At 41.5% G+C, this 576,716-nt stretch overlaps 4 protein-coding genes and 2 long non-coding RNA genes across 9 annotated transcripts in view; 2 read left to right on the top strand and 4 right to left on the bottom strand.

The window, feature by feature from the left end:
- The window catches only part of SYN3 (synapsin III), a 235,377-nt gene extending 13,522 nt beyond the window's left edge, over positions 1-221,855 (bottom strand). Inside the window, exons 1-11 of one of the 4 annotated variants that reach the window (XM_083824341.1) lie at positions 192,060-192,206; positions 187,244-187,383; positions 163,881-164,383; positions 151,294-151,351; positions 138,530-138,621; positions 125,937-126,093; positions 118,789-118,878; positions 22,581-22,643; positions 12,912-13,054; positions 8,824-8,898; positions 5,260-5,362 (exon numbers count right to left, since the gene is read on the bottom strand). In XM_083824341.1, the coding sequence (XP_083680467.1) occupies positions 5,260-5,362; positions 8,824-8,898; positions 12,912-13,054; positions 22,581-22,643; positions 118,789-118,878; positions 125,937-126,093; positions 138,530-138,621; positions 151,294-151,351; positions 163,881-164,197 (1,098 nt within the window). In that variant the 5' untranslated portion in view covers positions 164,198-164,383; positions 187,244-187,383; positions 192,060-192,206. Of the gene's footprint in view, positions 1-5,259; positions 5,363-8,823; positions 8,899-12,911; positions 13,055-22,580; positions 22,644-118,788; positions 118,879-125,936; positions 126,094-138,529; positions 138,622-151,293; positions 151,352-163,880; positions 164,384-182,957; positions 183,536-187,243; positions 187,656-192,059; positions 192,207-221,541 lie in introns of those variants that run through there. The other 3 variants (XM_083824343.1, XM_083824342.1, XM_083824344.1) reach the window with 3 other exon arrangements.
- LOC310894390 lies at positions 71,929-78,959 on the bottom strand. Its single transcript, XR_014579876.1, has 2 exons — positions 78,841-78,959; positions 71,929-78,786 (listed from the first exon to the last, which is right to left on the bottom strand). It is a non-coding gene; the product is annotated as an uncharacterized lncRNA (long non-coding RNA).
- Positions 78,669-116,075, top strand: TIMP3 (TIMP metallopeptidase inhibitor 3). Its single transcript, XM_083824421.1, has 5 exons — positions 78,669-79,099; positions 103,378-103,460; positions 110,173-110,284; positions 110,658-110,779; positions 111,433-116,075. The coding sequence occupies exons 1-5, from the start codon at positions 78,976-78,978 to the stop codon at positions 111,628-111,630; spliced, it is 639 nt and encodes a 212-aa protein (XP_083680547.1). The 5' UTR covers positions 78,669-78,975; the 3' UTR covers positions 111,631-116,075.
- A 33,442-nt stretch (positions 221,856-255,297) lies between the features above and the next one.
- On the bottom strand, positions 255,298-543,532 carry LARGE1 (LARGE xylosyl- and glucuronyltransferase 1). The gene is made up of 16 exons (XM_083824334.1): positions 542,609-543,532; positions 541,004-541,080; positions 460,852-461,038; positions 405,405-405,706; positions 399,296-399,378; positions 388,040-388,163; positions 369,525-369,696; positions 326,425-326,529; positions 302,585-302,697; positions 301,248-301,373; positions 291,069-291,224; positions 278,306-278,469; positions 273,626-273,904; positions 267,128-267,274; positions 261,826-262,021; positions 255,298-257,330 (listed from the first exon to the last, which is right to left on the bottom strand). Exons 3-16 carry the CDS (start codon positions 460,955-460,957, stop codon positions 257,133-257,135), a joined length of 2,271 nt encoding a protein of 756 aa, XP_083680460.1. The 5' UTR covers positions 460,958-461,038; positions 541,004-541,080; positions 542,609-543,532; the 3' UTR covers positions 255,298-257,132.
- LOC310894379 (uncharacterized protein) lies at positions 542,610-548,901 on the top strand. Its single transcript, XM_083824403.1, has 2 exons — positions 542,610-543,694; positions 547,880-548,901. Exons 1-2 carry the CDS (start codon positions 542,825-542,827, stop codon positions 547,922-547,924), a joined length of 915 nt encoding a protein of 304 aa, XP_083680529.1. The 5' UTR covers positions 542,610-542,824; the 3' UTR covers positions 547,925-548,901.
- Positions 548,902-554,492: 5,591 nt separating this feature from the next.
- LOC310894395 lies at positions 554,493-561,754 on the bottom strand. Its single transcript, XR_014579878.1, has 2 exons — positions 556,734-561,754; positions 554,493-556,597 (listed from the first exon to the last, which is right to left on the bottom strand). It is a non-coding gene; the product is annotated as an uncharacterized lncRNA (long non-coding RNA).
- Positions 561,755-576,716: the final 14,962 nt, after the last annotated feature.

Raw genomic sequence — 576,716 nt, 5'->3', positions numbered from 1 at the left:
AACAGGGACTGGAGGAAAGCAGGAAACATTTGGGATTAATCAACACAGAGCACTGCACCCTGAGAGGGGAAATAAACACCACAGATGCATAATGAATAGGATGTCACCAAAACAACAGCACCCAATGCAGAAAAGTAAACTTATTCTCTGCTTGTCTTCCTGATATTACTGTAATATGACTGTTTTCCAACACGTACCACAACTGCTGGAGAAAGTTGGGAAGCAAGACTGTGGAGATGGGGGACAGAGAGCTGTCAAAGGGTCTTTGAGGTAAGAAATGTTCTGGCAACAACAATAATAAGGAAAGCATAGCAGATCCTCAGCTGCGTAGCAGCTCTAAACGTCTTTTTCAGCAGTTCATCATAAATCAAGTGCTTCACAAACAACAGAATCCCACAGGAAGAACTGTGCTGTGATGGAGTTAAGATTCAGCTGGAGTAAATATAATTGTACCAAAATAACAGGGTTGGAAGACTTTATTTTATTTTGCTTTGATTTTTAAACCAAACATTAAAAACCCTGGAAATGCAGAGTTAAAGATTGCATTGCTCAAGAAAGGCACTGACTCACGCTCAGATAACAAATTGGAAGTGCGCTCCGCCCTGGCAAGGCTGCGAGAGTCCACTATTTGAGTGAAATGGAAAGTTTCATGCATTTTGTTTAGAGGTAGAGGAAATCAGTGAGGTGAGTTCACCGAGTTTGTATTCTAGTCTGTTCTTGTAGAATAACTATTCGTTTGGGTTCATTTCTATAGGTGTCTCACACAAACACTGGAGAAGCCACCTAGAAGTTTTAACTGGGAATTCACGTGAAGAGTGAGTTGGCACCTACATCCATGGCTACTTGGCCTAGGGTGTGAATGAAGGAGGTTAGAAAAACAGATGGAAGTGCTCAGCTAAATGCACCAAGTGGCTTTTCATTCCTCTGTCCACTCTGTAAAAAAATTAGGAGATAGGGAAAGATGTTCTGCAGAGGTGTCAGCGATAAGCCAGGGTGGTGGGGAACGGCCAGTTCCCCTCCGCGTCTCATACACAGGGACTCCTGGGGGCCCTCTGGCAGCTTGTTTCACAGGTCGCCCTCCCTTAACCCCCCCCTTAAAAGCATTCCCACTTCATCTGGCAATTCCAGTTCGTGTGTGAGGTAAGAGGTCTTGGCTCCCTGCAATGCACCGTGCGAGGGACGTGTCCGGCCACTAGATGATGCCGTTACCCTGCTGACAGGCCCAGCCTCGCTCGGCGGCTCCGTGACCCTCCCTGGGATACAGCTCAGTTCAAAACACCCAAATCAGATTAAAAACCCTCGTTTCCCCACCTTAAGAACTGCTTTTCCCTATTTCTGTGGCAGCAGTAGCTGGAGCAGAAGGGGAAGGGGTTGCCCAGGGAGGCGGTGGAGTCACCGTCCCTGGGGGTGTTCAAGGAAAGGTTGGACGTGGTGCTTGGGGACACGGTTTAGTGGGTGACATTGGTGGTAGGGTGAGGGTTGGACCAGATGATCTTGGAGGTCTTTTCCAACCCTAATGATTCTGTGAAGATGATGCTGTTTAATAAAACAGAGGCACCAGGGGGAACGAACCCTGGAGCAGGTCTTGCCTGAGGCAGTGAAGACACACCAGGGATCAGTACTTCTGTGAAGGGCCTGGCAGGGGTGTGAGTTGTGGGAGACCACCAGTATGGGACTGAGCAACCACACGTGTAAGGGAAGGCCTTTGAAAATGGCGGTGATTTCACTGAGCAAAACGACACAGCTGGTTGCCACTGAAGTGGAAAGGAGCACGAGATGTCACCTTGCATGTCCTCTGGGAAAGGCGAATTGCTCTGCACCTGGGCAGCCACGAATGCTAGCGCTGGAAGGAATACAGGAATCACAGATAGATTGCACTCATCCCTTCCCGAGGAGATCACAGACCAGCCATGTGAGACAAGAGGACGTCGGCACATGTGGACCCGGCCTTTGTAGCAGCCCAAGGTCAGTAGCTGCTCCTGAGGCAGCTGCTGTCGCCTGATAAGGTGTATGGGGGGGAGCGGAAAGCAGCAGGGCAAAGAAGAGACTCTGGAAAACCCCCTGCGCCGATCTGACGCTGAGGCCTGAAGGCTGGGCTTGTTATTCCATGCTCTGGTGCGCAGGAGTGTTAGGTGATTTTTTAGGGAAGGAAGGAAGGACACAGATGATTAGACATATCCGAAGGACTGATAAGGCAGTGGTGAGGGGATGGGCAGGGCTCCTCGCGGGGCAGCAGGGAGTGTGTCTAGTAACACAGCTTGACTACATGGCAGGTAGGGCTTAGTTGATCCAGGAGGAAGAATAAATCAAAAGGATTATTTTACTTGCTCCCCACCTGCTCCATATTTATCAGTACAGAAGAGGTGTGGCAAAGGGCTACATTATGAAAAAAGGGCCAAGGGAGAGATTATTAAACCATACACACTGCTGAGCTCTTTTGAGAATCTGGCTGCTAACAGCAGTACCTAACTTGTGCTATTTTGAGGACCTGGCCTTCTGAATATTCATGCTGAATATTCTTTTAAAGTGGCAAAGTTCTTTAAAGCAGAGGAAAAAGAAGAACCAGCATTTGCCGTCAAATTCACAGCTGTTTTAATAGTACGAAATCAGTAGAATTTAGCTTTGAATACGAGCCATGAACATGGTGCGTAAGTGTGCTAGTGCTTTGAGGGGCAGAAAGGTAGTAGGTCCTGTTATCTGCTATGGGAAAAGAAAAGAAGGTGAAGTTCACATGGCAGCAAACACCATAAGTGAAAGATTATTCTTGTCCTGTGCTGATAACTCATCTTTTTAAATCTGATTTTGTTTGCAACAAACCACTGTGCTAAATTGGAGTTCATAGAACTGCCCATCACTACTTCTGCAATTCTCTCCTAGAGAACTGCTTTGCACTGTGAAAATTAATTACTGCCTGCAATTGCATTGTGCAGATTCCTTATTTGTTCAGTCCATTTAGGTGTGCTTTCTTGTAAAATGTCACAGCATACTGTTCCTTCTCACCAAGAAAAATACAACTGTCGCACAGTCAAAAACTTTTTTTCCTCCAGTATCAAAAGAAAAAAGCAAAGTAAAGGATCAGTTTCAGACCAAGAAAAGTACCCCAGGAAGTAGGCTGGAGACACTTAATTAATTGTCAACATCTCTCTCCGATCTGCATAAAGTAGAAAAGGTGCCTGTTTGGCTTTGTTTTGCTCTTTGTATTGCATTACTCTATTCCTTTCCTGTCAGTGTCCGTCAGCCTGGCATCTGAATGCCTGCTCGATGTTGGTACACCAGACCTACTCAATTAGGTTCTACGCTGGCATAATTCAGCATGACCCATCTGAGGCTGATGTGTTTCTTCTGATTTGTATCACATTAGATCCGTTGTTTTTTACCTTGGAGAGAGGGGGTTATTAGTGTGCATTTCCCTCTGCGTGCAGCCTGGTGAGGGCTGTTAGCGTATGGCCGTGCTTTTCATGCAGTCACTCAGACAGGGGCAGATGTGAAAAACCAGAGGTATATCCTGACAGAGGCATATAATCCTTAAGCAGAGAATTACCCATGTGTGCACGTACATAAGCTTATGTGCAAGAATAGATGCAGGGATATGAAAACCACATCTCACATCTGACCATGTATGGACACAGTCCAAACATCCTTACTCTAGCAAGACTGCTTTCTCGCTCTTCCTTTCTCAGCTACATGTGCACAGAGACATAAAAGCGCATAGCAGGGAGGCAGCCTGCTCTAGGGGATGCTCCTCTAGGTGCCGATGAATTGCGTACAGGAGCAGACCCATCAGCCATGGCCCCATCACTGCAGAAAAGACAGAGGCTTGCCAGTGTTTTGTTGCTGGCAACGTGCTTGGATTGCATGGCCTTTGACAGGTCACCGCTCCCCGGGGAGCAGATACATAATGCTGGAATGTGCAGTCACTGGAGGGCTCATGTGGTTCTCATCAGCATCCCAACCCTCAGCGGGTGGGACTTCACTCCCACACATAGCTTTCCAGTGTGTCAGCACCCCTGCATGAAGCCGTAGGCTGGCTCTGCTCGTCTTCCTCGGCTGGCCTGTGTTGGTGGAGTTTACAGCAGGTCAGATGCTGTGCCTCCTTGAATCACATAGTGACAGAGACACTTGCTTACTTGCCAGATTTTCTCTCCCCCAGAGTGTCTCTTAAGTTTCCCCTTTGATTTTCTGGCCAGCTTTTCCTTCTCTGCCCTGCTTGGGTGACCTGAGTGTGCTATCCACCACGTTCCTACTTTTTCCTCCTGGCCTGGTGAGGAACGTGCTGAACCTTAGCTCTCAGAGCCACAGGTTGTCTCATTAGTGGGGCTCTGAGCACAAAAGTCTGTAGCCCACACTGCCTGGAGTAGATCTGTACTGGTCTGTCCTGCTGGTCTATTTTAGTGAATGTTGTCCAGGCAAAAGATTTTAGCAAATTCACCTTTAAAAAAAAAATTAAAATTAAATTGTTCCTGCTGTTTATGGGCTTTCTTGCTTCACTCTTGCCATTTATTCTACTCTCTTAACTAAGGTGCGGCTAGGAGTTTTGTTACTGGGGTTCCCTTTAAAGTGATTGGAGAAAGACACGTTCATTTAGAAACTGAGACTTTCAGTGCACTGAATCACCTGCTGGACATGACTATTTTTTTGTCTGAATGGGTAATGGGGGGACATTAGTATGACTAATATGCTAACATCATGTGGCACCTGAATTCAGGTTGGGCTGAATCTGGGCTTGTTTGTTCATGATTCTGCCAATCTCTACTCGCAGCTATGAGAGGTGTGCTGCCTTTGCAGGTGCTCAGCCTAGGCAGAATGGTACTGGGGCACTGGTGCAATGAGACATGCCAAACTTTGGATGCTGCCAGCAACACTTGCAGGCTGCTATGTGCTCGCTAAGAAGGCAGAATCATATCTGTCCCATGCTGGTAAATTGCCACACGGTGGGGTCTCATCAGCTGGAAAGCTGGGGTGGCCAAGCAGTGTGTGGCTCTCCCATTTCTTTTCACAGTCCACACTGAGAAATGAGGGCACTATAACTCTGACGCCCTGCTGTATGTCTGTCAGTTTACCTGCGACTCTGAATAAGGCCCTTGCATATCAGTGGGCCACAGCTTGGAGGAAACAGACGGACATTCAGGAGCAGTGACTGCTGGAGCATGCACACAGGAGTAAGAGAGCACATTGGTGTATATGAACTTTGAGGGAATGTGTGTGCATGCAGACACACTTCCCGAAGGAGACTTGCCTTCAGGTTCCCCGTGCTCTCACCTCAATGATATAGTCTTTTCCATCTTTGCTGTGGACAGCTTTGACAGCACAAATATCGAGACCACCAAACATTTCCGCACACGCATCCGCCCAGAGTCTGTACCTGCAGAAACCAGAGGCATGGCCTAGGATTAAGTTTCTTGGGTATTACACCAACACAGTCACCCATCCTGCTGCTCAGAGGAGCACAAAGAGATTCTGAAGGCATACTTTGTATACTTCACATACTTTGCCCCTATCTCTTGCACAGGAGATGGACCAAAAAACACCCACAAAAAACACCAAAAGAGAGAATCTTGCCTGAAGTTTCTCTTTAGTGCAGATCGTTTCAATCCTGCCCTCAAAGCCACCTTAAAATGTTTCTTTCCCTCCTTGGTATTTACATCAGATCTCCAGTCGGTTGTCATTTAGCCAAGCTATAAATATTTAGCTCATTTAATCTCCCAGAAGAGTTGGCCCCTTAGCGTTTGTATTGGCTTTGCCTGAAAGCCCTCCATTATGCAGACAGCTTTTCTCCTGATAAGATGTCCAGGATATTGGGGCTGCAATAAGATGGGAAAGCGAGTGCAGAATTTAGCAGGGTGTAGCCACCCCCTCCCTGATCTGTGACCTAGCGGCTCCTGCTTTTTACAATTCACTCTTTCAGTGCCATCCTTTTACAGCCTCCTCCCTCTGATCCCTTGGATGTTGCTCCTAGCCAGGCGGTCCCATCACAGGGACCAGGCACCGCTGGTCAGCGGGAGAGATACAGGCTGCCACCCCTTTTTTCTGTCCCTGAACGGGACCATCAGCTGGTATGAGCAGGGGCCAGGTCTGACAGGTGCCCCCTTAGCTGTACTGGTGTCAGAGGAGGAGAGAGAATGACAAGGGGCCTGTTATGAGGGGGCCGCATCCCCCCGCCGTGGAAATGAGGAGGGAACGAGGCGGCCTGGTTTTATTTCCTGTGCAGCTGCTCTGCAGTCCCGACCATTTCAATAAGAATAATAATCTCAGAGCAGCAGATCTGTAAGCAGGACTGTGACAAGATGCGGGGAGGGAGGGAAGGCCACAGTCTTTTGAAAACGCTGACATTTTGCAGACCCTGCAGGGACTGGGAAAAGAGCTGTTCTGGCCAAAGAACAAGTTTACATCCTTGAAGCCAGCCAGAGTCCCCATAGCTTGACAATATAATGATCAACTTGTGTGAACACAATGTTTGCAGGAAAATGGCTCCTAATGAGGAGACCAAGCACGTTCACACCAGCCCTTGTGAGAAAGGAGGAGCCTGAGGAGGACTGACTAGCACAAGGAGGAGGAGAACTGCAGACCCTGTGAACCAGGCAGGAAGCCCTGCAAGCTGCCCTCACGCACTGCTGTGCTCCCACACCCAGCACCATCACAGATCTTCCTAAGGGACATCTCTAGGTATCTGGGTTTGACAGCCAGCCTTGGGGAATTGCTGCCCATGCCGGAGCCCCTGTTAGCTACCTGGCCCTAGGTGAGCACTGGGAGGCACCAGGGCTGCTCGGGTGGAATAGCAGTGCTATGGGTCAGAGGAGCATATTTATGCATGTGCATCAGGGATAGCATTTGCAGAGTTTTACTGTCATTTTGCGTAGTGTTATTTGGATGTCAGTCCTCTGGGCTACTGTTCAGTACAGTAGGTGCTACTACAAAACTACAATAGGCACTACTACAAAACTACAGTTTGCTTCTACTCAGCAAAACTCCTGCCTTGTTGCATGCACTGATGACTCACAGATTTCAACGGTTTTTGCTGCATTTGTGGCTAGATAGGGCTAGTACAGTGAATTGGGGAACGACCTCTATAGACTGAACCTTCAAAATTCAGCTTGGTAGGTTAGCAGGAGTCTGGGCTTTAATCCTGCAACACTGCAATTGGGGAATGTCTGCCCTTCTCTCTGGCTTCAGCTGTGTTGTAAAACAACCAGGATACGTAATAATGTCCAGTTCCCATAGTCATATTAGCGTCTTGCAGAGTCACCTACAGCATCAGATTAGGTGCTTGGCTTGGTTTCCCTGTCTCACGGAACAAAAGTTGCAGAAGGGACCTTATATGATCACCTGCACAACTCGTACCCAAAAGAGGAGGCATTTCTCTAACCTAGTCTGAAAGAGGACACAAATTCTCCTTCCCCTCCAGGCAATCCATTTCTGTTCTGTGTTATCCTTACTGTTAAGAAATATTTCCTATGCCCAAATGAACCTTTTCTACTATAGTTTAAACCGATTATTTCTTACAGCTTTGTACTAGCAATATAAAGTGTGGGTAATGCCCTATTAGCAGCCTTTCCGATATTCAAAGACTTTGTGCTCTAAATGTTTTCATCTTTGGGATGCAGTAGCGTTCAGCTTGTGGACAACTTCTTCCAGCTCTTTGAAAGCTAACAAAGGAAAGTGAACCTCTGCACTGTAGACATACATTCATTATGCAAGAGTGCACACCTCTACTGAAAAAAAATATCAGTGGTCTGCAACTGGAAAAGGTAAAAAACTTCATAAGCAATTGTTGCATATTTTTCTTATAGGCTCTCTTTTCTCCTCTGAGCCTTTGCTTTATTATCCTGTGACCTCTTTAACTCAATTGCTATATTTCTTCAAATGTGGTGCCCAAACCTGGACAGAGTCAGAATTAACCATGATACTAAGATCATTGGGAACTGGAGATATAGTCTGAAAAAAATCTTAGATTCACTAGAGTTGAGTACACATGTACTATTAATTCTGTAGAATTAATTTCGATTTTATATTTAGTCATAATTTTTAGCCATATATTTATTATATTTCTATTTTATATTTATATAATTAATTATATTTAATTTTATATTCATAGATTCTATAAATCTATGAATAATCTACTTAAAAAACAGGATGGAGAACAAGTGACTTGATAGCCTTTCTGTAGAAAAGGGGTTGGGTTATGCAGCAAAGCCTAAGTTACCATGAGTCAACAATATCACACAGTTGCAATATTAGCAAATATCACAGTGATTTGAATATATGGAAGCATCGTCTGCAAAGTTTAGTGTGAAAGATGCATGAGGCAGTTCCTTCTCCCCTGTTCAGCAGTGAGACCTTAGCTAAAACAGTGTCCGCTTTTGGAAGACTAGTGCTTTCAACACTTCAGCTGACAGATTTTTCTCTCTGTTGAGCAGCAGAAAAACACTTTTTCTGTGTGCGCCTCTCATTAGTAATGTACTTAGAATAACTTCTTGTTACTTCTTATTTTGCACTGTGACCTTTCTGATTTTATCCCTACATGTTTGTGCTTGTGTGCTTGACCTTAGTATGCTGGTCTTGTTTCCTGTGGCTAAATTCACTAAAGATCTAATGATTTAGCAATGTTGCTCCCTAGCTGTACTTCCAGTCTGTTCTCCAAAACAGGACAGTTTGCCTTTGTGCCCCTAGTATTTTTTTAAGGAAATATTTGGTCTTTTAAACTCCTTTATCCGGCCTCCCGGGAGACCTCACTTACCAGTTCTATCAATGAACTGAAGTCAAAAATACAGTTCCTCCCTTCTAACCCAAGAATAGCTAGTACTGTCTTGAAACCCTCTTCCTTACCTCTCTGTCATTGCAATCTGTTCCAGCATCGCAGAACCTGTGTTTGCCTTCCAGTTTCCAGAGATAGATGTCCTCCTAGGAAAACAAACCAAAAACATAACCGTGAACATGAAAATACATCCCTGCCCCATCCTCCCTCATACTGTAGTCCTCATTCTTGACTCAGTGCTTGTACAGGAGGGGATGAGGTGAGGTATTTCCTCATAGAAATCTTTCCAAATCCTGCCTCAACAACACTCCATACAGGATACGTTGTTCAAACTCATGAAAGGCTGAGTGAGGAGTTAGGCAGGGAAACCTCCAAGGAGTCTTGAGTACACATCAAGCTCTGTGAGTACTTTCTTTCTTTATATATCTGGCCTAGGAAAGCTGAAATGTCGGTAGAAGGTCTCCGGGATAATCACCCTTGTGTTCTGCCATCGTAGCATCCTCCGTCTGTGGCAGAGCAACGCTCTGTGCAAACATCTGACTAAGCAGTTCCACAAATGTCAGTTATAACACTCAGCTCTCCCTAACTTTGACTTCAGTTGTACAGGTATCTTAGGAAATATGCTTATATCCTCTTTCCCACTGAATTTTCATTGATCTTACTGTGGCTTACTATGTTTGAACTTGGAGAATTTACAATTGCAAAATGGTTGGAGTCTCATTAGCTGCAACTGATGATTAATTTCCCCCAAATGGTACTGTTGCTGGCAGATCTTGAGTTTCACCATCATCCATTAAGAGATAAAAATTTCCTTTCCTTGACCCTAGGCACAGGACAGACTTTGGACAGCTTGCTTTGACAACACTGTCCAGATAATCCTGGCACAGTGTACAGTCTAAGAAAAGTCGACAAGCTGACAGCATACATCCAGGGAGAATCTCTACGTTGAAAGATATTTAGGCAGAGATTTAGGAGGGGAGTATGATCAAGCATTTTCAACAGGAGGTTTTGGAACCCTCCCTACCACTTCCGTCACCTTTTCAGCATGATGTAGAAGTGATACTTTGAACTTGTAAGACTATGTGGAACAGTCATAATACTGATGTCCTGCTGGACTGTAAACCTGGATCATTACAGCTGATACACAGGGTTTCCTCTTATTCTGGTGAAGGATGGCCTGGTGTCCTTTTTCTGATTTCTCTTCTTAAGTGGTATGTATAGTTGCTGTGAAATTTAAATAGTCTTTGTAACCCATATTTAAAGGAGTGGGAGGAGGGCCAAAGGAGCCTAATTACTGTTTTGAGTAATTGTGTTTTCATACAGTTGACTCTTGCCTTTTGTTACCTTCACCCAACATCCACCTTCCTGCCCTACTTTCTAAGCAAAAGTATGGATCCCTCCTTGAGGTTTGGTTGTTGTGAGTCCTCGATACCCTGTAAGGACAGTGTTCAAATCTCTTTTTCTTTTGATATGTGATTCTTAGGATTACGTTTTCCAGTTCTATAATGGGAAGACTGATGCTTTATTATCATATAGATGCCATCATAGTGGCAGGTGGCACCTAGAGTCCCATTAGCACTGATGAGAACTCCTGGAATCTGATTAGTAACAAGATGATTGAACATCAGTGTTCAGAAAATGTACCTGGCATACCAAATGTAAGCAGTTGAGCCATCTGTGAGAAAACCAAACCACAGCTATACAGTTTTACAAGGAAATTCAAAGTCTTAACTGGAAATGAACCCTTTACCCTGACTTGAGAAGGGGGAGGGTGGGGGTGTATAATTTCTCCCACAATTTCTTCAGCCACATGAGTAGTATTCATGTTCTCTTCACCAGTATTACAACGTAGGTCCAACACATTTGGTGGAATTTTAGGCATGTGTCACATGCTACTTATCTGCTGTTTTGTAACTGGCCCAAGGCATGGGCTAAGTAGGTGTTTGTTAGTAGTGTAAATGTGGAGTCACTGCACTGAAGTCAATGGGAAACTGAACTCAAGCCTTGGGTCATGGGCTGGAAGGAAGTGCATTGAACATCTGGGGCATGAGTCACCCTGCAGTATCCTCCCTCAGGCAGATGCGTGCTAAGTAAACATATTCTGCAGAAATGTTGGTATACAGTCTGTTCTCAGAAGGAGGGTTTTTTTTTAAAGTCTATATGTGTGGGTGAAGGTATAGAAATCCTGGGTAGATTCCATGGCTGACAGATCAAAGCAATTCACTTAGTCTGACGCATGCTGTAATTGCTTTAAGGCTGAGATTTGCTAGCATGACTAATGAATTTGAGTCTTCTGTGTGAGACACCAGTGAGCGCCCTGATATTTCGGGTACTTTTACCTCTGCCCTCTGACATAATAGGAACTCATGAATATCATAGAAAGAACCTTCTATTCTGTCTGACACTGGTACGGAAGGAGCAGCCCACGATCAAACCGGCTACACCGATCCCCAGGCTCACTTCCATAAACGGTTCTCTCAATATAAGTAAATACTGGGTTAGCAAGTCACTTGGTGAATTTTGCTGTTTGCTTTCTTTGCTAATAAGCTTAATTTCTCATTAAGGTGTTTCCCGTTCATGGCTGTTTTTTGTGTGAAAACGTATTTCATTTAGCAAACAATTGTTTGCACAGCTATATTCCCAAATGGGATTAGCTCTTAGTGTGACTGCTTTCTTTTATCAATCATCTGGTATTATTTCTGATCCCTGTCTGGATGAGAGTGTGGTGAGTGCGAATAATAAACAGGGAGAGGATATGATCAGCCTAACTGGGCCTTTGTTTCACGTAGAGGCAGTGTGGGAGCGGGCTCTGGAGCCAAGGCTGGGTAGGTTGGCAGGAACAGGGAATTTTAATGGACATTTTAAACCTTCCTTCCTTTGGCCAGTTTGAGTTGTTGTTGACCCGATCAGGTTTAAAACAATTTTTCTCTCATTGGGTTCACATGAAGCAGCTGAGTGTTCCAGAAGTCCTTCCCATGAAGAATGCAGCTCAGTCATTATCTAGTTTACTTAAATACCTCTGTGTCAGGAATCCGGCCAGGCAACTAGAACCGAAAAATATGTGATCAGGTCCATTTGATTATCTTATGTAACTACGTTTGCGCCAGAGCTATATGGCCTGAGGGTTGGTAAACACGGATCCAAAACTCACGGTGTTGCAGGTCTTAGGTAACATATGAAATGTTATCTGGAGACCTGAAGAATGTACTGCCAGGGCTGTCTACTTGTCCAGAATTTTGTGGCTGGATAAGGAGTGGTATTCCTGGAGAAGCTGTGCTATTTGGCTTAGCTTTGTCTACTGGTTTGCAGTAAGAAGAAACAGGTGTTTTATTGAGCCATGTGGTTACATCTTTAATTGAGCTTGACAACTACTGAAGTTTGGCTGAGCATTTTTTATATTTTTAAACACACCAGTGCTGAGGGTTGCCCTTGTCCCACCTCTCTCACTACCTTGCAGAGCAGGGAGGAGCACGGGGCCACCTGCAGAAATACCTCTGCTTCACCTTCCCCTCCTATGTATGCTTCAGGGAGCAATCACGAAAAATGCCCCTGGAATCCCTGTGTGGTGGCCAAGCTGAGGCCATCTGTACGTGGTGCTGCATGCCCCTCATGCCCTCGTGTAAACACAGTGCCATGATCTCTGGCTGGGGAGAAGACAGGGTGTTGCTGTGGGTTGGACACTGTAGGGCTCCATTAGTTACAAGCATCTCTTCCAAACTTAGCTCCCTGAGGCTGTTGGGACACCCCTCTTTTTTATTGCCTCCCCTGGCTGGGAGGGTGGTGGGCTCAGTTCCCACAAGAGGGCACTGAGAGCTGGAGGATTTTGCTAAACTGCTGGGTAAGATGAGCCCTGTCACAAGGGGAGGTGGGGGTGGTAGGTGACGGCACAGCAGGGTTTTATAGTGGGAACTAACTGAAGCTCAGCAACAGGTAGAGGGAGATTTATCTTCCAAAACAACGAGCTGACAGTGAGTAATGAGGATGATCAGTGGAAGAGGGATCTGGGTTCAGAGGTGGGAGATGAACAGCAGGGCTATTTTTCAAGGGAATGGAGTCAGCCTCCTACTCTGCCCAGAGCAGACACTGAATGAATTGCGTCCACAGCAGTGTGTCCCCCCACCCCTGCCCCCGTCTCACCCTGGCATAGCCATGCACTCACATGTAAGCCTTGTAATTGTTGCCGATTTTCTGGATTCGGATGTCATACTTGGAGTCGATGAATGGCTCGGAGGTGGCGTAGGTTCTTGCCATGGCTACAATGCTCGCCATGTCCCGGAAGTCGTGCTGGTTCTCAACTTTGACCTTGATTGCCGAAAATCCAGCAAAAACATGACAAGTGCAAAAAGAACAGGAATACTTTGTGAGTGGAAGTCATTTCCGTGACTGTGTCACACAATGTCTGTTAAAAACACAGAGCTGAGAACAGAGCAGGGATTGCATGAGAGAGAAGTTCCCCGGATGAACCTAGCCCAGAGCAAATGAACCCCTTTCTCCTTCCTCATGTACAAGCCCTGGCAAACCTGGCACCAAGCAGGCAGCTAGAACTTTGACCAGATGGCTCTTGCTAACGCTCATTGCTTTTATGATGCTTCAGAAAAAATATTTCATCTCTTAAGGGGCATTACTTCATTCAAACATTGAAACTGCTATTTCCCATGTCGGGATGGATGAAAACAGAGCATTTTGGGTGGCCAGGAAATCAACAAGTGAGCTGGTTGCCTGCCACTTCTAGGCTTCCATTCCCTGGCATTTCACATTGCCCCCATCCAGATTGTCCTTGAGGAGAAGTGCAGGTCTCCTGGCTGAAAGCAAGCTCCGAAGGAAAAGGCTGTCTCTGGGGGAGCCCGTGATTCTTGGGGGATCTGTGTGAGCAGGATGCCATGGTGCGTGCATGGGACAGCTGGTTGGGCTTGAGTCATGCTTGGAGATGAGGGCGATAACCTACGAACCGGAGATTTTCTGAGAAGCTCGCTTTTCACAGATTTGGGTTCATTTATGAGAAATGCTTTGAACCTTATCCAAAAAAAGAAAAAAGAGAAAAAAAAAAAAAAAGGACCTAAACAGTAGAAGCTCTAATGATATGATTAAATCTCTATGAAAGCTAATTGATTTGGGAGGGAAACACCGAACAAGCTGGTAATGAGAACATGATGGACAACATCACCTCATCTGTACCATCAACCACAGCATGTAGTCTACTGGCAAAATCTGCTTGGTACATAAGGAAACCCTGATGTTCCTCAGAAAGGGAGGGACGCAGAAAGGGCGGGTTGATTGGCAGAAAAAAGACCAGCGCTCTGTGAAAAGGTTGAACAAGTGAGTGCCTTTCTTTACATATTACCTATTCTTTGTAGATTGGTAACATCTTGAGATCACGGTTGGGGATGGCAGCCCCGCTTTGCTAAGTGTCTGCTCGCCTGTAGCAGCCAGACGGGCTCTGCCCCAGAAGAGCTCTGTTCTGTCAGTGTGCGTGTGTTGAAGGAGGGAGATACCAGACTGCGTGGAGCCGGCTGAAGGAAATGCATGCAGTGGTATTTGGTGTTTCTCTGCGAAGAACAAACAAGTGGTTTTACATATCTGCCTGCAACCATGAGAGGGCAGGAGCCATCTTCACTAGAGAACAGAGGGCAGGTTTGTTGCGAACCTGTTTTACTGTTCAGATGGCTTTGTGTGAGCTTCAGCCACAGCAGAAGCCAAAGGCGCAGCCACATCCTGGTGCAGAGAAGCTCTTGAGAGCTGTACAGGTTGTGGGAAAGGTGAAAAATGCAGCTAGTTTGACCTGTAACCATTTCTAGATGCCTGAGTAAGAAGAAAAATGCCTGGTCTCTGCTTCTCCCCTTGCTGAATGCGGAATGCCCCTCATCCTCCTCCCTTTCGCTGTGGTGAGGGTTGGGCTCTTACTATTCAGGGCCATCAGAGAATAGGAGCAGAGGGGGACTCCAGGCATGTGTGTGGGTGGGGAAAAAAATAAAAAGAACTAACAAACCCAAAGAGGAAATGTAAAGGCAACCTTTGTACATCATGCAGGAGAGCAGCCTTGCTCCTAGCTGGGCCGTTGCCCCCTGTGTCTGATGGGGAGCACCCCGTGCTGGGGGAGCCCCAAAACTGGGCATGCCTCGCAAAATCCCGGGGGGAGCAGCACAGGCTGGGCAGGGGCCAGGTGTTTTTGCTGCAGAGATAAGAGCAGCACCGGGCTGGGTGACATCAAGCGGGAGCGTCCCACCCTGCGGAGATGATGGCAGGAGGGACTGCAGGGCATTACGACACACGCTCCCAGACCCCGCTAGCAATGGGGAAAGACAAAAGCCATTACGTAATGACCTACTTGGAACGAGGACCTCTGTGGGATCTGAAACAAAGCGCTGCTGCGCTTGTGCAACAGATGTCTCTGGGCCCTGGCCGAGGCATTTGCATTCCCAGCCTGAGAGCGTCGGTCTGGGGGCAGAGGAAGGGATGCCGCTTCCCCTCGCAGACCGGCGTTAGATCATACTGCTAGAAGGGGCTTGTGTGCTCTTCTCGTAAATAGGGTTTTTCCTCAAAGAAGTGGCGTGCTAGAGGAAGGAAGGGTGCATTCCTTCCTCCTCTCTCCCCACGGGGACATGAAACACATGTTCTCCCATGGGCTGGAGGATTTTTGGTTGGGTAAGTAGGGCGCAGAGTAAGAAATGAAGAACACAGCAGTTGACTCCCCTGGTGCTACACTGCTGCGCCATCCTCTGGAAACAGCTTTGCTGTCTTCCCCAGCCCTTGCCACAGCCCCTCCCGTGGACTTCTTAGAGAAAGCACCTCGCCAGGTCCCCTTCTGGGAGGCCAAGGCCCTATTTCCCACCAGGCATCAAAATAATCACCACACCAAAGCTGAAATTTGAGCTGCCTCTTGTTAATTGTGAGAGCCAGCCAAATTTGACAAAATAACAACTGTGTCCTGGGTTAATGCTGGCTTAGTCCAGGATACGGTTATTACTTCATAAACAGGAAGCACTCCAGTTACAGTCAAATTAGATTTATTTTCCTGTCTTATCTATCAAGTCCACCATTTTATTAGCTTTCTACTTTTACATTTTTTATAATTCATTTCCTCCTGCCTTGTAACCATTTTACACGTCAATAAAATCTCCATTCTCCTAACAGGAGAGAAAAAAAAGAGATAACCAAAGGCAGGGTGTATGTAGCGTGACACCAGAGGGCATTATTTAAGACAGGACTGTTAAAAATCATTATAGAGCAAACAGTTACCAGTTTACCTAATAAGGGATAAATCTGTCTTCTAAAACGGCAGGTTGGCCAAAAAAACATGGAAGTGAGAAAAGAAAGAAGTTGGAAAGGAATCAATAGGGAGCTATTTTCTCTCTCTCTCTCTCCTTTTTGCATCCTTCTTAGGATAAATGCAATATCCCATTAGCTGCATAGAGGAGTGCAAACAGCGAGGGCAAATAGAGCCCTTGCCCTGCCGGCCTGTTTGCTTAGCTGTGCTGGCTGTTTGAGCAGCAATAGGCTCATTCTGGGGCCATCAGCTGCTGTTTGCTGTAGAGTTTTAGTGACCTGTTGTGAAGAGCTTGGGCCAGCGTGTTGACAAATGCCTTTTCTGAGCAAGAAAGCTCCTCGGGAGAGTCCCTGCTTCCCTTCTGGCTCTCTTCTCTCACCCAGGTACCAGCGGTGCCCAGCACGCTCCCTGTGGCTGCAGCAGAGGGACCTGGATCCCTGGGGACATGCTCACACAGACGTGACCGACCCTTTGCCCAGTGGTGGCACCTCAGAAGCTGATACTGTGACCGTTCCCATCCTCAGCTTTTCCCGGAGGCATTGATCTTACTGCCCCTGAGCAGAACTGGGCAGAAACTTCTGCTTCCTCTGTCTCGTAGTCCCCAAATCCACTGCCTCATACACACACCACATCTTCCTGCACACCAGGATCCCAAGGCTGGGCCCTCCTTGCTCATCTCCAGCCTAAACAGTGCAGGTATTGCCTCGCTGTGCCCTTTTGCTTTCATTAGTTATGTGGCCACAAAAAAAAAAAAAAAAGTCAGCCAAAGTGGCATAATTACAGGAGTTTGCTAGGGCTGCCCTTGCCTTGCCTCTCTGAGTATCATCCAGAGTTAACTCGGCCTCACAGGTTAATCCCACACCACCTGGGAGATGGCTTGCAGAAGCAGTTTCTCTGCCCAAACTGGGTTTGGAGACAGGTTCAGCTGCAAAGTAAATGTCCAAGGCTGAGCCGGGGCTGGGCTTGGCTCTGTGGTGTTTAAGTGAGCCTTGGTAGGCTTGTGAAAATACACACTCTGAGTGCTTTCCTCCAGAGGAGCTGGCCTGTCCAAACAGAGCTTGGGATTTCTCATCCATCTCAAACTGCACTTAGCTTTTCTGAAGTGACTTTGCTCTTTTGGTACAGTGTGTCTTGAGGAACAGCTCTGCACAGAGGGCTTCCTCAGTCTCTCCTTCCCTCTACTCCAAGTTAAACTCTCCTCAGAAGATACCTGATCCAGTTGACACACACGTGGTTTAGGCCTAACTGAATGTGGCTAATCCTTTGACCCACCTCAAAATAATAAATATACAACAGAATCCACGCTTCCTGATTATTTTCAGTCTGAAGCTCTCCAAATGTTATGCTGCCTTTAATGCATTCAGCTTTATAATCCCTATTAACTTCCCAATGAACAGCTACTCTCAGCCACGGGTCTTGGCAGCTTTGGTCCCCAGTACCCTGGATCAGTCACCATTTCCTGTGTCCAGCAAAAGGTTCCAGGCTGCTGTGCAAGAAATGAGGATGCTCTTGCTATTTTCAAGACGGGTGGTACCTCCTCACACATGAGTCAGTGGGAATGCAGTGATTGAGCTGCTCTGTTCTGAAAGTTACATGTCAAGTCATTATTTGTCCTCTGTAAATAAAAATATTTGTTCCTTGACAAACCAAGGCAGCCCTTTCCCCTTCCTTTCCTCTTCAGTGCACCTGGGTTTTCAAAGCACTTACTTTTAGAACATTCTATTTCCAGTCCCTAGAGAGACAAGGTGACGAGCTGTCCTTCCTGATAAAAAGCTTGTGGTATTTTTACATTACATAGTGGCTCTGTTTAGTTTGTGCTATATTTATACCAGAAAAAAAAAAAAAAGTCTTTCCCATCCAGTAAAAGAGAAAATAACTCTGACCACATTATTATGAACAACAAGTTTTTCTTCTACAATGTAATAAATTCATCTGAGCCAGGATTTATACTGGGGAGGTGTTTTCATAATTATGGGGCAGGCATGGAGAGGAGGTGACTCTCAAACTGGCCTAATTAGAGAGGTCTAAAAATAAAGTAAGAGTAGCAAAAAACATATATCTATTTATTATATTTATATAAATATATATAAAGCCACATGAATAGAAACAGTTTTTCCTCTCTTTGCAGATCTGGCAGTTGTTTCTTTCTCATGATCTGATCAGGAAGAGGTGAAGAGACTCTTTGAGTGAATTTGCAGTGCTGGGCTCTGTTCCTAGGGCACTTAAGGGTCATGTTAGCACACAAATGTCAGATATTAACACACTAAGAGCTTTATTTCTTGCAATGGGCTCTGGCATTATGAGATCTGGAGTCAGGAAGAAGTGTTGTTATTCCTTTCTCACTGTAGTGCTCACTCTATTCAACAAAGACCCCCAACAACATCTGGGGTAAATAGGCTCAAACTGCACAATGCTTAAAAATGTCTTAACCTCTCATGAATTGCTGGGTGAACAACAGTTCAGTGCTTTGTGAGGAAGGACCTTTCCTCTCAGTGTCCATCTGTGATTTTCCTGGAAAAGAAAAAGGTCTTTCTCTGCTGACTCCGTTGTAAAGTATTGTCTAAGTAATATTTCTGATATTGCATCTGTATTGATAGGATATTGGACTAGCAGCACAGAGCACTTGTTATGGTCTTCCAGTGCCAATGAGCTATGGGGTGACTTCAAAATTTGGAAGGGGGTAATGATGGTCATAGGAGGGGCTGAGGGGCATACATCCTGATTTTAGATGAGTAGATTGTCTGGGGCCCCTTTGTCTCTCTTGGTGAAGGCTATTCCTGGTGTCTCTGTTCAAGTCAACACAGCGGCTGTTGTTTCTGGATTTCTCAACAGAAAGTTCAAAATATGCCTTTTATTGTGGTTTTATTCATCTCCAACCTGCACCTTACATCCATGCATCACATGGCAAGAGCTTTTCTATCACTGCTGGTACACTGCCACCCTTCTTGGTTCTGACCTTGACTGGTCCTCTTCCAAGCTAAAGACAATCAACAGAGCCTGTTTCTTACAAGTCCTAATGCAGTTATTTTTTATTTTAGGTTTGAGGGTTCTCTGTTCAACCCTTTCATTAAAAAACATGGTGAATGAATTTAGTGAAAATGTTGTGAAAACAAAGGATATGTGAAAATGATAGTCAGACTATTATAATTATGCTCTTTCTAGCCATTATTACAAAATAAGAAACACTCAGCACTTTTGAGAGTGCCAAGAGCCTTATGAACATGAATTAGCAGTAATCATTATAGCACTCTGTTCCGTAACACAGAGAAGATGAAGAACTGTGAAATGACACAAATCAGCCTGCAAGTCAATGGTGGAGCTTGCTGGGGAAGAGGCCTTTTCTTTGTCCAGAGTTTGTCTGGCTTCTGGCCACTACCTCAGTACAAATAAAGAATAACAGTGTCTGGACTTCCAGTCTTTGCTCATTCTTCTAAGTCTTGGTGCCTCCCATTACATGTGATTTTATTGTTAATAAAAAGAAAAATGTAAGTACTTCTTTGACAATTTCTCCTGGTAATGAGATTGTAATCTGAATCCTTTGAAGCACCCATTACAGGTACAGGTACACGGCTCTCTATCTTGGCATCGTTTGCTGCAGTAAGTACTATTTTTAATACTCACATGTGTACTTTGGCTAATAGGTTGGTTATTTTATCCTTTGTTTCTTCAATCACTGCTTCTATACAAAACATGACCTGATGTAGGTGCTCTATTACTGCTTACTTTTTTACACTCATCCAAACCGAAAGCAAACCTCTCTCTTTTCTTATTATGTGTATTTAGAACTAAAGACCTGCTATTTTCTTGTCATCTCTACTTCTGAAGACCAATGCAAAGAAATCCTTTAGCCCTCTGTAATCTCCTCATTGTCATTGATTATTGCTTTTATGTTGTAATGGTTAAAACCACCATAATGTCTCCTGGAAATGTTCCTCTTCTGATTTTCTTAAAAGAACATTTGATAATTGTCTTTTCTTTCTTTCTTTCTTTCTTTCTTTCTTTCTTTCTTTCTTTCTTTCTTTCTTTCTTTCTTTCTTTCTTTCTTTCTTTCTTTCTTTCTTTCTTTCTTTCTTCTCTTTCTTTCTTTCTTTCCTTCTTTCTCTCTCTCTCTCTCTCTTTCTCTCTTTCTCTCTTTCTCTCTTTCTCTCTTTCTCTCTTTCTCTCTTTCTCTCTTTCTCTCTTTCTTTCTTTCTCTCTCTCTCTCTTTCTCTCTTTCTCTCTTTCTCTTTCTCTTTCTCTTTCTTTCTCTTTCTTTCTCTCTCTCTTTCTCTCTTTCTCTCTTTCTCTCTTTCTCTTTCTCTCTCTTTCTTTCTCTTCCTTCCTTCCTTCCTTCCTTCCTTCCTTCCTTCCTTCCTTTTGATCCTTTTGATCCTTCCTTTTCTTTCCCTTTTTTTCCTTTCCTTTCCTTTTTTTTTTTTTTAATGTAAAGCTGTTGTTTTTCTAGAAACCCATAGTTCTGCTTATCTGTATTTCTCCTGTCATTTTCTGTGGTTTCTTTCCATCAGCTCCACCTGGTCTTGAACTCTATTGTCTTAAAAATAGAACAAATCCCTGTTACCTGCTTTTTATACCAATCAACTTATTCTTTCTTTTATTTTCACCTCCTCTCTTCTGTCTCTTTTTTCTCAATACAATGAAATGAAGTGGAACTTCAAGAAGACTAATTTAAAGAGTCTCAACTTTCCAGCAGGCTGATTGTGACTGGAGGAAGGCCCAAACCTAAATCGTAAGGTCAACAGCCCTTCCTTCCTGTACCTTCCCCATTTATTGAACAGGGAGGGCAGTGTCGAAACTCTGTACCCGAATCCACATCCAGACTTTCCTAGTAGTCCCTAATTTCATAATGGACTAAAGTAAACTTGGCCTCAGACCAGTTCTTTCTTCTAGGACCCTGGCTGTCAGCCTATCTGCATCTGGAATGACTTCCTACGTAACCCCCTTGTACCATTGCATACAATTGTGCACTGAGTCTGAATAGAAACCCTTTTTCCCCGTAACTTGTGACAGCAAAAATCAACATCATTAGAGAGTAAAATGGGAGAGAAAGTGAGAGGTGGAAAAAGATCTGCTGTCTTGTGCAGAAGACACCAGTTAAATACTCTGGGGACAGTTTTGTCTGGAAACACTGCTTAGGTTGGGGCACTTCCCTTTGATTCTTCCCTCATTTCTGTAGCCACCCAAGCATCTTTGTTGCACAAGAGAGACACATGAAGCCATCCCTACATTACAGATGAAATTGCAGAGCAGTCAGATACCCACTGGAGCCTCAGGGAACTTGAAACCCTTCATCAGGGAGAAGCTTCGTCCTCCTGGTTTGTCCTGTTTGGATTTTGCTAATGAAATCCTTCCTGGGGACATGTTCAGCAGCTCGCCCTGCAAGCAGCTCTAAGCTGTCTGCATGTAGTCTCATTCAATGACCCCCCTGTGTGTTTGGCATACGGAACACCAACATTTTAGCAAACTTTTCCTGCTTATTTAAATGCAGGTGCTTTAATTCTGTAAGCCACCTCCACCACTTGCCCAGGGATGTGAGCCCACTTCCTCTCTGGCAGCTACTATCTAGACAGGGGAGCATTGCAACCAAAGCAAGAATGATCATGAGAGCTTCTGTGTGCAATCCAGGAAGCCAGAAAGAATTTCTGTTTATGGAGCGCAAGCAAACAAGCTGTACCCAGCTTAGGTCTGGTGTACCTATGTATAATTTTCAGGCAAAGAGAGTGTGAGGCAGGCAGAAGTCCAGTCTGCTCTAGGGAAGTGCTGTGAGAGGGGTGTCAGTCACAGAGTTCAAATACCACCCATTTGGATTCAGAGACGATACACCAGAGTTCCCTAACTCTGAACAAACCACGTTTTAGACAGATAGAGGGTGTTTTTTAAAGATGCATGTGCAAGGAAAGGAGGCAAAAGCACAGCAGGGACATGGTGGCAAAGCCTCACTGAAAAGGGAGCCCAGACACCCCCAGAAGCAGGGGCCGGTAATTCACTGGGGGAATAAAGATCCCAGCGAGCCTGGGAAAAACAAACAGGTCCTTCTGGGGAGCGAACTGTTTTTCAGGATTCCTTGGCAGGCGACCAGCCACTCTGCTTTGTAAAGTCTTGTTCTTCCTAGCAAGGAGGAAAAAAAAATAACTAAAGGGCTCCCACTTTGTTGAATAAGGTCATCATAATGCGCTCAGAAGGACCAGCGCTGCCGTGCCTCATTGTGAAAGCTATGGGGTGTAGCTGTGCATTGCAGGTGCTTGAATAAACAACATCACCACTTTCGGGAGAGAAGAAAATGTATAAAAGACGAGCCTAATGACTTCAGCCCAGCCAGCTTTCCCCCCGCTCTTCACGACCCCCCTCCTGCAGCCCGGCAGCCTGCAAGCCGACATGGCTGCCCGGCTCCGCGTGCGTGGCGCAGCAGCAGGCCTCTTCTCCCCCAGCAACAGCCAGAGCCACCCAGATAGGCCGGGGGACGTCTAACCCCTTCACCGGCCAGCCACACACAGGGTACGATCGCAGGGATGCTGTGCCACGTAGGTATCTCTTTCCTGAAGTTTATGTATTTTTTCTTTTACTTACCTTCCCCATTCCAGCGTGAGCATGTCCCAGCTTGACCACTACAGGGAAATTCGGAGTTGTGACCTGAAAGACAGAAGAAGGAACTCCTCATTAGTATTAATTTCCAGCCATTGTACCTGAAATAGTTTCTATTCATTTAGTAGCTTTCATGCCCTGCTTGGATGCCAATGGGAAGATAAACAGGTCCAATAAAGACCGTCCAGGTGGCAGGACAATTAGCTAGTAGCTCTTCATTGGGACCCGTACGGTCGGAAATAGTGGCCAGGCAGAATTCCTCAGATCTGACCCACTTTTGCTGCCTAATAGCAGTAACTTCTAAACCTTCCTTTTTTTTCCCCACTGTGTACGTGTGGATGTGCATACCCTCATATGCACGTAAGAAAGCTGCACCTGCAAGCCTGAATACGTGAACGCATTCAGATGCTGAAAACATTTGAATTCTAAGAAAGACGAGGGTTGTGTCTTTTTCCACGTGAACTGCTTTGGCCTTTAGCATGAGTGTGAGCAGTCCCTTGGCAGCTCCCATTCCCCTCCCATCAGCAGTGGTGGGGGAAGGCAAGGGGGAACAGGGGCCAAGTCTGGGTACAACTCACAAAGTCCATCTATTCATAAAGCGTCCTTTCTCCTCTAATTTCAGCAGTGGGTGTAGAGAATAAAAGAGAACAAAGAAGGGTTGGGATCAGCAATAAAAATAGAAAAAATTATGTCATGTCTTCTCCCTTGGCTCATGTGATGTTTACATTGGGCAGGGTTCTGCCATCGGAGCCATGCAAGTACATCTCAGTGCACATGTCGGATTTTACGTGGAGAGCTGCTAGTATCCTCTCTCCCTTCTGCTCCTCAGTTTCATGCTCAAGCAAGGATTCACTTGTAGAGATCAGCTGAGAGCTGGGTTGCACAGGCTGCTAGGAAGTGCACATGGCAGGACAGCGACCAGGTCTATGCAGATATTCACACCATGCCTTCCCTATGTACTGTTTAGTCCATTTCTATGTCTCGGCTTGACATAACCATGAGCTTCATCATGTCCTGTGCTCCTGATCCTAGTGATCTCAATGCTATCCCTACAGTACATAACCCATTGTTTTTATTGCATATTTCATTTGCTTTGATGGGAAGTGTTTTATAAGACACTTTTGTCTTTACCTACATGCCTGAAGCACGGAGCTCTGCTCATTAAGCAGTTAACCTGGAAATCCAGCAATGGAAGGGACTTGAATTTTGACAGATAAATGGCTCTCCTATTTATTTAAGTTTGAGAATAGATAAACAAATTGTTCTTGTGCTAATTACCAATTGTGTGTATGGACAGGCAGGCGCTACGCCCTAAAGATAGAATGGTGCTGCCGTCTCCATCTGTAGCAGCCTGCTATAAATAACAAAATTAGTAATGAACACTGACGTTTTGCTATTCATCTGCTTATGTAAAGAAATGTCACAAGAGGGGGAAACAGTGAGTGTATCATGTACTCAAGCAACCTGTGTCACTTGTGGGGACTTTCTTCAGGCAGAAGGCTGAAGGACCCTCCACGGAAGGGCACCCTCAGCTGCAATATATCACAGCTCTGGAATGGGCAGTGACCAGCAGCCCTGTGCCAGAGGAAGAAGTGAGAGACCATGATAGGTGGCCTTCCTGGAGCCCCACAGTTAAGATAAGCGTATGTCCAGGCACATGAGTTTGTGCTCTATTTCCCCTTCAACTCTCTAATTCATTTTAAGAGTCTGAAACTTAGTTTGCTGCTGGCATAAGAGAATCAAATGGGGGGCTGCACCTGAGGCTTACTGAAGATAGGACTATGGATGGACTGTGCCAGGCCTTTAATGCTGGGAGATGAAAGGTAACCCAGCAGTCAGGGAGGGCACCCACCTGCTCAGGCTCAGGGAGACCTGGCTTGCTTCCCAGCTTTGTCATCCGTGCCCCATGCACATTGTTTGAGCCAAAGCGCTTGCAAGGCCTGGCCTCTGCTCCCTGTTTGTGAGCGCAGGCGGCAGCTGTTCCCACCGCACAGGAAAGGCAAGCCACAAGCTGCGAGCCCCTGGCAAGGGGGCAAAGAAGTGCACGGGATAGATAATGCGGTATCGCAGGCTCAGAGTGGCCAGAGGCAGGAAGCGGTGTCTTTGCTGTCCCGGTTGTGTACCCTACCTGCGGGTTTTGCTGAGGGAGCCTGGCTCGAGCACGGGGCCCGGGACTGGGAAGCATCTGTTTTCCTGTGTACATGCGAAGAAAGTTTGGGATCCAATAAACAACCCAAGTTTACTGCTAGCCTGGGAGAAACCACAGGCAATGGCAAAACTCTGCTCAAACCTCTCCCTTTCTCTTGGCTTCTTGGAAACATGAGCTCAGCTTTCTTCGTAAGGCTTTGCCTCATCCCAAGTGGTGACTGGCCGATGCCAGGGAAGGCTGGAGCCACAAGCTGCTTGGGCTGGCCGCGGTGCCAGGGGCTTGGGGTGAAACACGGAGCCAGGCTCCGAATGTGCAGCGGGCAGCCTCGCTGGGGAAGCTGCAGCCCTGGGGAAATGCTGGCACAGGGCTTGCCAGCAATATGTTTCTTCCACTGAAACCCCACACTGGAATAATTCCTATGTATATGAACCTGCCTTATGGAGGAAGCAAAGAGAGAGCAGCACATGCACCCGCTGCAATTTATAATGGGTGTGTCTAGTGATGATGGAGTGCCGTTAGTCTGTGTGGAAGTTAAGTGAGAACAAAAGCTCTCAATAATCCACAGGACTAAAGTGAACGGAGTCCACAACCACCCGATATAGGAGTTAGGATGCTTCTGCTGAAGTGGTGCAAGTGGGGTGGACTCCACCACACTCAGTGGAGACATTGTGAGCTCCTACCATAGACGGGTTGGGACCCCAGCCCCATTTCTGTTGCTGAAGAGTTGGTCAAGCCAGCATACTTGGCAAGCAGAAGAATGGACAGGGAAGCTGAACGGAGGGAGAATGTGTTACACATGTGAGTATGGGGCAATGTACACACAGACCCAGTGAGAAGTTCTGGGGGTGGCCGCAACTGCCACAAGAGCAGATCCCCAAGATGAGTATATACACATGCTTAGTCATAGATTTCCTGGGAAAGAAGATGCTTATGATGAAAGGATAACAGAGTTTAATAAGGAAAGCATGTTTTTACTAAAATCATGCAAAGACATGTCTGTGTCTCTCTGTGTGTTTGTTTATGTTTAGGAAAGGCTCTTTATTTTGGAGAAATGGGGAAAAACACTTTGATGCTTTTAAAGTGTGCATAAATTGTTGACAGGGCTCGTATAGATGATGTCTGCGGGTTTTGGGATGGGACTGCAGCACTGCAGCTAACCCAGTGATCAGACACGGAGTGCTGGTTCATATGCACAACTCAACCCTTTGAATTAAAATCCTATAAATTGATTCCCAGATGTTGTCACACAAAAGCCTTGAGATGGCAAGGTTTACAGATGTGTCTAGAACTCGGTGTATGGAATCAAGCAGGATTCTGAATCCTAAATTAGGGGACTGAGCAAAGCCACCTTTGGTAGGACTGAGGGGGGAGTCACGAAGTATTTCCCATTTAGGACATCGATGGCCCAAAGTATGTCATTGTAGTCCCTGATTTTACAGGCTTTGCTCCGTGTGTAGTGTCACTACAAAGATAACTCTGCAGTTAATCAGTATTTTGGCAATGGTGTGTGAAAGTGAGTGCCGGTATGCATACATTAGCCTCTATTTGAAAACACATGGCTGTAAACTATGACACTTTCTCCTTTACCCTCTGCCCCTCCTTTCCAACAAATATGACAGTTTTCAGTACTTCTTGTAAATATCTTCTGTATTTGTTGCTGGTGGAGCAGTAGAACAGAGTTGGATATAAATTGATCTCCAGGGAGATATCTCAGATGAAACATCTTATATCACAGAAGTACAATGTTTTCCTCTCTTTTGCTTCATGGAGCAAATCTGTTTGACTCAACAGATGCTGGTCTTAGGTCTATGATTTTATATACTGTCCTGCAGTCCATAAACAATGCTGAATGCCTCTCTCAGTTTCCTTCTGCCATGCTCAGTTCTGTGCATTAGTTCACATTATCCACCTCACACAATGCATTTCCAGTTTCCAGGGTTACTCTTTCTTCTGCAGAGCCTTTCCGATCAACACTAAAATAACCCTGGAGCAGTGACATCACAGTTGATATTAGGAGGGTTCTGGGGAGATGGGAAAAGGTGACATTAAAACTTCAGTCTCTTGGCACCAGTACTGTATTACCATAGCGTCCAGTGTTTCCAATCGGGCCTGAAGCCCCATTGCACAAGGTACTGTAAGACTTTTACTTCATCTTCCCTCCAGAAGTAATACTGTGATTTTTTTTTTCAAGCTTTTACGCTCTAAAGCTGACCTTTCTGTTTATTTAGCTGTCTTTACTTGTAGGATGACAAAATCTGTTCTGGGTGGGTACCTAATGGGTTATGGGAATGTTGTTCATGCCCTTGAGTGCTGAATGTTGAAAGTAATGTGTGTGGCACTTCCCTGGTGTCAATTAAGTCGGGGGAGCAGTGAATATATATGTTTTCCTGTAAAAGCAAGCAAGCTGATGCAAATGTAGAGGAAAGTAATGATGTCATGAAATGATGTCATTATGTTTATTGAACTATCTTACTGAAGGTCTAAGCTAAAGATCAGCACTGATTGCATGCTGGCCTTGCCAGTCGTGGCAAAATTCAGGGCTGTTTAGTAAAATATGGAAGAGAAGAAGTATTGTTTCCAGTTATTCACTTGCTCGCTCATGTAATCACCAACTCCATGCAGAATGGCTGGCTCAGTGGATTGATACTGTGGCCCCATGGAGGTTTGTGGTCACCGATGTATGACAGACAAGTTGTTCTTTGCTGTTTACCAGATCAGGAATAGTGTGAGAAAAAAACAAGCAGCTATAGGGGAACATGTCGGACAATAAGAGCTGCCAACATGAACATCTGTGCTCTATTAAAGGCACGTGATATGGATTCCCTCAAATCACACGTGTCTGTTCATCATTGTATTATAATTGCAGCACAATGGAGAAAAATTCATTAGCTGGGGGAAGAGGGCCTGTGCTTCCAAGCCAGCTGAAGTAAACCCTGAGGAGAAATAGGTATCCTCAAAGGTCTCTGGAGGAGATAGGAGTTATCATGAGAAAAGTGCTGAGATACTTGTGACAGGAGTTCAATAACAGCTGAATCAGGACAGCATCGTATAAGGCAGGACCTGGAGCAGTACAGTGGTTGGTAGACGGGGTGGCAGCTGGTGTACAATAGTGCACCTTCTAGAAAAGTAGAGACAATACCTCGTTTTAGGATGGGATAAGTTTTACAGAGCCTTACTGAGCTGGGGTGATGAAATCAGTGCTGTGGGGCAAGGTGGATGCCTTAGACAGCAGTAGTTTGGGTAGCCTGTAAGGGATGCTTGCAAAATCAAATGGGAATAAACTAACACACAAAACAAAGCACCGTGAGGCCAGAGGCCAGGATTTTAGCAAGCAAGTGCAAGTTTTTGGAGGTGGCACAGAGAATAGCCAAGAATGAGGCTGCTGATAACAAGGTTGTGAGGAGAAAAAACATTGACTAATTTGAAGGAGACCTCACTGCTACAGGCGTGGATGTCCGAGAGCAATGGGAGGGCCAGGAACGAGTGCAAAGCAAAGGGTTAGATTTAAGATGCTTTGAATGGATGGACTTCTGCTCATTTCATTTAGCACTGGAGCTGAGACCTCCAGCTTCAAATAGAAAGGACATACTGAGTAACTAGGTGGAGATGCAGCAATAGTCAATTTGTGCTACGAAGTGAAGTCAGCGGTGCCTTAGTGTGAGAAGGTCCTTCAGGGTGGTACAGATCTATTCTTTGGTCTTATCATTGCTTTTAGAAAGCACAAAATGCACGAAAATGAAAGGCCAACAGCAACACAACTTAGTGCCCACATCCTGGAGTAACCAAACCACAAACCAATGTTTCAGAGCTCGTAACACTTGCTGTGGTTAGAACAGGACACGGAAATGGGTGGAAAGGGTTAAGCACAAAGCAGAACTTTTTGTCATTTATTCCACCTCTAATGTTACTGCGACTTCTGTTTTACTTGAGACAGGATCCTTTTGGGCTCCCAGTGGTCTCCCTCAGCACTTGGAGGATAAGAGTGTGAGCATTTTATATTATTCTCATTCCCTTGGAGCTTCAAGTGTGAGAATTATATGAACAAGTCCAGACAAACAGATGCTCAGCAAAACAACAATATAGCTTATGTGTGTGTGTGCTTTTATGCACACACACATCTAGCAGCGCTGGTCAATAAATTCCCATTACCACCTCTCAAAATGCAAGCAAGTTTTTTAAAGGTCATTATGAGTACATGGAAATGTTTAATTCCTTAATGTGTGGGGTTAGCTTAGCCACTCTTTTTCACCATTTTCATTAAGGAAGCCATCCATATTCCTCACTTGTTAGTAGAGTGAATACATTCTGATGTTAAAAAATTTGTATAAATATTTTTTGCTGGATGCAGTGGGAAGAAAAGAGGAAAATCAAGAGGAAACTCAGGAGTTCTCTCTCTCCCCCCCCCCCCCCCCCCCGCCCTCCCCCCCCCCCCAACCTGAATTGGGTATTTTTGCCATGTTTTTCTCAAATTAGAAAATTCCATTCCCCATACCAACACACTGCAAGGGGTGGGATGGCGAGTGCCAGCTGTGGACAGGGTGGGGAACTCTCTAGGAATTTTCTTTTGGAAAAAAAAGAAAACATTTTTCAAAAACCTTTGGAAAACCTGTAGTGCCTCAGCTGTGGTAGAAGATACAGTAAGGAAACAGAGGGAAGAAAATGCTTTATGAAGTTATGCTGGGGTCTTCAAAGCCATCCCTCTTCCAAGAACCCCTAACGTTTAGAAGACACTGGCCAACAGAGCTCTTCCTTCGCTCAGAAGGCTGTCCCTTTTTTGGGGCAGACTGAATTCTCACTGATACCAAAATGAGCAGCTTAGGGTTTCCACGGTGAGAACAAAACTTCTCTGAAGTTTTGGTGGAAAAAAACCCTTCAGGAGCAGGCAGTGCAGGAATAACAAGGCCTCACTGAGGCTGATCATTCACCTGTTAGCGTGGGCCTCCGACCTCACCACGTGCTGAGTTGCAGATGCTTTCCTGGCTCCAAAGGGCAAAGCAAAAGCGGTTCCCAGCTCTTACACAAAGTCACGCCGCATGCCCTGACGGCGACGCTCAGGAGAATCACACCCCTCCGAGGGCTGGGCTGTGGTTTCACAACCTGCGGCTCCTCAGGGAGTGATGCAGCTACGGCAGCGTGCAGGGAGCAGCGGGCCCTGGGCTTGTTAGTGCGTTCGGCATGAAACACTCTGCCTGACACGGAAAAGGCTCTGATGTTTCACTGCAGGTCTCATGCCGCTGTAAACGTGCCAATGACCCTGAGCAGCCTTGGTTGACATTGCCGTGTCAGATGCGGGCAGGAAGAGCAATGAGCCATGGATGTTGCCTGGTAAATGGGACGGGATGCCATGGTCTGCTGGAACATTTCAAATGCCCTCTGGGCTCCTGAAAGCTGCTGGGCAATGGATCATTGCCTCCTTCCTCCTTGCCATTCTTCAGCACTCAGAGCTATAGAAATAGCAGCACAAGGGAATCAGGTGGTCACAGTCTGACTTTCTTTGAAAAATCCCTGCTTTACTTCTGTGATTTTTTAAAAGCCCAAGGGACCAGCACAGTTAGTGATCTTAATTACTAGCCCGCTCAAGTAACCTTGATAACTACATGCCCTCCAGAGCATGAGGGGCTTTGGATATAAAAAAGAAAGAGGAACATGGAATGTGTTCCTTGTGCAGCCGGTATCTCAGGGTACATCTGTACTAGTAAATTAATGCCATAGCAAGGACAATGGTGCTGAGTTGCCTATACTGATAAATCCCCTAACATTTCCCAAGCACAACATGAAAACCAGCATGAGTCTGCAGCCTTTTTCTACAGGATATTTTGGAGGCCAAGACAGTTTAATAGCGCGGCTGTGGCCAGACCACACCAGCATTGCCAGAGAATGGCCCTGGCACCGCGTGGTTTGCTACTGTAAATGCAACCTCGGTCTCACAGGGCTGAGCGGGAGAGCAGTTTTTAATCTCACATTATGCCCTATCTGTGTATGCTGCCACATTAGTGTTTTACTTCAGTTGAACAAAGAAAGGCCTATCACATGCGCAATAGATTAAAGCTGCTGTACGTCACACCATTCCCTTGTGATAATTTTCACTAACTGTTTCATACTGAATCCACGGTGGCCACGTTTTTCACCTGGAGCCACAAATATTTACACCACGTATCTTTAGTCCACTGACCTAGAGAATCAAGTATTACCTCACATGAGAAATGTTTATGCTATGGGCCCAGTTTGTCATATTCTACAACCAAATCCTATTTTAGGCATTTTGAGCCCTTAGGCTTGTGCAGGAATCCAAATCCTTCACCAATGTGGCTTGGCAGGGACACACATCCCCTACCTTTTGTGGTCTCTCCAGCTCTCTGTGCCATAAATGTGTGGAGTAAGGGCCTCCAAAGGCTCCAAAAGCATGGACCCACCTCCTCCATGGGCTGCACATGGAGCTGTAGAGGCTCTTCTGAGCCCTGAAGTAGTTGTGACAACTTTTGTAGGCACCTACAGTGGAGGAGGCTGAGTGTGAGCCTTGTTCTTTCTACGCTCTTGTTCTTGTGCTTCACAGTTTCAAGTTTATTTCTCCAGATAAAAATCTTGTATGTTTATCCAGACTAATTTTTGCCTTATGTCAGGGACACTGAGGACATGAAAGGCAACCATTGTATCCTGTGATTGAATTAGCTCTGTGTCTCTTGGGAGTTCTTAGGAACTTTCAAATTATAAGTTTTTGGTAGGAGCCAAAAACTGTAGGAAGGGCTCTATTTCACCATCTCTCCAAAAGTTGCCTGGGGAAAAAAATAAGGTTCCAAGCTGCAAATTTTCTGTTTTCAAAGCAGAAAGTTTCACATTTCAATGATTCTGTGAATGAGCACTAATTAACTTTTTTAATCCAACAGGGAAATGAAATGCTTCCAAACTGTAAAAGGGAAGTATTTTTGATATGTGTTTTATTTCTGCGTGTTTCATTCATGAGGCTTTTTGACTTTGGGATAGGGAAATAATCTGAAACCTCGAAACCTCTGGAGAGCTGAGAAAACCTACCCAGGCTTTAGGGCGTAACCCAAAATGGCCCCATATGGGTATTTGTCTCCCTCTTGTGGCTCATTCCACAAGATAAGACACGATCCTCCTCCAGCTGTTTCCTGAAGGCATTAAAGCTTTAAATGGAGTGGGAGAAAGGCATTCTGTGGCTGTCCTGTGCAATTAACATAAATGTAAACCTTGGCTGCAACCTCGATTCTAAGAGGAAACCTAGTTTGTCAATGTGAATCAAAAATGATTGAGGAGACGAGCAGGCTCCACACCCAGGACACAGGCAGAGTTATTTTCAGCTGGGACTGGCTTCTGTTGACATCTTTCCAAACTGTAGTGAGAAAGGGGCTCCTCAAGTGTCTGCATTCAGAGGAAACAGAAGAAACCACTGTGCGGATCAGCCTTTTTCATCTCGCAGCCACCACCTCGGTCAGCAGCATTTTTCCCCTGCTGTGCACACACATTGATGTATGGCAGGCTGCAGCAGCCAGGAATGGCAGGCGAGCAGCAGGAAGCAGAGAAATTCCATTCCCAGTAACACATAGACCCTCTTCTTTGGCTTGGGCAAGCCTGGAGAGCCAAAGGATGCTGTGGTCTCCGTAAGCCCACTCCTGTTTTGTCTGGAGAGAAAGTGCTCGCCCTTTACTGGAAAAAGAGGTGGAGACCTGAGCTGATTTCATCTGTGAGGCAATATCTCCACTTCTCTGGGATAAATGAGGCAAATGTGAGTGAGCTGGTCCACGCCCAGTGAAGGAAGGTGTTTGTTTCTTTCCCAGGCTGTCACGGGATACAGGTAGGAGTTCAGAATATGGGCAGAAGCCAGCATGGAGGTACACGGGCACATGCCTGAGAGAAGGGTGTTGGGACAGCCAGGGGAGCTCAGGCCTGGCACTCTGGCTGGAGACAGGGCACAGGAGAGGAAAGAGAAGCTGAGGCACCTCTTGCCCCACTGCTGTCACTGAACGCCCTGCCATTGCATCGCTGCTCCAGCCTGGAGCTCACTCATGAGCAAAATCCAAGACCAGTCCAGAAAGACGTGTACTTCTTTCCTTATTATGATTCTACCTCTTTTCTTCCCATCAGATCATGAAGTTATTTCCCCAAAGTGGCTGCTGAAGTCTTTCACAGTGGTTCTTGCTTTGTTTCTCACAGAGGTAGCGTGAGCACCTCAGAGGTGCAGCAACTGAACTCCGCTGAACTCTGCTGAAAAAACAGTTGCTATTGAAATGTATAGACAAAACTTCAGGGGAGTGGGAGCTGCTCTTAAACAAAAAAACAAAAAAAAAACAAAAAAAAAACCCAAAAAACAAAAAAGCCTTGGCACTCACCAAAAAACCAAAACAAAAACCAAAAAAAAAATTGCTCTCTTAAAGAAGCTAGATCGTACCTCAAACTCATTAAACTACTCAAAACCTGTAAAAGAAAACCCAGTCTCATGTGACAGAAGCCAACTGGGCTTTTCCCTTTTTCTTGATTTTTTTCTTAAACTCAGAAATGAGAAAGTTTTGCAGACACTTGTCCTGGTGGACTTCTCGGTTGATTGGTTTTCACCCAGCAGCTGTGGGTGGGTCACTGAGGAAACCGTTCAAAACTTCCTGTGCAGAGGTGGCTCCGCTCGAGAAGCAGGTGTCCGGGCTGTGTGTGCACACTTTTGGACTTCGGTAGCAAGACTCTGATACTGGACCTTGAGGACAGGGTACTATGTCATATGCATTTGGTAGACAGCCCTAATTAGCTAAATTAGTTTGTCTGCATCATAAATGTAAAGCAGCACACATTGGATTTGTCTCTAATTGTGGCATTGCTGTGGTGATGGGTTGCAGACTTTTTTTTAACTTTCTCATTAGTACTTAGCTTTAGGCATTTGTGAGAAACCACAGCCTCCAAAGGCTCCCACTCCTGTCCTCTTAATTTTGACTCACAAGGTTTTAATGGATGAACAAGAAAGCAAAGAAAGCCTTTGGTTCTCATACCATTCAGAAAACCTCCGGCTGGCACTGGCATTGTTTGGGAACCCTTGTGGGGATGAAAGCAAATTCTGTACAGATGTGGCCTCTTCTGAGCCTGCTCTTTGAGGCCTGTTGATTCTCAGAACAAAAAGCACGTGAGGAGGGTGACTGGCAGGGGATTTCCATGGAGGGCTCTAAGCGAAGTTATTTTAAACCGATTCTGCACCACATGGGGCTAGCGATAGTCCTCGGTGGGAGGGGTTCCCAAAAGCACGAATGCTGCTGTGACCCTTTGTATGCAGTGAATTTTTCAGTAACCTCAGTGGGACTGGAGCTGGCACGGCTGCTCCACACAGTGGGACACTGCATGGAGATCCTCTTGGCTGATGGGCTCATGAAGCACGTTGTGATGCAGGCTTGCTGGTTTGGAGGTCGGAAACGTACTCTTGGATGAACGTGGCAAAAAGGACACATGTAGATGGCTTATGTAGGGACAGCTTGGGCATTTCTGTTCCCAGACCTTTCCAGGGAGGGAGACAAGGGTTAGCATACATGGATCTGGCTGCTTGTGTATTTTTGCACCTTGGTCTCCACCCATGAGAAGTTAATGGGGTGAAGCCATATGGTTGGGTATCTCTGTGCCTGCTGTGAAGACACGCTCATGGAGCAGTTACAAAAAAATCCTGCCCTTTCTTCCTAAACCTTCATGGAGGGAGTTTATGAGGCATGATATGTGAACCCTGCCCCATGAAAGGATTAACCAGCTCTCAGCGACTGGGAGTGGTAAAGGGGGTCCCTCCTGAAACAAATCCCACTCTGTGTAAGACTGCTGATTAAAGTGAGTCTTTGGACGGTAAAACTGTAACCGGGGCAGGAAATTTGATTACATCCATCAATCCGGCCGTCTGACTTCATGGGGCTAACGTTATCCTGAGCTCATCACTATGGCAGCGTGGCATCTCACACGTAAAGACTGAAACCCGGGCCTCACTGAAGGCGATGGGAGTTAGCTCATTCATTTCAACAAGGCTACGGTTTCTTTTGCAATGTTTGGTAAAGATTGTTTATCTCAAATTCCTCTCCCACCCTGTGGTATTTTCTCTGTTTTATTACTCGGTTATGCAACTTTTAAGCAACCCTGCGAGGATGGCCTTTTGTGTCAAAAGTTGAGGCTGACTGAGAGTAGGAGGGCAGCTGGGAGGCTGTGGTCACCCAGCTCATCATGCAAAGTCTGGGGGGATGTGGGTCACAGCTGCCTTGCGGCATCCTTGAAGGGACAAGCAAGCTCCTCGGGGAACTTGGAGTAGTGTTGTGGGAGCCCAAAAAGAGAGGAAGGGACGGACCACATCTTCCCTCTCTTCTCGTACGCAGTCTCGGCCGTGCGCGCTAAGATCACCTCATAGAGGCGAGCAGCAGGGTTTATGTGTGCGTAGAGAAGGGCCTCGTGAGACCGAGCAGGTATCTCAGCCAGCTTTCATGCTGCAGCATGTTCTGTGATCAAAGAGCCGGCCTCGGTGCTCTGGGTAAAAGCATCTGAGGGACGTGGAGCCTGCTTCTTCCCCAGTTCTCAGGAACGTGCCCAGCTCCCCACATTCCCTGCTCTCCCAAGCACGTGCTGCTTCTTCACGTGGTGCCAGTTGTGCAGCCAGTGCACACAGGGGCTGTTTAGGAAAGGCCGTGACTGCTGCCTTTATGGTGGCACGGGCCGACCTGCCACCACAGGCCTAGTTTGCCCCAAAGTTTCCACGTTGCCAAGGGAACGGGAGGAGACACAAATCATTCCTATATGTGATTTCATTCTTTTATGCTATAAGCTAATTGCTTCCTTGTACCACAATATGTTCCAGCTGTTGGTCTTTATCTGTTTCTGGGTTTCTTCCGTCACTCTGGTGCATGGTAATTTTGAAATGGTTCCCACATTTCCTCTTTTACTTCAAAAGGAACAAGAAAACAAAAACACTCACAGGCAAAATCTGCTTGCTCCTCACTACATTTCCCCATGTGAGAGGCTCCCACATCAAATTCCCTAGAATATCACCTATCAAAAGGATTATTTTGCATTTGTTGATGCAGAGCAGAGCTTCTTCCCTGGTGACGCTATACATATAAAAGCCCAGAACAGGGACAACTTACACGCTGCAGCATGTGACAAACCCAACCTTAACCTTTAATGCAGTCTGCTTGTCCAGGCTTATGAAGACTGGTTTAGAAGTGAGGGAGAATGAGGAATTCAGTTGCCTCAGAACCACCAGGCTGTTTTGAGAGCTGGCTAGGAGGTATGTAGGACTAGATGGACAACTGGAGACCAGATTTCCAGAGCTGCAAATGATCCATGTGACGGATGGATAAAACAGGGCCTGCTTCTTCAACCACAGCCTCAAGACATCTCCCAATACCCAAGAGCAAGATTACAATTAATGTTCTTTCAAGATATAAAGTAATATGTCGGTTTTAATTATTTTCAACTGCAAATAGGGAAGAGAAGAGGTATGAGGAGTTGCCCAGAGAGGTGGGTGAACTTGGTAGTGTGATTCAAAGTTGACCTTTTCAAGAGCTGCATTAATCACTGGGTAAGCTAATGTCTGACTTGCAACTTCAACAGAAGACAGGCTGCTGAGTTTACAGAGTGAGGGAGATTTTTTCAGGGAATCGTGAGGAAGAAATGAAAAAGGAAATAGCTGTATGAGTTAGGCATGAATTGCAAGCAAGCTGACTAAATGGGGTGAAGCAGAGGCTATTTACTTTAATTCACTGTGAATGTTACATGAGGCAGATGCCCATGGATACCCCGATCCTTGGTTTCTACTGCTCCTGTTTCCTGACTGCTCTTCTTTGCTTACAGCTTATTGATGGGAACCAGCAACGTGAAGAATTAAATACCCAGGTGCAAACTGAACAAGCTTTGAACTTCAGTGACCTCTGTTTCAGGCTCATTAGTTTGATCTGTCGTGGGATTGCCAGCTGGTGGCCAGAATTTTTCTGCTAAGGGATAGCCCACAAACCAGAGGTCTATTGCATGATCATGTTGTTTGTGAATAGGATGAGTTGCATCATGAAGCTTACAATGCTGTTGGGCAAATATACCCAGCAATGAGCAGGGCAGATTTAAACTGCATGAAATGTTTATAATGAGAGGGTTTTATACTGACTCCACATGACACTAAAAGCCATCCTAGCAATTCCTCGCTGTGGACATGATCAGACGAGCAAGTGGGGTAACGGTTCTCCAGCACTTTGGGTCATACTTGGGGCATGGGCTGTACCACAAGCTTGGCTATGGGAAGTACATCATTTAGTGGAAGGCTTTGGAGTATGGGGACCCAAACTGGCATGTGTGTTAGCAGCAGTGCAAAGCTGGGACTCCCCCTCTTTGGTGACAGGACAGTCCAGGCCCGGCTGGCCAGGCAAAGGATTGGCACCCTGAGGACACTCACTGAACCTCATGTTAGGTCTGAGTTATGCTTGGAAAGTGGTACAACATATTAAAAGTGAAGGAAGGAGCTTTAGGCTGGTAGAAATGTGCCTACATTGGGACTTTGTGCAGGTGGAAAAATGGTAAGGGTCGCCTAGCCTTTATACTGCTGCAGGGCAGAGGAAGGCAGCAGTAAGGGGGGAAAACCCCACATACCTTGCCCTTTTGGAATGAGGGGCTTATACTGACTGTAAATGATACTGAAAAGCACTCTGGTTGCTGTCAGGTAGAAATAGCTAAACTAACAGCATAATTCCGTTGTGCATTAGCTTCTGCTCACCCTCCTTACTGCAAATACAGTTGGATATCCCAGATTTGGGGAAATAAGTGCTTAGATCTGGGGTTCAGTAGAGCTGATTGGTTTGAGAAAATGCTTCAGCTAAAGCCAGCACTGACTGAAAACAGCGCACTGCCTCCAGTAACTGCTAATCCAGTGATGCCCTCCTAAGGCCAAGGCCTTGAATGTACTGGCATTGTACAAAACCATAAGGCAAAATCCCAGCAAAACATGACTGGTGAATAAACAGAGAAGCAGATGTGTGAGGGTGTAGTGGGAAGATGGTCAGCACAAACAAGTATACGTTAAGTCCTGACAGAAAATCACCACAGCTGCTATGGAGTTACCAGGCTAATCGGGGTCAGATCCTGCCCGCCCAGTGGAGCCTATGCTGAGACTGATTTCTTGAGGCACAGAGAGGTGAAAAACCACCATGGTGAAGCAGGTCCTTCAGCCATTCACATGACAGCGAGTTTTCCCAGGCGTGCTGGCCAATTGTGCTCAAGCCAGAGTTTCTGTCTTACCTAACCCACAGGCCTGGACCTGATCTGTAGTAAAACTCCCTGGGAGATTGCACAAACTCCTTCGCTTAGATGAAGGGACGCAACGAGGGAACTAAGCTCTCCTTGAAGAGCAGTACTTGACTTCCAGAATAAATCCCCAGGGTTTAGAAACCTGAGCCTGGCTTATTTCCTCTGGTGAAAACTCAGTTTTGAGTGTGATCCAACAGAGCTCTGCCTGGCTGCCCTTCTGGGCGGAGTGGAAAGCATATTTATTTGCAAAAATCTGTACATTGGGGAGTGACTTGCAGAGTTGTTTTTTCTTGGAGAGAAGTTGGCTTATTATCAATATATGCAATTATAAACGAAACTCACAGGATACTATGCCAAGCACTGTGCAAAACAAACCCTGCTTTAAGCATTTGCAGTCAAAACAGACAAGATGAAGGTGAATTATTGTCTTCATTTTGGGAACGAAGAACTGAAACACTGGGAGATTAAGTAACTTGCCATGAATCAAGCAGGCAATCTGTGGCAGAGCCAAGAATAAAATCCAGATCCCACTGCAGCAACCTAACCAGGAACATCCTTCCCATTGAATAGTTTAATTAACATAAATTAAGCAGCAAGTTGACTCAACATGTTTTTAATTTTACATGTGTACTTCAGAGAACACGATAATTGCATTTTATAATCTAAAAATAAACAAACACATATGTCTGTCAGAAAAACAACAGGCATGGAGGAAAAATAGTTCAGTGCTTTATTATATTTGGTGTGAAGTCCTTTGTTAGGAGACTAAAATTGTGATGTGAAGTGAAGGAAGAAGGCAAAGAACTCTCTCCTTCTGTGCTAATTTATTGGAATCAAAAATAATCCTTCTTTTAGGTCTGTACTGTCTGAGTGCCAGGGCTCTGTGTAAACAGAAGAGCCAAATGACAGGTTCTTTAAGCACAAATCCTGCCAAATCTGCCACATCCTCAGTTAGCTCAGTGATGTTCAGCGGGTAAGAGGCAGAGCTGAGGATTTGCCACCACCTAATATGTGCATTTGGAAGGATCCAAAGACGGAAGGAGCCTGGAAAGCACCTGAGCCCTCCCATGCGCTGAAAGGGAAGATGAGAGCAGAAGAGATACAATAGCAAATCCCACTCAAGGGGAAGATGTCTTTTAAGCTCAGCAACAAATCTGTCTGCTCTTTGAAGCTGGCTATGCCAGGCTTCATTCCCAGACAGCAGGGTGAGCATTCCTCTCTAAAATTAAGCCCCTGGCAATTGCTCCCCCCAGGAATAGGCATGTACTGAGTGCAGGAAAGCTACACATGAGTGACAATAGGATTTAAAGAGCAAGAGAAAAGAGAGGAACCGATTTAGACCTCATGGGAACATTCATGGAGCCTTTTCTACATGCAAAACACTTGCATTGAATTAAGTCAAATCAATATAAGCCAGCTGGAAAATGATCAATGGGGATGGCATTCACAAGCAAACAGGAGATTATTTGGCAGGGGCTGCACACCAGCTGAGGGCCATGCAGCCCTCCCCTGGTCAGCCCAGATCCATAGAGAAGGTCGGAAGGAAACAGCCCTGGTGGTAACTGCCATCGCGTCGCAGGGTGCAAGCACAGCCACGTGTCTGCGTGCTGCACCCCTCCCAGCTCACGGTGCCACCTCTGCCCCTGACAACACCATGCTGAGCCTGGAGCAACTGCCCCTGCTGATGAGAGCACACCCGCTGGAGCTCGGAGCTGTGCGAGGAGGTTTGGGCATCTCCTGGTCAGCCGAGAGCATGTGCCGAACAACTGCAAGTCTGCCTGGTTCATGTCTTGTACATAGATCTGCATTTACTATCCTGGGGTATCTTCTGCAGCTCTTTTCCCACAGTGAAAGCAAAGCTGGAAAATTCGGCAGCTTTTGTCTACAGAGCTGAAAAACACTCTCCTCCTGTGACGTTTGTACCAACACTACATAAACTCAACTTTGATTTTCACTGGGGCAAACGTGTACACTTTTTTTTGTCTGTGAGGAATGTCAGGAAAATGTCAGTAATACTTGATGCACCCAGAGTTATGTCTAATATGGCACTTCGAGGCAGAAATTTGGCAAACTGGTGTCTGTTGGCTGCATTTTTTTCCGGAGGCTGCTCCTGAGACAAAGTTCCTGCTCTAATCTGCTTTTCTTTAAAGCTTGAAGACCTTATAATACAAAGGCTGGTGCTCCATGTCATCACTGTGACTGTGGCTATAGGCTTCGGTGGTAGTACCTTGTTTCGGTGAGCTGCTGCCAGTCAGGAGGGGAGCAGTATCTTTCAGAAAGGCCGTGCCCTGTACATGTCATGCCAGGATTGATCCCACTCCTGTGCTCGGGTTTATGTCAGTCACTGCTGAACAGTTGGGAATCAGAGGCTGAATGAAGCAGACCTCTGTCAGACTCCTTCAGTGAGATACTTCTCACCTAACATTAGACACTTCTGGCTCTTGCCTACATCTGTAGCAGCCAGTCTGGACGAAATTTACAATCAGTGGAAAGAAATTGGGGTTTTCAGAACCTGATTTGTCTGAAGTATTTTAGACAAATACCTCAGGCTGAGAACAGCTACTCCCCAGTAATGCTTGTGCCATTGATGACAAAGACAATGCTGATGAGCAGGTCAAATATACACACCTGCCTAATATGCGTTTACATGTTTGCATTTGGTTAGGTGAATCCTAGCCCTGGAATGTAATTGATTTTGAGCGACATCCTGGTGTCCAGAGGTTAAAAAAAAAGCAAAGAAAATCCTCTTCCTGGAAGACTGCAGTTACTGAAAGCCTCACCTTACTGGCAGTGACGATCTTTGGGAGTAAGCAAACTGGAGAAAATTTAACCATGCTTTGTTGTCTATCAGCAAATACTGTGAGCCAAGAAAAAGAAGGAGCCTGATTTGCTCTGAGGTGCTGGTGAGCGGTCTACAGTGCTTTTGCATGGGTTTGCGGGCACCTCGTCTGTCCTTCTGGCCTCCAGTCTAGTATGTGGCCCTCGGTGGTGGTGGGAAATGATGCTAAGTGACTCTTTTCAGCTGAATATTTCTACGACAGTCAGAGGTGGCTTTATTTTTGACAATAGCTGGTGCTGAAGTACTGGATGCTTCTGGTAGTTTTGAATTAGGCCTGACATCTGAGGCTCACCAGGACACTGTATCACAGGAATTAGAAGAATACTGGCTTCCACATAAAAATGAAACATGTGAACCATATGTCATTAAACAGTACAATAAGCAGGCAAAAATACAGCAGAGTTTGTGGTTGTCAGGGGGTTGAAGAGCCAATCTCCTTGATTATGAGGAGCCGAGTCTCTAGGAAGAGAGCAAACATGGCTGGAACCTGAGGCAAAGCTGTGAAAATCCACTGGAGCAGCCAGAGTTATTTCTTGGCAATGCAATTTGAATTTGCCAGCTAAAGGAAGTTACCTAATTCAGACTGAAACCTACAGAAGATGGACAGCGCTATCGTGCTCCAGAGGATGCACGCTGTTACCAGAAAAGAAACTGGAAGCAGAATGGTAAGCTGGGCACGGAGCTGCCGTCCTCATAATGCAGCACACTGATCTACAAAAACACAAGGACAATGGCTGGTATTTGGAAAAACCTTCAAGAACCACAGTAATTTCTATCACTTTCCAAGAGTTTCTCCAGCATGGACAGAGGACAATAGCACCGTGTCCTCAGATGACTCTTCCTCGGACCGGTGAGCAGTGCTGAGGAGGATTAAAGCACTATCATCTCAAAAGCAGATGAAATGTCTGTGCCTTGAATGTGGACGTTGGTGCAGCTGCTGTGTTGCCAGGAATAAGGATGTTAGCATGGAAAGCAAAACCACAGGCTATTGACCATAAATAGGTGAAGCTCAGGATTTACTGTGGCGAGCTAATTCCTATTAGAGTTGTGACTAAACTCATGGGCAATTAGCAAATTGGAAGAAGCACAATTTATAATCACACCAAGGGAAAAAAAAATCCCCGAATAAAAACATGCCACTCCCTTCATCTCATATTAAAGAGGTAAGTCACCAAGGAGGCAGAAGATCAAAACAATTGAAAAAAAGGTTGAGGATATCTTCCAAGGGAAAGGGAACCTGTCAAGGCTTGTCACATGCACTGAAAGCACAGGCCGGTCAAGTAAAAAATCCCATGGCATGGGAATATTGGTCAGCTGATGCAGTCTGGCATAATTTACTGTATGCTGGAGAAATGAGTATTTATTTCAGAGTTAGCCTTACTAGTCCTGAAGGTGGTCACATCCATTTTCTCTACATCTAGCCACCTGGCATAGCTACTGGCTAACAACGCCCTGCAGTTTTGTGGGTATGAGTTTAGGCAGTCTGTGGTGAAGCACGGTATGAGGCATTTTATTGCTAGTCCAAATCTGTGCTCAGTACAACAGGTTGGTAGAAAGCAATATCAAAATAAGAAACCACCCACTGGAAAAGAGTAAAGAGGTTAACTGTGACCTGCATTTAGCATTATTCAATTACAGGACTGTAGAGAAGATGAGTGGTTTGTCAGCTGCGAAGATTTCCTTCAGCAAAAATCTGGAGAAGTGAGAGTGCTTGCAGCGTTAGAAACTGATGACACCAAAGCCTGGCGCATCTACAAAGAAAGAGATGAGGTAAAATAAACCTTTAAGAACTAAGGTCTGAGGTCATGGAAGCATCCACTCTTACATGAAAAAAATAGTTCCAAGTAAGTAGTGAGATCTGAAATGGCAGCTTTGAATTCATGAAGATGTCATTACAAAGGGACGTTTGATCTCTAAACACAGAGGTGGATTGTCCAATTTGTTTTAGAAGGGACAGAGATGAAGAGCACAATGTCTGTTATTTTGTTATTTTGCTCAGGAAGGTCCCAAGCAGGAGATGATTGGAGCCGGCTGAGGCACCTGCACCCTAGGTATAGCACAACAAGAACCAAGTGACCTAGAGGTGCTCGTCAGTAACTGCTGGTGGTTTTGCACTGTTGGGGGTTTGGGGCAGGTCTGTGTAACTCTACAGGGTGCCCCAAGAACAGACTGAATGTTAGTTGTTATGCTGCATACGTGTATCTGGCTTTCTGTACTGTATTATTGCTGGTGAAGATGCCTATGGAGAACTGGATTTTTCAGAGGCTTTCTGAAAGCAAGTGGCAGCAGGGATTGCCATAAACAGAGGTTGACGTTAGGCATTAATGGATAATGGAAGATCAGACACCAGTGAAGTGAACCTCCTTCAGATACAATTGCTCTAAATGACTTCTGAACAGCAGGCACAGCTCATTCAGGAACACTGTTTACTATCATTTAGTGAGAAAGTACTGCATCAGCTGGCATTCAGGATAACTATCTCTTGAAGTCAAAATAATTTTGGAATTACTCAGAAACTGGTTGTGCTTTCATCACCATACTGATTTGCCAAAAGATCACATACCAGTCCAGTATAACTTGGGAAAAACAAACCAGAAAGTAGTTGAAATGTAAGGTTTCTGCAAGTCACAATAGCTTATCTTTTTATGAAAAATGTCATCAAGACAGCATTTTCTAGTGGAAATGTCAAATGAAAGCAGGAGCATTTTGAATAGCAGGAGAACATTTTATTTCCCTTACCTGCAGATTTTTTTTACAATGAAAATACCTTAAAATATTCTATCAACATTTCTTTTTACACAAAGCAATACTATTGGGACGTTCCAAATCACACAGGACATTGAATTTTGAAATGGTGTACCTGCTATCTCCTGCTAGGATTGAAGTCTCTTGCTTATCTAAACACTACCAATTCAACAGTGCAGAGTTACCTAAGAAAAGCACCTATGAATGTTCCAGGAATCTCAATGCATCTAGTTACAAGCACTAATAAATTTAATTAGGCTTTGGAGGTACTCACACATCTAACACCACTTTCTGTGGTATCAACCATAATATATTTGGGGCAGAGAGACAAAGCATTGCAATTGTACTGAAAACAGCTTAAACATCCTTTATTTTATCACAGAACACCTACTAATTTTCAAACCTTTCCCCCCTAAACCCTATAAATCTCAAAATACCAACACCAAAAAAAAAGAAAAAAAAAGAAAAAAAAAAGAAAAAAAAAGAAAAAAAGAAAAAAAAAGAAAAAAAGAAAAAAAAGAAAAAAAGAAAAAAAGAAAAAAAGAAAAAAAAGAAAAAAAAGAAAAAAAAGATCTTAAAATAAAACAGAAATTAAACAGAAATTAAATTTCCTTCTGGACTCCCTGTGGGGTTCTCCCATCCCATCAGCGGAATAGTGACATCAGTTCAAGGTGTCATTCCCTCTCTGAGTCATTCAGCTGCACAGAGAAGGAAGGGAAAGGGAAAGCATTCAGAATGGGTCTCCAGGGCTTTAGCCCACGGAATTTTTCCTCAGCCTACAATCTCTGGAAGAAGCGGAGGAACTCCTTGAGCAGGAAGGGACTCAGAAACATGCGATGGCCTGTTTGCGGTGACTCATATCACATCAATAGCAGAATTGTCCAGAGACCGATAGAATGTCAGGACTCTTTTTCTACCATTGTGCATCCACAAGTACCAAGAAACATGTGTTTCCTATCACTCAGTCCAGCTTTATGTCAGGCTAATACATGTCAGTCTGTCTAAATGTATGTTTTGAAAACAGAGCTGGGCTTGCATATATGTGGAGTATCTCATGTTCAGGCATACTATTATTATTACTATTATAGATCACAAGTGTTTCTGTTGGAGATTGCATGGAGGTAGTTACAATTTGTTTTTTGTTTTTAGCCAACTGCACTATATAAATATATACCTTGAATGGTACATATGTTTAACAACATCTTCTATGAACAGGTTTCACGCAGACGGACCATCAGGTCTCTGTGACCCATCGCATGGGTCTGTAACACTGCAGCATTGTCAAAGGAGTGGTGATATTCAGACTGCTTATAGTGTCTTATTATAAGGTGCTGTTTGACCTTCTGAAAAATTTGCCTTCTGGTGACCATTCAAGCTGGAATATTCCACCCTAAAGACGAAAGTAAGGAGAATTTCAGGCAAACCAGGAGGCTGCATACACTTACACATACACACATAGTCAAGCAAAGGAAGAGTTGTTGGTTTGCCCATAGTAAAGAATACCTGTGGCTGCTTCTTTGGGAAACTGGCAAGTCCAACTCTGAAAAAAAAGGCAATGAAGTGTAGCAGTCATTGGATTTCTTCATCCTTACGAAAATTTGGCCAAATTCGGTCAAGTTCCAAACTTCTGGAACTTGCAATTTGCACATGCTAAGTGCAGTCTTGCCAGAGATCTGCACTAAACCCATGAAGGCACCTGTCTGCACTGAGTGGGCTGCTGAAGTGCAGAAGCTCACCAAGATTCTTCCCCTCCATGTCAAGTCTCAGGTACCATAGGTACTGAACTGAAAAAAGGGAATCTGTGGGTGTGGAAACATGAACAAACAAATGTAGGGGAAATAAATTACCTTGTGTGAACTGATAGTCAGCAACTACGCCTGTATGTATATATACTTCAAGTACTTTCAAATACTTTCTGATTTCTTTTTCCAAGTTATACTGGACTGATACGTGACCTTTTGTCAAATCAGTATTATGATTATGTAGAGTAACTCTTACTTTATATAAATAGGGGGTGATTCAGGGCAATTTAACATTCAATAAAAGGCAGATAAACTACCTTACATTTACAGCATGCTAGGTCTTCATGCTGATAGATACCTGTTTATGGCCATGAAGAGCTGACGGGATGTGCTACTGTGTGGTGGCGTTTCTGCATGCCTGTCCTTTTCTCTTTGTGTTCCATACTGCCTGTGCTGGGTCAGCATCAGGGCTAAGGCACTGCGTGTGAAATCCATGGTCCAAATGCAGAAAAACCAAGAACCAGACCTGCTAAGGACTGGATTTGGACAGAGAGCAATGGAAAATTGGGTGATGACACTGGGATTGAAGACTGCTATGGGAGAGCAGAAATTAGATGTAGAGATCTGTGGGTGAGAATAAGGATGGGAGCCAAGAGCAGAATATATGGGGACCAGTGGGACAATACATCTATATCAGGGTACAAACAGAGAACTGGGACTAGCTGGAGAGAGAGACTGAAATAAAGGGTACACTGTGAATGAACCCATGGGGAGGGAGTCCAAGAGAGGAAATAAGCATGAAGGCAGACTACTGGCAGGGAGGGGAGGCAGCAAGGACAGCCAGTCAGGGATAAATGCACCAGCCAGGGCACTGGTGGCAAACATGGGGTCTGCATGGGCAAGATGTTTAGGAGAAGGAAGGAAAAACAGAAGGGTGGATCTTAAAGCCAGCTACCTGAGGAGAATGGGACTTGGCTAAGGAGCCAGGGTTGATACAGATGGCTGCAGGAAGATAAGGATGAACTGGAGGGAAGGAAAGCCTGTCTCCACTGTGACCTTTTCCCTTCAGAGGAAAGTTCTTTCCTCACAGAAAATATTTGTGAAGCTGTCTGTACGGCCACAGGTAACAAATGTAAACGTGTGCCTGCTCTTCATGCAGTGCAGGTCAAGGTGCCAGCCTTGGTGAGTCACACAAGTGCTAATGTATGGCTGCCAGAGGGAGTGTGTTAATTTTTTTTTTTTCAGTTTGCTTTGTGGTAAACCTAGGAATCGTCATGCTCATATATCATGTGAAAAGAACCTTATTAAGGTCAAAAAGTTAAGCACCCAAATGTTAGGAGATGCAACCTTCAGTTTCCTTCCTTGTACATAAGCATTATGAATCAGTCTTTAATTATATGACCATGGGTTATTTTTTCCACAGGTCTCCTTCAGAAGGGTCCATCAGGTGGACCTGCTCTGAGGCTAAATCCAGACTTAAGGAGGAGGTTGTTTGCAGGACCCCTGCTTCATTTCTTCCAAAAGTCAGAAAATGCATAAATTATGAGTCAGGGAGTAGCAGAAAAAGAAAGGGCACTTTGAGGATTAAGGCATTTGAAAGGCATCTTAGTGAATTGGATTCTGTCCCTAACTGTGCCTAAAAGTCCATACGAAATGCTGAGAAAATCACTTAAATCACACTTCTCTGTAGGAAGTAGGCTTTTGTCCCTCAAAAAAAAAAAAAAGTGCCTTTTTAGATTGAAACATTGGAAACTGATTTGCAATTTTTATATCTTGCTGCAATTAACCCCTGAAAATGACATCTTGGTCTTGTGTTTACATATAAAAAAAATAGAAATACTTAAAAATAGGAGATGGTGTGAAAAGAGCAATTGAAATTATTTAAGATCTGAAGAACATGTTTATCCAAAGAGGTGCTTACAAAACTTTTTGACAAGACACTTGAATACAGGTTTCATATACCTTCCTGCGGAGTAAATACCAGGTGTAAAAAGAATCTTTAATGCAGTGGAGAAAAGTAAAATAAGAATCTATGTCTGTGAGCTGAAGCTAGGCAGATTCAGACAAGAAATTTGGCATAAGCTTTAACAGTGAGAGTAATTAATCACCCCAGAAAAATCAACCCAAGCTAATCATCAGCTCTTTATCTCATGAGGTCTTTAAATTGAGACTAGCTGCTTTTTCCTGAACTACTTGCTTTATACTTTGGTTGATCCTGAATTATTGGACTAATTACGGGGTTAACTGAGTGAAATGTATATACAGGTCTGTAAAATCCAGGAAGTCAGACTGTGACCTAACAGCCCTTATCTTTACTAATCCAAGTGCCAGGCAGTCATGGTTGCAGCTGAAGTCAGTGGAAAACTTCTCTATGATTATATAAAATGTTAAATAGTGCTACACAGGCAGAAAAAATAGGGTCTAAGGTATCTCACTTAAAACATTCAAATATACTACATACTTTTGAACTTAATCTCTTACTTGTTCATTTTTTTGTCTAGAAAATGAGGCTGATAATCTCCCCTTATCTGGAAGAGATGTGAGTATGCACTGATTATTGTTTGTGAAATTTCTGTGATGAGAACCACTGAAATGCTCATGGGTAAAAGAATTCTCACTTCAGGGCAGCAGCTGAATAGCACGAGAATAGTGGACAAAAAATATGAGGAGATACCAGCTAATTCAGTAAGAATGGTATTAAATAAGGCAGAAATCTTGTGATAAAAAACAGCATGTGATCCAGCGATCAAGGACTGCCACATAGATACATAAGCATAAAGGAGGCAAATAAAGTTGTACAATCAGCCCCAATTTTGGCATTTCCAAAGCAATCTCGAGTTTTTAGCCCGACAATATCTCTCAGTTTATTAGCTGATGTGTCCTCCATTGGACACAGAAAAGAAAATGTAGCATAGCAAAATATATAACTGCAGCATGACATTAATTCACATGTATCTCCTTTGAACCTACGCTGAGGAGAAATCTGTCTAAATGACATAAAAACTAGCATCTTATTCTCAATCATTTGCAGGTCTAATGCTAGTCACAGGGAAAGACTGGAAAATGGTGAAGGAGAAAGCCAATGGGATTTCCATGTCTGGATTTAGAGAGGTAAAATTGTCCCAGTAGGGGTTAGGGAGGGAAGTAAGATTAGAGAAGTGGATTGTGTTGAAGGAGAGATGTCAGTTACCATGTGGGTAAGGAGTTAACACCTGGAAGACAGTATGTAAATACAAGATGATCCCAGACCAAATAGAGCTTCTCATTTTGTCAGGGCTCTGAGCCACTAATGGCACTAATGACCCTGATGATCCTCACCTAGAGCCCACACCCATGGGGCCCAGGAGCTCTATTTAAGCTCAGCCCTGGGCTTTGTCTCAGTACATGAGCTATTTTGGAGGAGTGGTGGTTTCCAGTATGGATATAGCCATGATCCTGCCTGGCTGTGGAACTGCTTGACCTGGACTTCAATCTATGGACTGCTCTCGGCTTATTTTTGTCCCTGTCTGGATCTGCCTAGTGATTGCTGGACCTGATCCTATCCCTGACCTACAGATTGACTTCCTGGTTTGACCGCAGGTTTTCCTCATCAAGACAATTCTGTCTTTTGATCTGAACTTTTGATTGGACCTGGGCACCATCTTAGAGTCTGTCCTGTTCACCTTTCTCTAGCCCTTTGAGACTGAGGCCTGGCTGGCAAGGCTTCCTCATGGCTCCTGGTTCACCGCCCTTTAAGGAGCAGCCCAGCTCTTGGTGCTCCCTGACAGACTTGTCCCGGAGTTTGGACGTCAGGTTCTCCAGAGGGAGAGGCTGCCTTGACACAAGCAGCTATAGAGCAGGAGAGGGAGAGCAGGAGACAAGCAACAAGAGCAGGAGACACAAGCAGCTATAGCAAGGGAGGGAGGGAGAACTCTCCAGCCAAGAATAACTGATTTATTTTTTTCAGCCAAAACAAAGGTTTGGTGACTGGTAACTCTGTGTGTATGTGTGACTCAGTGTGTGTACCCAGAACCACTCAGGGCATAAGATGACAGCTCGAGGAGCATGCCAGCAGCCTCTCAGTAATCTCTTTCCTGTTGCTTGCCAAGAGCTCTTGATGCTTCCCTAAACATGTGGTAAAAAAGAAGCCTCATGTATTTACATTCGAGGCGGGATGAGGGCCTACCACTGACCAGACTGCTGCGCTGTGTATTTCAGAGCCTGAGCCAAAACAATGCTGCTCTGACAGAGTCTAATTTCTGATGACTAATCGCTAGCTGGGCAAGGCTGTTCCCCGTCTTGGTCCTCTGCTGTATTTGTTTATCTTCTGATACTCTTCTGATATTTGAGGAATTGGACTTAAAATCAGTTGGGGAGCATAAATGGTCAGCCTAGGAATGAAAGGAGTAGGGTCTTACGTTCGATGCCAGCCTTGATAAGTGTTTTTCAAAAGCTGGTGCAAGCACAGAAGCTGCGAGTAAGCTTTGTGACAAGTGGTATATGTACTCTGCCAGTTTTCCAACAAATAACTGTCATGTAATGTAACTTATCTTTATTTGAGGTAGGTTTTCATTTGTGAGCTGAAGCTTAAAGGGTATAGCAAACCTGTCTCAGCATCTGCTGAGGAGAGGGGGCCTGACAGGGGTAGTGTCCCCTGCCACCACCAGGGAAGGGACTGAACAGGAGTAATTGGTCTTTAGTCTCGTCAGCTGATGTCTTAGGTTTTATCATGGGAGCACTTAAGATATTTTTTTAAGTCCTTATATAAAGAGGAGTGATACTATAGTTTTCAATTACAGGTGATAAGCCGGGCAAACCAGTACTACTTGAATGTACGAAAGAAGAGTGGAACACCCTCAACTTAGGCAATAGCTGTCACGAAAATCCAGTCTAGGAGGTGGATTGCAGTAGCTTTTTTTTTTTTATAAAAAAAAACACAAGTGTTTTCTGTGGACAGAATGGATTATATATGTGCCTCTAGGCTGTGTATGTTCTTGTTAAAGCATAGGTGTTACTGAAGAATAGAAGTGTCCATCAAAGTCAAGGCAGGTGGCCAGCTGCAGTAACCTGTAGGGATGGTTAATGACTAGGAGTGACTTCATTTCTGAATATAACTGTGACAAGGGGGAGATGAGTACTTTCAAGGAATATTTACCTTACTAATGGCTTACAGAGATTTCAGAGAAAAAGTCCTCATCCGCTCTTAAGATGCAGAAGAGCAGTCAACTGAGAAGCCCTTGCAGATTTTGGTAAAACTTGGAAAATTGCCAAGGCCGTGTTATTTCTAGATTTCTCCAGAGTTTGGAGTGTTCAGTCAAAGGCTCAGTGAGCCTTCCTCAACCTCTTGCAGTAAGTCTTGGGAAACTCACTGAGACTATCACCTCCCACCACTAATTTTGAAGAATTCCCTAAGGAATTATTCCTTTGTCCCTCAGGATTTGTGGGTTTTAACTACACAGAGCTACATGAAACGCAGACCCCTGAATTTGGTAGTAGTACTGCATTCAGAGTGAAATATAATGAACAGCCATAATTTGCTGGGCACAATGACCAGCATTATGACAAGTGCACACCACAGTATTGTTCTGGGTGTCGCAGGCAGAGCTAATGCATGTGCAGCTCTTTTCCATTCAGTCATTATTGTCTTCTGCAGAGGGCAAAGCTCCACTGGGTTCCTTGGTCCTGCTGTCCTTTTATACTGTTCAAGACCTTTCCAGCTCATTCTGTTTCCCAGAATAGAAACTGTCCCACTAACTCCAACCCACAGTTTAGCCCAGTTAAGAATGAAGGATGCCTAGCTTGCACAAAGATTATTTTCGATGTGGGAAAAAGCTGGTTCACCTGACTGGATTGCTGGACTTAGTGCACTTTGTCTTACTTTTCTTGGTTAGTGTGAAAACTTGTATACCTTTTATCATGGTTTTCACCATTATTGCATTTCTGATAGGAATTCAGAAGCCTCTATTGTCAGACTTCTTTTTCTGTCAGGGTTTTAGTACCCTCTTCCATACATATCCACATTCTCTCATAAATTCCAGGCATGTGCACGAGTCTGGCATTATTTATGAATTAAATCCCCTTTGTATATTAATGTGTTTTTCTGGACAGTTTTTAACATGTTTGTAAGGTTGTAGAACTCTGCAGGTAGATTATTTTTTTTAATTTTAATACTTTGGGATCCATGCACTTTCAGTCTTGGGTCCAAAGAGTCCAGTGAATAAAATGTCACCTGATTATACTTGATTTTATTTATTTCAATCTAGACCTACTTAGACAGTTCTTCTGAAATTAAGCAGCCAAGACAGAGATAATTATGTCCATGTTTGTTTTTGTCTCTTGATGTTTTAATCAATCTCTAAAAATTTCAGGCTAGAAAGCAACCTAATCAGTGCTAGGCTCAATTTTAAAACTATTTCTTGTTAAAAGTTGGAGGTATCAGCCCTGGGAGACATTACTGATAAGCATTTGAATGTTGCAATTTAGAAAGAAAAAAAAATTAACATGTCAAACATAAAATTCCTGTTCCACGTTTGGTGGTCTGAAAAAAAACAACTTTGTTGTTGTAAGGTGATATAAACACTGTGCCATCACTTAAATTGAGTTTATATGAAATGGGAGTAAAGATATCTGTGCTGGTACTGATTTCAGTGGTAACAGTAGCAGCAGGCAGTTAGCAGAATTCATTATGAACAATTACTTTTGAATGTAGTCTCCATTTGCTAACCATTCACTTGTCCAGGCTGGTTTCTTCAAATGTATGTTTGTTAGCTGGCTGAAGTGAATACATACAGCCTGGGGGCTATTTTAGAGCTATTTGCAGCTCACAGCACAATTCATTACATCATGTGTGTTATATTCTCTACTTTCCTGGATGTCAGAAACTACAGAAATATTTCAGAACTAAAGCAGATCAGACAGACAAAAAGTCAAAGAAAGTGAAAACTTTACAGGCAAGGAACTGAGGATGAGAGCTGAAGTGGCCTGCCAGTGCTTACAAAGGAAAATCTGTGCTAGGAATTGGACCCAGACATCCTGAGTGTCAGTCCAGCCTTAACCACAAGACTGTCCCTCTTCTGTTTCACAAATATTATTACAAATTAACTGGTGGTTCACTGAATCCTTGTGATTCATTAGTCATGAACAGTGGAGTAAAATCATCGCATTCTTTGTGAGGATGTAACACTTTGGGTTTGGGTTTTCCTTTGATACTGCTCGGCTCTCTTCAGCTAAGAGGTCATTGACTCAAATGTGGGCTGTGATCTGGCTGTTGCCAGAGTAGAGATAGTTGGCTGTCATTGTTCTGTGTATGTAGCTGGGATTCTCACAGGATAGTCTGTGATAAAGAAAATAGGCTGGTAAAAAGACAGCATAGCTTTAGCATTTTAGCTGTCAGAGTGAAGGAATGATTCTTCTGTTTCTGACACCTGAATAAGTGAACTTTGTTGCATGAGTATGGGACATAGGCATGGGTCTCTCAAGATGTTTTAGATGGCAAAATATTTGAAGCCAATTGGCCTTTTGCTTTGGGATCTTTGGGGCAGCAACTTTTCATTCTGTCTGGCTGGCTACCCCTGGAAATGTCTCTATAGATTGTCAGGACCAATAATAAAATGTAAAATGTGCCTCTGCTCATAAGGAATGTATCTGAGCTTGCCAACAAAACTTGGCTTGTTAAGTGTAAGCTGCTAAAATCCCTCCTTACTGCCTGATGAGGCTGTCTCTGACCAAGACCAGTTAGAGACATGCTGACTGTGTGGCTGATCCCAATATTACTTCTGATGAGGACATATTCTAACCCTAAGTTCTACCTAAGCATGATCAATGGCCAACCTATAGCCAGAAAAAAACGGTGGGGATCATGGTGGTGAGCATGACGAAACCCAACTATAACGCTGCTCACCATAGTGTAGAGAAAAAATGGCTGTCACGCATGCAGTGATGCAAGTCTGTCTTAGGACATGCCTCTACCTGGCCAGTGAATTTTGGTTAATATCCTTGTCAAAACTACTGACTGTAAAGAATCTGTAAAGAAACACAGAACAATAGAGGTCTTGGTTGAAGCAGCTGTATGTCATCTAGTCCAGCCACCTGCTCACCAAAGTACTATTGCCACAGGACCAGGTCAGCTCTAACTTTGAATACCTGTCTTGAATACCTCCAAAACTGAATATTCTGTGACCACTGCGTTTGAGTTGCACTACCCTCACAGGAAAACTTTTTATTAATGTCTAGTTTAATGTCCCAGGCTGCAATTTGCAGCCATTGTTTTGTGCTATATCATCTGATCATACTGAGGAGAATGTGGATCTGTTATGTTTGGATAATTACCCTTCAGGTAGTTGTAGGCTATTAGATGAGCCTTCCTTTCACCTGCTTACACAAGCCAAGATCCCTCAACATACCATTGCTGATGTGTTCCAGACCTCTGACCATTGTGGTAGACTTCAGCTGGACATTCTCCAAGTTTCACATCCCTCCACAATGGAGAGGCTTCAGGCTGGACAGTATGTCAAATGCATACTCAGCCAGTGCCAGACAACAGGGAAAATAACTTCCACAAAGCTGTCAGCCATGCTCCTTCTACTGTAGCACAGTACACAGTTGCCTTACAGTGACAATGCCCTGCCAGCTCATTCAGGCTGGTACCCACTGTAACCTCCTGATCCTTTGCAGGGCTGTTGGTCTGTTGGTTCCCAGCCTGTAGGGATGGAGGGAGTTATTCCACCTCAGGTGCACAGCTTTGTATTTCTCTCTACTGGACTTCATGAGGTTTTTGTTGGCCCTGTCCGTACGTGTATGAGGCCCCTCTCAGCTGAAGATTATGTTATGCATATATATTTATATATATACAGCTGTTGTAAAGTTTGCATCTTCCACAGACAGGCTGAGGGTGTGCATCCATGTTATACAGGTTGTTCATGATGATTGAACTGCAGGGACCACAGGACCAACCTCTGGAGTACATAACTTATTACTGGCTGTGAGCAAAGCCAAGTCTTTGATCATCGTTACCCTTTCAGTCTGGTGGTCCAGCTGATTTTCAGCCAACCTAGAAGTCCTTTGTTTCAGCCTTGGCAGTGAAGAGTCCAGAAGGTAATAGAGCTTTACCATTACTAGTCATTTCTAAAGCAGCACTGGAGGAATTTTCTGGAATCCATTAATATTGATTCATCGGAAAGACTGCTGTGTGGCAGTATGGGGATGATAAAGGAAAGACCATGTTCAAACTAGCACTAAGTATTCATGGAGGACAAAGCGGCTTTCTTGTACTGGAAGCTCCAAAGCTGTTGTTTTTTCCGTCCCATTCTGCTTTTGTGCCTAGAGACCCGATCAAATTGTAGCAGGAAAAGGTCACTTTCACCTTGTGTTGTCCAAACCTGTTGACTCAAAAGATCCTCTTCTAGGAGAAATATTTGGCATTCCTTCATAACATTTAATTACAACAGCCTTCTCCCTGCCACCCCAGATGGATTGGAACAGTTTCAAAAGGTGAACAAATTATATCAATCTGTCTTTAATTTTGTTTTGGCTGCAAATCCTTCATGGTGCGAAAAGAGGGGGCCAAACCAAAAATGTTCCCTGTTCAAATGTGCATGACTCTGGATTCAGAGATTTTATATCCACGCTCTATGCCTGTAGTCCATGTCTGTCAGCAGGAGATCAGAGACAAAAACCACCCCACACGTCCAGGTCAGAGCTCTTATGAAGGGGTCTTTTATTCATTCATCTCTTCCTTACCCCTCCTCTTTAGGGTCCAATTTCTTTTTGGTTCCTGTTAGCTTAAGGGGAATTACACATACATATGGTAAGGAGAGAATGGATCCCTTCTTCCTCTGTAGACAGTAAGGAAAACTAGAGGAAGCATCAATTTGTAATACAAGATGACCAAGGAAATCCTCAGCAATTATTACATCACAGTTGTGTAATTATGAGTGTACAGTTTCCCCTGTACACCTGAGAAACTGCAGAGTTGAGCTACATCCCATCCTTGTGCCATACAACAGAACGGTGCCCAAAGTTAAGTTTGAACGGAGAAGTTTCTCTGGTTGCGAAGCCAGCTGGGTGACCTACTTGTACTGTAACTGGATACTGAGCATCCTTGTTCAAGCATAAAATTGGGATTATTGCTGATGTGCTGCCTTACTAGCTATTTCTCTCTGTCATCAGTGATAGGATTTAATCTCAAGTAATCTGAGGTAGAAATGAAACATGATGCAAAGCAACCTGAAGGGCTTTTTGCTTCAGGCAGACTTATTTAATTTCCCCTGTACAGCATAGTTTACTGAATACTAGATCAGAAACCTACTGGTACAGCACCAGCTCTTTTCAGGGATGGAAGAGAAGCCTTGCTCACAACATGCCAGTGCTGTGGTGCGTTAATATTGAAGGTGTTGCTGATCATGGGAAAGCATTTTCAGGGCCAGGTGTAAGAGTTGAGAACTGTCTTTTATACACACAATGTATGTTTACTACCTTCTGTTAATTAACCCTGGACTATACTTTTATCAAAGAAAAAAAAAAAAAAAAGAAAGAAAAAGAAAATAAATGTGCTGCTCCAGTCCTAAATCCAGTCCTGCTTTACCTGTGGATTTCACTTTTAGCCTTCAGTGCTTGATTGCGCAGACCCCTGCAGAAGCACTTGGGCCGTGTTGCCCTGTTGGAGGCCATCTTGTGTGGCCTACGCAGGCCCTCACAAGAGATTAGTATGCAGCTCACAGCTCTCATGCCCACTAGTTTCTCTTGATGAAATACCAGAGTATTAACCCGCTGTGGTGCTTACATGCAGCAGCTCTCTGAAAGGATTATCCTGGGTCTGAATGACCTGGGCCCTTCCTTTTTTCTTCCATATCCCATTATTTGTCTTTATGACTTTCCTCCTCTGCACAGGCTGTTATCCCCGGGTGAGGTAGCAAGCGTTGCCACTGTCGGGCTCATGATATCTAAGGCTGGTTCCTCGGCCTCTATCTGCTTATCCAGCTGCATTGTGCTGGAAATATACTTCCATATACCCTCATAATGACTTCCTGTCAGGAAGGAAGCTGCCCTGCCCTTGCTGTCCTCCCCTTTTCACCAGGCCTCGCTTTTGTTCCTCTCTGACAGCCGATTCAAAGGCACGAAACAACCCCCCAGCAGAGAGGTGAAGGAGCTGGACCCCAGAGGCAGCTTGCCGTGCAGTCTGTAGCAGTCCAGGATCATCTCTTGGCCCCCCCATGAGCCCCTCCAAGGAGATGGGTATGAACATGGGTTTGCCACTGGGTTCCTACCACCCACCTCCTGTGTTTGGGACTTCCTCTGGCCTCAGGGATGCAGGGAGGGAAATTTCCCTTCAGCTCAATAAACTACTGCAATAAAGTGACTTCAAGTCCTGCATCTTTTGGTTACTTATTCTCTTGGCATTTTAGGGGGAGCCAAAGAATCTGTTTTCCATTTGCTGTACTTTTGCCGGAGACTGTAATTGCTCTTTGAACCTACAGGAGCAGGAAACCCATTAAAGGCCCAAGAGGACAGGGATTCAGTGCCAGCCAGCACATTCCTCAGCTCCTTTCATCCTGCAAGAGGAGAGTGCTTCTGGCTTCTCCAGAAGGGATATTACTACATTTTGTTCAAATTTAAGCCTGATTTCAAAAGTAATTCTACCACTCACCTTATAGTAATCATTACTCCTAATATTATCATTATTATCTTTATGGTTATTACTATCGCTAACACCAAAATATCTGTGGAGAAGAGGTTATTAGAGGAAACTTAAGTATCAAGCTTGTGTTTCGGTATCTTGCAGACTGTAAGAACAGATATGATAATGAGAAAATCCATGCTGTAAGTGGTGTGGAAAACTTGGTCAAGGCTTTTAAGGGAATGAGAATGCTGCTTATTGTGTAGGAAATAAGAGCTACCTGTTCCAGGTAGAAAAAGCATTAAAAATCTCCTGTGTGTGATGATTCCTTTTTGGTGATGTGGCTACCACCCAGTAGGAATTTGTCTGAGGAAAGGACCATTGGTTGTGCCTCCCAAAAATTGCAGTTTGTGCTCTACAAGAAGTGTCATGGCTCAGAACAGGTAGGATTGGTATGCTGCTGGATTAGCGTGGACATTCGTAATCTCTGCTAATGGCAGATAATCTTCCAGAATGTGGTTTGCTCTCACTTTGCCTCAATAATCCATGCCCCACCGTGACTTTCTGCTGTACGGGACCCTTAGTAGAGCTAGCTGGCCATGGCTGAGTCTGCCCCATGGAATCTGGAAATGAGGAAGCAGCACAGCACAAAGAAATGTGTAAACCAGAGAGGGAATTTGTAGACAATCAAACCAAAGGTAGACTGGGATAGTACTGGGAATAGAAAGAGATACTCTGATCTGAAAAACTGAGATCAAGGAGCTTAGATCTGATGCGGTGAAAGAAAGGAAGCCAGAAAAGACAATTTTAAGGATGACCCAGATGGAGTATGAGTCTATTATTTCAGTGTACTTCACAACAGCTAATCTTTCTGTGCCAGGTTTTTGGCCCCTCTAACAGTTGTCTCTGTGCTGCTCCGGTCATGCAAATCTGCACTAAAGGTGAAATAATGAGCTGGTGAAGCTCAGTGGTTGAGCTAGTGATGGTAATACTTGAAGAGGAACCTTCCTTATGTATTTCTGCTTACAAGAGAAAAGGAACTTGCTAGGCAGTGTTAGGGAGCAAAGCCCATCATGCACGCTTGTGCATGTCCAACAAAGTTACTGATTTCCCTGTTTGCAGTGGTCATAGGATAGGAAGGACACTGAGCTGAACTTCACTGTAACCATCTCATTCCCAATAGAAGAGACCACTTTGCATGGGGAAGATTTTTAGTGAGTAACCACCACACAGTTCAGTTCTGGAGTTAACAACAAGCTTCTGCGAGTGGGGAGCCTCTGCTGGTAATTGTTCCAAATTCTATCTCCAAATACTCTTGCATAAAGAGCAAGGAACAAACATTTTTTTCCACTCCTTGGCATTGCCCAGATAGCTATCTCCTCCCTTACTCATTCTTCTTATGCTCCAGCTTACTTTAAATGAGAACACGTATCACACACAAAAAGCCTGCATAAAAACTTTGTAATGGCTATGGACTCGAGTGCTCAAAAAGTTAGGAAATCCGGGATTAAAGTTACCCAGGCAACGTTTGTGCAGATGGGTTATGATGCAGCCTTCATTTCCAAGTGCACAGACTGTTTCGTCAGGGCGCTCCCTGGCTCCATGGGCAGGAGGCAACCGCTCTGAGGCTGTGAAAGCATCAGAACAGTTCTCTGCATTAGCCCCTGCCTTGTGCATTAAGGAAAGCAGGTAGCACAGAAGGGTTATTTTTAATATAAATCGTTTTCCCAACCCTGTTTGCAGAACAGCCCTGCAAACAGCGTGTGATGTGCTGCAGGGCAGGGGTGGGAAGGCGCAGGCTCTGGTGGCAGGGTGCAAGTCATTGGAGCGATGCTGCAGCTGGAGCCCCAAAAGGTTGAACCACAGCTGGCTTGCAAAGGGACCGAGAGCTCACAACTGCATCTGGGTTTTGTGCTTGGAATATAAAGTGCTGCAGCATGCTAGGAACTGTGAAAACCCAAGTCCTTGTTGTTCTGTATCAGGTACTCCAAATCTTTTGCCTCTACTGTTTTCAGTAGGCAGCCTGTTGTCTACAAGATACACAATATCCACGGCGGTGCTGTGAAAACAAATTTGCTGATGTTTCTGAAGCAGCTAGATATGGTATCTTGCTGAAAGCCTTGAACTCAAAGTGGGTTTTAGTAATTCTGCTCTCGGAGCATGGTTTAAATCCTGTGTATTAAAGATGATCTAGGTCTATCCGCTGAGCAGCAGGATAAAGCAAAGTATGAGATACTAATTTGCTAATTGAAGAAAGGAGGCAGGAATCCTGTAAGAGAAATGATCTACGTTGCAGGTCTCACAGAAGGGAAATTAAAACTTCAGTGGCAGCCTTTGTAAGGGCCCTTCCTGCAATTGTAGCAGTAGTTCAGCAGTTCTTGTGCTCACGCTATACGTTCACAGTCATCTTCTGTAGCCTACAAGTCCCTGCTGACCTGAAATTTTCTCTACAGATAACATTTTATTGTTTTAACTAATAGTCAGCCATAAACTCAATTAAACCAGAGCAAATCTTGTGTACAGATATCTTGTTTTGGAATAAGTTGTTTATTTGATTTGGCTGCCTTTAGTTTGTTTGTACAGGATTGAATTATGAAATATGAAAGTCTCAAACATCTCCCCTCAACTTTATATTCTACAGACCCTTCTGGATGAGCTTACTAGCACATCCCCGAGGAGACAGCAGGTACGTGTGGGAGCTGGAGTGTGTTTGAGATGGTGGCTAATGAGCCATCAGATTTTTTTCGGAAGCTAACTTCAGTAATGCTTCTGATGTAGCAGCCTTTTAGCACAGAAAATTTAAAAATATCTATTCTATTTTTATTGTAAGGTAAAAAGACTGTAATCAAAATGGTATTTTAAAACTTTTTAATTGTTTGGTTTTTTTTTTTTGCCTTCTCTTAGGTTTCTCCTCCATGTTTACATCTTGGAAGGAAAGGAGCCAGATTCTTTCACCCCCTGAAAGGTTTAACACAGGTTAAAGCAGCAGCTTAGGATTTTTCTTCAGTAATAACCAGCAAAAAAAGCTAAATCCTTTTGCAGAACAACAAATATAATCGGACAGGCAGCTTTGCACCAGCTTCCGCCAATCCACAGCCCACTGCAGAGGCACAGGCATCTACAGGGCCAAAGCCGGTCCCCAGGGAGGCTGGCAGTGCTCCAGCCCCAGCCTGCCCAGGAGATAAAGCTTCCAGCCTGTTGGGAACATGCAGCAAAGTGTGTGACTGTCCCATCGGTACTCAGCGTTGGGAAACTATTACAGGAATGCTTAGTTCAACAAGCCTCTACACACAAGCCTCTACACACAAGCCTCTGTTTTTTTCTCTTGAGATAAAATTTTGTGTTATGAATTCTCAGGGCTTCCCCTGTTTTGCTGGGCAAAGGAATCCTGGCTTAACCTTCCTTCAGCAAACGATGGAAGGCACCTGAAACAGAGGACACCTCCAAGCCTTGCCACCTGAGATACCTGCAACCACCTGGCAGTGCATCAGGGAAAAGCTTTATAAAGCAGGGACCAGTCACCCTGCTGCAGCTATCCGTGAAGAGAGCTGACAGCAGCTTACGCAGCCCCATCCGTGCTGACTTGGGGCTACCTGAGCAGGGTGCTACCGGCAGCGTAGCTGTGGCAGCTCCGAGCTCGGGCTGCAAAACCTGCCTGGTCCCTGGGGCAGCGTGCTGGCTAATAGCTTGCCCTGAACTCCGTGGCTACGGTTATCAGCACACGCATGAGATAGCTGAGAGCTAGTCAGAGCTTGCCTGCGTGACCCGCTGACTGGCCTCCGATTACAATGTCGCTATATGCTTAGCCCCTACGCCCCCTCCTGCGCTAGTTCTTTTGACAGACCACTAAATACACATAACACATTTTTGAAAGGAAGGAATAACCCCCCCCTTCTCCACTCAGAAGCTAAATGGAGAAAAGCTTTGTTCAAACACAAGTGCACGAAAGGCTTCAAAGTAATTTTCTTGAAAATGGCTGGGAATAATTTCTTTCTTTGCCTTAGAGCTTTTTCTTACTTTTTTTTTTTTTATGTAAATACTTACAACAATGTCTAATTGTCAGAAAAAATGTAAGCTATTTCTTAGTGGGATTCTAGTCTGCCCATTTCTACATTCCAAACTTTTGTCTTTAAAGCCAAGGTCTTGACTAAATTATATAGCTCGACATTTAGCTAGGTACTACCTCTCCAGAACTAGCCTGTTGGGACTGAGAAGCATTCTTGTTAAAAGCCTAAAATAAAATAATCTCTTCCAAATGACTTATTCTTGGCTCTCACAACTAATTGTGTATATATGCCCTAAGTTATATTAATGTGGAAGTAATAGATCACAGGGAGCTTGTAGTGTTGTACAAGTTACTCACACATTAAGCCTATAGCTATGACATAACTGCCCTTGTGCTGGGCTCCAGCGATGGCGTAGCCAAAAAAGAGTAACTGAGAACACACTGCATTGTTCCTCTCAGCTGCTGGGGCCATGTTGACTCTGTGAATCACGCTCAGCAGGCAGGGATGATACATCCTGTCATTAGTGTTACTAATGACCCGGTCTGCGGAGGGAATTTCGCCTGCCCTAAGAAAACAGAGAAGGGGCAGTAAAGCTTGGGAATGGGTCAGAAGCTCATTGGCATCTCTTAGCCTGAGTTCATTCACCTGCAGCACAGATACAACACTAGGATCTTAAATTGTTATAAACTGTATTGTCTTGAGGCTTATATAGGATATATAAGGATATTCTTTTGGTGAATTCTGATGAGATGCTGAGGCTGACTGCAAGACACAAAAAACTTGAATACCATTTTTCCTTTATCTCCTTTTTGACCTGCCAGAAAGGAGACCCGGAAGGGTTGAGTGCTAGAAAGGAAGGACTGCTCTGCTGGCCTCTGTTGGAGAGAAAAGGAGCTGAAAAAACCTAGAGGCAGGTCTAATACCCACAAATTTAATTTTTACCTGTTATCACACATGGGAGGATTTGTGTAAGATGCAAAAATAATGTTATCATAAAAATGAGGATAATATGAATTTTGGTGGTGGCCCCAAACTGTCAGCTGTTCTGAGCGTTTCTAGAGCAGGGGGAAGCAATGGTCTGCTGTAGTGGTGCTTCAGCAAGCAATGAGAGCGAGCTTTGCTAAGTACCTCTTAGGAAAGGGATCCTGGTGGATGCCTGTTATTTTATGTTCATTTGTTCTTTTTCTCCAAAACAGTGCTGTTCTGCTAAGCTATTTATTATTTGGAAGCAAGAAAGTAGAGCTCTGTGAATACTCAGTTTAATTTTCTCAGGTAGGGAGCAGGAACACAAAATTATGTCTATTGGTGACCTTTAGAAATTGAACTCTGCCTTTGCTGCTGCCAGTCAAGCTCTGGCTGAAAAGGTACACTTTTTGCTTCCTTCATTTTTTCTCTTTCCCCTGTCTTATACACTTGAAGCAGGAGTGAGGAAACCGGCTTATTGTTTTGTTTGAGTTCTTTGCAGACTTGGTGAATCTCTAGGGAAAGTCTGCATGAGGAACCGTTGGGAGCTTGGTACCACGAAACTGGGGCTTCGATTTATATTTACATGAAAAAGATAGATAAAGGGACTGAAGATCTGACAACCTAGCAATTTTTTACTGCTAAGCGGAGCCTGGGTTCTTGACTGCATCTCACCACGTGTGGGTTGCAGTATGTGAAGGGGCGTAGGAGCCAGATAGAAAATAACTCACATGAGTTCCAGCACAAGTCCAAGCACTGCAGCCTGGTCTTTGGTACAGGTCATATGTGCTCTGGTAAGACTGGGTAAATACCCAACATGTGAAGCACATCCCAGCACCGATGCACTGTACCTTGTCACCTGTGCTAGCTAGAGGAACGTTAGGTGGGCCCTGACAGTGCCATGTCTCTGGAGGACAGTGTCAAGTTGTTTTGAGTTACACCCGGGAAGACTGAGGAAAGAAGTGGCTGTGGTTATGTTCCCAATGTGAGCAGGGCCACAGGTACACTGTAATCATGCCACCAGCATTGCCCTGAGCCATCAGGAAGGCTTTTTACAGCCAGCCCATGGCCACCTGTGAAAAGGCGTCTGTTCTGATGGCCCCTCTCAAGACTGTGCTTTCAGAGCTGCATAAGCTGTCTAAAAATGTTTGTTACCTTTTCAGCCTTTGGAGTCTAAGACTGCTTTTAATTCTCGTCAAGGTGAGGACAGCCTGAAATGTGCTGTAACATCAGAGTGCTCTTAAGCCTGAGGGACTCCTTCAGCAGTAGTCAGGACCAGTGAAGCTCACCAGGTCCTGGCGGAGGAGGTGCAGCTACAGACCGGCCTGAGGCTGACGTACAGCCTGGCAGGACTCAAATGAAAAGACAGGATTACTTGGGGGGACAGATCCAGCCCCTCGCGATACCTGTCTGCTGGCACAGGGCTGAGAAGAGGCTGTTTCCAGCCCCAGAACAGGAGTCCCCTTGCAGCTAACTCTGTGTGAAGGACACCTTTATCTACTTTGCCATTGCCCCCCTTGGTATTTGCACCTGGACCCAGTGCCCTCTGCTCCCACAGATGCCGACTGCTGGAGGAGCTCAGTCCTGTCCACACAGAGCTCCCAGTCCGGGGCAGGAGGCCTCACTGGTCTCAAAACTGCCAGCACTGCCCCACTCACACAATAACCAGCATGATGGCAGCAGGGAAGGGACAAGATCGGTTTCAGAGCCTGGGCCAGCGACGTGACTCAGAGGGGGCCGCGGGGTGTTTGGAGCTGTGTCGGTGCCGTGCCCCAGCCAAGGCCGACCAGCTTCCAGGGCGAGCAGACGGCCATCCCTGCCCTGGTGCTGCCCTGCCCGGCCTCGCCCTGGCTGAGGGCTGGCCGCAGCGCTGCCTCCGGCCCACTCCTTCGCTCTCATCTTATTCACAGGGACTTGAATCTATTCCCATGCTATTCCATTCGCAGGGACTTGATCTATTGCCACACTCCTCTATTCCTGCTGGGAGAAAGTCTTAAGGCCCCTTTTGCCTCACTTTTCTTGCTGGATCTCCTTAAATGAGATTATTAAGGTGTCTAGCCTACTGCGGCTTCGACTTTCCGAGTTCCCCCTTCAGAATGGCGTGTCCTGCTTCTTTCCCACAGAGGGGAAGGCTCCATGTGCGAGATGCTGCAGAGAGCTCCTGCCTCCACCCAAAATCTTGTTTTTCAGAGTGATGCACGCCCTGGTCTGCTGTTACTTAATATAAAGTGAAGTCACTGCTTTCCTCCCCTTCAAGCTGCTCCACCCTCAATCAGGAGGTCTGCTTCTCCACCCTTTGGCAAAGCAGCTGTTTGGGGGTGGAGGTGAGTTTAGGGGTGGTGTTGACCACCCTCTCTCTTGGAGGGGAGAAAAAAGAAAGTCTGGTCGTGTCAAAGGGCTGCCCTGGCTCTGGGAACAGGCCCGACAGCCTTCCCCCCTTCATGCCTGTGTGTACTTTACGCGAGCACAATCATGCGATCATTCGCATGGGTCTGGTCTGGCACACGAGGAAGAGCATGAGTGCAGTGGCTGTTCTTTATCTGCCTTTTTTTCTTGCCCTGGAGGGAAGACTTCTCTGAAACACCCACCCTGCTACTTTGGCAGGTAGGAAGAGGAAAGAGAAGTTTGGGTGTTTAAGTGGTGTGATGTGGGGCTACGTGCTCTGCTCACGGTTTGCTCACAGTGGGAAGGAAGACAGCCTGTAGGAGCAGCCGCATCATTTTGCCTTCCCTCCATCAGCAGCGTGAGTGCAAGTAGCCCAGAAGCTGCCCAAACATTCGCCAGCATCTAATAGTCCCCTGGGGACCATCTGCCAAACGTGCCTGGAACACAATGCTTAGTAGCCACTCATCCTTCCCACCCTTGACATGCCCTTCCCTGAATGCTGGTGGCTATTTTGGCTGGCTGCTTGCTGGAGACTTTAATGCTTTGGAGACACCGCAGGCAGGGGAGGGGGGCCTGGTATGCGTTCTCCTTCCTTGGAGAGAAGAGTGTTGACAACTGGGGCCACAACATCACGGGGAAGGCTTTTGGGGAATGCCTTCACTCCAAGAGGTGGTAAGTCCCTGCAGAACCTCCCCGTTTAAAAGGGGAAGTCTGCGAGTGTTGGCAAAAGAAAGCGTATCGTGCAAGGAAGCACAAATATTGTGCAGGAAACCTGTCAAAGTAGGGGAGCCAAACTTTTCAGCTGGCTCACACAGAGGGTGACAAGTGGTGGGCACCACTCCCATACACAGACAGACAGATGGGGGGGACAGAGCACAAAAACAGGAGGTCTGGCAAGCAAGGCAGCAGCTGGTCCTGTGGTCAGGGTGGCTGGCTGGCCTGGCTTTGAAGGATTGTGCCTTCACCTGCCTTGGAGCAAACACGGTTTTCTTCCAGCTCTGCTGGCACTGAATGAGGAGCTCTCTGTGTATTTAGTTACCTTTCTGCCACCTCCTGCTTCAGCCGCTTCACACCAGTTCCTGGCTTCTGTTCCACTGCACTATGATAATTTATTCGCCAACCTCTGCTTTCTCCCCTTCTCACCATTCTGAAATAGAATGGCTGAAATAGAATAGAATAGCTGAAATAGAATGGCTGAAATAGAATAGAATGGCTGAAATAGAATGGCTGAATAGAATAGGCTGAAATAGCTGCTAGTTTTGCTGTGATAACTCAGCTGCTTTATGATTATTCACTCCAAAATAATTAACTCAAAAAGAAAGTGGTAAACAGAAGCTAGGAGTCCCACTAACTTTATTTGTTTATATGGAGGTAGGACCCCACTCAAATGCTAGCATCCCCTGTGTGCCAGGTGCTACACAAGAAAGAACAAAAGGTCTCTTTCCCAGAGGGAGACATATCTCAAAATCACATGAATGATTTTCATATTAGACGAGACAGACAGAGTGCACAGAAATAATGAGCTAATACTAGTTAATGCCAATGGTCTAGGACTTCAGCTCTGCCATTGTTACAGAGCTAGCATTCCTGGGTCAGAGAAACCATATTTTTGGGAAGGGTCAGTGGAAATGGTTTTGGGACTGTACCAAGGTCCTCCCATGATTCCAGTTTTCTTAGTCTTTAGCCTCAAAGGAATTTACAGCTGGCTCAAGCAGAGCTAGAAATCCCCACAGGAAGAATTTTGTTGATACTCAGACTTTGGAGGACAGTGAGCTTGTCTGTAAAGGGCAACACATATAGCTGGCCACATCCACGGCACCACACCCGTGGCTCCTCCAAAGTGGCTAGAGTTTCAAGGACTCACATGACTGGGTCCATCCGTCCAGGGATTATTAGGGAAACCTGTAGATTGTGCGTGGGAGGGAGGCTTCCCCTTCTTCATTCCTTTGGGTTGGACAGGATTTATCACTTTCTGAAAGTGAAACAAGCTGCCCACTTTGCTCTTAAAAATGGAGAGGATCTTCAGGCTTCTGCAGAGCTCCCAGGGAGTCTGTGGGAAGACAGAGCCAACCTGAGATGCCCCCCGTGCCCCTACAAGTGCTCTGCTCACTGCTGGGCTTCTCCGAGCAGCCTGGCTGTGCTACACCTCTGCTACCAGTGATGCTTGCTACGATTGCCAGTGGCTGGGTCTCTGTAGAGTGGAAAATAGCTCCTTGTGCAGCCCAACCACACCTGGGAAAAACCTGCGGGGCATGGAGAAGAGCCGTGGGCAGCTAGCTCACTACGTCTGGTTTTCATGCAGACAGACTGCTGCTTCCTGCCAGCCAGAGCAGAGCGCTGCAGGCAGTCTTGTCCAAGAAGTCCTAGTCAGCCTCTTGTTTCCGGTCCGATGCAAAACCAGGGCAACCTGCCCAATTAATAACAGAAATCTGCCCTCTGTCAGCTCAAGGGCTAGTGCTCTCCAGTCCTTGAGGGCAGTAATAACTACTTTCTGCTACTAGTCAGCTTCCCAGGACCAAGGTCTTTTAAGGATTCCTCACCTGACTCAAAGCCTTCTTAAAACTATCAGCTGAAAATAAGGGTCCTTGAGCTGATTCCTAGGCCCTGGACTTCATTTTCTGACACAGGCAGCTTCTCTTCCAGATCCCTTAGGGGTCCACAGGCCCTTTTACTGTCCCCAGTCCCACACATACATCACTCTGAGCAAATACCTTGGGCCTGCAGAGAATCCTCTACAGATTTGTATGGGTAGAGGAGGGGAGATCAGGGGAGTGAATCCACAGGAGATTTAGGGGAAGGAACAGACCCACCTGTTGCTTCAAGTTTATGGGTAAATTTGGTTGAGATGAGAGGAATCATCCCAAACCTTTCACCTTCTTTCTGTGTCCTGTGGTGCCTCTGGACATCAGATTCATCACAGACTGTAGGGCAGATTTTACGGATGGGAGAACACTGGCAGCACATCAGCACAGGAGCGCAAAGCAGGTAAGACTCAGACTTCTGTGAACATCACGCCTACGCTATGAATACCGCACACAGCAAGCTCATTCACTCCTGGCATCACAGCTTTATTGCTGCTGTGTTCGTTTTGAACCCTCTCTAATGTGTACTCTGTGCCCTTTGGCAGGGACTCGCTCTGCCTGTTGCTTATGAGTACAGTGCTTGGGACAATGTGGTTTTGGTTTTCCTACCGAAGAGCAGTGCCAGTAAGTAATGAAAGCACGTCTGTCATAGTCTGCATAGGAAAGGCAGTGTCCATGGGATGATAACATCTTCGGTGGTTGCCATAAAATTTTCAAGAATAAGTCATTCCTCTCATATGGTTCTTAAAAAAAAACACAGACTTGGTATGCTAAGAACTCGTAATATGAATATATCTCCCTTATTTGGAAAAAAACAAATCGTGCTTCCAGTTTCCTGATCCCACTTCATTTTTGATATTTGACCTGCAGATTAGAGGTTTTCACGTCATCTGTCAGCCCACAGAGAGTATCCCAAGGTTCAATGTGTGTGAGAGATAGGAAAGGGACACTAGGAACAGATCAGCCACAAACAGCTAAAATTAGCTGAGAACTGGAGTGCTGAGGTCTCTGAGGAACACCAGTGAAAGAAAGAAAACAGTTGTTTGCTACACTCCCACTTGCTCTGCGGCCTCTGAGGACTTCTGGCTCACATCGCTGCTATTTTAGAGGATTTCCCCCACCCCTTCCCCTCCACTCTCCGTTTTCCTCTTTTGTAACTCCAGTCCAGTGTGACATGGGATTCCTGCTCCAGCAGCAAGTTGCTGACTGCAAACAGGAAACGGGGCCTATTTGGAGCTCGGCCTCTCTGATAACACGGACATCACACCCACGTGCAGACAGGGATGCTTCTCACATATGGCAATGATCAGCAGCTCCCGCTTTTCTCTCCTTCCCTCTTCCCCAAAAGGGCTTACACAGCCCTAGAGGGGTCCCATCTCGAGCTCGAAGCAGTCTGTAGAAAGCACGGCTGCGTGAGGCCTCGGTTATCATAGAACATGATTTCTTGCACAATTCTTTGAGAGTCTCCGAGGCCAGTAAATTTGAGACTGTAAATCTCCACGTGACCAGCGCATATGGCCTTTGAATACGGTATGGAGTGAATTACAGAGAGAGAGCCTATCTTCTGCGGAATCTGATTAAAGGAGTCCTTTGAGAGTGATCCCTTCCACGCTGCCATAGGCATGGCTTTACAAGCTGCCCTCCCTCCTCCTTTTCACTAATGCCTGACGGAATATTTTATTTTTCGGCATTAGCTTCTCCCTCCTTCTCTGAAGACTTTTCTCCAAATATAACTGAATGGCTCTATCTGCCTTCAGACTATATTTTCAAAGAAAAAAAAAAGTTTAATCACATTGATACTAGTGGAAACACATTCGGGGAGTTGGAGGCATTGTCGAAGTTGAGGAGCTGGGTTCTGTCTCTGCAGGGAGGAGAAGGAAATGCTCTTGTGTTCACTGGGAATAAGATTTTGCTTCCTCCAGCCAACTCTCTGTGGTGCTATTTGCTTACAGCCATGCACAGCTAACGCTATACTACCCCCCTAGGCTAAGTCACTATTGACATTATATATGATGTTCATTGGTGAAGATTTATTCCGGATGGGGAAAGCAATTTCAAATGAAGTAAAAATTTCCCTTTCTAGCGTGCTCCCTCCTCCTCCGTGAGGCAGGTCTGTGCTCTTTGTGCTGATGCTGCTTTGGCAAAATAAATTCCTTGAAACAAAAGTGACTATGGATCCGCAGGAGGATTTTTTTTTTTTCCAGCAGTAGATCATTTCATTTGAACAGTGGGAGAGAGACTTGCACTGCCTTTGGAAGGTATACCTTCCACTGCTATGCAGTGAGATACAGGAGACCAGATTAGTGTCTTCTGTTATACCCATACTAAGGACTTATCTGCACTGAACAGGTCTCCATCCCTCCTTCCCCTTTACACTCTCTGAGATGGCAAAGTGAACTTGAACTGAGAGCAAAGGAAGCAAGATTTTGGTTAAAGTCTGCTTGGTTAAAATCTATAGAACATGAAAAGAGCTTAAATGAAAACACATAAAATGCTCGTCTACCTAATTTTCATACTGTGTGATGCTGAGAAAAGACTGATGGAGAACCAAATCTCTGTTGGTAGAAATTGTTGTTGCTCAGACTCTTTGTTAGTTGTTTTCTGTGGATTATCCCATGAGTAGATCCCTCTGTAGATCCCTTCTGTGCATTGCAGAACCTTTACACTAAGAGCACCTTCCTCCCAGTCCTCAGCTAGGTGTCTAGGGAGAGCTCTTCTTCCTCCCTGGCTGGTGTGGTGAGACCTTATTTTCTTCTTTCAGCTACTTTAAGCACTACTTAAAATCACTGCTGCGGATACTGGGAGATGGGAAGAATGTGGAGCAGTCCCTCAGCCACCAGTCTGCCACAGAAGAGACAGTCACTGGAGGGAAGAAGAGGAGGGGAGGAGAGGCCTGCTACCACCAAAGATGTTCAGAATCTCTCCGGCCTCTTAGCACTTCTGATGAACCACTGCACTGGAGCAGTCCAAACTCCCACAACAGGGCACTTGGTCTAACACAGCACCCCTGGCCAACTCCGAGCAAGATTTGGTGGCACTATTACTAAGAGCAGAGCTACAGAGAGGTATTCTCTTGCTCAGGGCTCATGTTCAAGCTGTGGTACCTTCATAGCTTTGTTCCTGGTACATAATTCGTACATACAGTGCGGATTCATATCTGTACATTCAACACCTTCCCGCTTCCTGCCAGCTCTGCATGGTTCTCATCGCTGCCTCTGATACGCGTTTGAAGTTCTTCTTTCTGGGCAGTCCCAGTGGGGTGCAGGCACATTCATCCATGCTGCATGCCTCCCCTTCAGAAGAACACTCACCCACACCCCGTGTGCTACCCGTTGCTCTTGCTACAAACTGAGTTAAAATCAGGAGTTGAACTATGCCAGTATAGGACAGTTGTTTTTTTTTTTTCCAGCTTCTGCTAGTAAAGTGTGAGATCATAGTCGTAGCCCCATGCTCCCTGGTAAAGGTTCTTTCATTCAGTGTGAAGGAAAAACAGGGGAAGTTTGCTCTGTTCCTTTTTCTTTGGCGTCACCTCCAGTTGCGCTGCATCTGGTTACAGATTAACTCTTCCTGCACGATACCATTACCGCTCGCAATGGAAGGGAAACCAGGGCACTTTGCTGAATGGACAGAGAAAGGCACAACTGAAGGGGTAGCTCAGGCCCTTCAGATTAAAGGAAAAGGGAAGAGGGACTGTAAATTTTCCCCTCTATCTTCAGTGGAGAAAGAATACTACTTTCACACATCTGTGCTAAATCAAACACTGATCTGCTCACTGCTGACGTTAATCCATGAGGTGTGGAACTCGCACTGCAGCCCTGAAAGGGTCCTTTGATGAATGCGTTCCTCGTCACTCAGGAAGAGCGAGACAATAAACAAATGACAGAACCCTCCTCGCTCCCGACTGCAGACCTACCATCTCCTCATCTTTTGTCTCCCACTGTAAGCCATGATTTATGGAGAAAAATTCCAGAAGGGTGAGGAAACAGAAGTGCAGCCTTTTGCTCCAGAGAAGATAGAGATCTGTCCTTGAGATCAGAAATCCTCCAGCTTCTAGCGCCTTGGGCCGTGAGCTTGTGTGGGAGGGCCCTGCTCTAACTGAGGCGGTCGCTTGCTGCTACAATACAGCAGTAATTCGGGAATACAGAAACAAAAGCATTGAAAAAGTGGATTTGGATTTTAAAAAACCCTGTGCTGAGGCAGCCATCTCTGTTGGGATCCCCACACAGGGGAACTGCTTCTCGCTTTTGACACCCGCATGGTGACATGCATGGCAGGAATCGCTGAGCTTGTTCCCTGCTGGGACGCTGCCCTCATCATTAGAGACCGTTCCTGCAACTAACACCTTTGTTTGCAGTTTCAGGTGTGAAGCTGGGAACAGCTGGACTGTGGGGATAAAGCGGCTTATTTTTGCAGGAAGTTTTTGCAGACTATGCAGGAGAGGCAAGAGACAGTAAACTTTTCCTGCTGCTGCACCTGTTCTGTGGGTGGAGAGAAGGCCCTTCCTTCAGACGTGACGGTGTCTCCAGGCTCGTCAGTGTAATAAAAAGAGGGATGCCAGCTCCCTTGTGCTTCTCTTTCTGCCTTTCATGAGTATGGTGGTTTCAGAGGATTCCAACATGCTCTAAAACCAGTGGCACATCCTGAGGACCGGCAGGCCTACTGGGCCTCAGAAGGCTGTTGAGAGGCAGAGAGGTGAGGAGAGAAGGATCTGTTTGCACAGCCTGCCCAAAAGGTCTTATGCTTCAGTCCAGTCACCTCCCATGCCAAGAGAGACTGGATTCAGCTCCCCTGTTCCTCCATGGCTGATCATCCTTGGAGAAGCCAGGCCAACCCGTGAGAGATGAGGGATGCAGTGGCTTCCCCCGTACCACTTCCCAGTCACCGTCAATGGCAAAAATGGAAAATAGGAAAATGAAATTCTGGACCGCGCCAGGAGGGCTGAAAAGCAACAAGGTACTCCTGTATCCCTGTTGTGGTTTAACCCGGCTGGCAGCTAAACACCACACAGCCGTTCGCTCACCCTCCCCCCTCCCTCTCTGGGATGGGGGGAGAGAAACGGGAAAGTGAAGCCTGTGAGTTGAGATAAAGACGGTTTATTAAGACAGGAAAATAATAATAACAATAATAATAATAATAGTGATAATGGTAATAGTATTAACAATAATAATGTGTAAGAAAACAAGTGATGCACAATGCAATTGCTCACCACCCGCTGACCGATGCCCAGCCTATTCCCGAGCAGCCGGCCCCCCCACCCCGGCCAGCCACCCCTATATATTGTTTAGCATGACGTCAGATGGTATGGAATACCCCTTTGGCCAGTTTGGGTCAGCTGTCCTGGGTCTGTCCCCTCCCAGCTCCTGCTGCACCCCCAGCCTGCTCGCTGGCAGGACAGAGCAAGAAGCCGAAAAGTCCTTGGCCTGGTGTAAACACTGCTCTGCAACAATTAAAACATCAGCATGTTATCAGCGCTCTTCTCATCCTAATCCAAAACATAGCACCCTACCAGCTACTATGAGCTACTTAACTCTGTCCTAACTGGAACCAGGACACCACTCAGAGCAAACCCCAGCACAGGGATGGGATCGTGAGCCGGGAGACTTGCCAGTCTGCCAGGCTGTCTGCCTGCTAAATATTAGGGATTTACTCCACAAATACGTCAAGCAACTGCAGTGGCCAGTACTTGGATGCAAACCCTCTCTTGTGGAAAGAAACATTTCCTGTACTGCAGCACATAGGAGGGGGCACTAAGAATAGCTGATAGTACAGTGAGGGATCGGGGTGTGGAAGGGCTGTCCCACCCTTGAAGATAGGCAGGACATTAAGGCTACAGTGAAAGAAAGCAGTGAGATCTCTGACATCCACACCAACCTCAGGCTCTCATTTCACCGACAGGAAGGCTTGCGCTATAGGTGTTTGTGCGGCTGTGCGGCTGTGCGGCGGCCAGATGTTACTGCTTTTCTGTGTCTGCCCCTTCTTCCTCAAACTCACCTCCCAGGCCTCCACAGAGATACTGTCTCGTTCAAGTTACGCTGATAGAAACGTCAAACCTTGATTACAGCCATGAATCTACAGCTCATGAACTCTGCTGGCCACAGTGCCACAGAGCTGCCTTAAAGCTCTCTTAAAAATGTGAGGCATTCCAGTCATTTTAATTACTGTGCATTGCATAAGCCAGAAAACAGTTCATACAAAGGAACAACAGAAAAGTGATTTTCAGTCACTTTGGCTCTCCTCTCTACTTAGTGCCAGCCTCCAAAGCTCTGGGAACACCAGCTCTTATTACCATTTGAAGCACTCCATCTATTTGCAATCTCTTTGTTCAGTCACTTAAAGCTATTGATGCAGTTTAGAAGGGTTTAAAAAGAAAAACAAAACTTCAATTTGGAAATGGTTACAGCAGCATGAAAGCAAAGCAAGAGAAGTGGAAAGAAAAAAAAAACTTATTATAAACAAAAACGAGAGAAAATTAATTGCTTGGAATGAGGCACAGGCAGGTAAAGCCAAGCAAATCACGTCCCGTCCCCTGACTCTGTCAGGCCATCTAATCAGAGCCTCCTTGCTTGAACCCTGCGTGGTACTGAGCCCTTTGGCCCTGCTCCAGAAATGCACTTAAGCTTATATTTAACTTTGCGCATGTAAATGGTCCTGTTGACTTCAGTGGAGCATCTTAAAGTTGAACATGTGCCTTAGTGTTTTGCTGGCTCGGGGCCAAAGTGTGGAGCCATGTGCAGGAAACATTTTCGGCTCGATAGGGCTGTTAAAAGATATTTCCTGGACGCCCTTCTGTGCAGCTGATGCCATATCGCAGCCTGACTGGAGGATCCCCACACTACCGAGAGGGTGATTTCATATTCTACAATCCTTTATAATGTAATACTTACTCATGGTGCCTCTGGGCTGCTCCCAGACTGGGTGATCTCCTGAGCACAATCTGTGAAGGATCTTTGAAGATTAAACTCGGTATAGAACTGTTAGAGCTGGGGAAGGTTAATGGTGTATCTCTGACTGAAAGCTTGGGAGTGGGATAAAGTGCTACCTGTGTCTGGCTTGCAGACAGGAAGGTGACATAATTCTTTGCAACCACAGAGAAAGAGATCAAATAAAACTTTTTCGTATGTATATATAGAATCAAAGATATTTCTGAAGAAAAAGTCTTCTTGTTTTAAGTAGCAGATGAAGTCCGTTGATACAATAGAGGAGTTAATAGAGGAGTTTTTTTCCCAACCTTTTTTACACACATAAATCCTAGCAAATATGAAAATTTTAAATAAAACAGCCTTCTCAAAGAAAAGTGTCAGAAAAAAAAAAAGACTTTCTGAGAAAGAAACAGATAATCAGGAAATAAGAGAACATTTTGTTAATGCAATACACAGCCGCTTCAGTAGAGTTGCCTGTGACATGGTGTGGGTGTGCTGTCAAAGAGGACATCAGGTGGCTCCGAAAAGCACCAGTCCCTTCCAGCCCGCTAGACAAAAGCAGAAAAACAATGACATCCCCTAGAGGGCGTGACGCTGAACTGATGGAAAAGATATGAGGATCGTCAACTTCAAGAAAAGTTTTTAGGATAAGACAAGACTTTGGAGTAACTTGGCAGCTGGACAATTTGAAATGCGGTGGCAGGGCTCCATGCTCATGAATCAAGTCAAGTTGCTGCGGAAAAGGTAAAATGGAAAAATGCCCATACTTCAGAAGCATTTAAAATTAATGTATTTGTTCATCGAGGTGGCAGGGCTGTTTGGACTATGGGCCGAAGCCTCCTGACTTCATTCATGCCTTGCTCAGTTTAAGCCAGCTGAGGTCTGTGATGAGCTGGGGTGTTTTCAGCCGCTACATGTGTCAGGGTTTTTTCCTTTGGAGATGGTAGTAGTGCGTGTGTGGGTCCTTCTTTTGTTCATTCGTTCGTTCGTTTGTTCTTTTTTTTTTTTTTTTGGCCAGCGGTTCCTGTAGTTTGATTAAGCCCTTCTGTACAAATTAGATTCAGATGCTCTTGTCAGTTCAGAAGCAGCTTTCTGCCAGTGTCTGGTATCCCTCACGTTTCATTGTGAAAGGTGATCAGAAGGGAAGAGAATATGCCTTTAGTTCATTTACAGCAGCACCTCATGCCACTTGAAGGACTCGGTCACTATATCTAGCTCTGGGATGGCCCTTTCCAGCCACAAATGGGACTTGTGGAAGGGAAACGGCATTGTTAGTTACGCTCCTGGTGTAAACTGCAGTATCTGTGGAAGCAGAAGGTAGCTCTCTGTCCTGAAACGTAACCGAGACACCCAACTTAACATCGCTCGTTTTGCGAAGACAGGGTTCTCTAGATACTGCAAGGAACCTCGCTTCATCCGGACGAAATGCGAACATCTCTTGCAGCGCAGTGCCCCCTAGCACTGCCTCTACACATTCGTGCAGGATCGAGGGAAGAAGGCCACTTTGCTCAGCCGACAACACCTGCAGGACATGGCTTTCCCTGGGAATTTTCACACCAACTATTGACCCAGCCCAGTCATGCTTAGCTTGTGGGATCCGACAGGATCACAGCGTGACGTGGTGTGGCTGCCCAGTAAAGCAGAGAGATCCTTAATTGTGTTCAACAGTGTGCTCTTGGGGGTGGACTGAAATAACGTAGATTTCTTTATTTGGTGACATAAATCAAATGTGAACTCTAATTTTCTCATATGAAGATCAAGGTCTTTATTTTCTCTTTTTTTCCTCTGCTACGTTTTTTATGGCCATATATGGCTCAAAATTTCATCTAGCCAAAGGAGCTGAATGCTAGTTTATTTTATTTTTTTTTTCCCTTTGCAGTTTCTCCCACGCAGAGGGCAGGGATTCAGATGGAGTTCTCCTTTCAGTTCCTTCATGACTTTCTATGTTGCTTTGACCCTATATCAATTTTTTAAAATATAAATAAACAATCAGAACTCCTTCCTGGCTCTTCCAGAGTGCATTTTACTGGCATGTCTCAAAGTGGAGAGGCTAATATTGAACATCTAATAGACATTGTCAGAGGATGATATATAATACCTCTACTTATAGATGATAAAATGAATGTGCAGGCAGGTAAAATGATTTAACCGGCGTCACAGCAGGCCACAGGCCAGACTGAGCTTTCCTGAGTACTATTTGTGATTTACAAAAACAGAGCAGTCTGGTTTCTGTGTATGAAATGTACCCTCTAAGCGGCAAATAAATGCTGTTATTATTGCATGGTATCCAGTGCTACTGAATTGTTATTATCGCACAGTATCCTGCATCCCAACTACTACAGAGAAGTTAATCTCTTTGAAATAGAATACCTAGGTGTCAAAAAAGCAGCCAAATCAGCCAAATCCTTACTGACTGAACACAGGTATTACTACTCCTGCTATGCAGGTACTGCTACCACAATGCTAATACACGCATTTCTAATTTTCTGGGTCACATCTCAAACTGTGGCAGACAAGACACGCAGCCAGCCTGCACATCATCCCTTCCAAACAGATGTGCCCTGCTGCTGGGTCAAACTGCGGCACTCCTTTTCAGCCTGGCAAGTAATTGCAGATTACTTCTCTGGGTTATATTTGAAAAGTGAACTAGTTCCTGCCGTCAGCACAAACTCGGTGTTACTTGTACAAGCTTGGTCAGTCTGGCTGTAAACAAGCTACATCCATGCCTGAAGGGCCCTGTGTAACTTCAGTAACTTCCAGCCCCCTTCCTCTTCCCTTCTCAGAAATGAAGGCAACTGAAGGGTTTGTTTTTCAGTCTCCTCTGAACGTGTCCTGCGTCTTGTATTATAGTCACTCTTGGCATTTACACAACACCCATCACCTTCAAAGCTTGGTACAAAGTATTCAGCTTGTTAGTCCTCAGAACACACAGGAAAGGTGTTATTATAGAAATGAAGAAACTTTCTCAGAGAAGCAACTTGGCCAGGCGCTGCTGGTGTTGTGATTATAATCTAATTGTGTGAGGGCCAAAGTCTCCCTTATTTACACAGTGTCAGGTTATGGAATAACTGAGCTTCTCTCAGATACTGATCTGAGATGTTGATAGATCAGGTGTATCATGATGTTGGTGATATCAAACCTTTTTAGAACAACAAAGAAAAAATGAAAGTACCGGACACACCTCATTTTTCTCCCGTGTTACTCCACTGAGGTCAGTGGGGTTGTTCCTTGTTTACACCCAGTAAAATGGAAATGACAGTCCAATCTGACAGATTCAGCTTCAGCTGCAGTACCTCCAGCTGACAGCCCAAATACCTAAGGAGTTTTTCGCAGGGGTGTTCTCGTACTGCGATTTGAAGCCAAATGATTCTGACAGTGACATACCTAAATCTAAAGCCTTGTTTAATGCCCTGCCTCATACGTACTTCTATGACCCATTATCACCTCCACACCATCTGATTTTTTTTTTCACTGCGTTCACTAACAGACATTCCTGTGAAGCTCCATCACCATTATCCCCATTACATGGATTGGGATTTGAAGCACAGCGAGACGAAGCTGTCACACAGGTTGGCTGTGTCACAGCGAGGAGAGGAACCTGCATTTTCCTCTGTTTGCTTTGCAACCTTGATCACTGCTAGCAACACCCATCTCGATGCTTTTGTATACCCATGCTCCAAATAAAAGCCTGTGTTTCCATAAGACTGGAGGTTTTAATTTTATAGGGATGGCGTGATTCAAGAAAAGGTGTAGTCAGGCTGTGCTTCACCCAGATGGAGAAGAATTGTAAATCTAAAGACTTAGCTGACTATTTAGAAATTTAGGACAGCTGGTCCCTGGCCTTTAATACCAGCATAATTTATAACTAGACATGCTTAAGTCTTGTAAACCCCATGGAAAGTACTCTGACATTATATATACTGGTTTGATACTGTGATTAATCGCCCCTCGGTCCCCTCTGCAGGATAATGAGGATGTCTGTATCCTGCAGCTGGCAATCTCCTTCGTCGCAGCCCCGGCTCTACTATAACATTTACATTTCTACAGCTGATAGAAATTTACTGTTCCAAAAGGGGATAAGGGAAAACAAAACAAACAGGACTTTTCTATAAATTCTGCTAAAGCTGCTCTGCTAAAACACACTTCGAGATTAAATGTTGGGAGTGCCCGGGCAGATGTGACCAGCGACTGAAAAGTCGCTGACTGAAAATCCTGAGGAGGGGAAGAGAAGGGGAATGGGTGGTGGCAGGGTGGCAGGAGAAGGAGCATTTGAGAGGGATGAAAATGCACAGGATGAAATCCTGGCTAAGGTCTCGTCCTTCTCCTCCATCGGCTGCGTGCTGAGAGGGGAAAAGCAGCAACGCGCAGTGCTCCCCTTGCGTTTTCTGGTTGCTCCATGAGAGCACTTTACAGCACTACTCCCTTTCACCTCCTCCAGCTTTAAAAAACACTTTACAGCCAGCCGAGACCGCCCGGAGGGGAACAGCCCGAGCTTGGAAAGCGAACCCCGGAGGGCTTCGGGGACGTTTCTGCCCGTCCTCCGGGCTGCCACCCTGAGGGGAGGCAGACCCCAGCGGGGCTCGGGGGGACCAAAGCCGGGCAGGGGGGACCAGAGCCGTGCGGACACTGAGGGGGTCTCTCAGTAAACCCGGGGAGGGGGCACGGCCAAGTTTCTGCGGGACGGGGACGGCTTGGCGGGCTTCCCCTCAGGGCGGCCGGCGGCGCAGGTAACCGCCCGCCCAAACGGCCGCACTATTCCCTATAAGGCGCTGAAGCGGCGGCCGCGGCCCCTCCCCGTCCCGCCGGCCGCTCCCGCCGATGAGGTAATGCGGGGCTCCCATTGGCCGGCGGCGGCGGCGGCGGCACTGCCCGCGGCCCGAGCGGGCGCGATCGGGGCTATAACTCGGCGCCGTGCCGCGCCGCGCCGCGCAGCGACGTCGTGCACCGTGCAGCAGCGGCAGCAGCAGCAGCGCGCACCGTGCGGCAGCGTGCACCAGTGTGCACCAGTGCATCGCCTTGCACCAGTGCATCGCCTTGCACCAGTGCATCGCCTTGCACCAGTGCATCGCCTTGCACCGCGCTCTCGGGCTTGCACCGTCCCGTCCAGCGAAGAGGGGCAGCGTTGTGCAAAGGGAGGCTCCTAGGAAAGGAGGCTCCTGCCCTCTCGCTCCGCACAAGCGAAGGGGTGAGCCCCGGGGGGCATCATGACGGCGTGGCTCGGCTTCCTCGCCCTGGCTCTCTGCAGCTGGAGCCTGCGGGACGCCGTGGTGGAGGCTTGCACTTGCGTCCCCATCCACCCGCAGGACGCTTTCTGCAACTCCGACATCGGTGAGTGCCGCCGACGGAGCCTCCTCGGTTTGTGGGGGGAGAGGCGAGACCCCGGGGCTCCGTCCCCGGCCCGAAACGGGGCGGTGGGCGGCGGGGGGAGGCGTTGGGGCGAGCCCTGGGGGCTGCATGCGAGAGGAATCGGTGGTGTCCCCAGGGCACCTGGCGAGCGGGGCGCATGGGCGAGGGTTTCTGGCACCTCCGCAGGTGGTTTGAGTGGTGTGAAGGGTGCCGGGGGGCTTCACAATACTGGTACCCACACCTGGCTGATGCCAGAGTCTGCAAAGAAACCCCCCCGGTAGGTGCTGTGGGAGTCTGACAGGACATCGGTTCTCACTGTGGCGGGGCACGCGTTACCACAAGCCTTGCCAGTGGCTTTAAAGTTGGCCAAACTTGCTGGCAAAATCATTCTGTCTCCTGCCTTTAACTCCTCTGTACCAACACCGTGGCTGTGCGCGGTTATCCGTGTCTGGTCTCTGTGGAGCGTCTGCTCCTGAGTGCCAGAAAAAGCCACTGCAGGTTCAGCTTCCCTGCCTGATGAGAGCCTGGAAAATATTTATAAAACAGTTTTAGACTGGGGAATCCTTCCAGGAAACTGCACTGTTCAAAGCTCTGCTTGTTACTGCCTCTTCTTTAGCCTGGATCAACAAGCGTGCCACCGACGTGCCGCAGCCAGGAGCTTGTCCTTGCTGTGAAAGTAAGGCTGGGAGACCATTTTTGCACAGCTAAAGCTGCACACACAGCGTGTGGCCTTCGTTTGCTGCGTTTTGGGAGCGGGTCTGCTTTCCTGCTCCGCTCAGGTCATGTTGGAGCAGATCGGGGCTGTTTTCAGTTCAGTTTTAAGAAAGCTGGTGTTAAATAAGTTGTTGTTGTGAACAGACCCTGATGCCAGTGAATTTCTGCCAGATGGGTAAATGGCTAGGAGCAGGGCAAACTGCGAAGTTTCACATGGCAGCGCTCCTAAACTTCAGGGCGTGAAGTTTTCCTGTTTATTGCTTGGGCTTCTGATGGAGTTCAAAGTCATGTCCGTCACCTTCCTGCTCTCTGCCCTGCAGTCTTCGTTGTATCTCGTGCCTTGGCTTTGCTCGGGGTTGTGGCAGCTCTCAGGCTGATGCCAGGGGGGGTCGTGATGCCTGCAGGCATCCTGGTAGTGCAGAGAAGCACGCGGGGAAAGAGCAGCTTGAGCTGGAAGATGACTTACGTGCACGTTTGGTTAAGACCTCAGTTCTCGGTGATAGGCTGAAGCAAAAGAAAATCCTTTGCTCGAACGTGCTAAATTTGCTAGAACTGTCTGGAAAATGTGATGCTCCTGCAGGCTGATTTTTAGCAAACGCTGTCACGTTTTTTTTTTGTTTTTTTTTTTTTTTTTTATGGCAAAAAACATGCTAAGGCTTTCTGGCTGTGGCGGAGTTCACCGTCTCCATGGGAACTGAGGGCAGGGTGCTGGTGTGGCCGTGGGACAGATGAAACTGCATGCCGCGTTATAAAACCCGTTGTGGGGAAGAAAGGGACTTGGCAGCGAGTTTTTACCGCTCTTGAAACTCCTGACAAAATACCAGCTCCGAGGGGAGGAGTCAGTGCAGTAAGGGCTGGAGCAGAAGAGCTTTTTAAAATAGCTCCTAAACAATACGAGAAATTAACTAGCTAGGTGGCAGCCTAGGAGAGGCTTTCCATCGTCCAGAAGCACTGAATGCTGAAGGAGAAGGATTTTAATATAGCACTAATGTAAACTCTCGCTGTTGGTCTTCCGTGCCTAGCCAGTGAAGTCCTACCCTTAAGTTTATTCCCTTCCCCTTTAATCTCACGTCACCACACATTTAATTTTTGATCATCCTCCAGCTCAGTTCTGATGCAGCCTCCCAGCTCAGCAGTCGTTAGAAGGTTTTAATCTTTGCAGAAACAGATGCTCGAATAAACCTATTGGAAAGTGCAAGTGATATGTATATCCTGTGGAAGTGAAGGTTGTGGTTTTCTAAAGCGAGCCTGGAGGACATACACCACAGTTTTATTTTCTTCCTTTAAAAAATCGAAAAGGAGAATCTCCTGCTAGACTGACTGGTCACAAGGGGTCTTTTCACTCAGCTTGAGTGTTCCGCATGATGAATTGAGCAAAAGTGAAGAGGTGTGTCTCCTCTGGCCCTTTGAGGTCAGTCAATAATAAAATTTGCTTTCTTAACTCTTGGCTTTCTTTCTTTAACTGGATCAATAAGTGCCAGAACAGGCAGTACAATAATTACACAAACAGCAACTGCTATGACATGCCATCTGAACTTTGCTTCCTCCCCTCCCACCCCCTGCCTACGACCCCTTCCAGATGTGAATATTTTTCTTTTGTTTGAATTAAGAGACCATTTGAAAGAACAGACACCAGGCATGCTTTGTTCCATTGTGACAAAGCTGTGACATTTCCAGCTGGACATAGCTGACATGAAAAGGGCTTGTTTGTCCCTTTTTTGCAGGAGCAGCAGGAACTTTTAAGCTTGGCTGCTGAGTGTTGCATTCACAGGTCTGGAAAAACACCTCCTGCCTGGATTTCCCCCCCACCTCTCCTTCAAAAAAAAGGAAAAGCAAAGTATGTGAAATCACTGGTTGGATTTTGACAAACCAATCTGCAAATGATAAAGAAAGTACTTTGTCCACTCCACACCTATCTCACTTTCATCTTGCGCATATACTTCAGAAAAGAGCCATGGCACCATGAGTTGTCTCTTACCTAAGTTCAAAGGAGCCCGAAGTAACATTCTTTCCTATAGGTTGGGTTGGGGGAAGAAACATCTATCTCAGCAAGGGTACCTGTGAGTTGCGCCCCTTTCCTTACTCGTGGTTAAGTTGGAGTTGGCAAGCTTTTGGGAGATGGAGGCAAGCTCTTAGAGTCCCTCGGTGTGAGGGGAGCCATCCATTCCTCCATCCTGCCATGCAATGAGCACTGAGTCCAAAACATCTGCAGTGGCTAGCCTCCTTTGAACTGGGAATGTGAGAGGAGAAGAGCACGAGCCAGCAGAAGAGGAAGATCAGAAGTTTGTTTAGCCCAAAGTCTAAGGTCCCAATTGAAAACCTGCCCTTTTTCTTTCATGGCTTTTTTTGACTTCATCATTCCACCTTTTCAATAGAAAACTAGAAGGGATATGGAGAACAATTTGATCAGATGTGAGATGTTAAAGATTCAGTTTTTCCCTCGATGCACATGTGTATGGACTCTGGTGAGGTCACATGTGCTGCCTTATCCGTTAAGGCAGACACGTAAGGTTTTGGATTTACCACTTAGAAGTTTAAATTAAAGGTTGAAAGAAAGCTACTTCAATTAATTTTAATACAAATCCTTCGAGCTGAGATGATAAATAAACAAATTTATGGATTACATGCCACAACAATGGTTGCAAAAGTGCTATATCAACTTAAAAATTGTACTTTTGTTGGGGAAATAATGGTGTGGTTTCATTTTTAGACTGGACTTCCCTTCAAGGCATTTTAGAAACATGAAATCTGAGAAGTCCCTCTGTAAAGATTTCTTTTTTTTTTTTAAAAAAAAAAAAGTAAATTCCATTTCAAATGGGAACAAGTTGAGGAGATTTGTTTAACTTTTATGAAATTCCCATGTCCATGGTGAGAAATGGTATTCCTTGTGCCTGGTCATGCCTTCTGACAGAAAGATCACCATTCTGAACTGAATTGTGCTATGAAGTAGAAATAGAAGTTGCTGTTTGTTGTTTTTATTGGTTATTTACAATTAAAGTAGAGCCAAATCCTGCTCTGCTTTCTCAGAGTAAAGAGATCACCTTATGGGATCTGGAGTTTGTCACTTCTCCAAATGTATTTATTGAAAAAAAATGTGGTGGAAATTACTGTTTGGAAGATGTAGTGCAGAATGTTATATAAGGCTCCTTTGGTGTCTTGTTACTATTGCATGTGCTTACTCCAGATTTCCTGCAGGAAGTAACTCCACCAAGACCTCTGAGCCAGCAGAGAGCCAGATGTTCTAACCTTGGGTCTTAGAGCTCCTTGCTTTATGAAGATACTTTTTTATTTTTATTTTCTCTGGTTTCGCACCTGTTCTGGAGAGCTCCCTACTTGGTAATGCTCCTCTAATGTTCCTGGGAAGAAGCAGGCTGGTGGGAAAGCAATTATGTACAGCTACACACCGTACTAGCATTTTTTAGCTTAGCAAAGGTTTTCACCTGGGATGGGGAAGGGTCTGCTTTGTTCATTTGGGACATACAGACTTGACTGCAGAAGAGGCACAAGGTAGCAAATTCATTCTTAGCTTCGTCTGTGGACTTCACATTTTCCAAGACCTCACCTTTCAGGGTCTCTGAGATATAAAAACCGAACTGGTATCTGATGAAATGGATCTTTGCACTCATGTGTAGTCCTGCTAACAGTCATGGTGGGACCAGGAATCTTTAGTAGAAGCACTCGGTGCGTAACCTTGGCCTTAACTGGATGTTAATGCTAAGATGAAAACATATTTGTTTCCTGTAGCAGTATTGTCTGAGGTTGTATTTCTTTTTCCTCACAGCTCCAGTACCATGTGGTGCTCTTATGTAGCCCAACCAAGCATGCATCGCTAAGAAAAGGAGCCCGTTTGGTCTGTGCAGGAGGTCTTCTCATTAAACGAAGCTCCCACTGTATGCACCGGATGGAAGTTCATAAGAGCTAGTAAACCTGAGAGGGCAGCTTGGTGCGAGTTAGCAGGCAGGGCCAGGCATGCTGTGCTTGTCAGCTCTGAGCCAAACCAAGCTGAGGGCCTCATTTCAGTCCTAGTAATGTCTGGGATGCATGTGCTCGAGTTTCATTTTAGTGATGAGGTTTTTGTTGTTGTTGTTCAAGATGAGGAGGCTTTTGCTTGGATGTGCTGCATATTACTCTAGACTTTCAGGGTATGGCTCTCCTCTTTCATGTACTTGAAAGTACTTCAAGTGTCTGCATACTTGAGTCCCAGAGGAGGGAGACATGCTGCTGGGGCTTTATCAAAACCCAGAAGTCTTCCTGTAAAGCAGTACCAGAAGGAGCATACTGAAGTTGTCTGTGTCCTGCCCACTGGTGACTGCTACCGGTGTTATTTCACCTTAGTGGGATAAGTGCTTCTTTAAATCCCACATTAAACTGGACTTGCTTTGGAGTATCTTGAGAAGAGAGTATTAACCAGTGTCCTGATTTGTGTGCTTATCTACTGGGAGAGTAAATAAACACAAGGCATATGGATTTCAAATTTCTGCTGTTTGAAAGTATTAGGCTGGTACTGGGTCTGAGGTAGAAGAGACCAAGGTGAGTTAAATAGTTTTACGCCCTCTTACACCAGATCTAAATCTGGCTCAATTATCAATATGCAAAGAGAACACTGGACCAACAACATAATTTAAGTAAAGCAGGTGTAGTGCCACTGGTCTCAGCAGCATTTCACTGGCTTTTATCAGAGTTGGATTTGAGTTGACAGTTTCAGGTTTCCAAGAGGAATGCTACAAACACCAAAGTGCTTGAAAATGTATTTAAAAAAAACAGTTAACCTTCTACTGTAATGTGAAGTAGTTCCCTTGAGTGACCAGAGTGAAGATTTAGTAGATTAGCTGACAATGTCTAATAACATAAAAATGCATGTTGTTTTACACAACCCTGATTATTCTATTTATTCAACATTTCTGCCAGCTAAAAAAGATTCTGTGAGTCTTTTGGAAACAAGATAGAAGTCTCTTGAGTTTCGTGCTGGTAAAACAAATGTTGACTATGAATAGTCCAAATTCCTGCTCGTGTTTATACAAGACCTTTCCAAAGGGCAATTTCAGCCCTTAGAAACAGAATACAGACAATAAAACAAGATAAATTGCAGAGAGATGCACAGGCAAAAACCATCATCAGACCTCATCAAATATCAGCAGCGGTTTGCCTGAGATGTAGAATGTCATTTTTTATTGGAGAAAGGAAGGAATTGATGTGGGATATCCTGGGGACTGAAATCCACTGGGAACCAGCAGAGAGCGGTTCTTGGGGAGGCTGTTTTCAGCTTGGGGGGAAGGTCTTGGTTGTGCTAGTGGAGAACCGGTGGTCTGTGTCAGTGGACTCAGGTCTGAAAAAGTCCAGCTTTGTTGCTGGCAGGGGAAGAGGGTGACAACAGCAATAGGCTCAGTCAGAAACCTGTAATGGGAAAGGTATTTAGGAGCTAAAGGAGCGGCAAAGACCCTTCAAAGAGTAGTCCTGGAGTATGAGGAGGGAGTGGTTACTGGAGAAGGGAGAGGTGCTGTATGAAAGCGGTGCTGGAGAGCTAGATACAGGCTGGTCAAGTGAAGAATCATCATTAGCTGGGACATACGATAGGCCATCCTACCTGAAACTGGGGCAAGCCCAAGGTGGATCTGTGCCATCCAGGGAAGCGAAATGGGTACTATGGCTTCACTGAAAAGATGGGTAGTACAACCCCCATAAAACAAGCCAGCGCTCTCCTGATTGTTCTCTAACAGCCTGTAGCATGTTTGTTTCTGACTGGTGATCAAGGCTTAGGCTTTTGAAAAGCCTCCATTTAGAGGAATGCAAAGTTCCTTCAAATAGCCCTTCAAAAAGTGCACATTGCAGGGCTGTGTGTGCAAGATGTAGGTTTGCTTTTTTTCACTTCCAGGGGAGTTATAAGGAAAATACAGTATAGCTTGAAAATGATGCAGATTCCACATCAGAAGAGGCAAATGAAATTAAGCCAAACATAACGTTGTCTAAAAGTACTTTTCATATACATGAAGTAGAAGCCTGACTCTGCAGACAGGAGATGCTGGGAGAGCACGCAAATGGCAGAGCTGTCATTGTGCAGCACCTACTGGTTATTGACAAAAATACACACTAATAAAAAATCCATCATTGTCCTTAGTTATGCAGCCACTTTAGTAACAGATGGGTATTGTAGCCCTGCTGTTTCTCAAGAACTTGGAACTGGTTTATATGGGAGGTAAAGAATGGTATATGAAAGGTTCCAAGGATGAAAAAAGACCCTGATAAATTTTTTCCCTTTTTAATTCCTTGACTTTGACATGTAAAGGACTGGGTTTCTCCTGGGCTGCATGATCACTGGTACTTCAGCAAAGTGGATATAAATTGCGCTGCATTTGCACAACACTTGCACAGATAGCAACAGCTGCACCAGGTGCAACAGTGTGAAGGTAACACATTATTATTTCTTGCTCCCTGGTGATTCATTTAAAAAAAAATAAAAATAATCCTACAACAGTGCATTGGAAACAGGAGTACTTCTATTCCACAGGGCCATGTTCAAACTGACCCAAGCTCCTGCTGGCCTGGGCTGAAAGACATGAATTTTAATTCCCTTGTGCTATATTGTAATTACAGCACTGGGACTTCAACATCTGTTTCCCTTTCTCAGCGTTTCCCTCCATATCGGGTGTTACTGCAGTGCAGCCCCCAGGGAGGCCTGCTGGCATTATGTTAGTCTCTTAATTTTCTATAGAAGAGCACTGGAGCATTTGCTCAAACAACAAGTTCAATCCCTCATGCTCAGTGAATACATGAACAAGCAAAAATCTTGCTCCTCTGGGGTTTAATCAGCCCTCTCAAATTTCTGGTGTCAGCTGTAAATAGGAAGCTCTTCCCCTAGCAAGCAGGTTTTTGGTCTCCAAACAGTTAAAATACTTGGAGGGGGGGAAAAAAGTGCTTACTTGTACCAAGACAGGAAAACCTCAGAATGGAAAACTTCCACTTGACTTTGAAAGACAGGAAATAGCTGGTGCTGGAGAGGCAACAGGTAGAGGAGGAGAGAGCCGGAGGATGTCTGTACAAGACCAGCTATTCCCCTGGTGCTTCTCCTTCAGCCCCGCGTCCTCTTGGGGAAGGTGTTCCAGGCTGGCCGCGCTCTTCCGAGCCCTTTATACGCTTTCCAAACACCCGCCCTGGTTTCCTACTTCCTGCCTCGTCTGACACCGCTATAAATATCCCGCCTGCCTTTCATCGGGCTGGAGGCACGCACACGCTGCAGATTAAAGGGGTTTGAGGTGGCAGCACGCAGCGGCATGTAGGCCGGCCCTTGTCGAGTGTGGGGCTGCTGGGTCCCCCGCTTTGAATTCCTGTTGGAAAACGGAGGGAGTCCTTCAGGCCTGGAACGGCCTCCCTGTTTGTCGTGCTCACCTCTGGACTGGGATGCAAAGCCCTGCTTCTAAGTGAACAGTTTCCTCCAGTAAATAATAAACTGCATATGGCACAGAGCTAAAAGCTGAGCAATTTCTGGTATTTGGGAGAAGGGAGGGTGGGGAAGAGAGGTTGGAGAAGGAACAGGAGATACTGTTTGAGGGACCACGCCACATGGAAAAGTACAGCAGTTGCAGGAACGTGTACCTAAAGTGCCCTGGTGAAGAGGATCAGTCCAACAGGAAATAAAACAATGAAGTATCCTCTGGGAAATTAAGTAGCCCTCATGTGCAAGTGCTTCAATAGTCAGAAAATACAGGTCCCTCACTTAGTGTCCTACAGGACAAAAATCCCAACCCCAGAGAAGTGTGGGAAGACAGGGGCTGCAGCTCATGTGCAGGTGACTCAGAGTAGCAAAGATTGTGCTGGGATTAGGGCAGGATGAGTTCGTAAGCCCTTTGTTTTACTTCTCTAAATTTGAAGAGCAGCCCCTGTCCCTTTTTTCTTATTTTTTTTCTCCAAGGGGTCAGGGGATTAAGGATTTAGTTGGTTATTTCCTCAGAGGATCAAGATAAAAAGGAGACTTCAATAAGTCTGTTTCCATCTTCTCTACAGACTATATTTGCAACAGAATTAAGCAGCTGTCCTGCTTTTCCCCCACTGTGTAACAGTACAGAGATAGTGGATTCCACAGAATCAGACAGAGTTCCTAGGTGGCACAAGACAGGAAGGTTTTAATGGAATATTACCCGTTCAAAGAGAAGTTTGGCTAGACCTGGTGGCAAACAGCCAGTGACCCTTACCTTTAGGTTTACCTAAAGGTTGCCTTTAGCGCCTTCACTTTTGAACAAGCATGCTGCAATAGCACCTGTGATCATGAGTCCTGTGCGCCATCCATCTAGTCTGGACTTCTGATGCTGATACCAATATCCCTCCCAGAAGCCTGACATGGGACAGTCTGACTTTCTCACAGTCCCTTCTGTGGCCGTCATCCTCGTTCCTTGTAGTTAGAGATTGATTCACACCCTGCAGTTTTAAGTTCCTTCCAAAACTCTTCAAAGGCATTTGGTAATTTAACTCTGGAGAAGCTATTTTGTTATCAGCATGAATGTCAAATCTACCTTCCATGTGAGTTTCCCAGCATATTCTGGTTTGGTGTTTTTCTTTTTGGCCTGCAGGATGGGAATCGTGTATTTATTCATATTTTGTTCTGAGATGTTTCCTGATGCTTACCAAATAATTACAGGGCTATAAGGCTAGAGCTATAGGTCTTTGTGTTTGCAGAGCCCTGTACCTCTCTGTTGTGCGACTTAGCAGGAGTCTGCAGGAGTGGCACTGGCAGCTAAAGCTGCATGATTCAGAGCCCTGAAGACATGGGGTTCTGTGCTCCGCGGGGCGCGGTTGCCTGTGCTCTGGCAGATGAATGGCTCATTGGATAATTATGTGGTCTCCGATGGGTTTTTTGTCATTCTCATCTGCTTTCCACATTTACTCCCTAGCTGTGAAATCATGAGGACTGCTCACAGTGTTATGGAGAAACTGCTGAGCCTTTCTTAGACAGGTCATGTGGTCATTTTATCATTTACACTATCTTATCTTGAGGTGTCCAGCAGCAGGGAAGGGCTTTATTTGAGCTTAGGCTGTGTTGGACCGAATTGCGTTTGATCCCAAGGACACTCATCCTCTCCAAAAGATTGACTCTTCCTTTAAAAAACAGCACAGCAAATTGGGAAGCAGGTTCTTACTGGCCTTTCTTCCCATGCTATGTTTAAATTGGTTGAAGAAACAGCATAGGTTGAAAAAAGCAGGCAGCACCTGTGTGTTTGGCTGGATGGGAAACAAAGCTTTCACTAGTACCGGAAAGTTTTCAAGCCAATAGGTTCCTTCCTGTCTGTGCTAGATCTCATGTTTGTTTCTGAATGCCCTCCTCTCGTAGCGATTTCCTCCAGAACTAATAGCTGTTGGAAGAGGTAGGATAAAGGAAAGCACTGGGTCTTTCTTTTCCTCCTGTCTCAGAAATTGTACAGAGACCTTTTCCTGTTTGTCTTTTATGCAGTATGGCAGCCTGGACCACTGACGTAAACTTTGTCCTTTGTGCTGTTCAAAGCTCCCCTCTTCTGAATTTGACAACATTGCCTGCACGCCTTCTGGCTGGGCTGCCTCCTTGATGGAAGGACAGGAGAATGGACAGAACTGCATCCTAGGGTGGTAGTTGTCTTGGCACACCTGATGGGGGTCACGTTTCTCTGCAGGCTCTGTATTTGCTCATCAAGCCATCGTAAAGTCCATACACGGCGGGGTTCCTTCCAGCATATATTCCCCAACATACATGTGGACCAACAAAGAAAGATTGACCACAGTGGTTATTGAAAGATGACTGCAATGGCGCGTTGAGGCAGCCCTACCAGGTTAACACCATAGTCAAATAGTGAAAAGTCAGCTTTTGTTCCAAAAAATACTTAGAGTCATGGATAGGAAGGGAAGAGCTCCAAGGAGTTTCCACAGGAGAGCTATGTAGCCCAGTTGGGTTTGCTTTATTGATGTAATCCATCAGAGCTTCCAACAGCCATCTTAATTTGGGAAATTAGAACTGAAATGCTGATGAATGTGGTTTCTCCTCTGAAGTGTGATTTTTGGACTATATCTTTTTATTTTGTATATGTATGTGTATATATATATATATATATATTTTCCCTCCTAAGAACATCTCTACCTGAGTTACTGCAATGGCTGTATGGTCCTGAACATACTGAAATTTGGGAACGTGAACAACCAGCATGTACTGGAATCAACAGACCTATCATGGTTAAAAAAAAATAAAAAATGAATCCAATCTGGTTTCTATATTCCCAGAGTAATTTCCCTTGGCAAAGAATAAGCACCGAATGGAGCTGTACACTCATGAGCTACATATATCAGACTTGACTGCCAATATAATAGCAAGAGCAAGCAGGATCTGTGTTCCTTTCACGCAGAAAAGGAAAACCACGTTTTTTTGTGAGGTTTCACTTTAGTGGTACTAGTCTCAGCCCCAGTTTGGTTTTAGAATGTATTGGCAGCAAAGTGACAGCCGACAGGATCAGGCAATGTCAGTCTGCTTTCTGTAGAAGCAGTAATGTTTTCACTACTCAAGGTCTGAGGTAGTACTTCCTAACCCCTTTTGGAAGGTGGGAGGGAAATCCTTTTATTTTTCTTCTTGCATTTTCACTAACATCCCTTACCAGAAAACATTCCTGTGAACTGCAGTGAGAAAGTAATCAGTGGCTGTTTCGCATAGTTAGATAATGTGTTGTTTTTGTTTTTAAGCAAAATTGTGAGTCTCCGAGGCCAGCACTGCTCCAAACCTTATTAATAGCAGTCCTTGTCATTTTGGAGGTTTTGTCTTTTCATTATTATTTGTACATGCTCATTTCTGGTTTTGCTAATATGCGCTTGCACTTCCTCTGTTTCCTTGCTTGAGGAAGGAAGCAGTGGAAGGAAATTGTGTGCATCGGTACCCTGGTTTTGTCTGCTTTTCCCGCAGAATATTGGAAGCAGAGTTGAAACTACACTTTGGTAAGCTAGACCTCTGATTTTTCTCAGGGGAAAAAAGCCATGTAAGTATTCTTAGCTGGTATATTAAGTGTGAAATTAAGCAGCTCCAAAGGGGATGAACAGCTACCATTCAGAGGGGGAGTGCCTTTGTGCTTCTGGCTTCTCCTCAGAGCCACAACAGTTCAGTGTTCTTAACTCAAAGAGTTTCCCTTGGAGTAGTGGAAAATCAGAGCCAAGCAAGGCTTCTAAAACTCCAGGCTTAGACGTGTGCCTCGTGTGCGTGTGTGTACATCTTGCGGTTCAGTGATGACCCTGATGACTTCTTGAACTTCTAATGACAATGCAGCTGTCTGTTCATGGTGCTAATTAACCCCAAAGCTGATTCCTCCCTCCCCCTCGTTACCCGCTCAGTGAATGAGATGTGAAAACAAGAAGACGACTTTTCCCGTGCCCTTAGGGCTGTCTGAGCCTGGCAGCAGTGACCCTGCTTGAGTCGAACTGAAAGAGCTGCTGCGCAATGGCCCGTACTTCTTTTTAATGGGTTATTAAAATTCCACCTTCTCCCCCTCCCTCCAGTCCTGTTACAGTTTGGAGTGAAGGCACTTAGGGGAAAACAGCTGCAGGAATAACTTTTCCTCTTTTCTTTCGGAAGGGCAGAGGCAGCTGTTCAGCTCCTAAGTCTGGGGATTCCGCCGCTACTTATGTAGGGCCTGATCCCACTCCGGCTGAAATTGGAGGCAGGATTCCCACTGGGTTCGGCAGGCAGTTGAAGGAAGCAGCTTCAGGAAGCAGCCTGCAATCAAACAATACTGCTTCAAAATGTTGGAAATGGCTAGAAAGCATAGAGAGAAGAGGAAGGCATTCGTTAGGGCTGACTTGCCTGCAGTCTCAAAGAACAAGCACTCAGCAGCCCAAAGCTTCACTTGAGGACCAGGTTAAATTACCCTGTTTGCGGTGTCCTCAGTCATTTTTTAAAGACAGCTCTAGTACGTCTGCATTCGTTTACAGTCCGCTGTGTTGACAGGCTTTTATTGTTGCACTGAATTAAAGGACTTTCATGTTGGGTGCTCATTTTGGTTTAGATCCCCTTTGAGATAAGGGAGAGCGGGTTTACTTTCTGAAACGATGCCAGTTCCTGGCACCTGCAGCTCCTATTCGCAGGAATTTGTTATTTGCTGCTTTTGAGAAACGAGGGTGGAAAATGGAAGTTACTCTTGCTTCTGTCGTTAGAGCTTCTTGTTGTCACCTCTGATTTACAGAGCGAAAGAGGAATCTGGACACGTGTTGGAGAGGGTTGGGATTTCTGTTCCGCAGAGAGTTGTTTTGAAATGGTGGAAATTCATTCAAAATGAAACGGGAGGGAAAACGAAAATATTAAAGTCTTCTGAACAGAATTTTCAGGAAAAAAGATTATTCTGATGCATCTGAAACTAATGTTTTGAAGGGTTAAGAGATGTCACATTAACATTTAGACTTCAAGAGAAATCAAAGAGAAATGCTGACTCAGGATGAAAATAGGTTTCATTTTTTTGAGGAGAAAAATAAATATTTTTGCTGAAGTTGATGCTTTCCTTAGAAATTTGTGACTTAAGTAAAACCACATTTCCTGACAGGAAAAAGCATTCCAGAAACATTCCTTCCAGTCCTATCCCTGATGATTTAACAGGAACAGCCACCCCTGCAGGAGATGGTGATTTTGATCAGGTTACATGCTACCCCTCAAGTCGGGAGGGATTCGGGGTCTTTAGTCCTCTGGGCTTCATCATTAACTTTTCTGGATGCTGAGGATTCTCTTCAGTACACATCTACCCACCCTTCACTTGTTTTAGCCTTCGGCAATGGGTAGTTCTCTGTGGCTTTGCTGCATTAATGAACAAACAAGCTTGTGGCTGTGCTGCTTGCTGTCAGAGGACTGAGATGAGGCATTTCCCCTTACATTTGTGTTAGTTCCCTCCCTGTCAAGATGTTTAAACTTGCTTACACCTGTGTTCTGGGTGTGAGCTTCACCCAAGCTCTGCAAAGCTGGCTCCTGGGAGGTTGGTTCATGTTCATTACTTTGTTGAAATATAATGACTAACCATCCATGTCTTGTATATAGCATTTTGCCTTTCTTAAAAAAAAAAAAAAGAAAAAAAAAGTGACAAGAACACCTAAGAACTGATACCAGAATGCAGGCTTAACTTGCCCAATTTGGAAATTAAATGGAAGATTTTGGTAAGAATACTTTATGAAGCTCTCAAACTCCAGTAGTACAGGTGAGCTAACTGACTGGTAGGTTAACTTCAATTAAACCACCATCAAGTTTGTATGGTCAGACTTGAACATTTCCACGTAAAAAGCACCAATCAACAATACTGACCAGGAACAGACCACTATGGGTCACTCTTGGATTTGTGCAAAAACAAACAAAAACCCCACAGTCAACAATTGCTGGTAGGACAGGCACTACTAACTATTCAGTGTGTTCTCTGCTTAAAGAAGTCTAGCCAAGAGCCGTATTGCATTATTTCACTGGGAACACCAGGATGTACGTAAGTGTGAGGGTAGTAAGGTAGCATGTAAGTTCTGGAAATCTATTCTGCATTGGGCCCTTTGGGCTGTCCATGAACGTGAACTTTTGAAGAAAAATCCTTTTGATGAAGAAAGTTTGGGTAATAAAAGAACTAAATTACTGTTTCTCTATGTCGCCGTTTCTAAGGAGCAACTTTAGCCAGTCTGTCAGTAGGACAGTCAGGGATTTTCTGAGGAAACTACTTGAAGAACAAAGGTTGCTGGCCAGTGACTGCCTATCCTTTCTGCTGCCAGGCTCTGTGTCTGTGCACAGGGAAAATCCTGCCCCTTCAAAGCCAGAGGACATACAGTGTGCAATAATTACTATTCGTGTTGCTGTAAGCTTGTTGCTTACAGATGTTCGTAGACTTTCAACTCTTCTCATTACGTCTTTTCACAAGCTTCTCGTATCAGTCTCCTATTTATTTATTTATTTTTAATTCTTATTCCCCAATCGAATCATCACTGGGTATCTCTGGCCCTCGATGTCCCTCTGATGGTTGAAACTGAAGGTTGATGTTTAGGCACACAGTTAGGTTGGGGTACTTGATGGGATGCTGGCCAGGCGGGTGAGCTGGCCAGTGTGAAGTTTGCCCGGCTGGCGTCCTGAGAGCTATGCCCTAGGTCTTTAAATGGTGCTGAGACTTCAGGGCAGAATTCTTCATGTAGCTCAACTCAGAAATTTAATCAATAGTATTAGTGACTGTGGTTAGATAATGGACTTTAATAAAATGGGTAATTAATACATTTCTTAAGTGTCATGATAAACCAGAATTGTCATGGACACATCCAGTGGACCGTCTACAGAGGCTGTCAGCTTCTGAACAATTTACAGCACAACGGTGGGCAAAGGTACTGGCTGCTGACAGGAGAAATTGCTTGAATGCAGGTTTAATTCCAGTGTCAGGCAGGCTTAATACTAGGTCCTGTAAGGTCTGGTGCAAATAGGAACAGCAGAGCAGCACATATAGGTCAGACCTGGTTAAATATGTATACCTCTTTGACATGGACAGCTGCTGACTCTATCAGTTCAATGCAAGTTTTCCAATGCAGGAAGGAATTGGCAGGTCCACCCAGTACCCTTGAAATCTATATGTGTTCCCAAACGGTTCTTCCTCCCTAGCTCCTACGTGCAAAATGGAGTGATCAGTGGCGTGCAGCATCCTCGCAGGGCCCTGGCACCCGTCCCGGCCAGGCGAGGTGCTGAAGGAAGGACTCCTCTGAAGTAAGTCGCTGAGGCTGGGAGTGTCCAGGCCTGTGGCTTTTGATACTCCCCGTTTTGAAATGTTTACGTACGCTGTCAGAGCCCCTCCATTTCTCATGCGCAGAAGAAAACTGCTTTCGGAAGGTCTTCTTTGCAGGACTCTTCTTCTTCCTCTTCTTCCTGTTGGCCCATTTGGATGAGAGCTCCCAGTGCATTCGTGGCTAACATGGTGTGTTAAGGAAGACTAATAAATAGGCAGATTTGACTCAAGAATTTTCTACTACCTCCTTGAAAAATACAGTGATTAAGCTTGTTAACTTCACATATCAAAGAAAGGAGACAACGCTAAAGAAACAAAGACATGCCAGTTCTACATATCCGGCTTTAGAGAGGTCTCACTGTTAAATGAAAAGCAAGGTAGCATCTACCAGGTGCAAGCCTTGGACATTCACTGTATATACAGTTGAGTGCTGGATGAGAGCATCATTTTCGCCCCTCTGTTGCCTTCTGATGTCTGTTGAGCAGCCTCTTGACTGCTTGGTGAAGATAGCAGTTTTGTTCTGAGAACCGGATATCAAACTGCAACATGACAGCTTGCAAAAGGAACGACCGTATCCCAGTAGAGCAACTTATCTACAGCGTTGCAGACTGAGGACTTTTCTTTCCTAGCAGAATTGAAACTTCTTCAAAAAAAATTGCAGTCAAAAAGAAAAAAAAATGGGAAAAAGCGGTGTATCTGCACTGTCTCTTCAGCTTCAAATCTCCTCACCGTCTACCTGTTTGAGGTACACATAAGAAAAACATCATTCACCTTCAGAAACAGGCATTGCATTTGAGGACTCTATGTTGCCCTTGCTTACGGTCAGCAGTACTTTATTCTTTAAGCGATGACCATGACCTTCAGGGAGCAAGAGTCTGCTCCATGTAACTCAGAACGGGTTTTCTGTGATCGTAGGTTCTTCAAAGTACCACACAGTCCATTTTAGTCACTGTAACACTTGCACTTGTAGTTTCTTCTCCTGATTGTGATCTGTGGAAATGCCTGATCAGCCTCACTTGCAACCATATCACTAAATCACAGCCAGAGGACACATTTTCTCCTTGCAAAGGCTGTTCCCCTAACGGTACTTCTTCAGGCAATTCATCTCTCCTCATGTGCTCCAATTTGCTTTCCATGTTACAGCTCACTTGATGGGTTGGGAAACGATCAATGCCAGATGCACATTCCTTTCAGGCAGTAAATGCTCCTGCAGCAGTAAGCCATGCACTCCAGCTCCTTGTTTCATTAAGATCGCATGTGGTTTCCATTTGCCCCTAATTGGTCTCACCTCAGCCCTGCCATATTCTCCGAGTGGAACACTAAGAGCTGTGGCTCCTTCGAACGCTTCCAAAGAGCTGTGAGAAACCAGAGCCTTACTTGTCTCAGCCTGGCTTCCCCTTGTCCTGTATGTACTTTGTCTCCAAGTACTTGATCCAGAAGTGAGGACTGAGTTAAATCTTGCTCTTGAAGTCTTATGTAGACCAAAAAGAAAAGGGAAAAGGTGCTTGAGTGAGTCATTACCTGATCAGCTTTGAGTCACATGCATATTATTTCTATCCATTGTTGTAAGCTGGCTCTGGAAGTGCTTTTGCATTGTTAGTTTCCTTTCAACACTGCCAACCTTGGCCAAAATCAGTTCTTTCTTTGCTAGTTGTCAGTGACACAAAATGAGGCAAAGTGCACTGTTGGGAGAACATCCCTTAGAGAGAAGTGAAGGTGATCTCTGCTGCACTCTGTTTGTCGGGCACTCCTGCTTCTTCCACTCCCATTGCTCTTTCTTTGTTCTGATACTCGACTACTGCCTTTTGCCTCTAGATTGAATTCATCTGTCAGTAACTAGTTAAATATTTAGGTGGGAAAAAAAGAAAAGCCTGCCAAAAAGGAGACAGAAACAGAAATGGCTAGTTTACAGGAGTGGCGTTGGTTCCTCTATATTTTGCCAGAAGATCCTGAAAGCTGTAGGCACGCTCATTCTGCAGCGTGCAGCAGCTCTGTTTGCTTACTTCTGTAGCAAACCTAGAATGTGTTGTTGACGCAAGCTGTGAGTTTAACTTAGCAATGCATGTAACTTTTATGACTCAACTAGCCATGCTCTGCCTGTTCTAGCTAATCTCTTGGTCCCGCCTGGCTTTCCTGAACTCAGTAGGTAGTAATAGCTAGTAACAACAGATTTTTTTATTTTTTTTTCTGCCTTTAGCTTCTCTGTGTTTTAGCAAGAGGTATTTCCTGAAGCTGGTTTTGCTTGGCATAAAACGTACCATCTACACGTAGATTTTAAGGATTGTTCTTGTAAATGGGTGGAAACACATTTTAGATCCCTCTTCTCTTCCCTCTTCCTGTCAGTCTTTTCTCTGTCCTCAGAACAGTCTACCTGTGTATGATGGGAAAGCAAGGGAGCTGACAGGAGGAGTTGGGTGCAGGGGCAGTGCTGGGCAGCTGAGGAGTCATCAACCAAATCACGTATAGGAACCAGAATTAAATATCTAGAAGATAATTTGCAGTTTCTTGTTTAAGACTCTCCTTTCTTTCTGTTCACGATATATTTCCAAGGCAGTACTGCTTGGGCTTCCATAGGGTGAGATGCACAGTACAGAGAGGGAGTGAAATGCTTGCTACCTCATAAAAGATGCCACCTCAGAATTTGTACCCAGTTAATAAGCTACAGGAAAAATGCCAAGCACAACCGAAATTCTGCTTGTTTCATGCAACCTTGCATCTTCAATCTGTGGTCTTGTTGGGAGGATTAGCCTTCTCCCACATAGGGAAAACCCTTCTAGAGCAGTTTATAACTTTTTTTTTGAAGTGATGGGAGGTCTGATGCAATGAATCTTGTGTGAAAGAGTGTATCATGCCTGTTTTGTGGTGTCGGAAGTAAGGCAATTCATTGTGTTGTGTGAACAGGCTCTCAGTGGCTAGTAAAGCTGCAGAATAGAAAGGAATACAAAACCTGCTTACTATTTAGCAACTGCAGTTATGATCAGTTAGTTCAGGTAGAACTTGGGCCTGGGTGAAGCCGTTCAATTGCCTTCTGCTTTTTGGGGTGGGCTTCAAATAGCCTTGCAGTGCCACAGTTAGGGAATGTTTTCTGATCTGTAGGACGAAGGCCAAAAGTGGTTTGAAGGCCAATAGTTCTGGTCAGAAATTGGAGGGAAAGATATCTGTGTATCTCCCCTTCCTGTTTTTATTTATGTCAGTCAGAATGTTCCAGCAAGGTTGGTAGTTACTGAAGGAAGTACAAGTTCTTTCCACTGTGGTATTTTTTGTTGTGACTGACTGGTAGAAGCAGTTGGTGTTAAGAGGGTGCTCTTTCTCGGTCGGCGTTCCTCAGAGTGCGATGAAAAGCCAAAAGGTCAAGATTTGGGCTGTCAGTTGAGTAAGCTAATTGGGAACTAGTCGGTGAGGGGTATGAAAGGAAGGCAGCCAGCAGCAAACTGCTTACTTCACTACCTCTTTTTTTGGTTTTGTGATGAGCTTCTCCAGTGATGCTTTCCAGCAGCACTGCTGCCCTTGGCGTGTTCCAAGACAAAGCGAAAGAGGCTTTCATTGCTCTTGTGGCTTTGGCTGGAGGTCATGGTGGAACAACGCAAGAGAAAGCTCCTCTGTTGTATCTTTTCATCATTCTTGGTCTTTGCAAGAAGCCTTCAAATTCAATACTCTGATTTGTAAAAGAATTCTCTTTTGGTTACACGGGAGGATGCGACTTTCAGTACAGACATATCAGACAGACTGGGGACTTGTATCTGTTTTTTTGCCCTTTCGTGACCCCCTGCTGGCATCAGCATTTCCCCCTCCGTTCTGCTTTGCCATAAAAGTGGAGGAGCGGGTGAGCGGGTGTTTTCCTGTCCCTCTTCCAGAGACAGCCCCACCCGCTGGCTTCTCATGCAAGCCTGCAACCACTAGGCAATTTAACAGGTCCCCAAGAGGCTGCATACAGCTGGGCCAGACTTCCAGTCCAAAGGACACAATCCACTTGTAGTTATGGGCCTCTGTTATTAGGGAGGCCAAGAGTGTTGGTAATGATTGCTAACAGATCAGCTGGGGTGTGGGAAAAGGAACAGAGCTTGTGTGAGAGAGGGAGAGCACGAGACAAACAGAGCAATTCTATCCTTTAAGCAGCACCAGCAGTATTTCCACAATGCTGGCAAATCTGTGTGTGACAGCACCCCGCCTTGGCCAGCTGACTGATACCTCAGTAGGGTGCTAGGTGTGCATGGAAGTCTTAAACACACCCCCAGCCCTAGCCCCGCGTGATGTAAGCCCTGCAGCTTGTACAGCGCCGTAAGGAGCTCTTGTGAGACGTGGCGAGTGGGAGAGCTGCTAGTAAGCTTGGGGAAAAGTTCTCAGGAACTTGCTCTTGGGAGTGGGCACAGGTCCTTGGATGGGTAAAATGGCAGCCTTCCTCCTTGGCATGTCCCACACTGAGTGTTGAGGTGGCGTTTCCAAGTACCCCATTCTGTTGGGGTTGGTTTTGCAGTCCAGCTCCTGCCGTAGCCAGTGGCCTCAGGCCGTAGCCAATGTTGAAGAACGGGCGGGGAGAATAACTTCTCCCCTATGTCTTCATTAGTAAACAGCAGGAATCCTCCAGATCCTTAATTTACTTAAGTGCAATGAACGTACATCTCAGCCAAACTTCTCACTTCAAAATACTCATATTGCACACCAGTAAAAGAAATCCATGAAACAATAACGAGATCGTAGCAGATGTTTCTCTCCTGAGCTTTTCATGATAATTGGTCACAAGGGAGATGGGTTTGGAGCAAATCCTGGTCTCTAAAGGCTGTATGCCTGCACTTAAAGCTGCTGTTCATGGATGACAACCAGCCAGCTTGAGAGAAAGCATCTGGTTCTCTTGGTGTGGTTGGGCGTACAACTGGGATTCGTGGTGTGAGCTTCCACACATACCACTGCCCTCTTGTTGATGGAAGGTGAGATTTGTGGTGGTGTCACCATCTAGTGGCTGACCCCGATAAAGGACACGGGCTTGGATGGAAAGAGAGTTGGTGCCTTTGCTTTTCACTTGGGGGAAAAAGAACTGCTAAGCTGCTGCTACTACATGTGGGGTAGCTGGTGGGTGCCTGGATGAAATGATTTTGTAAATACAAGTCTTTTCACCATACTGTTTCCTCAACCTGGCAAATGCTTGTCTTAATTTTGCACGGGTCCACTCCCCTCACATCAGTCATTGTCCAATTCTTCACAAAAAAACCCCACCCTCCGGTATCTCAGCTGTGAAGCTGGTGTCCTTACCTTTAGACCTATTCTTCCTATGAATCCTTGAGAAAATGGCCAAAGTAAGGCATAAAGTTAAGCAACCTTTGAGTGGATTTGGATGGGTGTGCATTTGGACAAGTAAAAGCGCACATAGGGCCTTTTTATCCTGTACCCATTCTCATTTGTTTGCCTTATCCAGTGTCATTTGGATAAGTATTTAGGTGATTTTTGTGTGTGTTTTGTGTATACATGCACACGTAGAGAGCTTCAACCATGATATAGATGCCAGTGGAATACAAACTATGAGCTGTTTGAACTACGCTAGTCCAGTGGCAAATCTGAGCCATCTCCGTTTTTCTGAAGCATTAAGTCAGCTCTCATTTAAAAGGAGGGAAAAAAAGATAAATACATTGGCTATTTGTGATACATTGTTAGATGTATTTCTTGAGTCCTCAACCAGAGCAGGTTGTAACTTTCAAGACAGTTTTTTAGAATATCTATTAAATATCTGGTTTTCTTTCTCTCTGTTCTTTCTCCCCCTCATTTTTTAAATTGTGTCAACTATGGGGAAGCAGCTTGTATGGTTTCTCCTCTTTGAATCACAGTATGGCTGCCACGCTTATCTTATCAAGATTTATATCCCCATCTAATTTAACTTTTCATAAATAATTACAAATCACTCGTGAGACCTTGCCAACTGCTCCAGTCCCACAAAGTGACCTGACCTGAAACCCCAAAGTACTGAGAAACATTCATCTCGGAGTATTTTTATAGGCAGTACATCAAAGGAATTGTGGTTTAAAAATATGCAGCTATTTTGGTGACCACTTGTGTGGGATAAAGTTTCCCATCAGTAACAGCGGGACTGTAATAGAGCTTCAGGGAGAAGGAAGGAGTTCAGGGGAGCAGTCACAGCACCTTGTGCCTTATTCTGTTGAAACAATGGGAGTCCCCAGAAGTAAAGAGTTGATTTCTTCAGTGTAGCAGGGACTAAACTTGCGGCAGAAATACTGTGAGTTTCCAATGCTTTGCAGAGAGTGAACAAGTCCTTTGGCAAGTATGCATGGCCCCTGCTGAGTTAGGAGCAATGTCCTTTGACCAGGTGCGAAGAGTGGCCCAGCAGTGTAACTGGTGAACAGCAGTCTGAACGCGCAAAGATGGGAACTGGGAGACACGTGGCTGCAGATCTGCAGCTGGGAGCTCTGGGCAGTCCTGTCTGGCCAGCATTTCTCTCCATTTACCCAGATGTGTCTGATCCGTAAGGGGCAGGAATTCAGCCTCACGAAATACAGCGAGTAAACTTAAGCTGGAGCATCCTTTGCTCCTTGGCTGACTTTTCCTTTAATAGGGGAAAAATGATGCAGGGTGGGTTCCTTGTTGCTTCCAGGCTTTTTGGTAGAGGAAGGAACTTACTTAGAAAGTTTATCATTTGCATGATAAAGGCAACAGCTCTGAGATATAGAGGGCTTGACCCATTTACTTAAAAGCTTGAAGCAATAGCCCACACTAAGGTTCTATTTACTAACCTTACTGGGGAGTAATCATCTGAAGAGACAGGGATTTCTTAGTCTAGTCACAGATCCTTCCACCTGTCTGCAAGGGTGGCATTAGCTGAAACTGGGATGCTGTTACGTGCAGGTGAAGATGCATATTTCGAATCTCTGGTCCTTTGGTGAAGCTGCTGATTAGTCTATAAATCAAAGCTGCCTTCATTCTGAAGTGGCTGCACTACTTTAACCAGGCAGTTAAAGGGCTGCCAAGCTAGCAGCTAAGTTCGTGAAGAAAATGGATTTTTAGGTGTTTTGTCAGTAACTGGGAACGTGATTGTCATCTTTGATGCTAATCATGTTCTGGTTTGAAAACCCTAGTGTTTTGCAAAATTGCTTTTTAGTATATTTGTTGTCATTGTCAATTAGTTAGAAGATTCCATTGCTGATTTCAGATGGGTCAGGCAAACACCAGTTTTTTCAATTTCAGTATGTCAGGTATGCCACAGATGAAGATAAGACCTTTGACACCCTTGCTATGGACTCCATTATTAGTGAAGTGCCCTGGAATTCACAAAGCTTTAAAGAAATTGTGTTCTTTTTCATTGACTCTTAAGCAGTCTGGTTTCTGTAGCTTTGCTAGCAGTGGTGGCTGCAGGAAACAAATAGAAGAATCTTTTTAAAACATATTTACTGTCCTGAAGGACATGCTTCAGTGCAGCTATGAAATTTTGAAGAAGGGAGTAAATTGAAGTCTGAGCAAGTTGTTAAATAGTGGAATCAATAAAATTGTACAAATCATATGCTTTACTGCCATTGGATAATAGAAGTTTGAAAAAATTTAAGAAAGAATTTTGGCACTCAATAAACAAAAGTTTTGTTGGACCTTTGAATCAAAGCCAGCAGGACTGTCTTACAAAGTTTAAAGTTTATTTGAGAAATCTGGCTGAGGCACAGAATACAAATTGTAGCAGAGTGAGTTTGTCTTCATTTTTCTTGATTAGTGGAATTTTGACTTCCTTTTTTTTGTTTGTTTAAGTGGCTTTTGGGGTACAGGGTTTTCTAATGGCGATCCTTATGCCTCTCAGGACTGGTCTTGTCAAATCTCACTTTCTTAAGCCCTTGTAAAAAGCCACTTCTGGTGCTTTTATAATGTGATATGATTGTTCTAGAGTAGTGGGCTTTAGCTGAATAATTCCTGCGCTGTTGCTAAGCTTTGCTTTCCTACTGAGATAAGCAGGTGATTATAGATTTTTTTTTTTTTTTTGGAAGAAGAAGAGGTTATATAAAACAGTAATTCTTGTAGAATACATGAAAAATACAAGAGCAGGAAAACTCTTCATGAAGCACTGGCTGTAAGCTACCTGCTAGATTCATTTGAGACACCTCAAGGTCCTTATCTGTGATGGCTGAGTCTCAATTGGTGTTGCTGTGGTGCATCTGTAGCACAGTGGAGATACTGGTGTCAGGTTGGATTCAAGATGTGGTCAGCTCTAGTTTGTCCTCCACGTGTCTTCTGACTGGCCTGCCTGCTTTTGCTGCGGACTTGCTGGTTGCTGAACAATCTGTTTTAACATGGTAGTCATTTGTTCAAGGGAGCTGTTTGTTGGGAGCTGTGGTATCTCAAAGCTGGCTGCTGTAGCGAAGCACCAGATATGGGACATTCCAGTGTGCTCTTGTGGTTATTGGGAAACAGAAGCTGCATGGGGCACTGATACTGCAGTTTAAAAGTAGTGCCTTGTGGAACATCGTTCTTTATGTTGAGACTTAAGGCTTTCAATACAAATTACATCCCACTGGCTCGGTGCAAAGATTTTGCCTTGCCTTGGTCCCAGCCATAGTCTGTTTGTCTGGTTTCAGTGGGGTTTCAACACAAATAATGCTTGTTCTTAGTATGCACAAATAACTAGATTTCCTATAAATAAATACTTTCTTTGGCATCACATTTTACATGCCTCTGTTGTGTGAGATTTTTAGAACAAATTGAGAGAAAGGTTGGCCTGGAGTTTTTATTTTCCAGAGTAAGTTACCTAAGTGGCTTTTTTGAAGTGGAGGGTCTAGCCTAAATCTTGTGAGGGTTTTTGTATCTCACTGTAAAGTTATTTATAATTTGTTGTATTTTACTCTCTCATGACAGTGATCCGAGCTAAAGTTGTGGGGAAGAAGCTCATGAAAGATGGACCATTCGGAACAATGCGATACACAGTCAAGCAGATGAAGGTATGTTTGCAGACTTTTCACGTAGATTTTCAGATACGATAATGATTCTAGTTAACATGTAATAACATACAAAGATTGCATATTTAAAATAAGAGCACCTCAACTTTTCTTTTGGTCAGTCAAAATGGAAGGTAACCAGCAATTGGTAGAAATTTGTCTGGAGAGTGGAAAGGAGCAGGAAGAGGTCATCCTGACATACAGTGCTGAATACCTGAATTCCTCCTTTATTTTTAACGTTTCTGGTAGTAGAGGATGACAAATGGGCCACTCTAGGTACTGGAGTCATGTTTGTGTTCAACATACACAGTGTTAGGCTATGGAAATCCAAGTTTTTCCATGCAGTGCTTTCATTAAGTTCAAGATGTGGTGCTGGGGTGTCTGCCAGCCTTGGGAAAGTGTTCTTTCATCTCTTCTTGCCTTGCACTCATTGTGACCACCAGTTAGCATGATAGCATTTTTTCCACATACAGAACAAAGGAAACTCATATAGTAAAGATTTTTATAAAAAGCTAAAGCAAACACTGTAGCTTTCAGAGATCATCAGGTTGGAAGAGCTATGAACTATTGACTCTTTGGGTGAAAAGAGGTAGGTCTCCTACCATAGTTCTTGGTTTCTCTGATGCTTCTCTTCAGAGCCCTGATTTCTTTGGTGTACAAACTGCATTCAACCTGCTGCTTTGGACGTTTTCTTGAACTGCCCCCTTGTTATGTAATGCTAAAAATCAGCCCTACGTTGTTTTTCTTGGCTATGCAATTCCAGTCATAAGACTGGTTTATGTCTTGGAAAAAAAAAAAAAGGAAAGGGAATGGAAAAGCTTGGCAGACACTGAAGAAATCTGAAACATATTAGACAAAGTAAAGGTTCAGAAAAAAACAGTTGCTTGCCTCATAACAGTAACTCTCTTTATAAGGCAGTTTATAGCTAAGCAACAAAGCTGGGAGGAGGAGAGGCAAAGCCTGTTTCATAAACTATCGCAAAACCGCACACGTGGCCAAATCTGGTCCTGGCATGGCTCTCCCACTAGAGTGGAATGCTTCCACTTTGCATAAGAGAGGTGATGGACTTACTAATGTCCTTTATCTTAAAAAAATCTTTTTAAGATTCAAAAGGAAATATAGATTTCATTAACTTGTATTTGTTTAAAAAAAGAAAACCAGTGGGTTTTGTCAGTAGCAGCACGACAATGCTACCACTCCATTTTTTTGACAGCTGTCCCTGGCTTCACCAGGCTTGGAGCACTCTGTGCTGCTCTTGTTCAGCTTTGTCACCGTCCAGCTCAGCTGGTGTACTTCACTTCACAATACTACTCAGCGTCAACAGGCTGCAATGGCTTCATCCATTATTCTTTTCTTGATTTCATCTCCATCTGCCCAGGACCCCTCCTTTCCCTCCTGCTCGGTTTGGTGCTTCGTTTCTAACATAGGGCTAATGGACAGGGTGCAGTGATGATCTAGAGTAACAGTAGCCCTCAAAGTGAACTACTATCCTGTGTTATGTTACTGCTCCTCTGTTTAAGCACAGAGATTTCAGATGTAAAGCACTTGCTGTGCAGGGGAGTGAACAAAATAGCTTTTCCTCCAGACCCCTCAAGGACCCCCAATTTTCCTTCCATTTTTGTCTAAGGAACAAGGTCAGCACAGCACTCTCCAGCTCTCTGAAGGTCAGATGACATTCATGATATCAGACAGCCAAGCATGCAAGTGAGAGAAGGGAAACAAATATGGCTCAGGAACTGAATGACTTCAAGTGCTTATTTCCCAGAAAAATGCATAATCTGTCATCAGATACTGGTCTAGCACTAGCAGAACTTACAGCTCCCTCAGAATTCAACCCAAATGGTTGATGTTCCACTGCCAGAACAAGAAAGGTGGTCCATCTTTGTGTAATGGAGTTGACCCTGGGAAGAGGCATGCTGACATTCCTGTGAACCTGATTAAAAGGTTGTCAGAGGATGAAACACTGTCGCTGTTACGAGTTGAGCTTAAAAAAAAAAAAAAAAAAAAGGCTTCTCTGTGTCTGTTGGCAAGGGGAAGAGCACAAGCCCAGGCAAGGTGACCATGTTGCATGGAGCAGCAACCACTCTCCTGTCACCAGACACCATAGTGTCAATCTTTAAAGAAGACATCGGAGCCTGTCCTGGCTGTTTTCCTTGAGTTAGTCTGCAGCACAGGCCCAGAGTGTTTACAGCAGAGACTGCAGTAATCCATAAATTCCTCACGCCAAGACCACAAGAGAACAATTGCCTTTTTTTCAGGAGATGTCCCACAGCATTTTGTTGGAAAGCTACATGTCCAGCAAAGGCAAGAGTGATTTTAAAGGGGAGATCGTATGTTGGTCAGACTGCCTCTGCTGGCATGTGGTGTCCTACCACGTAAACGGTGGGTTGGTGAGATGTTGCCTTGCACATTTAACCGTGACCTTTGGCAGTAAGGAACCTGAAGCGGTCAAAGTGCTCAGTGGAGCTGGAATGTCCCAGGGACATAGTTCCTGATAAACAAACAAACCAAGTGCCTTCTCTGAAACCCTGCTGCCTTTCTGCTGAGCTTAGGGGATTCAGCATAAAGAGAGATTTGGCTTCGTGCAGTGGGGGAGCTCAGAGTGACGCAGCACATCTTTCCCTTGCTCACCCCAGTGATAGCTGACTGTCCTCCTGCTGAAAAGAAAACTATGGCTCTGCACAGCTGCATGGGAACAGCTCTGAAGATAAAACTAACATGTCAGTGTTTTTTGGCCACCTATAAACCCGCCTGCACCTGCGGATGAAAAATAAACACGCCTTTTAGTCTAGCAGCATGCACTGAATTGACTTTGAAGAGCATTGAGAGCCTTAAAAGGCAACAAACTATCTCTGTATTTCTTCCGTGGGCTCCTTGAGCTTGCTGTGGCCGATTCTTGCTCCTGCTTACACCGCTGAACTTACTGCTGAATTTCGTAACTAAAATAGATTGGGGCCTAGGTAAGAGCATAAGGTCAGCCCATAGCTCTGAAAAGGCCCTGTGCTTTTTCAAGTACTCCCCTCGTTGCTTTCTCAAATAATTTAAGAATAATTTAAGAATATTTCAAATCTCAAATAATTTAAGAATATTTCAAGATCGTGTGTCAGAGGTCTGCACAGGACTGATCTAACCCATGCATGTTCTGCAGTGCACTCTGAGCATGGCCCAAAGCTATTTCAGGCAACTGCAAGAGAAACAAGGAGACAGGATGTTTCTGCTCCATGTGCACGCACAGCCCTGGTTGACCATGGCAACGCTCAGCACAGGCTGCCAAAAGCAAGGAGGCTTTCTTTGGTTTGTTGCTAGTCTGTAAAGGGAGTCTTTAGGGGTGAGCCTTAAAGGGGTGAAACCTGATAGGCACAAGAGGAAAGAAGTAGGGTGGGATTAAAGTTTAATTTTAGACAGACTAAAATGAGGTGTTGAGTCTTCCCTGCACTCTTGATTGTCAATGGAGAGGGATAGGACCCGCCAAAGTGTAATTCAGCCTAATAGTTGTAGAGTTGTGTTTTTTTTTTAGGGTGGGCTGAGTTGTTATGGAATTGCCTTTCCTTGGCATTTGACAAGAGAGGGATGTCTACTTCACATGAAACACCTAAATTTTAAGGAGCTGAAGTTAGGCAAGATGACTGGAAGCCATGGCATCTGGTGTGACCTTGCATGGGAGGGATGGAGGGAGGAACATCGTGTCACAGGGAGAAGTTACTCATGCAGCAGGAACCACTACAGTATTTGCACGTGCGTTTCTGAGGCAGCAGGGGGGCTGCGAAGGGGAATGCTGACACAGCTGGAAATAGAGCAGCACTAGCAGGCAACAGCACGTGACTCTTGCTAATACTTGGTTCCCTGTCATTATGTTTCCAAAAATACACATTTGTGGCCACAGGAGGACTCCGAGGGTAGCAGTTAGGAGAGAGGCTAGCTTTATGGTTGGGCTTCTTCTGACTGGTCCAATAGCCCTTACAGGATGTGTTGTGTGTCCCCCAAACATGCTTTATTTGTTTTGAAAGGAAGCATCTGTAGAAGATCGTCAAATTTCCATTTTCTTCCTGAGGACCAAGGTCGTAGTGAGTTTTCTTGAGTCATCAGAGGATGAGGGCCCCGTCTGGCCCCAACCCTGGGCCAATGAACACGGCAGCTGCTGGCACTGCTGAGGGTCACTGGGGTAGAGCTGAAGGGCTTTTTGAGGGGCTGAGCGTGCTTCCTTCAGCAACCATGCCAGTGCTGTCCCCATGGGAGTGTGAACAGGAAATTAAATGGAAAACAGATCCCAGTTCAGCATTACCTTAGAGGCAAGGAGTTACGTAGAAAGATGCAAGGGTCCTGTAGAAAGGACCTGAGCAGCTCCTCAGAGGAATGATTTACCTAGATTGTAGGCCCTTTCTGCAGGGGGGATCATGGGCTCAAAGCATGCTTGTGCATGTGTAAACCTCGTAGCACAGATGCTTATTTAGTCCTACACTACCTGGAGCTTAGCGCTCTGAATGACCGATCACTGGTGTTGCACGTGCACAGCATCCAGCTCTCTGTAGTGTAGATAATGCACTGGCTGGAGAGGCTGGGCAGCCCCAGCTGTTATCTTAGCTAGTCTTATCTGCTTAGATACTGCTATCATAGCTTCTTGCTGTAACACCCGCTAGAGTGGGGTCTAAACACATGGTCTTTAGTCAGTGTGTGTTTCCTCACAGTACCCTTGTGAGGCAAGGCAGAGCTGTTTTGCAGATGAGGAATGGAAGTGCACTGAAGGCTAAATAACTCATCCAAGGACACAGAGGATGCCTGTGCCAGAATCTAGATCTTCAACTGTTTTGAGGGTAACTGGAAAATCTGAGTAGGTCATCCCATACCAACAAAATTGCAGGAATAAAGTAGAGATGAGGCAAGGTTCAGTTCTTCCATATTCAGCGTAAGACTTTGCTCACTTAAGGACATGATGCTTTATTCCAAACATACTGTGTCAACAGAAGCTCACAGATCATGATTAATTTTAAAAAATGCTTTCCTTGCATATTTGCAGGGTGTAGAGGGAAGGCTGGAAAATACAAACCCTCTGGAATGTCTTTTACTGTACACAGCAGTGCTGTTACTGAACTGTGATAACTGCATAACATGCTGATTAGGGTAATGTCACTAAGGATGGAAAAAAAAACTTACAGGCACTCCCTGGATGCCCAGAAGGTGGTTGGACATCTGTGCATAGAAAAATTAGTAGTATTTTGTTTTTATATGCAGTATCTGGGTCTAGTATAAAATCCATTAAATCAACAGACATCTGTTCACTGAATTCATAGAGGTTTGAAGCAGGCTGCTAACACCAGAAAAAATAGCACTGATGAATTCTGTGGAAGAAAAAGGGTTGTTGTTTTCTAGGTGGGGGAGTGGGGGTGGATAGTGAAAGACGAGCAAGTGGGGATGCATACCTTGGGGTAATAGGGTAATAGGGGACTTCAAGGAACAGAATACATCATGGAGGAATATACTACCACTTAGGTGACACAGCAGCAGGAATCTATAGCTCTGGGACTTTCTAGGATTTTTTTTTTCCTTTCATGCCTCACCTTATTAATAGTTAAAATGAATATGAATGTGTTCTTTATCAGTAAAGCTGATAGAGAGAAGTATAGGCTGGGAAATGATATGAAACAGTGATTCTCTCAGCCTCCTATTGTTTTCTTAAAAGAATCCTTTTTTTTTCCACTTTTAGAAGTTGGCATTTCATAGAGTTGGTGGGGAAAAAGAGACCAAATAATTTAAAATGATAACCAAATTTGAAAGATGAGATTTGGAGTAAAATCATCCCCAGTGTTCCAAAATAGGATATGTTTTATTGGGTCCAATGTACACATGCAATGGCAGTTTCTTTGTTGTGCACAGACTTCAAAGCATGTATGAGTTTCCATAAATTGCAGCAGTAAAGTCAATTCAGATAGAGAGACATGCTAATTCTTGATTGATTCCAACTGCCAGTATATCTGTGAGTTCATATTTCAATTAAATTGAATTGTATCTTGGCTTCCACTTAAAGGTTATGAAAAAGGGGAAGAAGCATAGCGGAATTATGTATACATGATATTTTCTTTATGGCACCCATCAGTACCAGGCTAATTTTAGGAGGTGGGGTAGAATTCTGTTTCTGCTTTCATTTAGTTAGTGAAACATTAAATCCTTGCTGAGGTCAGCAGGAGTAGCACATGCTAGATGTTTGAGAAGGAGGCATCTGGGATGATGACTTAGATCACGCACCAAAAGCTTGAAATTCTTATAGCAACAACACTGGAAAATAGGGTCATTGTTTAAAAGAAAAATCCCTTAGTTCAGAATAAATAGTTTAAATCACATGAAGGAGAAAGAATCCAAACTTGAACTAATTTCTCCCTGATTATAAGCTATGTAAAGGAAAAAAATGTTCAGGATGTTGGCAGAGCTTGCAGTGTCAGTGCACTGCTCACTTCATGCCACTGGAACTAATGGGAGTGGGAAAAGTGGTTGCTGCGTGGAGTTGCAGTGCCTTGTTACAGGTGGGTATTCTGTCCTGGGAGCAGATCCAGTGGGGGACTTCCCTCAGAGTCCAGCTAGTTCTGTCAGTCCTTCATCCTAACCACTAAAAGTTCACTGCTTGAGTTCACTCCCATGACGGTCAAGGAATATAGATTGTAAAGAATTGAAATGAAAAGTTTTTATCTCAAGATGGCTTAAAGCTTTTTTATTCTTTCTCTAGATGTACAGGGGCTTCCAAATAATGCCTCATGTTCAGTATATCTACACAGAAGCATCTGAGAGTCTTTGTGGAGTGAAGCTGGAGGTCAACAAGTACCAGTATCTGATTACAGGTAAAAGACAATGCGCTTCATGATGAAAACATCGTCCATTCTATACATACAGCTGCTAAGGACATGGCGATTGCCAAGCCTTGCTTCTTGCGAAGGTGTCAATTCACTTAGTTTTGCACTGTTGTTGAGACAAGCTTGACAGTATTACTCACCTACATGTTGCTGCTGGTGCTTACAGCTGACACAACACTCCTAACGTGCAGAAGTTCTGTAATCTTGCTGGCCAGCGATTCCTGAGCCAGTTCATAAAAAAGAAAGCAGTTGTTGAACAGCGACTGAAGCCAAACATATTGAGAGCATTAGTGGTCTCAGGAAACGAGCAAAGCGCTTGAGCTGTGAAGTGCTAACTTGTGACCATGTCTCTGTTTTCAAGGCCGCGTGTACGAAGGGAAGGTTTACACTGGCCTGTGCAATTGGTATGAGAAGTGGGACCGGCTGACTCTGTCCCAGCGTAAAGGACTCAATCATCGTTACCACCTGGGCTGTGGATGCAAGGTACGTTGTGTTTCCTAGTTAGGTGGTACTAAGACATTAGAACCCTACAATTCTGTTCACCCTGGCTGCTGATACCAATGGTGTCAGTGAACAGCCAGGAAAGAAAATGGAGGACAACGGTTTTTGCAGGGAAAACAGAACAGCTTAGCTTTAGTTGATAGCAGAGAAGAGATAATCAAATAAAGATGCAGTGTCTGTATGCCTTTGTAATTCTGTGTTGGAGTTAATTGGGGTTGGAGAAGCCTTTTAGAATCCAGGCAAAATCATTTGCGGATGACTGAAATCAGGTACCAAAGTCTTGGCAAAATAGGGACATTTTTTTTTTTTTTTCCTCCCGTGCAAACAATTTGAATAGTTTAAAACTCACATCCTAGCAATGGCACAAAGATTTTGTTCATGAACAAAAAACCCAGACCTGCAAAAACATAAACATAAGCTCGACTTTCCTTCACCTGAGAAGCCCCTTTGACTCTGGAGTTACCTGCATGTGTGAAGTTAAGCACATGCTTATGTGCTTACTAAACTGAGGCTGAATTTTGAGTTAGTAAGGTTCTAGGGAGAGGAATTTTGAAATCCCTGTTTCTAGTAAAAAGTCTTTTTATATAATGTTGTTGTTCCATGTCGCCTTACCTGGTTGCTCTTTATAATTATAGATCAGGCCCTGCTACTATTTGCCCTGCTTTGCCACCTCCAAGAATGAGTGTATTTGGACAGACATGCTCTCCAACTTCGGCCACTCAGGATATCAAGCGAAGCACTATGCCTGCATCCAGAGGGTAGAAGGTTACTGCAGCTGGTATAGAGGATGGGCACCTCCAGATAAAACGATCATCAATGCCACAGATCCCTGAGTGCATTATCCCTTCCTTATCTCCCCTCTCCCTTACTTGTGGCTGATCTTCCTTTGGACACTAACTCTTACCAGATCATGATGATGACAATGAAATTAGTGCCTGTTTTCTTGCAAATTTTAGCACTTCGAACACTTATGGAAAAAAAAAAGAAAAAAAAAAGAAAAAAAAGGAAAAAAGGAAAAAAAAAAGTCTGTGCTACCTTACTGAATTTGTTGTAATCACCTTTTCCATTTTTGATACCACTCATTTTGATCAGATGACATTTGGGAGCTTACTTTTGCACACCAGAGGGAAAAATGGAAGAAAAAAAAAAAGATGGAGCTCTTGCTCTCTTACATGTATCATTAGCTGTAGCAATATAATCTCTATTTTTTTAGGAAAACAAAAATCTAAAAACTATGCCGATTAGGCACTGTATTCTTCTATGTGCTGGCTTCCCCTCACCCCCTTCTCATGCACTAAGTGCTGAAAATATGTAGACAAATCTATTTGAAGGAAAACAGGTTTAATTAATCACATTGGCAAATGAAACAAACCTAAAAGAAACCCAACCTCAACCTTGGAAAAAATAATGTCCAAAAGAAATCCTCCTCTGTGGGAGAGATTGGCAATGTGATTGACTCCCGCAATGGGAGAATTCACCTGGTGTGTCTGACCACATCATCTGGTAAAAGCATTGCTGACTGATTGTCCTAGCTAATTCAGTCACAGTGTGAATGTAACAGCACATTTAAAGTTCTGGCTTTCCACAGAACAAAGGAGAGAGTATTTCATCTTTTCATTGTTTAAAAAACAAAAGCCACATCCCCTGTGTTCAGGGAGGTAAATCCATCTGCAGGAGAGCAGATGAAGTGCTGTGCCATCCTGTTTTGAGCAGCATTGGTCCCTGAGATCTTTGCAGCTTTGCTTCAACGGGAAAAACAGCTTGTAAACACCTTAAACTAAACAGATACGAAAATACCAACTGTAAATCAATCACATGAGAGAGGGAAAGGGGAGACTTGCTAGAGCTCTTACTATAAAAAAAAATCTATTGCCAAAATAGTGTTTTGCTGAACTAAGATGTATATACACATAATGACATAAGCTATTTTTGACAGGACGTGGACTTTTTTGGTGTTGTAAACAAAAGAATGGTTTGATTGTGTTTTAAAGACAGAAATATTGACATTCCGAGTCAGTGAGTTGTTTTTAAGATATTGAAGCTCCAGCGTATCTGCAGTAGTGGCTACAGTCATTGTTTCCTCTGTACCCTAGCACCACGGTTCCTCCCCTGCAGCTATACTAGGCACATTTGTTTATATAGTGGAAGGAAGTGTGTGTGGGGGCTAGGCAAGGAAAAGTGGTCTTCTAATATGTGCTGGCTGGGATCATAAAATTTCAGCTGCCCAGAGGATTCCTTCTGTGTCAAGTGCTGTTTCCCCTCTAGGCACTGTTAAGCATAGCTCTGTGCATGTGCTCATTACTGTGTCCTGCAGTGATGTGGGAGGAGGAGCCTTACTGTCTTGTGCTTTGCTGTCGACTGGAGAAGTTTTTTTCGTTCTATTTTTTTTTTATTAAGAAAACTATAATATAATTTTTCTTATCAAATAAAAGTATTTTAAGTTTTAATGATGGTGAAGAAGGGGCGCTGGCAAAATGGGTGACTGAGTTTTGGACGGGGAGGGCTTGGGCAGGGAGATTACGCTTAACTTCATTTTTGTATTATTATGATTATTTATCTTAAGTCTCCATATATCTTCAACTCATTCCACTTAGAAAGCAGAGCTGCCACCAGCAGGAAAAACTGCTGCAGTGATTCCAGCCTGGGGCAAAACAGCATTTTGTAGTCAGTGACCTTCACAACTACTGGAGTTGTTTGGGGGCCTCTTTGCTAAATGGGAAGGAATGGGTGTCTGAGGTGGGTCCTGATGAATTTTTGTGGTCCTTCTGTGCTACCAGAGCTCTGGCAGATGTACATGCCTTGAAATGTCCCATTCCCTAGATGAATTGTTGCAGCAAAAAGTTTGTAGCTTCATTTTTAAGATGAGCTTCAAAGGGCATTTTCAAAGAGTTAATGTAGGAGGCGCCTAGGTTTGCTGTGTATTTTTTTTTCCAGCGGCTCTGAGTGCCAATACAGAACAAAACACACTGCGAGTCTGTTGGATTTTCCTGTGATTCAGGCTTGGAACACTTTCCAAAAATCCTCTTCCCTGTGACTACTCCTAAATGATAGGTTGGAGATGAGAGGGAGAGTAGGGCGCTTCACAGCACCCATCATAGGATCGCGTGGTGGGTCAAGGATGTTGCCCCTTTTGGCAGAACACGGGACTTGGCTTTGGACGCAGGGGGACAATCTCTGTTTGAGCTGTGCACTGCTGACAAAATCTCAGAGGGTCACCAAGGGCAGAGTGGAGCCAGCCTCACCAGTGGTGATGGTTCCACCCTCACTGTCTGCGTCGTGTGGAGTCGGCATCGCTGGAGATGGTCCTCCTCAAGCTCAAGGCGACTTTGCCAAGCGGACGTCTCTTTGAGCTGCAGCCACTTTTCATGGCTTCGGAGGCTAAGTGAGAGTGCCCCCCAATGCAGTGAAGTGTCGATTTGAATTTTCATTTAATTGCAGCTCTGCATATTTTACCTGTCACTGATTCATTTAGCTAGCTGAGACATCACAGTATTGCACTCAAATTATTGTGAAAATATTTGCATTCTAATGCTATGAGGACTTGTGTCCCAAAGTAGGATATAATGTAGCTATGTGCTTTGTAAACAGCAAAACAGCAACCACATTACCAGAAAGTGAAGTGAATACCCATTTTATATTGTAGACGGTAAAATATTTCTGAGATGCAGATAGCTAGACTGGCAAGGGTGGGGGTTTGGTACCAAATCTCTTCCCTTGCTGTGTAAAGAAACAGTTCTTAAGGCTTTTAAAAATGTGGAGCCAAAAGGAGGGGGAAGAATCCAGTAAAAATACATTTCTTTTGGGAAGCTTCTTAATTATGTTTCTGTGCATGCTATCAGGGACATGTATTTCTTGGGCTAAATTTTAGCTTGTTCTTGCATTAAGAACCTGACCGAAGGTTCCCTTGAAGCAGGAGGGAGCCATTAAATGGATTGAAAAGGCTCTAAATCAGACTCAAAGACTTCTTCCTTTTCTGTCTACTCTCTCCTTTCTCCTGTCCTGCTAAGTCACTTCTGCTTGCCAATGGACAAAACTCTCCCTCATCAGAACAGGCCATGCAGGATGTGGGCATGCCAGGGATGGGGATGTGAGGAGGCAGGTATGACATTCTCCCCAAAATATTAGGCTCTGGAACATACAATGGCTTGCAGCAGCACACATCACCTCTCCCATGCTTCTCACTTCACCCTGAAACCAAAGGTTAGAGGGAACTATCAATGGCACATCTCATGTGAACATGTCCTTTGGGCATGTACAAGAGGAGGCTTTATTCCTCCCCCCATACTTCACGTACATCAGCACTATTATAAGTAATTTTAAAAGGGCATAGGTCATTTCTGGCTGTTGCCTTTTGTTTTCTTATTTATAGACAATTTCCTTATTTGCTTGAGAGTGCTTTCCCCTTTAGAATCACTATATATATATATATATATATATATATATATATATATATGAAGGTTGGGAGTGATTGGATTCAATTTTCCTTTTCCAAAATGGTAGAGAGCAGGAGGAGATCTGTGCTTGGAGTACACTGAATAAAGTTCTCCTGGAATTGCTGAGACATAGTGCTCCCCCCTCTGTGGGAGGCTTCCCCCTCCCTTTCATGCAACAAAACCACAATTTTAGGCCTAAACTCCTGTTTTGAAAAGCTGCAAGATCCTTTAGATAGGACTGTTTGAAAACCTAAACGTATCACCAGATCCCATTCATACTGGCTGGAGCAAAGTGCTACCTCAGGGTGATTGATGGCAAACACACTGGTGTTTTTCACAGTAAGGACTCTTGAAGTAAAAGCCTCGATGGGAACAAGCCTCCATTCTTTCAGATGTCTTTGAAAAAAATATTTATAATGTCTTTTCTAGCTTAGAAGGAAGGGCAGGACAAAATTTTTGCAAAACCTTTTTTTTTTTTTTTTTGGAATAAGTATCTTTTGGAGCTACCAGTCTTCACAAAAAGCTTAACAACCCACTAAATGCTGCTGCTTTGCCTGTACTGGTTTCTCATTCTTTCTGACAGTCTTTCCTTCATAGAGCCACTCTGCTGTTCCTGATAGTCATGGAAATTTGGGGAAGGAACCAAACCTGCGTGAAAAATCTTGTCCAGAAGGAATGTATTTGTTGCTAAATTTTCTAGCACTGTTTACAGTTTTCCTCCATGTTATTTATAAATTTTATATTCAGTGAATGTATATTGTCTTTTAAGGTAATGTTGCATAATGTTCACTTTTTATAGTGTCCTTTTATTCTAAACAGTAAAGTGGTTTTATTTCTATCACAGACATTCTGTCTCTGCTTCACTTATGTTAGTTTCTGTCCACTTCAAATGTACACAAATGGATTTGCAAGTGGATTTATTCATTTCCTTCCCTTTCTTGATACCATTTATTGGGCCCAAAGCAGACATTCCACCTCTGGCAATTCTTGCTCTTTGGCAAAGACGACATCCAGTAGTCCCTCCCTCTTTCTAAGAGTCTGATCACTTGAAGGCTTGTTATTGGGGTCATAAGCCCCAAGGAGAGGTGAAAAATTCTTTTTGAAGTTAACGTATCCCACTTGTTAATTGGCCATAGGGGGTCACTACGGAGCAAGGCAGTCATTATGGTTAAGTCATGTAGCACCACCAGTAGGGCCTTAGACGAATAGTTGCCAGATTTGCTTTTATTTCTAGTAAACAGGGGGAACGGTCAAAAGGTACATGCCCATAACAAAGAAAATGGAGATTCATCATTCAGATCTTTTCTGCTCTGAAATGTCAGAGCCTTGCATCCTTTATGCTTAGGGCTGGGTAAAAATGCCCTGTTGAAATGAGAAGGAAGCTTCAGAGAGGGCATTTTCAACTAAATTAAAATGCTCACTAATATGGGCCTCCAAAACAGCTGTTAGAAATTTCCTTCATGTCACTTTTACTTTAGGAAAATCACCATTCTCCACAAGGAGGAAAGAATGAAACAGACATCTATATCTGTTCTGTGTTTCATCCAAAGGTTTAGAAAGTAAGCTTTGGAAAGTTTTAGACATAGAGGGATGAGGGTCTCTGATGTGAGAATTTCATTGCTTGAAGTATGTCACATTGCAAAGAAGTAACACCATAACTCTAGTTATTAACATTCCAGGGGGGTCAGCCACCAAAGTGCCAGTGCTAATTGGAATAGCTTGAAAAAAATCTCCAGGAAAGGAAAGAAAAGACTGGGGAGGGGATATCATTATGATTCCTGACACATTGAGAAGCTGATGCACAGTGGGCAAGTTTCACAAGCATTTGATGGAGTGATGGCTGCAAAACAGCTTGCCTGGCATAAGCACTTACACTCTCAGCCCCTTACACTCACTCATCCTATCAGCCCAGGATACTGTGAAGATGCATCTAGAAAGATCTTAGGAAGTTACACAGACTCATTTGCCCCAGGCAGAAGAGAAGGGCAGACCCCCCACCTGGGAAGGGCAGGTCTTAATTTGCCCAAGTGGATTGTTGCCTGTGTAAATGTTTGGAAAGTGACTGATTTAAATCAGATTACTTAAGCTTGCATGTCAACAATAGTGTGTGTTCAGATGAGATTATCTACAGTTTAAAAAGGTTCCTGTATTCTTTAGGAAGTAAGCAATAGCATCTGCAAGTAGGTGATAAGTTATAAAGATGACAAATACATGAAATTAAGATCAGTGCTTTGCTAAACCAAACTACTATACCAGTAATAAATGTGTTTACATGCGGAGGAGTCAGATTTCCAGAAATAAAAATAATGCTAAATTGCCAAGTAACATATTTGTAATGAAAAGCCTAATCAAATCTTCCAAAAATACCATTCCTGAAGTGATAGTCAGCCAAAGTCAAAACTGTCCTGAGGCATTACTCATATCACAAATCCCTCTTTATAAATCAGTGGTGATTAAATGCAACAGGATTTAAGAACTAATTTTTCTTAAAAAATCTATAACCAACTCTTGCTCAATGTATAAGGACCATGCATTTTTTTATTGGTCTTAAACACTAATACAGCTCTTACCACTGCATTACTTGAGTGTTTCACAGTATGACCGTACTTACCTTCACAATGTGCCTTTGAGGTATGGAAGTGCTGTTGTCCCCTCAGGACAGTTATAGGGAACAGAGAATTGGAACACAGAGCTAAAGCAAGGACATTTCAAGGCGTTCAGGTAGCTAGTGTGCACCAGTGTGATCTTTTGCAAGAATCTAAATGAGGTTTCTTTTAGCATTTTGAAGCTCCCGCTCGGCACCAATTTCTGCCATCAGGTGCCCACACCCTATTACACATTGTGGTTGGCCCACAGCATAGCAAGGAATCTGTGGGAATGGAGGGATTTGAATGTTTTCTAGCTCCAGTTTGATATTGCAACACCCTCAACCTGCAGGCTCTAAACCCCACTTGAGTTCTCAATCAAAGGGAAATAAACTCAGCCATCTGGTGCCTTGCACATGGGGTCATGGTTCACAAACAGAGGGTCTCAAGAAAACTCCAGCCAGGTAAAAAGAGCCACTAATTGACCAATGTAAGTTGGGAGGAAAAATTTGCCAATAATTAGTCATCCTTGTAACCCAAAGGAAATGAGACATCAACAGTTTTAAATAAAGCCACTCAACCACATTCTCCAGGACCAAAGCCAAATGCAGCGGGCACTTGTGCATACCTCTTTGGAAGGTGCCCTAAGATGTTGGGACAGTGTCCAGTAGCCATGCAGAACACAGGATATTTAGGTGTTGACAGGAAGACTAGAGTCCCAGAGCCACTGGTCAAAGGAAACATTACAAGCTGAAACAACTTCTTTTATGAGAAGTCCAGTTTTCGCAGAGTACCTAGTCAGGCCGATAAACATTTCATGGATGGCAGTGACATGACAGGCCAAGCAAACTGATGTTGTGAAACAAACATCTCTTTCTGCCCACATCCCAAATCTTCAACATATCATAAACAACTCACGTTCATTGCTTCTCCCCTGCCCATGCTAGAGTCAGAAGAAAGCACAGGTACTCACCATCTGCTTATGGCTTGGGAAGAACGTTTGCTCCACAAGGGGGAATTTCTCAGGACCCAGTGAGCTGAAGATTTTAATGAGCTGAGAAAACTTCGGGTGGATAGAAGGAGACAAAAAAAAACAAGACACAGTGGATGTCAGTGGCTTATTGTGTAACAGGTAAGTTCTTGCAAAACATTCAGATACTGGTGAAGGAGGTGAGAGAACTGAGAAGAGCAAATAGATAAAGTACTCGCTGTAATTACCCAGGGCCAAGCTGAACGGTATACACAAACCTTGGACTAAGAGGAGGGGTTCAAGAGCCAGAAGGGGATCAGTTTGGGTTTAGTTACAGATCTGCTATGAATAAGCTTTACTTTCCAAAGGTGGTTGGGGAAAGGGTGGGAGGCCCATCTTGGCAGAGGATAGGGCTCAGAGGAGTGACCAGGCAGGAAATCAGTGCCACCACTCCTGAGCAGAGACAAAAGAAACCCAAGCTCTCCCTTACATCTTTGTCCCATGGCCAAAGCAAAGCAAGGCACCTTTACCCATTGTGCTGAAGGGAGGGAGAATTGTTAAGGGAGAAGGGTGACTAGAGGAAAACCTGCTTTGATTGCTAGACCAAGGAAGCACAAGCTAATCATAAGCCAATCATAACTGCTATTTATTATGAGCTGAGGGTCTCCCAACATCCACCCAAGCAGGGCAGGAGAAAGGGGAGATCATCTACTCCTCACCGCCCACTGACATGTCTCATGTTGCCGTTGCCCCAGCCTGTCAGCATGAACATCATGGTTATCACCACTGTTACAAACTGTTTATCAGTCAGGCTTGTGCCCACACAGACCTAAAGCCCCCCGTGACAGGAGTAGGTTTTGATTTCTGGTTATGTTCCAAAACCCCAACAGAAGCGTAGCATAGTGAGATCCTGCTCCAGTTTGGCCATCTGTGAACTTTCAGACTATTCCATAGTTCCTGCAGCCTCCCTATATAACCTGTCCTTGATCAGATGGAAAAAAAAAAAAACACAAACAAAACAACCAAACCTCTGTCTAAGACAGAACCTTGATACCCTGAGATACCATGGTATAAAAAGTTACCAAAACAGGGTTAGTATATAAAAGAGAGTATGAGGTGGCGTATACGACAGAAACCTTCCGTTAGATTCTTCAGTCACACATCTAGCTATCCCCCTTCCCCTCTGAAGAGGCAGAGCCCTATTATCATGGTCAAGGCAGAACCAGCAGTGCTGCTGGTGAAGACCAGCAGCCTTGAAGAAGGGGAAACAGAGCTGCATACTGCAGCTCGATTATTTGCGTGACTGTTGAGAGAACAAAGTGGTTGGGATTGGTCCAAAGCAGTGAGAATCAAGGCTCCTGCTGAGCTGGGAGACATAGCTGAACTCACTCCCCATTGATGTCTTATTTGCAAAATGATTTAGAAACTGAATCAAGCTTCCAAGTCCTCTGAAATTTGGTAAGATTGAGTTAAATTAACAAAAGGCCTCCAGTCTGGGCCAAGTCTCACTGTAAGTCCTTACCACAAGTTCCTTCAAGTTCCCCAGTAAGGGTAGGAATGCAGTCATCTTGCAGGTGATCTTTGTATCACCTGAGGACATCTGGGGAAAGGAAAGAAAGCTTCCTTTTGTCCCAGTAATATGGGCTGCATAATCTTACATGCTCTGAGCACTTCTGAGGAATGGCTGAAGGCAGCAAATGTACCACACTGCAACCTCAAGGTTACGCTGCAGATAAAGTGAGAGCTACTGAGAAGGGATTTCATTGAGTATCCGTGTTAGGGCTCCTGTCCCATTTCCTGGGCTGGTCTAAGCAAAAGCATTTCTGTGCAAGAAATTGGAGCTTGACTCGGTGGGTAATAAGAAATACCCCTTTGGGAGGTTAAGAGGTGATATGTGTGTGAAAAAAAATAGCAGCCAGCAGGCAAAAAAAAAAAAAAATTGGCTGCAGGGTGCATGCCAGACCCAGGCTACATGTTGAAGGGGCAGCTGCCAGCACATTTGCAAACAAATGTGAAGAATCCTGTTGCTAATCTCGCAGGTCAAAATGTGGCATTTAAGAAAACCCAGGAATTATCAAGAGCTGGCATATCCCTTCACTAACACCACCACCCCCTCACTTGCATCAGTAGATAAGAGAAAAACTCCCTGTGTAGAATAATTATTGTTGGCAAGAAGGGTATTTATGTTGGGGAAGGAGGACAGCTTGCTTCTCTTAACTACTTGTGCTAGTCCTGCACATCCTAGAGAAGAAAAACAAAGCCCTGTTTTGACTAGCAAAGTGAGCAAACAGGACTTAAAATTTAAGCAGAATGAGACAGAGACAAGGAGAAGGAGAAAAACGCCCAGGCTGAGAGCAGCACATGCCCCTTGCTGTATGTGCACGCAGCCCTTGGCAAACCACGGACACTGTGACGTTGGGGTGACATCCATGTTACTGTAGGAAAACAGCTCGATCAAAGTAACTGGAACAATGGCACAGCATTCCAGCTTGTACCTTGGGCTTCCTATCGAAGCACACAGCTCTTTGTTGCTGAAATGGCAGGCATTTCAGATGGACAGGTGAGAGCTTCAGCCGCCTGGGAGCTTCCTCACTGGACCAATGTAAAAATGTTCTGATCATGGTATTGACCCTCATGGGTCAATTCTCTTCCTTCCTTCCTTCCTTCCTTCCTTCCTTCCTTCCTTCCTTCCTTCCTTCCTTCCTTCCTTCCTTCCTTCCTTCCTTCCTTCCTTCCTTCCTCTTTTTCTTTCTTTCTTTCTTTCTTTCTTTCTTTCTTTCTTTCTTTCTTTCTTTCTTTCTTTCTTTCTTTCTTTCTTTCCTTTCTTTCTTTCTTTCTCTTTCCTTCTTTCCTTCTTTCCTTCTTTCCTTCTTTCTTTTTTTTCTTTCTTTCTCTTTTCTTTCTTTCTTTTTCTTTCTTTCTTTCTTTTTCTTTCTCTTTCTTTCTTTCTTTCTTTCTTTCTTTCTTTCCTTCTTTCCTTCTTTCCTTCTGTCTTTGTCTTTCTGTCTTTCTTTCCTTCTGTCTTTCAAAATCTCTCTCTCTGTCTTTCTTTCTCTCTTTCTCTCTCTTTTCTTTTCTTTTCTTTTCTTTTCTTTTCTTTTCTTTTCTTTTCTTTTCTTTTCTTTTCTTTTCTTTTCTTTTCTTTTCTTTTCTTTTCTTTTCTTTTCTTTTCTTTTCTTTTCTTTTCTTTTCTTTTCTTTTCTTTTCTTTTCTTTTCTTTTCTTTTCTTTTCTTTTCTTTTCTTTTCTTTTCTTTTCTTTTCTTTTCTTTTCTCTCCTCTCCTCTCCTCTCCTCTCCTCTCCTCTCCTCTCCTCTCCTCTCCTCTCCTCTCCTCTCCTCTCCTCTCCTCTCCTCTCCTCTCCTCTCCTCTCCTCTCCTCTCCTCTCCTCTCCTCTCCTCTCCTCTCCTCTCCTCTCCTCTCCTCTCCTCTCCTCTCCTTTTTTCTCTCCTCTCCTTTTTTCTCTTCTTTTCTCTTCTTTTCTCTTCTTTTCTGTTATTAAGGACAGGATATTGGCAAAGAGACACCCATATTGAATGCTACGGAACCTCTCAGATACCTGATAGCAGAGCTCAAATCGCTACTCCCAGTGCATTTTAGATGGGTAGGACTGTTACAGTCAGCACCTCAGCTAGAGATAACTGCCCCTTCCACATTTTGGTGTCAATTCTTACTTTCTGTGGCTCCAGAGGTTTTACTGAGATTGCATCCAGACTGCAGAGCAAGACACAGGGCAAGGCAACGTGGCACAATCTGGGTTTGAGACACCTGGAACATATAAGCAAGTGAAATGCCTTGCCTGGCTGCTAGGATATCAGAATGACTTGCAGGGAATCTTTCCAGAGAAAAAAGATCCATTCAGAGCATCTCAAGTCCTTTTGTATTGTTTTAAAGTGTCTATCTAGGTCACCAGGGAGCCTCTATCTCTTGACAGTCCATAACAGTGTAGCTGGCAGTTTCCTTTGACTATATGGATGACTGTCTTTAAGACTTCTTATTACCTGCAGTCTCACAGATGCAAAAGTTGTCTTACAGTTATGGACATTTCTGCATGTAATATGAGTACTACTCTCAGCATTGTTCCCATTGTATTTTGTATTGTGGCTTTTACAACAAATTTTCTTTTTTTAAAAGATTGAAGCACTATGTTTAGCATGTTTGTAGCATTATTTCTCAATAATTCTGTGATCATCTTAAAACATGGATTGCGTAGATGTTTCTCAGTGTGCGAAATCCCCCTGAATATGTCTGGTTTTCTTTCAGAAATGTCTATTTTAAACTGTGCTTGTGTTTAATGCAAATTTTAACCGTTGGAGAAATTTGTAGTACTGGAAACCTGGCAAATGTCATTAAAAAGTGGAGCTGCATGTTTGAGTAAACTCAAGCCCAAATTCAGCTGATTGTAATTAGTTGCTGAGAAAACATCCTTGAAAATTGCCAAGGAAAAACAGTTTTCCTTCCATCCCCCTCCACAAAATCATAAACATTTCTATGAAATGGAACCATTTTTGGAAAAAAAAAAAAAGGGAGAGTGAAAAGCATATTTTCCCAGGGGATTTAATTTCATTTCTTCATGTATCTCAACCATTTTGTATGTCCAAAAAGTTTCCAATAATCTTTGTTAAGCAGATGCCTTATTTCAAGATGCCTGTTTTGCAATCAAAATGGAACATGCACTGAAATACTCTGTGCCTCTCTCTCACTTCCCAGCTATCACAAAATCTTCTGATTCTCCTGCCAGTGAGGCTTCTTGCCCTCAAATGCCCCAGTACAATCTCTACCAGAGCTAACTTTGACCTGATAAAATTTCAGCAGTGCCAAATGCCAGCTCAGATCCCATTTAGGTTTTAGATTACTTAGTGCATTACAATTATTTGTCTTTGGGGGTGATGTCTATTGGGGAGCAATAGGAAAAGGAGGCACTCTGTAAACCTGTTCTGTTTGCAAGTGGTTTCCTTGACTTCTCTGGGACAGTTGTGTGAGCTAGCTATATTTTCCATGAGAAAAGCATGGCACAACCAGACCCTGAATATCTAGAGCTGAGTTACTGGCAGAGCCAATTTATCCCACACTGCCTTGCCAGCCCTGCTTTATTTTTATTTTTATTTCTCTCTTTTTTCCTCAGTGTGCTGAATTTGTTTGTTTTCTTTTATTTTAGACTCCTAAAAATAGGCCTGTTACATCTTGAGGTCCCTGCACACCATCACAAGCATAATTACAAGGCATCAGTTGAAAAATGTCAGCTAAACCCTGACAGACTCAAACCCCAAATCGGATGGAATAGACCACATGACTGTCTTCCTCAGCAAAAGCCAGCATAAGTGCAGAGGCTTTTTGTCTGGTCACTGGGGTCAACATGCTTGTAGTGTGTCAGGCTAACTGTAGAAAACAATGCCAAAGGGTTGTACTGAACCTTCCACTGATCCCTCTCTTCCTCTCTTTTCCATTCCCAGCGACCCTCATCACTCAAATGACAACTGAGGGCAAATGTGCATCATGCACCTGTAGCGTGATGGAAAAATGATTTTTTTTTTTTTTTCCCCTGGAGGAGAGGATCTGGGTTACCTGGAGCATTGCTGCACTGCAATGTTTTTGGAAAAGACAGGACCCTATCTTTGGTCTCAATGAAAACCCCAAATGTCATAAAAGGGCTGAAAACTGAGAAGGCTATCTGTAACACTGGAACCTTTTTGGTAAAAGATGAGTTAATCCAACACTGCATAGTCATGGAAATAAATGTCTGAATCACTACAGACCTCAGCTGGATTTGAACTACAAATCAGCACACTGAAGGATATTTATTGCAAGGAAAAAAAAAGTTGGTTGTTGACTCCACCCAAACTATATTTGTGCAATGAGTAGGGGGAATCCCTAAAAAACGTATCTTAAATATTCCATGGGGGGATATATTGGAAAGTGCTTTATCCTTGGCACATCCATATACCTTGTAGTTCCCTGCTTTACACCTAGAACAATGCAGTGGAATATTTCCATTCTGGGAGTGTCAGTGATCAGTGAGGGTATTTTGCAATGAAACTGCTTGGAGACCCAGATGTAGACTCCAGAAAGGTATCAACATCTGACTCCTCCCTGCCAGCCTCATTCCTCAGGCTGTCCTGCTCCTTCAGATCCTGATGACTTAGAGTTGGTCATAACAGGTCTGGGGGGTTATTGTAAACTTTGATTCGGGGCTGAGAAAAGCCAATGCTATATTTTGTCATGTTTCCTGAGATTACAAGGTGAACTTGACAAAATTTAAAGAACAGATGAAGGAGGCTCCCAGTGTAAAATATCAAAACACCGTCTTGTGCTCCCCAGGAGCCCAAGGAGTTTCCCAGGTACAGTCTTTCAGGCTAAAAGAACCAACACCTTATGATAAATTTGCACTTCCTTTTGGAACTGCTGACAAACTCTATACATCTTCCTGTTTTCTTCTGCCTCTTTCCAATGTCTCTGCCATATTAAGTTCCTTTTTTTGTTTTGTTAGACCTAGTTGTTGAAGTGACCATCTCTTTCCCTTTCTTGCCTTTCTTTTCAGCTGATTTTCTTGCAACAAAGCACCACTCAGAAGAAGTAGGAAGAGAGCACAAGATACATTAGAATGATACACCCAAACTACTGCACTTCTGCAAGAAATAGATAATCATAGTCTTAGGATGGGGCAGCTGGCTACCACAAGCATCTATCTAATGAAAGATCCTAGCAGTGTAGTTCAGATACCCTCTAAAACAGTGAAGGTTAATATTTCATTTAAGGTAGTTTTTTCTTCCTGTGTTTTGGTCAGGACATAGACATGCTACTGATCTGTTATTATTAATCTCTTACTATTCATCTATTCCGCCTTATACTGTATTATTGTTTTTGACACAGCAGAGACTGGGAGAGGTGAAACACATCCTACTCATTGAGAGGAAATAACACCTTGATATTACAGAGGCTGATAAAGGAGCAGTGCTCATATATATTTTTTTCTTTCCTTTTTTTTTTTTTCCCAAGATTTCCCAGCTGAATTCCTAAGGTTTTTTAGACTGTGGTTTTAACCTAGAAAGGTGAATTCCTGTGAAAGAACTCTGGAGGCTGAGTTTGGTGCTCTATCAGTACCAGGTATCTGCTTTGCGGCTTTGGCATGCAGTGGAGCTGAGTCATCACTTACCACCCAGGGCTTGCTGCAGAAGTTGTAGATAGAGTAGAGGGAGTTGACGGTGTGGATGCCACCATACTGGAGGCCGATGATGAGGCTGCGGAAGTCCTCTCCTAGCGCCATGCTGTACGCATGCTGCCGGATCAGGACAAAATCAGGCTTGAAGGACCTGGAAGAGACATGGGGAGTGACATTTTACTTTCCACACTCAGCAGTACTTCCAGCCTCTCCCTGTTTCTTCTCCGCCTTTCTCCTTTTATTTTCATTAACACATGTTGCTCGTCTTTGGGCCTCTCCTCATGTGTTGCTTGCGTTAGAAGGTAAGAAAACAAACAAAAAACCATAGTCATTAAAAAAAAGAAGGAAAATTCCAACATAGTTGCAAGTATGAGAGTGTAGAAAGAGGCCAAACAGATTTTCTACAGTTTCCATGTCACTGAGGCATGCACAAGAACAAGACACACGTGGAAGCCAAGGGTCATAAATTCACTGGTGGGGGGATTCTCTTTTCTTTCAGAAAGCTTGGCTGTATTTGGCAAGCTCATTGCAATGTGCTACGCAGATGAGGGAGCAAATTTGTTTCCTGACGATTGAACTCGATATTGAAGCAATGCCCAGTGGGTGGGAAGATCATGAGGGATTTCAAAAAGCTATCGTACGCATCCATGCATTTACATACATTCCCCCTTTAATCAGTTTACTACATACGCAGCACATCCCAGGCTCTTATGGCTATGAGTCAACAAATAAAGGACAGGCATTGTAATGTAATTAATCAAATGAGCAGAGACCCTCATCCAGATCTGTGACTCATGGCATGGACTTCCAGAATATTATTTAGCAAGACTGGAGCCGGGACTCCTATGGTTCAACAGCAGCAGCTCTCAGCAAACTGACAGAAAAGTGAGGCCCTTTCTAGGTAAGCCAAGAGGCGATGGGTTAGCTTGCAAACAGCCAGATCTCATTCCTTGGTGATTCTGTGCCTTTGGAGCCCTTCAGAAATCTCTGGAAACAGCAGTTGGAAAGAAACTGTTTCCAAAATGGAGCTCAGCAGTTCATTCTTGAAGGCACAGAAGGGGCTTTTCCACTGAAATGGGGGATTATTTTATACTTTAACAAAGGTTGCATCAAGGACATTGGAAAAATTTCCATGCTGTATTAAAGTTTTTCAGAGAAATGAGCTCTGTAACCAGGTCCCATTACCTCACTACCCTCGAACATTTTCCTTGCTAAGAGACTATAATTTCAATCCTTTGGATATATGAGCTGGGTTTATAGCCCCTATTTATATTTCCATCATTCTGGCAAGGAAATCGGAGATGGTAAGTCTGGGCCAGATTGTGGCAACAAACACTGTATACAGAACCCAGAGCCGCTTTGTTGTTTTAGAGCTGTTCATTTTGTTTGTTGGCCTTGGGCTTTTGTCCTTGCTCTAGACATGGCGAGGCACATGCTCTGCTTTTGTGATGCAAGAGGCCAATGTTTGGAAATGTTGTGATTCCCTCCCATGGAGTGTTTTTAAACCCAGGCGTGTTCCCTAATGTACTTGGCACCAAAGGTGGTGCTTTCCTCCAGCAGCGAGATGCATAATGAGCATCGGGAGGGTTGCGCTATCACTGTGTGGCTGATTTATGGACCTCCCTGGTGTCAATGGGGGTGAAGCAAGCAGTGACCCCCTGCTGAGAAACAGCAAATGAATGCAAATCTTGGAAAGCTTTAACTCCTCCATTCTGCTGGACTTGCCATGTAGAAAGCAGCCCAGAGGCAGGCACAGGTCCTCAGGAAGGGTTCGTCAGCTTCCTATGACCAGGACTCCATGCCTCCACTGATTCACTAAACAGTTGTGGGGCCTGTGGGGGTCAGGAGCTTCAGGCACGTTCCTCCTTCATACTGCTTGCAGAGAACATGAAGAAGGAACCGATCTCTCTTATGGCTTGTCTTCCCTCAGATTGACTTAGGGAACAGCACTTACTGGGGCCTCACAGCTAATGGTTGAGACCAACGCTCTGGTATCCCCAGAGGAAGCTGCTGGTTTTGCCCTTGAGCATCTCCCTGACACTGCAGGGTGGGATCATGGTGCCACGGTGAGGAGGAAGCATGTGAGTAAGTGTAGCCAGCTGGGGGGAGGACAAGCAGTGGCTGGGAAGCTGCCTTCAGTGGCTTTAGCTCTGCTAGCCAAAAGTTTAAAAAAAAAAAAAAAAAAGCTCTTGTCTTTTCAGATCCTGGCAAAGGAAGAGTTTTTCAGCTTAGAAGATGGACACGAGAATACAGAATAAATGTAGAAAAGCCTATTCTCAAAGCCTGCATCATGTAGGAAGGCAGGGCACTCTCTCATGCAGGAGATGAAGAGTGAATCTCTACAGTGAAGGTGGTCACTGAATCTCTCTTTTGCACTGTGGGACAATAATGATGTTCCCATGGATACTGAGAACAAGGCAGAGGAGTGCAGGGTCTGGGACTAGCTGCGAATAAACATCAGCCAGAGAGCCCTGGGTTCTGTGAGACGTCTGTAAAGGAGAAGCTGAGACCAGTGGCAAAATGTGAGACGAGGGGCTAGGAAAGGTTGCAGACAGTAAAAGCAAAATGAATGATCGTGGTGGGAGTGGCAGTGTGAAAGCTGAGTAACGGGGGCTACAAGTGGACTGAAGAGAAAAGAACTTAATTGCTTCACACAAGAGGATTCATACTTTTTTTGGTGGAAGATTACTTTTGCAAGCTACCCCTTATTCTTGGAGTGTAAATCTTTAAATAGCGAGCCTTGGATTTGGAATAACCAGTAGTACGACTGCTTTCTTTTTCTATTTCAACCCAACACAATAGCATCTCACATGACAGAAAGTTCAAAACCTTGGCAGAGAGACAGGTTCGGCAGAAGTCCCGCAGTTGAAACACCACTGCCAAAGCCATTGGGTGAGCCAAACTCAGCAGCTCAGGTCCTAAGCACCCCAGTCTGGCAGGACTAAGAGTGTAATGGCAGGAGCACGAGCCCTTCAACTTCAATAGATCTGTCCAGCCAGCATTATGATGACCATAGATGGTCCTGAATAAAGCTGTATTTAGACTCCTGCTAAAGACAGTTCACAAGAAATGGATTTGGTCACAGGAGGAAAACAAGGGAGCCCAGTGGGCTTCAAACACGTAGCGCACAGGGAGATGGCATAGGTAAATGGAGCTGAAAGTAGAACACATTTAAAACATGCTGCTTATGAGCTGTGCTCTGCATGTAGGTGCAGTGCCTGGGCTGCATGGCAGACACTTAGCTGAAGCCAGGAGTCTTCCTTAGCATGACAGCTGGATGGATGAAGCTTTCAGGAGAAAACTGAAGCCTATATTTGGCCACCACCCTTTTACAGAAGCCCTTTCTTAGACCTTGAGGGCATTGTTTTCATCTGCAGTTTGGCTCCTAGCTCTTGCCAGCAAAATAAAGGCCACTAAAATGTCTGTTGCTCATTCCCAAAGTGGTGTAAAGGTACAAGAATCCTTTCTTAAAAATAATGATAATAAAAAAATAACAATCGGGAGACTGGAAAAGTTTAATTTTCAGATTGAAATAACTGGTGAGATCGTGTTTTCCTCTGGAACGGAAAAGAGCATTCCTTGCAGCTCACGTGGCCACAGGCTCTGGCAGATGGCACAGCCACAGCAGCATAAGCCCTTCAGTACTCCAAGTGATGCATGACAGGATCGGCCACCCCACTGTGAAGCAGACCCTACGGGTGCCCATGGCTTGCTCTTCCTTTGCAGTAGTTGCCGCCTTGTCCCAGAAGCTAGCCACAGCCCGTGGCAGCTGCTCAGCCTACGTCTCCTCTGGGCAATTGATATTGGCCATCAATTACCAGAGTCAACCACCCCTGGGTGATGACAACTGTCTGGCAGGGAAGATGCTGGTGCTCCCAGTCCAGAGCCTGGACTCTGATGCAGGACGCTTGTTTGCATTTAACAAACTCTTTTTCAACTTGTTCCAATGTACTTTGAGGTTTCTTTCTCTCTTTAGTGGTAAAACTAGATGTGAAACCAACCCAAGTATAAAGCCTGGATCCCAAATACCTAATATTTTAAAGGAGGGAAGAGATCTGACTGCAGAATATAAGTTCTTAGATTGGACCCATCTGCTTTTAAATCTGTGACAGCATTAGCAGTTTTGTAAACAGTACTGTCAGAGATGAGGGAATATAAAACAATTTAAGAGGTCGCTGATGTTAGCTATGGAAGTTAAACAACCCAGGAGCAGCAGTAGGTATCCTGGTGACCCCATATCTAACTTCTCTAACGATAAAAGGAGAAGCAGCTCAGAAAAGATCATCAGTAACATTTCTCTCTGGAAAACAGGTCCCCGGCCACTGTGAATGGATAGAGAAGAGATGATGACAGCAATTCCTGCTGGGAGGTTTCATGCCTTAAAGAGATCTGTTTCTTATTTCTGATTATAGACATGACTCTGGCTTGCTTCCTGGCCCTTCAGCTGTTCTCACTGAAGCACAAATGGCTTCATGGGCATGAAGAAAGAACACACAAGAATAGATTATGTTGTCAAAATATCCTTTAATAATCCCTTCCATCTCCCACTGTGAATAATCACCTGCAGCCGACTCAGATACCTTAGCACCATGATGAGCTCAGAGCACTTTTTGCCTGTGCTATGGGAGAAAGATGGGCTGTCCTGCTCTCTTTCTTAAAGAGTGCCCATCTTGAAAGGCACTTGGCCCTTCATGTCAACAGGAAAAGATCTTCGGACACTGAAGAAGGACATCTTCACCTCAGGGCCTGTCATTTCTCCATTATTCAAGGAGGCTTTCCTCAGTTTTCTGGCACTTCCAACTGAGCAACACATTTTTGACTAAGAAGTTCTCTTCCACAACCTCTCCTACCTGCTTGGCATGCCATGGAGGGAGAAAAGTGCATAATTACGCAATATGATACAACAAGCTGTGCATTACTGGGAGTTAATGGAGCCTTCAGGCAAGCATCTGAGGCACAAGTCCAAACCATAAGTGGTTGTGACTACCTGAGAAGTGCAATAATCCCTCCAACTATGCAGTGCCTCAGGTGTTTGAAGGCTAATCGAAAATGACATTTACAAATAGGAACAAGTTCTTTTTTAACTTTACCTGTACGTTAATGGTATTATTATTAAGTTACTGAAATGTAATAAGAAATATATGACATTTTCACAATGATTATGTTAGATTTCATGTTACGTTGGATGTCATACTAACACGGGTAATTTGCTAAGAAAAAAAATCTCTTTCAGTCAAAACCTCGTCATTTTCCACAGAAAGAAGTAAACCTTGCTGTGGTTATTCAAAGACAGGATGAATGTAAGCTTAGGCAGAGTTGGCTCTTGAGAAACAAGAAAGCAACATGGAATTGAGAAAGGCATGGCTTTACCACGCTGGAGGAGAGGAGTAGGGGGTCTTTTGGGACACTAATAGAGAAACATCTGAGGAAATACCACGGGGTGTGAGCGAGACTGGCGTAGCAAAAGCAGCAGGAAACAGGAATCATCGTTGCAGTAGGACCAGTACCTCTATATATAGATGAGGACACCTTGGTAGATGCTCTGATTTGCTTCTCAGCACTAGACCAATGGCCAATGAGCCATAAATCCTGTCATACACTCTCCAATCTGCACTGTGGCAGTCTCTGAAGTCTGTTATGTGTTTTCCTTGTAAACTGACTGACCTTGACAAGGAAAAGCATGTGGACCCTGATGATATCTCAAAGAAATAACAACCACACCTGCCAACAGCAGCTTGCCTTCAAAACACTTGTGCACCACAGATTTCACAGAAGGTGATCTGAATACCTTCCAAGAACATAAAATAAAGTCACAGTGTTATTTAGGTCAGAGAGGGCCTCTGAAGAGCATCTGATAAAACACCCTTCTCATTGCAGGGCAAATCATAAAATTATGTTATGTTGACTGGGGTCTTGTTCAGCCAGATTTCGAATATTCCCAAGGATGAAGATCCCTTAGCCTCCCTGGGCACTTGTTCCAGTATTTGACCAATCATCCTGGTGGCCTTTCACTCAACACATTCCAGTCTGTCAATGTCTTTTTTATACTGGGGGAGCTCAACAGTTGGGCACAGTACTCTACATGTGAATAGTGTCTCGTTAGCTACAGCCTTGCTAATGCTGCCCACTGAGCCAGTGCTTGGGCTTCCTCACCACGAGGGCACACAAGAAGGACCACCAGGTCCTTTTCTCAGAGCTGTTTTCTCTCCAGCTTCTCTCCAGCAGTGCTGGTCCATGGGGTTATTCTTTCCTCTGTGGAGGACTTTGTGATTGTCCTTATTGACCTTCATGAGGTTCGTGTTGGTGCATTTTCCCAGCTGTTGAGGTCCCTCCAAATGGCAGCTCTGCCCTTTGGCATATCTATCACTCCACACCCTCCAACTTGTTACTACCCATGCGTTTGCTGAGGCTGCACTCTGTCCCAGTAGCAGACCATTAATGAGGACCCACCTCGACCAGTAAAGTACAGGTGCAGCATGATTTGGCCCTTCACTTCTCCATTGTGTTGCCCTCTGGATGAAGATGAAGCCTTACTAAGAACCCGTGTGGAAAGGAGACAAATTAAGTCAGGAAAGAAAAAAAAAAAAAAAGCCGATCAAGACTGAAACAATCCAAAACAGTCTTTAATCATTCTTGCATTCAGTCCTGGATTAACTAATTAAAGAGTGCTTCAGGCCCTGGCAGCACATTTCTTATCGGAAAGAATTACTGCAGATGTAAAAGGGGCCAGGGAATGGTTTAGTCTCGGTGATGCTCCCCACCCTCGTCTGCTCAGAGTGACTTTTGCTTTCTGGCAGCTGCCTGCATGCCAAATGTTTTCCCAATAACTGTCAGCATCCTGCCTGCATGTCGGCTGGGCGCCAGCTGCTGGGGAGGTGAAGGGGGATATTATTCATCTGGGAGATCAGTAAGCCCCGATGAGAGAAGCAGGCCTCTAAGCAGCTGTTTAACAGCAGGAGCTGAGATGGAAGCAACTGAGAATAAATAAATAAATAAGCACGCCCCAACTTCTCTGCCTTTTTCAGCTCCAGCTCAGAAAAGTGGGACAGGAAGGTAAGGAAGAGGGAGAAATTAGTGGAAGATGAAGGTAAATCGTCACCCACATGGGAATCACTTGCTAGAGGTGTTGAATTGCTTCACTGTAACTGCCCTTGCCAGGGTCTACCCTGTCTGACACCTTGTCCCAGCCTAGTATTTCTGAAGGGTATTTAGGCAAGGGAAGAGGATGTTTGGCACTTTGGTGTTTTGTCTAAAGTGCACTTTAAAAGCTCACACGAGGTTACACGCCCTTCTCCATTGCATTACAGATTGCCATACGACCAATATAAAAATGTTGCCCAAATGTTGCTCAGTGTTAAATATATAGCACATATTGTCCTATACAGTGTGCCAAATCCTGTGAATCTTGGGAGAACTATAGACTCAATGTATTTTTCCATCTGGTTTCTAGGAATCTAAACTCTCCCAAACAATTTCTCCCATGTTTTTCTCCCACCTTTATTTTTGCAGAAATTTTCAGATTTTTGGTTTGAAAGAAACAAAACAACAACAAACAAACAAACAAACAAACAAAAAAGACGTTTTCTAAAAAGGATCCCCAATTAATTAAAGAGTTAAATTTAAGAAGACAGGGACTAGACAGAGCATAGGGTTCCTCTTTGACAAAAACTTGCTGGAAGGTGAGAAGTTGGATGGCAACCTACTGCCTGCTGATATGCCCTTCATCAGTGTCCAGCGCCGGTAGCTATTCCCATGACCTCCCTGAATATTCTCCCTGTAGAAGAACTGTAAGGAATCACCATCTCTTGGGAGTGAATACTCTTCAAGGGACAAGAAAATATCCACCTCCTAGCAATGCACAGCTACTGTATGGTGAGGAAGCATGGACTCTGTAGGCTAGAAAACCCACCTGCATCTTGCAGGGAGCTGCTTATCGAACCTATTGGGATAGGAGAAGGTGCAGTGGGAAGGGGACAGTATCCTTGGCAAGCTTTGAAGAGCCTCGCATTCTGGAATTTTCTTTAGTCAGAGTACATGTCTCCTGGGCTCTGCAAGCTCTGAATAGCAAGAAAATGCCTGCTGACAGGGTGGCCAGTTTCTTCCTTGCTTCCTCCGTGCAAAAGGATTCGCCTCCTCAGGCTATGATTGTACTGCAGTGCAAAAATACCCTTTGGGAAAATAGCATTTCCAGGTCCTGGTCTATGTGGGATGGTCATTCAACAGGCAGCTGTCCTGTTATCAGAGCACAGAGCTTAGTATGAGCACTGAATCAGCTGGAACCGGTGGGAAAGTCAGTGTTAATTAAAGGAGTGAATGGGCTTGTATGGAGGAAACAGAGTTCAAGACCACACCACAGCTGCAAGTGAAAAGGGCATAGCACCTGTGTTAAGCTGAGTGAGACACGCCTGTTCTTACACAGACCAGCCAAATTCTGGCAAGGCCTGGAGGACTAAATGCTGCAACCATGGCAGGGATCCTTCCCAGAGAAAGGGTTTGTCCCATGCGCTCAGCTCCTCTCTGCTTTGCTGTCAGTTTTGTCACTCCTCCCAACTTGCCAGGGCCGTTGTTCCACACAAGGTCCTCCTCTCTCAGCCCCTGGGCATCTCCTGGTCCATCAGCTGTTGCCTGTGCTGTGGCGGTACAGTGATATCTACACCAGGACGTTATGGTGGTAGGTCCCATGCAAACACACCAAAATGTGCTTTTTGCCCTAGGTGATCAGCCCCAATGGCAAAAAAGCCAGCTCAACGGGGAGACAGGAGATGAGAGCAGTCTGTTGCATGATTAATTTATATCCTCAAAAGTCTGAAATGCTCCCAGAAACATTAGTATTCCTTATGTAAGAAAGCTGTCCAGATTTTCAACATATCCCTGCCTTATTCCCACATCTACTGGAATTAATAGCTGAAGGCTTGTAAAGCCCAAAAGGCAAACAGAGGGCTGCATTTAATCTAATGCAGAGGCTGAGATCATAGTTTGGGAGTCTAAGCGTTGTCAGAAGCAGAGACAGCCCAAATTCTCATTTATACTGGGACACTTTTATAATATCCTGAAAACATAAATGCACCTCAGAATAGGTGCCATGCCAACACTGACAGCCTTTTTTCACTGTGGGAAATGTTAGTAAGACGGGCCCTTCAGAGAAATGAAGAACAAGTGGAAACAAAAATCCCATTCCTTACATCTAAACCCAGTAGAGGTGACACAGCCCAAGAGGTTCCTAAGGTAAATTAGACTCCAGACAGTTCAGTATGTGTGTGTGCATGTGTATAGGTCTGTAGACCTGTGAAAAAGGAAGTTACAGATGCTCTGGAAGAATGATGAAGAATTCACCCAAATGATTTAAAAGTAGGCATCAATCATGCTTGTTTTTTTTTTCACACTGCTTAATTGCTCCACAATGGTTCATTCATCGCACCCAGAAAAGACACCATCTCTCTGTTGAAGTGGTCACCCTGTCGAAGTCAGTGAGGGATTGATCCTCTGGGATGCATAAGTGCCATCTCCTGTTTCCCATATTTAACATTTCACTGAGGAAGCTCTGGTGCCAACAGTACCCAAGGACGTGCTGGGGTAACAAGGACCACTGCATAAGAGGTTTTGTTACTGCAAAATTATTGGGAGCCACACTTGTATTAAAAGCAGGCAAGAAAAGTAATGCCTGCCTTCAGTTATGTTGTTTGCTAACTTAGTCACAGCTGCTTGTTTAAAGATATACAGGCTAGAAGTCATGGGGCTCTGTATACTTCAAGTTCCTTGCTCTCTTTAATTAACAATAATTCTTCCAAAGTTCTTTTTTTTTTTTTTTCAAATTTGCCCGAGGCAAGTGGTAAATGGAGAGCTTCACGGGCTGTTATACGTTCTCATTCATGGCAGAATTTAATAGGCTAATAGTTAAATTAACATTATATAAGACTAGGGAGAATATCCTAGTGATTGCTTTATTACTATTATTACTGTTATTATTAATATTAATAACAACAGTGTTTATCATGTTATTGGTTTAAAATCCAGCGGCCTGTGGTGCATTCACTGCTTTTAGACCAACCCACCGCACTCCGTTGCCTTTGCTTTGAAGAGGAGTGTGAAGAAAGCAGGGTTCCTGCAGGGGGAGAATCCTAAATGTATCTGTTAGCAAGACACTGCCGTATTACCTTCCTGTAACTTGTAGGTGTGATTTCCATGGGCTCAGGCTGCTCAAAACCCACCAGCTAGGACCGTTCTGACTTGTGACTAAATATCTTAATAATTAGCAGAGGCCCAATAAGTGATGGAAAAAAAGATGAGTAAGCACTAAGAACAATTCCTTGGTGGCCTCAGTCAGTGTTCACCAAGGCTGAAGGACTGCATCCAAGCCAAAAGATCTGGTATCCTATAAATATTAGTCTCTCATTTCAATTTTTGTTCATTTTAATTTATTAAAGTTTACTGTTCTTACTATTTGTACTGCTATCATAATTGTCAGTATTGATAAATCTCTTTTCCAAAATTCTTTCATTACTTTTGTGGTTCTCAGGCCCTGGGACCTTTCTGTTCCTGAAGTACAAACAGCTCTTAACCGAGCAGCCTCTGAGTGCTTTGGGTAGCAGAAATTCCTTTCCTGTTTCTCTCAAGGCCTTCTTGGTTCCTTCAATAGTGTTCGCTGAGGACAATAGCTTAGAACCACTCATTTATGCCTATAATGTTACATCCTTGTGAGTCCTTTCCGTTTTCTCGCTCTCTCCTGACCAGAACCCCATTGTCATCAGAGGGGTTGGTGCACACGGGTGAGCTTCTGGCCAGGGAGAGCATTCTTGTGGGCATGATGGGGGGGCTTTGAGTGGAGTGGGAAGCAAGCTGCACCCAGGTGGTTGCACCCTGGTGTGTGCACCTCTCTGTGCTCCCAATGGGTTACAGTGTTGACAGTAACTTGGCATACTGACAACCAATATGCATCTCTACACAAGCAGAGGCAAATCCACCTCCTCCATAAGCATACATAGATGAAAACACAGAGAGCTGAACTACTGCCACTCATAAAAACATACGCATTTTCATATATAAATACATATTTCATATATAAATAGCCACACGAGGCTAGTTTTGGTGCATTTGTATATACCACGAGCAGAAACATGAATGCTATGCCACAGACACTCCTGTGAAATAAATTTTGTCTTCAGTTTCAGTTTAATAGCTGATGAGCTTTCTGCCAGACGTATGAATGGCTTTGAGAGGAAAGGCATGGGAAGGAAAATGAAGATGTGATCAACCTAGGAAATGGTTCTTGGGAAGCCTTCCAGCGTCGTGAGCAAGTGAACACAAGAGCAGATTAGTGCGGCGTGCTGTCTGATGGATGCTCCAGCGGTAGGTTCACAGGACGTATGCTGTCTTTCACTGAGAAACAGACATTCACGGGATGAGAGAAAGCAAATGGATATAACAGACTCAACCTTTAAAGTTTTTAGCAGAGACTCATGAAATTGTGCTAAAGAATGGAGACTTGCGGACATACTAAGAGATGTCAAGACCTGAAATGAATTGATGGACCACAGTCACAGCTAACTGACAGTGACAAGTGTTGTTTTGGACTGTTTGGGCTGGAAATGACGTCCTCAGAAATTAAACTGAGCCCAGCACTGTCAGAATCACAATTTTTCAGCTGCTGTAATAATCCCTTTCAAAAATCTCCCTGCATGGTATAACACATATCTGTATTTCTGTTTCTGAACAAGAAGCAAACAGACAAAAGAGTAATTAAATGTGTGAAAAATATTAAACTTCAAGATGTTGTATGCACTAAAAAGGATAAAGGAATCGGTAAAAAAGAAGTAGGAAGGCTAGGAAAATGGATTGGGAATAGCAATGAGATTTCTACATGAACAAGGAAAAGCTTTTGTATCAAAGATGAAATATAGAGTTGAAAATTGTAATGACAGAAACTAATAAAGATACAGCCTGGGGAATAGAAAGGTGGAAAGTAATTTCAGGGCTATGTAAACAGACACATTTTAACATCTTACACAGATACGACAACTTACACTGCTCTTTGTATAGCATTAAGTCCAAATTGTGGGCACTCTGGTGTCAGAAAGAAGGGAAACAATGCTTTTGGAAAGTGAATTGGATGTGTGATTGGGGAAGCATTGTGTGATTGGGGAGGATTATATTTATAGAGGGGCTTTGTGGCTATTGCAATGATAGTCTGCCAGAGTCAGAACCTAACACAGGTAGGCTAATGAATGCAAACCTCTGTTTACAGTGAAGGTTAGTTTGTTGACACAATAGGAGAGAAAAATCAAGGGAAAGGAAGATCCATTGTCTGTCCCTTTATTAGGAGGTCTATGGCTAAAAAGAATCTAAAAAGGAGGCACTTGTGGTTGCATGAAGGGTCTGGACTGGAAGCTATGACTGTATGGCATAATGTGCAATTGAGACCTGATACAAAACCGCCAGTCAGGTCAATCTTTCCACCCCTTTTGGGAAACTTTGAAATCATCAGGTCTGTGTTGCTCTACTTCAGATACTGCCCAGACCCTGAGGTCATCCTGCTTGCTCCCAGATCTCCCCAGAAAGCTGGATTATAAAGAAAAGCTGGCACTCCTCACCTTACCACCTTGGTGCCGTTCCTCATGACCTGCATGTCCACCATGCAGCCACCAGTGACATATGCAGCCAGATTCAGCTCGGAGAACTCAGCCTGGAGTGGAGCAAAAGGACAGAGCGTTACTCAAGGACAGCAGAGACATAAACACGTGAACACAGACACAGAATTGTCTTCAGATGGAATTTGCCTTTCCATTATTATTATTATTATTTTTTTCTGTGAGGCAATGGGAGATCCTGTTACAGCTGATTTGCCCCAGAGAGGCTGCAGAAGTATTTATGGCTCCCACACTTGGGTGTACAAACTTACAGGATTAGGCTTATTGCAGTAATAAGTACTGAAGGAATTAAGAACGAGCAAGATGAAAAACACATACAGGAAAGAATAATAATAAGAGGTAAGGTCATTTGAATTCAAATTCCAAGTTTCCACTTGGAAACATTCATTTAGAATTATGTCTGAGTTGGCTGTCATGCCACTGGCCAGCCATAAACCTAATACAAAAGGTTTAAACCTCCATAAATAGCTAAAAGGCCTCATTATGCTATAGGAAAGTGATAAGCAGCGGCACCCACCTAACTCGGTTTACTTGTTAAGATTTTAACTATTAAAGTGTTAGCAAAGCTGGGCAGACTATTAATGGTACTGCACAGTTATTAAAACACTTTATCTTCTAAAAGAGGTGCGACTTACGAGTCTGGAAAGGTTGGCAGGGAATGTTTAAGCTGTGGGGAGCAGAAGGCAAATGTGCACTGAGTGATTCTGGCTGCACAGAGTGTCAGTGAAGGTTAAGACACAAATCACAGCGATTAACGGGGCAAGAGGTGTGACAATCCTGTGGCATGGCAGCTGGCTGTGCTCCGGGCAGGCAGCAGTGCCAGCAGGACTTGGTGGGCCCAGGCCACTTGTAGCAGGAGGAGGATGTTGGGATTGGTTGATCTGCACTAAACTCGGGCTCCAAACCCTAAACCTGTCCTTTATGAGCCAGTGAGTAGACCTTAGGCTATCATAACTTATTCATTTATTGTGCTTTTTGCTGGACTGTGCAAAGACTTGCTTTCCAGCTAACCTTTATGGATTCAGAATCCTATTTTAAATTATTGGGTTTGCCTGCTCAAGCTGAGGTTTGCCTGTATATATAAATAACCAGGTTTCAGCTTTTCAGACAGAAAATTTTGCCTTCTCCCTTTCAACAGCTTTTTTCTCCTGCCTGTTAATGCATTTCTTTCAGAGGTAGAATGGTGGAGACTGGGCAGCAGTAAAATCATCTCCTTACCAGTGGCTACATAATATCAGAGCACTTAGATGGTGTTGCTTATTGTGATTCTATTGAGATCCTTGTAGTATTTAATGTTCTGATATTTCTACTAGATGGAACTGGAAGATAGTGCCAGGAACAACTTTTATATAGAAAAAAATACAAAAATAATAAAAAAAGAAAAAAACATGTTTTTTTTCCTCGTGGAAAAAACTTGCAGATGGAGACTTGATGCACCTGTAAAGGCTCAGAGGCCAGACGACAAATGAAAAAATCACTTCCAACTTTCTTTTTTTAAAATCCGTGTAATTTTAAAGCAATGACTGTGGACTGTTGACCTGATGATGTAATGGGATTTCATGTCTGCGGCCCTGTGTAAACTTTTCAAAGCAACACCCTTACATGATCTTACATCATTTTAACTCCCAATTATAATGGAAGGAAGGGGAAAATTCTTGTTGCCAAGAAGTAAATCCTACTTCAAACACACACACACACACACAGTCAATGGCAGTGATTCAGGTGACTTGCTGGCCTCTTCTTATGAGATTGCTTGGCTGCAGCCATGCTGCAGGTTAGCTGATATTCAGTGATCATATTGGATCTGAGAGAAGAAAATCCATACCTCTAAAAGCCACCTGCATTTAATATGTTTAAAAAGCTCAGTAGATATAGGTAGTGGCGAGTTCACCTCGAACAAATTCAGCAAGAAGAGATGCTTTGGGCACTAACAGTGATCTCTCCAGTGGCTCCAAGTGGGACACAGCACACCTGCTTGTTAGCTTACATGTGGTCATGAGAAGCTTTATGGAATGGGGAGATGAAAGGATGGGTTTTCCACCTCTGTGGCTGCAGAGAGATCCCATTCAGAGAACTACAGAGCTGGACCTTTGGCTTCTGCAGCTGAGGGAAGCATCATCAGATATGAAAGCCAGAGCTAGAGAAGGAAGCTTTAGGCCTGTATTTTCATGTTTTTTATGCTTTTCTTCCATAATCATTTCCATAGTGTTTTTTTGTACTACAGGACTTAACATTTGGCTTTGCTGGGGCTGAAAATGGGGAGTCCTCATCTGATGGCTGGCAAGTATAGCTGAATTAAGCCAGCCTGACAGGCATTGCCCAGAGGCGGTCGGACCAAACAAAGCTGTGTTCAGACACCTGACATCCAAACAGGCCTGGGAATCCCCCGAGCTGGTAAGTGCTTCATACCAAACTGCCAGGACCAATTTCAGGCCTGCTAATGTCGAGAGCCAGAAGAAAGGGAGAAATCTCTTGTGGCAACCGTTGTCTAGGGCACCCTGGCAAAGAGCGAGGAGAAACAGGGCCTGCGGGACTCTGCAAACCCACAGCACTACCCCAGCCCCAAAACGCCCAGATATATGACCACAGCTGAGGAAGAGTCCCTAATCTTTCACTGGCACTTAGGTTTAATGAGCTAAGTCAAGGACCATTGCTGCTCTCGTGTAGCTGCTTTGTCCGATCCGACAGGCCGCTGCGAGCTGGCGCTTGGAAGAAGGCTGAAAACTTCAGTCAGCAGAAATAGTTTCCTGTTGATTTTCCAGTGCTCCCTGTATTTTTGACTTTGTGGGTTTTGTAGCCTAATGATTTCCCTTGGCTGGGCTTTCAAGTCTGAGATCATCTCCAGCCTGCTCTTACCTTGCAGACAAAGAGGCCTTTGAAAGCAGCCCGAGCAGATAGAGTGACAGGTGACTGCACAAACCTGGAGAGCCCAGCTCTCCACTGCCCTGCACAGCCATTCGTGTTAGGACCCATCGAAAATTAGGCAGAAATACGTCAGATGGTGTTTTATACTTGCTTTGCAGATGGTGCCAGTGGCTGCAAAAACATCTAGGGCAAGAGTGAACCACATGTGACAAACATGACACAGTCCATCTTAAGAAAGAATAATTTAATACAGACTGTGGGACTTGTATTTTGAATCTTTGTGAGGCCCGGATTTGAGAGGGTGCCCACAAATATTTTGAGGATAGTTATGTTAAAAATTCCTACTATTTCAGGTATTTGTATTCACAAATCTCTCCAGATCATTTGGACAAAATCTTAAGCTACTCTCCGTTTCTCACATCAGTGTTCCCTAGGTACTGGAGATCTTTCTGTTGAACTATTTTAGGGTTTCTGTTTCTGTTTGCTGAGAATGAAACAAAGAGGATTTTGTCATTTTAAATTATGCTGTAGTGGAATGTCTGGCCTGACAGCCATATGTTAAAACGCTTCCTGGGAGGCATGTGTTCAGGCTGGATTTAAACCATAAACCATGTTTCACAGAATAACAGAAGACGGGGGTGGAAGGACTTAAGACATCAGACAGACCATCTCTCCTTCCTAAGGCAGGATCAGGTCTACCTCTGCCATTGTGTGTAGGTGCTATGTAACTTTTTTTGTATCTTCCATGATTTAGGAGCCTCTTCAGGCAATCTGTGCTTTAACAACCTTCGAAAGTTTTCCTGATGTCTCACCTAAGTTTCTCCTCTTGCTTTCTAAGCCCATTGCAGAACTTGAAGACTTACTGCTTGAAGACTTACCCTTCCTTCTTCCATTTATTTTTATTTTTATTTTTATTTTTATTTTTATTTTTATTTTTATTTTTATTTTTATTTTTATTTTTATTTTTATTTTTATTTTTATTTTTATTTTTATTTTTATTTTTATTTTTATTTTATTTTTAATTCTTCTTTTTTTTTTTTTCCCTAGACAAAACAACCCCATTCCTATAAGATTCTCTTATTCTCTTTTAGGCAATGTTCAGCAGTGTTGTTGTTGTCACTGGGCTTCACTCTGATGAGGCCGCAATATTCTTGGGTTGTGACAGCCCAGTCACCATGATCTTTTAGCTGAGACCTGACCATTGCTGAGCAAGATGGAAGGATGAAGCCACTTGCCTTACAAAGGAGACTCCTGCTCATATATTCCAGTCTGGCATCAAACTCCAGCCTTCTGCAAGTGAGCAGGGGTCTTCTGAGGGGGCCACTCTCCCCTCCTCCTAGGGGCACACTGGAGCTCCACAGTTCCTATCTCCTTTGTCTCTCCCCTACCCACCAGTTGTGATCTACCATCCCACAGGCCTGGGAGGGCTGGTTTCCTTGGTCTCGCCCCTGTGTCACTGAGACGATGCTCAGTATGCACACCCAAGCTGCTCCTCTTCTCCTTTCCCATCCCTGCTGTGTGCACACACGCTTGTGCACCCATGATCTAGGTCCTGACCTTACTGTATCCTTTCCAGTGTCCTTCCTTCCCCCCAGCCTGCTGTAACTGGAGGTCTGGAGCTCTGGGTATGAACTGATATGGGGAGACTGAGGTGAGATTTGGTAAATAGTAGGCAGGATCACAAGGGACAGAACCCGAGCAAACGGACTGCTATTGTTTTGCCTTTTTTTTTTTTTTTTTAAACTCCCTCTAGAGCCAGCTCTCCACCTGGAAAGCACCACCCATCTCCCCAGATATTCCCAACATGTCCCTGTGAGACTTTCTGTCTCATTTCCCAGTAAACTGTGCTGCACAACCAGCCTCTGACCAAAGCTCTCTGCTCATCTGATCTTGCTCTTGCAACTTCTCACCAATTATCACTGTGTGTCTATTTCGCTCCTCCTTTCCTGTGACACAAAATGCAGTCAGAATAACAGGCTGGTTCGTGTCATGGCTTGGGCACTTGAGATGAAGAATTACTAATGTCTAATCAAATTGCATACATTCCTTAGTGGATTTTATGCTTTAGTTTTTTGGTGGACCTTCCAGTATGTATAAGGAAAGAGAGACTTTGGCAGACACCAGACTACATTCCAGTAACAGCACATTTCACTACAACCATTACAAGCATTTCACGGGGGAGGTAAGCAGTCCCTAATCCCTGCACAGGCAGGAGAGTGAACAAATCATATGGATGTGAACAGGGGGAGGACTGGGGCAGTGTGTACTTGATGCATGAATTAATCACATACATGAGGAATTAGAGATTAAGCAACCCCTGATTCCCAAATCTCTCTGCTGAGACATTGTCCCTTGGGGACAATAGAGAGGGCCCAGCTGGGAGGGGAACACTGCTGTGCAGCTCCAAGTACAGCTTCCACAACTGCTCTTTACAAGACCTGAAGCTAAGACGTATGCTCTGCTCCTAGCCCACAGACAGTGCTGGTGCTGATGCCTTGACCTGGGAGAGTGCTGGTGGTGCATCAGCTCCAATGGCGTTTGGAGTTGTCTCTTAAATTTTCTTTTCAGAAACCGTGTGACTGCCTGACAATTGGAGTTCTAGTTAGCAAAACCACATTTCTAAACCTTTTGATCCCAGGAAATAGCTCAAATGCATGAACCCTGAAAGCCTCCAAAAAACAAATGGAAAATCAAATAACAAAAAAAGATTCTAGATATTTAAGAAATTCACAATTTTAAGTCATTCTTGTTATTCTTCCAATTTCCTTTATTCATGAATTCTTTTTCATGAATGCTTGTATTAGGAAAAGCTGTGAGACGTTTGTTGCTGTTCTTGAACTACTTTCTGGCTTTCAGCTGGAAAAAAAACCCACACCTTAAGCATGTAATGAATAAAAATTATACAGTTATTTGATGAGAGGCTAATTCACACAGTCACACACAGGCCTATCAGACTCTACCTTTTGAAAAGACCACCTTAGGCTGCACATGAAAATATTGCTTTAGAACAAGAAGCACAATGGAACTGGAAGACATGATTTGTATTACAATTATCTCCTGTGTGATCCAAGTACAACATTTTTCCTGACAATGCTGCCAATGGAGTCATAATCTATACCACAAGACTTTTCCAGAAGCATGTACATAGGAGTTCACTGAATAATCATTCCCTGAAAATAAACCAGGCAGCGGGAACAAGTGAATGAGCTGTGCAAGAAGAATGCATGTCAGACAGAGATGGACCCACCTTGTCAATGGCAGGAAATGGTGGGAAGAAGACGGCTGGACAAACAACAGGAATCAATATTTTGAGAAACTTTTTGGCCTCACCAAACCTCCTTCACACTTTTCCCCCTTCCACTATCAATTACCTAATGCCAGGAAAGACGTCTCTGAATATATTAAAATGCCTTCAGGAAATATCTAAAAGAAAAGTACCCTGAGGGTCAAGACTCTAAGAAGTGCTGCTTGCTCTTGCCTGCCAGGTCTGTGCTCTCTTCTTTCGCTCATGTGCTCTCTTCAGTCAATGAAAGACAGAGAATTGGAGAAGACCACCAGAGCCATAGCGTACGACCCATTGCTGCTGCAGCAACCATGTCATGAAACCCTTTCTTAAATTGGTGTACTTATTAAAAGCAGTAATGTCTCCTTCCGCCTCTGTTTAGGCAGCATAAACAAACTCAACTCTCTCAGTCCCCTTTCAGGTCCCCCCTCAGGTCTCCACAGTCATCCCAGTGACCCCATTCTGCACATCTTCTGCTCTGTGGGCATCTGTATCCTGGACAGGTGGTGAGTGTCCCACTCCCCTGGCCACTGCCCACAGTGCCACGAGCTGGCCGATGGGTCTGCAGCTGTCCACGTCTCAGCCCCAGCTCCCCTCCCCTCTTCTGCCGGTGGCACACAGCCACACAGCATCCTTGTGCACTGGAAAAGCCTAACGCACAAGGAGACCCCAACCCAGGACATTTTATGATCCATATTGGAAATCCCAGAGTCATGTGAAATCCTTAAAGCGTGCATAGTTTTGTTTTCTTTGGGACAAGGCAGAGAATGTGGTGAAGGAGGTGTTGAATTAATACCAGTTGCCTCCAGAGATGGAAAATGTTTCACAGAGCATAAGGCCTATGGTACAATTCCTTCTCCTCCTGAGTATGCTGTATTTCCTAATGTCTCCTGTCCTCTGGCTAGTGAAGGAGAAAGATGGTCAGAGAAGATAAAACTAAAATTAATATTTAATTTCAGAAGAGTGTCAGCTCCTGTAGCACTTAAAGGTTCTTTAAGCTTAGCTTAGCTTTAGGGCCAACTTACATTATCAAACTTATACTTTTCATTTCTAACAAACAAACAAACAAACAAAAACCACCTAGATTTTGTATTTCCAGAGGAAAAGAGCTGAAGTATACCCTGCAGTATACCCTACAGTTCTCAAAGACAGAAATCTTAAGGCAAGCAAAAGTAACAATGTGGTTCAAAACCTAAACCCCTTATTTTTAGCATAAGTTAGCAGGTGTATTTTTAGACTCGGCTGCTTCTTAAAGCTTAGGGTTTTACCCTCACTGAGTATGACTTAAACTATCAGGGTTTTAATGGGAATAGGTCAAACAGATTTTCACTTTTTGTTCAGTGATTCATTCAGTCTCTTGAATGACTACCATTGCTACAGAAGGACATATAGTGGAAAAAAAAAATCCAGATAACAGAAACGTAATCAAAACTGCCTCCAAAGGAAGTGAGACCCCAGTCCAGGAGAGTATTTACATTTAAGTTTTACTTTTTGCAAACCTATGTTACACTAAAATCAAACCACGCATTTATCTGCCTGACTAATTCTTGCAGGAATACTCCCCATTTACTGACGGGGTAAAGAGAAAAAGCTGCAGAGCTACACTGTGCCTCACTCTGGGGATTAGCATCAAAGACAGGACTCAGGGATGTCAGTCAGGTTTTTTTGATGCCAGCACTATATTTATGAAAAAATGCAGGTGGAAAGATTCATTGTCCCATTAGAGGAAAGACACACTGCATACCTGCATGCAGGGATAATCTCCTTCCCCCCAGTAGTTTTCTTGGCTTTGGCTGTATTTCCTCAGGGGGGTCTTCTGACATCCAGGCTAAGAGGGCAAGTAAGCTTTGGAAAAAGACATTATGCTGGATGAGCTGAAATCCATAAATGTGACTAATGTAACAATGGAGGCTATTAGGGAAGTACAACAGCTCATATGATGAGATACTGCTGGTATCAGTGATCTTCTCTGTGTGCACTATAACTGCGAATGCCTCCAGCCCCCATGGGACTGTTGAAAATAAAAGTCCTTCAATAACTCTGCTTCTCTGTGTCCCAGGAGTGGGGCCCTCGCTGCTACCAAAGGCGTTTGGTTCTGCCTCTTTCACTTTACAGCATGGCTTCCCATGTCTCCTTTTCTCCTGCCTCCTTCCAGGAGCACATTTGCTTCCCAGTTTCTCAGCCCTCAGCTGAACGCCTCTCCCTCTGCAGCCAGCAGGGAGGAGAAAATGGAATTGTGTCTGGGTTTCAGTTAAGGATGTGAGGTAACAAATGCTGCAACCTTTAAAGCAAATTAATAGATATGTTTGGGGCATTATGCTGAAGATTAGAAGAGAAGAAACAAAGGTGGAAACAAAGTCGCATTCATTTTAATGAATCACAGGAGAGAGCAGAGGCTGGACAGTATATATACCAGCAGCAGTGTCCCTGACAGTTCTTTCTGCTACTCATTGGCACCAGGTGGTGCCCACAGTGACTCTTGTCCCTTGTTAGTGGTAACAGACTTAGCTAAAGAACAAGGGACTGGGGTGGCACTGAGGTCGTTCAGTTCATTTCTGTGCTAAATAACCAGAAAACCTTTTTTGAGAGTCTCTAAAACCTATTTTTATGCAAGCTGAGACTTACAGACGTGGTTCCCTGAGCAGCTGGATGGCATTTAACAGTCCCTTCCCTGTGGGTTAGCCAGTGTCTAAGAACTGATTTCACCTCTGCTGAAGAAGCTTGTAGAAACTTAATATCTTGAAACTCCTGCCTGTTTCTCAAATTCAGCTGAAATCAGCCAATGTCTTCCACGATTTTGGGTGTGGGGGACAGAGAGAGCGAGACAGCATGATCACATACGTCTTGCATTCCTCGAATGACAGCCAAGGGGGAGAGGCAGCTCGGAGAGCGGGTAGGGGAGTACAACCAGATTAGATAACTGACTCCCCGCTGCTGAGAGTGAGAGAGGGGGAGAGAGAGAGAGACTGTGCTGCTTTCAGTGCTCCTACTCCACTATAAATAAGTGATGTCGTGACTTAAAAAAAAATCCCATTTTCCTTCTCTGCTTCCACCCAAAAACTGCCCAAATGGCTTGCTAAAAAGGAAGGAAGATGTAATAGGGATGGAGATGAAAGAGAAAAGCAGCATGGCAAATTCTTCCTTCAATTTAAACCAAGTATTGAGCATCCTGGAAGAATGGCAAAAAAATAGCACTGTCAGAAAAATTACAGCAGTTCTTTTTTTCCCAATGTGGTTTTTCAAGATTGTTAAACATTTGGATATTTCCTTTCACTGCTTTCTGCCATTCAAATTTTTTTGTTATTTAGCTTTTCAGATCAAAAGTGTTTTTTTTTTCCCTATAAGGTATTAAAAATTCTCCTAAGGCAAACTGTGTTTCTGGTTGAGGCAATGATATGTGGATATCTGAAGCAAGATCAAATGGAAAGCTGAAAAACTACATGAACTTACTGAGAAGACCAAGTAGCTCAAGAGATCCCTGAGAGTCAAACCCTGATGTGATGCAGAGCTCATCTGGAACTGTGCTAGCCACCACACAGTCTCTATGGTGTTCATGGTACCATTACAGTAGTGAAGACTGGTGAGCTGGGAACTCAAAAAGAAAGGTGTGCACCAGCTGGGTAAGCACAGTTATTTCCTGCCTTTTTTTTTTTTTTTTCCATAAGAAGATTGTGGAAGAAAGTTATTTTTTCAGGTCAAAAGGGTCTGTGTTCAGCCTCTGGTTTGCTGTTCCACAACACTTTAGACTCTTAAGAAAGAGCAAGAAGAATAGAGGAAGGCTGCAGATAATTGGGCAAGAAAGGATGGGGAAAAAGGAAAAAGAGAAGGAAGAGGAAGAGGAAAAAGGAAAAGGAAGAGGAAAAAGGAAAAGGAAGAGGAAAAGGAAAAGGAAAAGGAATAGGAAAAGGAAAAGGAAAAGGAAGAGGAAGAGGAAAAGGAAGAGGAAAGGAAAAGGAAAAGGGAAAGGGAAAGGGAAAGGGAAAGGGAAAGGGAAAGGGAAAGGGAAAGGGAAAGGGAAAGGGAAAGGGAAAGGGAAAGGGAAAAGGGAGTGGGAAAGGGAAAGGAAAAGGAAAAAGAAAAAAGAAAAAGAAAAAGAAAAAGAAAAAGAAAAAGAAAAAGAAAAAGAAAAAGAAAAAGAAAAAGAAAAAGAAAAAGAAAAAGAAAAAGAAAAAGAAAAAGAAAAAGAAAAAGAAAAAGAAAAAGAAAAAGAAAAAGAAAAAGAAAAAGAAAAAGAAAAAGAAAAAGAAAAAGAAAAAGAAAAAGAAAAGGAAAAGGAAAAGGAAAAGGAAAAGGAAAAGGAAAAGGAAAAGGAAAAGGAAAAGGAAAAGGAAAAGGAAAAGGAAAAGGAAAAGGAAAAGGAAAAGGAAAAGAAAAAGAAAAAGAAAAAGAAAAAGAAAAAGAAAAAGAAAAAGAAAAAGAAAAAGAAAAAGAAAAAGAAAAAGAAAAAGAAAAAGAAAAAGAAAAAGAAAAAGAAAAAAAAGAAAGGGGCAAAAAGCCAGAGTCTGAAGAAAGAAATGCCCCTCACTTGGCCTCAGCGATATGCAGAGAGGCCTGAGGTCAGACTTGAGGACTACCCACGACAATGCAGCTTCTGTGTTCCCTTGGTAGACAGTGATCTAAGTGGGGAAAGAGATCATCTCTGCTGTGTTTGAGGTCTGGTGGAGTCAAGAGCAGTTCCCTGCCAGCTACACCAAGGTTTGGTTGCCTGATCTGAGGAGTGGGGAGAGGCGAGGGGAAGCAGCTCGGTCCCTTGTTCATTGTTCCCCAGCTCTCTGCGGGGTTCATTCCCTCAGGCAGAGCTGCAGTCACTGAGAGACTCAACTCTGTTGAGTATTTAACAGGGCTGCAAGGGACTTGGCAATGGTCCTCACCAGCAGAGTCACGCTAGCCTAAAGGTCTTGGAGCAGTTTGGTGCCTCTTCTCAAACATGGTCATACAGCTCATGTGAAGGGTTTCAAGAGACAGGTTGGGAGAGTCTTCCTGAAGGAGTCCTAGAGGAAATGCTATATGCTCTTAGTGATGATGACAAGGGTCGTTACTGGGTCTAACCCCTCAGGGATCAAGAGTTCATTTCTGCCCTTATCCACTCAACAGCCATTGGAGACAGGCCTTTCATAAGCAGCTCAGGTGGAATACATTTGAGGGGAAGGACTATGAGGGCAAAGGCAGAGGCTGGAGGTTTAAGGAAGAATTAGTAAGTCATTTTGAAGAGAACCAGGTCTACCTTTGAAGCTGACCCTACTTTGAGTGGTATAGGAGGTTGGATCAGAGGTTTGAAGGGCAACTGCTATTTGATTCTATGCTTCAGTGGGAGAAGTATGATTTTTTTTTTTTTTTAAATTTTAAAATTTTCTCTTTCTCTTTTAGGACATCTACTGCCACGGCCAGCAAAATAAAGACTTAGATCAGAAAGTGTAAGTGATAATTGTTCTTGCTAACAAGAAGTAACAAGTTTGATACCAATAAAAAGAGAAACATGAAACATTTATTGATAACAGTTGCAAAAACAACCTTCTAACTTTTCTGTCCCACAAACAGCATTTGATCTGACTGTGTGTTCTCTTATACAGTCCTAGGCAACAGGACAACAGCCCTTTGAAAAGAGAAGGAACAACTTGTCATGGGCAGTGGCTCTTGAGAAAGTCTTCAAAACCATTGCATTAGTACTTTAATACGCACACATATATATAACACAGAATCACCATCTTCATAAAGACAGAAAATATCAGGTTATTCAAACAACATTCACCAGCTTTCTTTACCCATCCAAGCAGTTTTATGGCCCTAAAGGAGAAAAAGCAAGCACATGATTCCTTCATGATCACCAATTCATATCTACATCTCTCTCTCATTATGCTTACTTTCAAATTAGGTACCTGCAAATATTTATTAATAATCATTTCTGTTGTAACAATAACATTCAAAACCTCAGTCAATACGGGAACTTCATTTTGCCAGGCACCACACCAACACAGAGAGAAGGGAACAGTCCCCAGCATGAAGAGTTTTCAATTGAACTGAATGCCTTGTGCCAAGGCTACCAGAGAAACAGAGAATTTGTCCAGTGCCTTGCAGAGCACATCAGACAACAGGTCATGAGCCCTCTGTATTCCTATGGGATTTCAGTGGCTGAAAAGGTTTTGCTGTGTGCAGTTCTTTTCCATATGGAAATCAAAGATTTAAGGCTCAAATCAGGATGAGTCAGAAGACTTCTATAGCTCACATGTGGAACATAACATCACCGACATGCATTGTGGTGTACTGTCTTTTCACCTTTTTGGCACACATATGGATCTGTGAGATAATCTTCCAATGGAAGAAATGATTGTTCCATCATCAAAATGGAAAACTTAATTTTAAGGTGAAATAGTGACTGATTCTGCAAAGGCAGGGAGAGAGGAAATGATATTTTCACTTATGTCTTCCATAATGTTCTAAAATGGACAAATATTAAAACTCATCCCCAGTTGCTTTCTTCTGAAGAACATCTGCAGATTGTTGCTGAGACCTCAGCCCTGTCCACACACATTTCTTACAACCACATTCAGTTGTCACTGACCTGTTCCACGCGGATATCGAATTCTCCATTCACCTTCTTCCCTTGGAAATATTTGGCCCTGCAGAAGAAATGAGAGACATGGGCATGGTTAAAGGTTTGGGGCTCTTATTGCATGCTATTTTGCTTCTGCAGTTCCTTTTTCTGAAGAATTCCTATCCGGGTCACAGCATGTTTTCCTAATTCCTGTCTTCTTTCAGCTTTCTGTTCTCCGGGAGGAACCTGCCAAGCCAGATGAAAACCACACCGGAAAGTTCCTTCAAGGCTTGTGACTTTTACATTTCATTTTCAAGCTGAAAACCAAATGTTCTCCTAATCTTTTCCAGAGCAACAACTCTAATCAATGATTCCTTGCTAATCTCCTTTAATGCACAATCTTTATTCTGCAAAAGAGGGAGTGCCATGTATGGTATGCCATCAGAAACATTTTCTCCTGATATTGAGCAAGGATCTTTATCATCACAGCTGAAATACTTGTAAAGCTTTCTCTCATGCTCTCTCCCTAGAGAATTGTTTTTCCATTGTTTGCCTTTCTGCTATTAATTTAGAGAAATAGCATACGCATCTACAGTGTCATGAATGTAGGATCTCCTGAACCAAGAAACCGTGTTTGGTTTGGAACTGAGCAATGTCACAAGAAGGACCATTTCTTTGCACCTTCCAGCACCTCTGCTCCTAGCTGCCTAAGCTAGATAGACCACAGAGCACTTTCAGGGAGGGAAAAGCTGACAGTTGTGCTGGAGAAGACAGCATAGGAAAAGGGCAGGCAATTTTAGCCTTTTCATCCATATTTGCACATGAAGCTTGTTGTATTGATTAGTCAACAGGGAAATTGCCAATAGAATTTCCCCTGTGAATATTTCTCTCAATTTCTTCCCTTCATCAAACAGACTTCATAGGAGAAAACATGAACTTAAATTACTTTCTCAGACCCCCCTAAAATTTCAGGAAGATCATGTCGGTTCCAAAATGCTCTTCTATTTGGAAAGCGCTGAAAACACAGTTAAGCCCTTCAAGAGCTATTTCCAGAGACAAAGTAACTCTCTGAGTTCTGTTTCCAATTGGCAAAGACAGGATAGAATAAAGAAGTAAAGGAAAATGAGGGGAAGCCGCCTTTGCTTCCTATTTTATAGTATTAGCAAAAAAAGAAGCTGGCTCACATTTTTACTATGTGTCTATTTGTTCCAATAAAAAAGGAGAGACAGTAGGAAGGCAATTTTCCCCATGGCTGAAACACACCAGTTTTCAGCTGAATTCTCCCCTCCTCCGGCAATGTGAAATGTAAATAAAAAAGTTGCTTTGTTTTTTTTTTGATTCTGGCTCAAGCCAAGTCAAAACGTTTTACTTTATTAGGAAAGAATACAAAAAAAAAAAAAAGTCGTAAGTTTTCTGCTTGGCTGTAATGAGGGCATCTGCGGGCTGTATCGTGCTTCCCTTCCCAAACAGCCCATCCATCAGCGTGGTGCTAATAAGACCTCTGCGTGGATGTTGGTGAGGGATGCTGTAACAGCCAGGTGTGACCAAGACTAAATGGCTCAAACAACCCCTGTCCAGTATGACAAGCAGAGCTCCGGCCACCTTTTCCCCTCTTTTGACTTTACGTGTTGCATGAAAAAAGCAACTCAACAGACAGGCTGAGACATCACACCTCTAACGATAAACAGGAACGCTAAATGTGCTTAATAATTCCGTTGTGTTTCTAGAGGTATGGCTGAGTCTGGCAACATTCCTCGCTCCTAAGCATGGGGGATATTGCTGGAACCAGCAACTTCTCAAAAACTGGAATAAGCTTTAAGTGGGCCCACAGGAACTGGCCTGAAATTTGAGGCGTGCTACTCACTGGTACAAGCTTGTTTTTATTCCCAGCATACTCGTAATATATACTCCTTACCCACATTTATGAAACACACTTCCTCCCTCTATGGCCTCTCTGCTTTGCTGACCAGCTGGTTGCAGACTCCTTGGTGCTGCTTTGCTTCAGCTTGTAATGAAGTGTGATTAGCCATGGTCTTCAGCCCGGTACAGATGGAGCAAAGAGGCTTCCACTGCCTAGTCCAGGAAATTACCCTCAACACAGCTAAAAAATCCTCTCTCTCATCTCCACAACACTGGCTCTGCTCATGGGTAGGCACACAGAGGGCACATCCAGCACAAGGATTCGTTGGAGTGACATCCTCAGGTTAGATGCTGTGTGACCTCTCCTCATCCCTCCTTCCATGCAGGTTGTCCCATCCCGTGTCTCAGGTAACTTTCTTTTAACAGCACAATATGTCACTTTCTTTCAAAGACAGCCCCCAGGAGGGTTAACCTGCTCTGAGTGTCCCTGAAGACTACAGGTGCTAAGCAATTTGCAGCCAAATATTTTGGTCAGCCCATAGTTTTGACACAGCCCAGGGTAAGAATGAAACACTTCTTTCTGAAAACATCTCTGAAATGGATGGAGTGATGTTTTCAATTTGCACCTGGTGTTCCGGAGCCCCTGGCAGCGGAGGCTATCATGCTGAAATGAAAAATGGCTTTAGCCTCACCCTGGAGTCCTTGAAATTAAACTGGAATCATTGCTGATGCTGTGGAAACATCATGATGCCTCCATGGCAAGGGGGAACATCTTTTGGTCAGTACTGCACAGCACAAGAAAAGGCTTCTGATCCCTACCTGCAAGAGTACAGTGCACAATGGATGGAGGAAAGAAAAAATACACTGCTCTGATGGGGATGCAGGAGAAAGACAGGCACTTCTTGCAGGTGAGACATCCGAGAATGCTCTCTCCCCCAAATCAACGTGAGCTTCTAGGTGGTGGGCTCCTCCAGACCTATTCCCAGGAATGTGACTTGCTGTGGGGTTATCTAGGCAGCTTGTAATGCAGCCATGATCCTCTCCCACAAGACCAGCTCAAATCCTTTCTAAGAAGCCTCGAAGTGCCTCCCTTCACCTCAACCACAGCCAACCACCAGCAATAGGAGGAGCATCTCATCAGACAGGAAGGGGGCTGCCCCGCAGCACCCCCAGCTTGGGACACCAGCCATACAATCCCACCCCTCTCCTGGGCAGCCTGCAGTGCTCTTTGTTTTAAAGCACATCGGACGTTGAAGCTGGCACAGCACAGCGTTATAATTTGGCAATGGAGGGTGTAGATGGGGTGGTGCGGTCGCTGTGATCTCAGCAAATTAGCATGTAAACATGTTGTGATTGATGAAAACTGCAGGGCCACGCTCATGAATAGTTCTTGGGTGGGATTGGCAGTGCTAGGAATTGCGTTTAAATGTGGCCACACCAGCTGGGAGAGAGGAAGCACCATAATAAACAGCCAAAGGTCTGCCCTGGCCTCCAGGGGAAGACCTTTCCTTGAACCCCTCTCTCCTTGCAACGAGGAAGCTGCACACCCTGGAAAGGGATAGGTTTTGTGGGTGCAAGGGCACTAGGCAAGCATAACTTCTGCTTTCTGCCTCAGCTCTGACGTGGTTACAGGGCCACAGGAAAACTGATGCCTCTACTTTTGAAGTAATTTGGAAAGAATAAAAAGCTTGTTTTCCAGAGCTGCCATGAAACAGTCCCCAGTCTGCCTCAGCAACCATGGCTAGAGAAAGCATATAGGTGATTTTTCAGCCAGATACAGAGTGTGTCCTGAATAGCAGCAGGGAAAAAAGACACCTGATGGTTATCATCAGTTCACCTGGAATTACCTACATAAGAGAGAATTCATAGAAAATCCATGTATAACTTTATTGGCTTAGGTATCTGTGAAGCATCCTTCTGAGCAAGGGATGTGAGCACCGATGCAAAGCTGCAAACAGCTCTGTAAGGCACTTGAGTACCAGCAGTGAATTTTATCCCTCTGGTGCAACCCACCTGTGAGCAGGATAACTCACACTACAGCCATGAGAAGGCTGCAAAAATCTGTGTGCCCCCTGCCCCCATGCCCATAGTCTGCAGACACAGGGATTAGGTCCCTCAGATGGCACCATGTCCCCTTCAAAGCCTTGTGTGTCCCCAGATCCAGGGGAGGAAAAGTTGTGGGTACATGCGATGGGGTCAACCTGGAAACATGGCATGAGAGCAGCAACCCCTCTGCGAGGCACAGGGGCTTCCAGCTATTCCCACAGCTCCGTTAGCTGAGTGAAGCAGAGGCTATGACACATTACACAGATTTGAAGAGAGGCTGGTGTTTTGTATTAAATTCACGGGACTTCCTCAGGGTATCCTATAGAATGGCTTCTGCATTAACTAATTTTTCAGGATAGGAAGAGATCAAGAATCAAGAGATCAAGCTCAAAGCATCCTATAAGAGACTGCAACGGAGCTGATGTAACAAATGCCATTGCAATTGCTGGTAGCATGTCTTGGAGTAACTAGATGAGCAAATAAGCATTAAGCCAGAGCCCCAACCCCCTGTGATGTGAATCAGCCCAGGCACCTTCTGGGGCATCACTGTTTGACAGAAGCCTTGAGCTACAAACTCAGGAGTGGTTTTGTTCTTGCTCCCCACGCTCAGGGCCATGGTGAGCACACCAAGAGGGGCACTGAGATATTGTAATAGCAAATTCCTCTGAATCCTCTGAGTTTGTGCCTCTGGAACAAGACGCAAGCAGCAAAGAAAGGAAAGCTACTCTTTGGATGGAGACTGCTTCTCACCTGGAGCTCAAGGTAGTGGGTGGAAGAAAGAAGGAGAGAAGTGCTGAGGAAAAGACATCGGTAAATAAATCACAAAGGATCAGTGGATAAATTATGGGATTATCTGAATTATTTCCCTTGGAATTGCATCACAAATATTTATCTCGAGCCCCTTGGGAAAATAAGGCACGTCGTTTCTTTCTGGACCAGCCTAGGAAAGGCCAGGCCAAACCCCTTGGAACTGGGTGTGGGGGCACCTCACGGAGGGAGGGCGGGGGGTTGGCCACTGTACCAAATCCCCGTGTCAAAGGGCCTGGGGCCCAAGTGATGCACAAGGCACTCACTGTATGTCCGCATTGTCTCCTTCATAAAAGGGGCTGGGACTGGGAAAAAGGAGGCAGTTTCCAGGATACTGGCCAGCAGCCGCTGGAATGCCCCGAGCCCCCCCAGCCCCCAACAGGCTGTAAAGGCAGTGGGGAGGGGAGGAGGGAGACGAGATGCATTTGTGCCCTTTTTTCTTCAGGGGTAAAAACAAGGGAGGTTTTCCTTTTGAGGCCAGCCCTCAACCTCCTCACCACTTATCCCCAGTTTTGCAATTCCCAGCTGCAAACAGGAAGGACTTTTGAGATGGTCAAGTCCTGTCTGCCCAGGGCATAGGGAAGAGAAAAATCACTTCATGAGTGCTGGGGTCTGAAAGTTGCTCGAGCTCTTGTCCACATCTGCTACAGCCCAGAGACCTTTACACACCGATCAGGTGTGGGATGGACCGGTTGGTAGCTAATTTTTATTTTGTAGGAGCACCTAATAAACCCTAGGGGGGTTGTTCAGGATATTAAAAATGATGGATAAGCATGATGGATGCGTTTTGACATCTCAGACAGCAAGGTCTGAGATGGGTTAAATATCTAAGAGGCAAGGCCAAAGAGAATGAAAGGGGAACCCTACTTTACAGGTAGGAAGGGAAGGACCAAGAGGTACATCTAAATTTTGGGCTCCTAAATACAATAATACTTTTCCAGGAGCTTCACAGACATTTCAGCGCCAGCCCGGGATGCAGCACTGCTGTACCCCGGGGTGACATTAACTTGCTCTCCCTGCTGTCACCGCCGGGGCTGCTGGAGCCACCTAACCAAGAGCCAGCTCAGCAGGTACGTTCTTGGTGCCTGAGGTCAGATGGCGAGTCAGTGGGGACAGACGTCCTCTGTTACCTTCTCGGAACAACCACAAGCCCAGCCTGCTCTGGTTACTGTAAAACAACCCCCGAGGCATTCTTAGTTATGGGATCACACTAAGGGAAGAAACGCCTCCGTGCCTGCTCCTCAAGAGATTTTTATCGGGCTGTGATGATGGTATAGGGCTGACTCTTTTTTGGACTAAGGACGTCCTCACGGAGAGGTTCTTTACGAGGCCCCAGGTCCCACCCTACAGGGCTGGAAACGTTTTCTTGGCTTGAACACCCACAGAAAGGGAAGTTTGGGGGCAGGAAGGGAGAATGGCTTTTTAAGTTTTCTTTTGTGAGTCCTCCCTTTCTCTCAGGGCTAGAAGTTGACAAACGGAACCGAAAGCCTGTTTTCTGGGGAGACCTGGGCTGGCAAACCACCAGGACTTTTAACGACCGCAGACACCACCATTCAGGGCATTCTTCCTATTCAGGGAACCGCAGAGTCCCACATAATGCTGGCCCCCCAGCATCTTCCTGTGCCACCTACCTCCTGCTCATGAAACAGGGGTAATCAATGCAGCTACCCAAGAGAAGAAGCACGAGTGAGTGCAAGGCTTTTGGGCACGGCTTTTTGTATTTCTTCCAGCCGTCGGGATAGGAAGGACACTTCGCTGTAGGTCCGATTCACCCCCCAGGCTACCCTCTGAAGGGCCGGCATTGCGGTCACATTCCTCCTGGCCACAAAGAGCTGGGGAAGGGGGAGGCGTGCTTTAAGCACAACGCGAGGCAGCGAGTTTATTTTGCATATTATTCAAAATAGTACATTGCTGGCACACTTCCACACTGCTAAATCTAGAGGGTAGGGCCTGGAGCTGTTTGCGAGGGGTGTCATTTTGCTGAGGATTGTGCAATGCTTTGTCCCGGTTCCTCCTTGGAATGGAAGCCCACTTCTGACCTCTCTGAACTTCAGGAGTGGGGGAAGCAGGCTAACTCACACCAAAGCTGAGGCAGGGCTGCTGTCTTTCAAGCAGAAGAAATCTGGCTCGCAAGCCTTGAGAAACACATCTAAGCCTTTTTTTTTTTTTTTTTTTTTTTTTAATATGTACAGGACTAGGCAGGACATTCTGAGGTTAAATTCTATGCATTTATAGGAACTCTGGTAAAGCAATTAAGGTCCCAGATTTGACTTGCATTAGCATATTTATAACCTGGTGGGGAATGTTTTCCATATTCCTTGTGTCTATTTTTGTAATGATACTAATCCTTTACATTTCTGTATCACCTTTCACGCAGGAGGACTAGATCCCAAGTTGCTTTACATATGCAGGACAAAAATATAGGCAGACATGATGGTGATATACATAAAACAGATTGAAAAGCAATGTGATAAATGTGATTTACTGAATACCTCTGACAGGCTTACCTCCTTTTCACCCCTATGCCTGTATGCTAGGGAATATGTCTTATTTTGAAAATCTTCGTGCTGCTTCCAAGTACACATACATACTCATACAGACACACACATCACTGAACACAAGCATACCTCCATTTTCCCTAAAATGGAGCTCAGCCCTCAAGTCACACTTGGCATGGATTATAGGAACAGTAATATTGAGTTCTGGGTATCTATGGATAAATAATGAAAATGTAAGGCTTTTATCCAGATTTGTGAAAACATAAATTTCACTTGTAAGTTTTTTCAAATTATATCTGCATAGTTGCACGGAACTTATGAAGCTTTAGAATGTTATCCTTGTATAATAAAGGCAAATTCATAATTATAGTCGGTTACCACAATATTAGTTGACTGTGGGTTTCTTACCAAGAAATACAGACAAACCTTTGTAATTCAACCAGCAAATTCCTGAGGTCAAGCTTGAAGTATCAACTCTGAATAATAATAATAATGATAAATGGTAATGAAGTCCAAATTGAAAAGCTAGTCCATAACTTCCCATTATATTTCAGTGAGTTAAGTACAGAAATATTTCTCTGAATGTGAGTTTTCGTATATCATCTTCAGCCTACTGAAAGCATGAAATGACTCATGATGACATTCATGGAATACTTTTGAAAAGCTATTCCTTGCAAAAAAAATAATAATAAAATAAAAAAATAGGGCTTAGAATCCCAAATTACTAAAATTCTGTATTAGACTGTTATTATTTGACCAGCTATATTTTTGGACAAATGACATATTTAAGGCTCAATATTATCATATACTATCAGAAGTAAAAATAGCTTTATTTTAATGAAAAGGGCTGATAATCTCCTCCATCCAGTGAAAAACAGTAATCCTGTCAGGTCAGCCCATAATTAGGCTTGAACCATGACATTATTATTATACAAAGAGCCATTTCAGATGTATTAAGAGGATTTCATTCAGTGTTAATCATAGTTTTTCTCTTCCATAATTTTTAAATTTTTGGAGACAATATGTTCAGGCAGATCTGGCTGTAAAGTAAATGGGAAAAATACAATTTTGTGTCTCTTAAAATATTCTCAGTCTCTTTTTTTTGGTGACATACGGCACAATCCTACCCTATAGAGCTGCCTCACATAGGGCACATGCCTTTTGTGCAAGACAGCATAACCACTGTTAACAAGTGAAAGAGCCTGAAATTCGGACAACACATGCCAATGGCTTTGCAAATTGTCACGAGATATTTCACAAGTGCAACCAAGATATCTAACAAATGCAACAAGAACAACTTTGTTATGCTGTCTGGTCCAAAAAGCAACGTTTTTAGCGTATGTTGTTAATGGGAACTTTAGCTGTGCTTGATCACTTCCCAAATAAGCTGTTTAAATATGAAGCATTAGGCTCAGAAGCCGAGCACTTTCACAGAGGAGGTGCGTTAACAATTCACAGTTCTAAATCCTGCTTGATCTGCTGAGACATTCAGTCCAGTAAGAGCATGATTTTACTTAACAGAGCTTTGGGTGAAGAAGTTGCCAGAGGTGGGATGTTTTTCTCCTGGCTGAGGTCAGGCTGCCAGAGTTGGCCCTTCTGCTGTTACATGGAGTCCTGCCATCCCCTTTTCTCATGGTCTCACTCCCTTAAGCTGCGCGTTCGCATGCACGTGTGTGCACATGCGTGTATGTATTCATGTCTGAGCTCCCTTTTTTCTGGCAGCTGCTGTCAGTGGGTTGTGGATGCATTTTCAGAAGTCGCCGAAGGCACAGTTACTGCTCACCTGGCCCACAAGTAGCTCTCTCATTCTCTATGTGGAGGTACCCATCTGAGATGTGCACCATTAATCACTGAGGAGAAACAGAGCTTTTCCTTAGCATGTCGATGTGTGGATACTGTCGCTTCTGTGGTGCCTCTGAGAGCTCTCTGTCAAAGCCAAGAGCATGAGGGAGCCATACAGATAGTGCTTTCCTCTTGTGCACATCCTGCATGTGGTAGATTAACTGTGTGCTTCCTTGCAATGTGCTAGAGCAGGGCCTTAGAGTAAGACGGAAAATTTGTCAAAACATTGCCACTTTAGCAGAAAGCTGGGTGAGTTCCCTTGCTTTTAATATAATGTACTTTTACTGCTGCTAATGCAGAAAGCAGCTGATTGTATTCTGTGGAGTTCACATTATTTTTATAGTACTTTGTCTTTGGAATAAACCAGAGCATACTACATGTCAGGAGTGGCAAGGATTTTATGGAGAAAGACAGAGCATGGATTCCCATGGGTGTTTTTCACTTCCTCTACATCTCCAAGATAAGTAGAGTGCTATTCTGTGCCATCAGAGACAGAGTAGCTCCTTAAAAATAGATAGGATTGCCATTTGTCACTTTAAAGTGCCTTCAACATGCACATGCCTATTTTGGTTGTTAGATCATTTCGTCATGCACTTGTGCAACACCTCGTCCCAATCCATAATTGCAGCTCTTTGTCTCTGCTGTAATACAAACAGTGATGATAAATTAATGTCTGGCTTGGCAATAATGCTACAGTCTCCAATTATGAGAAAGTGTTTTCATTTAGAGAAGATAAATCAAACGGCAGATTCTATCGTCTCTCATTCTTCCTGTCTGTGAACAAGCTAGTCCTTGTTGTAAATCCTGTGTAACTTGCTATGGGGGAGGAAGCCCCCTCCCCTTAAAATAAGGGTAGCTCTTCAGTAGTTATTTCTTGGGGATCTTTTCTAGTTGAGTTTACTAGTTCAAAAAGAAAAGGAAACGACCCTTTCTTGAAAACCAAATTTGGTTTCAGAAGTAGCAAGAACCAGAGTGGGTGGAAGAGAAATGCATTGCAGACATGATGCTTCTTCCAAACCCCAAATCACCAGCACAGAAATAACAATAGGTTGTTGTTGTCCACATTTCAAATTCTGGGGTTGTTTCTGTACATGATGCAGACTGGACAGCCAGAATCTCCAGATTACCAGCTTCTTTAGATGTGCACAAGGCAAATGTTGCTGCCATTGACCTCAGACTGGTCAGCTTGAGCTCACCTAACACCCTGGCTGAGACCAAGAAGATAACTGGCATTGCCTGGAAGTACGTTACCAATAATAAACATCTGCAGAGGCACTGTTCTCCAGTGCTGCTGTCAAGGGCTCACTGAATTTCCTGGAGATGTGAGAATCAACTGCAAGTAGAACTCCTGGCCTACTGGAGTGGTTGCACTGGTACACTCTCACAGAAAATACCACGGTACATTAGGGCTGGGAGACTCTCTAGGCTAAGCATGCATTTCTGCCCATGCTACAAAGAGCCATGGTAGACAAAGCTTGGTAATATTATTTCCTCATTTTTCATGTTATATGTATGCCATGATCCTGTGATGAATGCATACCCTGATTTTGATCAGTGTCCTCACAACCTTAGACACAGAGTGAAAGCAGGGAGCCTTTGTCAGCAGCATTATTTGATATCTGTAGGCCTGAATAGAGGCAGATTGCTGGGAGGAGTGAAAAGGGTCCTCCATCATTTGTAGAAACTGTTGAGTTACAGACAACAGAGGTATAGCCAAGACAGGAGGATGCACAGAGTGCTTACACACAAGCAGAGGAGTGAAGACAGCACGGGTAGCCTTACCTCCTCTTTATAACTCCCAGCTGCTGCTCCTTGGGCTCTGCAGTTTGCAGAGCACAAAGTCTGCATGACAGACCAGCAGCTGGGAGATATAAAGTCAGGGATTTGAATGCAGTGTGTGTTTTAAACCATGAAAACATTGCAACAAAGTCCAACCCCTCCCCATTCTCTTCCCTGCCCGGACTACCTTCAGCACCATTAATCTCAAGGAAAAAAACTTATTGGCCTTTGAGCTAGGGCTTTTCTCTCTGATTACAGTGTTTGGACTAAGCAGCGCCGGCTAAGCTCCAGATGCTTGACTCGTGCATTAGAGGCACTCCCATCCCCAGCTGGAGGATGCTACATTAAGGGACTGCCACCTGGCAGCGCCTTCAAGGAACTGCAAAAAGCTAAGCAGAGACGGAGGTCAGTGAACCTGCTGGGAGACTTGCAGGTGCACCCAGGAAGGAGAGGTCAGGATTGAACCGGAGTGGTGTTGTCAGCTGAACAACCTTGCATTAACACGCTGCTACAGTGCTAAAAGATGCTAGGCTAGTGAAACTTTTGATACAAAGACCACCTTATCAGGGACTTTCCCACAGTTAAGAAGTTGTTTTTCCTTCCAGAAAACCCCCACCATTTCCCCTCTCCTACTTGAAGCTGGCTGAAGCAGCCTGACCTGGTTGTGCTCAGTCACTGCCCCTTTTAGAGAAGCGAAGGGAGCAAAACAGAGTGCAGGGCTCTTGCTTTGTGAAGATATCCCCAGGGAGGCAGGTCCCACCTTGTCCCCCTCTCCTGGGAAAGCAGAGAAGACCAAAGGCGCCCACTTTCCTGAAGAGTGGAGTGGGATGAAAAGAGCAATAAAATCATCTCCCTTGGCCAAGACCCGGTAACCCAACTTCTTTCACTTCCAAGCCTTCAGTACAGTCCCCTTGCGTGTGTTACCCTTTCCTTTTTTTCTGTGTTGAGACAAGCTGGCAGACAGAACAATGAACATCTCCTCAAAGCATGGTCTGGATTTTCCCCAAAATAGGTCTCTCTGCCAGCTTTCTAAACCAGCAGACTTTGAAAGGGAGCACACTACGAGCAGTAAGTCACTTCTGTAACATTTCAGAAGACTTCAGTTGTCCTACTCTTTGGAAAGGGTCCTCTGCTGCCAAATATCACAGAAAACAAACTTCCAAACTTCTGTTTGTAAACAAAGACCTGAATGAAAAAGGCAAACTTAGCCGAGCCTGAGAGCTTTTTGTCCATAACCACTATGACAAACAGGTGAAGAGCTTTTGACCAGCCAATGATCTCCAGTCATTACTGCTGGTAGTAGTAGCCTTGGGTTATTTTTTTGTTAATTTATGTATAGATTTACATCCAGAAAAAAGCCTGAGAAAGAGAGAGCTGGAGAGAAGCATCGCTTTTCGTTTCTAGGACTGGCACAGACAGTAGGCCTAACTCCCTGTCCGTGTCATTAAAACACCTTCAACTCCAACCTTTTAGGACCATTGCTTGATGTGCCAGTTCAGCTAAGCCAGCTGAGCCAACAGTACTCCATGTGTGCTTGTACACTGTGACTGTAAAGTCTTTTTTTTTTTTGGCCAATGAGTTCCAAATGAACACCTTTTCAGTCAAGATCTGCAGAAAGCCTACTCTGCCATGTATGCAGGTCATCAGGCCAATACCAAACTGGAGTGGGATCTGGTGACCTAGGTGTGAAAGTGCCTGAGATGCAGATGCCTTAAGCCTCCCAGATCCCTCTCATCCCCCAAACATGGTGGAGCTGAAGGCAGCAGTACTATGATGACTTACCACTCCGTGTGTGCATCATCAATCACCAGGAGGATCTTGGGTTTCGGAGCCACAGGTGGTGTGGGGCTTGTTGAGTGATCAATGAGTCCTGCAGCTGCTTGTGTGGTTTGCTTCATGGCACTGGAGATGGAGCTGAAGATGCTGGTGCCAGTAGAGGAAGACTGTGAGGGCTGCGGTGGCTGTGGGTGCTTTCTCTCCATGGCAGGAGAAACTGGGGAGCTTGTGGAGTTGTCGGGACGCTGTAAGTCCATCATGTAGCCATTGGGCAAATTCGCCACAAAACTACTGTCTGAGAGACGTCTCCGGAGGAAATTCATTGTTGAAAAGTTGTGTGGAAGCCCTCTTAGCAAGAGAAAGACTGAACAACAGTGTCACCAATCCCGGGTAAATGCTTCTCTATGTGTGTAGGGAACTTCCTCGTTGTCCAGGCCGGCAGGCTTTCTTCCTTAAAATCCTGCTGGAGGAATAAGACTTTGTTTTTCTGTTATGTTTTTGTTCTTCTCCTGTGGAAAAAGAATCAAAGACACATTTGTGAGATGCATACCATGAGTTTTACATAAGGAAGACTCTTCTGGCCATTTCAATGAGTACATTAATCAACAGCGAGAGGAAAAAGGACTACTGGTTTATACATGGTATGCTACACTGGTTCAGCCAGATAGATGCAATAAAGTAGGTTTCGTGGCCTCTCTTCCATCCCAAAACATTTTTCAGTCAAAGGAAGCCAACTTACACTAGCTTACGGGCTAACAGTTCAGAAGAAATGGAAAAAAAATAAAATAAGAAGAAAAAGAAATCCCAGCATGCTTACATCCATTTCCATGACTCTTTTCACCATGGGGAAAGAAAAACTATTCTGACCATAAATGTTAATTTTTAAAAGAGAGACAGCTTATTTCTGACATTGTGTGTGTTATTTCTAACACACATAATATGCTTATTACAGAATAACCAGAAAATGGTCCAACAGGATAGAAAGTTGTATCATCTTTGGCAGGCTTGTTAGCAAGGCTCCACATTTAAGAAACAAACATCCTAAATTGAAATAGCATGTAGAAAACAAGTAGTGGAAAAAATCCTCCTACACATCTTGGTCAAGTTCAGTGGAACCTTCAAACTATTCTCTTCTGTCCCATTTGCTCCCTATATTTAAAACTGGACTTTGAGCCAGGTGCACACTGGCAGCTGCTAGAAATAACAGGCTACTGGCTGTTTCAGACTCACTTGTAGGATTTTTGCAGGTACTCAAACCTGGAAGTTTGACCATCTAATTTTTCCTTTTATAAATTAAAAAAAAAAAAAAAAAAAAAAGAGGAAAGGTCTGTTACTCTGCTCATCTTTTCCAGTGAGAAAATGAACACTGTGGAATGTAACTATCTGGCTCTTTTCCCTTGACCATAGTATGACGACTTTGTTTTTACCCAGAACACTAAGTTCTTCAGCAGTTAAATAATCTCACAGAATTAGTACAGATACTTTTTTTTTTTTTTAATATATTTTAATTTTGCACCTGTAGGCATAGCCCAGAAATGAGATTTCCATAGTAATTCCCCAAGTCCTTTTCTCTGCTGACACAGCATTTAAGTCTTGTAGACCGGAGGCTGGTTTGTGAGATGCAGAAAAAAGAAAAGACAGAAGCATATTTCTGGTAAAACATGAATGTTTTTCAAGACAGACCTATCTGCAAAAACAAAAGTCAAAGCTACCCCACACATCAAGTGAGATGAATCAAGTGAATTCCTGGTATTGCCATTAAAACAAGTTTTTTGATTGAGCCCCTGCAAATGCTAGGGCTCCTTGCCTCGACCTGCCCAGAGTGGTGTCCCTCACTGCTCACCCTCTTGTCTCTGACTGCCTCTGCACAGTAGGAAATTGTCTTCTCCCAGGTGGTCCAAGAGAGTCTGGAGCTACTTAATTTTGGCTATAGAGATTTAGAAAGCTTTAGAGACAAGAGATTCAGATCTCTCTGCATCCAAAGATCTCTTAGCCCCCAAGAGCCTCAGTGAGGATCGGGTGAGCCTGGCTGGAGTAAAAGAGCTACAGAAATCCCCTTCACTCATGACCCCCGTATCTTGCTATCCATCACCTCCCTGCATCCATGGGCACAGGAGCCATCTGGAGCAGAGGGCTCTCTGCTGAAGCTGCTGACACATCAGCTTATTAGAGTGATTTTTCTCTTGATTTCTCAGCCCTGGCAGTATGAGTCCTCTGCATTTGCTGGAACCTGGAGGTAGCCTTTTCCCAGGGAACAGCAAAGGAAATCTTTAATGATTTCCTGCCACATTTACAGTCGATAATGTATCTCAAGGCATTGTGCTGACTTCCCGCCCGGTCCTGGCGCACCCAGTGACTGCACAAAATCAGCAGACGTACACCAGTAAGCACTTCAGTAACCCTGTCTGCTTATGCAGTAATTGTTCCAAAAACCAGGTAACATACAATATCCATGAATTATGAGCCAGCTACTTGCCTCATATATATTTCCACACACATTTGGCCCACTCACATCCTACTGCAGTTACTTAGCACCATCAGAGAGCCACATATTGTTACCTGTCCAGGATGGCCAGAGCCTGCAAAGACTTTGGGGAATTTATACACTACAGGCTGGATAAAAATGTGCTGTATTGTCCTCTGCTCAGGAACCTGTGCATTCTACCTTGTGTAAGGCACACAAGAAAAATCCCCTTGCTTTAATGGCTTAAGAGAAGGTCCAGTCCTGGTTAAGACGAGCACCCAAAAAATCTGCCTACCATTAGAAGGGCTCCAAATAACTGTCCGGTGACTGTGTACAGCAACTAGGTGTGCTCTATTGGATGACCTTTGCGTTAGCTGGGAAGATGAGATGCTTCAACACCAGCCTCAGGAGGAGCAGTTTGAGCACCAGACGCCTGCCCAAGAGCTGCTGGTTCCTGCTGTGGCAGCTCTCAGCCACGGGAGGGAATCTGGCCGCAGCTGCACAGGCCAGACAAGGCCGTTTTCACAAGCCAGTATCCTTGGGACAGGGTCCAGCAGGACTTCCATGCTCCTGGAAGTGTTTCTCCCCACTGCCAGGTGACCGCGTGGCTGTTGCGTCCTTCATGAGCTTTTCACTCTCCAAAAGGACACAGGCTGCTTGCAAAGCATCAGCAAGTGAAGTGAAGGGGAAATATCTCTGCTCTGCTGAAGAAGGGCATGGAGGCATCCAGTGCAGGGCGTCACGGTGCTGGGAAGGGCCTGAGTACCTCGTGATGTGCCTGGAAAACACGCAGGCTTCCTCTGCAGGAGGGCTTCCCAAATCGTGCCCTTCAAGGTACCATTTACAATAAACAATTTATAAGACTTGCAAGGCAATGAGCACTCGCCTCCTGCAGCCTTTCAAAGAGCAATATTTACAGTGCCCCAACATTTTTTCCACCAGGGGTGTGGCAGTGGTAGATATTGTCCAGGAGGTACCACGTGCTGGCAAAACTCTCTTGTCCAGAGAGTTTGGGATGCTGTGCTAGGCTGGCACTGCTTCCGCTCGCTGCAAAGACTGGGCTGCATGCCCTTGGCTCAGGAAGGAAGAAGAGGAAACTAAAGCAACTGATGTTATGGGGAAAACTCCTTCCAGCAAAGCACATGAAAGGTGAATTCCAGAGGATGCTGCTGCTGCAGCAGAGAGGCACCTGGCTCTGCTCTGGGACATGGGATAGCAAACCCACCAGGAACTTTGACTTTGGGTCTGCTAAAGAGATGGCACAGACTGTTTTCATCTCATTAAACAATTTTTGCTAAGGAGATGAGTAATGTAGTTAAAAAAAATAATTTTTTTTTTAATGAAGTTATTGCTGGCTTCATTGTATCAATTTAATGATTGCCACTAGCGAAGCCACTGAGATCTTTTCTGCAATCTGAGCTGTGCAAACTGCCAGCAGATTCTTTTGCTTACTGGAAAACCTCACGGTCTGCTTCTGCATCATGCACATTTGCTAGTTATTAACTTTCAGCAAGAGAGGTTTTCATACAGGCGCAGTTTGAGTAGGTTACAACCTCATTTTCCTGCTGCTTGAGACTCCTGTGGAAATCCTGAGGGCTCAGCACGTCATGCCAAATCTGGCTCTGTGCAGCTCTCACAGCATGCAGCTCGGCATCCACCCAGTGTACATACAGTTCCTACCCTAGCAGACAAGTAGGGCTGTAACTTCGACAAAGCCAGGAGCCAACACCTCTCTCAGAAGCAAGACAGATCTGCTAAGTGCTATTTTGTCACTCCAGAGCCACAGGCAGGAGAGCTGCTGGCTCTACACCATTAAGTTGTACCTTTCTGTGTACACCAGCGTCTTCCTGTGGCTTGCACAGAGACAAGTCACCAATTTACTCATGTGTCAGGCACAAACCTGCCCATAGAAAGGCCTAGAGCCTCCTGCACAGCTGAAATACAGACCACGAGCTGCTTCCAGTTGGGACCACAGCTCCTGCCAAGGTCTTTGAGCTGCCTTCCTCCATGCAGGAGTAACCTTCTGCTGTGTGAAACAGACGTTCCCAAAAGCTAGCTAGGAAAACAGTGGGCTTCTGGTCCGTGGAGCTGCAGGTCGGGGCTGCGGGCTATATTTCAGGATGGGGAAATAATAAATAAGGCATAGGAGAATTAGTGAGTTCTGCAGAAAGAGAGCAAGCAGGAGAGAGGGGGAGAAGAGGAGGAGGCACAAGCAGAAAGGGAGGAAGTAAACAGGAATCAGTTTAACCAAAGGACAACACGGGAACACATGGAAATCCCAACAATGAGGGCACAGTCAGGGAATCAAAAGGAAATGATGTGAGCAACCACATGAAGCAAGAGTGAGATCAATTAAAGCTGACCTTGAAAATAACGACAAAGAGGCTGGCACCATCAGCTCCTTACTAACACATAGTTAAACTTCCTGGCTGATATTTTTGGAAGGGCAAGGAAGGGAAAGCAATCTGTTCCCTAAGCATGTTAACAACACCCAGGCACCTAGCTGCTTTTTCTCAAGGATGTACTCCACAGAGATGCAAGTTATCTCAAGAAAACTGTTGACGTGTTCGAAAACAAGAACAAAATGTTCACTTAAACCTCTTGTTGTTCCCCTGGATTGCTTTCTAATGTTTGGTAGCATCCAGAGGGAACCAAGCTCAATTGGGTGATAACTGTTAAGTGTGCTTAGATTTCCCCAGAGCTCGTTATCTATGCCATCAGGTAATGAGCTAACAGGACCACATCTGCCTGCATTTGATTCCTGTTCCTGAAAGCCTCAATGGAGCACTGCTAGGGGCAGCAAAATGGAAAACCCAATGCTGGATGACAATGGTGCTGATCGTCCTCTGACCCTCACTTGTTCCCCGTGAGGGGTGGAAAGATGAGGGGATGCTCACTAAAGCTCCTCTCATTCGCTTTGTGGACAGCCTTTAGTGCACATGCACACCACAAGATATCCCGATGGGTCCTTTTCTGACTTCAGGTATATTGCACAAGGTGAGAGAGGACTTTTGTGGAGGTACAGCCACACCAAGGAGCTCTAAACACAGCTGCTTGGCTTTCTGCACATATTTTCAAAAAGAAGAAAGCAGGAGATAACTTATTATTGTTAAGTTTTCAGTGTTTCACCCTGAGTGGAATCAACATTACCGAGCTTTGCATAATGTACGAATTGAAAGCAGAATAACACAAGTAGTTCTGAAACTAATTAGAATTTTTGTTGGGTTTTTACTTCATTTCCCACAGTTTTGGGCTCAAGATGTTCACTTGTTCAAACATTTCTTGGGATTTTTCTCTAAAAGCCCCAATTCCATAAATCAGCAAATTAAAACAACAAGGGTTAGGAAACAACAACAACAAAGACAACCAGAAAAAGAACACTCCACCAAAAAGTATGAAGCATACACAAAAATGGAAGGGGCTGGGAAGGCAGTATGCTGTCCCTAGGAACACAGAAAAGCAAACTTTCCATGCCCGTGTTCAGTTTGCAGGGCAGCTTTCCCAAACATCAGCAATGTAATACAGCTCTAGCATAGACACTGGTGGAAATTTTCCAAAGCTTGCAAAACAACAGCGCAAGTTCCACCTAAAACCAGTGGGGTTTGTGCATCCTGGTGGCAGGGACACGTGTGGAAATTTGTTATGTGCTGTGACTGACACCAGCAGAGCAATGCTGCCTCTTTCGGGAGGCTGCAGGAAGCTGCAGCTGGGGAAAGTGGTAGGGCAGGGGAGTGGAGGTGGCATGCCACCAGGACAAGGATGCTCCCTGGGGTCTGAGATCCCTGTTGGGGTTAGGCAGTTGCTGACCAGAATGTCACTTGCTTCACAAACTCTTTATAATCTTTCAACAGCAGCAGCGATTTCCTTTAGAAATGGGTCCTTTAAGTTCTTTCACAGCAAGACAGTGTCTTGTCTGTCTTGTTTCTCTGTTTAGAGAGATCCTCACAGATGCCAGATTTCTTTTTTCAGAAATGGATCACTTTAAAATGTCCAACATGCTTCATTAAACCACTGATGCTTACAAATGTGCAAGAGCTCTGTTGTCTTATTGCTGCACTCCTGCAGACCTTAAAAAAACCTCTCTACTTTCTTGCGCAGCTATTGAACTAGAAAAGTCTAGGCTTTACAGATCTTATTTTTTTTTTCCTTTTTTCCTTTTCAGTTTGCAGCTATCAATGCTTTCTGTGTAGCAGCTTCACCACAGTATTTGCCTTGTCTGGTCCTGAAGATAATGCATATGCACGTACCAAAATGAGTGCAAATGAAACCACTTCCCAAGATCTGCACCCAGCACAGTAAATAAGTTAGTCTTTTTCCCCTTTTGCCTGTTATTTCATAATGGCAGACGAGAAGAGGAAGAAGGAAAAAAAAGAAGACTTTAAAATAACAAAATGTCATTGTAAGGTCATTGGACATTCAAGTAGATTGCAGAGGAAGATGACTAAAGCCATGAACAATAGTGAAAAAGTTTTCAGTGAAAAATAAACCTGAATATTAGGATAATACTCTATCTTTAATGCCCACAAGAACTAAAACGCTGATTTGCTACTTAGTGGAAACAATACATTACTTCCTCATTTTATTCTCAGTGTGGAAATCCGGTTGGCACCTAATGGCCTCGGTGTTGCTGCAGTGGAAATATCCCCTTCTCAATGCACTTAGGGAAGCCTTTTGTGGCCTGTCTCTATTCAATATCAAAAACTTACTTATCTGCAAAGCCAGACCAGCTCAACTGGAGCAGGCAGGATGGGGCAAGGTAATCCAGTGCTAATCCTTGAATGCTGCTGCACCTTCTCCATCTGGAAGACAGTTGAGCTGGCGCACTGTCTCCATTTCTTATTTTCCTGGAATGTCATGGTCATTCCCATCCCAAGTAACAGTGATAATAATGCCTCCATTAAGCCTCCATTATACACACGTCAAAGTGGCTTCTCATGATTATATTAAAGAAAAGCAGGAGACAGTCAGAACAGACTGGAGAATTTGTAGATATAAATGGTCTGCATATTAAGCGTATGAAACTGTGAGGAGGAAGCAAGCAGGGCTCTGTTGCCCCTGTCTTTTTCCTTCCCAGTCATGGATGTGACTGCAGTTCATGTGTGTTCACGATACGTGCTCCAGGTTTCCCGCAGTAACCATACAAGTCCTGATTTCGTGGTGATAAGAGCGAAAGAGGCACCAGACAAGCCCGTAATAGATCAGGGACTTCCTTCAGCTGAGAGATGTGCAGCTTTGAAGAGTGCTGATCTGAATAAAATCCAGAAACTGGATGTATTTAATATGTAGGGCCTGCCAATATGCATTAGAGCTTGTATAGATAGAAGGTGCCTAAGGGACTGATAGCTCAGAGGAAACTGCATCAGCTTTCCCAGCGCTAATGGGGCTCTGGTCTTGATTCTGATCACACACTATTCCTCACTCCTACATCATTTTCTTTCCAGTGCATTTCAGGGGATTTCAGCAGCACATTTCAGGGGATTACCAGTACATTAGGTATTCAAGATGCAAGTAAACAAAGCATTTTGTTGCTACAGAGCTAACTAGATGTCTTGGAAAAAAATAAGTATCCAGGTCGTGAAAGGGAAGAAACAGTTCACTGAAAGGTCATAATATTCACCAAAGAGATAATTATTAATTAATAGATGACAGTAAGAGTGATTTTATATCTAGAGCACAAATTCTATTACTTTTCGTAGGTTTATAGAACAGCAATGCGTCACATATTTCCAAGTAACTTATCTTCAAACAGAACCCTGCATCTCTTGTACCAATGGTTCTAACTCATTTTAAAATGCCGCAAAAATCTGTTACTTTTTATTCTATTCCAAAATAGCATTTTTCCCCAAATGTTTTATGCTTTGGGGTTAAACAGTCTTCCTTCCAACGTCTGAAGTCTTCTAAACCATCTGTACTGCCAGTATAGTCCTTGTAAGTTTTTCTGCCATTTGTATCCACCCTTTTTCTCCCCCCGACTCCATTCCAGACAAAACCATATTCCAATTTCCCAGATTTCTCCGACGTGGAGGGGAACCCTTTATAACACTTGAGATGCACCTGACCTGATGATGTGAGTAACAGATACCTGAAGAAATAAAGCCTGCAATTTTACTTCGTGTGGCAAGCTGTTCATTTGCTTTCTAAACATACTTGCCCATCTCACTTAGCAGCGCGCTTAATACGAGAAGAATAAGCTGGGAATTTGAGCACACTTACTGATTTATTTTGATGATGGAAGAGCAAGGCGATGTTTTACTGCCCTCTGGGGAAGATTTCTGGCACGACTCTAAGATAGCTTGATGCCAAATTCATCCATGAGATGTGGAAGTGGTAGGAAATTGGCTGGCTAGACTATTCCCCCCAAAGAGACAGAGAGAACAGGGATTGGTAGAGCTTCTCCTGGAGCACTGTGGGGGACCAGCTGGCTGTGTCTGACTCACCACTAATGACCAACCCAAACTGTGCTGAGCGCTTCCAGAAGATGTTTTTCTTCACTTTTTCATGTGATTGCTCCTGATCACATGGGGACGCATGAAAAGCTGTGTGGGTTTGTGTTAGTACATCCCTTTTACTCGCATCATGTACCCACACACTTCACACTCCAGTGAGGGTGGCAATCCCCTTACCCAGCTCTGAACTGATTACCTCACTCTTTGCACGCCAGCCAGTGCCTGCTTTCCAGCTGCAACCTCACAAACACCCATGAGACCCTGAACTATCACAGTGCAGGTTGAAGCTGCAAGCCAAATACGTTCATGGTGCCAGCAGGAGCTTGTTTGGGACAGTCAGGGACAGGTGCCACACTTCTTTAGGAGAGCATCTGGCCAGCTTTTGAACACCATTAAGAAGTTAGGTTGGCTCTGTGGGCATATTGCACTGACAAAGAGCTGTATCATCAGATGTGCACTACTATAATTAGAAAATATGTTTTAAAAAACTAATGATAAACGATTTCACTAACAGTCCTTTATCAACCTGTCTTCTCTCTCGGTTCCTGTCTGATTGCCTATCCAGTTTTTGCATTCATGCTGAACAGTGTAGGAGCCCTTCATAATTGTATCCAAATTTAAGAAACCATGTTTAGACAAAAAAACAGCAGAAAATATAACGCATTAGTGTGGGAACCGGAACAGATTCTGTACCCAGAAGAAGTCCTGAGAGAGTAAGCAAGTGGGCTGGGCACAAAAATGGAAATAAAGCACAACGTGATTTTAACAGCATCCTCTGCCATCAGCTGGAGGAAAGGTCACTGGACATCAGTGCCTTGATTTCCTCATTTAGGAATGTATAAAGTGCAGAGACATTGTAAGGCTCAGCTCACATCCCCGTGTGCTGCACCACTGAACCAAACGTTAGCAGCTTCCACCAGCCAAGAGCTCTGATTCCCCTGCCGATCAACAGCTGAATTACAAAGCTTTTGAGGTTACAAAACCGGCCGGCCTTATTGCCTTATTTAAGAATCCAACCACCAGGGCTTTCAAGGGCTGCTCAATCTGTAGCCACCGGGGATAGGAGGTAAAAAGAGAAGTCTTTTTCAGAGGAAAAACGTTGGCACTTAGAACCATTTTGTAACTGGAAACGCAAAGGATTGATCCAAACAACAAATTTGGCTTCTTCTCCCATAATCACAAATCTTCTTTCCCAAGCCTGGAGAGGAAAGAAAGAAGAAGAAAGAAGGGAAAGCTGTGCAGCTGGACAGCAGAGCAGGGTGCAGCCAGAGGAGCTCGAGTCCCATGCCCTTGTGTTACAGACAGCACGAGCATTGCAGCAGGGAGAACAGAGATGGACGCATTCTGCAAGTCTCACAAGTTATCGCTTTCTGCACTTTTCTGCCACTTATGTATGGTTATAGGATGATACTGCTAGCGATAGAAGCAGTACTGCAGTATTCCTATTGCCCTGTGGGACAGTCTGTTATGGATGAGAGCTAAGCAGTGCAGTCCCGTTTGACTGAAACTTACCGATGAAAGCTGCTTTTACGGTTGATATGTATTTGCAGAAAAAAGACATGTCCAAAAGTAGACTGTAAAATCAGCTGAAGAGTCCGAACCAAACACAAGGAAGCTCTGAGCAATAGAACCACAGAATCACAGAATTGTCTAGGTTGGAAGAGACCTCCAAGATCACCGAGTCCAACCTCTGACCTAACACTAACAAGTCCTTCACTAAACCATATCACTAAGCTCTACCTCTAAACGTCTTTTAAAGACATCCAGGGATGGTGACTCAACCACTTCCCTGGGCAGCCTATTCCAATGCCTAACAACCCTTTCGGTAAAGAATTTTTTCCTAATATCCAACCTAAACCTCCCCTGGAGCAACTTTAGCCCATTCCCCCTCGTCCTGTCACCAGGCACCTGGGAGAACAGACCAACCCCCACCTCGCTACAGCCTTCTTTAAGGTACCTATAGAGAGCGATGAGGTCGCCCCTGAGCCTCCTCTTCTCCAGGCTGAACAAGCCCAGCTCCCTCAGCCGCTCCTCGTAAGACTTGTTCTCCAGACCCCTCACCAGCTTCGTTGCCCTTCTCTGGACTCTCTCGAGCACCTCCATGTCCTTCTTGTAGTGAGGGGCCCAAAACTGAACACAGTACTCGAGGTGCGGCCTCACCAGAGCTGAGTACAGGGGCACAATCACTTCCCTAGACCTGCTGGCCACACTGCTTCTTATACAAGCCAGGATGCTGTTGGCCTTCTTGGCCACCTGGGCACACTGCTGGCTCATATTCAGCCGACTATCCACCAATACTCCCAGGTCCTTCTCTGCAAGGCAGCTTTCCAACCACTCATCTCCCAGCCTGTAGCGCTGCTTGGGGTTGTTGCGCCCCAGGTGCAGGACCCGGCACTTGGCCTTGTTGAACTTCATACAGTTGACCTCAGCCCATCGGTCCAGCCTATCCAGATCCTCCTGCAGAGCCTTCCTACCCTTGAGCAGATCGACACATGCACCTAACTTGGTGTCATCTGCAAACTTACTGAGGGTGCACTCAATCCCCTCATCCAGATCACTGATAAAGATATTAAAGAGGACTAGCCCCAGTACTGAGCCCTGGGGGACACCACTAGTGACCGGCCTCCAACTGGATTTGACTCCATTCACCACAACTCTTTGGTCCCAGCTATCCAGCCAGTTTTTAACCCAACGAAGCGTATGCCAGTCCAAGCCATGAGCAGCCAGTTTCTTGAGGAGAATGCTGTGGGGAACGGTGTCAAAAGCCTTACTGAAATCAAGGTAGACCACATCCACTGCCTTTCCCTCATCCACTAAGCGTGTCACTTTGTCATAGAAGGAGGTGAGGTTCGTCAAGCGGGACCTGCCTTTCATAAACCCATGCTGACTGTTGTCAAAAAGAAAAAAAAAAAAGCTCGCCTGATTACAACACAGTCTGATGTCCCATTTCCATCCTGACACCATCACAGTTGTGATCTTGTCTACTCAAATGGGATATTAGGTACTGAAGAATTCTTTCAAAGTTGCCTTATTAACTAATAAAAAGAAACCATTCAACTCTATGTCTAAAATGCCTCTACCGTTTCTGTAGCACAAGCTTCTCTCAGGACTAAAACAGCTGAATTTGAGGTTCAGCTCTACCAGCTGCATGTAACTGTAGCTGATGAGTTTCTAAGCCTATTCCTGTAGAGCTTGCTCATCACTAGGGTGAGCAAGATAAGAGGCCATTTAAGATAACTACTTGTTTTTAATGGTCTGTAGCATGGACAAAAGCCTGCCTTGTGAAATAATTGGTATGTAAGTTTTAAAGCTGGCTTTTGAAAGTGGAGTTGAGGATTTCACAGAATTTTAAGTAAAAAGATAAGTCTCTTTAATGCTTTTTGGTGTCAGCACTTCATCATACCCCAAAACTTTGAACACTGAAAACTTTCACAGGGAAAACAGTTATTCAACATCAAATTGATTCAAAAGAAAAGTATGGCCATTTTAATGGAATTTTTTAATGGAAATTAATTTTTTTTCAAGGCATCTGAATTTACCTGAATTTGGGATGTGCCTTCTGGGACTGCCAAGAAGTGTTCCATGACAAACATCTCTTCAATGGGCTGTGTGTCTTGGCCAAACTTATCCAGAGAGGCACACTGAGGAGGCCCTACCCTGAGGAAGTGTTGAAATTGTTCATCTTGAAAGGACATATACTAGGACTAGATCCTGAATCATTAATCTTAAATTTCTTTGGCCATCAAACCTTCATGGTTGGCCAGGACTCTTTGAAGAGGCTGAGCAAAATTCTTGAAAGTAACATCTGAGTTGATTCTGGTCAGAAAGAAGAAAGTACAAGATATGTCCTCTTACAGCTGACAATGCAAATTTTGTAGATTTGTCACTTCATCTGATCTCAGACTACAGAATTAGTCAGGTATGTATATATTTATAGTTTTTTTTTTAATGACATATTAGGGAACATTGCCAAACTGTACTTTTCCAGTTCCATGAATATCATGGATGGAGGGGGAGGGGACAATATCCTTCATTCTTCCAGACAAATAGTTTTGATTTTACAGTTGAGGCTGCATCTCATGTCTGAGCCCTCGGGGACGCCACTAGTGACTGGCCTCCAGCTGGATTTGACTCCATTCACCACAACTCTTTGGGCCTGGCTATCCAGCCAGTTTTTAACCCAACTAAGCGTATGCCAGTCCAAGCCATGAGCAGCCAGTTTCTTGAGGAGAATGCTGTGGGAGCTGCCGTGCTCCACTTAGTTTCTTTTCAGCTCTCCCCAGGAGGGATGTCTGAGTCCTAGGTTCATAAAGGTGAGCTGCTTTGGAAGCTTGCCTGTTGCAGCTGGCCACCCTGCAACAGCTGCATTGCTTTGTCATCCCTACACCACCACAGAACAGCCTGAAAAACAAACAGCCAAACAAACCCTGGGGCACAACTTCTTAGTTTCAAGCATTCAGAGGCTGGCACCACGGATGGCAGGGTGCTAACTGCAGGAGACTGGGGAATTGTGCTTATTCCCTGCAGCTTTGCACAGAGCTGGATGCTCCTGGAGCCTGGCCTCCCCCAGTTAAGACAACCAGCCAAAATCTGCCTGTGTTTACGCTTGCATATTCAGCATTTTCCACAGCCGTGAGCTATAAGAGCAGACCTGATCTTCCTGCCTGTTGTAGTATGGCAGTCAGCACATTAAAAAGTGTACAAAACATCCTTCTCTATTTCAAGACTGAACACAAAAGGAAAATCAATCTTATGGCTTTTGCAGAAAGAAACAGTGGCCCCTTTCTCTTTTTTTTTTTTTTTTTTTTGCTATGGACTTAGTTTTTGAGTTTCAGCAAGTCTCCTTAATACTCTGTGTCTTAGCATGCCTGATTATGTAATGACATTCCCTGTTAAAAATAATAAAGTATGGAAATACTGAATTGGTTCAGGTTTGAGAGAGACCGCGTTGCATGACGATATAAATACAGATTGCAGAGGTGTTCTATAATATACAAAGCAAGCACGGCAGCTGTTTTAAATTAAATCTACTCAAAAACTGGAAACAGTATTACTTTTTAATATGGAAGAATATACAGAGTTCTCAGCTCAGGTGAAAGCTTCTAAGGTCACCAGACCCTGGTTTGAGAGCTGATCATGATAAAAAACTGTTGTGTATACCCAGACAGAAGATGTTAATTGTGTAAGAAGGTAGCCTGGGTCACCTATGGGTGACCTTTTACAAATAAGCGAGGTTAGACGCAAGGATCTCTGTCCCCTTTCCTTTCTACTCCAGTGCAAACACAGTATCTAGACACGATGCAGTGAGTTCTGGGGTTATGTGTAAATCTGGCATCATCACCAAACTCCATAAAAGTGCAGGTCGCTTTCACAAGCTCATGATAGACCCTGCACATCCACAAGCATTTCCCTAAGAGCTGTGGGCTCGCATGGGAATCCACACGTAAAGTCAGAGCAAGAGAAGGTCATACCGCGAGCACTACTAATAACGTACATTGCCTGATACCAAATATGTAAAAGTACTTCACTATTATCAGCTTGATCACTTACTCTTTTTTTTTTTTTTTCACTTCAGCTCCCCGTCATTAGTATCTCATTGCTGAAAGAGGATAATTGCTCTGCATCTTTTCAATTACTATCAAAGCACTGCAGAGCACTTGTGAAAAATCAAATAGATTTCGAGACTAGGATCACTGAGCTTGGCCTCCCACCTAGTGCAGCCCGTATAGTTTCTCCCAGCAACCCCTGCCATGAGCTTATCTCTTCTGATTTAAAACCAGCTCCATCGTTAATTTGTAAGCAGTCACCAGTCTGGCTCAAACCAGCGCCATACCTAAGCCACCTCTACTGTGGCAAAAGCAAAGCAGCAGCTCCCTCAAAGCCCAAGTGAAGGAGCCAGCATTTTGTCTCACTGTGATGATCCCCCAAGTTCAGCAGGCACTGTGTTGGATAACCAAATGCAAAGACACTTGCCCGAGCACCCCAGAAGAGTTCAGATGTTCGTGCTGTAAAGCAGCAGCTGCTGCCACTGCATCATCTGCAAGGCTACTCGGTGCCTGGCAGCGATCCCTACCTGAGCCGATTTCTTGTCTTATGCTACCCTGAAGGTTGCACAAGCAACACTGCCAAGCACTGCAGGAGATGGCAGCTGGTTTGTCAGCCATGGCTCTCCCTTCCCTCTGCCTGTTGGTCACTGAGCCTCGTGGCACAGCCCTTTCCCTGGGGCTGCTGCCAGCCATGGCCTCTCAAGCTTGTGTTGGTAGCAGGAGGCAGTGGGTCTGTGGACTTCAACCAAACTGTCGGCCTTCGCTGGCATCTCCGTGCAATCACAGCACCTGCCCGATGTTCTCTGCCACTAATGAAGCAGCAGCAGAAACCTTCTGGCTAGAGAAAGTGTGATGGGAAACCTAGATAGTAACTCTGAATTCCCACCTAGTAAGTATAACAACTGCTCTGTGTTAGCAAAGAACAGGTGAGTGCTGCCAAGAGGAAGTGCAGAACTTGCTGTTAGCTAAAATGGGCATGTTGGCTGTATCTGGGGTTTCAGAGGCGCTCTTTAGAGACTCACAAAACTTCCTGACAACTCTTCCATCTTCCCCACAACTGTTGGCCCTGACCATACCATGAAATGGGCATGTGCTGTGCTCTTAAAAACAAAACAAAACAAAAGTTCACTAAGTACAAAAACATACACTTACAAGGTTAGACAACTAAAAAGAATTTCAAGAGTCCATTCACTTTTCACCATCCACTCTGCTCTGAGAGAATATACTGATCTTACAGCATTGTGCAGAGGTAACCAAGTATTATTTCTATTAGTCCAAGGTGTGGGCAAGAAGGCTGAAGTTGTAGATGACTTACTAAATTTTAAACCCTGTTTGTGTCCTCTCTGTTTTCAAGCCAGAGGACAGCTATCTTGGGATCCCAGCAGATCGCAATGATCAGATGGAGAGAAGGGAGGCTGGCAGGGGCAGAGCTGAAGGTGTCTGTTCTTCTGAACAGATGCACAAAGGACTTTTGGGTAAAATTACAGCACAGGGAGACATATGGAGCTGGGCTAAGAATGGTCCAGTTGAAAATTTCTATATTTGTAATAGTAGGTTGAAAACCAGACTGTATGTTTCAAGGAAATTTTGCCATTTAAAAGTATTTTCTGCTCCAAAACAGGGCAAGAAATATTCCAAAATTTCTTATAACATATAAATGAAGTATCAAATGTCCCATTCATTCCCAGGCTTTGTTTTCCAAACAAATTTTCAAAGATGGTATTTCCACAGCCTGTCTCACAGCTGATGAGCTGTGATCTTTCAATGGAGAGATGCTAAGCTGAAACATGGCTGGCTGAGTACTCCTTATGGTGGCATTGGGGGAGCACTCTGAGGTTTGGATATAACAAGTTACAGCATGTTACTGTTATTATTTATTCCATGCAGCCAACGCTGACCACAAAACTTCTCTGTCAGAAAGATGAAATGCCACAGCAATGCAGAAGCTCATGTCTTATATCTTCCTCTGATTACTGCTTTGCTTTTCCTGGAATATTTACCAAACTCCAACACTGTGTGCAAGTTAGCAGAACAGAGAGTACAAGGAAACTTGCAATGCTACTTACTTAACCAGAAAACATCTCAGCAAGCACACAATCAATTATTTCCCTTCCAGCTGAAGCAAAATTCCCATCAACTTCAACTGGATTCTCAATGAAATAAAAATCACTGAAAGTTTTAGGTTCAGATCTGACCCGTCTCTCTTACTGAACACAGTGGAGGACAGATGATATTGCATGGCTGGTGTGACTTTTTCTGGAGATGTCAGCTGGTGACATCAGAAGATCAGTGAATGCCCAGGGTAACTAAAAGCACCGTCCTGCTCTTTCTGCAGGTTGCTCCTAGGGAGGGGACAATAGTTATGCCATCTGACCATGGGGCTCAGCAAAAGGGGTGCCACTGTCTTTCAAGGCAGAGGCATGACATATAAAGTGAGAGGTCTGTGACCTGCGACCAAGAGTCAGAGATGTCAAAGAAACTTCCTGGGAAAATCTCCCTGCGCATTAATAGGGACTGTCAGCTCTTGACAGGCACCGTCCCCTCCTACGCCTTGTGTTTCTGTGCAGCCGGCGCATTGAATGCTCTCGAGTAAAGAAACTCTCATACATGAAACTGCCCCGTAGGGAGCAGCAGGGGAAGCCGTGGCTGAGAGGCTCTGTTGAATTATTAAGGCTGCCCAGAGTAAGCCAGGGTAACCTCCATGTTAATTCCTGACAGCCTCTTTCAGTTTTATTATAAAACAGCATCCCCCACCTCGCCTACTCCTCTCTCTGCTGTTAAAAGAAACTTCATGAGGCTGCTGAAGTAAGAAAGCCTACCCACAAGATTAACTAAATACACAACGGCCTATTTTAGACAGATGCATCAAGCTATATACAGCAGCCTTCAGCTGCTGGAGGGAGCGCAGCACTTCATCCAGCCCCTCTCACCAAAGTGCATTAAAGCTTTAGCAAGCAGAAGGGAAATAAAGACACAGTCTCATCTTTAAGCCGCAAAAACAAATATTTCAAGGCTCAAAAAGAACTTGGTGGCCTTTGGTTTTGTTATGCCCGCTTCAGAAAGCAGCTGGGTCCTGGGTGCGTTTCCCTGCCCACATGTGTCCACTCAGTCCCTGGCAGCTACTGGTGATGGGTACAGTGCATCAGAAGTGAGCTGGGGGCAGAAACACCCATTCTGTCATTTCTAAGACCATGTGATCACTCTTTTTCCCAGATTTCCATTTTTTCCCCACTGTTCTATAACTGTGCTGTGCTGCCAAATTGAATGAGAAAACTTCTGCTTCTTGACTTCCTTCTCCAAATAATCTATTTTTTAGCATCTTCCCCTGGTGTTTCCCAACTTGTTTTGCAAAGTCAAGCAGAAGTGTTTCTGAGCCAAGACAGTCTTTGACATTTTCCTACCTGTGCTACGTGGCTGCTCAGCCTTACTGCAAACCCAACAGGATACAGATTAGAGTGGGTGACGAAGATGGTGGTGCAACGGATGTGTTCATTATGTTGTACAAAAGAAGCCAACCACACAGGGAAAAGATATCCTATATTAAAAATAATGCATTCTGACTAAAAAAAGGACTGCTACTATATTTTAAACAGCAGATTTTTAAGGTCTGAATCATCTTGGAGCTGAATGCTCTGCTCCACTTGGTTTTGCTTTTCTAATAGTCCTATGTAAATACTCTTGTGTTTGCCTATGAAGTTAATTTAGTGCTGGTGAAAGTCTTCAGGTCCTTCCTGATTAAAAATACTTTGTGTTGGCTACAGAAGAAATATGGAGTAAGCAGCTCTGGCTGTTTTCTTGCACAAGGCTTGGACGTTCTGGGTCCCAATGAAGTGGGACTTTCTCCATTCACTTGGATGGAAATGATGCATCAGTGAAACCCCTGTTCTGCTCCAAATAACGTGGCTTTAGCTATCGCCTCTACCAAAAAGTGGTTTATTAGAATCTTTTCTTAAAAAGCCTAGTGGTTTTAAAGGCCTAGAATTAACAAGTTGAAATATATTTCCTTCCATGTTTGTGCCATTGCCAATTAAAGGTTAAAAAAAAAAGTAAATTAAAATGTAAGGCTTGAGTGATCATTCTTTTTATGTTTGAGGGAGTTGAAATATTTTGAGCCATGGAGACCTGGTGGAAGACCTTGGTTTCCATACTTTAAAAGGAGTTATTATGTGTGCTCATGCTCCTGTGTGTGAGATGAAATAAGGAAGCTGGTGCTTCTCCAAGCTTCCCAGTTCAAGTATACAGTGAAGAAGTGTTGGCTCTGGTTCTTGCTGAGAGCAGGAAATAAATCAGCCCCAAAACGCAAGGTCTGGCAAAAATGAAGTTTCCGTCTTAAAAAAAAAAGCACACCCCTTTTCCCCCACTTTATACAGCTCTTCCCCTCTCTCTCCAGTTCTTTCACCTTTCCTCATTTTTACATGAACTCTGACTCCTGCTTCTGGCCAATAGGAAGATAAAGCCACTGATGTTCTTCAGGCTGGAATATCAAACAGCACAGCAGCTGTCTGTCTTCTTTATATTCCAGTCTGACAGCTTATAGCAAATTTAATTTCCCTTTAAAAATGACTGCAGCTCTCACAGAAGTGATTTGAATGCAATACTCCCAGCCTGGAAAAGAGGTCTTTCTTACCCCATGCAACCTGCTTTGTTTCCTCCTGTGGTAGCCCACCACAAGTACACAAACCACCGTGGAAAGCAGGTGATCCTTTCTTCCTCTTGGGGTCACTCTGGGGGCAATGCAGAATTCAGTCCTTTACAACAGAGCCCTGTCACCAGGACAAAAGATCATTTCCACCCTGAAGGCCACATCGCAGACTCTTTCTACTGCTTGACCAAAGGCATCTCGTTACTTTCTTCCTTTTATGAGCAGGGTCTCAATTGCAAGAACATGCCTTTGGCCACCTGTCCTGTGGCCAGTGCACCCTGATAATGGCAACAAAGTCATACTGCACCCCTGCTCTAGTGTTTGACCCGTGTAGCCACATATGCCTTATTTCTCATTAAACAGACAATAGATGAGTGTCTGGAACCTGACAGCCATTAATACAGACATTGTTAAATCTGCATAATCACTTAATTTTCCTTGACAACCATATTATAAATATATATGAGTCTGCTGTGCCTAACTGGTAACGATTGCTAATCAGATTTCTGCTGTTTGTCAGCACTGATGAAAAATTCCTTGACATTTTCTAATCTCTTGGTGAGATAGAAAAGCACAACAAACCACGAAGGATGGGAAAAAGTGTAAAATTATCCAGAATGGAGAGATAGCACAGCTTCCCCACTGCTTCAACAGAAGGGAAACCATTTTATCCCACAGATAACAAGCATATCTAGAAATTGGAAGGTTTCCATTTGATCTTTCTAAGTCTGTTTGAAAACTTAGGATGCAGGGCTTTGTAAAACCTCTGGGGACCAAAGACAACCAAAAAGATGGAGGAAGGAGGGGAGAACAGAAAAAGTGGAGTGAATGAGGGGGGGATACAAGAGGCAAAGCACTGATGTTGTTTGAAACAAAACACTCTTACAACAGCTCTGAAAATGCCCTGGATGTTTTCTTTGACATGTGGAGTTAGCAATTTCACCTACCGATGGGTAATCAGATCGAGTTGCTGCACCTTTATCAGCTAATAATTGCATCTGGGTCAAGGCAGCAATCTGTGATTTCCACCTGGGAATTCTGTGCTTATTTGCTTAGCTGTCAGTGTGGCAGGAAAGAGATATCGACCTTAGAAAGTTCAGAAACAGTAAAACATCCTAGAATTTAACTGCAAAACCCAATATTCTGGAGAATTTCCAAGGTGATTAAAAAGCAATCCTCCACACCTATAGACAGAGCAGCATCCTCTGAGGGGAGAGCCACAATGCAGCACACTAGCCACTGTGCAATGAGAACCAAAGCTACTTTATTACTTTTAATGGTAATATATATATAATATATATATATAATATAATATATATATATATTTGCCAGATAGTGCAGTGTAAATGACACAAATACAAGGAATTCTTAGAAGGTGGAATGAGATCTGCAAGGTGAAAAAAGCCTTAATTAAAAGTTAAAATTAAAGCAACAAGCCTTCTTAAGCAAGAGCTGTGAAAGTTAAGAGCACAGTGTTTCAGTTAGAATTTGCAATACTGCATATCCCACAGGAGCAACTCGTTAATCACACGAAGAAAAAAATAATAAAAAAAGTCATGAACAGCAAGACGGGAGAGCAGAAGAAAAATGGTGCTGTTTCCAGGGGAAGAAGGATGATCTGGAGGATACCGTGGCTGGCTTCTTGTAATTAGTGTTAACCTCACTGCAGAGCACAAGTTTGACATCCCATCACACCCCTCATTACTCGAGTACGTAACCTCCTAACCTCCACCCAGGAAAATGATATCATCGCCTGAATTAATCATCTCGGGCAATTAATGGCAAAAGCAACCTCAGGTTTCCAGCACTGTCTCTGGCACTGGCAAGCTGGCAATGACATCAGCTTCCCCGAGAATATGCTGGCGTTTCGCCCATTTCCGAGCCTCGCTGTTGACTCCGAGGGCAGAGGCAGACAATGTAGTCACCCGACCGGCGCTAAATGCTGCAAGTGCACGCCGGGCTGCTGCTGCGGCAGTGTTGGAGGGATGCTCCTCCTGCCCAACTCCCTGTGTGCATCTCCCGAGGAAGATGATGGTATCCCAAAATAGGCAGGTGCAAACAGCTTCCTCTGAAGGGTGGAGAGATGGAGTCTCCAGCATGGCCCCCTTTTTGGTAGGAGAGCACTCTGCTCTGCACCTAGAGACTCCAGACCCTTTAGGAGCGTGTGAATGAGCAAGTTATTTAATTATTGCTCCTTTGCTGGGGCAGAGGTAAGGGAGAGAAGTCAAGTTTGCTGGGGAGTTTATTTTCAGATGGCCAGGCTTGTTTTGGTTCATTTCCCAGCTAACTCTTGTATGTGAAAGTTGGAGGCAAACTCAAATATGACCATGTTTCTGCTAACTTAAGGGAACTGAAGGATGGGAAAGAGGCAGGAGAAATCAGGGGACAAAAAAGCACACGAGGTTTCAGTATGTACCCTTGGGCCTGTTTTTCAGTTGGCGCCTGTAATTCAGGTGAGGCAGAGAGCATGGCTCCCTCCTACCAGAAGCTGCAGCACATTCCCTTTGGGATTTCTGTCAGCAAATACAAACATCCTCTGTAAGGTGGAGCCTTTTTGCACCTACGCTAAGGGGCAGGACACGTTTTCTCTCCCCTTCAGTCTCACTTGGGGCACACACACAAGCTGCAGGATGGTGGAGGTCAGGCCGGGCCCACCCCCCCCAACAGCACACCCCAGGGACTTCAGCCCACAACCTCTCGGGCAGGGGGCAAGGTGCATAGGGAGATGCTCCCTGGTGGGAACATCCACCGTGTTTGTATTTCCCCATCTTTGGGCCACATGGGAAAACCTGTGAAGAGAAAGAAGTTTTGGCAGGGGAAAGCTAACCCCCGCTGTAAGAGATCTGGTGTCAGGGCAGGAGGAGGACTTACTCGAGGTTAGATCTTCCTTGGAGTGAACAGGTTGGGTTAATACAAGATGAGCCATTATGTGTGCTGCTCCTGTGGGGCTCTCTGCCTTACTGCTCTTTTCAGAGGGAGCTTCTGGCTATCACCTTCTGAGCAAGCTGAAAAAGCAAACCTCCCTCAACACTCACCCTAGGAGCTTCCAACTGAGGTAAGACACCCACAGGTGAGTTACGTGGTTGAGTTCTCCTTGGCTTAACAACACCTCCATTTGGAACCTGGCTTTAAAAGAATGAGGTGATGAAGGCGTACTAAAAGCAGCTAAACCTGTGACTGCCTTACAGCAAGCTGCAGACCCTGCTCCAACTGGTGGCTGGGCTAAGGTTCGCCAGCTTGGGCCAGCCTGCTGCTAAAGATGTAAGCTGTGGGAGCGGGACTGTAACATCCTCGGTACAATGTTCCCTGTCTACATGGCTTAGTGGCACTTGTCACACATGTAATCCAGCTTTCCGTACCTGCCCTGCCTGTTTAGCAGTCACTTGTTATCAGAGCAAATTCAGTGAAACAGAACGAAGAGCAGAGGCTAATTTAGTTGCCGTGCTTCTGTTCTTCCAGATAATGTTAATTTGTGGTCTTTAACCTGACCCTCAGAGATGCTCAGGCTCTCTTTGTGCGGTTAAAAGGGAGGCAGAAAATCTGTGGAAACAACTCAATAGCTAATCACTCGAGCACGCAGCAAACAGGACAGCTTGATCATTGGTTCTTCCAGCCAGTCAGATTACCTGTCCTGATCCCTCCAACCTTGATTTCCAGGTGTAGGTGGCTCAGCAGCAGGTAGGATTAATCCACACCCCTACTCACATGCACTCTCTCTCCATGTTAGAGAATCTGATTACACAGATTGCCTGTCATTTATCTCCACCTGCCATGACTAATACTCCAGTCTGACCTCCTCTTTCCCATTTTCATATCTCACTGCAGATTCGGTACGTACACAGACAGATGCACATGCACTTGCTCTTTTTTGATTGCAAGCAGCTCACTAAGAGCTTCTGCATTTCCATTTTCAATCAAACCAGAGAGCGCTGCTGTTTTCTCCAGACTCCCCATGAGGTAATTTCTGTCTTTTCGCTGCTCTCACTGCGTTTTTTAATGCATGGGTTTCATAGGTTGCTGCTGCATCCATATAAAACACACGCATCTCCGTACAGACAAGCATAATGAACACGCGATATTATAAAGCCCTGCAGCACATATAAAGACAAAGGCACACACTTCATGCATTGAGCAAGTGCTACCACACACATTCCCTTTCCCTCCAAGCCCTGTGGGAAAACATTGCCTGCAGAGTGCTTTCCTCTAAACAAAAACACCTTTCTGGCACAGGGTCAGATTCTGGCAAGCCCCGTTCCCACTCACCCCCTTACCTTTCCTTGGGCTGCTAATCCGGGGGCCCTGGACCTGTTCGCTTTCCCTCCTGCACGCAAACTGCCAGTCCCTCCTGCTTCACATTCACAGCGCACTGGCAGGATTCACCGTCATCCCATTCTGCTGGATCCTTATCACCCTATTGGCCAAAGCCAGACAGTAAATTCAATTAGGCTCCTCCTTATAACTATATTATCACAGGAACAGGATGAATAATTTAGTGAAACAACAAGGATGTGCAGGCTCCGGTGTCACTGGCTTCATCCCCACTGGCAGGCTTTTCTCTTACCAAAGAGGGGCGGGTAAAGAAACCAGAATCTGTTGCTGCTGAAAAGGAGACCTCAGATTACCCACTTGTATTCCCCATTCTGTCTCTCTTGTCCTCCTCCCCCCAAAGCCACGGCATTCCCTTTTCATTGCTGTGTGACCGTCCTAGTATTTCCCTGGTGCATGGCCATTACCATCTCAGAGAATACAGCGATCTCTGTCCAGGCAGAGTGATATCACACGCAGCACACCAAACGCTTTGCATCTTTCCTTGAATGCAAGACATGTGAAAAGAATAAAACTGTTCTGCAGAAGGGAGTGACAAGACAGGCAGATCACAAGGAAATGGGAGAGTCTGCCTTGTACCACGATATTCTCTGTTCAGCAACTGCTCTGTCATCCCATCCGTTCAGACACCAAGGGATGCCAGTACGGGGTTCCTGAAAGGCTCGTATATGCATCACCCAGGGACTGTGATTTCACACACCAGCTGTGGGAGTCTGCATCCCCACACCAAAAAAAACAAACCACTCCACACTGAAGTGGTAGTTCTCCTCCAGACCAAATGACTAAGCTGTTCTGCCTTTTTTTTTTTTTTCAGACCAGAAATTTGTACATTTGTAATGAGAACTTACAACACATCTGTTTCCCAGAAAGTAGTTTTCCCCCAAATGAACATCGTCCTTCTTCCCCAGATGAAGCTTCATCTGAAGAGTTACAGAGCGCTGCAGCTACCCCTAATGGGGACACCACTATCCTTTTCAAACCTCAGAGCCCCTGGTGTACCTGAAGGGTTTCTCGTGGGTCCAACACCTGAAGAGGAGGACCTCAGAGGGACAACACTACTCACGTCCAGGTCAGCAAGCAAGGCTTTTTAATAACCACTCACAGCAATATTCAAACCTATTGCTAGTACATGTCCACATGCACTACACTTAGAAACAGTCATGTCATTCCACTGTGACTTAAAATAAACAGGCAGAATGGAGAAGACATTTTTCTTCCCATTACAGGAACCCACTTCCCTTGGAGTACAAGAGGACATGAGGTCGAATGTTCAGCCCCCGTGAAATCAAGCCCAAGTATCAGCACAGTTACAAAGGCAGGCCAAAAAGAGCCATAAAGGGCCAAAATTACCTTCCTGCTCCTGAAGATGCTTTACTTTCGAAGAATGGCAGCTGCTCTTTTCTCCCCCCTCTTTCCCTTGCAGCCTTCCAAACTTTTAAGAGCTTTTGTGCTAAATGAAATCTTGAATTATGCACTTGGTGCTAGCTTCAGAGCAATTAAATTAAGCCACGTGGCAAGCTGCCCAATGTCACTACCAAAACTCAGGGTGGTTCAGCATCATTTATTGAACAGTTTTTACATGATGCTTACTTAAATCACAAAAAGAGAACAAATTAGGCTGTTGCCAGGGCAACCAGAGAATCTGCTCAAAATTCAGGAGAAGCTCGGGAGGGGGAAAGCTCTTCAATGGAAAGCTCTGCATCACGAATATGGCCCTTGGTTATCAAATCCCTTTCAAGTTAATTCCCAGCATCAAAGCCTCCCTGACTAAAGGTTTAACAATCGGGAGCCAAGCTTTGGCTGAAGAGGGCACAAGCCAGCTCTGCCAGCACTACTGTGAACTTAGCTCTGGTGAGAGGTGCCCAGCTGAGAGCCCCACTGAACAGGCACCACAGCAGTAGTGCACAACCACGCAGGGTGGGAGATACGATGTGAGGCTTCTTTGTGGACAAGCACTGAAAACAAACAAACAAAAAAACAAACAAACAAAAAAAACAGACCACAACAGTCATGGAGAAACTGGGGAGAGAAGGAATCATGGTCCCAGCTGCAGCCTGTGGAAAACATCTGAAAGCTGGGGTAAGCTGAGTGAAGTCTTCCACCGATTCCACGAAGTGAGTTAGAGCAAACTTGAGGACAAAATGGCAAGACAAAAAGCAGGACGAACGGTGTCAGAAAAAGCTGACAGGCTCAGCAAATGGAAGACAGGATACTAAAGATTTTTGCAGGAATTAAATCCTTAGTATGGCTGTTGAATCAAACTGGTTCTCTGGGTAATTTCTTTTCAGCTGAATTTTTTTTTTTCTATTGCAAGCACTCTAAGAAAATCACTAGTTTAGGAGAAATTTTGAAGTGAAGTCTTTTGAGTCTCAATTGTAATAGCTGAAGTGTTTTTGGATGAAAACAGAAAACCTCTTATTTTTATGAAAACTTTCAGAAAGCTTTGGAGTTTACCTGGAAGATCTTTCCTTCCTTGTCATTATTTCTGATCAATTTCTTGCCATTGGAAGTTTTCATGTGTTCATTTGAAATGATGCTTCACTGGGCACAAGCCTCTTTTGCAGGACAGAGACAAAAAAGGGGGCATACTCAAAGTTAAAGAAAATGAAACACATGTAGATGGAGTCAGCTTTTGTGAAAAGCTTCTCCCTCCTGCCCGGATGAGAACCGTGTTCAGAGATGAAAAAAAGAAGCAACTTAGAAATTTAGGGAGATATATATGATTGTATTGTTGTGAATGTTGTACTACAAATGTGGGATACTTGCCAAGGCTAAAGCACACATACTGCAGGGATCCAAACATTCAAGAATTTACTAAAAAATCTCTAGTCGCAAGTATTAATTACCAAGATATAAGTCCTACCTTATCTGATGTCCTGTTTACCCTTTAAGTCCCAAGACTGACTAACAGTCTGCCTAATTCTGGGTGGCAATGTTTCAGCACCTTGTGTTGGAGAAGTTGATCTTTTGATGGAGTTGTCTTGCTAGTGTTTGGGTGCCACCTTTATAGATTGTTAATGTAACCTCTGATTGGTTTGACCTGAATATAAAACAGGAGCTGAATTGGCTCTCTACTTGCAAATGAGTCTGGATATTTTTTTTTTCTTTCTTTCTTTCCCCCCAGCTAATAGTCATTAGCTAATGACATTGTAGCAGCAGGACTGGATCAGACTGCACACAAGCCATGGAGGCTTGTTTTGATCCCACAACATGCGGCACAGATCAGAGGTTGGAGTGGGCATTTTTTCATGCTGAATATATTGTGACAGCCTCTTTAACAGCTGTCAGCTTGGCAAACATGCTCTTGGGATGGTGTAACAGCAGCAGAGGCATTCAAATGGCAGGTTCCACAGAAATAAATCTGAGAAGTAACAGGGCAGGAATGGGCTCCTTCTCAGTGTCTGGGATGCCATTTTCTGAAGTGAGATGTCTTTGGGACAAGCTGCATTTTACCTAGTCAGATTGAGGCGTTCTGCTGGGGATTCAGTGCTACTGCTTACATGTATGGTGGTCTCCATAAGAAGCATATTGCCATACCATTGGAAATATGTTTCCGTGTCCCACACATGCTCCTAACTAGAAGAATTTTTCATTCTTCAGCAATATTTACTTGTGATTACAGTAAACTTTTCGAGACTTTCCAACTATCACGTCTTAATCTAGAAAGAAAACAATAACTACTTTACTTACATTAGCAACATATTTCTATAACAAGTTTATTGGTTGCAATGACTTCTTGCCATCTTAAGCATCATAACAATATGGTGTCTTAGAAAGATGTAGTTTATCCAACTATGGTTTTTTTTCTGATGCAAGAAAACACAAATATATTTTTTTGAGTGAGAGTCTCTTTAGTACTAATCAACTTTGAAAATACAAGTATACTGCTGCTTCCCCAGATTACCTGCCATACTTTGCAAAACACTGTTCCTAGGTTGTGGAAGTCTCCAATGTGAGAAGGACATTCTTGTTTATTCCTGGGACAATTTTCCACCTCCCTAAGGTTAGAAGAGAGACATACCCTAATCCCCTGTTGACACGGGCAATATCCGAAATGTTATGACATTCATTTAGGACAAAGGAAACAGAGGGCCCAAATCTGAACAAGGCAAACCAGAGACTCATCTCTGCGTCCTTCCCAGGGCAGGAACTTACTACATCAAGAGCCTACCAGTTATTCAGATGGGAGACTACCATTGTACCTCCTGCACAAATGATTCCATTATGTAGAGGCTCCAGTAACATTGGGTCAAAGACCAACAGGACCAACAACCAAGACAACCATTAGAAAATGAAATTCATGTCAGTAGACTGCAACTCACAAAACACAGCTTTGACTTCTTTCTCTTACATCCCTGTTTCCTTTAAGATTTTCATCCAAACTACAAATCCTATACTGGACGTATGGAACTAGAACTGGCAATATGTGCCTTTGTTTCTTTGCTTTCTTGAATTGGAAAAAACTACTTCATCTTTCAGAGTTCATGGGGCTTTTGACAACCAGGGAGAACATCTGCTACAAAATCTGAGGCTGAACCTCACATTCAGAAGGGAGGGCTGACCTGAATTCTTCTGGAGCTTCTTTGAGCCAAGGGATACTGTTCATTTGCAAGGTGCAGCTAAGATATCACAGGTATGCACTGACCAAATCTTGTTTCTTACCTCACTTATTCCCGTTCAAGAAGAATAGTTTTTGCAATGCCAAAGGATTCGTATTAAGGCAAAACTCATGTAAACTTAAAGCAGGACCATCATCCTCACCTTTAGCAGACAATTATCTCAAAAGGACCATCACAGAGGACCAGGTTTATAGCAACGGAGTAGCTCAGGAGAACCAAGTGCTGATTTGGCCAACTGGTTTGCTACAGTGAGTGTTTCTTCAGGTGCCTCCATGCTCTCGCATCCTCCTCCTCCTCCCTTCCCTGGTTGCCAAGCAACCATGAAAAGGACCGGAGAGCATGCTGGAGGAAACCACCCCCGGGGCACTGTGTGGGATGTCTTTCCTGGAAAATCCTCAAGGACAAAGTGGCCTTGGCCTCAGAGACAATGTCTCACCATGAAATGATGCTTTGCATGAAGGCTGATCGTGGGGCAAGTGGATGTGTATCCATTTAATAAATAGAATAAATTCTTTTACCAACTCCAAGCTTGCTTCTGAGCTTCCTTGGGGCTCAGCTGTTGTCCATCAGTTCAGCAGATCACTAATTTAGGAGCTGAAGCATAGAAATCATGAGCCTGTAAAGCAGGAGATCTCACAATACCAGATACCCCAAATCGGTGTTGCGATGTCTCTGAGGATCACTGTTGTCGCTGGCCATGGCTGTATGTTTACAACACTGACTTAACAGTGTACCCCATTCAACGAATACAAAAAAGCATGTAAAAAATTTATCCAGAAATTTGTTGGATAATAAAAGCTTGGGCACCTGTGGATAAGTTGTAAGACCAGTACTAGAAAGTGAAATGGAAAGCCCTGGACTGCCTCCATCAAGTCCCTTTGCCAACTTGTGTGGGAGAGGCTGTCTCATTCTCCCAGGTCTACCCAGCTTCCCGTCCTCCTTGTTACCTCTGAACAAAAGAAATTGGGATCTGCTGTTTGGAGCTGCAGAGTACCAACGCACCAAAATAGCATCATTAGTATTCCAAAACTGAATTTAGCTTACAAAATGGTGGCATCGACTAAACATGGGTACAAAGTCAGGTTAAAAATGCCTGGAAAGTTAGACACTCCTCTGATTTCGCTTTCAAAACCACTTTGATATTCAAAATCTCACCATGTGCAGGACTGAACCTAACAAGAATGAGAAGAAAAGGAAGGGAGACAAACTTTCTATTTCAGAAACTTTAAAAACACATTTTTTGTTTCCTGTTATCACGCTGGATTCTTGATACTTTTCAGTATTTCAGGCATATTTTTGAGACCTATTGCTGCACTACAAAATCTAGTTTTTATCCCTACTTCCACACATCATGCCAGAAAAACAATTTTTTTTCTAAGCAATAGTTTCCATTTTTATTACCTACTGTTGTGTCTAAAATGATAACGGCTGTACCCCGAGGCCTTTCAACCCAATAGCATTCACTGCAGACTCTGAAGCTGCATAATTTTGGACCACATCTTCTTAACCGTTTATCACAAATATCTTGGGAATTAGGAAACAATTTTCACAGTTTTCCTAAATATTCTTCTTCCCTCCTTGTCACTCTGAGTAGCCACTTGCTATTTATGTATAGCGCACACCGAATGAATTATTACGGATCAAAATACCCAGTCAGAACTTGACCTGGATGTCACCCTTCACTGAAAGGAGAAATGCTTCTACTTTCCCCATACATCTGCCCAGCTAAGTCAACTTTTGTTTTGCTAGCAAGGAGATGTTTCATGACTACAAAGCTTCTACTCCAACTCTTGCTGTTTTTGTCTGAGTTTTGCTTAACTAACTGCCTCCAGCCTTTGAGTTTGCAGCTTACATGAGCCATAGGAAACTGAATTTTTCTTGGGTTCTCCAGCAGTGCAATACAGGTAGCTGATTTTTTTCTCTGATATTTTTTTTTCTGGCACATCCAAGGTTCTGCTGTCCCCTAAGGTAACAGTTTGGCTTGCTGCCTTTTCCATTGAGGTTTGAAGCACAAAGCAATGCTCCATTACAAAAATCTCAGTAGTACCTTTGCACTTATTTGAATAGAAAATTGAGGTTTGGAGTGATGAAACAAAGGAAATTAAGATGTAGGAATAATTTTTTTGCTGAGTTGTCTCCTTCCTCCTTTTAAACACCTCTTATATTTAGCACCTGAGGGTAGAAAACAAAACAAATGCTCTGATTAACTGCTCATTTCATTTTTATTTATTTTTTTAATATTAAGGTGCACCTGCTATTAAGGGTAGAATATTAGAATTGTGAATTCTGGCAACTAAACCTTACTATTTTTTCAAATGGTCTATCCCTCTACCAGCTATAGAATTTAGAATACGGAAACAACATGTGAAAGGCTTTCCTCGGAAGAATTAGATAGGTTGGATGGAGAGGCACATTTTTCTGCATAAATCAAAGATCTCAGCTAGGTACTCTTGTGCAGCAATTGCTGCTTGCAGCATCAGCTACAGCAGCTCTGCTGGGCTCTGGAGAGAGGCATGTTTGACATTACCATAAAATGCAGGACATAGCAAGGGACAGGGTGAGGTGGGAGGAACAAGGAAGGGGCAGAAAGGGGGAAAAGGACATGGAGAACCAGTAGGATTGAGGGCAATGTACAAGGACCCTGGTGTAGCCATGCAGGCTCCTTTAGGAGAGAAGAAAGGTGAGGGAATAAATTCTTTCAAGAGTACACACATCCTAGGGGAGCTTTTCAAACAGCACTCTGCAGTGGGCAAATAACCACTGTACTTCAGCACGACTCACTTCCCAGGGGCATAGGAATCTAATGAGAAACTACTTGCAAGGTTGTAAAACGAAACCACAGACAACATGAGCACAAAAGTCATGTTTTAATTTAGAACTACTCATTGACTGATAAGAGGGCCAAATACAAACATGTTCCCTAACGTTGTTGGCTAAATGCCTTTCTCAAAGCACGTTAAAGGGAAAGGAGAGAGCTGCAGCAGGCTGGAGTGAAATTGAGAGAAAACAGGGCATCTGCTCCAGCTCCAGACAGAACTCTAAGGACCAAATGGCACACTAGGACAGCATTGGTATTGACCACCTTTCCCACCAGTGGTACCTCCCATATTTCCTCTGGTGCATCATAAATAATATGACTTCAGGAAAACTTTGAATATAGCCTGTTCTTCTCTGTAGATAATGTTCTGGGATCAAATAAGTCAGTTATTCTAGAGCAGCAGCTCTGGCTTTAGCGGCTGTGGTACAGATTAAGGGTGTTTACAGCCTTAACGATAACAAATGCGATATTGTATGTCTATAAAGCATGTAAGTGATAGGCAATGACACCCCATCAGTTTTCGCTGTTTTTCTCTAGTACTGTCCTGCAAATGTGCTTAAACAAAAACACATGGTAATCGTGTCTCATGAACAGCCAGGAGAATGCTTTCATATCTATAGCTCAGACATTTCACTGATCTCTGCAACGGGGTCTTCTCTATTCCCTATTTTTTCTACTTCTGCTACCTAAATGACCATCTGCCTGAACAAAAAAAAAATAAATCTTTTAGCCAAGATGGATGTCTTTCCCATGTTCATGGGTTTAAAATTTATATATCTCTAGTATAGTTCTCTCTCTGGTTCCTAATGTTTTTGAAATGAGCATATCTGGATAGCTTCAGGTTTTCTAAGCCTTCCAAATTCAGTACATTTCACTAGTTATCTTAGTCAAATGTTCTGTTCCACTTAAGCTTCTTTTCCCTTCTCTGGTTCAGTAGGTACCCCTTTAGCTCAGCTCCTGAGCAGGCACTGAAAGGCCCCACAGAGAAGAATAGACAACAGAGCCTCAAATGCCATAGCGTCTGCCCTTTTCTTGTGAACACAGTCATGCAAACTCCACCTCTTCACAGCTGGACTTAGAGCAGAAGTTCAAAACTACCTTACAACATACCCCCAGTGCAACTACATGCTAAGCAATACACACTAAACACTCAGAAAGGTTTATATTTTCTGAAAAGAGCTGCAACAATTTACTTGTGCTGGGGCTTCTTCTCCATACATATTTATGGGGTCTGTTTACTCAAATAAAGCAAAGTGTGAAATTCAACAGACACAGAACCTCACAGAGAAGTCTTCTGTCTGCTTTAATTAAAGAGGGAAGAAAAACACCCAAAGAGTCTTTACCGCAGTGAAAGTTAAAAAAAATCAAGAGAAACCACTGTGGGCGGATGAAGCTTCTACATTTTAATGACTTCTGACACGTCTTAAAGTCCTCCAGGCTTTCAAACTATTACGATACAAGGAAGCTCACTGTGGTCACTAGATAGGCAGATACTGCCCAGAATGCAGATACTACCAGCTGTTGAAAAGGAAAAAACAAAACAAAGCAAAACACCTTCTGCTTCAGGGAAGGAGAGAAAAACAACACACTTTTTTGGAGTTTATAGAAGTGTACAATATCCAGGATCCTAAGCATGAGGGCAGAGCAGCCTTTACCCTCAATTAAAGCTTTTTCGCTTCAAGCAAGAAAAAGAAAAACACAGATATTGGGAACATCAGTTAGGAAACAAACAAACAAACAAAAATCTACCTGTGCAAAAGAGAGATGAATATGCAAGTAGAACCACCACACTTTCCCATGTCCCTATCTGTTTTGCTTGGGTTGAGGGTTGATTTGCTTACAGTATTGAAAGGTCCTTTTTAATGAGTTGTGTGAAACCTGGCAAACACATAGCCTCTTTGAACAACAAAGAGTTTCCTGCATTAATGAAGGAGGAAATAAACTCAAAAATTAATTTATTACAACACATTAATTACTACATGAAATAAAAGTTCAAATAATCAGCAGAAACCACAAGGGTGAGATAAAGGTGTGAGGAGATAAAATACATGCATTCAGCTTTGGTGATGTGCAAAAAAGGGTCTTGTTACTAACAAAGAACAATATCAAAAATGCATCTGGGGTTTGTTATTGTTGAATAATGGGGTTATATTGAGGGAACTTCTGGAAGTTTATCTACGTGATAAACTGCTCCAACCTTACTCAGAGAGAGCAAGATCAAAAACAGAGATCAACCATAGCTAACAAGGGTGAGTGGCTAGGTATACAGGATTGCACAACTTATTTTAAGACAGATACGTTACACACTGAAAAGGCAGCTACAGACCTGGAGGAGAGTTTTTTTTCACAAGAGGGGATAAACACACACACAAAGCTATGCAACATTTTTCCCCCTGAAATACGGCTTTAATTCTCTATGTTGTAAAAATGTGTGCCCATGAGATGGGGGTGGAAGGGCATTAAAACTTATAGAAATTACATGACTGAGGGAAGAAGTATGTTTATCTTTATTGATAGAATGGGAAAAAAGGTACTACAGGATGAAAAGTGAATACAGCCATTTGCATGCACGTGTATGCAAGAATAGAGTTCTTTTTCTTTTTTTTTTTTTCAGTGCATATAGGAACATCTCCCATAGGCAAAGCAGCTGGAAATGCCATCCTGCACACCAGTGTCCCAGTGCTCTTCCCTTTGATATGTCTAATCAAGTCACATCTCTACTCAAAGAAGGGATACTGACAATTTTATCTAGAGCCTAGCATTTTCAGGCTTGCATCTTCTGCCTGTTGCCACATCTGGGACTAGAACACAGTATTGCACAGTAGGTACTGTCCATATGATGTACTACGTACAAGGGCACTGACCAGACTTGCTAGCTGTGCTGATGCCCTGATCTTGCTGACGACCAGGAAGAAGAGACTCAGTGCTACCAGGTGTTGATTTAAAGCTTGACTGGAAAACAGCCACAATGCTGAATATGGAGAATAAAATGAAAGACCATAAACTTGCTGGATTATCTACCCTGAAGAATTTCAAGGAGACAAATGCTGGGACATTGACCGTCTTTTCTAGTTACCTATAAAAAGTTTTATAAATCTTTTCACAAGAAGTGCGAGATGAATATCTGTCTTACTTGTTGTTCTAAATTTCCTGTAAAGAAATAAGGCTTTACAATCAGTAAGAGATGTGGGTGATACAGATTCTTCCTTTATAGCTGTGAACCTACAGAAAATAAACTCGAGCTACAGGTGGAGGCTCAGGTTTCCTGCAGTGCTGCTAACACTTCCCTCATGTGCGAGCAGCCAACGTTAGAAACAGTCATTTCGTGATAAGTATTTGTTTCTGGATGTCCCACAAGGCCATATGGAGTGCAAATCAATTGCTCTAGGAAATAAAGTATGATATGATGCTCTTAAACTCCAAAAGGAAATGGATCAACTAAACACAAGACTGAGATACTCAGAGGATGGAAGCAAGGCTCTTTGAGAGCGAGTTTGTTCTGAGGGGGACCACATCTTTGGTCCTGCTGCTCAGCCAATGCAGAGCACCTCAAAGATCACACACAAGGCAAGAGCTGTGGCAATCACTTTAAAGGGATCCCAGAAGGGCTGGCTCGGGCACATTTGCAAGGATGGTGTTTGCTGGAATGTGAGTGCTGCTCCCCCCTCTCAGTGCCCACTACAAGCACCGCTGGCTGTTGTGAGCAGCATCATCTGCTGCATGCTGCACTTGCCTGAGGCTGGAAATCCATCTTCCCTCTTCTCCCTCCTCCCAGCCTGACACTTGTTTCTATGGGATATTTTCTCTCTGCAGTAGCCTGGCTCCCAGCTTCTCTCTTTTCCTAAACGGGGCCTGTTTCCTCCTCCTAACTATTCATGCAGGAGAGCAGATGGCAGGGGGAGTGGATTTCTCACTCACTGGGAGTGTGCTAGCTTATACAGACATTAGGCTTTGACACACAAAAGGGGAATAATGCCAACTGCAGAAGAAAGCAAGATATTCCAGAGCATGACTTATAGCTTCACCTGTTCTCTGTTTTTCCATTCAGGCACAACATATTTTGGGCAATATCGTTCACTTCTCAGTGTGTGTTTATGCCAGTTGCATCACATCATGTTCTTTCCTTCTCTCATTTTAAATTTTTAATTAGGCCACAAAAAAATTCACAGCATATTGTTTATCAAAATGAATGTAGTCTTTTCATTCTTTTCATCTCAAGAAACAGCTGCAGTACAGTACAGTCCCAAACATTTGGGAGCAACATTTTCGAGTCAGTAGTCCTCTTAAATCTTCCACATTCAGGCATTGTGATGAGAGAAGTGGGACATGAGCAGGATTTTTCTGACCAAGTTAAGGGCATTTGTACGTACAACTTTCACAGTGCACTGGGACACTCACCAACCATCCCTATGCCTGGTTCAGTGATGAGGGCACTTCTGGGACTATTCCCAATAGGCAGTATGTACAAGCCATGCTGTTCTGGAGTCCAAGAGTATTTACTATCACAGAAATAGGCCACTCCATGCCAGTTGGCCTCGGTGCCCAGGGACACTCCTGGGCATGTATAATTTATTGGACTGAATGTAACTGTGTTGCAAGTAACTCACACAGGCATTTCAGCTTTGCTGGCACAAGTGGCATTTTATTAGTGTGCTGAAATATTGGCACTCAAATGTGGCTGCAATAACTTATTGTTAAAGCTTCTGTTGCAGATATCAGCATCACCAAAAAAATAGCACTAAAATGCAAATGAGAATACATGTACACTTATTAGCCCTTTCAATCTGACCAGCTCCAGCTGATAGTCTGCTTCTATGGACTTTATCAGCAAAACCACTGTTGTAGCAACATTAACAAAGAACAGAAATGTTTTACATGAAGCCTTTCAATCAAAATTTTGCCTAGATGGTTCTCTAGCAATAACAAAGTGCAGTCACCTTTTGATTTATGATGACATTCAGTGGGTACCCCAAGAACAGCACAGAGAAAGAAGTCATTGGTAAAGGCCACTGGGGTCTGTCCTATTTTAATTGAAGCAACAATGCTGTCTTTGACTGCTACACAAGTACTGCCAGACTTTCAGATTTTTTTGCTGTTTTTCAGAAAGCCTGAACTGAAATGACCTTGCAGAAAACTATATTCAACTGAAAACAGCTATTCAGAATGAATGGACAAGTCAACCAAGTTCGGATTTTAATCTGTGGCTTCAAAAGCTTTTTTCTCAAGCTATAAATTAAGGTAACTGAGTCGTAAATCAGTGGAGTTGCAGTAGGGGAAAGCTGGTGAGAGCAGAGAAATCAGCCCTGTCTGATGTTTAGCAGACTAAAGCAAAGCTCTATTTCAATTTTATGTGAGGAGAATAGCATCAAAAGCCAATGGGCTTCTAAGCAGCAATCCACCAGTTTATCAAGAGTCTCACAGAGAAAAAGCCAGCGAAGAGAAATGAGAAAAAAAGAAAACGAAAACACAAAAAACACACATGACAGAGTAATTTAAGGTGCTGTCTTCAGGCGTCAGAACCCATATAATTAAATCTTCTACTAATGCAAATGCAACTTTGCTTCTATTTGTCATCAGTGATGCTAGAATATTAAGGTAACACAGACAAAGGAAACCTAAGAAATATGTTTTCATTACCTGTCTTACAGATAAAACTTAGAATAGTCTGAGAAGAAAAATGAAGAATTACAACATCCCCCAGTTCCATCATACTTAACATGCTGTACACATAGCTTCCTTCTGGAATGGCATCATCATCATCACAAAAATCAGGTTATGGTGGCCATCATGCACCTACTAATCCCTACCATGGGATTGGGTCCCCCCGATGCCTGAGAGGTGGCTTTTTGCCATTAAGCCAGTCAGCAACCCTCCTTTGCACACTGCAGTATAGGCTGTGCATTCAAAGAAAGAAGCTGTAAGAAAAGAAAACCAAGTAATCTTTCAAGATTCAACAGGGAAGCACGAACTCAGCTCAGTCAGGTTTTGGTCTCTAAGTCATACAATGATTAATCAATTTATCAGGGGTTCAATATCCTGAGGCCAAAGTTATGTGATGGATTTTTAACCACTTTGGACTTGTGCCCCTCTGGCCCAGTTGAGATTGAGACTTGGCCAAACACTTCTGAGTGCAACAGTGTTTTGCTGGGTTGCGAATTTAGCCAATCGATCATGAAAATAATTTTTATGTGTGTGTGCAGTGCTATTGTTTACATAAAACAAGGAAACACGTAAGGCTATTTACTGCAATAAAGACTTACTAGAATATCATCAGCCTTTGGAGTCAACAGGGTAGCTCCTCTGAGCAGTTTTAGTAGCGTTCACACAGCAGGGTCTTGGAAAACCATTCCGACTCCCTCGCCCCAGGATTATTCCAAGTATTCAATACCAGTCACATTAGTAACCAAAGCAATGCTCTCCGGTCCTATTAGTGTTTGTAATTTGTAATACTAGTATGATTTTCTTAGCTGTGCATGTCCTTAGTATGCAGCCCATAGCTGCGTTTTCTCTTACAGTGCTCTCCGGGACAGCACATTCAAGTCCAACCCATTGTGTTACACACATCTGGACATGAGATGAACTGCTGATGAATTTTTCTGACAGAAAACTTGTTGGCCTCTAGTTTTCCCTGTACGAAGATAACAGGTTCCTTCTCTTTGCATGAATGATGTTAAGTGAGTATGCAACATTTGAGTCTGATCTTTTTTTTCCATAGCAGGGAAAAAACTTTTCAGGAAGCCTGTTCTCAGGTTAGCTGCCAGCACTCCAAGTGGCATATTTCACTTGTTAGAGATTGGCTGTAAGAGAAACAATTTTCTGGGCAACTCCATCCCACCCTCTTGCTGTACTTTATAACTTGGTTCTCCTCCTTCCCCAGTACCAACTGTTGCTGACTCACTGGCATTTTTTTTTCCTTCTTCCAATTTGCTGTAATTGATTTGTGCTGAAGTTCTATCGATCTGTTGGGGATGTGTGCATGGGGGAATTTCTTGACAGGTCTGAGGCCGCAGGTCTATGCCTATTGCTGAGTGAGTGTGGGGAAGTCTGATAGGCAGAGGTGTTGGGCCAAATCTCAATTATTTTTTACTGAACACCATTTCTGCATTCATCCTCACCACCACTCTTTACATAGCCTAGTGCAAACTTTTCAATGGCCACCTGAAATCATGATAGTTCCTGTCTCTCCCAAGCCCTCAGACAGACAGTAAGGGAAAGAAGAAAAAAAAAAAAAAAAAAGAAGAATCAAGTAGAACAACAGTCAGACTAAGCCTGTTATCTGCAGTGGTACAGATGTTTAATCCAGTGAATTAATGAATCTAGTTCTTGCAGCCCAAGCTGCTACTTAATCTCCTTTACATATATATATATATATATATTTCAAGTACTGTAGTTCTTTTCCTTGGGCATTAAACTGCTGTTCCACCCACTGTTCACCCTGAACAGAGCATTTTCCTTTCCTTAGGCATTATGCACCCCCCTCTTAAGGCAGCAGAGCCTGCTGGAAGCTGCACAGCCCTGAGCACAGCCACATCATTTCTCAGCCACTGCTCCCTCAAATGTTAATCATTTAAAGGTTACCAAATGTTTATCCTGGGCCACGACAATGCTCAGTGATGCTTTATAAGGTCTCGTTACTGGTTAACAAAACAAATAGATTGTTTGTCCCGAACCAACTCTCATCATCCTTCTGCACATCCTTCTGCCTGATTTTAACCTCTCCAAGGTTTCCCTGGCCAAGCTTCCAGGCATTATTCATAAAGGTGCCAGCACTTCACTGTACTCCTCAGAAGTCTGGATTAGCTTTGTAGCATGGATGCAGCCAAGGCTGGGCTGAGCAGAATGCACAAAATGCCTGCTTCTCTTTGTATCACACAAGGCTCTCCCATTAACAGTTCCTGCAATGCAATGTCATTTTGACATTCAGCATGAGAATTGTTTGTGAAAACTGATTAGTCCTTGTATTTGGAGTGCTTCCAGCCAAAAAGAAAAGGGATTTGATAAAATTGGAGGTCTGCTGTGGTTCAGAAAGCAGCTCCAACATACACCTAAATGTCTGCAAGGTATTCCTTCTCTGGCTATACAAGCTACATTGCACAATGTTAGAAAAGGGAAAAAATGTGAGTGTAATAAGGCAGTTGTAAATGGGGTATTCAAATATAGCAGACACTTACATGTTTGTTTGTGAAATTTTTAGATGTAGAAACAATGAGGCCCAACAGAGTTAATATAAAAGAAACACACTAAGACTGTTTGACTAGTTTCTAGGGATGGTGCCATTATAGAGCAACATTGGTGCTGATAAGCATACATTGCACTGGATTATTCCCTTCCCCCACCTCTGAGATTTGTTGTGTCACCCAATAAATTTGACCTCCATTATTATGACTTAGATGCCAAAGGCTTTGTACTGATCTGGCAGCACAAGGTCTCAGGAATTGTCTGGACTTGTCTCAAGTGTGAGCTGATTTAGTTTGTTCTAGCAATATTTAAACTGTTGCTTAAAGTTCTTTTATTTTCACCTTAGTTTAGAGGGGTATCGAGTAGTTATTCAGAGTGGGCTGCAATGTCCCGTACAGAAGAACAGCATGTGGTGTGGAAGAACAGATAGAATGATGCCAGAGGCCCCAGACTGTGGACACAAGTTGCGATGATCAGCGAATTGCAGCTCTCGCTACGCAAGATTTTATTTTTCAGTTAAGAGCAGTTTTAGAGATAACAACAGAAAAACTGAGCAGCTGAGAACCAATAAAAGGAGAGCATGCAAGTAGGTGGATTAAGTGAAAAAAATAAACCCAAGGAGCCTAAGGCTAAGGAAGAAGTGGCTGTACGCTTACCAGCAAAAGAGGAGGAATACATTTCCACATGTTATCTCAAACAGCATAGCCCCCTTGAGAAAGGCCTCAGGACACTGGCAGATCATCAGACCCTTCCCCTCACACATGCATGATTTTTTTATAGAACAATTTTAGCTGTGTTAATGAGGCTTTTCTATATTAGCTTGGATTATGAGCGTATAGCATTGTAGCAAGGCTAACAGCTAGGACTGATTGACTGTTAAAACAATAAATCATCGCCATTCTTGCCTGCAGCTCATCATACACTTTTTCTAGCAGAAAGCAGCCAGAGACTGAAGATGGCTGTAAGGTTTCTTCCCATGATACTGGAGCTGCAGCACGCTGACCAGCTTGGACTCTCAAAGATACAAGGAACAGATGCCCAACTTGATCTTCTTTTTCTTTCCTAGGATCTTCCACAGCTGACTCAGACATACACCACAGGATCTGGAAGTTTTCTGCCTTATTCAGAGAAAGGAGCTTTGTTCTTATTTGTAAATAATTCAGACATTTTCATGAATGTCAGATAATCTTCAGTTAATTGATACTCTAGTTATGGGGCTCCTATGAACCTTTAAATCACAATGCAGACCAAATTGAAGGATGTTAACCCTTTCCCCTGGCATTATCTAACAACCTTTCCTGATCAGACATTGTTAGCTATACCAAGTAAGTGGTAATGGAGAAATAATGGTAGAAACAATATTGTTAAACACTTGACCTGGAACTTAAAAAGAACCACTACCAACAAAATCTTTCTACTTTTTCCTGGTAACAGTCCTAACTTTCAAATTGTTCCTGAATTTTCAAATGGTATATGACAAACTATTAGGAACCTGCAGTTTAATTTTGAATAACAGAAATTTAGGGGGACATCTGTATAGAAATAACAGTACTGCATTAATACTAAACCAAACTCTCAGAATATTCTGAATGTATAAAGTTTCAGTCCTGTGATTAGGAATATTTGAAATATCATCCCTTTCATTTTTCTTCATCAGAATGAAAGATGCCATTTCTGATCAAAGTAATTCAGCATCTCCGATTTGAAGACTTTCAGGAAGTGTTTTTCCTTCGTTATGTTTCTGTCTCTTTTGAACATAGGAGAAGCCAACTTTAAAACATTTAAGCTTTCCAGGGATGGAAGCTCTATTTCTGGACTAACTCTATTGAATGCACCACGTGTAACTCAGTCTTTGTGCCAGGAAAGAGCTTTGAAACCGCCTCTCAGACACACAGAATGACACGAGCCCAATTCTGCTCTTTGGTCATGGTGTTTAACACTACATGGGGCTGACACCAAACGGAGAGAATTTACATAAGAAATGACAGATGGCAAGATGGTTGCTATCACTATCAACTCCATCCTGCCACCAGCTTTCACGTCTGAACCTGCCTAACACCAGGACAGCTCCAGTTTATAGCTGTTAGAACTGAAAGGATGCATTTTTCATGTCAGTGGAGCAGAACAGTTGGTAATTTTTCCAGAGCAGAGATTACAGCCTGAAGCCTGCTGCCTTCAGTTCTGACATGCCGTTCAGAGAGTCTCTGTTGCTGGGTACCAAATGTCTGATCTATGACCCATGAAAGAACTGGAAAGAGGACTACCAGCTGATGTGCATGTAGTGTGTTGATATTTCTACAGCATGTTGATTTTTCTAACAATCCCTTAAAGACAATATAATATGCATAGTAGTTTGTTCACTAAAAATGCTGAAATTTAGCCAAGTATTTACATATGCACACTTACAGGAGGTAAGCTTTCATATACACAAATTGAACAACAAGTTCTACAGACAATTTGGTTAGTTTAAAATATTTTACACATTTATGTTTGGAGACAGAAATCGACACAAGCAATATTATAACAAAGGAGGACAGTCATCTGCCCTTTTTCCCCTTCACAGTTGTGGAAACCTTGTAGAAGGCTTCCCATTACAGGGCTGCTCTGGGCAGGGAGATTTACAGAAGTCTATAGGCTTGGCTGTGGACTACTGAATGCTAAGTCAAAGCCATGGCACTGTGTCTGAAGTGAACGCATATTTCAGATCTGTCAGTGAAATTCTCTGATACACTACCAACAGTGTCTCCTGGCTAGTTTAACTTAGCTGGAAGCAACACAGCCTGCCTAGAGAGCAACTGCTCCTTCCCTGACCATCCTCTTCTCTCTGGTGGAGGCAGCATCGTCCTTAATAGGTCACTGAATCCAGTCTCCCATGGAGAGAAAATATCCCTCAGGAAACAATGTATTGGCTGTTTGTTGTTCAGGCATGTGTACAGATAACTTAACTCTCCCAATCCTACCCTGAAAAAATCTCCATAAGGCTGACTCCTACTGTTCTGGACCATCTGGATACATTAATTCTTAAGTACTGTAATAGAGAAGCAGTCATTTGAGTCCATAATGTACTAAAAGACAATATGCAGTGTTAGCTGGGCACCAGATAAGGCGTAGATTAAATATGTTCACCAGTTGCCATGTGACATTTGTACTGTGCACATAGAATATGTAAGTATTTAACAAAAACCACTCTCACTTGAAGCAAGACCTCACTGACCAGATGGTCCCAATTCTTTTACAGTAAATTTAAAAGAAATCCATAAAAATCCTGGTTAACTAACCTATGGAGCTCACTACTGTGAGGAAATACTGGGTCAAATAGGTCACTCGATATACCCTAAAGGTGCCCTAGCAAAACAGCTAGGTTCTGCTGGGCTCCAGTGGCTGTAGTTCAAGCCTTAACACTGACAAGGCAGTCTAAGAACACTAGGAAGGAGAAAACTGCATCAGTTTTTATTTTTTCCTCATTCTTAAGAATATTATCCACACCTAGAAGTAGACTAAAACGTCTTCCCTTAAAGTACAGCACATGAAACACGCTCTGGCAATCACGTCTTTCTGAAGTATTCAGGTCTGGTAACCAAGGCCTGCAGTTACCACAGTAAGGTAGCTCTTACACTATTATGTGCCTGATGCAATTCACTGTCTCTCTTACAAAAGAAAGCAGTGCACATACCCCAGGCCAGTATCCTGTGGAATGTAATTCCAGCCAACAATGGAGAATTAAGAGATTACTCTGATGCAAATGCATCAGTAGGAAAAAGTGTCATTTGCTGCCTCTCCTACCGTTTCCTCACAGCATTTCTGTCACTCTGATTTGCTGCTCTTCTGCCCACGGAAGCAAAGGGTAATCCTGTTGTGAAACTACCTCCCATTCTGGTAATTAATTTGTTGCTTGAAGGAACACAACTAAATGACTCAATTTCATTTTGAAATAAACTCTGCTTTGCAACTCCTTTTGCAGAAACTAAAATGGAGCTGTCTTCTGGACTGTGCTGTTCTTTCATACCGTGGTGAGCTTGGTAAATTACATTAGCACAGCATGATGCTGGCAAAAGACATGAGATGCAGCCTCAACTGTAAAATCAAAACTATTTGTCTGGAAGAATGAAGGATATCGTCCCCTCCCCCTCTATCCATGATATTCATGGAACTGGAAAATTACAGTTTGGTTATGTTCCCTAATATATCATTAAAAAAAAACTATAGATATATACACACCTGACTAATTCTGTAGTCTGAGATCAGATGAAGTGACAAATCTACAAAATTTGCATTGTCAGCTGTAAGAGGACATATCTTGTACTTTCTCCTTTCTGACCAGAATCAACTCAGATGTTACTTTCAAGAATTTTGCTCAGCCTCTTCAAAGAGTCCTGGCCAACCACAAAGGTTTGATGGCCAAAGAAATTTAAGATTAATGATTCAGGATCTAGTCCTAGTATATTTCCTTTCAAGATGAGCAACTTCAACGCTTCCTCAGGGTAGGGCCTCCTCAGTGTGCCTCTCTGGATAAGTTTGGCCAAGACACACAGCCCATTGAAGAGATGTTTGTCATGGAACACTTCTTGACAGTCCCAGAAGGCACATCCCAAATTCAGGTAAATTCAGATGCCTTGAAAAAAAATTAATTTCCATTAAAAAATTCCATTAAAATGGCCATACTTTTCTTTTGAATCAATTTGATGTTGAATAACTGTTTTCCCTGTGAAAGTTTTCAGTGTTCAAAGTTTTGGGGTATGATGAAGTGCTGACACCAAAAAGCATTAAAGAGACTTATCTTTTTACTTAAAATTCTGTGAAATCCTCAACTCCACTTTCAAAAGCCAGCTTTAAAACTTACATACCAATTATTTCACAAGGCAGGCTTTTGTCCATGCTACAGACCATTAAAAACAAGTAGTTATCTTAAATGGCCTCTTATCTTGCTCACCCTAGTGATGAGCAAGCTCTACAGGAACAGGCTTAGAAACTCATCAGCTACAGTTACATGCAGCTGGTAGAGCTGAACCTCAAATTCAGCTGTTTTAGTCCTGAGAGAAGCTTGTGCTACAGAAATGGTAGAGGCATTTTAGAAATAGAGTTGAATGGTTTCTTTTTATTAGTTAATAAGGCAACTTTGAAAGAATTCTTCAGTACCTGATATCCCATTTGAGTAGACAAGATCACAACTGTGATGGTGTCAGGATGGAAATGGGACATCAGACTGTGTTGTAATCAGGCGAGCTTTTTTTTTTTTTCTTTTTGAGAACAGTCAGCATGGGTTTATGAAAGGCAGGTCCCGCTTGACGAACCTCACCTCCTTCTATGACAAAGTGACACGCTTAGTGGATGAGGGAAAGGCAGTGGATGTGGTCTACCTTGATTTCAGTAAGGCTTTTGACACCGTTTCCCACAGCATTCTCCTCAAGAAACTGGCTGCTCATGGCTTGGACTGGCATACGCTTCGTTGGGTTAAAAACTGGCTGGATAGCCAGGCCCAAACAGTTGTGGTGAATGGAGTCAAATCCAGTTGGAGGACGGTCACTAGTGGTGTCCCCCAGGGCTCAGTACTGGGGCTAGTCCTCTTTAATATCTTTATCAGTGATCTGAATGAGGGGATTGAGTGCACCCTCAGTAAGTTTGCAGATGACACCAAGTTAGGTGCATGTGTCGATCTGCTCGAGGGTAGGAAGGCTCTGCAGGAGGATCTGGATAGGCTGGACCGATGGGCTGAGGCCAACTGTATGAAGTTCAACAAGGCCAAGTGCTGGGTCCTGCACCTGGGGCACAACAACTCCAAGCAGCGCTACAGGCTGGGAGATGAGTGGTTGGAAAGCTGCCTGGCAGAGAAGGATCTGGGAGTATCGGTTGATAGTCGGCTGAATATGAGCCAGTAGTGTGCTCAGGTGGCCAAGAAGGCCAACAGCATCCTGGCTTGTATAAGAAGCAGTGTGGCCAGCAGGTCTAGGGAAGTGATTGAGTCACCATCCCTGGAGGTCTTTAAAAGATGTTTAGATGTTGAGCTTAGTGATATGGTTTAGTGAAGGACTTGTTAGTGTTAGATCAGAGGTTGGACTCGGTGATCTTGGAGGTCTCTTCCAACCTAGATGATTCTGTGATTCTGTGATTCTGTGAACTTGTAAGGCAGAGTACTCGTCTGTTACAAGCTTCCTCTATTGGCATTGGCCACTAAAAAAAAAGAACAAGAGAAGCAGTGCTTTGCCTTATGAACATTTAAGTAATGCATTAGTACCTAATGGTGTTAACTACAGCGCTGATTTTTTTGTTTTAAAAAACAACTGGACTAAGCATTAAATTAGCATTAACCTACCATACAACACACAGCCTTGTGCTGATGTGTTAGGCAATGCTTGCCATGACATTCACTGCATAGCTAACTGTGCATATCAGATGGACACTGCAGGTTTTCAAGGCCTTTGATATTCTCTCAATATGTTAAATTCATATTAAATATCCATGCATACTGTTACGATAGGGCAGAAGAATCCCCAAACTGAGATAAACAGAATTAGGACTTGTCTCCACCTCATTGTTGCTCATGATGCAGCTTCCACCCCAGCACCTTGGACAGGGGAACAAAGGTGAGCAGATTGGGCTTGCACCATCCTTGGAGAGTGGCCACCCTCCCATGTATGAGCGCACACATGAACCAAGCAGTGCTTCTTCCCAGGTGAGAGCAACCCATGATACTCTCTTGGTTATGAACACTCCAAGAAACCCTACAGTTCTGGCACTAGCAATGATGATATGAGGGATTAAAAACTGAAAGAAAAAAGGTGCATGGGATGAACACATGGCTCCAATTTACCTGTATTACTAATACGTTTAGTGCAATCCTGCAGTAGGTGCAATGTAGAGGCAATGAGATGAGGAATAGTTAACTACCACAGCCGTTTACTGTTCCAGCACTTCAAGTCAACGCAGTGACTGAAGAATGAAAATCCATGTATGTGCAGAATTACTACTACTGCAACTGGTGATAGCACTTCAGCCCAAAACATTTCTAAAATGTGTAGCTTTTCTGAAGAACTGCTTTCAGACTGCATAGCTTTTTAACCAACCTGCAAAGCAACATAATCAAATAATGTAATTAAGCAAATGGGATCAGGGATCTAAGAAATGCCTTCAGTCCCATAGCAATTCACTGTAACTTGCTTGGCAGAAAATACTGACAGCTTAGCTAATATCTGGAGTACAAGTTTGGGTTTCATCAGCACAACTTGTCTGGATATTCTCCAAAGGACTTCATGACACTTCAAGAAGAGCTATTTATCTACTGCAGGGACCACCATCAGTGAAGACATTTACATTGTTCAGGAAATCATGAATAACAACAGGTGATGTTGCAGATATACATGTCTTTATGAGGGCTTGGATAGTATTTATAAAAAAGTCTTAGGGCAGCACTTGCCAAACATATGATGGAACAGTCATGGGGAGTTTGAAGAAGGTTTCCATATATGTTGTTTGCAAGATGTTTACAGAAGGTTAGCAACAGTTGCACATAAACTTGAGGAATTTTGTGTCAGAAGACCTAATAAAATACATGCTGAATTTCACATTTAGGGAAGTATGCCTTTATCTTCCCTGCAAGGGGAAATAAAGCTGCTATCACAGTAGAATGTTAATGTTACATCTCAGAGCTATATGAAGAAAGACTAATATTATCTTTGCAGAAAGATAATAGTAAGCTGCCCAGAAGACAGTAAAATAGAGCTCATGTGGGGTGCACGTGTGAACACATCTGTATACATATAAAAGCAAAAAATCTAATTGTGAAGATGTTTCGTATTGTTATTGAGAAAGAAATAGAAGAAAATACTGCATTAATGTATTCTTAGGGACCCTAGGGACATGGGTAGGACACCAGTGTGGCTAAAAGACTGAATCCTGGCCTGATTTAATTAAGGAATTTTAATTTCTTACTGTTGCTGGAGTTGGGTGCATAAAATTGTCCAATAGAGGTACGTAAGGAACTATCACCCAAGGCACACTCTCTATGAAATGATAATACTAATTGAAACTTTAAAAAGCTAGAGCAAGGACTAAAATACTAAACCAAAGGGATTTCCAGTGAGTGACTGGAGATCTAGATCAGTCAGATCATCTAGATCAGCTTAGCTTGGTTTACATGTGTAAACTATATACAAATTATTTTAACATGAGTGCAAAACTTGCCATAATGAAACAAAGTGTAAAAAGCCTGAGTGCAGTAGAAGCTTAAGACCATGGTTAATTTTTTCCCTACTGTTATTTTTATAACTCAGAATAATAACATTCTATACCTCTTCCTGAAACTAAAGCTCTCCCAGAAGATGCTGTTCAGCTATCAGTGTGAAGTACCTCCTTTGCTTTGAGCTTTACATACTTATTATAAAGATGATGATCAAGTTTGAAAGAGAGAGATGAACAGAAGACCAAAAGACCAAGACAAAGAACGCATCTCACCCACACTTACAAAAATTGTCAGCGAACCTTGGTCACTCTTAATGTGCTAGGCATTAAGTTATATTTCCATGGATCTCAAATAAATTAGACAGAGAAGCTGAAGTTCCAAACTACTGTTTGAGTTGAGACTCTTTGTCTAAAGACTTCTTTTGCTCCTAGGTCACTATGGTCCTGTGCTCTGCAGATGAAGAGTCAGGTTCAGTAATGTCCCTTTTATTAGTTCCCACAGTGATTTCTTGGAGCAGAAATCAAACACCAGCCTACCGTCCTGAAGCATGTGCCTTCTTCAAGCAATAAGACCCCATCTCACAGCACAGTGAGAACGCATGCCTGAGGAATGACTGTTTACTATAGCACACCACAGAGCAACAAAATCTAGTATACAACTTCAGTTTGGGGAAGTTGGCTTCTGGAACGATCTGAGCCTTGGAGGCCAGAGGAACAGTAATTCCTCTCCTTGGCTTACACTGCTCTTCCACACTGACTTCATGTTTAAAGTTCTGAGTCATATTTTAGCACTACAGGAATGCAAAGTTTAACTGTCGATGACAGGAAGGAACACTGCATGACATTCAATACCACATTTAAAGATACTATTTGCAAGATTAATGTATTCTGCTTACTGCTGGTGGCACAGGTCAGCAAATACACCAGGACAGCAGAACAGACACAGAGCTGATGCCTGCTTCACATTTGTTAGAGCCAAGCTAGCCAGGGAGGAATAGGTTATGTGGAGTATCGGGTCTTGCTGGGAAGGAGAAAGAGCATGTCTACAGCCAGGGATGCTACAAGGCCTGAGGGATCAGAAGAGATTAGCGTTCTACAGAGGCACCCAAAGTTGCCATGAATTGACAACCTACATGCTTTGACCAAGGCATCTATTTAAATGTCTCCATCACAAGGGATTTTCATCTTTCCTACTTGACTACTCAGTAAAAGGACAAGAAAGAAATTGGTGGCTTCTCTTCTTCCCACCCTGGACAAGATATTTTGGCACCACTGAGTAGTATCAGACAGGAGGAGGGGTGGAAGAGATTTTAACTCCTCTCTCATCAGGATCACAATGGAAATCACCACTACTGATAAATACGTTGCCAAACTGACAACGTAACATTTGCTCTCATTGGTTCACTTGTCTCCATGGAACCGATCAGGGAAAATTAATCTCCTGGCTGGAAGCAAGCTTTTGTCTGAGCCAAAGTCTTCCAGCTTGCCTTCAAGGAATTCCTTGCCTTTCAGTATGATTGAAGGCCTGTACATCACTGCTGAGCATCACCTCATTAAATCACTACTGAGCAGACCTCAGAGATACTTCCTATCAACACCATGATAGAGCTTGGTGTTGCCATGAGGAAGGGGCTGCTGCAAGTCATGAAATCAGGTATTTGATGCAGCTAGAGGTAGCTCTCATTAGGAGCCACACAGTCATGCACATAATCATCTCAGTACTATGTTTCTCTACCTCCTCCCATTCCCCCCCCCGCTACATTTTGGTTTCAGCAGCCTGGTTGGTTTTGCAGTTTCTAGATGAGTTCTGTCAACTTCAGGAAAAGTTGGGCATATGGCAAACTGACTCAGGCTCCAGCCAGTGTGAAAGCCTTCATTAAAGACTGCCTTGCCAGACTGCTCTTGCACTTTGCATTGCATTTATGCAAGTATTTAAACACATCTTCAGACCTTGATCCACCAGTTTACAGATGAGGATGGGGAGTGCAGATGGCAGGGGAAGAATGGAGCATGACCATGAGAAAGATGTTCATCAGTCAGGTATCGCTGCTGAGCCCAGACAAGAGTACCCCATCAAAGACTTAGGGGCAGGAGGCCTTCTTATTTCCTTACTCTTCCTATTTCTTTCTAAAATACTAGTGGAACAGATAAGTCCAAGTTTTGTACAGGAAGTCCTAGAAGCGAGAGCTTAAGAGGTTCCCTTTTAAGGCTGAACCTCATCTCCAGTGTATTTACATCTCTAAACAGTGCAAATTACTAGACCTAAACAGCTTTTCTCTAGTTTATTAAAATGACAGCAAGAAATTTTGAGTAACATTTTTTTTTTTCATTTGGAAGATCAAAGTCCATCACTAAGAAAGATGCATTTTTTGTTCCCCTCCAACAGAGCAGAAAATTTAAGAGACACTGAAACAGGTCTCAGGATTTGGAGAAAACTTACAAACATGCCTCAAATCCAGAAGGAGATGAGTGAAGACTGAGGCAGCAAGATCACCTACACAGCCAACCAATTTCTCAGGCATACGTACACATCCTCTAGGTATCTGAAGCCCTGCCACACAGCACAGCAGAACACATAGCTGTCTTTTAGACAGATGTGCATTCCTTTCCTCAAAGTAGCTGATAAAAGCTGGTTTGAGTAGTTACCATGATCATTCAGTGGGTAGTCTGAGTTTAGAGTGGTGAAGCTGGATCCCTCTAAGGAGCAGGATTTCAGACTAAGTAATGCAAGGATTTTGTCTAGCCTTAGGGGTTTAAGAGGCTGAGCTCTTACCCAGTTCTTCCTAAACAAGCATTCACACTTCAGGTGGCAGTCCATGCAGCACCACGGTGGAGGAGCTGGACTTGCACCATTATTGACTCCTGAAACTAAGCCTGCCATGGGACAGAGGTGTTGGATTAGCAAATGAGAGCCCTGCAGCTCATACCAAGCCTTTCGTTGCAGCAGGTCTGGAGGCACTGCTTTCACTTAATGTCCTCTCTCAAGCACACTTCAGAGATCTTTAAAAGGCAGCTCTGGAGACAGAAATCTTATTCATGCAATATCCCATACTAATGCATAGCTTGCTTTTCACATTTCCCCTCAGACAACCCTGTGAATTTGAGACCTGTGAAGAAATACATTGTTTGTTATCACATCCTTAAGTCTTGATAGGACTTCCTTTTGCAGGAATAAACTCAGCTGTAAACAGATTGCTTTACTTGGCTAACAAGCATTACATTAACATATTTCACTGCACACCATTACTTCCCTACTAGAAGGCAGCTCAGGCTAGAAAGATGCAAAGAGAACAAAGCACAAAGACTTTCTCTAAGTAAAACTAAAATTTACTTGCTTGTAAACATTGTTTCCATCCAATCAGAGAGTTTAGGGAGGACTTGAACACCTTCAAAATATCACTGGAGATTTATTCTTTCAAGTTGTGACATCTCCTTCCAGCAATTCTAGTTACTACACATCACTTCTGATCACGTCTTCATATCTGCTGCATGGCCAAGAACAGGCATAAGCCACATTCATGCTGTGCAGAGCAAACATGCCATTTTATTACTGTTTTGTCTGAAAGATCATGTTCAAAGTACAATAATTTATCTTGCTGAAGGATGTGACAGGCCAACTGTTACCTTTGATCCTCTTATCAGATCAGACCTCTTGGGATTTTACCAGCTACTGAAGGAGAGCACTGAACTGTGAAGGGTACCCAATGTTAGACAACCTGCAGCAAGAGCAGCACCTTTCAGATGGCTCACCCCTAAGCTGAACTAGATTTAGTCTGTCAAGAAGAAATCAGAGCTGAGAAGCATATATAGGCATACATCAAAAAAACGTAACCTCAAATTAAAAGAAAACAAAGAAATAGCCATGAGAAGAACTTTCTTCCTACCCTGCCTCATGGCAATCACTGCATCTTGTGCTTTGGGAATTAATCTTTTTATATTTATTATGTGTAATTTCTTCTGCTGCTTTATTCACATTTCACCAAGTTGTTGACTAGAAAGCAGAAACTTGAGCACTTCTTGAAACACTTCTTGAGGTGCAAGAACATATTTCTGCATATTTCTACCTCGTTAAAGAAACACCAGAAAAGACAAGGGGCATTTCAGTAAGAGGTAAACAGACAGTTCAGCCTGTGTGCACTGCAAATCAGTTTGAACCCGCAACATGCTCAGATGAATCACATGTATGAATCACACAGGGGTGCTGGTCAACAGCAGGCTCAACATGGGCCAGCAGTGTGCCCTGGAATCCAAGAGGGCAAACTGCATTTTGGGGGTGCATGAAACACAGAATAGCCATCTGGTCAAAAGAGGTGATTTTCCCCACTGTATTTAGCATCAATGCAGCCTCAGCTTGAATGTTTTGTGCAGTTCTGGTCTCCACAACATTAAAAAGACATTAAGGTACTTGAAAGCATCTTCTTGAAAGGTACTTGAAAGGGGAGGGCAACAAGGCTGGTAAATGGGCTGAAAGATGTGTCCTGTGAGGGGGGGCTGAGGACACTTGGGTTGTCTGGTCTGGAGAAGAGAAGGCTGAGGTGACCTCATTGTTCCCTGAAGCTTGCTGAGGAGGGGAAGTGGAGAAGGATGTGCTGGTCTGTTCTTGCTGGAAACCAACAACAGAATATGCAGGAACAGTACAAAGCTGCACCAGCGGAGGTTCACACTGGAGATTAGGAAATGTTTATTTACCATAAGGGTGTTCAGACACTGGAACAGGCTTCCTAATAAGGTGGTTGATGCCCCATGTCTGTCAGTGTTCCAGATGCATTTGGATAATGTCCTCAATAATATGCTTTAACTTCTGGTTAGCCCTGAAGTTGTCAGGCAGTTGGACTGGATGGTCTTTGAAGGTCCCTTCCAACTGAATTATTCAGTTCTCTCTCTGCCTCACCAGTTCAGCTGAGGAAAGAGCAGATTGCCCTGGTCTCCTCAGATTTCTTTACTGCTCAGAGGTTAGGACTGAAGAGCTTATGTTAAGTTATTTCTCTCACTAACTTCCTACATACTTTTTGGTCAACTAGTTTCCTACTTTCAGAAAATGGGATGCTAGAAATAAGCTGAGGTTTTGAAATCCTCAATTTTGAAAAGATTTTAGGCAGCTGTGTTTTAAACCATTATGTTTAAGTAATGTTTCAATCACATTTCAAGTTTTGTGATACTTCCTTATTGGGGAAGGGGAGGGCAGGCTTTCTGTTGCAGGAGGGCTGGGAAAATGATATGTTTTCAGATTCCTCTCAAAGGAGGAGCCGTGATCTTTTAAAGCCTCCTAGAAAGCAGGCTGTGAGCTTGGCTCATCTCGCCTGAGCCTTGTTCAGCAGAACTGAACATAACAGGCATGGTCTCTACCATATGTTTACTCCCAGCCTCAGTAAAGACCTGGTAATTCAGCAGGACCCCCACTGACTATGGCCAGTCCACCAGCAAGACTGGTCAAATGCAAAAGGTTCAATACTTAGATATTTTACCGCAGCAATAGAGAGTGGATCTCAGATCATCCCAGGTCCCTAACTCCTGCCTCCTTGTTCTTATGCCGAAGCACATCTGTTCAGCAGTGTGGATTAATTTTTAAAGTAATCTCACGTTATAGCATTAATTTCACAGGGTCAAAGCCATGACACCACTAAAATGCTCCCAATCTTGAAGCTGGGAGATGAGAGTTAACTTTCCATTTGCAGGGAAAGGAAGCTTCAGCAAAAACCTGCAATTCTTAAGAGGACCATAAGACAAGGATTACACAGGTCAAGTCATTACAGCTTTCCATTAACAGCCACCATACAGCAAGTTGCACAGAAATCATTTTTTCTGCTTCCCGTAACACCACAGCACAGTCTACCCTGCCCTGACAAACACCAGCAGTTGCAGGGCTTCCATATAATTTCATCATGGCATCTAAATAAGAAACATTATATTTCTAGAATTATTGGAAGGATGAAGATCCCCATACCCAGCTTCCTGTGCTCCCTTCAAGAAAACGATACTCAGAGACAGCTTAAGTATCTGTAGTAGCTATTTGTTTATCCAGATCCATTGCTCTAAAAATGTGAAAAGATACTTTCTATATGTATATAATTCAGTTAGCACATACAATATGCTCCATCACTAGCACTAAGTACAACTTTCACCACTCAGATTTGTTTTATGAATTTACTTACCCGCTTCGTAATAACATATTAGCATTGTAATGCATTTCCTGCTGGACAAAGCCCCTATTCACAGATGGAAGGGAAAGTGTTGGAAGTACAATGCAATAGAGTTGGCTTGTAAAAAAAATAAAGGGGAAAGTTGTGTTCACATGATTTCAAAACAGCATATAAAGAGGGATTTATGAACACAGAAGGAATGAGATTTCTATCAAGAAAGCTAGGAAATATGAACATCTCATTATAAGATATGCTCATTATAATATGCAGTATGCTCCCAGGATCATGGAAATTGTAAAATATAACATTTGCAAGTATGCAGAAGTGACAACTATATCAAAAGGAATATAATTGTACAATTACAAGTGAAAACATTTTTAAGGAGTGACACAGTTATGATTTTATGATACTGTGCAAGAGCATTTACTCTAAATGTTTCTTTTAGAATAAATGTTTTACAAACTCTTGTCATGACTACAAAATATTCCCATACGAGGATTTAAAAAAAAAAAGCCCTCCTCTCCACAGGTTTCCCCATCACTGACCTCACATATAATTGTAATATCAACTACACATGCTCTTCTTGCATAAAATAAATAAATAATAATAATAAAAATATGCAAGAATAGGTAAATACCAAATTTCTCAGTCAACAGACAATTGCAGTTTTGCAGGCCAGCTCCCATGATTTCAAAATTGCATGTTCCATTTTAAAAGAGATATGTGGGAAATTGACAACACAGGTTTGCTTTCCCACCTAATGGGACTAAAAGTGACCAAGCTCCATGGGGAAGTCAGTTACAGCCTTGAAGGCTGAACTGACAGGCTATTAATTCCATAGTTTCCACACCAACTGCTTAAATATTTAATCTCTTGACACCTCTTAATGATATCCCTCCCTCCTGAAGGTCTAGTTTTGCAAAGGTATTTGCTGACTTCCCAGCACCCTGATATTGAAGTCTCGGTCTAGTCCAGTAGCGAGCCAGCAACCAACGAGTTAAGGCTGGAGATAAGTGGTATACACATAATAACTGTAACTAGCCCTCACTTAGTGTCACAAATAACATGCTATGCTCATTATCCAGGCCTATCTCTAGCAAGTGAAAAACCCCAAATGGATTTGATGCATTCCTATATGGCATGGCTAAGCGCAGGGGCTTTAGCAAGTTTAAGGAGAAATGCAAGAAGGCAAATGGGGTTAAACAGCTCAAATGGCAGCTGTTCTTGTCCCTAAAAAGAAAATGTGTTCAATTATTCATGTTCAGATTAAACTGACAATGAAGCCAGCTTCAACACAGCAATTCTTCTGCATTATTCATACCATGGAGCCAGCAGAGTCTCTGCAAAAGGATGTTTTTTGCAGATGGATGAAGCCTACAAATGGTTCATAAGATGAGCTCATTCATAAACTCAATGAAGAAAGTACGTATGTTGGGAGATATTTAAATATGAAAACCCAGTGAGTGTTCCTTAGAATGATTAGATAAGGCCTGCATCATCTAGAAGCTACTGGGGCTTAGAAACCTTATTGAGGTTTCTCTGCAGGGAAAGCAAAGATTGTCTTGGGTGTCTGGTCATTGTCTCTGTTCTACTTCAAGACATGGAAGTATCTAGAGAATCCATTTAACATAATGGCTACTGCATCACACCAGGCCTTTTGTATTTGCTTCTACTTAACCAGCAGGGCCATGACATCTCAGTTTCTCCCAAGACTCCAGAGTAGTCTTCAAAGCAACTTCAGCCAGCAATATCTCTATTAACAGCTGTGCTGCTATGGCCATCAGCAAATGGAGCTGCTCAGGTCTCTGAAAATCACACAGAGGGCAACCAAGGCAGTACACCTGCAAATGAAATCTCAGCAGAGGCCATTCTGTGAGTATGGCTTTTAGAGAACCCTGGGTGCACACTTCAGCATCGTGTCTCTTGCTTGTGACCACAGAGCAGAGCTCTTCTGCAAGGATTATAGGGCCCAGTTCAGTGGAAGCACCGCACAAGCTCAAGTTAACTGACAGTCAACTGCACACTTTAGTCACCCCTTCCATTCTTCTCTGAACCTGGTGTTCTTTAGAGTGAATATAAGTGAATATACTCATGGGTCCCTGAATTTTCCTGCAAAAGTTGTCTTTCAGGCACTGAGAGTGATAAAGAATGGGCTAGAGAGACACAGTACTTCCAATTGAGTAAGCCAGAGACCTGTTCTGCAGCCAGAATTGCCCTGCAGTGCTACCATTGCTACCATCACCTCTGAGAAGTCAGTTTTTCAGGAACACTCAGAGCCAAGAAGATGTACCTCAAAGTGTCATAGGCTGAGATGGTTCCCTTTTGGTCCACCTGATTATTCATTTATAAGTGCTTTATTTCAGAGACTGAAGTCCATCCACCACAGAAGACCTAAAATTTGTTGAAAATTCTGCAGTAATGCCCAGAACTCGTCTTTGAGACATAATACATTGTCAGAGTGAGTGCCAGGTTTTTAATCAAGATTTAAGTCACAGTGTCCCTATGTCCTCCCTGCAATTAGTCATCCCATTAAGCAATTATCCTCACTGTTGGGAGCTTGAACTCATTTTTTACTCAGACTTTACATCACTTCAGCTGCCAACCACTGTGTATCATACTTTTATGTTAGAGAGCCATCTAGCAGAAGACTCAGCACTCTGCAGACACCTACAGGATACTAGTCACAGTCAGCTTTCATATGAATAAATTACTTATTTTTTGCTACATATATTTTCCTGAGTTAACAACAGAACATTTTCTAAAGCAGCTGAAACCTCTCCCACCAATGTCCTTTTTGAAATGTAGGCTCAGACTGAAAGAGTGCATGGGGACTTAATGAGTGACAGCAATAGTACGTTACAAGTTATCACCTTGCTGACTTGTTAATTGCAAGGTTATCTTTTACTGCCAAGGGCATCACTTTCTTTTTGATCTCACATCACATTCCCAACATGCTACAGAGCATCTTGGTTTTTCATTGTGTTTTTACTGAAATCACAGAACTCTGGATAGGATTTCAAAGATCCATGTGCAGTTTATGGAAGATGTTCTATGGAAGTTTTTATCATCAAGTTTTTTATCACCAAGAGGAACCTAAACTAAACATAGGAAGTTCATGTCTTTGCACTTGTGCCACACATGCACCCCCTTTCCTGGGGGTCTTCTAGACCTGGCTTCTCCTCCCCACCAGCCTTGGCATAAACCACAGCACTGAATCACAGTGGCAGAGAAGCAATCTGGAAACTAAGTCTTTCATCTCCTAGGAGTAAGGACACTTATTTTAGCAGTATGATTACAATAGCAGAAGAGTACACAGTGGATTAGAAGGAAAAAAGGAATAAAAACAATAAGGCAAGATCAAGAACTGAGCTGAAGCCTGCTGCAGTGATAATGCAGTTGAGTATTTTCCGTTTTACAGGTGTACTTGTCATTCAGACAAGTAACAGACACCAGTCTGACTTCATTCACAGCCCCTGAATAAACTCAGGGATGTAGGTAGCTCCAGACTAGCCAGCAGGCGAGAATCTGGCCCTGAGCATTTCAGAAGAACCCTCTTTTACAGAAGGACTTCTGACAATACACCAGCCCTAAGGCAGATGCAGACCTGATGCAGAGACAACAAAAGCAGAGAGCATACAGCTCTTTGCCCCCTGTGCCCTCATCCTCTGCCTAGTTCCTCCACCACTGAAGATGATGTGAGCTGTCAGTGCTGTGATGGAGGACCAGGGGACTGGAGCAGTGGAAAAGTGAAATCATCATGGCCTTTCTGGTAAATCCGTGTGACAGTCGATCTCTTGGGTCCATATCATTTGATAATGTTTACCTACGGTAGTATCCACACTGTATGTCTGAATGCAGTCAAAAGGTCAGACTCATAACAAGCATCTAAGTCACAAATTTGGGCTATTCTCACCTCATTTTTGTTACTTATTTTAACAAAGAAACCTTAGATTTGTTAAAGAAAATTTTTAGACCTTACAGCTGCTAAGAAAAAACTGAAATTACAATGAGTGAAGCTTATGATTGCAGGAAATAAAAATATTGATTTAGAATTAAAAATATTTAATATTTTAAAAATAATGTGATATGCTTCAAACATATCTGAACCCCAGCCACTTCCTATATCTTCCATCCATACTTGGTTTATTAATAGTGATCTAAAGGGTTTATGCTATTCTAACAGACCTCAGGATTTAGGGATCATTTCTCCATTTTTTTCATCTAATTGAATGGATTTACTACAGGTATAAGCTACTGAATTTCTTGCTATGCTACATAAACCAGTTTATGCAGAGTCAAAAGTCATCCCTTACCTCTAAGCATCTTTTCTTACTGGGGGAGCTCACATAACAGTGGTTAATGCTTCCACAGCTCACCGTCTTAAAAAAAAAAAAAAAGAATCAAGCCAGCTTTCACTCGCAGACTTGGTCTTGGTGTAGCTGCAGAGGCTCTGTCAAGAATTTCGGGGGTGATAGCTCTGCCTGCCCTTGTGCACAGCTGTATTACCTGCCCACGTTTCCCCCAGTGGGGTGCTGAGTCTCTCCACTCCCATGATCATCTCCCCTTTGCCCTTCCAGCCGGTTGTTTTCCGGATGAGCAGTTATTTTCCTCATCAACGGTGATCAACAGACACCATCTAGTGGTGCCTGGAAAACCCGCTGTTTTCATTTAGCTCCTATTTCTGAGACTTCACGAAGCAGTTTGTGCTACATGTGCTAAGTGGGCGCAGCACTCCTAGCTGCTCTTACAGACAGGAAAGCAAACCTAACATAGAGATGGCATGGCAGCTCTGCAGAAACAGATGTGACAAACAATGGGTCACCAGAGCCTTGGATGGGCTCTGGTCTAAATTCAGCTGCACACGAAGACTGCACTGGGTGTTAGGGCACAATACCTGGTAGGGGGAAGCACGAAACTCAGGTGCTACCCTTGGAGCCTGCCCAGGACTTACAGGCTTCCAGAGCCACAGCTGCTGCTCCCAGAACTGAGGTCTCTGTCAAGGCAAAGGTTTCCAAAACAAGGGGTCCTTATACCAAAGTCTAACCCTGAAAAACAGCTTTGTCAAAAGGAGTAACTCCAGTTTGATGATGTGGCCATCAAACACAAAATTCAGTACAAAGTTAATGTTTTTTCTGTTGTTGTTGTGGTTGTTGTTTTTATACTCACCCTTCACCACGGTTTCTTCTTTGACAGCCATTTGCATTCCTCTTCCTATCCTTATTCAGAAAAGCCCAGAAAGCAGATGCTGATATGAATTAAGGAGCAGGCCTTGCCTAGGGCTTAACGTTTACAGTCTGTCTTTGGATACTTGCACTCAGACAAGTAATTAGGAAATAAGCATACTGTGAACTTAATGAACTGAAGTTATTCTGCAATCACACACAGAGATTCCTGTCCCATAGTTAATATAAGGTATTTTGATACTCAGAAACAAGCTACCTTCACCAGCTTTTGGTTAACAGTCCACGTAAAGTGTTTGTTATAGTTATATGGTACAGTATTTTCAACCATATATATTTTTTTTTACTTCTCAGAAGTATTTCCATCTGTTATGTTTTTTTCAGCTTTCCCATCTCCAAGAGGACTCCCAGCAACTGGGAGCAAACTTCCTTTAGATCAAAACCCCTCAATAGCAATATACGCATCTCTCCAGACAGCAAACCAGCCTTCCCCCAGAGCCTCATATCTTCATACTACACCAAGGGCTCCTTCAACACTTCTGCTAAACCAACACAACTTCCAACCAAGCAGGGTTAGTAGGCCCCTCATAGACTGTTAGAGACATTGAATCCACCCCACTCCACTAGTGTGAGTGAGCTGATTGATTGGGTGATGCAGCACAAGCAAGCCTGAGCCCAATGTCCATCACTAATGCCAGCAAATGGCAGCAAATGTTTTGGTGGAGGAAGATATAAACCTGTTCCCCTTGTGGGAACAGGTTTGAGGGCTGATTCTCTCGAGGATTATTTCAAAAGCAAAGAATCTGATACTCCAGAATTTGGACAGGTATGAGGATAATTTCTCAGTCATAGGCGTGTAATCACTCACCCTATGGCATTAAAATGACTGTAGGTACACATAGTTTTGCAACCTTCAAGCATTTTGTAGTCCAAACTACTTCTCACAGACTAAGCAAGATGGTTTATCAAGTGAGAACTTGGGACACAGGTGGTAGCACTTGCCCAAGGTATTTCAGGATGTATTACCAAATCCTAACTTGAAAAGAGGTCTCTTGCTAGGCTGCCACTGTCAGCATATCAGTCAAGGAGAGCATAAAGTTGTGGGTAGTTTCTGAAACTGGGGTGGCTCTTTTTACTTTCATTTATCATAGAATGGCTTGGATTGGAAGGGACCTTACAAACAATCTGATTCCAATCCCCCTGCTGTGAACAAGGACACCTCCCACCAGCCCAGGCTGCCCAAGGCCCCATCCAGCCTGGCCTTGAACACCTCCAGGGATGGGGCATCCACAGCTTCTCTGGGCAACCTGTGCCAGTGCCTCACCACCCTCTGAGTAAAAAATTTCCTCCTAACATCTAATCCAAATCTTCCCCCTTTTAGTTTAAAACCATTCCCCCATTGTCCTATCACTTCCTTTCTGAGTACGAAGTCGTTCTCTATCTTTCTTTATGAGCCCTCTTAAAGTACTGAAAAGAACATCTCTCATGTACTTGTACCTACGCTCTATCCAAGCATGATAGGAGCTATAAATGAAAAAGACTATGAAAGATCTATGATATTAGTACAAGTAGCATTATTAACTGATATTTTCTCTGTTTATGACATATATGGAGTATCTCTAAGAATTAATAAAAGACAAAAGCCACAAAGGACCCCACTGCAAGTGATGGTACAAGGTTTCAATGAATAAAGCTAGCAAGTTGTGCTGGACTATGCCTTGAAGTAAAATGTTTAGATGTACGTAGGTCTTTGCATTCCCAAACAATAACCTGTTCCTCGGATGAATAAACTACTTTGTTTTTTCCTGATACCCTTTTGTTTCACTTTCCATGTACCAAAGCTTATCATACAATGGCTGCTGGCAGAGCAACGAAGGAAATGGAACAAATGTACTTTTAGCACACCCTCACTTGTTTCAATAGAAGTTTGCCAGGACTGCATTTAGCCTAGTACCTATATACAGAAATTACAGTGAGCTTTTTGATGTAGTCATTATTAGATAACCAATGTTATTATCCCTAAGGGGCAGGGCAAACAGAGGAGAGAAACAAAGATGTTTTGGGACAATCTGCTTGGCTGTAATGAGGTAAGAGGAAGCTGGAAAACTAGCTTGTTAGCTAGAGAAAGATGGTGTGCCCTGGGAAAGGCTGGATCTTGGTAGTCAGCTTAGTAAGAAGCATTGATTAGAAAAAGCTGCAGAGAGGTTACTGGAGGGGCTTGCTCCTGCCTTCTGGGAGAGCAAAAGGAAGCCAGGAAACTCCCCTCATGTCACACCACTGTTCAGTGTGCTGGGGCTCTCAGAGCTGTGTGGGGCTCCCCCCTCACACAGGCAACCTGTAGAAAACTCATGTCGTCAGCAGAATCCCGCTGGTGTCAAACTAGAAAGGGAGGAGTATCAGTCCTGGAAATAGATGACTACAGCAGACCTAACTGGGGGCACTCCAGGACGAACCACTGCAGGTGAGAGTCTCTCTGTGCCCAGCACTGAGGGATCAGAAATGCCTCCAAGAATGGAGACATGTATGTCATGCCCACCTTTTTGACCTATCACCTATCATCTTGTACGTACACATAAAAGTCGTATAATCATGACTTTAATACAGGAGAAATTGAATCCATCCTGGACCACTTGGTATGTTGTGTTTGGCTATGCAGACTCCTCACCTGTGTGTCAGGTATCACCTAGAAACGCAGTAGCTGATTTCTGAAGCAATCTGGCTATTTAGGAGAGATGAAGTATATGACTTGTGTAGAGGGTGCTACTTGGCTCAGGTGAGCCTCTGCATTTGCAAGACTCTGAGTAGAGGAAAAAAGGCAGATTTAGAAACAGAGCTGGTTGGGCACTTGATTTATACTGTACTTTCTAGCACATCAATCTTTTTTACAGAATTCATAGCCCAAAATTGCTTTCAGTGTATACATTAAGATAAACCAGAACTGGACAGAAAAACTGGGCCTTCTGGGAACCAAAGGTAAAGATGGATTACTGATAAGTCCTCCTGGACTAGAAGTAAGCTCGGGAGAAATTTCATCCTGTCAAAAATCTGCATTTGCAGTGGCGCTGGGCAAAAATACCCACCCTGTTTTCTACATGTGCCAGACAGTGATAGCTGTGCTTTGAAACACCGCAATGCAGCTTTAAGCTCTATAGTCATACCCAGCCCCCACACCACCCCCCCAAAAAAAAGAAAAAAAAGGAGAAGAAGGAAGGCAAGAAGGAAGGAAAAACCTGAAACCTAAATATGACATCCTTAGAGACGAAAATGCAGTACACCCACAAATTTATCTTTCCAATTAGAAATTGCCTGTGCCTTGTTTCTCTGCAGACAAGCCAGGATGATGCCACCCCTTCCCCTCATGGGACATGGTAGGAATGAGGCAGTACTGTCTGAACTCTCAAGAGCTTTGGTCAGAAGATGCCCATTGTCATGCCACCACAAACAGTTTTGAAAATGCTTTACTTTGAAAAGTAAAAGACTGGCCATTGCTGCTCAGAAGTGATCTGTTTGTGCTTAGAAACAAAGATCGTGATCTCTTGGCATCTCCTCAGGTTGCTTCCAGTGGGTAAGTTTATCTAAACCCTGGGCAGTACCGAGAGGTGCCTGCTAATGTTTTTCTTTTTTCTTTATTTTCTTCCCCCACTGAGAGCCATGTAGAGAAGGAGGGACTGGGAATTGTCTGGAGACAATACGTGGCTTGGCAACATTTTGGAGGGCTCTGGTGATCTTAAGCAAAAAAAGTGCTCCATCATGCTGTTGCCCATCCACAACAAAGTGAACCTCATCCTACATTATATTGGGAAAAGAAGAGGAGGAGAAGGGAGGGGAGAGGAGGGGAGCTGAAGAGAAAATTGCAGTTATTTCCCTCTCTTTGTTCACTAACTTTTTTTTTTTTCCTGCAGTTCCAGAGCACTTAACACAACAGTCCCATTTGTTCCTTTGCATTTGTCTTTGCAGCTGCAGGTATTTTACATATAAGCTTTCTTAAGCAGAAGAAAACATGTTCCTCTGTAATGATGTAACCTTGCACAATACTGGATGACAGTAAAGGCTTGTTAACTTTTGTTGTTTTCATACCATCCAAGGACAATAATGGCCAGCTTTCAGTAATACTTAAGCCAGAAGAAGAGTCAAGTGTTTTCTTGTAATTGTTTGCCTCACAGCTCAGGGCCAAGCTGGTTTTGCTCATCTCTGAGTGTCCTTAGTCACTTTTCCCTTATCAGGGGGTTACTCTTTCATAGCACTTATATATTGTGTAGTTAGCCACCAGCACATATACTCTGACCCTTACTTTCTACATAAAGAAGAAAGCAGCTTCCTGAATGTTTATCCTGACTCTCCAAGGGATATTTTCATTCTGTAGAGGTGTTTGTTTAAGGAATATAAATATGGTTGGATTTCCCTCATCTCTAAATATTAATTAATTTATTTATTTTTTCCCAGCAACCTCTGCCAATACTGCACCAGAAGCACTCTCTCAGATTATTTGGATGCAAACAAACAAAAACAATGCAATACCAATAAATCTTCCACGATCAATGCACTGTCAGACTAAAGGGACTACACTTTGGCATGCTTTGGGTGAGACAGGCCCCGTACCAGCGCCAGTAAGGAGCACCACAGTGAGAGCCGTTTTGGTCAGCAGGTGCAGGATTGCAGTGGGGTCAGAGCAGGAGGCAAATGGAGGTCTTGGGTGGTGCCAGTGTAAGAGTTGAGCCCAGCGACTGGTCCAAGCTCAAGAGACAGGAGGAAGCCAGGCTATGGGGTGGGAACCCATGTGTGGCCTTGTCTTGCCAACAGGCGCTAGCTAGTATGGGCCTCACCTCAGCACTGGCAGGGATCACATCTGGACCATGGTGAGGGTGAGAGACCTTGTGCAGTATTGAGCTGTGGTCAAAAACAGGGATGGTTCAGTACGTCTGGGTGTCAGCAAGAATGTGAAGCTTTCCAGGGAGCTATTTTTAAATGAAGATAAAAAAAAGGCAAGAAAGAAAAAAAAAAAAGAAAGAAAAAAGGAAAAAAAAAAAAAAGCAAATATTCCTTTAGGATGGGTGAAGAAAAATTCCAGGCTTGCCTCCCCTGCTGTTTTTTTTTTTTTTTTTTTTTTCTTCCTGCAAAATGGTTTAAGTAGTTGGACTGCCTCTGTCTGGAACACGTTAAGCTGCCTCTGTCTGGAACACGTTCAGCCAGAGGCAGATACCCACCAAGGAAAACAGCAGCTTAAACAATTTGTTAGAGCTGAAAACAACAGACGACATTCAGATAAGAATGTCAAGAAACCTTAACTAGAGCTGCTACTTCCTGCACAGCCTATAATTAGATACCAGGGTAGTACCTTATACATACTTAAGATACAAGCCAGAACACTTTTTGCCAATTTTTCTGTCTCTGCATTCCCATCTGTGCTCTTTGTTGTTGTTGCTTGCCAGCTTTCTGAAAAAGCCATATATCTGTGGCTGATATTTGCTAGGAACCATTGTGACAAATATTCTCTACAAAACAAAATGCTATTAATTTTTTTCTCCACGTAAGTGCTGAGAACAGTAAGGTTTAATTTCCTGCCTCTCCACTCTCCTGACTTCTCTTGTTAACCTCAATTTATTTTTTCACCTCAGCCTATAAGAGCGCTTTACAAACCACGGTGTTATTTCAACACCTATTTTTTTCATTCTGAGGCCCAGCTTATGAAAACATCAAGTTAGATATTCTACATATTTTTTTTTTTAAAAAAGCAGAGATGCCCCAAAACACTGTGAGAAGCTCAATTTCAGGTAGACATTTGTGGATATGATGGCCTACCAAAGCATTCCTCAGATGCTTACATCTTAGTGACAATCATGGCTTTCTTAAGAAGTCAAGAAATACAGCCAGCACTTAGGGGCAGATTTTCAGACCCACTCTTTAAATACTCTAAAGAATAGGCCCAGAAATTCCATGTTGGCATAGGTGACTCCTGTGCACACCCTGTTTACAGTGTCCTTGGCACTGCATTCATGGTTAAGGGCAAAGGGAAACTGTAGCTAAAACATGCCTGTATCTATCCATCCTCAGATGGGATGCTGGCCTGAAAGCGTGTTGAATAGTTCATACAAGAAGCAATCTATTACCAGGTTAACAAGAATAAAACGTCATTGAGACTCACAGGCCATCTCTTGGGGAAGGCAGATGGAGAGCTGCGGTGGCTGGGCGGGCTTGGGCACATATCATTTCTTGTTCCATGTTCACGCCAGCTTTGCCACATCCACTCCTGAGGTCATTTAACTCAATCTGAGGCATAGGGTCATGGCTCCACTGCCAAATGAAATCATTTGCCTGGCTCCAGTGCTAAACTGGATTTTGTTACCATGACCAGACCACAAACTGCAGAGCAAGCATGTGCCTCCTGCTATGTCTGGTGACAGGGCATTGAACCACACTCCTTGACCTTGCCTCTGTGTGGCAAAACGCTGGGTCTACCCTATCAAACAAACCAGGAATGGATTTCATTTGTAATCTAAGACCTCAATAAAAGATAAGTTCATTAGCTCAAGATACACTTAGAGAAAGCAGACAAGAGGTGAAGCCTTGAACTATATTCCCATTTCATCGTTAGTCTCTGCAAAGTCTTAAGCTATCTTTTCACCTCATTGTTAGTCTCCTCAGCAAAAACTGGGTTGTTTCTTTAGGTGACTTAATTTTCTAGAGACATTAAATAAATCTTTCTGTTAACTACCAGAAGTTCCCTGCCAGCCACATACTCTAACAAATTACTGCATATGAACATATATGTAACCTTAGTTTCTCTAAAAATTGGACAAAGCCAAAATGAGTGTCGAATTGAAGGCAGGTGCTCATGAAGTATCATAGAAACAACAACAACAAAAAGTTTGGAGTGCACACTCATTTGAAAAAGAAAAAAGAATTTATTAACATCTACTACAAGCTTTAGTTGAAAGGGTAATGACAGAGTTAGAAAGGCCTGCAAAGTTGGCCTATTATTTTCTACTGTCTCAAATTAATGAATTCTTTACATACATTAATAAAAGTTTCTTACTTTTCCTGGCACAGTCCTTATTGTATTTGCAGTTCTGCTTTCTCTATCCATTTCTTTCTTGTATCAGTTTCTCTTTTCCAGGATTATGTTGGGTGAAGGACATGTTAATTATCACCTTTTAGTGCCACGACAGTAGCCAGCCCCTTCCTGGGAACATTTCCAACCTAGCACCAACATCCTGTGTGCCTTAATGCTGAGGAGAGATTATAGGCATGTACGTAGCTGCAGTGCTGTGCAGCTTCAGTTATTACTAAGGGCTGATCCTGTGCAAATGCTGAAGGCAGGGATCACCCTGGATCTCTGCCCCTGTGGTGCTCCCACAAGGGTGCTGTAGAGCTTGTCCTGTGTCTCAATGCTCTGTCCCATTCACAGCCCCAGTTGCTACCCTGATTTCTTGCACTAGGAGACCTAGCCACATTTTGCTATGGACACAACTTTTGCTGCTGTAGCATGATGCCCCAGGGAATATTCACCAGGGCAAAAGGCTCATACTCTTGGAGGGAGCCCATGATTAGCTATAACTGTTAGGAGTGTTAATTCATGGCACTCCCTGGTGATGTGCAGGACTTTTACCTCCTCAAGAACTGTACTGTAAAATCCACGCAGATCAAGAGAGTTGTGTTTTCTTGCCATATGACATTGGCATCAAAGGTGTCTACTCTCATTGCTGTGCTGCCTATCCTCCATTGTGAGTCACAAGATTTTCCCTCCTTCAGGCAATTTTCTCTTCTTTTCCCCACTTTCCCAATCTCTCTGCAGATAGAAAACACTTTTTTTTTTTTTTTTTTTTTTAATGAGCACTTCATCACCTTCTACAGCAGGAGAGAAGATCAGTGCTGGCAACATTCCTCCATCCCACCCCCATCACTCAGAAAACTCATTATCAAATACAGCTTCCAGGGACACATGCGTGCCCTTAGCTGTATGCTGACAGGAAGATTTCACCAAATGGGTCTGTGCCAGGAGAAACTGCATCCCCTGCAAGTTCGCACCACGGACTTGCATACGTACTGCCCAGACAACTCTGCCTAGGGCATCATGATGCAGACATCTTCTATGACCGCAAGGGGTAGGTTGGGAGGTAGTGGAGGAATTGCAGGTGTTTCCAGTGCCCAGCAAAGAGTAAAGCAGCAGATGGATAAGGAAACATCTCAAATACCAAGATTTGTCCAGAGAATGGCTCCCCAGATGACCCCTTCGTTCATGGCTATCCAGACCCAGGAAACAGGTCCCATCAACTTGCTTTCTGTACTGCCTGCATCCCTGCCCAGAATGTTACTGTGCCTTCTGAGACATCTGTAAAGCAATGCAGACAACACTCCTGACCTCATGGGAGTCTCCTTCTTGTGAGACCCCACCCAGAGTACTGTGTTCAGCTCTGTGGCCCCCAAAATAAGAAGGATGAGAACTGCAGTTCTCAGGATCCCTCTTCTTGCCCTTTTTGAAGATGAATGACATCTGCTTTCTTTCACTCCTCAGGAACCTTGCCCAGTTGCCATGACCTCTCAAAGACATCGAGAGTGACCTCAAAATGACATCAGCCAGCCTCCTCAGTGTTCATGTGTACATCCCATTGTGTCTGATGGGCTTGTGTGTGTTCAGTTTGTTTAAATGCTCTCTAACCTGATCTTCCTCCACCCATGGCAACTCTTCCTTGCTCTAGACTTTCTCATGAGTCTCAAGGGCCTGGAATTCCTAAAGGCAAATGTCAGAGTAAAGACTGAAGTGACCATTTGGTCAGGTGGATCCTTTCTCTTCCTAGTCATCCTTAATCCTCAGAAAGAATCTCCTGGGTAAGTGTAGTACCCTGGCAGTATGTCAGTTCTCCCACCACAAAATAGAGGCAGCAAAGCTTCTCACCTTCCCAGTGCAGCTAGAAGAGAAGGGGCATGGTGTGAAGCACCTGGACACAGGAGCAATGGCAGGGTTTAGGCCATGCATACAACACAATAGATGCTGACGTGTCTGCTGCGATGAAGCAGTCATGATGCTGCCCTGTAGAGCCACTGGGTACATCTGGAAAAAGTTCTGATGCCTCTTCCTGGCATGCTGTATCTGTGACATGGCTTTTGTTGGAGCACCATCGCCAGGCTCTGGGCATGATTATTTTGATGAAATACTTCCATATATCACCTTTCTGCTGGAGTTTAATTGACATAAGGGAATAGAACAGAACATGGAAGAAGTCTGTGCTGTAGTGAGTCAAAGATATATGAAGCCTACTTACAAGCTCAGGTGAAAAACGGGAGAATAATAGCACCTCTTTTGCAAGGTATTTGACTTATGGGCCTATAACTCTTAAGCTCTTGGCAAACATGCTCCAGCATGAGTTGGAAATATGAGAAATTTACTGCACACTAAGCATTCTCCCCGTGACGAAAGCAGGGGGGCTTCCCACTCTCTCTTTTTCCCCTTCCTGCCATTCATCACCAAGTGTAGAAAAGTCAGAAGCTCCAAAGCACACAGGTAGAAATATGATCCTGACACCAGATTTTACACCTTAATCTACCCCTTATTTCAGCAAAGGCTGCTTTACATTATCAGCCTATCCATCAGTCCAATTCACCTGATGGAGGAGACGAAGAGTGGGAAGAGACGGGATGTCAGGAAAGGTCTGTTGAGAACTGTCAGGGAGGAGATTTTCATGAGGCTGTTTGAAACAGCGGAGCAAGGTCACTGAGGCTGAGGTGACACACACTCCTGTTATTCATGGTAGGCCTAACCATAGGACATGCAGCCCAGTGGCTTTTGGTGCTGCTGAGGCTACCACTGGCCACTCAAAATGGCTTCAAGCAGAGTCCTGTGTCCCAGGGATGGTACCCAACCAAGTTGTCTGGGTCTACAGGGGAGAAGGATCATGGCAAGGCAAAAGGAAGAGTTTCTGTTCCTGGAGACAGCCAAGGAAGCTGATCTGAGAAAAACTCTGTGAAGGCATTTAGAGATGGAAACACTATAGATAGATGATATAGATATAAATATAGATGACATAGATACCTCTTAAAAAATGGAAAACAGTGAAATTAAGATGTGAGGCCACAGAGGCCTCACGGAGGAACAGAGGCAAGTGAGTGTAGTCAGGGTGAAGACTGTTCTGAATTCATCACGTATTTTGCCTGTGCGGAGCTGAAGGACTATACAGTTTCACTCTGACCTTTTTTTTTTTAATGCTTATTATTTCTTGCCTTGGAAGAAGAGGCCCTTATAGCTTGACAGAAGAAAAAGCAGTCTACTAGAAAACAAGTGAAGCATGAACTGTGATAAGAACAAGGGGAGATCTGTTTACCAGGCAGAATGAAAACATAAGTAATTAGCTTACCAACAAGCAGCGGCTGCTCTGTCAAAAGGAAACATGATGCACAGAAGACCTTTATTGATGGACACACAAGAAACTATTTCAAGGAGATGAAATTTAAACTCAGCTAACAAGAAATTAATGATGCTCTGTTATTAGTACTTCAAATAGCTCTTACAGAAGACCTCACCTGCATGATCCAAACTTTTCCGGTCCATTTTATTATTCATAAAGTATTCATGTGGCCCTTTGCAGTGAACCCCAGGCTGACTGAGGGCTGCTACTTGTTAATGAGCATCCTGTTCAGACTTACTGCAGATGAAATGTGGCCTTAGGCCTCCAAATGGCATGTACTGCTATTTCACGTAAATTCAATAGGAAAGTCACAAATGCAATTCTGTGATCTTAAAAAGGACTTTTTTATCTATAAAAGAAGTGCAGATGAAGGTCAAAACACAGGTCAGGGTGTAGAAGATAGGGCTGTCTCTTCTGATCTGCGGACATCCTGTGTGACTAAGCATGATCTCTGCATGTATTCATTTCAAAAGCTGAAATAATGGTAAAAGTTACTTACTTCAAAGAACTGCTGCTGTCATGCCTAATTTCAAAAAATGTTTATAGAACACTATCAAATTCTTGGGCAGAACACATCAGAGAAATGCAAAGTGTTGTTTATAATTGCAGAGAAGAAAAACCTAAGTTGAAACATCAAGGTTGCAAATTCAAGCATTTGAAAGCTGGGAAATGCCAAAATTAAGGTCAGCAGTGAAATCTTAGTTTGTGTTCTTTGTATGTATGCATTGCAAGGTACACTGAAATCATGACATGTTATTTCAGGAGAATACACAGCAGCTGCAGAGCAGATGTTCTCCCTCCATCAACATATACCTAGAAGGTTTATGGTGGAGACAGACTCCCCTGTGGGTTATGAGTGGAGTTGGCCCAAAGCCTACTTAGCCCTGTACCCAAAAGCTTCCTGTTGCCAAAAGATGAAGTATTTAAAGGTGTGCAATAAAAAAAAAAAAAGCTGGAAGTATGTATCCTGATGTATCTGTTACACCAATGGAAAGCAGCACGACATATGGTAGTGTTATTGATGGTGACTGGTAGTATATCGGTATTCTACTTTTTCTTAGAATTTAACTAAATCATTCTGGTGTTGCTTTTCCTTCTATTAATTCATTTTTTTTTCCACTCATGTCTCTGGTATCCCAGAATGATGCTTCTCAATTTCTACATCTCTTCTTTTGTTCCTCTCTCACTATTCCTTTTGATTGTCCGTCCTTTTCCTCTGCTTTTTCCTCACACGGACTTCTGGTTCTTCCTCAAAACCCACTGTTTCTCATCTCTTTTCCTCACTTGCCTATAATCTTACTGTGTCATCTTATGTCATCTCTTCTAGAGCCCCAGTCATGACTTTTCTCTTCCCCAGCCCTATGCCTTTAGATAAAAAACAATTTATCTTGCAAGAACTGTGGCAGCACATAAGCATCACTTTGACTATTAACTTGTTGGAATTTTCATTGGAATTGAGAAGAGATCCAAGGCGACAGAGAAAAAACAACAGATAACAGAGGGCAGTTTTGCAGCTTGTGCAAACTGAAAGGAGGCTGCCCCACAACTCTGCCTCTTCCTCCTCAGTGAGATTTCTGTGTGGAATCATCAAGGAGAGAGCTGGGTTCTTAGAGAAGAAATATAATTCAAAATTGAATGTGTAGTGAGTAAACTTAACAATAAATATCAAAGGGAAATGCAATTTCAAACTGAGAAAAGGGTTAATGATAAGTCCCTCACACCTGGGCAATATTTTATTTTTTTCATATCAGTTAAGCTTGGGATAGATCTATTAGGTTTCATTGGAGTTACAACACTGTAAGACACCAGAATCGTCCTACAGTATTCTAAATACTATTTCTCCCAACCCCCCCTACAGCATGAAAGTGTCTGTCTAAAGGACAGAAGTCACATTTGCACGACCCAAATAACAGAATTCAAAGAGTGCTAATGATCCAAGCTGTTGCATTTGGCATTTTAAAAGGGCAATGCTAGGATCTGAGATTACGGGCACAAAGACAGATTTAAGCAAATCAAATTCTCAGAAATATTCCCACATAGCCCACTAACTTGAATTACAGTGTTTTTAGAGGTGACATTTAGCTCACTACAGCATTTGGAGCAAAAGGACATGGATTCCTTAGACAACTTTTTCTTTGGCTTCCTGAAATGATGTGCATTCCCAGGACTGAGGGATAAAGCCCAGTATGATAACTGAAGTGGAAACCTCAGTTAAAAACATCAGGTTTCCACACACAGAATTGGACTTTCCTTTTTTTTTTGGCACATTGAAGAGTATTGATATTTCGCAGGCTGAGAAATTAGACTGGGTCAGAGATAAAACACTGGTTATATTGGCCCACCCACAGAATTATCCAAGAATAACAACTGCAGTTTAGATTCAAAACCTGTCTTACCTGAACTCACTCAAGGCATAAAAATCACTAGAGAGCGTTACAAAGCATATTTACTCTTCCAGACTTATATACCCTTCAGTTTTGCCCACTGCAAAGCTCTTCTCTCTTACACCAAGCATGAGTAAAAATTTTGACAATTGTACCAGATTACCTGGCTGTGCTATAATATAATTTTCTTTGTGCTACCTGTACAAAGATGAATTAGTTCATTTGCTCCTTCGGAATCTCAGCTGACTCAGATTCCCCTGGAGCATTACCACAATAACCTGTGTAAGACATGCTTCAAACTCTGCCCAAAGTACCTGCTGTTTTCTGGTGTCTATAGATAAGCCAATCACCCTAGATGCAAATGATACAAATAGCTTGGGACACCCTAATCTGAAGAGATGTGGTGTCCCTATGCCTCAATACGTGGAGAAGGGACTCTGGTAGGTAGAGAGACCTGAGCCTGATCCTTCTTTCTTTCTCAGAAGGAAAAAATTAAGACAAGGCCCAGAAAAGACTTCCCTGGACCTCACCACACCCACAACCAGTGACCTTGCTTCTTGACACGTGCCAGCCCATCTTGAACCATGTTCTTCCCCAGTGCTCCTGCCTCTCACAAAGAAGGCTTTGGGCTACTTTGGGCTACAAGAGTCATACTCAAAACTTGACAAAACTTGATCTTTCTTTGCCTTAAACATGCAAGAAGAAGCAGTGCAAACTCCACTGGGTTTCTTGTCCCAGAAATGCCTTCCTCCTCCCGGCACAGAACTCTCCTAGAGTGACCGGTACAGGACTGCCATCCAATAGAAAGAGGGACAGATTTTGGAAAGGGCTTAATGTCCTCTGAGTATCCTCCTATATCCTCTGAATATAAGGGAAGTGGATGAAATATTATGCCCCCGAATAATATTTCTGAAGTCTGAAGTTCATTTGGCCATCTTCATGTTCCTGACTGGTCTTCCCAAGTTACTGGTCACTTGAAAGAAAGCAGGCCCATATTCCTGTTCCACATATGTTCAGTCCTTGGGTACTTTGCTAGGAATGTCTCCTGATTAACCTTATCTCCAGCTACAGCGAGCCAGTGACATATTACTTAGCCTCCTTCAAGTGTTTCCAAGGCATCCCCAGAGATTTCTCTACCTGATACAGACTTTCACCTTGCGTAGGTTGTTAAACCTGTTGTAGCTACTGTGAGGGATTCAGGAAGGTGACTGATACTTCCCAGGAGTCTCTAGTGGCAGAACAGTGGCTGTAATTAATCATAATTTGTTTTTCCTCCTTCTCCCCCTCACTCAGCATGCAGGCAACAATGCAAATCATAGGTGGGTGGCCCTCTGTTCGAAGCAGTTGTCTTTGCTGAAGCCAAAAATGAAAACCAACCTCAAATGCAGAAGGAAACAGGCAGATAAAGTTTCAGGTTAAAAATAAAATCATAAAAAAAATAAATCATTATACTCATGATTTCTCCAACAGAATTACTTTTCTGCTCCCCAAGGAACAGATGTTTTCAGACTAGATTAGCATCACTTTACTGCTGACCCTTCAGAGTAAAGTTTCTGGGCAGCAGCTTTTCCAGTTCTACATGAGCTAACAACCTGTGTTTTTGTTGTTGTAGCTGAATGTTTTGAATACAAAATAACACAAAGCAAACCACCGATTCCTGTTTGATGTTAGTCATCAGGGATCTTCCATGTACCCATGTCACACAGGGAGCCATTGAAGAGAGGTGCTGGATTTGGGGAATTTGAGACTAAGGGTTCTTTGTTGCTGTTATGTCTCCAAGAACTAGCAGATTAGGTCCAGTGGAGGAGATTGTCCCAAATACTCAGAGAAAGAGATCAACTGATCCTATCTCTTCTTCATATTTTTGCTCAGCTGGCAGGAGCAGGATGCAAGCCACCAACCAGCAATATTATTACATTTAATCATGAATCATGGTAGGCTTTACTCTGTGACATCAGTTTTGGAGTTTGCTCCACCATTAGAGCACCAGAATCAATCGCCGCAAGAATATATTGTTGTAACAGACAATTTGACATCAGATTGTAGAGTGATTGCAAGTGTGTCTTGATTTTGCTTACAGCTAAGGGCAGACACTAGGATATGTAGAAGATTATTCAAGGCTACTGCTGTGCCAGGAATGTAGGACAGATGCCTTTGTGCCCACGTTAGGGCTTTCTGCCTCCTTTTGTAGGATTTTCCTTATGACTGACAGATGCCAGAAGCACCTTTTCCAGCTCATTAAGATCAGCCCTTATCCAGTAGTGCCTTCAGACCTTTTTCAGCTTCTCTTTAGCCCCTGCTCTTCTCCTGGGTTTTTGCGTCTTGTCCCAGTTTTGTAGGCTGCCAACCATCAAGGCGTATATTTTGCTGTGATTGCTATGCTTATTGCCACCAGCCCCACTGGGAGCTGAGCACTGTTAATTGTCAACCATGTCTGTTGTTTGCATTTGATAAGAAAGTAATGCATTTTCATGACTACTCCCATTCTTCCGATGTTTGGTTACTCCGACAGTCAGAGGTGTCCACAAAGTGTCATTGAGTAGATTTTGGAAGTCAAATCAAAGAAGGAAAACCATAACCAGCAGTGTTTAGCTCTGTGTGTGAGTTGCTGTTACAGCAGGAAATAACTTCCAACCAGACTTTCCTCTGTGCTTTTTTGTGACTTCATTGGCTCTAACAAAAATTCTCGTGCAACACATCAAGCAGCTGTATGGGCCCACTTCATGGAGAGACATGGTGCCAGGCAAGGGAAAAAGAAAAACTCAGTCCCTGGGGATAATTTGGCTGTTGTTGCCCTATAAGATGGGGGAAACTCTAAAAAAAAGCCTCCCCATTTTCACACTGCACCCCCTGAATCTTGGTGTGTACTTCCCTTTACGCCTCTCTTGTTTGAGAGATCCATATTCTCCTGTGAAGATACCAGTCCTCCAAGGGCAAGACTGACAAATACAAGGTGTGTAATGAAAATTGGGAGAGCAGTAAAGTCTCTTCTTTGGGCTTTTCTTTTTTTTTCTTTTTTCTTTTTTTTTCTTTTTTTTTTTTTTTAAATGCAATACCACTAAAAGCAATGGGTCTACGCCCAGCAGGGACTAGTGTACCAGAAACTGTAGACAACAACAGAAAGAAACTCGCTAATCACTAACCGGCATACTGAAAGACAGTAAAACAGAAAAAAAAAAAAAAAGAAAAAAAAGAAAAAAAAGCTGTTTCAGCTTCCTGACTCATTCCAAAAGGATCTTATACTATTAATTCAGTATTTTACACTGCAATAGTTAACATTTGCTAGCTAACTCATTAGAAGCACACTAGCTAGCATTCCCACACAGTTGATAGCACAGTGGGCAAGGATATCCCTAGCACAGAGGCAAAAAACATTTGTTCTGAGCTAGAGAATAGGAAGACAAGGCAAAAACTACATATACAGGAGGAAAAATCAGCGTTATGAACTGTAAAACACAGAATAGTGTGGTTGGACCCTGCCCAGTTGCCACCAGAGGACCAGGAAAGCAGGACCACCACTGGGCTCAGTGTCATACAGAAGGAAGGAAAGGTGCTAATAACCATGGGAAAAAAAACCTGCAAAGCCCTGAAATGCCCTGTACATCCAGTGGCACCCACCCAGAGTGCCAGCCAGCAGATGGCAATGCTAGCCCGTGTACACACTCCTTCACTTGCAAAGTGATCCATGTGGCCCCAGTTGCCAGCCTGCATCCTCACAGTGTCAGAAAATGGTGAATTAAACAGGACATTTCCTGTCTGCAGCCTTGTGATGCTTGTGATCCAATTGTACTCTTGTTTTCACTGATATAGCCCTGAACATCTCCCTGTGCCACGGTGTGGGGAAACTGGGACCTGTCAGGTACCTGCCTGATCTTATCAGTGTAGGCACTTAAAAAAAATATTTACTTGTCAGTCTTGCAGCCCATGCAACTGACTTTCCTGAATCAATTGCTATGCACAATACTCCGAGTTCTTATCCACTGGCTCTGAACTCTGAGGCAGGTAAACGTTAAGCAGATTTGTGCTGCATGATTTCTCTGTATTTTTAGAGCATGCTTGGTTGAGCCTTTGGCACTGTACAACTTGACATCATTAATGCCTTCAGAGATGCCAAGCAGAATTGCAGCCTACAGCAATAGAGCCCAAGGCACAGGTGGGTGCTAACTTACCCAGTCTAGCTGCGGTCCTGGGTCACCCTGTTGGGATGTTTCCTCTCCCTTCACTTGCTTCTGGAAGAAAAGCGGTCAAGTTTTGAACTGTTGCAAGAGATTTAATGCATTAAATGATACTAAAAAGCTGCCTGCCTATGGCAATAAACTTCAATTGATGGCAATACATGGGTTATGTAGTGACAGGAGCAGAGAACAGCTAGGAGAGATGAAGGCTGGTGTGCAGGAGAGCATGTGGAGGGCCAGGAGAGCACCTGGGCATGCTGGGCTTCTGGAAAGTGCTGGAATTGAGGTGCTGGCATGGAGCAATTTGGGCAATTCGGGCAGGTGGCTCAGGCAGAGCAGGCCTGTGCTGGGTGGGTGGTTGCAGAGAAGCCTCTGCCCAGTATTTGCAGCTGCTTCCAGTAGCTCAAAGCAGTGTCTCCTTCTAGCTTTCACTGTAACCTTTGCTCCCTCTGCCTTATTTTCGTTTCCCAGATACATAATTTCATGTTGGCCTTCCTCCTGTTAGCCCACTTTCTTCCCTTCCCCTTACACCAATCCCTTGTTCTCTCTCTACTCTAAGACTGTTTTCACACCAGCCTTGCCTTTCTGAGCAGCTTTCTCTCCTCTCACCTCTTCCCTCCTCTCTGCAGCTTTACTGTCTCTTCTCACTTCCTCGTTAGAGGCTTCAGGGTGCTGGACATGTGAAGGTCTCTGTGGCAGCAAAGCTGAGGTGCAGGAACCAAGGGAAGTTGTTTAGGGTATCTGTCCCGGCTATCCTCTGCAGCCACTGGCCAGATGGGGGGCTGCCTTATAGGCTCGGCTGAACTGGGAGGAACCTCAGGAGGTCTTTGATCCAATCCTCTGTCAAAGCAGGGTCACATCTCAGGTCAGACTGGGTTGTTCAGGGCTGACTGAACCCAGTCAAGTATTCAAAACATCCAAGGATGGAGGCTACATGGCCTCCCTGAGCCACCTGTGCCACAGCTTGACTGTACTCAGGTGGAAGAGCTGCTCCTTATATCCAATCTGAACATCTCTTGCTTTAATTTATGTTCATTACCTCTTGTCTTCCCACCACGCCCTGCTGTGAAGAGCCTTCCCTTCGCCACGCTGACCAAGCCCTGTTCCCACAGCTGCTCCAGACAGAGCAGAGGCTCCAGCCCCATGCAGCGTCAGGGCCCTCCTCAGAACTTGCCCCAGTTTATCGATGCCTTTCCTTCACTGAGGGCCCCAAACTGGATGCATTATTACAGACGTGTCTTCATGAGAACCAAGTAGGAAGGGGATAATCCCTTCCCTTGACCTTGTTGGCTCTGCTCCTGTTGACACAGCCCAGGAGGCCATTGGGCCATCCCTGCTGCCAGGCCCACTTCTGGCTTGTGCTCAGCTCACCGCTCACCAGGGCCCTCATGGCCTTTCCAGGCAGGCGGTCCCAGCCTGTGCTGTTGCAATGGGCTCTTCCTTCCCAGCTACAGCACTTCCTTCTGTTCTTGTTGAATTTCATAAGGTTTCTGCTAACCCATGCCCTCAGCCTCTCCCAGTCCTGCTGGACGGCTGTACTGCCCTGCAGTGTGCTGACCTGCCCAGTCGCCATCACCAGCTTGGTGTCACCTATAGACATGTTGACCTTGTCACCTCCCTCCAAGTCACTGATAAAGGTGTTAAACAGTGGGGTGTCAGGAACAATGCCTACAATATTCATTTGTTCCTGGCCTCCAGGGAAACACGACCCATTTACCATTTCATTGCACCAGCCTGTCAGTAGAGGCTGGTACAAAGGAACGGGGACTTTCTACCCCCAGGAGCATGGCAAGGGTGCGGGAGAAGTCTCCAGTCCATTTCCATCTTCCCTTTTCTCCCAGTCTCATCTGTACAATAAAGCAAAAGCAACCAGGCTGAAGGAATGTAATAATTCATTGGTAAAGCCTGTTTCTTCTTCTTCTTCTTCTCCTCCTTCTTCTCCTTCTCCTCCTTCTTTTTTTTTTTTTTTTAAATTTATTTTATTTATTTATTTTTATTAGGGTCCCTTCACCCATGTCAGATATGGATTTTAATATAACTGAGGCACTTCAGCTGATTTTTTAGGAGATACTGACACATTGACAAGCTGGTTAACTTCACCCTACTTCATATAACTGTTATAAAATGGTGCAAGTCCTCTTTCCTGCAACATGCAACTACAATACGTGGAGGCTGGACATTTGTGGGACAACAAGTATTACAGCCTTTAATGCAGGGCATAAAGCCACAACCTTCTCATCTTGATCCTGAACTCCACAGCTGGGATAGGAGCGAAGGAACCTACAAACGCCTCTCCTTCATCTGTGGAAACCAGCCACACAGTACTGCCATCCCTGCAGCCAGCAGGCTGGTGCTCCTTAACTTGCCCTCAAAGGGAACCAGAAAACTTTGCAGGGCAGCTATGCCCCAAAAGATGGGATCCACTCACACATTTTCTCACATGGTGTCACTACATGCGCACATATAGCCCTACACTTTGTCTTCTAGTCAAAATCGAGCAGAGATGTGACACAGACTGAAATATTTTCCTTTTCAATAACCAAATGTTCCAGTCCCCGTGCTTTTAGCTTTGCAACAGCTTGTAAAGCAAAGTGCATTCAGTGCTGGAATCAGCAGTAAAATCCCATCTGATCATTCCCCCTCCCCCCCCCCGGAACAGCTGGGTTAAAAATCTTTGACTAACAAGTTTTCACTGCCATACTAATCACTTTTCTTAATCAAATCAATGAACCATCCAATTTAAATCTGTTTCTCATGAAACAAACATTTCACAAAGATTCAGGTGCAGTAAATAACCACCAAACTTGAGACACGGAGCTTAAAGCAGCCCCTGGCTCACAGCTCCTGCCTCTCCTGACAGCCAGAGAGGTGACCGAGCCATCACCCAGCTTAGGGCTAGGGCCGCAACTTGCTGTGAGTGAGGGCAGACAATCTGCCTTGCTTCTACCATGTTTTGCTGTAGCTCTCAGGAGTACGTGTAGCAGTGCGGCAGAAGGACTTTTACAGGCTCCAGATGAAAATTAAACATCCTGTTGTTATTTTAAGGGGCATTTAAAGTTACGATCCTGTGCCTCACGCTTAACTGGAATGAGCAGAACTGGCAGATTGTTTCCATTGCTCGGAATAAATCTATCCTTTCTGCAGAGGGAACACAACAAAATTAAGCCTGACCATGCGTAGGCAGACAACCCCATAGCAAGGCAATTCCCTTTGGAGAGGAAAGTTCTCATCCAAGAATGGCTTTGACGTATAGTACCAAACACCCCCGCTATGTTAGAAAGCAAAAGCCTGATGACATTGTGTTAATGAATGCTGGCTAGTAAACCCTTGGTGTTTACTGGGTGGGCATATAGGTACAGACGTTTGTGCCTCTGCTCCTTAAGTAACCCCCAGGAAACCGATGAGCCTCACTGAAATAAACGGAGATTTTCCATAGTCTTTGCAGGCCTGCAGCACCCAAGAGCAACAGCGTGCAAAAATAATCTCTGTGAGGGCAGTAGCTCAGCCAGAACAAGGAGGAATTTGACACAGCAATTCTTCTCCCTGTGCTAGAAGTGTCCTGTGGTTTGCAGGCTTCCAACCTACCCATATGAAAGCACATGAAGAGCCACTGCATAAGGGAAAAATACAGAGAAGTGAAGAAAAAGTGAAGAAAAGCTGAAGACTCAAACCAGACTCTAACAAGAACTGAGCTCCAAGGGGGAATGTTACTTAAGGATTGAGAATGAGCAGGGTATATATATATATATATTTATATATTTAATATATAATTAAAGAAATGCTGTCAGTATGAAGTGGCATTTCTGATCCTTGAAAGCTATTTGACAGAGCAGTGCAGCAGCCTTCTGAGCTGAGATAGTTTTTCCCATGCTCAAGTCATTTTGGAAGCAAGCTGGGTGATAAATGTTAGTGGGGAATCTCAAGTTTGCTTTCCTTTAGCTGAACCTCTGTGGACTGAGCTTTCTTGTGGAAGCCTCTGAAGTCATCCATGTAGGACCAGCTGGGTGATGCCCACAGAAACAGAAGAACAAAACTTCTTGAGCTGCATAGGATTTCTCAGCAAGAAATTGCTGGCAAGACTGGAGCATATAGGACATCTCCAGCCTTGGGCTAAAGGCTAACAAGCCTTGTGATCCAGCTGACATACAACACGTTATGGCTGGAGTCTACAGGAGACGACCACACATCCCCATCCCTGCCCCAAGACACAGCTTCACTGAGCAACCAGCCAAGCGCTGTTAAAACACCTAACTTCACACAGACAACTCCTAAACGCCTTGCAGCTAATGCATGCCAGAAGGTAAGTGCCTAGTTTAGGGAAACAGGGCATAAATCGAAGAATTAGATACAGGATATTAAACTCACTGAGATGCAGTTACCAAGTGCACGAGGCAAACAACATTCTGGGTACTTGACAGATGTGTATGAGGAGAGGCTTACCTGTGAGTCCCCATACGTTGCTTTGTTCATTAAAGCTTCCTAATGGCTTGCCCAGGTAACCACAATGGACAAGCCTGGATTATCACAAATAGAATCATAGAATATCCTGCGTTGGATGGAAGGGACCCCCAAGGATCATGGAGTCCAATAACATACCAATAAGATATATAAGAGTAGTACAAGAGTCCTGAGTTCTTTACAACCAACCGAAGTAAAGGTTTCCCATTTACTGCAAATGTTACTCAAGCTGAGCAGATACCAAACAGGCACACGGGTGTGCACATGTGCTCCTCCAGCACTGCAAAAGGGTTTAATGAGCTGGGGAAGGAACGAGGACTTGTGCTTCTTTGGGAGCAGCAGTGAGACTAACAGGGAGGTAATGAGGGGGTTGCTCACAGAAAACAATAGGAAAGGGCTTTTTTCAGCAAGAAATACCCAGGTGTGCTCAAGTGAAAGAAGTATCCAAGGGCACGATAAAGGAAAGGTAACTGCATATGAACACCTCACACTTTTCTGTGCAGTTCAGGAAGGAGGAAAAATAGCTTCTAAAGAGTGTTGTTATGCCCTGAAGCAGAGGATGAATTGAACCCGTTATCCTTGTTCATCCTTTTCCCTGGTGGCCACTTCAAAATATTGGCTTTTGTTTAAAAAATGTGTACGGTACTTATAATTGCAAAATTAACCTTCAAAATCAAAACCCAGCATAAATGAAGAAGCTGTATCAGCAAAGAGCCTGGAACAGGAGCTCAGAGAGGTTGTTGCCATTCACCACCTGAAGTTGCTAGCTCTGGAGCCAAACTGGGGTTCATTATCAGCAAAAAAATGTTTCTCTTATGGTGTACAGAGGGTATTCAGTGACCAGCTGATGCTGTGGGTTTATCCAGTCAGTACTGGAGTTAGAATAACTGCCACCTCACCTTGGCTTTGCTCTGAAGAGATGTGTGTTGCCCTTTTGTTTATGTTCAAATAAAAAATTAACAAGACTAAAGGTTTCAGAATATTGCAGGACCTGGGCTATGGAATTAAAATTTTAGCATTGTAAATTCAGTTTTGATTTTTCTTCCCCCCACCCCAGACACTAGGGAGAGAGACAATCTTCCTCTATGCCATTTCCATGGCTAAATCTATGGCAGAACTTCTGCTGGCATCCCAGTAACATCTGTCTCTAGAGCTGGATAACATACCCCAAGGCAGCAAACACACCTACATCCCATGTCTGTCCATACCATCTGGTCGCTGTCTAACTCATTTAAAGCACCTCAAAGGTAAAGGTGGTTATAGGATGGTCACTGGGAATCACTCAAAGAGCCTGCAGGAATGATGGTGCAGAGCCTCATCAGTACTTCAGTCCTGGGAACTCAACTTGCCTCCTTTTGATGAAACCTAGCTTCTGACCCCAGGGTAAGCATATTGTAATTTGCACTACTGCATCTGTCCTGGAGCATTAATATTTGACATAAATCCTAAAGGAAGCTCTCTTCTTTATTACTGATTTGTCAGAGGTGGATGGGTAAGAAAGGTTGTGGATAATATGGAAATGGCATAGGCAGAGGATCCCTTCTGGGAGCCTGATTATTGAAAATCAGCTGCTATTTACACAGTTAATGCCATTCACTTCTTGCACCTGCTCAATCATTCATTTCCCAATGCAAGCCAGCTTTGCCCTGCTGCAAAGTCAGGGAATTTAAGGGAGTTACTCCTGCAGGTTTTCCTCTTTGTCTCTGATGACTGCAGAGTTCAGCTTATAAACCCCCCACTTGTATATTACCAGCCTTTCATCTTCCTTTCTTTGAATTCTTTTTCTACCTATTTATATGTATATATACTTCTTCCAGTATTAATGTTTCTGGTAATGAATCCGGGGCTCTCTAAGTCTTCCTGGTCTCCCAGTCTGTTCTTGTGCGACACAAAACTCATTTGAGTCTGTAATCATCTGAAGAAAGAGCAATTCAGCTAGCTTTTCAACTTACGCTAGTCTTTGCTCATATTCCATTGAATCATTCAGAGAAGCTCTGTGCGCTACGTCTAGGGACAGCGTATTCTTTATGATGTCCCTCCAAATGCAAATTCTGTGCTGACGTCCTTGACAAGCACACTCTTTAGAAGACAGTACTTTAAAAGCTCAGTTTTAAAACAACCAAACACACACAAAGGATTGTACAATTGACCTGTCTTCCCACTCTTGCCCCCACCTCCTTTCTTGATAATGAAATTCTTCCGCAGAGAAGCCTTAGGCCATTGAGTGGTGGGGAGGGAAGGAGGGAACTGTTTTCCTTTGGTTCCACTTAGTGCTAAAAAGATGTAGCACTGTAAGTGAAATTATGGGAAGAGCGATTGCAGCTCTGAGCACCTGAAAAACTTATTAGCTATCTATCAGCAAGGGTTAATTAACAGTAACGTGAAGGCTTTTTGGTTTTGCATATTTTTTGTTTCCTATTTTCAAGAGAAGGACCTGAATATAATGGAAAATCCACGCTTTCTCCTAGCAGATAAAGCATTTGCAATACTAACCTGTACTCCAGGTTTGCTTCCATGGTGTTGGTGAGGTGTCATTCATTGTAGGGTCTCCATCTGCTTGTTGTCACACTTGAATATAAACTGAACAAACTTCCCCCACATACCAAAGTCTTGTCTTTGATTACAGAAAGCCAACAGATGAAGAAGGTCAAGGTCAAGGAAAGCAGATAACTAACCACATGATCACCTCTACGCAGATAAGGACTCACCTGTCCTTAGGAGGAACAGCCTTGTACTAGTGTGTCTGACTGAACCAAAGTTGGAGGAATAAACCAGATTAAAGGCAGTGACAATGTTCATTAAAATATAGTAACAGGCTTAAAGATGAAAGCTAAACAATACACCCCCCCCCTTTTTTTTTTGGTTGTTTCCATCCAAAGAAACAACAGCTGGTATGCTCCTGAAACCAGCACATGTCAAGTCAGACACTGGAAATGAATTGAGAGGATTATTTCACAATTTTATTGCACAACTGAAAATTAACCTTTTTCTTTTTCTCTTTTTTTTTTTTTTTCAATATTTACAAGCCATTTATTTTGCACATGTAATCTAAACAGCATTTCCCCCGATAAAACTGTCACCTAGAAAACTTACACACAGACTGAAGCATACATGTAAACTAAGTGGTTTGTGGTAAACGCGAATTGCCTCAGTCTAACCCTGGAGGGGGAGAGGCGCTTGGGAGATGGGGCAGCAGAAGGAAAGAAGACACAGTTTTCTTTTTTCTTTCGTGAAATGTTACTTAAGGATCTTCCCCTGACTTGGGGAAAGAAACAAAAGGTTTCGGTATTCGTTCAAGAAGAATGCCAGCCAGTCAGGTAATGTACTGACAGGGTGGTGATGTGAAGATTCAAACCCTTCAGCGCTACAAGCCTCGCAAAGAAGTGACAAGCCTTGTTTCATGCATGGTTCACCTTAAAGGTCACAACAGCCCAGTTTTCCCCTGGAGAATGTAAAATCACCTTGGTCACGACAGACAAGGAGTGAGGTTTGAGTCTTGAGAAGAAACACACTTGGGAGGGTGGATTTTTTTTTTTTAATCTTCTTTCTCGTATATTCCCTACCTGTACCTTTGGAAAAGTGCTGGCTGACACACTGCAGAAGCTGCTGCTTCTTCCAGCACTTACACAGCAGTAATACAGTGCAACAAACATTGCACAACCAGCCCAGCAATGCTGTGGGTAATACTTTAACCATCGTTATGAAGCTCACAGCTTTGTGCTGAAAATGAGTGTTTTCTTGGCTGTCAGTGTGCGGTGCCTGTCACAACGCGTATCACAGCTCCTGGAGTCCGCGAATCGCTCCCCTCCCAAGGCTGATCCACCCACACATTTTCCATCACAGATTGTTGTTTTCAAGTTTGTCAGCTAATATTGAGTTTGCAGCCTTGTAGCACTTACTGCTCAGTTTCCAGGGGATTTTGACACCTGCAATCATAAAAGGAGGAGGTGGCAGCTCTAAAACTGATGCTTACTGGCCCAGATTTGTCCCATGTTACTTCAGGCAGGTGCACTCCAGAGGGACCTGCACAGGGAACCGTCAGCGCTGCAACCTTTTCTACTAGTCAGAGAACAGAGGGGTGATTTAGGGCTTAGGAGGTAACAAAAGCTGTCTGCAGATGTCCTGCTCACTCCATTGCCTACCAAAGGAAGCTAAGAGGACCAGCTCCAACACCCTGCGTCTCTGACAGCTGCCAAGTTGCATAGGATGAATCTGGGCTTGCATTCTTCAAGCTGGGCACCTAAAAACATAGGGTTTCTGGTATTACAAAGAACATTTGGTATTTAGATCACTTTAGTGCTACTGTTCTTCAGGTGTTGGGCCTTTTTCTGCTGTAGAGTGGAGAAGCAGAACAAATGATGCCAACAAGATCTGTAGTGGATTTGGTGTGAAAAGGAGTGCTTATGGACTTCTTCTGTGAGTTGGCACTTGTCTATTGCCAGGTATGCTACTGGGAGATGGCTTTGTGGAAGTCAATTCAACTGTATAGGAAAAGCAAAACCTATGACCTGAGACCAAATGACCTATGTCAACTCTTCTAAAGTCTTCACATCTTCCAGAGCCACCTTCACCATCCTACCCACAATGGAGAAATGCTTTTTTTCTATGTAATAGTCACAGACGGACTTCAACATCAAGGAAAGTGTCCATACCGTCTTTAAAATACCTGCCAACACCTGCCAAAGGCTGAGGTAAATGTGAATTTGGGGGTCCAGGATACTGAGAATGCAGGCAAAGAGTAGAAAACCCTGTAATGGCCTCATTGAAGAAGGCTCCTGAAATTGAGTTCTAAAGAAATTGTAGCAAATTTGTAAATTGTAGAAACTTGTGCAAATTTTTTGTACATGCTGCTGATTTCAACCCCACTGGATAACTCACAGTGACATTCTCAAAAAAAGCATTTTTTTTTTTTTTCTGGAAGATACACAGGTTTAGGGTACAGAAAAATTCAACAATAACAATATGCTAGAAATTAAACAAAACACAGTGATCTCATTCCTACAGCTTCAGATTGCTGAAGTTCCTCTTAGGCTGAGACTTGAAGATTAAAATTGGAAAAAAGTTATTAGAAGAATAAATTTGTGTGGAGGCCCAGGTGCCATGCCATGGTGTATTGATATTGCTTTAGTAATTAACTCACCCAGTGGGACAGCACAAGCCAGTGGTCTTTCATACTTAAAAGAACAGGCTCTGTTAAGATAGACTGATTCTCCTAGGCTACAGGAAAGGCCTAGTGATTAGTACATCCCAACAACTACTCTTCTTTGACCCAGAACAAACTGTTGCTAATCTGAGTGATGCAGAAGAAAGGTCTATCAACCCGAGAACATTAAAACCAACCAACCAAACAAAAACACCTTTTTCAAACTGTTTGTTTCACATATAGGAATGGAAATGAAACCAACAAAAATTATAATAAAATATTCAGGTCCTGGGCAGTCCTATTCGGGGATTTGTTTTTATCACATGCACTTGTTTTGCTCTAATAAGTGCAAACAGAAAGAAGACAGTGACTGTATTTTCTGCTTTGATTACAGAATACGGCAGCTTAACCTGTTGGATGTTTTTGCACTGAGTCTCCACAAATGTTAATCCTTTGGGTCTTACAGAAATCATTGCTTTTGCTGTACTTTGAATAAACCCTAACAGTGAAAAGTGAAAGATGTAAATTCTCCATGAGCCATGGATAATGTAATAATTATCCATGGCTGATTTGGTCATGTGAATAATTATGACGATACTCACTGGTGTTATGGACAGAAAGTATCATTTCATTCATCTATCTATTCTCTTATCAGCACAGCAGAAGCTTCCTGCCCAGCCTGAATGTTGTGTCTCAAGCCAGTTCGATTAACTGTCGCTAATATAATTGGTAAACACTGGGCAAGGTATTGAGGGAAAATGCACACATCTCTTGTTATCATTCTGGACTAGCAAACCAACGAGCCCCATCTCTACCTAAGTCCAAGGGGCTTCTGTCATTCCCTGTGAGCACATATCTAAAATCCAGAAAAGCTCTGCAAAGTCTATTGGAATAATAGATTTAATACTGAACTCACTACTGCCCTCTCAAAAAGCAGATCGAAGTGCTGTCCTCCCTGCTGCTGGTGGTTAGTTCCGACTGGATGAACAGTTCAGAGATCAGACAGCACTGGATCCTTTTTCCTTTCCTTATAGCATCGCTGGAGAGCTCTGCTGGAACAACAGATCCACAGGTGGATCAAAAGAAGAAATTCTACAAACCTTGCTAATGCCAGCTTTGCCCCAGCCATTGACCCTAGTGCTGACTTAAGGTGCAGACAATTTTACAAAGGGTGGATAATCAGACTCCTATTGTTACCAAGCTGCCATTATCCTTTAATTTTATTATGATTATTTTTTTTCACTAGGAGCAATGTGGGAATCCAAGGAATTCAATCAAATTAAAAGTCTTTGAGTTGAGAGTGGTTTAATTTAAGTGCAGATTTCCATGAATTTTACAATCCATATAATTTACTACATCTGGGCCACAGTGGACAGCATTTGGTAAGAAATGCCACAAATGACCTTAGTCCAAACCACGGATCCTACAAACAACCTTTCTTAGCGACCCCAGAATGCTTTTGCCTTCCTTATTCCTCTGGAAATTTGGCTACATAAAATTTAACACCTCCCTCTCAACCTTCCCGAATTATTTACTCCATCTCTTTCCTGCTTTCCTGACAAACTGTGCTTTCAGAGTGCTCCCAAAGTGGGGGCAGACATGCTGGGGGCTTGGGCAGAGCTGGGATTCATCACTCTAATATGTTCAGCAGTTAGCATTCATAGGCTTAGGGCTGAGTGCTGCACGGCCTTGGACTGTGTAATTTCCATCAGCTCCATAGGATCCCTCCACACTAGAAAAGCCCATAGAACAGAACTGCAGGCATTATGCTCAGAAAGCCTTAGGCCATGGGGGATAATTGATTTTCCTAAATCATAGTTTAAACCTATCATCTGGAAAAAAAAAGAAAAAAAAGAATAAAAAAAAGTCTGGCTTTGCTCAAAATCAAGGCAGCTATCATACTATGAGAAGCTCAATGAGAGCAAAAGTAAAAAGAAATATCACCCAGCTGTCTAATTCCCTGAGTGCCACCCACTCTGTGCATAGCATGAAAGAGAAGTCCTCTAAAACACCAGCAAATGATCCTGTAGGGACTATGTCCTAATCTGTATGTATCAGGGGAGAGAATGAAGTTGTATGAGCCAAGCACCAGTTCCACCAGCAACTTGAATTTTCAGATACAGTACCTTTCACTTGACTGATTTTGCAGCCTTAGCAGGAGTCTTGAGATATAATGGTTAATTTGGATAATGCATGCATCCACTGTTTGAGAATTATATTGCCATAATACTGAAGAACAGACTTTGCTTGGCTTGAATTACTTGGCCTTGTGTTTGGAGACCTCTTCTTGAATATATTCTGAGAGGATGGTGTCTACGTATCTGATCAGAGAATTAGCCCCAAGTCAGAACTATTTCTTTTGGATTGAAATCTTGTGTCTCATGGCAACGGAGCATGGAGCTCAAATGAAGCCTTTGTCACCTGCACAGTGACTTCCCATGAACAGATGTTGCAGAGGTTTCGGACATTTTAATGCTACTGAAACAGTAAGCAGCTGGGAGACAGGAGCAGTTCTCATCCACAGAGGGGAAACTGTAGCACAGAATGACAGAAAAGATACTAAGCTCTTAGCTTGGGTTTCAGACCTTTTGCATCCTGACACCATCAATGAGCTAACATTTCCATTACGGTAACTATTAACACATCTGGACAAATAAATCCATATGATCCATCACACGAACAAATATTTGGCTGTCTTTCTAATTCCCAGATTCTTTTTTCAACTGATCATTGCAGTGCAAGCAACCCCCAAATCCCTAGTACTCGTACGAGGAATACATTCCAGCCAACTGACATGTAGGCTAGCTTCTTTGGAAATTCTTGAGGACTTCGTGTCTTATTTTGGGAATGTCTAACTACTGATGAAAGCACATTCCTATAAAAGCAAGGTATTTCTCAATCCAGATTTGTATGTTTCCTGATCCCTAACTAGCTGTGCACAGCCAGCAGCTTTTCCAAACTTAAAATTTATATTATAAACAAAAATAACTGTCTTCAAACAATCCCCAATTCACCAAAGTGTTTGGATGTAAGCATACATTCTAAATATACCTTCCGAATTATTACTGTAAAGGTTACTTCATTTACCTATTGATGCTTCTGCATTTTCAACACTGAAGTGGAAATACTAGGTGATCGGCTGTCACTGTCGAAGAGTGACTTTGTTCCAGTCGTACTCACTGGAGTTGCAGAAACTTGGCTGCTTTCTTTTCCTAGAATTGAATTAGTTTTGGAGCTAACAAAGATGCATTCTTTTTTTTGCACTCCTACCATCTAATAGTTTAGACCTTGTTGAAGTTCATAAATAATGATGCTCACCCCGCTTGCTGAGCTTGCTGTGTTCTGTTGCTGCACTGAAACCTGAGGAACACCCATACAATGTCTGGCAGCGCAGCAAGGAATCTCTTGTGCAGTGCCTAAGAGTAATCTCTCTGCTGATTTGCCAGGGCTCCCTGTGCTGGTGGTCATTAATCTTTCTCAGCCAAAAATGGATGGGGCTATTAGGCAAGCTGGAGTAATGGGGGAAACTGGCAAGACACAGAAGAAAACGCATTATCTTCCGGATAGAATTGCATGTAAAAATAAGAACATTAAAAATGTATTTTTCATATTTAATTGGGCGATGTACGATTACACCTACCAGAAAATACTGTGCAATGTGTTTTGTGCAGGGCATTTATAAAACTGTTCAGCTGTGCTAGGGCCTTATTTTCCCCTGCGGACAGAAATAGTAACTAAAGTCCTGACAAAGTTTTTGTGCTATTTCTTCTAATGCAGGTCTTACTCTGCTGCAATAGCTACTGCAAATAACCCTTCAAAGTGCCTCCACTTGTCGCAGTATACAGAAAATGCAGTTTATGATCTGCATACAAACCACATGAAGCCTACCAGGTAAAAATTCAGCACTTTAGAAATAATGTGATCACATCTGATTTTCAGTCTAACAAAAGCGGTGGAACCACAGGCACATTGCTAATTCCTTTATGTCACTGAATCCAAGATGATGGTTACAAATAGAATAAAATTCACAAAAACAATATGGAACCAGATTGCTCACACAGGAAACTAGCAAGGCTGGAAGGAATTACTGAAAGTAGGACTTGGAAAAAAAAACTGATTGATACTAAGGACTATTCAGAATACACAAAGACATTTTAAGATGGTAGATGGCAAATGGCAGATGACCCTTAGCCAGAAAATGCTAGGATGGAAATTACAGCCAAACATTTGAAGATATGTGCTGTGACAACAGAGAGAAATCATGGAAACATATCAGGGAGTTATAATAAGGCATTGAAAAAGGTAAGAGTTATGGCCAAAACTTTAACTGCAGAGCCTGTTACATCAAAGGGAGAAGCATGAAAACAGAAATAGGAGGATTGGGTGCCAGCCAGGCAGCAGATTATTATTTGAAACAGTAATTATGTCTGAAACACAGCGGGATGTCAGAAGGTGCTGGGAAATACAGAGTTCAGGCTTCGGTGCTGGAAGGGGCTTACAGGGCTGAAAAGATTCTAGGGACTTGAGTTTTGGAGTGGAGGGGAAAAGGGAGACACAGGACAGAATGTGTCAAGATAAGATCCCTTGTTAGAAGAACACAAGTATTCTGTATGATGTTACAACTGACCCCTTGACTAGGAGAAAGCATTTAGGAAGAGGTAGGAGGGAACTTCTTCAAAACACTACCCCCTAAAACCTAGTAGGGTGATACTTGATATTAGATACAAAGACTAAGAACAAAACAAAACAAAAAAAAACCCACCATTTTTCTTTTAAATGATCATTGGTCCTAAATAAAATGAAAAAAAAAAAAGCCAAGCACTCTGAAGTCCTCAGACTGAAAGTGGAAAGGGCTTAAAAATAGCAATGGAATATGGCATTCCCTTAGATGAATGACAAATCCCTTAGAATGAAAGACAAGGAAATGCTGGTGTGACTGAACTGGAGATTTTTGAAGTTATTCAGACCAAATAGAGAACCTTCAGAGAATGGAAATCAAAACTTTATAAAGCTGAAAGGAAGGTATGTAATAGTTAAGATGGAGTTTGAGCAAGCAAAGAGGGAATTTAAAAAGCAAATAGTAGGAAGTTAAAACGGAAAATGCATGTTTGCTCAGTACACCAAAAGCAGAAAACTGGAGAGAACCAGTAGGCCACTCCAAACAATAAGTAGAGGGAGCAATTAAAGACAATAAGGACATTGACAAGAATCTAAATGATTTATTTGCATCAGTCTTCACCAGAGATGGTGTTTGAGTGGTATCTAAATGAGACACTCATGCTTTCCAAATAGCAAAGATAAGGAGAGGTCATAGACTGAAGACTCAAGAGAGAAGCTGGTGGAACAAATCAATAAATCAAAGGCGTTAAGTCACCAGATTTATCTGACATTTCTTGAAGACTTCAGGAGAAATCTGAGAATTAAGTAACAAAATTCCTAGCAAATACCTATTACAGCAGAGGACTAGCAGACAGTCTTGTAACTGTGTTGGGGATTTTTGTTGTTGTTGTTTTTTTCACGGTGTTGGAGGAGCCCTGGCAGTTAAAGACAGGTAAGTAAGCCTAATTTGCTACCATGTGAATTGCCTGAAATTTGTTAAAAAAAACCCAAGCTCCACATCTCTCAAATTAGGAAGCACACACAAACATGACATGACAGACACAAGTCAGCACCATGTCAATAAGGAAAAAAAATGGGCTCTTTGAACCTACTACCAATCTTTGAGCAGGTTACATCAGACCGCAAATCTAAGCCTATCCAGGAGCTCCCACAACTTGCTGCACAAAGAGGCAAGGTGCAAATGATTACCTCCTGGCTCCTCCAGCTGCATCCCAGGACCTCTGGTGAAAACGAGGAAATAATGTTGACGTTGATAATGGCACACCCAAACTACGTACAAGTCCACGCTACAGGTTATGCTGTTGCAGGCAACCTAGTCCATCCTTGGGCAACACTGTTAAGCCAAGAAGAAATGTACACCTGGAAATGAGTTTCCAATATATATGAAACATAATCGTGGCCACACTGAAACTCTGATGGGAGATTTTATGTAGGCACAACAAATGTTCAGCCCCTCCTACGATCAGCTTTTGATAACTTTTTGCACATTAGCTAATCATCATGGCTCTGTGCTGCAGGGTTCTCATTCTCAGTATGCATGGTGACCTGGGCCCTTAATGGTGAGTAATACAGGACTTGGTGAGTTAATTTTTTTTTTTTAAATATATCTTAGCCAAGACTGACTGAGTACTCATTTCACTTCTTCCCAGCTCTTCAAAGGTTTTTATGTAAATCTTTACATAAAGCCATTAAGAACGAAAGAAAAGCACTTTGGAAAATTATGCACTGATGTATTCTTACGCAGCCAACACTCCCAGGGGAAAAATCAGTAATTGCACATAGCCTCCCGCCCCTTTTTATTTCTTGTCAAAGATGTTGCCTTTTTTGGCTTTTCTTATATATACACAGCATGATGAACTGATATTTGTAGTTTAAATGTCTGGTTTAACGGTGTGGTTTCCACTGTAACAAAAAGCTCTCACGAAATGTCAGGTTAGAAATAAAACCAAGCTCTAGAGGGATGAGGTGGGGAAGAAAGTAGAAGGTCCAGTGGCTGAAAAACAAAATGGAACCAAGTGAGCAGAACACAATGTGGACCCATTTTCCAGTTCAGGCAGTGGTATTGGTACATGTGGTTGTACAGGGATCTGGGGAAAGGAGAGAGACACATTTCTCACTGAATCGTTTCTGCTTTCTCTATTAACATTGCAACAGAAATTACAAATAGCCCTGCAAGGGGTAGTGCATTAAACCTCAGCTCCTCATCCAATGTAAACACAACATTAATACTGAAAGATAAAGAAAACTGTAAAAAGTCCAGTGTCTTGTTTTCTGTGTTTTGCTTGTTGAGTTTCCTGTCCACCCTCCAGAATATTCCTGTGTGTATTGAAGTTGTGAACTTGACCAGCCCACATTCAGGCAAACAATCACACTCAGATTCCCAACATAAACTTTTCTCCCTCGAATGGGGAGTTTATTCCTAACAGTTCTGCTCCTTTTATTTATAAACTCCTTTAACGAAGTAGTTCTGAGACCTTGTAGCAGGCAGCAGGAGAGCACCCAGGCTACGAGTTGTCGCGCTTATATTCCCTGTTCAGCAAAGAAGTTCACTTAAAGCCCAAGGCCCAGTGCCTTCACGGATGGGCATGCACTGAAATGAGTCTATGAATCAATACCCCCCCGCACAACATGCCTTCTAGGCAAAATCCAATTCTTGCCTAAAAAAGATAAAGAGTTACAACCAGGCCCTTTATTTTATGAGACACATATGAACAAGTTGCTCTGGTGAAAACAGACCTTACACTGACAGGTTTTGTTCACTTTCGGGCAGAGCTACTGATCTTCTTTACTGGACCACCAGAACTGAAGATGGGAAAGAAACACAATGGAGACATTTCCTTGGCAAGGAAAGGAACAGCATTTAGGACTGGGGAAGAGGCAGGGCAGGGCATAAGGGATTTTCCTGATAAAACTTAACTAATTTGAGCATAAAAGACCAACTGATATCATGTACACGCCTAAACCTGTAACACACCTTCTCTGGAGTGCAGTATTGTACAAGTGTCCCCTTCATTTTCAAGGCTAATTCAGACCTTTGGCTCATCCTGCATTTACAAGGTCATCCATGTTAAGAGGGCCACTGTGAACGTTCACAGGTGAAAGTTCCCTTTCAGAGTAGTGCAGATTTGAAATTCACAGGACAGCGACCCGAAGATCTTCCTTTACAGATAAAAAGCATGTCAAATTATTAAATAGCAACATGAAATCCTATATTCTGAAGGTCTGTCTTTGCTCTGCAGTTAAGAGAACAGAGTGCATTCCCAGCCCATGCCCAGTCCCCACCTCTTGCAGTACAGCAGGCGCGTAGCCGGCCCCTCTTGTTGACACCTCACAAATGCTAAAGCTGAAAGGCCTGGGGTGGTTGGGGAAGGGGCTGATGAGCACAGTCTGAAGACATGTCACTTCAAATTTCTACTGTTAGAACTGCCAGGTATGATATAAAAACAGAAAGTATTTCTCAGTTCAAAGTTTGAAGACCGGGTCTCAAACGTTGAGTGGCTCCTCCCTTCAGTGTCTCTGTTTCCTCTAAATGGGCTCCTCTGTGCTAGCTGTTGTTCTCTGCCGTGAGATATTTGAGAGCTGCAAAGCCATAGTGACGTGACATGTCCTGCTGGAACTCCTCCTTCAGGGTCTTGAGACAGATGCGGTATTGCTTGTTGGAGCGAAACTTGGTGATGTCAAAGCTGGGGGCATGCGGCATGTGGATCATGTAGGCGTTGGGCAGCACCGTGAACTCGTACTCCTGGGGGAGAAAGACACCAGCTGTGAGGGGTGTTCCTGAGCCCTCTTGCAATGCACCTCTCTCATGCCTCCACAGTCAAACACATTCTGTCATGCAGCAGTTCACTGTAGGTCTCAAGAACAACTAACCCATACAACTATGCCAAATAAACCTTTTTTTCACGCTGCACTTTCTTGTGTTTATGAAGGACCTACCTTGTCTTTGAAAATGTTTTACTCGGTATAAACCAAATAACAGAGAAACGGTGCTAAAGACATTCCTGACATCATGTCTGCAGCACAGATGTTGTAGTAGTGTGCTTGCAACCAACTGTGAATGCACACAGCATGAGTTTCAATTGTGCTTGCAAAAGCATGCTTTTCCCCCTGTAATTTATCTTTCTTGGGATGCTGGAATAAGCAATATTTTAAAAGGGACACCTTGCACTACCTATGTTGCTTTGCCTGTGTATTAAGATACTTACAGCAACAAAACTGTCCCAGACTATTTATAAACTTGAAGTAGTGGGAGAATATGGTGCCTTTTATAGGCTGTGTGTGAAAATGGACCTGGTAATTTCATATGCTTTGAGAAGGTTTCTCTTCAGATTGTATAAATCTTAGGAAGGTTTTAAACAAATTAACTTCTTCACAAAGTATGAGATATCGTGCTAATTCCTCTGCTCCTCTGTAACTGCTTCACTAATTCTGAAGGTTTTTGACATTTTTTGTTGCTAAAAACTATGGTTCATCCATGTTTCAATTACTCTTATTAGATTTGTTCCATTTTTGTAACTAAATATATGATCGATCATTTGGGGCAAAGCTAGATAAAGAGTGCTTCTTAGAAAAGTTGGGAAGTCACTAGTGTAGGATGTGCAAGAACCAGGTATGTGGTCCCACAAAAATCTGGACAGGAAAGGGATGTGAACCTCAGTAGTCTGTAGCCAAGTGAAGTACCCTAACTGCTAGGGCTATGCTAGCTATTTTTTTCTTGCTAAATTTCAAAAAGTCTGAGTTTGTATGGGATGCAAATGATGAGCCACTTCAAAGCCTCCACAAGCACACTGGCTACTGTTCATACCCGGTTTCTGTTTACAACTGTTTTTGCACTGCCTTATTAACCATCTCTGGGCAAGACAGTGAACAGCCACAGAGCTTCTCCAGAGCATGCTGGCGTTAAAAGAAGTGGTGTTGAACTTCTTCTGGTTTGCAGACTCCAGTCATATGTACATTTAGGAGTCTGTGCTGGGACATGGATTACCTGCAGCTCAGAGGCAGAGTATTCCAAAATATTTTGTTAGGGAAAGAAATTTATGGGAGAGAACACACTTGAGCTAATAAACACTGGGGTTTTCACCTACAGATAGTCCTTCACCTAACAAACTACAATCAATGAGAAGAGACTGAAAACTGCTGGATTATGATGCTACCAGAAACCAAGTGTTTGAGCAACAGATCCCCAGATGAAGGTACAAAGCTGCAGTGCTGTCCCATAAACACTTAGGGAACAGTAGCATCTGTTGGACAGCTAGGTGCAGATGCAGCTGTGTGGCTGCTCCTTTCTCATTATGGGAGTGCCTGTTCCCTGCCAAACAGTGCTACAGAGGTAAATCTTTGTGCCAAATGACAATGCTGTCATACATGGGAATTGGCCCCTGTGAGCTTCTGTTTGGGATGACAAGTGTACAGGAAGAGCAAAATATTCTGATGCTCACAGGCAGAACTCATTTAGCTGGAAGAGACTTGGAACTAATGGGGAATCAAACACAAAAACAAAGGCTGCCATGATAGAATGAGGATAGCTGATGAACAACAAACTACGTAACTTCTCTGCAGGACCTTAACATTAAGGGCTGAATCCGCAGAGGAAGAAAGATCCCCCTCATACAATCTTTTCTCTTTTGCATTTCTTCCTCTGTTTGCATCTCAAGTCTGCCATCCTGCGGGTCAAAGACTTTCTATGCTCTGCAGTGTAAACGGTCCGCAGAGCAGTGCTCCCATCCCTGAAAGGCCTTCAGCCACATAGAAGTGCTCCAAAAACATAAGCCCCTTTGAAAGACGCTGGGCTGGGGTCCTGGAAAAAGAGATGCTCACTGTCTAGTTCCAAAATCACTGGAAGAGTGGGGAAAGGTTTCCTAATGGCCCATCTTTACTATAAGAAAACATCCATTGAGAAAGCAAAGCACTCGCAGGAACCTCTGTCCCTATCTCACAGGTTATAAATGCTTTAGACAGAGACTGTCATTATCCATATATTTGTACAGTATCCAGCTCAGTGGACATCTGCATGCCCCCAGAATAATAATGACGATTATCTCCACGCTGTGTGACGCTCTGAAGGATGGTAGTGGCGCCGGTCCTTGGTGAGGTGTCTCCCACAGTCCTTTTGACACACGCTGCAGTTGTGAGGAGCAGGGAAATAACTCAGCTGAGCGGCTGTTTTGTCTGCTGATAATGGAGCCAGCCAAACAGCTTGCAGCAACATGATCCATGAACGCCCTGAAGCCAAAGGAATGCCTTATGGGTGCTCTGTGCAGCGTTTCCTCCTTTTTATGGAGAGGATATTGCCCCATTCATCACAATTCCTTCCTTCTAACCTCAGGAGCAGCCAGGCAAAGGAGACAGAACTTGGGAGATGGATCAAAATTTGCAACAGAATGAGTGGTTGGGAGATCAAAGCTCCCTGAGGAAAAAGCCTAAATAAACTCCAACTAGGAGCACATCTGAATTTACTGTGAGGAAAACAGAACAAGGTAGTCCAGCGTATTTTGGTCTGGCACAGGGAATTTAATAATTTTAGCTGACATAGGGGAAAGTAGCATGTCCCCTCCAGCCTGATTTTGTGGGAAAACAGGCCAATACCCAAGTTGCTACAGATGAAAATGAAACTTCTTTTCAAAGTGAGAATGTTTTTAAGGCTGGAAGAGTGAGAAAAACAATTCCCCAACTGAGTTAGTTCCATCCCAACAGCCTTTTTAAATACCTGTTTTATGATCAACTTTGAAAAATGTTCCAATTTCCTATGTGTGAGTCTGTATGCTGAGCAAATGTCTCTGAACAGAAGAGTTAAATCATGAGTGCTAGATGAGAGTTGCCAGTGGGAATGTAAGCCCTGATACCCAGATTAACAAATAAATCATTGCATTGGCACTCTCCACAAATGATAGTTAATTGATTAGTGTTTGGATAGTGCACTGGAAAATTAAAGTGCTGTAGCAAAGTATTATTATTAATAATAACATAATGGACAATATTTTTTTTGGTCTGTAATCATTTTTTTTTCCTCAACATAAGTAGGCACAAATTAGTTTGCAATGCCCTTTTTCAAACAGAGGGCAAGTGGCAGGTAGACCAAGGTGGCCATGTGGTTTTGTAAGCAGTAGAAAATACCCCTCCCATATGCCTGCCTGCATCAAAAGCACTGTATCCTGCACCCCAAAGATACAGTCTCCCAGTAACTTGCTGTATGTCTTGTGCTGCTCTGCCTCCTGCAAGCTGGTAAGAGTTGGGCAGAGAGGCATCAACTGTATCCCAGATCCAAGTCCTCATAGCAGAAGCTTAGCATAGCGGGATACAGCTGGCAAAAAAGTAAGGTTTTTTTCAGCTAGCATGAAATGCCAATGGTTCAAAAACTGGAAATGAAATCAAACTGAAAAAAAAAACAAACCCAAACAGCAAAATAAAAAGAACTGCCATGACCCAGCCCCTGCTGATTAACGCACTGGTTAGCTTCACATCCAAGAACAGCGGGGACATGCAAACTCTGCCATTTCAGTGCACAGCAGCACCGGGCTCCCATGGAGCCATAACCAGTGCCAGTCTAAAGATCTAGGTCTGTGACAGGGATCTTGGCAGCTCTGAGAGCTCTGGTGCCAGTCTGGGACTCTCGAGGTCTCTCTGCATCCTTATTCTTAAACATTCTGTCTAGCAGTGCCATCCCAAGCCACAAATCCAAGAGGCAGACAGCCCAAGGATCAAATACCTGGATCCTCTGGAGTTTGCTGCTGCATAGCCAGAGACTTTGGAAATGTAAAGTCCTTGCCTTTGCAGAGATGTGCTGTAAATCCGGGCCAGAAATTGAAGATCCTTGACTTGGATTCAGTTTAAGATTGCTTTTTGGATTCTGAATTAACCGTTGGGACTCACCAACCTCTGTTTAACTGAAAAGCTTCCAGCCAGATCTATAGGTCTACAGATCCCACAGTAGGTGACAAGACTGGTAACAAGTGCTGCGGTACTTGGGCACACTGCTGGGTAGGAGGAATTGTGCCACTCTGAGACAACAGCTTTCTCAGCACTGACAGATGAACTAAGGAGACTCAGTACTCTTTTTAATGCTTGACAAGGGCTAAACTGAGTGTTCCCAGCTCAAAAAAGCACTCATTAAGGAGCTCAGTAAGGCCGGGTGAGCACTTTGGCAATGCAGAGCTTGAAGCCTTTCTACAGAAGGTGGATTTCTTTTAACAACCCTGCTGCCCGCCCCTGTGTGAGTTATGCAGGCATCATCTCCTCACCTGTGCATCCAGTTCCATGATGTGAGCCACTTTGTTCCAGCCAAATCCAACAAACCGCCTGTCATACTCCGGGCAGTCCTTCCTCACAACAACGTATGGCTCGAAGTCTGCTTCCCACTCAACGCGGTAGGGGGTGGTGGCTGTTCGCCACTTGGCAAAGTTCGTTGGCGCGTGCCCTTTTGTCCAGACGTGATACCTTCAACAGACATAAATGGCACGGACACGGGGAGGCAATTAAACAGGACACATCTTGGCGAGGCTACAAAATGTTACTTGTTAGATAAAACGCTCGAAAATAAGGACATTAGCTTACAGTTCACATCATCGTTTTCAGGACGCATCAGAGGCAATTTCTAGGACTGTTTCCAGCACGCTTCCCAGAGCCTCTGTGTGCTTGATGCTTAAACACATCTAGCTGGTGAAGGATGGTGTGAAAACACTACCTAACGCTAAAGTGAGGTACAATTACAAAACACACAGACAGTTCATCTGCGCTGCAAAGTGCTGTGTCTCATTCCTAGCAACCAAGTGGCTGCATCAGTGCTCTAAAATCGGCATGAAACCCTGTAGCTCACACAAGGCCCTGAAAATTAGCTATTTCTACACCACAGTGACATTCACGATCTGTTTTGTATGCAATTTTATACTTCGTATGAGAGACACCTGCAGCTCTGGAGAGATGTTCTGTTTTATTAATTACTGTTATTACTATGGCAGGAGCCAAAGTGCATAATTAAATTAATAAGTAAAATATCACATAAAGGCATTTCTGCTGCACTTTCTATATTGTGGGGGGTGCTTGTGTAATCCTGAGTAAGGTAATCAATTTGATTTACAGAAAAGGATCCTTTTATACTTCGTTAATCTTGTTTAGGTCACAGCAGGTCCCTTCCAAGCACAGCTTGAATCCACCCCATTAGTGCCAGGGTCAATGATTCTCTCGCCCACTTACTCTTCTTACACCTTTCCAAAAATCAATGAGACAGGCTCTTTCTGCAGACTCATAGATTAAATAATGAAACAAAGGCATAGCAGGCCATCTGTATTACAATGCTCTGAGATGTGTAACAGAAGGGGCAAAACAAACATCCTGCCAGTTTGTAATGTAAGGTACATTGAATTCACGGGGATGACTCATGTGCTCAAAGTGAAGAGATTTAAGCTTTAACTATTTGTAGAGCTGGGACCTGGATTCTCATACTGTCGCAAGCTATCGTTAAAAACAGAGACGTAAAATCACAGCCCAAGAGTTTCCACTTTGGCTGTATACTCATGTGACTTATTACTGGACAGTTTCACTGACTCTCCTTGGTCAGGGGCAGTGCAGGAGGACAGGATTATTATCCACAGCACTGGGGTCCCAAGTAACCTATGGTCTTTTGAAAGCTGCATTTCTAAGTTGTAAACAGGTTGCATTACTTTCAGATATCTGCCTTGGGAACCAGGAAAAACAAAGCCTGTCTGTACTAAAAAAAAAACTGACAGTGAATGAATTAACCAGAGTTTATTAGAAACCAGTGCTGGATTCAAAAAGATTACAATCCTTAAAAGCCTTTGGAACCATCTCCAAGAAGCCCATCCCTTTTCTGGAAGTGACTTGGTAACCTATGCAGTCACTAATGACCAGCTATCTGTGATGCAAAAAATATAATCACAATATAGAGCTTAAAATGATATGGGATTGTGGAGGATGCTCTATCTTCTAATGTCCTACCTCCGGCATTTTGAAATTAATTATGATAATAACAATAATGACTACTAAACACTCATGAAGTGATTTGTATCTTCAAAGCCGCATGTAAACTTTGGTTAATTGAGAGATTCCTGCAGAGAATCAGGCAAATGCTGCTGTTCCTCTAGTAACACTCTCCTACTGATTAAAGCAGCGGGGGTAACAGGACACTAGCCATAAAAACATCCCTTACGTTTGACCCTTTTCAGGGATAGCAATGTAAGCAGACACAACAGCTCAGGTATAACCTCTGTGAGTGGAGAGAGTGAACCAGCAGGAAAAATTAAATCGTGGGGAACAGACAATGAAGAGAGGACAGGGAAGTGGGAGTGGAAAGAGAAAAAACAGAAAGGAAGGAATAGACCTGACCAAACCAAACAAAAAAATACCAGAGATCTTTTACTTGCCTCTTCAGAGCAACTGATGTGAGTGGAGGGAAAGTGACAGACAAAAGGGCAGCTAAGGTCAGGACAAATAGGAATCTCAGTACAGGATGCTCAAATAAGGTGTGAACACACTAATTACTATGGAATAATCAGTCTGGAAGTTAGAACTGTGAGAGTTCAGGATTACATACATATATGTACATAAAATATGGGTCTAAATATATATACGTGTACATATAATCTGCTGGAGTTAGGTCTTGGCCAATGACTAATCGTCACATGAAATGAACTGCAAAATCAGAATATGCAGACACCATTACACGGATGTCCTTATAGGGGAAGCTGTCATAAAAGAGTGAGTCATTTCCAACAGACTTTACTCTCAGTGATGCTGTTGTGAGAACTGGTTCACTGTCTGTATTGGTCTTCCATCAGCAGGACAAATGGGTAAGTCTAGGACTCCCACTCAGAGCCTTTTCACCCAAGATTTAAACGCACCTTGAATTTTAAGGCCACACTCAATTTCGCAGATTTTTGGGAGAAGTCTCTCTTTGTGAAAATAGTGACCAAGATATTTTCAATAACACTGGAAATTTTGAAAAATCCAAACAAAATCAGTTGATCTCTGTACAGTGATTATGAGTTTCTTTCCCATGGTTCATTTAAAACATCTACCAAAAAACCCACCCATAACTGTTTTGGGTCAAATGTTTCATCTTACTATCTATATCCACTGCTTTTTTTTCCAAAATACAATTTCAAAACTACAGCAAACTTTGCTAAAGTTAGCAAAATTAAATTGTTATTCTTCTCAGAGTGTTCTACTTCACTCTTCTGCCCTGTCACTCAAAGCTTCATGTTTCAGTGAGAAAAATGTTTTGGTGAAAGAAAAACTTCCTCAGCTCTGTTCTCAGATGCTTAAACATTTTGCTGGATTGTGAATGCAATCAGTTAATTAGTTAATCAGTCGTTGCTGGTTATGTTTTCTCAATATGATGCATCTTCTACCAGCTGTGGTTTTCCTCGTGCCTGAAAGCTGTGTCGGCAGCACATTCGTGGTTCATCAGCTATTACCCAGCCACGAAGCAGGCACATCCTCAGGAGGCACAGTCACAGCCAGCACCTGCACACGAAGCCATCAAGCCGGGACAGAGCATCCCACTGCTGCAGAGAGTTTCCACGCAGCACACCCTGTCAGCCACAGATGCTCACACGTCTTCCTTTTCCTTTTGGTGGTGACTGGGGGATGTAATTGAGAGCCGTTTTGTACTCCTTAGCTGCCCAGAGGTAGAAAAGGTCACCATTTGGAAAAGAGGTGACAAAAGCAATTTCAGTGAGGGAAAGATTGTAATCTACCGTGTGGTGTGAGGGACTGGGATGCTGCAGGCACTCTCAGCAATCACTGTCACAGCAGTCCTCCCCAGCTCACTCCCACCCGCTCAGCCTTTGAATTGCAGCATTATTAAAGCACCTTGAAGGTGGAGGTGGAAATTCTCAGCCCGGATCACAGCTGCTTTGTGGCTGTTGATAGATTTGAACAATGAAACGAGCCAAAGCAAACTACGGAAGCATTTGTAAAACATGTCTTACATTAATATGTAAACCAGCTACAGTTCGCATGTCCTTCAGTTCTTTTTTAACCTTGCTCTGGCAAAACTCCCACTGATGTTAAAGAGATTTTTGCCTGAGTGAGACTTGAGAAAGGAGGTGCAAATCTGTCTGTGTGCGGAACATGCCAACATGCTGAATAGCTTGGAGATGAAATCTGTAGTGGAAGGCCACTGCTGTGCAGGCTGAAAATTTGACTGCTGGTGGAATGTAACAGCTGAAAATCCTGAGGGTGTTATTTTCCACTGCAAGGATTTTTTCTTTCAACTATGGGAGAAACAATTACTCTCTATCAACAAATATCTTGTTAATTTGTACTTTGTTGACTGCTAAGGAATGACAGGGGAAAGATGCTTGGTCTACCAGTAACCTTAAGTAATTTTCCGGAGAGAGGCATGCCTCCCTAATATCTCAGTCATCCCGAGCTTCTATTTCAAGGTAGTCATGGGTAGAGGTAGGGTCAGAATTGTGTTTTCCAGGCTCACACAGGCTGTCTGCTTATGACGTCTGCATAAAGTTGCATGAGAGAAGGGTGGCTGCTGCAACAAGAGTGGTGCATAATGCAGGGAATGGAAGTAGTGTGAGGAAAGCTCTAAAGTAAGAAAAGGATGGGAGATGTGATAAAGAGCTGCGCTGGCCATGGATAACACTTAGTGTTTTCATAGTTCTTATCTCTAGATCTCAAAATACTGTAAAAAGCAGAGGTGAACATTGTTACCTGCATTTCAGAGATGGAGAACAGAGATGTAAGAAAGAACTGATTCATGTATCACCTCCCAGCAGGACACTAGTGGAGATGGGACAAGAACACAGGTTTCCTAAGCCCCCTCCCTGTGCAATATCATAAGATCATATTGTACTCTTGCCATCACTACGATGCTTTACAAATGTCTGCTAATCAGACCTTACCACACACCCATGAGACAGTTAACCCTTGGTAGCTGCATTTTAAAACTGAAAAGTCTGACAGATAATAGAAGTGACTTGTTCACAGCAACAAAAGGAGTCTGTTTCAGAGAGGAGCTCTGAATTTAGGTGCTCTTCATTTCTCAGCTTCTACTCAGAGTATACTTTCACCTCTACATTGGGAAACTCTGGCTATTTAAGCAGCTGTTTCATACTTTTTAAGAGCACATGGCAAGCTTGTATTTGTTTTTCCAATCAGTCAGTATGAAACCAAACCAATGAGCAGAGAGAAATTATTTTTGGTCACATGAGGGACTCAGCTATCCAGATAGTATTTGGCAGCCAAAAAGGAAATTACACGCACATGAGTGTAATGGTCGCGCCTGATTTTGTAGAGCAATAAAGAATGACGAAAATAAAACAAATTCAATTTAACAACTGAAGTCCTTCAGTAGGGGAGCGTAATACTAGCTAAAACGCTGAGCTTACAGATGGAATATATCCACATATGATTCTGTTCACTGCCTGTCTATGAAAAGAGAAAAAAATCCAATACATTTCTTAATGGAGCTAGGTAGCTGACAGAAGAGAATAATAAAATATTCACAGAACATCAAGAAAACTCTTTAGAGATAATGACCACAGGTTCAACGAAAGTACTTTCCATTACCTGAATGTAAAGAGGGTTCCCATGTCCAACATAGATAGCAGCTCTGCTTTTGACTTGGGGAAGGAGAGGCGGTAGCGTAGGGTCTCAAAAGCAGGTACAATCAGAGCTTTCTTGGTGTTAGCCAGGTCTAGCTGGATGACGGACTTCCTGGAAAAGAGAAACAAATACGAGCAGAAAAATGTTAAACTGAGAAAATCACTTGGCATTTCAAAATAAAGAGCAGAGAATGGGCAGTTTGATACTGCAAATGTAACTATGGCTCATATTCTTTCCCATAGGTGCATTGTTTTTTCCTCTCTTTTTGAATCTGCTACTCTGTGAGCAGGGAGAACAGTACAGTTCAAAAAGAGCTTGTGTGTTTGGCAGATCAATGCTACCCTGCCCGTTCAGGGATGCCCTGAGCTGAATTAGGAGTCTGAGTAGGGCCAACTGACCAGCCCTGTAAGAGAAATGCAGTTAAATCTCTTTATGTTTCTACATACATGGCAAAGAGCTGCCCAGTCCGTGGCAGTTCTAAAGAACTGGGTTTTATTCAGGACTTTACAAGGTGAGGAGTCAGAAAGTTTAGTTGCATTTCAACCTAGCAGTTCTCTGGGTTATGCTGTGCCATCATATTTGCTTTTCACCTCCGCTTTAGAGCTCTGTGTGTCCTTTGAGGTAAGCATTACCTTAGCCCCCTTATGGACCAGGTATCTGCCCTCAAGAACGCTGGCTGCCATGAAGGTCAGTCTTTGTTCAAGACAAGGCACAGATCTATTGCAACGTGGTGCAAATAACCACAGCTGGAAATTAGCAGAAGTGTTTCTTCGTTATTGTTAATCATGTGTATGGTAGTGTCTGGAGCTCAGAGCTCATTTGTGCTTGGCACTGTACGTAAGGCAAAGAGGTTGTTTGCTACAGAGAAGAACTGTGCACTGGGTGCAAAGAGCTACCTCGCTTTTTGCCTTCTTTTGCTGCAAGTTGTTCAGTGTGGAGACTTTCAGTGTGTGTGTGTACATGCAAGGATACTGCATTTTGTGCAAAAAGGCCCTTCCAGACAGGGGCCTTAGGACAACAGCTTAGCAATCTTACAGACTGCCTGCCAGATGTGTTCTGTCTTTTCCTTCCTAGCAAACTAAAATTCAAAGAAAAGGAAAGAGAAGTTCATTTTCCATCCCCTGACTGAATCTTAGCATGCTTGTCATTAGAAATAACTCTGTCTTGATTTTCCTTTCATTATCTTTATATTTCGTAAGAGAAATATGCCTCTCTCTCCCTGTCAAAGTCAGTTCCCCTTAACAGGATTCACTGTCCTGGCTTTTATGTTACTGCAACAAGCAATCAAGGACAATGTTGACAAGCAAGAAACTCTACAGCCTTATAAGATGAAGGAATTGGGATCACTGTCATAATACTAGAAGGACCAAACAAACCACTCTTCTAAAGCATAGAATATCTAGAATGTATTTCTATTGCCATCAGAGAAAAAGAAAAAGAGCAGGTCTATTTAATAAAATCTGAATTTTAGAGAATTCATATCACCCTATGGGCCTGTTCTATAAAAGAAAATCTGTTCCCAAAGCCTTACTGCAAAGTTTGCATTGTTTAAAGAACCCCTGCCACATTCCACTGAATTTTTCACAACTGAAGGATTTTAACAGTGTCTTATTATACCTTTTTTGTACTTTCCTTATTTCTTCTCCCTCACCATCACTAATGGCCAAGATATCTGCATGTAAATAGATGAATCCTTTACAATCAGCCTCCACGACCTTCCAGAATCACTGAGCAGTGCCAGCACCCAGTCTTTATGATGCTTTTAATGTTTTTTCCTCTTCACACCTTCTCTGCAAGCAGGGTACGCTAATACAGTTACTCTGACAACATCTCAGGCTTTCTGCACTCTATGCAATCTGTCAGACTTGAGCAGTGCAGCTTTGAGGATTCAGTGCAAGGAAGAAACAGGTGATGTTTGCAGTGATGCTCATCCTCTGGGCTCTTTAAGGGAAGAGCAACTTCCATTTATGGCTGCTGCTGTCTCTTTCATGGAGAGCTCAAAAGCCTCATGCAAAACTCAAGGCCTCATCTGTGCTTGGCACTGTCCAAGGAGTAGGGGACAATCCTGTCCACCAAAGTTCACAGTCTGAAGTAGAACAAAGCTAAAGTAGGTATCGGTATTAAGTAAGGGTGTAAGGCAGAGTTGCATGTTACAACTAGTGTTGAGTGTGACTTATTTTCTAAAATATGGGAAACAAGTACAAAAATTATATGCGTATCAATAATCCTTTCACACACTCCCCAGTCTTGTCATCTGCAAATTTAATACAGGTGTCAGTGGCTGAACTGGGCCTTAGATCTCTTGTTGGAAAGAACAGATGACAATAGCTTTACAAAGAAAACCAACACAGAGTGAACAAACTGATACTTGAGGCTGAAATCACTGTAACAGTCCAAGGTTAGTATGAAAAAAAAAGCAGAATATGAAAACAAGATGCTTGTACTAGATGCAGTCAAACATAGAGAACCACCAGAGGTGCTTCGAGGGTAAAATAATGTAATGGGATAATCTTTGCAGAAATATTTTCAAGAGGTATGTGAGCATCTGAGGTGCATATTGTTAAGGCCAAAGGGTAGAGGTTCAGCAAAACTGATTTGGGAGCTGAGGGCAGCACTGATCTCTGAGTAGAACAGCCTGCTTCGAATGTGCACTAGATGACATAAAAGACTGACATAAGGTGAGGAAAGAATCAATGCTGCTGTCCAGGTGCTGAACCTCAGTGACAGAGGACAACAGAGGCCATGTTAATTGCAATAAAGACAAGCAGGTTTTGGTAGAGAAAAGAACTCATTCCATTTTCTTCTGATAAGAAGTTGGTGGTCTGCTCCTTGGACTCCCAGCTGAAAATCTAACCTCTTCCTACTGTGTGGTGCTGTTTTTTTTTGTTTGTTTGTTTGTTTTTCGTGTTTGAGTGGAGGTGCCATTTGCAGGTTGACTGGTTTTGTGATACTTGGAATGGAAAATTTCCACTGTTAAGTGTTGCAACATATGTGGAATATAACGTGAGGAATACATCAGGTTATTTTACAAACCAGCACTGGGGAAACTTTTTAATTCCTGCACTATCCTTGTGAGAGCTGTTTTTTGGATTCTGTAATATCAATCCTGTACCCATTTTCCTATATCTGTCCTTTTCCCCAAACCCCAAAATGAGGATATAAGATTTTATGAGGAGGTTTCTCTTTGCTAGTGTTGTCCAGGAAACCGTTTCCCAGGCACCTTTGTGTTCAGACCCGATGTATGTCATTCTGACACAGCGAGGGTTGGGTTAAATTTCTAATCTACTAATCAACTCTATTTTTGTAAAGCATGGATGAAATGAACCTTAAATCACAAGCGTCTCCTCAGAGGTTGAATGAACTCCAGCATGTTGAGATCAATATTTTCATCTCCACAGTCTTTTCCAAAAATTAACAAATCATTTTCATCCTCAAGTGGGCAGATAGTAGTATCATTCCCATTTCTGCTGGATAAAGAAGCTCAGACACAGAAATACTAACAACCTAATCCAAAAGCACTGAATTCAGAAAAAATAAAATAAAAAAGTGTCCATTAATTCCAATTATCTTCCACCATTAGGACCCTCAGTGATTAGCTCAAGATCAATGGACAAGGTAGTCATGGGGTTTGTTACAAGAACTGAAGAGTTGTCAGCCCAGTGTTAAATTCATCAGGACTTTCATCCTCTCTACAAAAGCAACCTTCAAAGGCACCCAACAAATAAAAATTAACAGGCACAACATGTAGTGTGACTCTTTCTGAGATGCTAAAGAGCAACCAGAAATATTTCACAATTCATGTTACAAGGAAGAGGTCTAAAACCTATGGATAGAGTTTGGATGCAAGCTCCCAGTTTATGCTAATGTGTCCCTGGAAGCAAAGGGCATATTTTACACAAATATGTCAAGAAAGAACTTTAGTGCTAGCTGTGACAACTGTAGATACCATAAAGAAGCAGCCTGTCTAGTTATTTTATGTTAGAAGAGCCTTTAGGTTGACCCACACACCTTACTTTTTGCAACCAGAAAGAGCCTTTAGCTCTGGGGCAATGACAAGATGACCTCAGTAACAAATGACTGAAGGTGACAAAAGACTTCTGCTCAGCGCAGACCATAAAAATGCCTGAGTTTTGTAACCAGGAAGCCTTTAAATGATACATTTCTTCCCCTCTGTACTTTACAGGAGAGTAAGGTAGAACAAAAAGGGGTTTTGATGGAGATTAAAAGCATTGAAAAGGCATTACTTAGCAGCTGTGAAAAAGCTCAATTAACATAAATCTAAGTGCTAGCAACAGATACCTAGAGGGACTGGTTACCGTCAACTTCTCCTTCAAAACTGGCTGCAATCCTTCACATACAACGCCTTCAAAACAGGTTGAAAATGTTTTTCAAAATTCCTTTCTCTGAGAATACATACTCTGTAGAGACACAATATACAATATATGCAACTTGCAAGCGAGATGGAGTTGTCTGGCTCGTTCTGTATACAGTAGCACCTGAAACACCACATTACATCTTTTTGCGTATGGTTTTTCTCTCTGAGGAAATGAGAATATGTATATTAACACTCTACCAAACAGTAGCTGCCATTCCAACAGACGGCGCTGATCAGCTACCTGAAGGGGCTGTGGGAACAGTCAATGTGGAAATTTACAACATATCTGTATTTAAAATAATCTCATTGCACCCACTGCTATTTTGCTCAGAAAAAATCATTACTGAAAAAGCAACAAAAGACTCTAGTCGTGTCCTCCCCTACCCTCCTTCCAATCCAGTCCCCCTTTAAAGAGCTGGAAGTAGAGGATTAGCAATTTCAATATTCCCAAGCAACAGAGATGCACAGAGTTAAGGTGGTGTGGGTCTCACAAAAGACTTGTAGAGCAATGCAAGGTCTCAGATGCAACAATGTTCAGTGTCAATCCTTTTTTTTTTTTGAACAACACCAATGTGTGGCATCACTGTGCATTTAGTCCTATGATACATTATCACCATATCAGAGTAATTTGTATGGCTGTAATGTCTCAAGCGCATTATGGCATGTCATTTTGTTTTCTTTCTTCTCTTCTTCGTTTCAATGCTGGCTGCCATCAATGCACTGCAAAGCAGCATGTAGGAACAAGCTGTATTTCTGGTTCTACATGTCAGTGTCAACAGCTGGTATCCTTCCCGTGTCCAGCATTGATCTGAAGAAATGTAACAGCATGCAGCACTTACGTCAAAGAACGGTATTGCTAATAACAGCAGTCCTTGTACGTATCTTGAGACGGTTAATGTGTGCAAGAGACAGAATTATTCTGGAATCCTCATAGCATAAGTAAAAAAGAAATATCCCTAAAATAAGTGGGAAACTGGCTGACACAGTGGGATAAAGCTTCAGTGATATTGTTGAAATCCAGCATCTTAAAAGCCATAGTGAATTTGGCCCAGTTCACGGATGTGGAAAGTGAAAAAGGCAGCTGTCCACATGAGGGAGAAGTGAGAAGATACTTATTGAGTTAGCCTGAAACAAAGGAATTGATTCATAAGTTTACAGTACAGGAAGGTATATTTCCCTTTACACTCCAGCACACCAGGCCTACATATCGAAAGGGCTCACCTACAGGCAGACCCTCACTGGAGCACTGTGATCAGGTTTTACCAAACTCAAAAAGAGATGAAAGACAAAACTGGTTAAAGACTAAGGAACTGAAATCCTTCTCTCTGGCCACAGGGTGTCCTCCTTGCTCTATGCTTTGGCCTCAGGTGACCAGCCTCTGTAGAGGAAAAAGGTCTTTATTAAAAATAGCTTTGTTAATAGATCAGAGATCTGTAGTTTGTTCAGCCCAACTTGCTCACATTCATTAAGATACAGTACACACTGAGGTTACTCTTCCCAGTTTCTTTACGCTAATTATTTTGCCTTGACAGGTGCAGGTCATAGTCATATTCTTAAGCTGGTTAGACTCTCATCCCCTTTTCAAGATATGGAGCTGGATAAAGAGTGTATCACAAGGACAAAAAATTCAGTATCATTCTGCATGTTTTTTCTGTCACTGACATTAAGAACCTGGGATGTTTAAGGAAATTGCTCAGTTCACATCTCTGCTAATACTGGACACTATTGTACATTTAATGACACTTAATCCAGTTCAATTTTCAAACTGTTTCTTCTGCTGCTTTAAGGAAATTGTGCTGATAGCTAACAGGTTTCACATTTAGAACCTTTTTTTTTTTTTTTCCTTTCATAACTATATTGTGTTACTTCTAGTTACAGCCTCTTCCTGTACCCTAAAAATTCTTGTGCCTTGCTGGGTGTTGTCACACTTCAAACAACTAAACTGCCTCTTTCAGAGCTGCTCAACTAAACTGCCTCTTTCAGATCTGCTCAAATTGCATTATTTTGGGAATGTGTGAGAAGGGAGGGGTGTGGAAGGGCTGAGAAAGCATGTGGCAACAGGGAACCCTCCATCACTGTCCATTTACCTGAGGTACTCGTAGAGTCCATACATGGGCAGGAAGTCAATGTCAGACAGAAACATGTACGGTGTGCTGATATGCTTCATGGCCACGTTCCTTAGCAGATTCACAGGATAGAACTGGCCTTCCTTGTACACGATATGGTAGCCGACGTTGTGGCGGCTCATTAGTACTTCTGAGCCCTGGGCGTAGCGCAGAAATTGCTGGGCTTCTGCATCAGAAAGATAGAGTGCCAGGCTGATTGGACCTTCCCAGTGTTTGCAGATCGCTTCAAGCATCTGGAGCCTGAAAGAGGAAGGGTGAGAATAATAAAAGGCTGTCTCCCCGTCTGGGACTATTTGCCTGGGTTCATCTCATCAAATACAGATACCTCTACCTAAGTGAGACAGATTGGCATCACTTTATATCCTGTGGAAAGCAATAAATATTTCTACAGCACAATTCATCTTATCTAAATCCACGTCTCTTTCTGGACAGGTGGACTGCACCCTAGATACGCCTACCTCTCTCCAGTGAATACGAGGGAGACAAAGATGGCACTAGCTCATATATAAACATCCACAACACAAATACCTAAAGCCAGGTGAAATCAATGACAATCCTTTCTGCTTAAAGCCTTGATGCTGCAGGAAAACCCACATGGATGATGGGGCTTCATCTGATGAGAGCTTTGAGTGGTTGTAGGGATCTGTCTATGTAGATCTACTTACAGAATAGGGGACTTGTAATCTAAAGCAATGGCTATTGCCCAATTCACATTTTAGGCCAAGTTTGTCTCTCTTCAAGAAGCCAGTGGAGAAGAAAGGTGTACAGACCCACAGATTACTTTACCTCCTGTTTAGGAAAACCTTTTCAAAATTTTTGCAAGGTGGTTAGTCAGATCTTAAAAAATGTTGAAAGTGATAGGTCAAGGGAATACTGACTTATATAAACATTTGTGTTGACTGGAAAAACTCACTGTCAGGGGAAGGAACAGGAAAGGACGAAACATCAATAGAAATGGGGCTTACCATGAGTAAGGAGAGAAGGAGGGAGAGATGGCACTGTCATGGAATACCAAAAGAACAGTCCAGACAAAACCATCATTTAAAATACTAATCTGTATATGTTTTAGCAGTACCTCCTCAAAGTCCATGAAATGATTTTTGAAACAGGTTGTATCAATGAATATTTTTAAAACTCTCAGCAATTACAATATTATTGATGAAAATGACAACAAAAGACCTCATATACAATGTAAATCAAACCCAGTCTGGTCAAAATAGATTAATCACTTTGGACAATTTATACGGAATTGCCTAGAGATTAAGATATGCCACCCAAAAATACAGCAAGAACTGATTACAAAGCCTCTTGAGTTAATATAAAGGGAAATGAACCTATGCAGCCTAGCCACATATTCTATTAAAAATTAGGAAGAGTAGATGATGCAACATGATTATCTTCTCTACCTTCCATATCCGCATTACTAGATTTTTCCTATTAATATTTATACAGAATACAAGAAAAGTTTTCTGCATCATTGTAATCAGAGAAAATAATTCCCCCCTCCTACTATCACACTATTGCAGCAGAAAGGAATGATATACCAGCAAACACAAATTCTGATTTAACATTAATAGCGTTTTCCAGTGTTTCTGAATGATCCTGATGACATTCAAGACGATATAATCATTTTGTCTTAGATATGAGATATTACCTTTACTAATCTATACCTGGTGCATTATTTTCTTTTCATCTATTATTGAAACAAAGGCTATTATCAGCCTGAAACATACAGCTGAATTAGAAACACAAATCGATAAAAAGGATCTAAAAGGTATGTGAAGGCTTTAGGCTTTTGATTGCACTAATAACAAATAGAGAAAAAAAATATATTTTTTGTCTTTCTTCAATATAGCGACAACCTGTTAATCAGTAGGATCCATTTCATCATCACTCAGGTTTAGGGCAGCCTTTTATAAATGAAATACTTGCCTAGAAAGAAATGTAGCAAAATGCTTTTCAAGGACTCTAAGCAGTGGACAAATGGCATACATAACTTATTTAAACGGCACACCTGATGATGCCTGCAAAGCTTTCTGCAACAGTTAAGTGGAAACTGGGTTTTGCTGGTATAAATTTCCAGCTGGACAGCTTAGTGCCCTTCAGAACACTCCATTTTGCTGTGCCTTTCTCATTGACAGGCTCCACTTCTATGAGTTGATACAGGGACTGCTGGATGATGCTCCCTGATCTGAACTCTATAGGTTGTTAGAATAGTCTTTTTTTGACCACAGAACTTAGAAATACAAGTTTCTAAACACACCAAGTTATTTCTTTGTTGTTAGTTGTCTTGAGGAATGTGTTCTCTAGAGAAAATAAACAAACTCTAATACTGCATAATAAATGAGGTCATCATTTAGCTGGTATTTTTTTAAAGGTCTGTTTCAGTCAAGAGAATTTTACTGGTGAGATTCTTTGTTTTCACTCTTCCTCTTAAGCACATTCAACCAATTTACGAGTCTTTCTCACCCTGACCTCAAGCAGTCTAATGCTAAATTTGTCTTTCCTCATCCACATCCTTAGCTTACATTTCTCCTATTTCTGATTCCTAGGTACATACCATGCCTTTAAAAAGGCTGCCTAGCCAAAGTACTTGCTTGAAAGCCACATACAAAGCCTGTGATGCAACCAAGCTATTATCAGACCAAATTTGTCACATCAGTACAAGAGGAGACCAATAACAACACTGAATGAAGTCGCTCTCAAAGCCTCTATCTAAAGACATTAATGTTACCTCCTAAACTGCATCGCTGTCTTCCATTCCCCAAGCCTATAGCACAAACAAATGTAAGCCTGTCACAAGTCATGTCAGTCTCAACTCCAGCAGGTCTAGAATTGGAGACAACCGGGAGTTGATTTTTTTTGCCTTTCCTTATGTCGGATGATCATTTGAAAGAACTAAGCAACATAGCATATAGCACACTGTTTACGTACATGCCATCTTACATCTGAGACACTAATATTAAATGTCTACAGCTATCTGGAGGAATTTAATAAAAGTGGTCTAAAGAAGGTACCAAAAAATAAAGCAGTAACCGAAAGAAAACAAAGCAGCTAAACAGCTCTTTGGTATGATATTATTTATTGATTTTAGCTGAAAGAGAGTATTTCCAACTCAAATCAATAATTTATAGCAGCACACCAAAGAAGTAGGGAAGATTTTTCCTGCACGGTATCAGGAGGGCTGTTCTTCCTGAATAAAAATGTGTGGTTCTGTCTATCAATAAAAACATGTGCCCCAGTGAGGATCCAGAAAGAGAAACAGATGCTCAGACTTTGCATCAGTGCCAGTGAATCAGTGCCGAGCCCCAGCTCATTCTTTTGAATTAAATTCTGGGGGGAAAATATACCATGTGCACAGACTAACTCTACTAATTTACTGTGGCACTCACTCAGGGTCTGGCTTAATTTATTTCTTTAGTTTTTTACTCAAAGGTTTGTGAACACTTAAGAAATGTTTCCTCAATTAAAAATCAATAGAACAGACACCGATGTGCATAGCAAATCATAATACGATGTGCAGGATGCAGTGCTGAGGCACTGCCGAAACAAAACAGCCCTCATCTGTTCACTTTTATTTTTAAAACAGGCTGCAAATGTTTTGTTAATCTGAATTCCTCTGACCCTCATGGAATATTGCTGACCTTCTACTGGTGTAGCAGTGGTGGTATTCACAGGTCATGTAGCATTCTGCATGTGCTCCGCCAAATACAGTATGAGTTGCTTGCTTATACACAAGGAGTTCTGTCCCATTTTATCACCCACTCTGATAGTAGCAGCTACAAAGTTTGGAACAGATTTGAACTGAGAAGCCTGAGGAAAAAGGAAACTGACAATTCAAAGTGTCACAGAGCTGGCTGATATGGACTGCACTGACAGAGCTTCTGAAACGTGACAATGGCGGGAATCGGAAAGGCACAGGTGGAGCTTATCATGAAATGGACTTTTTTCCCAAATGAAATACCAGTTAAATTCCACTTTACATTGGAACTGAAAGTTGGAAAGAGTTAAACCACAGATATTATCCCGAAAATCAACATTTGTATAAAAATGAAGGGACTCCTATCAAAAGGAGATATTTTGTTTCCCACTAGCACACTATAACTAAAAATATTTTATTTTAAACTGCCAAATTTGAAATTAAAATGTTTAGTTTTGATTCTCATTATAAGAAAATCAAGCCACTAACTGAAATTTTCTGCAAGGGAAATACCAATGAAAGCAAAACTAACATTGTCTGAAGATGAAATACTGTGAAAAACCTTTTGATCAGCTAACACTGCTTGCTTAAGTCCATCACCAACATCTCCTGTTTTTCCTAAGTTGCTGTGAAACTCCAAAAAATAATAATGCCTGACAACTCTGACAAGTAACAACCCATGCAGTTCCAGTATTTAGCCTCACATGAACTCCACCTATACTCCTGCTTTTACTGCAAACTGAAGTCTGGATGCATGTGTGATGTCTACATGTGCTACTCCTAATTTAAGCAAGGTCTTACAGCATGATATCTAAGTTTCTGTGAAAGCCATTTTTCTTTCTCCCTAAAGCATTACATAGATGGATATCTTGAAACGCTCTGAGACTGTCAAAAAATTTTCATTGTCTCACATTTCCAGATGAACAAGAGATTTTGCCTACCTGTCCATTGAAAGTTGAGCCACCAGTGTTACATCAGTGTTGTCTGAAGCGGGTTCATATTCGTAATGTAGAAAATACAAATGAGTGCGATGGACGGTGAAACGTTCTCGACGAAATTCATAGCATAAGTCATCCTCGTCTAGCTCAGACAGCTGTTTCTGGAGCTGAAAGGAAAGAGTGGACATAAAGATAAGTCCTTTATTATTCCTCTTGCAAGTCAGAGTAAGGAGATTGGGAACTTGCAGCATGAAGCAATGGGGAGTGGAACTGAAACAAACATAGCAGGAGTTTCCCAAGTCTCACTCCTTCAAGTCACTGGACAAGAGATTAGAAGAAAGCACTCCTAAGCAAACAGATGAGGCAGATAGATCATTATATTATGATCTATGTATTGTATATACAATACATATTATGGTCTTACAACATCCAGAGTAGCAATGAAACAGTGAACAATCACATTTAATAATTGCCAAATTTCAGAGCTAATGCTCCAATGAGATGCATAAGACCATTCTTTATTAGAAGCAGTATTTTAAACTACTTGTAGACATACAGCTCCAGCAGAGGAGACTCAGCAGTAGGTTATGCTTGTACCCTGGACTGAACAATTCCCATTCTGCTGCCTCTGTTGGAGAACAGTAACTGCTGCTAGGGGCATGGACAGACAGCTGGAAAAGTAACAGCTTAAACTGAACATTAGTCAGTGTCTTGAGACTTATGTATCTGCACCAGTATAATTTTGAAATAAAAATAATCTTTCAACTGCGGAAGAGCCAGATTTAAGCCTATATTTTTAACAGGATTTGTACTTCTGGATATTTGGTTTGAGAAATCAAAAGGATGCCAGATTAGCAGAGAACAGGTATTTCTTGGCTTCCCTGAAAACCAAGCCACTTCAAAGTCAAAACAGGCAAAAGAAAGCAATCCAATCCTCAGTCATTTATTCCTGTAGTTTTAACAGAATAAAAGTTTGGCTCTAGGCAAAGGAGGAAGAGAAAAACTGACCAAACATCTATACAGCTGACCAATTCCATCACTGAACTATATTATTTAAGGACAAACATCTGGCTAGAATTCTTAAAATGCATTCATTTTAAAGGAAAAATCAGTCATCCCTGCTGTAAAATATTCCACAAAATGTAATGATGATGAAAATTATACATGTTGTTGACACATCAAATATAGTTCTGTTTGTGTTGCTCTAAAATGTAGGTTATTAGTAAAGGTATAATTTTTCACACTACATTTCTTAAAAAATATCCTATAAGAAGGACAGGATTACCTGTTTATCAGTAAAGAATAAATTAAGACAAATATTCATGTTATATATATACAAGTTTTGATAAAATCACCGTGAACTTCAAATTGTTTCATGAAATAAACATTATGAATTATAGACATTCATTTAGATTCAAAAATCTCTTCTGTTCTGTTCAGAATGATTTAAAGTAATAGTTTACAACAGTATCATTAAGAAAAACATTGGAAAATGTAGGCGTTTCTTGTTCTAACACCGTGTTAAGAACAAGAGCTGTTGTTCTTAGAACTATAAGCATAATGGCTGCCATCAACAATAATGCTTAGAGCTGAATGTTTTTCTGTGACAGCTGATGGAATAATTCCTGGTATTCTCCTGTATATCACTCTTTAATCTTCTTTTGAATAATGGAAACACCTCCTTTGATTTCAATGAGTTTTGGATCAGGATCTCATTCTTCCTTGCTATTGCTCTGCACAGGTCTTAAAATGTCCCTCAGAAGAGACTGCTTTTAGAAAGATGAGAGCCTGAATCTTGACAAATCTTTACTCAGGCAAAACTTCTATTGAAATCAAGATCTCTTTTGGTGGAATAGAAATTGGGAGTTGTTTTACATATTGTTGGAGTTTCATTCATTCTGCTTTACAAATCTGCTTTACAAAATGATTCAGCGGAGCCTGTACTTTATTTTCCAAAGCACATTCAAACAATATTTGAATTAAACCCAATATTTACAACAATGACTATAAAGAATATTGTATCTTTTTGTTTCTCCTTTGAAAAGAGATACTAGTGTGCCCTTATCAAAATTATCAAGGAGCTTTAAATGTAAATGGTTAAGATAATAGCAAAGCACATTTCAGGGATACCTTCCCATCCTGCTGTATGTACAAATGACAAGGCTAGAAGTTTATAATTGTACAGCAGCTATTAATCAGGCAGTCACTGAATGATTATCAGAATATATTCAGGTTGCAAGCTATGAGGATATAAATACTTAATTATAAGTTACAAAATAACATTTTGGGATCAATTATGGCTTTGCATACTACAGAGCCCTGGGTGGGGGAAGAGGAGGGAGAAACAGCTTCTTAGAGGCTCCAGTATTTTGGCTGTGAAAGTCACCAAGCCACAAAGTTTCCCGTGGAGGTGATGGAGAGCACAAGCACCAGACGGCACCTTCTGCTATGGGGAAAGGGTAACCTGCTCTTTCCATTGCATTTCTTAGGGTCAGGATTTTGCCAATGCTTTGCGGGAACACTTGTACAATCCTTGCTTGCTCATACCATGAGCCTAAACTGCTGGACAGCCTTAGGAGACCTTCTCTGCAGCCTGTGCAAACACAGCTTGCATAAGGCATGCTCCTTCAGACACAACAATCAGTACAGGACAGGCTATGATTTGGCCCCTAGTACTGTTACTGTGCACGTGGCAAGCAGTCTGCATTAAGGATGGGCTTATCCTGCAGCAATGGGGAGGCAACAGGCATTTGAAAGAAATACAGCATGTGATTATCCATGTGAAAACTCCCTTCCTGCTGGAAGCAATGCTGGACATGCTAGGATTTGGTCCAGCAAAACATGTGAGCTCACAAGGTATCTCACTGAAGCCAATCATGTGACATGCACAAATCAGGACCAACGTTGTGGGTGCTGCACAGGATTACGCATTGGGAAGCAAAAAGCCAGTCCATGCAACTGCCAGCTGAGGACTGCATGGACTGGGAAAGTCAGCTGCACCCTAAAACATTCAGGCTAGCCACTTTTTTCTTTTATTCAATCTAGTTCAAGGATGATTTTGTTGTGGGTTTTGTTATTTTTGAGTAAAATTGTTACAGATATCACAGCATAATGAAATAATGCTGCCAATTTCTGAAGTTGGATAAATAAACAAATACCTCCCCCTTTCTTTCCTCCAGCGACCTAAAAATCAGATCTTTGGAAACAGCCAGCTTGTTATTTGAACATTTCTCTTTCCTGATGCCTGACAACAATAGGAAGTGGGGAAAATACTGTAAAGTGAAATACCATAACCTACTTACTTTCTAAACAATCTCATTTAGTTACAGGACTATGAAATCCAGAATACTGGTAACTTCCCCCAAATATCTTACAACTTCTATATAGAATGTTTAAAATAAATTAATATGGACAGATATTAAAGACTTGAGCACCATATGTGCATTTCTTATTTATTACTCTTACAAATGATTGCACAGCATAAAATGAGTTACAGCAGAAAAAAATCCCTTTCTTTTGGAGATATAGAAGAAAAAAAATCCCTTCTTTTGGGCATGTCATCTTTTTGCACTTGTAAAAACGCATTGACATCACAGTTTCATCATTCTTTTAGGCAGTATTGCTGTTTCATTGCCCTCTGACATAAATTTATTGGAGGCAAGAGTAGGAAAGGAAAATTCCCAACCCATTTTTGCCTTGTTGTCTCTCCAAGACTGGGTTTATTTAACGGCAAACAGCAACACAGCTGAAACTGAACCTGATGTTTGCAGGCAAATTAATGAAAGAAGAGAGGTTGGAGAAGTGGGGCCAAAGAAGCCTCTACATTTCTTTCTTTGAAGAAATGGCCCATCTTTGTAATATGTCAGAGCTCAACAAAAAACAGTGTCTTTGGTTTCTACTTTGTGTTTCTTAAAATACACTAAGGGCATAAGATGGGGTGGATGAAAAAAGAAAATATGTTTTCAGGAATAAAAAAAACTTTCATGCCATACCTTTAATAATTAAAACCAAAACAGACTCTCCTCAAAAAAAAAAAACAGCATCTCTTTTAAGCAAAGCCCAAAACTCTTGTTTGCTATGCATGCCCCTCATAAATGGAAGTGAGGCTTAAAGAAAATATGAGGTAAAATGTCTGGGTCTTCCACAAACCCTATATTGGACTACATTCAGAATCTATTTTTACTTCAATTTTGTATCTGTAAAGTGGGAATGTAAGCATTTCCTTTCTTATGGAAAGATTTTGGATATATCTGGCTCACTTGTTTTACCAATGCTTCATTAGTTTAAGAGTATTTTCTCCTCCTTCAATTTCTCTCTCAACACATTCATATACCCCCAGTATCACACATGTATAAAGGCTGCTTCCTTTTACTGTGAAGAGACACACACAATCTATAAATACATATGGCATAAAGTCATATGCCATTTTTACACACATATTTAAAATGAAGTGTTAATGATGCGCAACATTCAAAAGACAAGTAATTGTCTAAGACAGTCACATATATAGCCTTAAACTTATCTCTTTATGAGTTACCTCATTATTTTCCAGTTACATGATCACAAAAATTTTTTCTAATGATATAATCTTATCTGCAGCATGTATTTTGTGTGGAACCATTATTTATGGATAAAGAACTTACAGCTTGGTTTAAGGTTTGCTCCCACATTATACCTTTATGAAAAGATGAGCTTCTAATGGGGATCTGACAGATCTATACAAACAGAGGCTTACTTAAACACAGTGCACCATCAAAATGAGGATCTTAATGTCAGCTGGATTTGATAAAAAGATGGCATCCCCTTTAAGAACCCCTCCATAATACTTACAACAAAATGCCTATTATAGCTAACACTTTTCATCCTTAGAGTGACAGCATGCATTTCACAAAAGCAAGTCTCTGCTTATCATGAGATTCACTCTTTCTACAAGACTTTCAAGGCTAAGGCTACTTGCCACTGAGCATGTGGGAAATTTCACCTCGAGGAAACATTCTCGCAGTTGAAAAGTGATGTGCTTTTCAGAGTGTGCACAGTAGATGTTCTCTTAGGAAATAGTGTAGTGGGAACCAGTGAGTGCTTTCATTAGCATCACGATGTTACTTGTTTCTGAAATAAAAATGGTAGCGCGCACAGAGTACCATGACATGCATGAGACCAAAGCAAAGAGACAGACATATCCGAAAGTACATGCTAAGTTTCTTCTTGGGATGACCAGCTGTGGCAGGCAATCAGACCACTCACTTCTCAGGTGGCCTGTGAGGCTAGGCTGGACAGACAAGCACGGGCAGGCCAGAAGCTATTTAACTCTACCATGAATCCTCATCATTTACCAGGTCTACTTGTCCGACTAATACATTTGTGGTGTTTTCTATCCATGTGATAGACAGCAGACCCATATGATACATGGCACATAGCATGTACCTTTCACTGACGAACTGGTTAGTCATAACCTGATTTAGCTCCTAAATCTCCCTTCTTAAGGCTGTTCCCAGCAGAAGCAGATCAGCGATCAGCTTCCTTTGTTTGAACTGCTGTGTCACAGAAACAATTTTCTTCCCACCAAAATCTAGAGGATTCCACCATAAATGAGACCAACCTAAAATCCAGGATCAGAAATACTTTCTTTGATATTAGTGATATTTAAGAAAAACCCCAACAAAAATGTTTTTTGCCTAGAGGGCTATTTAGACCTTGGGGAAGGGGATAAATCCCTTCGGTATATGGGCATCTCTCTCTCCTCAAGTGTTTAAGGTAAAGTGAGACGACACAAGGCTTAAGTAACTCACTAAATATCATGCTAACACAACAGGAACAGAGCTGCTCAGATGAAAAGTTTTAACTTTCAGATCATCTTTCCTTCTCCCAGGTGTGTGCAGTTAAGATTCATAGCACAAAACCAGCTCAGCTTAGCCACCGAGACAGATGAAAAATAACACCAGCCCAGGATGAAACTACAATCTGGCTATAAAATGCAGCAGTTTTATTTCCTCCTGAGTAGCTGCCCCAGTTCCCACCAGTAGGCAATTGTGTTACAGCGTTTAGCACTTTTAAAGTTAAAAATTAAATTAACTGCTGCCTTTAGGATGGCATAAACAAAACAGATGATGTAAGGAGGAAAAAGCATTTACTGAGTCTTGTTTGGAATGACCTACATAACGTAATTCTTGCTTCTCCAGTGATTAGTAATAAAAACCAGGCTAATCCCATGTCAATTAAATCCTTATTCCTCCCATGCCATAAAATTTTGTACATTTGCTATGGGTCAAACTGAGCCATCTGTGAAACAAAGCGGTGCTTGGGACAACGAGAAGGATAGTGTCTGAAAAAGCCTACTTAACAAGAAGAATTTTGTTGTAGTATATGAATAAATGGACAATATTCTTGTGAAATTGAAATAATGGCTTATCTTTACTGTGAATAATCAACACAATTAAGCACCCAAGTTCTTGGCATGCATACCATCATAGACATTTCTGTACAGATGAAGTACAACTCCTCTTGATCTCAGCTGCAGCTGTGAGACCTTGGTACTTCTCTGCATTTCCTTCCCAGGTTCCTGACACACTTTCTTGGCAGAGCTTATTTCCAGCCCACCCTCGTACCACAGTGCTTTGACAGGTTGGTCTCCCTGCTTTTGTTTCCCCGGATTGTTCCTTCTTGTGTAGCAAGTTTTATGGTCAAAATTTGCTGAGTGAGACCCTGCCCATTCTCTAGCTCAACGAGGCCTTGTAACATCAAGTAGTCTGCCAACAGTCTGTTCCTACAGGCACCCAGCAGTCCTTTCCTCTTCCTGCCCCAAACACTCTCTCTCTCCAGAACCTCTGTCGAGGCTTCTTTTCCTTTTCAGCCTTTGACCTGGCTTTTATCCCCTGGCTTTTTTGATGGGGCTTTTTGCCCCATTCCTGGAGGTGTTCAAAGCCAGGTTAGATGAGGCCCTGAGCAACCTGATCTAGTGGGTGGCATCCCTGTCTATGGCATGGGAGTTGGAACTAGATGATCTTTGAGGTCCCTTCCAACAAAGGCCATTCTATGATATTATCCCTTTCATATGTGAACGGGGATTTTTTCTCCTCCATATTGTCTGGACAGCAGTGAGGGAAACGTATCTCTCTTAGAACAGAAACCAAGCAGGTTCCTGCTCCTAGCTCTCCTGTCCAGTCAGACAGAAAGGCCCAGAGTATTCAGGAGAAACAGTCACAGAAAATGCCCATTTTGTCCTGGTCCCCTGCCTGCAGCGTGCTCAATTCTTTGGTGGCACTGGCAAATATACAGTCTGATCAGACGTATCCATGCACACTCCAAAGGAGTCTCCAGAGATCTGAGCCTCCTCAAAGTCAAACAAAGCACTGCTGAAGATGTGTAAATTATAGTGCGATTTTTCAGCCCTATAATTTGCATAAATTTTCACCAGCCTGGCAAAAGACACATTCCTGGCCCCAAAGTCACTCTTGCTAAATGTCAGCTCCTTCTCTGAGGTAAGGAGTATATCCATGAAGAAGTCATCAGAGCTTGCAGTGTGGGCAATCCCCCCCAAGCTTTTTCCCATGCTTCCCTTAAAAAAAAAAAAAATCAAATCGGAGAGAAGAAAAAAGGAGGCATAGAAGCATGGCAAAAAGAAACATAATTCACAGTTCCCCCATCTAGCAGTACTGTAAGCAGCTGAAAGCAATCTAATCGGAAGTTTCAGGCAACTAAAAGGATGTTCTACCAGCTCAGCATTTAATAATAATAACAGTAACAGTTTTAATAATAGAAACTACACAGCTGGGGAAGTCAGGATTTCCCGTCAAAACTGCCATAAACCATCTGTTATTACTAGAGAAAGACTATGTCATGACAAAATAGTACTTTTAAATCTCAGTCCTACTGATGATGCAGTATTCTGAAATCCTGCAGGAGCAAAGGGTACTCACAGCATCAGTCTGATTCTTGTTACCGACTTGGAAGCTCCCTTTGCAATCCACTTTTAGATATTCAGAAATCGCTAAATTTGAGAATAGAATTTATGCTATGTGGCACATCAATTTCCTGCCCTTCTGGTGGATACTACCAGGTGGAATGCATAGCCGTTTGCTAATACTAAAAATCTCTGGTTTTGTACAGAAAAAATAAATTAGTAAAAAGACATTTAGGAAGTAAATATACACCTAAGCAAGTATTTTCCCAGGAAAACCAGATCTTTTTACGTTGCTTCTTTGTGTTGATGAATGGGAAAAGAAAAAAAATGGTGGAAATCTGGGGAGAATTTTTCTTTCTTTTTTTTTTTTCTTTTTCTGAAAAGTCTTCTCTAAGGGGAATCTGCTCTCTTCTTCCAAAATTGAGTGAAGTCAGTGATAAAGCTCCCACTGATCTTGCTCTGGGCTTTGGATCAGGACACAGCCTTCACTAATAGGGGACACCCCATTCAACCTTCAGATTTAATGCTTTGGCAGAAGCACCTGGTGAGAAGCTGTCTGCAGGAAACGAGTTTTATGAGAATGCTAAAAGGTTGAGTGTGTGCCCCTGTGTGCTAAAATCAGACTTAAAGTATCTATCTCATAGTGCAACTACAGACCTGTAGACAGAAGATCCTGTTTAAGTATTTTAGATGCTGCAGTAGGTCCTTTAGAATGAAATGCTGTACATAACAATTAAAAGACAATAGAAAACATTTAAATTGGAGGGTTTCCCTAAAATCTTCTATCAAAATCTTGTATCAAAATAAAAAAGGAATGAGAAAGGGAAATAGCATGGAACAGTAGGATGGAGCGACTGAGGACTGGCTTCAAAGGCTGCTTGATTCAATGATGGTGTTTACAGGAGGATATGGTTCATATTCTGAATTTCACGTTTGTATTTCCCATCCAGACTCTGCACAAAAGGCAAAGGGGTGATTGTAATACCACTTTGCAGAGAAGAGCCAGCTCTGTGTAATCTCATTTTAGTACATCCTGAATGAAGGGGACTTACAGTACTGCTCTGTGGCAAGGAGCATGTGCCAGGCCCCCATCTACAGTCTGTCTCTGTAACAGTGTCTTTCAGCTTCAGTATTTCAATGGAAGGATGAAACATGTATGTACACATAGACATACACATAACCACTTTTACATTAACAGAAAAATTACCTCAGCACCTCCCAATTTTTCAGTCTGCATTTCTTTGCCTCCAGTATTTGAGTTTGAAAGCCCTATCTGTTCTGTTCATTCCTATTTGTAACTTTTTGGAACCTATTAACAGTGCAGTTTGGTACAGCTGAAGATCAGCAACTGCCTAGATCAGCACTATGCGGTATAGGATCCCCAGACTGCCTTTATTTAGACCTCTTGAAATTCAGTCTGTGGTATTATACTTCCTTAGCAAACATTAAAAAAAAGAAAATAAAAGAAAATATTAATCTATCTGCATATATACAGACATATATATATGTAAGCATACACACATGCACATACATACACAGAGAAAGAGTGACAGATTAATGTAACATCTGATTATGTTTTAAACTAATGCCCCTTTATATCTCTCTGGCACTGTAAAGAGTCCTTAAAAAAAGAAAACGTGTAATTTACATTCATTTTAAGGACATCTCAATACTGATGAGAAGCATAAAGGGCCTTAGAGCAACAGAACCAGCCCAATGGTACCCATTGCCACACTTCTTTTTACATTTCACAGATATTTGCATTACAAATGAAATTCCTTAATTACAGGTTGCATTCCAAATAAAGCATCATTACAAATATTAAACTGCAGAGTTGCAATGGCTGGCATATTGGAAAAAGACCTTAAGGGTAAATTCTGCCACAGACAGATTATGAGTGACAGCCCCATAACAAGCCACTGCTTCTTCCACAACAGGGCTCGGAGGATTTAGTGCTTAGTAATTTTCTCTGATTATAAAACAAGTGGAGCTATTCCAGCATTTTGTCCACTGGTCTACAGCGCAGAGAAGCGTAGTCAGCTGAAGGAGGATCTTTTACATATATACAATGCCTAGCACAATAAAACCCAATTGTGTTTTGGGGCTGCTAGTCTCAATTCAGAGAAGAACAGAAAAATAACAGCTATAGCATAAATCAAATAGCAATTCCTACCTTATACATACTTGACCTTGCAAAAATTGTAGCCTTTTATGTACTATATATGCTTAGGAATCCTAATGGAAATGTATGGGTGCCTTGGCTGACTAAAGGTCCATCTAGCCCAGCATCCCATCTCCAGCTGCGAGATGGCAGCCTAGAGAGTAGTACAAAAGCAGTGCAAGTGTACGATGATGTTTCCTCAGAACGGTTTCCTAGTCCTGAACTTGGGTTTAAGAACTTCCTGCACCAAAGCACAACAGCTCCTGACTGATTTTCTTTCCACGAAGAGGCACTTTTTGAACATGTATGTATTTTTAGCAACATTACGTCCTGTTCAAAGCTTTGTTACATCTTGGGTGAAATGTCTTCCTTTGTTTTGAACCTGCTACTTGCTATTTTCTCTTCATGCCCCCTAGTTCTTGTTCTGGGAGGGATGACAAACAGTGGCTCCCTGCTCACCTTACAAGATGCTCTGCTTCTGAAGATTATCCTGCAACAGATCATTGGAATGTACTGTATTTTAATAGGACACCTGTGACACTGCGTGTGCTACAGCAGAGAGAGCGACAGAGAGAGAAAGAGAGAAAGAGAGGTTTTCTTAATAATCCTATTCTTAAGGCCTCATAACATCAAAGCTGAAACTAGCTTTTTGTATTCTACAATAAAAAGGACATAGTCAATTTTCCAGCAGAGCTCTTACATGAAGGGTAACTAATTAATAACAATGTCTTCTCCTAAGTAAGCTATCTTAAGCTATCCAAAGTTAAGATTTTTTCTATATCAAGTTGTTTTGATAGAAGGCTGTTAACTTTTTGGTTTCTGTTGGCAAGCTAAGACTCATGTATTTTTGTATGTCTAGCTCTTTCTTTTGCAGTATCTTTTTTTTTTTTTTAATTTATAAATGAAAGAATGCATTACGTTTCCTTTTCAGACACAAGCCATACCATACACCATATTGCGTTCTACTTGTCTTGAATAAGAAACAGGCTTGAAGAGTTAGTCATTTCCAGTGTCTGTCAACCAGATACAAGTTCAGTAAAATGAGCCATTTTAACTTTCACAACTGCCATTTTCAGCAGCAAGGACTTGCATTCAGTGTGCACAGCTCCCCAACAACTTGTCATCTGGAATAAATCTGTTTATTAAGGACTTACAGAGCTCTGGAAAATATAGCAACAAGTCTGTGGCTGCATTCCTGCTCTTCAAACCCACACAACTGCAAATTCAGAATAATTTTAAAGTGCATTCTTAAAGCATGATAAAGAAGATGTGTTTTGTTTTGTCTTTTTTTTCTTTCAACATCTCTCTTCCCTCTTCTCTTCCTATCCCCTACTCCATCTATCGTACTGATGTCTCTGACCATCTGCCTCTTAGTGCTCTTTTATCACATTCAGTTCACTTGATTCTCTAAAAGCCCCTCACTCTTGCAGAGGATTTTTTTTCTCCATGTGCTTTTGCTCTTGGTGTGCACTCTCTCTCTTTCTTTTGTCTCTGCTCCAGTCTCCTCGAGTTAATGTTTAACTACATTTTTTCATCGTTTCCCCACCTCTTTCAGAAGACAGTGGTAAGGTTGAGTGAGTATCTGGGAAGCCATGCCTTGGGCTAGAATATATCTATCCAATATCTGAGTGCTGAAGTCAGAAAATTGGGGATGGCATCTCCTGTGGTCATTTCATCCACAGACTAAATGGAAACACTACAAGCCTCAATGATGTTATTGATTATCTTTTAACTGCTAATGTGTATATGATACTGGCATTGCTTTATTGATTTTTATATAGAGAATTTTGTATATTTTAGATAATTATGTATTTTTTTTTCTTGAAGATAACATAAAAGGTTACAGCTTCCTTTGTATTTCCTTTCAGACTATGTAGCCAAAATTGATACTTGGTCTAGAAATCTCCAGAGACCACATTATACACAAGGAATTTGTACACATCTGTGAGTAAGTGTTTCAATTAACAGTTTTTTACATTGGAACTATATGTACTAAGGCACACACACATAAGAACATCTGTATGTAAACATCCTTGATTTCAACCATTTTCAAAGGATTTACTTCATCTGAAAGGTTCTGATTGCAAATTTTATGCAGATACACATAACTGCTGCTGTGCTTTGTTAGAGGCAGGGCAGAAAAAAACTGCAGTCTCACAGCCCGTGCGTACTATGAAGTATTAACTCATTCTACAGTTTGCATTATGGCAAAAACTCATAGATTTAATCCAGCAGTCTTGATATTTTCATTTTCTCTTCATTATTTGTGCATTAGTATCTACTAGCCAAAGTCAACATCATCTTACGCTGAATAAACAGACAGCAAGAAACAATCATTTCCCCTGGAAAGTTTTAGGTCTAAGGGCGAGATTTGCAGAATTGCCTAATGGAATTAAGAGCCCGAATCCTCATTTTCAATTTGCGATCTTACCTTTGTTGGGGATTTTTAAAAAGCAAGGCAGCCAAAAAAAACACAAACCAAAAACAAAAGAGGGGAAAGGCAGGATTAGTACGTCAGTTTTACAGGCAAGGATCTGAGGCACAAAGAGATTAAACGATTTGCACAGCATCACTCTTGGAATCTGAGCACTGACCTCAATTCTCCTGAGTCCCTACCCGCACCGCCAATTCTCCAAGTTTTCACGTAGCCTGTGCCTTGTATGAAACACCCTTTAAAATCTTCAAGCCCTAAACATACCACTTACGTTTTCACTGTTAATGTCTGCCTCACTGGGGCAGCCAAAGAGTTCCCGTCTCAGCAAGTTCCCATCATATTCTAGGAATGTCAGGTAGAGGTTGCGAAAAAACTCCACGTGCTTGTTTTTCACTCTCAGCTTCTTTGGTGAGTTCCAGTGAATCACCTCAGAGGGAAAAAAGAGAAAACACGTCCTGCTGTTAGAACACAGATTTGCTTTATCCCCCATTTTTGTGTGTGTTTAGTTTACTGCCCTCTTAAAACCAAAAAAACCAACCCCAGAACTACACCGACTTCCTTCTGTCTTTTTATCTGGACAGCTTCATCATGTCTTTCACAAGTGACTGCATACTGTACAGATGATGCTCTTTTAAACCTGTCCATAGCATAACTTGTACATATGAGTTGGGGTGCTGCTCAAGTTTGTGATGCAGCACCTCCTAAATGCTGCCACTGGTCTAATGACAGACCCTACAGTTATAGGCTCTTTTGAAGAGGGTGGCATTATGAGGGATTCAGGGATGTTAACATTAAGCATTAATCTCAGATTTCCATATGACTGATTGATTCACTGTTTCAGGCCAGGCAGACTCTTCTCTTGCTAGACACTACGGAGAAAAAGCCTCAAATGAATTCCTGTATCTATGTACACCCTTCAAAAAGGACTGAATTTAATCTGACCTCCCTTTTCTCCACTGCTTCATTTAAACAAGACTGATCTCAGTTGCATTATACAACATAGTGGTGCAGCACAATGCTTCACCCCTTGAATTCCTATTTCTAGCAGGTATTTAGCCTCTACTAATGGGAGATGACTCTCACACTGGCCTAGATTTAACTCTAATGCTGACATAAAGGGCCTGATTCTCATTTACATCCAGGTGACTTTGCACTGCTCCCTGGCAGTGTGAACGAGAATGGGGCCCTAAGGAAAAACTATCAAGGAGCCAAAAGTGGCTTGCAGGAATGATTTCATTTTATAGAGGCTATATTTTAGGCATAAGAAAAACAAAACAAAACAACCAACAACCAAGTGCTTTGTATTCAGTTTTATTCCTGTGACTTCTAAAGAAATTAAAAAAAAAAAAAAGTCTCCCTTGGGAACATTTCCAAGTGAGGAGTTCTGGAGGTTCTCTGAATGCATTAAGTGAATTGCGTGAAGGCACCGAGTCACTCACACACAGAGCCACGGAGCTGCAATGCCAGCTGCCGAGCTGGTGGGGTGGTAAGCTTTGCTCTGCACATTGCATCTGTGGCAGGGAGCGGACAGAAGCAGCCCTGAGCAGATGAGCCCAGTCCCCTCTGTGTCAGCAGCACAGCTCCGCAGGAACAGGGAGCCCTCTTAAATCACCCTCTCTGCTTCTGAATGAGTAAGCCACAGGAGGAAAGAACAGGACATCGCCTGAACTCTTCCAGTACTAACTTCAGCAAACAAGACAGCCTCTCCACTGAGTATACTCCCCCCCACCCCCACCCCCCAAAAGAAAAAAAAAAAAAAAGGGAAGGGAAGGGAAGGGAAGGGAAGGGAAGGGAAGGGAAGGGAAGGGAAGGGAAGGGAAGGGAAGGGAAGGGAAGGGAAGGGAAGGGAAGGGGAAAGAAAGGAAAAAGTAAAGAAAGGAAAAAGTAAAGAAAGGAAAAAGGGAAAGGGAAAAGGGAAAGGGAAAGGGAAAGAAAAGAAGATAAAAGTAAAAAGGGAAGAGAAAAGAGAAGAGAAGAGAAGAAGAGAAGAGAAGAGAAGAGAAGAGAAGAGAAGAGAAGAGAAGAGAAGAGAAGAGAAGAGAAGAGAAGAGAAGAGAAGAGAAGAGAAGAGAAGAGAAGAGAAGAGAAGAGAAGAGAAACTTACTAGGATGCCAAAAAGCCATAAATACAAGTTACAGAAAAGCAAGTATAGAGAAGTGAGATCATTTCAGAAATAGGCAAATAACTTTTTCCAATTACAGGAACATCTTAAATCAAGTTCATGATGCATCTACACATTATAAATTTTGGAAATCATTTGTACAAAAATATTTGCTATATTTTTCCCACATAATGCTACATTCTTTGCTGCTTTTACATTTGTTCACATATTCAAAAGTGTACCTTAGCTGTGAAATATGTTGCTGCAATATTTGCAGAAAATACAAAACAACACGGAAACAAAAGAGGCATTAGCCAAAATTGCTAGGACACGGCATATACTCAAGGTGACAGATCTTCTCCATTGAAAAGTGCATCTCCAAGACTTATGTTCTTTGAAAAGAACTTGACGTATTTACCCATTTAATTTAAATGCAGCAAAGGCATAGAATCATATAATCATTAAGGTTAGAAAAGACCTTAATGACCATCTGGTCCAACCATCCCCCTACCATCAATGTCACCCACTAAACCAAGTCCCTAAGCACCAGGTCCAAAATGTATGCAAAAAGATCTCAGTGACTGAATCCTACCTCAGGGAAACAAGCTAGCATAATAGGAGAACAGGACTGAAGGTACTTAGAGGGCTGCTACGCAGTTTTACAGGGTGCTAGCAAGCACTTTTTCAAGCAGGCATAGAAGGGAAATTGTCAGTCTGCTGGTAACTTGTGCTTCTTTAAGAGTGGATCAAAGAACACTGAAAACATGGGAAATGGAACAAAAGTGCTTTTTTTTTTTAACACTGAAAAAATGCAGTGTATTTTCCCTATTGCACCTATGATTCATGAGTGTTCTTTTGGGTGTCTTCATGAGCATCCTGTGTCCCCGTTGAGCCCTCTGACCCCTCACACTAGGGACTGCGATCACAGAAGAGGCTGACGATGATAAACTCAACAACTGTTACAGGACAGGCTCCCCAGCATTGCAGGCATTTCCCATCAGTGCACACACACTGTCACATCGCAGCCAAGTAGCGATGTTGATGCCTCTACCAAATTGTGTGGGGGACGATGTCAAAGACAGACAACTGCAGTTGTCAGCTCAGAGGCTGTTCACTGCTCTGCTTCCAAATCTGTTGCGTGTACAAAGTCTGGGAAGTGTCAGGGGCCTAGCTGGTGGTTCAGATCTGATCAGATTTGAAAAGTGTCAGGATGCTGTATGTGTACAGATGTCAAGGGAGCCTGAAGTGAACTGAAGAAAGCTGAATGCAGCTGATGACTGCCCAGAAAAGCTGATTTTTTAATCAAGGAAGACAGTACACGTCAGTGCAGCTAGAGAACATAACGGAACTATGCAACCATCTGGATGACCTGAGGTAGGGAAACCAAAAAACAGGTTTAGTGAAAGAGCAGGCTGCTATTCAAATGTAACCTTATTTCAGAAATATTATGTCATACATGAAAGCACAAAAAAAGAATATTAGGTTTCAAAAGGCAACAAGATTCTTAACCATTGATATATAATACCACATCCAAAGACTACGTTTTATATTTTTTATTTTATTTTATTTCTGTTAGACCACAAATTCACCTTGAGTTCTGACTGTAGCTGTCAGATTTGGTTTCCTGCCACACCACAAGTTGTACAGGCCAAGACATCCTTGGATGGGCTGTCACAGGCCTCAGTGACATGATGAAGACAGCAGCCTGCATAGGTAAAGCTAAGGCCATTACATTAGAAACTTTACTGTGGGCAACAATAAATTGATTGGGAAAAAAGAAAAATCAGTTGGAAAGAGACTACAGGGAAACCAGAAGAAAAAAAATCAAACTCAGAATCCGCTTTTTGCAGACTGAGCTACATTAAAAAGAGAAAGAGCATCTAGGAACTAAAAATCTCATTACTACAATATCCCCTTTCTAAGACTGAATAGCACTGTAATACTGCATTTATTTCTGCTTCTATTTTCCCTCTTAGTTTCTTAGCTATTCCAAAGCTCTGTCGGCTTACAGAGGAAATTGCACTTGGAACATATGAAATACCAGTGACATTATCTGGGTGGACACTTCGAGAACAGTGCTAGCCTCCAGGCTGTCCCATGGATCCTTCCCATTCCTGATCAAGGCCTCCCGAGAACTAAGAAAAATGCACTCTTTAATCCTAATTCAGCTATTTAAGTACTGAAAGATCAGAACATAAAATTCCACGTCTATTTAACACTTGGTTAGTCATCATTAAGCAACTTGGCACTATCTACATTTCTGTTCGTACCATTCTACTTAATCAGCAACCCTCACCTCTCACTGATTACACTCAGCCAGCCTCCCGGAATACTTCCATATATTTGTGACCTAGTGAAACACACCGTATTGAATTGGTAGTTCCCATTTATTCACCAGATTCTGACTCACAGCACTCAAGTGATGACACAGTTGGTGTTTCATAGATTGACAATGGGTTCTGAGCTGGAAGGTAACAGGACGTTATATGCAGGCAGGGAGTAGAAGGGGGCTCTAAGGTCAGTTACCTGCATAGAAATATACTGAAAACAGAAGTCCCAGCAAACCTCTTTAGTGTCCAGCCACATTGTCCTCTTTGGAGACATTAAGTATTTCAAATACAATGTTCAAACCACTAAACTACCTAACACAACATTATTTCTATAAGTGCTCTTATCCATTTTTCCCTCAAAGCATCTGCTCTCTCCAAACAAAATATTTGGCCAAATGTTTCCTTAACCACAATCCCTTCCATTTTTTACCCAAAGATAGATCTTGATAATCTGCTTCAGCCCTTAGGAAATCAGAGAATATAGGATATTCTTTTCTGTCCTTTCCTGTGGTTCTCTACCTATCTTCCAGGCTGAAGGGGCAAAAGTAAGAATAAATTAAGCCTAAATTTAAGCCTGAAGAGGTTTATTTTTTCAAAGTGCTGAACAAATATTAATTAAGCCCACAAGCACATTGCTATTTTAGGTAAATAAGTAAAAGTGATATTCTGTAGATGGGTAGCTTTCTTGCTTAAAAACTAGGTTCCTTATTTAGGCAACCAGACATTTCTCGTTGAATTCAACACCACTAAAATGTTCAGCAACTCTGCGTAGAACAGCCCCTTATATGCCACTGTAATACCATCTCAATAGGTATTTTTTCAGGCACATGTCATTGAAAAGTTTAAACGTGTGCAAAGTCACACTGCAAACAAGCACTACCTGTGTAATTGATGTCTGGATTAGAGATGTCTGGAAACCTTATTCTTAAATTGTCTTTTTCTCAGAAATGAATAGTTTATTAAAAAACAAACCAAAACCTCAACAACATAATTTTCTCAGAAAGGGTCAAATGCTTCACAAAAATGTCATCAGGGATGTTTCAGAGCTCCAGAGTGATATTTGTAAAGTATAGTAGTAGGATTCAGTAGTAGGATTCAGCCAGCAGCCCAGAGATACAGGCACTGCTTTCAGAGGTGGGATTCAAATCCCTGTTCTGCCTCATTTGGTTTCCATGGTCCCAGGGATTACTTTACCGCTCCCAGGTTACTGCCTATACTGGCTGACAATCTTTGTCCCTATCTAGTATCTGTATATCTAGTTCACAAAGTTCTCAGTCTGCCCTCAAAAGGGTTTGCAGCTCTCCCTCCAGCTCCTGTACCAATGCTTAACAAGAGGCCTCCTGCCTGAAGCAACACCCTTAAAACACCTCTACAATATCATCGCGCTCCCTTTTTGGCACAGCAGAATCACCTTACTGACTGTGGTGTTCATTCATGGGAGCGATATGTTTACCCCTCTTGGACCTTTGCTCCTCTCAATGTAGCTCTTCCTTGGTTGGCATTAAAAGATGCAAGGCAGCAGAATGCCAGAGCTGCTGCAGATCAGTGCTGAGGTGCTTGGACAGCATGGGGTGGCTCAGGGACTGGAACAGAGAGAGGTGCAGTAGGTCACGTTTGAGGCAGACCTGAAATGATGTACTTGGGTTATAAACAAGAATCTGTATAAAGTTTTGTTGGCAATCCTACAAAGTTGCTCTAGTGTGGAAGACATTCCCAGTGAAGGCAGAGTGGATCACATAAAACAATTTCAGAAAGGGGAATTTAAGAGGTCAATTATATATCTACCTGCTAATTTGCTATCAGCTGTGTTCAAAGCCAGCTTCAAAAACAATCACAACAGGACATAAACCACTTACCTATTGGGGGGTGGTGGTGTAAATTCTAATAATTTGATATATTTTCATTGAAAAAATCCAGCATCCAATTTTTTGTGACTGTGAATTACCCCATTCTGTGTGTGTAAATAGCATCTGTACCCTTGACAGCCAGACTTCTCTTGATGACTGACTCATAAAATGAGGTCATGATTCATTGTCAGAGGCATCACAATTCATTACCTTCATAGGATTTTTCTTGCCATTTGGTTTGTGCCAAATCACATTAATTGAGATTTCCTTACAGACAGAACAAACTATTAACCAAAAAGGAAAGCAAACACAGGAGCCAACCCAGAAAAAGTAATACATAAATGAATCTCAGTTGCAGATAGATCACTGCTGTGCCACTAGTGCACATGCTCGTCCACTGGCATTGTGGGCGCTGTGGACTACGTGAATGAGCTGAGATAAATAAGATAGGAGAGACAGTGGATGCCTACAAACAATGTACTTCCATATCTTTTTGCCAGTCTTCAACAGCAATTCTAGAGTGTTTCTCAAAGGTGTAACAAATGCCATGCAAAAAGAAACACCTCTGGTCTTTAGAGGCTGCAGTTGGCTTACTCGGCAACAAGAATTAAAGGGCATCTGCTTCCTCTTAACCCGCTCTTGTTTTCTGTTTAAATTATTCATTTCTAGTCATTCTTGACTGATTCAAAGCATCTTTTAAAAAGGTGCCCTTGGGGTGAGGAAAGGAAAATTTTTGTATATGTAATTTTTTTATTGAAGTTGTAGTTCCATATGTCACAGATAGCAGAGCAAAACCAACAAACATCAGCCTAGCTGTGTACAGTATGTCCTTTAGCACTATACAGTATGACAAAGGAGGTAAGTAAAGCTTTAGAAAAAAGAAAAAATATTGAAGTGGTCTTATTTTGATGTTGGGTTAGATGGATTTAAAATTAGTCCCCACTAACAATGCAAGACTTGATTAGCTATATTTCTGTTCTTCTTATGCTTCCTCTGAAAGATCCCCATATGTAAGTCTTCCCAGATTTGTGTATGCTGCCTAGCTGCTGCAAGAGTTCAGCAGTAGTCAAACATCTGACCTTCTCTAACACAATTAAAAGAAAATCAATAAAATTGATACAGATGCAGCTTAATGAGGAGTATAAGGAGAGAAAAAAATGATTAGAATCCTCTTCAGGTACTATGAAACATTCAAGTGCTCCATAGGCCTCCAAAAAGCATGCTAGCCAGACTCTTATTGCATGGATGTGAACAAAGCAGAAGAAAAGTGTGTGTGTATATATATATATATATATACACACACACACTTGAACAGGAGCCAGACCTGGGGGTCTAAGTTTATTTAACACAATGCTGTGTGTAGAAGACAAATCCTCAAATCCCATGGACTTTGAGACCAGATCGAATTAAATCAGTGCCTTTTTAGTCTGACATGTGGCATACGGTCTGATCTGACTGAGGAACACTTGACTTGGTCAGTTTCGCCTTGGAATTTAAATCTCTCCCTGCATTTCCTTCATTCTTATCCTATCCTTCTTAATCCTCCAGTACAAACTTCACAATCTGTCTTTCTCTCCCTCTTCCCCTGGAGGTTTCTCCTACCTTGTTTTTTATTCCAGTCTTACCATGAAATACAGGATGTGCCAAATATGTTGTGTCATATCATTTATATTAAATGCCATGGAAACCGACTATGGTGATTTTAAGAGCATATTTTCTAATTTGGTCTAATGACATTTGTTGCTTATTTGAGAAGACCACATACCAAACCAGCCCAGTTTTTTTTTTTTGGAACTAGAAATATGCTAATTCTCATAATGCAAATTCAACTTGAAAGTTCTTCATACAACAAAAAAATGTATAACCGAACTGAACAGTACTGACTGAGGACCACTTCATTAACTGCTGAGTATGGGCAGAGCTTCACTGAAATCAGGGGGGCTTACGTGCACTAAATAAGGCTCTGCCTCTCTTTCAAAGCAAAGAATTTCAGCTCCAATTCAGCACAGTACTTAGGGAATATGCCTAATTTTAGCAGCGTAAGTCCAGTTCAGATGAAGAAATTGCTTGTGTGTCTGCACCTTTTTCTGAGTTAAGTAACTCAGGCCAGTGGAAGATATTTTGCATCTTAGACTTCATTGCCTATGCTGTAATGGAACTGTTGAAGTGATACAATATACAGTAAATAAACAACCAAGCCTAACTTATAGTTATAAACAATTATCTTAATAATGAAGAAAGGATTCAATTTACTTTTAAGACACTTGTATTAAATGCTAACATACAGGTCTTACATATGAGCTAGATGTCCCACAGCTGATGGGAGTTAGTCAGTACAATCACTGGAGTCCAAAGAATGATTTGCCTGATCAGTCATCAGGTGGGTACTCTGAGGTGAGCTGAACCACTCTCTAAAAACACTGATGGGTAGCACAATTCAATTGACTCAATACAGATCAGTATCTTTTGCTGATGCAAATATATGTGTCTTAACCTGGCGCTGAATCCCACCCTGACTGTCTCAGCTGATTATATGATTTAATGTAAGACCCTAATTCACGGAATACTGTGGTATCTCCCAGATATTTTTCTAAATTTCATCTTTCAGAAAACATTTTCCCTGCTACCACATCTCTCTTTTGTTTCAGGCTATTGCTGTCAGACACCTGGCATTTTCTTCCATACAAGATTCTGAACATGAGCACAGAACTAGAATTTCAACCAGCACCTTGTGACAAGGCAAAAGACCATCACGCTTTAAGTCCCTATGTGGATGCTGACCTACAAACATCTGTCCTAAAACATTTATTGATCAATATACTGATCAGTATACTGACCTAATTTAAAAAGTTGTCTTCTGTGGACCATGCTTTAATAGTTGGTTGCAAATATTTTATCTATGAAAGTCAAGCAATACTGGCCATTTTTGCAGGTCAGTTACCCCATATGGTATATCTTCTGTCTTTTGGAAAGTCCACGTTTTAGAATCAGTATGTCCAGGGAGACTGCTTTTCTGTGTTCATCTAGTATCTGAAGTTCATACTGAACACTTCTGCCATTACTCCACAAATTGTTAAAATGGAAAATTTGGTTAGATATAAGGAAGTATTGTACACCATAAGGATGCTGAAACTCTGAAACGGGGGGCCAGGGAGGTTGTGGATCTCAGTCTTTGGAGATATTTGAAACTCAACTGCACAAGGCCCTGAGCAACCTCATCTAAATTGGTCCTGATTTGAGAGGGGGTTGGATAGTGTCCAGAGGTCCCTTGCAAATTATTCTATGGTTCCATGATTTTTTTAAAGACCTAATTTTCTAGAACTCTCTCAAAACAAAAATGAAGTATATGAACTTTAAGTGAATTTTGAAATGAATCGCCAGAAGTTATTTAATATTTACTACACTCTGATTGTTGAATAGTCTGCCCTAATGGCATCTACTGATGTTTAGCCAGCCCGTCTTATTCTGCATCTAGTAGAAGCTTAATCAGCTTCAAATCTGAATTCTATGCTTGCTACATTGGAGTCTTACCTTTCAAAATGACCACAGCACACTTGATGTTAATTCACCCATATCGGTTCAAATCCATCCTTCTTTTATATTCTACTTGACAATAGTGAAAAATGTGCTATTAAATTGATACTATAGCTTCATTTTATTAAATTAATAGGTTTCTACTCAGCACGTCCTGCAAAAATGAATGGTGGTGTGCCTGGGTGAAGTGCATGCATTTACATTTTGGCTAATGTATTTCTAGCTAGGGTCCACCTAACCCTCTTTATGAAATTCACTCCATTAAACAATGTTGACTAAAGAATTTCAAACTTGCCCAGTACAAAAGAAGATTTTGAGTTCTTTGGCTAAGAAGAGTTAAGAATTGGAACAGCTGTAGGAACTATGGCTCAGAAGTAATGGGTGACAGCATAGACAAGTCATGGAACACAAGAAGGGGATGCATTTGTCTAACACCTTGTCAAACCCTAAAGCAGCATTCACCTTTCACTTTTCTAGCAGTCAAAATGCACAAAGCTGAAGTCACATTTACTGCCATTGCTTGGGTGTCCTTATAAGCTCTATCTGCTTGTTTCCCCTTCTATCTAAGGGGCTTCATCATTCTGTCAGAGTGGTGCCCTGCATTCTCTGTGCTGAAGGATACTACCCATAAAACATACCTTCAGGTCTGACACATCTCTGTAGCACTGCTCAGAACGAGTGTGATCAGACAGCTGAACATTCCAGAAACATGGAAGCTGGTAGACAAGGAAGGGATTTTGCTTGATGACTGCATTGAAGATATCCTAGCAGACAGAAAGAGAGAAACAGTTGGGTATGTTGTTTCTACAGTGGGGTGATGTCAGCCCCTCTGAACTGACTGTCCTTCTCCCCCTCAAGGCAGAAATGCAAACAGTTATGCAAGCTGAACTCTGTAAACTCTGCTTCACAATTCTGTTTCCAGGAAAGCTTATCAATCTAAGGAGCGATGGGTAGATCTGAACTAGAGGAACAGGCTCTCTCACGACACAAAGAGCTAATGGTCTCCAGCAAAGTTTTCAAATACAAGTACCTTGTACAGCAGCTGGGAGACATGGTTTCTCTTCTAGTCACCAGGGAGAGTAATATGCCGAAAATGTCAAAATGACTGCTGTTAGTAAGTAGTGCATCACTTCTCAATAAAGGGCATGAAATGGAAGTAACAGGAATCATTTTCATGAACTTCAGTAGCTTTGGATCAGCCTGCAAGGATACTCTACATATGTGTACATCTCTATGTGTACAGTAAGCACCATGCCTACTTAGTGGCGACTGATCATGAGCCAGATGTAGCTCAGGAGCAGTAGAAATATCTAAATATGATGCTGCATTGAGTTAATACACTCAAGCTGTTGAGCATGACTTATTGGTTCAGGTCCAGTAAGTACTACATTAATAGGGCTTCTGGATTTAAAATGGAGAGTTGGCAGGAATCACAGAGAGTAATTAAGCATTTCTGTGCATAGGCACACTACTTCTTTTCTCAGCCTCAGTTTCTCATCTGTGGCTGGGAGACAGCAGCACTTTTGTCTTCACGGGGGTGTTGTGGCCAGGCATACATTAAAGACTCATGGAACTTATCTGCCAGAAACAGTAAAGAAACATCTAGAGACTTTTATAACCACAATCTGCTTAGACAAAACAGTAGGAAAAGATATAGTATGTCTGGACTTCAAATGTCTGGAGGGTTTTATATTAAAGAAAGAGGAAAAGAAAGTTAAAGCTTGAAAATGCCAGTTGTCCATCTTATGAATCATTGGTGCATAGGAGGTAAAAATGTCAGTGTAGTAAGAGAAACCTTATGAGTAGATCTCTATTCCTCTCTTCCACACTTTCCCTGGCACAACGATTCAACAAATGGTGACTGCAGGCACAACATTTTTCTCTCCTTTTCCCATACCTCATCCCCTTTCCCCTTCTTACTATCAACAATCCAAGGAGTAGCAGTTATGCTATCACCCTGCAGTATCCTACTCACCTGGTCAGCCAGTGAAGTGGACAGCATGCTCATTAACTCCCGCTCGGCTGTGAGTCTCCACATCTGCTCCCATTTCATCTTCCGTAACTTATCGAGAAGCAGCAAGATAACCCCTGAAGGAAAACACAGTGCAGAGAACAAGAGAGGATGTGATACCATCCTCCAGTCAAGGCCCTTCCCATTTATGTGCTGACTCATGGCAGTTGAAGCAAGGACATAAGCAGGGATCTACAGACTACAGGCCTTACCCTATGCTAACGCAGGACTAAAAACCCTCTGGGTTTCACTACACCACTAAGAAAAAAGTTTTCATGAATCCTTGAGGCTACAGAGAAGAAATGGTATACAGGCAAATGCTAGGTCATGCAGACTCTTGCAAGATGGGTAAAGTAGCCAAAGTGAAATGAAACTGGAAGGAAGAGGACTGAGAGAAGGATGTCGTATTTCTAGCAGTCTTAATTGCTAAAACCTGATTACATTATGACATAATTAGCATCGGGATTGTTCCTCACAAAATGAACCTGTATAGGTGATTCATATGATGGAAATTAACTTCATGCTGGCTTTATCATTCCAAAAAGAATTAGACAACATCCCACAAGTAAGAAAGAAGGAATCTCCTATCAGTCAGAAGTGATCCTCCTCACTCCTTATTCCGAGAAGCTACAGGTTTGAAGAGGGTATTCTGTTGGGTCACTGTCTTCCAGGGAAAAGGTAGAGACAATTCTGATCTATCCAGTATGAGCTCATTTCTGCCACCTTCACACTGACCAGAGACCTGCTAAATTTACACTGACCAGAGATCTGCTTCTTGCAAAATCCCACTGTGTAAATGAATTTCTGCCTGGCCTGAAACCAAGGTTATGGTGAGACAAGCAGAATTTTGTGACTCATAGACAACTTTTTACTCAGTGCGTGTGGGGTGAAACCTGACCCTTAATACTTTTTGCATAGGATGCAATACATACTGCGAAGGATGAAGCCACAGCCCTTACTCCCCCTAGTAAGTTGTTAGCCACCTGACATCTGATTGGAATCCCTGAAACTTTTCTGAATAGCAGATTATCATGGTAAACAGTGCCTGTTAAATGTTAGTCTTTGAGAGTGCTTGTCATTAAGGCAGCAAGTGTTCACAGAGCAGGATCCTCAGATTGGAAAGTTACACCTGAAGGGGGAAAATGGATAGCTCAACATGCATTCGAGCTAGCTCAGCTGGCTTTTGTTTGGACAGAATCCCTTGTGTGGAAGAAGGGAAAATAGCAGAAGCAATGAAGCTGGACTGAAGCATTGGCAAAACCTTTCCTGCAAGGTCATAAAAAATTTTACTTGAAAAATTAATTCAGAAAGACTTAGATAAAAGCACTGTCATGGGGAATGAACACGAGCTGAAGGACCACAAAGAAAGAGTAATGATAAACAGCAGCCTAGCAGGTTGACAGCAAGCACCTAGTAGGAGCGATTATAGGTTTCTGCTGTTCCCCATCTTCGTTAGTGGAAAGGAGAGTGAACGGAATAGATTCACAGATTCACAGATTTTTCTAGGTTGGAAGAGACCTCAAGATCATCGAGTCCAACCTCCGACCTAACACTAAGTACTCCACTAAACCATATCCCCAAGCTCTACATCTAAACGTCTTTTAAAGACCTCCAGGGATGGTGACTCCACCACCTCCCTGGGCAGCCCGTTCCAATGCTTAATAACCCTTTCGGTAAAGAAGTACTTCCTAACATCCAACCTAAAACTCCCCTGTCGCAACTTTAGCCCATTCCCCCTCGTCCTGTCACCAGGCATGTGGGAGAATAGACCAACCCCCACCTCTCTACAGCCTCCTTTCAGATAACTGTAGAGAGCGATGAGGTCGCCCCTGAGCCTCCTCTTCTCCAGGCTGAACAAGCCCAGCTCCCCCAGCCGCTCCTCGTAAGACTTGTTCTCCAGACCCCTCACCAGCTTGGTCGCCCTTCTCTGGACTCGCTCGAGCACGTCCATGTCCTTCCTGTAGCGAGGGGCCCAAAACTGAACACAGTACTCGAGGTGCGGCCTCACCAGAGCCGAGTACAGGGGCACAATCACTTCCCTCGACCTGCTGGCCACACTGCTTCTTATACAGGCCAGGATGCCGTTGGCCTTCTTGGCCACCTGGGCACACTGCTGGCTCATATTCAGCCGACTATCCACCAATACTCCCAGGTCCTTCTCGGCCAGGCAGCTTTCCAGCCACTCATCTCCCAGCCTGTAGCTCTGCTTGGGGTTGTTGCAGCCCAGGTGCAGGACCCGGCACTTGGCCTTGTTGAACTTCATGCAGTTGACCTCAGCCCATCGCTCCAGCCTATGCAGATCCTCCTGCAGAGCCTTCCTGCCCTCGAGCAGATCGACACACGCACTTAGCTTGGTGTCATCTGCAAACTTACTGAGGGTGCACTGGACGCCCTCATCCAGATCATCAATAAAGATATTAAAGAGGACCGGCCCCAGTACCGAGCCCTGGGGGACTCCACTAGTGACCGGCCTCCAGCCAGATTTGACTCCATTCACCACAACTCTCTGGGCCCGGCCATCCAGCCAGTTTCTAACCCAGCGAAGCGTACGCCAGTCCAAGCCCCGAGCAGCCAGTTTCTTGAGGAGAATGTTGTGGGGAACGGTGTCAAAAGCCTTACTGAGGTCAAGGTAGACCACGTCCACAGCCTTTCCCTCATCCACCAAGCGCGTCACTTGGTCATAGAAGGAGATCAGGTTCGTCAAGCAGGACCTGCCTTTCATAAACCCATGCTGACTGGGCCTGATCGCCTGCTTGCCCTGCAAGTGCCGCGTGATGACCCTCAAGATAATCTGCTCCATGAGCTTCCCCGGCACTGAGGTCAAACTGACAGGCCTATAGTTCCCCGGGTCTGCCCTGCGGCCCTTCTTATAGATAGGCGTCACATTGGCTAGCCGCCAGTCAACCGGGACCTCCCCCGATAGCCAGGACTGCCGATAAATGATGGAAAGCGGCTCGGCCAGCTCCTCCGCCAGTTCTCTCAGTACCCTCGGGTGGATCCCATCCGGCCCCATCGACTTGCGCACATCCAAATAAGTAATAGTAATGACATAGTAATATGTCATATGTCATAGTAATGAATAGTAATGACATCTGCAAGTGATGTGAAACCAGTGGTCTTCCAAAAGATCATGACAACTGTAGAGAAACGTGGACAGCTAAACAGAAGAATGTGAAATGCCAAAAAGCAGGCACTGGGAAAAGCTGCCCAAGGAAATCTAAGATGATAAAACTAAAAGTGATGAGAATGAGAAAGGAAACGTAGCCTGAATATTTAGGAAAAAATCTCCTAAATCCTTTGTGGTGGCATAACCAAAAAATGGCAGATAAAATGCATTACTTCATGAGTTTTTAAAAATTAGATTACCCAGAGATTAGTAAATAAACATGGAATGATCCAGCACTGGTTGGGATGGAACAAAGGAGGTTCCAGGTCATTTCTATCTTCAGTTTCTACGACATGGCAAATTCCTTTCTAGTAAAGCTCATCACTGTCATGAATAAATAGAAAACCTCTTCTGGCAGTGAATTTCGTGGCCTATTTTAGTTGTTTCCTATTCAGTCCATCTGGTTAGCAAGGATGCTGGAACCTGTGCTGGTGGGATCCCCTTTCATCTTCAGTCAACCTTTCTGCTTCCAGCTGTTGGATTGGAAAGGGACACATCATCACAACATGCTGTAATGCATTTCTGCCAATGTGTTTGTCTCCTCTCCAGTATAACTGAAGCCTGTTTGGAATGCGTAGTATGCATGCGTTAGCTTCTAAGAAGGCTACTGTGCATTGTCTGAAATTCTAGACCAATGTGAAGCAGATTCCTTGCATTGCAGCAATAAAATAAGTGGGATAAGCTCCGCTCTGGCAGTGGATTTTTTTCCAGTTGGCAAGAACTGTCAGCTTTATTTCAACAGTGAAGTATAGCAAAGGAAACTCTTTATTAAGGAAAATAAAGAATAACTGTAAGATTCAGTTAACTCTAATGTAATAGTTTTTGTATTTTATGGACAATAAAACATTTTTTGTTAAGATTTTTTTTCTTAACTTCCTTAAACCTCTAATCTGAAGAGCAAACAGGGAAATGTTTTAGTATGTGCAGTATACTCCTTTTTTTTTTTTTGTCTTCCACTCTTATTCTAGCAGCAGATTATGGTGTTGCAGCTAAAGAGATTATGCTGTCCTGAGGGGCTATCACAGTAGCAGCTGAGAGACTAAGAGGCAGATGGGGTGGAAAAACTGGAATACATGTAATAGGGGATGTATTAAATTATGATGCAGTTGTGGCTATTGAAAATATTCACAAGCTTTAAATGCTCCGTTGCCAAGACTGATTTGGATGTGATTTCTATTTTAATTCACCTAACAGTTTGGCTTTAACACCTTTGTACAGTCTCTGTTCAGGGCTTCTCACACTGTGGAATTCTAATTTATTGCTGCTGTAAAAATAACTACAGGAGGATATTTATAGCAATTTTAAATATTTACTTATTAGTATTAGTGAGAATAAGAGATTTCTACTAAGAGGAAATTTAATACTATTCACCCAATTAGTGAGTGTTATTTAATGCAAAAGCAAAGAAAAAGCATGTGTGTTGGAAACTTTTAAATTGTTCATGCAAAGGAAAAAGTACTTTTTCTTCAGAAGGGAGAATTGTGGTTTTACTTCTATATTGTTCTGTTACCAAAAGCAAACATAGCAAATGAACTAACTCCAATCTGTGCAATTAGTGTGCGAGCAGTGTCTGAAACATGGAAAGGGAGATATTTGCCTCAGGAGCCCCTGCCTTGAGAGTCAAATTGACTCAAATCTCAGACTAAATTCAAGTTGACATGCAGCTGAACGTACGGGTAAAAGGGACTTACTCTGGACTGCTAGGCTGGGGGAAGAAGAGACTGGAGACAAAAAAAATCAAAGGAATATTTTATGAACATCTGGCCCCAAGCAGTGGGACATCTCACATTTGATGAGTGCAGCATTTTACTGCCCTAACGTACCTGAGGAAAGCAAAGGGAAAGCTTGGCAAGAAATAAACAGAAAGAGAAAAGTGGCAATCCAAATGTCTCACAACTATTAAACAAACTGTGATTGGCCATAATTGGCCATAGAACACCCCATTTTCCTTATTGTGAGGAGACTGCTCAGGCATACACAGAGATGCAAATATCTTGAAGAGCTCTTGGAAAAAAAAAAAAAAAAAAGCTTTATCACTAAACATGTGGAATACATCCACAGTCCAATTTTCACTTGAATGGCATTTTCTCCCCTAGCTTGATGAGACTTTGTTTGAACTACCAAAATTTGACAGCTTCTGAATTGCTAGAACAAACAAACAAAAAAGGAGTTTCTCCAAAAAGGTAATTTCAGGACACACACAAACATACATACCCCAGAAAAAAAAAAGGGGGGGGGAGGGGAATTTGATGAATAGATTGGACACAACCACAGCCACTTGCCGAGGCGACCGGCTCCGGGGCAGACGCGTGCTGCAGCGGAGCGCGGGATCGGGACAGGCAGGGCTATTTTTCGGGCATCGAGCCTACGTGAGGGAGCCGCCAGGCACCGGCAGCCCCCGTGAGGGAGGCTGACGAGGCGTAGGCGGAGCCAGTAGCGTCAGCGACAGCTCTTCCCCCCGGCCGTTCAAAGGCAGCCCTTAGGGAGCGCGGCGACCAGGAGCGCGGCCAACAGGGCCGGCAAACAGGGAGTGACGCGGTGGGAGTGACGCGGCAGTTAGCGAGGCAGTTGGGGCAGGCAGGGCGGAGCGCTCACACCCGCCCATAGGGACAACTCCTCTAACGGCACTCTCCTGTCGACTGGGCTACAATGGTCTCCACCAGGCACGGTGCTTTCTCTAGGAAGTCAGTGCACACCCAGACCGACTGCCCGCCCAAACATGCGGCAGTTCAGGTCTCCGGATGCGGGGAGTGTCTGAGCCTCTTGCTGCCATCGGCGGGAGGCAGAGAGACTGCTTGCGTGAGGTGCGAGCAGGTGGACGACCTGGTCCGCATGGTGGCGGAGCTCAGGGAGGAGGTGCAGAGGCTGAGGGATATCAGGGAGTGCGAGCGGGAGATAGACTGGTGGAGCGACTCCCTGCAGGACCGGAGGGAGAGGGACCAGGGTGAGACGCCCCAAAGGGGGGTGGACCCCCTGCCCTGTCGCCATCGGGCAGAGGGAGGGGACCTGCGAGTTGAGGAGGAATGGAGGCAGGTCCCTGCTCGACCTCGCAGGAGATGCCCTCCCCTTCCGGCGCCGCCTTCCCAGGTGCCCTTGAACAATAGGTTTGAGGCCCTGGAGCTCGAGAGACCCGTGGGTGAGGATGAGGTAGGAAGCCTACCCGGGAGGATGCCTGAGGTGAGGAAGTTGACTCCACGCCTCAGGACTGCCTCCACCAAGAAAGAAAGAAGGGTGATTGTTGTGGGTGACTCCCTCCTCAGGGGAACGGAGGGCCCTATTTGTCGGCCTGACCCCACACATAGGGAAGTCTGCTGCCTCCCTGGGGCCAGGGTCAGAGACGTTACCAGGAAGCTTCCAAACCTGGTTCGCCCCTCTGACTATTACCCGCTTTTGATAGTCCAGGCTGGCAGCGATGATGTTGAAAAGAGAAGCCTCAGGGCCATCAAACAGGACTATAGGGGGCTGGGACGATTGGTGGAGGGAGCGGGAGTGCAGGTGGTGTTTTCGTCTATCCCTACGGGGGAAGGGAGAGGCACGGAGAGGACACAGAAAGCTCGCGTGGTTAATAGGTGGCTCAGAGGCTGGTGCCAGCATAGAAATTTTGGGTTTTTTCACCATGGGGAGCTTTACTCGGCACCCGGCCTGATGGCCCCAGATGGGTCTCTATCTCCAAGGGGAAAACGGATCCTAGGCCAGGAGCTGGCGGGGCTCATAGAGAGAGCTTTAAACTAGGTAAGAAGGGGGACAGGGCTCAAACAAGGCTTGTTGGAGCTGTGCCGGGGGAAACAATGGCTAGGCCGGGGAAGAAGGCGATGGCCCAGCTGAAGTGCATCTACACTAATGCACGCAGCATGGGTAACAAACAGGAGGAGCTGGAAGCCATTGTGCAGCAGGCAGGCTACGACTTGGTTGCCATCACGGAGACGTGGTGGGACCGCTCCCACGACTGGAGTGCTGCAATGCCTGGCTATCGGCTCTTCAGGAGGGACAGGCAGCACAGAAGGGGTGGTGGCGTGGCTCTCTACATTAGAGAATCTTTTGATGTTGTGGAACTCCAGGCTGGGAATGATAAGGTTGAATCCCTGTGGGTTAGGATCCGCGGGAAGGCCGGCAAGGCTAGCATCCTGGTGGGGGTCTGCTATAGACCGCCGAACCAGGATGAGGAGACGGATGAGGAGTTTTATAGGCAACTGACAGAAGTTGCAAAATCGTCGGCGCTTGTCCTCGTGGGGGACTTCAACTTCCCGGACATATCCTGGAAACACAACACGGCACAGAGAAAGCAGTCTAGGAGGTTTCTGGAGAGCGTGGGAGATAGCTTCCTGACGCAGCTGGTCAGTGAACCTACCAGGGGTGGTGCCCCGCTAGACCTTCTCTTCACAAACAGAGAAGGACTGGTGGGAGATGTGGTGGTCGGAAGCTGTCTGGGGCAGAGTGACCACGAAATGGTAGAGTTCTCTATTCTTGGCGAGGCCAGGAAGGGGACCAGTAAAACTGCTGTCTTGGACTTCCGGAGGGCTGACTTTGAGCTGCTCAGGACGCTGGTTGGCCGAGTCCCTTGGGAGGCGGTTCTGAAGGGCAGAGGAGTCCAGGAAGGCTGGGCGCTCCTCAAGAAGGAAATCGTGATGGCACAGGAGCGGTCCGTCCCCACGTGCCCAAAGATGAGCCGGCGTGGAAGAAGACCGGCCTGGCTCAACAGAGAGTTGCGGCTGGAGCTTAGCAGAAAAAAGAGGGTTTATAATCTTTGGAAAAAAGGGCGGGCCACTGAGGAGGACTACAAGGATGTAGCGAGGCTGTGCAGGGAGAAAATTAGAAAGGCCAAAGCTCATCTGGAGCTCAATCTGGCTACTGCCGTTAAAGACAACAAAAAATCCTTTTACAAATACATCAACGCGAAACGGAGGACTAGGGAGAATCTCCATCCTTTACTGGATGCGAGGGGAAACCTAGTTACTAAGGATGAGGAAAAGGCTGAGGTGCTTAATGCCGCCTTTGCCTCAGTCTTTAGCGGCAATACCGGTTGTTCTCCGGACACCCAGTGCCCTGAGCTGGTGGAAGGGGATGGGGAGCAGGATGTGGCCTTCGCTATCCATGAGGAAATGGTTGGCGACCTGCTACGGAGCTTGGATGTGCGCAAGTCGATGGGGCCGGATGGGATCCACCCAAGGGTACTGAGAGAACTGGCGGAGGAGCTGGCCGAGCCGCTTTCCATCATTTATCGGCAGTCCTGGCTATCGGGGGAGGTCCCGGTTGACTGGCGACTAGCCAATGTGACGCCCATCTATAAGAAGGGCCGGAGGGCAGACCCGGGGAACTATAGGCCTGTCAGTTTGACCTCAGTGCCGGGGAAGCTCATGGAGCAGATTATCTTGAGGGTCATCACGCGGCACTTGCAGGGCAAGCAGGCGATCAGGCCCAGTCAGCATGGGTTTATGAAAGGCAGGTCCTGCTTGACGAACCTGATCTCCTTCTATGACCAAGTGACGCGCTTGGTGGATGAGGGAAAGGCTGTGGACGTGGTCTACCTTGACCTCAGTAAGGCTTTTGACACCGTTCCCCACAACATTCTCCTCAAGAAACTGGCTGCTCGGGGCTTGGACTGGCGTACGCTTCGCTGGGTTAGAAACTGGCTGGATGGCCGGGCCCAGAGAGTTGTGGTGAATGGAGTCAAATCTGGTTGGAGGCCGGTCACTAGTGGAGTCCCCCAGGGCTCGGTACTGGGGCCGGTCCTCTTTAATATCTTTATTGATGATCTGGATGAGGGCGTCCAGTGCACCCTCAGTAAGTTTGCAGACGACACCAAGCTAAGTGCGTGTGTCGATCTGCTCGAGGGCAGGAAGGCTCTGCAGGAGGATCTGGATAGGCTTGAGCGATGGGCTGAGGTCAACTGCATGAAGTTCAACAAGGCCAAGTGCCGGGTCCTGCACCTGGGCTGCAACAACCCCAAGCAGAGCTACAGGCTGGGAGATGAGTGGCTGGAAAGCTGCCTGGCCGAGAAGGACCTGGGAGTATTGGTGGATAGTCGGCTGAATTTGAGCCAGCAGTGTGCTCAGGTGGCCAAGAAGGCCAACGGCATCCTGGCCTGTATAAGAAGCAGTGTGGCCAGCAGGTCGAGGGAAGTGATTGTGCCCCTGTACTCGGCTCTGGTGAGGCCGCACCTCGAGTACTGTGTTCAGTTCTGGGCCCCTCGCTACAGGAAGGACATGGACGTGCTCGAGCGAGTCCAGAGAAGGGCGACCAAGCTGGTGAGGGGTCTGGAGAACAAGTCTTACGAGGAGCGGCTGAGGGAGCTGGGCTTGTTCAGCCTGGAGAAGAGGAGGCTCAGGGGCGACCTCATCGCTCTATACAGTTACCTGAAAGGAGGCTGTAGAGAGGTGGGGGTTGGTCTATTCTCCCACGTGCCTAGTGACAGGACGAGGGGGAATGGGCTAAAGTTGCGACAGGGGAGTTTTAGGTTGGATGTTAGGAAGTACTTCTTTACCGAAAGGGTTATTAAGCATTGGAACGGGCTGCCCAGGGAGGTGGTGGAGTCACCATCCCTGGAGGTCTTTAAAAGACGTTTAGATGTAGAGCTTAGGGATATGGTTTAGTGGAGTACTTAGTGTTAGGTCGGAGGTTGGACTCGATGATCTTGAGGTCTCTTCCAACCTAGAGAAATCTGTGAATCTGTGAATCTGTGAACAACAGGGAAAAAAACCTGCATGAATATCTTTGGACTGTACATTTCAGTTTGGAAATACTGATTTTTTTTTGTTTGTAACATTTTAAAAAATAACTTATTCTAAAACAATATTTTTCTCTTGAAAGGTGATACGAATTAAAAATCGTGTTGAAAATGGTTTCATGAAATGAAAAGGAAAATGAAGGGTTTATTTTGGGTCTAACCAAAGCTTTGGTGTCAATTTTTTGTCCTTTTCCATTTTTTTTAATTCAATCAGAATCAGAGTTTTTGCCTTTCTAACGCTTCGACTGTGCAATGGTTTCAGTAGGTGTTTCACGCCATCTCAGCAAAAGTCTTTTTTTTTTTTGTTAATCTGCTCCAGAACAAAATATTTCATTTTGCTTTTCCAAATAGTAAATTGAAAGTTTTCAGCAACATCAGCAATTTCCCTGGGAGTGCTATCAAGCAGCCTCACCTCTCGCTTCAGGAACACAGACTATGGCTGTTTCTGAAATTCACAGAGGAATTTATAGTAGAGTAGGAAGTAATAAACGACATTTTAACATAGAACAGAATCACTTACAGAAGTTACAGTGAAACTGAACAAGCTTTCAAACTCAATCAATTTATGAGAATGACCATTTTAAGGTGGCTGAAAAAATCCTCAGTGCTGAGGGGAAGGGGGAAGAGTGTAGCTACTCTTAGAAATCATTATCTGTAAGCACTGCCTTGCCCGTTTCTTTCAGGTGGAACAGGATGCTTTAGTGAGCTACTTATGCAATTCCACATTATGTGAGCAGCATCGCAGAGTCTGTCATTGTAAGAGTTTTAAAATTCTTCTTGCAACTGAGACTAAACAGTGAACCATCTAGATAGCAAGCAGACACCACTACAAAACCTGAAAAGACAGGCAGGACATGGTTTAAAATATATTATAAAGCAACAGTGAGTTTTAAAATAATTACTGGGATTTTACAACACCTAACCAGCATACCAAAGGCCATACATCAAGCCACTGAGTCTTAGATGCTGTAAGAAATAACGTTAGCTAGGGCTGACATTATGGAAATTTACTACAACACATAACTGATCCAGAGATTTAAGGCAGTACAAACAACAGCAAGCTGCCATGCATTATGTAACATATTTGGCACCGCAAAGCTCAGCTTTACGTGCTGTGGAAGGGGTTTGTAGCTGTGCTAACCCAGGAGAAGTGCCATGATAGCACCAACTGCTTAGTAATCCTGCAAGTATTTATTCTTTTTTTTTTAATTCCTGAAATCAGTGGAAGTGGTCACACCGCATAACGCTAGGAATGTAACTATGTCTTTACTGGATCGGGGCCCAAATTACCGGTTTTGCTAAGGGTGGAATTTGCAATCAGCTGGGTCACAGCTCCTCACCACTCTACTTTTCAGCCACAGTATCAAGCATAAACAGAAAAACACAAGTATGTGTCTGTTAGGGATTACAAAATGAAATTCAAGCTGCAATTCCACAAAACCACAGATTTCTGCCAAAAGAGACATCGCAACCGTAATGGTACACATTTCTAAATCTCCTTTTTAAGTCTTTGTTTGGATGAAAATCACTGCATGGAAGTAAGTGTGCAAGATGGAAAAAATGATATATTTTACTTGATTTCTATACCATCTATATATATTTCTATACCATCTATACTGCTCATAATTTGAGTAGCCATAACGAAACCACAGCTTACGTCTGTAGCTTTTAACACAATGGCCAAAGGACTGTCATTCTAACACAATTTTGTGGTATCCTGATACATTTTTTAATATGCACTTACATATAGCAGCCTTATTCTCCGAAAAAGCCTTTCACAACATAGAACATCTAATAAAAACTTGCAGTGATGCACAATGTGTTAATTGAGAATAAATGCTGACTCCACACTTGAACTTTTCCCTCAGAAAACAGAACAGAGCTGAGAAGCTGTTTTGAAATGGAAAGTGGGCATCCCTCTGGGCTTGGTGACAGAATGCAGTAGCCCTTGTTTTCTCAGCACAAATATTGAAAGTGAAGCTGTGATAGAGTGCATTTGGAAATTTAGTGCACTCACTCTGTTGGAAGCCTGATTCCTCTTGATGCATTATAAACATTTTGTTTACACTTCCTGATGACCATTTAGTGAAATGGAATACCTCTCTTTTTTTGTTTGTTTTGCGTTGTTCTCTTCTTCCAAAGTATGCTGCTTCTCCTTAGGCAGAGGGAAGATATGGGATATACTGGAGCATGATTCTGTCCTCATATAGAGCTACTGACTGTAGCTCTGAACTTCCTGGTTCTCTAAATGTTTTCCTATTGTTGAGGTGCCATTCTTACTGAGTAATTTGATAAAGATACACATGCTTTGTAAACTTAACTTCTCTTCAGTGACTTCTATTTCCGGGGGAATTTCTGCAACTTTCTTAAAGTTTCAAAGACTTCTACAGGAAAAAACAAAAAAACAAACAACAAAAAAAAACCCTCAGGATTCTAAAAGGTCTATACAAGAGGAGACATGAGCCATAAGACTTTTAAGATGTCTACAAGACAGGAAATGTCTTTCCTTCCTATCTTCTAGAGCCCTATGAAGAGAAGTAACGATGCTACAGGTCTCTCATAGGTCATGAAAAACTGTCTCCAGTCCTGGAGGAATTGGCCTTCTCTTGCATAAATCCAATGTAGTGCAAAGTCATAAAACTTCCATGTCTAAATTGCTGATCATCTTGTCCTAAATTCTATACTGGAAAACAACAAGCCTGTCAAAAGGACAAATATTAGCAAAATCAAAAAGGGAAGTAAGAGTTCTTCCCAGCTGCTCTGCCTGATTTGGGCTTCACAGAAGACAGTAACAGCAGTAACCTTTCGTGGTTCCCTGTGTTTTCTGAACCCCATGTGAAGAGTAGTAGGAAATGACAACCATCTATGATGAAGCTCCTTACATGGGCTTGGAAAAGCTCCTCAGTTTTCCTATAGCCTTTGCGCTCCACAGCCCTTGTGAGCGTGCTGAGATTACATTATAAAGGCAGTGGAAAGCAAAAATGCCAGCAACTTCTCAGTTGGTAAGCAAGAGAGATGGCTTCCAAGAGAAAAGAAAAAGAAAAACAAAACAAAAATCATTAAATTCAAATCTGAAAGATGATTGGGAAAGTTTTTGTTCAGAAAAAGTCCATAAGCTGTAAATCTCAATTAACACATTGTAACTTCAGACGAGCAAAGGGAAAGAGGGAGGCTTCAGCTTCTCCATGCTGTAGCAGAAGGGCAATGATCAATCTGAATGGAGCAGAGGAGAGCTGTCTTAAGAATGTAAGCATCTCACGTCATTGCCACACAGAAGAAGCACCAAATAGCTACTCGGTGTGTACCCCTGTACTTGTCTGGGGTCATAATGGAGGTGCCAAAAGTTGACTCTAAGAGAAAGATGGTCAGGTACCTACCTAATGATAAAGCACTTTGAATTGTGAGACTTAAAAAAAAAAAATTACATGGGGAAAATGTACATTTTTTAAACCAAGTTTTAAAGAACCTTCTCTCTCTCCAATACTAAAAATACAGTAAGTTCTTACACTGCAAACCACCCATGCTTTCATTTACCTGGGTGTTTAGGTGACTTTAATCAAGAGGAAAGAAGTCCTGGTTAAGTACGCATTTAAGTGATAAAGTCAGAAAGGATAATTCTTAGCTGTTGCAAAATAGAGGCCACAGGATTTTTCAAAATCAATTTGTGCTTTAACCAGAGCATAACTTCTAGAAAAACGCTGTCTTGATTTAAAATTTCCAACAATGGATAATCTATCACAAACTTTGCTAACTTATTCCAATGCATAGTTATCCTAATGAAAGATATATCCCCGATTTCTGATTTGTACAGGTCTTCAAATTTGCAGCAATTTGATCTTGCTGAACCTTTGCTAAATTGGCAAGCCCTCTATTAACACGTCACTTTCTCCTACAGATACTTATAAGCTATGATCTAGCTATCCCTTGACCCTCTCTGAGAAAAGCTCCTGGAGCCATTTTTCTCAACTTTATAGAAAGTTTTTCAGTATTTTCTTTGAAGTTTGTTAGTTTACAAGTACCCGTCTTTGACCTGTGGAGATGAGACATGGAGAGGCAGCTAAATCTACCTTTTAAAATACATTCACTCCAAGAAGAGGTCCCTAGTTCCCAGGTCAAAGACTATGGAGTGTTTGAACAAACACCTGTTCAGGGTCTTGCTCTTTCTTCAGCAGGCTGGCCACATTCATCCTGCATAGTCTTATCTTTGAGGACCTAGTACTCCTTCAGTTTTTAGACATAACAGTTATTTTGTGTTTGCATTTCTCAGTGTCCCACAAAACGTGAGAACTGCGTTACAGTCCTCTAGATTGGAGAGTTTTTAGCATTGAACTGAGGGTCTATGTTGTGTGCATTGGAGAGTGTCATCAGGGCATGTGGGAGTATCAGAGCGCAAAGTCTCCTGAAGCAGCGTTGAAGGGCTGGAAGGAAGAGACAAACACAGTATAGTCCCATCCATACTACCTTCCAAAAATATTCCCTGGAGTGAACTATCACCAAATTACACTCAATAGTTTTTTTTTCCTGAAGGAAGCCAGGTTCCTGCCTAAGAGAGACAGGATGCCAACTAATTTCTGTGCCCTGTAGATGATCAGGGAGCCAAGATTTAAGAGTGAACTAGGGAGCTAAATTATCTGGCAGTGCAGACATCCAGTGTGCAAAAACGGAGCAAAAAGCCTACGCCCAAAACAACAACAAAAAAAATCAACTGTACTCATACTTCAAATGTTCTTGTTTATACTTCTGATGATCCCACAAAGTACTTTGTACACAAAGACAACTGTATTAAACCTGGAACTAATGTTCAGCTGATTACCCATCTTGGACTGATTCTCGTGTATTTCTCCATTGTATGTCTCCATTTTTTATGAGTAACTACACTTTGTGTGAGCTGTCCTGAAGAGGAATCACAGGATAGTACAGACCACACAGGGTTACTACGTAGGAGGTCCGGTTGTTGCATTTGTTCTCCCACGTGCATGCACGTTTGGAAGGGATCACACAGAAAGCTTATTTCCATGCATAAAAACTGAAGTTTGCTAGGATTTGCTGAGCATTTGGCCTGATGAAAGCAAGAACATCTTCCAAAACTAATCTATCTTGGACTGTGCACCACAGAATCATTCACCTTTAAAAGAAAAATAATCTATTTCTTTATCCTTAACTCCTGTAAATCAGCTTAAGTCTACTTAACTCAGGAGTCAGGCATTTATATCAGATATAGACCTTATCCATGATGCTTATCCATGTTTTTTTTTTTCTTCCTCGGTATGCAGCAAAAAGTGAAAGTTTACAAGGAACATTGCTTTAATTTTGTTTGTTTGTTTTGATCTTCCCAAAAGCATCGTATTTAACCTGGGCTGAGGCGTCAAAAATTTTAGCAAGTTTCCACTTTGGATATGACAAGAGGAAAAATGCACCCTGCACAGGTGATAATTGTCTTGGCTGGCTTCTAATATTAATGCTAGTACACAAGCCTAATTGTAGGGATGGACACAATGACTAAGAACCACATTTTCTTGGTCAGGTGCTCTGAGCAACAGAGGAAGAAACGTGGCTCATGGACTGAATAGCCTCTCAGGTATTTCCTCGTAGTTACATGACAAAGAATTTGGGGCTTTGCATTCAGAAGCAACCAGACTTTTTTTTTTTTTTATTTCTCTTAATGGACAGTTCATTGACTGGATTAGGTTCAGGATGAATAAAATGTCCTAAGAAGTGGATTAGGGGAAGGAAAGCAGCACAGAATGAACATGCTGCTAAGATTAAACAGCATTTTTTAAAAAAAAAGGAAACACAATTTACTTTACGCAATGGTTTCACCTAGAGGTCAGCTGCTAGTCGATCCTTCCTCCACAACCATTTCTCTTCTAATAGGAGAGCAACGGGATTAGGTTCACGACAGAGATATAGCAATGCATTTGTTTAAGGCGAAAATGTATGTGGGACTTTTTACCATGCTCACAGATGAAGTTGTGAAGTACAGCTTGCATAGGTGGACTATAAGGCGAGCAGAAAGCAATTTGGACTGGTAATTTCAAGGGGTCGTGTAATATAATAAAAAATATAGCAATAAAACATTCAGGTGGTCACCAGTTAAAAGTAGCATTCCACAAGAGTTGATCCTGGGGCTGATACTGTTTAACTTCTTGATTAATGAGCTAGAGAAGAGCTAGAATGCAACCTCAGCAACATCACACATTGAGACCAACTGGGGACAGGGCTGCTATTCAGAGAGACCTTGAGAGGCTGGACAAGTGGGCTAAGCTACATAGAGTTCAACAGCAAGTCCTGTATGGGACTATTTCTGAATGGACAATATGGACTGGGGGCCAACTGGATAGAAAGAAGCTTTGCAGGAGTCCTAGGGGTCTTGGTAGACACCAAGCTGAACATAAGCCAGCAGTGTGACCTTGTGGCAAAGGCAACCAACCACATCCTGAGCTATTTTAGCAAGAATGTAGAGAGCAGGTCAATGGAAGTGATTACCACTCTTTATTCAGCACTTGTAAGACCATCACATCTGAAGTACTCTTTAGGATTCTGCAATCAAATAAAGATACTGACATGTTGGAGCGAGTCCAGCTGAGAACAACTGAAATGGCCAGGAGCCTGGAGTACGTGATGTATGAGGAGAGGCTGAGAGAAATGGGCTTGTTCAGCCTGCAGAAGAGAAGGCTAAGGGGAGATTTTATTGCTGTCTACAAATTTCTTAATGGAACCAAACTCTTCTAAAAGATGCACTGAAACAGAATGAGAGGCAACTGACACAAAGTGCAGCAAGGGAAATTCCAACTATCTATTAGGAAAAAAAATGTTGATTTTTGACTTTTCACACTATGACAGTACTCAAATACATGAATAGGCTCTCTTGAGAGGTTGTGGAATTTCCACCCTTAACAATATTAAAAGCTCAAACTGGAAAGGTACTGAGCAACCTGAGTTAGCTTTTGGTGGGAAAAAAGACCTCTGGAGATCCTTTCTGACCTAAATTGCCTATGATTCTAGGATCCGATTTGGGAAAGCTTCTCTTTTCACCTCCTCTGCTGAGGCCTTGAGAATAACAGTGTAGAAACTATCTATCTCAGTGTTTCTGTCTTCCCCTCAGCCTAGCTTGATGCAGACAAGGGGAAGAGGGATATGCTGAGGAGCTACAGCAAGAACAATTAAAGCTTGAATGTGGCTGACCAAAGAAGGAGAATGAGGAAAAGAAAAAAGTGAGCTGCTGCTGCTTTTGAGATCTTAGTGTCAACTCAATTTTGCAGACTCCTCTTTCTTAGAACATCTCCAACTCAAGTAGTATAAAGTCTCTTGATTTCCTCACATACTGAAGTCTGTTTTTAAAAAGCAAGGATCTGTCCTGAACCTAGCTTGCTTAGCCATTAAAATGGTTAAAGCATGGTAATTTCTGTAGCCTGTAGCAGCTAAGAGAGCGATCTGACTATGACCACATTCAAGTATTTTTTGTTGGCACTCTCTACACAAGGGTGTAGAAAGACATCTGTGTAGAAAGCCATCTTAAGTCACTCTGACTATCTGTGACAGACACTACACTACCCATTAAAAATCCGAAGACAGAGACCAACAGTAACGCCTCTGTCTTTGCTTTGAGACTTTGGCTAAAACCTCTGTTTCTGCATCTACAAAAAGAAATGTCTTTACACAATCACCTTTATGAGCACAATGAGAAGCTGGAAAGTGAACTTGCACTTCAGAAGAAAAAGTACTGGTTTTACTATTACTGTGCATTTGTCTGGGGTTCTGCTGACATATAATAGAAGTTTTTGTTCTCAGTTTAGGCACCTGGATGCCTCTACCAAGCTTTTATGTGCAAATCTTTCATCTAAATTTAACCTGCTAATGATGGTCCAACTATAATAAAGAAAGGGCATTTCAGAGTGCTGGACAACATAATTGCTCATCAAGTTACGTATGTCCACATAAAGAACTGTCTCTATCAAACTAAAAATATCACACTTCAAAACGATTCTTTAAATCATTAGATTGCAATAGTACACATATATGTCCTATTTACATACATTACCTGGAGATATACATTACGAACTCAGGCTAGACCAGTAAAAATCCCCAAAAGTGGATGATTTAATCACCTAAAAGGATATACTTTTTATTTATTTCAGCACAATGGAAACTGGAATGTGGTATAGATGGTATGAATGCTGTTATTTCTTTAACACAGGTTTCTTAGGAGATGAAAGTTGTCACTGTTTCAAACAAAGGTGTTTTAAAAAAAGGCAGTTACTGCATGGCCTGATAGATTCAATTGCCAAGGAGCAGGGCATGTATCTCAGAGAATGCAATGAACAGAAGACTAATTCAGTCACAGCAATGCCATTATTACGTGGATAGGCCTCTCAAACAAGAGGCACCATTTTTCAAAATCAAATACATATTGACCCGCATTTCAGAAATGTCAAGCGTGCTGTAAACAAGTTCTCAGAACATCACATGCTTTAGAAACCGTGTTAGAAAGACTGGAAAGGAAGCTATTCTTTGAGGGCAGTCAGCTTTTAGATAGCTTATTTTTAAGTGGAAGCTACAGATTATAACCAACAGTGATATAGGGATGTGGTCTTCAGAAGCAGAATTGTCATTTTAGCTTCCCAACATTGACAAAAACAGACTGAGCTCTCCTGTGCACCTAAAATCAACAGTGTGTTGTCACCTCCTCAATTACTATCTGTATAATGTGTATGATACCTGTACCCCAAACATATTTTTGTGCATTATAAAGCATGTCTGTAAGTATGCTTTGCACTGATAACAATATTTGCTGAATGAGCTCACAGTTTCTTAAAGAAGAAATAATCTAATCCAAAAACCTGGTATAGTGTGAATCTGAGTAGGTGAAGAGTGTTACTTTTTGCCTTGACATTGCTGTTGGAAGTATCCTTCCTTCTTCCTTTCCTTCCTTCCTTGTCTTCCTTCTTTTCTTCCTTCCTTCCTTCCTCTTCCTCATTAAAATGTATTTTGCATCTATTTTCAAAGGCTCTTGTACTTAGAAGCAAACCTAAGGGTACCAAGTGTGGCACCAAGTGTGGCAATGGTCTTTAGAGAGGGCATGGCTGAACTAAGTCTGGCCCCTATAGCAGGTACTTAAAATTTCTGTAACTCATGAGTTCTCCAACTTACTCATTGAGACAATTCTAAAAAATCACATCTCTCAGACAACCACTATATTCATGTCTGTACCCCATGGAGAAAAGCATTAGTTTGAGTTAGAATCTATCTAAGATAATTTGCAAATTACTGCTATATCCAGGTGGTTCTCATGGAATTCTGACTCATCCCAAGAAAAAAAAAAAACAATTTGGTAACAGATCTATACAGAATTAGGCAACAATTACTATTTAAATCATTAACTGTGAGCGTTTCTGAAAAGCAGAAGAGTTTAGTTAAATTAGAAGTGCTCTGCACTATCTACCATCAGATCCATTATTATATTGTCATGAGCAGAAGGGTGGTAGTTCAGATGAAAGCAGTTACCATGTTTCCAGACCAGGTTCACAGACTGTGCCATGACCACCCCCCCGCTTTGCACTGCTTTACTAGTCATCTGCTTTCTGCACTGAAGATGCACAATACCATCAAGAAGCACAAGATGAGAAACAGTGCAATCTTATATAAACAATCTGCCCTACACTTGCCTTTATTCTTCGTTCTGCAAAAATGACATAACATACACTTCCTGCTCCCAATTCATTCTTCACAGGTCCTTTTTTTCAGGCAAATAATTAAGGAAAGAGGTTCATTCTGGCTTCCTTCCCGTCATTAGAAACATGGAAGTAATAATACACGAGGCACACGTAGGCAGGAAGTTGTTAGGTGCTAGCCATTCCCTTCTGTTCTCAATCCACAAATCTGGTAATGTGACATCTCAGCGTGGGAGCAGGAATCTTAAGCTCAAGCTGTTGAGACTCCTCCTTACAGTACCTAGCAGTTCCACCAAGGCAGTGTATTTTAGATGAGCCTCAAATCCTCAGGATGGGCTTCTGTGGTCTAGAAGTCCGAAATCCCCTGGGCCAAAGATTTTACAAATACTCTCTAGCACTCCGATTTCAGAGCACAGAATTGGGTTGTCCCAGGATAAACAGGCTCATGTTTCTGGACAGGGAAGTCCCTAATCACTCCTTGGTTCAGAGCAAGATGTCTGTTCTCTGAGACAGAAAACAAGAAAAAACTTTGGATCAGAAAATAGCAGCGGAAGCAGCAGAGCTACATTTCCAGTGATAACTGAAACATTAACACAGAAAACAGTTTGAGCCTGAGGCTCTTTAGCTTTCCTGACAACCCCACTGGCAGCACTGCCACAGCTTTTTAGGTGCTTGTCCTTTCCTCAGTTTACCATTGTTCATCTTGTTCTGTTCTGGCATTAATTTTCATATTGCCTGTTCCAGTAAGAACTTAAGAGACCCCACGGATGAAAGGGTCACTCTGAAAAATGGTTCCCATGCTGCGGTATGACCGACAATGAATTCTGAGCTATCTCAATAATAGCAGACATTATTGTCAGGAGACTAAATTCTCCCAGGTCTTGAAAACTGCTCTGAATACATTGCTTCATACAATTTAGTCTGATCCACTCTGCAGTTCCTCTGAGAGGCTCGGGGTGGGATTCTCAGCTGTTGTAAGCTGGCCTCGATGCACCAAGGCAGGAAAGCCAGGGGTGATGTACACCAGCTGGGAAGTGGCCTGAAATCATGACAACAGAGTTGCCAGAAACTGCTCTTAAAAGCTATGCTCCACCATGACGGAAAGTATAATGCAGACAAAGTACTAAAAGTTTTTTTTGTTGTTGTTAAGAATTTATTTGACAAGATATTTTTGTGAGGACTAGAATGACTGCTACTCCAGAAATGAACATCAAACCATACAGAGCAATTCTGGAGCTGTCAGTTTAACATCTGTAAAGAGAAAAAACCTCCCGCAGCTCAGGCAATACTTTTGAAAGCAGAGTATATAGTCAGTGAAAGACAATATAGATTTCATGGAGAGAAAAGCATGCTTTAACTAATGCATGAGGATTCTGTAAGAGTTAATCTCAGTGTAGACAAGGAAAACAGAGCAGATGTCATATAAGAAGTATTTCATTAAGTAGCTTACTGAGCTTTGACCAATGAAGTACAGAAAAAAACCTGTGTACCTTTGCGGTACAGAAGGAACAGTATTTAAAATAGCTTGAGGAAGTTAATGCTGTCCAGATAATGGATGGGTCTAACTAAGAACATTTTAAACAGAAATTAAATTGTCACTGAGCTGACTTTTGAGTTTGGTCTGGTTTTCCTAAGATTGTATTGTCACAGACTAAAGTATGACTTGTGTAAATGAAGAAGAAGGGTTAAAACCAGCTGAAAAAAAACCAAACCTTTCCTTGAAAATCTGTATTGGCTGGAGGTCTGGCCTGGGCACACAGGAACAGAAGAATGCATAAGCTTGCTGGGTTTAAAGAGCTAGTGGAGAAGGAACAAACACACCTTTAGCATTAATGCACCTGCCTTCTGGGACTCCCCAGCCTGTATGCTGTCCAGAGTGGCTTCAAGCACAGCAAAGTGGAAGTGAATGATAAATTATTTGCTTTAGAAACAGGGAGGAAGAAGTGGAAAAAAAATTGACTCTGAGGGGTTCTCCTGCATCAAATGTGCCAAGATTGAGTCTGGTTGAGAGGGCTCATGTAAAAATTTCTTTTCTTACAATTGTATGCTAGGACTGTAATAAAAACACTACCAAAAAGTAAGAGCAACATCTGTCTGATAACTTCCCTCTCATCTGAATTTGTTTAGCCCATTAGAGTTTCAAGGTTTTGGGGACCCTTTTACTGTTCCCAAGTACGACTCTAAGCACCTCAATCTCTAAGCCATTCTCTTCCTGGCCTACTGTCTTTCTTGAGTGTTTTGCTTACAGTTATTGTCTCTCTGCTCCCCCCCTTTTAGTTTTCTGAATCCTCCTTGGCCACAGTGTTGTCTTCAGCGTCAATTATTTTAACTTGCTGAACACATCAAACAAGCTACAGTTTCTTTTGGTATTTCTTCTTTCTTGAGAGATTTATACCTCCAATCCCTGCTAGATTACTGAGGCAAAAAATGAATTCAATTAAAAAAAATTATAGTAAATGATGCTCCTTCTGTTAGTAACATCGTTTGCTACCTCTCAGAAATTGCACTGCTTCCCTCACTGACCTCTTGTTCCATGTACTTGAAAAAATGTCATTCCACTTACTATAACCACCTGTCAATTTCCCATTCATTATCTACCTTATGTTTTTCTTTCCGGAAAGAAAGGAAGTTATTATAACTACTTCTGAATTGTCTGAAGAAAGAAACTGTGAGCAGACTAAAATCATGGTCAGGATTATGCATGGCCTGGTAGCTTTGTATTTACATATGCTGAGAATTAACACATGCAATATATGTGAAAGACTACAGACATTCAATTACTTTTGCTTCGAGAGGAAGACTTTTTTGATGCAATGACATTTGGCAACCCTATAAAGCATTTGGATCAGTAAATTAATGTAAACTAATCCTTTACAGCATTTTTACTTAAATAGTTGCATTTTAGATACTACATGCCATACACTTCTGGGTCAGCCTAATGTTATGTGGGTGTGCCACATTTCTCTCTGCCAGCATTAAAATGGCAGAAAGGAAAAAGGAAAAATGAAGCAGAAAGTAACTGTAAGAGTTGGTAATCTCTCGGTAGAACAAAAGATACTGCTTTGTGGTGTAACACTGAATAGAATTGACATTGCCAAGGTTGGGTACGTGTAATATATCCTCTCAGGTTCCAGGACAAATCCATGAAACTTATCTCTGTCTATTGTTTTTGGAGGGTGGGGGCAGACCAAGACTTTATATATGCAGTTCTGCTCTGGCAAGTAGAGAACCAGGAAACAAACCTCTTTTGCCAAAATCTTATATCCCTATCTGTCTGTGTTCAGTTAAGCTACTCTTTTGAACATTTTCATAGAACAGAAATGCTTTGCAGGAGCTGAAATAAAAAAATCACAAAAACTGGCATGATTACCCCAAATATATAAATGAATACAGAAATAAAAGTGACCCAACTACAACTATTTGCAATCCATTTCCTAGTAAGTCTGTTTAATTCAATCCAATATATTTCTGCAAAGCAAAACCACTACTATGGTGAATCATTTTCTGATAGTGCAGGGATATTTAAATGGACTCATCTTTTCTAAATGGAGGCTTCACCATCTGTTCTGCCCTCTTATTACAAATAGAGAGGGAACCTAACTCACTGCATCAGCATGTAAAGCCTAGCATCAAAATGATTTAGATGTATGTGTGTGTTCTTTATGCACCTGGTATGTTTTCTCACATACCAAACACAAATCAGTGGGAAGGCCTGTCTCTTGTAATCTAATACATTTTCTGATCTAGTGCCTTTATTCCTTTCTCATGGCAGCAGAAATTGATGGCCAGTAGTTTGCATTTTATTAGGACAATTATGACCCTGTTGCCATCCTGCAGGAGATATATCTTTATTGGGCTGACATTTTGTGATACCATTACCTCTCTACAGAAAATGAGCCTTGATTCTTTCCCTCTTGCTGGGTCTATGTACGGTTCATCATGGACAGAAATGCTGTAGATGTGCTGAGGATGTGCCAGACTGCTGAAAAGCTGTCTTTCCTCAAAGGATGCCATACAATCTCCCTTAAGACCATTTAGAGAGGGAACACATTCCCATCAGAGTAGCACTGGAGCAGAAACTCCAAAATGCATCATACTGCATCATTTTTACAGCTTTAAATGGCAAATTTTGCAGTAGGTTAGGAAGGGAGGTGTGAATTACTACATCTTACTCTCTCTGTACCAGGGGATTGATTCCACGCTTGATGCAAATGTTAATTCAAATAAAACCCTCAGGGCGTACCTGTGTTGTAGCCCCTCCCAAGTGCTGGCCAGGGCCGATGATTCTTCCAGAGGTTGCCCAAATACCAGTCACTCTGGTTCTCCACCAAGCCAAGAACCTGCTGCCCTGGAAATGAGCAAATTGCAAGCAGATCATTAGACAAAAGATAGTCAGTCCATGGAAAACACACACAAAATCTGGAGAGGGACAGGCAGTGGAAACAGAAGACAGCAGTTCTGAAGCTGCCTTCCTTTCATGCATTAGGAAGATGCCTGCTTATGTAACAGAAAGCAATCCTGGCACAGCAAACTCAGCACGGCTCATTTCTTTCCTTTTCCCCTGGCTAGTCTGAGTAATTAAACACTGTGGGAACCTTTGTCATGCTGACAAAAATATATCACCCAGACAAATATGAATGCTGCTTGATTTTGGAATACAATGATAGAGAATCCTCCTAGTGAGAAGTAAGTGTTGGTAAAATGATCATCTAATATGAAGATCTGTTTAAACTCTGATGGAGATAATATAATAGAAGAGCAAGGTTCAGTATAACAAATTATTCTCTTCCCATGCTCTCCCCTCTCGCCCCCCAACTAGTTCCAGTTTTTTTTCTCAGTCACAAAAGACATCCTTTTGGCTCAGGAAACAAATGGATTCTAAGGGTTTACCTACATAAGTTGCACTGTTTTAATTTAAGAGATTAATTTAAAAGTCATTTAGGTAAGCCTATGTGGAATGCTGCACAGGAATTATGATTTCAGTTTTAAATGGGCTTATTTTGGTTTAGCTTACATTGATTAGCAGCTGGTTTCAGCTAGAGTAAAACGTGCTTTAAATCAAATGTGTCTAGGAGGTTTGTACTGCTTAAAAATCAACTGAAAAGTGAATGTTTGTATAGATAAGGACTTAATTATCTATCCTGAAATGTGCTGTATGAAATGTAAATAAGACTAGTGATTGAAATGATGCTCTGGTGACGGAGGACGGACGGAAGGGGAAAACTGCATTTGGATCTAGTCAAAGAAAGGAAAGGGACTAGTGTTTTGACCAAGGGACCCACTCAGTGTGGGCACTATGACTAAGACAGGAAATGTTTTTTCAACCTTTTTGGAAAGCAATTAAATATCATGCTCTCAAAGTACATTTTCAAATCCCAGCTATTCTCATAAAACTGCATGTATGGCCACAGCAGTGCACTGAAAGCATTAAATTATCATCCTGTGTTGGCTATACAGGACCACAGATGCACTACAAAAAAAAAAATAAAAATCATTATGGCCCAAGACAAGACTGGTCTGAGAAGCAAGACACAAAGACGGAAGTTACTCATTCATCATCAGCTATGATGGCATGAGCGTAGGCCAGGTGACTGTGTTAGTCCCCTGTGGTACCCAACTCAGTGGGATGTCAGTAAGCCTCGTGCATCTCGAATTCTATTTCAAAGAATGTGAGCAGCAGTGAGCGGCCAATGCATGTAACAAATAAATCAGAACTGCGCGTTACAACAGCATTTAATGAGTGAACGGAAATCAATCTAGAAATAACCTTGAGGGATTACAGAGTCCACTCTACACCACTGCTCAGGTTCAGCCTACTCCATCCTAATCATAACATGCCAGTCCTCACCAGCCCTCATTTTCCAATGATGTCCCTCCTTTTTCATTCAATATTTTACATTTCCTTTTCCACATTAAACTCCATGAACAGTTTTTTAAGAAGGTGGAAAATCTGGGGGAGGGGGAAAGGATCATAAAAGAGACTACCATACATTATCACCCCGCTGGTGCTACTGAAAACTGGTAATATTAAGAGAGTGTGGTGCGTAAGAGAATGAGGTGAATTACAAGTTAGAAGCAGATATATCCTAAGCAAATGTTGAAAAGTGGATGTGTTCTTTCTCCATACAAATAAACCTCTCAAATAAACATCTCTCAACCTATGGGACTCATAGAACACACTGGACAGCAAATGAGGCCCCATGAGCCATATATTGCAAGGAAATAGGAAAAGAGTCTCAACTGATTGATACAAGTCTTAGCTAAAAAAGGCCGAAGGGCACAATTTAAACTAACACTTGTTGATTCTGTGCTCGAAGGCTGTGTGCTCTTTATAACCACTCCCTTACAGATGAGGTAGAATAAATCAAAATAAGGAGCTACCATGGCTAGTAAAGGATGAGAAAAACAATAAAAAATACAGGTGCATCTGGGCTGGAATGGATTGGCACAGCTGGTAGGAAGAGAGTGACCCTGCACATACTCTAACAGCACATTTCACAACTCAGCAGTCTGCAGATCCTTATGAGGATAGTACCACTAACATCAAAAGAAATGTTAGAATTCTATTTGCAAGAAGCAGATACTAAACTTCCTTACCAGGGAACATCAATCTGCTTTCATTATTTTAGCCCCATGCATTTCCCAACAAGTCACACAGTTCAGCCTTCAAACTGATGAATAATAAGAAATGAACAAACCTTGCTGTTTGTTAATGGTTTTGCTTTCCCACCTACCAGTCAAGAATCTCAGTTCTGACAATGTGCCCCTGACTTACTTTTCAGTTATTATTTTTCAGGCTAAGATAAACTGAAAAGGCTTAGGAAATTATGTTTGCATGCATTTATTGTAGTTTTATTGTTTCCTTACCCTTTTCCATTTATTTTTGAAGACACCAGAACAAATCCTGCTCTCACCAGTATTCCTGGAGGTTTGATATGGGACACAGATGAAGGCAGCAATTAACATCGTGTAAGCTTCAGGGCTTAGATATATGGATCAGATAATGTAACTTACTCTGCATCAACTGAGCTGGAATAACTGTCTGTACATGCCCTTTTAGCTTGCCACAAATACAAAATTAGATGTGTTAGCTAACACTTTTTAATTTGATTTTGCAATGGCCTGGGAATCCATACATGTTCAGGTACTGTCCTAGGGCAGTGTAGTTCACAGCTTGTCAGGCTCCTGTAACTCCCGCTGGTGTCTAAAAATCTACTAGGCAGAAGAGATGGCTTGTCTCCCAAGCCATCTTGGAAGAAGTTATAAAGATACATTTAGTATTTTCTCTAGTTATATATACATATATTTTTCTTTTCTTTTTCCTAGCCTGGAATAGTGTTCCTCTCTCTGCCAAAGAATAATATATTTTTTCCCTTTACATTGTCTCTATGACCTCGACTTAGGGCAGAAGTGATCAGAAAAACAGAACTGCAGCTGCATGGCAAATTGTGATGGTTCCGAATTTTATTTTATTTATTTTTTTCATTCTGATTCAGTATAAAAAAATGAAATTCAGAAAAATTCCCTGGAAAAGAGATCCCAAAATATTTTGATTCAAAGATATCAAAATAACCACATCTAAATGTAGAACCCCACTCATTTCAGTAAGATCAATATGACACACAATACAGATGTATAACATATATCATTATTTTATATATTTAAAAATTAAAAAAACTCACATCATAAAGTTTTGCCCTTCCAATTTTGAACAACTAAAAAGATTCCATTCAAAATTCTCATCCATTTTTTTAACATCAGTTTTTTAAAATCAATCTGCCTAGTGTATTGGAGTATTATCAGTTAATTCATTAACTTTAATTTGGTTATTTTTTCAAATGCATTGTGAAGTTCATAGAATCATATCATAGAACGGCTTGGGTTGGAAGGGGCCTTCAAGATCATCCAGTTCCAACCCCCCTGCCACCCACTAGATCACGTTGCCCAGGGCCTCACTGAACCTGACCTTGAACACCTCCAGGGATGGAGCATCCACAACCTCTCTGGGCAACCTGTTCCAGTGCCTCACCACCCCATGAGTGAAGAATTTCCTCTAACATCTAATCTAAATCTCCCCTCTTTCATTTTAAAACCATTCCTCTTGTCCTATCATCATCTGCCCAAGCAAAAAGTTGTTTTCCATCTTTTTTATAAGCCCCCTTTAGGTATTGAAAAGTTGCAATGGGGTTACACCTCCCTCGACCTGCTGGCGGCTACTCCTTTTCAATGCAGTCCAGGATGCAGGTGGCCTTCTGGGCTGCAAGCATGCACTGCTGGTTCATGTCGAGCTTTTTATCCACCAGAACCCCCAAGGCCTTCTCTGCAGGGCTGCTCTTAGTGAGTTCTCCCAGTCTGTACTCACGTTTGGGATTGTCCCAGCCGAGGTGCAGCACCTTGTGCTTAGACTTGTTGAACCTTATTATGTTCATGTGGGCCCAAATCTCAAGCTTTTCCAGGTCCCTCTGGATGGCATCCCTTCCTTCTGCTGTATCAACTGCACCACTCAGCTTGGTGTCATCTGCAAACTTGCTGAGGGTGCACTCGATCCCATTGTCTATGTTGTTGATAAAGATATTAAACAGTACCAGCCCCAAGATGGGCCCCTAAGAGACACCACTCGTTACCAGCCTCCACTTGGACTTAGAATCATTGACCACCACCCTCTGGGTGCAGTCTTCAAGCCAATTTCTTAATGATCCACTATTCAAATCCATCTCTCTCCAATTTGGATGTCAGAATATCATGCAGGACCATGTCAAAGGCCTTGCAGAAGCCCAAGTAGATGACACTGGTTGGTCTTCCCTCGTCAACTGATGCAGGCACTCCATCGTAGAAGGCCACCAGTTTGTTCAGGCACGATTTGTCCTTGGTGAATCCATGCTGGCTGTCATGGATAACCTACTTGTCTTGCATGTGCCTTGACACTTCTTCCAGGAGGATCTGTTATTGAAATGCAGCCCAGGCCAAAGTGGTGTTGAACAGGCACAACGAACACTCTCCTTGTCCACAGTTCTCTGACCACCCCTCCGCCCTGATCTGCCCCTCTGTCACTCTTCGTGCCTCCCTGATGAGGCACATGCATCTCTGCAGAAACTTTCACCAGTCTCATCTCCCCTCTGATCATATCGGATCCTGAATTCAGATTTTCTGGGGAGAAAGACTAGAGCTCCTTGCCACCATGGCCTTTTGTAAAAGGCAAGCATAACAGAGTTATTTGAGTTATTCTTTCAGCAAATGAGAATATGGTGGCTACTGTAATAAATATGAATTGTTCAGCAGTCTGAGCTGCCTGTTTCTTCTTCCTAAGAGTTATTATAATAAAATACCATGACTAACAGCAAAAGCTCTGTCATTATTTTTTGCTCTGGCCCTGCAGTTATGATTAAGTGCACTCCTCTCCCTGTCTGTTACTCAAGGCACAAGTTAGCTTATGAAAACGAAGCTGTCTTTCTTACTTATTCATACATAACCACTATCAGCCAGACAACAGAAAACAAGGCTATGATTCTGGCATGGCCACGGTGAAAAATTATGGAGCAGGCAGAATTACATCCGGACTGTCCTGTACTAGGCTGTGCTGCCTGGCTGTGGGACGAGTCTTCTCCAGAAGGCAGCTGCTTAGCTATGGTGTTTTGCACAGTACAGCTCCCTGACAGCTCACATGATGGGGAGTGCAAAAGCTTTGCTGTTGCTGAAAAGAGGTTTCCATGGAAAACCAGATACTTCTAAGCCTGACAACTCAATGCCTTTGATTCTGTTTATACATCATGGATTTTGGTGGCTAACGGAGAGGAAGGCATGTTCCTGTAATTCAGGCATTCAAGGGGACTCAAGATCTCATTTCAGTCCCCAATTCTGATGCTGATTTCTTGGGTGACACTGGATGAGTCATGTAACAGCCTCTTGCTTGATTCTCCACAAATAATAATGGTGATAGCCAATCCCTCTCCCATTTTGCCTGTCTCACATATTGCAACTATAAGTGCTCTGAGGTAATAACTTTGTGTTATTTTTTACCGAAAGCATAACAACAGCTGCATGTAGCCGGGCTGAAGCTCCATGTAGCACAGTACTGTGTCTCCAGCTGCAGGGCGCAGAAACCGTGTGGTACGGAGAGCAACAGCAGGGCAGCTACATGGTGGTACTGCTTAATAGTGCTCTTTTGGCCTTCAGGTATTTTCCTATTACAAACAATAATAATAACACTAAAAATTATAACAACTATTACAACTCGTTTCCACAACTTCTTTAGTGGAAAACTTTTTTTTTTTTTTCTTGTCTTAGGAAACTGCATGGCTTTCATGTGGCTCCACTGCAATCACAGTAAGAGCAATGGGTCCACCTTCTAATCGCCTATGGCCATTACGGTGAGCTGACACCACAGGAGAGGTTTGTTCCAGTACTGCTAGTTGCTATATTATCAAGGGTTAGTTGTATTTGGTAGAGGCCTCCGAAGTGAAAAAGAAGCACAATGTATTTTCAGCCTTCAAAAACATAGAGTAAGCAAATTCTATACTGTGGAGGTTTTTAATGCAGAACAGAACAGAACTCTGTCTTGCCACTTCTAACTGTTTCAACAGTTGTGGTTTAAGTTGTTAGAAATTTAATACAGACATGAATGCTGGAGCCACAGCCAAGTACTGCTGGAGCAATGCATGCCTTCAGCGTAAGCTGACAAAAACAGGAGAAGGATTCAGCAAGTCTTTAAGTTTCAAACCTGGCAGGAATCAGGAGAACTGCAGAGTTAGTGCTCCCAAAACAGGACACAGACATAAAGAATAAGAAGGTAAAAGTAGGGAAGAGGGGAAAAGGTATATATTCCAAATGCTGGAACATTTCTAAATTGCCCAGAACCAAGACTGATGACCATTGTCTGTGACTAGCAGAATCTATAATGGTACAATGAAGCTGGGTTATTTTCTGAATGAAACAGAGTTAAAATCTTTTGTTAAATGTCTCTTCCCTCTTCTCTCCTTCTTCATCCTTCTCCTGTTTTGCTTTATCCCTTAAACATCTGCATAAGACACCTTTCCATTTGGAAACGAGCATTAAATCTGTAAGCACACATCCTTAGCTGGCATAAATCGGCATGGCTTCAATGAAATCAGTGTACTTATGCTGATTTATACCAGCTGAATGAGTTGCACTTCAAGTTAGTCTTGCCTGAGTCACTGACCCTTTCTCTACAGCCTTCTAGTCCCTGAGCTTGCACCAGTTCATACAAAGCATGTGGCTTCTAAAATCTTTCACTTCTCCTGACACATATCTCATCTACCTCTTCAGATCACTGTCAACTTCAAGCTTTTCATCCTCACTATTGATGCCCTGTGCAATTCTTGCTCTGTCAATATCAATTCATGCTTCTCCCTGCTCCCACACTCACTCCTCTTCTTCTACTTGCATGCCCTCTTTCATCCCTAAAAAAGACTCTCTCTTCTTTTACAACAAACTCCCTGAGTTACCTCTGGAAATGTATTTCTAGCATGGTAACTCTTAGCACCTCTAGACAGTTTTTAGATAGTTTATCACAGATACAGAGTAAAATATGTACATGAAATCTTGTGTGTGCTCTGTACCCAAGCCTGTCTGCCCCCAGAAATACAGATTCACATTTCCTCATATGACTGTACAGTGTTCACTACGTTTCACAGAACTGAATACTTTTACCTCTACTGTGAGTTTATTTCACATGGGTGCAATACATACAACATATAAACGTATTGTATGTGCATTCACACATATATATGTGCATATCTATATATACTCAGGGAAGTACACCTCCCACACAAGCCTACGTTTTTTATTTGCCATCTCACTTAGATTAAGTATGCTGCTGTTTCCCAATGGCCATTAGCCCTTCTTAGTGGACTGATTTCTCGTAGAGAGAATCTGCACAGGCAGTTATTAAGGAACATTTTGGATGAGAAGAAGACCAATGAGTAGCTCGTGGGAAGGTACTGCAGGACTGGCTCATGAGAGAACACGGCTTCATGGCAGCTTCACGTTGGATAGCACATTGGTGCCAGTAGAGGGAGAGAGGAGACAGGCATTGACTACACGGTAAGAAAAGAAGGTAGGTAGGTGAGGCACAGGTAGACAGAGCACATAGATGGCTAGGAAATACAGGATGGGCAAGGTTGAGTCAGTGAAGGAGAAAGGAATTAGTGAAAGGAATAATGATGCTGCCAGTGCTGGAACAAGGATCTAAAGCAATATATCAGCTGACTTCTGGATGTACTCAGAGGTGGTGATGTGGCCAGGGCTAAAGAAGTTACAGCAACTTGGGCCAGAGAAGAATAATAATTCAGCAAGAGTCTGTTCAGATAGATAGAAACATAGCAAGAGTTTTGTAGGTGGTAGAGGGGAAGATTCAGGAGGCAAAATCTTACACAAATGGTGATCAAGAGGATGAAGTATAGAGAATTGGATTGAGAAAGTTTGGGGTAAAGAGCTAAGTCTGTGATTCTTCAGAAGGAAAGATGAAAGACTGAAATCAATCAAAAGATGAAAATAAATTAGGTTTCCGCTTATCATCTCCTCTACTCCAAGGAGCTTATTAGAAAACGAAGAGTCCAGTGAAGAGTCCAGCAAACTAAAGCAAAGCCAGAAAATCTATCATTAATATTTGCAACACTTTCAACTGCAGAATTTCAGAGAAACAGATTCTCAGCAGCTGTGTACAAGAGACTAAGTGCAGAAAAAAAGCCTTTCACTGTGGAACAAAACTTTTTAAGGTTTTCTGTGGCAATTGCAAGGCGTCGTGCACATGTGACAAATGGGCTCCTATGCCAGCAACTTAAAAATAGTTCAAAGATGTTATGATTTGGACACACACAGAAATTTTTGTTTGTTTTCTACCTGACAGGAAAGGATATGCCCAAAACATTGCCAGGGAAAGTGCACTAGCATGGTGTTTGTGGAAGAATGCACCTGACCAGAGAAGCAGCAGTGAAATGGTATGCCAGAGCATAAGGGATGCTCATACCAGCTTCACGTGCTGCTGAGCTTATCCTTCCTCACCTCAGCTTTTATGCCACTGTTTATGGCACAAAATGTCCCAGCAGCAGCAGTGCCATCTAATTAACAGCAATAGAAGACTTGGCATGAACCCTTTCTCAGATGATGGGTATTCTCTCCTAACCAGGTTGCAGGTGCTCAGTGAGATGGACTCACTGCTTTGACTACACACCTCACTTTTTATTCAAACAATGGCAGCTTGAAGATTGTGTGCCCCTGTACTGCTTTTCCCCTGTCATGGTCTCCCTTTAAATTTTTAATTCATTCAATATAAAATCCTACATTTTTATAAAATTGAAAACTTCTTCCTCTGAAAGCAGCAAAATGTCCTTATGAACAAAGTCAATTCCAATCCACTAGCTCTGATATTCAGGCAGGGGGCTGAGAGAAAAGACATTTTAAAATTACTGTGCCCAGTGTTTCAGGAGCATACAAGCTATTAAAACCCTGGCATGAATTTGTGCTATGCAGGAATACGTGATCACTGAATAAAAGATGCCTTTTTTTTTTTTCTTTTCCCTGCTAAAGATAATGCAATAAAACTGCCTTAGACGAGAGTGTGAAGAACATGAAAGTAACAAACTGTCCATACACCATGACTCTGTCTGTTATAACTGTTACCAATTTTATAAAGGGGTAAGGTCCTGAGATGCACATATTGGTTGGCACAAACCCCGTCTGTGAAATGCATCTCAGTAACGGGGAGCTGAGCAGCAGGCTGCAACATGTAATCAATAATATAACTCTTGCGCAGTGCCTTTCATTAGTAACCCTTAGTGAAGGAAAGGAGAAAAGTCCTTACAGTGGGAGAAACTGAGGCACCTGGTTATGGAGTGAAATTTCTGAGATCACTGAGGAGACGAATGGTGATGTATGAACAGGCACCAGGATTTCTGAGACCCTGAGCACTGCTCGTTGATACTGAGGCACCATCCTTTTTAGTAGCCTAGTGTCTAAACTGCCATTGCCACTCACTAATAATTCAGAAATTTCCACTTCCCTAGCCTTCTGAGCAGCTGTTGGCTTACCATGTTCACTACTGGCTGACGTTTTTCTTGCCAAATCCTGAATGCCATGCTCTGTTCTGCCACAAGTTTACTTTGGGTACATCCCTTGGGATTCTGTGCATGTCTCTTCACATTCCTTGTGATGTTCAGGCAGTTGCTGATTTCAGCTGTACCACTGTAAATCTTAAGTTGCTTCTGTTAACTGAACAAACTTAACTCAGATCCACATGAGAGTAACAGAGGTTAGCCACTGACCTCTCTTTCTTTCTGTAAAATGGGAATGACATCACTGCTTCACTACACTTACTGGGTTTCAGTAATCGCTGCTTGAGGTTGTCGTTGGAATACTCAACTGTTGTTTATTAGCAATGAATTAGAGACAGAAGGTAAGAGCTTTCTTATATTCCAGAGACTGTTATTCCAACTTCATATTCTCTTTGACAGTTATTGTATATAAATAGCAAGATATGAACCCCACCCCTCTTATTTTTATTTAAAAGAAACAAATCTTCTAAATCAATGGGCATACCAGGAATGTTTGCAAGCAAGAAACATGTAGGTATATATCATAAGGACTTTCTCTGAGCACCAGAGAAGTCCCTGGATTTAGAAGCAGAGGCAGAAAAAAATTCAAGATGAGCAAAATAAAAAGGATTGTTTTTCTGGTGAAAAGTTGAAAAAGAAAACACCACACAGAAAATAGGGACATACTTCATAGAAAAGGGCTGTAGTCACACATGATATAAAAAAGCTTGCCAAGTTAGTGTAAGTGGTGTTGAAATCCAACTATGTTGACATTATTTTTCCCCTTTGTTGGGTTCAGTTCTGTCAAAAAATAAACAAGCTCTGCATTTTCCCTTTGGCTATGTGGCTTTACCAGCCTATGCAAATTTTTCAAGATCAAGACTCAAGTCTTCTCTTCCGTAGACACCGCCTGCAGTAAGGTGCTACTACCTGCCTAGCATTTCTTGCCACTGCTATTAATGGCACTCACTACACTGACAATTGTTTGTTTGTTTTTGTTTTTTATGTAAAGAGCTCACCTTATACTGTTAATGACAGACTTCAAGACAGGTGAGTGCTCGCAATCGCTACAGCTAAAAATGATTTATGCATCAGGGTATCAGATGGTAAGATGACACGTTTGTTCATATCTAATGACTCTGCACAATTAGTCTTGTATCAGGGAAGTGCTGATGGAGAGCTCTGACATCAAACAGCCTCCTGTTCCGCATCCTGAGCCCACAGAACATGAGCTGCTTCTGCCTGATACAACAAAAAACAGTGGCTGTACAAGAAGCCTCATGGTTTAGTGATGACCTTGAGAGACTTGGGATTTCTTCCTCATTCTAACATTGACTGGCTGTGCAATCACTGCTGGGTCACCAGCAGTTTGCCCAGCTTCAGATTCTCTAGGTAGGCACGATTCTGCAGTCAGGCTAAGCAGCAGATGTGTGTGCAAGAAGAAAAGAACAACTCGGAGAACAGAATGGAAAGCTTTATCCTACCAGTGTTGCAAGTTATTTTTGCAGCAAGAGATGGAGCACTACAAATACCCAATAAATGTGCAGAGAATTGCACTTAAATTTGAACACAGCCATTCCTTCTCTATGCCCTTCTCTGTCTTTTAACTTGTACCCTGGAGACAGAGGGATTTACAGGGCAAAGTGGTTGAGATTTTCTCTTCCTGAAATTGTGTCCACTTGTAAACTGAACTTGAAATCATATATAGCATTGGCTTGGTTTTGCTAGTATGTAACCCTGTCCAATACTACAGAGTCAAGACTGATACAAAAATAAAACTACAAAACTGCCGCTTACACAATACCTTGAGCTCCAAGGGCTCAACTACCATATGTCTTATGGATTGCTAGTAACAATTACTTACTCTCAGCTTTCAGCTGTTTACTTACATCTATGACACATTGTGCTAGAGTGACAATGAAGTGGTTAATATTCCTGATATGATGGAAAATCCAGTAAGGCCTGGAAGAAACAATAAGAAAAATATGACATTCTTCAGTGTTTTGCAAATTAATCATTGTGGTCAGTTCCAGTCTTTAGGGTGTTTTACTAAAGTCAACCTCGGCGCTGACATTTCCCTTTTTGTCCTGTTTATTGGTGTAGCACTGATTCCTGTTATTCTGAAGAACCTTACAGCAAAGAGGAAGAAAGCTGTGTCAACTGAGTAAAGGGATAAAAGTAAGTGTTCTGAAAATCAGCTTAAGCTCTTTTCTCTCAGTTGTTTAATTATTTAGTAAGCGCAGGTCTGTTTTTAATTGAGACAGGTAACAAACGTGAGCTCAATAGTTCACAGAAAGTGCAGAATTTTATTCCACAGCTCTGAGCCAGAGAGACTTGAAAGTGGTACAAAAGAGTTAAAGCCTAAAAGCAAAGAGGTGAGAGATTAGCACGAGGTGCCAGTATCATTAAGTAGATATGTTGATGATAACGGGAAGAAAGGGCAATACTTGCTGTCCACTGAAACACAACAACTCCCATAATGTATTCTGCACATCATATCGTTCAAGCCTCTAATATTTCATTCATTGATTTTATTGTCAAATGAAAAGGCGCTTGTTCCAAGTGGCATTTAGTGAGACAGATGGGGAGAGACCCAGACTTCATTACTAGGAGTTTGCTTTCTGGATAACGCTGACATTATATGGGTAAAAAGCAACAGGAGTGCAAAAGTCTACCGTGTTCGAATGGTTAGAAAAGTCTCTTCGGTTCTCTTCCTGGAAGCTGAAGGGCTTTTCACTTGGTCAGACTGCAGTCTGCCTCATGTGTCATCTGCAGAGATCTGTGAAAAAGTGCCGCTCAGACTTCTCACACGAGCTCTTTGAGATAAGCTCTGTTAGCATAGGATTCAACTTTTGTGTTGACTGCTGTTTTCAGCTACGGGTGGAGAGAAGAAGATCAGGAGAGAAGGCTATGAACTCTTGAACTTTCTACCAACTAGTTTTAAGGAAATATTCTACATTGTGCTTACAAAACAGAGGACATACACGTATGTACTCCACAAAGCCCATTCTCTTTAGCCCCAGGAGCAAATATCCCCAGAGAAACCTTAGAAGCGTGTTTAATGACACTCAACAGTTACAAATGGTTGTATCAATTGACAGGCAAAAAGATCTCAGAGTTAACTGTAGCCATGGAAATAAATATACAGAAAAGCCAAATACCAGAAATAAGTAAGCTTACATATGTACGGGAGCTCAAAAAGCGCCTCGAAATAACGTGCTTGTCCTTAAATCAACCTAGTAGAGGCTAAGTGAATATTGAAATGGTGATGGTTAGACAAAGCATTCCAAACCTTGCTCTCTTTGGAAATAACTAGAGGAAAATACAAAAAGTGAAAGCAGTTTCTGGAAGAAAATCCAGAATTTTCCATCTCTGAGAAGTATCTTCTTCAGTGGATTGACAGAGTTACAATCCTTCCTCCCTATTCTCCCTCTCTGGCCTCATTAATTTTGCATTCCTGGTGCAGAGCAGCAAGGCCTCACCAAGAAGCTGCCTGCAGCCAGATGCTTCACATACTTCCTGAAGAAACAGGAGAACCTTAACCTTCCAGGCTAAAGAAGAGACTTCCTTTTCCTGGCCATGTGCTCCTTCCCCTACACGTAGCACGTAATATGTAGCACTAGCACCCCACCACCTCTTCTTTAAACTCTTCTCCCTGTAATGAGGTCAAATTGTTTGGCCCTTCTGAAAGGTTAGGTGCAGAAGAGTCAAGATGCAAAATGGATTTAGGCTGAAAATAGCTGGCAGCTGTCTGGCTTAACCAAAATTACAGCATCTGTAGGCATGCACTGCGACAGAATTTAAAGTGCCAGTGTGTTGGGGTTGAAAGCAACGTGCCTACAGCAGGCAGGAAAAACTTTGTGAACTGCTTTGTAAGTTACTTGTCTAAACTCCACTTAGAACTAAATTTTAAGAAGTGTTCATTTGTGAATCTGATCCTAATGTTACTTTTTTATTTTTTTTAGTGATTTTTACAGCAGGATTTAAAGTACAAGCTTTCCTTTAAAAATACTAAAGAATCAAAGTGACCAGCTGAACTACTGAAAATATCTAGATAAGGTAAAGTATACTTTCACAATAGTAAGAAAAAAAGAGAGGGGACAAAAGCATCAAGAATTCCTCGGACATCAAAATGCTGTAACCAGCTGTGCCCAACCACTGCAGGAAAGTATGCAGGAAGTCAGGGAACCAGTTAATCCTCTTAATCTCTACTAATGCACGAAGTGTAAGTAACATTTCTTTTATGAAGCTGTAGAACGCTGTTATGAATCTTGAATCTGTCTTGAGTCTCAATGAATTGTCATCAAAAGGATAAGAACAGCAAGTCAAGTAAGAGTAAATTTCCCTTTACTTCTTCTCCTCGTCACCTATTTAGGGAGAAGATGGAAAACAATATAAAAATTGAAAGCTGTAAAATGGACTTGGCTAACTCTCTCATAACCACAGACATTAGATGACACACTGTATTTGCCCTTAAAGAGGGAAAAAAAATGTATGAGATACATTTGATAAAAGACAGACAAAAAATTTATCTGCATCCTCTCTGTTTGATAAGCCTTTTTTGCACAAAAAAGAGGTATAACATAAAGGACTTCATTCTCTGTCTTCCTTGGAGAGAAGAGAAATCCCCGACCCACTAAATGTCCACAAGACACACCCGTTATTAGCACGTAGTGCCATGTAGTGGAAGGCTGATATCACCTTTTTGTCAGTCATGCTGCAGATCTATTAAGCACCATAATAAATACAAATTACAATAGAAATACATTTAATACTTTGGCAAATTAAAAATGGATTGCCTTTCAAGTACTGAAAAATAGCATCAAATTAATATGCATCTGCAGATCAGAAAAGCAGTAAGTCAAAGAAGGACGATGCAGACGACAATTTTGGCTGTATATTGGGAAGATCAGACAGTTAAATCTAGAAATGAAATCTTGGCTTCCATTGTATTTAACACTCTGAGAATTCATTCAGAGCACAGTCACATGAACAACGTGGAAGCAAGCACATTAGTTTAAGAAATTATCACCCCAGAGCAGGAGTTATTGCCTACCTAGCTCATCTCAGAGTATAGCCATCTGGATTAGCTGCAGCCCTCTTCATCGGCCCTTGATAAAGGCGGTACACAGAGTGAGAGGGACTATGAGTCCCCATAAAGTCTGTTAATGCAGCTTATGGAGAAGTAATGAAGAGATGATGGCAATAATTTCTTATATCACTCTGAGCAAAATTGTCAGGACATCAGTTTATTCCTCCAAAAGCATGCAATAAATGGAACGTTTGCAGTTAATCTGTTCTAAACTCTTGAAAAGGTAAATCCCTTGTTAGCAATGAGGAAAGATTGTATAACCTGGTAGATTTGTGAAAGTATCCCTACACTGTTCCACCTTTTGCTTGCACCTCTTTCCTTTCTCTCCTGGAAGTCCATGGACATTGTACCCACTCCTAAAATCCAGCTGTGTAGTCCCAAATAGACAGACATCTTTAAGACTTACTCTTCACAACGAACCATTGATGGGGGTGGCTCCAAGGAATTCTTGTGAAATCATCTGTGCACAGTTTTTTTGTTTTTATACCCACCATGATTAACTCTTATTTTAATCCATCCAGTTCCATTTTCCTTCTGCTAGAGTGACTTAAGCCTCCCCCTGGAGCATTTCTTAACTCCCCACTTCATTAGTGCTACTTTTAGCTTGGATCTACACTTGTTTCCTACCATGCCCTCAGGGTTTTCAGAAATGAACTTCTTTCTCCACGAGATTGTTTTATTTCTGATTTGTACGATTTTCTCTCTGTGCTAAATGCTGTAAAAATGGATTGTCAACAGTGCTTTGTAACTTGGCATAAGAAATGTGAGGATCACTCTCAATGGTACATACTCAAAACAAAAAAAGAGCAAATAAATGTAACACCCCCCCCTTCAACATGTGAAATGCTGGTTTCTTTCCTTCGAGAGTAAGATGTGACCTTGTGACTGAATTTAAAGCTCTTATTCTGTCACTTAGGCTCAGCCTAGTAATTGCATGAGGAAACGAACTCCAAAACATAGATCGAATTCTGGGGCAATCTTCCATTTTTTATCACCATGTGAACTCAGTTCCTGCCTTCCCATGAAAGGAAAATAAAACATTTCCCATTTAAGCTTATAAGATCAATGCTGCAAGAAGAGAAATGTGTGAGTAGGCATGCACCGAAGGAAAGAAAGATTTATATAAGATGTAATTTAAGACACCAAGGCATTAAAAAGAGATCATTATCTATTTTGGAGGTAGAGAAGAGATCTTCTGTATATCATTATGAGATGCTGATCAGCTCTAGAAACTGAAAAGAACTGATGTTACTTCGTTTCACAACAGATGGGAAGGTACACCCCTCAGAAAGACTGAATGAGGGCTGACTCAACATCATAAAATATTAGCTAATTTGAAGGATTTCCCCCCTCCCCTTTTTCTCCAAGTCCTCTAAGCTAATTTTGTAGCTAATGCAAGGACAGATCTGAGGGAGTAATTATCAAGCAGGTATGACAGGATTAAGTAAATGCTCTATGACAAGGCAATGCTGGGCTTCTCTTACTGAACTACTACATAAATTATTTGTGGTCAGGATTAAAGTATTTAATTAAATCATCTTTGTACGGATGACACAGGAAAATTATTTTTAAAATTGTGCAAGAGAGAAAAAAAGCTTCCCTTCCATTTACTTCTTACAATCTATTATTGAGACCGTAGTTCAAAAAACAGAATGATCAAAACAGCAGTGACTCACTGGCAAGAGCATTAGGATAAATGAACGTAGCTTGAAAGTTATCTCCTGGCGTACATACTCTCTTCTCCCCTACCCAAGATGATTACAATGTTATGCAAATATGTTTCTGGAACAAGGACGGCTTCCTGACCAGAAAGGTAGTGTCCCTCAGTGGTCTGAGCAGTTTACCCATGGGAAGTCTCCTTAATGTAAAGTTGTCACTCAACTCACTAAACATTAGCAGGCTGCTAGCAGACTGAGAGCGAAAAAGGATTTGTCAATTTTGTGTTTCACACAAACGTTAGTTGGAAGCAAGAAAAGGCTTGCTATTGAAGAAAAGATGTGTGTAGAACAAATTCTACAATTTTTGACCCCTGAAAATGACAAAAGGGAAAAAAATAATAGAAGACAGCTTTTCCTCCAAAGAGTTATGTTCTGCAGTGCCAGGAGGGAGAATCAACATTACATAGAGAATTGCTCGTTAAGGTCAGTATGTCCTAAATGATCTCTTGCCTTTCTTACTGCTCATATCAGCAACTGTGAGACAACTAGCCTAGGCCAGAATAACCGAGATAAAGGTACCTGGAGATTGATGGACTGTATGAAAGCACATCGGAAGTCATGGCTGGGCTGGGGCAGGGAGACATTTCTTTGCTTCCACCAAAACGTCTTTTGAAGTCACATTTAACTAACTATTCTAAGAAATGAACATATGAGCTTGGTTTGCCTCCATTTGGCTGCAGAATTGAATGAAACAATTTAATTGGTGGACAAAATGCAAGGATTTGGACTTAATTCTCAAGCCACTGTCAACTAGAATTGAAGGACTTCAAGCTATTTCTTGTTATTTGGACTAGTATCCTGGCTGGAAGAAAACCCAGTGGGGAAGAATTGAGTTGGTTATTAATGCAAATCCTTAGTATCTCCCTTCAGAAGATAAGGGTGTTACCATATTTCATACAAGATGTCTACTTCTTATTGCAGAAAGCAAATAAAACCTTTTGGGTTTTTCTTTTAATTTCAAGCCATAATAAAAAGTAGAAAAATATTTTGAACAAAAATCCATTTCCCCCTTTCTGAAGGGGAAAATAAAGAAAGCCAAATAAAACAAATATCATACATTTCTATAATTATTTCTTCCCAACTCTACAGTTTAGGAAACAGCATTTTTATTACTTGACCTCAGGAACAGCAAAAACAGGAAAGAAATGTTCTATGAATAGTCATTAAAGGGAAAGTCTATGTGAATATATAAACCATGACCTAATATTCAGCAATTTCCATGAGCTTTGCGTCATACAACTATACCCATGCACATATTGTAGCAGAAGCTGGATGAACACTGCTGAAGAATGTAACAAAGAAAGCAGCTTCTTTTAATAATTCTAATAGCTCCTGTATATAATCTGTCAGTAACTTGCTGTGAATGAGAGGGAAGCTTAGAGAATAAATATGCCTGCAACTGTATCATGTACCAATAGGGGGGAAAAGAAAAGGACAAGCATATGGAGCTACTAATGGAATTGAATACAATTCTATATAAGGATTATAAAGTGGAGGTCTGAAGTAAGCTACAAGGTATATGACACTGCACATATTAACACATTTCCACAGTATAATCCAAAAGTGATTTAAATACCTACAGCAGCTTTTAAAAGAAGTTTGATGTATTTCTTCTGGACCACTTAACAATCATGAGCTGCTGCTTGAATTCCTTTCCTATCATTACTTACTGCCAATACATGTGTGTGTTAAATTTAATTTCTCTCCATTGTAATTAGTCTGGGTCTACCTGCCTGACATATTAACTGATCCTAGTCCCACATTTGTGACATCAAATGATTTCCATGGTGACAGATTGAGATATATTCCTGAACGAGACTGGTAAATGGGTCATATTTGACTGGAAAGGGGAAAAAAGCAACAGCCCTCTTTTATACATACTTGCTTTGGTTAAGCTAATCAGAAATTAAGGGAATACAGATTCTAAGAAAACAAAACAAAACAAACAGGTACCATTAAATTTGGTTGAGAGTTGATAACCACAAAAGCCCGTGAAAAAGTTTTTAAGGTTATTGTGGGTAGTTGAGATTTTCAGAATATGTCAATCACTTCTTTAAAGACTAAAACTTAGTTCAATGATTTTTTGTTTTATATTGTACTGTTCTGTAGAATATGCCACTTCATAGTCACATCACAGCAGCTTTGATCATGAAGTTAAGTCTAGATTTGACCCTATGAAATCTCTGGTCCTTGTCCATTTGCACGAGGGATTCTCTCTTCTCTGGTTTATTTCCATTTATCAACTTCAGTTTATACTGTATACCATACGTGAGCAATGAAACTGTACTGCAGGTAGATAGGTCTGGATTGAAATTGAACGAGTTCTGCTGCATGGGTACTTGCGTCCCCACATGTTATCTGTCAAGGGTGCTTCAGCAAGCATCAGCACTGTCAAGCTGAAACAAACTACAGCTGGCTTTGAAGGATGCCTGAATAAAATATCCTCAACATCGTGCTCTTGGACGGCAGCGATGGCAGCTGCTGTGGCTCCCGATAAAATGAATTCAGTGGCATGAGATAGTGTAACAGGGAATGAAGATCCTCCTTTCACACGAACTTGAAGCAGTCAATATAGAGATAAGTAGGTATAGCTCCTTTTATATCAAATGGAGCCATTCCGACCTGCAGCAGGTCAGAATTTGGCTCATTAGATTTATAATACAGAAGAATTAAGTCTTACATCGGTTTTCTCACAAAAGCACTGGCTGTTGGCTTTGCTGCTGAGTAGCAGTCTCCTACTTTCCCATTCCGGGCAGGATGGTGAGGAAAGCTGTCAGACCAAGAACTGTGCTGCTGGCAAGCAATCCTCTGGCGAAGGCATGCTCCAAAAAGCATACGGTTGTGTAGGGGGAGCTTTGCCATTGGGGAAACTGGCCATTACGAATTCTAATCCATGGCAGCCCAAGTTTAGTTTCTTAGAAGAGCAACCTAAATTAAAACTAAGAAATTTCCCAAATGCAAAGGTATCCAACCACCATTATTAAGATGATACCAGGATAGCCTAAGGGGGTGAAAATTGCTGCCTGATTCCTTCAAGAGTACATCTGATTCGATGTATGGCACTCTCTGAGAAGGAAGGACCAGAATCCTTTGTGGTACTAAACGCTGAAATTCACAGAACACAATATTGGCCCTCTAAAGTGCCCGACAGTTATCATTCAGGAGTACACACACTACCATCTGAGCAACCACAGCGAAACCAGACAGCTATAACTTCACGTATCCACAGTAAATCCTGCACAATTAGTCCACTGAGACCAAATGTGAGATAAATCAGAGGAAACTGTGAATTCCCAATGTAAAAAGGGCTCCGTGTGGAAAATATTTTTTCTTACAGACAATTTCTTTGTACAGGGGGAGCTTAGCCAGTGCTCTGCAGTGCTAGGTTCTGTACAAATACACAACTGGCTAGTCATTACTAGCCAGGACAGACAATGGGAAGGAGAAAGGAGAAGGTAGTTTTGCTTGCCACACGCAGGACTCAGGAGTGTTTGGTCAGTGAGGTGCCCACATCCAACTGTGGGAGAAACTGGAAGCGGAGCCCAGATCCCTGTTGTTCCACACCGGTGGAACTGCTCTTCTCCTTCTCCACCCTGCTAGGGATTTTTAACAACCTATTTCATGAGCAACAAAGTTTGCCAATATTCTGACAACGCTAACGTGCATAAATCACTAACCTTTTTTCTTGTTTCAACAGGACAACCTAAATCGCTGTTAAGATTGCAAATTAGTTCAGCATTGCCTGAAGTGTTAATTTTTTTAGATCTTTTACAAATCAGAGAATTTGAAAAAAAAAAAGAGACAGGTGTATAATGTTCTCCCAGAGGGTCTGAAAAAACTCCCCAGCAATGCTGCTTTCAACTCCAAGTTCTGCTATCCAAGTGGCAAAGGAAAAGCTCTCTACACCAACTTATTAATGTCAGATGTAGCCTTGGGAAACATTTTCTGACATGCCAGGACACAAAGAATATATAATTCAGTAATTAGCAAGCATACTAGAAGATTATATTCCTGTTTTAAACATATTGTGTAGACAAACAAAGGAGGGACAGCAAACAGGAATACTGAAACCGTAGAAGGCTGGACAGTCAGTTTGATGAGAGTAGTTAAGAAGATTAATGTATACTCTAAACTGAACTCCCCCAGCCATCCAGCGTTCAATAATTTAAAAGACAATGCCAGAGCCTTCATTTCAAGGTGACAGAAAATTCTGATGATGAAAGAGGTAACTGAAAACTTACTTTTAATTAAAAAGCAAACAGGCTGAAACTCCCATGTGCCTAAGAGGAAGTAATACCATTTAGGAAACAGTGGGGAGGGATTATTATTTAGATAGTTCATTTTATTAAATACAAGAACTCAAAGAGAACCAGTAACAACTTTTCCGCCCTAGTATCCTTAATAATACAAGATGATTACTCACCGACTTAATGAGAAAAAGTTTGAGGCTAAAGAGAAAGCAATTAAACTGACAGATTTATTGCTACCAAGAACAGATACTCACAAAATGCAGGGCTAAGATGCATTAAATGACCAGAATAATTCATGAACTGTTACATTCCCAGGAAGATGAATAAATGGATGACAAAGCTCACATTTTTTATGTGAAGAAAATAGGTAGAGAGGTGACAAGCAAATTGATAGGTGCATGTTCAGATGGACACAGAGGTGACATATTCCTAATGTTCAAAAAAAGTTTATCAAAATGAGCATAGATTATACTACTGGTTTGTGACACACGAGCTCAGAAATTGGGCTAAAGAGGCCAGATTAAACCTTAGTGTCTTGGAAGTTGGAGGTTTTCCCAGTTACCAGTCACTCTCTGCCTACAATCATTTCTAACCTGCTGAAATGTAGTTAAAAAACTACTTTACTGTTAAGAATTTATGAATTGTGGGCAAGAACTTTTTTTCTAGGGATCATTGAGCTCTGTAGCCTCAGGCATGCATCATCTGCCACAGCACATGCCAGTGGGGAGCAGCAGTTCATCATGGTCACCTGTGACATTTTACTGACTGCTCCATCTTTTTCCCAATGCTGAACTCAATGATCTTAAACTTCAGCTTAAATTTCTGCATCAAAGGGCTAATAGGAAGTTAGTACATCACACTCTTATCCTCTACAACAAGGAAGACCACACTTGGCAGGTACTGCTCAACAAGGGGGATAAAAGAGGATGCTGTTGGAGACTAACACTTGGCCCTGAATCTATTAGCCAGGACAAGCTCAGATGTTGTCAGCCCTAACGCAATGCCGTATCACTGTGCATCATCATTTTCAACCTTGCTGAAGTCAACGAGACTACTCACGATCTTTTTACACTTCAGCCTATGATTAAGCACTTCACTAAATAAGGTCATTAAATTTAAATTGTAGATGCTTGCTAGGTACTCCTGAAGGTTGTTCTCTCACCTGCAACATATTCCCTTCAGGCTCATGGCTAGCAAAACAAGTGGCAAAATAACATCCCAATCTGCATGTCAGCAATCCTCCCACTAAACTTAAGGCATAAGAAATTGATTGATTCACGAGGGAGCTGTGTTTACCCTACTATTGACGCAGGGAAGAACAGTAGTATGTTATGGCTCTCAGAAAAGAGTAAGACAAAAAAGGAAAGGTGTATGAACCTGGCAATCCACAGAGAGGTATCTGTTTGTTTGAGCAGCAGAAGCTATGCAACTGTGTTAATTCAGCATTTTGCAACCCTGTATTTTTGACACTTCTCAGCAGAACTATTCAGCTCAACAGAGTACTTCTCTAGCGCAGTTAACTAGCACAGGTACACGTGCTTGTGTTAGCCCCCACAGACATATCCTTAGGGATTTACACAGCATTTCCAGAAGCTATCAAGCTATTTTCACTTGTCTTTGTTCAGTCCATATACCTTACAGCAGCCTTCTACCCTGTCTTCTAGTCCTGAACAAGCTATCAATCATGCCAAAGTGTATGCTAAAGCCATAATGCGGATAACAGACCATTAAGAGCTCAAACGAGACTGCTAAACACATTTCATTAATCATTGCACAATCTAGCCTTCAAACAGGAGTTACAGTTTTGGCAGGCTGGTAATGGAGCCCTTCTTTCTACTCATTTCTAGTGCCTGGGAAAGGGAGAAGGACTCCTGAGCCAGTTACCTTAGCCTTTTGCCCTTGCCCGTCTTCCTCTGGTGCATATGGTCTGTGAGGGTTACACTGCTGGGGGATGACACTAAGTAAAGGAAAAAGAATAAAAATAAGAAAGGTTGAGTGTGAATGCTGTTCAGAGATCCTGGATTCTCAAGTGAGCCAGGACACCTGAAACTCACATGGATTTTAATACGAGTGCTTCCGAAAAACTGTTCGAACTGTCCCCCTCTTCCTGGCAAGGGGTCTTTATTTAAGGATTTGACAGGAAATAAGGTAAAGGACTTTTCTTTCTAGGGCCCCAAACCCAGTGCTGATTCTAGCAGTACTAAAGCATAGTAGGTAAAAGCTAAAGGAAATGATGTGGAAAGAGATACCCTCTTTGCACCACTTCTTATTGTTCAATTTCTGGCTTTTCTCAGCAGCTTTCTAAGGCCCTTTCCAGGGAAAGTCAGCAAGTTACTCATTTTCTGCTAGGCGGTTGGCAAGTTAACAAGAGTTACCTGCCAAACACACCTAGCTGTTTAACCCCACCCGATGCCACATGCCTCTACACACTAGCCTAAAGGGGGAGCATACTTTTTTCTTAGGAAACAGGTTGGAGAAGGTGGTTTCAGCTAGGTTGTTTCCTTGAGCAGCAGAGATAGAAGACATTATCAACAGAAGACCCTTTTTTAATTAATTAAAAGTCCTTATTTTAATTAATTGGAAGAGTAATCATGCCTAAATTGCATAGACCAATCAGCACTAGGTTCCACTCTAATCCCACGGGAGGATTTGAATCAACAAACTTCTAGCTTCATCTCACTGTGGCCATGCTGAACTCCCCATTTTAGACTTATAAAAGACTCTTCCAAATGAGTAAACTGTTGAGTCAACTGCATTTGACATCTTTGATGGAGTTGACTATGCAATGGTAAAGAGGGAGGAAAGAAGGGTTGAATGGTGAAGATTTCAAAACTACAGTAGCAGAGGCTTGATTATGCCATATAACACTTATTCTGGTTTTGAGCTGAATCTGTTGACAGATATGTATTTGACACATTATCTCATAATTCCCATATACCAAAATCACGTAACCCCTACTCCAATGAAGCCTGCCCAGGTTGGATTCAGGATCAGAGACACCTTTGCTGCACAACAAAATAAAAGACAAAAATCATTTCCTGTTTTAATAATCTCCTGATTCCTGTCATTTGTTGGGGAAAGAGTGGCATTATACCCATACTATTACTTCTGTTGTTTGTTGCTGCCTCTAAGATATTTTAAGATCCACAGTACCTACTGCTCATATTAGTGTCCTGCTAAATGGAATAGGGTTTAGAGGATCAAAATGTCCCTGCAATATCTGCCAAAGATCTTTGGCCCTACTGTGAAATTTCTTGAACACACCGTGCTTTATGTCAGGGGCTGGAAACACTCCTAAGAGTTTGGAAAATTAAATTCCTGTGAATTAGTTCTGTTTTTCCAGTCCAATATTCTCCTTATTCCGTGGGGTTAGGCTGCAGGGACCCCACCATAGCTTCGGGTTCCTTATTAGCATGGCATATTCTACAGGTATTTCATAATAAGAAAAACTTTCCCTTCCCTTCGCTCCTATGACTGCTATGAAAAGTGAGGAAATGTAGAAAGTCAGACTAAAACAAGAATGATATGCTTTCATTTTTCTTAACACCGTGATTTTTAAGTGTGTCTCGTGATCTTTGAGGGTCTTACCACGGTACGCTATCCCCATCAAAGTGGGGTCTCAGGAGGTAACCTTTCAAGGTCAGTATCACAGTTTCATATATTCCTTCTCATTAGGTATTTTAGGTTTCTGTCTGTAGAAGGCTATGATGATACCGTTATTTTCTTGGACTCAGCTGTATGTATCTTTTCCGATGCTAGAGTTTTGCAACAGAAGTAATGGTTCCTTGGTAGTCATCAAATGCTCATGTAGGCAGCCAGGATACAACAGAGATAACAAGATACTGGTCCCATACTGATAGCTAGCTGGCAGAGCTTTTTATACCTGACATGTTAAAAACCACACAACCAAACCAAAACAAAAACTCACACAAATCAAGACAACCCAACTACTGTGAACAAACCAAAAAAGAATAACCAACGTGCTTGGTACTTGAATGTTGTTTCTCTCAGTTGGCTAACTTAACCAATTCCTCTTACCTTCTGTCTAATAACGAGGAAATTACCAAAAGCTACAAAAGAGTAACATAAATGCCTGTGAATACCATTTTTGTTTTCCACAAAAAGTACTCACATGCTCTAAGGTTATGGCTAAATTTTAGCCACCAGTGTAGCTGTACCAATGCAAAGTACTGCTCTAGGCAAAGCCAGACAGGCATTGTTTGAAGCAAATCTTGGTTTAAGGCAAATGCAAGATGTATTTCATCTCATTTAAACTACAGACAGGTAAAATCAAGTATTAATGACCAGACTGTAAGTAACCTCCCCATGTGAACAAGGTGAAATACTTGCATACACAGATCAGATTAAATGCGGCAGGTATGCAAAGGCATCCATGTCACACACTTGGAGTACCCATGGGGAAAACAGATGAGAGAACAGAGTTTCCTTCTCCCAGACTGTGTTTTTATTTAGGTTTCATTGGACTATTGTCTCCTCAGGAGACCTACCAGTGTTACATGGATACAACATTTCCCTCGCCATCAACTGCCCATTTTTGGAGCTATTTTACCTTTCTTCTTCTGCAGGATCTACTAGTGAGTAGGAGAGATTCCTGCCCCTCTCAACTACCACAACCTACTGCACATGGGCTTCCTTCACTGCAGTCCTTTGCCTGATGTTTCAGAGCTCCTCATGTAAACGTAACCCAGGCTGTGAGCGGAGGAGTAAAAAATGTTAAGGAGGGCTGGGGAAATGCAGGAAGAATCTCACCACTAGAAGATTTCATGAGTCAGATAAGGTGTATCAATAATTAAACATTAAAAAGAAAGAAGCAGAAGGAGTGTGGCTTAGAGGTGCATCCTAAATATGGGCTGGAACTAATGAGGCTTTTCTTTTTACCATCAGAGAAAGTTTATTACACGTACTTCAAAGGCAGTTGACTTAGTGAGCAGTGGAGGTGGGTCAGAGAAGTGTTCTTTCCTGAAATTCTCAGCATAAAAGCAGAAGCGTTCATAATGGAATGGGTGAACTGGCTACGAAAATAATAACCCATGACTCAGGAGAATTTTGAGGAGAGATTAAACCTTAAAATGAGAGGGAACAGAGAAAAGGCATATAAAATAAAAATAGAATCCATCAGTTATTTCACAGCTACAAAAAGTGTGTGCAGATGCTGTAGACGCTTCTCATTTAGAGCTCTGGCCAGGTCCATAAATCCTGACCTGTGATACTCCAAACTGTTAGAATTCCTCTACTCTCTTCAGCAGAAGTTGCCCAACTGAATACAGTCCATTAACAGTAGTGAAGGAAGATAAAAAGCACCCTGAAATACCAGTGTAGGTACCATCAGATTGAGAGCTATTGCACACACCACTAAGGACCAGAAATGTTAGAGAGAGATCAAAACAGAGAGAAATACTGAAAAAGATGTAAATGGGTGGAAGGCAGTGTATTAGAAAATAAAGAGGGAGAGCTATGATCTGTTGTGCTTTTCACAGGCCTTAGAGGCAGGCAGGTACTCCTTGATTCTCATCTCACTTTTGAGGCTCCCTGGCACTGAGCCCCTGTTTGAGTTAGACCCTCCTTGCTCTAATGCTGAGTCTTGCTTGAACTGTAAGTGAAAAAGTTCTGGTCTCCCAAAAAAAGAAGCTATATGCAGCGTACATGCTGACACTAGACAGTATCTATAGCAGATCTCTCAAACTTGCTTGTGACAACTGCGTATAGCCAGGCAAATCTAGCTCTTTCTCTTGCCACCCTGTAGCTGTATCTCCTTGTGACTGACAAGGAACCACATCAGTCTGTCAAGAAAGCAATCATCAATAGCCATTAATACAGCAATTGTATTTTAAGAACAGTGCTGTGCCTTTGTAACAAGTGCTATAGTGTATGGAATAAAAAAATGAAACTCCCTTCAACTGGAGTTCAGGCATAGGCAGACAAATCCCATGCTATTCCAAGCTAAATCAAATCTATCACATCTTCTCTCTTTTTTTTTTTTAATCACAAGATTTATCTGCATTTGACATTTTCCAAAAGTTTGCTTCCTCATTATTTTTTTCTCGAATATTAAGTTTCATGGGGTTTTATTTTTCAGAAAAAAAAAAAAAAAAAAAAAAAACACCACATACCTGAATCTTCTGTTTTCATGGATTTACATTGAGCATAGATGGTAAGATCACTTCTGGAAGGCTTCTGCTACTCACTAAAGTCTACTGTCTTAAGGAAAAAGAAAGTGCAACTCACATATGTACTGCTTTCTAATTAAAAGCTGGATTCTCATCTCATTTTCACCAATATAAATCCAAGGATAACTTAAATGAAAATAATGGAGTTACTTTGGATACAGTCTGTGGTAAATGAGACAAGGATCTTGGCCTAATCTCATAAACATCTCCCTTGAGACCTCCATTAGTAACACTGTGTTTTTAGTGAAAAATGCACCACAGTCTTTCAAGATCCTCTAGCGGGAAAAAAGTGGTATTTTTAAGTACATTAATTCTACATAATTATATTAAAACTTTTGGTGAGATCTCAGGGGAAATGGTTACAGTGTTCTGCTGTCTCAGTACACTTCCTCACCAACAGCACTAAAAATACATGAGGTCTCCAACAATCCTAGCACACAATTTAGCAACTGGCTTCAGTTTGTATATATTCTGTGTCTAAAAGGGAAAGGTGCGATTCAACCACACCTGTTTTCTCTCATAAGTATCATTAGCACTAATTACTTACAACTTCACTCCTGGCAATTGCTGGATGATATTCAATTGCTTTCAATATATTGCAAAGGGATCCTAATGCAACTTGCAAGGCATGAAAAGGGTATCAGTAATTGGTAAATGTGTTTCAGGCTTTCAGGCTAATAATGCAATAGTGATAGTACTGTATCCTGAGTCATCTGGAAGAGTTTGCCTCCTCTTTGCCCTTTTACAGTGGACACACTGTGAACAAGGCATCAGAGCTACAACACGTTAGGAACGGGGTTGTGTTTTGCCTGACAGCTAGGCTAGACAGAGGCAGTCTTTGGAGAGCAGAACAAAAAGTACTAGCTATTTTAGATGTCTTAAGAAGCACATCCTCAGTGCATTTTTGCAGAGGTGGATATGTGAGCATGACTTTTTTTTTTTTTTCCAAAAGCCCTCAGCCTTAAATCACAGCTCTCGTCTCTGCTTTGAACTCTAGTTGCAGCTTCCTTCAGAGTTTATCACTGCTTTTTCAAGCACTGGTCACAAGGGGACCAAAATAATGAAAGGTGCTTTCTAGGTCTCAACATGCTTTCCAGAGATTTCTAACCCAATCTTTAGTTCTTAATTTTGACAATCTGGAGACCTTACATATTGTTAGAGAAATGATTAAACATCTTCCTCTTCTACCAAGGGATAAATTAAAACTAATCAGAGCTTGGGATCTCTAAAAATCGAATTTCTTCCACTTTAGACTCTGCCTTCCAAGCTTCAGCCCAAGAAATTAGCATTCCCATCAGCCTTCAATGTGAAAGTCAGAGTTACACAGCAAGGTACCCTAGAGCAATATATTTCAACCAAGTTAGTCCAAGCCTCACTCCAGCGATGGCTCTATGTTCATTAGTATACAAGATCTGTTCATGACTGAGTCACCCAGCAGAGCAAATCTGATACATAATCAAATGTGGGCACAGAATGACATTTCTATTGCATTAGCCAGAACACATGATTTAGAGTTTATGCTGACTTTAAGCTTACTATGGAAGGACAGATGGCATCTGATCCAGAGTAAGGTTTCTCAGAATAGAGTTAACCCATTAACATTTTGGAACAGAAACGAATCAGTGAATTCATACCAAATTAGCACTTAGTGCTATCTGGCTCTGACATTTCAATCCTGTACCAACATCTCTAGCTTCATATTTACTCTATCACTGAACAATGGCCTTCAACAACAAATCTTCTTACCTCATAATTTTTGTGCCTTTTAAGGGAAGGTTGAGCACAGACCTGAGCATCTGATGTGCCTCACATGCTCAGGCAGTGTATTTCAGCAAAGAACTGCAGATGGACCCCAGGTACATGCTGTTTATGTTTTCAAAGCTCTATAGAAAACACATGGCAACAGGAGGATAGGAAAATGGTTACAGACTATAAGAAAAGTGAAAAATAAGGCAGGTCAAATATTGGTGTCATATCTGCAATGGCAAAACAGCCCTGAAGCACACGAAGAACTACTGTCACTAAAATATGCTGATAACCAACTGTAGTGTTTACAGCCCACACTTAAATGGTACTAACTGTACTGGCTGCCTAGGTCAAGCCAATGCTGGTTACATGTTCTGTATTGCTAATGTTCTGGAACTCCCAGGGGAATACAAGAGGTCTGGATAGCTTCTTTTTTGTTACAGGGCTGTCAGAGAGCTTATTGCAACCCACAGCTCCTCCTTACCTTTGCTTCACTTTAAAAGGAAATCTCCATAAATTCCCTGTCTGCACAGGTATGTTTTCCAGATCTAGACCCATTCCCAACACGCTCCCTGGGGCTGCAAACCTTCCTTCTTTACCTGAGCTGGCCTTATACATCAGTCTCAGTCAAGTGACGCATGAAAAAAAAAAATCAGTCATGATACTACAAAGGATTATTTTTGAATCTCAGGCTCCATTAAAAAATGAAGCTTATATAAGGGGTAACAGCTGCCTCAGCATTAGTACTGGGTGAGGTAACTAGCCAGCAATTTTGAAAAGCTAAGGGTACATCTATTACTCTATTTGATGTTATCATTCTTTAAGAATGCACCCATGCATGTACTCTGCTCAACAGTGAGTTTCCTAATTAATAAACAAGTGGAAAAGAAGGCAGCTTTGTGCACCTGTGCACAGTTCAGCTCTTGAGAAAATAACAATCTTCTAATCCAGCCATAAAAACCAACTATGGACCACAGAGTTTACAGTAAGATTGGCAAAAAGAAGCAGCTGTGGAAGCTTGTTCTGCATTAGAGGTGGGAGGACCGTTCAGAGAATGGATTTGTACTGAATATAGCTAGTTAGTAAGATTAATGAGTAGAAATCACATTGTATGGTAGTCAGTCTTCAGTAATTAAATTGCAACAGGAACTAATTTCAGGGTGATATCAAAGTCCCTCTGAAGTTTGGCTATAGCTTTTTTATAGGGGTAGAAGTCAAAATGTCATCAGAATGTAAAAGAAAATAAGTATTTACATTAGTTAACATTAACCTTTGACTTAATCATTTGAAACTTCTTGACTAGGGAAAGGAGTTGAAGAGGAAGAGAGGAATTACGTCCCACATATCTTGATTATATTAGATAGAACAGGTCTCATCTGAAAACTTCATGGTCTTAGGGGTGGTTTCCAGTACCATAAAAATGAAGGACAAGGAGTAACCTAGCATGTCATGTCTCTGAAAAGGTTAGAGGTAGGCATTCAGAAAGCAGGAAGGAATACCTGTTACCCACTAATCATCAGTCTCGGGTAGGGCTAAGAAATCCAGAATCGAGCCTGGAGAATTGAAGGTCAGACAAGAGGAAGTAATAGCAGACTTGTCTAGGCTCGTAAAGGGGTCAGTAACCATAAAACACGTCTGAACTTCATGGCATTCCTTGCTGCCTGCTTGCCCTTGACAAGGAGGACTGCTGCAAGATGCCAGCTGGAAGCTTTAATGATACTTAAAATATACATATCAGGAATGAAGAATTTTCTCATCACTGATGACAGATTACAGGAAACTGGTAAGAGCCATGCTTTCCCATAACAATACTGATCAACACGAACTCCACAGCTGTCTGGCTATGCTTGTCTATCCTCCTCCCAGATAAGCTGTGTGTCTTGTCATAAAATTATGAACCTGTAACAGTGTCCTCTTAACAATGGTTTGCTGGGACACAGTGAATGGTCTGCCACGGGTCCATGACTTCCATTTGAAGTTTGGTAATAAAGATGCACAGTAATCCATCAGAAGTTAGGAGCGCTGATGTGCTCCAGTGGTCCGCTGCTCAAGGAGAGCCAAGCAAGGGAGTAAATGGAGATGCAGATTTGTTGAAGGAAAAGCTCTATTACCAATCTTTATAAACCAAAGGACACTTCACAGAGCACAGCCGTTAAAAGATATCACACAGGGAGAGGGGAAGTCCTTGACACAGACAGATCCCAAACAATTTAGGGCTTGACAGGTCATGACCGACACCCCTGAAGCTAGCAGGCTATCAGTATGCAGCTGGAACCAGCTCTCAGCATGAAGCAGTGTTTTATAAGAGGGCTGCCTCGTTTGGCAGCTCTCACTTCAGCCTCTGAATAGTCTCAAGGAGCAGCCCCATGCAGAGCACATTAAAGTAGCACAGTCTTTTGATAGCTACAACTGTCATGACAAGTTGTTTTCATCCTAAGTCTATGGTACGTGGTCTTACCTCCCCTTTTGCTATGTTTTTGCCTGAGTATTTACGCATGTGGACTGATTAGCCAGTCCTGGAATAAGCTCAATATTTTTGACCTTCAAGTTAAGAAACAGGAATTTGCTGTTATTTTCCCTCTGTTCTCAGTCAACTATGGCCCTAGATTTTCCTCTTTGATTTATGTATTTGCTTCATTTTTATTGTTTATTACATAATTCTGACACTTTATGGAACCCCTGTAGTGTACCGTGATATATCAGCAAAAAGGCCAGTGTTAAAGACACTATGTGAAGAAGAGAGGAAAAATAAGATTCTCATAAAAACTGTCACCCACAACAGCACGTTTCTATGGTAATACAGGGCTGCTTTGGGTTGTTATGGCAACTAAACCTTTAAAAGCAATAGCATAAAACCAAAGCAAAAAATCCTAAGAATGGGACTCCAACATGGCTTCTCAATTTTAGAAATCCTTCTCAGCCCTCCTGCCCCACACAGACTAGACTGGGTGTTACAGTGATCAAAGCTCTTCAGGAAGAAGAGGAAAACCACTTGGCTTCATGGCAGTGGGTTTGCAGGGACTTTCAACCACTCTCTTTTTGAAACCAGAATGAGGAGCATTGATCCACAAGTGGAGCTCCTGTACCACAAAGCAAAACAAATAAAGAAGTGATGACAATGCCAGTAGGATCACTGACTGCAGCCAAGGGGGAGCGATATCTGCGCTACCCACCTAGCAGGCGGGAAAGACCCAAATTACACTGAATTAAATGCTGGGTTAGCTCCTTAATGCTAATGTATACTTCATTATTTCTTTGGCAAGATTCTTCCTATAGTCAGATGCTGCTGCCAAGGAAATCCAGGAAATTTCTAGATGCATACACTTACTTCTATATAGCTTCACAGAAATTTACTCTGATATATGACATTTTAAGCTAATCTCAGACAAGTTTCAAGATAAATTATCTTGACTAACTTGGGATTTGTTTCCACTCCTCCCTCTTTCTAGGTTTTCTTTCCTGCTCAGTACCCCATACATTCACTCCCACTTCTAATCTCCATGCTACTTTCTTACTTACTTATCACTTATGTCCACTTCCATTTTTACGTTAAGAATTATACGATCATGGTAATGATCAATGAACAACAGTATGCAACCATCCACTCCTGCTTCTGCTGAGGTGCCTCAAAACTTGTACCCCAGCATTGTGTCTCTTTGCTGCCCTGCTTATGCACTTCAGTCCTCATGCACATCAGACCTGGCTGAGGTCACCCAACTCTTTCTACTTGTGAGCCATACCAGAGGTCTAGAGTTGAAAGAAGAGCATATTTATAGATTGCTCCCCAAGCTGTTCATATCTTTTTTTACTTAGTCTATAAAAGCAGCTGCAAGTTCAGAGCAAGAATGTTTATGTAAATCAGGAAATACAGGAGCTAGAATCCTTTACTGATGAAAGTTAGCATCATCCAGTTCACTCCACTGTTTTATAAAGCCATTTTATACCAGCCAAGATGTGTTCTCTCAGAATTTTAGGGTACCAGTATAACAATATTCAGATCATAATTTCTTAGCAGTATGGGAAAGCACCTGAATCTCCAAATACTGTAAAAGTTGGTGCCAATCTGACTCTGAAGTAGATTGGCAAAAAGCCTGTAGACAGCCCTACAGAATGCCACTAGGCACCTGCAATAATCGTATCCTGAGACGTGCAGAAAGGAAATATCATTACTGTCTATTAAATGTAACATTTGCAGGAAGACATGGTAACGTCATGAATTAATGAAGCTGAGGAGATCCTGAGCCAGTAAGCTGGTGTGAGAATAAACTGGCAGACAGTTTCTATTGAGGGCAGCAGAGTGGTAGCATGGAGTCAGCCACGGACAACAATCTATGAGAGAAAGTACAATGGCCCATTTTACTGTAGGGCTTCAATCCTGCTCAAAGTTAACCAGTGTCCCAGCAGGGCAGAAGCATTAGGCATGTGCTAGGTCCTCAGCCTTTGGATGGTTCACAGTCTGGCCTATTCATCAATGGCATCACTGAATGTTACTACACCTTCCCTGCTGTATTTCCACCTCTGTTCCCAGCCAACACATTCTCTTGGTATGTCAGAATAGCACTTTTTTGGACAGCTTCCCCAGTCACTAAGCAGATAGGAAAAAAATACACATCTCCAAACACAGACGTAAGTAGTTTCAAGGCTTCTATTAGTTGTGCCAGTAGCTAACAGCTCTCAAGAAGCTGTTCTGCTGACTTGTTCAGTCCCAGATCCAGAATGAATCCCAGAACCATGAGGACCAAAAGCAACTGACACAAGAGTTTGTCTTACACCCTGAGAATCACCCGCTTATATGTTGAGAGCCTTTTAAGCATTCAGGAAGGGCAAAGGGAACATAAATTAGCCTGGGTCTTCACCAGAATACATTGCATGCACATCTGTTTTACTGACACTTAAGCCCAAACTATGAAATCTACTACAACTAAATTCAGGAAATATAATGAAATGAACATAAAGAGTAGTTGTGGACAAACTTGGTCCCTGAGTTTTACTCTAAGCTTATCAATCACCTTTTAGTACATTTCTAGAAGGGCTAGGACAAAAATCTTCTTGTTTTTAGCAGTGTCTCCAAGCACAAAAACGATTAATTTTGAGAAAAGTGTCAGAAGAACAAAAGCTCCTTCATTTAATTGAACTTCTTGGCCTACACTGAATGCAAGCTAGAGATTGCTGCAAAGAGCGTTGAGTAGAGCAAGCCTGAGATTCAAGTAAAATAAAGATACTTGGGTGATTCAGAGTGAAGTGGGCCATTATGCACGCATCTACTTCTTTCTTCTAGTTTGGGGGTTAAAATAAGAGGTTCAAATGACTCTGACTATCTAGATTGCTTGAAAAAAGGAAACTTGTCAGTTTTCTACTGTTTCCGCAATACTGGACTGATTATCAATTTTGTTTACATGTCTGACTTGTTCATGCAACGGTCCATGTTTTTGCACATGGTGCATTTGTAGACAGCCTTAGTTCAGCTATCATTGAATGGCTTGGGTTGGAAGGGACCTTAAAAATCAAGTTCCAACCCTCTATTTATTTATTAATTTATTTATTTTCTGGGGAAAAAAAAAAGAAAAATGTAATATATGGGTTTAATTTCCTACACTCTTCTCCCTCTTTCCTGGTTGTGCAGAGAGCAATACCATACACTTATACTGCTGACGGGACAATCGTACTATTGACCTCTGGGCAATACATCCTACCTTCCAGCTTGAGCCTGTGAGACAGATATTCCCTACAACACTTTACGCAAATCCTTGTGCTGCTTGTGTTACAGACATAATGTGCAGCATGAAAGCAAGAAGGTGAAACCTCAGATGAGAGCTTTGTAATTGGAAATGGAGCCTTAGGTCCTTAAAATATGGATTGCCAATGCAGAACAAGGTAGGCTCAGAGGACATGCCTGGTTCAGAGAGGGAGAAAACAAGAATATCCAGTTATTACAATGCACATCACAGTGAACAGTGAAAAGCAAATGTGCTTGATAGATTGCATGTGATTAGAACGAGGGCCTTTGGCATGGAAACCTATCCATTAAATGTAATTTTTTTCTCTAGTACTGCTAATATAACTATTAAACCTTAGAGTAAACTTCATCTGTTAGGTGAATGACCCATGTGTCACATCTTCTTGGCTTTTTTCACACATGCAGAGGTGAATCTTCATTACACATTACTAGTTGGGATGATGGACAGGTTGCCACTCCCTCCATATTTGCTACCTGCTCATGCACTTGGTGTGCTTTACTGTCAGCTATGGAATGCAAAAGTGACTGGCCAGGGGAAGCAGTACATGGACTTAAACTGTGAGTTAAGTTGTGAATTGATGAGGCATGGGTACTAAATATATCCAAGGGAAAGTCTGTTGACAGACAGGATTCTGACTGATTCCTGAACAATTTCCTCTTTCAAGTTGGGATGAGGAACTATTATTTTCCTCCTCAGTTTGTTCCCTCCCTCTCTTCTCATAGGTTTTCAACCCATCACAGCCAGTGACATCCCATTCTCAAAAATGCATTTTTCTTCTGCTAAGAACAAATATACAAAACAGAAGTGCTCCTTCTCCTAGTCTCTACCCTCTGGAAGCTGGATTTTCTAGCTTCTGGAAAGTCACAGCTTCTGTTAGCCAGGGGAAATGGGAATATGCACTTTGCTCCCATGATGGCTCGCTCTGCCCATATTTCCCTTAACAAAGATTTGCAAGGCAATTCAGAAAGCTCTATGTCCCTTCTCCACAGTTCTCTGGAGTACTTGGGATTCAAAGAATTAAAGTCTCTTTAAACCCAGAAGAAACAGTTCAAAGGAGACAGAAACTGTTTTTGTTGTTGTTTTTGTTGGTTTTTTTTCTTTAACACTGGGTGAGTCATACAATGTTTAGTTTGGGTGTTTGATACATCATAGCATCTAAGCCAAAAAGACAGATGTAGAATGAGTGGCAGCTTAACAAAGAGTGGAAGAAAATAACGCAGAAAAAGCACTAGACTGATGTTGAGAAAGCAGAAAAAAGCCCTAAAAATTTCAGTGTTGCCAACAAGATTTTATTACAAATCTTGTAATGTGGTGGTTTTTCTTCCGAAAACTCCAGTTGAGGAATCACAGGATGACAAAAGACTACCAGCTTTCATTTTTAATTAAAACATTCCTAGCCCTCAAGGGAAAAGGCATGAAAACATGGCCAAAGGTATCCCTTAGAAATGAAAATGGAAAAATAAAGAACCCAAATCTTTTTTTTTTTTTTAACTTTAGAATTTCCCCCATCATGAGTTAAACCAAATTTCTACACATTGTCGGCCTTTAACCTTCGAATATTTCTGCTTGCTGGCAAAAACAGACAAAGAACCATTCAGCTAAAAACGAACTACAGATGTTTCAGAAACTGCAGCTATTCTATTTTGGCAGCAATTCATAATCAGAAGTTTCTGATTATGTCCCTTGTCACATTAAAACCCATAAACTAGAATGTGCACATGCTGATCCATATAATAAACTCTCTCCCCTGGAGCTCATTTACTGAGGTCAACTTTCTTACATACTGCCTCCTCAATAAAGGAACATCATGGGAAAGCAAATCGCAATCAGAAAAAAAAAGGGAAGAAAGAAGGACTTCCAACCAGACAACTTATCTGACAAGTGTAGAGAGAAACAAGTGATTTTTCCTTGACCCACATACTCAGCAAGCCCCATCTCCTTGCTTGATCCCCTCCTAATTAAAATCAGCAAAAATAATCTCCAATTATGGATAGAAACTTGCCCTTTAAAAAAAAATAAAAATCCATACTTTCTTCAGCTCTTCACCAAGATAAACTGAAATTCAACATTGACTCCTATAATTTCACATGCAGGTGATACAATTGCATCATGAGAAAGAGGAGGACAACACACCCCAGCATTTCTGCGAGCTATAGCTAACAAATAGGATTCTTTATCAATGAAACTTCAAAGCTTTTGCAGCAGCAAAGAAGAAAACACCACGATATAACAATCAGGAGTAGAAAATCTTAAGCAGATAGAGTCTCCACAGGGACCTTTTCAAAGAGAAAATGTACCTCATTTGTGGAATAACCCTAGGATGAGCTATGAACTGTAGTCTAACCATTAAACACTTATACAAGTCTTTCAGAAACTAACAGATGTTCCTTTTATGAGCAAAGACAAGTGCCATTCGGCCTTTTTAGACACCTATAAAATTTCAGATAATTTTAAGCTATTTTAATAGCTGCCTGACAATTTTATTAATGCACTCTGCTACAATGTGATCCTGTTTCCTTCACAAAAAGACTGACTCGTACTGTGGATTTCTACACACACTAAGATGTACGTTGCTAATGCCCTTCTCTTGATTAGTGAGAAAAGAAAACCTATTTTACTGACCAGAAGACACAGAAACATCACTGCAGGATTTAACACAAACAGTGTATCAGCCCACAGAGATTCATCTCAACATGATCTGTGGATGCTTTAATGATTTACTGAGTGTAAACTGACAGCCTGAACTACAGAACCTGCCCGGAAACAATCTGGGGGTTCAAATCCTGGCTTCAGACATAGGTGACAATGAATTTTAAATTTTAATCTTGGCAACAACTGAGCATTTTACATCATCCCAAGACCAGCATACCTATAAAAAGTACAGTCCTTGCAGAAGAAGAACCTAGGTCTGTGGCAGGTATAGTTTATCAAGATGAGGCTTCACTGGTAGAGCTAAATTCAGGGAAATTTATACAGCACGTGCTGACTCTGCCTGACTATCACTGGTGCCATCAGCATCTCACTTTCTGGCACACTAAATCCACACACAAACGAAAAGTTACACATGCATTTGGTATTACAGTTTTACACATAACAGTTCTTGTAGGAATATAATTATTAAACCACCTACATGGGAGGCGGTGAATTTTGTGATGGTTGTGATTTTTTGTTTGTTTGCTCTTTTTCCTAACGAAGCTGCAAAAATAATACAAACCTACATTGTTACCTCAGGCATTCTGCAGAGCAATATGCCAAAGCACCTACATGCTGAGTGTTTACAAATTTTAAGTTTAGGATTGACTATGTGCCAATCCCTCTTCAGCTGTGGGCACTTGATCCTGCACCAAAATTGCTGTTGACCTTTTCTGGTATTTATGATGTCAGTATGGATTTTTATCACTGTTTGAGCTCCTGACACAAAGCAAACAGCTTCTATAGCATGTTTTTATTCATGCAAAGTATGAACACGAGAAATCTCAGACTTTCTATCAAGCTTGCCATTTTTCCTTCTTGGATACTTTGTTAATGGATGTAGATGATTCTGCCTTAAAGTCTTATTCAGCTTTCCAGAGAAGATATATTTGCACAGATCAACACTAATTGCAGTTTATATTCTCTCGACAATTTAATCTACTGGTAGAGTCATTTGAAATACATTAGTTATTTTCTATCCCATCAGTATTGTTTAAAAGTAGTTAAAACATTCACTGTATTAGGTAGTTGGATTGTGAGATTAACAGTGAGCAGTGGTAGGACTGCTCAGTATAGCCTCTGAGTTACTACAGGTACTTAGAGATACTATAATACCCTTAGTCATTCAGTTTAAATATGGAAGCCCTTAACATTGATCTCTACAGGGATTATTCAGGTCTCACTCGTGGGCCTCAGTTATGGGCCTCATACACAGCCATGGCCTAAAGGACCCAGGCAGACACAAGAATGGTCAACAAGTAAGTAAACACTGACACTGACACTAAGTAAAGCACAAAACCCATCTCTTGCTATGCATACGTAGAGCACCCAGCACAAAGAGGCTGTGATCCTGACAGAAACTGCAACCCGTAACACAAATAATTATTACAACGCTTATAGTCAGATCCCAAATAAATTCACACTGCCATTTAAAATGAATGCTCTTGAGAATCCGTATTTAACAAACAGTTAACGTCAAAATTGGAAGCTTAGAGAAAACAGCCACATTTCAATACCAAGAGTCTGGGCGAGCAAGAATAACAAAACTATTAGCTGATGTGGCCTTTAAGAGAACTTTAAGATTGATGGCAGAGAGCATGGCTCTGGACTGGTTCTTTTCTCAGAAGAATTCACACAATTTCTGCAATAAAAGCATATTGGTTGCACTAATCCTTGCTGTCTGAAACACTTTGCAGTACTTCATCCAAGAATGCATATGATCTACAGTCCCATTCTTCTGCCCTAAGGCTAGATGCTTTCTCAAGTTTAGAACTGTCAAAATTCTGTGAAAGATGAATAGAAAACCTAATCAGTGTCAACTAAGTCACAGAAAACATGCATGACAGGTTATCTTCACTAGACTGGCTGCAGACTCATGCCTTTGAAGTCAATATTTGGAGGTATATATCTGTCCTAGAGAAAAAGACTGCTTATCTTCAGGAGAACAAGAAAGAATGAGGCTAAAGCAGAAATGTTGAAATCCCAGCTGAAAAACTGGATATGACTCTTGAAATGTAAGATACTGGTTCCCACAGACATATTTATGCATAAAGATTGAAACTTGCATATACATGTTAGAATAATTATACCCCCAATAATTGCTAAGAGAAATTTTAAAATGTCACATTGCTGAAAGACACTGTTTTGGGCTCCTGAAAAGAGGTGTGAATTTCTCCCAAAGCTGAAGGTTGCTACTTCAAAGAAGAGATTTTCAAATACCATCACACATGTAGAGCCTTAATTTGTGCACTCGGGTACAGAATAGTTGGACCATTTATTGTAAGGGCATATGCAAGGAGCTTATCAGGGAAGGGCAGAAGAGCAATAATTTACAAAGGAATTCTTCTCCATTTTTACTTCTACAGAGAGAACGTAGCTTTACCAACTAAAGTATTAACTTGTAACCTCATGTAAGAGTCTCAACCTTTCTACAGCTCTTGAGATGACTGAAAGAACCTTTGCAGAACAAGGATACTGAGTACTCCAGGTGCTATTTAAAACATACTGTGGGGCCTTTCTACACAGTGAATTGCTCCTGGCTAAACTGCTCGTCAATCCTGAACGTGTCTCACAGAATCACAGAGTGGCTGAGGTTGGAAGGGACCTGTGGGGGTCATCTGGTCCAGCCACCTAGAGCTAGTTGTCCAGGACCATGTCCAGGTGGCTTCTGAAGACCTCCAAGGAGAGAGACTCCACAACCTCTATGGGCTGCCTGTGCGAGCGCGCTGTCACCCGCACATTAAAGAAGAGCTTCTTGGTGTCTAGACAAAACTCAGTTTCTTCCAAGAGTGCTGTCACAGAAGAAAGGAATCTGAGCTACTTGTCTCTCTTGGTCACTGTTTTTGTTTGGGAAGAAAGAAACACACACTTTAGGTCCTTCTCTCTCTTTCTCTGCCTAGCTCCAAATTGGAAGAGGGTGTGCCGGACCATCTTGTTATGCTGCAGCAACCTACAGAAGGAAGCTCTTGCCTTTCCTGCACTGCTGTGAAAAATTCTTCTACTTGCTCAAACATTATCCACGTGCAAGCAGGTTTACAATGGCCAATTCTATCCAACAGCTGAGTGTCTGAATATTTCTAGGAAAGCCTGTTGTTCTCCGAGCTGGGGTCGGGGATGTAGAAAGGCTTCTTCTTTCTTCTCTCTCCTATGAAGAATGAGAGAGCTGGGGATAGTTAGCCTGAAGAGGAGAAGGCTCCAGGGAGACCTCATTGCAGCTTTTCAGTACCTGAAGGGGGGCTTATAAAAAAGATGCAGAGCAACTTTTTGCGTGGGCAGATAATGACAGGATAAGCAGGAATGATTTTAAACTAAAAGAGGGTATATTTAGGTTAGATATAAAGAAGAAATTCTTCACTTAGAGGGTGGTGAGACACTGGAACAGGTTGCCCAGAGAAGCTGTGGATGCCCCATCCCTGGAAATGCTCAAGGTCAGGTTGGATGGGGCTTTGGGCAACCTGACCTAGTGAGATATGTCCCTGCCATTGCAGGGAGGTTGGACTAGATAATCTTTAAAGGTCCCTTCCAACACAAACAATTCCATGATTCTGTGATAGTGTCAGGTTCCTCTGGAGATTAGACCTTCACTTCCCAGTTTTGTTTCTCTTGTGTTTCAGTAATATTTCAACAAACACACTAAATTGTCTTAAAAGAAATGTTCATAAGCTTACTTGGGATTTCTGATGGGAGAAACAAGAAGGGGATTAAAACATCAATTTAAAAACAGACCCTTTACAGGAATAGTTGGGGCTAATGATATGAGAAATCATTTGAATCTTCTGTGACACTGGTAGGAAAAATAAAAGGACGCTGAGGACAACTTGAGATTCACTGTATGATTTAAACCAATCTTTTATGAAGCAGTAAAAGAGCAACAGTATCCTTTCAGCCTCCTTGCCCTTTATCTTCCACAATCCATTTTCACTGAATCTTTGCCTAATGGGATTGTACCTTAGGAGACAAGCTGAACCATAAGCTTGGGCTCAGAGATTTTCACTTCTCTTATCTCCCAACATTTTAGATCACTTTTTTGGGCATACATGCACTCCCAAGTCCTCTCCCACACTGCAGAACTTCTGGGCCTACAAGACTACGCAATTAATCCTTTATTTGTATGTGACCATCTGGGAGATGAGCAGATGTAGACACTGATCAATTTGTTGCCAGGCTTAAAACATTGTGGAGAAGCAGGTGGTCAGCAGGAATTAAGAAGACAGACCAGACAACTTACAAAATCATACATTTGTTACATGGGAATGGTGGTATGTACATTATGAGGGCTGCCAGTAGCACAGGAATTCTGGCTCCATGTGTGAGTTAGAGCTTTTCACAGCTCTAATCAGCTGAACCACTTTGCCTAGCTGTATGAAGACTCTCGACTTACACCCACGTTTTGGCTATCAATAATGATTTATCTCCATATTTCCATTTCTTCTGTCTGTATTTTTTTCAGTCTTAGGCCCTCCTCTACTCCATATTCCTTTCTTTACAAGCTTGGCTTTTTGCTTGATTTCTTGTCCCAGTAAAAAGTAAGGGGCCTTCATTGAAACTATGGCAGAAAACATAAGCAAGATACTCCTCCTCACCTAGGTATCTTTGACCATGCAGTACTCTGTGCCCAAGTTCAGTTCAAATACTTGTCTTTACCATCTACAGCATGTGAATATACCACATTCAGTACATTATTATTATTAATGTGACAGTAGTGCACAGTGAGACAGTGCAATAGCACAGCATTACTCCCTGTGCATACATTTACACAAATTGTGTTTATTAAGGTATACGTGTATATGAAAGTCAAGGTTCAGTATGGGGAAAGGCTTTGTGAAGAGGCCTGAACAACGCCTGTAATGAAGAAAGTTTGTGTACGGTTCAATAAAGTAAGAAAATGAGTGCTTCTAGCCTGCTGAAGGGACATCAGAATTCCCAGAGAAAGGAAAGGAAACAAATGCACTTTTCAGTGCATTTGCTTTTCAGCAAGCGCTAAAACCGAGTCCTTGACCAGAGCCGAAGATAATAGCTACTGCCTATTAGCTGAGTACTGGGAAAGGCAAAAAGGCCTTCTGTACTTCAATATGGGATAGGTAGATTAAATGTGCTCTCTTTTCTGTCACCTTTGTAACAGAGTGGTTTATTTTGGCTCTGTACATAAATACTCCCATTTGCTTAGGTTGATTTTTGCTTAAAGTGATGTAAAGAAAGCAGACTAACATCAAGGCTACACTTCTAGGGGACTGTGAACATTCAAATGGGACACTGGAGTGACTCTGCACTTACCAACACTCCAGTACACATTAGCAGGGCAAGAGGAGAACAATAGGACCTGTCTCTGACTGGAAAGCTGGCAACACGGGAGTCTGAGAAAATTAAATTGTTTAAGCCACGTGTTAGCCAGGAAAGTACTTCTGGCTTGTGACAAGGAAGTGGCAAGCTTTTTTGTGACCATCTCATTACACAGTTACTCTGAAAGTGTCTTTTCGTGGTCAAACTATCAAGGAAAATTTCAAGGAGATGTGAGGAATGGGGATATGTAGAGGAAATATTTATTCCAAGTATTGAATACCTACAGGTATTGAATGGTAGGTCAGTAGAGCATCCTCATAATTATTTATCATCTACTGTATTGTCAAATTCTTGCCTGTCCCAAATAATTAGACCAACAAAAAATTGCACAGGTAGTCAGTATTGCCCATCATTCTATATGGAACATTGTTGAGGAAAGAGCTTGCAAATAAAACAATTACATACAAACACCAAAAATTGAGAGTGAAAACATTTAACAAATCTCGTATTGCCCACCTACCCCCATTCTACTTTCTGCTTTACCATCTTCCCTCCCCCACAAATAAAGTCAGTTAAAAAATCATTAGGATACCTTTGAACTTGTGGAAGACGGCCCATAGCTCAGCGATGTCAGTGGCAAATGTTATGTCTGTGTCAAGGACAATGACTCTCTCGAGATTGGAAGGTAGAGTCTTCGTTAGAACCAACTTCATCAGCCCATAAATCCCAGAGTAGTGTTTGTTGGGGATCCATGACACTTCCGACTAACAGGAAATGGGAAATGGGAAAGAGGAAAAAAAAATAATCTTCATTAGATACATAATCTCTACTTGACACTAGTTTATTGTAATAATGGAAGATCTCTGAATACCAACAATAAAGAACCATAAAATACCAGGTGGAATCGGTCATCTAAAATCTTGCTTTTAAATCAACATCAGAAGTTCTGAAATATGCTTCTCACATAAGTTTCTGAAGGCTGAAACAAAACTGTTTTCTGAAGCAATTGCTTTACACAATATAATTAAAATTAGATGAGCCTTTCCAACCTGGTTCAATTCATTCTACGACATCCACATATCCTGATAAAGTTGAAATATATATTTAATCCCAAACTCCAGGTGTATTGTACATAGCTTTCATTTCCAAACAGAAAAAAAAAGTGTTTGCCATTCCCAGATTTGTTAACTAGAATTAACATATTTTTTTCCTTTTATTTTCCATTTTATTTTTTTCTTTTTTTTCCCTTTTATTTATTACAGACTTGGCAGTCAGAATTTCAAAATGCTACTCAGAAAAATGAGCGAGAAAATTTCAAAAGAAAGCGTTTATTGATAACCTTTAACTTATAAGTACTGACATCATACAGACATGCCCCAAAGTGGAGAAAGTAGAACAGCTGTAGCCATATTTTTTGGTTTTTACATATCAAGGGGACAAACTCAAGCATTTACATTTCTTCAACAAGGGCTAAACGAAATATTTTTGCAGCTTCCAAAGACTAAATTCAGTATTTCATTGTGCTACCTTCACTAGGATGTTCCATGAGCTACACTTTATTTTCTTTCTGTGAGACTCAAGTTCTCAAATACCAAAAGTCATTGCTGAAAGTGTTTTAGAAAGTTTTGGGAAAGTTGTTCCTATTGTCCTGTCTGAAACTACTCTTGTTTAGTATTTCAAAGAGCATGCACTAAAATCCCTAGATTTTTACTAAGTTTTCTTGAGTGGTGTTCCCATTAACTTAAATTCAGGTTTTGACTTTAGGGGACCTGAGTGAGACAGATTTGAGCATTTAGCCCAGCATATCATAGTTTAGAGAAGGCTGGCAGAAACAAAGTGTACTAGTAAAACTCGGATGATTTATTCTGTTGTTTAACCGTCTTATATCTATTCACTGGCATTATGAAGTTTATTATATGAAACAGCTTTTGCACAGATGTCAATTCCTCCAAAATCCTTCATGAGATTATTCCCATAACAGAATGGATTCCTAAACTTTATTTGGAAGTTGGAAGAGTGGTTGAAGAAAGGTTAACATAGATGCTTCAAGTGATTTTTTTTTAAAATATAAAGTAACAAGGCCTCTGCCAACGTAAGGTGACCTGTTCTTTTCCCTTTAAAAGGCACACAACTTTCTTCTGTGTTCTCACAATTCCTGCACCAGGGCAGAATCTTCCCCCACTAAATTCGTTAAAAAGAGTGAGGATACTAGAACAAACTGCTAAGGAGAAAAGTAAAATTTTAAGGGGAAAGGCAGGAAAAGCAGATTATCTTTAAACAACCCCAAAACAGGAAGTGTGATTTTATTTTTGTTTTGTTTTTGAAAAGTATCTCATCAGTCCATCATCAGCCATCATTCTTATTACATTCTTTCTTGCTTGCTCTCTCTTTAATTTGTATGGTCCTTAAAAGAGAAATCTAGTTTGTCTCCCTGATATATGCCAGTATCTCTAGGAATATATATATGAACCTCTGCTCCCCAGAATTGTTTTCTAGGTGTGTAACAAGAAAATTTCAAATCCATACCGTCAAAACTCTAGACATTTGTGAATCCAGCCCTCTCTCAACATGATGTCCTTATGAATGGACCATCACATCTAAGTGTCAGCAGAGCAGTATTTATCCTGCTTCCTCAAACTCTGCACATCATCCTGAATCTGCTACTTGGAAGTTCTTGTGCTAGACGAGCCAGGGAGATCAGCTCTCTAGTCATACTGACATAATGCAGTAGTTAATGTAATTTTAGAGACTTGAGCTTTCTTTTATTATAACCCATCCCTGTTATTAATTTTGGATGGCATGTCCCTCATTTAATTAGTCCAAATGCAATATTGCTCCAGAATAACTCCTAATATACTTATGCAAATAAGCCTAATATCGCAGGAGTTCAGATGTCTCATGGATAGCCTGAGACAAGAGGGAAGGGAAAAGGCAGATTGAAGAGGAAGAATCACCTTGAAGGAGCCGTTACTTTCTTTGCCTTGGAGATTCCCAGAATCTAACACCACTGCAAGCTTGCCATCCTGAAGCCTGGTGTCTGAAAGGATCGCTTTTGAAAATGAAAGGAGCAGTCCCTATTCCAAATGGTCCACAGTGTTTGATATGAGTCTGTGTTGAACCTTGAGCTGTTAATAGGTTAACCCTATCTGAAATTTTCTCTCCCCCGATGTAGTGTTGACTAAGACATAAACAGGGCTCCTAATTAGTCCCTGGCATAATTTCTTCATGGCTTTGCTATTCATGAATAATATAACCATTCCAAATTCATGCCAATAAAAACTTGTTACCCTACACAACAGCACTGTAAGGGCTCATTCTCTATGTATACCACATATAGTCTAACACCCCCCACAAGATAATACAAGAACATTATCGTTGAATAACTGGCACTTCTTAACTCAGTAATTAAGAAGTGCCAGTTTGAGATAGCTAAGACAACCTAGGCACAAAATCCTACAAAATCCTGCAAGCTGCCTTCTTTGATATAACTGGTAAGATTTAGCCATTTCCTTTACCTAAAAATTATCAAAATATTTTCTGTAGGTCTTAATATATTTTTTCTCTAGCATAGTTAAAATGTTAAAATGGTCCATAAAGGGAATGTTTGTGAATCATTTGCTTTACAAACAAGATCAGAGTTGCTTTCTGAGAACAAACATTCCTAGAAGATATGGCAGGAACAGAAAAAAACAGAGTTAGCAAAAGAGTAAACTGACACAAAATAGTGTGACATACTTTGCCATTTGTATAATTCGCACTTCAGTATAAATAGCACAGTCTGGAGTTTTACCTCAGATCCTTAGCTCTCAAAATCTGGATTTTTGTTCATAAGAGGAGAGTAGAGAAAAGCATTTAGCTGGTGCTGACAGTGATTCTTTTTTTTTCTTTTATTAAGCTAAGTGAAAAAATACCTTACTAAAGACCTTTCATCAAACCAGCTTTATTCTTGCCATTATTGGAGACTGAAAATAAACTAAATTATCTGCATTATTCAGTTTTTCTGGCTATGAATACAAAAAGTACATGCCCATGAGTCTGCATATTACACAACTGATTACCTTAGTATATACCTGAGAAGTGGCAACAAGAGCTTCCATGTGTGGTGATGCTTTGCCAGCAAGTTGTTTGCTCAGACCATCTCTGGGAAAAGCTGGACAAAACATCGTGGCTGTACACAGCCTAACTCAGCTGTCTCATAGTTGTTATAGCTGTGTAAGTGTCGATTAGAGTAAGCAGAAGTGCCATTTTTAAGGAAAAAAGTCTAATACATACAGCTTAAAAATAGAAACAAGCCTCCCTGTTTCTGTGAATTGAGAGAGGGGCAAAGGGTGAGTCCTCTGTGAATGATTTGTATAGAAACTGCATTCAAAGGCTTTAGGTATTTTTACTCTTAAATTCACCTGTTGACCACAAGTTTAGATCAAAAAGCATCGCTCCTCATCACAAATATATTCAGCCGGAATTTTTGGACTCCTGTACTGTACTTCTCTAGGGAACTTAGTGATTTATTTTTTTTTTAAATATACTATTTTTTCCCCACTAACAGGTGATGGGGGTAATTTATCCAGGCTTCCCAGATGAATACAGATTGCAATGAAATCTCTACATGGATAGGTATCTTGAGCACTTTTGAAAGGGATGGAAGCTTGTAGACTTAGCAGAGAGCAGTGTGGAAAACACTACCAACATAAACAGAATGAGAGGGAGCAGTGATCAACAGGTGAGGACAAAGAACTTAGGGGTGCCTGTATGGTGTCACATCAAAAGTACATGGAGATCAGTAGCCAGACTCTAATAGCGGACAATGGCAGGTGCTTACGGAAGAACATAAAAGCAGGAAAATTCTACAGTTGTACCTCACCCATAAATACTCCCATCATCTGGAACTTTGCACCACTTTTAGAAATAGACTAGAATAAACTAGACTAGACTAGACCTAGACTAGACTAGACTAGAACAGTTCAATTGAAAGGGACTTTCAAAGATCATGAAATCCAACTGCCTGACCACGTCAGGGCTAACCATTCTGAGCTAGAGGTGGAATTTTTGTGGCTTACACGTTTTCATGGATGTTTCATCTGTGAGTCTGGTAATTTTTGAAGCCTTGTAAATATTAATGAACCACAACATCCTACAGCAAAGAGTTCCACAGCTTATTTATAACTCTTGTCTGGATTCAGCTATCTACCAATTCAATTTGTCTGTGTATTTGGTTTATGTTGCAAGGATTTGGTAGCTGGGGGCTGCAGGGGTGGCCTCTGTAAGCGGAGCCCAGCAGCTGCCCCATGTCAGACCAGAGCCAGCTCCAATCGGCTCCAAAAGAGACCTGCTGCTGGCCAGAGCCGAGCCAGGGGAGCGATGCTGGTTGGGCCTCTGGGAAAGCATAAGAAGAAAAGAGCTGTGCAGAAACAGCTGGGAGAGAGGAGAGAGAACCAGCCCTGCAGCCCCCCAGGTCAGTGCATCAGGAGGGCAGGAGGTGCTCCAGGCACGCAGCAGCAGTTCCCCTGCGGCCTGTGCAGAGGCCCCTGGCGGAGCAGGCTGTCCCCCTGCAGCCCATGGGTCCCACACGGAGCAGATCTCCACGCTGCAGCCCGTGGAGGAGCCCCCGGTGGAGCAGGTGGATGTGGCCTGGAGGAGGCTGCGGCCCATGGAGAGCCCCCGCAGGAGCAGGCCCCGGGCCGGAGCTGCAGCCCGTGGAGAGGAGCCCACGCAGGAGCAGGGGGTCTGGGGGGAGCTGCTGCCCATGGGGGACCCGTGCTGGAGCAGTTTGCTCCTGGGGGATGGACCCCGTGGTACAGAGCCATGTGGGAGACATTCCTGAAGAGCTGCTGCCTGTGGGCAGCCCCCGCAGGATCGCATCCCATGGGAGGGACCCCTCGTGGAGCAGGGGCAGAGAGTGACCGTGAAGGAGCAGCGGAGATGAAGAGTCAGGGACTGACCGCAGCCCCCATTCCCTGTTCCCCTGCGCCGCTTGGGGGGAGGAGGTGGAAGAGGGTGGACAAGGGGAAGGTGGTTTTAGTTTACTTTTCATTTCTCACTGCTCCAGTTTGCTAGTGATAGGCAATAAATTATATTAATCTCGCTATGTTGATCCTGTTTTGCCTGTGACAGTAAAAGGTGAGTGATCTCCCTGTCCTTAACTCAACCTTTGAGCCCTTTACATCATATTTTCTCCCCCTTCTTCTTTGAGAGGAGGAGTGAGAGAGCGGTTATGGTGGAGCTCAGCTGCCCAGCAGGGTGAAACCACCACAGGCTGTCATTCTTTTTCACAAAACTATCACAAGAGCCAATCTGTTTCCCGGAGTGGTTATGGTTAATTCAGAGCCCATCCCTGTACACATAAAGTTAGGATTCTTTATTCTCATGTATCTTACTCAGCCTTTACTAACAGCTGCCACATGATCCTCCCTGTGATAAATATGAAAAAAATAACATAGAAACATGAGTGTGAAAAATAGGATGCAGGGATGGTGCCAGTCATGAGCATGAGTGTGAAAATTAATGGGGCAAGTGCTCTGGTTACATGAGGTGAAAAATGTACTTTGAAGTTTTGTGCCAGCATAGGACACAGTTTTGTATTTGCTAAAAGCCCAATTAATTAAATTTAAATACTATTATATTCCTCTTTATACGTCATGCTCCTAAAGGTCATCAGTCTTACAGGCAAAGGTACTTTGTTTTCAAAGAAGCTTTTGCTGCACTCATTCTTCTCTTTGCAACATCAATAAAACTATGGTAAGAGCAATAAGGTGAAGCGTGAGAAAAGAGACAATGTATTTGCAGCCTTACCATAGTGTTGGGTTATATATATATATATACACAGACTGGAACACAAAAACAGTACCTAGCATAGAAGCAGATATTCTGTGGGACTGTACAAATTTATCTCATCACTTAGTATCTTCTCCTAAATACTGGAGGTTGATAGAAAACCTAACAACTTTGCTTTCTATGTTCTTCTTGGATTGGGAGGGGATATATAAGAGTACCATGAAACGAAGCACTCAAGAGTTTTAGCTAACGAACCACATAAACCTGAGCTTGCATTTCCTTTCCAAATGCAGCCTTTCCCCAGTTTAACAGATCTGACTGTCTCCTTACCAGAAAAAAAAAAAAAAATCTATCCTGACTTTTTCTGATGAATAGGTTGCTGTCCATACAACTTCCTCTTGTCTGTTAAATAATGTTTGTCCGTTTTCTTAGCAGAATTCCTCCCTGTCTCAAAGAATATAGCAGTGTAGCATCCCCTGAGCTACAGAATGTGCGTCCTGCTTAGAGTGATAAGATGAGGGAAGTTTGGCTGAGAAAGTGTTTTCCCTGGCAGCATGTCCTTAAACACTCTACATTGGAAAAATGCAACCTTCAATACCACATCGATTTTCTCACTGCATTCCCTGAATCTTCCTTCATATGCCCGGAAAATAAATCAATCAAAATAATCCTCAGCAATGACATAATATCCCCATACCCAGTCCAAATAAAAGGTACCCCTTCTGCTCAGCTGACTTCACAAAAACACCACTAAGGCCAATAACTTGCAAGAGCCTGAAAATCAGACTGGCTGGGTTGATGCCCGGAGGCAGAAGCTGCTGTCTGCATGTACCCCTCTTAGGGAAGGGTTAAGAAATGGGATCAAATAGACCCAAATCGCTCTGCCACCCCAACTTAATGGCTGCAGATTCACTATGTTGAGGGAACAGTGAGTAGCAAGTAGGAGGCAGAAACAAAAGGATGAGGGAAGTCGCAAGGGCGAACTGCCTTCCTAGAGCTTTCATGCCAGGCTTTTCTATAAAAAAGATCTGGCATCTAGAATACATTACTTCAAATGAAGAGAAATATGAATTTAGACTCTGTAATGAATGACCTGATGGAAACTTGGATTTCCAAAAGTATTCAGCATCTACTTGCTCTCACAAACTTCAACAAGGGCACCATGTTCTTGAAGATTACATCAGATGATAAACTTAATTCAGGATCTTAAGAAAAGCAAAGCAAAAGAGATGAAAACTTCCACACCACAGCACAATCAAAAAAAGAGTGTTGTAGATTTGCACAAATATTCTGAATGGTATCGGAGAATGATCTGAAAACTAGTGCAATCTATATGGGGCAAGAACATGGAACAAGTTGGAGGGTTCCTTGTGAAAGCAGACCAACCAAATTCTTTGGTAATTACTAGCTTCAGGCAACCCTTATAAATGGCCCAAGTATGGGAAACAGCCCTGGAAATTCTGATGTGTGAATCAGTTAACAATAACAACTGTTATTTCCTCAGATTGGGTAAATAACTTCCTAGACACAGTTGATAACTTGTTGTCATAGCTTTTTCATTACTCGTTTAGTGCTTTGCTGCTGCTATGAACGCTAGAAGTAGCGAGGTAAAATTGTTATTTTTTTCAAAGCATGTGACCTCTATTTAAGACAAAGCTGAAAGAACTGTAGTTTTCAGGTAGTTTCTCAGCTGGAGAAAAATACTGTCACCATTTTAATGACCATCATTTTAGTAAGCTTTTTGCAACACAAAGCATAAAAGGGGGAGGAAAAAAACATATTGCTGGCACAGGACCGGAATTTTTCTTGATGTCAGTCTTTCATCACTGTTTCAGTTTCAAACAGGGAGAATTTCATCCTGCTGCAATTTTTTCCCATGCCTCTTCTCACATTCATGAAAACAGAGTCACAATTCCAGCAACAGTAGCAAAGATCAGGGGTAGTTTCAGGATAATCTTTCCTATTTCACACTGGTTGTGCCTCCCATCTAAACTCTTGACAGGGTCATCTGGCTGATCCCTTTTATTACTCTCTTGCTTTAGCAGAGTAAGAACAATATGTTGTTGCTCAGACTGGGTTAACTCAATCTTTGAGAAAGAAGCAGATCAGGGAGTTAAAAATAAATATAGGTAACATTCATGTCTACGTCTGTCTTTAGCATACTGTATTTTTACAGGTAATAACAACAACATCAACAAAGAATCAAAAGAGAGATCAACTCTGACTGAGCAAAAAGCCCAGGAGGAAAAGGTGACGATCACCTGTAATAGTTTCCTCATGAGGAATGCCAAAAGGAAGCTCTTTGCATGTCATTTTCATGGGAAGAAAAAAAACACAACACACCAAAACAAAACATAACAAAACAAACAAAAACAAAACCAAGCCTTTGCTCCCTCCCTGTCCTGTATCTAGCAAACATTAACAGAAGAGCCTGATTCCTGACTTAAACGAAAACAGACTATTCTCTTAATGTTTGCTGGTGAACATATAACTTTAACCTTGAATTTAGTTTTTCCTAGGTGATTCACAGGTTTCAATTATACTGATATTCCCTCCCCCATAACAGGTCCTTACTATTTATATGAATGGTTGCCAAGGAAACCAGGAACCCAGCAAAGCCGTGTAACTTTTCTAGATTTAGAATTTCTTATGCCTGGGTACTTAGAAAAATAATAATAATTTTATAACAGAACTGTAAGAGGATGGGAATTTATACATTTATGCTAAAATTATTTTTCTATTTTTGCTGGTCTTGACTGCTGTTGTTCTTACTCATCATAGAAGCACTGGTGACTTTAATAGAATTCTGCCTCATCTCTTGCTTTATGAACAGATGATATCTTCCACACATACATGCAACAAGTCTGGATACAAATAGCAGTGAGCAAAAAGGTTGAGATAGAAATAGATGATTGTCTGAACCTCTGGGTCCTGGATAACGTAGTGCAAATGCAGAAACCGTGGAGCAAGACACAACTGGAAAGGAAGGTTAGATATTAAGAGGCCAGAACAAACAAAATCTTCCAAATCAGCATCAGCATACAGCAGAGGAGAATAACTGCAAATTAATTCTCATCTATGTAGCAAAGGCTGTAACAGTCTGATGCTGATGCTTACTTTATTTTTTCCTTTATTTCCGAACGTCTCACCAATACACACATACTAGTAATACACAAAGGGCAGACAAGTGGGAAAACCTGATTTAAGGACGATTTTTCAAAACAACTTAATAATAATATTAACTGCAGTGCCAAGAGTTTTGCCATGCTCCATGTTTGGAACCAACCTACTTTCAAAACTCCTGGAAACTAAAAAAGCTCCTGGAATGCATCTGGGATAAAAAGGATAAAAAAGGATAAAAAAGGATAAAATGTATTACAATTATGAACAAGCAGTGCTAACAATAACCTAGTCCAAGAAGCACATCAGGGAAACAAAGTATTTTTTTCTTTGTTAGTAGAAAGAGATGTCTCTCAAACAATACAGAACTAACTTGAGAAACACTATGATGAAAATAAAGATGTAATTGGGAAAGTTGGGCTCCTCCAAAGCAAGAAATACTGAGCCTGATATTCATGACACCAGCTTAGCTTCTTGCCTAGGTTCTGGTTAAATACCTGTGAAATGCTTCAGATAACTCTGAATTTGCATGACTGGCATTTTAAGACTGTATCCATGTAGCAGCCACGTATTTCTTACATTTCTTGGAACTTTTGGTGTGAAGACTAAGGCCACTGGTGTCACCCTAACTCCATGTGATCTTGCAGTTTCACCTTATGGACTATCAGATAAAAATGCAGTCAGATAGACAGATCAACATAGATCCTAAGTGGCTGATTAAAACAATACATCTGGAACCGTTTTATAAAGGCTTTCATCTAAATGAGATAAAAACTGTGGAATCCATTCAACTGTGAAAAGGGTCAGACCTGAAGTAATGGAATGGTATATGAGAAAATTATCAGGAGATCAAAACATTGCTGAGTTTTCATCCTCAAAATGCTGCTGAGTTTTCATCCTTGCTGAAAGGGTGCGACCTAGACACCAACATCTCACCCACAAAAACCTATTCTTAAGCAAGATGAAGTCAGTTTGATCTGAACAGCAATACATCCATTAACAGAAATGAAATTTCATGGTTTAGGAATTCAAACTTTCTCATATCAAGTTGACTCCAAAAGAGTTGTCATCAATGTCATCTAATTACTGACCTTATTACAAATTCCCCCTTTGAAGCAAGTACTCAAGCACCAAATCAGTCTGAATGCCTTTACGCAGGCTGAGACAGTCAGAGAAGACCTATGACGGGAGTGACTTCACTGTGCGCTGATGCTATGTCAGACACACAGCATGGCTTGTAATTGCCAGTGTTGGAAAAAAGCATCATATTAAGAGGTGTGCTCAGGTAATGTGAACACCATTTTTCACCACAAGAACTACTATTTATCCCCTAGTCCTTTTCTGCCTACGCTACACCTGCTCGGCCACCCAACAGGAAGGAGCTCCCATCTGAACTATCTTGCAATGTTTCTCTGAATTTCATGTATGTCTCAGAAACAAGTTAAAGCTAAGCACTTTACAAATGATGAATTCTAGCAATTCCAACTCCCTGGTGGTGAATTGAGGATATTCTTGGAGTCTTTCCAGCCTGTAATCTTTATTTGTTTTTCAGCTTATCAATCAGACATAGAAATGTAAACACTTCATTTCTTTGTTAATCTAACAGCAAGGATCAAAACACTTTTATAAGATACTGGAATCAATACCTATCTTGAATAGGAATGCCTTGAACAATGACTGCTGTTCTCCTATCAATAATCAAATGCGCTATGACACGGAGGGATCCCAATGAGCAGGTGAAAAGCCATTAAGATTTAAGACCATACTCATTATATGTCTTCACAGCTTATTATCTGCAAGTGCCAAGAAAAGAAATTGTCCTGGAACGCTGGATGACCGTTAGCTTTCTCCAGCAAGTACAGGGAATATACAACCTATACCCATATGCAGATCAAAGCATTAAACAATTTCCAAGTGGAGAAACAAAGTGAGGTTAGGACAGCAAAATGCCTTAATTTCTCATGGAAGGATGATACAGTTCTGAGAAAACAGATGTTGTAATGGGGATATATAGTACAAACAATAGTTGCAGCCACAAGCTTGAGGCACTTCATGTTTTTAAATTCTTTTTTCACCAGGGTACGTTGGATAATTTCTGTAAAACTGAATCATCTTTGGAAAATCTCATGTGCAGTTATTTATCTTTTCTCATCCCCTGCTAAAATAGCTTTCCCTGGAGGTGCAGCACATGTTGCTGCAGTAAGAGTGACATTACAGAAGCTGAATGCCAAACAGGAACCCTTGCTATTGAAATGCCACAGAGGAGTCAGCTACTATGATACAAATGTGGGTGATGGCTGTAGAAGAGCATTGGCTCCTAGTTCCTCACTTCACATATGTCACGGAGAACAACTACCTTGGCTTCCTTGTGGATGTAGTACATAGTGACTGTACCGCTTTTCCCTAGAATAAAGAAAAGGTGGAGCTTCAAAGAAGCCTACAACTGCTAGAGGTAAGTTATAAAATTAAGAAAGAACTCCAGTGTTTCCAAGATACCAACATCAGCAGGGAGGTCTAAGGGGTTTATAAAGCCAGGCATAAGGCTTTCCTTTGGAATAGCCCGCTTAAATTGCAGTATGGGTCACTATCAAAAACTCATAATTCATCCTAATATGTGCAGTTGAAGCACTGCATAACGTAACACAGTATGCATAGTGGGTCCTTTGAGTGAGGGCTAAGAAAAACTGTACCTCCTTGCATCTTACTGGGCTTCATCCCAGTATGCCAATTCTTTACAGTTCCAGATCCTACATGAACTGATAACAGGTGCAAACCCTAGAATAAATTGCACAAAAATCTGCAAAAAACTCTCCAGCCTTTGCTGTCTTGCCTCCCTCCATAGACAAAGTCAGAGCTGAAATTGTTTCTAAAAGGTAGGTATCACTAAGCAGAGCACAACTGCTGATATCTGTAACAGCAGCCATGACTGTCCTCCTCATGATCAAATTTTGACTGGCCTCACTGGTTTCCACAGCACTAGATGGACCTTCTTTCATCACAGTCTGTTTTGAATAGGCACAAAATTAAGACCCACTGTGGTTATATGTAAAATTACTACTTTTTTTTTCATGTTCTGGGCCTAAACAGTAACGGAAAACTTTATTATTATTATTATTATTATTATTATTATTATTATTATTATTATTATATATTTTATCTGTTTTTAAATTGTAATGTTGCACAGCTACTTTGTGCTGAAGAGGAACCATGAGGGCAGAGGAAGCAGTACTGAGGTTGCTTGCTCAACATGGAGAGATTCTGACCGCTTTACAAAAGTTCAGCTGTGCTGGGGGATTTCAATTGCTATTTGTTTCTTGGTGTCTCAGCTTACAGAAGGGTGTAACGCTGGTGAAATGCAAGCCTACATTAACACGACAATATTTGACCAAAAACACAGTGGTGTAGAAATGCTTTAATTGAATACCTGCCACTGCATATATGAATGTAAATGTAAACAGGCGCTGTGTTTCACATCCTGTACTGCATTAATAACAATTAGATCTTGCATGTGAAGTGGAAAAGAAAGGAAGAAAAGTAATGTATGTCTGCTTTGTAACTTTGTGCCTCTGCCTCTGGGGTGTACAATGAACTACTTAACAGATTAACAATCATGCAGTGCCCTTGAACCATATAAAATCTGCATGTGGTGTAGTGCAAATATAGCCTAACTATTCTAGTCAGTGGTAGCTAGTAGCCAGTCACTAGTGCTGTGAAAATAGTTATGGATGATTGTTTCTGCAACATCCAGTGCAACTGCCTGACAAGGAAAATGGTGGAACACAGGAGACTGCTGGCCAGTTTTGTTATTCAAGGCTTTTTCAACACTGTTATCATTGCTGTTGCGTCTGTAGCTGATGTGACTGACACTAAACTAATAACCTGTTCATCAGATTTCTCACATCTTCCCAATTGTCAGTCAAGTCCTTAGCTCCTATGTTCAGCAGGTGGTATGTGAAGTTCTGTAGGAAGTGCTTTCTTGAACACATTTCCAAAATTGATCTATGGCAATGTATGATATGTGCAGCCCCACCAGTGCTATCATTCATTGGAAAAGCTTTCCCGGTAACAAAAAATGTCATGGTATTTGATTTGCTTTTCCTGTCATTTGTTGCACAGACGCTATGAACAGAGCATATGTTAAGAAAAGCTAACTTGTTATTGGGATATTGGCTTAGGGTAACTTTCACGGACAATCCAATTTCTCATACAGGACACTTGGCTGCTGTTTGGATGGTGATGGGAGCTCCACTGTAAGGGACCTTGCAGGTGCATCTTAGTTGGATTGGGTGAGACTCCCTGAAAAAGACTGTTCTATCCAATTTTTGTAATCCATCTGTGGTCCTACATGACCACTCCTGCACATACCTTATCCATCACTATAGATCAATCACCTTAACCTACATGCAAAATATTTCCTAACTATCTTAAGTACGTACAAAAGACTGCCCTACGTGATCATTTCTATACATGTAGGAACTATTTTGATTGAATAATTACAAGCTTTTTACCCTTGTACAATTCACGAATTTTCCAACAGGAACTGCCTGAGAATCTCTAGACCACCAGATTCTCCATCCAGGATATTAATCAACACATTTAAGGATACAAATTGGTGTAGGCACAGCAGGGACTGCCTGGGGAATCTCAAGAACTGTCAGAAATTCCCACTGGGAGAGCTCCAGTTACAATCTGTCAAATACTTTTGCAGATGGCCAGCAGCTCAGTCAATTGACTAGTTTCAGTTTGGTCCGCTATCTCAAACCAGCCCGTTATCTCATCTCTGCAGATGATACCCAAGAATTCCTAGACCACCACAGGAATAAACAACTTAAGTGCACTGGGTATGCACACAGGCACAGCCTTGAGACCCAGCTACACTACTTTTATAATTAAATAATTATTTTTCATACTTAAATCTCATAGTCTTTGCCTCTCTGTCTGACCAAATGATGTCAACATCTGACCTTCACAGTTCAGATGGCAAGAAAATGGAATTTCTAAGACACAGCTCATTTCATGCTTAAGTAAATGCCTTAAGTTAGGTAATACTTATTCCACACATTATTCCAGCTTGAATTTCCTCTCTGGATCATGCACCTGACTGTGATTGAATTTATGGACTCCTCCAACATTTCAGGTATGAAATCACCTAAGGCAGCATGTGTACTGAGATTTGTAGTCTACTGTTTCTGGGAACAATAAATATTGGAGTGTTGTCCATATGTGCGGAAAACTGAAAAGCTTTTCACATTTCACTTTCAGATCAAACATTCATCCGTTGCAAAAACGTGATCAACACCCCTACCTTCCAGTTCACAAATCAACTGCAGCACTTTTGTGGGCCCAGCTATTTAAAGGATGTGTCCTTTCTGCTTTACCAGTGATGATGAAACTACATTTATCTGGGCAATCAACATTCACACACAGTGGAGCAGACAACGGCTCCTTCTACCTTCTGCTTCCCTCAGTTCACCTGATGTTGTCAGCAGTCTGTCAGGCAACATCTGGAAAAACAAACCTGCCTCATCTATATTGCACACAAGACACACTCAGTACTGCTTTATCAGCTGCTCCTTCTGCTCTGGGCCAGTACTGATCACAATGGGTTTAATGCCTGTACTTCCATGTGAACAAACTGGCATGAGATTCCACATCAAATAATGAAGTGCTGAAGCTATGTGTTAGTGTGTGCACATCTTTAATGGTTAGCTCTGGACTTTCTTCGTATCAGACTGAACTGAAAAAACACAATAACCCGCAGCATGATATTTGCAAGCCACAGCTGTAATGGGTCTTTTAGATCAATGTTTCACAGGTATATATTTTTCTTTTATTTAATGTTCAAAGAAGATAATTTTCCATTTCTAGTTATTTGGTGAGAGGCAGTGCTATAACAGCTACATCTACTGCATTAGGACCAAAGCTGAATGGCAGGGCTGATGTGAGCATATAAAGAGAATCTACAATGCCAAGTCACTTTCCAGTTTGAAGTCACAGCCATATGTGGCCATGTGGATGTGGAAGTGTTACACGTTACACATACTTCTACCAAGTAGAAAAATCACAAACTCTGCAGCTATGGAATGTCTCTATTACTGTTGCCATTACCAGCTCTCCACTCTTCAGGGATGCTTATTGCTAACTACTAACTGCAGGTAGCATGTTTAGTTAATAAAGACAGTTGCAATGCCAGTACAGTCCACAATATAAACGGCTTCTAAGGTGAGGAAGAGCTTTTAAGCACAGGTCTCCCTTGTGGTTATTGGCAAGGTAATGAGAAGACACACCAAATTATTCTGGAGGAGGTTACAAGAGTCTTACTATAACTTGCTGTTATAATCATAAAAATGACTGTTTGAAAGAAATATATCCAGCTAGCTCCCATCCCAACTGTGTCTGACCATTCTCCTGGAAATGTTGTTGCCTTGGTTCAGTTCCACCTCCTCCTGTTCTTCTGCTGCATCCCCTAGCATATGCCTCAAAGACAGACATCACCATGGACAGGTTCTCCTGTGCTTCATGCCCTTTTCAAACAGGCTGGTGTTAGTTTGGCAGTACCTACCTCCATGGAGAGAATGAACGTAGGCTTTATGTGCTGCAGGATAAATATAAACAGCTGTGTCACCTTGCAAAAAGGAAAAATAACTCCTCTAAATTTTAAAAGGAGTATCTGACATGGTTGATTCACGGCAGCATATGAAGTGCTATGTTTGTTTGCCAGCTTTAGAAAATCTGGGGTACTCAGTGGTACCTTGTCTTCCCTTTCTTGCTATGAGGCATCCAGCTCTCCTCTAGAACCCGAGGGGAAACATCATCTACTACAGAGCCTTATTTCCTCTACCTTCCTTCAGGATACTGGTTGTTCTTATTCTAAGCTAAACAGTGTGCCTTTAAGAGCTGCAGATGTTAAGAAACATTTCCAAATACTTCAGTCTCCAAATTTTGCCTTTTAAAAAATTATTACTCTAGTGGATTGTGTTGCCTGAATTCAAAATAGCTACTCGAAAGCAAACAAGCATTCATACTATTTATGGGGGATCTAACATTATGTGCTCCCTTTCACAGCCTGAGCAGAAGGAGGACTTTTCCCAGAACTTAAGGGCTTAAGCTAACATGCCCTGCTCCTGCTGCATTAGGAAGCAAAGGGCTGGAAGCTCATACTTGACCCAAGGGAAGAAAAACAAACAAATATGAAATGAAATGTTTTCTGTAGCAGTGAAAATGTACTCCAAAACAATGAAACAGTGGTGAATGAAAGCTAAGCAGAAACTTCTCAAGCTATTGTTCAGAATAAACCTTTTAAACATCAGCAATTAGTATAGATTACAGGTTTAAAAAAGAACTATGGAGGGCCTTTCAAACTGAGACTTGGTATATACTGTAACAGTGGATTCATAGATCACTTCAGAGAAAGGTAGAAAAGTAAAACATTCCAGAATAAGCTCTACATTTTCCTAACACTGGACTGCATAATGTAGCTCCCAAGAGTGCATGTCAAAAACATGAACCCAAAACAATCATTAAATCCTCTCTAGAGGTTATGTAGGAAACAAAAGAGATGAGCTCCCACAGCTTCCTTTAAACAGCTCCTTAAACAGTTCTTTGCTAAAACTTGCAGCATGATCTGGATATGAGCCAGTATCACTCTGGGTTTTTAAAAATCCTTTTTTAAAAAATCCTGCTGTCCATCACATTCCTCTATGCTGAGTACTATTTTATACAGTGTTTTTTGGGTATTGAAATCAGGGAAATTGCTTGGTATGCTCTGAGCAAGAATGGTAGACCAGTAAGGTTGTATTTATGTGTCAATACTCATATCCAGTAAGAAAGTGGTTCCCAAATCTAAAGCCTATGGATTATATGCAAGACAGTCCAGTGTTGCCTTAGGTTGGTAGCCACACAAAAATTAAAGTGAAGAGGAAGGCACAAAACAAGTCTTTACAGCATCTTATCTGCACAATGTTGTTGTCTATAAATCAGTAAGTTGGAGATCACTGATGTAAGTTCTCTTGGTTATTATTTACTTAGCTAGATTGGACCATACCCAAATGACCAGAAGGAGAACATTAAGAGGCTTGTCTTGCCCAGCTGAGAGGCTAATTAAGTACTATAAATTCCTACAATTTACAGAAAAGTACATGTAATACAGATATGTACAAGAGTAACAAGAACAAACCTCCTCCTTACTATGAAGCTATAAAGAACAAAAGGGAGATCTCTAGCTAATCAAGATAATACATGATATAGCTTCATATGGAACGACCAATAAATCAATAAAAATAGCTAGAAAGAAAATATTTTACTTCAGGATAATTTTTCCCTTTTCCACCTCTTTCTGTAACATTTTGTATTCAAGATTCTACAACTTGGTGTGTTTTGAATTTACCCCCTAATTAGCACAGCAATTTTCTAAATTTTCTTTTTTACTTGTTTTGGGGCGTAGTTCAGAACAGTCTGGTAAGTCATACAAGTGATTGCCACACACTCCAAATGTTAAAATCTGAATTCTTCAGTCTACATCCACAGCTAAAAAACATGTAGCTTAATCTCAGTGCTGTGTCTCTGTGATCTAATTTAAACTTTTCAACTCTGTGAAAAGATAATTACTTCATGCCTTGAGTAAGTCATTTTTTCCCCCATCGGAACACTGCTTTCTTCAGAGTCATTTCTTTTGAAAGGGCATCCAGATAAAAAGGGTAGTTATTTAAAAATTTAATATTGATACCTCTTCAGAGTACATGTACTTACATTGTTACACACCCATGCTTAAGGAATGCAAGGAGGTTGATTTTTTCTGATAATAGACTTGGGCTTTTTAAACAAGATACTTGTGATTCCTCCATTGGTTCTATAAAGAAGCATCCTTAGGAAAACATAATGTGGTCAGATGCAATTCAACCCAGAAAAACAGAATCGTCTTGAGAGCAGGTAGAATTCTAAGCTGCTACACAATATATACATTATATATACACAATATATATACACAATATATACATATATATTGCTACACAATATATACCATATAAGAGAAACTGCACTGGTTTTAGCAATTCAGTCTCTTCTAGTTAAGTGCAACTGAGATTAGTCATGTGGGTTAGGATTATTTTTAGCCAGGACGAATGCTATTCTCCTTCAACCCCCCCAGTCCAGACAGATGAATAGAAAAGGGTGACATGAGACCAGAAATGCATGAGTAACATCTGTGCTTGTCTTTACCTTGAGCTCATCTGCATCATAGAAGTCTATGCGCACAGCAGGGACCATCCACGTCTGGAACAGAGTTGCGAGGATCTGTTTGGCAATTGCATCTGCGATGAGGTGAAAGTGGAGTGGGTTTCGCCTGATATGAGAAGGGAGAAAAATACATTGGTCCAAAGGCTTCTAATTTCTATTGTAAAAGGACAACATCATAACTTACAAAGTTTTATGCATGTCTAAGGTTGCAAGACAAAGTGTACATCTTGTCTGGTGAAGTACTGCTCTGTGGCCAAAATGCTGAGGCGCTTACAATTTGAATGAACAATAATAGAAATACTGGATCAGTTTTTGGGTGGTTGTAAATAAATACAGTTCCTTTGACTTCAGTGGAATGTAATGATTTATGACAGCTGAAGATCTGGTCCCTACAACTACAAGGCCCTTAAAAGAAAGCCAAGTTAACCCCTCTTTGAGCCTTGGGTTGTGAAAGCGATTGCTTTCAGTTTTCTAGGTCAACATGGTAATTTATCTCTACGTTAAGAATAGTCTTCTGTGGACTAATAGGGGAAGGGGAAAGGTGAAAAAATAATCAGCTGAATGAGATAACATTCCAGGACTATTGAGTTTGCGTGCATCATTTCTACAAAGCAAACTTGGGGTATTAACAGCTGTCCCACATGAAACCAGATGTTTCAGGTGAGTGCCTTCTAGGTACTGGAATAATGAATAGACTGGAGATTGTAAATTTCCCCACATCCTTGTTCCTAAAAGGGTGACAGGATTGAAGAAAAGCAGGAACAAAGACAATGTATTACTCTCAAACACTGGTTTTGGGTTCATCTCTGTAATTTCAGGACTAGGCCTAAGTCAAAAGGAGGGTCACAAAAATGATCGGAACACCTCTCCCACAAAGAAAGGCTGAGAGAGCAGGGGTTGTTCAGCCTGGAGCTGGGAAGATCTTATTGCAGCTTTTCAATTCTTGAAGGGGGCTTATAAGAAAGATGGAGAGAGATTTTTTCAAGGTCTTGTACTGAATAACAAGGGGTGATAGTTTTTAACTGAAAGAGGGTAGATTTAGATAAGATATAAGGAAAAAATTCTTCACCATGATAGTGGTCAGACACTGGAACAGGTTGCCCAGGGAAGTTGTGGATGCCCCATCCCTGGAAGTGTTCAAGGTGAGGTTGGACGGGGCTTTGGACAGCCTGATCTAGTGAGATATGTCCCTGCCTTTACAGGGAGGTTGGACTAGATAATCTTTAAAGGTCCCTTCCAACACAAACCATTCTATGGTTCGATGAAAAGCTTCGAAATCAGGATGAGTGAAGCCAGTATCAACAAGATTGGCAATGTCTGACGGTGTATACGGACTTTTCTACAGCAATCTCAATGTTGACGTTACAAATACCATGTTTAAATCCCTTAACCTTGCTTCCCCCTTTGAGGGACAGTAAAGCAACAGTCTGATCTTTACTCAGCTTCTGTGGTAGAAGTATGAAAACCTGCTAGTGGAAGTGAGTCATGATTTGTAGTCTTCCATGTTTATCGCTAACTTAGCAACTTTCACTGTCAGCAGAGGACAGAGTTTGCAAAAGCCACCAAGATGACAGATGGTCCATTTAGTCTTTAGCGTTGGTTCAACCTTTCTTTGATCCCAAGGGCAGACTACTGGAGTCTCATTACTGTGAAATTTATAAAGGTAAATGGGTGTACTTGTCAAATGATATTTTTCATCTAAAAAAGAGGAGCATTTCGTTTCAGATGCTGGTTAAGGTGGAGTATGACTGATGCTACTACATTCTGCTGTGTGAATGAGAAGTGAAGAAATCTATGTTAGTTCAGGCCAACACATTTCCATTATACTTTTGGGCTTAATCCAAAAGATGAAGGTTATTTCTTTCTCCATTTCCTGCCTTAATGAAGAATATGTGCCTTTCTCTTTAATGCTACTTTTCTCTGCTTTGATGAGTAATACCGTTTCTCACTCGACAAAGTCCACAAGAAAACCTGAAAATACACATAATGGTTCATAGTATCATAACACACCTCTCAGCAGAAAAAGGAGACTGTAGTAATAAGCAATGTATGGCTGGATTTTGCAGAGTTAGAAATAGTGCACATAAAATCCAACCGAATATCCAGTAATCTCAGAGAAGCTGTTCTATTGGTTTCCAGGGGACTGTGGATCAAGTTATATGCTTATCAGAGAAGCAGGAAAAGGGCTGGTAAGAAGCCTTATATATGAGTTAATCATGATGGTGCAATAAACCCACGACTGATCTGAGTTTAACAATATCCAAAACACTAAGCCACAACACGCTTTCCAAAAAGACAAAGGTCTTTTAATCTCCTGTGTGCCCTGGAGTGAGCAGGGGAAAGGGAAAAGTTGTAGGTTGCCAGCGGTGGAGGGTCCCGTTACCAAGCCAAAGGGATCACAGTAATTATATCTGCTTCACCAGCCCGGCAGGAGAGAAGACCACATCCTGGCTCATGCAGATTCCGCAGTAACCAGGCACCTTGCCAAGAAAAAAATCAGAAAATAGCAGTGATCAGGAAATGTATTTCATTAGCAGAGAAAAGGTCAAGAGAAACAAAGGTGCAAAATCAGTGGATCTAGGTATTGGCAATGCAGTATTTCAAGGCAAAGAGGCATAGACTGTCAACACACACATTCCATACAGGTCCGTCTGCTTAGCAGGGGCTGAGTCTGGTATCTGGTAGGACTATTTCCCAGCTGGTGTTCTTCAGTAATTTTGCTTCTTTTTTTTCAGGGTCATTTATCTATATATTGCAAAGTAGAACAAGAAGAGTAAAATCAGCTAAAAAACAAGAAAGCTACATCTTCTTTCAAAACGTCATTTAGTTAAATGGAATTGATATGAAATATTTGAAGATAAAACACACTACTTAAAAAGAAAAAATCCGATACAAAGATGCTCAGATGTTCAGTAGCAGTTTATACTTATCTGAATGACCTAGAGTGTATGAAACTTAAATGGGAACAAGTGGGTGACATTTTCTTTAGTTCAGCTCCTACTGGGAAAAAGAAGAAAGGAGTCGTTGTACTCTGACACAGAAATCTCTTTCAAGTCGTTAGCCTCATGGTAAAGATTCAGCTGGAAGGAAAGTATGTGTCAGAGGCAAAGCAGAGGATTATCACTTACAGAAATGTATCCCCAAAACAGAATAGTGACCTGCTGACATCTACAACTGTATGTGCATCAGCCACAGAAAATTTTACTCCAGGTGAGATTTTAGTTATGTGAAAGGGGAGGTTTGAGTGTGGAACTAGAAGGCAACAGAGCACAGGCTGAAATGTGCAAGATCTTCTGAAGGTAACCATACTAGCATACACACAGATGACATCTTTTGCCTGTTCTGGAGTCTGCAATTTGCAAAGCCCAGAAGAAATGGATTGCTTCAAAGTGTTTATGAAACAGGTGCAGAAGCTTGAAGATCAATCATCATCCACTGTAAAAGATACAGAAGAGAGTCTATAAGATGAGAAATTTTTCTCAAGAGATATGAGAAAGAGATGATATCTTTCCTCTGAATTATTTGCCAACTTGATTGAATCACCAGTGACAATCATGAGAATCAAGAAGGACTTCACTGAAAGCTACATTTCATTAGCCTTAGATGTTTTGTTATACCATTTGCTGCTAGTGAAAGCTATTTCATTCTTTAGATAGGTCTTTTTTCCAGGACAGAGACATTTTGGTATACTAGGTTTATACAAGTGAAATTAAACTGTATTGCTCCTATGACTAGTTAAGAGATAGCCATGTGGAGAGGTGCATGCATTTAGCAGCTACAGTTTAAGAAGATTGGGAAAAGAAGGGGGAGATAACCAAGTCTCTCAAAAAAAGGCTAGAGAGTCCATGGCTTGGGTGCAAGTGAAGGTGGTATGCCTGTTGAAGAAGTTTAATGAGCAGATGAAGACACTGAGGTTTGCTAGAGGAGATTGAGTTGCATAAAAATATGCAACTCATATGATGAGTTGCATAAATATGATGCTCTGGTTAAAGAAACTGCCATGAAGGTAGATCAAGTTATGGAAAGGATTTTTATGCTGTGGTTTCCTGCAATGGCAGGGCAGTTAAAGGGATGACCCAACGGTTTCATTCCATTTCCCTGAACCTTGGGACTTCTTTCTTGAATTGGAGAGAACCTGGAATGAAGTCTCAGAAATAGTAATGACCAACACAAACTTCCTCTTGTCTCACTCCAAATGTGAGCTGAACTTCCTTTGCCTTTCCCTTTGCTGACCAACTCAAAGCACAGCTAAGCGTAGTATTTCTTTTTAACATATATGATATATACCATACAACTCATTCTCCACTGGGCATGCTATGAGAACAAAAAAATCACACACAGTAGAAGCTGGTTATATCTTGTACTGCTATAAAGCACTATACTGTGAATGGTGACAGTATACACAGCTATTGAATAATATAGGTCAATATATGGCATTTTTGATAAATTTCTGCTACAAAATTAATAGGTTTTAGAAAATTCCTAGTTTACATGTGAATTTGTATGCTCGGAATTCAAGGTTTCCAGTATCCTGGCTTTCAGAGCAGACAGCCCTTCAACTTTGATCTCCCGGTTTTCCAGCTTCCTTACTATAGAAACAGATATTGAAATGACCAGGGAGTTTCTCCCCAATATCCAGACATCACTTAATCTCTTATCTCAGAGAGTATGAATATCTGAAATTTTACCAAATACAACTTTTCACTGTTTCTGGTACATGGAAAATGCTTAATGCAGAAGAAAGCTTTTTAAAAATATGGATATTTCCCTTCAAGTGGAAACCCAAGGTTTTAACCTCTCTACTTAGAAAACTGTAAATCCTCGTATATTAAATTATTTCTGCTTACCTTAAGGCCAGAATACTACCTGGTAGTGTAAACTACATATGAACAGCTCACATTTCTTTACCTAAATTGCTTTCTTCAAAAGCGAATGAAAAGAGATTCTGCCCAAGATTTTCAAGCATGGATGCTTAAATATAGGCTGTTAGGCCTAAATATAGGAGCTTAAAAGAATGTTTTTGTTTTCAGAATTGCTGAGGTCCTATAACATTTAGTAAAATGAAAATAATTCAATAACTTTAAAAATCAGGACCTTTAGGAACTTATCCTAAGATACTCATTTCCATATATATATCTCACGATGTCTTATTTTTACATTTTAGAACTTCTTGTTCCTCATCACAGTTTTGATCTGCTTGCTCAAGCATTTGTGGACCATTCTTTTAGAATAGCCAGTGCCACAGAATTAAATACAAAAACCTATCATTGAAAAAGGGAGTAGTGAACCAAGACTCAATCTTCCCTTCTGTATTATTCCATAGCTCAATTGTTAGCAATTCAAAAAGCAGCTGCTTGGTTGTATGGTCTCTTTCTGTAACAGAGGATTTTTTTTTTTTTTCTAAGAATATAAAAAGGCCAGTAGCCCAGGGGGTTTATTTCCAAAACCTATACTTTATTAAGGGAAGCACAACAAGGTAATACCTTTTATATCTGTAACAAATGGTTACAAGAACTTCAAACAGAATTATAAAAGGCAGCTTGGGATTCTTTTTTTTTTTTTTTTTTTTTTCTAATGCCCATATGACAATCCATATGGGAAGAATTTCAATGTGGAAATCATTAAAGATTTTTCAAGCTCTTTCACATCCAGTATTGATTAAAATGCTCCCCAAACTATTGGAGAGATCTTGAGATGCACGAGCTGCCTCATTTATGGATCGTCTTGTTTTGTGTTAACCTACAGGAATCACTTTGGAAATTAATAAGAGATTTCATGGACAGATTTTTTAAACATTGCTTTCTCCATTATTCCTCCATTGTTAGGACAGCTAGAAAATACAAAATGAAGTGTATATTATTGATGCATTTACATGCATCAGAGAAAACAGTTCACACATTAGAGTTTTTGCCAGAAAAATCTCCCATAAAATAGACTGACATGTTAGAAAAGTGGGAAACGATGACAAAGGTTTTAAATTCTCAAATTAACTCCATTAAGGCAAAGTGGTCTCCATGGAATACAGTCATTAGATTACATAAGCTTTAATTACCAGCCGGTGTTGACTTGTGACTCTTACTTGGAAATTACATGTCATCCTTTTTATTTAATTTAGATTTTCTTTTGGTTTATCTTACTCTACTTGTTGTAAGAAAAAAAAACAAAGATTATTATTCTTACAGCTATTTATAACACAGTTTAAAGTCCTAATAATAAAAAGACATATGCTTTACTTCGACGTTGCAGGCAGCCTTCTTAAAGGCTACGTTAAGAAGTAGCTAAGATTATACTATGAACTCACATCTCCATTGAGCTGTGAGTTTTGAGAAGGAGGGAAAACAGGAAGGGGAAGGGAAACAGAAAGGGGAAGGGGAAAGGAAACAGAGAGGAAAAAGAAAGGAAAAGAAAATAAAAAGAAAAATGAAAAGAAAAGCAAAAAAGAAAAGAAGAGAAAAACACTCTTTGCTGACACAAATGTCTATATACAAGGGAGTTCATTGGCAAGACAGTATTAACTGAGACAGAAGAGAAGGTAATTTCTTACAGATTCTCTGTCTGACCTAACTGCCAGCAACATGTTGTGTAATTTTGACCTTTCTTTGTTCCCAAATGAAACATGGTGTTTAGCACGTCTTTGGAAAAGATAAGAGTACATTTAAAATAATTTCAGCTCTTAGTGAAGTTAAGAATTACCTAAGTAGAGACAGCAGTGATCTTTGCAATGTGCAACTGTAACCTCTGGGCTGTTTCTGTGACACTCTAAGCTTTACATTTTTCAGAGATGGAGTAAAACATTGACAAGGACCAGTATAACTTGTACCAGCAGCTGCAGAAGTTTCAAGGAGAGTTATTGGCCACAGGACACATTTGAAAATTAAATACTTTCCAAAAGCATTTCCATTACATTTTGCCCAGCTGACCCAGTATCTTTAGTCGTGTTTAGTCTTTTGCTTCGGAAAAACTAAACTTACGTTGCACTTAGAAAATATTGGTAAGAGCTTGGCTGTGTTGAACTGGCTGAGAGAGAATATTTTTCACCCCTTCAGCAGATTTATAAAATCCGTCATAATTAGGAACTAGATGCCCCAGAGAGGTAAGCAGGAAAGTTGCAGACTAGGACTAAGTACTCATTCTACATGCCTCCCTCTGTGCAGCAGTGCCAATGCATATTTATCAGAGTCTGCAAACTCTGCACTATCACAGCTCTGCTGAGTGTCCCCATGAGAACAGACTGTCAGTTATGTCAAACTGGGTGTTAAAAGCTGCTGGGATTTTGTGGCTTGAACATACGTTTTCTAAAGACAAAACTGGAATCAAGCTCCTTTTCCACTGGGAGTGAAATGCATTTTTGAACTACGGTGTTCTTATAAGGAATTAACCACACTACCCCTTCCCCCTCCTCTTCCCACTCTCTGGAACCCAAAGACAGATATAGTTTCCCAAATGGCTTGAACAAGTAGCTTGCCTATGTCTCATGATATATATGGTATGACTAGAATCAGAAACTTGCTTTTTTAGACCTGGCAGAGGAAGACCTGGGATGAGCTGAAATGTTCAACATGCAGGATTTGCTGTACATTCATGGAAGAGAGTAGACAGCACAGTCCGTCTACAGAAACTCCTGTAGTTTTTATTCTTAATGACCCAGCACCCCTGCTGTCTTGTGTCTCTCTATCTAGTACTCTAGCTCAAAGCTGGGGCTGCAACAAATACGTTAGTATGCAGGAGAGGGATGATTACACTGACATGGCTCCCTTTTCTCGGAATTTCTGCACTACAGGAGTAGGGATTCCCTACAGAAGCAGGGAATTGAGGCGTCTCTTCTTGTATTAAAATACAGAGATACTCAGCTAAAACATGCTTTAAAGAGTAAACTGGAAGGAAATGCCAGTAAGAGCAGGTGGGACATCTATGTGAATTCCAGACAGATTCACTGCAATCAGTGCTCTGATACCAAATGAAGGGCAGCAGGAACAGGATATGAAGTGTGGTTGCTTTGAGGGGCCAGTTTCTTAATCAGTAGAGTGTGTTCAGGGTGTTGCAGAGCAGGACTGAAGTGCAGTGGTTCAGCTGCCCAAGGAGAACCCACACTGTGCCTGCCCGTAACAGCTGTGTTTGCTACATGAGCATCTTTCAGTTCTGCAATACTCTCCCTATCTCCCTTCTTACAGGCAAGTTCTGCACCTGCCACATCAGGTTCTGTCGAACCCTGATAACCAGAAACTTTGAACAAGGGAAAAAAATCTCTTTGACAATATGTTTAGAGGCATTTTTGTTCTGTTCTTGCAAAGGTATGTTTAAAATTAAATGTGGTGATCCTACAGGCAAAGGACCAGTAGCTTAACTTTAGTTTACAGGATAGAACAAGCAAACTTCTGCGCCAGTGGAAACACAGTTCTTTCAAATACCTGTTTTCCTTGTCTTATTGGACAATGCCAGGTGGGACAAATTCCCTGCTGCAAATTTTAGGGTTAGAAAAAGAGACATTTCCATGCCTCTTTTCACTGATGACCTTTGAGTCAGACAGTGAATCTACTACTGATGTCATGAAGTTTCCACCATCTGAACTAAAAGCCTCCGACTCTCCTAACTCATTCCTCCTAATGCAGTATCATGACCTGTCTCCATCTTCCTTTCCTACAATTAAACAGATCCTAGCAACTAAAATAAAACTCTCTAGTCACGGTAACCTTTCAAGTGCATATCAGTCTCCAGGATAACACTGTTTGCACATGGCAACCAATGCAAGGAATATTCATTTACACTAAAAAGCAATTTTCAGCTGAGTTTGTTGTTTGTTTGTTGTTTATTCTCCAGTCCTCTTTACCACTGCCACTTCAAGGAAAGAGACACAAGAAAGGAGACTTCCTGAGGCATGGTACTCTGCCATGTAGCCACAGCATCAACAGATGCTTAAGAAGTCAAATCAATTGCCTGCATTTTCTAGAAGATAAGGAAAAAAAGTCAAAGAATCTGTATTTCGTCTTTGAGAGCATCTTTCCTTTCCAGTGGACCATCTATCACCCATTGAGAAAAACTAGTTCTGGGCAGGAATGCACTTAAATTTGTCTTTCAGTATATTTTGAGCAAACAAGCGAGACAGGTTATCTTGAAAGTTGTAACTCTACTGAAGTTTCATTAGCTATACTGGACTTCAACACTTCTGCTGAGCTAAACAAATCCTTTGAGATGAGCAGTACTGCTAGCCAAACAGTAAATGTGTTCTTGACAAGGGCAGACTCCACCAGACTCAAAAATACCAATGTTACCTCTCTTTGTTCTGCTCTCATTGTTTTATTTAAATATATTTCCCATACCACTTATGGCAGATGTTTATAAGCTTAATTGTTTAGCTGAGTGATAAAACAGAGGAATTTCCTGTAAGTAACACAAAAGCAGACTGCCTAAACCTTTGAGCTATGACATTCCTATTATTTACAGCACATTTGGAAACATACAGAATACTAAAGTCTTCTCAAAATGGAGGCAAGTACAAAGAGAGAAAAATGCTAAGAAGCTAAGCACTGAAAAACCTCCTATCACCATAAAAATGTGTATTTGCAAGAACCCCCTTAAAAACAACAATCAAAATAGACAAAACACCCCACATTCTTGCAATATAAAGCCACTTTACACTGAATAATTCAGGAGTCTGATTGGAAATAGATAAAGTTTTAAAATTTAACAGGGTTTTAACACTCAGGAAAATTCTGCCAAGAGCATGATATAGGTTTTTACTGCAGTTTTGGTTTTATGTTTATTTTAGTATTGTTTTTCTTGTTCCTAGTCCTTTGTAACGCTCATCTAACAAGAACATACTAATTCTGGGAAGACCTGCAAAGGCTACATATAAATAGTGAAACTTGGTCTCATATTTTGGAGAATAGTTCAGTTGGAAGGGACCTTCAAAGGTCATCTAGTCCAAATGCCTGACCACTTTAGGGTAACCGAAAGTTAAAACACATTATTAAAGCATATTATCCAAATGCCTCTTGAACACTGTCAGGCATGGGGCATCAACAACCTCATTAGAAAGCCTGTTCCAGTGTTTGACCACTATCACAGTAACAAATTTTTTCCTAATACCTAGTTCAGAGAATGTCCTGTCTCTACCTGCACTCCAGCCAAGCTCTTAAAGCAATATTTAATGAGTCCTTTTCCACACTGTAAAAGGTAAGCATTCACATTCTCTTTGGAAGGTTACCAGAAATGGGTAACGTTAAAATGGTGCACTAAACACACTGTAAGGAAGTGATTACTCAGAGTGTTCCAGCAGGGATCAGAGGAGCAAGGTGGGGGACTAGAATGCTCCACTACAGGTTTAAGAAGATACTAGCATGACATGAACAAGATTCATCCTCCCTGGTATAAAATATCATTCAATATGAAGCAGTATTTGAAACCATCTCCTTCGTAAACTCTTTATATACTAAGCACACTTTATTAATCTGCTTGTCCTGTTTGAGTTAAACAGTTTGACTAGTCTCTCACCTCCCCATTTCAATCCATCATCTGCAACACTGACTAAATTGGACAAGGGGTATACAGATGTGCCCACATAGAGTTTAACATCATTTCACTTTTTCTGGAGCTGTTGTTTATTAAAAGAATTGGCTATTTTATCTTCATTGGACATTGATGCCTCTACATTTTGGGATCTAACTGTGCTCTATGTGCTAAAAACAGGTTGCAAAACCTTCTGAGGGGCTGCCAGTAGCTCCTCCAAGGCCACAACAAATAATCTGACCTTGGTGAAATAATATAGATAATAGTAACAGATTTACATTGAAAAATAAATGTCTAATTAGGAAGCTGGGATAGTGAAGAAACCGGTGTGTATTTATATGTATGGCTTTCAAATTACTATCTACACCTGTGCCATAAACTGCTACCAGAAGTAAGCTAAATGAATACAAAGCCGTTATTACTATTATTATTATTTTCCAGCATTTGGGAGTGTGCAGATGCTTTACAGTTCAGATAGATATGGTATCGATTCCCACAATGCAACAAGAAGGGGAAACAAGTGGATTTCTGATCCCTTGAAGTTACTATTGAAATGTTTACACAAGTGAATCTATTTCTGGTGGTCATAAATTTCATGCTTTTTTTCCTTCCAAAGAAAAGGCAGACAGGGAAGGGAATCTGATTTTCTATTGAATAAGAGATCAGATGTAACAAGAGCTTATTTAGCCATAATCAGATATACAACATATAAAAAAAGAAAGCTACCTTTACCTGTGAAATAAGACGGACTTGACGAGTGTGACAACATCCCGACTGGCATTATACCCTGCACAAACAATGGCGACGTGGATAGTCTGTGGGAGAAGAAGAACAAAAAGAACAAAAATTAAAGCTTGCTCCTGTGTTCTATCGCTTATTAAGGAGAGCACATACATGACAGTGCTATTATTTAGTGCGGCGATTGTTAAAAGATTTGAGTGGGTGTTTTGCAGCTGTTTGCAGCCCACTTGAGGCAGTTTGTTAAAAACATCTTAATTGAGTTATAACACCATCATCATTCCAAAGTCATTACTGTCCCTAAATTACATCAGATGTCTGAACAGAATTGCATTTATTAGCTAAGAGCATATGTGTGTGCACGTGTACACACACACACATCCATTTAGCAGCACACAAAAATCTGAGTATGCAAATATGCAGACACTGTTTAACCTTCTGAACCGAAGTTTAAAAATATGTCTGATAGTTAGAAGCAGATATGCTCGTAGAAAATCCGCATTATTTCCATCCTAAGGATAGCTATTACAGAGGGGGTGAGCAAGCTCTGATGGACAAGTGAGACAACCCTTTTGCCCTGGGCTGGGTGTGCCCCAGTGATAAGATAGGACACTAATTGCAAAGGCACAGGGTCACCTCTCTGCCTATGACTGGAAGCACGGCCTGTACTGGTCAGTGTTAATGTGAAATTAAGTACAATCCCACTCCCCTCCCTATGCTACCACCTTGGTAAATATTGACTTACTCTGTCCCTTCTCCCTACCGCCCTTTTAGTCTGAGGCGGAGGTTTACGCATCTGTTTGAGAGAAAAGGGAAAACTGAAAAAGTGCTACTAGTCATTACAATTAAGGCAGTAAGTAATAACTTGCAAAATGCTGTTAAGTTACTCTTCTGTGGTTTTAAAATTAGCCATTGCTATTCCCCGGGAACAAAAGAAAATCTTAGTAGATTTTGACCCAGCTTCCATGCTTTTCTGTTTGTTAGTGGTCACAGAAATGAAGGAGAGTTCACTATGCCAGCCGCACAGAGCTGCGATCAGGGACACAGCTGTGAAACTGCAGGGAAGCCTCATTTGGCTTCCATTTGAAGCTTGGTTAGCTGGTCTGTCACACGCACAGCTCTCATTTTCCACAGAAAGCCCACTATGCAGAGAACAAATAAGGAATTTTGCCTTCTCACATAGTCATACACTCCCAAAGCCTGGCTCGTAACAGAAGCAGATTTACACAGGAGGTGGCATGTGTTGGGCATGGCTTAAGAGCCCATAGCCCCAGTCATTAGCATTGCCTGGTACAGGGTGCAATTTGAATCGTATAATGGCCACGTCGCTGTGCCATTGTGCAGCCCCCACACGGATATCGCAGGTGCCTCCAGCCCCAGTGTGCCCCACAAGCTGGGAAGATCTGAGGTTTTTAGAGGACGGGAATGAGTAAGGCAACCGCCGGTCCACAAAGGTAGGAGAAAGAAAATACACTGTGGTGCATTTTGACAACAGCGCTGTGAGGTATTCAGCAATTTAAATTTGTGTTAATGTCAATGGGAGTTGAGCGTTCTCAGCACTTTGCAAAAGGGTTTCTCTCTTGTGATAACGACAGGGGAGAACAGAGGCTGCTTTTATTAATGACTTATTATAGCAGTGGTTTGTACGATGCTTATGGGCATGGGTTCCTGTGGCTGCACAGAACTGCTAACACTGCATGCCCAGCCCTGACTTCTCTCTGGTTGCCACCTAGCCTTTCTCAGGCTCTTGGAAGACCAAGGATCCTTGCCTTCAATGCCAATAAAAATCAAACTAATGCTTTCATGCCTGCTTTAAACACTTCACCTGAAGACACTGCACCGTACACCAACGTTTGATGGGTTTTGATGGAGTAGCACTGTCACGATCATTTTGTGCTACCTCTATTTGACCAAAACACTTTCTTCACAGCCTCTCCCTTTGCCCTACAACTCCTCCCAAAATCAGAGAGTTAATTCTGTCAGGGACTTGGCCACATCTGTTCTCCTTTTCCTAAATCAGTTTGTTTCAAAATCAAGAGTAGGCATCCCTTGGTGTGTTTTAGTTTAGCTGGTGTCGTTGTCTTGCATGCTGATTGAGACAGGGAGCAGTGAGAAGACAGCGCTTGCTGCTCTGCTGAACATCCTTCTCCTGTTCAGACACAGGAATCCATATATCTTCTGCTCAGATTCTCTGTGGTGTTTGATACTATTTATCACTTCTATTCCTGCCTTCCATCAGCTACAGGAAAGAAAAATAATCCTAAAAGAGAACAGAAACCCAGTCCTTTTTTTTTTTTTTCCCAGAATTTTTGCCTGCAGTACGCTGCAAGACTGCTGCTTCCCTTTTTTTGATTCACTTACCCCCTCTCCCCCGCCCCCTTGTTTAACTGTTAAACAGAATCGATGGGAAAATTGGTAAGTCAACATGAGGTCAATAAAACAAATTGTCTGTAGGTGTTTACTTCCTAATGAAGAAAGGCTGTTTTCCATTTTTTTCCCATGCTTGTCCCAAATACATGTTCAGAGAGAGAGCAGCTGGCTGTAGCCTTATCCTGAGGAGACAGGGCACTAGTGGCTGGAAGAAGGAAGCACTTCAAAGAACTTGCATCCTCCTGAGTATACTACTGTGAGCATCTGCTCCCAGATTATGAAACTGGTCAGCAGCCTCCCAGCTCTCTGAAACTCCTCACTTTCCTTCAGCAGCTGCTAGAAGACTGTATCTCATCCCACCCAAATGGGCCACTGTGATCCCCACAACCTAAGGAATGAAGCCAACGCAGCAGCCTGTCTGCCTGGTTCAACATATCCCTCCAAACATCCACACCAAAGCTCTGCGTGCTACAGTTGCTCCTCACTGTTTGGGATCGGTGATAATTACAGTTACACATCTCTAGTCTGGATATTCAGAAGTCACTGCAGGACTAAACTGAGCTCCTTGAAAGTGTCCATCCTCCTACAGTGCTCTTTTTGAGTTGAATGATGGACATGTTCATTACTAGTATATGTTACAAGAAGTCTGGACGCAGGTCTTTTATTGAAGCTGAGTTTAGAAAATGGAACTCACTGGAACAAAAGATTAAATGATGATAATTCTTACTTTCTAGACTCTTGAATTCTTTCTGTTTTTTTCTAATTCACTTTTCTTATATTCACTTACACACGGAGATATGGATAGGTAATCAAAATACTGAAGAAGTTAACCACACTATTCTTCTTACAGGCTGGGGATCAAAACATAAAGATAGCTATTTTTGATTTAAAATAGTTTCGGGAGCGCTCAGGCCATGTATTGAAAAGGCATTTAACTTAAGCTTCTTTAGGAAAGGAAGTTTAAATAAAACCAAGGTGCATGCTGACATGGTTTAGAAATTACTGCTTTAGCTGCTACAGACAAGTAAAAACTGTTTTTGAAAGTAGTATTTCATATAAGCCCATTCTGGAGTGATATTTATGGGAAGAAACTAAGACCACATGAAGAACTGAGCCTTAGATCCCATGCTGATGAGGAGTATAAGGTACCCAGAAAAACAGATGTTACTTTTTTCCTCCTGGAGGCAACTTTTTGGAATGGTGAAATACTGATTTTAATAAAGTCTAATTAGTTTCTATAGCTAAAAATAGTCTTTGGTGAAGCATTTCATACATCAGTAGTTTTCCAGTAGTGCTAGCCAGGCATTCCACTACAGTTGTTTAGTTCTTCATAAATAATTTTTGAATGTGATTAAGCAGTATTAAAAGCATGTTATAAGCATGTAAATATGCTATGAATGCTTCCCTGAGGCATATAACATCTGCCTTCCCTGTGTTTTTATAGTGCTTAAGTTTGTGGGGGCCTTTTCTTTGTGTCTCTGGAGCACTGCACACTCAACACTATTGAGCAACGCTGCTGAGAATAATAACAACACAAATATTCCTGTAAAAATGCTGCACATGTTTGTAAGTATTCTGCCAATCTACTAAATGCTATATTTCTAATTAACCATTTTCTAATATACTCTCTCTTTTAAAAATATTTATAAATGCACACTTAATTCAAATTAAATGCCCAGCTTATGGAAACACAAGCTGGAAAGCTACTGATGTGACATCGTAAGAAAGTCATATGATTCTGTTAGCTTCCATCAGCATTATATCTAATGAAGGCTGCTATTTGTGCCTATGTCTGCATAAAGACTACACTTATATATCCACAACATGTGCTAAAATTGTCGGGGGACAGGGATCTGCTCTCTCCAAGTAGAAGGTCTTTGGTTGGAACTCTGATCTTTTCCTGCAATATAATGCTGGTTCAATTTTATCAGAATTTCGTAACATCTCCTGCAAAGCAGGAGAGTAGGAAATGTTGGCTGGAATACAACAAATCCACAATTGTTTGATATAGATCACAATTGCACAGATCAAGTTTTACCAGAGATGTAATGTTCATCCATTGTAACTGCATTTTCAAATGTTTTATCATCACTAAAGACCATCTCAAACTAGATTCTGAAATGTTAGCTTCAGCAAATCTCAAAGAACTGCCTCAATGAAATAAACAATCCATCCCTAGCTTTCCTTGTCTCCACCAGAGCCCCAGTCTCCTCCCAGTCTCTTTCTACCCAATTCACTGACTCTTACTGTAATATATTCCAGGGTCAGAGGCTTAAAAAGATTTAGTTTACTCCTCTGAAACACTGAAAACAGAGGGTGAATGGAGTCAAGATACCACTCTTGCACAAAAATGGAATCAGAATCTACAGTAATAGGATAAACGATGAGACCTCTGGCAAACCTGATAATAAGGAAGTTTAATTTTAACTTCCATTGCTATTACTGAATTACTGAGTGAATTTTTTAAGAAAGAAAAAAAAAAAGAAATTTTGTTATCAAAATAGTGTGCAGTGAGATAGGGGAATGGCAAATAAAGGGAGGTTTTGTATTTTATATAACCATTGCCTCCAGCACAATGCTAAACCCCACTGAGCAAGTAAATTTATTGGCAAAACACATTATAATCTGAAAGACCACTTAAACTTTTCCTCCGTTAAGCTGCTTTTTTTTTTTTTTTTAAATCCCAAACTAGTTTGGTACATTGAACAACCCAGAACTGAGTCTCTGCTCATCACAGCTTGGCATGATAATAAGGGGGAAGTAAGGTTTGTTTATGGATGGCCTGAACCTTCCCTTATTAAAAGAAATGCCAAAGTGATTTTGGGAGGAAAATTAGACTCTTAGGAGGGAAAATGAAAAACAGACTCCTCCTTTTCCCTCTCCTTAAAATAACATTGTTTTTATTTATTTACAACACCAGACAAAGATGTCCAGAACTGGGAAATGAGAATTCATTTTTAAGCAATATTTGCCTATTAAATAGACTTCACCTGAAGAGCTAATTAGGACTTCTTTTTCTTTCCCACTTATTTTCTTTCAGTTTATATCTTCCCAGTGGTAGAAAGCAAGATAAAAGGTGATACTGTATTACCTTCTTTGTAAAAATAAATGCAGAAAGTTATTTTTGATGCTTTCACCAGTTGATTGGGGAAAGTGAAACGAAAACAATCCCACAAAACCTTCTTAAAATCAGATCTCTGGTCCTCTGCTGCTAACCGTACCACTTGTGCACAGCTACCACAGAGCAGGTGCTTCCACAGTGGCATCTGGATACACTGAAAAGCAACTCAAAAGCATAAACTGGTTCCATAAACAACAATATAATTAACAGTAAACTCTGAGCCACTCTAGAAGAGGTGCATAAACCAGGGAATAAGGCATTTAAAAACATTGTGCCTCTTTCATTTCATTTAGAAACGTACAGGGTCTGTTTGCTACAGGTCTTTTAGCAGCACAGCTACACCGAAGTCAGCTTGGAACGAGGCTTTGACTTTTACATCAGGTTCAGGGCCACAAGAAAGAAAAAGACAAAAAAATCTGATCAAGTAATTTAAAAGATGTTCAAATGATTAAATGTTTGAAAGTAAAAAAAATAAAATGATCTAAAAAGTAACGCCTATTGGTCTTTAAGAAGCTGATTTCTGAGTAAGAAGTTTGAGGAGTGATCTGCAATCTCTGTAAAGGATCAAATAGATCAAGCTTTGTTTCTGGCAGACTCCTGTGGTTTATGTACCTCGCATTTTTCCACTGCTGGTTGCTGCCCGCACTCCGAGCTGTTCCCCGCCACAATGCCAGCCCGCAGGCTCTCGCTGTCGCCTGTGCCCTCTTCCATGGAGTAGGTCTTGGAGTGATTGCCGCGGTGGTGCGAGGGGCTGCGGCTCTGCGCCAGGCTGAGCTGCTTGCGCAGCGCGCGGTTCTCCTCCTCCACCTCCCGCATGCGGACCTCCAGGCTCTCGCGGTCCCTCTGGCTTGAGGCCGTGTAACGAGGACTGTGGGGCTGGGACTCAAGTGGAGACAACGACACTGGCTTCCCATCTGCGGGAGAAGGGAACAAAACACTTCTGTTAGAATATACCAGAAGCTGTGTTTTTTTTTTTTTTGTTTTTTTTTAATATAATAATTGTGAGGCAGGGATGTATTTCAAATACAGCACTTTGAACAGGCTTGGAGCTTCAAGGAAATGGTTCAGCACATGGTAAACCTGGACAGATGCTGCAGGTCTGAGTGCTACAGGTCCTACTAATTTTAAAATCAAACTAAAAGGTAAGCATGTATTTCTTTTGTTCTGGATAGGGCCGCCTGCCAGTCTCTAGTCTGGGAAGACAGTCAAGAACAGAAGGATTCAATTCAAAAACAATTAATATATAGTTAAATATATTTTAGAAACGTATCTGAGATAAAATAATTTCCCTATTCCCTGTTTCTCCACAGTCGAGCTGCAGCAGTTTGGTTACCATTTCAGGCCAAATAGTAGCCCCAGCTGATTCACATGTGAGAAGCAGATGGGTTCTGCTCAGCAACACATTATTATATGCTTGCTGAGAAATGAGGAGCTCGGAAGGACAGAAACATTCAGTACACCTGAGGATCATATTCTGGAAAGCGTTTTGCCTGAGAAAGACAAGGGAATTTTGAAAAAAACCAAAGTTGTTCAATTCAGCACCTTTAAATGAAAAGTTATATTCCAGAAATATGAAGGCTTAATAATTAATAATGCATTAATAATGAGCTAGCTGTAAAGTACAAAAAAAAAAAAAAGATAAATTAACCTGAAACCAAGATCCTCTACCAAATACAACTACAAGACTTTCTGCCATCCCTTCCCAGTGCATTATTGCTACCAAATTGTAAGAAAGCAAATATGGATGCAGCTGATATGTTGTCAAAGGAGATGTATTTTCATATAATGTTTAACAAAATTATATATATATGCAGTACAAATGCTTAAAAGGTGGTAAAAAAAAAACCTCAACCTAAACTTTGATTAAAAATGTTCAATTAAAATCAAATTGAAACAAACCAAGACAGGGAGTTATCCACTGTGACATAATCAGCATGATATTCCTTTACAGTGAAGATATGTAAATGTCTTATAGCAAGGTGTTTTTCAGAAATAACCTTCCACCTGCATGCATTAAAAAAAGTTTGCTGTTTAATAGTTTCTCCAAAGCAGAGAACCCCTTTGGCCTTATCAAACAAACACAAGCCTGAGTGGTTTACAAAACAGAAATCATGCAGCTATTGTTTAGCAGTTCTCCTTAACAAGTACATTTCTCATCCTCTGACTCAAAGCTATCTCCCTGCTATAGAAACCTGCTCATTGATTGTTCTTTTCCATTGTTTCATACTTACATGAATGGCGAACAATTCTGAGTTTATGAAAAAAGCAGCTATAGAAATGAAAACCTCATTGCAAATGCCCATTGTTGTGTTATGCAGGTGTACACACATCCTGTTATCTATGTAAAATAGCTGCCCTGTTTTTAATACAACATTTGGGTAGAGTATCTTGTACTCACTTGCAAACTTTCTCCTGCAAAAATTCTCTAATTTATTATTTTCACCATTAGCAAAGCTGATGGAGAAGTCTGAGCTTGAAAAATGTTTCAAGACAGATTCTGAAGTTTGGCTGCTGGTATTTTGGATCTTGAATCATTAAACAAGTACTAAAAATTAATGACAGATAAATGACAGATTTGAAAGGCCTGAAAAATCAGGGGTGCAACAGTACAGAAATGTCAACATTAAGGACAGAGCCATGCTACAATCAGAAGTGCAATGAAATACTGAGTTAACTCTCTCCATCCATCTTGGAAGACACTGAGTTGCCATTGTGACTGCAAGAACTCCAGCATGGACGGTGCAAGTTCACCTAGAAAAGCCTGAATATTTAGTTTTGCAGCTGATCTGTGCTCAGGGATGTGCTGTCTTTGTTTCTCAACTGCTAACAAACACCCACGCTAGGAAGACTAAAACTCATTTGGATGTGCTTATATTTCATTCCTGTTACTGGACAGCAAGACTGAATGGCATAGATGGTCTCAGATAAAAACAGCACACCTACAATTCCACACACACACACACAAAAACTATCTGTATTATCATCAGACATACAATTACAATGAAAATCTAGCCAAAAACTTGACTGTCAATCCTAGCTCCCTACTTAGTGATATCCAGTATGACACGAACGTTACTTATCTCTTCCCATTCTTCTCATCACATTCTGTCACCTTCTCAAATAATTACTTCCAAATTTACAACTTGTAAAGATAGCAAGAAACAGCAGTAAATCTCAGGACAACATTCATCGAAATTTCAAAATGTAGAAAAGACTTGATATCTCTTCAGCTGCTCGAAGGGCAAAAATCTACACGTCACAAATGTTGCTTTGCCAAAATTAAAAATTAAGAAAACAGAGATAATTTTGTACATCAGACCAGTTGAAACTATACTCATCATACAGTTGAACTGTTTCTACACAATCCTTAGAAGATACAACATTTTTTGAGAGAGATTGAAGGAAGAAAATATCACCCTACTGCCTTAGACTGGAAGTTAGAGCAACTGAAGAGATCGGCCCAGTGTTTATGCAGCCTTAGTTTTAAATCCCAATAAACTACATTACCATCTTCTCAGTAGCATGTATTTGTGCCAGTATGTCAAAGGAAGAACAGAAACCATATCAGGAATTATACAACCATCTAGCTGAAATACGTAACTACTTGAAATGTACTGGTTTACTGTGCAAGTTATCCGTGTTTTGTTATGAAGTGCCTAATCCAAGCCGTTTTCTGGGATAACTTGATCAGGGTTCATACAGCTGGACACGTACTGTTTTTATTTTTACTAATATGGCTGACTGTTCTCAGGCATCTTGATGTATTTGCTATTTTTACAACACATCAACTCCCTGCTGCAAATGATATTGTGACAATCAAAAGACCCATTTGAAATGGAAGCATAGAATCAAAAATGAACTGAGCTTAATCTTAAAACCCAGAAATCAACTAATTTTTGTCATAAATATTGATTTTTGGAAGGTCTAGCTCATAATTTTTACGCACCTGATGTTGGCAGGGTACTATTTGATTTAAGCCCTATTACCAGGACTGCACATGTGAAGATACTTTGACTTCAGTGAGCATATAGACACAGCAAGATGCCTCTTGGGAGCTCCTGCCCAGCAGATAAATGCCAACACATGCTACCTTGCTCTGCTTCCGACTGGTTTTCAAGGCAATGGAAGCACTGTGTGCTTCACCTCACCGTTGAAGAAGAAGCCAACAATATAAGGGACCGCTAGTATTTGATGGATTGTGCATGCAGCATGGTAGAAATGTTAAACTGATTGCACTGCACTTGAGTTTTATTGTTTTAAGTAACTGGCAGAGTGCTCTGAGCTGGTGTCCAGGAAGTTTTTATCTAATCTAAATCAAAATAAAATAACATAACATATAACGAGGTCTGTGTGACTTTTGGACAAGAGATCTCCCAGGGAACACTGCAAGGAACATTGCTGTGCTCTGAAGGAAGTAGCACACTTTTGAATGCTGCAATAAATAATAATAAAGCTATATTTTTTTATACTTCATTTGGGGCTATTTTTGGGCCTTGGCAGTCTCAGACTTAATATATTTTTTCTATCTGTGTCAAGCCTTTTACCTCAGACTTTCTGTGATAATAAAACTGTACCAAAGAAATAAAAATGACCTACAAAATTACACCGTCCACAAAACAAACCAAAAAAAGCCCACAAACTTGAATAATTATTTTGTGGTTGACAGCAGCCAATGACTTACCATTACAGTAGGTACAACAATTCAGAAAACTTGACAATATACAATGGATTATATGGATAGATTATATGTAGAGTTGCCTGTGCTGAAGGCAAGAGATGTCGTTAAACCTTATTATTAAGCAGAGCACCTTAAGATACTAGAAGAAATAAAGCCTACAGAAAGCAATCCAGCACGGTGTATTCGAAAGGAGAAGGACTGAAGCCGTGGAATTTTCTTACAGAGAAAATCTAAAGGATAAGCATTAACACCAGGTCCCTAGCTTTGCAGTAATGAGACTTGGAGAGGAAAGAGTCCTGAAAAGGACCCAGAGGCACTGGAAGCTTGCTGGGGAAGAGCATAATTTAGCCACAGGTTAACTGCAGGGCTGGGAGAAAGCAGCAGAATGAAGGAAAGAAAAAAATTACCCTGATTCGGAAGAGAAGACAAATGCAGAAGCAGGGATCCTCAGCTTCTCAGATGCCTGATCTGAGCTCAAATGCTGAAAAGTTAGGAACTAACTGAGGCAGGGAAATTTACACAGCCCATAGTGGGATTTTTATGTTATTTTTTCCTTAACTTTTCACATTTCTTTTGTTATCTTAAGTGCAAACTACTTGTTTTTTGGCATCTTTACAAGGCCTAGAGGTTTCTGTGTGTTTTAGCTATTATTTGTCCCCTGCCTAATAGTGTGGAATGCCTTCATAATGAATTAACTGATGACAGTGAACTCTAGGCTGCCTCTGAGATAAGAGGAAGTCATGCTGCTCACAGATAATGTTTCAGTCTGTCTGATTACAGATGCAAGAAAACATCACTCCTCCATTTCACATTTGCTCACATTTGCAAATTAACATTATCAGTATACCCTTTGAGGGCTAGTGGTGCAACAACTTTAACCAAAAGCCAACACTCTGCAGAAAGAATCAGGATAGCAGGCCTCATGAGTTCACCCTCATGAATTTCTCCCTGCTAAGGCCATGAACAAAATAATTTGAAGTTCACTCCATAGATATTTTTCTCCCCATAAAGAACATTATTGAGAACTCCATGGACCCCAAGGGGAAATAAAAAAAAAAAAGACTGCAGTCAGGACTCTTCGAGACACATAAGCTCTGTGTAAGTAGATAAACTATCCATTTTCTTTTTGAGTTCTAGCTCAGCTTTAATCATCTACCACCCTAGCACTCTATGTGTGTTACTTAGCTGGATGCTCTGGTGAATTTGGTTATATGGGCTGCTATGAATAAAGTCCTTTTAGTTAACAGTTTGATGCTTTAAATTATATACCTACACAAGTAGGTGCTAAGGCATCCGAAGATGCCTATTCTCATACCCACCAAGGCATTTTTTTCTCCTACATCTTTTCGTAAATCATTGCAGTGTGATCTCAGCTGGAAGTAGAAAACCCAGCCCAAATAGTCATCTGAATAGTAGAATATAGCCTAAGCAATTTATTCTAGATCTATGAACAAATAACTTAATCTACTGTGATGTGAGACAATTCTGAGCGTTACATTATTGAAATGATGATCCTCACTGATGTTACAGTGAGGATGGTCTGTCTCTTGAACAAAATAACCCTCTATGCTCAATGGATTTGGAAGTTATATGTATCACACAGAAACCCCTATAACCATGGAACATCAGGTTTGCAAAGCCAGACAAAGTTTGGACATGTGAAATTGATGGTTTCCTGTCCAGACATTGCTGTCATTCCCTTGTGCCCGATGACAGAATTGTTAATTGCATGATCGCTACTTTCTTCCAAAGAACTTGGCATCACTGTGTGCACAGGGTGGATGGTGCTCACAGGTGCTTGGTGGCCTGTTCTATCTCATCATGAAATTTATGACCACTCACACCCAGCTCTGAAAAAAATACTTATTTCCTCATTGGCCTATGATGCTCATCACTATAATACTTGAATACTGCACATCGATCAACCACTCATTTTTCTAATTTATTTGAGGGAAAAGTGCTATCAGTTCCTCTTTACAGGCAGGGCAGAAAAGTTGTGGAGCCCCTAAGGCCAAAAGAAAATTCAGTTCTAGGTGCACAGCTGAGAACTGAAGAACAAAGAAACACTTTTTTTGCACTTCATTTGTTCAGAAGGCAGGCCTCATCACCTGTATTTGCAACTGTATATGCTTAACATTTTTGTAAATCATATCCTGAGTCTACAAGCAGTAACCACAGATAATGGAAAAAAAAATAGAGATAGCAGATTCTTTTAATAGCTTTGTTTTAAGACACTTGTAATAGCTTTGTTTTGAGAAGATCATGTAATGAACTCAGTGGTATTCTCAAACAATTTTCCAGGGCAGATTCAGCTTCATAAACTACAAAGCATCCCTTTTCTTTCTGCACTCCATGCCTTGTTCATGGCACACCTTCCAATCTCTTTAATTAACCTAAGCAGGAGTCCAAGAACCACTCGCTGCATTTGCTGTGCACACAAAATGAAGCAGGGGGTTGTGTCTCAGAAAGTTAGTAATTGTATCATCAGTGATGGCATCACGTTGCATTACTGCAGAGAGCTGCTTGTATGTTGGCTGAGTGAATTTAATTCTGTTACTTCTAACAGGGATAATAGGGATGGTAAACGGTAAAAGACTATGAAAGGAAAAACTATGTAGCAACATAATGCAAGAAGAAAGAGGGAGAGAAACCCTAAACGTGTAACGTATCTTTTCTGAAAATGGCTATGGTTAATAGTTTTTTGTTTTTTTTTTCCAAATGAAACGTTAAGAATGTTAGTTTATTAGCAAATTTAAAAAAGCCCATAAGTCTTAACATGACTTACTCATTTCCTTGTACAGAATACAATGACTTTTTTTTTTCTCTTTCTTCTATTTTCTTGCCATCCTTCCTTTCCCTGCTTTGCACTGCCATGACAAAATATATGCCTCTCCAAGAAAAGGACTAAAAATAACATTTCCCCACTTTACACTGGGAGTGGAGATGTAAGAAAATAATGTCTTATCAGAGTAAGCACTGACTGAAAATAAGATTTTATCAGGGACTTGGCTTGACAAAGATAACACGTTATCAAGAGGGGAACTTGGCAAAGATAACACCTTATCAATATCAGGAGTAAAGCTTGGGGAAAATAATGTTTTAATACCTATTAGATTCTAAATAAGCCATCTGTGCTCTTGATGAATTGTTATTTTCTCCAAGCCCCAATCCTGTAAAGATGCTGATTTCTTGGCAAACTACTTCTGTAACAGTTGGGGAAGGGGAGGAGACAGAGAAGAAAAGGAAGCTCTTTCTCCACAAAGCTAGAGAGATATTCTTTTTCTTTTCAAAAGCTTTACATGCAGGTAATGATTGCCAGTGTGACTTGGAAGACTCTAATGTTCAGACACCAAACAGGTACAGGAGGGAAAACTCCTACAACAAAGTTCAGCAGGTAAACTGCAAAGACAGGAGGAGAGAATCGATACCTCTTCTGTCCATGACCACAGTATCCAGGTTCCTGAGGTGCTGCCTACAGTATTTTTGGAAGAAGCACTGGTTTACAGAGCCAATGATCAGCCATCGGTTAGCAATGACTTTTGGTCATAACTGAGCACATTGCAATTAGCAGTGGTCAGCTGGGAGCACAAATAAATGACCCCTTTTAGATCTGTAGCAGACATCATCACCCTCGGTGAAACATTAGCACCATCCAGCTACAGGTCACTATTTCCACAGCTTAGCTGTCTGAAAGGGTCACGTAACGCTTCTTATCTCCTGCGGTGCAAAGCATCCAACTCGGTTTAAAGGGTCACTGGAGCTGGTCTAAGCTGGCCTGACTGCCTCTGCCTTGAAGCAATCCCCTCTACCAGCCCCACTATGGAGGCAGAGACCAACCGCTGTCCAGTGGGTGTCTGTGCCCTGAAGCTGAAGCCTGAGACTCATTTATAAACCTCCAGTTGCATTCTGGACGAATTTAAATAAATTGTGACACCTCCTGGAAAATGAGCAATCCAATTCGTAGTAGGACGGACTGCTAACTGCCTTAAATGGCAGAATGTGGGTGAATGCCACCGGTTATTCATGGCAATGGGCAAGCAGGGAATAATTAGAAGGGAAGCTGTGGAGGGACCGTAGGAGTGTGATGTGAATAATAAAGCACACTTAGGAAAAGGCATATGAATGATATCTGCAGGGTAAGTATTTGTAGCCAGCTGAATTTCCCTGGTGTACAGTAGGAGTGGGAGGAAAGACAATGCGATCTGTTAATGTGAAGATTTCCTATGGAGGAGCCGCATCGCTTTTTTCATTAACCATTTGGATTATCTTATGCCCCGAGATTACTCTATGTTCAGGTGTGAGCTCGGTGTTAATGTAACCTCTGAGGCCCTGATTTAGCAGGATACACATTCTACAGCAGGCAACCATTACAGCTCTCTAATGTAAAGCACACACCCAAATGCATCCCCACAGCTGTACAGAGTACTGTGACTATCCTTCGTGGTAGTGGTATGTAAAAACTAAACCTCTTCTGAGTTAGTTCCTGCTTAGTAAAATTCTGTTGAAGAGAAAGGAAGGGAAAAAGTTTAATACTCAGCATTTTACAGTGTTTTTTAGGAGCCTAAGAAATAAGTATCTATAAGCTTAGAAAATATTATAAAAATACCTATGGGTTTCTACAATTGCCACAGTAACCAGAAGCATGAGACAAGTATGCTCAATCAAAGCTTAGTAGTAGTTAATTCAGATTCTGATGCTGATGATTTGCCTCAGCTGTTCATCAATAGACTCCAGCTGATAATTATTAAGTTAAACTTCTGAGCAGTATTTGCATATGTAAAGCACCCTTTCCCTGCTGAAGCAACAATGGATGTTATAATGCATTTCCTGATTGTACAGCACTTGGATTTGGGGAACCTGGACAAGAGAGTCTGCTTTGCATACCCTTCCTTACCCTCATCAGGCCAGCCATTCAGAAGAAATGCATTTACACATACTGACATCTAAAAGCTGGAGCAAAACACAGTGTTAACCTCGCAAAACAGTTAAAATGCAATCATCCATTTCAATGAGGAACTCCCTAATAAACGCAATAATATACGACAGAGTTTTGCATATACCTCGAAACATTTACCTAGGGTTCCTAGTATCTTTAAAATAGTTGTAACAACTGCTCCATGCCAAGAGAGCCTGGTCACCTGGAATTCCTAGACAGCCAATGACACCTGGATGTGGCCCTTCCTCCAAAGGAATACCGAGTATCACGATGTGGTTCTATCTTTAGTTTTCTCTCATCTCCCTTTCTCCCAGTCAGAACATCATTTCCTGAATGTGATTCTTGGATATCTGCCACGCTCTCCTGGTAAACTGTATCAAGAATCCACATAGGCACACAATGTGTAGATTATATTTGTGTGTGCAATTTTCCATCTTTTCCTAACTACCTGACAGACAAGGCATACTCAGACCTGCTTAATATTAGAGGAGTCTATAGGCACGTTTCCTTTAGGGATATGGAAATATGCAAAAGAATTGGGAAGATAATCCATGACGCTGCCCCATTGTAGCTTCTCTACCATTTAGGTTTCAGAGTTCACCATAAGCTTACAATTATCAGACTTGAAAGCTTTACATCACCAAAGAATAGGAAAACAAAAGATATCAGAATTTGGCTTTGGTTAAACATGGGAGGTGGGTTGAAAAAGGAGACCTATAGAAGTGCAGGTGGTCAGCCTCTCTGAAACCTGGCACTTAGGCTCTTAAGTGTTAATTTCAGATTTAGCCATATTAGTGTTTATTCACATTGCTAGAAGTCACCTGTAGCACTGTTACAAACAGTCTCAAAAGCTGATTTTCAACACATCTGCAGAAACGCTGCAGTATTAGTTCAGGCTGGTTGGTGCTGCTGAAACCTGCTGGAAAGCATGTTATATCCCTTAATCTCTCTTGGCACAGAGATGCCTTCAGAGAACCATGCACTGGTATTTTGATTGATGCTGCTGGAAAAGGAGATTGTCTGAATACTGACTGACCATCAAGGATTGTTCAAGAAAAAAATAATCCAAATCCTGTATCACACATTTCTGCCTTTGAAGGAACCAGATCTGTAAGAACCTCAAATCTGATAGAGCTCTGGCCAATAACATCAGATATGAGCACATATATATACATATATATATAAAGGCAAATAGAAGGAACAAATTTTCAAAACAATGATCTCTCTTCTTTCTAAATGCATCTGAAGATTACACATGCAGACAGAAATACTGCTAGTTTGTATTTCTAGTTTAATGTGATGTTATGAAATAACATCAGTGTTATTTCACCAATGACATAGCAGTGCGTAAGTTATTAATATCTTTCAGTATTGAGAATCTTCTATTTTCCCCACACATTCTCAGCACTTTTCATTTGCTGTACCTGTCATTTAAGCCACTTCAGTCCTGAAGAACAGTGAGGGAAAATGCAAATAACTGCAAATTCAGAACACATGAAGGCTGATCAGTGTTATGACATTTATCTTTACTTATGACAAGAGATGAAATAGCTCATGAGTTAGTTTCCTGTCCTCCTCATGGAGAAAAATGTCATAACAGATCATCATGTACTATATGCAGCAATATTTCTAACACACCTTGGAAAGAAAAAACATCACAGCAGTGATGCAGACAGTAGGTTGGTTATATGTCATGGCTATGACATCAGAAATTAAATAAATAGCATTTTAAAACAGAAGATATAAATCATAATAATAAAACCTAGAACAACAGTTTGCAAATTAGCTAAAAGCAGATTGTTTTCACAAGGTTCAATCACATTAAAGAGAAATGAGCCGTCCATACAGCTCACTGGAATCTTAAGTAAGTTTTCATATTTTCTAACTTTCCCCAAATTTTCCAAATAGAAAGTCACAGCTGGCCAATATATTGTGTTTGATAACAAATAAACATTCCACTTTAAAAATCTTATTAATCCATAACATATACAGAAGGGAATAATGAAATTTAAAAAGGAAAAAAAAATCCCTAGAAAATATACTCTTAATTCTGATGACAGAGGTAGTACCTTGATCCCAAGGAAATCAACAGTGGTTTCAGAACTAGTTTCAGTGTGGCCAGATATCTAACTCTGGACTACAATCTCCTTTTTACATTGACTAGACTCTATTTGCGTGTGTCATGGAACCTCTTTTTTTTTGCGTGAACTTCTGTTTTATTAAAAAAAAAGAAAGAAATATTTACTGTATTAGAGACATTCATTCTACAATGATAGAACAAGTATGTACAGAATCAATTTTATATTAGATATATCAGGTTGATACAGATTTCATTTCAGTCTGTGACCTAGGCTTCCTATAAAACATGAGGAAGTCACTCTTCTTTATGATATTCTTGTTTTGTTACAAACGTGAAGAAAGCAACCTATTTCTAGCAAGTCAAAAGGCAAAACTCAGCGACTTCAATGAAAACAAGCATAGGTCTAATATTTCATGATATTCTGCGTGCATACAGCATGGTGTTGTTAGTCATTTTTATATTGTAACATCTGTACACACTGCTGTACTGTGGTAGGTCAGAATGTGGGCCATATCCCCTGTGACCCATCACAACCCAGCAGAGCTTCCCATGCAGCAAGCAAATGAAAATTTTCATTTTTGAGCAGCCACAAGTTTATTAAGGTAAAATATCGTAAACCAACAGCAAGATTTAGATGTTCTGCCTACTAAGATTTTGTCTTGTAACACTTGAAGCATTTCTTTGAGACTAATTCAAATTTCTGCTCCAGTGCACAGAAACATCTTAATATATTTTTAGGATCTTAAGTAAGAATTATAAAGAATATCCCTATTGTGTAGCACAACACTGAAGTCAAGCCCCCCTGACACATTTATTTATTGTGCTAAAAAAAAGTTGCTCTATACAATCAGGGCAGAAGTGCTCAATATTCATGGCATCTGTACATATTCCAGTAAACACCCTCCAGGCTTTTTTTTTTTGGGGGGGGGGGGGTTCTTTCTCCTTTTCTAAGTTGCGTTATCTCCAGGAATTTCTCTCAAAAGCAGAATATACCATGGGAGTACTCCTTAGTAAGTACAAATGAAATACTACAGTGTGTCATTTTTAATGATGCTTTTGATAGATAGACTGTGATCAGGGCTGATAGCCATAAGCTTTCTACAGTGACACATACCATGGACTAACTGATGTCTATGACAAGTTTTTGTGTTGGACTAATGAGAATATGGAGGTGGAGGTATTTACAGAAATTCTTGTATTTTGTTTTGATGTAAAGGGTGTAGGTGTAGATATAAATTGGAGTCTTGCAATTTTCTTTTATTTCTGTTGATGGACTTTCATTAAGATACCTATTCATCTTCCTTTGTTAATGTAATCAGAGATTTATTCATTTCTATTATTTGCAATATCTTTTGTTACCTTAAAGTCGAAGTAGAATAGATGGAGACTTGACAAAATTGTTTCATATTAAAAAACATGAATAAATCAAAATACCTTATGCCTAAAGAACATCCAGCCATGAACAAGAAAACAAAAACCAACAATTGTCAGCTATATAAAAAACCTGCACTTGTAAAAATCCTTTAAGGGTTAAGTTAAAGAAACCACAAAACAGCAACAACAACAAAAACAAACAAATATAAAGTTGCTTCCCTTCTCATTTACTCCCATCTTATTCTAGGAGAAGGAAAGGATCTTCATCATTATTTTTAGTAACATATTCCATATTAACTTCCACAAATCTAGATGCAGGAATCAACATTTAAGAACTGGTGTAAGATAAGGTTGAGGAATGAATGCTAAAAGAACATGGCTTACTTCACCCTTCTGTCCCATTTGAGAACAGGCTGCTGCTACTATACGTACCCTTGCATCACACGAGGTAACATGGCCTCTTCCCTTACTAAATTATGACCATCTGCCCAGGAAAAAATGAGCCAGACAATGGAATAAAAACGCTTTATTGTGGTATTACTCTCAGGTTTACTTTTTAATTTATGCCGTCCTCTGGTATCATTAAAATACTACAGGAACTGAGTTACAACAGCTGCAACTATGTGTGCTCCTTTGAAGAAAAGCCTACATTTCAATCAGTATGTAATACATATTCTGTCTCTTACAGTAGTATTTTCCTTGGCAGGACATTTGAATGTTATATTTTCTGTTTTGTGAGACAGCCTTTCCTCTTTTGAGAAACCGTAACTTCACCAGGCATGTACTGAAAATTCATACTAGCAGCTCACACTAGTACTTTCTACAGAAATGATTTAGCTTCTTATTTGGGGAGCGCAAATATTTATTGTAGATTCCACCAGACAATGACTTTGTCTTTTTCTGAATAATCTGACTGAATCCAACCAACAAGGAAAGTAAAATTCCAGACTTGCCTGAAGATCTATATACTATTTTGTGACAGTCATTACATCTTTTTCCAACTTGTAGCACTCAACATGTAAGAAGCACACAACACGTAAAAAGAGAGAACAAAGTTGCTGCCCATGTTCAATATTTCCAGCTTTTAAAATTGTATTTAAAACCTTGCAATATTTTATATTGACTGGGAAGTCAAATCTTGCAGTTACATGAGAAAATATCAGTGCTTTCTGTCTGTTTGTTTCCTTTGCAGTAAGATCTCATTTTCACCTCTGCAGGATAAATCTTAGAAAAGCATGACCTGTCAAGATGCAAAAATCAGGAGACAAACCTCTTTAAAACTTCTAATTTCAGATATCATGAATTGTGATTTTTTAACACTTTGAACTAGCAATGTCGTTTTTTCATTAAGACTCTTAAAATGACCTGTCCTTTATTGTGATGTGTACATTCCCTAACAGTTGACATGTCACTTAGGGTGGGTAAGCAGAAGGGCCAGCATCTGTAACACACTTGTGATAGGTGTGGTACAATCATCAATTCAGCCTGAACAGCATTTTCAAAACCAATCATAATTGCTGTTAGGCATTTTAAGTAGCACTAAGTAACCTGTGGTAATGTTCAGCAGAACTTTCACACTTTCAAGACGAAAGTATTAGGCAAGTATTATTGCCTTTTTTGTTGTTGTTGGAATTATCCTTGAGAGAGCTATGCAGGTAAAGTTTTATACTGAAAACCACATCATTTTCACTGATACCTCACCAGTATACATAACAGGGTTTTCTCATTCTCCATTCAGGGCACTCATAACGTGTCCAGATCCCAGGAAAAAATGTTCAGACAGAAGTGAAGTGATAGGAATTCCATTCTGTCACATTACAGCGCTCAGCAAAAAGCGCTATAGCAAAAGTTTAACTCAGACAGGAATATAAACTGTAAACAAATCTGTTAGATATCAAATAATGTATATTTTATTTCACAGCTGTCCCTTTTTGTTTTTGTTTTTTCCTTTCTATACTTCTCTTGTTCAAGCAACTTGGATCCAGTTCTTAATCAGGTCCTGATGATCCTTAATGCCTAATTTCAGATTGTACCATTCCCCAATTCCCTTCTTCATTTTGAAATTTCTGCAAATTCTATATTCATCCTCTGTGTGGCTGTGCAGACTGTAATCCCTCATAATAGGCTGATGCTGATCCTGCTCTGTGGATTAGCCAGTGTAAAATGCTTATGTAATGAATTTTCATCAATTCTTGCCTTACTCAGCCCCAGGCAGCCCAGGTATATCTAATCTAAGTGACTGGCTTTTATCAGCTGCACACAAGAGATGTGAAACTAAGCCTCATTTCAAGCCTCAATGGCATAGCTACAACCATGTTATTATTTATTTTATTTAACAGAATGAGTATATGGGAGGGATTCTGTAAGGTACACTCTGTACTTATACATCACTGGATTTTGTATAGTGCATGTTTCTTTGAAAATTGTGAAACGACAATACTTTAATGCTTGTTTTTGATAATTTCTGTTAAAAAGAGAAAAAACATAGCTGAGCTTTGAGTGTAATTCTGTTGCTTTCTTCTTATGAAATCTATATTCCCATGCCAGATGGTGTCTGAGTTATCAAAGTTATTACCCTAAACTCAATTAGGGAAGAATGAAAGTAATTAAATAGGGAATGAAGTGACAGAATTATTCAAGACATAAAGCATCTAATATAGGTGAGGACTCTCTAACTTCAATAGAAATTCATCTATAAATCCAGCCTAAAACATACCAGCTGAGCCTTCACTTTCAAATATTCTAAGACGTTGTGCAAAATTCAGTACTTGCTTAAGTGGGCACATCTCACAGTGAAATAGCAGTCTAGAGAAGGTGGGAGTCACTTTTGTATTCTAGAGGGGCAGATACTAGCAATCAGCAAATGCAATCTGAGATAGTTATTGTCCAAATGTTCCCCTGTCTGTCGTGGGATGGTTTCTAAGGCTGTTGTGTGACCTCAGGAATGCTTTTTTCCTTTCTTAATACTGACTGTTTCATATGCACCATGGCAAATAACAAAAAAACCCACAACAATTACAGTAAATTCTTTTTACCATAAAACCTGTAAACTATAGACCATAGAGGTACTATTAATATTGTTTATTTTACATTTCTTTTTTCTTTCTCTATTTGCCTTTCCTTTGGTGAAATAAATCTAAACAAGTTGGCACTGAACTACGGACATTACTGAGAGAGAGTGCTTAAAAGTTTTAAATGCAATGGAAAAGTAGCTAAAATTATTCTTTCATCTACTAATAACACTCTACTTGAAGGAGAAAGATGTAAGAAAACCTGGTTAAAAGAAATCCTTTTTAGTTATCAAAACTCTTTTCTGCATAGCTTCTACTGACAAGAGTCATGCAATTATGGATAAAACTAGTCAGGATCATTTATTAATGCTCTGCACGCTGTTCACTCATTTTCTCTCTAACAAGGATATATATTTCCAAAATCTAAAGTTATGTGTAGGTGAAGCAGGATGGTAAAGAAAATATGCTTACACTCTGGAATGCTCAAAATTGGTGCTGCATGGCTGAAAGAAAAGAAACGTACTGTTTAAGAGCACAGGGATGTAGTTTGTGCTACTGCTACAGGCAAATTCCCTGGCAAGAAAGGGAACAAATTAAATCCTACGAATGCATTAATCTGTTCCCCTCAGTGGGGACGAAATGCTGGGAGGGAAAGGGACTTCAAGAATATGCACTGATATTATATCATATATAACAGTACTATGTGGAATGAATATAAGATTTCCAAGTATACGCACTGAAAATTTGGGAAATACAAGAATTACTTCTGCCTTTGTTTGCCTCACATGTTTACAGGACCAAATGAAACAAAGATTTCTCCTGAGAGGACATAACTACAGTTCCAGTTTGCAGAGGCAATGGCCTGTCAAACAGTACTACCGTGATACATAGGCCTCAGGAACTCCCAAGCTCTTTTCCCTACCACCACAGAGAATGGGCTATTTTTAATGCAGACCACTTAAATCTTGTTTTTAGCACAGTCCCCAAAAGTTTACAAGATTATTTGAGAAGGGAAGAGCAGGAATGAGCAGTTGCTTAGGAGAAAGCGTAGGAGTATGGGCAAGGAGTATGAACTTCCTAAACTGGCTGGGCCAAGGCCTCAGGAAATCCTTTCAACAACCATGGCACACAACTTTCCTGAGGAGGGCTGCTCTGGAGTGCCTGCTTTAATAGGCTTTACTGGGACTAAAAGCTGATATATTCAAGTCACTCAAATGTGAGTACAAGTCAAGAAAGAACAGAAAGTAGAGTATGGCCACAGAATAGCCACCAAGCAGAAGTCTTAGAAAATATGATCCATGAAGAGAGGTTACGCTAACTGGTGTCAACTGGAACCAAAAATTGTTGCCGACAACAGGATTTTCAACTTGTATTCTGAAGCACAAGGTGTTTGATTTCTTACTGAATTTTCAGGGGAGATCAAAAAGAAATTACTGAGATGAGCTGGTGAGAAAACAAGAGCCAAAAAGAACTCGCAGTGATCCTTGCAGATGGGTAAGTACAATAAAAAGATGATGGCAAGGGTAACAGAGCTCTGCTTGTCCAGAAAATATAACTTCCCTCCCTTATAACTCATACTGAGCACTGTTGTCTCACCTGGAAGTAGGAAGATAATTTGTTCAGGGGAGTAAAATTTACAGGGACTTTGAAGGCTTATACAGTCAGTGATCTCAGTTTAAATGGATCATGAAAAAAATGAGAAAAATTGACTAACAGAGCCTTCTGTGTATTTGGGGAATTGATCCACTACAGTCACATACAGAATGCTAGGGTACGTACGGGACTGGCATGTTAACATTATATGCATGTCTATAAAAAGGCTTCTAGAGAACAAAATCCCATCTGGAACTTTCATCAGCTCAGTAGCAACATTACTGAAAATGCAGAAATAACCTATGATACTTTCATGACCATTACCAGTCAGGACAGGTGAGGCAATAGTACTTTTCAATTGAACACCTCGTCTTATCCCTCTTGGGTAGCATAAAGGGCAGACTGCACCTTGTTCCCTTTTTGACCACTCCTATCATATCAACTAAAGCTACCAATACAGCACAATGACTATCTTGCTGATTGAATTTCAATGCATGGAGATTTTGAACCTAGAGCAGGGTACAATGATGGGTTTATATATGTGTTCAGGAAGTAGAGCTCAAACTATTAGGGCAATGGAGTATGCAGAGAGCAGTGAAGCGCTGCTTCAAGAAACATGAAAATCAGTAACTTCAGGTCACATTTCATATATTCCCCCATAAAAATAAAATAGCAAAAGAGAGCGAGGCACAAAACCAATTTAGAAGAGAGAACACATGAACCAGAAAAAAAGTATAATGAAACCCCAGCCATGGAGCTGTGAGGGTGAGGATGTCAAAAATATATAACGAGTTTAAGACAAGCACAGCACAAGCTGACCTTAATTTAAAATTTACAAGGGAAAACCGTATCTGGTAGGCTTTTGGTTAATTTGTTGAAGAAAAGGAGTTCACACACTCGTAAGACTACTAAATTTAAGGGGAATCTAAAAAGCACGTATTTTACTCTTACTAAATTCTCCTATCCCAATTTCAGGGCACAATAAAATCCTGGAGAAATAGTGAACTAGTTCCTAGCACCTAACCTTTTTGTAATATTTGATTTACTAAGAAGTATGAGATACAAATCTAGAACAGTAGATATAGATATATCTATATAAGAGCAATTCTCCTTAAGCAGTGACATCTCGCCAAGCACTTTCTTTGGAGAAAAAAGAAAATTGTTAACTTCAGTAAAAGAAGCAGTAGTGAATCCCTTTAACTATAATTCAGAGGTGGGGGAATCCTACCACTCATATCACAGGTCAGAATTATTAAGACAGCTGATAGAGAACTCTTTCCCACAACAGCTTGCTGTGAAAAATTGCTCTAACAAAACTATTTTTTTAAAACTTAATTTGAAACCTTTTTATTCCCCTGCTGTCAAGAAAAGTCTGGCAATCAAAAACATTTTCATTTTTCCTTGCTCCTTATTCCTATTTCCAGTGTAGACTGGGTAATGGAGGAATAATGAGAAAGAAAAGCACCTATAATTATTGTTTTCATCTAGGTGATGAAGAATAAGACTATTTAGTTTAAAAAAATGACAACCACCTGTCTTTGATAGTTTTGAATGAAATTCTATTCTTTGTATTTTCCCCTTCTTTCTACTATTTTGACTAAAATAATATCTTAAAGATCACTTAGATAATTTAGAAGTGCATCCCATTAAAAGAAGTAGTCACTGAGGAGACTAAGAGGCTCGAGAAGACCAGATTTTCAAGGAAAATTATGTGTCTACAATGCAGGTAGGCACACCTTCAAGCACCTATCCTTTCTGAAATTGCTTAAGTGACTTTCAAAGGAAGGTCCTAACTGGCTACCTTTGCTCTTGAAAATGGGACTTAATCTTCTTTTGAAAATGCTATCTCAAGACTAAATATTCTTTTGAAAATACTATCCCAAGACTAATTATAAATCCATTCTGACAGCCAAGTACCAGCTAATGCTCAGTAAGCAGACAAGCCTCTGGAAATGCAAGGGAAGTTCAAAGGAGAAGAAAACCCACAAAACTAGAACATGCTCCTTATCTCAATGGCTGCTACTAAAGCATTTGACCATGCCCACTTCTAATTTTTATGTAGTCTTGAAACAATTTGGCTTTGAAGACTTTGTTAATGCCTGTTTTACATTTATTAGACTGATAACAAAAAGGCTGACAAAAATTAAATTTGAACTCTCGTTCCTGTCTTTAATAAATGAGAGAAGGTACTGCCCTGTCCTACATAATGATGGTTGGCTCTGTGCAGCTAACAGAACCTAGTATCTGAGTCAGCGGTTAAGTATGAGTTTTGATAAATGTAGTTTCAGGCTACATAGTTCATCTCACTGACTCGGAGGCTGTCCATGCTCAAAAATTTCAGAATCAGAGCTGAACTTCTTGTGCTACTGATTCAAAGATAGCAAGCAGCAGTTAAGCCCAGTTTAACACAGGAATATCAAAATTCTGTACATCAAACACCTTTATGTGGGTTGTGGATAGAGAACGTGGGTATGTTATAGTAACAAAAAGCTTTTTGGAAGAACAGCTCATTAACTTCTTCTTAAGTAAGATCGTGTTAATTAAAATGGAAATGTTTCCCCTTTGCTTCACAAGCTTCAAATGCAATAGGAGGTCCTAAGAGTACCTTTTTCACAGCAGAGATCAGGAAAACAAACAAACAAACAAACCACTAATGATTTTATACGATTGTATTAAAAACCCTGTTATTTTGGTAAAAAAATAAAAACCAGAGTTTTGCTTTCTAGGCAGTACACCTAGGCTTCTGAGGAGACTTCTTAAACCATGAAACGGGTTTAATTTAATCCCTGACTTTAAATTTAATCCCTGACTGAACTGTTATGCTTGTGAAGACATGGAGTGAGCACAATCACCGCAGGAAAAAAAAAAAATCATGTTTACCAGCAGCATGTTATAGTGTTGGGAAGCAGTTCATTATATCAGTACAGTGTTGGTGGTGGTGGTGGTTTTGTTTTTTACTGGTAAAGTTGCTTCCATACTAGAAATGCTTTACCAGTATAACATACAAATGATTGTATACTGGTGAAGTGCTCTTAGAAATACCACTGGTATTTCAGTTAGGCCACTGGAGGATTCTTCCATCACTTTCCTTCTTTTACAACTTTATAAATTGTGTTTCTGAACTACCAGCAATTTAGTGCATATATAATATTTGGAAGTCGGAGTGGGATTTTCCGAATGGAATTCATTAGTTCTGAGATTAAATTGGTTGTGCTTATCTTTCTGAATCTCTCAGATACTTTTCAGCCTGCCACGTAGGCCTATTTCCCTACCTCCTACCTCACAAAAGTACAATTGATAAATAAATTCCTAGTGAAAACAAGTTGTCAGCAAGACTCTCAAAATAGGATGGTCAAGATTATGCATTAATGTTAATGTTCAAATTTTGACATAAACTAAAAGGATATTCAAAATTCTCTGGCTGTTCTAGTTTTCTAAACATTTCACATTAAATTTATTTTCAGTATTAACAATATTTAATCCAAGCACTTACAAAAATTATTAGGTAGCCAAAATAACGGGTTTGCTTTTTCTTCAAATCACAAATTTTGCAAAGTGTTTTTTGAGCTTTCCAAGTTTCTTTTGGAAGTGTAAGGATTACAATTTTTTATTCCAGTTAAAAAAAGAGATTGGCCTATCATATTAATCTAGAAAGGTATTTAAAACAAAAGGAAGTATCGGAAAAAATGTGTATATGCTGATATTCTGTCCAGCTTCAGGTATTCACAAGAATGGTAGGCAGGCAGATTGTTCTTGCCAGAGAAATAGCATGGTTTTGGAGCATTTTTTATTATTACTTCTGTGAACCTGTTTTATAAACAAAAGAGCGATTTGTATAGAGATACCAGGTTCTGTAGAGGCTAAGGTTAGCATCAAAACAGTATAAATTGCAGCTCTTCTATGTTGTCCTTTTATTGATTTTCTCAAGAAGTTCCTCAAAAACTAGCTGTTCAAACTCAGACAAGAATTTTGGTTACTGTATCAAAGAAGAGCTGGAAGAGGGACTACATTAAGTACAAGCTACTTTGCAGCAAAAATTGTATTAAAAACTTATCACGGATGCCATATACTTTTATTCAGATACTGCACTGTAATATTGTTTTGATGATGGGGTCAACTGCCAAAATAAAGATTTGGAAATATAGTCAGAGGAAAAAAAAAAAACACATCAGGAAGTGTGGGTCCCAAATTTCTTCGGTTACAATGTGCTTTAAGAAGTTCCCTTAACAGCTATAGTAAATATCAAAAATATTCCTTTGATATCACTAAAAAAAAACAACCAAACTTGTCTCACTTTTGCATGCTTATGATGGTGGGCTGTGGAGGGGAGGAGGGGGATACAAAATATTTTGAATCTCAGCTGTAATTGCAAATTCACTACTTATAAAACCAGAATACAAGGAGTCTCATTTTCTTGTAATGAATCAGCTACAAGTACAATACTCCATCTTTTTAGCTTAAATGAATTTCATGGCACAATTGGACAAAGCCATCTGCTGCCAATTGTCTTGGCAACTAATTGCATTGCTGCTGGCAGCTGCCAAAGAAGAGCACATTGCCATACAGCTGTTACAGTTGCTCAGTTGCTATAAAACAGACAGCTAGCTAGCTTCGCTGCTCCTTCCCCTTGCTTCTTCCTCCTAAATCCCTGAAGGCTAGCTACATCATGGCCAAAGTGCCATGAGGCATGCCAGAGGAGGAAGGAAGAGGCCACAGAGCACCAGGGGACCTCATCCAACATTCTGGCTATACTGATGGGCACGCAACATCTCTCTCCTAGCTTTATCCATCCCTCTTGGCTGTTGCGAAGGCAGGGAACAACTGTGCTAGAATGCCTGGAAGGTATATCCTCCCTTCTGATACTTACCATTTTTTGGAGTGCTAAAAAGGCCTATGCCTACCAGTAGCCATTTCAGGCTGCCTACTACAGACTGCTGAATTTAGGCAGTGCATCTTCTTCTTTCTAGCAACTATTCAGGAAGATGGGTTCTGGCTGCCCGGGCAGCAGATGATCTGAGTTGTTCACTTCTCTCTTGAACTTAGGTGTTGCACCTATGCAGGTAATACGAACACTGCTCATGTTTTTAATGAGGATTTTAATTAGTACCTTTTGAAGCATGCTGCAAAGACCCTTGGAAGCTACCTCAGGAGCAAACTATGGGATGTCAATTTGTGGCATAGTGAAGAGTGGGAAGAAATGTACCCAGTCCATGTGTCAACCACCGTCAATCACTCTGGAGAACCAGATTATAATGAACTGTCAAAACAGGAAACAATAGTGAAGCATCTAGACTTCGCTGACGTGAAACTCATATGATGAATTTTGAAATACTTGGTGATGTTCTACAGACTTTCACAACTGCCATAATGGAGTTATGTAGGATCTCAGCTTCTAAATGAGAGTAAAAATACACTTAACCCTCCTAAAGGTAGAGAAAGACTGAAATCTAGCTCCCTAGAGTTTTAAAAATAAGAGTAAATAAAGCTTCCCCCTTGCCGTCCATGAAGATTTTCTGAAACAAATCCTAACCCACTGATGCCAATGGTGAAACTTTGGATTTTGTGATACTGTCTCTTACTCTTTGCAAAGTCATAAAAATAGATACGGAAAAAACAAAAACAAGCAAGCAAACAAAAAACAACAACAACAACAACGTGCAATCACAGCTGCTTCTTAAATCACAACATTATTTACTAAATATAGGCAAAGAGGCCAGACTAAACTCCCTATGTCTTTCTACTCTGGCATGTTCTTAGAAGTTTCACAACAAAATAAGTACCAGCAGAAAGGTCACGAAAGACATAGAAATACCCATTTATTTTCAGACAGTGTATGTTTTAAAGAGCAGAAATAATGTCTTACTGGTTAGGCTGATTTGATAGATTAGAAGAAAATGGAAGTCAATTCTGTGTGCTTGTAAACTGGTACAGTAGGCATGTCAGAAATGAACGCAAGAATATATAGACCTGGCACTTAACAGAAAATAAATCAATCAAGCAGACAGATTATTTCATAATGCACACACTCTAAGCAGCAAAAGGATGAATGGCAGGTTAAGGAGAGAGTGCAAAGCACAAAATGTATTGCCTTCTATTACAAACCACTATAACTAGAGCAAACAACCACTTTGCGTGTGTAAGAGTAGGGACATCAGCACTAGATGATCTACAGGCCTCAAGGACTCTTAGACAGCATTAACTGGATTAATAGGATTCTCAGCCAGCATTAACTATTAGCTAAATAAAAAAGATCCAGTTAGAGAGAATCCTCGATCTCCTTCTGCTGCTCAAGATGGAGAGTTCAGGAAGCTGACGCCAAAGCAGCAGGAATCCTTAATCTAGATGTCTTGAGACAGAAAACACGCCTTGAAAAGCAGGGGCAGGGGGAAGGGGGTAAGGCTACTGTCTTTCAAGAAAACGTACAGTGCTTTTCAAAGTCACAGGGAAGACATCCTTTAATCCCATGAGATCCTCTCTCGTCCCACGCACACATGAGGAGGTTGGTACCGCTGTCGTGCTATAACCTACTGCCCCTTCCCTCACCAAGCCATGGCCTGACAGCTCACGCTCTTTGTCTCATGGTTTCGCATCTAAGAGTGACTGTCAGAGCTACTTGAGTTAGTTGCCCAGGGAATGCACACTGCTTGACACACGTTTACCCAGATCTGGACAACACATCAGCATTGCGACTTGTGCATGGACTTGAATTTCAACTGGGCTCTGTCCATTTTGCATAATGCGTTCATTTCCATTCCTTGGCATATATTCTAGGAAGCTGGTAACTAAGCCTTGGAAACACTTCTGTGCGTGTAAACCACACGGAAGAAGTTACAGCAGGCAATGTGGTTACTTACATGCTTGAATTTATGTAAGCACTTAAGTTTATGCAGAATCAGGGCCTTGTGTTTCAGAACAGGACATATCTCATTCTGTACCTTACATATTCAGAGGGATAACAGCTTGGGGTTCTGAATTTAAAGTCCAGAAATTCAAAGTCATACATGGTTCCCATGGCACCCATTACTCTCTCCTCTGGTACATATGCAGTGTTTTGCATTACTGTTTATGCTAAGAAATTTATGCCCTGAAGTGTATGTAAAACATTACCAACTTATTTTTCCCACAGCTGTTGTAACTCTGAAGTTCTTGTCTTTTGTGCATTTAAATTAACAATCATAACAATACACCAAAGTCTTTCTTTGCACTGAAATTCAATTCTAGATTTTTTTACAGCATATAAACAAAACATTTATATTGATCTCCCACTGAAATAAGTTCCCCTTCCCAGTATGTTCTGAAGAAACAGTGGCAGGTCATTTAGTGCTGCTCCTGCACAACACTGGATTTTCATACCTAACATTTTCCCAAATGTGTGGTTTTGTGTTTTTGTTTTTTTTTCCAACACATCACGGTCTCTTGCCCTGGTGAAAGGTCATATTCACAGTGTGCATGGTTTTCCGATTAAGCCATTTTGAAATGACCAACTCTCAGAAAACAACTTCTGAAGAAGGTAGTTAATGTGTAAAACACACTGTTTTATCCCCTACCCTGTTACAACCTGCACAGCATTGTAGTTATCCCCTTTCTACCTATCCTATCCTTGCCATGAAATATACTTCCAAGCAAATAAGTACTGGAAATGTCAATTCAATGGGTGACTTGGCTTAAAAAGTCAGAACTGACAAAAATGTAGACAAGGAATGAAAGTACCCCCTGTTATGATTAAGCAGTGATCAGATAATATTTGCAAGGTAAGTTCTCTTTTCCTAGAAAATAAACAACTTTCCCAAATGATTAAAAAATTCTTGCATAGGATTGGCATCAAAAATGTAAAATTTTATCTTGAACAGTCAAAGTCTTTGAAAAACTCCAAACGTCTTCAAAAGGACATTTAGAAAGGAAACATCTTGACAATCTTAACTCTTGACACTTCGATACTTTTACAAATACATAAATATATTGTATTTATGACAACAGTTGACAATGTTAATGTTATGACAATAGTTAAACAAGAAATTTGATAAAGAGGATTATGAGAAGAGCTGCATATGAGAATGGCTTAACTGCTAGAAACCGTATTTCTGAGTGAACTGCTGAAGGACAGAAAGCTATTCAGATAAACAAGGGTACAGATAACAGACAATTTGCTCATATCCTTAAGTACCTATGAGAAATATTAATTCCAAGAAGATTCTTCCAATTGTAAGAGAGAGGTACAAGAACCAGCTGCTGAAAAATGAGTGTTCAAAAATGCAAGACAGAAACAAGGTACAAATTTTGAGCAGAAAAAGTAATTAAGCACTGAAATAACTGGCATGGATCGCTATTGATTTTCTGTCTTTAAAAAAATAAAAAATAAAATCAATAATAACTTTTTGCAAAAGGCAGTAAAAATATCTTGTGGCCTAGGTCATGCAGAAGATTGCAACGATGTCTTTTTGCTTACTGTACCTGAAAATCCCTTTATCTCAGTGATTTTGGTGAATGGCTGAGACCACTATCAGAGCTCAAGAAGCATCACAGAGCTCGGTAATCTTCATTGCACCTTTGCCCCTGCCCAGAGGACCACACTTTTGAAATTTCAACAAAGAATTTTATAGTGTGAGAAATTCAAGGTTTAGGGTGTGTGAGCTAACGCAGTTCTCCCACGTTTACACTGTGAAGCAAGCCACAGCTGAACTCTGTATTAATCTGCTGCTCTAACTCATGGCACCAAAACGGCCAGGTTTAGTTGCAAAAAATCTACTAAATCACATAAAACTTATGCTTTCATATTATTGGCTGCAACCAAAGAAAGAAGAAAGAAGCAATATAAATGTTAATGAGAACATGTCTTTTTCACTTTACTTAAAAGTCAGACTAATCCCATAATCCTAACAAACAAAAATATTAGGCGCTCCACAATTACAACATAACGATGTCCAGATGGTGTCTGTCTGTGGGGAACAAGAACAAGGGGCTTTACAAGCTAAAATCCAATGAAAAAATCCCAGTCCCAAGGAATACTATGACTGACCTATTAGTGGAGGTGTTCAAAGAGTGACTTGACTGCAACAAAGAGCACCTATTGCTTAGAAAGGTATTCCACTTCATTTTTCAAGAGGAATTCTCACAACATAGTGAGCAGAAGAGTCAGGAGTACGCATTCCAATGCTGTAGAAGGAAGAACAGTTTGCGTAACACAGCCTTAAGGTTTTTCAGTTTTCCTTTCTAAATTTGTGTGGTTTATTTAAGAGCTATAAAAATTATAAATCAGCCACTGAGTTCTCAATGATAGCTGCAAATTTTACAGCTATGCATTAACAAAATATACATATGGAGAGTTAGAAAGACAAAGAAGAGAAGATTAGAAAGAGTTCATAATTTATCCCTCATGAACGCTCATTCCAGTGCATAGTTGGAAGTACCATTTTAGTCATACTAAAGTAGAATTATTGTGCAAAGATATATGCATTCTCTTTTTTTTTTTTTTTTTGTATTGCATTTTTTTGTAATGCATTACCCTTTTGTGTAAACTCAACCCATGATGCTCCAATGCAGGCTAACAATGGGGCTTCAAAATTTCAAAAGTGGTCTTCAAGCCAGATGATTCAAGCTAGAATGATATGCCTTTAAACAAAGCTACTGAAAAAATGAAGGAAGCTAATATGCTGGTGAGGGAAGAAGACAAGATAGAAGAGAAATGTGTCTTGGAAAGCACTACATGCTTGGGAAAGTAAATGCACTTGAAGTCAAACTGAATTTGACCTCTTTCATTATTTAGAAATTTTACAAATTTTGTTATTTTTGAACACAGTAAGGACTGTGATTTTGCATTATACAAATAGTTGCATTGCAGACAAATTTCAAAACTTGACTTTTATTAACAGGAACATGAATCAGGATATATTCTATCCAGCAGTCCGTACTAAATACTCAGGGGATGACAGTATGCTCAAGAATAAAGGAGGGAATTTGTCTAGGGAACAGCCAAGAACACTACATAATTCCTATCAGAAATGATAGGCTGTTCTATTGACTTGAGTATATATTTTGTGCCAGTACTCAAAAAGGGGAAACAAAATGATCATGACGACTCTTAGACCTGTAATACCGATGCCAAATGCACTAAGTGCACTTAAAGTAATGAAAAAGTTAATGCAGTTATCAGTAAATAGAAAATTAATTGATAGGAATATAATTAAAGATACACAGCTTCTTTTGGTTGGTTGGCTGTTTTTTTGTTTTCGTTTTTGTTTTTGTTTTTTTTAATACTGACCTGCTCTGACCAGAATGATTTTAATTATTGATCAGATTTCAAGTTGGCAAATGAAGATTACTGTGAAGATATAATATATTAAGACATCTGCAAGGTGTCTGCCTTAATAACAAATTTTCTCATTGAAAAAATAAAATAACAGGACATTCTATTTTATGAACTAAAAACTACTACTGGCTAGCTAAACAGATTGCAAGAATCAAGTGTCAGTTACTGAACCAGGAATAACTATTGGGACCTCAAAGGAATCAGTAGTCTGCTGGTTCCTATTCAGTATTTTACTGATGTTTTGGAAATAATAATAATAACTTTACTCATGAAACAAAGTTAAGTGTAAATTATGCTAAAGACAGGGCAATCCTGTCCCACACAAACAAAATGCAGTTCAGTCTGTCCAATTGCAAAACTATACTTTTGAGAACAAACAATGCAGACCATCTCTATAGAATAGAATTGTGTATTTTGGAAAACAAGGATCATGTAAAGGACTTAAAAGTCAGAGATTAGCGAGCAACCGATAAAGAATGTCAAGAACTGAAGCTATGAAAGGAAGGTGGAAGTAATGAGGTCTTTGGAAGTATAAATGCGGAAGTAAAGAGTAGGAGGAGAGAAGTATGTGTACATAGTACTGACAAGAATGATACTTCATACCATTACAACTTCTGTTATATGCGTTTTTAAAAGCACGTTGAAAATCTGGAGAGGGTTCAGAAAAGAGCCAGAAAATGAGTTGAAGACTAGAGATAATGCCCCAAAATTGAAAGAGATCAATCTGTTTAGCTTATAAAAAAGAAGACTGAGATGTGAGTTGATTAAACTGTATAAGCTCCCTCACAGGGAGAAAACAGCAGGTACTGAAGAGCTCTTTAATCTAGTGGAGAATGCTACAGCAAGAACCAGTGACTGGAAGCTGTAAGTCAGACAATTTCAGATTAGAAATGGGGTACACGTTTTTGACACTGAACATGACTAATCATTGCACAAGCTTCCCATGAGGAGTGATATTTTTTAATGTTTGGGATCATTTCTACGTTTCTGAAGGATAGGCTTTATTCTCACCGAAGAAACACTGCAGCAAAAACTAAGTAGTTTGCCTCAGTACAATGAACTTTGGGGTAAAACATAAGGATATGATACAAAGACAGCTCAGATAACTGGGAGGTCCTTGAATGGCCTTGATCTCAATGAACATACAACTTCAATCAAGGTTTACAAACAGTCTTGGGAAGTGCACAACTTCAAGATTTTTGCTTCTGTCAAGATCAGGATTTATGCTACCTACTGCAACTGTGCATTCAAGGTCTAACCTAACACATTTCCTACTGTCCCCCCAAGTGTCTGTCTTGCCACATTTTTAACTGGAAGGCAACCTACAAAGAGAGGAAGCAGATATTTCATATCCTTTTTTTTTGATGTTGTTAAGAAAACAAGCAGGCAATTGCCACAAATATCTGTGGCCAAGTTCCATCGAGCCTACTGAGCTGCCAGATGTCCTCGCTGCAGCCACCGGTAACTGCACATTGCAGCGCAGATGCTAAACTGGTGCGGGTCAACACAGAATTTCCCAAGAGTTGCCGCTCCCTGGACCTTCATCTGAAAGTAATGGTTCCTTAGCCTATTTTGGAGTTAGAAAGAGAGGGAGAGATGCAGCATTCAGCACTCCCATGCTGTAAACAGAATGGACGGTGAACTGGAAAAAAAGATGCATGTCCCAAGCACTACTTGAAATGCCGTAATTCTTCAACAAATCTCATCCTCCTTAAGACTGTATAACAGATTAAAGAAGAAAGCTCATCAGCCATTTAAATGGCAAGCCCACGTACCTCCTTTATGGGTACTGCTTAGATTGGACAATCTTCATTAATGTGAATGCACATGCAGACTGTCACTCAAAGAAGAGTCTTAGTTTTCTTTTTTAAAGAGGGTAGATTTCTTGTTCCATACAATGCCAAAGCAAAGCTTGAAATTGTTATCTAGTTATAAATTCTGATCTAATAATTCATAACCCAAATGGCAACTAATGAGGACTTTTATTTTTAGGAGAACAGATGCAGAGTTGCTTTAGAAACAAAACTAAAAATTCAATGTCATGATTTTTGTCATCCAGAACTCAGGATATTAGGACATTTGGGATTGACAATACTGTAAATGATATTTTTTCTAGCCAAAGAGACACCATCAGTCAAATTAAATTCTATGAAGTCTTTAAAAACTGAAAGTCATTAAAATATTTAAAAGTTTGAGGAATTATATCCATTCTTCTCCCTTTCTGCCTATTTTTGTGATTTCACTATTAGATTCTCTTATTTCACAGACTAAGAAAACAGTGGGGTTTCCTGTTCATACAGAGATAGACAGATATAATCTCTATTTATTTGTCTGATATTGAAAATGGGTATGTAAGGAAGCTTTCCTACTGGTGAATTTAATTCATTCATGACAGTTATATATCACCTTGTCTTGCTAATTTTTTAACACATCCCCATTTTTGAAAAACTCAATTAAAAGTAAAAACCTTTAAATTGCCAGAGATAACATTTGTCAGCTTCAGACTGGGCTTTACCAAGAAGCCTGGAGCTCAGCTAAGTATCCATCTTCTTATAATTAATCAGTTTTTTCTTTTTTTTTTTTTTTAAAGGAAGAAAAATATCTACAAAATTGAAAGAATGGATAAGACTTAGAGAATAATTGCTCTTGAAGGCTAAAGATTTTCAAATGCTCATTATAGAAATGAATGGAAGTACTTTAAAAAAAAAAGTACTGAATTTTCTTTTCTGATGAATTTCAAGAAAATTGAGAGGTCCACTTTGATTTATGTCGTAAAATGTATCTCAATGTCCTCCCTTCATTGCCTTCAGTGAGCTGATAACTCATTCCCTTCCAGAAGCTCTATGCTCATTTGATGTTACAGACTTGGAAATAAAAAACAACAAAAAAGCTTTCACAGATAAAGACTGTGAAAACCTTAGCTGCAAATACACACATATCAGTCATCTCCCCGTACAACCTGGTGTCTCAGCCCCTGGAGGTTTTTAGCTTCAACATCACTGAAGGAGAGCTGGGAGAGCACCGGCAGGGCTCCGTGGGAAGGATGGGGATCCTACAACAGGCTCTGCAGTAAGGCAGCTGCTGTGCAGCTGGGATGGAGAATTCCAACTCTAACCAAACCAGTTCTTAACTTGGGAGCTGGCTACACCCTGCTGCCATTTCATATACAGTACATTTAGGGCTGCTTCCTACCTGTACATGGCATCTCCCTGTTTGCAGCTGTGGCATAACATGCATGCAGCTTTGCTTGCCATTTATCAAGCCCAAATTGCTCATTACTCCTCACTTCTGCTTTATACATGCATTTCTGCTCCAGAGAGACATTTGCCACACAGGCCTTATCTGCAATTCAAACAACCCAAGACTCAAAAGGAAACGTTACGGACAGGGAATAACATTTCCCCCCCCCCCCCCCCCCATCAACCCTTGCTCCAAAAGTAAAAAGCATTTCAAACTCTAATGATCTATTTAAGCCTCCATCATGCAGAAGGATTTTTGTCCTTCACTACAAGTAGAAAAAATTGACATATCTGAAGGTACTCCACTGATAAACATTTATTTTTTTTCAATATATTCTAAATCAAATTGCTCTTCAGACTTCTAAAGTTCTACTTTAACCTTATTCGAGTATCAAAATAATGCCCGGTCATTACCAGCTATAATTACCCTAGTAATTTCTAATAAATAACGTGGGAGTTCCATTGAATCTCCTCCCCAGGGCTTTGCAGACTTCTGACGGTAGGAACTAGGAGATGGGAGGTAAATCGCCCTCTCTGTGCTTACCGGCAGCAAATCCTAACTTCCCTGGAAGAAAGCTGGTGCTGGCTGAGAGGCAGGCCATAACTGGATGGATCAGTGGTTCGAATCACTCGGATGGGCCTCTGTTCTCCTCCACTGATCTTTCAGTCCCTCTGCTCCTCGGCTCCCTTCCAGCCCCAACTGCTATCACGCTCACTGTTATCTCTGTAACTGCGGTGATGGGTCATGGCAGCTGTGAAGTGCAGGCACAACAGAAATGATTTCATTAACTAGTTCAGATACTGGCAAGAGTGGAAGCTGTATCAGAGCTGGCTGCACAAGGAATATCAAAATATCCACACCGCCACGGTACCAACAGAAGAGAAGTTACTGGATATAAAACAAGCACCGACTGCGTTTTTACATGCGATGTAGATGTAACTTTTTGTTACTCTGCCACAATGAGTGAATGGCCTTGCTTATTTTTATGCAACATCTAAACTTCTTCCTCCCAGGACCTCTTTCCCTCCACCTCCCAGTTTCGGGATGCTAGCAGAAATGATTGAACAAGACACAGAGCTGCAAAGACACAGAAAATGACACCGAAAGTCATGTATGTCTTGCCTGTTATTTCTCCCTAGTTGCATCCATTACAGTGAAATAACACTAAATTTGTCTGGCAATTAGCTAACTATAAGTACAAACAGTCTTCGACTTCAGCACCATTTCTGGGAGCCCAACGTGCTAAATTATGGATACTAAGCAGAAAGAAGTGGGGCATGGATTTGTGAAGAAATTTTCATCTATCTGAAAATGTTAAACTTTTTTTAGTTAATCTTGACTAGCTGTGTGATTTTGAATTACATTTTCTTTGGTGGAAGCCCTAAATATAAATGCTCCTAACTAGCATTTAAGTCTATGCTTATAAATCAGATGCAACAAAACAACATTGCAAAATACAAGAAAAAGCACAGAAAGCTAAGCTGGTCAGGAGAAATTTACTCATGAAGAGGATAATTAATTATCATTTAAGATGGAGTCCCAATACAATAACAGAAACTACAGTCAGTGGTGTTTTTATGTTAAGCACAGCTAAGCAGGTGTTTAGACAGTAGAATACACAGCATGGGAAATAGACAGGTGAGCTGCACACAGCTGATTTGCATGGCTTCTCCGTTCTCAGATGTCACTGTTGAAGAGAAAAGAACATCTGAGCTGTATTGGATATTGTCTGCTGTTAACTGGGAGGATGCAACACTCTTCTCTTTTAGCTCCATTTCCAGGCCCCTTGGCAGTTTTGCACAGAATATGTTGTAACCTCACTGTACAATGTTCCTTGGTTTTGTATCTCCAAGATAAAATTGTTTTGCTATTGAAAATCAATTTTAAAAAGTGGAACCAAATGGGATTTTATATATATATATATATATATATAAAGAGAGAAAGAAAATTAATGACGTACATGTGAAGGGAAACTAGCAGCAGATTTTCTGATCACATCATAATTGGTGCTGAATGAGGAACATAAAGACTATTAGAGCTATACTAGAATAGCAGCCCTTATTCCCACTGGGCAGCAGTGCAAATATACCCCCAAGAATTCAGTGATAAAATACAGAAAATTGAACATATATGATAGAGAGCCAGAGTGAAATGAAGCATGAAAAGAAGTGCAACACAAAAAGCTTAAAAGGGTTCAAGGGCTGAAAACACTGAGGAAAGAGTAAGTGTGAGGGAAGTATGAGCCAGTGCAACTGCAAGAGGAAAACAGCAACACGATTTTCAGTGAGTGAGGTTGAAAGGAATAGAGGGTAACCAAGCATAAACATGAAAGAAAAAACAGAACTATGAATCAGTGTAAAATTGAGCAACAGAGCATGGCAGACTGACAGGCTGTGATGTGGTAAGATATAGCAAAAGTAGGAAAACCAGATAAAGAAGAGTTTTAATAATTTATTTTTTTTTTAACTTCATAATTTACCAGAAAGGAGTCTGTTACATGAAAACAGACCAGCATGCAATGTAAGAAACAAAGAAGAGCCTCAGTGACCACTAAAAACTCTAAATAAATGGGACATTTTGGATTTTCCTTCAGTTTTGTCCACCAATTTGAGGCGACCAGAATAACCATACAGTGTGTCTGCTGGAAAACAGCAAACTGCAAGAACAAGGAACCAGTAACTTTACAAGTGCAGCTAAGAATTTAAATATTTTCTCCACTACATGATGAACTGTTCTTATGTCATAGTCTACAGTGAAGTCAAACATATGGATAGTATCCCAGTAAAAAGTTTTCAGCAAGGGATTAGGAACAGAGGTATTAGGAACTATTAAGATTAGGGACAAATATCTGTAGCAGATGTCTAAAGAAAAGTTCTACTGCACAGCTGTAGTTTCATTCAAAATATTCATTATGAAACTAGGAAATATTTCTCAATTGACGTAAAAGAAACTTGAAAGAAACACAAGTATTCAAATTCCAGTTTGGGTATCAACAGTTATGGTGCTCAAATTATTCTGCCTATCCTAGTAACAGCCTTAATGGATCTCCTGCATTCTTTCTTTCATTTCTAGACTACAGGATGCATTTTTTTTTTAAATCCAGTACTCATTCCAAGAGTTTCAAGACAATCTCCGCCTATGTAAAATGTCAAGTAGAAGAAAGAGTAAGCTATTTCAGTTGTGTGGTTAATGCTAGAGAAACCACTTGTTTTGTTTTTTAAAGACTCCCTGAAGTTTATTAGTGTAAGAGTATTAAAGCCAAAAGGTTGGATGGCTTCCCTGTGAACACTCAAACTCTCAAAAATACTGATTTCATTTTACGTTTCAACAGTCATATTTATTTAATAAAAAAATCCATTTGTCATATTCTTGTCACACTACTGAAAAACTAGAATAAAAGATTCATATAGATTCATTCATATCTTGAAGGTTACTGAAGGTCTACACGGTTAATAAAAACCTTATGTCCTGGTTCCAGTTAGGACAGAGTTAAGTAGCTCATAGTAGCTGGTAGGGTGCTATGTTTTGGATTAGGATGAGAAGAGCGCTGATAACATGCTGATGTTTTAATTGTTGCAGAGCAGTGTTTACACCAGGCCAAGGACTTTTCGGCTTCTTGCTCTGTCCTGCCAGCGAGCAGGCTGGGGGTGCAGCAGGAGCTGGGAGGGGACAGACCCAGGACAGCTGACCCAAACTGGCCAAAGGGGTATTCCATACCATCTGACGTCATGCTAAACAATATATAGGGGTGGCTGGCCGGGGTGGGGGGGCCGGCTGCTCGGGAATAGGCTGGGCATCGGTCAGCGGGTGGTGAGCAATTGCATTGTGCATCACTTGTTTCTTACACATTATTATTGTTAATACTATTACCATTATCACTATTATTATTATTATTGTTATTATTATTTTCCTGTCTTAATAAACTGTCTTTATCTCAACTCACAGGCTTCACTTTCCCGTTTCTCTCCCCCATCCCAGAGAGGGAGGGGGGAGGGTGAGCGAACGGCTGTGTGGTGTTTAGCTGCCAGCCGGGTTAAACCACAACACCTTATTTGTGCTTATTCTTTCTTGAATTTGGATCTCATGGACTACAATTCACCAACAGTTTTCTAGAAGACTACATACAGAAAATACTATAAATAATAACTAAATAGTCAATTAAAATAAGTTTCTTTATCCCTTTTACCCTAGAAGTTCTCAAAACTTAACCTGCATCACAAAAGTAAGAGAATCCTTACTTTTCAATAAGAGAATCCTTATTTTTCAATAAAACAATAGAGTTGCTCATCAAAATGCTGCTAGTAATTCTGCTGATGTGCAATTCAGAATGGTTTCCAACTCATTCTCCTGTACTTGGAATAGCTTTGCAGTACTAAAAAAAATCATTTGATGAAGAGCATAAAAAGTACATGAAAAGGGAGGTGAGTCCAAAAGAAAGCCGATTCCATCTATTCACATTTATACATAATATAAAGCTATATTTCAAAGAGACTACCTTCTTTTCCTGTTGAAAATCTATAGACTTCGACAACGTAAATTTAGTACCATGAGTGCAAAACACATGCCAGATAGGTCTGGGTCAATAGCTTTTAGGGCTACCTAACTTGAATAACCACCAAAATATATGGAAATGACATCAGTGACATGCAGATGACCTACAATGCAAAAATGCAAATTGGGACAAACAGGACACTTAGTGCAATTCTACCTGGGAAAAAAAAATGTATGCTCCGTGTGAGAGACCTTGTTATGTTCAGTTACTGTGGCTGAATGGGGTTTGGGTATGGTCAGTTCTCATGATATCATGAAGACAGATGATGGCCACAAGAGATGATGGCCACTTATTAACAATCTCACTACATTTTTTGCAGGACTGGGGGCTGCTTACCCCTATGTTTTGGTCAAATATGAAAATAATAATTAGTTTTTAATGTTCCTCCTCCTGTGTCAGTGTGTTACAGTCTTTCTCCTCACTGCTCAGTCTTTCCTCTTGTGCAATGCTTCTGAGGGGCTTTTTATGTTTGATAACGATGGACATAACTCCTCATAAATAAAATCTAAGTTATTGGGAGCTACAGGTTTTCAGCATCTCTCAGGATCAAGTCTGTGTTTTGCAGAACACTTCTCTATCTTTCAAGACAGGAAGTATAGCAGGAGAAAAATCAATGTGCCAGGCAGAGAAATAACAGGTGGATCAGAGCTTTTTCAATACATGCTGTGTGTTTCTTTACAAATTGCATTCTATGAACCACCCACTTTGAAAGGCATCTACTTTCCCACACAAGTGCTTTCAGTAGTTCAGGTTACACAGAGAGACTGTCACTCAAAAGACGACTTACAAGCAGCATTCTTAAAGCTTAACAGCTTTCCTTTTTTCTCCATCAACACTTCTTTTTGTTTGCCTAAAAAGGTTGGTGTGACTAATTAGTCCCCAACATTGCACTTTAATAACAATAATATTACCTAGCCTATATAGTGTTTTTCATCAATAGATCAAAAGTACTTAGTAAAGAAGGCTAGTGTCATTACCTCACCAAGTAATACCCAAGAAATAATCAGCTCTGCTGATTTAATCCTTAAAAATGGTGTTTTAAAACCATGAAGAAGCCAAAACATAAGCCCCAAGAAATATACCTTCTCTAGCAAAGGAGATCATGGCCTTCTCAGTGGAACTCAGGAGGGCTCCATGAAGCAAAACATGGAATATATTTACAAAGATACCACACAGGATTAGAAGGGACCTTTTCGGTTATTGAGCTAAAGCCCAGTTGTCCCATGCTGATATATCATATAAGCCCTTTCTTAAACAGATCAGGTTTTGCCTTAGAACTAGTGAGAGCTTTTTCCCTTTCATTAATTCCACTGAGAGGCTGTGCCAGAAGTATACTGATCTGATGAACAGATACTGCCCTCCAATTTCCATCCTAAATGTGTTGTTGATCTGATAAAACCCATTTGTCACGGTATTAACAGTATCTGTTCATCTGAAAAGCTCTGCCCTGCCTTGTGTATATAGAAAGCTCTCAATCTGGTAAAGGAATGGAAAAACACAATTAAGTCTCCCATTCCAATAACTAGCAAAGTCTATTAGATTTTGCCTTTGACTACTGACATATGTACATTATCCACTGCCTTTCAGTGTCAAATTCAGCTCTCCTAGTAATATTTATTAAAATCCCATGATCTAGTCCCAAAGCAATGAAAACTACCTTAGAGTCCACTACTGTGTACTAATGTCATTCCTTCCAAAGGCACCTTCTTTATACTTACAAACATCAGGCTTCATGTGCCATTCTATTGCCCTGCTTAATAAAAATCACCCCAAAACAAAAAGCAAACAAACAAAAGTTCTGATGAAGATTCTAGAACACTGTGATCTATCAGGACACTTCACACTCCTCACATTTAGACGCTTTTCCTCCTGTCAGCCTCCACCTAAATCTCCCATTGCTGCGATTTAAGGCTGTAACTTGTTATGTTCAGCTCAAATCCACTTGTGTATACAATGAAAAGTCTAGCCGGCTTGCAGTACTGCATGCAAATGTACAGTCCTCATCTTCCTGAGAATTTCTCTATTTATCAACCTTTCTCTCTTTAATCAGCCAGGAAAGAGGTTTGACTTTCCACTATATGCTTTACGACAGTACTAAGATACACTTCTTTCTCAACAAATATCTTCAGATATAATGCTTCAGATTTCTATCATTACTGCATCTTTTTTACCCTATTTTTGCTACTTGAACAAGTCGCAAAGACTTCTTCATATGCTTTTTTCTCCTGTCTCCTTGGCTGACATCACCATCAACTTGATAACAACATTCTGCTGTTTTCTTTGCAAATAAATAATCAATAGGGTTCATTAGGAGAGTGTTTTTCCCCGTATGGATTCTCACAGCCATTATTTCATGTTCATGTTCAGCCAGCCATCTTGAAATAATGACAGTGCTGACTTTTTCAGTACACTCTCTAATTTTTCTTCCTTTTCTCCAGTATCAGTATCTAGAAGTGTACCTGTCACTTTATGTATGTATGGAAAAGTTATCAAATATTTAAGTGTTCTAATTAATTAAGTTGATTATTTTGTGATACACTGGAACTGCTGATTAGAGTACAGAGGCAGAATACAACTTCCTTATCAAGTTCCAGCCTTCGTCTTTCACAGTTGTTTGATTCCTCATACTATTTTTAACTGCATAACGACCGGTTGTCTTACTGGGTAGCTGATCATGTAAAGAGCTGCTGGGATGTCTAAAGAGACTTAAATTTGCCTTAAATAATCCTTGCACCATCCATTACTAAAAATACCTCACTTGCTGGTCACTTTCCTCTTTTTCTTCAATACATAGTTCATTCAATGTTGTATTCACTCTTGAAAAGACCAAGTAGGTATATTTCCTGTATTCCTTGTATTAATAGCAAATCATCTCTTTACTTAACAATTCTTGCTGTTGCAGTTTTAGCAACCACTGTAATTACTTGATGCAGTGGGTTTACGTGGCAAGGTTTTGGTAGCAGGGGGCCATAGGGGTGGTTTCTGTGAGAAGGATCTAGAAGCTGCCCCATGTTTGGTAAGGGCCCCACTGCTGACCAGAGCTGAGCCAATAAGTGATGTTGTTTTGCACCTCTGTGAGAGCATATTTAAGACAGGGAAAAAAAACGCTGCCCTACACAGCAGCTGGGAGAGTGAGAGGAGTGAGGAACAGCCTTGCAAGCGCCAAGGTCAGTGAAGAAGGAGGGGGAGAGGTGCTCCAGGCGCCGGAGCAGAAGTCCCCTGCGGCCTGTGGTGAGGACCATGGTGAAGCAGGCTGTCCCCCTGCAGCCCATAGAGTACCGCGGTGGAGCAGGGTTCGACGCTGCAGCCCATGGAGGAGACCACGGTGGAACAGGTGGACCTGCACTGACGGAGGCTGCAGCCTGTGGAGGACCCCCGCTGGATCAGATCCCGGGCCGGACCTGTAGCCCGTGGAGAGGAGCCCACGCAGGAGCAGGTGACCTGGCAGGAGCTGCTGCCCGTAGGGGATCCAGGTTGGAGCAGTTTGCTCCTGAGGGATGGACCCCATGGTACGGAGCCATATCTGGAGCAGTTCTTGAAGAGCTGCTGCCTGTGGGCAGCCCATGTCGGATCAGTTCACCAAGGACTGCATCCCGTGGGAGGGACCCCACAGCACAGGGGACGAGAGTGACCGAGAAGGAATGGTGGCGAAGAAGTGCCATAGACTGACCATAACCCCCATTCCCCCGTTCCCCTGCGCCGCTCGGGGGGAGGAGGTGGAAGAGGGTGGATGGGGGGAAGGTGCTTTTGATTTCTTTCCTTTGTTTCTCACTTCTCTAGCTTGTTAGTAATAAGCAATAAATCTTACTATCTCCCTATGCCGAGTTTGTTCTGCCCGTCACAATAATTACTCTGCGATCTCCTCATCCTTATCTCAACCCTTGAGCCCTTTTCACCATATTTTCTCACCGTTCCTCTTTGAGGTGACGGAGTGAGAGAGCGGTTGTGGTGGAGCTCAGCTGCCCACCTGAGTAAAACCACCACACTTGAGAATATCAGCATTCCATATTTCAACTCATTCAGCCAATTGTTCCTTAAGATTTCCTTCAGTTTTATAATACCGATTCAGTTAATCCACAAACATGTGATGACCACCAAATACCAATTGTCCATTTGCAAGTTTTACTGGCAGCTTTCACAGTTAGAATGAATTTCAGACACAATAACTCCTTGTAAATACAAAAGATTGCCACCTAAAAGAATAATTTGGAATGGAGGCCGGTCAGTTCTCTGTAATATCTTCATTGATGATCTAGATGAGGGGATTGAGTGCACCCTCAGTAAGTTTGCAGACGACACCAAGCTAAGTGCGTGTGTCGATCTGCTCGAGGGCAGGAAGGCTCTGCAGGAGGATCTGGATAGGCTGGACCCATGGGCTGAGGTCAACTGCATGAAGTTCAACAAGGCCAAGTGCCGGGTCCTGCACCTGGGGCACAACAACCCCAAGCAGCGCTACAGGCTGGGAGATGAGTGGTTGGAAAGCTGCCTGGCCGAGAAGGACCTGGGAGTACTGGTTGATAGTCGGCTGAATATGAGCCAGCAGTGTGCTCAGGTGGCCAAGAAGGCCAACAGCATCCTGGCTTGCATAAGAAGCAGTGTGGCCAGCAGGGCTAGGGAGGCGATTGTCCCCCTGTACTTGGCTCTGGTGAGGCCGCACCTCGAGTACTGTGTTCAGTTCTGGGCCCCTCGCTACAAGAAGGACATGGAGGTGCTCGAGCGAGTCCAGAAAAGGGCAACAAAGCTGGTGAGGGGTCTGGAGAACAAGTCTTACGAGGAGCGGCTTGAGGGAGCTGGGGTTGTTCGGCCTGGAAAAGAGAAGGCTCAGGGGAGACCTTATCGCATTCTACAGGTACCTTAAAGGAGGCTGTAGCGAGGTGGGGGTTGGTCTATTCTCCTACGTGCCTAGTGACAGGAAGAGGGGGAATGGGCTAAAGTTGCTCCAGGGGAGGTTTAGGTTGGATGTTAGGAAGAACTTCTTTACTGAAAGGGTTGTTAGGCATTGGAACAGGCTGCCCAGGGAAGCGGTTGAGTCACCATCCCTGGAGGTCTTTAAAAGACGTTCAGATGTAGAGCTTAGTGATATGGTTTAGTGAAGGACTTGTTAGTGTTAGGTCGGAGGTTGGACTAGATGATCTTGGAGGTCTCTTCCAACCTAGATGATTCAGTGATTCTTTGATGCTGAATCCTTACGCATCTATGTGATGCTCAAATACAACAATGAAGCGAGAGGGATAAACAGTGGGGCTGCTTTCAGTAATATGACAAATGATGTTCTTGTACTTGAGTTCGATGTCTTCCTGACTTCCCAAGAAAATACCCTTTCTTTTTTATCCACTTTTTTGCTACATTCATCTACTTGCAATGCATGCATATCTCTTCCTTTTTTTTCTCTCCTTGCCTGGCTTATTACTAAAGATATGGTTCCTAAATCCTTTGTTCAGCTCCCTACAAAGGAATTGTTTGTGACAAGTAACAGTAACATCCTTGCAGGGTGCTTTCCTCACTCCCATTCATTAGTTCCTCCATCCCTAAAGCCTCAAGTCCTCAGTTTTCAACACACAACTAGAATTCCTCTTCTGGGACACCCGCTAAAAACACATCTCCCAACCTTCACGCCTTCTTTTTGTGATTCCTCCTCTCTCACACTGACTGAAAATCCAGCTCTGCCAACATGCACCACCTGTAATTGCCACAGGTAAACTTTCTACCAGTAGGAGCTCTTTATTCCCTGCCTGCCTCTAAGCAGTATCTCTCTTCCTCCACAGCTTCTCAACCAAATATGTTACTTCTGGGTAACCAGTCTTGAAATGCAAAATTGTAGTTAGCACAAAACCATCCCCTGTTCAGAAATGCCTCAGATTTTTTCCATTATTTCTCCGCAGACAAACTATGACGAAAAGCCCATGACCTTAGTGGAATATTTCTAAGCAATATTCAGATAATATAACAACTTCCTACTTCTTGCAATTTACTGCTGGATATGTAAGGTAAACAAACATTTAATTATTAAATATACAACATTGTTTAAATATGTAAATATTTTCCAAAACAGTTTGTTTTCAAAGGCAGTATTTTACTCTTTGAAAAATAAAGCAAATGACATATTCCAACCTCTACTATACACCAGATTTCATATTCATAGACTGCAGTCCAGTATGCTCTATGTTTTTTCCCCCAAAAAAACACCATTTTGCTTTGCCTCAGGTTGACAATATTCTTCTATATCTGGTCCCCTTGAGTGAATCTGCAAAATAAGCTATTATGCCAATTAAGAGAAAAGCAGTACTAACTGTTGCGGAGATGTTGGGGGGGGTGTTCTGCCCTTTCTTTAACAGTAGCAAATGCAATGTGTAATAGCAATTTTTTCTAAGCTGATGTAATTTTGTCTTGATTTACTGGCCTATTGTGTTTTCGGTCCCCAAGGTAGACAAGTAGCTATTGATGGCAACAAAGTTCTTCTTTTTAAAAGGCCATTTTTAATAAAACTCATGAAGCTTCCCTGACTAGAAAACTTACAGGCCTGCTGCAGTTATGAGGCGCATCCCAAGTGAGCACTGCGGACGGCGGCCATTTTGGAAGCAGAAAGCACTGCGGTGATACAAAAGTCTTCCTGGCAAGAGGGAATAAATCAACCCCCCCAGTACAGCCAAGTGTCAGACTGGGGACCTCTCTTTTCTGCACAGATTTTCAGAAGTAATAACTGATTCTGGGTAAAAGTTTTTGGGTGCCCAACTCAAGCCTCCTCAAATTTGAAGGGGCCTGTTTTTTTAAGCAGTAGAAAGATTGACTCAAAAACCTGGTAATGCCAGCACAGTAGCATCTACAATTACGAACTGCTTAAAATTTTACTTCAGTGCTTTCACACTATATGCTGTACAAATTAATCAGCTACATCCTTGTTCAACCTGCAAATCCACCGTCTAAGAAACAAGGTCTATCGAACACATACAGATGACTAACCATTTTGCTGTTGAGCTCCCTGAGCTGCTTTGTCTTAATCTGATTTGTTCTTCTCGGACTTACAAAACTGTAATGTGCTGCTCCCAACAGAGGGCCTCCCCTTTTAAAAGTACTCAGAAGCTGATAGAACAACCCCCCAAACAAGTGGGAGATGCTAATTGTACTTTAACACCTATACAGACAGGACTTGGGTATTTTATTGTAGTTAGCAGGTGACAGTAGTAACACCATCTCAGAAAAGTGTTTTGTTACTTTTGAGGCTTCTGTATAAGGGTAAGCTTATGCCAGTCTAAGATGGCATGCCATTTTAAACAGCTATTGCTGTCAACTAGCGTAATATCCCACATAACTGCTTTTATAGGTACATATGTCATTTTGGAAGCTGTTTCGACTGAGCAGTACTGGTGTAAATTATAAAGTTTTCTACATGGATTCTGTCTTGACACCAGATGCATCCTGAACATCCTTATTGCGCTACAAATCTAACCAAACTTGTGTGGCAAAATGAAAAGCTGGGGACAGGGAAATGACTTTTTGGGAGGGAAGAGGTAGTCATTCACATACCAAGACAACAGTTCCCATAGTTTTCAACATCCTGATTTAATTCCTTTGACTCCTGAATACAATAAAAACCATGAGTTCTGAACTAGCTTTGTTCAAGAAAGAATTTTCTTCTCTCCATCTCCTGACAGTGGTCTTCAGTTAAAGCCTGCAATGACGAAACTCACTGAGATTGACGGAGGAAATAAAAGGAGAGAAACCACTGAAATGCATCTTCAGAAGCAGATTATTAAATGTCCCGCAGACATCGGTGCGAGTGACAGCTGCCAGAGCTTAGAGAAAAGAGAGAAGCGGAAAATTAAACTTCTCATTGGGCCTGATGATGATTAATATCTCTTCTCTGATGAGCTGAAACTGCTTAATCTCTGCTACTAATATTGAATCACTGAGGTGCAAGTATGGTAGCTGAAGAGAAAGGGGGTATATGAGAACCTTTAAAACTGGGGAGAGGAAGAAAAGAGAAATAACTGAGGTATGTTTTGCTCCTAAATATCTAACCTGCTAAAGCAAGAAACTCAGAATGAAGCTGAGAGTCGCTATCAGCAGCTCTGAAGTCAGATTGCTGTGAGGCAAGGCAGAACTCTTGGGCAAACAAAGTTGCACAATTTAAAGGAGATAAATAGTAGTTTCCAATTGTTTGGTTAAAGGCATTTGCATTCTACAGGAAGACTACTTAATTCATCACAGCTCCGTTCAAGTGTATGTGAACAGGCAACTAATACCTTCACCCAACTCAAACATGTTAGATAATTGTTATTTTCAGATTTACTTACCTCTGTGTATATTGGCAAAGCTTTAAAGAGAGTTAGTTGGAGTTCCTTGGAAACCAATAATTACGTGCAGACAGATTTTTATACTTGCTTCCTATAAGAATATCCTGCAAAATGCAACCTCTCTGTTGAGATTTTTCCCTTAAACCCCTGGGTTTGTAATGCACTGAAGCAAGAGGTGAAATAGCTAAATCCATTATAGTTAATACTCCTAGAAAACATTCTGTGTGTATTACATTTTCAGACCAAAAGAAACCTCTGTTAAAGTCACTGTAGATCACTGGAGATACACATTATAATAGTTTGATTAGTAGAGAATAAAAAGACGACTTTTATAGCACCCAGTCATCTGAAAACATTATTCCTGCTAAAGTTAACAAGCAAAATCACTGAGTTAGGTTAAATTAAATCCAGTGACAGGCAGGAAATTTACTGATTGTGAAATATTAAAGCTGTGGTATCAGTTCAGTATGATTCTAGAATACGGAATGACTTAATGCTATGAAAAAAATAAATGAAAAATCTGCTATTTCTTAATGCCATAAAGGTAACTTATGAACACTGTACACTGATTTTATGTTTTCTTTGGAGAATTTAGATTACAAGACTGTTAAAATATGAGTTTACAGGCCTTGATCCCATGAATAATTTGTTTGCCAAATTAGTGCTCAAATAAATCTTATTTCCTAACATTAATACACGTTCTTAACTTGCAGCTGAAACTGTTTGATTTGATCCTTCTGAAAGGTTATTTTTCTCAACTGAAAAGATAGGGTAAACTGGAGCACAGCACAAAGAATCCGCTTGGGGAAACAGTTTTGTTGAAAAGGGCTGGCAATGGATCATCCTGGTAACTAGTTTCTATCAGCTACAATAAGGTTAGTAATTATCCCATAGCTGTTTATAAAAAGAGATAAATTCGTATGTTTTAGTAGTTAAAGCACTCTCATCTATAGCTCTCAAGGTGATATTTCTTACAGTCTGCTTTATGTACTGAATTATCTCATAGTCATAATCACTTATTTTAGATGAGACTGTTAAAATCATCCTTTTAAAATATGTTTTAGAATCATAGAATCATAGAAACACAAGGTTGGAAGGGACCTACAAGATCATCTAGTCCAACCGTCCTCCTATCACCAGTACTACCCACTAAGCTAATAAATCATATCTTGAAGGGTATTTTTCTCATCTGCTTCTCATTTGTCACTTCCTACCTTGAACTCAGAAAAATCTGGACAAGGATTACAGCACATATCCTTGAACAAGGTGGAGTAAGATATTCAGAGATATGCTAGAATCTTCAATCAGATTTGAAATGAAGTTCAGAAATCTGGTAAAGTTCTGGCATATCTAGATGGCACAGGTCAGATGCAGGGATCACCAGCCAGCTTTATTCTATCAGCTCTACAAAATAATACAGCCTGCACTATACAAGATATTAGAGACTGTGCTTGTTAACAGTCCCTCTAATCTTAAAAATCTACAAATCTTTACAAGCCAAGAAAACTGTTCTATGCAATTTTTTGGGAGAACCTAAAAATCTGTCTACCGATTCCATTTTGAAACACTAATTAAACAAAAGACTGCTTTGACTTCTCTGGGAGAGATGTACTGACAAGTAAGGAAGGACAGATGAGTGATACAACTCAGGCAGTTGGACTTGATGATCTTTGTAGGTCCCTTCCAACTTATTCTATTCTATTCTGTTCTGTTCTGTTCTATAACAGGAAAAATAGGAAAGGAAGAAAATGCTGGGAAAAAAGGAACACAACTACTTCTGAATTATTATTTTTACTCTATTTAATGACATCATAAACAGATAGCTCACCCATGTCTTTTATTCCAGCACTTCCTTCAAGTCCTTTCCAGCATATAAGAGTATTTCTGTCTTATTAGCTGTGGCTTTATTTCAGCTCCAGACATAATCCTGTCTGTATTACAAGAATACTATGCAACATTCTTTGAAATTTAACCACACTATGACAAGCTCAATCCCCTGTCTAAAGAGCAAAATGAAGATGCTCTCGTAGCACCAACAGCTAGCTATAGATGCACTGGTTTCAATCTACTTAGGAAGGACACTGATCCCTTTGAAGTTGTAAGGGGGCAGGCTCCACAGCCTTGAAATCAGTGTCCAAGCTGACCAGGCCAATGCTTCTCAGACTGGCCAATCTGTCCCCTAACAGTACTTGTGCTAGCTCAGCTAACAGCCCCACAAACAGGTGTGACTGTACTACAATCACACCTTCAGTTTATTTTGTAAATACACATTTTGGCTTTTCCAATTCAGGACTTTATGCCTTAAATCCAATCTTGTAAGCTACTCCAGGTGTCAGAAAGCGTACACTAGTGTAAAGCCACATGGCAACTTAATTGGGCACCTACAGAAGTTCAAGAATAAGTATGCAGAGAACAGATCATGCATCTCTTATTTAGTCCAGATGTAGACCTGTTATTAAAAGTTCACTAGCAGAGTACCTCATTATGAAACACTAATAAAGACAGTCTAATATTTTAACTAGTCTTATAAGTTACTTTTAAAAATACATATATAATAAATTTAACAGAACTGAAGCATGTCCTCTTATGGGCTGTGGATTTAACTTAGGAAAATGTGATGAACCCAGCATTTTTCTTAATTTTACTTTCAATACTTTCAGTTACTCCCCTCACTCCAGCTACTGATCTTTGCAAACTATGATATTTAGCAATTTAAAAACTGAGCAGAATTATAAAGGGAGGAAAAAAAAGTTTAAAATCTTGATGGTTATATCCTGTACTTTGAGTCATATTTCATAGAACTATGCAGAAGGATATTCATGCTACAGGTTAGAAGAAAAATGACTACAGCAGGGTAGCTCAAATGGCTTGATCATTTTTAAATTAGCTAAAAACATATTATTCTCCAGGTCATCAACTCTTCCTCCTATTGTTGGTATCTACAAATTTGAGTGAACCAGATGACTGCTATCCGCCCACTTTTTTTTTTTCCTTAAGTTAGCTGTGCATTCCACTCAATTCTCCAAGCAGATCTAGGTATATCAAAAGAAAAGCCCTCAGATTCGAGTCTCAAAACAAGAATTGCAGAAGGCAAAGCAACACAAGAGAGGTAAAACTTCAAGGGAGGGAAATAACTACTCAACTGAACAATTCAACAGCTGTCATGATTGAAAAACGTTTGAAAAGGGTAAAGATGAAATAAAGAGATATATTGAAGATACTGGTATTCTTAAGCTAAGCATACCTAAAACACATCCATCTAATATCAGCACATTAACTTTCATACTCTGTTGCTTTTCCTAAACCATCACAGAGCATTATCTGCAGAACAAAAGAACGATCAGACATGATAGGTGAAGTACGTCTTGGAATTTATTTTTAACTTGGTAAAAGAGCATTCAGTTTGACTCCTTCTCCTTGTATTATGTGTATTTAAATAAATATTCAAAATTAAAGTTTCAAAATCACTGGAAGACACTACAGATACAATTTGCTGTTTAACAAGAAAGATTCTTATTTCAAGCTTTTTCCTGATCTCAAAGAGCACAGATTTTAAATATAAAAACTCCACAAAACCCATGTACCACAAGTCAGTTGTTCTGAGTTACCTGAAATATTCACCGGAATGAAAATGCTAAATTTTTATTTCAATCTTTTAAAACATTTCATTATTTTTTCCATCCTGTTTAGTATACACTTGTTGACCTGCTTGCCTGCTCACCCCCAAAACCTTTGTTAGAGGCTTTGTTAGAGGGAAAGAAGTCAGAGGTAATGAAGCTTCTGCAATTGTCAGGAGCACATGAGAGAGATGAGAGATGCTATATATTTTCCCATTGAGAAATATGCCGCAACATGAGCTCAAGATTTATTTAGACACCGAGAGACCCATATGGGAACTAGATTTTATAAATGCCCTAATTGTGGGAAAAGCAGCTTCAACATCAATCAGCTGCATGACATTGATCACAGCAAGTCAGGCTACATTAGTTCCAGCACTTAAAGAAGGTCTGCCGTACTTATAAAGCTGCACATTTTGTTTCGAAAAGCCAAGCACTACTTGTTAGGGGTTGGGCTTTTTAAAAAACATGACACTTCAGCTCATCTTGCTTTACTGTTTTTCTGGAGAAAAATATTTTTTGACTACAATGTTGGGGAGTATCCACCTTTGTAACAGAAAGAGGATGAAGCAGGGAATAGCTCTGCTACTGCTAATCTTCCAGACAGCCCTGACAGGATCTACGGGATGTCCCTTCTTCTCAGAAGGAATCTGCTTATCTTTGTATAATAAAACTTTTATATACCACATTTTCCCAAAATGTTTGCTCAAAGAATAGGGAAGAGAAAGATGAGGAAAAATCTTGAGAAAACTCACAGATGATATTCAGCATGAGCCTCTGTTCCTAAGAAGCTGGCACCTTAGTCCTGCTCAAAGAATTCCTTTCTACTCTGATCTTTATGTTTCTGCCAGAAATGACAAACTAAGAGCCAACTAGAAACAAAAAGCCAAGACAAAACTGGTAGATGTGTTCAGAAACAAAAGATCTAAAAAAAAAAAGAAAAACACCATCCAATCAAGAGATGTATAAAGAAGAAAGAAGGTAAACCCACAGCTCACTTTACTTTTATGAAAGAATAAATGTACTTAAAAAAAAAGAAAAGGAAAAGGGTATCAAATGAGAACATATGTGTCTGGGTACTGTAATTCAAAAGAGCACTGTGGACTTGCTTCTTTTGGTACAACAACCTGACCAAAGAAGTGGCCACTCATGGCATTTCCTGAGATTATAATATATTGCTTTAAGAATGTGAATTTCTGGCAAGCTAAGGAAGAAATAGCACTAACACAACTATTTGGGTGTTGAGCCATTCAGCGGACCTTATTTGTTACAGATGAAAGTGTATTACAGGAACATAAGTATTTAGTTTACTTAAAACAGTGGTTGAGAAGAAAACCACTTGGTCCTCACAACTGCAATCTTTAAAGCAAAATCTAATTCTGGTAACCTTCAGAGGTTTCACAGCGGGGACCTTCTGGTAAAAAGAATACTTCAACCAACCTTCGTATCCAAATCACAAGGGTTTCATAAAAAGAAGAGTTTCCTAGGAAAATACAACAAAACTCAGAATAAGCTGGAGGTCTTTACTATGGTGACTGATTTTACTCTTTTGGGATCTCTTTTGGGACATACTGAAGAAGGTATCTTGATTGCAGCTGAGATAAAGAGGTGATGAACTGACAAATTGCAGCGTATCTCCTAAAAAAAATAACAGAAGAAGAGTAAAACACCAGTCCAGGATGGAAATGTGCACAGAAGCAGCTTTTTAGAAGGGGTTGAAATGAAGCCAATCTTAACTAAAATACATCTCCTGAAAACCTGTTCTAGCACCCACCACAGTAACCCCCTTATTATATGGAGAGGCACCCTTTCAGGACCTCTTTTCTCAGAACTTTATTAAAAAGACAGGATCAATATAGAGGTTGAAACTTCTACTTTAAATGGACATTGGATTAAGTTTTCTTGTTTAATCCTGTTGAGACACACAGTGGATAGAATTCAGGCAAACTCTGCAAATCATAATGAAAAAGCAATTTCAGATTTTGCCCCTTTCTGATTACGTTGTCTGTGAAGGGATTATTTTCTGATATTTGTACATCAGTTGAAAGTGTCTGACAGACATTTTAGCAATTAATTACTTATTTATCTCCTGCTTTGAGCAACTTATTGTAAGCACTAAAAATTCAGGCAGTTTTCATCATGCACACAGATCATGTGATAAACTTTTGGTGCTTAACTGGATAAAGCTGAACTCCCAGAATCAGTTTACTGATTCAAGTATTCACAAAAATGATTTCAAAATCTGATTCCCATGAATATTAAAACTGGATATTCATTGTTTCTGTAGACAGTCTCCCCAATTAACATATCCACTAGAATATTTATGGAAAGCATACACAAAAAGAGTGTGAACAGCATCAAAGTCAATCCATTTAAATACTAAGATGAATATTTGCAGCCCTCAATCATTTCATTTTATTGTATTTTATGAGGTGTTTGCCCAACTCTGGCTTCAGTCATATCCCTACAGATTACTTGGACTAAAGTGTGCTCTATGTCAGAGAAAGATAGTCACCCAACACTGGAGTGAAAAGAGGACAATATAGGAAAGCAAGTCCCAGGAAAGAAGGAAGGCTCTGCTCTTAAAATGCTAGCCTTGCAGGTAAGGAATAAAAGAAAAACAAACCTCAGATTCCTGCTCTCTCACAGACATGATCTCACACAACTTCTTCCTAAGTTTTCATCTTAAGTTTGCATTACTGACTCTTCCTTTCCTTGAATATATTTTCTAAACAGAAGCCATAAACAAACTCTTGAGCCCTTCCAACCTCAAGTGGATCCACCATGCAGAAACTAATAACTCAAGTGTATTTTCATCCTGTCAAAATGGAGGTGTGACTGAATATAATGAGGGCACAAAGCCACAGTGGACACGTTTTTGAAGAATCAGTGAGCTAGAGTGCATGTGTCAAATTACCATTCCAAGTATCCATTTTAGGCGACCTCCATAGTAAAGGGGATTGTAAACTGTTGCTTATAGCTGGGAAAATGATGCCTGTCCTGGAGCTACTATTGGTTAGGGAAATTCTTACTTTCTTTCTAATGAAAATTCATTATGTATTATTTAATTATTTCCTCTTCCCTGTTTTAAATGCACTCCACCTTTCTCACTCTATTACCTTGCCTTTTGAATGCAATTTAAGAATGTTGAAACAATTAGCTTTTTCATTCAAAGTAACTGATAACTGAAATTACACTGCCTGTGTGTATTATTAAAAACAACAACATTAACCAGGTACGTTCAAAGGCTATATAATATTCAGAATCCTCTTTAATATTCTAGTTCACAACCTTAATAGACATTTATACATGATTAATGAGGCTTTTAGTAGCTGTTGCTGTCACTGCTTGGGTAATGCCACCTCCAATGAATATTCCAAGGCAGGGTCTTACTTGCAGTGTCTGACTGACAGCTGTGAAGTAGCAGGGTGCAATGTACTCTCTGACAAGAGAAACAAAAAATAAAATGAAACAAAATCCTGTCCTATAGAACTGAAAACTATTTAAAAAGCAACGCAAGGGAATTGATCACATTGGGGCATATTTTATATTACACTAACAAAGGGCTTATAAAGGGTTTCTAAATGTGATCTCACTGCCACGCTAGGCAAATGAATAACAAAAGTCCTTAGATATAAACATATATAAAGGAGTAATGTAATTTTTAATTACATCAAGAAAGCATAATTTTAGGACACAGAACTACAGATATCACCACTGAAGAGAGACATTTGATTCCAGTGCCCTGAAACAAACAAAAAAACAACTGCCAAAGAATTAAAAAAAAAAAAGCACAAAATTATTTGCCATGACAACTCAGCCAGCTCAATCGGTTTAGCTTAGTGGAAAAAAAAAAAGACTGAGAGGTGATTTAACTGCTGTATGTAAGTACCTTTAAAAGGAAACATACTGAGCTCTGACAGGGGAATTAGTATGGATTTACTAACAGTAAATCACGCTTGACCAACCTGACTGCTTTCTGTGATGAAATGACTAGATCTCTGAATAAGAGAAGACCAGCAGATGCAATTTCCCTTGAATTTAGCACAGCTTTCAATATTGGTCTCCTATAGAAACCCTGTATCCAAGCTCGGATTTTACAGTCTAGATGACTGGTCTACTGGATGAGTACAAAACTAGCTGGGTTGTTGGGCTCAAAGGGTGATGGTTACTAATTCATGTTCTGTCTGGAATTCAGTTACAAGTAGAGTTCCTCAGCATCTGTTCTGGACCATTTTTTTTTCAGTATTTTTATCAATAACCTGATGGAGAAATCAGAATTCAACCTTACCAAGATTGCAAACGACACCAAGCGTGGGGAGTGTAGTCAAGGCACTCACAGAAAAGAGTGCCCTCCAGGGGGACCAAGACAGGCTGGAGGAATGGGGCAACAGCACCCTCATAAAATTCAGCATGAGTAAGGCAAAGCCCTCTACCTGGGATGGACTAACTCTCATAATGGCCTTGCTGGACAGTATGTTAAATATGACCCAGGAGCATGCCTGGATAGTGATGAAGACCAATGGCATCCTGGGCTGTATCAACAGGAACACAGCAAGTAGATTATGGGAAGTAACCATTCCCTTTTACTTGACACTCATTAGACCACATTTGGAGTACTGTGTCCAGTCTGGGGTTCCCAGTATGAGAAAGACATTGACAAAAGGTCAGTGTAGGGCTACTGAGCCATTCAGGGGCTGAAGTGCTTGCCCTGGGAGAGCCAGGCTTGCTCAGCCTGGAAGAGAGAAGGCCCAGGGGACTCACCAGGAGCCCACAGTTCCTACAGGCAAGATGCCAGAAGACAGTGCCAGGCTCTTCACAGTGACACATTGTGGGGGATGCATGACATCAGCCATAAACGAAAACAAAGAAGGTTCAAACTAGATATAACGAGAAACTCTTCCACCTGAGGACAGTCAAGCAGTGGCACAGGTTGCTCAAGGAGGCCATGTTGTCTCCATCCTTGGAGGTTTTCAAGACACAACTGGATAAAACTCTGAGAAATGTGGCCTGACCCTAAAGTGCACCCTGCATTGAGCAGGAGTTTAACCAGAGAGCTCCTGAAGTCCCTTCCAATCTGAATAATTCAGTTAGTTTATAAAAATACTAGGTCGTGAGAATGTATTTAATCTAGAGGAGAAAAGTATAACAAGAACCATTTACTTGAATCTGAAACCAGATGAACTGAAAAGTTCTAGCACTACCTGTGATTACCCAAAGAAACCTAGTGCCAGAAGCTGTAGAGGACTCTCTGCTCCTGCTGATTTCAAATCAAGGCACTGTGCTGTAGCGAGGCATTTTTTACTCAAGTATACATAAAGACATTAAAACATAAGCAAACTGTGTGACTCATAATGATGTAAAAAAAAAAGTCAGATAAATTGGCAAAACAGCTTTAACTCTCTGCCCATAATACCTACAAGTTTAGAAAAATGGTTAAATAAATATTTCAACTTACTCTAATGTTTAACCAATAAACAAAGATGAAAGCATCCCCCATGCAAAAATTAAAATAAAAAGAAACCAGACAGAGAAATAATGGAAAGAGTTACTAACTTTACATCATTTGCAGTCCTTTTCAAGTGCATGGCTTCTTAAGCGGTAATGGGCTTTGCTCCCTGGTTTGCATTTAAGATTAATTCACACTGAGAGCTTTAAGTCACCTCAAATAGCATGTAGCAGCAAATTTCAAGATCTGTATTGAGCTCCCTGTAAAAACAAAGGATTCTACACACACAGGAATTTGAAGCAGTACTCCATTTTCAATTGTGGACACAATTAAAATAGTCATTACAACAAGGCAGCATAATATTCTTCTAAAAGCAAAAAGGTGAGGCCCGCATTTGCTCAGCTTTTAAAAATCAAACAAAATCAGTATTTTCTGACTGCTAGATCATTAGTTTTCAAGTATGCAGCCAGCGCCCTGTATGTTTTCAATTTAATGTGAATCCTATAAGTGTTTCATTCTAGAATGAGCTCATGGAGTTACTGCCCATTAAGGTAGAATTTTAAGATACCAAATAAATTTGCATAAGCAAATATCTGTACCTGGCATATAACTAATTCAAAAATGTATTCAATATACACTGAAAATCTTTAGATGTTCTTACTTGTAATTTAACTTGGAATCCAATTTTGTTTTGAAACCAAGCACAAATTCCTCAGCCAGGGTTACATAAAAGAAGCTTGCTTGACATTTAAAACAATGACTTTTCAAAATTATCAGACTTAGTGTTTGAACAATTTTTAAAAGGCTGAAACACCTTCCTCCTGCTAAGATAACTACAGAAGCTGAATAGTTTTTCTAAGCTTGCCAAAATAGTGCAGCTATTGCCAAACATAAAATGCTCCATTTTTTAAAAAAGCTACTAAGTAACAAGAAGTAAGAGACAAAACATTTCCTAACCTTACCTAACCAAAGTATCAGCACTGAACTTAAGGCTGGAAAAAAAGTTCATTAGAAGGACAATTAAAAAGGCAAACTTGAGGTTCTCCACGTGAATATAGAAGACGAAGGATAGCTGCTCCAGGTATAGCAACCAATGGCCACCCAGAGGGATCTGGATTCAAATTGATTTTACGTAGAGATATGCTTTAGGTATTCATTAATTTCATGTGTTCATCCTTCTCTCATAAGAAGCGTCTGGAGGCAGTGGCCAGAACTAATAGTCTTCATACAAGGAGAACAAAGACAAAAGCCTCATGTGCTTGCAAGTTTTGGCCAGGTAGGCACTATATAACTAAATTGGAAGCCCATAAGACATTTCACAGTATCAACTTTGAAAGCAGGGTATAGCATATTTCTACGTATCTTCAGAAGAAAATGGGCAGAATCCAGCACCTGGATATAGCTCCAAAGCAGGAAGGAGACCGAGAAGTAATACAAGTATTTTATTGTCTTCTCTAATAGAAGAACATCCTAAATGAAAATGGATCATCTCAAGCATGTTCATAGTGACAGCACTGTCCTGTAAGGTGACAGCAGTCTTGAGAGTAGGCTTATATTGCACAGCAAGTCCTAGACTGAACTTCCCAGGCACTCTGCTGGCTACTCAGCCACAGCTTCAGGCTGTGTATTTTTACATTATATTTAGGAGAGCCAAATGTGAAATATCTCTAGATGGACAAGGTAGTAAACACCCCATCCTTATGAACAAATTCAGATTCCCTGAAAACTGAAATTGAGCCCATTACAAGCTTTCACACTTCTGAGAGCTATTAAACCTGAATCAGTTAAGTTTTTATGTGGGTAGCATGGACAGTGCGGAGTCTGGTCTTAAGCTTGGGCTTACGTGATATTGTTGACATTTCCTTTGAAGAATTAATCACTACACAGGTGAGATGAAACACTTTGGTGAACACAACCAGTACTGCAACAGCTGGGCTGCACATATTTCCATTTTGATATTCATGCTCATGCTCACCCCAAGACTGGAAGACGATCAGGCACCACTGCATGGATTGTGGGCACAAATACAAAGGGCAATGCAGCAGCATCATAATAAGAGTGGAGAATTGTTAGAATACAGGAAATTGTATTGAACAAACCTTGTACTCTGAAAGCTCCATCAACTTTCATGCATGCTATGTGATGGCTGTGTAGAAGCCCTTGTTCCATGCTTCGTTTCCTGCTACATCTACACCTCTCAGAGCAGAGTCCAACTGCACAATCTCACATTCCACAAAGTAAGTAGCACCAGTGTGTTCCCTGGTCCAGTGAGCAGTAGCGTTTGCATGTGAGGCCACAGGACAAGAGAAATCCTGCAGCTGAGAAACCATTACCCAGCAGAGTCCACCACGCAAAGAACCATGCTAGACACCTTTCCCTGACTTGTGCTGTAGACCCTCCATGCTCCTGGAGGAGGATACACACCCTGCTCAGTGTCCCAAAATCAGACTCAGTGGCCTATATCATCCAGACATATGAGGTCTCACACACACATCCATAAAAACAAGAATTGTGTAAGAAGTGCCCAAAATAAATATGGGTAACTTTTTAAACACTTCTTAACAGTATTAAGTGCAGATCTGAAATGAGGCATTAATTTTAATTAAAGTAAAATCTTAGAGGGCATTAATTTTAATTAAAGTAAAATCAAATTTTAAAAATCGGGGAACACAGAGAAGAAACAAGTAAGGGGAAATCAGATTTTTTTTGTTGCATTTTTGTAAAAGTTCAAAGATTAGATGAAAATGGAACAAGTAGTGAGAACATGGTAAGGAAGGCCCTTTGTTGAAATCTGCACCTGGGGAGCCATTTCCTACGCAAGCTGAACTAGCTTTATTTAAATAAAACCAGTGATGACTGATCTACATTTGCCTGCTCTGATACCAATCATTTAACACATTCTCCCCCCCAGCCATTACTCTCCTCCTACCTTCAAAACTCCCAGCAAACAGATAAATCCACGTTATGGCTGGCACGAAGAGGACAGTCAGAGAGGCAGCCAGGAATTTCCGTCGCCCTCTGCAGATTCCCAGCATTCTCTCAGGAGTGCAGATTCCCAACCCAGTGCCGTTCCTATGTTGGAAGCAAATAGTCCACAGCCTCCCACATATTACTCCCTGAAAAGTAAAGGAGAAAATGTTTTAACAGCTTATCTCTCTACAGAAATGTAGACATAGCCAACATTCCAAAAGAGTTAAAAGATCAAAACTAAAAATAGGGTTACAGCAATTGCAAAGCAGTACCCATTTCAACATTAAGCGTAACTACTTAATAATATAGCAAGTTTTAGAAGTCCTCTGCAGGACAGTATGTCAGTAAAACACATCATATCACCTAAAGACACACTGAGCTAATCTTACAAAGAGACATTACCTTTAATTGTTTTTATTTGCCACACTTTAAAGAAACTCTGGATCCTTTGATGCATACACAGTGTGGTACCCCTGGTTAGATAAGAGAAAGCCACCCATATGTCTTCACCTGCTACCGAAGAGTTAAAGTCACACCAGTGAATCAATGAGCCAGCTGCAGGTGGTCATGAACTCCAGATAGTGATTGGAAAATGAAAGGTAAAAATTGGGGTTAGAGGGGTGTTATTAAAATAACCCACTTTGATCACTGCAAAGCAATGCTGATGAACTATATAAAAGGAAAAAGAGAAAATACAAAAGGAAGATTGTTTAGTCAGAAACAGTGGGTATCAGGAGTTCTAAACTACGCTGTAAGAAAAGAAGAGGATTCAGGAAAGTACCACCATTTTTATGAGCAAAACCAAATTACAAATACGATCTTAATTTGTCTAAAATAATTGTTTTGCATTTCACAGAGGCTGAGATAGCAAAAATAATCTGATGATTTTAGTTCACAGGAGAATGAATATTGCCATACCGATGCAGGTATGTAGGGCGCAAAGATAATGTTTCACATCTTTTTCCTTTTTTTTTTTTTGAAAAGGGAAGAAAGCACAGGGAAGTCCAGAAAGGCTAGTAATAGACTACAGGAGTTAGAAAAGAAAAGGGAGATGTTAAGTCAAAAAAAAAATCATGTTTTGTGTGAAAGGGCTTATGTTTCCTAATTTAAAAAAAAAAAAAGAATTGGTGTACAAGCATGACAGGGAAAGAAGCACAGACTCTAGCAGTACAAGGTGTTTAATAACAGCACCTTTTGGCTTGTGCTTAAACTAGCACTAGAGCTGAAATCAGCAATTAAAGCACTTCTACACAGACATATTAGCAATAACTACTGTGTGCCTTGAAAATATGTCTGAGCTTTGCAACCCCAAGTATATTGCACTGAAAGTCAATTCTGAAATCAAATTACAGCAAGAAAAAGAGAATTATAGACAAGAGAAATGGGTTCAGACAAAGAGCTTGGCTGCTGGGGATACCTGGCTACAATAATCAGGCAAACTTACAGCTCTTCCTCAAATGTTCAATAGAGACCACTTTACTACACTACAGTTTAAGAGCCATGATAGCACTCCTGACCTTGCAACTGATAAAATGGAATATAATTTGTCCAGAGCCAGCAGAAAAAGCATTGCATTGTGTCAGCTTTTCTACTCAATGAATGCCTCATCACAGAGATTTTGCAGAAAATATGTGGACAGACTTAATATTAACAACTGTAGTGTTGGAGTCACTGTGTTAGAGACACACATTTGGTAGATAAATTGTGGAGGACTCTTATCTTTATTCACTTCATTTGGATAACGATTACATTTCATTTCTTTTCCTTGCATCACATAGCTTGTACAGCTAGTCTGAAGAGAGTCCTTTACATGACTACTTGAAAAACATAGATGATTCTCCTGGGTTTTGTGCTTTACACTTGCTATACATAGAATCACCTACTTTAAGTAGAAATTACTAAATTACTTCCCCCCCCCCCCCCCCCGGTAACATCATGGAGTGCACCATTAACATCAATCTGTGCATATAAAAATAATCTTTGAAGAAATTAACTTACAAGCAGTGTCATTTTACAATAGTAACATTTTGCAATGCAACATGCTTTGGACACACACTGCTCCTACCAATGATGCCCGTAAAACCAACAGAGACAAAACTAAATGTTTCAGAAATTATGCAGTTACAGGTAAACTGATACACACTTTCAGGATAGTGACACCCAGACTCTGAAGTCTGGGGTATAGTAGTGGTAGTGCACTGATTAATGCACTGATTATCCTGAAGCTGCGTATTTAAGAAAAAAAAATTAACTGATTTTCCTAAATATTCTTTTAATTACCCATGAAAGTGAAGTTTCTGAACTGGGCAATGTGAAGGATGAAACTTTTCTGGCCCATGAATGTAGAACACCTTAACAAATTAAATATAAGGAGCAACACTGAACTCCCAATTCATCTGCAAAGGAAAGCTAGGGAAGTGGGACATTGTCTTCTACAAATTGTCATCCTTCAGAAAAAAAAAAAAAAGAAAACGAAAAAAAAAGCCACATTATTCTGCACACTCATGCACATCTTTTATCTAACTAAGAAGATACTTGGGAAAATCCTACATAGACAAGTCAGCTTGTGATGGATCACTCTAGGAAATGTTGAAGTACTTCATTTAATAGTGCTTTAAAAGAGAAAACAGCCATAAGCTATTTCAGAAGAAGTTTCTACTATCTCCTCACCTTCCTAAAGCTGTGAAAAGCTTCTTGATTCTTAGATACTAGTTTTCAGAGAATAAAATCACCACACCTGCTGAGCATTTTTTCCAAACTAGACAATGCATCATGTGCAAAATATACATAAGTAATTCTGTAAAAGGTCCATGAATGGTAATGAAGGTGTTTAGCTTAAAAGAAAAGCTTTGGACTCAATCATTTATTTATTATGCGTTTTACTTGTAAAACTGTTACCTAATGTGCCATCTTCAAATACACTGGAAGAAGGTACTGCAGTTGAGTTTTTCCTTCAGTCCAGCAGATGACAGCTTGGTATTTGTCACGAAAGGAGAGGGAGTGACAACAGTGGCTGAGCACAGAACAGGGTAGCACCATGCTCATTTCCATTGCCTTTCAGACCTCTCCTACAGCACCCACTGCTCCTCCAGACTCCACCTGCCTAGGAGGACTTAGAAAGCAGTCCCATGGTAGGTGAGAGAGTCCAATCACAAAATAACTAGTGGTTCCTCCTAATCTATTGCCTAATGTTAGTAGTTTCAAATAAACTTACTGGGCTACGCTGACAGACAGTAAGTAATACAGCAAGCTCAGGCCAGCTAGATTATTGCTAACAGTGCTATAAAGGGCTACTAGCTTGGACAACGCCTGTGTGAGAGGTCACAGTGGGAATTAAAATAAATTGGGTTTCTCGTTGCAAAGACTTACTCGTGACCTTCTTACCACGTAGCAACAGTGAACTGAATGCCTTTCGTTACCTTCGCATATGGTTAAACGCTTCCATTAACCTTGTCAGAGTGGTCGCTTTGTTTTAAATCAAGGATTATCTCCTCAGCTAAGTGTGAGGCAGCTCTAAACCAGTATGAGCAACACATACATTAAAAGCATGTAACACAACACTAATCACGTTGGTATTCAGTTTCTATTCATTTTTTTTTTCAATTATGGCATGACAGCTTGACTATGTCGGACATTCAGCAGGAGTTCAGTGGAACAATGGAAGTAATTATGAAAACAAAAATCAAACACAATTAACTAGATTTAACTGCTCTACTATAAAAAGCTTTTCCAACTGTTTCATACATTTCCTTGCATTTGTTACAGTTAATCTTATCCCAGTAATCTTCCATTTGTTTTCTGAGCCACTGAAATGAATATGCAGAGTTAAAGCTGTTTATACACCAATCCCGAGCCTTGGCTTTGCTGTGTTTCTTGAATTAATGTTATCTAGTTCTTTCTGCTTTCCCACACTTGCAGTCACAGAGTCAATGAATATTTCTACTGTAAAGCTTCCCCCTTGGCTCTGTGTCAACGTAGCATCCATCCCTTAAGAGTGATTTTTCAGTTTTTCACCAGACTCAAAATACAAATAAAGAAAAAAAAAAAAAAGCTGTATCTGAGCCAGTATCTTTGTACATTACTTTAAAATACTGTTAATGTGGGGTTATAACAAGTTTACTCCTTGACAGTCTGTTTTCTGTCTTCTAAGAGGATTGAAGCTCTGCAGTAGTCCAGTTCTGGAAGTTGGCTGTCAAGTGACAGATTTTTTTGCCATACTAGAGAAGAGTTTGGTACCATAAAGGTAGGGTGTGGAACAAACCCAATATAGTGCAATAAAAGACAGTAGAATTATATTGTAAATCTCTATTTAATTCAACACCCCTTTGCTAATATACTCCACTTCTCGAGTTATTAAAACAGAACTATCACTTTAAAGGAAAACACCATCTTCTCCCTCACCAAACTCTTCTCTCTCTCCCACATGAAAGAACATGCCACAGAAACAAATCTAAGGCTCCCTTAGCTCCCAAACTGTGTAAATTTTTTTGGCATTGGAGAACTTCTCTGCTGTATCAGACTCTTAGTCCAATGGCATTGTGACTTGAAGGAAGGATTTGGAATAAATTCAGACTCAGCATCCCCCTCAGAAGCCACTTAAAAGGAACAGATTACAGCAGTTTCCAAATGCTACCAAATTTACTGTTTCTCAACTAGTTACAAGAAAGTAGTCCTATCTGTAAGAGAGAAAATAGCTAGTAAGTTGACAGCACAAATGAGTTCTGCCGTGCTAACTGCTCTGGGGGCACACAGGATTGACACTTTCTGTTATATCTTCACTCAATATGTGCCATGGCTCAAGGAAAATTCTGTTAGTGACCCATTAATCAAAGCTTTCTAGAAGGTTCCAGGTAGCAGGGCTGGAAGCAATGCCACTGCAGGCCTGGGGAGCTATCCTGACAGTAGTCTGGTCACAGACAGAGAGAAGTAAGTAAATAACATGCTTTCACATTTTACCTTTCAAGCCAAGGCTGCTCAAAAGAAGGAAAGCCTGAAACTTTAAAACTTAATATCAAGGAAGAACACAATTTAAGATTAACAGGATATGAAACTTTTCCTAAGCCTCCACTATGTCAGTGTTAATGTGAGCAGAAAAAATAATCTATCATTTGAGAAGAGAGAGCAGCAACCAAACACATTCATGACAGAAAGATCAACCCTGGCTGTTATTCACATTTCATCTGCACCCCAAGAATGATAATTATTTGTCAGAGCAGCTACTGAACTGGTTTTTCAATGAGTTCTCCAAACTCAACTTTACTCCAGATCCTCTCCTGTACGAGCACACAGCACCAGTACTTCCTGACTCCCCAGGTTATCTCAGGACTCCCCAAAGTCCAAAGAGAGTGAAAGGACCTGACTTAGTTTGCACATGGCAGAAGATTAACAAGATACTCTCCATGCATACTCAAAGTACCTTACGAACTGAGAACCCAATGTCACTGAATTATGAACATAGCGGAGATCATGGCCGACCAGAAGTAATAACTGGGGTAAAGAATCTTTCAGTACTAAAAAAATTCTGCTCCAGAATCATGGTTTTATACTCAGACCACAACATTATTACATATCTGAATTTCAGGCTTAAAAAAATGGCATAGCTCCACATCTTTGCATGCATTTCAGGCCCCTCTACCTGAAATATTTGCACGAGGGAAAAAAAAAGAAGTTAAAATAATATCATGCTGCTTGTTCTTGGCTGGAAGAAAACATCAGTATGTTGTTGCATCATTGATCTCCCTGCCAGGATACCTGGGCATTTTTCTCCTTCATAATTAATTACTGAAGTGTTAGGGGTTTGTGCATTCGTTATTTCCCTTTCTTACATATAGCGTACATGCAACCACACAGAAGACAAAGTGGTCCCTAGCTCAGAAGCAGGTCGCTACATGCATATGTAACACCTCTCTCTGATTTTGATGTTACTACTTTGCTTTCCGTCTGAAGTACTTGGATGCTTATTCAGAAGCCATGTTTACCTTCATTAGAATCTTCTATGTACAGAGCTGCTCTAATGCGGAAATTGATTAAAGATTCATGAGGAAGTTTTGCCCAGGAGAAACAATTATTGCTTCAAGTGCTCCTCCCTAACAGAAGAATCCATGTCTCTCTATGAAGCAGTCCTATTTTGAAAAAAAAATACAGAACAAAAACAAAAACACCTTTATTTTACTACACAGATCTCCAACTATAGGTTAGTTTTACACAGGGATTAGTAACACACTTAGAGCGGCTCCTTACTTGTCATATGGAAAGAAGTTGATGTTATACTTGCAGATTTCTTAATACCATTATTTCATAAAAAGCAATGCACCAAGAGTCTATCTCCTCGACTCTGACAGTGAGGGGGAAGAAACCGAGGAAGAGTGGATAGATCCTACAGGTCAAAAAATTGTTTGTGTAGCTGGCATTGACAAGAGGGATTTTGACTTCACAAGCATGGGACCCTCACTCAAGACAGGTGACTGCTAGGAAGAGATGGGATTCATCTGACCACTTAGGCAAAAGTGCCTTTTCCTGTTGGCTGGCCAAACTTGTCACGAGAGCTTTAAATTGGAAAAAAAAAAAAAAAAAAAAAAAAAAAGTACATTAAAACCAACCAACTAATGAGAAAGTGGTGGATTAGGTTGGCAACCACGGTATGCTGAGTGATGTGGTCAGGATGGATATAGGCTCTTTATGAAAGACCAGTCGAGAAGGCAAGGAGAAGCAACTACTCTGTATGTCAGATCAGCAGGAATACATGGAGTTCTCCCTGGGATCCTTTCCCACTACTCACTGGTGAGACCCAGCTGGATTGCTGTGCGCATGTCTGGACTTCCCAGTACAAGGAAGGACACAAACACAGAGGTCATGACCCGTTATCCTTGTAAACACTCAAAACCCAATTGGACATGGCCCTGAGCCATGTTTTAATTGGCCCAGCTTAAAAGGAGGGTGTCAGACTAGAGAATTTCCAGTGATCTCTCCCAAACACCATTCCATGATTTGGTGATTCTACAGTTTTGTAACCAGACACAGAATACACAGTGGTCATTCAATTTAAATCCTCAAAAATTCCAGCTGTGATCTACTAGATAATACATGGATAATAATGTGGATACATGGATGGTAACGCACATAAACAACTACACTGTGAAACATGCAGAAAATTTCAGGTTAAACCTTTAACTAGTATAATTCAATATAAGCTTCACTAGGATCAATTCAACCTGCATCAGTTCACCATAAATTTGGACTGAATCTCTCATAACTAATGGAAAAGGAGTTGAATTCTTATATAGGCACCACAGCATTCACCTCATTACTACAGAATTTAAATATTACTAACACCATAAATATTTGTATCAAATTTATACACAAATAGAACAACTAATGTAATGAAATTTTCAAGAATTACTGGGAATTTCATGTTGGAATCATCAAGGAATTGGCAAATAGGAAAAAAAAAACTCCTATAAATATCTGACTGTGCTTGAAAGCAGAGAACAAAGCCTTCACCACAATTTCAGTGCTGATTTACTAAGGACATTATCCAGTCTTTCAACACTTCTTTCCATGCTACTGCAGAGCATAAGACAGCACCGTGAGTTGTGAGCTTTTTCTGGTAAGTTTCCTGCTGGAACCCTTTTGCGTTGAGGTCAGTATTTATCCTTTCTTAAGTATTACAGCATCCAGACATGCTACAAGGACTATTTCCTTAGGCTTTCACAGGGCAGAGTGGAAAGGTGCTTTCCCTCCACTCCTTTTCAGCTGACATAGAAGCAAAGTTCTTCACAGAACGGTAGAAGTAGGAAGGAACTGGTCATCTGGTCCAACACATCCTGATCCAGCAGGGCCACCCAGAGCAGGCTGCCCAGGGCCATGTCCAGGCGGCTTTTCAAGATCTCCAAGCAGAGAGAGTCCACAACATCGATGGACAACCTTTTCTTGTAGAATAATGTGAATGTGGTAATGTGGTGTCAAGCACTTTTTTTCTTTTTCTTTGAGTAGGGAAGGCAGCTGTGGATTTAGATTATTGCATGTTGGAGCGTTCTTGAACATTGGACAAGGGCTTGAAAAAACAGAATTTATAAGTACAGATTTCTCATGGCTTCTTATTCAGCACTACACAGATTAATGTAGGTATTAGACAAGAATGGCATGAGAGTTTAACCCAATTACACAAAGAGTACAAAAGGTGTTATCAAAGCTGAACAAAGCCGTGGAAACTAGCCTCAAGAGGAGACAATGATAAAAGCTCTTACTACAGAATCCAAATATTCCACGTGTGGAGTTAGCATTTCAATAGAATCATAGAATAATTTAGGTTGGAAGGGACCTCTGGAGGTCATCTAGTCCAATCTTCTGCTCAATTAGGTTGAATACTGTTCTTTCAAACCAACCTGTAATTTGGGTAGATCTTTACTCTTCATTTAGAAACTATCATCTAAGGAGTGGTCTGCCTATAGAAACAGGGCAGTGAGCTTAAAGTTGCTGTTCTCTCCCCGCCTTTCCTCAAATTGTAGTGATTTTCACTAACATTTCCTTGTTTCTCTGTATGAGAACTTCAGTCTTTTGTAGTATCACTGATCTCATCATTATCATCACCATTGTTCTCTGAAGTTGCTTTAATTCTGCAATTAGATGAAGGTGGAGAAATAATAAAGTACTTAGCAAGTCCCCTGTAAAGAAAATGAATATACTGAAAAGACTGACAATATTTAAATGCACGTTATTAACACTTCCACTATAAATTTGATGATAATTCATCATTTTCAAGACAGAGGGGAGGTTGTCAGATCTTGTCTAAGAAAATAAGATAATGATGATGCTGAGTGTCTCTCCCCAAAAGGATGCAGAGGGTTGTGCAGTCATGGACACATCACATAACACGAGAACATGCTCAAACATGGTGTTTGAGGCGAGAGAATTGAAAGAAAGGAAGAACATCTCTTGCTGTCTCTCCTAACTCCTTTGACATTCTAGTGTCTTTTACAACAATTTGACTCTTTCTGTGTCATTAATATAAATCCAGAGCAGAAGTAAAACTAACCTTTAGTAACTTCAACACTGGGTCTTCTGAGAGTAGGACAAATGCTGGTTAAGAGTATCAGAGAAGAATTAAGGTGAAGGAGTCCCTCACTCTCTAGACTGAAACTGTTGTTGACTGGACGGAAGTACTTCACCAGTGAGACAACAATGTAGTAGTGACTTAAAGTCTTATTATTAATATTCAGACCTTTAAACAGAATTCTGAATGACATCTGAGTTTTCTATACTGAATTCTCATTTCTGCAACAATTCCATATATTAGATCTCAGTAACAGTTTAAAACTAACAGATCCTTAAATATATCTTTACGCAAACAAACGTATACAAAAAACACCTATGTAACTCCAACCGATATCAAACGCAAAAGAGTACATTTGAAATACATTTTTAAGAAAAGCTAGTCTAACCAATGGAGCTGCATTTAGAATAACCCCCCGTGTAGCAATACTGTCTAATAACTTTGCTCCCTTGCTTGTTCCAGATCTGTGATCTATTACGGTTGTCCACACATCCCTGGACTCCCAGGCTTTCTCTAGAGTGAGCCAGCTAGGTCTTTCTGACGCAGTACCAGGTGAAGTTTTGAGGTCGATTCACTACAGGGACCATTCCCTACAGACAGCATGGACGAGATTGCTTCTGGCTCCCTGAGCGCTATTACAATCTCTCGGCACTGTCTCAGCAGGTTTGCTGCCTTCAGGCATTGCCATTGTGCAACGCCTCAAGAAATACAAGATATATCCTTGGCATCATGTCATGACTGGGGTGAACCGTGGCAGTTTTTTTTAAAATTGTATAAAGAAAGAAAAATAATAAGGTCTTGGGACTTGAAGGAGATCTAAGCCAAGTGTACTACACAATGTGGATGCAGCCAATCTGCTCTACAGGAGCCAAGTGCTGTGAATGATGGCCATTCTCTGCCTCTTGCCCTGCAGATCAGGATGTGCTCTCTGGAGGCAATGCCTCAGGCAATATAAATTTCAGTGCTATAGTGTCTATTTTGTTATCTACAGATGAACCACCTTATACATGCGGCAAAGCAGTATATTTTACCACAACCGTAAGAGGCACAATATTTAGAATCTACTGGCTGTGTAAGCTTCAGGTACACTGCAGATATGGTACCAGTACAGACTGCAACCATTACATTGACCCCATGGCTAATATGACATCAACAAGTCAAGATATACCTCAAAACGTATTGCAACAGATAGCAATAATCACTACAGGTCACCGCATTTTATGCAGAAGAATTTTCTCAGTTGCTCATGGGGAATTGTCAGTAAGACAGCATAGAAATATAATGATCATGAAAACGATTCTAGCACATTTCTAAAAATAAAACTTTAAAACTTTTTGGTTGTTGCTAGGAGATGCAAAAATATAGGACACAACAATGCAGTTATTTGAAGGGCAACAAAAGTTGTCAGTGTTATCGAAAATGTACCACATTATTATTAGCTATAGTGAGTCACATAGATTGGTTGATTTTTACAACAAATTCCATAATACTGCTTTTCCAAGATTCACCCCTACCTATGAGGATACATGTTCATATAACAAGTTTTGTTTATTACCAAGATTATTTTAACTACTTTTTCAATGGATAAAAAGATATTAAAAAAGGCTGAAAAGAGTTTGCGTGTCCTTTTTATTTATTATTTTTTTTGCTGCTGCTGAGGACTGAAACTATAGATATAGGAAATGCTTGCAGTGATTACATACTATTGCATAGCCAAAAGAGAAGGTAAATCTTTCAAGACAGCAATGAACCTATATTAAAAGCATTTGAAAAAGTACAAGAACATCCTCAAATCAAACAGTTTGAATTTGAGTAATATTTGTTTTCCACTAATTTCTGAGCTCATATATTGCATAAACCTTTTTAGGCAATGTACAACTTGGCCTTGAAAGATCTAAAGTTAAATTTTCAAGTACTTGTCCTTATTTGCCTCAAAGTTTCAAAAAGTTTTAGCATTATTTTGTCTGTCTTGTTTTATGGAAATGTCAACCCATACCTTGTATTTGACAGTATTTTTTTACATCATGCTATTGAAAGAAACTTAAAATAAATTCCAGTTATTAGAAGTTGCTCCGGAACATCAGGTGAAGACAGCTCAAATGCAATTTCTGACTATGCTAAGAATGACAAAGCTGGAGATGAAGGACAGACCCACTCAGTGATGGAAAGCTATTTATATCTCTTCTATAATATGCTAAAAATGTCTGGTACAGTTTTAGAATAGCATGATCTTACATTTGGTGGAATTTTGACGTAATGTTGTAATTACAAGGTAAATGGTGACCTAAGTGGCTGATTCTTTGGCCATGATTGTAATTCTTACTTGTTACCCAACCTAAAACACAGTGGGTTTCTTTCTGTAATATGCATTACCTCTAAAGTACATACCATTGACTTTGCATTTTGGTGGCATCAAGCAAAATCATTTAAATTTGATTCAATTTCTCTTAACAAGAATTGACTTTTAAAGAAAACACATTTATTCTTGAAGGGTTACAACTCGATAAAATGATAAATACGGACATTTAAAAGCTTTAAAGGTTTGTCTCCCAAACTGTACTTGAGACTATGAAAACTGGGAACTTTCCTTTTTTTTAATAAATGAAAGCTGAAGTTGCTTTAGAACTTCAAGAACTGAACTTTACATAAAATGCCACCTCCTTATGGCTCATAAGAATATTGTAGGGCTTAGCAATGCCATTACAGGCATTAATTAAAATGCACATGCCCTTTGAAAGACAGCTCAAACCACTACAGGCCACTGATCACAAATTCAGGCTGTTACCATGTAGCTTTTGAAATTTTTGGAGTCAGATTCAGGCAGGTATTCATCAGCTAGGTCTGCTACATTGCAGTGCCTTCCAAACACATTGTGTTGACAATCTGTTTGTAGACTTTAATAAACAGATGCCTTGAGTAAATTATGTCCAAAGAAATCAAAGATCCTTTAATACTTTACTGTTGAGAAGACCTTATATCAAGTACTCATACGGAAATAAGAATCCATGGTAAGACTTTTTCAGGTTAATATTATAAAGCAGTAGTATGAAGTAAAGCAGAACTTTATAGGTAGAGTCATGTCTTTTTTGCATCTAAATACTTTAGAAGAAGTAACGTTTGAATGTGCACTACATCTTGAGGTATTTTTGTCATCTTCAAAGCTATATTCAATAATATGATCAAACACCACGTGTCATTCTTCTAATACTTAAAGTGACTGGCAAGTAATTACATAAAAGAATTCAGGAGGAAAACTGTATTTGCACAGCAGTGATAGAAGAGTTTTATCGGGCTTGAAAAAATGTGAAACACAAACAGTTCTTGGGAAAATATTATTTTACTCCTTGTGATAATGAAATACTTTATCAGTATAAACAATTTTTTTCCAGCTGTTCTCAGCCTTCATTTGAAGGTCTCAAAATTTCCTGAGTGCTTCTAACGTTTTTGTAACATAAATATTATATTACAATTATATCTAAATTAAACATCATAATATTTACGTCTTTGGGAGCCTCTGAGTGTTTAAAGTGAAAATTTTAAGAATTTAAGGAAAAATGGAGTTTACTATTACACAGCAAACCAATGAAAATGTCAAGAGAAGCATTCAAAAAGTCTAACTCCAGTGAAAAAATCTCATTTCTTACTAAGCAATACCTCAGTCCTCATTAATATTTTACCACAGTAGTTCAATAATCTTGTCTAAGTGCCACTAAGAAAGATTAATGAATCAGATCTACATGTTTTGTGTGTTTTTAAAATTTATTTTTTTTATAATGACATGCTGGATTTCCTGCTTAGTTTTTAGTGCCATCTGTGAGTTTAAGAGATTTTGGGTAAGTGTATAAAATTGTTTCACTTTGTGAGTAATAGGAAAGACCTGGAGGTATAAAAATTTAAAAGTTTATGGGGGAAAAAAAGTTCAATCAGTATGCTAATAGCAATAACATTATCAATTGAAACCCTAGAGCTACCATGACATATGTCCCAGAAATTCAATCCCCATTGTTTTTGGTGAATCAAAGTGGAAGAAAGCAAAGAAAACAGGCAGTTTCAACTCCAACTGAGAAGCCAATGAATGGGTTTACACCAGCATTTTAATTCAGAGAACCACCGTCATACCTTTGACAGAAACCCCCCAGCATTCTTGTTTACTGCAGGTTGAGCTACAGGACTAAGGCATCTGAGAGGGCACAAACTGGATTCCCTTACGATGAAACAAAACCAGAAGACATGGTCCAGAAGTGTATGCTAAAGGATGCTAAGGATGTTCAGTTGCTGGGACAAGACTGTAAGTAGCCTAGCATAAAAACCTTGAATGAATACGGCCTGTGTATCATGTTCTCACCATCAACTATTTCACTCTACAAATCCACTCCTGCTGCACCTCACTGCTTGCTAGCACGGACAAAGCTGTACCACATTAAGCTGCAGAAAAAGTCAAAAACTGCACAAAATGTGAACTGAAAACACCAAGTTTCATATAGCTGTATTAATGAGGAAGAATTCACAGGCCGTGGCACTGTCAGGAAAATCAACAGCTGTGATCAAATGCAAGTTTTTTCTTCATCTAAAAATTAGGCTATAGAAGAATTCCTTTTTCATCATCCCATTCATAACCTGTCTCATGTTGAAGCATAAGAGCTCAGCTAATTAGGTACCTGATAAAGGTAGCTTATTTGGGACATTTTCCTTCTTTTGCACTTATACTCAGCAAAGTAGGTAGAGATAAATTACTTATTTAATGTCAACTTTTTCCATCCTCAAATCTACAATTCTAAGCAGTTATTTCCTCAAAGGTGCAAATGAAAGGAATTAGATGCATTGTAACTTTGCTTCAGAGAAAAAGTTTAACTCAGACTGAAATTATACATCCTGATGTTGTAGTTCTAAATGCTTCTAAGAAAACAAATGGGTTGCAACTAAAAGGGTGCTCCATTTGAAAGTCAGCTGTATAATTCCATGAAGTGCTGGCATTTCTCAGCAATGCACGCTGTAGTGTTGCAATGCCACAGTCAGACAGCAGATGTCATGTTGTTTAGCAAGATGACTACAAGAGTCGTCACTGATGCCTCCAGGAAAGGGGAGAGGTGAATTACTCTCTCTGACTACAGTAGGCAATAAAAAGTAATGACACACATTTGCCAGTTGCAGAAGAGCATACAGTAGTCAGGCACTGGAAGAAAGCCCTGCTTAATCTTAGAAGTGAGTGGTTGGCTTTCGTGAATAGTGTGAATTACAGTAATGCTGAGCAAACAAAAACTTGCAGTCAAAATGGCAAGATTTCTGCATTTTTCCTCCTCGCAGTGTAGTGACGTCTTCCACAATTCTGCTTATGTGCCTTACTATAGGAGGATCACATGCGAGAAGTGGTGTGCAAACATAGGAAGCTACAGACCTTGCAATCTAAAAGTTTCCAAAAAGAAGGTGTTCTGATCTCCACAAAACAGAGTATCAAGGCAGATGCTAAGTGCCTTGTCTACAATGAGACAGTCTGAAACCTGTGCTGAAAAACAGATTCCAAAGAGCATCCACTGCCTTAACCAAATGTTTTTCCTTGTTAAAAGAATGATTACTTAGGGAACCTTTCCTGCCATGACAGTCTCCCCCAGTTCAACACCAGAGAATATCAACACTCACGCTCTCAGTCTCTGACCAATGCATTCTTCAGCAGCACATAGAGAAAAAATAACTGTTGAGAAGAGACTTTTTTTCAGTTCTCCTTTGTTTTTTGCATTTAACCAAGTTTTTGAAGAGATGACCCTTTTGGGGTGAATGTTTGTAGGAAGTTCTCAGTGTCACACTTAAAAAGTCATTACATTTTTACCCTCTCAAACATTTTCAAATATAGGAAAGTCTAAGGGCTTTTTTTCAAAAAAAAGGTCTAATCCACAGTCCAATGACCTGTCACATGCCCAGTATTTAATGCTGACTTACAGCTCTAGAAAACAAATTTAAGATCATTTTCAGAACGAATGATAATTTTCACAACAGTTTACAGAGATATTGAGGGATGAATTTAACTACCTTGCCAGAGTCCATCCCATACAGAGGAAACTCCGACAATTCTGCATACCCCCCAAAAAATCTTCTAGGACAGAAAACACTTGCAAAACAGCTCTCAGCTCTGCAGAGTTAATCAAAAGGCAAGGGAAACATGTTCTTTCTGTGTTGGGAGACAGTCAGGGCTACAGCCTCCACCCTAAGGATCATCTAAATCTGACCTTTTCATGTCCATGCCTACTCAATATGTAAAGAAGAAGCCAATGCAGATCTAAATTTTACCTGCCCAGTCATATTCTTTCCACTGACAAAGTACATTCTTACAATACTTAAAAATTGATATTACAATAATAATCTTGTTCTTTTCTTCCAATTTTATGTGGGTTGATTTAAGTTAACACTGCTCACTCTATGCAAATGAACAAGCACACAAGCAGCTGTGTCATGTTTATGTGCATGGACAATTTACAGAACTAATACAAAACAATGTTTTTCATTTTGGCTTTGCAGACAGGAAGTCGATGGACATTTGTATGAGCTATGGAGCTGACTTTCACAATCCAGGTCTCATGAAAACACGCACAAATTATCTTATTTGGTCAAAAATCTCTCATTTTGAGGAAACGGCTGCAGAGCTGTGACATGGGATCATGATCCCGGGGAAAACAGAGTGTAGTCTCAAACAGAAGTTATGTAAAATCCTAGGCACTGGAGCTTTAAGCAAGTTACTTTTCCTGTGACAGTAGCTGATTTTGCTTTGTGGCAAATTACAGAAAAGGAGATTTCAGCCTAAATAGGTGTTTTGCAAATAATAAGGTTACCCCTTCCTTTTCTTTTCATTACCCAAATAGGGTGGTGGAGAAAGGAGCAAGAACACTAACGAAGCTGATAGGAATGACCTTACAAGCTGCTGCCAGGTCAAAAGGATCATCTCTGTAATGCCCACACATCATTAAAAATCACTGCTTTCCTTGGTAACTGGCAACTGCAAATCAGAGAGACATCCTTGTGCATTCAGTTCACACTTTTCCCCCACTCGCATCTAAGTCTGACACTATGATTATTAGTTTAGACCCTCATAATTCTCACATTTAGGTAGCGTGAAAATGTGATCTGACCCAGTGGGTGCATCATTCACCTTCACATCCTTCACGGATAGAAGGCAGTGGCTGAGAGATACTCCACTTCTTTTTAGGAAGTCAGAAGGAAAATCAAAACACAGAAGAAACAGAAGAAAAAATGGAAACCTAGATTCAAATTATATAAAATGTGTTATTAGTTCTCTTTTGAAGACAGTTTTCTCATTATCATTTATGAAATCCCTGAAAATAACACCTTAAAAAAGCATATTCATTTTGTCATTCTTTGGCTTTGCAGAAACAGGAAGTTGTAATAATAATTTAGTTGCAAAATTAACAATTTTTTTCAAAGGTAGAGGTACATACCATATGGTAGGTACATACCAGATAGAGGTACATACCATATGAAGTCCAAAATTTATTTTTGTTTGTTTTATCTGCTTTGCCACTGCGGAATGTTTCTATTATTATAAAGCCACTTTTATGAAGACTAAACAAAAATGCCCATTTTATATTAAATACTTTGAGGTTCTAGATTTGGAGACTTTCACAGAAGTTATGAGCACCCAATACTTCTGTAAAAACAAGGTCTTACAATGTCTCAAATTAAGAATTAAAATTAATACAGCTAGAATTAGCAACTGGCTTCAGATATGTAGGCTCTGAAACATTATGACCTAAATTACAATGCAAAAATAGGCTCCAGAAGGGAAAGGCCATACCCAATGCGGCACCCCTTCTCACAATACACAGAAGACAGAGTTCATAGAAGCATTGAAAGCACCTTTGACTATTTTATTTTAATTTTAATGTTTTTTCACACACTTTCATTCATTTCTGTATTGTTTGGCAAATTCCAAGAGTTTGGAAATGAAATGAAAGTCTTTTCCCCTATCTGAGCTCCAATAAAAAAAAAAAAAAAGGTTTCTTCTTCACTTGCTACCTGTAGTCTTTGCCCTAGAAAAGTGATGGCTAATCAGAATACACAAGATTCTGTGCAGAATACACAATCAGAATACAAAAGATTTCTGTAAACAGAAAAGGAACATAATCTACTATCACCCACGTATACTACAAGAAAAATCCTGTATATAAAAAGGAATATTACTTTAAATCCCTACCTCCCTTTGTTTTTTTAAGCAGCAATTCATTTTACTTCATCATCACAAATCTCTTCTGGAAAACAATCAACCAGCTAACTCAAACCAACCAAAGGAACAGAACACCCACCACCCCAACAAACAGCCCAAGCCCAAAAATCATAGTGTTATAGATGACTGAGCGAACAACACTCAGAGATTAGCTGCTACTGTGCTACTGCAGAATAGGTATTGCGACTCATTTCCAGCACTGATATGCTTCCCAGAAAAATAAGCAAACCTCCAACCTCTTAAAAAAAAAAGTTTTTTCTAAATAATACATTATCTACTCTGCTTATTATGCATTTAATATACACACATTTTTCCTCTCTCTCTCATTTAGCACCAAAATAAGCAAACAAAGTCAGTATTTTTCTTCTAGCTTTTCCTTACTTCATGATGTTTTTACAAGGAGCAAAAAGGTTCTATTTTTCATGCAAAGATTCCAATTGATGAAGACCATAAAAGACAAACATAGAAGGCATGACACAGGAATCTCTTCAAGTGCAGTGCTTATCATAAGGCAACATGGACTCTTCAGTTCATTAGATGCTCCACACAGTTAAATTAGTATTTTCTAACTGGAGGGAGGACAAGGGAGAAAGGGAACACTGTAGTGACTACTCAGGCTGAGATACAATAAAACCTATATATGCCTATAGCTTCTATGATATATCTCATATTTTCAAGGGCTAGCGAATTCAAAGGGATTATAAAACTTGCTTGTACATTGGCAAAGGATGTTGCTGCGTCCCATCAATCTATTAAATGTGTAGAGATCTGTCATAAGACTACAAAGAACAGTTTGAACAAATTTTCAATGGAAATATATGTGTTGTGAAAGCACCAAAAGAAACAGTCAAAGAAGGAATAAGAGAAGACACTTATCGATGGCACCCCCAAATACACACCAGTCACCAAGGCAACAGCACTTCTGCGTGCAGTTTCACAAGAGGTCCAGTTTTGGAAAAAAATGGGCAAAATCAAATCATTAAGAGAAGGTGGCAGGAAGATAAAGAACAGGATCGGAACTAAAAAATACCCAGGCAAGGAGACAGGACAGCAGTGAAATCAGCAATGTTGCCTACTGACTTACTGAGATGGAACAGGATGAAGAGGCCAAGATTGCAATCACTGTCAACTCCTAAAGAGTACAAAATGTGCAGTCAGAAACACCATGTGATCACCAATCAAGAAAAAAACAGCAAATATGATGAGGACTTAATAGTTGGCATCTCTTATCCTACATGTCGCTACAAGTAATCCCAGTCCAATCACCTGGGCACGTCTTCATTATTCTGGAGATGTGAGTAAAAGCAAAATCTGTGAAAGAGAGTGTGAGAGAGGAAAACCTTTTGTGAAGTCTTTCCCTTCTATAGGGCTTCTGCATGATATTTTGTTACACTAGTTGCACAAATTGTGAGCATACATGGTCCCAGGGCAAGGACACTAGAGAAAGTCACTGGATGCTCATGGCAATAGCTTAGTATTGTCCCTTGCTGCATATGTGAGGGTGCTGGGGGATGCTGAATCATACGATCCCATTCAGAAATGCACACTTGCTGCATGGTCTCATGTGAAAACATATGCCACATGATCAAATAACTATCCCTAAGCATCTTACATGCTGGGATTCCAGTAATTAGAGACGTCTGTTCACAAACTGGAAAAAAAGAGATGTGTGTCACTCAAGTATAAACACTCTTGTCATGCGAGTCCTTTCATGCTGTCTTCTATAAAATGAACCGCTGGGAAAGGATAAAGCAACTTAATGTCCTAGAGCCACTAAAAGCCACCAGCTCTACTGTTAGCACTGGTACTAATGCAGTAATCAATTGCCTTTTCCTACTCTTTAGTCTCAGCCAGTAAAGCCCCATACATCAATGCTAAAACCAGGCAGAGTCCTTCCTCCAGTGGCATCGGGCCAAAATTTGTGATGCACATGGATTCAAGTCTACCCCTGCTGTCGCTGTGAAATTCCATACAGTCATGGTGAACGACAGAGTGACAGCCATGAAGCAGCTGTGGATTTGTTACAATTCAGTTAAGAGCAATCCGAGGAACATTTCTGCTCACCCTCCTGGTTTCGTACTCTCCACAGAAGGAGCCATGCTTACAAATACATCACACATTAGCTTATTGCTATTATTCAGCTTATTGCTCCTACAAGCACTAACAGCCAATAGATGAACTCTCCATTGAATCTGGTGGAATAGTAACAACTTTAAGTAAACAGTAATGATGGCCCCCAAGAGCTTGAAAGCTGAAAGACAAAACAGGGAGATGTTCCGTATCTGCAAAAGTACGGGTAGACAAAATTGTTGCAACACTGATAAACAAAGCATGTTATATAAGTAGCTTCATACGCTGTAAATACCTGATGCATAGTTAGTGCTTTACCAGCATGCACATTAAGTATTGCTGTTTGAAGTTTTAACTCACTAAATTACAGCTCCCAATACCCTGCCTCTTTAAAGAGCTTTTTTCCTTTGAAAATATTACAATGTAGGATAAGGCAACATTTCATTAACATGCAAGTGCTGAAAATAATAATAATGAACAAACACCGGTCACATTCTGCAACAGACAGACATTTTTATTTCATTAAAAAAAACTGTAAAAAAGAGCCTTAAGAGAAAAGAAGCAGTCTATGTTTGCTCTAATGGGAGGTAAAGAAAGAACAAAGGAACTTCTGACCCCAGGCACAGCCAAAAATAAAAGGAGCAATGTGGCTTCTTTCTTCACACAATTGCTGACTCTGTACTCACTTATTCCCATTACATATCATTCAGATATGCAAAGGAGCTGGTAATTTCTTTAGGGGAGATTTTTGCCATGTTATTTATTAGCTAAGAAATATTTCCTGACACATGCTGAATTTCTGACAGACTTGCTTGGTTTTGACTCAGCCTTCTGATAATTACACAGCAACAGTGCCTATGAATACAAGTAATTTCTGTTTGCTTCTTACGCTATGATTATATTCCAGTTCTCCTGATAGCACTTACTGAGTCATTTCAAATACGATTTATTTTTTTAAAAACTTTTACCAATTCATATTACTTGTGGTTTTTCGGCCTGTTTGTTTTGTCTTAATCTCAAATAATAGTAAAAATTTTAACATCCACGAAAATGGCTGTATAGTGATTAAAGGTATTGCAAAAATCCTCTGTAAGTAGAAATAATGTTTCCTCACACATTATACCTCAACTACTGTACCTCTTCTCAGCCTTCAGTATTTTCTGCTACTTTACTCCTACACAGAGAAATACAGTTCCTAAGGCGGCAAGGCTTTTTGAATGATTGCGGGCATCTAATTTCTAGTCCTGGTCATACCTAGCATTTTTGTGGAATAACACCTTGCCTTTCCCCACTTGTGTCAGATGCCACCAGCGGGTTGGTCCTTTAATCTGCTGGATTTAGTAAAGGAAAGAAAAACGTTGGACACTATGCTGCGCATGGGAAGAAGACACATTGCTCAGCTGCTACAGGGACAGAAGACTTTTTGCCAAGCCTAGTAAACTAATCCATGCCCTCCTTTTTCACAGAAGGACACATACCATACAGGCCACTCACTACACAAGTTGACACAATGGTCTGACATGATGAAGCCAAAAACATTTGAGATGCCTAGTCTTTTGGGCACTGCATAGGGACTGTAGTCCAAATCTAAACATGCTTCATATGTAGCTGTTTAAAAATTCATTTGATTAGGACTTCTTTTGCATATACATGAACTCCATCTTGTCTATTCATTACCTAACACTATAAAAAAATGAATCTCCAACAAAACACTCGGATAAGTTAAGTGATTAGCTTGGTAGCTCTAGGCTAGGCTTAGTTAAAATACCATGCCTGAGAGGATAAAAAGAAGTGCAAAAAAGTTGGAGCTTTGTGCAAAGCAAAAAATTTGCATCCAGTTTGATGATAGAAGATGCCTGGCACTAAACTTAAACTATGGTCATGAACCATTAAGCCTAGGCCCTATCCTTGATCATTTTGAGTGTGTACATTGTTTATCTTTGAATTCTGCTTTCTTTTTTTTGGATGCTTTGCACCAAAACTTTATTGATCGGACAGCATCGTGCATATAGGTATTAAAATACTACAGAAGAGCCCTAATTTCTTTTCAAACTATAACTGACAAAGTCAGCACGACAATTAGCAGGAAAATGAAATACTCTAGCAATCTGTTTGGAAATCTAGAGATTAGAGAACGACTGAAAAAGCTGTAATCACCTGGTCATTTAGTTGAGAATATCCTTATATATATATATATGTATGTATATATATATATTTAAACATAATCAAACATTTTAAAGTCTTATAACTCCTGTGGGCAGTGGAAGGGAACAGGTGAGCCAGAGCAATAGGGGAAAATAGAGAAGGAACTTGAGAGGAGTAGGATACTGAAATAGCTTTGATGGGGGTTCTAGCCCTTTCCCAGCACTCCCACTTAGGTACAGAAACTGAGGAGCCAGAACACCCTGGCATGACATATAAGCACTGCAGCTAGCTAGAGCATTGACAGAGTGACTTTTCAAGCAGTTAGTCTTCTATGATCTCTCAGAAAATAAAAGATTGTTATCAAAGGCAGCTCAGCTCTCTGGAAACGGAGTAGCATTGACAGACCAGAGACATAATGATCTCTTCCTTGCAGTAGGCATACTTGCACTGCACAGTTGAAGAATATACTAGAACAGACTGGTGCATTTGTTACTCTTACACAGCGAGTTAGTTAAGGGTTAACCATGCCTCCTAGCAGTGGTGAAATCTGTGACAAGTAGCACATAGCTGACTTCTTTATTGTTACAGAAATAACACACTGTCTCATTTTTAAGTGTTGGTAAGCTTTGATGAGTTTGTTTACTGTGTCTGCATGCAATCCATCCACATGTAGTTCCTGTATTTCTTATTCAACCTCCAGTTCTGTTCAGCCTAAGCAAAGGAAGGTATTACATTCTGTCTCATGGTGCTCTTGGTGATGTTCAGCATTTGTACAATTCCTGATTTTTGGAAATTCAGGAAATACAATGTTTTTCACACCTAGTACTATATATTATACGTTATGGGGTTAGTTTGCACAATCCGTACTTCTAGAAAGCTGGCCACACCATGTTTATCATGGACATTAAAACAGCCCCAGCTAATATCACAGAATTCCAGACAGTTATTTTTAATTTATTCCAAATTCTCTTTTAAATGGTGGGAAAAGAAATGGCGGGAAAAGAAATGGCAACTACACAGCACTTTGTCCCAGCTTGCAGTACCATGGGTCCCATTATGTCAGCTGCAGTGGGATCGGAGGGCAGCTTTCTGCTACGGGCAGCAGAAGATACCTGCCATCCCTCTTCTCTGCAGGAGCTCTCCAACCTGAGGCGGTGGTGCATTCTGCTGCTGAAAGCTTCTGGGAGAAATTACCTGCTGCTTTGTGTGGGATAGCAGACAGTACAACCACCATGGATATCCCAAAACATAGATACAGCTTCTGTGGCTACTGAAACTGCATCATTATGATAAAACAGGTTAGTAACTGCATACAAATCTTTTTAGCTTAAGCTTCTATCTCCTTTCCAGCTCAGTTCAGTAACTTCTGGAAGGCCATACTTCCAATAGCTGTTATGATTTTTTTTTCTTTTCTTGTTAACAAATTTTTGAAATAGTGCAATCACTGCAGATGCACATTTTGACTATGCTACGCCTATACATTCTGGGCAGCATCTTCCACTAACAAAAAATCAATGACTGCAACTACACTAAGTGTACATCACAAGAACTTCTTGTCCATCATTACTGCATATTTCCTGTGCTTTATCTGTTCAATCTTACAAGTAGCAGTAATAAATGTTGTAGCCATAACTCTCCTTGACAGCATCATATTTAAGGTTGCACCCTTTCAAAATGTGTCTTGTAGAGATGATATATTAAACGGAGTATTTGTGGCATGGATGGAGCTGTCTGTCCTTCTCAGTCAAGGGAATGGGAGAGTGTTTGAAACAAAACCCTCTGAGCACAGGAAAACCTCATGTCTGTATTCCTGATGAGACAGGCAGCATAAACCATAAAGTGCAAATTGGGGAGCATGTTGTTTCATCATGGATGTGTGCCAAATGGAGATGGTATTGCTACAGGAAAGGACAAAAGCGGTGTAATAGCAGTGGGAGATGTTTGTATTTAGAGTCTTTGCTGTGGATTATCATAAAATGGTTTGGGTTGGAAGGGACCTTAAAGACCATCTAACTGCAACCCGCCTATCATGGGCAGGGACACCTCCCAGCAGACCTGATTGCTCAAACTTAAACTACGGCTTTGAACACTTCCAGGGATGGGGCATCCACAGCTGCTCTGGGCATCCTGTTTCAGTGCCCCGCTACCCTCACAGTAAAGAATTTCTTCCTAATATTTAATCTAAAACTACCCTTTTTTAGTTTAAAACCATTACCCCTTGTCCTGTCACTACACTCCTTGACAAAGAGTCCCTCCCCAGCTTTCCTGTAGGTCCCCTTTAGGTACTGGAAGGCTGCTATAAGGTCTCCCCGGAGCTTTCTCTTCTCCAGGCTGAACAACCCCAATTCCCTCAGCCAGTCTTCATAGGGGAGGTGCTCCAGTCCTTTGATCTTCTCCGTGGCCCTCCTCTGGACTCCTTCTAATAGGTCCATGTCCTTCCCTCTTGTGCTGGGGGCCCCAGAGCTGCACACAGCACTCCAGGTGGGTTCTCAGAAGAGCAGATTAGAGAGGGAGAATCACCTCCCTCAACCAGCTGGGTCATGCTTCCTTTGATGCAGCCCAGGATATGGTTGGTTTTCTGGGCTGCAAGCACACAAAATACCATACTATTTTAATAAAGGATACATCTTGCATATGGAGCCCATAATCTTGCATTTTCAAATTGATTCAGTATGTCTCCTATGGTAATTTCTATCAACAACTTTTCCACTGAAAGTTTGAACAAGTTACTACCTCACAAATGCTGTCAGTGCAGTCCAGAGCACTGGCTTTAACCCTGCAAATAAAAACGTGCATGTCTTCTTCTCCATCTTCTACCTAAAATAAAAGGCTCAGTATTACCTACTGTCAACGCACCCTTCACCAGCTCCAAAAGAAGATGAGCAGAACTCCCCAAGGATCATCAAAACAAGCCTGCAAATACACTAGGTCTGGCTCTACACAACTGTAGTTTCCAACTGTGCAACTACAGTTTCAGATCAGTCCTTGTAAACCACTGTTCTTTACCACTGAGGCAGTTGACAGTGCTGTAGTAAAGCCAAGTTAAAGGAGAGAAAAAGAAAATGGGAGGGGGGGGAAGGGGAGGGACATGACATAATGGAGACTGCTTCAGGGAGAAGATGCTGAAAAGTTTGAACCATGTTAGTTTACCCAAAAAACCCCAAGCATTCACATGTTGTAACAGTTTGAAAACTTTATTTTTTAATATGGATCGCAAAGCTCAATAAAAAACTAATTACTTTTTTTTCTTTGCAATTAACAAAGTAATTAAATCTAAAATAGCAATTTGGACCAGGTACACCCACCCAGACATCTCTAGTGTTAGTTAGAAGACAACGAGCTAAATCCTTGTTTCAGAATCCCGGAATTGCAGCATGTGCCAGAATTTTACTTTCTTCTTTTCCTACAGTGTTTCATCAGTTCTGATACTGAAAAGCATCTTCTTTTACAATGAAATTACAAGAAAGCAGATCCAAATCCCATGATGTGCCCACAGATTTGATCTGTTGAAACTAAGAGACAAACTGTTGATGCCTCAAGCAGCGTATATAATTCAGCTATAGTTCAAGAGAGGCATTTGTTTCAGTCTTCAAGAAAAAAGAAAAGTATCATGCACTGTCCAAGATCAAATTGATTTATTGAATATAAATCATGTGTCATAACCATTGACAAGTGGCCACAAAAATGGCCACGACTCTGTCTATATGAATAACTGCTGCAGTTGGCTCCCTGTGTAAAAAACAGGATGTGAGGTATCAATGATTTTTTATTTTTATTTTTTAAATTAAAAAAGGCTTACACGGTTATTCAATCTGGAAAGACTGAAAAACACGGCTTGCTTGGCACAGATTTCCAAAAGGTTCCAAAAACATGATGTTAGCAATTGCCATAGGTGTGAAAGGTGTCCCTCTTAGAGAAAGCTGTTTTTTCAGCTTAGCTTTTCATGATTTTTTTTCCAGCCAGGAAATATGCTTTTGTATCAAAAAAACTTTTTGCAGGACAGGAAGTTCTTTCAGGATTGTGACTTATCTGGTTTATTACAATTATGTCTATGAAGTATTCTAAAAATAAGTATAAATATAATATATACATATGAAAATATATTAACTTGTATTTATTGTTCATACAGGTCCTTCTTCAAAAGGACAGCTCGAATGGGAAAGAAATTAAACAAAAAACCTTTCCTGAGTACAATTACACCATTCTACTACTAACAGAAGGAAGAGGAACAACCATTTTCGTCTCACTCCTGTGCTTGTCCCTTCCCCACCTTGTCCTAATTCAAGACAGCTTTAATCTTAACCTGTTTGATGCTGCAGTTAGACTTAGGACATGCAAATACATAGCAAGAGATGACATACAGTGGCTTCAGGCTAAGTGGGAGGTATCTGGTGCTGCAGGTTAGAGAGATGCTCCCTGAAAATCTCAAAGCATCTCTTCTATCAGCCAGATGAACAGCTGAAGCAGCAGCAGCTGTCCAAGAGTTATTTTGGGGGTTAACAGGGAGTGTTTACCATATGTGGAGAGCAGATAGATGACCACCCAGCTGCCTGTCAGTCACCTGGTTTCAAACCTATCATTATTACCCTGGTTCCTACAAATAGCTCATTACAGCAATTATCAGCCGCAACCGCAGCAGTTTGAATATTGGTAAGTCAAAAATCACTAATACAGTACAGTTCAGCAAAGCTAATGCATGCATACCAAGCACCTGGAGTCCTTTGAGATACTGCTGTAGTTGAGCTACATTAAAAGGTAGTTGGTACATTTAAAGGCTTAGAAGAATGTCTGTGTAGTTACTCTTTTTCCTCCAAATACATGTCCAGTCCTCTGCATTCATGAGAAACATTAAGGCTTAAGTTGAGACTGAGAAGGCTGAATACTTAGATCCCAATCCTTCCTTCGATGTATTTCAAGTAATAGAGTTATATATGAAAGGGGTAAAATCCTCTGAAGTCAACAGTGTAATTCCCAGAATAGGATTCAGGAGGTTGCAATCCATATTCCTATTTGAGTTTAACTGATCATTACTGAATTATAATCACATGCCTATGCAGTCCTAAATTGTTGGGAAATCCGATAATATTATTTACATGTAATCAAAAGGGAATGATCAGTGCCTACTTAAAACCTCATTTTTCACAGAAAAAATACTCAATATTTTGATAAACAAAACAGACATAAAAAACCTAAAAAATTCCACTGCTTTGCAAGAAAATGGATATGCATGGCCTAGTGACAGAATAGCTCTTTGTTGACAATTTCTGAGGGAAAGCAATTTCAAAACCACTAGATTTTCTCGTTATGCTTCTATCCCATCAGTAGATAAGAATTTTAACCAGTTTAAAAGCACAAAGGAATAAGCATCAATATTAACAAGAATCAAAATACTCTGTATATACGATTACATACATATAATTTTTGCATTAATCACCTCTCGCATTAAAATGCAAGCATGAGCTTTGCCTCTGGCATCTGACTATATATGTGCTTATTTTTAAATATTCTTTTCAAACGAGTGTCATGACTAAAAAGAAAAAGTCTGGTTGCGTAAACCATTAGGTCTCTGTGTAATCCAAAGGGTTTACAAGCTCAACACACGTTCCAGTTCACACAGACAATAAAAGATGAATAAGCACAAATGAAGCCAATTTTAGCTATCTAAAAACATGATACAGAATTTAGTGGAATTCTCAGGGAAAAGGGAAAAGGGAAGGGGAAGGAATTGTTGTGGGCTAAGGTTCAACAAAAACAGACTAAAAATATCTCCAGAACACAAAACAGAACTAGAGTAACACTCCTAGGAAACCATTATAATGTTCTCATCTGTTTTAGAGAAAACATGCCATGAGCAAAATACACAGTGCCACCTTGTTAAAACTGAACTTCACCTGTGTTTTTAATTAGTTTTCCTAACGAAACTAAGTTTGTGGAATTACTCTTTGTTCTCCCCTAATAACTTCTGCATCTGTTGGGCAATTTCCACCAAATTTGACAGAACTTAACTTTCATTCATTCTCCTATCGCTCAAAATCAAAAACTATCGAGATGGAGGAACATCTTATGCATGTCCCTACAGGGGGGAGCTTGTCTCCTTCTGTTGAAACTGTACTGTCAGTGCAAAAAATAATAAATGGCTATATACCATATAATTTTAATAAGATCACGTTGGGAAAGGTTTTGCACTGTACCACTGTAGTCTGCACATAGTTCTCAGGGTATATAGATTAAATAATTCATTATATTTCCATAGACACAGCCCCCCTGGGTCCAGAGGCTTCAATTACAGTCAATTTTTATGGCTTGAATGTTGAGAAGCAGGTAGAGAAAACCATTGGAAACAAACGTGTACATCACTAACACATATTTTGTACAAATTCTTGCATACCATGCACAAAAACTACAGTGACGTTTCCAACCTGAGAAGTTAGCAGTCTTACAACAAAAAAATCATTTGAGGCTTTGTAAATCCACTCATGAGAGAATTATTATCCAAAACAAGGTCCAGAGGATGTGAGAACGTGGCAGCACGACACTGGCAGAGTTAAGGCTACCCATGTAACCTTTGCTGAATTTGGCTGGTTTTCCAAAACATGAAGAGAATTTATTTTGTCATTATGTGAAAATCTTCCACTTCCGCCCTAGTATTTCTGAAGAAAACATAAAAGTAAGATCTCCAGAAATGCCTACTACCAGCCTAGCTTTCCTCTGTCTGAAACAAATAACACTTTTGCTACTGACTTCAAGGAAGAAACAATAATCAACATTCTTGAAAACTGTTGTTCTGAAAACAGCATTCTGCTCTCAGTTTAGCTCCAAAAGCTGATTTCCGTCTTTTTTTTTTTAAATCTCACTAGAAAATTAAAGTTTTTCACTAGAAACCTGAAATAGGTATTTCAATGATCAAACATTCCTACATGAAAAAAAAAAACATTTTACTTTTTAACTGTCCTTTTTCCTAGAATAATTCACTAAATCATAATAAAGGTAAATTATGAAAAAAGCACAGCAAGATCCACAATGCAATACACATACATGCATTCTTTATATATGTACTTATATTTTAGTTTAACCCTTTCATGAAACATTAAGCCTTCCAAACAGGAAGTGGCCTGGGCCAAAGTCTCTGTATTTTCTCTGTTTCTCAGAAAAGTCAACAGAAGAATCTAAATACTAGATTATTCACCAGTGCTTCTGTTTTACAGCTATCTGCATTCAAGACTGATCTTACTTGTTTCTTAAAAGCAAGTGAATTTTATTTTTCTGAAACAGCTCTTCTACAATTACCTAAGACTACAAAATGGGTTCCTTCCCCTTGTGATATGTATGTTGCCTGAAAAAATGAAGCTTCAGTTCTCCTGCTTACCCCCAAGCCAGTCTCATTTACCCTCCCTGACTGCACCTCAATATATTTTCAAAGCAGTGTAAACCCCATACAGAAGAGAAACCCAAGGCAGAGAGATTATTTAGGATCATCTATAGCACAGGTGGGATTAGAATTTGGTAGAAGGGTAAACACCATGTACTACAGACAGTGTACTGCAAACCACACCTACTTTCTTTATAGCCAAAAATACTGTCCTTACTAGCAAAATCAGTTAAATGAATTCTATAGGCAAACATAGGAAGACTACCAGGAACCCTTGTGATGGCTCCATATGCACCTTCCACTTAGTTAAAAGGATGTGGCCTACAGTTATTCACATTCTCTCCCTCCCCTTTCTTATTTTGCTGATTTTTGCCACGATGAGTACTTGAAAAGAAATCTATGCACACTCCAAATCAGTACAAAATCCTCAGTGATATCAGTATGTTCAAAACATGCAGTAAAAGGATTTAGCTGCTGCTATAATTGGTACCTGCTCATAGGGGATATAATTCAGATCTGTATATCCTATAAAAATCAAGTAACCAAAGTTTAATTTCCAAATAATCTAGAATTTCAAAAATAGGAACCTTTTAAGTACCTTCCATTGTTTGTGTATTAGCACCTCCAACACCTTCCATCCCACCTACTTAATCACAGAATTATGCACAGAGATGATATATAAAACATGCTCTTCATATTCCATATATACACAGGTTGCATTCATATTAAATAAAACACACACAGCCCATTTAAAAGTCTACTATATTCACCTTTATGTCAATAAATGACTTGACATTTAAAAATATACACTATACATAGTGTATTTTTAGGAGCAAAAACGTAATTTCAGTAGACTTTAGGCTGTCCATGTATCATTAGCACTTTTATGAGAACATCAACAGATTCTCTACTTGGGGGGGGGCGGGGGGAGAGCATGGAAGCCTCTTGAGTGCAATTATCTTAAAATTTGTCCTCTTTCATTCAATTTTATCATTCAATTAGCTTAGAGAAGGATGAATTAGTTGGTTGTGATTGTGTAGACCAGAATCCTAAGACAGTACCTGATTCGCAGCTTGCTTTTCACCTAATACAAAGTACATCCAGTGGAGTCAGTCAAATTAGTTTTATACTGTAACAATATAATTAAGAAAACATTCATATCCTGACTATTTAATTCAGATTCAGGAAAAATTAAGCTCTTCGTAAGTCTCCACCATTTTGCTTTTTCTCACTTGTTTTTTCCAATTGTCTAGGAATTCCAACAAGTCAGTCTGTACTTTACTCCTATGATCTGAAATATGATTCAAAGCAGCTTCATAACTGACTGTCTTCAAATAAATGTTTTTTGTCTGCAAATATCTAGCACAGTCAAAAGGACAGCTCCACTTTTATGCAGATTGAGATGGAATGACATAATCAGAACTCGTCTCCTCTGCGCAACACAACTTTCTGCATCACCTTTTTTTCCCCTCATGAAACTTTTCAGAGTTGTATTTTTTTTAATTATTTGTGATGGAAGAAACATAGAGGATTTCACCTTTTCTATTAGATATGACTGAGACCTGAAGAGAGCACAGATGTATTTCCCCTGAAGGTCTTGGTTTTATTTCTCACCAAAAAAAAGAATGTTTGTCTGTCTAGGTATTTCCCATTCATAACTTCTGCCTAATTTCATCTAAATTTGACAGAGCATCAGCAGTTTCAGTAGATGAAATTCTTGCTAGTTTTGCAGAAATCAGCCAGTAAATGTAGGAAGAGGAACGAAGTGAGTGTTCCCAGTGAAGGAAGGTAATTACACCTCAATCTTTACCGAACAGTTTAGCATGTGAATGGGCTTGCAGTAGCCACCCTGCCTGTTGTTAATTCTCCAGCCAAGTAAGGAGGTGATGTGAGAGGGATCTAAGAACATTATGTAGAGAGGTAAATTAGGAGAACAGGATACATTTCAATAGAAAATCAGTCCTCATTAGTTCAGCTGTTTATGAAACAACCTGCTTTACATTTAAATTCCATGCTTAGCGCGTTATTGAGCACTGTGGTTAGCAGAACAAATAGCGTTTTGACATCCAAAGAGACTGAAAACTGAACCATTCAAAAAAGAGAAATTTAGTCAGAATTATGACAACTCTTTACTGATGTAAAACCCAGAAGATCTGTAAAGAGGTATCAGACAGTTTGAAAAGCAACTAGTTTGAGGGGTGTCATTAGGAAAGCAGAGATCCGAGTGTCTTTGCTGTCCCAAATGAATGCCAAACTAGAACATCAGGAAGAAGGAGTTCAAGAACCCTTTCAGTTCTGTAGAGCTCAGGTTTTAAAACTGATCTCCTCATACCTTCACAGAAGATGGCATTTTCCTTATAAAAATGGTCTTAATCACATCAAATTAAATAACCCAACTCTCCATATGAACTGAATGCACTGAACATCTCCTTTTTACCTCTATCCAACTAACATGGTGTATTTGTAATGGGTACTTCTTTATGTTGCCAGGTCAAATGGGAAAAAAAAATAATAAACCTCCTTTTGTCCAAGAGCAGCAATCTTTGTCTGTTCTAGGAAAACATGCAATGAGCTCCCTAAGTCAGCAGCCTTCATAATAGAAAAATACGATCTTGAATCTTCTAGAAAATAATTTGTTCATTTGATGATAAAGATCAAATATCTTCACGTCTCATATCAGTTCAAGAAAGTATTTTGGGCAACGTTTTAGATCTCAAAGATGGCAGCTTCCTTTAATGTATGTAGCTCTTCAGTCTGTGCTGATCTCTCTGCAACACATCCACAGAGAGCAGCACACCACTCCTATGCCTCAATTTCAGTAACAAGACGAGCCAAAGCAATAGCTCCCCTCTGCTTATTTCCAAATTACATTCCCCTTTTCTAAACAGGTTATTTACAGTTCTGGATGAGCAGCACTACAGATAAGTGTTTACACTACAGATGTATAATGGTTTCAGTATTTCCCTATTTTGCAAAAGTACCTTCCCTGATCGTATGTGCTCTCCTTTAGGATTACATTGCAGTCACAGTTATAATCATCTTGCAGTTGACAGTTACACCCAGGCCTTTTTGTTCCTTGGTCATTTTCAAGTAGTAATATTCCCAACATATAAAACAAACAAACAAAAAAACAGTATTACGACTACATGCAATGGGCATGATCTTCCTCTTAATACTACGCATCTTCTTTTTCTGTCCAGCTCTACCATATAGTATTCCAGTGCTCCATGCTATCAACAGCTTTCAGCTCTCTTATTTCTTGTGCCAACTTCCTTAACGAGAAAGCTTTAAAAATATTTTTGAATCTGATCTTTGAGGTACTCCAGCAGCATTCTCCCTCCTATCTAGCATTATCTTCAACCTTCCTTATTGACTCATTCCTTATTTTAAACTCTATTTTGTTTTATCTTGACCAGCAATACCTCACATAACAGTACATCAGATGTTTCACTGAAATCCACATAAATTTCTCTTCCTGCCCTTTTCTAAAAAAAATAAAAAATAAAAAATTAGCTGTCTATGTTAGATAGCAAGTTTGTGTAGTACAACCTTTCTTTGGTAAATTCACTATGTATTTCATCTCATTTACTGTTCATCCCCATGCCTGTAAGTATCCTTTCCTTCAAAATATGTTCTAAAGTAACGCACTGAGATCAGACTAACAGGTTTCTAGTCATGCCAATGTCTCTGCATCAGTTTTACAAAGAGACACCACAGGTGCCCTTTTCCAGCCATATAAAACCACCTCATATTTGATACATTCCAAAAAAATCCTAGCTAGTGGATTTACAATTTCATGTGCCGCTTACTTCTATATTCAGAAGTGGGGATTATCAGGTCTGTTCAGTTTCAACACATTAAGCTCTTTGAGATTTGCTTCCACCTCAAAAATGGCAATTTCCATTTCTATATATACCTCTTCCCAAAAGCTACCCTGCCTTCCCTACACACCCTACATTACTATCTTTACTGAAAACAACAGCAGAGCATTAATTTAGCTTTCGGGACAGATGCAGATTACCTTTAATCACCACCAATCATTTCTGTATGGTATTTTCATTTTTCCTTTCTCATCCTCTCGTTATGAGTTACAGAACTGTTTACTATGTGCTTTGACTTTCTTTAAAAAGAAATCTACTGTTCTGCATTGGTGACAAACTTGAGTGCTGAACGTGTGTTGAAAGATATCCCATAAATAGGAACAATTTCATTTACCAGTGGGAATTATTGAATTAATCCAAAAAAAAAAAAAAGAGAATTTTAAGAACTTGTGAAACTGGTACACCCTTCAACCTGAAAACTGGGCTGTGGAGACCTTGCAGAAATACATGTAGAGAAGCAACAGAGGTCAGCACAGAAGCTGTGGAGATTTTAAACTCACCCTTTATTTTCCTAATGCAAATAGATCTTTGCATCACCAGCTTTTAACAGATTTTGTTCATTTTTCCACGACAGTGAAGATGTGAGGAAAACACTAACACATGAACATCAATGACTCTGAAAGCAGCTGTGTTGCTGCAAGGTACAAACTAAATAGGTTAATTCCGAACTGCAACGGATGACCAGGCTACCACAAGGCAGGTAGTTAACTTGTGCCAGATGCTCAGAAAGTCAAAATACATGCTCTTCTCCTATGCAAAAATGCAGTAGATACAAGGTATTTCAACCCTCAACTGAAAAAGGAAAAATTACCATATACTGTTACGGAGTCAGGGTAAGTATATGGACAGTCAACACATGCAGCTGGCATAGGGTATCTTGTTACCCATATTTATCTGCTCAGAATCCTCTAAATCTACACACAGGTTACTTAATCCCCCCCAAACCACTTCGGTGGCCTTCCCCTGGACGCACATAATTACAGCTTTCCTGTGTCAAGGAGCCCAAAATTGGCCACAGTACTGTACACGTGCCTCACAAGCACGGAACAGAGGAGAATAATAATTTACCTCAACTTGCTGGCTACAGTCTTGCTAATACAAGCCAGTATGTTATTGGCATTCTTTGCTTCCAGGACAAACTGTTGACTGATCTTCAATTTCTTGTCAATTTGGACCCCTTTTTCTGCAAAGCTACTTTTTTGCCAGTCTGCCCCCTGTACCCACTGTATGGGTTAGTTCTAGGCCAGGTGCAGGACTTTGCATTTGCCTTTTATTCTTTCTCTCTTGATTTCTTTCTTCCTTGGGTTCTGTCTTATTTCCCTTCCCACCTCCAGATTGTAAGCCACAGGTAAATATGGTACTAAACCAGAATTTCCAAGACAGTTAAGTCTTGGAAATTAAGTCTCTCCCGCTTTCTTAGCTTTGTAATCAAGGAATACTTAGTCACAACATGACTATTCTATACAAAAATAAGCACCCAGCATAACATAACTTTCAAACTCTTCTGCTATCAGCACACTGCCCTGTAGGCTATTTTAACTAATCTTACTTTCCCCTTTCAGAAACTCTCACATCATATTGCAAGTTCAGAGAGAAAGAAAGAAAAAAACCTCTGCCCATCTACTATCTGTCTTCTTGGCATTGTGCCTTAGCCATCCTTATTTCTTTATTTTCCCTTTATCTCCTAAACAAAGGCTAGTAATTTGGCCTATTGTCAGGAAGGGGATATAAATTTGGTCCCTTATCTCAGAATGCAATTCCAGATTGCTATGAGGGCTGAAATTTGCTCCTGTTTTTTTTTTTTTTGTTTTAAAATCAAATAGCTACATTACCTTGATTTCATAGCTAATGGGGGTGGGAGGTGTCCTACTTCTGAATGTGCTATTTACAGAACAGTCTCATGTCAGTGCTAAAACACAGAAGGAATGAGTCATCTCTATCCCTTACATGAAAAACTAAAATGATTACTTAAGTACTTACAACCCCCCTGACCAGTTCTCCTGTTCTAGCAACACACCAAGAGCAGCACTGTTATGCATCACTTGGGTAAGGAGTGAACATGCATCTTCACCCCACCAGGCATGCCATATGTAGAGCATTAACGAACTGGGGCAAAGAAGATTTATATAATAGCTTTATACACTAATCGTATAGTTTCCAGACCTCCACAGTTGGCAAATACAAAAAAAGATGGTGCCCTATTTGTTAAGATAATTACTCAGAGGATCCCACAACACAGGAGAAAATCCATATAAAATCAGTATGACATAACTATCTTCTCCGCTCTCAAAATATATTTAACAGTCTAGAAAGTACCATTATGGAAAATTCTATTGTCTTTCACATTATCATCCAAATACCCGTAGCAGACATCCCAGCAACACGTGGACTAATTTGAAGCAATTCAAAGAAGGTAAGCAGGAAGACTGGTTTAAGGCTTAAGTTTGCTATTTAGGTTGTCTGTTTGGGGAAGAGAACTGTTAGTGAGGAATACAGCAGTGCTAACGTACCCCATGTTTAGTGATCCAGGTTGAAAACAGTGCAAAATCCCCTGTAAGTATTCATCAAAATTATTCTATGAACAATGCCATAACAACCGAGACTTAAAGATTTTATTTATGTTAAATTGATTTGAGGGTTATGCAAAATGAGGAAACTGCAGTATTGGTTGAAGAAAAAAGTGTGCAGTATGCTAATCGCAGCCAGCTTTGCCAAGCCACCTCTGTCCCAATCGCAGTAACTCTTCATTCCAGCTACAGATCTCCCTTGAATAGGGATCCTCAGTTAATGCCAGCCAGCATAGCAAACTGAGTTGAGAAAAGAGATCCAAACAAGACAGGAGCACCAGAGTCTTTTACATGAAGCTTCTTTTGGAGTTGAATATTGCGGTGTTGATCCCTTCACAAAGACAGTTATAGAGTGGCAGGCAAAAGCTAAAATTTAACATGATACTATTACTATTTACTAAGCATAATCAACACATGACACTTGGAAACCACAGAAAGATGTGATCTCTCTCCAAACTTCAAATATGCAGTAAAATGAGAGAAGATGAATTGGGGATCCAATATAGTATAGACAATGAAATTGATAGATTTTACCCTAATGTAACTTTATATAAACATTCTTTTCTTGAAAAGATGCTTCTTTCATGCACAGTGACAGAGGGTTGCAAAGGATGTGCGTTTTAAGGAGGAATTTAGTCAAGAAAAATAAGTTACTGTTTGCAAATACATATGAAGAACAAACAGCTTTTTTATGCATGAGGAGAGAAATTCTAATCATAATGGTCAGCATGAAAAAAGGTGATGATAATCAAGAAGATCCTATAATAAGTCTGTAATGCTGGTAGAGTGTGAAGAAGGGAGACTAAGGATTGAAAGACTACTGCCAGTATCCTACTGCTGTCAAATGTCTTGATGACTGCTGGGTAGTTCTGAGCACGAAAGATAACTAGCTCAATAATCACAGTTCTTTAGCACACAAATAGTAGTTCTTTTCACCTCAGTGGGACTATGAACATAGAGGTAAAGCATAAAATACATGATATGGGAACGAGGAGGAAAACAATTATAAGACAGTACAAGGGATTCTTCAATTGAGACAACACATCTCACTCGTACCCACCTACCCAAAGACAAAAGTAGGTGGATGTTCAAAAGCCTTGCAGAAATACTCTCGCGTAAAGCCAGATGGTTATTCTTTATTAGTTACAGACCTTTAATCCCTTATCTATATCGCTATTGCCTTGAGATTAGATCAGTGGAAGCTGTGCTTTACAAAGCCGTAACTTAAGTTTGCATTGTCCTATTTCTGTAGCTATACATCCACATCACAAGCATGAGACACCTCCACCCCAGCTGCGGGCTGTCAGTGGGAAAGCTGCAACTGCAACACCCAAAATGTGGACAGTGAGAGGCATGCCACCATCGCTTCCCATGCCTTCTTATACAGTTCCGCTGTAGCAGCAGGTCTGGCCCCAAGTAGCTGACCACATACGAAGAAAGGCATCTGTCTTTCAAGCCTCAAAGAGCCACTGTCCATCTTCTCTGAGGAAGAGGTTGCTGGAGGATGAATGAAAGCATCATACAGGCCAAGTCTGGCCCCTCAGCTGCTGTTTGTATCAAGCTGATGTGAATCACATAAAACTGACCCACAGATTAGGCAGAAATTTTAGTGAGCATATTCAGTGTATTTCCCCTGCCTGCCTGCTGATAATGGAAAACAAGTTTTAGACAACTAAGCCTCTACTTACTCTGCAGAACGTTTAACCACACGAAACAAGTAACGTATCCAGGATGTTCATCCTAAGGGCATTTTCTTTTTCATCCTTTGGATTTTTCTTGTTTTCCGAGATCTCACCGTCCAATGTATGCTGGAAAGCTCATTTTTCTCAACTTCTTCACGAACAACCCACAGACCAGACACCTTCTGAGCTACTTTGTGCAATGACCATGCTCTTAAAGAAAGTAAAATTATGCTCTTAAACCCAGTACTGTACCAGGCTACTGGCTGGGCTGTATTTATACTTTATGGAGTAAGAGAAAAATATACACTTAACTCCAAATGGATACTTTAAAAATACTCTGTACTTACATTTAACTTTGAAATTCACATCATCTCATGCAATCTATCCAGACGATGAAGTGCTATTTAGTAGCAGGCACAGAAATGAAGTCCCTCAAAGTACAAAAACAATTTGAAGATTAGCGAAGGCTTACAGACTGTGTGAAGAATTTATTTTCCCTTTTTTCATGATTTTATTATAGCCCTTCTTTCCAAATTTGGTTATATAAACAGACTTCAGTAAACACTAACTTCATGCCAATGTCTGCCATCTCTTGGTTACCCACACAGAAAACATGAAAACACATCATGGTTTCTACTCCGCTTTTTGACTGGAAAAGAAGCATGCTTCTATTAAGACTCACATAACAAACATTTTTTAAAATGTCACCCAAGAACAAACAATGAAGAACAAAACGTATTTTCCTGAAAAATGTATGGATAAGTGAAAACAGGGAGCAATGTTCTCCTTCCCTCATTACTTCATCCATTACTGATAATGCTATAAGAGATTCAGTAGCATTTACAAATCTAACAATTAGAGACTTTATAAACTAGTACAGCATAAACTTAAATATCACAACATATTACTAGATAAATTGACATTAACAAGAAATCCCTGACTAGCTTTTTTGTTAAAAATCAATCCCCATTATAAAAGAATTTGGATAATGTGCTAAATGTGGATAAAATGTGCTATATTGACTGTCCTCATTAAAAGCACAAACAGCAGATCTAATAAGCAGCAGCAGCAGTAATTGGCTGGATGGTTTGGTTTCAAACAAATTAAGAGCATACCAGAAAGTCCCCCTGAAAGGAAAGTAGGACTCCTAGATCTGGTATCTGGCAGGGAAACTCAATATATAAAAGAACGTCAAATTGCCTTCTCTTGCTAAATGCAATATGACAGAATTGGTGATAAATAAGCAAGCTCTGTTTTGCAAATTATCAAATGCAAAGTGAAGTGCTATGGGCATGTCCTGCAGTTGTTCACATCCCACTTCACTGAGTATGTTGATTACCATTTTATGAGCACAGACAAGTCCTTTTCTTGTCCACAATTTTTTTCCAAAATAATTCTGCTTCTCACTCCAAAATATAGCCAAGCTCCCAGTCACTGTTCTGCATAATAGTCTCTTTTAGTATCTCTGCACTATTCAGTTTTGAAGCTATTCAAGCAGCAGGACTTTCTAGAGATTGCTATTTCTCCCAAGGTTAAAATAAAAATCATACACGTGATAGGGAAATGACAGGTTTCCCCAGAAATATTGGATGGACTGAATGTGCCAAGCAAACATTGCTGTATTATAAGCAAAGATAAGGAAGACTTTATATAGCTCAGCCAATTATTTTTGCACCTTTTTATCCAGAATTATCTAATTTTTTATAATCAGTTTCAATCCTCAAGTACCTTTTTCCAAATTGAAAATAATCCAGGCACAAGATAAAATTTAGATTTTGACCATTTCTCCAACTTTCTCAGAAAGCCTAATGTACACACACATTCATCTCTCTATTCATCTCTCTCCTTCTCAACACTGTGTTTTTCTTGTGTTTGTTAACAACGAACAAACTAAAGAATTCTCCTCTTTCCTATCCAAACCCAAAATAAAAATAGTTACTATGGGAGTATCAGACCACCACCTGTCTTACCAAAGGCCCTCCAGAGCATATGCAGCACTCTCCGGCTGGTAACACAGACAGAAATAATGTGCATTCCCCAGGACAAGTTACCAGGAGTAATGCTGAGATTTAACTTCTTCAAAGGCAAGGATACTAGAAACATGCATGAAGCTGCCCTGCTAATATACGATTGTGGGCGCAATTAGTCAACCAGAAACTTTCCTTTGGGAATGATGGACAAGAGAAGAATGTAATTATTGCATTAAATAGGAATGAACAGGTTACGTTAGTAAAGTCTGGAAATAAACTTTCTGAGCAGTAAGGCTTTTTTTTCTGCAAGATAACAGATAACATATAAGAAATAGATGTGCAAGGATCAACACAAAAATGATGCATCTGTTTTCTACCACAGATGCAGAAGGTCCTTTAGCTGGGATACTGGAATGCTTTTAGGTGACTAAAAAAATGAAGTTGGATTTCTACAGCTCTTTTACAGTCTTTGAACCTCATAGTAGGTTCCTTCCTGGGGAACCAAATCATCAAAGGTTAAAATAGGAAAACCAAAACACATTGCCATTAAATAATAAGTAGCTTGGCCACACCATGAGCTGGTCTAACTTGTCACAACTCCAGCTGCACCAAATATACGAGCGATTGCAGTTATAGTCAGGCTCCTATATAACAGGAAAATATTGATGAGATTAAGTATTCAGTTACCCTACATTCAAAACCAAACACCTGCAAGCAGAAATGTTCAAAGATTTCTGAAGTCAAACCAAGTGTCTCTGAGTATAGCCTGCAAAGTCCAGGAGGCCTAGTAGTTTTGTAAGTGGCAGCAGAGGCAACATGCAGGCAACAGCAACATAAGGAACTGGGAAAGCACAAAACAGAGGTGTTAATCCAAGCAAGATACAAAATACCAGCCATTTTCTGAAGTGAAGTTTAGTTACAGGCCTGCTAAGAACCACTCAATTCAACACGGTCCATTAAGGAACCTGCCTTTTCTAGGCCATCAGCCAGAAGAGCAGAACATCAGGTCTACAGTTCAAGATTAGGATGAACACTTTAACGCACTGGAACAAGACACATGTATTCTTGACTAACACTGAGGAAATGAAACTGATCCCTTTAACATTCTTGATGTTCTTGTTGGGCACTTGAGCTCTTTTTCACATATCCTACAGAAAGTTACTCACCTGCCGTCTCATACCATATTCCTGCAAAATAAGATGCACTACTAATGACTTGCTAACTTACATTTCCCTCTTGAATTACTGATAATTCACCCTACTTCCTACACAGGATGGCTGACAATTGGCCTGTCATGTGGCTTGGCCTCTTTGCCAAGAAATTGTTAATGTTGTCTGCAAGGGAATTTGGTTCTCCAGACAGGAGTTAACTCATTTATGAAGTGGAACTTCATGGGATTTATTTAATTCAGTTTTTGCAGCTGCAAAATATTAATTTTTTCCTTTCTCATCTTTCTCTATCACATCTCTGCAGGCCAATTAGATGTACAAATCAGATATACAGAAAGGATATTCAATGTATATAGAGTGTGTGTGGCCTGAAGCACGGTCGTATTGGCAGATGACTGATAGGTAAACAGAGGAAGATGCTTAAGACAAATTAATGAAATGACAGTTTTATTGAAAATGTCTTTTTTTTTTTTTTTTACTAACGTACAAAATTCCAGCAGTTAGGCTAGTGCACAATCTCAGTTTTTATATGTATCTATATCACATGGCTCTGAACATATGAAAATGTGACCCATAAGGGCTTTGAAACTAAAAGACAAATAAAAATGCAGCCTAATTAAAAAACAAGCAAACAAACAAAAAACAACAACTAAAAACAACTTATGATACTGTAAGGTAGAACATATATAATTAGAAAAAAACACAAGCCATATGTAAGTAACTGGCATTGGTAGAATGAGTTACATAAATTGATGCTTAGTTGAGTATCTGAGCTTCAGAAAAAATATTCACTTCAGATCAAAGAAAAAAATGGAAAAGATCAGTCACACTGATGAATGGTGTGTCTTGAAACTTCTGTATACCGGTAGGAGGAGATCAACCCCCCCAAAAAAATTAAAATAAAATAATTTTTTTTAAAAAGAGCCTTTTTTTCCAGTACCTCAGCACATTCACCCAGGATGCTGTAGACACTTCCAGCTTACTCCTTCAGCTGAAGCAATCTTACCATCCAGCTGCTGTTGCACAAACACAGTTAACGGACAGAATATCTCATGCTGATGCTGTTTCACTTAGCATTGTATTGACCAGCTTCCACTCAGGTAGGAAATATAAACCTGGGCATCCCACCTCAGAGAAGAGCAACACAAATCATGGGGAAATGCAAAGGTATGGGCCTTTTTACCCTTTATGGTACGGCAAAGAGAAACTTAACTGCTCTGCAACAATTACCACACTAACACTGGCTACAATACTAAAAACAGCTTTGGCTGATCTAAAACTGAACTGTCACCCAGAACTGCAGTATTGCCTTCCTTCTTGCTTCAGGTTTCTTATTTCTGCAGAACATCAATGAATGGAAGTACGGTTGCATTTTGGGAGTTTGACACAGTACACTTCACAAGAAAGTGACATGACATTAACAGTTTGCCCAACCTGATTGACAAAGTCACATCCAAAATCGCTGCCAACTTTAGTCACCAAGGAAGCATAGCCTCAGTCAATTGCTTTTGAAGGCAAATAGGTCAAAACTCCTTACCCATTATCTACTGGGATGCTACGACAAACTTCAAAAATAAGAAGGCACAAGATTTTCAGAAACACTATTCATAAACCAGCTCTAAGGGCTGAAAAACAAGTGGTTATTTCTCTTACAAATTTTGTTCTTTTGCTTTTGACAAAGTTATTTTTCTTCCTAGTATCTGTAATAAAAATTGAAATTAACTCAACTCAATTTTATGTACTTCTTCATTCATACTCTACCAAAATGATTATATCAAACACAGAACAATAAATGTATACCTGTTTCTATGAGTGATTATGCTCTAGACTTCATATTTGTTAAATATGCCAGCAGAAGCAGCATAAATTTTGAATGGATGCTACAGCAAGCTTTATTTTCTGTGCTTCAATAAGAACATTTTTCAACAATTGAGCTGTAAAGAAACATACGTACACCAACACACATTATGCATACACATATGCAAACATATTTCATGAAATCCAAAGCATATTCCACTTCAGTTTATTACAATTAGGTACTATAGGTGCTGAAAATATTTAATAATCTTAAAACTAAAAAAATAAATATTTATTATTCTGCTTGTGCTTTCAAAACAGGTTTAATGACAACCCATGTCACACGTCCACATTTTGTTCAATTAGAATTATGCTCAGTTTGAATTTGGACATTTTTAGGGTATAAAAGGTTAACTTATTTGGTATTCATGCCATTTAATGTCTATACAATATTTCATTGTGACCAGCATTTGTACACTATACAGCACCTACGATCGGGTACTGTCTAGAACAAGGAGATTCACAAAATATGGATGCCCATTTCCATATCTTGTTTTATTTACCTCTTTAAAACAACGCAATCTCTCAGCAACTCACATAAGTGGAGACATTTCTTTAAAACAATTTGAGTATGGGACTCTCCAATTCACCATGTTCTTTACCCATTCTACCCTAGCAATTTGCTGATGTAGGATATTGCATTAAAAAAAAAAAAAGTTAATGAAGAGTTCATATACCTTAGCAATGTCTAGCAGTGTTAGATCTATACTAGTTGAACATGGGAAAAATGCATGAAGAGCTGCACCAAGGGCAAGAGGAATAAAGAACAAAAGAGGCCTGCAGATTATATACTTTTCTTAAATACTATTTACAGAGGCTAGAAGGAGGGACGGTGACATTCTAACTTAGAAGTGCCTTCTTGTATTTGCCCTTCTCTGAACTTCTTGCTTCCCATAACTGATTTTCGTCTCCTGCCTTGTCTAGTCACTTTTTCACTTGGTCTTTCCCCCTTCTATTATACCTGTGTTTTTTTTTTTCTTTATATGAAGATAAAGATATTTCTTTATATCTCCCCCAGCCATTCTAAGATTACATCACAGTTTAGGTCTGACAATAGTTGGTAGCTTCTTCCTCACCTGGTCCCAAGCAAGTATTACTGATGTCATCCCAAACTTTTGTTTTTGCTATAGGAAATTTGTTTTCTCTCGGAGATGATATGATGCAGTGGCAGGGAGATGATGGAAAAAGAAATTGCTACCCTTCTGCATCATATTTTATTGTTACGCAAACCACTGCTGCGTGACTGTATTTTCATGATCTATAGGACTTTTCTTGTACATATCTTAGGATCGCGGGGTAGTCACCATGCTGTTCAAGGTATAAGCAAACAGATATGAGGGCAACTAAAATAACTCATAGACAACTAAGGAGAATATAAGGACTTAAACAAGTAGTACCTACACTTCAAGGATCACACGTCTTTGAAATCTCTAGTGTTGCATTTAGAGAAGCATTTATACTATTCTTAAGTTTCACAGATGGTGATTTTCAACCCTGACCCGCAGTTCCTACAAATCATATTAACACTGCATAAAATCACTGAATGAAGACCTATACTTTTATTGAGAAGTTGCCTCTAGCTTCTATTATGGCAAAGAAAAGCTTAAAAATTTAAATCATAAAAGATTAAGAAAAGAAGGAAAAGATAGGCCCAGTATTTATTTTCATGGTTTTTAATCCTGTTGTTTTTGAGTTTTGGACAGAAAGCATGGATGAGTTTGATCTGCAATTCTAGAATTGATAGTAACGTTTAAAAAAAAATCCTTCTGCTCATCAACTCTACTGCTGCCTTGTGCTAAGAATTATGTCTGCAGACTCAGGTGGTAGGGATAATGATTTTGTGGCAAAATGGACTCTTGCTCAAGGCAGAGCAAAACCGATAAGTAAGACTCCATTCCTCCAGCATGGAATTACCCAGAGACACTTTTATTAGGATGCAAACTTTGGTTCCAATTGACAACTCTAGGAAACGGAAAAAACATCTAGTCATACAGGGACCATCAAGGACACAGCTCGAGCTTTCAGATCCCGCCCTGGAAGTTTTTCTGTATTTTACAGTGACCAACCTCCAAACTCAACAAATTTATTTCAGAACTAATTAGAAAAAAACACAAACCCATTATCACTTTTACCATCGCTTTCTGGACTTGTCTGCACTTTGCAGTATTTATTGTTCACATTTCTTAATGCAGCATTGCACATTCTTAAGCAAGGTTATTGTTTAACAGTTCCAGACTTTCTAGAAATAAATCAAGGATCAGATTCCCCACGTTTCCTATATTACAATAGGTCTTCCATCAGTTCAGAGTACACTAAATTGATGGTATCCTAAAGAAATACCCACAAGCCTTTGAAATCAAAGTCTAGATAGGTAAGGCTTTAATCCTGGCAACATATTTTCAAATGCTTAACTTCATGACCAGCACTAGCCCATCATTTACAAGATTACCTGCTTTACTGAAGTGAATGCATGGTTTATGTGTTTGCAGAACTACAGTCTAAGTGAAGAGGAACTGCATTCTGAATATTTTGTTATCTCAGTGTTGCAGCTCTTGCAATTACTACAAGTTGCCTGATATTTGTTTTTCTTCTTCCAAATCACAAGAGCTTTAAGAGCTTGAAGAATTGAACCATAACAGCTCAAAACCCCAGATGTAAATAAGAAGAATCTATTTAAAAATTCTATGGCTTTTTTAGCCACCTTCTGATTTTATAACTGACGTGAGAGTTTGTTGCAAGGAATCTCATTTCTCAGTTTGCACATGGATTCTAATAGCAGCTGAGGAAGTTCCACGAAGTGTAATATTGAATATGTTCTCCCAGCCCCCACTAACCTTTTAAATAAACAGAACTTTACAAAATCTCAAATAGAATTTCCCAGCATTTTTTTTTCCTAATAGCTGAATTCTACTTTCAATTAAAAAGTGGCAAAAAGATACACTGCTGGAACAGAAGCACAAGCAAGAGTGGTTTAAGGTAGAATTTGTTCAAACTTCACCTCTTTCTATAAAAAAAAATGAGAACATACAGAACCCTATTACGTTATTTCACAATTCTGTAATCAACTTACACAGACAAAATACTGAACTTGACATGCTATTTCCCCCTAAATCCAATACTGTCCCCACTTCCTTACACTCCCACGGTTCACCAGGCATGTGGAAACAACAGCTGCTCTTGAGATCACCTGAAATTCAAGCAGCGCTTTTAAACTTCAAGATGTTCCCCCACAGAAGAAATAAAAATATTGAAGTCTCATTGCAAATTACCACACTTGTCAGATTAACCACTCAATAACAAAATACGAAACATCACATACAGTTAATCAAGACTTTTTTGTCCAGTGTTCTACGACCAGTCAGGTCTAGAAAACATTCAGCAGAAGATTAGAAGCACACTTGAGACAAATTACTCCAAGACCTCCTACTGGTCTTAAAACAGGGAAAAGAACTTAGATTAAACTTGAACAATGCTATTCAAAATTCAGCTTTAGGTGAATTTTCAGTTGTTCTCTAAGGCTGCTATTTCTGACATGGCAACAAAAATTTCAATATTGACTGGGACTACTGAAAACAAGATTATGAGGACAGCAGATGAGATGTTAATGATGAATGACAATTTCAGAGCTGGATTTAGTTTTTGCCCATTCTGCTTCCACAAGCCCAAGTAGTGTGCTACCATTTCAATTTTGTAAGGATCAAAGAAAGAAATACAAATGCATATAGTACTTTAGGTGGGAAAATAAGAACGGACAAAAAAGCTGTTTTTTTCTGCATGCACTTCTCTAAATCAGTTTTAGCTTTTATACAAAGCCCCCTGGAATCCAAATAATGGATACAACCACAAGCCTTAAGCCTCCCGCTTGCTGTAGATCCCTTCGATACTCCAGGAACAGATTTAAACCCTGGACAATTTTTTTTTCTTTCCCTTTCTCCCCACAGTCTCCTGTGCACACAGTCCTGCTGAATCCCTTGTATTTGAAATAGACTTTGAATCCCTCTTGTGAATTCCACTATGGTAGGAAGAAAATAAAAAGCCATTTTATGAATCTTTAACTGAATATTGCTATAGCAACAAACATAATTCAGAACTTTTAAAGCATTTTCTAATGAGAAGTATTTATACAGACAGTTCACACACAGCTTTAAAACACTTAGAAATGTGTAATCAATCAGGAGGGATTACCGATGAAAAAAGATTAAATGAATTTCAAATGTAACAAAAAGGTTTAAATCGCTAATGTTTGATCTAGTACTTAGGACAATGACGATTACAAAAAGGCTTGCTTGACCAGGTGAGTGAACAAGCATGGCTTTGGGCACTGAAGTATAGAAATTTCTACAATGATCAAGCAAGGAATGCAAACAAAGAGCTCTAAAATGGCACTTTATTCTCCAGTTTGATCTTCCACAGTATTTACAATTATACTCGAGTACAACTTTCACTGGCACAGAAACTCCTCATTAACTTTCTTAACTTAAAAATTAAGATTAAAAATAATGATAGGAAAAGCAACAGGCTGTGACTCAAGAGATCTGAGTTCTATCTATAACTCTGGGTAAAGACCTACGCAACTTGGTCAAATCACAATTGCTTCAGTTTCTCGTCTATATAACAAGATAATACTACCTTTCCCCTGACTCTTGGTCTGACTTTCCTTTTCATTAGGTCATGAACTTTTCTGGGCAAGAATTGTTTTTGCCACGTGGGTGTAGAGGGACAGCGCACACATTTCAATTAGGATTTCTGACTGTCAAGATCAGCAGGTTTCAAACTGTCTCACAGTTAAAAGACATAGTCAACTCAAGTGTGGTCCTAATGATCCAAAAGAGTCTGTGGCTGCAGTAATACATTATCTATAAACACTATTTGGAAGTGGGATTGAGAGGAAAAAATGACAACACACAATCACAACTGGTTTTGATCATTAATTTATGTAACAGAGAGCACAGCGACCACCTGTCCAAAAACTGCTCAAAACAGGGGAAAAGCTGGGAATCTCTGCCCTGTTCCTTTTTTTCCCCTATTCTCCCCCTTCTTCCCTTTCTATTTTCAGAAGAGCTTTGTCTAAAAATACAGTGAATCACATAGCACAGCACTGCTTAAATGGGATTTTGTTTTACACAAGAGCCTCTGCCTCAACAAAAAGGTTCAGAGAAACTCCTTATTTCAGCTTAGCCAAGCTGACTTCGTAGTCTTGAGATCCCCAGTTTTCATACTATTTCTGATTCAACTATGCACCTATTTATAGAAGACATAAAAGTCAGTCTCTTCTATTATTCTTTCAACACTATTTCTAACTTTCCAAAGGACATTTCAAATACTTCAATAAAGCCAGATATGAACATCTGCACGTGTGCAAATGACCTCAATGCACTTTCCGTGACCTAGCAAGGTTAATTTCAATATTGCTACATGTACCAGAAAAAAAAGAAAGAGGAAGGAGGAAATAGGAATGCAGCCCTTTGAAGAACATGAAGTACAGAGACTCATTTAGTTCAATTAGCAGCATATGGAGGGTAAGGCTTTGTGAGTGCATCCAGTTGCCTTGCGGTAGCACCCTCAACTAACCTAGTCTGGAGTTCACACCAAAAAACAGCTCAAAGAACAGCACCTGCTACAGCCAGCGTACCATCGGCATGTATTTTCTTGAACTATCTAATTAATTATATTTCCATCACTAATCTAACCAAGAACAAAACTAACACATAGCCAGTGCTCTGACTGCAACTCATTCTACCCCTAATCTGCAGCTATGGGCACTTGCTCCAAGATTACAGAAAGCAATGGAGTCACATCTACGAACACTGCTTGCTATGGTGGCCATGGATAACGTCTTCCCTTTACCAACTAATACTACAGGCACTGGTTAAAACAGCACCCCTTTACATTGCACAAGTAGCTGTAAAAAAAAAAAAAAAAAAAAAGGTTGTAGTGGGGAAAAGACTTCCAGCTCTAGAAATCTGATTTTAAGATAAAGTAATTCTCTTCTGTTATAACAGATGCTGAGAAATGGATTTTTTTAAAAGCCAGTTTACATAGGACTCACGCAAATACTTTTTCTTTGCTTCCTCTGCAGCTGCAGCTAAAAAAACTATTCCAAGATCTTTGCTGAGATAGTTGGTGATTATCATGTTCAAATAAAAGAAACAAACAAACATATTGTGTCACATTAAGCTGTAGCCCTAATAAAACTTTTGGAGGGCAGAAACACAGTTAAATGAAGGAAAACATGAAATCTGAACAGAAAAAAAGAGTGGAAAAAAGTTATTTTATGCTATCAAAAAGGCATTACAAATGAAGCACAGAAAGGACAGTGCCAATCACACATTACTGCCACTGCTTGCGGTTCTCTTGTCAGATCCATATAACCAACACTCTTCGCTGCAGAGTTCTGGCTTTCAGCACCTCATCACTTATTTCAGAAAATTTAGTATAAATGGCTCCAATGGGTTTTTATAACTTTATGCTAGTGCGATTCTGTATTTCTATTTTAATCTCAGTGGCATGAAGAGAAACAATACTTTATATTTTTAATTTTTTAAAAAAGTGAAACCGCCCAGTTTAAGAACACACAATTACAGAAAAGCCTTGATAAAGTGAATCATAGAATCATTCTGTGAAGTATCTGCTCAGCACTTGAAAATAATAAACAGGTCTTTTGTTTGTTTTTGATTTTGTTTCTTTCTGTGCTTCAAAGAACCTCTCATTCTCAAGTTGCTAATTTTTTAAAGTGCATGCGTGCGCTTATACAAAGTACATTAAGAAGACAGTTACGGCACACTTACTTCAGAGTTATTATTACTTAACTTTCATCTAGCCTTTCCCCACCCATTTTTATCCCAGTATATTGATGAAGAAAGGTCAGTGAAGCACGGGAGCCAATCTGGTATTCTCAGTTCAGCACCGGATTAAAGACAAAACTGGCAGTTGCAAAAAGATAAAGGGTAACTCGTTTTCGTGTGGTTAACTTCCATGGACTGGAGCTGGCACACGGAGTACAGATGAAACACTAACCTTTCACAGAACATCACCCAGGAATCAGCACTAGCAGTAAAAGTAGTCTTACTGACTCAAATTTTTTGTCCACCTGGGGGCATTCAGGAAAATTAATCCAAGTTAGCTACACACCTGGAACTCAAGTAGATTAGCTATATTACACGTAGATACACTGTATTACAAGGTTATACAAACAACCTTGCCCAGAATCAAGAGAGCTCTGCTTGGTTTGATGTATCTCAATTGGGAAGAGAAAGCATCCACATAAAAGATTTAATCGAGTCAAACCAACTCCTTTAAAATGGACATGTTTAATAACACAGCTCAGTTTTCCATTGTCTCCATGGATGTAATCTTTGTCTTCACATGTGAAATTCTTATTCTTGAAGCCTCAGCTCAAGGGGATACTTCTGTTGTTGTTGTTATATTCAGGTGTTAGAGTTCTAACTTATAACCCCTGGAATCAACCTCAGTAAGTAATCAGGCTATGACTCATTGATAGGAAATTAAAACCAATAGCAGTCCACTACACGAAGTGCCTCAGGTGAGTATCTACTCGTGTGTGGGAGAGAGCTTTGATGCTGATAAGCACTACTCTAGGACATGGAGGTGGAACTCATGGAAGAGGAGTAGAATTCTCATCCAGTCTCTGTGCTTAGCTAAAGAACACCACAAAGATTTGCACCTCCAGAAAAGGGGTGGTGGTTGGGGAAAAGACCTGCACCAAAAAATCTACATGATGGTTTCAACAGTCCTGCAAACTGGTGCAGCACACCTGTAGCAAAGTGACTGATGTGGCTGTAGTTTGGGTGCACGCATATTCAGATTTTAGTGTCTGAATACACAAAATCTGGGCCCAATCAGTGCCATCGCTGCTGAAACCCACAGACTACACAGTTAGTTCCTACACCAGCAGCTAGGTTAGATCTGTTTTTTTATTTATTTGCAGAAGCTGCGATCACACCTCCTAGCTTGTAGCTTCTATCTACCATGGCTTTGCATAACTTTATTCAGGCAATTACTTACATAAAATCAAGGATGTGTTTCAGACTCTCTAAGGCTCTGCCCAGCAATTTCCATATACAGCCCTAAGAGGCAAAATTACAGTCTCGCATGTTGGCTTGGATGTGAAAGACTAGAAAACACACACATTCTTAATTTTTTTCATCTATATACGTGTGTAAGATTGCAAGCATACACATATATTTGGATGATAGCATCACAGTGGCACCTTCAGTTGTAAATGTCTTTTTCTCCCAGACAGATTTCAAGTCTCGTCCTATAGAGTCTAGATGAGATATGAACCCTGTTTTGCTTGCAAATATAACTGTGGCTTCAAGACAAACATGATGCCAATTATTGGAGGGGAGGGCAAAGAAGCAAGTTTAATCAAATTTGCCTCCCATCAACTTTGACTTTTCTCCTTTTTGTTGAATACAAAGGACAAGAAAATTCTTTTAATTATGATTTACTTCTGACTACCAGAATGACAGCTGCCTATTTGATTGCTAATTATCCTTTTTCATTATTTTAAGGAAATATTTTAGTGATTTATCTTTTTTTTTAATTAGATCTGGTAATTAAAAAAAAATCTCATCCATAAACACTGCATTTTTCTTTTAAGCTTGAGCAGGGAGAATTTTCAAAGGCATAAACTGTGAATTTAATTCCTAGTACAAGTCACTTGGAACTGTCTCCTGTCTGGGGCCTGTATCTTTACATAATTTCAGTGAAGATTTTCAAGCTAGAACCTCAAAAAAAACATTAGTCTGATCATTAATCTAGTTCAGACAGCGTTAGTCCAGGCACTAAGGGTCATATTTGGATCACCAGCTACACTTGGGTGACTTGTCATTACTCCTACAGCATCTCTCTTAAAGAGGGGAGCTGGGGTTCAGGCACTTACTATCCGGTGCTGTCGGGTCATCGGTGAGGAGCAAACACAACTCCTAAGTTTAAACACAGTTTCCACGTATGGCTGAGAACTACAGGCTTCTGGAAACAAGCAAGAAAATCCTTTTTGCACAGAGACATACCTGAATTTGATTTAAGGTAAACACATATCACCATTCTTCCAAAAGTAGCCTTCCCACCCAAACCTGTTCTGGAGCTTCTGCTAAGAGATAACTGTAGTAGCTTTTGAGCATTACATAAAATGAAGGCTGAAAACTCCTCCCAGATCTGGACAGTCCTAGTAATGTTCTCCCACCAACATCTTAATAAAAAACCTACATTTAAATACATCCCTCAGAGGTCTCACTTTATTAAGGGTGTATCATTCACTCCCTATACACCCCAGCTGTCCCCCTTCAAAAATTCACCTGTGACAATGAAAAGATAATCAATGTTTTCTGTTGTCTTCCTGTTGCACTGAGTGCAGACCCTCAGAAATATGAGAATGAGAGCAACCTAGATGAATTGATAAAGAATTAATAGTAGTATTGATTTGGAATAAACAATTACCTTACCAAAAGAAAATTCCAGAGAACACTTGTATATCAGTATTACCTTTACAAACATGACAGTAAACTCAAGTGAACTGTCTGTTACTTGAACCAAAGTACAGTTTACCTAAACCCCTGTTTAGAATAGGATTAGGAATAGTAGTAGAGCAGAGATGGCAAAAACAGAATATATGACTATTTATGAAGGCATATAAATACTGGAAGGTTCAGAACAAGGATTTTGCTAGGCAACTTTGCAAATCATGAGTCAGATAGAATTACTGATACAGACTAGATTTTTCTCCTCTAGGAATCACTGAAGTAGGTCAAAACGGGGCAACCCATTTGCTGACTACAATGCCTAGTCATATGACTAAATGATGAAACCAAGAGGTAATGGAGCCTTTACAGGTCAAAAGATCAAATGTCTTTTTGTTTTTCATCTCCGTGGCTCAGTACAAAGATATACTAATATAATTCCTAACCATTTATGGCTATACAGGGCAGGGTAAAGCTTTATGAGCATGCCATCTATATAAATAATTTTCCCTGGAAGACGTTAAAGAGCTTCTACAGTGCATGCACGCTGCAGCTATACACATATGTATAGGACGAAGTGTAGATAAGGTTGCCAGCTTCAAAGAAGAGAGAACAGAAATGGAAGCTTACTCACAAGTCATACATACTGGAGGTGTGAGGTAGGAGGGAAGAATAACAGCTCATCCTGAAAACAGGGAGCACCGCACATTCCCAAAATTAATTTGACAGTGAACATAAAAATAATAAATATATATATATATGAATAAAGAAAAGATCCAGAAAGTTGTCTTTGATCTAAATAAAAAGATACAACACATACAGCTAAGACAGGCAAGATAGGAAGGCAGATGAAAATTTTCCACATAAATGGATGAGGAGAAATAGTTTCAGTAACTGAAAGAACTGTGTGTTATACCTTCAGTATATCTAATAACAGCTATAACCCTGCCAACTCCCAGCCTTGAGAACTGAGCTTGGCAAAATCTTCAGTCTAAAGTAAGTGTATTTGTTTTAAAACTTTTATTACTGGAAAACATTCTAGAAAGTTGGATTATAACATCACTTTCTTTTAAACAATTGTGTATTATGGATTTGACAGGCTCTGCCAGTAACAAATACGCTCTCCCACTCACCAACTGTGGGTAAGAAATTTTGCAAGGCAAATGGACACAAGATTTATTGCCTTCTGCAAATCTTAAAGTTTCATTTACATACATATTTACATATATCGTAAGGTTGCAAAGATGCTCAAAGCCCTACTATAAGACTATCACTCCCTCAAGCTAGAAAGGCAGCCTGAGACAAGAGAAAGAGGTACGAGGGCTTTGTGTCTAATGAAGCAGCCTAGCTTCACCTTTTAAAATCAGATGTAGGTCTACAACTCTCACAAAGCTTCAACTCCCCTTTCTACCTCCTGAATTAGAGTATTTACATGAATTGCCACCAGTACTTCTTATTTCCACTCGTAAGGGAACCCCGCCTGGCTGACTGGTGAAAGGACCCAATCCCTAGTAGCCTGTCAAAGGTGTTACAGAATTATGTCCTACTGCATCAGTATTTCATATCTCCTGGCCCCAGACAGAAAATGATCAAAAGTAGGGGAAGGTTGCATAGCATCCCCAGCAGTGAAAAAACACCTTTTCTTGTTAGAACAAACTTGACACCACTTTAACAATCTGTCATAAAATCAGGAAGATTCCCACAATGGTTTACATAGCTCCCTATCCTTTGCCACTGCCATGAATCTTACAGTACCTGTTAAATCCTCCCTTTAGATGTCACATATTGCTCTAAGATAAGCAATTATTTCTGTTACTGTTTGCTTTATTACTAAGCTCCACAGAGCGCAATGTATACAGGTAATTTTCACTTCAGCTTAGCTAACCATACGCTGAATCTTTTAAAACTATTTTACCGACAAACATCACTTCAGATGACGAGCTGAGCTCCATTTAAGATTCTGTAGAAGCAGTTTCTTTCTTATAAGTACTTGCAACTTTGCTTTGTCAAGTAATTGAAATATAAAATATCTTGCTTGGTTTCCTCTAAAGCACAAGCAAGTTTTAGTGCTCATAAAAGATTTTTTTTCACTATGTTCTTGGAGGCAGCAGTGCTAAAAGACATCAGACCAGCTTTCACTTCTCAGCAACAAAGACATCCACCTTCATAGAGAGCTACCAGGTGTCCTGCAGCTGGCAGCATTTCCCCTGCTCTCATTGCAGGAGTTATCTTCTTCAGCCTGTAGTATTACAAGCATAAATTTCTGATCTTCCAGGCTCTTACACACACTGCCAGCATACACTCCTGAATGCAATTCTCCCAAATACTACAGTTTTCAAAAGGTTCCTAAAGCACTGCAATCCAAAAATAAAATAAAACAAAAAATAAATAAATAAAAAAGAAATAGAAGGCAGATACTGAACTCCTGTTAATATTTCCCCCCTGTTTATCAATACTGGCAGAGAAAGACAGTCATGGTTCCAGCTGTCTGCAACTTAATAAAAACCATCAAGCAAACGCATGTCTTTCTTCCATTGCTACAAACAGAATAATCCATCACAGAAACTGATAACTCACGAATGGGCAAAGGACTGCTTGACAGTGGAGAAAATTAAGGAAGGAAAGTGAGAGAGCAAAACGGAAGCATAAAAAGACTTTTTTAGAAGTGTTTTTAAAGTTTACAAAGATTTTTCTGTAAAAAATTAAAAAAAATAAAAAAATCCTCATGTCTAATTTAGCAAGAAATTAGCAAAAAGGTTGTTTTTATGACTGGCTCAATGTGAGCTATACCATGAGAAAGAGGTGGGACTAGCTGACTTCCTGAGGTTCCTTCCAACCTGAATTATTGATGATCTGTGATCTGATGGTAAGCATTAAGAGGTTCCTAAGATTTGCTGCTGGACATCTAGAGAACTGGGAGTACAAGACAATAATCATCACTACAGCAATTCAGAGTGACTTTGCAGGATTAAAGGAAGACTAGGCAGTTTTGGGGGAAACTTTTCAGGAATCTCATCAAGTTGATGAAGATATGTATGCCACGCTAGACAAAGTTGGGTCTGTCTAGACATGATGCTTTGGAACAAGTAACTTGCACACCACTTGTTACTTTAAAAACAGATTCCATCTTCTACGTTTTTCCCCCTACACTTAAAACTGTTTATTTTAAGAAGACATTACATACACCACTGGTCATGGATTTCTGAAGAAAAGAATCAAAGCACACGAACTTATCTGAACCCAGTGGTTAAGAAGGAATAACACCAGAGGCACTGTAGCCCAGAGCTAAGACTCAGGAGATTTTGAAATTTCACCTAAGGAGATGTAAAGACATTGGATCTAACTTTTGAGGCAAGAAAGGGAACAGAGGTACATATGCCCCTCAAGCCATGAAAACCAGCTGTCAGGAAAGACAGTGGGAATGTGGGCCACAGTGTATTCAAGTATGAAACAAAAATGAGCTATATAGTTTCTTTTTTATTTTAAAACAACATTTTTGTGTTTATATTCAGGAAGCAATAAAGGAATAACAGAATCAGCATTACCACTGACTTGTTTGTCTAACTAAAATGATGGCATTGACAAATAAATTTGTTTGCATCAAATGAGTAAATCTAAGACTGACTCCTAAGAGACATTTATTTAAAGTATTTTGAAAGTCCATTTCCTCCTCTTTGCTCCTCTCTGAAGGTGGATAATGAAACTCAGTCAAGTCAGATTAAGTTTCATATTGTCAGTGTGGTAATGTTTGGGTTTCAGGCAATAACAATTTTGTTGTCCTTTAAACTAAGCTTATCACCATCCCATTTTTTTTCCACAATTCCATCAGCTTTTGCATTTCTTATTTTAAGGAAAACAAGTTATTTTACAGCACTTATATACAGGCTCATTTTAAAGCTTACATATTCTCTTGGCTTGCTTTAAGGACAGATGAAGCTGGCAGTTGTCCACTGAGAGAGTTAGGGGCAGTAAAAAAAAAATTCACAACATAAAGTGTTTATTATTCACTAAACACAATTATGACCCAGCAGAAAATGGGCAAACTGGCAGGAGTGATGACAATAATTCTTTAATAGTCTGCTAGAGATTTAGGCAGCATTCCTGCCTACCCCAGGAAATAAGCTAAAACCTTTTGCTGCAGTTTCTCGTTACGAGAAACACTGTCAAGATCTGCAAAGCACTCCTGTTAAGACCGCCTAGGAAAAAAGATGGCAGGATGCCTAGCGATTCTCAGGAATGCGAAAAGCACAAACGCTGGCAGTGAAACTCACTTTTTGGTATCATGCACTTAGCTACTGACATGACTGATAGTAACCCCTAGTACACAGACCCTAAGAACTTGAAGTTGTAGACGTATTGGACCCACTTTTTCCCACCTGCACACTGAAGTTTTAGTGTTAGAGTACGGGCAAAATCTTCCAAAACACCTCTGCATCATAGGCACAAATCCCACTTGGAATGACGTTTATCCTCATGAGTCATTTCCAGAGACATCCAGTACATCATCTCACAGATGTGTTACTGTAACACAGTATAAATACTCTGAAAAAAAATTATGGAAAGGAAGTAATAAAGGTTTTTGCCCTGCAATAGACAGAGAAGGTTGTGTTTAGGTACGTAATATTGATTCAAATGGATTAACCAGGTTAGAACTATTTCAAGTGCCAGCTATGTTACATTTGTTCCAAGGGTTAATGAAAGTGCTTGCAACCTTGTTGTAAGAAGAGATGAATACATTAGTTTTTAAATACAAACATATTTACTTTCATAATTTTACATTGCATGAATACCAGGTACAAATTGACTCAACTTTTCTCCTTTGAAGTTCCCACTGTCACCCATGCGTGCTCCCATAGAACTCAGAATGTTATAATATATTTAATATCGCAAAACAGACCAGCACTCAAGCACAGGCCTGTAGACTAAGATAATCCCAAACTTCAGCCCCCCTAAACAGCTACTTTGACTTGTTTTACTACTTCCATTACCCTATCAACACCACCAAAGAAAAAGCTTTTCAATTTAGTTATGAAGAACTTTTATATATCTCTCATAGGAGAACCAACTTTTGATGCAAAAATCACAAAGTTGGTTACCTAGTTCTTTCCCATTGTTAGTAACATACGCTGCATATTACTGCAACTAATTTAGACTGTCTGGAATAATTAGCAGAAAGAGAAACTCTCCTGCTGTGCCAGACCCATGCAGATGCTCAGCTCTGGTGTGATCAGTCAGGACAAGCTAGCATTCTAGCTAAACAGTGTTTAAAACAATGAGGAAGAGGAGAAACCATGTGATAAATACAAGAACTTTTTTTGTTTTCCCCCAAAAGGCAGCAACAGAAGCCTCCTCATCTAATGACAAACATGGCAGCACACATAGTGACACTTAGGTTAAGTAGCAGCATGCAGCCTTTAATACAAGGTCCTGTTTTCATTCATTTATAATTCTGCAAACTTCAACAGTTAGTGATGAGGGAGTTTTAATGTTATCTACCTTCTTGCACACTGATTTTGTTCAGGTTGTTACACCATGATTTTTACTTCGAAATGTGGGACACGGACATCACTTATGTAATTTCATTACTATAGGCAGAGCTTTACAATGTCTCCCATCATGAATCACTGAGCAGCAAGAATTCATATCGCCACCTCATATCACAGGACATGCAATCAAGGTTGACCAATGTGCCTGCCTTGCAGGTATCTCAGGATGTTTTAAGGAAAGACATAGGGTAGGGTCACAGCCACCCAAAGGAAACAGTTCAGCCTGCAAAAATAAAAAATCACATTTCTGATTGAGAAGTATCTAATAAGTTGATCCTGAAGCGTAAAACCATTCTTTAGAATGGTGCAGTCCACTAAAATTTCAAGCTGTCAAGTCAGTAAGTAGATATTTTACCTTACAAAATATCTCCTACAGAAAATGCCTGCATAACAGGGATAACTAACTGCCACACAGGCTACTTCTGATTTTTTTTTTTATTTTTTTTTTAGTTTGAGTGCTTGATTTTTAATTTTATGGTCTTGCATGCTTTCTCTGTGATACAACTGTGAGCAACTTAAAGGTGCTCAATCTTAATTGTTATTACTGCTAGATTCCTAAATGGATATGTTTATTGTTTCATTAATTTTCTTTTAGTTGAACCAAAATGTTCCAATGAGGATGAGAATTCCTCTGTGCTAAACTAAACAAATACTCAAGAGCAAAGGGTACTGTCATTTTTACTGTTTTGTATAAATTTCAGTACATATTCATGACAAAATTACAAAACAGAAAAATATCGGAGACATTTCAACCCTGATTTCCCTCTTTCACTTACTGATTGTTCCTCTCTCATAGCTTGACATTGGTAGGAGTTTTCCAATGGTGCTTTCTGTCAGTATACCCCAATTCTGGCTCAGACTGTCAGCCACAGTGCTGGGATCTCAGGGGTCCATAACACGAACCTACATTATCTCTCAAGCTCTGTGAGTCCTTTGAGAAGACTTTGAAAGAATTAAAGTTGCTAAACAAAGCTGAGGAGCACACATTTTTTCCTGCAACACAGGGGTGCATCACTGTCACATAACATGAAATGTGAAGGAACAGAGACCCTGGAGCTGTGTTTAGCCCTGTAGCTCAACCTATACCCTCTTTTACAATGCGTGAAGGACAGAACAATTGCTACAGATGTATTTTTCCACCATCTGCGTCTGCATTTCTGAAAGAGTAAACTAAATAAAGTCTGAAAAACTGAATGTTTGAACTACTGGAAAGTGTGAAGAGATTTAGCAAAAAATTTGAGCAGTGGGCCTCATATTCGAAAACGGTAAAAATTTCTGTAGAACATAGCAGTCAAAACCACAAGTATTCAGAAGCCTTTTATAAAACCTCTAGCATACTAGAAAACATCAGCCTTTTCTCCCAGATGAGAACATGGCCACATCACGTTGATCCCTGCGCAATCACTTCCAAGCAAAATTATTGTAATTAACTGTAATTAGGTCAGAAAATTGAAGCAATTTCTCCAAAATCTCTATTCCAGCTTGGCAGAACACAGCAACCTTCCTGCCTGCGAGAGACTTGCAGACTGTGAGATTATAGCAGTCCAGGTGCGAGCAAGGGAGTCTCTTGCTGAGTCCCCCAAACCTGCCCATGCTGCTGCCCCAAGGTCCTGGCTGGACTGTCACTGGGGAAATAGTTCTACCTGTAAGTATTTCATCACCCTTGAGCTGGTCATGATCTACCCCAAAAACAGACATCCTCAGCTGATACCAATTTCATAAAGACCTTAGATAACAACAGCCAGGAATAAAACACTTTCAGTTGATGGGAATCGGCTGCATACCAGGCATCCAACAGAGACTGCACTGATTTTGCCTTTACTCCATACCAGTAGGATCTGTATTATTTATAACACTTCCCAAGATGACTGAAAAGAGGCTGTACATGTCAACCTACAGACATGTAACGCCGCTTCCATCTTCCCCATGTTAAGATTGAGGATCTTCTCCTGACAATACATCTGTGCTGTTGTTTTTTCAAAGCACAGGCATTTTCATCTTGGAGTAAACACACTCCTTGATTCTACTGCTGCGAATGCTGTCCTGGGAGTGTTGTCCTTCATTATCAACATAGGCCACGCTTTAAACTGTCTTGCTTTATTTGGCTGTTTCTTCTGGTGCTTACACACGCATACGTTTCCATTCATACTACATTCATAAAAATCCTACTATTTCTCTTACAAACCTCCACTTCTGTATCAGCAGGGGTCAAGTGCGTCTAGAGGTGCTGTTTATCTTTTTCTGGACATGTATTAATACTTACCAGTCTCAACAGATAGATCTGAGGTTTTAGCAATCCTGAAATCTCCGTAAAGGAAATCTGGCCATGATTTTAAAATAATTCAATCTGCAGTGTAAGAAGTCAGTAACCACTTTCTGCCCTCAGATTTCCACAGGGCATAAATACACGTGCAAACTGTTGCTCTTCCGCTGCAGCAGTAAATTAGTAAGGACAGCTTGTCCAAGAGGACAGCATTTCAGTCATCCAGGCAGGATCAGTTCACTCAGCCTACAATTTGACAGCACCAGGTAACAACTTCATGAAATTTATATTATCAAAGGTTGAAAAATGCTCATTTAACTAAATATATCCTTTTTCTTGTGTTTTACAAGACTACTTTAGAAGTTCCCATTCAGGTGCACAAGGAACATTTATATATGCAACGGCCAGGCCAACTGTCACCCCAGCAGACCAGCCTTCCTTTAAAGTATTGTGCTTATTAACTTGGGTCTAATATCCACTTGCAAATGAATTTATAATAATGAATTATCTCCCACTTCTAATATAAACTTGAAATGGAAATAGAGTCCATGAGATGAAGACGGTACTTTAGTCATGCAACTTTATCAATATACTAGGGAGCAGAACTTTGAACTTGTGGCTAATTACTGATTGGTATGCTGGTTCTGTATGGAAAAATCACTATTACTTCAGCATGCACAGTGACAGCTCCAATTAATAAACAGAAAAACAATTCTTGGCAGAGAAAACAGAACACGGCCAAACATACTAATGCAGCAGGCTGTTCTTGAATTAACAAGTCTGAACTAGGTAAATATTTTTAAGCCTACATCCAGTTAAAAGAAAATAGAGGGGAAAAAAAGCAGCAACTTACAGCCACTAAGAATCTAAAAACTTCTTTTAAGATGAAGCAACTAATCTTTTTTTTTTACTCCCTGTTTGTGTTTGCAAATTTAATAGAAAAAGTGCAAAGTAATTCTCGTCCTGTAAACTACAGAACATCTCTCATGACACAGGTGATATCAGGAATGGCTCTAGCACACAACATACGAAGATAAAAGACACGTCAAATATCATTTCTGGCTCGGTCCTAGAGTTATTCCTTTTTTGAAGGAAAAAAGCTTACTCCATCAGCCCTTTAAAGTTTTAAACACAAAACAAAAAGCAGCATAATCTTTTCCATTCATACGCAGACAGAACTAAATAGAGGCTTTTATGATATGAACGCTGTAACTGTTTAGATCAGAAAGATCAGTATAAATAAGAAAGAAAACTCAATTCAAGGGTACCACCCACTTCCTTTCCTAGAAGATACTCACACAGCTTGTTTAGAGAAGAATGCCAAATACTACCAAAAATCATATGTACGTTGGGAAGATAGGGAAAAAACTTACATAATAGAACACACCATGAAAAGCTTGAAGAAGAATTTTTTTTTTAAATCCCTGTTTTTAACAGTGCTAGGAAGTAGTTAAAGGCATCAGTAGATCTGAAGAAAATTCCATAAAAGTGTGCTTTACTGCTGTTTTACCTACTACTATATCCCTTGAGGGTAACAGATGACTACTCATCTTCTGAGATTGATGCTGACTGAGATCCGTTCTTCAGTGCGAGTTTCAGGGAGAGCTGAAAGCTGATCACACACTCCACAGATGTCAGCTGGGGGTGGCTCTAGTCAGATGCCTACCCCAAAAACAGAACACTTAAGTCTGAGATGCTTTGGGATCTAGCCAGTCTTCCCATTTGCCTCATGCTCCTATAAAAATCATTCAGGCAACCATAGGGATGAAGTGACCAATTATCATAAAATCTCCCTGAAAAATGCATTTGAAATTATAAAGGATCTTCCATTATTACCAGAAAAGCACCTGTATTACAGTTTAATGCTGTCAGTGCAGGAAAGTAACAGTAGACTCTGCAGTTATCTAGGGAGCTGACTGTCAGAGTTCAGTTATTGATTTTTACTTTGTTCAGAAAAAATATCAGATTATTGCTTTGGTTAGAGGAAAAGATGGGTTAGTCTTACAGGGAAAAAGAATTTGCATATTTCCAGATATAGGACACGTTAGTTCAAAGCTCAATAAAGAGATTTTAAGAACTCTCATTGAAATATCACCTGTGCCTTTCCTTCAATTTTAAGTCATCTTGTGGGAAGATAATACTCTTGCTGGTAACACTAGCTCTTGGGTTGGTCAAAAAGCAACAAAGAAATTTAGAAGTGCAGGCGGGAGGGATGAGAACAAGAATTACAAATAGCATGCATTTTTTTCGCTTGCTAGAGAAGGTGATCTGAAACTTTTTGCTGAGTCCTATTCTGTTGGATATACTTATCTTCTGATTTCTTGAGAAATCTGAAATCTCTTCTTATTCCCCCTGATCTACCACGTTCACAAAGCTACTGAAGAAACGTGCTACTATATTCTAAAGTAACTCACCTAAGTTGTGGCTGTTTTATTCAATACTTGCTACTACTAACCTTGGTATAGGTATAGCTTATCCAGTCTTCCAAGCTCCTGTAACTTTAGTTTTGATTCATGCTCTTTAGAATATTTTCTCAAGGTCAACTGGGCACTGCTGCACTATATTGTCTAAATGGCCTGTGTTTGTAGTTCAGTGATCAATCAGCTTCCTACAGAAATACCTGGGGAAGGAATTGGAAAATATCATTGACAATAAAAGATAAAAATATTCAGTGGATAAAAACATGAAATGTTGTACCTTCTTTACAACTTGAAATCTTAAAAATAAAGATTGAAAATCTCAGTGTTAGGTATAGCTTAACCGTTATTTATGGAATTTGATTCCTGGAGCCAGGAATAGCTGCCGGAATTCTACAGGCTGATTCCATCAAGCTAGATGATCAGAATAATCCCCCTAGCATTAGCAAGCATCTCATTAAAAAAAAAAAAAAAAAAGGCAAAACGAAAAGACTAGAAATTACGATCAACATTTCTGCACTCTCCTCTCCTAGAAAACAAAATGAAAAACACTAAGCACATCCCCTATTGTATCTCAAACAAGATATCCATCTGGAAAGTCTTACCTTCCAGATGCCTTACCCTAGTATTTCATTGTCCTGCTAATCTCTGCAACTACCCCTGGGGGGAAAACCAAACACTGCATAGTTTACTGTCAGCCTAACATTCTGAGGGATGAACAAGACTAAAGAAAATATATTGTAGTCCATAGTCAGTTTCAATATAACAACTGTAAACAGCTGAAAAACAGAACTGGATGAATTTTGATAACAGTGTATGTAAAACCGTATCAAAATAAATTAATAAAGGTTAAAAAAAATCTTATATAAACACAACAGTAAAGAAGTACATATAAAAAAATAAAAATCACAAGTCAATGAGGAAGCCTACCAACCTCCTCCCCTCAAACAATCAAAGTTTAATCAAATTAAACCTTCAGACAATTGTTTTTATTAAAAAAAATGGAAAAAAAAAAAGAAAGTGTGATGTCAGTTAAACCAAACGATTACTACAGTGTTTCAGAGAAGTCCACAAAATATTTTCCCCAGGTTTCAGTAGGATGACAAGGTCTCTTCTTACCTAAGTGACTAAGGGAGTCACCTTTATGCCAAAGAACCTTACCAGCCTGACAGTGAAGCAAGGAAGTCCTTCTATTAAGCCACAGAGTTTTGGATAGATTTTTTAATGCAGTCCTTTAACGTGGAAAGACAGATCTCCCAGTCAGTCTCATGAAATGCCTGGGCTTTTGAGTAGCTTAGCCATCTATTTAGAGCTAGCTTGGTTCTACTGGAGCTGTGTGGCTAGAAACTTCCCTGGTTGTTGAAGTAGATTGAATGGGGGGTTCTGGCACCAAGACATTTCCAAGAAAATTGTTCTCACAACAAAGAGGTTTACTGGGCACCTGACAAAGGATGAATTTTATTGCTATCTGCTGCTGCTTCTCTCCCCTCCTCCCCCAGCCCCTTATTAATTTTTTTAGGTGTGATTGAATTTACTTTAACACCTCGTCCCAACACCATGGTGCATTGTAATATTACACACAAGAGTTGACTTAAAATATTTCTGGTATATAAATGCAAAAAGATACTCATAAAGGAAAGAAAAAAAAAAAACATTTGGTTTTACAAGCCTTCCATTCTCTTTTCCTGTTTTACTATTTTTCATGCTCACAAAATCTTTCTGAAAACAGCAGTATGCAACTTGCAGAACGTGCTCATTCCCCATACAAGCTTTTCTATGTTCCCAGAATCTTCATCCCACTTCAGCTTTACAAACGTTTTTTGCTTATGAGATGCTGAAAATGTAGACAGATATAGGAAAATATGGACAGATATAGGCAAACCAAGTGGATCCAGAAGAAAACAGTATGAATTTATATTGTTTTACTCTATTAGGCCAGGAATATACTTCACATCAACACATGCATAAACCCAACAGCAAAATTATTTATCTTTGATAACATTCCAGAATTCCCCAGTACTATTCAGCTCTCCTTTTTGCCAGTTCCTTACCAGACACAAACAACTATTAAATCCAATTCAAATGAGTGCAATCTTCCAATTGCATGATGTTAGCACAATCACTTAAGGCTTCATCTGTGCTATAAACTGTAGCATTACTTATAAGAGATTTGGGGGTGTTTTCAGAGCACGCTACTTGATTCTTTCCAGTCTTAAGTGTTGGCTAAAAAACTCCTTACACTAGAGTAAGTAACAAGCAGAATCACTGCAGAAAATTCACTTAAAGAAAAACATAGGGGTCTCAAACCCCTTATATCCCCCATGTTGGAAGCACCATATACACGTTCTAAAAATTGAAGCAGTATATGCAACATGCACATCTGGAAAACTAGTTCTCAGCTGCTGTGAATTTCTGTAAACCATCAGTCTTTCCTCCAGATATAGACTCTTTATTCCTATGTGCAAATATACAAAGTCCAAAATTTTTTTAAATAGTCATTTGAGTTGTCACAACATGATCATACTCTTCAGTGTCCTAACTGAAAAACATGCTCCCTTCCTCCTTTACAGTGTTCAGATAACTGAAAAGACAGAATATATGTTCAAGAAGCTTGAAAAAAACAAAGTACCTCCTAACTTATTAAGAATATAGGCAAAAATCACCTACACTTTTTTAAATTTATAAGTAACAGTTATAAATTTCGAGATGCTATATTTCATTAAAACTAGAAAAGACAGGCTCATTTGCTGTAATAACATTTACTACAGAAGTATTTTTGTTTGCCATTCCATCACCTTCTATTGCACAAGTTGTTACTTGCATTTCTCACCGCTGTTATTTTGTCTCATAGGTTTTTCAAAGATCCCTGTTCATTAAACGTTTGTCAAAATGAACTCACACATAGCACTAGGCAAAAAGGAGATGAGAGGCAGATGCTTCTGCATGTTAGTGGGCGGGATGGGAAAGAAGCTGGGGAAGCAGCTTTTGCATCCAATCTATTATAGCTATATTCCTTTTAACCATCTACCAGCAACGCACAGATTCACTCGAAATGCATTAAATCCCCTGAACTTATGAAATGATGCATTATTGAAGTCATAGCAGGGAAGCCAACTCAGCTTAGCTGACATGAAAGACTTGCTCTAGAACAACTTTTTTCATTACAAGGTTATGGATAAAAAACAAAGAAAATGTTTTAATGTACAGAGAAGATGCACAGTCACAGAAGCAGCAAGGTAGAAGCACTCTTCTTATTCCCTTCCAGAAGGCCCTAAAGGAAAACTTCTCTCAGAGAGATTTTCCACATCAAAACCAGCAAAACAGGTGAGCAACACCTTAATCTCCTAGTCCACTGCTCCAGCATGTTAGCTTTCTTCCACGTATGCTTTCTTCGGCTACTCTAGCACACGGCTCTTAGAATATGCTAGCTGTCTGAGATCTGAATTCACTTCCATCCTCCACCGATTCTATCACTGCAACATTTAGTACTGTACAACTGGGGCTGCAATAAAGCTTATAGGTTGAAGAAATAAATTCAATTTTTCTAATTTCTTCCTCTGCCTCAGACTGCTCATCTTAATATGGGCCTTTATGGGTTTTAATAGTGTACTTTCAGCAAGTAAATTGCAGATTCTACCAATCTATAACCACACGTCAACTACACGTTGGCATACATCATGTAAGATTTGTGGCCTACTTGGTAAAATCACTTAGTTGCCTGCTTAGGGCAGCACAGAACATCAGTTTCTCATTCTGCCAGTCCAGGTTAAAATCCTAATTTGCACTACGTGTAAAATAAGCAATTTTTCAATCAGCAATACAACATAGCATATACACTGCAGGTAGAGTACATGTGCATCTTATTAGTGTTCCAACATACGAAAATACAAAAAGGAGGTCACTCCTATATAGTATCATAACCGGACAACACAAAGCAAGCAGGAAGTCCTTATCTAGATCCATCTAAACTATTGAAGGTGACATCAGAGGTGAAACGCATAGAGCAAGAATGACTAAATCCATAAATGGCCCCAAATTATTTATTACATGAATATAAGTACTACAATTATATTGAACATGCTATTATCAAATCTCTTCAGTGACAAAGCTTTCTGCCAAAGAGGACAAATAAAAACAAGTGCATAAATCACAAGGACATGTGGCTTAAGGCCATTATCCCAGAGGATTACAGAATGGTTTTTGCATCCTCCCTCTTTGCTTTTAGTATTTCCATCTTTGTTTTAATATCGTAGCTATTATTACCAGTGCTATCTGAAGACTAGAGTCCCCTGTAGTTATGAATGGCAAGTAGAAAAACCGTATCACTTGTTAAGAGAGAATCTGGGGTTTGCTTTAGAGGTACATTCAGTAACCTCAGGATAAGAGTGTGTTTTTAATGAGACCTGCCAGTCTTGTCCAACTGTGTAATGCTTTAATTATTGAGCACTATACGGGGCGTTATGGACTGTGGTTGCCAGGCACTACCAGAGATCCATGGTTTGGCTGTGCAAACCATGGTACAAATACCTCATGAAATTATGCCTGCTCTAAGGTACTCACAAAATCCACAGGTAGGTAAGCACAGAGGAAACAGGGCAAATATAGCTATCAGTGGTCACCATGCATTTGGGAATGCCACATGGGAGTAATCGCTCTCAACTACGACTACTGGTTTCAACTAGACTATTCAGAACATTCATTACAGACTACAGTGTGTAAACATTCCTCAGTCTAGCTCAAAACGAAGACCAGAGTTAAGGAAAATTGCTAATCTTACACATCGTACAAATTAGGATTTTAACCTGGACTCCAGACAGAATGAGAAATTTATATTCCACACTGCCCTAAGCAGACAACTAAACAATTTTACCAGGCAGCCCACAAATCTTACACAGGTTGTCATACCACCTCAACTTGTTGAAGTTACAGATATCACTACATGTATGCTTCTCAATTTCAAAGAGCAATTTTCAGAATACTTTCATGTATAGATAATTTAAAAGAACAACTAGCTTACCATGAACTTCTGGTCTCAAGGCAACCCCTCTTTCCCAGAGAGTCACACACCTCTTCACCTACAGTGTGGATCAGAACCTTACTAGTAAAAAAAAAAAACAAAAACGCAGCTCCAAAGTGAACAGTGGGATCAAAAAACTAGAAGCAAACCCACAAGTTAGAGTGCCAGTGAGGAGGTGGAGGAGAAACAAGAACATGCTGTTCTAATCTAAAAGCCATAAGCCTCTAATACAAGAACTTGAACACTGTTTATTAAAACTAGAAAGTTCTTTCTCCTGACTGCTAAGCCACTATTCTCTTAATGACAGGGAAAAAAGAAATTGGTTTGAAATCTTCAGTCTTAAATTTTTGCTGCAAAATTATGGCACTTTTCAGCAGTTGCTGACTCAAGCAAATAGCTTAGCAAAGCTGAGCAGTAATTAAGAGATTTCATTTACAACACAATTTCGCATTTGTACAGGAAATGTGCTTCTTATGACATGAAAATTCCTACAATACTGAAAAGACGCATGGAGATATAATACCATCTAAGTCTTTCATTCGCTCTGTGAAGTAAGCCATCCCTTCTTATGGTAAGTAAATACGCATTTGAACAAAGAAAACTATTCAAGTCAAAACTTTAGAAGTAATGAATACCACTGAGAGCCAAAGAAAACTTGGAACTTTTTAGGATCATGAATTCAAGTCCTGTTCTGAAATTCAAGTCAACAGGAGTCATACCATTACATTCCTATATAGTTGGAGCAAGCCTCAATGGCTCTGCAATACGCCTAATACAATTTCCTAAATTGTATTTACAGAAATCAGACCTTTGTCAGTTTACATTTTATTTCAGGTTAGTGGTTTCAGTTTATGAACTCCTGAATGTCTTACAGATGCACAGGCACAAGCAGATGGAAAAGTAACATATATAAATCATTTCTCAATCAAAAACTAAGAACCTTAGAAATTGTCTACAAATCACCATTCATTCTAAATAATTACACAGGAGTTAGTGACCTTAGAGTAAAGATGATACTTTTGGCTATATAACATTCCACGTTTATCTTCACCTCAAAGGGATTTTTTTCCAAATAGAACCGCAGTATCCACAGGTGCTTGATTTATTATACATAAACATGGGACAGACAGTCAGATATGTCAGTGTTTTAATTAGGCTCTTCCAGAACATTTTCCTCCCATCTGTAGTTTAACAATGGCAAGAAATTTTGCACAAAGTGTGCCAAGCTTGGATAGAGGATCTCTCCTTTATTGGAATGTTCACTAAAGAAACAATTATTTAAGAATACAGAACTGTAGTCTATCCATCAGCTACGTTATCTCATACATTTAGAGAAGGAAAAAAAAAAAACTGCAGGTATGACAGCATCTTGGACATATAGTGATGGTTAGAGAGGTTAATTAAATGCACTGACCACATCCCAATCTTCAATCTAGAAACAGCAGGTAATTTCAGATACATTTCTAAGCTGGCCCTTAACATAGCTGCCTCTAGAATACAGATCCTTGCCTGCACCACGGAGTTACTCTGAGCCACAGAATTACAGCAAAACCTCGCATATCTATTTGTGTCCTGCCAGCAAAACAAACAAGTCCAAAATTCTTAAAAATCAGAGCATCCATTCCAGTTTTCACACCAAATATAAGCTATGACAAGAATATCTTGAATGAAAATTAGTTCCAAAAGAAAGCAAGAATATTTAGCACCTTCCTGCTATATTTCATCTTTGAAAAACACTTGGCAAATACGAACGTGCCAAGATATAGAAGAACCATTGTTTCATGGAAAGGAAGCAAGAATAGAGGATGCAGAACTTGCTAGCAAAGTATATGGATGGATGGATGGATATTTCAATTTTGCATACTGTGGTTTTACTCCCATCTTAGCAACACACCAGAAAAGGAATGCTACATTATTGTACACTGAGAGATACTGTTAGACCTGGGTTACTTTCAGCACTAACATTTCTCAGCGGAAATTCCTGTTTTTTTTCTTAAATTAGCATTGAAAATATTTTTTGTTCTGTACCACTATGCGACAAGCTTTGCTGCTTCCATTACCGCAATACCTGCAGATACATTTGTCCAGCAGAATCAAGGTGCTAGAAACAAAGCTGTAATTTGTGTAAGTTTGTCCATTACATGCCCTGCTGAGTCCTATTTTCTTCGTTTAGAGTGCTTCGTGGCTTTTTAGCCACAGCTAATGGGAAAGTCTTGTGCAAAAAGATTCATCACAAAACATTATCTGCTACATTCATGTTCATTTGGGGTGTCCAACACTACTAATGCAGATCAAAACTGGGGTCTCTTCTGGGAACCCCATGCCATCCAGAAGCATCACTACATGCTTACCAGTATTCCATCACAGTAAACACCGGCAAGGATGGATGGAGAGGCAATCTGACAGAGCAAGACTGACATATCTGTATTGGTTCAGCATTGATTTCAGTGAGACTGCTCTTGGGAAAAGTAAAGTGAGAATGGCAAAGTTTTTCACTTCAGCTCATTAAGGGTCTGGCTTGAAGGCTCATGAGCTTGGCCAAAACATTCTTACTGAGGTTTTGAGGAGGGCTTTGACAAACTAGGGGCTTGAACTTGATAGAGAAAGGAATAGACACCAGATAAAAGCAAGGAACACAGATTTCATGTCCTCCCATTGTTCAGCCTAGTTTAACAGGCTTGGTTACTAGTGGGAATTTATACTGGGTTACTACAGTCAACTCTTATCCAAGTTGCAAGTCAGCAACAAAAACATGGAAGTTAGTTGCCAGGTCAATGTTTGACAGGATTATCTAACTGAAAACATTAGGGATTATCACCTAAACCACTGGGCTAACAGCAGAGAGGATTCCAAAACAGACCTGAGATAACCTGAACAATTAGAGAACGATCTCACTGTAAAGACTGAAGTCGGCGTTACAAACAGCTCCTGAAAAATGTTTCTCAATGTTAATAATGTTATCTCTGGCCTGATAAAATATCAGCTTTCAATCCTCTAAAATTAAACCAAAAATTCCATTTTGTTCTGAGTAGCCAAAGATACTAAGTCCTACAAAGATAGCCATCCTGACTCAAAACAAGCCAAATAGAAGAAGTTCTTAGGTATCAAAGAAGTTGTATCCCAAACTCAGATACATATGGCAAATCCACGTAATGAAAAAGACAGGAAAACACAAGGGAACCTGGATTTCTTGCTGTCTGTGATGAATGACTCAGTTCCTGCCATGTTAGATTCATTTCACCTCCACAAATTACAGTCACAAGGCAGGTGCAATGGGATCTGTCTCCATCCTCCTAATGGTTTCTGTTTGGTTAGTCCAAAAAATTGGTGTTGTGCCCTAACGAAAATGCTAAAATAAAATAACAAGTCGAATATAATATGTACTTAAAATACCACATCAATTAAAAAGCAACATAACCTGAGAGAGGAAAAATGGTTATGTCCCAGAACTACAGTGAATCCTTTCGGAACTGTCCCATGTTGCTGCTTCCAGTGAATCACAACGGAGGAATACGGTTTTTATTTTTTCAAAAGATGTTTAAACAACAACAATGCTATCAATAAATAAGCTAGTACTATTCAAATGACGAATTACTGAGATTAAAAATACAATCTTAAAAAAAGGAAAGTACAAACCATCAGTTTTCAAACACTTCAGCACACTCTTACTTCTGTATTTTGTAAGCTCTTTCGGGCAGGAAACAGTTTCTCGCTTTGGGAATTTCTAACACCCCAGCTATGTTGGCTGGTGGTGTGAAGAGTGACTGTTGATTGACGTAACTTGGCTAGGAGAAGCTGCCACAGTAGTCACAGATATACTGGCAAAAACAGTTCTTTTATCTGAATAGCTTTTATCAATTGTGGATTTTTTTTTGTATGAATAAACACAAGGGGAATAAACACAAGGACTTAAAGATCTGTGTGCAGTTGCACAGCTATGATCTTGTTGGGATCACAGAGACACAGTGGGATGGCTTGCATGACTGCATTGCTGTAACGGAATGATGCAGGCTCTTTAGGGAAGGAAATGCTAGAAAGACAAGGAGATGGAGTGGCCCTTTATGTCAGAGAACAGCTGTAATACGTGGAGCTCTGCCTGGGGATGGACGATAAGCCAACGAAGAGCTTATGAATAAGGACTAAAGAGCAGATCAGTATGAGTGACGTTGTAGTGGGCATCTGCCTAAGGCCACCTGACCAGGAAGAACAAGTGGATGAGGCCTTCTACAAGAGAGCTAGAAGTCTTCACATTCATAGACACTGGTTCTCATGGGGAACTTCAACCACCCTGACATCTGCAGGAAGGCCAACACAACAGGGCATAAGGAATCCATGAGGTTCCTGCAGAGCATCCATGACGACTCCCTGTCCTGAGCCAACGAGGAGGAGTGCTCTGCCGGACCTCACATGTACAAACAAGGAAGGGCTCTTTGGGGGTATGAAGGTAAATGGCAGTCTTTATTTACAGTGACCATGACATGGCAGGGTTCAACATCCTGAGAGGAAGGAGCAGAGGAAAAAAGAGATCACAGTCCTGAACTTGGGAGAGCAGGCCTCTTCGGCAATCTGCTTGAAGGAATCCCTTAGGACAGGGCCCTAGAAAGAAGAGGGATCCAAGAAAGCCATTTGGTAATCAAGAATCACCTCCTCCAAGCTAAAGAACATCCCAATGGGCAGGAAGTCAGGCAAAAATGCCAGGAGGCCTGCACGGATGAACAAGAAGCTCCAGCCAAAACTCAAACACAAAAAGAAAGTATACAAAAGGTGGAAGCAGGGGCAGGTAACATGGAAGGAATACAGAGACATTGTATGATCCTGTAGAGATGTGTTCAGGAAAGCCAGAGCCCACCTGCAGCCAAAACTGGCAAAGGATACGTCAAAAAATAAATATCTGAAGGGAAGGTGTAAAGAAAATGGAGCCAGACCCTTCTCAGTGGTGTTCAATGGTAGAACAAGAGGCAGAAAAAAAATGAAACACTGGTGGTTTCATCAATAATCAGGAAACATGTCTGTAGAGGCTGCAGAGTTTCCATCCTTGAAGATATTCAAAAGACATCTGGACATAGCGCTGTGCAACCAGCTCTAGGTGACCATACTTGAACAGTAAGTGGTGTTGGACCAGAGGACCTCCAGAGGTCCTTTCCAGCCTCAACCACTCTGTGGTTCTCCAAAAGCACCGCTGTGTCAGAAGAGTTCAAGCCATGCACCAGTGCTTATATTGCCATTTTATACCAGCCTTTCTGTTCCATGAAGTACCCTCAAGGTACACAGAGTCTGTGTTTGTGCTTCACCCAGAATAAAGGGAGCCCTTACTCAAACAAAGCCTCTAGACATTTTAGTAACATTAATAAATAACTGCTTTATACACTACATTCACTATTCCACTATTTCACTCAAAAAAGTCACAATATTTTCCCAAATCATATTACCCCCATACATGGCCACTTAAAATATGAAAATAAGGGAAAAAGGAGGGAGAAGGGGAAATCAAAACTCAGGCCTTCTGCAACGCAGCAATGTCCAATGCAGGACAAACAAAGCTAAGGAACAAAATCCAACCAAACACACAAAATAAAACATACTGCAAAATTCATTATTTCAGAGAATTCTTAATACTAATTGCAAGTCCAGAAATCTTTATTACTCATGAAAATAAAGATTACATTGTTTTTCTGTCCAAGAGTGGGATACACGCCTTACAAACATGGCAGTAGCCTTCTATTCTGACAGGTGCTATGCCTGCCCCTGCTTATCAGTGGTAAAAACCAATATAAAAGGATGCCACCAATAAAAGTGCAGCATTTTTTACCTAATTAGCATGTATCAATAAATCAGCTGCAGATTCTGGTCTTCTTAATGCTCACTTATGGTGACTTCTGCTTCATCTGTAGGCTAAATAGCCCATGCCAGTTTCATTCTCCAGTTTCTTTCCACCACTGGCTACAGATAAAATTCCATATACTTTAAGAACATTAACCTACCAGCTTTGAAGACCAAGATATATTTGTTTACTCCTTCAAACATTCTCCCATTTCTTTCTCCTCTAAATGTATTATTTTCCACTTTTGAGAAGAAAACCACTCCTGTCTTCCCTTGGTCACTCACTGCACTGCCTCTAAATCAACACAGAGCATCTGTAACCTCTACTATCATGAGATTATTTTTTCATTTATCTAGTTATTCAACTTTATTAATATTACCTGTTTGTTTAAAGATGCACAGATGAATATTTACCTTTAAAAAGGTTATATAAGTTTACTCGCCGAGGATGACTGTCTCCTGGGCAGACGCGTTCTGCAGTGGAGCAAGGGATCGAGGCAGGCAGGGCTATTTTCCGGCATCGAGGCCACTCAAGGCAGCCAAGGGAGCCGCCAGGGCCTGGCAGCCCTCGCGAGGGAAGCTCACGAGGAGTAGGCAAAGCCAGCAGCGGTAGTGGCGGGATATTTAAACCGGGCGTCGCTGCCATTTTGCAGCCACTCACTGAGACAGCAAACTCCCTGACTGTATAAAAGCAGTACCTAGGGAGCACCGCAAACAGGACCAGCTTGGCAGTTAGTGTGGGGTAGGGAAGAGTGCGGGGAGGATCCTCTCCTCCCTTTCCCACCTCCCTTTCTCTTCCTCTCCTCTGTGAACTCTGCCTCTTACAACTTATAATTTCGGTGAGGAAGCTACCGCAGAGAGTACTAGCGAGCCTGCTGGTTTGACATGGTTGCACCCCGGCGGAAGGCTGTTGTCACGGGAAGTGTGGAGATCCAGACAGAGGCCCCACACAAACATATGAGTGCACAGGTCTCTGGCTGCAGCGAGTGCCAGAGCCTGGCCCTCGCAGTGCAGAGTGACAGAGACAACACCTGCATCAGATGCGATGAGGTGAATGATTTACTCAGCCTTGTGGCTGACCTGAGGGAAGAGGTGGAGAGGCTGAGGAGCATTAGGGATAGTGAGAGGGAGATAGATTGGTGGACCCATTCCCTACCAGCCATGAGGCTTAGGCAGCCAGCAGAGGCTCCACAAGAAACACATATCCCTCTACCACATTGCAAGTAGGTAATAGGAGGGGACCAGCAGTTAGACAGAGTTCCTGCTACAGTGGATCCCCTCTCCTCTCCTCTCCTCCTCCTAACAACGATGGTGATGAATTGGGGGACAGGGGGCAATGGCAAAAGGTCCCTGCTCAGTGTTACAAGCATAGCAGGTGCACCTGCCTGGTGCTTCCCCTACAGAACAGGTACACTGCTCTGCGAGGACAACCGGACAATGGTGAGGGGTTGGTTTTGGGACCGGCGCTCTTCGACATCTTTATCAACAACATAGACGATGGAATCAAGTGCACCCTCAGCAAGTTTGCAGATGACACCAAGCTGAGCGGTGCAGTCGATACGATAGACAGAAGGGATGCCATCGAGAGGGACCTGAACAGGCTGGAAAAGTGGGCCCATGAGAACCTAATGAGGTTCAACAAGACCAAGTGCAAGGTGTTGCACTTGTGCTGGGGCAATCCCAGGTATTTATATACACTGGGCGAAGAAGAACTTGAGAGCAGCCCTGCAGAGAAGGACTGATGGACGAGAAGCTGGACATGAGCCAGCAGTGCACGCTTGCAGCCCGGAAGGCCAACTATATCCTGGGCTGCATTAAAAAAGGGGTGGCCAGCAGGGAGAGGGCGGTGATTGTCCCCCTCTACTCTGCTCTTGTGAGACCCCACCTGGAATGCTGCGTGCAGGCCTGGGGCCACCAGCACAAGAAGAATGTGGAGCTCTTGGAACAGGTCCAGAGGGCCACTAAGATGATCAGAGGGCTGGAGCACCTCTGCTATGAAGAAGGGTTGAGGGAACTGGGCTTGTTTAGCTTTGGAGAAGAGAAGGCTCCAGGGAGACCTCATTGCATTCTTCCAGTACTTGAAAGGAGTGTATAAACAGGAGGGGGAGGGCCTGTTTACATGTCTCAATAGTGATAAGACAAGGGGGAATGGTTTTAAACTAAGACAGGAGAGATTTAGGTTAGAAATTAGGAGCAAATTTTTCACTCAGAGGGTGGTGAGGCACTGGAACAGGTTACCCAGAGAGGTTGAGGATGCCCCATCCCTGGAGGCATTCAAGGCCAGGCTGGATGCGGCTCTGGGCAGCCTGCTCCAGTGGCTGGCAACCCTGCCCAGAGCAGGGGGCTTGAAACTAGATGATCTTTACGGTCCTTTTCAACCCAGGCCATTCCATGATTCTATATGCCAAGTATCATCAGGGACTGTTTCATCACCTTAGGCACAACTATACTAAGCGATATTTTTTGCTAAAGACATAGGTGTTTTCACTTGCTCAAAGCACACAACCGTGACTCAGGAAATCGGAGTTCTACTTGTTGCTTTTTGACTGACGACCTGGCAAACTTTGCCCGTATCACTTCACCTGCAGTGCATCAGTTTATCTTTCTACTTTGTCATTTGCCCTACTCCAGCCTGCTCTGTAACACATTCAAGAACCTATGAATTTATTTCCACAACATGCTTAAGACTGGAGAATTGGCAAAGTTATTCTGTACATGAAGACTACTGTCATCAGTTTCAGTTCCTCACATACTAGTGACACAATATTACTATTTTGCTCATCCTAAGAAAAAAAAATGTTAAGAACATCTTTCTTCTCAGCCCATTCACCAGCTGTGCACAGTTACTCACGTTGTGATTGTAACATAAATCAGGACCTAAGCCTATTGAACAGTATTTCAGATGTTCTCCACAGATGATCCAGCTTGATATACCTCAGGTGACAGGTGTGAGCACTCATGTGTGAGCAGTGGACACTGGCGATATGGAGAAGATTTTACACCCAACTGGCCCTGCCAAGCATGCAAAAGCAAGCTGCAAGGTTCTGGATGCCAGCAGTAGAGGTGTAAATTCCAAGATCAATAACCACATTGCAAGGCAATATCATGCATGGTTCCCAACTGTCCAAACTAGGTGGAAAGTCACCTGATTTAAGCCACACAGGAATCATTTCCTAGGGAAAGCCTTTATATGGAAGGAGGTGTTATAGTGATGAAGGACCTGCGCTGCTAATCTGAACAAGGTGAATTTGAACAACACTAGAATGCTACTATTTTAATCTAGCAGCCCTTAAGCTGCACTAACATTATATTGAAAACAAGGGAAATGGGAGACAAACCACAATGTTGGGAAGGAAATCTAGTAACTTAAGCCACTGCTGGCACACTTTCCTCTTCACACCCAAGGTCTGAAAGCAGCCATGGAATAATGCAAATTTACTGTCCTAGACCAAGTCACACACATTGCTTCTTTCTTAAGGTTTTAAACTCATTGTCCAGCAATCATAGTGCAATTAAGACAGCTGCATCTGAAACGTTCTCAGCTTGCATATTTTATTTTTGCTATCTGAGATAATGGTACAGACCAGATTTCTTTATTTCTTCCTCTGCATTATGGTAGTCTCAGAACCTTGGTACAAGATCAACAACATCAAGTACAAAGGCCTCTTTTTCCTGTCCATCACCAAGTGGTCTATTTTAGCCACTATCAGGTCCTATTAGTGGTAGACTCAATATCAGTACTGATTTTTTTTCCCCTTGTTCTCCATTTGCAGCATCTTGCATTTTGTCAACATACATCTTAATGAAGAAAGATATCCCAGACTAAAAGCTTGTACCATTTCTTTAATCTGATCATTTTTTGTTTTGTGGAAGTTAATGTCAACATGGCAGTACACTGCAACTTTCCTAGCACTTACAATGGTTTATGGCATCAACAATTACCAATTTCTTCTACTTGGAAGTCACAGAAGATGAACAGATTTCTCATAAATGTAGTTGATATTAAAAAACTCTGGAACACCAAGTGCAGGGACATAAGTTATAAAATATTCCAATAATAAAAACAGAAAATTTCTACCTTTACAGGGGTCCCATTCCTAAATGCTCCAGATCTCTAATAGAGCAGCATCTTGCTGTATGGTACATTCAACACCAAAGAATCCACAAGTACAGACAATTCTGCCCTTTTAAAGAGGTAGGAACTACTGTTATCTTGTTTAAGACCTCTCAAGCACACCATCCAATATTTTATCTTAGAAGACTTGCTGTACATGAATGATAACCTCCCTGTGTTTAAATGTGAGTCATATTCCAGAACCAGTTTTACGATTGAAAAAAGATGAGACTACAGTATTTAACTTCTGCTTTCAGACTCCTAAAGCTAATGTCACTTCGTTTTCTATAAAAAAAAAAAAGTGAAGCCTAGGACACCCTTCTGTTTGAAAACAAATGAAAGCTGAGATTCTTAAGAACAACATGATCTAAACAGCATATATTTAGGGATTTAGAATGATGGGTTTTCATTTCTTCTATCTACCCAGTAGCATATGCCCTTCTAGTATCTTCAGCCTGAAAAAGATTGAATTAGGCAGATTCATACACTGAAGTCCAGTAATTTCTGAACATAAAATTCCATTTGCAGTATTGATCATCAGCAGCATTAACTGAAGACAGAATGGAAAACAATCTCCAAAGGAATTCAGTACTGAGGTGACGGAGGGTTAGGGGCACAACACTGAGTTAGAGAAGAGGAAAGTTAAATGTAGCTAGGAGGAGCTGTGTTGGGAAGTCTGAATATCAGATGGAAGCTCTACCTCATCCAAACAGTTCACAATTCTTTTTGTCGTTCTCTCCCTCCGCCCCTTCATCATTCAGTAACACCTTTTACTCTAGAATGAAAAATACACTTTTCTGCAAACAGACGTATTCATTCCGAAGTCCCTCAACAAGTACAAAAGTCTATTTGAAAGCTGTAAGAAAATTAAGTTTCACATATATATATATATTTTAATCAAATTCCACAACTGTTCTTCTCTCCTCTTCCTCAGCCCACCTCCTAAAACAGAATTCTTCATTCTCCACATCTGTATTTAACTGAATAATTATGTTATTACACAATAACATAGTTTTATAGTTTTCTCCTCCTTACTAAGCCTTAGCTGTTAAATGTCTTCCAACATGCATAGGGGCTGGGTTATTATATGCAACACAATTCTCCAGTTCCCTGAAACTGACCTAGTCATAGAAATGACTATCAATACTCAAAAACGCTTGGGGAAAGTGTAGAGTTGTGGCATCTATTTCCTTATATCACTGATAAAGAAATGGGAAGCATAAGGACAGAGAATGCTTTCCTTTAAGAGCCATCTACTCCTTTTCATTATTTTCAAGTGTATCTGTTTTACATGGAGGTTGGCAAGGAAGACTGCATTCTTCCTGCACTGTCTCAGATTTCCAGCTTCCTCCATCATCAGGCTCTGTGATTAGGTCTGGGTTTTTGCCATAGAATTAAATAGACATTGCTGGGGCTCCTCTTGCCAAATTACACTTTAGCGTAGCTTCTACCCAGTTAACTCTGTTGCTGTGGAAGTAGTAGCTATATCCTGGAAAGAACAGTGAATTGGATACTATTGTAAGTACAGTTAGATCAGACCTAGTCTGATCTGCAAATTAAACCAAGTAAAGGAACTGTTTTACTCTGTTTGCTTCTAATTCTGACAGAGATTGCACTTACACAAGGATTCCAGCCTTGGCAGTTTTGCTTCAAAGTCAGTGCCAAGGCCAGGATAATCCTTTCTAGCAAATTTCTCCTTGATTTTTGAGCCACAAAGTTCCCTATAAAATAGAATTTGGTATCTGTTACTCCCTATTTACAACTATGCATTGAGCAAGCTTTGAAAAGAGACCGGACAGGTGTTCAAATGCTAAGCCAAGTGACACCAAAAGGAGTCATGAATCCCTAAAAGGTTCAAGCCTCATTTCTTAACCCTTATCTTCAGGTGGGGGTACCACAAGGAAGAGAAAAATACCAATCCAATGAAAAAGCAAAAAAGAAAAAATAAATTTACTTTCCCAAATGGTAGTTCTTACTCTCCAGCTTATGAATTACAACACATGGAATACTAAAAAATGACATTTTTTTAAAGGTAGCATTCACTACAAAAAGAAAGATGGGTCGAAGTCAGACAACGAGCAGGACAGAAACACTGCGTGTGCTTGTGTATATATGTTTTCTTACACAGAGCTACTTTTCAGAAAGTTCTTTAGTTACAGAATTAGGCAAATACAGCTAACTCTGTGGAGATAAACTCATGAAGAATGACCAACTGTAAATTTGCATTGGCCGTCATGTCTTCATCTCAAGCAAGTCTTTATGTTAATATTAACAGAATATATAGGTCATATTTCCGGCATAACTACTTTTCCATATCATACCCTTAAAATGGGTATTTCTTAATTAATTCTAACACAGCTGATGAAAGGTCTTCAATCAAAGATGACACGGGCTCATTAACAGACGCCTTCATACAAGCCTAGGTGCCTGGACAAAAAAGAATAGGAACAGGGACATACGTTGCTCTAGATCCAGACAAGCAACCCCCATCAACAGGAGTTTGCACATGAATTGAGATTAGCATATATAATGTAGACTTTGATGTCAGATTGTAAATTTTACTCATTATTAGCCTTCAGTTAACAAACATCTGACAAAATGGCTTTGGTTTTCGTCTGTTTTGTGTATGTGCGTGCTTGTTTTTTTTTTTTTAGGATTGCTATTATAAATGCACATGCACCAAATGGAAAACAGAAAGAAGATGAGAGAGGAGAGTATTCCAGTAAGCGTCTACTGACAATTGATCATTTATTCTAGGTAAAAATTAATAATTAAGCAAGAAATAATAAAACAAGTTATATTTTGGAGGATTGTTCCTTTAAAACTTAATAATACTTCTGTTTAATGACATGGATGTGCAAGGAAGTTTTATCAGTTTTCTGGTATAAAATACATATGCGTATGCCTCATTTTACCAGTTTTCTGTAATTCATTCAAGAATACTACTTTTGCTCCTATTATGTCCTACACTCTGAAATTTCAGCAGACCAAGCTGGTGACATATCTTAATGCTTCCAAAAGACATCTAGTCATTCACAACGCTCTGTACTTTGGCTTTCTGAGGGACTATACCTTGGAATTCCAGTAGACTGAATAGATGACACAGAGAATCCAATATATAAGTAATACTATTTTCAGAATGCCTTTAAAGAAATCCAGTGCATATTTCCCCAGACCTGAAAAAACTTATTTTTACAACACCTGAACACAGGAGAAAAAAAGTTGCCATGAATATTTCTGATATTAATAAAGACATTAATCTTGCCACATACTGTCATGAAAATACTGTACTTCCCTTACCAGCAACTGAGAAGGGCGTATGTACTTCGAACAGAAAAGATGCAACACACAACATAAATCAAAAACTGCAGGAATTAAAAATCAACAGGGTGGAGAAAAGGAAACTGCTATCACAAGTGGGCAATTAAATGAGGAAAAAAAAAACATAAGAAGAACCTACCAATCCAATTATCCATCAGAGACTGCAGTTCCTGCGGCTTCTACATGACTTGCTGATCAGGGGCCGTCACAGGACACCTAAGCAATAAGAATTCCACATTTCAAACTTGTAACACTTATCAGCAATTTGCAGTTTTCAAGAAGCTTAGGGAGAACTGTTCCACCTTGTTCATTTCTCCATAAAAAAAAAAAAATGCAACAGACTGAGGAGGTTTGGGGGATCTGTTTGATTGTTCTGTTCTTATAAGTAAACTAACCTTTGATAACTTATCTCCGTTTGCAGCAGGGAACATAGAATGAAGTAGAATGATTTTGTTAAAATATTTCCCCTGCCCTGAACTCATCATCTACATTTATACATACGATTCTTCCTTTAAGTTTATAGACTAATGATGGAATGCTATACGGCAAGGAAAGAAGACTTCTTTTTATATGCGTTATTACATTAGTCTGTGCATTTTCACCAGTGAATGGGAAAAAAACACCACCAAACTAGTCCCCCTAGCGTACCTATGCAGTAGGAGTCTAAAGAACATGTAGCAAATCACTACACTATCTTTTTGTGTGAAGTAACATTTTTTTTTTTAAGTAGACGATGACCACTTGAAGAAACTGCAGGGAAACGGAAAACAAGGAAACCTTTCAGCTGACTTACCTAATTCCCCTGTTGTTTCTAAGCAAGTAAAATAATAGATACTATACAAAGAAAAATAATCTGTATCCAGAAGATTTCATTAAATGAAATGTGCTGACCTGTTGGCTATTGCCAAATCTGGTTTTAACATAGCACTTTGTTTAGCCTAGGGCTTTCTCTTCCTTCTAGCACTGAAATTGTATAAAAAGAAAGCTAACGCTGTTTAGAAGGCTTTTGATTCATTAGTATTTCTATCCTGGCATCTATACCTTCCAGAATACATAAATGACAGTCACGGCTGTGAAAATGTCTCCTGTAATAATTTTAAGAGTGTAATAAAAACCAAGCACTAGACATACACAAAAAGGTAAGACCCTGTAACAACAGTTCAGATGCCTCCTCAGGCGAATTTAACGAGTTTAACAATACATATTGGAAAAAAGTAGGCTCTATCTGCTCTCTAGCAATGCCCCCGTTCCAAGTTGAACAAAGCAGGAGACACCGTACTCAGGTGAAAACACATACAAGGAGCACTTGTACGATGCTCCACAAAGAAAGGAGATCACTTGTTCTCTGGAAACAAAACGGGGCACAACGCAAGGGCTAGGAGTCCCTCCAAAAAGTGTTACGTAAGGCATTACCAAACTTCATGTCACCTCCACAGAGGCCGCAAGTTGCTGCTTTCCCAACCCCTGGTGAGCACGGATGAACGCTCTAACGACACAGCTCCCGGACAGGAGGTGACTGCCTAAGTCTCCCGGGCTGCAGGAGGGGGAACGCGCCTCGGCGTCCCGGTGAAACTCCAGCTTGGCCCCGGGCAGGAGCGGCTCGGCAGCCGGGCCGGCGGGACTCCCTGCCGGGGTGGCAGCCCCCGGCTCCCCCTCGCCGGGCAGGGCAAGCCCCCGGCTGGGGGAAGAGGGGCTCGGGAGGTGAAACGGTAAGCGCAGCGCTACGACCCGAGCAGGCACTCACCTTCCCGGGCGGCGGCGGGCCGCCCAGCTCCCCCCTGCCCGGGCAGCCAAGCGGTTCTTCTGCCTCCTTCGCTCTGGGGGGGCGGGCAGCTCCGGCTCGGTCCCCGGAGGGGTGTCAGCCGGCGGGTCCCAGGCGGGGCGGCACCGGCGGCTCCACTCTCCGCGGGATGGGGATGAGGAGGAGGAGGGCGGCGGGGAGGACCCCGCTCTCCCCGGGATGCGCCTCCTCCGCCCGGCTCTCCCTCTCTTTCTCTCTTCGGGGCCTGCCCGCTCCCCGCTGCTGTCCCGAGGCGCAGCCCGGCCCCGGCCGGCCGTCCCGCTCGCCTTCCCCGCCCCTCTCCCCGGCGGCCAGCCGCGCGGTGCACAGGCCCCGCCGGCGGCCAGCAGGACCCGGGGGCGACGGGGGGGGATCCGGGCCGGCCTCCTGGCCTCTCCCCGGGGCCTGGTACGCGATCTCCGCGGGGAGACGAGGCCTGGCGAGGGGCGAGCGGCCCCGGGAAGGTCACCGGCACGGCGCTGCCGGGCACGGGGAGGCTTCCTCCGGCACCGCCGCCGCTACCGCTGCCGGCCCAGCCTCAGCGGCCGCTGGGTGCCGCGCTCTGCCCGGGCTCGCTCCGTGCCGCTACCCGGCGGCCGCCTCCGGGTCCGAGCGCCAGGCTGCCCCCTTCCCCTTTCTTTCTTTCTTCCTTCCTTCCTTCCTTCCTTGCCTCCCGCCCCTTCCCCGCTGCCAGCCTTCCCCCGCCGGCTCCCTCCGGCGCCCGGTGCCAGGCTGCCCCCTGCGGGTCCCGCCGCCGTAGGCTGCCCGCCGCCGGCGGCCCGAGGCGGAGGCGGGCTTGCAGGGCAGCTGCCGCTGCCTACCGGCGGCTACCGAGAACCGCCCGCTCGCCTCCGCCGCTCTGCCCGGGGCTCAGCGGCAGCTGCAGTGCCTGTGTGTCTGTGTCATGTCTGTGCATGGGCGGGCGGAGGCGCGGGGCCGAGGCGGAGCCAGCCCGTGACACACCGCCCAGCGACAGGCGCCCGGCGCCCAACCAGCGGCGGCCTCGCCGAGCGGCGCCCGGGGCCGCCGCACCTGGGCCCGGCCGCCGGGGTGAGTGAGGGGGGAGCCGGGGGTGCCCCCGGTCGGGGGCGGCGGGGTGTCCGGCCACGGGGTGCCCGGCGGCGAGCACCCGGCTTCCTACCGCCGGTAACACGCCCGAATCGAGCGCCTCCTGTGCCAGCCTCCCTGCCCGTGTCCTCCTGCGTGCCGGTGAAGCGATGAACGCACCTTATTCCCCCACACCACGGGCACAGAGCTGTCATCAAGGCTCTTTTTTTTTTTTTTTTTCCTCGTTATTTTAATTCATCGGTTTCATTTCGCTCCATCGTCCGCGTAAAATGGATTGTTTCACCACATTAGCATGCTGAGAGGACCGTACGATAAGCTCTGTGTATGGGCGCGGAGGGGATCTGAAATTTCCTGAGAAGTACGAGCAGGGCAGAAATTACGGGAGGGGAGCAAACGTGAATACAATTCAGTTTTAAAAAGGCATTGATCCGTTCTTAGAATGGAAGAGGAAGGAAAGTAGACACGTGCTTTGAGTAATAATGTAAATAATGAGAAGTAGAAATAACAGGGATACCATTCAGTACTTATTGCTTTCTTTCTCCAGAACAATAAAGGAATGTTTTAGGGAAGAATGTTGTTCAGTAAAGGATACCAGAGATTCAGAGATGCTAATTTCTCACATCGACTACTTAAATGCTATAACTTACTCAGAAGTTGCTGTATTGTGGGCAGAAGTTATATTTTGCAGTATGCTGTACCAAAATGCTGTGAACTCTGGAGCAGATTATTCATGGGAAGATAGTGTTTGCCAGACTTGATTAAGGCATCGGTCCGTCAAACTTAGTATTCTGCCGCCAGCAGTGACTGCTGCTGTAGTCAGGAGTGGTATCAGATGAACTGGAGTAAATCACGAAGTTGAACATGCCAGTGATATCACATAAGTGTTAGTGACTTAAAATTTTGACATATTTTGACATATTTTGACAACTAAGAAACTATTTTGGATTAAAAAAAAAACACCTCTGTGTGTCTTTAAAAAGAATTGAATTTGGATCTGAATGATTTTTGGGAAAGCTACAGTAACATACAGATCAGTCTCTATTACACTAGTTATTTTCGTGAGCAGATCAAAGTCAGAAATGAGCTATACTGAAGCGAGTTATTCGGTCCATTCTCCTAAGTGAAGCTAAAGGATCAGCTATCATGTAATAACATGTCTTTATCTTTTCTTGCACTGGTGAAGGTTTGTAACTGCTTTGGTGACAGTCATGATGAAAGAATTGCTGGAGATGTATGAAGGAGGAAACAAGATTGTATATATGGCTTCATTATTAAGAAAACCAGGTTGTCTAGTGCCTATCACTGGAAGTCTCAGCAGATAAACATTTTTTTGTCTCATGCTGTGTCTTAAAGACTAGTAAATTGTCTGTCTGATCCTACAAAATACTGAACAATATCTGCAGATTCATAATGTTCTTTTCTACTATTAGAGCAGGGAAGTCTCAGCACCCACAACATTTCTTAGGTTTTAAGAGCAGCATGGATTATTAGGGTTGTCTAATGTACCTCCATACATGACAAATGATGGAGCTTAATACTGCAGCAAAGTATTGTACTTGAAATTGCTCTGCATCTGTCAGGCTGCTTTCCTACGCAAAATGGACAACAGTTGTTCAAGCCCACAGGAGCATTCATCAAGCTCTGGCTGAGAATGATTACCACCAGGTTACAAGAACTAACATGGACAGGAGGAGCAACTACCTGTGAAGATAGAGTTTTTCAGAAACTATGTTTATAAACAAGTAATCTTTTCATAGTAATCATAAAATCACTCCATAAGTCTTTGTCCTTGAAGATCCTGAAGTGGCAGTTGCTTTGGACATGGAGTAAAAAACGAGCACAGAAGGATACTTATGCCAAGGACATGTAAAAATAAAAATTAGCTGCAAATATTTGCACTTCAGATCTCATTCAGCCAGAAATAAACTTCTGCGAGAAGCTACATAGGTTCTGGAGCAAGAGGTCTACTTACATTAAAAAGCAAAACCTATAGTAATGTCAAGTATAGAGTTTTTAAAAATAAACAGTTATTTAAGGTTGTAAATCCAAAAGTTTTAACAATCTTATTAATAAAAAAATATGTAAACCAGACATTTGCTTTTGAATAGAAATGTTTTTGAGATGGTGCTAATATAAAGACTTTTATAAGAGCTCTTAGGGGGTTACCTCCAATGCACAATACAATAAATTATACTGGTATGAATTACCACACAAGTGTTTAGTCTTTTTTCCTTATTGGAGAAAGGAGACAAAGTCATAAGAGTGCATGTCTTCAAATACATTGTAGTATTTTCACTACACTAGAACATCAGTAGAGAGAACTAAGTCTGTTCGTAAGACACTGAACATTTACAGACTAGATGAGTTTTGATTAAAAGAACAAAATCTGTTTCTAATATAGCCATTTTTAGTGAAGGAGAAGAAGGGGTCTAAGGCCCACAAGTATTCAAACTAAGAATGTACATGAAGTTTGTCTCCCATTCACACCAATGAAGTCCTTGTGACATTCTTACAGCTGCTTCATTTTTTAGTTGAAGTCAACCAACGTGAGGTCTTTTGAAAAAAAAGTGATTTGTTCAGCAGGTAACTTAAAAGTTCTTTACTGCTCTAATAGTGCTTTATGTGACAGGTTTCTGTGGAAATTTGACTTCTGTGCCCCCATTCCTCAACACACACTCCTGTGATTAATCAGCATTTTAAATACCTAGCAAGGCTGATGCTGCTGCATCACACTCAAGATATGGGACATGCACAGACAAAACTAAGTCCTCCGTGAGCGGCTTTTGTGTGGAATTGATAAAATAACTACTTCTGCATAGAAATCAACAATTCAGGCTATTCTCACAGGGAACAGAAGTTCAAATCTGGTTTAGCAGGGCTGGCTGAATTGTGTTAACTGATCCACTTCAATGCAGAAGGTTAGGACTCTGTTCATAAATTGCTGCTCTTGACTTCTATATGCAAAATTGCACAACTGTTAATGGTTTCAGAGCATGAAGAGCAAAACCAGAAGTTTGAAGCAAGTCCTAGCTTGTGAGATTCTTATTATCATCTGACACTGCAGTGAACACAGGACTACTGAAGGCCACAACATCTTTTGTAGTTGGAAAAATCTTTTAGACAGGAAATGAATGAAATATAATCTGTAATTTTCCAGCTCTTGATTGTAAAATGGAAGCTCTGTTACATAAGCTTTCCACTATGGACACTAAATTAAAATTTAATGCAGATTTTCCTGTGCATGTAACAAAACAAAAAAAGAACAATAACAAACAGGAAAGCCAGAACAAAATGCAGAGTCCCTGCACTTAGAGAAACTGAAAAAAAGCCTGTTAAAATACATGCTTTTAAATAACTAGAAAATATAATGAAAACCTAAAACTTTTAGAATTCAAATATAATTAAATTATTAAAACATCAATATTTCTCTTCTATGCCAAAATAAATTTCTGAGAATAAACTGAACGTTCTGTGATAAATTGTGTTGAATTTTATATGGGTTTCTCCTGGAATTCAGTTGTACTTCTTGACACAAAAAGGTAAACATTAATACCGGGTCTTAGTACTATGCTATAGTACTAGGTCTAAGAAAAGTGGAAGGAAAGGGGCCTTTTCCTCTATTTGTTTACCTTGAACCTCTGAGAAAACTTTCTATAGATTTTCTGTTTTACCATTGCTGCCAGTTACTAATTTTCCTTTGTTATGACTTAGTAATTTAGATTTTTTTGTTTTTAGAATAATGTTTTTAATAGAAGGAATGGTGTTTTTAAAACCATAAAAACTAAGGAAGAGTAAACATGATGCAGCTTTAATTTTATGAAGTTAAACTGAAATCAGATTTAGTTGGGACTTACCAAGATGGTGGTCAAGTCAATTTCGTATTTTTACTTGTAGAAATAATTGCTTACTATTTTGCTAATCTCACTCATGGAACTCAAAAGACTATTTTGCACTCTATAAAGTTAATGCCAATGTTTCCAGAGTTTTCAGTAATGATTAAGTACATCCTATACAGTAACAAGTGCTGTGTTTGAAGTGGTACTGTTTGTTGTTGTTGTTTGTTTTCTAACAAAGGAGTCTTCACACCTATGCTATCTGCAGTGAAATCCTGGATAAATGTACAGTAGCATAACTAGTCTGTATTAACATGTATCTTTCCATTTACAGAAACTTCTGGTGAAGAAAAGCAGCACTCAACAAACTTTGAAGTAACTTTAAACTTCCCTATCTAGCAATGTGAAACTGACCCAGGTACTCTTAAACATAAATCAAGGTATGTTGAAGTCAGTGGAGCAGCTGCAGTGATTTCTGTGGTATTCAGTCTCTACTATCCTTTGTGTCCCAGTCTGTGTTCTGGGAAAATATATATACACGTATATACATATACGCACAATTTTATGAAGTTTCATTTTAGTAATTTCTCTTTGCTTCATCTCAGCCCCAAAGTACTGGGTACATCTCTCTCTCTTGTTGCAATCTATTTTCTTTTGTTACGCTTCTCCAATTATTGCCCTGCAGTATGAAAGCTAAATAAAATTATGACAAGACTCAACTGAGTTGTAGACCTATATAATTAGTATCTGCTATCCTTACTAGAAATATTAAAAAGCACAGTGTATTGCTCTTCCACTCTTAGCCTTACACATTTAGATTTTAATTTATCTAAGGACATCTGTCATTTCTCAGGTGAAAATGAGGATGCTCTACCTGATCAAAACAAGACCTTTTGTTTCCATTAGAAGCACCTGCCTTATACATGGAAGGTTGAATTGTTTTCAGAATAGCTTCATTAACTTCTGAAAGTGTTACCAATACAGGCCTCCCTAGAGCCAGGATGCTAATTAGAAGGAAAACTGGCCTTACAGTAGTTGAAGAATTCTGTCTTCTTTAAAAGAGCGAGAAGGCTCATTCAATCATTGACAGTGTGTTTCTGCCAGAAGGCAGAAATAACTGCCAGTTATATAAACTCTGAGAATACCTGTGACAAATGAGTAATTCCCACAGTCAAATAGCCTCTTCAGACAGCCAACAACAGTAAGCCTTCTGATGATTAAGTAAACAGTGTTAAGATGTCCATCAACTTCCATGCAGTCCAAGCAATGTCCTTCATGGCCAACTTCATCTGTCAGCTCCAATATTCTTAACTCAGTGTGTTTAGCATGTTTGGAGGGTGCTTTGATTGCTTCCTTAGGCACCTAGAGTAGCAGCAACACATCTGGCTGTCACCTACATGCTGATTTTATATTAAAGCTCTCATAAGTCTGACCAAAAAAAATACTTACACATTCCTAAAGAATAAGTGTAGATGTAGAATGTAAACAAACTAAAATAGATGAATGATAACATACATCTATTACAAGCTAATGGATTATATCAATATTTGTTAAAATAATTCTAAATTTTGTATCAATGGTCAGGCCTCTACAATCTGGATAAAAATGCCTGAATTAAAAACAGAGTGTACAGAAATAAATTACCCCAAATTTACTTAAAAGTCACTACCAAATGAGTCAAATAGGAATACTTTTGAACAAAAACAAATGACCATAATTATCAGTCAGATCTAGAATTTCTGTATTTCCCCCTCTCCCACTGAGGGCCATACTTTTAAACATTTCCTAGAGGATTTTTCTGGAAAGAAGAAAGTGCATTTTAGCTGCTGCTGTTCAATGAAGGGAGGGTAAAACAAAACCCACATCCTGTTTAATGACACCGGCTTGTTTGCTTTGTGGTCATCTCAACAACTAGACAGCACGATATAAGTCTTTTTTTGGCAGTTTTACAAAATTGACAGAACGAAGTCCACTTCCACATCCTTGTTAGACAAAAAAAAGCACAACGAAAGTTTATGTATCTTATTTCTGAATATGAACAGGAACTGTAATCTAAACAGACAAGCATACAAACGTGAACTCATCTAGTGACAACAAATGGTGTGCATCTCAGAAGCGTACTGTTAATAAACTAAAAGGTTCCTTTGGCAGGGCTGAGATGCGACGGTGAGCAGCATCCAGCTCTCTGTAGCCAAGACTGTCAATGCTAAAGGAAGTTTCTGTGTTCTTGCTGGCATTTGAGAAGTTGTGGACTATGATCTGGGCTTGCTACATTGGCAAAAGAATAGGAAAGGTCACCCCATCTCAACAGTGAAACTGTCAGTAACAAAGGGATAATCCTTTTCAGTCTCACCAGCAGTTATAGAGAAGTTGATGCTAAGGTCAAACAACAAGGCAAGACCAATACTAGCGCCAATGAACCTGTCAACATTACACACCTTTTCTTTCCCAGAGAAGTATTTTAACACTTCAATATTCTGTGATTCAGATGGCATCTTGACACAGTTGGGCTTTTTCATTGATTCTTAGGTGAAACTAAAGCTGTTAGACATACTAGAGGCCAAGCCGACAATGTGGGCTCAGAAAAAGGACAGTCCTTCAAAGTCTGAAGGTGACATTGAAGAAACCCAGCAACAGATACAAAAAAGCCCAACCAATTCAATTGGTATTATACACTCTGTGCGTGTATTTGCTTCTCTGAACTTGGCAACCACAGAGGTGCTGGCATTGCTACTTACTCTAAGATTGCAGTCAGTATCAGATTGTGTGCCGAGGAAGAGAATAAGCTTTTACTATCATGGGTGGTATCAGAATTCACAGTTCCTGTAGTACCTCAAAAAAAAAAAAAAAAAAAGACCAGATCAAGCAAAGTTTCCAATGAAATCAACATGTACTTAAGTCAGTTAAAAGAATTTTATCTACAGATAGTGAAAATAATTTTAAATACCACTTCTCCAATGCACAAGATCACAGCACTATAGTCAGAAATTATGCTGGCATGGCGCCCTTTGTCTATGTTGACAATATTTCCAAGTGTGCTGCCTTATTGTTTCTATGCCAGATGATATTAAAGTAACTCCAATGAAAAGAAACGACTCAAAATTTCTCCAGAACCAGGCTTGATACTAATGGCTTTTTGAAACTCTTTTCCCACCTTCTTCCACTCAGAATAACCAAAGGCAAAATAGATGCAGCCAAGATAAGTAATCATCATTAGGAGGCACTGTATTTTACCTTCTCTCAGATTAAGATGAAAAAGATGCAACTTCTTGAGAACAAGCTTTATGGCAAATTCAGCGTTATCTCTACTATGGCAATTACTACGCTGTAGTATAGGACAGTGACACTTTTCTCAATTAGCTCATTGAAAGGAAGGACTAGTTTCCTGTCCTTTTTGTACAGGATAATCTGCTACAAGTTTGAGAGGTGGTAGTCAGCTGCACATTACTGGGTGGTCAGCAGCTAGACTCTCAAAGCTAGCGATGGATTTAAGCAATCAACTGAGAATTCTGCTAGGGAAAAATGCCACTACTGCATGGACATAAGTGGAGTTTTTCTTATGTAAACCCTTAAAAATCACTGTGTGATTAGTAGAGGCTTGATAAAGGGGACAGCTGCATCTTCAAAGAATCTATACTCATAAGTTGAGCTTACACCTCTTGTTCTTTCTAGTGTTAGCTAGTCTAATACAACAGCTATGAAAGCTCACCCTCCTTTGAATTTTTTTGTATCTACTCATCCAAGAGAGCAAGTGATATTTTTTCTTTTCTATGCATCACTGCAGGAGCAAAGCAGTTTTTATGAGCTGATTCCCCTGGCTACTTGAGTCCTGGTAGGGATAGATACTGCAGCTGAGAATGGAGAGTTTATTTCTTCCATGGGAGACAAAAAGAAAATGAGAGATTTGATTGGGAGTTGGGATACAAGCTGAAAAACAGGATTGCGTGGATGAAAAAATCTGGCATGGGTAAGAGAGGTGAAGATACTGAAGAGTGCCAAGAAGTCTACAACTGACCTTTTTGCACATCAAATAAAGTACAGGTCTGGCAAAAGTCACTGTATTGTGTGATTAGGAATTGTAATCTGAAGAAAAAAAAAGGGGGGGATTGAATTCAGGTTGCAGAATGTAGTTCTCATTTCCTAATCTTTGAGTACTTTGCAACTGTAACAGTATTCTATTAATGTAGTTTGTAAGGCTGGATATTACAGAAGAACGGACACTATAGAGTTTTAACAAAGTATTGCTTCAAACTTGTAGTATCTGCATCACTCAAAAATGCCTGTATGAACAAGAAGCTTTTTTTCCCCTCCTACTTTCTTTCTAGTGATAAGATTTATAGAAAAAAAGTAGGCACAAGTAAGAGTCAGATGCCTAGATAGATGTCTTTTATACTACTGAAGGTCTCCACTCAGAATATGACACCCTCAAAGCATTTGTACTTGTTGTAGGCTACAGTTAGAACAGGTTTCTGCCATCAGATGTTGGGTTTTCTCCTGAAATAACTCACAATTTCTGTTCTCCCCTTCTGAGTACTTTTGAATAAGAAACTGGGGTTCTAATGAATTGTGTTTTTGAAGAATTATGCCTGACCACATCAGTGTAGTAAGGCATGAATGATCCCATCCAACAGTATATACATGGTGAAGGCTAGATACAAGTGACACTTGCATGACAAATTGGGTGCTATGTGATACAGCTGTCATGGGTTCACTCCCATCTATCTGTTCCTTTGCCTCCGTAGATTGTTTTATATACTAGTAATCAGGTGCACACAGCAATTGTTTTACCTCCATAGATTAATTTTTATATACTAGTAAGCAAGTGCACACAATTCTTTTAATACTCTTACCCACTACTGTTGAGTTCCTGCTGTAATAACATTTGTTTTATTGACACTCGAAGCAGATTTGGACTCAGAACAAAGGAAGTTATAGCCTGTCCTTCCTGCAGTAACTAATAGCAGGATGTCCATACAAGTAACTTTAGGTGACAAAACATCAAATCCAGCAGAGGTGCAAACAGAGCATACTGTCTTAAGACATTAGAAGAATGATTTGAAAGAGGAATTATATCAGCTAAATTAATATCACATTCCAGGGGATTTTGTAGACCTATGCTCCTTCTGCTAAAAATAAAGCGGTAGCCTTTAGGGAAATACTAATTTTCAGATTCCTTTGCTGCAAAGAGCAGCCTCAGCAGAGGGACATGCTTGAAACCAGTTGTCAAAATTTTTTTGGATTGGCCGGAGTGCTTGAGACTTCAGAAATATGGATGACATGCCTCAGATGCACAGTGCAAGGGAGTTTCAGTATGATTTACATCTCTGATATAATTGATGCTCAACACATTACTCTGAAAACATCCTTTAAAGAAAATTTCAATAGACCCAATCTCCAGACTGACTGGTAACTGCTATTCTGTGCCAAGCTTGCTAAGAGGGTACTCTCTGTTCTGGCGTCTTAACATATATTGGGCTGAATAACATCCCTTGAATGACAGGATTACACAACAAGGTCAGTACCTCCACAGCTCCATATTTGCCAATTAGTTTTGATGTAAGCATATAGATATGTTCTGTCTTTTCTTTTGATATCCTCTTCTTCCCTTACTTCCATAAACAAAAGTTTAAAACTCAGAAGAGAATGTTTGCTGACCCTGGGGCATCTGCCTTTCTCTGGAGACAGAAGATGGTTATCTCAAGACAACATGTCAACTTCATCCCCCTTAGCAGGCTGCTAACTCTACACGTCTGAAAGCAACATGCATGCTTCCATTGGGAGCACATCATTTCATCAGGAACAGAAAGATATAGACTTATTTTGTAACACAGGACGAAGTGGGAAGAACAGGTTCAGTAGGACAACTAGTTAATTAAATTCTAAGAAATACAACACTGAAAATACCCTGTCTCCACTAGTTTAAATTCACACCTACTATCTGAGCAGGAGAGAGGAAACAAATCTCCTTCAGCATTCAAAACTCCATCCATCTCCTGAGTACTGAGCACCAAATCTTCACCTGGCAGATGTCAGCAGGCAGCACTGGAACCTTAAAATATTCCCGAAGGATCCATTCTTCAACACCAGACTGCCACAGCTTGAGTGTCAAAGCCCCAGATGACTGTCAGCATTACTCGAGGGCAAGCAAAAGTGCTTGGTGGCTTTGCACAATGTTGTCAGCCTGACTGGGTCATCAAGCAGCCCAACCCTTCTGCAGATGGGTAGAGTACAATTAATTCCGTAGCCTCTTCCTGTTGTTCCTGTGCTTGTTACCGGCTCTGCCTCAAGTACTCTATCAAGCCTGTTGCTCTCCTGAGACATGTATTAGGTCCTGCTGAACCATATCAGCAGTACATTGGCTATTTAAACCTTTGGGGGGGAGGGCAGTCTCAAAGCAGACCAAACACAAATAACAGTACTGAGTGGACTTGGAGGGAGCAGTGAGCGAAGAGAAAGGAACCCAAGAGAGTTACTTTATGTAACTATTATATGGTTAGGTGAAATAAATACAGCAGTACACCAGGCTGGAATGCAAGTGGTGGAAACGTGGGCACAAATGTCTTTTTGGCTGTTTAAGTTAAGGCTGTTAATGAGAAAAATTATATAGCTTCTAATTGGCATGCACATTGAAAACTATGCCCCATAGAAATGGAAAATAGATTCTTAACCTCCTGCGTGACATGAATCCAACTGAACAGGACTCAGAGGGAGAGAAAATTACAAGTGTTCTAGCAGCCACCGTAATTTATCTTGAATAGGTTCTTTATATTTACATGTTTTTGTGATGTCAAGCTGCAGGAGCTTAAGAATTTTCTAGAGCTTGTAGCAAGTGCCATGACACAGCGGAGATCTGAGACACTTTTCAGCAAGATCCAAGATCCCATCCCTAGCCGTGCTGAGTCACCATAGACCGTGGGTGCTGAGACCACGAGTCTGAAAAAGCCGTGCAGGCACGCTAAACACTGCATGCTGCAAGTTCTCCCAGAAAACAATGCTTTTATAAGAATATGAAAACTTTTGCAGCAGACCAGCCCCAAGAACAGACAAGGTAAGCTGTGGTCTAGGACAGCAGAATAGCTATAGTCCACAGGTTGCTTTGTCTATGGCCAGAACTGTGGTGAACCAGGTTGGTTCCCACTACCACAGCTGCCACCACCCAGAGAAGAGACAGGATATCTGCTGTGATGTCCACTGCTGGAACTGGGGGGTCTCTCCAATACTGCTGTGTCCAACATGCTACCCACCCTCTTAGAGGTGCTGGAGCTGGAGACTTCTGTTTTTCCATATGGTCTCCAACCTGTCCCCATCTAATCCATTTCCCTTGGTGGTAGAAGCCCAGTACTTAGTCCTGCAGCTTTGAGGCAGAAAGATTGCATTTTGCACATGTTGTGAGATTGTTGAGCTAGCCATACTTTGCAAGAGTGGTCTTTGCACGTATATAGAAATCCCCTCCGATTCCATCTATCTGTCCTGTTCAGCTCGTTGGCAGTTTTTGTCAAACAAAAGTACCCTAAGAGATTTGGCCTGGTGGAAGGTAACCCTATCTGGGACAATACAGGAACAAAACATGGGCGGAAATCAAGTGTGCATGCACCATTTATCATAATTAGAGATTATTTGGTAGTATCACTACATGTGTACACAAATGCCTTTTTAAAATACATATACACTAAGCTCTTCCATCAAGAAATGCTACCTAAAGTTGTTGCTCTTAGGTAGTTCTGGGCAAGAGAAGTGATCTCATACAGCACTATTCATATTCCATACAACTAAACTCACCATTCTACAAAGCAACAATCTAAACAACTTTCTGCCCCCTGAGTAGGCAGTTCCATAAATTCTATAAACCTTCTCACATCACATGGGTCTCGTGTTCCAAATCATGAGGCATGGTGAATGAGTGATGCACAACCACCTTCCAGAACTTCAGGGTTTTCACTAAAAGTGTAGGTGAGGTATCTCTCATCAAGCACAAAATCCCACTGCTATTTTTTTTTGGTAGGATGTTCCCTTACACTTACTAGACCCTTTATCTGAAGGGAGAATTAATGGGTCTGAATTGATTATCACAGTCATTTCAAAGGGAATCAAAAGATGCTGTAATCAAGAACCAGTTAGGTGGAATTTACTACTTTGCAAAAACATTGTTCTGGGGAACGAGCTCTTAAGTAGTAATCCATATGCAATGCATACCTAGTTTTTCAGTTTGATGCATATTCTCCTCGAGGGGATGGGGGTGGTGAGAAAAATCAACGTGAGTTCTGTACTTCTGTAGTTATGAGAATCTTTTCTACATTTTTGAAGTGTTCGCTTCATGTTTCTGGATCCCCTTATTTTGTTAAAGCAGAAATTCACAGGTGCAAGTGGAAACATCTGGGCAGTGGGAGGGAACAAAAGCTAGCCAACATAAAGAACAATTGTGTGGAGCACAGGCAAGACACTGAAATTCTTCACTGCCTTTTTTCTTTAATGGCTCGTGTTGGTGTGGTTTGCAGTCTGAAAGCTTTAACTCCCTGTTAATGCAGGTTCTCCTATAGGAATATATACACGCTTAAGTGCTCATACTGTTTTTGGCAGTGAACATAAGCAACCTTTTTTTTTTTTTGAACACCACCATTCTCTAAAAAGCATGGAGAATGCCTATTAGGGGGTCTTTTCCTTTGACAAAAAGACAACCTGATTAGAATACTGTAAAATCTCCATACACATTTGACATCTTTTATGGGGCAAAACTAGAATCTAAGAATTCAACACCTAAGATGGTGATGACAACCAAATGGTGGAAAGCAAGAAATTGCCTGTCTGATGACTTTTTCATGAATCCTTCAGAATTAAATGGCAATGCTAGCTGAGAAAGGGCACACAGGAAGGAAAGAAGAATGGCTGCCAAGTATGAGAGTATTGTTCCTTTCCTTACAGTTATGACACAAAGCCAATGTTGCAGCCACAAGCAGAGACAGGTTGGTGGAAGAACAGGAACACTGACAGATACTCCCAACCTCCTTCAGAGACCAGGTGCCTGAGCAAAAAGATAGCCTTTAAATGCAAGTCCCTGAAAGGAAATAAAGCATTGTTGAAGAAGTGGTAAGGATCAGGAAGAGCCAGGCTGCTTCATGATGGAGGATGAGTGAGGAATCAAGATTTGCCCACACAGACAGGGCATTGACCCAAATGCAGTCCTCCAGTACCTTGCATGGTGAGCAGGGCAGGGTCAGTAATAGCAACAGAGATCCAGTGACAATCCAAGGTAAGGCAAGGTGATGAATCAGCTCCCAGGTCCATCCAGGCAGTCCAGTCAGGAGTAGAGGGAATTGCAGCTGGAGATGAAGCTGTGAGATAGATCAGGCAAAAAACAGAAGTGGGCATGGATACACCTATCCCATAACTCAAAACAGAAGTAGGTTCCCAGACCTGAGCTTAAATAGAGCAGGGCCTTAGGGAGACAGTGGGTAGGGTCCCATGTGAGGCTGGTTTGGGCAATTATGACCTGTTAATGTACCCAGGGCCCTGAGGAGAAAAAGGAAAATGGCTCTTCCCTTTGTTTCTGTGGTGTTATTTGTCTCTCTTCTTGCTGGGAAGTAGTAATATGAAGCGTGTGTTTATGGTTCATCAGAACAGCAATAACCCCTGTCTCAGCTGCAGTCTTTCCAAAGAGGATAGAGAGAAGTCTGTAGATAATATGTATATTTAAAAACAACAAACAAACAAACAAACAAAAAACAAAAAAACACCAAAACACTACCACAAAGTCAGTAAAAACTGTAAGACCAAGAGCAGAGGAAAGAATTAGACTTACAAATGGGGTAAAGGAGAGGTGAATTCCTGGGGGGAAGGAAAATAGACTTCCAGAGAAGGCATTAAGAATATGTGAGGCGAAAAAAGCAGGGAGAAGGGTGTGGTAAGGAGAAGAGATTGCAGCATAGTGAAAGACAAGGTGGAGGTGGACAATAGAGCCAGAGACCTCTGCAAAAAAAAGAAAAGGAAAAAAAAAAAAGAAAAAAAGAATGAAGGAAGAAGAGATTTTACTGTTTCAGAGAACTGAAGGAAGTAATTAAAATTTTAAAAAAATGAAAGCTGGGAGAAGATGACAGAGATGAAGCAGGGAAGACTAAAGTCATCTCCTGAATTACAGCCCACGGACCATCCAGTGCACTGAATGGCTAGATCAACAAATCTTATCCAATTTGTGAAACATTTAAAATATCTTTAAATTCATAACCTCTTCCTTGAAAATGCAGGACACTTTCTATACCACTAAAGAAGTGCCTCACAACTAGAAACAGTTAATTAACAGCTCAATTAACTATTGAGCACAACTGTCCCATCAGTAACCAACTTGAACAGATAGACTAGAAAATGTGATGACAGGCAGTGGAACATTAACGAGTAAAAAAATGACAATCCTATAGACATTAAATGGAAATGACAAAACAACTATGTACATAGTAAAACAAAAGCTAAGATAAAATGGCTGAGCCTGTCCATGATCAGATCATAAAAAGAGGAGGACATTTTATGACCATCCACTCTGAGTACAAATAAACTCAGAATTGAAAGGAGAAATGATATGTTTGATTTATAAATACAATATAGTGAACAATCCCTAATTTGTAAGAATTCTTTACAGCCTGCAAGGAGTCCTGTCCACTTTTACTATCCAATATGGATCAAGCTGCAAAGCATGAAAAAAAATCCTTTAATTAAATGTCAGCATCTCAGGTCCATTAACATCCAAATAGATTGTTCCAAGATTTTTAAAGTGTTAGTACACGTTATATGTAGCAGAAGTCTTTAGAGATGTCTGTTTATCTTGGTTTCCTGTTAATTTGGCAAAGACTGAAGCTCTAGGCTTCATCACAGGCCAAGACCATGTCAAACAGGATGAACTTCTGATGACTGAGAGTAATAATGTCTAGTTATGGGAAATATTCCTGCCATGTGGGCGCTCCCAATTCTTCACACAATAGACCCCAAAAATGTTCTCAATGGCTTTTGGCCCTCCCTGTAAACTGATGAAGCCCCCACCAAAATACAAATTAAAATGCCACCTTCATCACAGCATCAGGGTATCACCTTTCTTGCTCTCACCTTTATTAACAAAACGATTGTTCCAAACAAAACAACAAAACAAAGCAAAGTAACTCAGGGCAAGAACTTAGGCTCAGCTGTTGCTGGCTTTCCTTCTCTCTGGACTTCTTCCCAAATATTAAAAGTCTGATAGTCCACATCTGCCTCCAACAGGCAGCAGGAGATCCTGGCAGGTTCTAAGGCCTACTACGAGTCTGGGGCAGTCCAATTTGAAGATCAGTCGAAGATTTTTGTGTTAGGAGATTTTCAAAGCCCCTTTCAGCAGAAGGCAGTGCAGATGAAATACCTAAATTAGTAAAACGATATTGCAGGGGTTGCAATGCAAAATTAGACTAGATTAAATCCCAGAGCATTTTTAAGAGAAAGAGAAATATGTCACACTGAGGTTGGAGCCCTCAGAGGGAGAAAGGTAGAAGTGGAACTCTGTGACTTCAAGGATGCTTGGAAAATGGCAACTTAATCCTTGGAGAATGCAAAATAAACCAGCTGGTAGCAAGGAGTGATGCAGGTGCTGCAACTTCTACACTGAGGTAGGAGGGAGAGCAGATGAAACAAAGGGAACATGTTCCAGTGTAATAGCCAGCTAGAGGAATAAAGCTTCAGGAAATAAAAGCACAAGAAAAAAACGCAGTGGTCCAGCATATTGGAAGCTGGAGCTTAATGTAGAGCTCCACTGTCTTCCCAAAGGCAATTTTATCTTAATGAGAATTTTATTATTTTTGCCCATCTCCATGACACAAGAGGAGCGTGACTCTGGTATCTCACCAAGGTAAAGTGAGGCAACCAGGCAACCCCACAGAATGACAGAGGAGAAAGATTTCTAGTGCTGGTGACAGGGTTTCCATAGAGGATGCAGACTGGAAAGAAAATAAACTGTTTTGAAGATGCTGTATGTGATCATTTAAGTTTGAAGTTGGCACTGATGCAAATCTTGCACTGAGAAGGAAGGATGACAGGGTTGCTGCAGGACTAGGAGCCAGCAATGGTCCACCCTATGAAAACAGTTTTTCATTTGCACATTAACTTCACTATATTTCAGTCCTGTTGATGTCACCTCTGAGTTTACATCCTTATGCCTCTAGCAACTGCCTATGCACAGTATGTATTGCAGTAGAGAAAAAACAAATTGGAGAATGCTTTCTCATGAGATTAAGCTAAGCAAGATACTCATCTGGTGGCAGCCAGCATCATTAATAATAAAATATTCAAACCATTACATCTCCTTCATCTCAGGACTGGCTCCAGCACTTGGTCAACCTGTGCCTTGCAGAAGAGTTGACAGACCAATTTTAACGCATACAGATCTCCTAGTCCAGACTGCATCTTTCCCAAAAGAAGCAAAAGTGAACTTAAAAACAAAACAAAACAACATAGCCCAGACTCAGTATTTTTCAGAGGAGCTTGTTGTCAACCAGGTACCTGAGTGTTTTAATAGACTTACTGGCATCCTTTCCACCTATGACTCTTCACCTGAAAACCAGCTTCACAGGGGCACTATAGTCACAGAACAGCATCACGCCCCGACACCACTTTCTGGCAAACACAACCCATGGGACAGCTGAGAACACATTTTGTTGGGGCAGAAGCAGCAACACAGAAACTATTCATTTCCTTAGCAACTACGACAACCTCGTCTTTAATTAGCACATCATGGTTTCAACTTTGCTAATAAAACCTGCCTACACTGCACGCTCACCATGGGTTAGGTAATGTAGCATTTACCAACATACGGCAGCTTACCACGCTCCTGCATCCTGACGTTCTCTACACTAGCACTCCGTTCACAGGTCCCACATCTGCAGGCATGCTGTGGGTGGTGGTAATGAATGATACATCCCTGCGGGTTTCTCACCCCGGACTCATGATCCCACATCCCACCACACATTTCTCCGGGCTGGCAGGCACAGGGTGTTGTAGGACGACTCACGTGTGCTCTCTTGGGATTTGAGAGGTTATTGTCTATGCCAAAGGAATTCATTTACTGACGTAAGTTCAGGAGGATATAGTAGAGGTATAAAAGGGCTCCCTCACTGCGTAAGCAGCCGCTGTTAGCATGTCGTCCCTTACTGCCACTCCGTTCCACCTTTTTCTGGAGGTTCTTTGCCAACAGCATCACTGATGACTAATGGACTTATGTAGGGAATCACCCAGATTCAGAGACATCAGCAATTACAGAGTACAGGCTTCTAGAGAACGCATCACACAGACTTGTAGTGTCATTGTGCATTGTGTCTAACCCATTCTTACAGGGGAAAGGAATAGTTAAATAAAAATCTGATAAAGGAAAACTGAATGTCTGGATAAAAACAAGTTTTCAGACAAAACTGAGGGTTTACTTAACCATTGTCATTGCTCTAACTGTAGCTCATACAGACCCACTGAAACTTCTATCAGCACAACGATAGTGCTAAGTTTAGATCAGACTGTAAAGCTGGTCCGAGATACTGCATGATCAGATACTCTGGGCTAAGTTCTGCACTGCCATGGGTGCTGGAGAGGTAGAATCCAAAGCTAGCATAAGCATGCCTGTGTGAAATGCTACCACTCCAGTGGGCTAAATGAAGTTCTGAGACAATAGATCTCACCCCATAGGGGAGCATTAAAGAAATAGTGCATTCAAAAGAAGAAAAGTTTATTCTTATTCTTCTTTTTGTTTAATGAATTATTTAGAATTATAGAATTATTTAGGTTGGAAACAACCTCTAAGATCACAAAGTCCAAACATAATAATGGTTTAATAACAAGATAATAGTTTAATAACAAGATAAATTATGGAAACAAACTCTTCATCTTTTTGTTTTAATGAATTAGCCCTGGGGATTAAGGAAAGAACACAAGATCACATGTTTAGAAAGCCTGCTCAGCAGAAGGGTGGATGAGGCTGTGATTTCTTGTGGGATTGCACTCAGTATGCTTTTACCTGCAGTTTACGTTAAAATATATGGCAGGAGGTTTCTTAATTACAAGTTGTGCATGTTAGAAATGTCAAAGGAGAGTGTTTCACAATAAAACAGAGGTGATTTATGTAGGCTTTTGGCTTTTTTGTTGTTGATGTTTTTGTTTGTGTGTTTCTTGAACAACTGTGAACTGAGAGAAAGCTGCTGCTATCCTCCAAGAAGAGATACCTATTCAAGATACCAGCCACTCCTTGCAAACATACTTTCTGGAAAAATAAATAAATAAATACATACATAAGATATCAGGATCAGTAAATACACATACACACTGTAAGTATCACACACACATACAAAATTGACCCTGTATTTTCAAATGATGATAATACTGGGGCAACCTGTTCTAGGTAGCCCTGCTTGAGCAGGAGGGTTGGACAAGATGACCTCCAGAGGTCCCTTCCAACCTCAGCCATTCTGTGATTCTGTGGGTGCTAGCAACAAGGTGCTTTTCTTCTGTGTTTGAAAATTTCAGACTTTTAATGGATCATTGCCCCATCAGAATCAGAGATACAGAGAAGTGAAGTGCCATGATCAAAGACACACATCACGTGTCTGAAATCGAATTTGGGAAATGCAACTTCAGCTGGCATAAAGGACTCTCACCTCTTTGCTCTGGTTATGTGCATCTCTAAATTAGCCATTAGATAATTCTGCCACTTCACTGAACTTTTGCACATTCTGCATTGAAGGTATTTATTCTTCCTTGTCCAGGATGAAAGGCTTTAGTGGTAGTTATGGAAATAAAAGAGAGAATAGAGCTCCCATGCTAATCTTATGTTTTGTGTATTTTCTTACTTGACTATAAAAGTGATATTCCCAAAGGTGTGGAGTCAGGGATATTTTAAAACTGCTGATGAGCATCATCTCATTGCTAACTTAATTAAATTTACCCAATACAAAAGACTTTTTGTTCCATTACAAAATCCTTTCCTACTGTGTGGAGGCATAACAGGAAAGTGTAACATCAACTACATCAACTACTTCTATAAAAATAGTGAAGTTGGCTTCGCCTTGTAAAGTTTTTGGAGATCTGCTGATGAAAAACGCAGTAGAGGTAGGTAATTTAATAATTATTCTGAAACCCAGTTGCTTCTGTCTGCACTGGCAGATGCTTCTCTTAACCAATTAAAAAAATGAGATTAAAAGGTTGCTATCAATTTAGAATACTTTTACTTTAGCTGCAATAGTAATACCACCTTGGAAAACACACAATAAAATTGCTTCCCAAATGAAATTTGACATTCTTGATCACTACCATTTGTTTTCTTGCACCGATCACTCTACCCTGACAGCTCCTGCTGCCCTCCTGCCCCAGGGTACCAACGTTGAGAATACATTAAACATCACCCCGGAAGCCAGAAAGCCTCTATTGCTTCTGTAAGCATCTCTGGCAAGCAGAGCCACCTCTTCTGTTCCAGTGCAATGGAAGCACAAGGATATATCTGTTACTCTTTTATTTATTTATTTATTTATTTATTTTTTCCATAACCAAGGACTTAACCATCAACAGAACAGGCTTTCCCAGGTTCAGACTAAGCCTATTTCTCATGCATCCTGAGTGCCAGTTACCTCCAGATGAGCCTCCAGGGAAAGTCTTCTGTCAACCTGCACATGCCAGGGCACTGGCAGGATGTGCACACATGGGGAAATTGGCATGCTTGGAGTCCTGGCTGCTCTGACATAGAACTTTGGAGATCTCTAATAAACTTTTATGCAATTTTAGAGCTGTGTTGCTGACTAATACATAGAAATTCAGGGCTTTTCCCATTAAAATGTGGAATTTCTGCAGTATTTTGCCATCCAGAGATACTTGCCCTGTGGAACAGGAGGTCTTTCCCTCATTTGCTGTGAAGTTTTTCTTTCCACTATTTCTGTTGTAGAGAAATAACCAGGAAAGGTATTTTCCAGAGCTCTCCTTATTTTCCAAGTATCTCTTATCCTTTCATAAGTAAATAAAATACAAAAAATCCTAAAGGTGTCAGTGCTCCAGGCCAGAGGAATTTTGGGTTTCTAGTGCCTGAATTAGGGTAATCAAGCGGATTCAGGACAGGATTCAAACATTTTACTATGTTTGCTGGCCAAAATACACACCTTTGAGGGGGAAAAACAAAAACAAAAACAAGTAAGTGTTTTGGATTTAAAATACTTTTAAAACAGCAAACTTAGGCATGAGTGCTCCTGTCAGCAATGTGCTTTTGCACATAGACAGCAAACAGGATACAACAGGTAACTTTCAATAAGCTTACATATATTTTCACGTGTTACCACCAGTCTTTCCTAGACAGTGGGTGGAACTAAAACTTATCACATGTGTGTTGGTTCTCTCTCACTAGTAGTTTACACAGGTTTTCCTTCAGTTCAAAGAGATGGAGCCTGACTTGCTGGAGAAAGAGCTCTGTGCAGTCAGTTCTGATTTGCCATTATCATAAAACACATTGTAGAGATAATATATAGCCTTTGGAAAACTTTGGTGAGGTGATATAAAAAAAAAAAATGTCAATGCTAGAATTTTTTGACATGCAAGAATTTTTTAACACATCCCTGAAATGGATTCCTTAAAGTGACGGTCTCACTATACAGAGGCGACAACTTTTGCTCTAAACCTCATTAGCCCAAGTGGAAGCCAGAGCCCCCATAATCTTGTTTTACATTCACCCACAGCACGGTGTAGGCAGGAGCCCCTCTATTTCAAACAGTCAAGGCACACGCATTTGGCCAGTCAAGGGGACTGGCAGGTTCAGAATTCTTAATCGCTTTATAATTGGATTCTTTTGGGGCCACTTTGTGTGCATTTATCAGCAACGTCCTGATCAAGAGAGGTCAAGCAAAGCCTCCTCAAACTCACCACTGCCCTTTCCACAATTGCGATCACTCCTTTAAACTTTAGAAGACAAACATTTTTCTTTATGGCATCTGTGGACTAGGGTAACATTTACTTCAGATGAAATGTATTTCCATAAGACTGACAGAGGGCCCCTATAGTGTTGCTTGCCTGTGGGAGCAGGGCAAGAGGAAATGCCAAGGGCAGATCTCTCTCAGACCTGCAGTCTTGTTTCTTTTTGATGCAGCGTGTTTCTTTTTTATTCTTCCCTTAAGCAACGAATTGAGCTCCTGCAGCACAGGAAGGATTGTTGACTTATAGAGTACATACATAGTGGAAAGGTTGCTTCAATCAGAAGAAAAAAAAAAAGAAAAGAAAGAAAAAAGAAAGAGAAAATGTCCCCCAAATTAGGTGTTTTCATCTAGAAAAGAAGCTCTTCTCATAAATAGATGTGTCAAAACAGAGCTTCTCTAAGGCATCCCAGCAATCCTTCTGGATGACTTCTCTTATTGTAAAATGGGCACTGTGGTCATGCTTGAAAACCCCACTCCTAGATCAGAACCCCTTTTTGTTATCAACTGTACAAATAATCCCACTTTGCCCCTAGTAGGGAATCTGACAGCTCTTTAGAGCACAGAGAAATTATCAGGCCAAAAACACATTTGTTTCTATTTTACAAAGAGGGTTACACAATAAGTTTATTCCTTGGCTGGACACAGTAGGGAACTCTTGACTACTCACAAAGGGCTTTTCGTTTTTCAAATTTCTGAAGATAGTTCCTCCCTGCTACCCACGAAAATGATTGTGACTGCAGTGTGAGGATGAAGGCTTGATCTTAATTCCATAACGTGAATATACACTATCTTTCTGGCCCCGGGGAGAGCTCAAGTGGGAAGAGTCGCAGAGGAAGTACACATCTCTTGTAATTACTACTGTGGATGAGAAAGAATGTAATAAAAGCAGACCATTAATGGACTTTAGTAGTGTTCACGGTCAAAGTACATGATCCTTGTATTAGCCAGAGGTTGGGAGGGCTAAAGCAATTTCACCAGCTGTTTGATCTTTCCGCTGACTGGAGCAAGAGGTTTAAAGGCTGGAGCTTGGTTATGAGAGTGAAGCCTCTGCTGTAGGGTGCTCATGTACGCAAGCATACACGGAAGCTTGATGTCCCTCCAAGGGCAAGGACAGTGAGAAACATTAGTATGAACACTCTGACTGAAGAAAACATACTTTAGAACATGGCAAAAGAACAACCACATCCTGGATGAAATCAGTTCTCTTCAAATTTTCAAAGGAGGTGTGGGGTTTAGTTGAAAGAGGAACAAATAACATGAAGTTTTTTAGTTCTTTAACTAAAGCTAAAATATTGCATACCAACACTGACAACTTAGTCAGACTTGCTGTCCTTTGAGAGAGACAACTGCAGCACTAATTTTTTAAATGCCAGCTAGAAACTCAAAGCTGTCCAAAGAGTCCCTAACCATAATGAAATACTCATGGTCTGGATATAACTTTGTGCTCAAGCCCATGTATAACTACTGCTTGTACAATCGCCTGTACTTATTGGTATCTGAGATTTACAAGAGAAATTAAATCTCTTACTTGCAATTTTCTTGCTTTTCAGTGACTGTGCACCCATGGATTTTCACATAACTGAGGTAATTTATTTCTGTGTTGCATCACTTTGAAAATGTGGCTGTTTCTGGAATGCTGCTCATCCAAATGGTTTAGGTATCTGGCTGAGAGTAAGTCTGTGAAGTTGGAACAAATAAGAATTCAGCTCAGTGCCAGTAACTCAAATAACTGTATTGTGCAAGTTTTCCTCATGCTGTCTCTATACAGGGCAACACCATCTCTTCATTTATCTTTAGACCTTTTAGTTGTATATCATTTTTCTAATGCTTTGCTTTGCTAATGCTATTGATGCATTGACATATTTAATTTATAATTTTGCACCAGGTCATGAATCAGACCCTAACTGAAAATGAACTTGTGACTAGAGGTAAGCAAGAAGTAAGCAATGTTTGCAGGATTTATTTCAAATAGATTCCTTGCTTGAATTTCAGAATTGGTGGAAACATTGGTGGAAACTGTGTTTCATGCTCAAGCATTTTAGGCCATACTTAGTGGTATAAATGGAAGTATGGGTGAGGTACTATCTGAAATTCCTTTCTTCAGTGATTGAAACACTGAGCATTCCCAGCAATGAAGATCACATAAAGGCTGGGTGTAGGGCAGTGCCAGGGCATACTTGCTGCTGGCCAACCATGACCAGTGGCTATATGAATGAAATAATGATATGAGAAAAAAAAAAAGAAATAAGAAAAATCATCAGTAATAGAAGTGGGTACTGGCTTAAGATTTTTGCTGATCAAGCTAAACATTATTTAGGAAGCCATACCACAAATATTGAGTAGGGTGTAAAACCAGCAAAACTGGAGCCAATTGGGAGTGAAGAGAGTTAGACTTTATTTCAAAGAAGATAAGTGTGGTAAAGATGAAGAACTGTGAAAAGTAAAGGGAGTGTGAGGGTTATCAAAGCAGGTGTTCTGGGCTGTTCAGACACATCTTTTAAAAAACCTTATGCCTGAATCATGTGGCTGAGCATGGATAATGGATATTAAACCCATTCCTCTGACCTGTAGGTGTCTGACCTTCACACTCAGAGGAATATGGTGTGCTTTCACAGACATCCATGAGGAAACACTCCAATTCTCCTAGCAGGCAACCCTGATTCATGCAGTGTAATGGCATATGCCTGTACCTCTGACTCCAAGCTTGGCATCCTCTGTTCCCAACAAGAGGATTTGGCCTAGGGCAACACGCTGCAGGACTGACACCAATCAAAACTGACTTAAAATTTACATGAGGTTTCTCAAGGCCTTGCCTGGTCAAGTTTTCACTACATCTGTGGATGTAGATTTTGTGAACTCTCTGGACCATTTTCCAGTGTTGAGATAGGGGGATTCCCCTTCACTCTATCTGAATCTCTTCTCTACCCACCCATCAGGTCTAAAGTAAACCAAACAACTACTCTCATTGCTCCAGCTATATTCATGCTAGGGAACTCCATGCTGCACTACTTTCCGCTCCATTATTGATTTTACTTCTGCCATACAGGCTTTAGGAAGCTGCAGTGAATTTGTGCTTTTCCTAGAGAGCAGGTAGCTCTCTATGGAGCTGGTAGCTGTCTATGAAATTTGTATCTGTAATTGTGAAACACTGAATCATATATAGCTGTTCCGCTTCATTGCTTAAAGCATGGGAATAGTTCTTAAGCTCATCTTCTAAGCAGGAACTTTTTTTTTTTTTTTTGTGAAGTGGGAGGGAACAAGAAGAAGAAGCCTAATTTCAGTGTTTTCTGTGGGCTCTCCATAGCAGAGATTTTGGTGGTAATACTGCTGATTTTACAGAACTCTAGGGAAATGCTATTAATAGTCCTAATGGAAAGCAGGGGGCTACTCAGAAGGAGTCAGCATCTTGCAATTCATTCATCTCTCCTCAAAATCCTGTGGCTGCTTTCCCTGTCAGTCTGGATTCTGTTGGAATAGGGTTTAAGAAATTTGGTACAAGCTGTGTTTCTCATAAGCCAAGTTACCAACATTTATAGTACTATCATTGTTAGCAATGCCACGGTGCTTAAAGGGGATACAAAAATGATGCTGTTTTAGAAAATGGTCTCTTCTGTCACCATTAATGTAGAAGATTTGACATAATTCTTACATCTTGTACCTGACGGCCTACTGAGATACCCTGTGATCTAAACTGTACTTCAGTTTTTCTCAAAGAAGGTGTGCCAATGAGCAGGACGCAAAGTGGAATTAAGAGCAGAGTCCATTGATTTACTAGAGCTGGGGTAAAGGTGACCAGGCTACCACGGAGTGTTTCCCCACCTCATTCATACAAATGTTTGGTGAGAGTTGGAATGCTACAAAGAGAGGACACTACCCTCTGTAAGAGCTGGTGTCAGGTCTCAGGCAAAGAGCAGTCACCCACATTCAGACAGAAAAAAGCATCTCCTTCCTGAAGATTTCAAAGCTTCCCCAGCCTCACTTCAGGTGCTAGAAGACATAGTAGTTCCCTGTTCATGATGTACCCTAAGTGTACAGTAGAAAGGTTTGTCCCCATGAAAGAAGTCTTTTGACCATATGGCTTGTCTTACTTTCCCAAATCAGTATCTCTATCCTACATAAATGCCAATATAACAGGGTCTATGACTGCTGTCATCAAAGTCATCAGGAGCAAGACTCTAATCAATGCAGTGATGCTAGCAAACTACACAGATATGAGCTTGGTTTGACAGTATAAACAGAGAAGAAGTAGAGACAGAAGTGGCTTTGATTCTTTTTTCTTGTTTAAGAGCCTTGCTTGGGGTGCTCTAACTTGAGGTAATTAGAGCAGCCCCCAGAAACTCTGCTGTTTCAAGAAGAGTCCAGAGCAGTATAGGCACAACGGGTATGATTCACTTCTCCAGATTCATCTTGTCTTAGTGTAGGTGTCTAAAATAGGTCAAATGAATCACAATCTAAATACCTGCTTAAGAGTCCTACTCTCTTTGCTCAAACATGCATGCTTCTATTACAAATGACTCCCACCAGACATTTGTAACAGTAGACCCACAATAGGAATGGTACGTATATGTTGCTATTATTATAATAATCAATATAATGAAACAAGATCTTTCAGTCAATTAAAAATAATTGTCAATCTTTCTTTAAATTTCCCAGATGGCTATTTCATTATGTCTAGGTTCCAGAATGGAAGCAAATGTCAGGACCCCCTACCAAATTGTGTGCATTTCCCTGGAAAGCTCCAGACATCAGTTACAGCTGACCAAGATCTTCATCTTCCAGCTCCCAATGTCTGTCTTCTACCTTTAGAATTGCCACGTGACACATATTGATTATTATTTTTTTATATATCCAAGAAAAGACATCTTTAAATATGAGAGGAAGGACTATCTGGCATTCTTCTAACTCTGGTAAGTTCTTTTACTAAGAAAAGCCTTTCTTGCCTGAGAAAGGATTCATTTACTTTCCCCAAGAGAAATAGCAGATAGCTTTGCACAATATTCAAAGGTCCCATGGTTCATGCTCATTTCATTCAAAGATTTGGCCAAATAAATTGAATCACACTGCATTTAACCTCATTATTCTGGTTTATTTCACAAAGAACGTGGGCTTTACTAGCATTTTTTGTAACTCTAGGAGATATTAACCAACACACACACACACTCTCCCTTGAAAGCAAATGACCTTATCATTTACAAGTAAGCTTTTACTTCTTGCATGGACAATCAGTAGTCTACAAAACTCTGGTCTATGACTTTGATCACAACAAACTAGAACTAGAAAAAAATGGGAACTGTGCCAAGCAGAATCTGTTAGAACAGAATTCCTTACCTGAAATGCCATTCTGGATGTTCAGTTTACCCAGCTTCAAAGCAATTCAGAGTAAGGTACTTTAAACACTCTTCCCACACACATGCATATGTGCTTATACATGTTTAATGAGTATGAGAATATTCAAATGAGAGAAAGTAATGCCATAAAATAGGTATACAAATTATTGTCTTATGTTTTAATAATTTACATACTAAAAGATGAAAACCAGGACTCTCAGTGATCATCAGTACATTTCCAAGCATTTCCAAGCACGCACCACAAGGGTTCTTTAAGTTTTGAATAATTCACTCTCTGACAAGATCCCTTTAAGGTATTTCAAACTAAAGCAACCAAAACATAATAGTATATGCTATATGACTATTCATTCGTTCATTTGTTTTTGCCACAAGCTCATAATTTTCACTATTAAACACCTAGATAAGTACCAAGAAATCACTACTCACTGGCCAAATGTGTCTCCATTAAGTAGAGTTTATGCTAATACTGTCTCGGTTAAGTAACAGTTATCCATTATCCTCAGGCTAAATTGTTTCACTGGCAGATGTCTCATTAAAACAGCTGTTCTGAGCAACCACAACCACGCAAAACAGGGGATTCTCTATTGTCATTATTGTTGTTGTTATTATTAACAATAAGCATTTACATAAACACTTCAGATGTCTGTAACTCACAATTAATCTCTACATATTCCTTACCCTGGAAGTATGGTGATTCATAGACAATTTGCCACAGTGAAAGCAGTTGCTAATTGGTGATAACACAATACAACATATGCTTTTTGATACTACTGTTATCCTGGAGCAAGTGTTTGACCTCACCTTATGCTATTTTGGAGATTTTCCTCTATGACTTGAAGAAAAGCATACTGAATTCAGAAATGACAGCAGCATTCTTGGTAGCTAGAAGAGGACCAACAAGTTTCTCTTGCAAAAAGGCAACCTAATTCCCTTCCCGTTTTCTTTTCCCCCGTCCCTCCCCTCTCCTCTGGGCTTTCAGACCCTCCTGCCTGTGCATTTATTTCCCCTAGTGCCCCATAAACTCCTCTCCCACCTGCCTGCTGAGCCTTCTCCTTGCTGGAGGAGTGTCCATGCAGGGAAGGCAGCAACATCAGGCTTCCAGCCCTCTGCTTTGTGACTGTGCGACTGGAGCACTGCTCAGCCTCTCCCACCCTTGAGGGAACCTGCTCAGGTCTTCCTCAAAGGCAATGTTTATGGAGCCGATCTGACCCCTACAAACCTCTCAGACATCTAGCAGCCAAGCTCTAGCAAGACTGTATTGAGTGGATGCAAACAAGATGTTTCAAATGCTCTTTGTCAAGCAAAAGCAGTTTCCTGTAGCAACAATAGAAGGAGGAAAGGCCACTTCTACCAAATATTTTGTCAGTCCTCCAAAAGGTGCAGTCACCACTGTCTCTAAAATAAAGTTTTACCTACTTGTTGATGTGGCAAAACAGTGCTGTCTTTTGCCATAGTCTCATTTGGGGGAATTTTTCAACCATTTTTATTAAAACTAAAAAAGTACATATGCTTATTCTGATACAAAAAATATCTGTGCAGTTGAAGCTTGAGTATAAGTAAGACACCACTGAAAATAAAGACTTGTAAAGGGAGGTGTCCGGAAAACCTAGTAAATGATGTTTCTAATGCTGCTAATGCAGGCTGTCAGGGTGCCAGGCCTGAGCCACAAGGGAAAGAGGAGAGCAGACAAGCCAGTGTGGCTCACTGGGCAAGGCAGGGGAAGAGTGGGATGTCAACAGGAGACAAGCTGCACACTAACCATTTTGCAGGAAGGCTCGGCATCCCAAAATGAAGCAGAGCTGCCCTGCTTTGCACTATTGGATGCTCAGCCTCAAATGTCAGCATGTCTGCTTCATCAGTGAAGAGGCAGATGAGTGAGCAATTGCCTGGTATCCGTGGAGGCTGTGGGGAGTGATTCAGCAGCGTGCATCAGAAGTGTTGCCACCTCACCTCTAATGAACTAACACTTTAATGAACACAGTTCCCTTTGCAGAACACTTGTTTTATCTGTTGAATTAGGTTTGTTAGACAAACCCTAGAGAGATTCTTTTCTTTTCTTTTTTCTTTTTCATAACCTGTGAAAGTTAAAAGCTTGTTGTTCTCTCACACAGCCACAGTTTTGTCTTTTTACTGTTTTACATAGGCATATTTTGTCTGCCTGAAATGTCATATCACTGGTACGGTCAATGTGAACACAAGGAACTCTCAAAGGACAGTTAATCAAGACCATTAGCAAGGTCCCCCGTAGGCTGAAAAATCCAGTTAGGGTAAACTTACTGGTGTGATAATAAATAGAACAGGAAAAGTCACAATGTTAGCGTTCTGGTCAGTGCAGGCAGAGATATCTGAAGTTCATGTTGCCCAGGTTAAGTATGAGTAAAGCAAGCAGTTTTCCGTACTTATCGTTTATAATGTGAATGGGAAACACTTTGAATCCAATAAAATTTGTTGAAATGTCAGATTTTTTCCTAAGCAAAAAAAGAAATCAATCTCTTGAAAATGTTCATAACCAGAAACCCTCTCCCCATGCAAAACACTAGTTCATGTGAAAGAAAAAAAAATTCATTTTGATAATTTAAAAATATTGTAATTTGACTGAGTGCCTTATCTCCTATATAGCTCTTTTATTGTGACCCTACTCTTTCACTGAAGACCCTACTCTTTCACTTCCTAAATATTTTTAACTTGCAGCTTTTGATACAAAAATAATAATTAAAAATGTTTTCTGATAACTTTTCAGTAAAGATATTTAATGGAAAATAAATAAATAAACAATCCTGATCACTCTAATTCTACCCATTCATAATTTGCATTATTAAAAGAGGATGGGCAAACCTGTAGTCAGATACCACATCCTTTGTCAGGAACTGTGAAACTTATTTACATAAAAGGTGAGCTAGATGCAGCTGGTAAGATCCAGAAAAGCTTTTTAACTAATAATTCCTCAGGCAACTTGGAATCTGTGTGAGAGCCAGTGGGAGCGTGGCATACAGTCCAATATATTTTGGTAACAATATAGTGGCTTTTAAAGCTTTGACAAACCTTACATCAGAGTATCTCTCAGATAGCATCTTCATTTTTATACAGATGTCTCTTAGAAAATCAGTATCTACAACCCAACTAGCATGCAGGAATTGCTTGTGCTCAAACCCAATACTTTCTACTGAGTTACTTTATTTTTGTTATGAGGATTGTCTGGTTATTTTGCAAAAGTGCTATTTCTCCTGCACATAGAGAGGCTGGAGGGAAAAGAATATGTACTGTGATGAGCATGATACAGGGGACGTCCAGCTGTGACTTTCAGAAGCAGGAGATGCTCATCAGGGTGCCTGCTCAGGTGCCTCCCAGACACCATGATAGATACACCTGACAGAGACAGGTAATGGCACTGGTCCTGGGGGACAGGGAAACCAGAGACGGCAAACACTGTTTCATGCAGAAATATTTTGCATAGGACTGACTTTGGCCATGGCCTGGACAGGATCTACCCACTGATGCTACTGCAGCTGCACCAAGGTCTCTGGAGGCACGGGTACTATGCTGAGTGTTTTTAAAGGGAGGGACTCCCATAAACCCACATTTTCTGGGTGTTTCCTGTTTCTTTCTCTAACTGGTCCTATACAGGGTGATATGTGGCAGTGCCCAATGACGGTGTGGGCCTGGTTTCCAGCTGGATGGAGGTACCACTGCTTTAGAGTTGCCATGCCAGACAATGGCTAAGGAGTCAGTCAATTTTCCCCCAGGAACTGGCCATCAAGCGGGGATTCATCCCGCTCAACTTCAGAGAGACACAGGCATCTCCATGTGTTGGAGAGACATGGATGGTTCTTCTCACCTCTCATTTGGTGGACTGAATTTCCCTCTAGATACCCATCTGATGACGGAATGAACTGGAGGATGTGCTTAAATTAGGTGTCTAATTTTTATGTGTATATGATACAAATTTTATGTCTAAACAGGTCAAGAACCTTTTAAAATCCTGTTAAGCATTTTCCTGAATCTTCTGATGCCTAAAAATATTTGCAACCCAGTCCCAGCTACTTCCCTAAAAGAAACAAAAGATAAGTTTAACCTTCATGTTTTGGGTACTCCAAAATTGTGACATTGTGACTCATGATGAATCATGAGTATTCTGGGAGATCTCAAAAGATTTTTCACCATTTTCATTGTGTGAAAATAAAATTTTCTAAGAAGAGGCAGCCTTCAGGAGCTGTCATTTGGTAAATAAAAAAGCATGAAGAAGGCAGTGGCAATATCCCATGTCACATAGAGGTTAAATTCCTGGATAAACATTTATTTTATTTCCTTCCACATTGATGAGTTAAAATAGACAAAATGAGAACTTCTGTCATTGCCAGAGTGGTTTAGACAGTTCCAGCACAGATCAGCACAGAAATATATACGTATGTACTTATTACTCTAGACCAGCTCAGCAAATAAATAGGATGATTTGTGGCTACTTTTTGCAGTAATTTTCAGAAGAAAAATCTTCCACAGTCTTACAGTAAATAATTCATGAGAGTATTTATCTAAAACTCCCCCTCCCCTGGACCCATAATTACTTGTTCTTTAAACAATTCCTGCCGTTTGTATACATGTAACTGACTGTGCCTCAATCGCCTATGACAATATAATACAGGTAATTTTCTTTGGCTGCATTACTCTATCATTACTTTGGCTTTCTGCTTAATATGTCATAGTAATGAATGCATAACAATGCATGGTAACTTTTCCTCTGTTCATCTACTAGTTATTAAAACTGAAGGGAGGGGGGAGAGAAACAGAAGTCTAATTAATAATATGTTCATTTCAGTTTTTTAATGAGAAAGAGGAAAAATATGAAGAAGGTTGTTTATTTCTTAAGCCAATATAACTTTAATCCATGATTATGTCTGGCAATGTAACTCTGTGTGGTTATTTCATCATAGGTTCATAAAAAACAACAAAGAAAATGAAGTGTAAAAAAAAAAAAAGACAAGCGGCAGGAGGAAAACATTTAATCTTGTACACAACTAAATGGGAAAAGAGACAAGTAGGCAACAGATGACAGATGAATGGGCCTGTGATGGACTGCATTTTTGTGTCAAAACAGAGCCAACTGTCTAACAGTCATTCACACGGTAGGAGAGGCACCACACAGCATGATTTCCAGTTCAGCTGGCACTTAGGGGTTTAATTATGTACATGGTAAATATTCTGCGAGGACAATATCCTGGCTTCAGATATGGCACCCAAAGCCAAGGCTTGTTTTTAGCCCTGCCTCTCCTACTGTTCTTCGTTTTCACTTTGAATGGGTACAAAACTGTTTTGTGAATTCCCAGGAATGAGGGAAGCTGTCACAAGTTCCACATCACCCTTTCCCACTCCCTGACACACAGAGAACATTAATTCCCCTGCTTGTTCATCACAGGGGTCCTGCAATCTGATATGAGCCCTACTATTTGACATGAAGGGGTTTGAAAAGACACATAAGGCTGGGTCGGGGTTAGTTTTTACAGTGGCAGGTGGATATAACCTACACATCCCACTTGTTTCTTGCTCTTCTTTCTGAAAAATCTGTAGTCTGAGCAACGTAGTTCAGCACAGATGCTTTTCTTAAAACTGGAATAGAGTAGAGTAGAGTAGAGTAGAGTAGAGTAGAGTAGAGTAGAGTAGAGTAGAGTAGAGTAGGGTAGAGTAGAGTAGGGTAGAGTAGAGTAGGGTAGAATAGAATAGAATAGAATAGAATAGAATAGAATAGAATAGAATAGAATAGAATAGAATAGAATAGAATAGAATAGAATAGAATAGAATAGAATAGAATAGAATAGGAGTACAGTAGAAAAGAAAGAATAATTCAGCTGGAAAGGACAAAGGGAAGGGTTACAAAGATCATTGAGTCTGACTTCCTGACCACATCAGGGCTAAACAAAAGTTAAAGCATATTATTAAGGGCACTATCCAAAAGCCTCTTGAACATTGACAGGCATGGGGCATCAACCACCTCACTAGGAAGCTTGTTCTAGTCTTTGACCACCCTCACATTAAAGAAGTTTTTCCTAATATCTAGTCTGAACTTCCCCTGGTGCAGCTTTGTGCCATTCCCTCATGTTCTATTGTTAGTTACTAGGAAGAGACCGGCACCTCTCTGTTTTCCTCTTCAGGAAGCTGTAGAGAACAATGAGGCTGCCTCTTAGCCTTCTTTTCTCCAAACTACACAAACCAAGTGTCCTCATCCTCTCCTCATAGAACATGACTTTCAACCTGTTCACCAGCTTTGTTGCCCTCCTCTGGATGCATTCAAGTAACTTAAAATCCTTTTTATATTGTAGAGACCAGAAATGCACACAGTTTCAGGTGAGTCCATGCTGATGATAAATATAGTGGGAGAATCTCCTCTTTTGATCATCTGGCTATGCTGTCTTTAATGCACCCCAAAACACATTTTGCCCTCTTGACCAAGGCATGCTTACGGCTCATGTTGAGCCTGATGTTAGCCAGCACCCCCAGATCCCTTTCGGCTGAGCTGCTCTCCAGCCACCCATGTCCTATCTGTACTTGTGTCTGGCATTATGCTGTCACAGGTACAGAACCTGGCATTTATCTTTGTTGACCTTCATGTTGTTGACAATTGCCCAATGCTCTGGTGTATCTAAATCCCTCTGCAAGGCCTCATCCCTCCAGGGAGTCAACAGCACCTCCCAGTTTAGTATCATCAGCAAACCTGCTAAGGATGTATTCAACTCCTGCATCCAGTTCATTCATAAAAGTGCTGAACAGAATTCGCCCTAGAACTGAGCCCTGGGGAACACTGCTAGAGACTGGCCGCCAGCCACATGTAGCCCCATTCACTATGACCTTTTGAGCTCTGCCATTCAGCCAGTTCAACACCCAGCGTAGTGTGAAC

This window comes from Anser anser (genome assembly GCF_964211835.1).
Source record: "Anser anser genome assembly, chromosome: 1".
NCBI lineage: Eukaryota > Metazoa > Chordata > Aves > Anseriformes > Anatidae > Anser > Anser anser.
Note: the sequence above shows the minus strand (reverse complement) of the source record. Positions and strands in the feature narration are given on the sequence as shown.

Coding starts and splice junctions, on each gene's coding strand:
- TIMP3 (XM_083824421.1), top strand. CDS start 78,976: ATGACGGCGTGGCTCGGCTTCCTCGCCCTGGCTCTCTGCAGCTGGAGC. Junction 110,285..110,657: donor GTACCAGTATCTGATTACAG/GTAAAAGACAAT, acceptor TCTGTTTTCAAG/GCCGCGTGTACGAAGGGAAG. Junction 110,780..111,432: donor ACCTGGGCTGTGGATGCAAG/GTACGTTGTGTT, acceptor TTATAATTATAG/ATCAGGCCCTGCTACTATTT.
- LARGE1 (XM_083824334.1), bottom strand. CDS start 460,957: ATGCTGGGAATCTGCAGAGGGCGACGGAAATTCCTGGCTGCCTCTCTG. Junction 262,022..267,127: donor GGAACCCTCTTTACATTCAG/GTAATGGAAAGT, acceptor TGTCTGTTGAAG/GTATCACGTCTGGACAAAAG. Junction 257,331..261,825: donor TCATGGAACTGGATGCACAG/GTGAGGAGATGA, acceptor TTTCTCCCCCAG/GAGTACGAGTTCACGGTGCT.
- LOC310894379 (XM_083824403.1), top strand. CDS start 542,825: ATGCGCCTCCTCCGCCCGGCTCTCCCTCTCTTTCTCTCTTCGGGGCCT. Junction 543,695..547,879: donor ACCTGGGCCCGGCCGCCGGG/GTGAGTGAGGGG, acceptor TTCCATTTACAG/AAACTTCTGGTGAAGAAAAG.